This window comes from Vicugna pacos, chromosome 7 (genome assembly GCF_048564905.1).
Source record: "Vicugna pacos chromosome 7, VicPac4, whole genome shotgun sequence".
NCBI classification, from domain to species: domain Eukaryota; kingdom Metazoa; phylum Chordata; class Mammalia; order Artiodactyla; family Camelidae; genus Vicugna; species Vicugna pacos.
This window is the reverse complement of record NC_132993.1, coordinates 78426950-78905824: the sequence shown is the minus strand read 5'-3', so window position 1 is coordinate 78905824 and position 478875 is coordinate 78426950. Positions and strand designations below refer to the sequence as shown.

Genomic DNA, 478875 nt, shown 5'->3' with positions numbered 1-478875 from the left:
TTATCCCAACGTTTCATATTCAGTATAAGAATGACCTGGAGGAGTCCTTTCTGTGAGACTTTCATTTTCTCATCAGTAAGCTCAAAATATTTCTATCTCTGGCTTTCAAATTCCAAAGACTCCCTTCTCTCAATACCTGCCATTTGGAGATAGGGTTCCTTTTGAAGCTCAACCCTCTGATGATGTAACTGCCACAGGAGGGGCTCGTTTTGTTTTTCTCAGAAGTCTTACATTTTCTTATATCAATCTTCTCACTTCCTGTTCTAACTGCATAGTCATCTTTAGCTCTGCTAAGACATCAGAGCGTAATTTGGAGGATGTATTGGGTTTCTTACACCTAAAGAGACCCATGGCAAGCAAATCCAGCCCCAAGTCATATTACTGCTCAGCTGCAGGACTTCAAAAGGACCAACTCTCTATTACCTGTAAAGCAAGCTCATTATGGCCTATATTTAGGTAACAATTGATAAAATTCTCATTTGCTTTGGAAAAAATAAATACCATCCCCACCCTTGACATCTGTTACACGATCATCCAACAGTGTGTGTGGCCACAGAGAAATAGAACAGAATCTAAACATAATAAAACCACATGCTTAATTATTTCAAGAAAAACTCTCAATTGGAAGATGAGATTTCGAACTCTTACTGTCAAAAGCAAATTTGTACCAACTCAACTCAGCTGGAAAAATTTCCCATGGAACAAATTTTTCAACCAATTTTAAATATTTCTCCTTAAATCAAATTATTTCAAAAATACGAAGTCTAGGTTATAGGCCTGGATTTTGATATATTATCTGGTGGGCATCATTTTTCAGGTAAAATGTGTTTCCTGGAATCTTCAGGATAAAATACGTTCGCATAGAAAGCATGCTAGATTTAGGGGTTGCTTGTCTGTTGCAGGACTAACTGGGAAATAAGTTACATGTGACCAACAGCGGAGCATAAAAATAAAACTTGGCAAGAGTTCAGAACTATGAATAGCACACAAATTTATTGTTCATGCTGACAGCATAGTGACTTCAAAGTACTAAGATGTGTGTATATTGTACTTAAAACACAGCTAGAAGAATGTACACATTCAATATTTTCCCCCTATACTCAGAATTCATCCCTTTTCATTCAAGAGTGCCAAGATTTTTAAGAAAAATAATAAAATCTTAATATGAGAGCTTAGACACCACCTTGTCTAGAATGTACAACCCTATTATTTAACAGATGAAGCCACTACAATTCAGAGAGTTTAGGAAATTACCACGAGGCCATAGAGCTAGTTAGATGGCAGATAAGGATTAAAAAAAAACACACACACACACATCCCCTATTCCAAGCTTTTGTGTCCACTGCATCATGATACACACCTGGTAAACTTGAGATAGTCTCTTGCAGACACATGAACAATCAATGGCTTGATTTTCCACCTTCTTCTCTGTGATGTCTGGAATCTAATTTTTGGGAATGGGCCTTAATCTTTAAGTAGAAGTATAATTTAAAATCCTAGAGAATTAAAATTCTTCTTTAAATACAGTCTTCCCACACCCTGTCCCTGCCCCAACACACACAGACCATTAAAGTAAGACATTAACATTGGTGATAAGCCTAAGTTCATTTTCAGAAGACAAAGTTCCTCTGTCCTCTGAAGGAGCAGGTCCAAAGCAGGTGCTCCTGGAGATGTCACCTTCTTGACCCTTGTCCTCTTCCACCAGAGGTACCATTTGAGATGGCCATTGGTGGGCCGTCCCTGATCCTGGAAGAATGGGGTAGGGGGCGCTTGTCTTTCTAGAGTTGCAAAATTGCTACTGTGAAATGTCCTTAGGAAAGTCTAACAAAATCTACAGCTGTGAATTCTCAAACTGTTTACACTCTTAAGTTATTACTCAAGACACGGAAATGCCAGGTTCGGTACCCTGTCTGATCCAAAATGCTCAGAGGCTAAGCCAGCCTAGATACTCGAGGCAGCACCTGGGTCCTGGACATCTGCCCACTCTGGGCACCTGCATCTGAAGGCTTCACCATATTCCAAAGAGTCTTGTCTCTATTTTAGGTGACTGTGCTTCTTACCACTATGAAGCATCCAGAGCATGGAGACATCCAATCAACAATAAGAAAACATTTTGTTCAAGATAAACTTTTCCTATAATCTCCTTTTTAGTTTCAGATCATTAAATGCTTTGTATCAATCTTCTCATGTGCCTTAGGGTGTCACCTGATATCACAGTAAAGCTGGTTACTTCTTTGGAGGTTACTGTACAATGCGGTTTATTGTTTTTCCCTTCTTTATTCTATTCTTTTATGAAAGGAAGGTATTATTTCCTCAGAGCACAGGAAAGGAAATAGTGGTTTTACTAACACTTGATACACACTAGACCAAAGGATGAGATGTAGCTCAGGTCAATAGATTAAATTCAATTGCCTTCTGAAATAATAATAATAATAGTTTTTTGACATCCAGGGAGACTTCAATCAAGATATGATTAACAAAGTATCTGATTAATATGTCAAGGAAGACTTCGTAAAAAGTCACCAAAGTAACCTTCTTCAAGGTATGATAATATCCACAAGCTGTTCTAGGATATAAACAGGTGTGTATTGCTATAGTGATTTAAAATGAAACTTCCTAAGCATTGTTTCTCAAGTGTTATCGTGCTTATGAATCACCTGGTGATTTGTTAAGATGCAGATTCTGATTCAGTAGATCTGGGGTGGGGCCTGAAATTTTGTATTTCTAACTGGCACCGAAGTGATGCACAAACTGCTGGTCCCTCGGTCTATGCACCATGGACCACCACTTGGTGTAGCAAGACGCTACACTACACTGTTCAATATGGTAGCATCTTGCACATGTGACTATTTCAATCACTGTAAACATTTCACTTCCTCAGTCATGTTAGCCCCATTTCAAGTGCTCAATTACAGCAAGTTCTATTGAAAAGATTCACTAAGAGAACCACAGTTTGTTAAGTAATTCCTAGTCCCCGTGATCTCACCTCCTTTCTTTCCTAGCTATAGGCTGTCAGCTTTTATGTGGGGAGGAACAAGCATTGGTTGGATAAGCAGGTATGTTTGAACCTGGGGGAGATGGGGCAGAGGAGAAGCAGGAAGAAGAGTTGTTGAGGGACCCAAAGAATAAAGAGATTTAAAGAAGGGTGAGGTCAACCGGGTCAAATGTTGCCAAGAGAACAAAGAAACTAAGGTTTGAAATATGTCTGTTGACGGTGAAGACGTGGACAGAGTCAGAGGGCAGTGGTTGATGGACTAAATGATTAATCAAGGATTGTTAATGATGGAAGCTTTTTGCGTATTTATATGATAAAATTGTAAAATGCTAGTCTTGGACCACAAAGGAGGCTGACCATGAGGATGAACTGGTTTTGAATTTTCAAGTCAAAATGGGCCCTATGGTGACCTAGTTCATGCTTTGACTGTTCGAAGAACTCAGATAAATATCGCTAGCTGTCAGAGATTTCAGTGTCTCCAGTTCTTAGGAACCTATCTCAGGGCTTCAAAGAAACCTCATACTTCCTTCCAGCTAAGTAGAAAAAAATAATAACTTTGTCTTTATTACACCAGTGATTACAGAATGCGTTGCGCTTTTTTTTTTTTTTTGCGAGCTCTGGTTAGGATGAAGAGCAATTTCACTAATCACCTTTTCCTCAAAATCTCACCAGACCTTTAAAAAGAAACTCTCTTCAAGGAAAGGCCAAATCCCAAGGGATTTTGCCAACTGAAATCTAACACCTTGTTCAGAATGTGAAAAGTAGTATTAATTAGGTTCTCAGGCCAGCCTCCTTTTCAAGGAAATAAAACTTCTTGCAATTACATTAATTTCCCTATTATTTGTAAATTTTAAAAAAAATACAAAAGCTTTTAGAACTCGGTGATGGCCAAAGCTGATTACATTTTCCTGCTGCGGCAGCAGAAAGACCTATTCAGGGAGAATGGCGTGCACTGCACTTGAGGGCGGGCAAGGTTTAGTTTCCCAGGGGCAGGGCAGAGCCTCTGACACTCCAGAAGAGTGCCTTCTGGATTGCTCCAAATTGCTAACAGACCGTTGTGTCATTGCATCATGCGGTGGCACAGGAAGGCTAACACAGCACTTGAACTGGACTCCTGAGACCCGTGGGACAACTGGAGTTTGAACTCCGATGGGCACCATGTAACTTTGGGCAAGCCACAGAATCTTTGAATCCCTTTATTTTTAAAATATTGCAGCATATAATTTTTTCCCTGTCCTAAGCGGTGATTTTTAAAGGAACCAAATGCAAAACTGACAGATACATCAAAAGCATCTTGATTTCCTTTTTTTCTCACATTTTTTATTGATTTATAATCATTTTACAATGTTGTGTCAAATTCCAGTGTAGAGCACAATTTTTCAGTTATACATGAACATATATATATTCACTGTCCCATTTTTTTCTCTGTGAGATACCATAAGATATTGTATATACTGATTTCTTAATGATAACTGTACAGTGCTGACCTAGCTCATGCTCCAACCATCCTAAGTTAACAGATAGGATTTTTCTTTCCAGGAATTTAAAAAAAAAAGTATGAGTCTCTAATAATTAACTAATGGATTTCAGGCATGTGGATATTCACTGGCTCAGTGAGGATTTAGGGATATCGTAATTAATTAATCTGGGCTGAATTTGGGGCACTGGGGAGAAAGACTGAGCCAGGAAAAGTGGAACCAGGGAAATGGACTCCAGTCAAAGGGTTTGCCCCATCGGGGCAGCTGAGCAGTCCAATGGTGTGCTCAGAGAAGAGACAGATTCGGCAGCTTCAACCTGGTGTGAGGGGCAAAGAGGAAAGAGGAAATCCAGGTGGGTAGAGGCAATGAACCAGGTGTGCTTATTCGTGCATGGACCCATTCACAGGGCAGTCGGGAGTAAGGCAGAGCTTTCAGCTTTCACCTACGTCAGAGGTAATCATGCAGCTAATTAACATGGTGCTTCCTGAGAGCCTGTGGGTAGGTGGGGCCAGGCAGCCATTTACTTTCAACAAGCCACCAGGTTATCCTGATTTATCTTGATGCAGTTCTTCAGAGGACCACTTCCAAGGAGGGCATGAACAGGCTTTACCCTTCCAGAGGTCAGGGTAGCACACAGAAGGGCTGGAGTTCACTTTGGGACCATATCCCTGGAAGGAAGCCAGGGATACAAGGCTTGCGAGAAGAAATGGAGCAGGCAGCAGACAGGTAGGTAGCAAACGTCTAACTCAGTAGCCAGGTTCACTGCATACATATTGGCAAAACATCCTGCCCCACTTCCTGCTCTGATTGTGGTCTGAGAGATATGACCCTAGAGACAGGGCTGAGGCAAGGCTGAGAGGCAGATCAGAGTCTGAATGACTCTAGTTTAGCCTACATCTGGTTTTTCTACATCTAGTTTAGCCTCACTGTGTGTTTATAACGGGGTGGTTTCTGTCTCCAAGTAACACTACCCATACAAGTGTCTTGAATGAGATGAGAAGTTTTTTCTCTCATGTTATAAGAGTTCCAGGGTGAGTGGCTCCAGGGAAGGGTTTTCTCGACACCCAGAGATGGTAGAACTCTGGGCTGGTTTCCCTGTGAATCTCAGGGCTTTCCCCTCATGGTTACAAAGCGGTGGCCATTGTTTCCATTTTCAGGTCCTCACACAACCTTACGGAGAGGCAGAAAAAGAAACTGTCTCCTCCCACTGTCTCTTTTTATTGGGGAGGGGGAAATATTTCTGGAAGCCCTCCAGCAGACCTGCCTTTACATCTCATTGGCTAGAATGGATTATTTTGTTGACTCCTTGACCTACCTGAAAACCTTCACAGTGTACATCCCGTGGCTGGAGAGAGGGCTCCCTTTCCTGAACCAACTGGCTCCCACGACTAGAAAGTACTGTGCGGAGCACAAGGAGGGAGCAGGGAGGTCTTTTCAGGAAGCAATCAGTGGTGCTTTTGTCTGGCCTCTCAGGAACATGATTAGAGGATTTTAAATGGCAGGAGCAGGTCCCTGTACAATTTACTGTATTAACTCCTTGTGGTCTGTCCAGTGTCAAACGATGGTGGTAAAGTTCAGGTTAAGGAACTAAACTTTTGCATGTAACTCAGAGCACTGCCAAGCCTTCCCCCACTCACCCTCCTCCACAGCACAGAATCCCCAGCACAGGCCCTGCTGTGCAGGGCCCTGTGAGTCTTCTCTCAGTGTCACCTCAGACTTTGTGTTGAGATGCATTTAGCTGCATTTTCTCACTTCCCAATTTTTGAAACCAAAGATCCCTTCTTCCAACCTCCTTTGGATTTCATATTAGTCAAGTCTCATCTCAGATATGATCTCTTTAACATACTACCTTCTTCAAGGAAAAATGAAGAAGCATTTCTTCAAAAATGCTGTAGGAACATCATCTGGGTTCTTTTTCTTCTTTTGAAATGACATAGTCAGGTTTTTCTGCATGCCCATGAAAACACGTATACTTAATGGTTTCTGTGAGTCATGTAACTTAGAAACATAGGGACTTCCTATTTGATTCCACTAATGTTTTGGAATTTTATCAAGTTTGTACTTTAAAGCTATTTCGAGAGAATAAATGCAGGCAGCAAAAATATCTCAGTTGACTTACATTTCTTCTTTCCCTTTTCCTTTTTTAAAATTAGAGTAATGAAACATGGTCTTGATGTCAAGACAATTGTTGGAGGAGGTGATCAAGAGGATGTGACCACTGATTGAACCCCAGTTGGACCCAGGCACTCAAAGTACCCCCCCACCAACTCCTTGGAATGTGCACTCCGCTTGCCTTCCCTGAGCTGGAAGGATAGAGTATGTGGCTCTTCCAGAGGCCCCACACCTACTCCTGTGGCAGCCCCTGCAGCCTGGAGAGAGAGGAAAAAAGAAAATTCCCACAGACGCCTGGTACACAAATGGATCTAAACAAGGCATCCATCCACATGGACCGCAGACGCTTTCAGCCCAGCACTAACACCGTCTGGGTAGAAATGGAAACAAACCCGGTGGGCTGAATGCCAAGTAGTTTGGCTGGTGATCACTCCTGAGCCCTGGCCATTAACCCTTTGCACCGACAGTTGGGCTGTTCTAAAGAGATTAACTCTCTGGCTTGGACGATGGGAAGCTGATAGGTAGATGATCGTGAATAAGCCCTTGTGGGGTCAGAATATGTGGAAGGACATTTGGGTCCGCCTGCAAGAGCCTGGAGCAGTCTCCACTGTTTTCCATGCCCCTTGGTAATCAGGAAGCTGATGCCCTCACTCGGGTATGAGCCCTAACAACTGATCCTTCAGCAGATAAGCAGATTGGGTATACAGAAAGAATGGCGACCATAGAACCCTGGTGGCATGACATATTGCTAAGGATGCTGGATCGCCCTCAAAATAGAGTGACTTGGCTAAAGCAGTAACAGCATGTCCTGTGTGTTCTAAACAATGCCCAAGGCAACTGCTGAAGGAGTCTGGGGGCATCCACTGGAGATCCCACCTTGGTATTGGCAAATTGATTATACTGGGCCCCTCCCTGTCACTGTGCAAGTATGGCTGCCATCAATATGGGATTAGAGAAGCTGACCATGTGTGGATGCACTCATCAAATAGACAGTGGTCAGTGGTCACATTTCAAAGGTCATGATATGCAAGATTGAGCAAAAGACCATGACGTTGAATGGAGGTTCCATCTCCCCTGTAACCTGGAAGAAGCAGGTTGCTCAAAAGAAAGAATGGAGTATTACAGCTGCCGATTAAATTACTGTTAGTAAAATCACTTTGGCCAGGTGGACTAATGTACTGTCTCAAGCTTTAATACGTTTGAGCGATCAAACGGTGGGGTCTATCACCCCATAGGAGAGACTGGGGACCTCTGCTAAGACATCCACCACCATAAAGGTACAGAAGTCACGGGAAACAGCCATAGACTGGACTCTCACTATGGATCAATGAGCTGTGTTGCTGAGACAAAGCCCCATCACACCTGGAAGACGCATTACCTACTGGAATTTAAGATGGGATGTCCTGCTGGAATGGTAGAGCTTCTTCACACACCTAGGTGAGGGGGAACGTCTCAGTTGCCGCTGGGATCCCATTGTCTTGCTGCAAACTGGACCTGTGGAAACACACTACACCTGGATTGGAGCTCACACCATTGGAAGAGGGGAGAAGGTGGGGGTCCTGCTCCCACCCCTAGTCCATCTCCTCTCATCTCACAGTGCTGCCTCCCCGGGCCAACGTGCATGGTGAACACAACCAGGTCAAGTTCCTCAAGCTGCCACCCTCCCTCTCCTCAAGGCCAGGTAGGCATGTTCCGTTTTCCACTCAATCATTTGGCCACCAGCTGTGTCCCCTTTTGGAGGACATTATAGCACACATAGAAGCCTTAACTAAATTCACCCAAGTCTTAAATAATGTAAAATGACTTGAAAATAATTTTGAGGGACCTCTTGTGAAAAAGCATAGTGTTACTATTTCCAGGTTTTCTGTAAACCGTCTCTCCCCACCACTTTGCTGTGCCAGCCTCTCTTTGCCAGGTACTTTGATTTTTAATTTAAAAGAGGATATTTTAGATAGCATATATCAAGAAAAAAGCCACCTACCTCCTAAGGTAGACAAATACATTGGCATTCTCATTAATCAAAAGCTCTTACGGAGAGTGGAATGGTAGTTACTGGGAAGGGGGAGGGGAGGGATGGGGAGATGTTGGACAAAGGATACAAACTTCCAGATGAATTAAGTTCTGGGGAGATAATATACTACATTGTGATTATAGGTAATGATACTCTATTATGTACTTGAAAGCTGCTAAGAGAGTGTATTCTAAATGTTCTCACCATTGAAAAGAAATGACAATTACGTGACATGACGGAGGTGTTAACACCATGATGGTAATCATTTTGCAGCAGATAAGCATATCAAATCAAAAACACGTTTTACACCTTAAACTTACACAATGTGGTATTTCAATTATATCTCAATAAAACTTGGTAGGGGGAATGAGAACACATGTAATAAAGAGTGCTGCTTACTTTCTATGCTGTGAATAGTGTTTTATCAGCGAGTGGATATTCTGCCCAGTCTAATGTGTACGGACAGAAGTGTTAGAGAACAAATGTAATGAAAATGTAAGGGTGCTACTTGGAAAAAAGAAAAACTCTTATGAATCTGATTAGAGTTAATTCATTTTCTAAAAGTCCGATTGTACCTGGTAAGCTATAAAAGTGGTTTCCTGTATGCATGTATTTGAAGACTATATTGTGTCCACAGAAGGCCCCCTCTGAAACAATTTGCATCGCAATACTATCATTTGGAAGAGATGTGTGGAGGCAACCAGGCTTCACATCTAGTTGTACAAATTGTTTTGGAATTAGTGGGAACTGGTTGAGTTTATAAAGACTCGCAATCTCTCCCAACTTTGTTTTTTAATGAAAGATTAGAACTATGCCAAGGAGTTCTGATTAATTGGAAGGCCTTTGAGAAATGATTCAGTCTTTACCGTACTTACTTGTCAGTAATAAACATGAATTTTTACAAAAGTTTTATTGAACTATAGTGATGTACAATGCTGTGTTAGTTTCAGGTGTACAGCAAAGTGATTCAGTTATACATATGCATATATATATTCTTTGTCAGATTTTTTCCATATAGGTTATTACAAGATATTGAAAATAGTTCCCTGTGCTGTACAGTAGGTTCTTGTTGTTTATCTATTTTATATATCGTAGTGTATATATGTTAATCTCAAACTCCTAATTTACCCTTCCCCTGACCCCTTTTCCCTTTAGTAACCATAGTTTGTTTTTTATGTCTATGAGTCTCTTTCCAATTTGTAAATAAGTTCATTTGTATAATTTTTTTTAGGTTTCACATATAAGTGATATCATGTGATATTTGTCTTTCTCTTTCTGACTTCACTTACTATTATAATCTCTAGGTCCATCCATGTTGCTGCAAATGGCATTATTTCATTCTTTTTATGGTTGAGTAGTACTCCGTTGTGTATATATACCACATCTTCTTTACCCAGTCATCTGTTGATGGACACTTAGGTTGTTTCCATGTCTTGGCTATCCTAAATAGAGCTGCTGCGAACACTAGGGTGTATATCTTTTTGAATTAGTGTTTTCTCTAGATATATGCCCAGCAGTGGAATTGCTGGATCATATTGTAAGTCCATTTTTAGTTTTTAAGGAACCTCCATACTTAAATATTATTTTTTAATTATTAGGCTTAAAAGGAGATTTTAAGATATCTACATAAGTATTATATAGCTAATTAAATCACTCATGTCAAAGTATCTGATTTTAGTCCTTCAGATTTCAGTTCCCTTATACAGAATATATACATCTCAGTTTTCTACCAGGCATAAAGCAAAGCCAAGAAATTTGGATATAGGCTAAAAAAAAATCTATAAATATAATGACCTATACAGTCACACCTACATAGTGCTTCTAGTCTTTTCTTTTGCTATTTAGAGAAGCCACTTTTCAAAATCCAGAGAATAGTGTAAAATGTGCCTTTTTCAACTTTCAAAATTATTTCAGAAGTTTGAAAATATTTGAAATAGTGTTTTGCAAGGAAGTTGGAGTCATGTTTTACTTCTGTTTCTCTATTTGTATAACAAATACATTATGAAGTTAAAATTACTTCTGTAATGTCAAAGGAGGAGGAAGGTAACACCGATATTCCTGGATGGTTTACAGGAAGGAATTAGGGTTAGGGCACATTATCGGGGTGTCATGTCCCCCATCTCTTCCCATTTCCCACATTACATTTTTGAGACTACTTTACTTCAGCTTAGGAATTTTTTTCCTGGACAGTCTGATTAACTCAAAACCATTCACTTGGGTTATGGTGGTTGGCATACTAGCTGGCTAAGCATCTCCTTCCCCCAGTGCTGCCAAATTCCTGGCATTGTCTGTGTTTGGCTGGGGGAAAAAAGGAAGCTTTTCCATTTGTGCTTCCTTGATGAGCTAAACTTCTCTCTTGATTCACACATTGTGATTGCTTTGAACTGTTTCACTTCCTGCTCTGTGGGATTTGTAAGGTGCATCATAGTTTCTGAATATTTCAACTACACACAGGCTTGCTTTGCCTGAAGTCTGTGACACATATCTAAGCATTAACTAACTTTCCGAGAGAGAACTAATTTCCCATTCCTTTTAGACAGATCATTTCCTCTTCTTCTCAAGGTGTTCAAGGTGTTTTTGATCATTTGTTCATTTATTTAATCTGAATTAATTAATAGCTGCTTCTGCTATTACAGCCACATTTGTAACTTAAATATTCAAAATGGAATGAAAAGATTTAATTTCTACTTCACTAGAATTATACCCCACTATAAATCATCATCCAAAGGACCAAAATCCTGGATCAGCCATCCAAGGCCATCGGTGATTTACCTCTTTATAACATTTCCAGCTTTGTTTCCCTTCATTCAAGCCTTTGGCTTCCACCCTCTTCTGAGAAAAAGCTGTATATAGCCCTTACTTCCAAGCATTTGTTCTATTCTTCTTATAGTAAATATCTTTCATCATGTATTCTCCATCTTATACATCCTTCCATTTGTCGGGGTGGGGGTGGGAGGTGGTAATTTGATTGATATATGGAGGTACTGGGGATTGAACCCAGGACCTTATGCGTACTAGGCATGTGCTCTACCACTGAGCTATACCCTTCCACTCTACATCCTTCCATTTGAATTGTCATCAGCTCTCCCTAATTAGGATGGCCAAATAAAACACAAGATGCCCAATTAAGTTTCAGATAAGCCACAACTAATTTTTTTAGTATAAGTATCTCCCATACAATGTCTTCAAACTGTATAAAGGTAGTTATGTTAATTTTCTTTTGCTGATGAAACAAAATACCACACATTTAGTGACTTAAAACAACTCAAATGTATTGAGTCACAATTCTGTAGGTCAGAAGTACAGGTAGTGTCAGCTGGTTCCTCTTCTCCAAGGCTCCCAAGGCCAAAATCAAGATGTCAGCTGGCCTAGGCTTTTATCAGGTGGCTCTGTGGGAGAACAAGCTTTTAAAAGTCATTCATGTTGTTGGCATAATTCAGTTCCTTGCAGCTGTAGAGCTGAGGTCTCAATTTCCTTGCTGGCTGTCAGCCAGGGACATCTCTTAGCTCCACCTTATTCCTCCTCAAATTGTCATCCTCTCCCCACCACCCCTCACCCCTGAATCTCTCTGACTTTTCTTCTGCCATGTCTCTGCTGCTTCCAGCTTGAGAAGATCCTGTGGTTAGGTGAGACCACCTGGATAATCCACAATAATTTCCCTTTCTTAAAATCTGTACCCTCAATTAGATCTACAAAGTCCCTTTTTTCCATGTAATATAACTTATTCACAGGTTCAAGGGATTAGGCCATTTTTCTGCCTAGCACAGTAACTATTCTTCTGGATTTTCTGGCATATCCTTCCTCAGGTGCTTTGGAGAAATATCTTACCGCAATATTGCTTAATTTATTTTGGCCACAGGATTAAATTTTGCTTGAATGATAAGGAGACTAGAAGTTCTTTAAAGAGAAATTATGAGCCAGACTTTAATAATCCATAGAAAAAGGGGTTGACTTGATTTAGAGAAGGAAAGATCTTTAACAGGTAACTGGTAAACCTTGTAAATGGAGCAACAGCCAGTAGATGATACAGGAGCAGTGTGGATGTCTGTTTTGTTCAGCAGCAGCAGAATAGGGTTGAACAATTACTATATCTAACATTATTCCAAGTATGATATTTTCCAGAAAGCTATTAAATATTTTTGCCTATTATTAAAAACACAAGATAATTTCCTGTTTTGCACACCACTGAATTTATTTTATTTGAAATTAACTGACAGTCTCCTTTCTCTTAAAATTTTGTCTAACATCAAAAGAGCCATGAGTTGGTTTTAATTTCCATTTTAACTTATTAACTGGTATTCTGATTAAAGTTAAAAATCAATTCAATAATACAGAATTTGAAAGGGTCCACTATTTGCAGGATATTATATTAGATCTAGAAGATACAAATATAGTTATGTGATACTCCCTGTGTACAGTAAACTCACAGGCATATAAACAAATAAATCACAATACTGTGCAGGCAAGGAAGTAGAAGAAACAAGCCCAAACAGAAGGAATAGTTTACTCTATGAAGAAGTAAGACGAGGATTTCCTGTTGTTGATTTTTTAAATTTCTTTTTAAGGACAATTTTTTTAAAAACCAGTTTTAGGTTCACAGCAAAACTGAGAGGAAGGTACAGCGATTTCCCACACACCTCTGCCCTGATACATGCACAACCTCCCCCATTATCAATGTCCCCTACCAGATGGTACATTTGTTGCAATCAGTGAACCTACATTGACAGATCATAATAACCCGAAGTCCATAATTTACCTTAGGGTTTATTTTTGGTGGTGTACCTTCTATGGGTTTGGACAAAAAAGTATGACATGTACCCATCATCATAGTGTCATACAGAGTATCTTCACCTAAACATCCTCTAGGCTCTGCCTATTTACCGCCCACCCCTCCCCATCCCAATTGTGTCTCCATAGTTTTGCCTTTTTCAGAATTTCACATAGTTGGAATCCCAAAGCATGTAGCCTTTTCAGACTGGCTTCCTTCATTTAGTAATAAGCATTTAAGTTTCCTCCACATCTTTTCATGGCTTAAAGTTTGTTTTTCGCTCTGAGTAATATTCCATTGTCTGGATGTACCACAGTTTATTTATCCATTCACCTACTGAAGGACATCTTGGTTGCTTCCCAGTTTTGGCAATTACGAATAAAGCTGCCATACACATCCATCTGCGGGTGTTTGTGTGCACACACGTTTCCAACCCTTTTGGGTAAATACCAAGAAGCATGATCACTGGATTGTATGGTGAGAGTATTAGTTTTGAAGGCTTTTCTGGCTTTAAAGGAGGCATGAGCAAAGGCACTGAGGTATGAAAAGGCACTAGCATTTGGGAAACCATAGGTATGGCTGGAGGGTAAAAGAGCATGAGGCAAATGGTGAAATTAAGGCTGGAAGCTTGGCAGGGTCTGAGCCTATTTACTCCACGCATTTTATTCCATGGAGATGAAGCGCCAGTTTAAATTTTTTCATCGGGGCATCACATGATTGGACTTGCACTCTCAAAAGATTACCTTGGCTTCAGGTAAGAGAATAACTCTGGGTTGGAGGTCAGTTACAGGCTGGAAAACCAGTTTAGACAAGATGAGAGTTTCGAGGATGAAAGTCTAAACTAAGGCAGTGGAAATGATGATGGAGAGCAATTGGAAAGATTTTTCAGCCAGAATCATCAGATTTCAGGACAGTTAAAGGTACGGCGTCCAGGGAGGGAAGGGAAAGGGCAAAGGAGCAGCAGGACTTGAGGGTTTTTTGGAAAATGTCTGACAAGGGAGGAAAATCTAGAAATTTGATCAAGTCTGACTGAATTAGGAAATAAAGAAAAACAAGAAAGAAGGCAGGGTATTGGAAAGTGGATGGTTGGATGGTGACAGACTTTCTCGTTGGCCAAACTTTAATTTGGTTTCTCTGAGCCCTCTTCTCACCAAGGCTTCCTGCCCTAGCCCTTTCTTTGGCCAAGCCAAGTCCAGTTTTAGCACAAATCCTGCTGAGTCGCTTTAGAGAGAATCTCCCACCTTCGATATATCTGATCACCCTCAATATCTGACCAAATTCCTCCTCTGTCACCCTTGATCTCTGATCACTTTTAATAGCTGATCAAATTCCTGATCCCTAACCCTTGATATTTGATCACATTGATCAGTCTTCAGCAAGAATCACCCCTACCTTTGATGTACCCTCTAATTTTCATCCACTGACCCCTCTCACTCCGTCCCCTCTCATCCCCACCCGTCTTTGTTGTATTAGTAGTTGAGTCCAATCTTTCTCCCCATTTGCAAAAGTCTCAACACCTGTGGCAACAGCCCTGTGTAAAGTCTTCCTTATTGTTGTAACAGGTATAATTTTTTCTTTAGCAATGGGGAGAAACATCTCTCTAGAGCTATGTTTAGTTCCATATGTCTCAAAGTTTAATTTGTGCACACACTTTTAACTATTGTATGGCTAAATAATACGTCTACATCATGCCCTGCAGGGGTTTATCAGGCATTATGATGTACACAATCTGGCCATCCGTGCCCCAAGAGCTTAGCAAGCTGGCTTCCTCCACTTCATTTTAAAAAAAGAAAAAAAACTATATTCGTCTAACACCACTATGTGGTAGCTAATACAATTACTTCCTTAGATCCTTTAAAATAATCTTATGGAGGGCTAAAGTATTAACACTCATGTGAGACGCAGCAAGCTTCGAGAAAAGAGAATCTAACAGTCTTGGTAATATTTTGAGACTGAGGTCTAGTAAAGACTACTTTTCTGTTTTCTAACCTCAACTTATTTAAAGGAAGTTTTTGTAACTCTCCAAATTCGCTGTTGTAGCATGAAACCTTCTTGAGCTATAAAAGGTATAGGCATGGTTATGCTCTTAAAACTTTATTTTAAAGACCCTGAAATTTGAATTTCACGTCATTAATGCTCCAGTGTCCCAAAACAGTCTTTTTTTTTTTTAATCATTGAAAATGTAAAAACCATTCTTAGCTAACATATACTAAACAGGCGGCGGATCGGATTTGCCTTTATGGGCTGTATTTTGCACTTGGTATGCATAAAATGTCAAGAGTGAAAAAATATGTGTGTGACCAAGGGGGTGGGGGTGGGGAATCTTCACAGGCTAACTTCCAATAAGACAATGTATGTGAAAACGCTTTCCAGTGATTTTGAGCCCAAGTGGCCAAGCCCAAGGATGATGACAGCAGAGCGGCAGGGACCCCGGTCCACGCCGCTCACCATCCTCCAGGCGGCCGGTAACGCGGCCCCTACCCCGAGGACCAGAGAGAGCGCGGATAGCGCCTTCAGGGACGCGGAGTTGGAAGTTTAGCTCCGGGAACCGGGCACGGACACCCGCAAACACGCTCCCTCCGACGGCAGCCAAGCGGCGCTCCCACGGGCCCGCGCAGGCGCGTGCGCGCGCGCGCGCGTCTCCCGCGCCGCGCTCCGCCGTGCTCTATTGCGCATGTCTGAGGAGGGGGCGGAGCGGCGCCTGACAGGCAGGCAGAGGCCCAGCGAGGCGGAGGAGCTCCTTCCCGGCGGGCGGGGAGACTCGGGCCAGCCGTGCGTCAGTTCCGCTGGGGCGGGACGGACCTGGGGGAGGGTGGCGCCCCCGCTGCTGCTGCTGCTGCTCTGCTGTTTGCGTTGGACGCTCAGCTGATGCGGGCCGGCCGTGGGACGCCCATGCCGGGGAGAGGCGCGACGGCACTGCCGCCCCAGTAGTCGCGGCCTGCAGCCTGGTGAGTAGCCCCTGAGGGGCCGGCGGGGATGACCGGGTAGGGGAGAGGGCAGCCTGGTGGCCCTGGGCACCCGTCCGGCCCTCCGGGTCTTCTTATCTCTCCTCGGAGGGCGCTTCCAGAGCCAGAGGGCGGGGAGACGCCCGGCTCCCGAAGGCGCCCGGGCTCCGGAAGAGGGCCGCGGGTCCTGGGACTGATTGGTGCGTCGTGCTCTCCGCCTCCTGTGTCCCCGTAGGTCGTGCTGGTCCAGACTCGCTGACTGTTTTGGTTTCTCTGGTCCCGCCCCACGCTTCCTGTCCTACCCCCGCGACTCCCCGCCTCGTTCCCCCGCGTCTCGTGTGGCTTCCCCGGGACTGTAGGGTTCTCCAGCAGTTCGCTGGTGACTGTCAAAAAAGAGTTTCCCATTTTTACATCATTTTCTTCTGTCAGTGCACCGGGTGAGTCTGCTGCTCGATGTTTCTCACTTATCAGCAGTTTCTTTGTAACCCCACCCACACTGAACTCTCTGACTCGCTCCCTGACTGCTGTTGCTTAAGCTGATCCAGGTGTGTGCTTTTTAAAAGGTGGAGTTGTATGAATAATTGTGTGGCAGTGCTTCCCGTCACTGTCATTTCTGTCATCATGCTGGGAGGAACTTGGTTTCTACGCCTAATACAGTGATAACTTTAAATAAAAGTGGTGACACCTAGGCAAAACTTCGAAGAGTTGTGGCACAAGGAGCTATCATGTAATCCTATTTAGAGACTTTTACTGCCATTAACAGTTGCATCCCAGTCTACAGTCCCATTTGCTGAGATTTTAAAAATGACAGGAAGGATGGTTTAGTGTATCGAGAAAATGCTATTGAAACAGTGAAATGTTAAAAAATTTTAAATCCGAGAATTTTTTAAAAGTATATTACCCTGTGAACCGAGTTTATGCCTCTTATGAGGCAGGTGTTTCAAACCCTTTGTAATTATTTTGTTAAAATGCTTGTGCAAATTAATTGTACTTTGAATCTAAGAACACATTATTTCATAATTTTTATTACTCAAACTTTTTCTCAAGTGGACCTTATTTTCCTATTTTTGTATCAGACGTATATTAAAATCTTGAAAGCAATGGCCTTTTTACATGTGATGTTGGATGAAAAGATGAGTTTCACTTGTTTATTTACTTGCTTCAAGTGCAAAGTTAATCAAGATACATCGTGTACTTTGCGATTTTTTTTTGCTTAGTAATAATGATAGATAATGTGTGCTGAAGGGTACCTGTTGCGTTCCTTATTGAACAAGTATTTGTGAAAAGGACATAGTTAGTTACCAGGCACTCTTACGTAATTCTAACCTGTCTTTCCCGTGTCTTATATTTTACTTTGTTCATTATCTGATTTTTTTTTTTTTTTTTTTAGAATGTGCTTTCATGCTCCGAATTTTTCTGGATCTCTTTTCTCCTGTGCTTTTTTTGTTTGCTTGGAAGACTACCTCTTCCTTACTCTGAATGGCAGAGTTCTACCCTTGTTCTCTCTACATCAGAGTTTTAAAATTTGAAACCCAAGGAATACTTAGTAGTTCTGTGAATATCCGGAAGTGTCATGGAAAAATATAGTTTATATATGCAAGTAAGTATTTTTCAAGGAAGAGGAGCTTTTGTCAAGCTCTGTGATCCCCAAATTCTCAAGAATTCATTACTGTACACTTTTCTTTGGTAAATCCAGCCTTGTGGTTCCAGCTGTCACTGTGCTAACAACTCCAGACATAAATCTACAGCCTTTGTTCCTACATCACGATTTGAATATCCCACTGTTAATTCATCCTGTAAATCCAAGAGATTTTTATTAAATTGATCCTCTTCCCAGTTATCTCATATCCACAAATGGCATTCTCTCTGTTTCTCTAAAAACCCTCAAGTTGTCTTTACACCTCCCTCTCCTCACCCCATTCTTTTCTGTCACCAAGTTCCATGTTTTGTTGTTTACCTACTTTCAAAGTGTGTCTCAGAGTAACCCTCACCTCCATTACAGTGCTGTGACTTGATTCATACCCTGTCACTTCATGCCTGCATTATTGTGATAAGTGAAGTCCTGTATAAATTCATTTTTTCCATCCTCAGCCAAGTTTCCACCTAGAGATTCCCTTAAAATTCTTCTCCTTAAAACTCCACTCCATTCCCAAGTGGCTGGTCTAAGCCTCACTATTCTATTTATAGCTCCATTGTATACTACCCTATAAATAGGGCGTCTGGTCTTCCCTGCTCTCCTCTCAGTTGATGATGGTGCTTCCCAGTTTACCTTCTTAATCTTCTTGCAGTCTAGTCTAACTTTTGTCCCAGCCGAGTTTGCTCGGAAAACCCTTACCTGCATTTACCTGTTGTGACCTGGGAGCAGTTAAAGTAAGCGTGTTGATTTTGTTGACCACTCTCTTTGTTTAGTAACTTTTTGATGGATAGTTACAGTTTCTAGAGAGGCGCATTAAAATAGTGTGATTGTGAAATTCTCTAGTCTTCCTTTAACTGTTCCTTTTTTCAAATTTGCTTCGTATGCTGCATTTCAGTGCCAGGCTGTTTGGTGTATTCATAATTGGTCATGAGGGTTGTATCTCATCAGAAAGAAAGAATGTAGACCCCCTTACCCTGATCTAGGCTTATGTAGCTCTGTCCTCTGCTTGACTCCTGGGCCCATCTCCACCATTTTTCCCATTTCTTAGCTTCCCTTCAACCGCCGTGTTCTTGCTCTTCCTGAACAGTCAAAGCCCATTCCTGTCTCTAAAGCCTTGATTGCTTTTTCCTGTGCCTTGAACGTTTTTTTCCCAGATACTTTTAATAATTTGTTTCCTCACTTCTTTTAGGTCTCAGGAACATGTCAGCTCAATTCCTCTGACCACATCAACTAAAAAAGCACTCTGCACCCTTTCTCCCCAACCCCCAGCTCCATTTTTCTTCGTGGCACTTCTTGACCTGTTATACGTTATATAGTTATTTGTTTGTTAATAAATTGTCTTGTTCTCCAAGACCTAGAATACTGCCTGAGGTTTAATAAGTAAATAGATTATTCCTTTTACTGTTATATAGCATCCCTTTTATTTTATTTAATAAATAAAAATATTTATTTTTATTTCATTTAATGCTTATTTTTTGTAATTCTTTTTTTATTGACATATAGTCACTTTACAATGTTGTGTCAATTTCTAGTTACAGCATAATAGTTCAGTCATACATACACATACATATAGTCGTTTTCATATTCTTTTTCATTAGAGGTTACTACAAGATATTGAATATAGTTCCCTGTGCTATAGGTATAAACTTGTTGTTTTATCTTTTTGATGCTTTTGCCTTAAATTTGCCTACAAGTGCTTTTTTACTTTCTTTGGGTTATATAGGCCTGGCATGTGATTTCCCCTGTTCCTTCATCTTCAGCGTTTCTTTGTCATTATATTGTGACACTTGTGGGTGGAGTTTTCATTTCTAAAACTTTGTTCTTCCCTCTCATTCTTTGTACAGTTCTCATTTTTTGCTTTTTTTTTTTTGTCCCCTCTCTTATACCACTGAACATTTTAAACCTCCTTAATTTTTTTTCTATTTATGATCTTGGTTGTACTTTTTACTGTTGGCCTTTGTGCTGGTACTCTCTGGAGGGAATTGTTCATTTCCTTGGGTGTTCGTTCTGTAATCTTTGACTGTGAGTTAATCTTCAGTGCTGGTTGCTTGGCGTGGGAGTTTCATTTGCCAAGAGCTTTGGAAATGTCCTCACGTGGTCATTTTAGCGGACACTGCCGAGGCCCCATGAAGTTCACCACCTCTGACTAGTATTCATTTGCTTAGGGCCTCTGCACCTCAAGGATGCATGACTGCAGATCCAGGCCTGTGATTCCTCTTCAATAGTGGATTTCCCACTGTTGGTTTTGTTTTGTTTTTAAACATTTTTTTGTTGTGGTAAAAATCAAGTTTACCATCTTAACCACTTTTAAGTGTATGGTTCAGTGACATTAAGTACATATTCATGTTGTTGTAAAACAGATCTACAGTACCTTTTCATCTTACAGAACTGGAACCCTAACCCATTCAACAACAGGTTTTGCCCAGTTCCTCCAGCCCCTGTTACTGTCATCTACTCTCTGTTTCTCTGAATTTGACCACTCTAAGTACCCCATGCAAGTGGAATCACACAGTATTTGCCCTTTAATTTCACTTAACGTAATGTCCTCAGGGTTCATCCATGCTGTAGCATGTGACAGGATTTCCTTCCTTTTTAAGGCTGCATAATATTCCATTGTGTGCACATAGCACATTTTGTATAACTGTTCATGGACATTTGGGTTGTTCCCACCTCTGCTATTGTGAATAGTGATGCTGTAAACATAGGTATACATACAATAACTCTTTGAGGTCCTGCTTTGCATTCATTTGAATATATACCTAGAGGTAGGATTGCCGGATCACATAGTAGCTCTATTTTTAATATCTTGTGTACTGCTATATTTTTTCCCATGGCAGCTACACCATTATACAGTCCCATTAACAGTGCTCAAGGGTCTCAACTTCTCCACATCTTTGCCATCATTTGGTATTTTTGGGTTTTTTTTTTTTTTTATAATAGCTTCCCTGATGAGGGTGGAGTAATACCTCATTTGGTTTTTATTTGTATTTCTCTAATGATCAGTGATGTTGATCATCTTTTCATATGCTTGTTTACCGTTTGCTTATCATCTTTGGAGAAATGTCTGCTCAAGTCCTTACCCATTTTTTGAGTTATTTCATTTTTTGTTGTTGAGTTGTAGGAGTCCATTATTGGCTTTGAGTGTGGCTTTTTAATCCACAAGTACTTTAATTGTATTTTATCCTGTGTTTTTGTGTTGGAGATTGTGGGGCTCCTATGTTAATTCAGCTTATTACATTGACTGCAAATCTGGAGGAGTTCCAAAGAGCCAGGAAGCCAGACAGTCTTGCTCTTTTTCTCTCCTCCCCTCTATAAAATTGGATGCTTTCAAATAATATGCTCACATGCCATGTAGCAAGATTTTAGTTCAGAATATTATCTTCTAAACAGTCACAGCAGGTTTTTGGTTTCTCTCTTTCTCAGTCTTGTCCTCATTACTCCATTCTGTCCGAGATCTGCTAGGATCATCTTAATGTCATTCCTTTGCTTAAAGTACTTCATTGACGGTTTGATCTTTAATCTCCTTGGCAAGATTCACCAGGCCCTTCTTAACCTGACCCACACTGTCTTTGCAATACCATCTTCTGCCTCTCCCCTGTTACTTTGTCCAGGTCCTGGAGCAAAACTGGATGACTTGCAGTTTTTGCTCATATTGTGTATGCCTTTTTAAATGCTTTTTTTGTGTGTTTGCTTGTGTTTATCTTTCCCATTATCTAGAATTCTCTACTTCCCCTCTCACCTTTTACCATGGGGTGAATTCGTATTATGCCATTTTTATCTTCTTTTTTTGGACTTACCTGGGTATCCCCTCTCACCCTGTGTCTTCCATTCACCTAGCACCATCTGTTAAAGTGTGTTAAACTGTTCGCTTTTTTAAATTACAAAAGTGATACTTGTTCTTTGTAAATAATTGAATTCATATAAAAGTAAAAAGTAGAAGCCCCTCTCCTCATTCTCTTTTGATTCCACACCTCAGTTCACAGGAATAAATAAGTGCTTACCCTTTCAGAATTTCTGTGCGAGTCTGTGTGTTTGTGTGTGTGTAGACACAAATTTAAATTGCATACATTGGTTTTTGTTTTCTTTCACTACATAATATCTCTGTGTCTGCATCAGTGTGTCTTTATATGTGTATGGTACATATTTTATTGTAGTTGGCCTTTTTCACCGTGCTGTGTATGAAGAATATGTCGTTATACTCAGACCATCTAGTTCTCCTTAACTGCTATGTAACATTCCATTGTAACTCACTCCATTTTATGTACATACCATAGTTTATTTAACCATCCCTTGCTAGAAGACACTTCGAGTTGTTTTTCAGTGTTTTGTTATTTCAGACGATGTGGCAGGGAATGTGTGTACACACTTTTGCATGCTTGTGCAGTTATTTCTGTAGATTCTTTATAGTGGAATTGATGCAGGAAAACAGATGTGGGGCATGAGAAGGTCTGTGTCCCAGGCTTCGGTTGAGCCCCTGGGATGTGCCCCACCAAGCGTGGGTCCTTGGCTTCGCTCAGGAGAGAATTCAAGAGCGAGCCACAGTTCAGTAAAGGTAGATTTATTTAGAGATACATTGAAAGGCAAGAGAAAGGCCATGCATGAGGTGAGGGGGTTGGGTGCTCAGATTAAAAGTAGATACACACTCCATACACAGAGTGTGGGCTGTCTCTGAAGAGGGAGAGAGAGGCACCGTATTGCTGGTTTTTATGGGCTTGGTGGCTTCATATGCTAATAAATGGAAGGGTCAGTCTAAGGAGAAGGGGCTGGGATTCCCAGGAAGTTGACCATTTCCCACTCTTTGACCTTTTGTGGCTAGCCTTGGGATTGCCATATTGCCTGTGGGCGTGTTATTCACCCTGTTAATATATTACAGTGGGCGTATAATTAAGCTCAAGATCTACTGGAAGTTAAATCTCTCATCCTGAGCCTCAAGGCCTAGTGGGGGTTGAATCCTTCACCATTTTGATGTTAATTGCTGTGGCATTCCTTGAATGGCTGTGCCCTGCCCCCTTCCTGTCTCAGAATTGCTGATCAAAGAGTATATGCCTTTAAAATTTGGATAGATAGCATTGAACATTTCCTTAGATACTGTCAGGTAGCCCTCTGTCCCATGTCCCCAGGGCATTATCAATACTGGATATTATCACTCATTTACATTTTACCAAATGAAAGAACACAATATCTATTTTAAACAGCATTTGTATTGTGGTTATGATCCCTTTGTCTGTTAGATGGTGCACGTGGCTTCTTCTAGTCTGACTTCTTGATTAAATAAGCACTTATTACCAGACAGTGGAATCTTCTTTACATGGCTGTCTCCAGCTCTAGACTGAAAGTTTCTTTGTGTCCTGTTTGTGGTCTCAGTATCTAGCACCATGTCTGGTGTAGCTTTGTTGTTATTGAACCTAGTTTCCTGTGCCTGATGCACGGTGAGGCCAAACCAACCAAAATATCAGTTTGGAGCGGGGAGAAAGGTTTATTGCAAGGGCCGTGTGAGAACTGTCGCTCACTCTCAAAAGACCCGAACTCCCTGATAGGTTTCAGGGAAGAGTTTCTATGGCAAAATCAGGGGTGGGGGGGTGGGGTCTGCAGGGTGTGTGACTTTTCTCTGATTGGTTGGTGGGGTAACAGAGTGGTGTTTCAGGAATCTCAACCATCAGCCGTCTGGTTCCAACCAGTCTGGGGTCCACAGCTTGTGCTCAGCCTGGAGTGACCCTCCTCTATCTGGGTGGGGGCCTTGGTTCCTGTAGAGGAATTCAGAGTTGTGTATCAAGTGGTTATGCACACCAGCCCACCCCAGGAGGAGCCGGACCTTGCCCCATCTCTGCACTACTGTTTCTTTCTGCATTCCTTCACTCCCTTGACTAGTAACTGTTTGAATCTGCCCTTTGGAACTCAGGGAAGGTCTAGGACGCAAAAGCTTTTTTTCCTACATACAAGAAACTGGGGACACAGAAAGGCTTTTGTGCCCGAGAGGGCTCCGCAGGGTCCTGCTCTGGTTTCCATCCCCCCTTTTCTTTGATACTTCTCAGTCTTGAGGGGAACAGAAGTTGGACAAGAAAATAATGTTTTAGCTAGAGAGGTTAATCAAACTCAGCAGAGGAACTTGATTTTATGGGGACTAGGTTTCAGACTAAATAGTCTACATACAGATGGTTTGCAATGAATAAAAGACTTGACTCTTCAAAGAACTTAAAGTCTGTTATCACATAAAGTAGTCAAGACTTTAACAAAAAGGAAGAAAAATAGCAGATTATCTAAATTGCATATTCAGTTTTGTGGCGTAGGAAACCTTACCTACTGGGTAGCTTCCCTCAATCAGTTTTCATGAAACATCCTGCTGCTCATTTTCTTTATTCATTGTACTGAGAGATGAGTTATTTTCTGTTAGCTTAAAAGTGAAATCAGCCATTATCAGCCACAATGGGAATATATCATTCTGTCTTCTTTTGAGACAATGTGCTGAGTTTAGTTCAAGTAGTAATGTATTTTATCTCTTACCCAATTTCAGTTTTACCTTGAATCCTAATTTTTTTTTTCTTGCCATTTCAGGTAAGACCATGAATTATGGCATTTCTTAAATGAAGCATTCAGGAATGAAGTGACAGTTGTAACATAGAAAATAAATGATTTTTAAGTTATGTCTATTAATTTGACTATAGATATATATTATATTTACCTCCTTAGTAATGTGAGAAGTCTTTGTGGGAAGCAGAGAAGCAAGCCGCTGCATTTCTTGTGCTCACCTAAATATCACTGGAGGATAAGCCACATCAGTCTGCAAGGAGGTTCTCATACAAGCAAAATAAGATGTAAATGGACCAAAAGTGAGGCACATCCTTGCAGTAAGCACTGTTGCTATCCTAGCAACCATGGTTTGCATATTGGAATTTTGAGACTTAGCACTTCCGCTCCCAAGGGCCTTACAAAAGTGAGCCTTCGTATGTCCCGTATTAAAAGTACTTTGAACTCCGTTTCAAAGGCTGTTTTCGGCAATCAGAATGAAATGATCTCTCGTTTGGCTCAATTTAAGCCAAGTTCTCGAATATTAAGAAAAGTATCAGATAGTGGCTGGTTCAAACAGAAGACCATTAAACAAACCATCAAATTTCTGAAAAAATACAGCGACCAATCAGCAGAAAAGAGTTCTTTCCCAGAAAAGCAGAGTCACATTCTAGATAAAGAAGATACAGGTAAACAAAGCCTTTTCCATTACACAAGTAATATCACCACAAAATTTGGAGAGTCATTCTACTTTTTGTCACATCATATTAATTCCTACTTCAAGCGGGAGGAAGAAATGTCTCAAGAAAAGGAAAAGAAACATTTCCAGGACAAATCAGAACTTGAACTTAAAAAGGTCGAAGAAGAGAAATCCAGTTCCCCAGATGCCAGTGTCCTGACTGAAAAGAAGCTGGGCTCAGAAGCCGCTTCGAGTACAGAGGATGAGCCTGCAGGTCCCAGTGGAACACCTGAGGTTCTTCCTGTCTCCACAAAACAAAGTATTGCTAACTTTCTTTCCCGTCCCACCGAAGGAGTACAAGCTTTAGTAGGTGGTTATATCGGTGGACTTGTCCCCAAATTAAAGTATGATTCAAAGAGCCAGTCGGAAGAGCAGGAGGAGGCGGTCAAAGCTGAGCAGGCCGTCAGCAAAGACAAACATGCCGAGGAGAAAAGGCGGCTCTCTCTTCAGCGAGAAAAGGCAAGCTGTTACTCAGTTTGGTTTTAAATTTCATCTCCCAGTGGGACCTAAGAAACTCTAATCATTTGTTGGTATTACTAGAACAGCTTCATATTATAATCATATGTATTTTAATATGTCTTTCTAGATCATTGCCAGAGTGAGCATTGATAACAGAACCCGGGCGTTAGTTCAGGCGTTGAGAAGGACAACTGACCCAAGGCTCTGCATTAATAGGGTTGAGGAACTGACTTTCCATCTTCTAGAATTTCCTGAAGGCAAAGGAGTGGCTGTCAAGGTAATTCTAATTACCTTTAATCTGTTTTTTTTTTTCTTGGAATAGAAATATTAATAAACCTTCAGAAATGGAGAAGGCAGTGCCTGTCATTTTTTTATTTAAATATTTTTGTGTTTTTGTCATACATGTGATGTGTTGCATATTCAGTAATTGCCTCATGTATTCTATGATATGCATTATGCTAAGAAGCTCCCTTTTATTCTGTGATATAAATTATGCTTCTAGTACTAATATCTATACTTTGAGTTTGAAATAGAAGATAACTCTCAGTATATTAGTTGAATTGCCTAAGGGCTGCCATGTTTTTCTTAAATGCAGTGTACGTTTTATACTATGTAAGTACTCTTTTTAAGACAGGAGTCATAATTCATAAGACCACTGCTAATTTTTATTTCATGATCTTTTTGTATTTGAAAGTCTAAGAATTTTAATGATCTTATTGATCATTGAATTGGTGATCCTATTAATAAAACAATTAGCTTTTCCTTGTCTCAGTTTTTTCAAATATAAAACCATGAAGATAATGTAAGCCCCTTTAAATAGACTGTTTTCAGAGAAATCCTATAAAATGTGAATGATGCAGTTAAGTCTCTTTGCATCTTAGATTATTTGCAATATATAGTGAACAATTTGGAAATACCATATAATGAATAGATAATGTTAACATTTCATTAGAGATCTGTTAGTATTTATTTTTAACTTGCCATCCAGAAAATTATAAGTGAAATTTGTTCACATTTATTCAACTTTTTGATAACCATCTTACTGAAAAATTATGTTTTTGAATAATGTACCTTTCTGTAGTTTTATATTGTATAATACATACATTATAATAGCTAAACTTTAGAATTTCATGGACATGAAATTTGAGGTTATCTTTTATAAATATGTAATCTTACCTAAAAGATAAATTTTCCAAATATCGATATGCTTTTAAGTCATTTAACATTGCAGTGATATACTGGAAGCAGAGCTCTAAGATGGAATTGCATACTTTAAGGAACTTTAAAAAAAACTTTTTATTGAAGTATATATAATACACATGCAGTTGTAAGTATACAGTTCATTGAGTTTTCATATACGCCCATATAACTAGCACCCAGATGTCGAACAGAATTTATCAGCACTTCAGAAGCCTCACTTGGGCCCCCTTTCAGTCACAGTCTCCCCAGAAGTAATCAGATTAGTTTGCCTGTTTCTGTACATTATATAAACTATTACAATTGCCTTCTTTCACTCAACATGCTGGTAGGAATCTTTCACATTGTTGTGGGTAGTTGTAGGTCATTCATTCTCGTTGCTTTTATACTCCATGGTGTGAGTGTATCACAGCTCATTTGTTCACTGTGCTGGTGATGGATTTCTTGCTGGTTTTCAGTTTTAGTCTATCATGACTAGTTTGCTGATAGAAACTTGGGGAACTCTTACTGTTTTCCATAACTGACCCCAAATCTCAGGACCCTTCCGTCCCGGGGAGACACATGATGTGTGTTTTCTTGTAGAGCGGCTCGCCTGGATTTACCGGGCTTCATCCTCACTGATACACTTCATGTACTCCTCTTTCCTTTTCATTTCCTGAACACCGGAATTTAAAGACTTGACTGAGTTAAGCATTTTCTTGTTAGAGCACATTGTAGATGATGTGATGTCCCTCATACTGCGTCATGCCAGAACACGCACAACTGGGTGAGTAACCATTAGTAATGCTAAGAGTGACCCCTGGACTAGGGGGATTACAGTCTGATCTTTTCATTGGATGGTTAGGCTAGAACCATTATCCCATCAGTCACTAACCTAATTGTTCCCAGAACTAGTCATTTTATTAAGGTTGCAGAATGATAGATTTCTAATTCTGTCATCCTTCTGCATTACAATTGATACTCTCCTGTAAAAGTAGAGCTTTTCTTCACTAGCTGAAGCTGTTTGGATTCTCTCAAAGACCAATGTTGCTGGAAAAGCAAAAAATGCTTAATTTATTTCTACTTAGTCACCAGCTTTCAAAGTAAAGAGTTTTAAAAGCTGCCTCAATGGTGAGATGAACTTTTGGCATTTTTTTCTTTTTGGTTGTCATTATGAAGTCATAGTTTTTCTTAAACTTTTTAACTTAAAAAAATATGTATACAGAAAAGAATATAGCTCCATGGATTTTCAAGAATTGAACATATAAAAACCACCCAATTAAGAAACAGAATTTTACCAGCACTCCAAAAGCCCCTTTGTGCCCCTTTCCAATCACTGTCTTTAAAAAGATTGACCAATTTTTTTGATTTCCAGCAGTGTAGATTAGTTGTACCTCTTTCTGCATGTTATATAAATGGAATGAATGTGGTGCATTCTTCCATTGATTTGGGCTTTCTTGATTTTCCCTCAATGTCTTAGTCCATTTGGGCCACTATAATGAAATACCATCAACTGCGTAGCTTATAAACAACAGAAATTGATTTCTCAGAGTTCTAGAAGCTGCAAGTCAAGGTCAGGGCACCAACATGAGTGCTTTGTGGTGAGGGCCCTCTTCTTGGCTCACAGCTGGCACCTTCTCACTTAGTGGCCTGGGCAAGGGCTCTCTCTGGGGCCTCTTTTATAAGGGCACTAATCCCCGTTCCTGAAGACTCCACCCTCATGACCTAAGCACCTCCCTAAGGCTTCACCTCCTAATACTATCATTTGGGGAGGGTTAGGATTTCGACATAAGGAATTTTGAGAGGACACAAATATTCAGACCACAGCACTTGATATTTAAAAACCTTTCAATATAGATATCTTGCACATCTTTCATTAGGTTTTTTAAAAATTTAATTCCTGGGCATATGATGTTTGGGGATGGTAATTTTATTTTTGTTATTTTTATTTTAATATATTTTACTAATATCAGGATCACTTCTTGATCTTTTATTTGGTACTAGTTTCACAAACCTTATAATTTTTCTGGATGCTGGACATTGTGAATTTTTAAAAATGGCATAGGATCTAGACCATATCAGATAATTTCTTTTTCCAGAGATAGTCTATTTGTTCCTCTGCTTGACATACAGAGTGGGACACTGATAATCTTAATTCAGTTAGGATCAGAGCTGGGCAGTGCCTGGCTTACAGTTTGTTGACATTTCTAGTTTGCCCTGTTTTTAGGGCACATTGAGAGCCTGCTGTGTTCACTACCACCACCACCTCCTTGAGCCCTAAAATCTCAAGAATACAGAAAATTCCATCCTCATTTTCAGAGATTTTCAGCCTAGCTTTTTAACTTCCCACACTACATAATTAAAGAATCCAGCAAATGTCCTGAGGTGAAACCGGTCATGTGATTGAGGCCCCTCGAGTCCTCAGTTTAACTTGGGGTGCTGACCAGATGAGATGCTTCCATATATAGAAGCTAGAATCTTCGATAAACTCAACATAGAATCCTTAAGGATTTAAGCTCTTGCCTCTGATCAGCAGTAGGAAGTTAAACTCTTAGAATCTTGAAGTCCTAGTTCTGTTTAAACTAATTATTTAATTGCTCCAATTTCTGCCTTCTACCTTAGTTTTATTTTTTAATTAACATTTGTTGATAGTTCACTATGAGCAAACTTTGTATGCCTTGTCTTTTGTGTGCAGTGTACACAGGATGGTTTATTTTGTCTTTTAACAACAAATTTAGTTTCCTGTAATTACTATGAGGCAGTTTGATTTGCTTAACTTTAGGATTTGGACATAATATTGTATAAAATTTACCATGTTAACCTTTTGTTATAACAATTAATACTTCGTAAATTTGTGTTAAGCCAGTTGTATTTTCTCTAATTGTTAAGCATTGCACCTTTTAAAGAAAATACTGGGCTAGAGGTTAATTTTTGACTTAGATGTTAGGACAAATATATTCTAGGTATTAATTGGCATTAACATGTCAAAAACTAATCTATCATTTAAAATTACTGAGAGTAATAAACAGTGGCACCCTGCTTATCTGTGATGATCTACATGTGTTGGTTAAAAATAATCATACGTTGTCACTCTTGATTTGACAAAAGCAACAAAATATCTTTTCTCTCAATATAGGAGAAAATTATTCCATATTTACTACGATTGAGACAAATTAAGGATGAAACTCTTCAGGCTGCAGTTAGAGAAATTTTGGCCTTAATTGGCTACGTGGATCCAGTGAAAGGAAGAGGAATCCGGATTCTCACGATTGACGGTGGAGGAACAAGGTAAGGCTAGAAAAATGATTTTTTTAAAACTATAGACCCAAAATACTAAAAATAGAACTGCCATATTATCCGACAATTTCACTGCTGGGTATTTATCTGAAGGAAACGAAAACACTAATATGAAAAGATATATGCACCCCTATGTTTATTGTAGCATTATTTACAATAGCCAAGGTATAGAAACAACCTGTGTCCATCGATGTTTGAATGGCTGAAGAATACGTGAGGGTTGTACACACACACAGACATACACACACGTACACACACACACATACATGCATATACACACACACACATACATATATAGGTACGTATTACACAGTGGAGTACTACTGAACCATAAAAAAGAATGAAATCTTGCCATTTGTGACAGCGTGGGTAGAACTTGAAGTTATTATGCTAAGTGAAGTAAGTCAGACAGGGAAAGACAAATACCATATGATTTCACTTCCATGTGGAATCTAAGAAAGTAAATCAAGACAAAACTCAGATACAGAGAACAGATGGGTGGTTGCCAGGTGGAAGGGTCCTGGAGGGTATGGGAAATGGGTGAAGGGGATCAAAAGGTACAAACTTGCACCTATAAAATAAGTCATGAGAATGTAATGTATAGCATGGGGAATATAGTCAATAATTATAAGTATAAAAAAATTTAAAAGCAAAGTAAATCTTAAAAGTTCTCATCAGAAGGAAAAAAAATTTTATAACTTTGGTGGCAGATGGTAAATAGACTTATTGGGGTGACCATTTTACAGTGCAAATGAATGTCAAATCATTATGTTGTATACATGAAACTAATATAATGTTGTAAAGTTATACTTTAATTGGGGAAAAAAAAACAACCTGTAGATCCAATTTAGGCTTAGGAATTTTTTTAACTGATTCAATGTTACTGTATATCATTATAAATCAAAATTTTAAAATAAAACATGAAATAGTTCTTAATTTACTAATTTATCAGTCTAAAAACTTCTTCATTGAATTTCTTTTTATTTTAATGTGACCTAGTATTAATAGTTTCATTTGCTCTTTTCAGGCCTTTTTGGTAGTTTAGGACAGTTTATCAACCATGATTCTCTTAAAATCTTGGCAGTGGTCTGTAACATTAGCTTTCTTTTATTATACTGACCTTACCCATGTGTATCAGTCAACTAGGCACTTAGGTAAAGTGATTATAGGAAAAGGAGCCTGTATCAGTAACTTCCTTCCTGACTCCTGACATCTTCACTTGCAGATGCCGGTTCTGGTGCCACACAAGGAATGTTGAATGCATTCTTAGCTCAGAACAAGCTCATTTCACCATCAGGCTGCATTCTTGCTGGCAGTCCCCTGCTCCCTATTCTGTCTTAGTTTCATGGTCCTTCCTTCTTGTTGGCGAGATACTCTGGCTTGACTTGATGAACCTTTCCCTCCGAATTTTCTAGCTTGTGTTCCAGTTCCCCCACCATTTCTACTCTTACCTTAAGAGGCAACAACTAGAAAAATCAAAGTATATTATTGAGTAGTAATGGGTGCTATGAAAAAATAAAGGGATAGAGAGTAAACAGTGCTATTTTAAGGAGTGATCATGACTGTGACTTTTTGAAAAGATAAATTTTGAATAGAGATCTGAAAGAAGACCATTAAGGAACATTCAGATGTCTGTTTAGAGAAAGGGAGGTATATAGTGAGATGTTTTTGACCGATAAGTGTTTGATTTCATAGAACAGGAGTTTTATTAGTCATACAGGGAGGAAATTAGAGTGAAGATATTTGAGAAAATCTAGAGATTGGTTAGGATGAAGGTGGATTTAGGTCAGTGGTTCTCCCCTGGAGGTGAATTTGCTCCCTAGACGGTATTAACTGGCAAGTGTCTGGAGACATTTTTAGTTGCTGGGGACTGACTGCTTCTTGCATTTTGTGAGAAGAGGACGGTTGGTGCTAAATAACCTACGGTGCTTAGGAGAGCCCCTACAGCGAAGGATTATCTGGCCCAAAATGTCAGTAGTGTTGCTGTTGAGAAGCCTCGGTTTAGGGGAATATGAGAAAGCAGCCAGAATGGGAAATTTGTGTGGAAAGAAGTAAGATAGGAAGGCTTGTGAGAAAAAGAACCCACATCTTCTATTTCTTTTGTATGAGAGAGCCTGATACGGTGTTAGTCATATAAAATCAGTGTGGTAAGAATATTTATTTCTAAATTTGCCCTGCATTAATTTGTAAATATGGCATTTTAAAATATTTTCTTCTTGCTTATACGAGTAAAACTTGGGAGGGGGAAAAAAGAAGTACAAAGAAAACCAAACCAAACAATCCTGGCTCACAATTAATTCCAAGATTATTTTTCATACTTTGATTTATTTCTTCAGAATTCTTTTCTTTGTGAATATGTATGTGTATGTTTTATTTCCTTTTCATAAGGTAATGGAGTTCGCATTGTTAAGTATATTTCGTCCAGCATTACCTTTAATTCTTCATGTCTCACATTGAATTCATGATTGTAGCTCTCTCATAAGCCATCTCGTCTTCTCTTACCTCTCTTCAAATCCACATTACTTCTCACAATTAAAAAAAAAATCTACCTTTCATTTTCTACTTTAATCATACAATATTTTCTAGTGACTCTCTGCTTGCAGCATCAAAGCAGTTTGACACTCTAAATTTTATTATGTGATGCCTGACTAATGTTGAGTTCCCGGACTTCTCTGCCGCACACCTTATTTTGGGATGAGAACTTTTCATTGTTTCTGTATGTCCTCCCAGTATTAAGATCGTCCACGTGTTAACACACAGCCTGATTGGCCTACACCTCCTAGGCTATTTCATCTTTCTTATTCCTTCGTGAAGCCACTCACTGCCTTTGGCAAGGATCCAGAAATGAACAGAGTCAGCAGCACAACTCAATACATCCTTAATGCAGAGCATTGTCCTCATGTAGTTGAGAGATTTTTTTAAGATGAATAAATGAAAGAAAGCTTAAGAGTAGGATTAGTGAAATATATAAAACAAAATGTATAGAAGCACAGGTAACCAACTACTGGTGAATGAAGAAACCAACAGATAACATCCCCAAACTGGTGAGTGGAGGTCTGAAGTAATTTCCACAGTTGGACTATTTAACAAAATACCTTACATTGTCATATCTTTGTCGTCTTATTTAAGAGATGCTGGTATAAATTCAAAAACGTGCTGCCGTGACACAGGACTTAACACCATTATTTAGATACTGGATTTTCGAAGGTGATCCAGAGAACTTTGGCAGTTTTAACTGATGTGAATTTATATTACTAGTTTTCACGTTAGCATATAAGCTAGAAAACCAGTTTATAGAATTGTTTTATTCAACAATTTAACTTTCCTTAAAACAGGAATTCTCATTTTTGCCTTTTTATTTTTCCTACAGGGGCGTGGTTGCTCTTCAGACACTACGAAAATTAGTTGAACTTACTCAGAAGCCAGTTCATCAACTCTTTGATTACATTTGTGGTGTAAGCACAGGTAATCGCTTTTGTATGGAAAAATGAGTGCATTAAGGAAAAGAATGTTAAGCACTTCTTTTTAAGGTCATGGTTATTTCCTGAAATGATGGATATTGGTTTCATATTTTGATAATGAATAATCCTCTGATTTGCTTAATGAACTTTTAAAAAATTTTTTTGGGAGTAAGTTAACATTCAGAAATAGATTTTAACATGCTTTTCTAATGTGTTTTAAATAAGCCACAGTGACAGTTGCAAATTATGAATTATTGCTTTATGGCATAGTCACCTGAAGAAAAGTGATGAAATGGAAGGAAGGTAGTTACTCAAGATTGTACTTGAACCAATGGGACATTAAAGCTGGATAAGATTTTACTTTGTTTTAAAAGATGTCCCTCTTTAAGGAAATTGCTTCTTACATCCTTTATCTGGTTGTTTGAAATCAAAATTTAAATTGATAAATATGAGAATCTGTGTTTTTTTAAAAGCTACTTTTTAATATTGCTAGTCGATGTGTACCTAAAATTGTAATTGTTTGTATAGAAGAAATTGGCATCTTAGAATACGATTGTTTCCCAGTAATATCCTTGTTTTCACTGACTCGCCATCAGATGCATTTTTGTTTTCTTTTCTGTTTGCTGTGTTTTTTTATTTCCTGCATCAGCTCTCTCGCCCATGTTTCAGCCCTGCCCCGCCCCAGCGCGTACGTGACGCCTCTCAGGGTGCCTGTAGGTATTGCTTCCCTCCCAGTAACACCCAAGCACGACTGGTTGCAGATCCTTGCTGTATGTTTTACCACCTGACCTAAGAATTTCTCACTTTACATTAGTTTATCTTCACAAGCTATGGGTTCTATTTTTTCTCATTCTTTTTAATTATAGTAGTAGTTCTAAATACCACTAGCTACAAAACCAAATGATTTCTCTACATTATCTGTGTCAAGTATGACTGATATTCCCAAAGGGCATGTTCACTGATGCTCCATTGTGAGAACTAAATGAGAGCTGCTGTAGGGAAGATTCAGAAGCATAAGGAGTCGGTGACTCCTGCAATGTTCCACTGAACATTGATTCCTCAAGCTGATAGCCACCTTGGAGAAGGTTCTGTTGAAGGAAGTTGAACAGGTCTCTTTACAGAGGTACTTCTGAGGTCTTCCAGTACGTTAAAAATGCACTGTGCCTCCCAGGATAGGAAAATAACATGTACATCCCCAGTTGATATAACTGTGGAAACTTTTCTTAGAGACCTTTCCCAGGGCAAGCATTCTTGTTTTTTTCTTTGAACTATTACCCTGGCCATTTCTGTTAAATTTGGGAATGGTGCTAGCAATTTAAACATGCAGACGTATCTACAAGCTACCTTCCTGCTTTGGCACCATTGTTAGCAGTGGGAGCTCGAAAGAGAATTTTAAATTAAGACATTCATCCATTGAGTAGAATATCAGTTTATGTAATATGCACGTTTCTGTATTTATCACAATACATCTTTTCCACTGTGTCTTCTTGCTTATGTTAACCTCCACTTGTAATCTAGTGCTTATAATTTTCCTTTCCTTTTTCCATTTTGTGTATTCTAATATAGAAATTTTGTTTGCACTCATAGTTTTTATAAAGTTAATAAATTTATATTTAGCTTAAGGATAATGTCCTTACCAGTTCAGTAAAATTCATTTTATAACATCTGTTCATCTTTATAGTAGCTCTTCTTCACAGGAAACTTAATTTTTTTTTGGCAAGTTATTCCTTGTGGTAACTAAAAATTTTCTGCAAATTGAAAAGTAACAATTTCTTTTATATAGTTATGCCATGCATTGTATTTTAAAACAAGCTGACTTATCGCTTACTAGAATAAGACTAAGATTGTGGTGGTGGTTTCATAGGTGTATACATCTGTCAAAATTCATCAAATTGTACGTCTGCAATATTTGTAGTTTACTGTACAGGTATTATACCACACTAAAGGTGTTAGAAAAAAAGACTAAAAATGGTTAAACACATAGAATATTTAAAATGCATCATGCTTAGTGATTTCCTGTTTTTTTCCATTGTTTGCATTCTCAGTGTAAGCAGTGATGCTGTACAGGTCTCTGCTCCCCCCACCCCCACCTGCATCCCCCAAAGTTTCTTCTGCCCTTTTTCTCCTTGGTTCAGGGTTAGGCCAGTTAGGTACACTAGGTGGCAGTGGGTCCTACCACTTAGTTGCAGCTAGGATATGCGATCAGCTATTTAAAAAGACATCCCAGAGACCTAATTTCTTTATTTATTACATTGGTTCCCAGGACCAACCTGAAGGAGTAATTATTTTAATGAATTGGTAAGTTGTCCAATATACTGTATTCTATGACTAAAACTAAGGAATATCTTAAGGTTAGAAAGAACATTATCTACCACAGTATCTTTTATTTTTAAATTGAAATATAGTTGATTTACAATGTTGTGTTCCTGGTGTATGCAATATCTTAATTATATATTATTTAATTTAATGTAGAACAGCACATTTTTATATATTGATCATCATGATTATTGGTTAACATTGATTTAATCTTTTTTGAGGCCTGGTAAAGCCCTTCACAGGTGGCTCTTCCAGGGTTATAAGAACCTGTAAATTTATTTGTTGTTATTATCCTTATTTTACAGATGAAAAAAGTTTGGGCTCCGAGAGGTATAGTAGTCTTTCCCAGGTGACACAAAGTATCAAAAATAGAATTTTAACTGGGTCTGTGAGTCAGGAGATCTTATACGTACTGTAATGTCAGTGCTGATAAAAACTGAGCGTTCTTTCTTTCAGGTGCTATATTAGCATTCATGTTGGGATTGTTCCATATGCCTCTGGATGAATGTGAGGAGCTTTATCGAAAGTTAGGATCAGATGTGTTTTCACAAAATGTCATTGTTGGAACAGTCAAAATGAGTTGGAGCCATGCATTTTATGACAGTCAAGCATGGGAAAACATTCTTAAGTAAGTTATAATTGTGCTTTTTAAAATTGTCTTGACTGTATAGGTAATACGTACACTCATGATTTGGAAAATGTAAAGAAGAATAAATACTACGTGAGAGACAACCCATTACTGTTTTGGTGAATCGTATTCTACTCACCGTTTTCTCAGGTTCACGTGTGTGAACTTTGCGAGTGAAAATTGCGATTGCCTTTTTAAAACTTGAGACCGTACTGTACATAGGACATGCTGGCATCCTGTTGTGTTACTTAAATACAGTTGTCTCTCAGCATCCGCGGGAGGTCAGTTCCAGGACCTGCAAGGATACCAACATCCCCAGGTGCTCAGGTGCCTTATTTAAAATGGCACAGTGGTATTAGTCTTTCTCGAGTCATTAACAGATATTCTTCTAAAAGATTTAATAATTTTTAAACATTTTCGCAAAATATAACAAAGCCATTATACTCACTTTCTAAAAATGTTAAGCATAAAGTAGAGACTTAAAATCACCCACAGTCTTATTCAGAGCTGTAGACCTTGCAGTGTGTTTTCTTCTGGTTTTCTTCCTAGGCTCTGTTCATTTTCATACATGTTTTATGTGGTGAAAATTATGTTGTTATAATTTTCTGTCCTTTCTGCTTTTTTCAGCTTTATTAAAATCCCTTGACAAATTTTTTTATAGACTGCACTGCATTCCCCCATGTGATGTTGCCATATTTTCTTAACCATTTATATTTAGGACATTTATGTTGTTTCTAGTTTTTTGTGATTATGAACACTGCTATGGTAGGAAAATTTACGTTTCTGCCCACACTTCAGAATATATCAGTAAGTCAGTTTGTAGGAAGCATACTTACTGGGTCAATGTTGATGTCTTTTAAAAATAATTATTATATAGGAAATAGAGAATATGTAAAGAAAAACTATGAGAATAACTTACAGTCCTACTAAGAATGAAAGAATTTCTTAGAGATAAAGAAGTGTATGAGTGTGTGAGGTTGTGAGTGTGCATGTGTTTTCATCCCCTTCACAAAACTGGGATGATAACGCACTTGTAGATTTGTATCTCAGCATTTTGTCATGATTGGTTTCCTGTGTCCTTAATTTCTTCCCCCCTGATTCTGGAAAGGAGCGTGGTTTTGTCCATCTTTACCTGCCCAGCATTAAATGTTTTTGAGACATATTTTAATGGTTGTTTACTGTTTTATGGATGTATTACTTTTTGTTTAACAAATTCCCTAATGAAAAAGACGATATTTCAGATATTTTTATAGTTCAAAATCAAGTTTAGGTGAACATTCTACTTCTCTACTTAAATCTCTGGTTATATTTTTAAGGTAAATTTCTTGTGTGAAATTTTGGATCAGAGAATGTACATGTTTCAAGAATCATAAGATAGATGGGTGTATATGTCTGAATTGTTCTTCAGAACAGTTGTCCCAGCTTACCCACCGGCATCAGTTTGTCTTTCTAGTTTATGAAATATTTATGAACACCAAACATTTTAATTTTTAAAACTTAGTTTGAGAGATTTTTAAACTGGTCTTTCCAGTTTGCATCAGTTTTTTGATTATTGATGAGTTTCAACATTTTTGTTTTTTTTTTAATTTTATTTCTTTTTTGTGTGTGAATTTCAAGAGCATAATATTTGCTCATTTTCTGATAAAGACATCACTCACTATGTTATAAATATATTTACCAATTGTTAATTTGAAAACATGCTTTTTAATTAACAGTTCTTTTAATGTGGAGGAGTTTAAGATCTTCATTTAGTCAGATCTTTTCCTTGAATTTTTAGCTTTACTTTGAGTCTTTTCTACCTTGAAATCAGGTAAATCTTTATATTATTTTGTAGTCCTAAGGTTTAGTTAAGTTTATTTTTAATTCTTAGGTCATCTGATGTTTATTCTGATGTATATTGTAAGGAGGGGTCAAACTTAATTTTTTTCTCAAATATTAATTCAAATGTTCCTGTGTCTTTTACCAAGTACTTTTTCATTTTTTTCCCACCAATCTGAAGCACCCCCTTTATTATGTTTTAAATTCTCATCAGCATTACTGAGTCCAAGTTTTTTGTTTTTCTCTATTGATTTTTAAAATTGTTGTCCAGATTCATTAGGCTTAGTTATTAAACCTTTGTGTAATGTTTCTATATTGACATAGCAAGTCTTTTCTTCTTCTTTTTCACAATTCTGTTCACTGTTTTCATTTAATCTCCAAATCCTCAGTTGCTTTTATCACATTAAAAAAAAAAACCCAGTGATATTCTGATTAAAATTACATGAAATGTAGCAGTTATCTTGTGGAATATTGACATCTTTCCAGCTGAGCAGTCCTCCCATCCACTGATGTTGTGTGTGGCTTGTTTTCGGGTTCTACTTCTATGTCTGTTGGAAAAAAATAATTCATATCAATTCTCATAAAATCATAAAATCATAATACTGGTAAGATTTTTTTTTAATGAAGATTTGAAAATTTACTCTAAAACCAGTCTCTGCTATAAAATGTTTTCTCCTTTTGTTACTCATTACAGTATCTTCATGGATTTGCATGTTGCTGTTTCACTGTCGATCTTTCAAAGGCGTCTTTATTTTATTCACAACATTGATAAACCTTCTAAGTGTGTTTAGTTTTGTTTTTTTTTTCTTTCCCTAATTTTCTTTACAGCGTTTGCTGCACAACAAACCCTGCAAAACGTAGTGGTTTAAAACAACTGTGATCTAGTCTCATGATTCCGTGGTCAGGGCGTCTCTTCTTTTCTTGTTTAAACTCATTCATGGCTGCTGACAGCCAGCCGGCAGCTCAGCCGAGGTGGCCGGGACAGCTGGTATCTCTCCATGTGGTCACTCTCGTCCTGGACTTCCTCCCATCGTGGTGGTCTCAGAGCTCCAGTAGGGCAAGCCCCAGTGCATGAGGGCTTATTGAGCTTCAGTTTAATGGCATGTTTGCTGGGGTCGCCATTAACCAGAGCCACTCAAACCAGGGTCTGTGTGGGAAGGGGCTGTATCCAAGGATGTGGAACCAGCAAGTGTGATTCAGTGTGGACCTTACTGTTTTAATCTGGCACACTTACTCCCTGGCTTTTTTTGTCATTTTTTTCTCCCATTGTTTGTTGAGAAAATTTTATGTTTTCTGTGATAATGATTTTGTATTATTTTGGGGACATTGTTTTTAATTATAGCATCAGTAGAATCTAGGAATATTGAGATTTTTTTTTTATTTTGACATCTCTCTAAAATAAGCAATGAATGTTTCTGATTTTCCCTTCAAATGTATATCCATAACAGTTCACTAAAACATTTTAGCTCTGTTTATAAAATCAAGGTTTAAACAAAAAATAAATGTGAACTTTGCTTGAAGTGTGAAAGCAGGTACACTGTATTTATAAAAGATTGTAAAGGATAGATCACTACCTAATGTAGATACTACCCTTATGTGAAATTCACTAGCATTCTAGTTGAAAAACATGAATATTGCTTGAAAAAATGTCATTAGTTATTTTTTTTCTTTTCTTTTCTTTTTTTTTTACTGAGGCAGGTTAATTAAAAAAACCATAGTCTTTACATTCAATACCGGGGGGAAAATACGTAATTTTTAAGTCTGGATAAAATCTGCACTGAAATAAAATTTCCTTGTAATGGAATTGTGAAAATTGCTGCCCAAGGACAATTTCTGTAATGTTGCAGTTAATTCAGCTGCCAGCTCAGATGATTTAAAAAGCATTTTTGGGACAGTGACATTGGCTCTGTATTGCTGAAATAAGCTTAAAGTCTAAATGCTCTCATGTGGTTTTTACAGACTACTCTGTAACTAGTCTACCATATCTTAACACATTCTTAACACAGCCCCTTCATCCTGTCACGAAGACCCTCAAAACAACAGATGTGTTCTGCCTCTGTGCCTTTACTCTGTGTATGTCCTGGCTTTGAATGTGCTGTCTTGGCATCATTGGTGTCCTCAAGCTACTCATCTGTGCATCTTTCCCAGATGCTGCAGCCTGTATTAACGCCCCCCTCAGAACTGTAAATATTTGCAGTTTGAATCAGACTTATTAAGTAACTACAGGTTGTTTAATGTGCACTAGTTGGATTGTAAGCCTCCTAGAGGTGATCTTACATTTTTTTGTCCCTTAGGGTTTTGAAAAATTGTGGGCCAACAGTGTCTCCATAGTGTATGTTCCCAGATGTTAGGAAATAAAATCACTTTGACATTAATTTAACTCTTCTTCTTTAATTAAGGGATAGAATGGGATCTTCACTAATGATTGAAACAGCAAGAAACCCCACATGTCCTAAGGTAAGTTTCGAGTCTCTTAAATATAACACCTAGTTGGAACTGAAGGTCAGGTGAAAGGACTTATTCTGAAGGCCCTTTATTAAGGGAAAAATTTCTTAGGAGCCTCTGTTAACAGATTATATTGATTCCTTTTATATTGGGTCCTCCTATGAAGATAGAGAACGTGATCATTAGACCTTTTTTGTATGTCAAGTGAAAGTATAACAAAAGTTTAAGGACATGGAAGACTGGGACCTAATATAAAGGAGAATTATTTTATTATAGAGTTAATCAGATCTGGTGATTTAAGGGAAATTATGGCATTCCCTCTCCTGGATTTTTTGAAAGAAACTTTATGTGCCTCTTAGTATATATTAGATTACTATACAGATGGAATCCCAATTTTTAGAATGTTAATGCCATTAGAATGTGTCTTGGTTTGGCTTCTCTTTTTTTATTTATTTTGTTTGAAACCCGGAATCTGAGTATTACTTGAGTTCTGTGTTCTTTAATAATACCTGTTATTTGACTAAAGAATAGGATTTTTATACCTAGGAATTCCATGCAGCTTGTCTTTATTCTTGGATAATAGACTGTAACCATGAAATGCCAAGTACAGCTTCCTCTACTGCTCCTGCATGCTTGCTTATTCGTACTTTCGTTTATTGTTTGGACGTTAGTTTTGCATCCCATGTGCCAGCACCGTGCTGGGCAGGCACTGTGGATGCACTAGTGAGTAAGTGCAGGCGTGGAGTTTATAGTCCCATAGGGCAAAGTAGGCATTAATCAGATGATCACACGAATGAGAGATTCTTCCTCACACAAAAACAGGTCTCTGAAAGCATGTATTTACAGGGCCATGAGGGAAGGCTCCTACTATAAGGAAATGAGATTTGAGGTCTCAGTGTGAAGGCTGATGAGCGTTCCTGGCAAAGGGAACAGTCTGTATGGGAGGAGTGTGGAGAAACACAGGAACTGAGAGAGTTCCTGAGGACTGGAGCGCCAGGAGCCGAGGGCAGCGGGCGAAATGAGGCTGGAGCAGTAGCTTGGCCAGACCGCGCAAAGCCCTGATGGTGAGATGCACTGGCTCATTGGAGAGGAGCCTGGGGTGCACCTATACCTCTTGTTTGTTCTCCTGTATCTTCAGGGCTTCTTGTGTGTTCGTTTTTAAATTGTGACAGTTGCCAGCTTAAAAAAAGGAAGGAGAATAGGGCGGATGTGAGGGAACCGCAGCCACTTGGAAAAGTAACTCACTCACATGTAAAGCAGCGCCCACACTTCTTGAATGAGCCTGCCTGTGGGCCACTGACAGAAAGACCCTCTGGGTTTTAGTATGTAGCCAACTCTTATCCACCCACGGTGGCTAGAGACACACTTGGATCAGTCACAGGAACTTGGAATGTGACCTTTGGTTTATGAAATAGCAAAGCATGCAGTTCCCTGGCAGGGCTTGGCATGCGGCCCTGACAACTCTGACCTCACCAGTACTTTCAGCTTCTTAAGTTTATACTGTAGATCATGGACAGGTACATCACATTTTTGCATAAATTCAGCTGACATCAGTAACATCTGAGACCCCCGGGTGATAAACATGAGTTCCTTTAATGAAAAATTAGCCAGCTGCCAGTTACTAACTATGATCAGAAAGCCTTGAGAGTTTGTTTAGTGCTAGAGTTTCAGTTAGTTAAGTTGTAATGCCTTCAGAGAGCACAGAAACACAGGCTAATTTGCAAGTAATATGAAAATAGTGTATTTATCTTTAAGTTGTTTTTATTCATGGCTACTACCGCAGTGTCAATTATCATATAAAGGTCTGCAAATTTATGCCTTCTTGAATGTCTTTTTAAATAGCTAATCAAGTCACATAGTCAAAAACATCTTTTATTATTGTTCTCTTATATTTCTCAAAATTGTCTCGGCCCTTGTATCTGTTTTCCTACAAAGAAATACCTGTTCATAAGGATCTGCTTCCTTTTGCTTAACATTGCAGTTATGTGTCACATAAATGTTGATGGGTAGAGTCACAGATTGTTCATTCGTCCTATTAAGTAATATTTAACTTGTTTGCTTCCCAAATATTGCCACTTACTATGTGTATTGTTCTCTTTTAATTCACTAGGTAGCTGCAGTAAGTACCATAGTAAACAGAGGGCTAACGCCAAAAGCTTTTGTGTTCAGAAACTATGGACACTTTCCTGGAACCAACTCTCACTACCTGGGAGGCTGTCAGTATAAGATGTGGCAGGCCATCAGAGCCTCCTCCGCTGCTCCCGGCTACTTCGCAGAGTACGCACTGGGGAATGATCTCCATCAAGTAAGTCGACTGCGAGGCTTGTCTTTTTAAAACTTCACACGATTAGAAAGAATCCACTCACTAAACTTAAAGAGGGATCAACCAAGGAGGCTTTCTTCGTGTGTCCCTGTGGCAAAAGACGTGCAGTACAAGATATTTTCACTTGTTTGCTTTTCTTAAATTAGCAAGCCTTCTGGCTTGAGAGCACAATTTAGGGAAGATTTGTTTGTGTCTTCCCTAATATGATGGCCAGCGACGATCATTTTAATTTGATCGAAAAATGATTGTGTATGCTTGGCTTTCCAAATGTGATAAAAACTAAAAATGAAACACAGGCCCCGAAAATGCAGAACACGGTCTGTTTGACGGTTTTGGTGGACATATTTTGAAAGACAGGATGTAATAAAATAATAATAGTAGATACTCATTAAGTTAGCCATGTGCCGACACCTATGTGGTCCTTTGCAAGCATTACATCGTTTAATCACCGCTGCTTATGACGCAAATAGGGTTATGTCCATTTTACAAATGAGAAATTGGAGTCTTAAGAAAGTTAAGTAACCAGCCTAAGGTTGTAACTGTTACGATGCCATCTGTAATTATGCTGTATTTAAATTTATGGCTGAATGATCTATAAAGCTGAATATTATTTCTGTAATGTTGAGTTGTATTCTTTTTCTGTGATATAGGCTCATTTACTTGTGGTAAATTTTTCCCTGTCGGGTTTTCCCACTGTTTACAGAAATCTTAACTCATAACCTGCACTAAGTGATTTAAAAAAAAAAATTCAACAAAGCTTTTGGACTGATACTTCCAAAATATATGTTTTTAATATATGTTTAATTTCTTATATAACATCCCACTTAAAATCAGCCTCCTTTGATGGAGTCAGTAACCTTAACTAAAGTGTATGTGTTCTCTTCACTTGGTTTTCAGATACATGCTGAGAAAAAAACTTGTGTTTTGATAAGCATTTTTAGATGTTCAAAAGTTCATAAATCTTCGACATAAACTATATATCAGCTATATAATTTTAATTTACATGTGTCAATGTTACAATAAAACATTTTTATCAACTTTATTTTCTCCCATACTTTTATATAATAGCTTAGATATATTTTCAAATGTTGCAATCAGCAATCTCTTTCTGTCTTTCCGAAGTAATGTCATAATCTTTGTGGTTAAGAGGTTAGAGTAGGGTTCCTTTCGTCTTTGGAAGTCAGTTCAGACTATTTCCTGCCTGGTCAGAGCAGTCATTGCTGAATTATGTAAGGCACGTCCCCTTCCCCCCTTTCTCTGCTCTATTCTGCCCCCTCAGGGCAGAAAGTGCTAGTTGTAGAGTTTGACTTCAGGGCTAATAAGACAAAATAAAATTTTCATTTTAACATGTATCCTGCTGTTTTTAACAACTGTTTCTCCATATCCTGTAGTATTTTTTACCATGTCATAAATGGAAAAATTAACAATGTATTCAAAAATATAATAGTTAAGGTTTTGTAATTTTAAGATGGTTGTCATGCTACAAAATGGCAGTTATGCCAAGTATTAGCGAAAGTCTCAAATGATAAGTTACTGCGTTTCGGGACCATGTGTTCCCAGAATTCAAGCGAAGTTATTTCATTTGCTCTTTATTCTTCATCTAAGAGGAAGTAGTTCTAAGGTTTAATTCAGTCCTGTAGAATACGTACAACCAACCAAAGTGATTCCATGGTTCTTTTTCCATTTCAGATAGACTGACTAGTGATGGTTCTTTCCGTGCGTGGCCATTTTTATACTGATGACCGTAATCTTTGAACTTAGGCTGAGCTACAGATTAAAATAACTTCTTATATAAATTTTATTTAAAGCATATAGCCACATATACAGAGAATGTACTTTCATGTAAATCAGTGACTTGATTCCGGAAAGATTGGCATATCTATCTTAGTAAGGATATTCAGATGGAATCTGGAGTCTAAGCAAACCTTATTTAAGCAAATATTTTCCTTATTGCATAATCTTTCCTGGATACTTGAGGAAGAAATGGGATATTTTCCTCCTGAAGAAACTGTGAAAGGTTGCTTAGAGTATTCTAAGGTATGAATGCTCTTGATTGCTTAAACACAGAAAACATTCAAGCAAACTTCCTTTCCAGCCCTTTAGAAATCACCAGGAAGTTTAAAACTAAAATATGCTACTTGCTTATTACAATCCTTTTATCCTTAGTTCGTTGAATAATTATATTCAGTTATATCCGGTCTCATTTTTAAAATCCTATTTAACTGTCGTGTCTGACATATGTTTTAATATAAGTAACTTCATATCCTTTTTGAAATCAGGTAGAGTTATATATTATGTATTAATATTCTGCTTGAACAGTTATTGAAAGCAGTGGTATAATTAAGAGGTTTGAGTCAGTAGATAGGTAGATTTCATTTGCCTTTGACCATAAAGAGAAGAATGTTATTACAGTATTTACAAGGTTTATTAGATGTCTTGGAGAATTAGGAAGTAGGATTAGCTTTCTGAGTAGTTTCCAATAGATTATTTCTCTCCCCCACCCAAGTAGCATCATCTTGAAATAGTACTTTTTACACAAAATTATCTTCTCTTTCTTTTTAACAGCTTTATTGAAGTAAAATTGATATACAAAAAACTGAACATATTTGATGCATACAGTTTGATGAGTTTGGACATAAGCATATCCCTTCTCTCTTACCTTTTTCCATCTCCACCTCCAGAATTAAATCAATTATTCTCTGTCTTTGGAGAAGGAGCCTGATAAATTAACTTGTGCTGAAGATTTTGATGGCAGATTCTAATATATTATTTCTTTCAGGCCCTATGTACATTTTAAAAGGCTATGTTCAGAGCTCTGAATACATTAACCTAAAAGAAATGATGATATTTCATATCAGTGTTCCAGGTAAAGAGTGTTTTTAGCAAAAGAGCCTGCCTGGCACTTTCAGTGCTAAATTATGCCTGAGCCAGGCCACAACTAGGAATTTTCATTATAACTGGACAGAAATGTAGTGAGTGCCTACGCAGTGCCAGGCACTGTGTTCGCCAGGAAGAATATAAAGGTTTTTAGTAACTGCTCATGTATTGTTTGTGTCTCCTGGATCCTACCCTCAAGTAGCTCAAACTAGAAGAATATAAATGGAACTATAGATGAGATGATAAGTTCAGTAATAAAAATGTGTATAGGATTAAGAAGTAATATAAAAGACGTGATTTATTTTGTTGAAGTTGGCTCTACAAAGACGTTTTCCTCTGAGTCTGTGTACAAAGAATGAATAGTTGATTAGGAACTGGAATTTGATTTGAAGCATAGCTGTTAACACCATTGGAAACTTTCTGATGTGGAATTGATTTTACTGCCAATTCTTTTCTAAACCTTGTTTGCCCCTTCTTACCTTTCCTCATCTGTTTGTCTTCTCAGATCCTTCTTCATAGTTTTTATAATAATGAAGAAGTGTTTTGTCTAAAATACTCAGATGATTAGGAGTTACACAGAGTATAACTATAGAATTTAAGATAAATATAGTTTAATAAAGGAGATAACTTTTTTAGCTGAATTAGAAATGAAATATGGATGGGTATCATTCATATTAATTGAAAACAAAGGAGAAGGTTGAACTGATTAAATTAAAATTTGTCCTTGAGAAAATACTCAAGTACTTTAGGGAAATAACTTACCACTATCCACATTTAAGGAGTCCAAGTAGATTTTTGCAGTTAAATCATACAATTACCTAGCCAAATAGTTCCTTTCAGCCGGTGAATGGATAAACTGTGATACACTCTAATCATGAAATACTTCTCAGGAATAAAAAGGAATTAATCACTGGCATGTGCAGTGAGATGGATGGATCTCAGAAGCATTATTCCCAAGAAGAGGGCTGGGAAGGAGCATTTTGAGTTGGCAGCATGTGCAGAGGCATAAAGCGAGAGAATGTGGCTCCTTCAGAAAACGGCCAGTAGTTTGTGAACAACCAGGCTGTAGGGGTTAGAAGATGACCAGTTCTGGGTAGCTTCAAAATGCAAATCCAGAATTAATAGGTACAAGTTACAGGGAAGGAGATTTGGGCTTATTAGAAGGAATAATTTTCTAATAGCGGATAGCTTTCAGAAATTGAATGGCTTTCCTAATACCAAGTGATGTTTACCCCAGGAATGGGGGGTTGGTTAGATACTTTTTTTTTATTCTACTGCTTTTTTACAGTTTGCTGTCAGCATATTTCTTTCCTTTTGAATTCTTCAAAATAATAGTGATTATTGATAAATGCTTAAAAATATGAAGTTTGCCTACCTTGTTTAGGTTTATATCTGCAGTAAATGAATTTGATACTTTGAAATTGTTAATAAAATTTCCACTTAAATTGGTTGCATTAACTTGATTACATTTGACTTGTGAAAGAAGAACTGGTCTTACTTGTTTGGTAGAACCACAGTTCTTTTTTTAGATTGTGTACAGAATCACATTAGCCACTAAACAAGGGGGAAAAATCTTTAAAAAGTAGTTCAGTTCATTTCAGTAGTTTTGAGCAAGATATGCAGAGCATTCCAGGAAGTTCAAAGAACTTTCATAATAGGAAGGGAAAGTTTAATAAAGCCAGTGAGGCCCGTGAGTTTTTTCACATGACTTCTTTTGCAGCTGTAGTACATAAAATAAATGCACTTTAAAGGAATCTCTTGTTTTTAAATAATTTGTTCAATTTGTTATGTAGTCCAGCTTTCCCGGTGAGTAAATTCGAAACTGTTTTAACATAGTTTGTTTTTGTATTTGTAAAAGAGAATGTCACTTCTAAGAGTTCTGTACTGTATTTACGTGACTTCTCTCTGCAGGATGGAGGTTTGCTTCTGAATAACCCCTCAGCACTAGCCATGCATGAGTGTAAATGTCTTTGGCCGGATGTGCCGTTAGAATGCATAGTGTCCCTGGGCACCGGGCGTTACGAGAGTGACGTGAGAAACACCGTGACGTACACAAGCTTGAGAACCAAACTGTCTAACGTTATCAACAGTGCTACAGATACAGAAGGTTGGTCTGTCTATTTGCTGCCTCAACGTCCTTTACCTTCTAGAATTCAGCGTTTGGTAGAGTATGCCGACGCTCGCTGCGAGTGTGTCATGTCTTTGTCGTAGGCTTAGGAAGCACATGGGGGCAAGTCTCCTGTCGTTTCTGTTTCTCCTCAGCTCTCCTGAGTAACCCAGGGTAGTGACTGCTCTGCACGTGGGAGCCAGTGCTGCCTCTGCCTGCCTACAGCTGGAGAAGTAGCTAAAGCAGGATTAGCTCCAAGGCTTGGTTGGAGCCAGTTAAGAAGTAGGAAAAAGAAATCAGGTTGGTTCAGATACACGCATGACAATAGTGAGAGAGAGGATTAGGAGTTTGATTATTTAGTAAAGGAGGCAAACTGGAGTAAGTCCTTACTTCCACTCTTGCTGCCTCTATAATCTAGTGGTCACATAAAGGCCGAAGTGATCCTTTAAAAATGTAAACTAAATCACGTCTATACCCGGCCCAGAACCCTCCCGGCTTCCCACCCCACTTAGAACGAGATCCAAAAGCCTCGTTCATGGAAATTTACCAGGCCCTGAAAGACTAGCCCTTGAATGCATTTCTTCCCCCTTTTTCAGAACATGTCCCTCTGTAAAGTGTGTTCACCTACAGTTCAGTTCTGCTCCTCAAACTGCTGAGAAGTCTCCTGCCTCGGGGAGTTGCTGCCTTCTCTTTGTAAGGCCTTCCCCCATGTATATGCTTGATTCCCTCCCTTACTTCATTCAGGTCTCTGCTCACATATCACTGCCCCAGAGAGCCCTTTTCTAACCGGGATGTTCTAACCCCCTCACCTTCTCACTTTAATTCTTTATCCTGCTTCCTTTGTTTTGTCCTTGGAGCATTTCATTTATCTCATTATGGATACATATATTACATACCTGCTGGTGCAACTGCTTGTGGTTTCTCTGTCCCACAGCAGCGTGAGGCAGGAGCTTATCCAGTTGACTGTGTTGACTTCAATACCTGTGTGCATACATATGAGGAAACTGCCCGAGGCAGATGACCCAGAAAGAGTTAGATAGAAAAGTCCTTGGAGCTCACGCAGGACGAGAGCGGCTCAGATTTCCATCACCTAGATCAGACCTTGTGACACACGGGTATGCAGTAGAGACCTCGGAGGGCACTGTCTCAGGAGTGGCATATCACACTAGGTCTAGACTGAAGGCTGCTCTGGATCCACCCTAACACCGCTTAAAAGTAATCCTCAAAAAGATCAAATTGAGTTCCAGTTAACAGCACCTGCCGTTAGAATAAAATCCAACAATATTGAAAGGAATGCAACAAATACGTAAGATGCACAGTGTTTGGCATCCAATAAAAAATTACCAGGCATACAAAGAATCATGAAAAGACACCCTTAGCCAGGAGAAAATCCAGTCAATGAGAACAGACCTTGACATGAAACAGATGAGAAAACTGGCAGTCCAGGATGTTACAACAGCTGTTATAAATGTACTGCATATGTTCAGTGAGATAAAGGAAGGTCTCAACACGATGAAGAGAGAAATGGAAGATACAGAAAATAAAAAGGACTCAGATCAAATCTGTAGAGTATCTGGAATGAAAACACAGTACCTGGAATAAAAAATACGGTTGATAAGATTAACAGCAGTTCTGTACAAACACAGGAGAAAGTAGAAGAGAATAAATACTTCCTGGCTCATTTTATAAAGCCAGCATTACCGTGAAACCAAACCAAGCAAAAATATTACTAAAAAACATAGAAATACCAACAATATATCCTATTAATATGCATGCAAAAATCCTTAAAATATGCTAATAAATTGAATTCAGCAATATATAAAAAGAGGACTACTGGATAACCAAGTAGGGTTTATCCTAGGAATATGGATTTGGTTTCACATTCAAAAAAATCACTATAATCCACTGTATGACAGACTAAAAAAGGAAAAATTTATGATAATCTCAATAGATGCAGAAAAGACCTCTGACGAAATTCAACATCCATTCATGATAAAAACTTTCAGGAAGTTGAAAATAGGAGGAAACTTCCTCAAACTGATCAACAGCATCTACCAAAAAACTAGAGCCAACATCCTACTTAACAGCGAAAGACTGAGTACTTCCTGCTTCAGATCAGGAGCAGAGTAAGATGGAACTATTTAACAAATTATATGTAAGTCCTGAATAGTAAAAACTACAAAACACTCGTGAGAGAAGTTAAGGAAGGCCTAAATAAATCAATATACTCTGCTCTCAAATTGGAAATGGAGTATCGTTACAGTATTGTTACGATGGCAGACCACAAATTTGGTCTGTGGAATCCATATGACTGCTGTAAAAATCAAAACGGACTTTTTCAGGGGTAGAGATTAATAAGACGACTGTGAAATTTATATGCAAAGGACCTAGAATAACCTGTTCTGGTTATTCTTACATTTAGGTCTATGTTCTAGTTTGAAAAAGAAATGAAGTCGGAGAACTTACACCCTTGGATTTCCAGACTATAAAACTATAGTAGGCAGAGACTGGTATTTGCATAAAGACAGACATAAGATCAGTGGTACGTAATAGTACAGAAATGGATGTGGACGTGTACACTCAAAAGATTTTTGCCAGAGGTACCTGAATGAGGAGAAATGATAGTCTTCAACAAGTAGGACTGGGAAATTAGATAATTGTATTTAAAAAATTGAACCTTGACGACATCATATATAAAAACTAACTTGAAATCGACCATAGACCTAAATATACAAGCTAAAACTGTAAATCTTCTAGAATATGCTGGAGAAAATCTTAATGACCTTGGGTTAGATAAAGATTCTTTAGACGGGACACAAAAAACGTGAACATAAAACAAAAAGTAGATACATTAGACTTCATCAAGTTATAAATTTTGTTCTTCAAAAGGCACTTTTAATAAAAGGAAAAGACAGGCTACAGACAAGTAAAATTTTAGTAAAACATGTGTCTGATCAAGCATCAGAACTAATTATATAATCAGATGCAAAATATAAAGACTATTCTTCCATTAGAATATATAAAGGAGAAAACAAGAAATTCAGTGAAAAAAATGGAGTAAATATTTGAACAGAAACTTCATCGAAGAAGATACACTGATGGCTAATGAGCACATGAAAGACTTCAGCATCATTAGTCATTAGGGAAGTGAAAATTAAAACCACAAGATACCACTACACATCCTCTAGAGTGGTTAAAATTAAGACTGACAGTAGCAAGTTTTGGCAAAGATGTGGAGCAGCAGGCACTCTAATACGTTAGTGGTTGGAATGCAAAATAGTGCAGCCATTTGGAAAACAGTGTTCTTAAAAAGATAAACAGACTTTTACCATATGACCCAGCAGCTTCATCCCCAAGTGTTTATGCAAGATACATGAAATCGTACATCCACAAAATGACTTAGGATGTGGATTGCAGTGGAATACTACTCAGCAATAAAAAGGAACTACCAATACATCTATGAGATGTATTTCAAAAGCATTTTGCTAAGTAAAAGAAGCTACCCAGACACAGAAGTGTTATATAGTTATGATTCTGTTTGTATGAAATTCTAGAAAAGGCAAAGGGTAAGGGGGGGACCAACCATAAAGAGGCATGAAGGAACTTTTGGGGGTGATGTCATGATTGTTTTTGGTGGTCACACAAGTATATACACTTGTCAAAACCTGTCAAATAAGACAGTTAAAATCAGTGAATCTTATTGGATGTAAATTATACCTCAATAAAGATGATCTCAAAAAGTTAAAAAAAAAAAAAAAGATTGGAAAGGCATTTCAGTAGTGGCTAACAATATGACCAAAAACACAGAAAGAATACCGGAGCAGGTATCCTAATTTAGCAAAATTATGTGATGGTTTTTGGGAGATGAATTTCATTTTGTAGTTATATTCAATGTTATGGATTTATGTTAAAATAAACAAAGTTTTGTAATTTGCTTAAAATACGGTAATTTTAAATAAACATAACATTAGATCATTGCAGAGTAACTCGAGTTTTTAATTCACCTGTCCTCTCTTTGTTTTAACAGAAGTCCATGTAATGCTGGATGGTCTGTTACCTCCTGACACCTATTTTAGATTTAATCCTGTGATGTGTGAAAACATACCTCTAGATGAAAGTCGAAATGAAAAGCTGGATCAGCTGCAGTTGGAAGGGTTGAAGTACATAGAAAGAAATGAAGAAAAAATGAAAAAACTTGCAAAAATATTAAGTCAAGAAAAAACAACTCTGCAGAAAATTAATGATTGGATAAAACTAAAAACTGACATGTATGAAGGCCTTCCATTCTTTTCAAAATTGTGATGAGTGTGTGCATATGGTCTCATAACTGAATGCCTGTTCAAAAGATCCACATGATTCAGTAAGGAATTGTGAGGTTCAGAACGCGTGAACTTTAATGCTTATGAATTCTGGGGAATCCTGAAAAGACAGTGTTCAGATCAGCTTACACAGTCCAGAGAGGGTCTTCTTGGTAAAACAGTTCATATGGGAATTAGGTTTTTATGATGTTAGTCATTAACTGTGCATCTTACCATGCTAGTTGATTTTAGTACATATTGATGTTATATTGTTTGATGTTTGAAAATTTATTAATATATGTGCCAAACAAGAACAGAAAACTGTCATTATTATACTTGGTATTTTTGCTGTAGTCACCATAATCATGTTAAATGTATTTGATGATTGATTTTCCTTCATGTGGAAAAGCTAATTTCTTAAATTAATTTATCACTTGAAACATCACTTACGTTCTCACTAGCTACGTTCTGCGGTCCAAATGTTACCTTCCGGTGTTGTAGTATCATCTAAACAGATGCAGAAAAATGGAATTCTCTCTATCATAGGACTTTCACATTTGAAATATGAAAGAACTGGGTACAATTTTCTATTCAAAATTTGTCTGTTTCAACACTGTTTGGTTCAAAAAGGTAGGTGAAGTTCTAATCAATCACTTTTCCCCCCTGAAATTTCAAGATAATGCTGTCTGTTAACTTTTCTAGCTCTGGCTTATCATTCACTGTTATGAAATTAATTATTTGAATTTACTGAGAAAATATCCCTAAAAATAAACTTGAAATAATCTATTAAAGGGCTAATGTCATTTTTAAATTATTACTCATAATGTAGCTCTTCATCTCTTTCTAGCATTTGAATATACCTGTCCACAGTGTGCATTAAAAAAAAGATTAGGCTGGTTTTACCTTAACTCCTTTAGCCATCTGGATTTCACGGAGGTTAGTAACATAGACACCAACCCAAATCATTGTTTATGCCAACCAGATTCAACTTCGTTGTGTTATCTGTCTGCCATGTAAATCCTTCACCGTGTTTAGATTTGTCAAGAGAAATGAAGAAAGGTGAGTGCCCTTTGCTTTGTGCACGTAAACTAGAGCTAAACCCGTCCAGATTGTCATACTGCGTCTTTGCAGCATTGGTGTGTAGAGGCGGTGACGTGCGGTTCACAGAGCTAGGGGAGCCGCGAGTCTGCATGGGAATCGGACTCTGAAGCAGAGTCCATCTGTTTGTGATCTGGAGGAGGGCGGACAACCCCTCTGGGCTCCAGATATTTTACTTGTTAGATGAGGGATGCTAGCTCTAAAATTGTATTTACTCGTCTTTTATGGCAACTGAAAAGTGAATTCTGCAAATGTACAAGCAAAAGACACGAAGAGGTGTGATAATGAATTTTCAGTCCTATGCAGGTTAAAAAAAATGCTCTTTTCAAAGAAGCAAAGATTGTTTATTTCAGAAGTAAAATGTAGTAAATTATCCATCTCATCAGTGATTTTAAAAATACAGAAAATAAAAATTGCTCTGTAGCTCAGTCCTTTGGGGGTGTTTGAAAATTCGTATTTCTGTAAGGAATACTATGCTGGTATATTTCAGTTCTGTTCTTGCTGCTGCTGTTATTCTTTATTAAAAATAGTCCCTCAGATAAAGTTGTCCCTAGAGGCGTATGGGCTGGGTGAGATTTCCCCTAGCGGGTGGGGAGAGCCTGGCCTGGGTTGTAATTGCACTGTATGCTGCTTGCTCTCCCACACCACATTCATCCAGGAGAAAGTGGTGTCAAAGGAACCTCTGAAAGGGAAGGAAGTCACAAAAAGTGAGCCTTTAGTCCGAGGGGGTGGGATGGTGGGGCTCCCTTTGAGCTTCCCCCAACAGCAGTTACTGACAACTGCCTCCCCTTTTCACTTATTATAGAGCCGCTAATGACCGAAGTAGCTAGGACCCCTACAATTCACAGCTCAAAACGTCACCAACCTGCTAGGCTCTAGAAATAATTCTAGTTACAGTTTTAAGTATTTCACAGCTATCAATGCTAGTAATGTGACTAAAATCATCACTAACATCCAAATTATAGTTTTTAGATATAGTGTAACTATGAAGCTATCAAGGATTTCTAAAGACACTGTAAAATAGTCCCTTCAGACCACAAGTATTGCATATTCATATGCAACTAGAACAACTTGTAAGAAAAATGCAAATAATTGGAAATCAGAATACTTCCGAGTATTCATTGTAATAAAACAAATTTCAAGCACAATGAAGTATATTTAATGTAATTTACATGGTTGCAACTTATTATAAGGTCATTCTTGACCTAACATGATGAAGTTCTGTTTTACAGCTGAAGAGAACTGTCCGTCCCTTGTTCGTGCTTGGCTACTGATTTCCCTCGTGAACAGTACAACATGCAAGTGTACTCTGACCGTAGCTTTTTTCTTAAACCACACGGCATGGCACCCAAGGATGTTCCCATTCCCAGTCCCTATTTCTTCAGCTCTTTTCTCTCTTCAGCAAAAAGTACACCCAGTTGGGTAGTGCACCAATTTTTGATGATTCTTGTCTCCATTTGTACTTGAAACTGATTATCTGAAGAACTGTATCATTCACTTGAGATAACCTTCACTTTATAATGAAGCCACTATTTTCTTTTGTTCAAAAGCAGAGTGGATTTCTTTTCAGGAAAGAAGAGAAGTAAAGAATACTCTTCTGAAAGATGAACACTCCCTACCAAGTAGGTTATGGATTCTTCACTGGACCGTTTTTAAAGCAGAATCAGTTCTTTATGAGAAGAATGTTTTAAAGATAGATAAATGGTCTAACTAGTTTCCTAAAGTAAACAAACAATGATCAAATGAGTTAAATGTCAAAAAAGAAATCAGGGAATTATTCCTTATTTATTTATATCACTTATTCTATAAGATTTAACTGATGTCTTTGGCAAATAGTTTATGCTTCTTGATAAACTTTATTTAAATCAACTAGTTTTCATTTATGCCAATGGATATATCTCATTTAAAATTTTCTGAGTTTTAAAAAAATACGGCAAATGTGTGCCTTGCAAGTGGCTATAGTTAGAAAAGTCTGAATGAAAAACCAAAATTTATCCCCTGTCAATAGTTTTATTACCACTAACTTTGAAAAAGTTTAGTTGGTTTTTTTTTTACCGTTAAGGGAAGTTTCACAGCTCTGAAAGTAGAGAAACATAAATGTGTTGTAAGTATGTTCACATCTATAGAGGAAACGTGAATATTTTTGTGATTGTTATAGCTAATATCCAGCACTTAGATGCCAGGCACTATACTGAAAGCTCTGTGTCCATTATGTCATTCTGTTATTCATATCCCTGTGAAGGAGGTACTATTATTCCTGTTTTTCAGCTAAAGAAACCAAGGCTATCGAAAGTTAAATAATAGTGAAATAAAAAGGAAAATTATAGACATTTTAAACTTTTCCTTTTATCTCTCCCAGTTAGCCAAGTTCAAAAGTTCATTTTTCATTGTGCAAACATTTATTGACTGCCTGCCATCTTTATTCCAGGACTGACTTCACCCTTTACACCACTCATATTTGATCATTCCTGCCTTCACGTGAAGTATCTTTTTTCCTTTCTTTTTCACAACTTTATTGAAATGTAATTTCCATACCAAAAAGGTCATTCATATAACTGTACAATTCAGTGCTACAAGTAGATTTTATAGAGTTGTTCAACCATGGACAATCCAGTTTTAGAATAATTCCATCATCACACAAATTTGTTCCATCACACACTGAATCTGTTCCCTCATGCTCATTTGTAGCCTATTCTCTGCTCCTGTCCCCAGCCTCAGACAACCACTGGTGTGCTTTCTGTCTGTATAGATTTAGCATTTCTAGATATTTCATATAAGTGGAGGCGTACAGGATGTAATGTTTTGCATCTGGCTTCTTCCACTTAGCGTGCTGTTGAAATTCATCCAGGTTGTAGGAGGTATCGGTAGCTGACTGCTTTTCATTTCTAAGTACTGTTTCATTATATGGGTAGGCCACGTTTTGTTTGTCTATTCACAAGCTGATCATTTGAATTGTTTTTAGTATTGCCCATGGGGAATACTGCTGCAAGGAGATTCACATACAAGCTTGTGTGAGGACCTGTGTTTTCATTTCTCTCAAGTAAAGAATCTGGAAGTGGAGTTACAGCAACAGCTGTATGGTGAGTATGTGTGTAGCTTTCAAGAAACAGCCAGTTTTCGAAAGGGTCTGTACCATTTTACATTCCCATCAGCAGTATGTGAGAGTCCCGGTTTGTACACATCTTCTCCAGCCCTGGATATTTTCTGTCTTTTTAATTATAGCCACTCTAGGGGATGTGTAGTGGTATTTCACTGTGGTCTTCATGTGCAGTCCCCCGATAGCTATCGATGTTGAGCATCTGTTTAGGGGATTATTAGTTATCTGTGTATCTTCTTCGGTGAAATATCCATTCGACTCTTTTGCAGATTTTAAAATTGGTTTATTTGTCTTATTATTGAGATGCAAGAGTTCCTTATGTATTCTGGATACAAGTCCACTATCTGGGTTGTCTTTTCATTTTCTCAATCTTTTAAGCAAGCATGTGAGTTTTTAATTTTGATGAAGTTCAGTTTATCAGTTTGTTCTTTTGAGTTAATTTTGTGTATGGTATGAATAAGGGTCAAAATCCTCCTTTTTTTTTTTTTTTTGGCATAAGGATATCCAGTTGTCCCAGCACTGAATTGTCTTTTTATTTTTGTCAGAAATCTGTTGTCTGTATATTCGTGAATCAATTTCTGGACTCTCTTTGTTCCATTGATTTGTGTGTGAATCCTCTACCAGTACACACTGTCCTGGTTCCTATAGCTAAACAGTAAGTAAAACCAGACGGCACAATTCTTCCAACTTGTGCTTTTTCAAAGTCATTTTGGCTTTTCTGGTTCCTTTGCATTTCTATATAAACTGTCAGTTCACACACACGCATAGACACACCAAAGCGTGCTGGAACTTTGGTAAGGATTGCATTGAATGTATAAAGCTGGGAGAACTAACATGTTAACAATGTGGAGTCTTTCAGTAGTGTCTGTCCTTAAAGCAGACAATGAACATGGACTATCTCTATTTTATTTAGATATTAAAATTTTTTTCTCAGCAATGTTTTGTAGTTTTCAGCATGCAGATCTTGCACTCCTTTTATAAAATCTATTTAAGTATTTTTATTAGTTTTGATGCAATTGTGAATGGGATTGTTTTAAAATTTCATTTTCTGATTGGTTGTTACCAGTATGTGGAAATACATACGTGCAATGATTGCAACGCTGGTGATAGTGTGATTTTCCATCTTATGAATTGTCAAATTGGTGGTGTCACAGTGACTTAATCCGTGAAGGTATGGACCAGGTGTTACAGATTGTGAAAAATAATTGCAGTGTTATAATGGTCTGTCTGGTAACACATGACTGTCACAGTTCTGTGTGGTTTTTCATCTCTGAACAGTGAACATCTATTTTAAATGTTCAATTCTAATTGTACAACAATATGTATATATATTAAATTCCCCATTTACATTACTGTTATTTTGGCATAAAGGTACTTAAATCTCTGGAAATACTGATTTAGAATAATTTAGGTCCCGAATTCTGGATTAGATGATATTTTATTGTTTCAGGCACTTAATTACTGAGTTACATTTTGACATTTTATCTTATGTTATTTTTATGTTAAATGTTTTGAATTTATGTCTGATTAAATATGTTGAATTGGGTTAGCGTTCATAAGAATATGAATTATAGGCTATTTTATGGAAGATCAATGTGTGAGGTGCTCAATACATTTGTTAGACTCAGCATTTAGGAATTAGAGAGATTGTTTTCCTTCTTTTCACATTCGTTGTAGATTCCTGTGCTGAATACTAGTCAATGAAACATTGTGACATAGGCTGAACAATTGTGAACCCTCAAGTGCAGAAGTTCCTGAAAGACATATACTTAAAACAGGTGTCAGTGATAAATTTAAAATATGGCACAAAATAATAAACACGGAAGCTCCCCAGGCTTTGTAAATTTATGAAAATGCACACTTTCTTATTTTCCTTTTACCAGTCAACAGGACAACAAATAAGACACTTCTAGTAGTAGAAATTGCCACTTGCCTTCTTCTTCAGTTGTTCCTGAGGCTGCCGTCATTTCCCTTTGTTCATTCCAGCATACATCCTTCTGACAAGTCGTGCTCCTTGTCAGTGACAGCCCTTAAATGCGTAAACTCCCACTTTGCTACCTTTATGCGTAACAGCCCTAACATGTGAATGTTTGCGAAGTACCAGGAGGTCAGATAAGCTAAGCAGGTCACGTGTGTTATGTCACATTTAGTCCTGATAGTAAGCCTGTGAAGTGAGCAGCGTCCTTATCCCTTTCTTAGAAAAAGTCGCCCAGAGTGTCCCAGCTAGGAAGTGGGAGAGGAGTCCATTTTCTAGGCCATTCTTTCTGTGCCTCTTTCCTAGAATGTCCTCTCCTGAAATGTTGTAAAGAGATTTCAAATCCAGTTTACTAAACTGAATCTGTAAACTCTTGGGTTTAATCAGTGAAGTAGTGTAATTTCAGCATCAGATTATGTGAATACCCTATGTCCTTGCCTACCACAGGGCTTCTCTGCTAGTGATAGTAACCCATCTCCCTGCAAGGATTTCAAAATCTGGGGGAGTGAGGGGAGATTGTCTGGGCATCTGCTGGCGTTCAGTGCTCCGGAAGGCAGCGATGTTATGGCATGCCCAGGACAGTTCTCATGGTGAACTCTTCCACCCAAATACCAGCATTGCTCCCCTTCAGATACCCTCAGCTGCTTATCCGCACAATGCAAATGAAGAGCTTCTTCCATAAGGAGGTGAGGATGTATTTTGCCTAGAGTTAGGGCGCATAAACCATTTGTAAAATTCCATTTTGATTGTCTCCCAAAAGGAATTGTTTTTGCATGCATTGCCCCTTGTTCACCCCTCCTCCCTTTTTTCTTTTTCGCCAAGTTTAAATACAGCTGAGCTGTTCACTTCATCTTACTTTTTTTGGACCAAATCAATGGCAGTTACTCTTTTACGACTAGGAAATAGGAAGGAGGGAGATCACATTTAGAAAAACAGTTTGTTCTGTTCCTGGCAAAGCTATCCACCCTCCAAAAAAGATTCAGAGAGGACAGATGGCCCTGGACTAAACTGTTTGCATGTGCCGATCCAAGGGTTTGATAAATGTGTCTCTCAGCAGTCACACTGATGGCCTTGTTCATTACAACCTTTATTCAACTCAGGCAAGTCAGTTGACATCCATCACACTCCACAGATATGTATTATTAGCTTAGATAAGTAGTTTGTTAAAAATAAAGTATTGACCGTAATGTTTACTCACCTTCATGATAAAAATTTTAACTTAGTATAGGCTCATTCCTTGCCTCTAGATAATACATATTATGAGTTATAGTTTAAAGATTTCAGTCTGAATATGAACAGGTTTTGTGGTCCAACATGGTTGAGAGTTCCAGTAATAGTTGTAGCTAACATTTCTTGCCATTTAATTTTAATAAGAACCTTATGAGGTAGGTGTTGTCATTAGCCCTACTTTATACTACCTCTGGGATGATGGTGGTGAGAAAAATCTTCTACTTCTTGACTGCTATTAAGTTCAGACCCTGTATCCTTCCCCAAAGTCTTCTCATGTCAGTGGGAAGTTATAGATCATCATGTGGCATGGGTGTACAGCTATCTTTCTTAAATTATGTGTCTAAAATGACAAATACCTTAATGTCCTTTCACATATTTTATTCTCATCTACATCACATTTAAATGCCTGATTTGTATTATTTAGACAGTTTCAACCAAGATAAATACACCCATGTTATAGAAGAATAAAATAATAAGCTCACGATTATGACTTGGTAGCACTCTTTCTTACAGCTTGTACTGCCACTGACAGTGTCTGCAAAATACAAAGTGCTAACAGCAATCCAGAAGTCCATCCAATTATCTGAGAAGGGAAAGCTATGTCATCTTATTTTAATTATATTACCTTGTATTCCCAACATACCTTGCTCCAAAATAGTATTTAATGTAGCACTTTAATTAAATTACCTATCAAAATAATTCGAAAAGAACTGTGAGTACAATTAAAAATAACCCATACCTTGACCAAACAGAACAGAATATTAAAAAGGAAAAAAGAGTCATCAAATGTCGTATGCCAAGATACACAGTCTTTGGGATTCACAATAGATAGCTTGCAAAAGAAAGTGTCTTACCTTTCATTATGTTTTGTGCAATTGGATCACATTTTTAAAAACGAATGTCCTAGGGTAACATAGTCATTGTGCTTTTGTGTTTATGGTAACCTGTGAACAATATAAGGAATTCTAAAAGTCTCTCAAATTAAAAAATAAAACTAGTGTAACTTACACCTCTCTGCCTTTCAGATTTGGTCTTAAAAACACATTTTAAAAATAAGACTAGTAGAATTAAGAGGCATTTAGAATCTCAATTTTTTTTTCTGTGTCTCAAACATTTAAAGCCACATCTTGTAAATCACAGGTGCTGTTATTTTGCTAATTTTGAATGAACATGTCTGGTATCAGGATACAGTTAATCCATACACATCTGAACATGTTGAATTCCTATGTTGAATTTCATTTCCTGTGTTGAATTATGTGAAAAGGACCCAATGCTAACACTCAAAAACTGGAGAAGTGATGGGACTTTAGACTCTTTGGCATATAATGCAAATATGTTTATGTATACATATATAGTGTATAACAAAGAAATATATACTTCAAAGGTTTTGATGAAGTTTAAACAGTATAAGATTTTGTGATAAAGACATATACCAGGCTATGTCCTGATCTTCCCTTCGATACAGTGTCCCACGTGTCTGCAATAGTATGTGGAAAAACACTGCTACATCCATCTCGTCACAAGTATAATCATCAGCTCAAAGGAAAAGAATAACCAGAGAGTTACTTTAAAAAAAAAAATCTTGTATGTACTGCAGTCATTCGGAAACATCTGCAAAAGTCATGGTTACAAGTTTAAAGCATGTGTTTTAAGCTATTATGTGCTTCTTTATGATGAAGCATGAGAGAAAAAGAAAGGACAGTTCTCATTGGGCAACAAGCAATTGCAATAATGTAGCTTGCTTTATTTTTGTCTAGTTGTATTATGCATTCCCCAGTCAACTTGTCACCTGCTTCTTACACATATCTTCTAGCACCCTGCCAGATACATTATAGGTCCTTAATGTTTTTTCTTACATTTACCTTAATTGAATGATCCGCCTTGCACCATTAGAGGAGATGGAGAAAATGAAAATGCTTTAAAAGGTACTTTCTGAAACAGTTTACCTTATTTTTTAATGGTTATAGGAGCTTTATTTTTTCATTTGATTTTATTTTTTTAATAGACGTACTGGAGATTGAACGCAGGGCCTCGCACATGCTAAGCGTGTGCTCTACCACTGAGCTACACCCTCTTCCCAAAACAGTTTGCTTTTAAAATCTGAGAATGAGGCTTGTTCCCTCTGCTGGTGGGTGGAATCATGGCTGGGATCATTTTCCTCAGTGTGAGCGGGACCCTTTCCAGACAATAAAATTTGCACAGGTTACAAAGCCTGTCATTTTCTCTCACCTGGTGCCGGAGGTAAACATTGTTCACGCTGTTTGCACGTCTCCTGTCTTGACAGGCGCTCAAATACAGCCCCTCTGGGCACAGAAGAAAGATTCCTTTGTTGGAAATGTGAGCTTTTTTCCTGCCTCTTATTACAGTATCTGCTCATTCTAAAACCATACTCTTGTTCTTTATCGGGCCATCTTGTTGCCTAGATCCTTAAAGATACACATTATTTTAGTAAATTTATGTGTGGGTGGCTCTGGACCACCAATGAACAGTGACTGTAGTAACACATTTGTATACAACACTTATTTTACAGTTGCTTACAGCGTTTTTTCATTTTATTATAACAGCTGCCCTGTGGGTTGGGCAAGACCAGCATTGTTACCCCACAAGGAGTATATGAAGTACAACACTGAAAAATCCGAAGGCTTGTATGACTTCACCTTGTTTAGTATGATGGCCCGAGCCAGGGAACTCCTAGCCATTCCACTGCTTTGCAAATTATCCCTGAGGGTGAGGGTATTGGCTGCAGTCAGTAGGTTTTGATCATGGTGATGATTTGTATTCTTTCCTAGTATTGCACAAGATTTGCATTTCTGGGATATTTGCTTTTATTTATCTAAATGACCTTTGTTAAGTGCCCATTCGCCTCATTCACCTTACTCTGAATAAGATTTCAGTGTATTAAAGGAATTTATCCTCTAAAGATTCTATGAAGATCCAGATGTCAGAAAAATAATACACTGAGTGATATCCTGCACACTGTGGAAGGATGCAGACGGAACAAGATCAGTGTAGTGTTGTCCAGTTCTGTATCTGGTTTCTCTGAAGTCCCTGGTCATCGCCCAGGGGAGGTAATAGGTTTTATGTTAAGATGAAGGTCTTTGTTGAAACTTGAACGGGCTCAGCGTGAGGCCTTAGACAAGTTAACCTCCCTGAGGTTTTCCTAACCTGAAAAATGCAGTTGTCTTGAGCCCTAAGAATAATGTAGGTCACAGTGCCTGGAACAGAGTATGTAAGTGCTTGATAGCTACATTTTTCTAAATTTACAGATACACTAAGTAATGGCTGTTATTTTTGTGTTCTGGGAAATTAAGATCCCTAAGGTAAGTATAGTAAATTAATCATTTTTACTGAATCATGTAGTTCTAAAATCAAAGTGTTATATTTCTCAAATACAATGTCAGATTCACGTTGTACCAACACCCCAGGCCTCCAGCCCTTGAAAGGATCGTGGAATCATCTGATAGGACCTTGTCTTATATTTCTGCATTCTCTTGTATTACTCTGTTCTATGGTACCCTATGATGCATTGCTAAAAACATTGACACTAGTGTTAGACTTTGGGGTTTTAAATTGAAGATACAAATAAGGCCCCCTCTTGTTTCTGTGAAAATAATGCTGTCCACCTTGGAGACAGACGCAGCTGTTGCACATGAATAGTGGCATTCCATGTTACTTGCTCCCAGATAATTTTAAACAGTTTTCAGTGCCCTTGTTTCTGAAATTGATCTTAAAATAAAACAAGCATGGACTTAGAAGCTGTAGACCTTAGATGTCTTATGTATGCCTGAAAAGACGCTTCAAGATACTCAGCAATTTATGTTTCCCTCAGGTTGCAGAAGCTACTAAGTGTGCAGGTTGTGCGATTTGAAATGAAACCGGCTAGCTGTGGAAGGAAGCCGGCTAGCTGTCCCGGGCCTTCCTGTCGTTACCACCGCAGACCCCGACTTCAGCGCAGGATGACTCTATCAGAAGGAACAGTGTGCAGGGAATGCACTGATTTTTGTTCTGGATCTTACAGGCTTAATCTTCCTCTGTAGCTCAGGAAAGATGTCCTTTGTGCTGTCTTTGTGCTTAGAGTGTTTTGTAATTTACTGTTATTTAATCCTTATCGCCACTGTGCCTCCCACTGTCCAGCCCCCCTCACCTTGACAGACGCACACCAGGCTTCCTGAGACCTGTGAGTTCTCTGTGCTGACATTTCTTTCATTCATTGAGCAAATGTTTATCAGATGCCTAATACGTGCTAGACGTATTTAAGAAATTATACTCGAACAGTGAGGCTGAGTGGTGAAAACATTACAGTATCAGACCTCGTGCTTCCCAAAGAGAGTTACTTGACGTTTGAAGCAGCCCCTCTGGGAAGCTTTCTGTTATGTATATAACCATGTAATTTCTGTTATATAGAAGATACATAATTTCTGTTATACAGATGTATATTTTATATGTATATGTTTAATTTTATATGATTTTTTTTTTACTAGTACTGTGGTGGAAATAACTGAGACTGTGGAACCAAACAAACATCAAACGTGTGTTTAAATACATGCTCTTTCAGGACATTATTTACCCTTCCAAGGTTCAGGGTTTTTTTTTTTTACCTGTAAGCATGGATTAACAATGGAAAAATCAGATGATGTTGAAGATTTATTTATCATTATTGAATTAATCCAAAGTGGTATCCTTGACATTGAACACCCATCCTACTTGACAGAAATCCATTTGGACTTTTAAAAAAATGAAGTAAGAGTCAATCAGATTTTTTTTAAATCAGAAATACCTTCTATATTGCATAGACCTTTTATGCATTTACGTAGACGCCTGCAGTGATGAGCAAAAGCTTTCAGCATTTTTGTTTTTTTATTTCTGCCTTTAGGTTTTTCTATTTCAAAATACTGTGCACTTCCAGAACAAATCACCAAAAGGCCAAAGTTCAGGAGCTCTTTAAGCAAGCACGTAGCCTTGCCTCACTGATGTATGCCGCCTTTGCTGTAAGTTCAAATGACTGGTGTGCATAGGCTATTTCTGGACTATCTTTTGAAGATCACCAGAATGCAGGGGCCCCTCTACCCGAGGACATGCACTCAATTGGACACACGATCCCTGGGCTTTGGACTGAGAACACTAGCTGCCTTAGCTCCAAGCTTCAGTGCCGAGGCCAAGCCATATCCGGGAGCCCCGCAGGTACCCGTCTGCTCTACGGCCTGGCAGTAGAGAAGGGACAGAAGAGAAATGATGAGAAGATAGCCCAAGATTTTAAATAAATATTTTATTGGAAAGATAAGTCTAGTCAAACTTCAGTCAAATGATTTTTAAGTCCCCCATAATTCTGTCATCCAAACAGAATTATTTATTTGCATATTATCTTTCTCTTGAAGGTACTTTAGAATTGCAGTAATAGTGCACATGCCAGTTTCTGCTACACTGTTTTCACTTAAAGTATAACTTATAAATATTTTTCTTATTTCTCAGTTTTTTTTAAATTGTAGTAGAGTTGATTTACAGTGTTGTGTTAGTTTCTGGTGTACAGCATAGTGATTCAATCATATATTCTTTTTCAGATTCTTTTCCATTATAAGTTATTATAAAGTATTGAATATAGTTCCCTGTGCTCTACAGTAGGACCTTGTTGTTTATCTGTTCTGTATATAGTAGTTTGTATCTGCTAAACCCAAACTCCCAATTTAGCCCTTTCCCCTTTGGTAACCATGAGTTTTCTGTATCTGTGACACTGTTTCTGTTTCATTTGTGTCCTTTTTTTTTTTTTAGATTCCACATGTAAGTAATATATGATATTTGTCTTTGTCTGACTTACTTCACTTAGTGTGATCATCTCTAGGTCCATCTATGTTGCTGCAAATGGCATTATTTCATTCTTTTTATGGCTGAGTAGTATTCCATCATATATATTCCATGTATACACACACGTATATGGCATATATATATATATATCTGTCAGTGGACATTTAGATTGCTTCTGTGTCTTGGCTATTGTAAATAGTGCTGCTGTGAACATTGGGGTTCATGTATCTTTTCGAATGGATATATGCCCAGGAGTGGGATTGCTGGATCATATGGTAACACTATTTTTAGTTTTTTAAGGACCCTCCATACTGTTCTCCATAGTGGCTGCACCAATTTACATTCCCAACAGCAGTGTAGGAGGGTTCCCTTTTCTCCACACCCTCTCTAGCATTTATTGTTCGTGGACTTCTTGATGATGGCCGTTCTGACTGATGTGAAGTGACACCTCATTGTAGTTTTGATTTGTGTTTCTCTGATAATTAACGATATTGAGCATCTTTTCATGTGTCTATTGGCCACTTGTATGTCTTCATTGGAGAAATGTCTGTTTAGGTATTCTGCCCATTTTTGGATTGGGTTTTTTTTTTTTTGTTACTGAGTTATATGAAGTGTTTGTATATTCTGGAAGTTAAGCCCTTGTCAGTTGCATCATTTGCAGATATTTTCTCCCAGTCCATAGGCTGTCTTTTTGTTTTGTTTATAGTTTCCTTTGCTGTTTAGTTAGGTCTCATTTGTTTATTTTTGCTTTTATTTCTATTGCCTTGGTAGACTGACCTAGGAAAACACTGCTATGATTTATGTCAGAGAATGTTTTGCCTAGGTCCTCTTCTAGGAGACTTACAGTGTCCTGTTTTAAGCCTTTGAGCCACTCTGAGTTTATTTATGTGTGTGGTGTGAGGGAGTGTTCCACCTTCACTGATGTGCATGCCGCTGTCCAGCTTTCCCAGCACCAGTTGCCAAAGAGGCTCTCTTTTCTCCATTGATGTTATTGCTTCTTTTGTCAAAGATTAATTGACCATAGGTGTGTGGGTTTGTTTCTGGGCTGTCTGTGTTCTGTTCCACTGAGCCATATATCTATTTTTGTGCCAATATCATGCTGCTTTAATTACTGTACCTCTATAGTATTGTTTGAGGTCTGGGAGGGTTATCCTCCAGCTTCATTCTTTTTCTTCAGTATTGCTTTGGCAATCCTGGGTCTTTTGTGATTCCATATAAATTTTAGGATTATTTGTTCTAGTTCTGTGAAAAATCTCCTGGGTAATTTGATAGGGATCACATTAAATCTGTAGATTGCTTTGGGTAAAATATATTGAAAGACCTTAAAGTCTTTAGAATTTAAATTGAGGCTTAAAAGAAAATATAAATGGGAGTACAGTGTCAGTGTTTATTAACCTAACAACTTTTTTTCTTCTTAAAAAAAAAACAAACACCCAAAACACCAAATAAGAAAGCCTTTGAGTCAACCACTCATTGAGACCCCAGAGTGTTGTATGTGAAGCCATTTCTTTTCTTTCCTCCACAGTGAATTCCTCTTCATTGTCCCTGTCATCTGTTCCCTCTTAAGCCAGAAATGAAGGGCACCATATCAAGGATGCTTCTCAGCATCTCTGCTTTGCAAAGCGACAGTTCCCTGTCCCTGATGACCCTGTCTGCACGGCTGATTGCACACTGCCCTTGGCTAGTCTCAAAGCCATTCAGCAGAACCTGTGTACATCCTTGTAGACAGAAACTGCAGGAACAGATGGAGGAGTTGGCGACAAGGAACATGCTCATTATCACTGAGAAGGTTCCACCTCTTTCCAACTTGGTACCCTACGCATGGGGGTGGGTTGAGCCAAGCAGAAGATTTCCTAGCGAGTCACGAGCTTCCAGAGAAGAAATCCACATATGGCAACCACCGAGGTCATGTTTTCCTCCAATTGCTTGAGCATCACGTTCTTGAGATACTGTGTTGCTAAGCACCAGACAAGGAATGGGTTGCAAATTTCTGGGTTCTGTTTGACACATCCCCACGTGGCACCAGACAGGCACACAGAGTTCTGTGGTTACGTGGCAGATGGTGAGGAGAGGCATGAGAGATGGATCAGTGTTTTTGCCTCTGTGCAAACTTCCCACCTCTCCTTGAGCGGGCAATAGATGAAATGGCACATCCTATTATTAATTATATATTACCTGTAAATGCACATCTAATTATTATTCATGGTGGGTAGTAATCACCCATGCTGAACCTTCAAGAAGTGTGGCCCAGCTGAGACTGTGGCTCATGTCTAAGGGGAGAAAGGAGCAGCTTGGGGTGGGCACCGTGGATGGCTCGCCCAGGCTTGGCGTAGCAGCTGCTTGTGACTGTGGGGTGTGGAAGCTGGAGCTGCTGAGATTAGCCTGAGACAACTCATACTGATGTCTCATCTGTTTTCCACAGTCGCCTCTTTACCCAGCACCAGGTCTGCATCTTATGACAACTATCGTTTTATCCATTTGCCCCATTCCTGTGCAGAAAATAGATACGGTTTGTATGGTCAGATGCACAGAGTTCTGAAATGCACTGCAACAACTGTACCGGTGATGAATGTAGCTGCTTAAAACTAGAAACATTTTTTAAATTTTTAAATTTTTTATTGAAGTATAGTTGATTTACAATGTTGCGTTAGTTTCTGGTGTATAGCACAGTGATTCAGTTATACATATATATATAGATACATTCTTTTTCATTATAGGTTATGACAAGATATTGTATCTAGTTCCCTGTGCTATACAATAGGCCCTTGTTGTTTATCTGTTTTATGTATAGTGGTGTGTATCTGTTCATCCCAAACTCCTAATTTATCCCTCCACCCTCCCTTTCCTGTTGGAAACCATAAGTTTGTTTTCTTTGCTTGTGACTCTGTTTCTGTTTTGTAAATAAGATCATTTGTATCATTTTTTTTTTTTAGATTCCACATATAAGTGGTATCATATGTTACTTGTCCTTAAAGCTTATCTCCCGGTTTCTGTGGGTTGAGAAGCCAGGGGCGAATGAACTGAGTCTCTAGCACAGCGCCTCTCTCACAAGGCTGCCATCATGGAGTCAGCGTGGGCTAGGGTCCCCTCCAGGCTCTGCTGAGGGGATCTGCTCCTGGCCTCACTCAACTGGCTGAGGCAGGATTCTGCTCTCCATATTTTTTTTTAAGTTTTATTTACAATTTATTGTTGACAAATTATTAACTTGACAAATATTCATGATACAATATGGAATTAAATAATGATCTCAAGAAATGTTTTGAATGAAGGCATTATGTAAATTATATTTTCTGTGTACATATATATATATAAAGAATGTTAACAGTAATGACATCTCCAAATGCAATACAAGTAATTTTTATTTTCTTCTTAATTTTTTTTCAATTTTTAAATTTTTGGTGGGGAGGTAATTAGGCTTTTTAATATTTATTTATTTTTAATGGAGGTACTGGGGATTGAACCCAGGACCTTGTGCATGCTAAGCACACAGTCGGTACCCTCCTCCACTTATTATCTTTACAGAAGTGATTATCATTTTAGAAAAACTGTATAATATATCAATTATAATCATGAAAGGATATAAAGAGAAAAATTAGTGGTTAAAAATAACTTACTATTTTTTTTTAGTTAATGGACAAAAAGAAGAGTTAACCTGGAATTTTAAGAAGTGACTTACTTTAACTCAAGGTAGAAAAAATTTATACAGTTCACATTTCAGTAATACACAGTGCCATGCACTGCTTAATAAATGTTCATGAATACACAGTGGTTTCATTCTGGTGCTGTATACCTGACATTGCTAACCAAAGAAGAGAGGAGATATTAGCTTTCTTTGGAAATACTCTTCAATTGTATAGGTTGAACTGAGGGTCCCCATCCCCTGCCATGTGGACCTCTCCCAGGGCAGCTGGCTTCCCTCTGAGCCAGCAAGGGAAAGAAAAAGGCAGCAGCACAGAAAAAGCCGGAGCCTTCTTGTAACCAAACAGCAGAAGTGACATCCTGCTGCTTTTGCCATATTATTGGTTAGAAGTGAGTCACTTTGTCCCGTCTACACTCGAGGGGAGGGGACTGCACAAGGACATCCACTCCAGGAGGAGGGGAGTCACTGGGGGCCATCTTAGAAGCTGCCCACCAAAGCAACTACGCTTTTTGACCATAATGGATGATAATACTCTTTCAAATACAAGGGCTTTATTTATTTCTTTAAGTCGCGTTACTAGAGATTGAACCCAGGCCCTTGTGCATGCTAGGCAGGCACTCTACCACTGAGCTATCCCCTCCTCCAAAATAGAAGGGCTTTAAAAGTTAAGTAAATTCACCTGTCAGAAACCTAATAATGCATGTTGCCCAGCCATAGAAGATTAAGACAAAGATGACACTGGAATAAACCACTCTCAGCAAACAGATTTGTTACACTACTATAGAACACTTTTTTTAGAGTTCCACTCTTTTTTTATTTAAATTGAAGTATACAGTTGATTTACAATGTTGTGTTAGTTTTTGGTATGCAGCATAGTGATTCAGTTATACATGCATACACACACACACACACACACACACACACACACACACACACACACACACACACATTCTTTTTCATTATAGTTCCACTCTTTTTGTTACCTAGAGTTCAGCCTAAGGAGTCTAAGAAATGTGCTTGGTTACCACCAGAATCACCCGATGACACAGTGAAACATTTTTTCATTCTTACTTAGACTAACTCTTTCATTTCACAGTGTCCAAACAGACCGAGAGGAAATAACCTGCCGGTGGTCGCACAGCTCAGGACTGGTGTCGCCGTGTCCACGTCAGATTTTGGTGAACTCGATGCTGGGTTTAGGGCAGGGCCGATCGCACTGCCTGCCGCCTCTGGGAGGCCCAAAGCATGGATGGGGATTAGGGAAACTAGGATGGAAAGTAAGGTGAGGGAAGAAAGAAGTGGGGAGGAAAAGAGGAGTGGGAGAATTCCGAGAGAGAAAAACAGGACTGCAAAAGGGGGGAAAGGAGAAAGGCTAAATGCTCATTCACCCCAGGTACCACTGGGGGGCGCCATGACATCCCGATGTCGCTGCTCTAGTGCACTTCATTCTGATGCGTCCATCAAAACAAACTTTTAGCGTGCTGTCACCGAAAGGCAGCGGAGCGCAGTGGTTTCCACGGGGAGCTCTGGAGCCAGAATGCCCAGGCTTCAGTCCCAGCTCTGCCACTGGCTGTGTGGCCTCCAAAGGTGACTTGACTTCTTTCCACATTTTGTAAAATGGGGATGCTAATGGCACACACTGCTTGAGATGGACGTGGGATAAAATGAGTTAATCGATGTAAAGCTTCCAATAGTGCCGGGCACAGGGAAAATTCTGTGATCATCAGGTGATGCGGAAGACACTCATATTATTCTCAGCCCTCGCCTGGGTTTGAGGATGGAGGGAAGCTTGGGGTACAGGACAGGGTGAGGCTCAGGGATGGAATAAGGGGTGGGTGGCAGTTATGGTGAGGAGGTGTGTTGCCCGTATCACTGAGAATATGCAGCCAAATCAGAATGGCTCGCGCGCATCACCAAGCAAATCAAATGGTAGTCCTTTTGCCCACTCAGGCATCCTTCCAGTCCCTTTCCAGATCATTCCCCTCTCCCTTCATTTCAGCACCTCATACAGCAGCTGTTAGGTTCTCCCTGCTCCTCATCCTCTGAGCAGTCTAGTCCCCAGCAGTGGTGAGCTGAAAAGCAGTTGAAGGAATATGCTGGAAATGAAAACCATATAATCACTTTATATTATGGCAAGTATTATGCAGGATCAGAATTATTTTTAATCTTTGGTGCTGTCTCTGTGGTTCCCATTTTCTCCAGAGCTTTTCCCCTGTCTTTGTTCTTTTTGTTCAAGTGTATATCCAGTTGACAGACATCTGGTCACAGAACTGCTTTTCAAACTAGAATTTGCTGAGTGCCTCTTACGTCCCAGACACTGTGCAGTGCTTTAAGTCGACACAATAACCCTATGTATTAAGTGTTGCCATTCCCCTCGCAGAGATAAGGAAAACTCTATCTGGAGAAGGCGTCACTTGCCCGGGATTCCTTCCTGTCCGCATTCGTTCAGCATCCCCCCAAGTCCCTTTGCATGCCAGACTCTAAGGCATCAGGACTGTGAAGTATCTACCCCAACCTGGCTTCAAGCACCAGGGCTGGGCTTGAACAGGAAGAACAGTTCCAAGCAGAAGGTGGAGTTGTTGTTTAAGGGTGGTCTTTATGAGGTTGTCACACCAAGTAAGCACAGGCAGTGCTGCTTCAGTGCCCAGGGGGACAGGCTGCTAGGCAGAAGCAGGGCAAGAACTGAAGAGAGCTGAGTGCCATGGGCCCACCTCCCTGGCTGGCCACGTGGGATACCTTGGAAATGTCAGCAGGAAATTAGCCTTACAGTGTCTGGGGTGAAAGGACACCCCTGGGGTGCCAGGGCACAGGGCAGAAGGACGTGCTGGACAGCCCAGGACCCCCAGCAGTTACTGAGGTGAGGCAGGAACTGAAGGTCTGACGTCCTTTATGCAAGTGGAAACGATGAAGCAGTGGGGGTTGAATTATGATCATCTGTGGTTCCATTTGTTTTGGTGGGAAATGTGGTCACACAAAAATAAGTAAGATTGTCCTCATTAAGAAAGTGAAATTGTGGAGTCAGGCAGACAAAGGGAGCATTCAAATGTGACAAGTACTATTATAGTAAAAGACAGGGACTTGGGAAAGACTTCACAGAGGAGGTTAACAAATGAGCAAGGCTCTGAGGGATGAATAAGAGTTTACCAGATAAAAAAAGATAGAGGAATATTCTAGATAGGAGAAATCTCACATGCAGAGACTTTGAGATATGAAAATTCTTTTTTTTTATGGGATGGATGGAAAGATTAAGTTAGGGGCAGATTGTAAAGAAGCTGGCCAGGAGATCTGGAATTCATTTTATAGGCAACAGAGAACCAGCCCAGACTTGTTAGTAAGGATATCATGGAATCACATCTTGTTTTTTTTTAATTTAAGAAAAATAATTCAGAGGGAGATCTGGACAATTCACTGAGAGATGAGAGGTACCCAGGAGGTGGGGTAAGGACCAGGGTCAGAACAGAGATGGGAGCGAGGAAACAACTTGTGCAGAGACCCAGCAGCCAGAGATCACAACACTATTTCAGGAACTGCGGTTTCAGGAACAAGAGGAGGCTGTGGGTGGCTGGGGCACATTTGGTGGTGGGAGGAGAGGCTGATGGCGGCAGCAGGAGAAAGAAAGGCGGGCTGCTCACTTGCAAGCACGGCGCTGCGGGTTGAAGTGCAAGTTCACACTGAAGTCGGAGTACAGCAGAGAAGTCCTCAGGGCCTTGAAGGATGACCCTTTGCCTTTTTTATTCCTGAATCCTGCCCAGGCACGGGGGCTGGAGCCTGGGGATGAGGGGCTCCACAAATGTCTTCTTGAATTAAACTAGAGAACGAGGGGAAACAAGGCTCCAGCAGAGGAGAGGGAGAGCCTGAGCCTGCAGTAAATGGTCAAATGGCCAGGTCAGGTGATGCCCAGCGGTTGGGGAGAAGCTCTGGGAGATCAGGCTGTGGACTGGAGTAGGTTACTGAGGATCTTGAATATCAGGCCAAGGATCTTGGACACCAGCTAGGACAAGTGCAGAGGGCTCCGGAGCCTTTTGCTAAAACGCTACACACTTAGAAAATTTTAACTCTTTTTACATGGCAAAGAATTATTCCTAATGCTCCCACATCTGAAAACAAGCACATCTGAACTCAGCCTGTTTGTTTTCTGGGACCAGAAGATCCAATTCCCACCGCGAATAGAGAGCTGAAGGTTCCCCTTCTGGGGGCTGTTTGGAAAAAAAGAGTTGCAAAAAAAAAATTAAGAGCCAAATAAAGGACAATTACAACCATCCTAACTGGTGAGTTTTGAAGAAGTTAAATGCTTTAAAATAAGGGCGGGGGTGGGGAGACATCACAGACCTCACCCAGAAACCTAAACCCACGAGACTGGCATTTCAAAAGCACCCATTTTCTGGAACACCTTTTGTAACCAAATTCCAGATCCCAGCCACCCTTTTCCCTGGAATGCTCCCGCCCTCTTCCCCCACCCCCCTCCCGTGGGCCCCCAACCCCGTCAGCCACCGCCGCGCGCGCTGGCAGGGTGACGTGGGTTGGTGGTGGCGTGGCGGCTCAGGTGAGGGGCCACCCAGTCCCCAGAGGCGCAGGCGGCCGGAGCCCATTCGCCGCCGCCGCCGCAGCGCGGGGGGCGGGGGGTGGGGAGCGCGGGGTGGGGGCGGGGGAGGCGGGGGGTGGGGAGCGCGGGGTGGGGGCGGGGGAGGCGGGGGGTGGGGAGCGCGGGGTGGGGGCGGATCGCACCACAGGCCGGGCTGGCGGAGGGAGAGCGTCACGCGGGGAGGGGGCGGGGAGGGCGGCAGCGGCGGGGGCGCGCGCGGGCGCGGGGCCAGCCCTGCCTCGCCTGGGTCGCCGGCTGACGCGCGCCTCAGTCAGAGCCTCAGCCGCGCGGGCGCAAGGAACGGCGCGGGGCTGCCGGAGGCTACAGCTTCGTCGGGGACGGACGACACCGGCGCTCAGGGTCGCGGGCAGCCGCGCGTGGGCCGGGCGGTGGGCGCGGCGGAAGAACGTGAGTAGCTCCGCGCGCTGCTGGCGGTGACACTTGGTCCCGCTCGGGGGCGACGGGCGGGAGAGGCGGAGGGCGCGGGGGGCGACTGTGTTGTCACCGGGACACCGGCCCGCGCTTCGCAGCGCCGCGCCAGCTCTCTCTGCGGCAGGGCCAACCTAGTCCTCAGCTCCCCCCTTCTCCTCAGCGCCCGGCGGGGAGAGGGGACCGGAGACCGGTGCCCGCAAGGCTAAGATACAGCGGCGCCAGCCGCCCCCCATTACCTCCCCTGTCTGTGGCCAACTTGTGCATCCGCGCCCCGCTCTTTCCGGGAAGCCCTGCCTGGAGGTGGCTCTGGGGCCGTTGGGCCTGGAGAGGCTGAGGGGGCCGGGCACTGCGGCTCCCCGGGCAGGGACGCGGAGCGCGCGGGCTGTCACGCCGCAGGGCCGGCGCGGCGAGGAGCGCAGGTGTCGGGCCGGCGCGCTCGGGCGTGTGCGCGTTCCGGTCCCCGCGGACACATCTGGGCGTGGGCTTTGTTCGGACGCGCTCACACCTGCGCGCATCGCTGGAGTTCAGCGGCGAGCCAACCTCCACTCTCGCCAGCCTGGAGAGAACTCGGGGAACCAGGGGTGGGGGCGGGGAGACCCTTGAAGCAATTGGGTGGGGGGCTTTCCGGAGGCTTTGTTGGCCCTACAGGTGCGGGTCCCCGGGGTCCCGGCGTCCCGCCCGGCTTCGCGGGGCTGGGACTTGGTGCTGACTCAGAAGAGCCCCTTCCCGGCCCTGGCTCCCCACGGTGGGATCTGGCAAGAGCTTCGCCCGGCGATGCTGTGTTGAGGCGGCAGTCGCTGCGGGCTCTGGAGCATCCGTCTCCCGGCGAGCGCCATCTGCGCTTTGCGCCGCCCCCGACCCGCTGCACGCCGGGCGGATGGGCATCGCAGGCGCAGGTCCCCGGCGGTTCGCCGGCCCCGCCACTCCCCGCCCGCATCTGCCCGTGCGCAGAGGGGGAACCGGCGTGTCGCGGTCCAGTGAGCATTTCTCCCAGAGCACTGTACTCTGGGCAGCAAGCGCCGCCGGAGGGTTCCCTGGGCCCTGGGGGGCTGATGAGCAGGCCGCTCCCCACCCCTTCCCTCCCCTCCGAGTCGCCTCCACTCCTGGCTGGCTCCCGGCCCGCGGCAGCATCTTCTATCCCCGCACGCTCGGGGGCTGTCCCTGCGCAGCTGCGGGTGAGGAGGGAGGGCGCCGAGCGGTGGCGCGTCTTTCCCACCCCGCCTCTCTCCTGCCGTTTTCGCATCAGCAGTTCCAGCCGGAGGCTACATCCGGCGCGGAGCAGTCTGTCCTAAGAGCGAAGCGTGCTCTTCCTTCCTGGTCCCGCATGGTTAACGCGCAGAGGTGCGGGTTAGAGGGGCCCGGCCCTTCCTCGCCTGAGGCTCTAAGAGCAAGGAGAGATGGAGGAGAGTGTAACCCGGCAGGAGGCATTCCTTCTACGCCAGGAGCTCCCCCTGGGGCTACCCAGGAAGGAACACGGTAGCCACTGAATACGAACATACAGGAGGCTGGGCTGCTTTGGTTGACACTGCTTTATGCCAACCGTGGCCTGTTATTAAAGTATTGTAATAATAGCTCACGAGCAAATGAGACCTTCCCAAATCACTGAAGTGGATTTAGACAATTGGATACTTTCTACTTTAATGGTAATAATAGTTAACATTGCCTGAAAGCTTCAGAGGTGCCGGGCGCTGTGCATATTACATGTATCTATAATCTCAATTTCCACAGCAACTCCTTTTTAAAAAATAGGAGACAGAGACTTAGGTCGAGTAACTTTCCCGAGGCCGCATAACTAGAAAGCGAGGGAGCGGGGATGAGCTTTTTGCCCCTACACTTTACCATCTAACACTATGAAAAGGTGGCGTTTTGGAGGCTTATTCTTAGTTTAGGGGAAGACTAAGACCACAGTGTTCAAATTCAGGGACATATAAGCCCATTTAATTCTGGCCCCTGCAGACCTCACAGTAGCAGGCAATATTGTAATTCAGAGAATTTTTATTGTGGAATAGCCTTTTTATTGCCCTGTATTGCCCTTCAATTCCTTTACAGGGTGCTTTATTCCTGTTAGTTTTTAAGTACTTGGCTGTTAACCCACAATCCAACCCGTTATAGTCACTGGGCTGTTCTTAAGTGACGAGAGCCCCCTGTGATTCCAGAGAGGCTGAGTTTCCTGGCACAGCACAGGTTTTGAGAAAACTTTTTCTTTTCTTTCTTTTCTTTCCTCTTTCTTTCTTTCTTTCTTTCTTTCTTTCTTTCTTTCTTTCTTTCTTTCTTTCTTTCTTTCTTTCTTTCTTTCTTTCTTTCTTTCTTTCTTTCTTTCTTTCTTTCTTTCTTTCTTTCTAGAAAAAGCAAACCTTTCCATTTGGCAAACGTTTCCATTTCAGGTTCCCAGCCTTGAACCTCCTTTGTAGACTCTCTTGACTGAGGAAGATTTACTCCTCAAATTGGATGTTGAGTCTGAGTAAGACTCTAGTATAAACTTAGGAAAGCATTCGGTATCCTAAATATATGACTGTGGCACGTTGATAAAGACCCTCCTTGTTCACTAAAAGAAACAAGAATTTGAACGAAAGTGAAATCAGCTCTTCCTGGAATAGCTTTTAGAATGATTGTAATTGACTGACCAGTTGGAAACATGAATTCATTTTGCTGTCTTAATCCTACTGACTCATGGTCTTCTTTCAGCCGGCTTTCTGCATTATTACAGAAAAGTTGCTGAACATTTCGCACAATCCAGGAATTTCAGAGCTGTAAGAGAACATGGTTCCTAAACCTTTGGGTGTCAAAATGAGGACAGTGGGGCTCAGAGAGGTCACCCAGCCCGCTAATGCAGGGTAGTGATGAGGTCTTTGGACTGTAGGCCAGTCCCCTTACATCATTTTTCTTATTGCAGCAGCGACAGTAAACGAAAAGCAAGTCATCTTTGGCAGTGGTACTTCGGGGAAGCTAATGCAGCAGTGCGTTCAGTGTGAGTGTTTCAGAAGGGTGAGAGGGCCTACACTTGAATGTAGAAATATATAGACTTGGGCTGCAGAAGATTTCCTTAAGAGTCATTTCCAAAATTCTTTCATGTAGAATACGTTTCCTTGTGTGATCGGCTGAATTTAAATAGAATCTGCAGGTATTATGTGGTACAAAGGAACTATTAATGGAACCCCTCCGGAATCTTTTCTGGTAAAGAGATACCTTCATTCATTCATTCATTCATTCATTCATATATATTTACTGTTCTAAGCACTGGGGATACAGTGGTGAGCAAAGCAGGGCTCCTGCCCTCAGGGAGATTGAATTCTGATTGTATCATTTTTGGCTGCATACTTACATACACGCATTCTGTTTTCTCATATCGTAAATGAGCAGCTTGATGAACTTGCACAAACTGAACACACGATGTACCTGCTCAAATCAAGGAACAGAACGCGATGAACATCTAAGAGAGCCCTCTTGTGGCTCCTACCAGTCATTACTCTCCCGTAAGGGTACCCACTTAGACACCCAGCTCTTTTCCTGATATTCTCACGGTGAAACCAGAGGTCTTTGTCTTAGCTCGGGCTGCCGTGACAAAACACTATTGACTGGGTAGCTCAAAGAACAGACATGTATTTTCTTACAGTTCTGGAGAGCGGACGTCTGAGACCGAGGGTCTGGGTTCTGGTGAGAGCCCGCACCCTGGCTTGCCATGGATGGTCTTCTCCCCGTGTAGTCTTACACCTTTCCTCAGCGCGTGTCTGTGGGGATCTCTCTCTCTCCTCCTGTCTGCTTGTAAGGCCACTGATCCTCTGGATTAGTGCCCCTATTACCTCATTTAACCTTGCTTCCTAAAAGCCCTTCCTCCACATACAGTCACACTGGGAGTTAGGGCTTCAACTTGTGAATCTAGGGGAGCAGGGTACAGTTCGGTCCATGGCAGTTGGGATTTGCTGCCTCGCTCCCAGCCTTTTGGTGTCTCATCCCTATTTCCAAGGAGCACTTTCCATCTGAGAAGCGTGGTAACCGATAACAAATTTAACTAAGCTGTAGAGCTCCTAAGATGTTCTTCTGTAGGAAGATTTGTCTGTTTGTGTCCAAAGCCTGCTGTAGGTCAGCCTTCAAGTGCCGAGAGGGTTGGTGAAGGGGAAATGATTTGCAAATGATTGGAAATTACTAAATAGGTTCAGATATACTTTCCCTTTTATGTTTCGTGCTTCCTCACCTGAGGGAGCCCGGAACTTCCTCTGGTGAGGGCAGGGGAGGTGCCCTCCTAGCCTCCAGGGATTCTGAGGGGAAGGAATACAGTGGCTTATTTTTGTTAACCGCTTGTCTACCCAGGCAAGTGAAAAGCCCCTTTAGGTTTAAAGGGTCTGTATTGACATCAGAGGCTGAAGTTTCTAAGAACAAGAACATGTGCCAAAAGGACCTGATGAATGTTTATTTTCCCCCTCAGGATGTGCAGGAGCCGCCATACATTTTTATGGTGGTGAAATGCATAGAACATAAAATTGACCATTTTAACCATTTTTAACTTGTAGAGTTTAGTGGCATTAATTACTTCACATTTTTACACAGCCATCACCACTGTCCATCTCCAGAACTTTTTTCATCTTCCCAAACTGAAACTCTATGCTCATTGAACAATAAACTCCCCATGTCTTCCTCCCCCCCACCCCCTGCCAAGCGTCATTCTACTTTCTGTCTCTATGAGTCTGACTACCCTAAGTACCTCATATAAGTAAAGTCATACAGAAGCTGCCCTTTTGTGACTGGCTTAAGCCACTCAGCATAATGTCTTCAAGGCTCATCCCTGTGTCAGAATTTCCTTCCTTTTTAAAGTGGAATAACATTCCATTGTATGGAGACACCACTTTTTTTTTTTTTAAATTCATTCATGTGTCAGTAAACAGTTGGGTTGCGTCCACTTTTTGGCTGTTGTAAGTCATGCTGCTGTGACCTGAGTATACAAATATCTTTTTGAGTCACTGCTTTGAACTCCTTTGGGTCTATGCCCAGAAGTAGGATTGCTGGACGGTATGGTAGTTCTGCTTTAACTTTCTGAAGACACACCACCCTGTTTTCTGTAGCAACTGCACCCTCTTACATTCCCAGCAGCGGTGCACGAGGGTTCAGCTTTCCCCATCTTCACCGGCACTTGTTTTCTCTTTTCTTGATGATAGCTGTCCTAATGGGTGTAAAGAACCAAAGCTGTTATTTTTGAAAGGTATAAATTAATATACGATGCATTAATAAATCATTCACTGTATTTTCTAACTTAGTGGTTTAATTTTTATGAATAAGGAAATGTATGGTTTCTAACAAGTGTAACTGACCCCACACTTTGTGCAAAGCACGAAAAGGATGCTGGGGAATCGGTGACACCAAGCCAGCCTTGGTGACACATGCTCTTGTGAGTTTTTAAAAGAAATGTTGAATTAGAATATATGTCTGTAGCGGTTTTGCTCTGAGGATAGATTACATATTAGTATGTTTTTATTTTACTGAAAAAGTTGACATTATTATTTTAACCCAGATCAGGAGCAGGTTTGCCTCCTACCTGGAAATAGGTAGGACTAGCCTGTGCTGGGTGTTTAGGGACATGCTGGAGTTGTAAACTGCAAGTCCGCACTGGGCATTTCTCCCCACCGCCGGCTCTACCAGGATGACAGTATAAACGCTCACCACCCAATTATAATTGCTTAGCTGAGCTAATAAAAAAGAGGCAGGGTCAACTTAATTGACCGATTTTACTGGCCTACAGGCTTGGAATTTTCAAATTAGAAAAAGGTAATTTTTGAAACTCTGATGCAGGGTTTCCCTTAAGTGACTAAAAAACTAGTGACTATAAGAGAGGCAAGTTAGTAAAGGGAACAAATCTGTATACAAATGCTCATCTACTGCACATATTGTCCAAATGGCATAAAGTCTAAAAATAGGAATGATAAATCTTATCTTGTCTTCAGTATTCTCTGATTTTCTTCTATATTGTCCTGCTCTCATGTTTAAGTCGCATGAGAATGAGAATGACAGTTCTCATCAGGAGAAAATGATGCTGAAAAAAATTCTTCTTATTAAGTGATGATAGGAAGGGCTGGAAAGAATATTTTGAATATACATACATATTCATATGTGTTTAAATTTTTTGATGTGTGTGATGTATTGGCTCAAAAACCCTGTGTAACCAGAAAAATATATTCCCAAGGGCATCTGAGGGAACCCTGTGGGAGGTCTTCCACTGTGTAATATGCCATGAATTTGATTTATCTTTCCCAAGTGGGCTGAGAGCATTTGAAAAATTCAGTATATGTATTCAGTATGGAGTGATCTCTTCTCTAAATTTCAACTTGAAAGCTAATTTCATGCCACTTTCAGATGCCCTTGGCCTTTGAAGGGTATGATTTACAGCATACGTTCTGGATGAACATTGCAAACTCTGGTTAAACACCCTTAACGGATTCTCTCTTAAGGGAAATTGAAGGGAAACGTACTTCCATTAATTATGCCTTAAGGTGAAAACGGACTGTCGAGAGAGTTCGGTTCTGGAGTTTTGAGGTCTTTGAGGAAGGATGGCTTGCGAGCTGGTGTGCTGCTGGCTTCCAGAGCCTTGTGCGGCTTTTCAGTCCCTCACCTCAATAGGGAGCTGAAGGGACAGAAGTGAACAAAGGAGGTCTGTTTTGCCTGCCCCACTTGCTGGGCTGTTGTCTTGGCCCTTTTCAGCGAAGGAGGGGCGGGGGGAGCTGGGTCAAAGTTGAAGAACACTGAAAAGGAATTCAAGCCTCATGTTGAAATCTGAATTATAGCTGCAGTTTGAGTGCCGAGTAGATGAGTCTGAATTGAAATTTTTGAATCTGCGGAAGCTTCAGTGACAGATGGTGTTGGAACAACGTACGTAGAGCTGGGTGGTGCACCCGAAGCATTGAGTCGAGGCACTCGGGAGACAGCCAGTTAACTGACAAAAGTTTCAGGACTGTAGGAAGTGCAGTTTGATGCTGTACACCGCACTGAGACCTTGCACTGTGTGTGTAAAGGGGAGGCCCTGCGTCTGGCAGACACTCAGATGCTCTGGTCCCTCGTAATTAATTGCATTGCAAATATTCTTCTGACTGTTCTCCTCCCCCCCCCCGCTACCCCCCTCCCAGTATCTAGTGAAATAAATACAGAAGTGCCAAATCAGTGTCCCTTGTGAAATCTCACTACTGTGTTTTGGTGTTGACCCCAGATTGTTTTGATATATGACAAGATAAATCTGTCCTCAATATTGACTAATCAGTGTGTTTCCCTGGATGAGTGTATTTATGAAGAGTGGTTTCAGCCTTCTGCTTCTCATGGGAGTCCATCACTGTCCCATTTATTGTTGAAGTTCTTAATAAGGCATGTGGTTCCCCATTCAATGGGGTAGGGAGCGTCTGATTGAAATTTTTTCGGGTAAGAAGTTGGCTGTGCGTGTATCCAGAATAATAAGGCAGCTGCTGGGAAGGTGAAGTTATTAAAACATAAAGTGGAGTAAAAAATAATTGGGGGTAATTTGAAACACTTGCTGGTGCTCCATAAACCACAGTTGGAAGAGTTTTGCTTTGGTGTCTTTGACCATTTAAATGACTTGATGATGTACTCTTGTCTGATAGTAGCATGACAGGGAAATGCCTTTTCATATACATTGAGTACATCCAAATGAATATTTCTACTGTTAGGGCAATACGTTGACATGGTGATAATACGAACAAAATAGTCAAGTAAAAATTGAGAGATAATACTGTAAAGTAAACACAAGTAAATTTACTTCAGACTTGAGTATATAACTTGCATCGCATGAATCATGATATATACACTTTATATGTCTCATAGATTTTAAGGTAACTTGCATTTTAATAGTTGGAATAAGGTTTAAAAACTCCATGACTATGTATATATTTCTAGTAACAGTTACCTTGATGTGAAATCATAGTGGAAGGTAAAAATCCATCAAGGGTTTATTGCTGTCCTAGGACTGTAGGGGGATTCATTAAACAGCAGGGAGGGAGGGAGTTCACAGTCAGATTTATGGGATTGGAGGAGTGGAGATCAGAGAATGTGAAGGATTCGAATGGAAGGAAGGCTCAGGTGGTTAATGAGCATTGTGGCATCCAGGCGAAGTGTCCTGTGGCAGGAGGAGTGAGATATTTTAAAATCAGGAGGATAGTAAGGAGCAGAGCACTGTAAAGCTGATGACTCAGCATCCGAAAGAAAAAGGGGGGAGAATAAAAATGTGGTGATTGCATGGCTAATGGGGACTAGTCTCCAATTTAATAGCATCTGATAGTAAATATTTTTAAGATTTTATTGTGGTACTTTCGGTCATGGAAGTAAATTGACATTATCGAATAGAAATACGTCACAAATCACTTTGCAAAAACAAAATACGATAGTGTATTTCTGTTGAAAAGAAAGGCACCGAGAAGAATTTACTAGGAGTCCAAGGTAAAATTACTTCATCACAACACAGTTAAATTTTTGGATCATTTCTTCTCTCCAGCTATCTTGTTCCTTTAGATTCAGAGGGCTCTGGCTCGAGAACATTTGATATATGGAAACGTGAGCACATTTGGGGTCATTATTCCTGTTAAAGAGGACTCTTCACTTTGCACAAGGATTTTATGATGAGTGAGCTTCTGTCGCACATCAGAGTTCAACTCAGGAACAACTCTTCAGGGCAGTGTCAGTAGACAGAATCATCTAAAGAGCATAACAGACACCGAGTGAAAGCCAAGGGAGTGAGACTAAATCAAAGTCAGGAAAGAGGTGGACAGGCAGTCGATGGGGAGAAGTGCCTCAATTGTACGAAAATATTTGATACTTGCTCTGGATAACCTGGAGAGGCCAGTTCTCTCAGGATAAAGGAAAGCCCATAATAAGAGTCATCCAGGTAATCCGGGGACTTTTGGCTTTGCTTGTAGTAGAATTCTGTCAGCTTTCCCCAGGCTTCTAAGCGTGGAAATCCAGCCCTTGCTCTGTTCCATTAGGAGCCTGAGCTGCATTGTGGGGCAGTATATATGCCAGAGCCCCCTGTTTGATGAATGAATGAATGACCTTGGAGGGATAAATTGGGAGCGCAGAATTTGCAGATACTACCTACTATGTATAAAATAGATAAACAACAAGGACCTACCGTATAGCACAGGGAACTATATTCAATATCTTGCAATAGCCTATAATGAAAAAGAACATGAAAAGGAGTATGTGTATGTATACCTGAACCACTATGCTGTACGTCAGAAACGAACACAACATTGTAAACTGACTGTATGCCAATTAAAAAGAGAAAAAGAAGAATGAATGACTGAATACACGAATATTGCAAAATGTCAAGTGAATCTGTGGTTGGAGAAAATCGGGGAATTGTGTCTCTAGTCCTGTTTGAAGAGACTGATGAAGGCTAGACCGTGGGAAATCAAACATGCATAATTTCATGCCTGGATTCGATATGATTGTAATTTGCTTCCTGGTTCTAAATGAGACGCTTGAGCAGGCGGGTGAGATCATGCAATCTGGAAGGGTACCATTTTTGAAATTGCCACTCTGGAGCCCTAAATGACATCCTTGTGACCCAAAAAGCGCCTCTGTGATTTTCCACCTTTGCAGGCAGCAGACAACTCCGTATTTTGCCCAGGACTTCGCTTCCCTTCCCTGTCTGGAGCTGGTGCTTGTCATTTCGCTCCGGAGGTCTCTGGGTGGCTGCACACTGAGTGAGTTTAAGCCATCTCTGAGATTGCTTTCCATCCTCTGCGTTTGGAGAAATCAGAAGTGAGCCAGGCACACAGGACTGAAATGAGAAGTGGGGAAAGGCTGGCGTGGGAAACAGAGCAGGAGAGCTTAGCTCGCTCTTTAAAAATGGAGCTCTCCCCCCTCGTGGGTTGGTCATGAAGTACTCCTGTCTGTGTTTCCTTTATATTCCAAGGTGAGTTGAGTTACAGCATGGCGTTTCCCAGCTAGTTAGTGGGGTTGGAGTCATTGAGTGGGTTCGGAGCAGTGGGGCCGTGTTGGAGAGATGCCCTGAGTGAAAATTTTCTTGAAATTTGTGATTAGTTAAATTTTGAGCAGTTCGGGCTTACTCTGTGTGAGCTAAGAAACGTCGGGACACTGGTCACTTTGGATAAGCTGCGTGAGTCCTTCTTTTCCTTTAGCTGGAAAATGGAGATACAACTCAAAAAGTGTTCTTGTCATCATCCCTGCCTCAGGAGAGGGTGTCGCTATGACAAATGACGAGGCAGATGACAGTACAGAGAAAGACCGCATCAGTCTGTGTTCTTTTTGGATAGAACGCACCAGCCTTTTTTATCTTCATGGTAGTATTCTGCCAGATTTGCTTCAGAGATACGTCTGTGTCATAATCCTTAGCAACAGCTATGTCCACTTGACTTTGAATAGATGGAGTGGTCTCACGCTGCAGTCTGAGAGATTGGTGCCCTTTCTGGTACTTGATAGTGGGACCGTTTTCAAAATATAGACTATATTCTTAACTTTCAACAAATGATGGTTTATATGTGATGGTGAGATTGATTCAGTATGATAAAAAAAGGTGTAAATTCTGCAAATACATCTTTTCCAGTCATATTCAGTGTCAGTAATACAGTCTTTTGAAATCTAACTGGATTTTATTCCAAGCCATGTCCTATTCATATTTTTCAAGAAGACAGTAATTTTTTGTGTCAGCCATAACAACAAGTAGCAACCCCACAGATCAACAAAGCATGAAACCGCTTTAATGTATTAAATTCATCCAGCGCACAAGCTGCATACGCTTAGAGGTTTGGTGTAAAGAGAAACACATTCAGTGAGGCTTGTGAGCAGGTTTGCATTAACCCTTAGTACCTCGGACTATGACCTTATTTGGAGAGAGGGTCTTTACAGTTCAAATGAGGTCATTAGAGTGGGCCCTGATTCCGTGAGGAGTGTCTCTATAAGAAGAGGAAATTTGGAGGCAGGCACAGTGGGAGAAATCCTTGTAGACATGAAGGCAGAGGTCTGCAAGCCAAGCAGGGCCCAAGATTGCCAGCAGACTGGCAGAAGCTCGGCTCTCAGAGGGAACCAGCCCTGCTGACACCGTGAGAACTGTGAGACAACACATTTGTCATTTAAGCCACCCAGTGTGTGGTACTTTGTGACATCAGCCCTCAGAAACCAACGTGGAATGCAACAATTAGGTCACCTGTTTCTAAGTCTGTCCTTTACCAAAAGAGAAAGGGTGAAAATATAGCCCCTTCACATCCCTGTGTTCATGTCTGTGTCTGTGTCTGTCAGTGTCTATTTCGTATACCAAAGGAGCATGGATCCAGGAGTCAGTTATTTAGAATGGCTCTATGCTTTGAATCGAGCGCAGAAATATTGGGAGTGGTGAGAAGAGTATTCATTTTATTAACTGGACAAATGTGTGGAGTTGGTCGTTTAATGAATTGATTATTCTTCTGGGTTGTAATCAAGCCGACTCCAACTTGGCTGCCTTTCTCAAGTGTAAATTGTCATCCCTTGGAAACTTAAGGGGGCGGATTTTGTTGCAGTTTCTGCAGGTGCCCTGGCTGCTCCCTGCCCATTGGGAGGTGTCTCTTGACTTGCAAAATGGTGTGATGACTGATATTTCCTCCTGCGAGGAAAGCGAAGGCTTGGATGAACCTAGTTCAGTGGGAATGCTGCTTCACAGGGACCATGGGAAGGATGACACTGGAGAATTTTGCAGCTAACTGTAATCAGGCAGCACTCTTGTCTCTTTGAGGAAGCAGGATTGCCAAGTGCTCTTAGTTAACTTGAATATTAGTTGGAATGAGTTGGAAACTCTAAAGCCAGTTTTAGCTGGTCCTTAAGGACATCTGCCCACTTGGTGTGAATCCTTCATTCCCACCAGTGATGCCTTGTCTGTCTTACATGGTAAGCTTGGCAGTGACCCTAATTATTAGTGTCATGTTTATGGCGTTTCATGAGCTACCACGTCCAAAGAGGGACCCAGTTGTTTTAAATAATAACAATGAGATGATTTGGTAGGAAAGTTCTTTGGATGAGCACCAAGGACTTTACACCTGTGAGTTGGTGTGATTCAGTAATTCTAACTTTATTATGTAAACCATTTGCCAATTTGTGGTTTCATCCCAGTGATAACGATCTTCCCTTGCTATGAACTTGAGTTTGGAGGGACCAATGGAAACCCACCAGCATCCAGCGGGAAATAATTTGGAATCATGGCTGTCTGAGTTTTACAGGCTCTTCCAGTCTCTCTTTTCTATGCAGGGCAGTGAGGCGCAAGTTGATGGAGTGAAATGCCCAGGGCTCTAGGAGCAGAGAGCCTGGGTGGTTTGTTTCTGAAAATCATTCTCTTGGTATAAACGCTTTAAATCTTTTAAATATTTGCCTCGAAAGGCAATTTGGGGAAGGGGGCTTGGAAGATTCTTGGGAACCACTGTAACGTTTGGTTTGGACCAAAGTTTGTTTGCCAGCATATTCACGTGGGGCCAGCAGGGCCAGTCCCAAGAGAAGCGGCCAGCCTTAGATCCATTTTATTATTTTGAATTGCTTTGCTACCCTGGATTTTGTTACACTAAACTCATATTTTAAAATCTTTTGTGGAAGAAGCCCACACTCTCCTTACTTTCCAACTCTGGACAAGCAGAATGCAGCTTGGGAAAGCAGTCACAGCCAGGGAAATGGAAAGGGCTGCTCTGCTCAGCATCTGAGCCTGATTTCGGCCCTCCCCACCCCCCCTTCTCCGGTCTCCTCAGCAGTTAGGAGGGGGGCCAGTGATGACTGTGAGTTGTCGCACACCTGTGACCAAGAGCGCCTCGGTCAAGGAGTGGTGGAGTATCAGTTACTTGAAATGGATGAGTCGTAACAGCTGCTGCCTGTGGCCCAGCGGGCTCCCTGCCCAGCACTGACAGCTGCTCGTCACATCCTGCCGTCACGCCGCCTCGGCCACCTCCACCCAGAAAGGGGGCCGAGCCTGTCGCTCCCAGACGTTGCTTCACAGACAGTCTGCTCCTGAGGTCATATTTATATATATGTAAATGTTCTTTGAATTTTAGGAAATGAGATCACAGTGATTTTTACAACTTTTTACTCCATATATATATGTGTGTGTGTGTATTTTTATTTGAAGTTTAGTTTACAAGGTTGTGTCAGTTTCTGATGCACAGCATAATGCTTCAGTCATACATGAACATACATATATTTGTTTTCATATTCTTTTTCACCATAAGTTCCTAAAAGGTATTGAATATAGTTCCCTGTGCTCTACAGTATGAACTTGTTGTTTATTTATTTTATATATATTAGTATCTGCAAAGCTTGAACTTCCAATTTATCCCCCACCACCATAACCGTAAGTTTGTGTTCTATGTCTGTGAGTCTTTTTCTGTTTTGTAAATAAGTTCATTTGTCTTTTTTTTTGTTTGTTTTTAGATTCCACATGTAAGTGATATTATATGGTATTTTTCTTTCTCTTCCTGGCTTACTTCACTTAGTATGACAGTCTCCAGATCCATCCATGGTGCAAATGGTGATAGTTTAATCTTTCTTATGGCTGAGTAGTATTCTGTTGTATACATATACCACAGCTTCTTTATCCAGTCATCTGTCGATGGTTAGGTTGTTTCCATGTCTTGGCTATTGTAAATAGTGCTGCTGTGAACACTGGAGTGCATGTATCTTTTTGAATTAAAGTCCCCTCTGGATATATGCCCAGAAGTGGGATTGCTGGATTGTAGGGTAAGTCTATTTTTAGTACAACTTTTTACTCTTCTTAAATAATGATAATCCCTGACACTTATTGGTTGCTTATCTATTTGGAGCACCTTAGATGAATTATCTCATTTAATCTTCACAACAGCCTTTAGAAGTCAGAGGCAAACTTTTTCTGTGAAAGGCCAGAGAGTAAATATTTTGACTTTGTAGGGCATGCAGTCTCTCCCTAGTCATAGACAGTATGTAAATGAATGAGCATTTCTGTGTTCCCATAAAACTTCCTTTACATAAATAGGCAGTGGGCCAGATTTGTCCTATGGGTCATCATTGGCCAACCTGTGCTTTATGTTATTATACCCATTTTATAGATGAAGAGACTGAGACTCAGGGAGTTTAAGTAACTGTTCAAAATAGCACAGCTGTTAAGTTGCAGAACTGAAAATCTCACCCAACGAGTCTGACCCCTGCCCCATAGTTTTAACTCCTACGAACTACTATGTTATCTTGCTTTGAGAAATGACAGGGAATTGGAATTTTAGTTTTCACATGTTGTGAGTCATAGATTATGACCAAAACTGCTATGAGAAACCCTCACTGCCCTTAGAAACCTTGTGTAGGGAAGGGTATCAGTTCTCATCCTGAAGATGCAAATGGGTAAATGCAGGTAGTCTGATCTGCTGCATAGTCCAGTGATTGGACTGTGTCCTCCAATAATTGAATAAAGCTCTTAAGGTTATTCAAATGACCTGATGTTGTGATCATTTTCAATAGGATTGCAGATGGCAAATTACTTTCATTTTTAAAAATACGTAAATTATTACTTTTAAAAGTTTGCTTATACATTGGTGGCTCCTGTATTATATAGTAAGGTAACTTTAGCACATTCCTAAGGAAGAGTTTTATTTTTATTAAAAAAAACCAAGTATTCAGAAGCGTTTCTTCCACTCTTCCACGTTCAATGTAAAACCCTTGAATGAAAGTTCTAAGCAGTTTTTATTTTCCAGGATGGACAGCTCCTTTTGTGTTTTATTTCCATGGTAACAGTTAAATTTCGACTTGAGAACAATACACCTGCAAGATAACCATCCGGTTGACGTTGTCAGCCATCCCTTTGGGGAAAGGGCAGTGCTTCATGGTATCGAGATGGCACCTGAAGTAGAATTACACAGGCTTGCCGTATTGTTTCTTCTTCTTTTTTTTTTTCCTCTACAGCAAGCTTTTATTTAAAGGCTGAAGGTTCTCAGAATCGACTGAAGTTAGGAAACATTGCGTTTTAGGCAGCAGTTCAGTACACACAAAATACCATGAGCGGCCAGACTTCAAAGATGTTCCTAGGACACCAAAAAGAGCTCCAGAACTCCCAGTTCCTGACCTCGGGGTGAATGAAACTTTAGGAAGTATGCAACTGGCAAAGCGGAGGCTTCATGTGACTAAACATTGTTGCCTGACTTTGTTGGAGAGAAGCTCAAAACAGAGCCACTCCCTGATGGAGAAACCAGAGAGTGGAAACTCTTGTAGGGAGGTAACCCTACTCTCTTTGGAAAGCCAAAGTCTTTGAATTTAGTGAGCCTCTTCCATTCATTACTAAGAAAGCTGATGGAGGGAGAAAACCCAGCTGGTGGAAAAGTTGACTGCAGTGGCGGTGCCCGCATGAAGTGGTTACTGCGAATTAACTGACGTGACCCATTTTAAAGGGCATGGTTGATAAATGGAGAAACGTGATTTCTGTTGAATCATTTCATAGGAAAGATAGTCCCAGGCTTAGTTTATTTAATTAAAAAAAGTCAGCCCACATTGAAAATGGAATTATGGTACTATGGACAACTTTTTGTTTTCATGGTATTTTTTTAACACCTGTATTGAGGTATAGTTTACATACCATAAAAATCTACCCATGGTAAGGACACAATTCAGTGATTTTTAAAATAAATTTATAAACTGTGCAAGTGTGTGGTAAGCAGATCTCTAACTAGCTTGTAAGATTCTCTCCCCTGGTATTTGTGCCTTATATAATACCCTCCCTTTAAGTTTTATATAATATAACCTGTGGTTAGGGTATACCCTATGGCAAAGGTGAAGGGATTTTGCAGATCTAGTCAAGGTCCCAAGTCAGTCAATTACGAGTTAATGGAAAGGAACATGGTACTGGCTGGCCTGATGCAATCAGGTGTAAGCCCCTAAAAGGGGACGTTATAAAAGAGACACTCTCCCACTGCCCTTGAAGAGGCTTCATCCATATTGTGAATTATTTATGGAGAAGAGTGGCTGCAGTCTGGCAACCACAAGGAACTGAGTTCTGCATCAGCCCGAGTGAGTTTGGAAGGGGACCCCGGGGTTCAGATGAGAAAGTGGCCTGACCAACACCTCGATAGACCCAGCTTAGCTATGCCTGGACTCTGACCTGTGAGAAACTGTGAGACAACTAATGTGTATTGTTTTAAGCCTCTAAGTTAGTGGTAACTTGTTGTGTAGCACAGGCAAGTAAGACTGCAGCTGCCACTGCAATCCAGTTTTGAGCACTTTCATCACCCCCCCCCACCAAATTTCCTTGAAGCCATTTGCAGTCCAGCTCTTCTCCCACGCCAAGGCTACCCGTCTGCTTCCTCTGTCTACAGATTCGCATTTTCTGGACATTTCAGATTGATGGAGTTATGCATTGGAATCCTTCATGTCTGGCTGCCTTCATTTTGCATAATGTTTTTGAGGCTCCATGTATCAGGGGTACCCGTTGTACTGAGTTGCCATTTGTGTTTATGCCTTCAGCAGTGGATGGACGTTTGGCTTATTTCCAGGCTGGGCAATTATGAGCAATGCTGCTGCGAACATTAGCACGTAAGTCTTTGTAGCTGGGTTTTCATTTCTTTGAGGTACTTAGGAGTGGCATTGACGTGTTGTCTGGTATATTTATGTTTAACTGTTTGAGACGCCACCAGACTCTTTTGTAGAACGGCTGTATCATTTTACTTTCCCGTCAGCAGTGTATGAGGGTTCCAGTTTCTTGACATCCTTGCTTGTCTTCTTTTTTTTATGAGCATTCTAATGGGTGTACAGAGGTATGTCATTGTAGTTTTACTTGCATTTCCCTAATGACAATGATAACATTTATCTTCTCATGTGCTTGTTAGCCACTGATATGTCTTCTTTGGTGAAATGTCTATTTGAGAGTTTTGCCAAATTTTTTTGGTTGAGTCATTTATCTTCTTATTGATTTGTAAGAGTATTTAAAGTATATATATATATATTTTTTTTATAATATAATTATATAATTATATAATTATATATATATTTATATATATATATAAATATATATATAATATATATATTTATAATATAATTATATAATATATATATATTTTTTTTTTTTTCAGGATACAAATCCCTTATCAGTATGTGATTTGCAAATATTTTCTTCCATTTCGTGGGTTGACTTTTCACTTTGTTGATGGTGTCCTTGGAAGCACAGAAGTTTTTAATTTTGAGGATGTCCAATGGTTTTGGTTTTTTCATTTGTTGTTTGTACTCTTGGTGTTGTATCAAAGAATTCATTTCCTAACCCAAAGTCACAAAGATTTATTCCTATGTTTTCTTCCAAGAGTTTTATTGTTTCAGTCCTTACATTTGGCTTTATGACCTAGTCTGAGTTAATTTTTGTACATTGTGTAAGTTAAGACTCTAAGTTTTTTATTTTGTTTTGCATGAGGATGTCCAATTATCCTAGCATCATATGTTGAAAAGACAATTCTTTTCTCATGGAAATGTCATGGCGACTTTGTTAAAAATGAATTGGTCATACATGTAAGGAGTTATTCCTGGACTCTCAATCATGTTCCATTGTTCTAGCTACCCTTATGCCAATGCCATCCTATTTTAATGTTTGTAGCTTATAGTAACTTTTGAATTAAGGTAGTGAAACTCCTCCAACTATTTTCTGCTTTAGTTGCAACCCATAAATGTTTCACTTTATTTGCATTCCTTAAATTTTGGCATTATTGATTTGGGGTTTATGTATGACATTTATTTCCTATTTTCTATTTGTTTTATTTCCTATTTGTTTCACTGACTTTATTGATTTTTTTGTGTGTGTTAAGCAATTTTTGTAACTCCTCCATTGACGTTTTTACTTTTTTCTTGAATTGTTTCCCTAGTGCATCTGATAACATGCATCTTACTATGCTCTACCTCAGACTAAAGCTATTTTACTTCTAGTAAAATGTATAAACTTTGCTTCAGTATATTTCCTTTTCTGCCCCCTCCTTTGTGCTATTATTGTCATTTAGATTACACTTAAATATGTTATAAATCCTTCATTCATTGCTATAATTATTGCTTCATAAAATCTTTGTTTACCTGGAAAAATCTTTTTTTCCCCTTTTGTTTTGTTTTTGAAAAACAATTAGTGGGATATATACTTGGTTGACTTTTTGTTTTTCCTTTTGTCACTTTGATTACCTCATTATGCTGCCGTCAGGACTCCATTGCTTCTGATAAGAAGTCATAAATTATTTAAATTGTTGTTTCACTGTAGGTGATGAGTCATTTTTCTCTTGCTGCTTTCAAAATCTTTCCTTTGCCTTTAATTTGCAACAGTTTGTCTAGGATGTTACCAGACGTAGATCTCTTTGTGTTTATCGTACTTAAGGGTCATTGAACATCTTAGCTATGTACATTAATATGTTTCATCAGGGTTGGGAGTTTTGGGCTATTATTTCTTTGGATTTTTTTTCCTTCCCTTTACCCCCCTCTCCTCTCCTTTTGGGACTACCACTGTACTTAAATTGGTATGTTTGATGTTGTCCCACAGGTCTCTGAGACTATGTATTTTTTTTCATCTTTTCAGTTCTTCAGTTCGAATGATTTCCATTGACTACTTTTAATGTTCATTATTCTTTCTTCTACTTTCTCAAATTTGCTATGAGCACCTCCAGTGAAATTTTCATTACAGATTTTGAATTTTTAAACTCCCAAATTCCCCTTTGATTCTTTTTTATAATTTCTGTTACTTTGTTGAGGTTCTCAATTAGTTGATTGATTGTCATCATGTTTTCCTTTATTTTTTAAATAAAGGTTTCCTTTAGTTTTGGAACATATTTATAATAGCTGCTTTAATGTCTTTGTCTGCCAAGTCCAACTTTTAGGACTACGCAGGGACATTTTCTGTTGATAGTTTTTAACCCCCTGTGTATGGATCATACTCTCTTTTTCTTTGCATGTCTTATAATGATTTCATTGAATATTGACAGTGTAGATATGTAGTAGCAATGATGAATTCTGCCTTTTCCTCCCTGAGAAATTTGTAGTTTTTATTTATTTAGTAATTTATTTGTATGAAATCTGTGGAATGTCTCCCTGCAATGTGCAACTGCTAATGTCTCCACTCAGTTTCTTTTCGTTTAGAAACATTTTTTAGGCCCAGCTTCTTAGTGTGTGCACTTGTGTCTGCATAGCTTAAAGCCAGCCAATGATTGCTCAGAAGTTGTGCTCAAACACCTCCAGCCAGTAAGGCTTCCACTCTCTACTGATGGTTTTATCTATGCCTGGGGAATGCATTTAAACTTCATGCCATTCTCAGGTCTTCCTCCAGCTTTACATTCTGCCAGACTCCCTTGTGTCTACTGTGTGGTTGTGTGAGCTCCATTGACCATGGGTGTGTGGGTGGCTTGGGTCCCTCTGGTCTCTGCCATGCCTTTGCTCAGCCTTCACCAACCTAGGATGTATGAAGGGCTTTTTCTGTTCCCCGTGTGTCTGGGTCACTGGCTGAGCTCCCTGTTAAGTCCCTGACTGGTCCACCAGTTCTTTGTTTGCCCTTAATGGGACTTCAACCTCAGGCTATCCAAACTGCTAGTACGCCTTTCATTTTCCAGTGGGAACTTCCCCTTTAACTGTGAATGCTCCAGTCAAATGAGCCCACGCTGGAAGGTGCAGGGAAGCTGCTGACTTTGACGGTCTTTTCAGCCTTGGTTGAATGAACTGCTTCAATGACAGAGTGGGAAGTGGGGACATGGATGGAAACAGATCCAGGCAATCACTGCCACAGACTCACTGTTCTTAGCCTAAATTGTCAGGAATAAATTCTCAGATTATTGTCTGCCTGGGTCAGTTTCCAAAGCACTGAAATGGTTGTGGTCTTTTGATGGTTTTGTCCAGTTTTATGGTTGCTTCTGGGGGAGAGAATTTGCTAACCTCCTCACCTCACTGTCCTCTTCACAACTGCTTGTATGTTTTTTGAAGGCTCACTCATTGGAATGAACGGACCCAGGAATAAATTTGAGACGCTTATATGGTCCTATGCTTTAAAGGGTAGATTTGTTTCCAAAATGTACTTTTATAGGCTTGGTAGATGTGGAATAGAGATCAAAGGACTTTAAATGTAGTTGGACATGGGTTCAAGCCCATCCCTACTGCTTGGTACTAGCTGTATCTCTGCAGACTAGTTGTTGTACTTCTAGGAAGCTCTGTTTCTCTGTGAGTAAAACAGGGATTATGTACCTTCTTTATCATATGGTTATGAGGATTAATTGAGATAATTAAAAAATATTCAGGGGAGGGTTTAGTACATAGGCAAAAGCACAATAAATACCAGTGCCCCTTGTTCAGGGTTGACAGGTAATTAACACTGAATTTTATGGAATCTGTTTTCTCCTTTTAAAGAGTGAGACTCTGGTACCTACTTTTTAACAATTGGAAAACAAGCCTGTTAGAAGAAAGGCTAAAGGAATTGGAACAGAGTCACCAGAAGAACAGGAAACAGGGAGAGACCTGAGCTTATTAAAGGATAGGGAATTAACAAGTGTGGAGATACCTAGCTGTTGAGATGGACATTGGACTGAAAAGGAGAACAGGGAATCCAGACAAAGACAAGAGACCAGTAACAAATCTCTGCTCGCAAGTCTTTAGCTCACCTCGCATGGAGGGACGCTGGTAACAAGGACTGTTTCACATCTTTGTCTCCTTAGACCTGCATTGCCCGGTGGCCTTGGGAGGTGGTTGGCTCCTGCCCTGCACCTGCCTTCCTCACTCCTTAGGCATTTGCCCCAGTCCAGACTGGGTCTGTGGGTGTAGGCTGTCCATAAAGTTCTCACCCATGTTGACGTGAACCCCGAGGATGAAGAGTGACACTATATTCAGAGGCCACCCCTGTCATATTCCTCGCTTCTTTCCCCACAGAGAAAGAAGGATTCTTTAACGAGCTCTAGGGTGACCATGGAAGTGCCGACACTTAGATACAGGAAAGTTGAGCATGGTCCACCTCACTTTAGTGATGGCAGCAAAGGCCCAGAGAGGGTCTGTGACTTGCCCAAGCTCACAGAGCAGTTATGTGGCAGAGCCAGCGTTGAGGTAGGGCATTTGCCTTCGGATCAGCCTGACCGCCTGCACTTTCACAGTGGTTAGCAGCCGGCCTAAATACTGGTGATAGGCGTACAGAGTGATGACTTCAAGGCCCAGTGAGATTGTTCCTCCCCAACAAAAAGCGCATTCAGGGCAGGATGCCTGTTTGTTCAGCAGAGGAGACTAATGAATTTTAGAAGGATTTTCAACAAGGATTGGAACAAAAAGTATTCAGATAATTAAAACTAAATAGACTGCCTGGGTCCCCGGATGGTCTAATTTAGCAGAGAATTACAGTGTGTCTGACACGCTGACTAGACAGTCAATCAACGTGACTGCTCGAGGTTGTTCACATGCCATCGCAATAAAGGGATTAGAAGTGGATTGACTTGAATGTGGATTAGAACAGCAGGTCAGGGATCAAGTGCTAACATCTAACTACCCATCTGCCCTCCCCCAGATAATAAGTAACATTAAACTTAGCAGTTTTCCCACTGCCTGAGCAGTCTGTTCTGTTTCTGAAGCGTAAGAAATAGCACGTCTAGAATACTGGGATGTATTCCGAGAAGCCCTCCGTGGGCTCTGCTCCGGCCCGGGGCCCGTGGTGAGTGGGTTCCGCTCTACTTCTCCTTGAGTCTGGCTGTTCCCCGAGGGGCGAAGGACCCAAAGGCCAACTGGATATCTGCCTTGCTTCTCAGGCTTTCTTATCTACCCAAATCACCTGGGGGCCTTACTCAAATACTTCAGATGCCATCGGTCTGGGGTGGGACCTGAGTATCTGCATTTCCAGTGAGCTGCCAGGTGATGAGAATGCAATTGGTCCCCCAGCCACACTTTGGGTACCAAGGTTCTAGACCTTGCTTTTGGTACCAGGGACCCTAGGATTCCCTGTCTGAAGAGCTGAAGCCTGTGTCTAAGACCCGAATGGGTCTCTGAGGACAGACTGCTCAGGTGTGCACAGCCACAAGCCCGAGGAGTAGCTGGGAGGCAACCATGTGTATGTTCATGGCAGGGCAGGGAGGATATGGTTGGACCTCCAGGCTGGGATTCTGTACACAGGAGTGTAAGGCCCCATGTGCTGCAGGACAGATGGGGTGGGAGGAAAAGGGGACCTCCATTTGTACTCTTGTTCCAGGTGGGTACCTCGGGAAAGATTTGGTTAAAATGATTTTATTATGATTATAACTATTTTATTATTATAATAATAATTATTATATTCTCTGGACCTCAATGGACAGATTCAGTTTTCCTTTCCTTTTTTTCACATCGCTGTTGCACTCTGAGAGAACACTTTCATTTCCTTTTTGTGCTGCACACTGTGTACTTGAAGTCTGTCAACAGGTTCATTCATTGTGCTTTTGACAGCTTTGAGAATCCTCCCATTTTTCTAGCTGGCTGCTTAGTGCTGGTGCAGAGATGTGCCTTAGCTTCTGCTTTCTGTTTGGTGGAAATCGATAGTCTTGTTAAATCAGTTCTTTGAACGAGAAGCAGCATATCGTTTGACATAACTTAATGTTGTCTAAAAATTCGATGGAATCACCAGTAACTGCCATGAGTTGCATTTTAAGTAATCCGTTTTAGAGGGTCAATGCCTTTAACCTTTTCTTCATTCCTTCTCTTCTTTAAGAGTTTTTTCAAATGGGCAGTTTTAGATTTACAACAAAATTGAGAGGGAAGTAATTAGATTTCCAGTGTATCTCCTGCCCCCATGCATGCACAGCCTCCCCTGTTATCAATATCACTCATCAGACGGGTACATTTTTCACCAGGGGTGGACCTACTACATTGACATCTCATAGTCATCCAAGGTCCACAGTTTACCGTAGGGTTCACTCTTGGTGTCGTATATTCTGTGGGTTTGGACAAATGTATAATGACATGTATCCATCATTATAGTATCATGTAGTATTTTCACTGCCCTTAAAATCCACCTGGCTCTGCCTTTTCATCCCACCCCTTTCATCCCCAGCAACCACTGATCTTTTTATTGTCTCCATAGTTTTGCCTTTTCCATGGTGTCATATAGTTGGAATTATTCAGTCTGTAGGCTTTTCACATTGGCCTCTTTCACTTAACAGTATGCATTTAAGATCCCTCCGTGTCTTTCCATGGCTTGATAGTGCATTTCTTTCGCTTTTTGAGGGGGGTGGTAATTAGGTTTGTTTGTTTATTTTAATGGAGGGACTGGGGATTGAACCCAGGACCTTGTGCACACTAAGCAAGCACTCTGCCCCCCCACCCCCGCCAGTGGTGCATTTCTTTTGAGCACTGAATGATACTCCATTGTCCAGATGTACCACAGTTTATTTATCCACTCACCTACTGAAGGACATCTTGGTTGCGCTCCAAGCTCTGGCAATTATGCACAAAGCTGCTCTAACTATCTGTGTGTAGGTTTTTGTGTGGACATAGTTTTCCATCCCTTTGGGTGAATACCGAGGAGTGTGAATGTTGGATTGTATGGTGAGAGTATGTTACTTACTCTTTTCTAAAATTTCTAGAGAAGCTGACTTAGTAGACAGGAGAGAAAGATTAACCGTTGACACAGTAAACATCCTGTAAAGACAGCACTCAGAACACAGTGTTCCAAACAGATCTAGCAACGGAGACCAGGGGCTCTCCACTAAAATTCTAAATACCTTTCTTAGCAGTACCTCCCCCTGCCTATCTCCTTCCCGCCCTTGCTAACCATCTGCCCAGACTTGCAGCCAGCAGCCAACTTCCAAATTGCCAGTTTAGTCCAAGAAGTGCCAGGTATATAGAACAGCTCGACTCACTAAAGCTAAGTTACCCTAACTTCTATCTCTTGATTTGGCTTAGGACGGCCCTGAAGAGCTCTTTTGAAACTAACATTTTGCTCTATTACCTTGCCCGGATTTGGGTGGTACTTTTTTTTTTTTTTTCAGTCCTGTGAATTTAATGCTACTCTTGGACACTGTTGTTGTGACAGAAATTATGAGTCAGGATCAAAACTCAAGACAGTAACCAATTGTTGAGGCATTGCCACAGCCTTGGGCCACAGTGCCACGCAAGGTCTGAGTTTCCCCAACGCAACGTGGCTGTCACAAAGGGGGCGCTTACGTTGGCAGCCCAGCCGGACCCCGTGGTGGTGGAAGTGGCACACGCTGGTGGAAAGAGCCCTGGGCGATGAGTTGGGAGGTGTGGCTGGAGTTCAGTTATTCTGCCATGAATAACGTGACTTTGGGCAAGTCAAGCATTTTCTCCATTAACAGAAACAATGTTGCCCTCTCTTCTCAGGACTGTGATTGAGACAAAAAGAGATAGTAAGTCAGAGTGGCTTGGAACAGTGAAAAAGATGGCAGATAACAGTAAAATAGTCTTTATCTATTCATTCAACAAACGTATGCGCACCAGGCACAGGTTATCCCTGTTCAGTGCACTGTGGTGATACATGAGCTGGACCTCGTGGATTCTCTGGGCAGTGGAGAGATGAAGCAACGAGCACGTCCTTACTGTGTGGTGTGGTTGGGTGTTAGAGCTGTTAGAGAATAGAGGTGGATGTAGCTAACTCTGCCGGGGCAGTTGTTGAATTCATCACAGAGATGGTGGGGTTTGATCTGGCTCTGGGTGAATAAGAAATCTGCCCAACTGAAAGGAGATGGAAGGGCATTCTGGGCAGAAGAACCGGCAGGTTCAAAGGCAGAGAGGTGTGAACGGTCATCACACCATCATCAAATCAAAATTAACCCACAGATAGTCGCTGAGTACCTGCTTTCCTCTAGACACTACTAGGAGCTGGGGAAACAATAACAAATATAATGGTCTTAGTTCCTACCTACTTTTGGATGGATTTGTTCATTGTACTAGTTTCCGATCGCTGCTATGACAAGTTACCATGTACTTGGTGACTCAAAACAGCACAAATAGGGGAAAATGGGTGAGAAGGGATAAATTTGGGAGGTTGAAATTTGCAAAGGTTAACCACTATATATAAAAATAGATTAAAAAACATGTAATAACCTTTAATGAAAAAAATATGAAAACGAATATATGTATGTGGATGCATGACTGGGACGTTGTGCTGTACACCAGAAATTGATACATTGTAACTGACTATACTTCAGTTAAAAATACAAAACAAAACAAAACAGCACAAATGTATGATTACCTTACAGTTCTGGAGGTCAGAAATCCTTAACTCCAGGAGTTAGCAGGGCTGTGTTCTTTCCGAAGGTCCTAGGGGAGAATCTTTTTTTCTTGCCTTTTCCAATGTCTACCGGCTGCCTACATTCCTTGGCCCATGGCCCTTCCTTCATCTTCAAAGGTAGCAGTGTAGTGTCTTCAGCCTCTCTCTGATTCTGACCCTTCTGCCTTCTTCTTGCAAAGACCCTTGGGATTACCTTGGGTCCACCTGGATAACCTAGGACACTTTCCCTATCACAGTATCCTTAATTTAATAACGTCTGGAAAACCCCTTTTGCCCCATAGTGCCAAATAGGCACAGGTGCAGAGACTAGGCTGGGGATATCTTTCAGGGGACCAGTACTCATCTTCCCATATTCATTCAGCAAGTCTTTAGTTTCCCACTACTTGTTACTAGAATAAGGTGCATGAGCTTCGTGCTCTCATGGATTTATGTACAAGTGTTTTGGATGATGTAGCAACTATATTCACTTGTGTCCCAGGCACTACATAGGTTTAAAAAAGAGATGAATCAAACCCACATCCCAAGCTGGTCTCCTGCTCTTATCCCCACCCCAGAATTGCTTTGTCTCCATTGATCCTTCTAGTTTCTGAAACCAAATTCTTGAAGCTACAAGTGGATCCTTTCTTTCTTCTAAATGCTATGTCTAATCTGTCAGGAAATCCTGTTTGTTCTACCTTCTAAATATATCCAGCATCCAGCTGCTGCTCACCACCACCACCCAGGATCAAGCCACCGTCTGGATTACTATAAGAGCCTCCTCCTGTTCTGTCTCCATCCTTGCCTGCTACATTCTGTTCTCAACAGAGCAAACATAAGGATCCTCTTAAATAAAAGTCAGGCTGTGTCATCTCTAAGTAAAAGCAAGATTCTCCAGGTGTTATTTCTGACTTAGGCTTTTGCGCTGGCTCTGTCCTAGACCCCAGACCTTCTGTCCCTGGGTTTACACCTCCATCCTCTCTTCTGTATCATGTCTTTGTTCAAATCTCCTCTATTAATGAGTTTAACCTGCTTACCCTATTTCAACTGCAACTTCCTACCCCTTACTTACTTTTTAAATTTTTAAAAAACGTTTATTGGAATACAGTTGATTTATAATGTTGTGTTTGTTTCTGGTGTACAGCACAGTGATTCAGTTATACATGTATGTATGTATATATGCATTCTTTTCCACTTTAGGTTATTACAAGATATTGAATATAATTCACTGTGCTGTATGGTAGGACTTGTTGTTTATCTACTTTATATATAATAGTTTGTATCTGCTAATCCCAAACTCCTAATTTATCCCTCCCACCCCCTTTCCGCTTTGGTAACCATAAATTTCTGTTCTATGTCTGTGAATCTGTTTCTATTTTGTAAATAAGTTCATTTGTGTCAATTTTTAAGATTCCACATATGAGTTATTTGTCTTGCTCTTTCTGACTTACTTGGTATGATCATCGCTAAGTCCATCCATGTTGCTGCAATTGGCATTGTTTTATTCTTTTTTATGGCTGAGTAGTATTCCATTGAAAAATATACCACAACTTCTTTATCCATTCATCTGTTGATGGACATTTATGTTGCTTCCACGTTTTGACTTTTGTAAATAGTGCTGCTGTGAACATTGGCCTGTCTTCTAGTTCTGGTTCCCCTTAAGTTGCTTTAGTTTAGTTTTTTTTTTTTTGTCTTTGTTTTCCATGTTACTCACCATCTTTTAGGGACTACATAATTTGCTTATTTTATCTGTTTTCCCCCAATAGAAATGTAAGCGTCACAAGACCAGAGGTTTTTCATCCCAAGCACATAGTGTACAGTACACGTGAGGTTCCCAGTAAATATCTGTTGAATGAACAGATGAGGGAATCACTGAATGTGCCATGGAGGAACCTGTCTATGTGAGGAAACATGCTGGGCACCATCTTGGGTTGTGTGCAATTTAAGTATTTTGTTCTCTCATCTTTAGTTGGGGGAATCATGCAAAGTCTGTAATGAGGGGAAGTAAAGATAAACAGGTCTTTCTTCTGTGTGGGGAACATGTGTTTGTGAAATAAACATCAGGTTAAAGAGGAGCCTCCTTCACATCGACTCCCTGGTCTTGTTTTGTGATTCAAAATCTAAAAAATTCAATTTTAATTGAGTACCTGTGGTGTAATGACTGTTTCACTCTGCCCTCTGAACAAGACAAAGCTTGCTTGGCACCAGCAAGTTCTCTCTTTACAGCCTGGTTGCTTGAAAATTCTTAGAACCCCTTTTCAAAAAAAAAGTGAGAGAAAAATAAAATTTTAGGTCAAAATGGCATGTTAAAATTCTAATTTTCCTTCTTAGTCTTTGCCAAGAATGATTGTACAAGGGGAAAAATAGAATGGCATGTATTCTGCCAGTCTGTCAAGAAATGCTTGCTCCTCTCTTCCACCAACCAAAAAGGACCTGAATAGCAGGTGTACATGGAGTGAGATGGGTGAGAAAGAAAGAGGATGAAGAATTTCAAAGTCTGAAAGGAAAGGAGTTCTGTACTGTTTCAAACATGTGTTTTGAGGACCACATAAAATCATTTACATTGATAACAGGGACAATTTCTGTGAAAGAGATGGTTGCTGGTGTATATGGCGGATTTACTCACGGGATGGGGCTGGGGGAGGGACCCCTGTCTGTTGAGCCTAACATACTGCATCTGGATCTTGCCACTCGGTTCTATTTCCCCTTCCTTTTCTCTTCCCCTCCCTCCTCCTCTGTGTCTTCCTTTGGTCCAAGGATCTCAGCATCTTTTGATTTGCAGCCTTTGTGACATTTGTGGGTGAGAATGTGTAGCCTTTTCACAAGCCAAAAGGTCACAGGTGCAAAGCCCTGGTTCTCTACCCCATTAGGATAGCAGGTCAGTCCACATGCTCTTTCTCTTTATTAGACACATTAGGACATGTGTCATGGAGAAGAGAAAGAGGTCAAAAGCACGAGTAAATATATATATATATATACTTCCATTAATATATTTAGACAGAACTGATACTGGCTATTTGATCAAGTAATTTTAAGAGTCCAGCTGTATTAGCCAAAAATGTATTTAAAGGCTGCGTTTCCTTTACTGAATTGTGTATAGAAAAAGTGGAATGGTTTTTTGTATATATGATACCTTGGAGCTGTTACTAATGTTGGCAAGATGCCTATAGATTTTATATGCTTTCTTTCTATATCTATGAAGTTTTTGAATGTTTTCCTTTCGGCTTTATCTTGTCCTTTCTCTGGTCATAGCCATCCATCACAAAGCCCCTTTGTCATTAAGGACCCATGACCCCTTTTTACTAGTGGTACTTAGGAAGGTCAGGGACCTTAACTCAGGGGTGAAGGAGACGTATCAGTTTCCTAATTTGCAGGTTGTGAGACCACAGGGGAATCTTAAAATTTGACTCGATGATGAATCACTCCAGTAAAATGAGATATGGCAGTAAAATAGTTAAAAACAGTAAGTCTAGAGCAAGATCAGATTAATGACGTTTCACAGGCTTTTTCAGGCTTGGTGTTTATTTTTAAAAATAATCATTTTTGTTGCCAGCTAATGACTTCTTTCCGGGCAAAGAATCGACAAGCTCTGTGTACGAGTTGTCATCTCTTGCTGCTGAGCAAAGGATCCCACGGTTCTGATCTCTTTTTTGGAGACACCTATATATGCAGAAAATATGGAGGCATTCAGGTATTTTGAGTGAGGAGGGCATGGTAATAATTAATTTCTCTCTTTCTCTCAAAGGTGAAAATTGGTGCTATTTATAATGAGAAATTATCATAAAATTTCTCCCCAGTGGGGAGGGTAGAGCTCAGTGGTATAGCATATGCTTAGCATGCACGAGGTCCTGGGTTCAATCCCCAGGACCTCCATTAAATAATAAATAAATAAATCTAATTACCTCCCCTCCCCAAATAAAATAAAATAAAATAAATAATTAATTAAAAACCAGTTTCTCCCCAGCCAGTGAAATTGTACTGAAGAACAAAGTCAATCTGGGCCTCCAGAAGCTTGATTCAGAATTGAGATCTTGGGCCAAACAGGAAAGGCCACGCCTGTTTACTGAATGCCTGTTACAGGCCACCATGTGCATCTGTCAAGTAACCTAGTCTGCAGTTTTCTTTCTTATGTATCTGCTCCTCATGGGCTCCACTTGGTCACGTGTGATCCTCATAACAGCAGTGTTATATTACCCCAGTTTTACAGATGAGCGTGTTCAAGCCATGGACTTGCCAAGGCCAGACAGCGGCGAGTAGCAGAACAAGCCCCAAACCCGGTCTCCTGGCTTCTGGTCCTGTGCCTTTCCCAGTATCTGATGCTGCATTTCTTTTCCTGTCGCTTGCAATCTGCCCCTCAGGAGAGCGGGCCATCCCAGTAGCTCTCTAGGTGTGGCTGCAGGACCAGAACCATCGTGTCATCTGCAGACTTGTGAGACCTGCAGAATCTCCCACCCCAGGTTTACCCGCTCAGAAACTTTGGGGGTGGGGCCCGGCCATCCGCACCCCACAAGCTCTCAGCTGATTCTGAGGCATGAGACGCACTCAGGTTTGAGAGCCACGGACCTCAACCATCTATTCTTCGTCAGTAAGAAGATGGGCGAGGCAGTTATTCTGTTATTTACCTGTGAGAGCTGCCTCGTGGGGGGCACGGGGAGTGTTTGCCTTCTAGGAACTCGTCTAGTTGAGGAGAGAGGACCGGGGGTGAGCACCCCCTGGAACATCTGCAGGGCCTGAATTGTTCACTAATGAAGTGCGGAGGTGGTGGGCTGGGGCGGAAGCTGCTGTAGGTTTTCAGGGAAGGGAGTAGTCCCTGCAGGTGCCAATGGGTGGAGAAGGCTTCCTGGAAGGAAAAGACATGTAGGTGGGCCTCGAAGTGCCCTGGGATTTGGAGTGAGGATGCTAAAGAGTGCAAATTCCAGAAGAAAGGCAAGTGCGGGAACCAGTAAGGCATGTCTGCTTGAGTGGAGTGGGGCTTTTGTGCTAGAATGGGTGAGCAGGATGGAGAGAGGGGGCCAAATGGTGATGAATGCCAGTCGAAAGTACATATCATAGTGGATGACGGGGAACAAGAAGAGATGTTGATTAAATAGCTGAGGTGATAGAAGTGTACTTTAAGGAATGTTCAACTGCCACGTGTAAGCCAGGTCCAAATGTAATTTGAACATCCCACAGGGTTTTGCACGTTGTTTTCCACCCCCAATATACATATTTGTGTGTTTTGAAGTAAGGTCTAGTTTTATAGATGTTTTTAAAATGACAAATAATACAACAGTATCTACTTTGGGTTATGACAATAATTATCTGCTTTGGTTGTTTTATGGAGTAAACTTTGGGGCCTTTTAGTTCGACGAAATGACAGGTGGTCTTAATCTGCTGATCGAGAAGTCAGGGCCTCCTTTGATTAGCACGTAGCTGGTCGCGCCCCCTTCCTGGACTTTCTGGTTTTGTAGGTGGAGGGCTTCAGCCCTACCCTGAATGAGGCTCTCTTCTGAGAAAGAAAAATGGTACTGACTTCATCTGGTCAGAGAGAAGTGGCCTTCCCATAAGGGCACCACGCCCTGGAAATCTTGATCAATTGTAAGGGCATTTGTTCAAATATTTCATACAACTAAAATTAAAAGGAGAAAGTATCAAGTACTCACTCTGTTTAAGCCTTGTGCAGGGCATAGCAGTGACTGAAGTGTGTTTCTTTGCCCACAGGTGGCATCTGGAGTCTTGGGGGAGACAGGTGCACAGATATAAGAGAATATAAAACGGGAAAGGGTTATGTAGCTTCAGCCCATGAGGGAACATAGAACTAGAAATGTCAGCACATTCTGCCTCATGTCTAGTTCTGATGACAGAGATGTACGTGTCTTTTTAGCCTGACAGACACCATCAGCCCTGATTTTCAGACATGCTTAGAATCATCTGCCATATCTCCTTGATGATTTGAATTCACTCTTTAAAATGATGCATTAGTGTCATCCTTGTGCGGCAGACAACTTAACATTTTCATCATAAGTAAAGAAGTTTATATGTGTACAGATACATGCATGACTGGTACATTAAGCTGTACACCAGGAATTGACACATTGTAACTGACTATACTTCAATTAAAAAAAAGAAAAGAAGTTTAAGTCACCTGATCTAGGTTGTAAAGAAAACTAGGGGCAGGAATGCCATGGGGAGAACTCAGAGCTTTGCTTTCTTCAGTCCTGCAGGGATGTAGAGGCATTCCTTAGTAATCACATTTCTCCCTGAGACCTGGTCTGCTCTCCACGCATTTCTGCCCCTGTGCCTGGACAAATACGAAGTCAGTAGTTTATTTAACTTGTGGTAACGACACACGATTTGCCTATCAGTGGTAGGGTCCGTGGAGCCAGACAGGCTGATGTGACAATTTTTCATATTCAGGTGGCTACTGTTTTCGATTTTATTCTATAACCTCGAATTTTGATCTGATTATTAGGGGAAAGATGTATGCTTTAAATATATCTAAGAACTAATAAAAATCTGGGGCAATGACTTGAGGCAGCAAAGTTGTTCTGATATGTTTACATACCTTGACAGACACGCTTAATAGATTGTGAATGTGGCAAATGCACTATAAGTTTGAATCCAAAAGCCTCCACCACAAAGAAAACACGCTGATTTAAAACAGTGTCCATGTGTCACCTCTTCCGGGGCTGGAGTCCCACTCTGCAGAGTCGTAGGAGAGGATTTTGGAATTTAGAGTCATATAGGGGTCTCTATCCCCATATATACAGAGAGAAACTGATCAGAAGTGAATTTGGAAAGATACATGAAATAAACATTGGGAAGATAAAACTTTATATTTTAAGGATTCATGTCTCTAGGTTATTTTCTACCATGAAAATCACATTTCCTTACAATCTTGCTAATATTCTAGCATCATGGTTCTTACCCTTTTGGGTCCTGATCATTTTTAGAACTTAGTGAAAGCTGTGACTCCTCACCACAGAAAATTTCTTCTGCGCCCATGATTACAAAAAAATTTCCATGAAATTTAGGAGGGGTTCATGGACTTTGTCAAACCCTAATGCCTTAAGGCATTCATTGAATAATGAATTATCATCTCCGCACTAGCTAGGTACCATCCTTGAGAAAACTGAGAAAATAATCATGCAGATCGTTTGCGAGAGCGCTTAATGCTCTCAGAATTAGGTGGAACCCTGACTGAGGAAGGCTGTGGGTGGAACAAGACAAGAATCCTGATACAGTAAATACGCTGAATTTGTAGTCATCCTGCTGCTCAAAAATAATACACAAGCTTGAGGTTGAATAATTACATGTGTCAAAGAAGGATCGATTTCCAGTATGTCCTTTTCCCCCTGCTATTTTTCGTGTTAGAATAAACCCTGTTCAGTTTCACTGTAATAACTATTTACTTTGGCACCTCTGAGAACCACTGCACGCTTGCTATAGCTAACACTGCCCTACATTCAGGTTTTAAAAATCCGGAATAATAGTGTCAACCCTACCACAAAAGCTGAGACGTTTGACAATGACGTGTTTCATCGCACCATGTAAGGGGCCCCGTTCCGCTGCCACACAACTTTGTTTTCCTGCCTGACGGGCTACACATCCCTTTATTCAAGTGATTTGTAGACACACTGTAACTGTCAGTTAGAGATGCCGGCTGTGTATCAGGCTGACTCCGCTCTCCCCAGGGCTTCCAGGAACCACAGCACAGGCAGTTTTCCCAATACCTCATCTTTCTCGGTAGACACACTGGCTACCGTCTTGATATTTCACAGAGAAGCCCATGTGGGGCTGAAGTGGCAGTTTCTAGCTCATTCCATCCTCCCTGGCTCTCTCTGACGTCCCAACACTGGTGGGACTCATGTTATGCCTTTACCTGGTCAGTCAGCACTGGGCTAAATTGGGGTCCCGAGATCTGTGACTGTGCAGTGGTGATGCTTCTCGTCTTTCTCAAGAGTGCACGAATCCAAGGTTGATGGGTTTACAGAAGCACAGGAATGGTAATCCGAGCAACTGCCCTGGGGCACATTCAGGGTATGGAAGAGGGAGAAGCATGTGGAGAAAAAGTGGTGACAGCAGTAAATTAGAGGTAAGAGTTGTCACGTTTAGTAGGAGAAAACTGGAAGGAAGGTCACCTTCCACAAAGGGGATGGCTGCGCTGTGATGTCAGCGTGTGTCAACTATTTGGCTTCCCTGTAGTATTTATTTATGTTTATTCTCGGGTATTTCCCACCCTTGCCTGGTTAGAGAAGGGCGCTCTGGCCGTCCCGTGCCCGTAGCCCCTGAGTGTATTAGTGACGTCCTTGGTGATGCCCCTGAGTGAGAGGGAACACTTAAATTCTGTTAAGGAGGGCGTGAAGCGTGGCATGTTTTAGCAAGATTTCCACCAAAAATGAGATTCAGAGCTTACAGTGATGAAAGTGTTATGGGGAATGTTGACCCAGGCAGTGGCTAAGGTACCCCTAGCTTTTGCTTGGAGCCTCATCGGCCAAAATATGCGTGTCGCACTCTACCGTTCCCTTTTAAAGCAAGCTCAAAGCAGCTGGCCACTTTTGAAATTCCATTTTATCTTGGTCCCGTCATTTGCTCATACTGTTCTCATCTTTATGTCTTTATATCCTTCTTTCCTGTCTGACTCTGGTGATTCCCCCCATTTTGTTAGGCGATCCCTGCCGAGGGCTGTGTTCTTCCCTCGGCCTCCATCCCTATCCGCTCCACCTTGATTTTTTTTTTCTCTCATTTTCTCTTCCTCCTTACCTTTCTCCTGTCTTAGGCTGTCGTTTACTTCGCTGTCTGACTCACTCTCAATGTTTGCCTCCCCTCCGCTACCTCTGCCCTGTGTATTACGTGTATAGGTAACGATTTCATACGGACAGAAAGATAAGGAGTGAGACAGTGAGCATTGGCGTCCTCTGCCCAGCTTAAGAAGCTGACCATCACCAGCTTAGCTGAATTCCTATTGCCAACTCTACCCCCTACCCCGCCACTTCTACCCAGAGGTAACTCCTGTCTTCTGTTCTATTTCACATCTTATTCTGATTGCCTGGGCAGGAGGAAGGATGCTGTCTCCGGCACTCAGCCTCTTCAGCGGCATCTTCTCTTGGATGCTGGGGCCTAAGCCTGGGGGTGGGGCACAAGGGGGCTGAACTGAGAGGACCACCCAGGGTGGGGGCAGGGGCGGGGCAGGCGGAGTGGGAGCTCTTTCCCCCAGGAGCCTGGCTGAATTGCCCCCAACCTGAGAGTCATGTTTTTCCCCTTTGAGCTCTCGTGACCTCTTTGACATATTTGAATAAGGAAATGTTACGTGTCCAAGGAACGTTCAGAAAGCATCTTCTAAATGATGGCCTTGTGTTTTATGGGACCTTATTTATGGGGCTGTAGGTGCCCTTCCACCCTCATCTCCCTGTTGCCCTTTTGTTTTGGGTAGAGAAACCCCATTGTACTTTAAAATGTATTTTTATGTCAAGGATTATCTGGGTCTTTTCAGTATATCTGTGTCGAGCTGAGTAATGTGTATTATACACTCTGCTTCTCAGGATGTTTGAAATAGTTCACAGACACAGAAGAGCTTGGGCCAGCGGCATACAGACTTGGGCTAGACCCCACCTCAGCCACCTGCTGGTCCAGCGACCTTCAGCAAATGACCTAGATTCTCTCCGCCTGTGTTGGTTTGCTTGGTTGGTTTTCAATATGTAAAAATGGGGATCCTGATGGTTCTGCCATTATGAAATGAGATAAGGCATGTAAAGTGTTCCTGGCGGCACCTGGCACGTAGCGCTAAATAAACGTTACCTACAGTAACAGGATTTTGAGCTTAGAACAGTCAGTTGAGATATGATTTATTGGAAGCACTGCTTTTGGGATGGAAGGCACTGTTTGATGGTGGTTGTTGAGATGGCAGCTCCGAAAAGAGAGGCATTGGAGAAGGGAGAAGTGTTCTCTGAGCCCGCAGGCAATGAACAAACATCCTTCCGACCTAAAACCTCATGAAGTGGCCCTGGGTGGGGCGACATCTATGAAATGTTGTGTTGCTGCGGAGGAGGTTGGAAGCCCTGCTCCCAGCAGACCTGTGCCTGCCCCGGGTCCACTGCGGGTGATGGAGCAGCGTGTCATAACACGCCTCCTGTTTTCTTTGAAGGGGCTGCTGCTCTTTTGTCAGAACTTTTGCCTCCTGTTGGACGGAACGGGGTTCAATGTCGTTCATCTCTGCAGGGCAAGTCAGAAGGTCTGTAAACGCTGAAGATGCTAGCAATAGCTAACCCACGGAGTTCTCAGAATAAGCTGTGCCGGTTGCTCAGAAAGTAAGGTGATTAAAGAGCAAAACGATTTACTCTGTCAGTGGTTACTGCCCGCTTGATTTTCTTTGAGTTGTGAATTGATTAGCTTCAGTTCCCAATCTGGAAGACAGAGGGAATGATTCTTAAGTCTTTTATTTAAAAAAAAAGAATTGGAGTCATATTCTATGTTAATTTTGTGTCCTGCTTTTTTTTCATTAAGTACTTTTATAACTAAAATGACAATAAAAGTGATAATGCTGACACCTGCTTCATGGAAATGATTTTCCTTGAACAAAGTTCAGAAAACTTCATGTTTATAGATTTTAATTTTATTTCTGTTTAAGAGAGACAGTTTTTTTCTAATAGATTCCATATATATGTTCTTTCTTTCCATACTGATTATGTAGTATCTGCGAAGGATTTAGCATTCACTGGGCAGATAATGGTAGTTTTTTTTTAACGTATTTCCTTGCTTCTCAATGCTGTTACAGTGATAGAAACAGTCTCACCAGGAAGTACTGACATGTTTCGTTGCTCATTGACAAATGCTTGCTTGCAACTTTGAAAATTCTATCACAAAGTTTAATAATATTTGTTTTCAGACCTTTAAAAATTAACGTTTGTGTATTAGAAATAAAATTGCAGTGATCTATGGTATGGAAAGCTTACAGACATTTGAATATGTGATTATGAAACACAAACCTTAATTAATGGCATATGGTATTGTAGGTAGTACCTTAGTAGGACGCATCAAAGATGAAATTTTGTAAATTAAACCAGAGCACCTGGTATCTCGTTCATCCTAATTCCTCTCATTCTGTTTTCACCCTCTTCTACCCCATCTAAGACAAGATCATCATTCTTTTTTTCCTTTCATGTTGCTTTTGTATACACACACAGTCTTGTTTTCCCAGCACCTACCGTGATGTTTAAAGTCATATCAGAGTCATCATGGATGCTTCTTAGCTGTCTGTGTGGGGTTGCTTTTCCGTGTGTGCTATTTTAGGGTGTGTGTGGGGGAATGGAGTTTGGTCTTTGCTTTCAAGCAGTTGTGGTTTTCATTAACCCTTAGAACTACAGGCACTTTTCTTCCACCAACATGTTCTGTTCTTACTATATTAAGGAAATGTTTACCATGAATGCTTTCTCCCCACTTTACCCCCCCAGCACGTCCCCCTGCTTTCTCTTTCTCCCTCTCTCGCACACACACAATTCTGAAAGATGCTTCCTTAGAGAGCTCTGAGACAGTGCTGTGCAATGGAAAGAACACAAGACCAAGGGTCCTGCGACGGCTAGGTTATTCAGATGGTTACTGGGTTTCTGCTCTGGGCTGAGGGAGATCCTGGGAGACCAAAGGGAGACCAACAGACTGACTGGGGAGAGAAACCACAAACACCTTAAAAAGTCAAGTCACAATATAAATTCACACAGAATAAGCGTAAAATGAGTGGTCAGGTTGCAGTTCCTGTCGGACGTGGGAAGTGTTCTGGGAACTGGGCACTTGTTCTCATTTTTTCCTAGATGGCTGAGAAGCTCCTTCTCCTACACAGCGTTCCGCGATGCCCTTTGATGTCTGGCCACAAGGAAGGTGGATAAGAATTTATTTGTACTCTCTTATACTGTAAAAGTCAGCAGTTCACATACTGCTGAGAGATTTGCATTCATTCAAAACACACAGATTGTTTTGTTCTCTTAGCGAAGTTTTGCTGGCTATTTGGGAATGGGCGTCTTCTTGGAGGTGGAAATGCAGAAAGGAGGTGCTAACCCGTCATCAGGTGTCTGTGGAGAGTTGTTCCGCGTGTCTTCTGAGAGCAGGATCTCTGCTGTAGTGTCTACTGAAGTAGGTATTTTTTAGTGGTTGACAGAGGAAGTAAATATTGACTAAGGCCAAAGAAAGGTGAGATCAATACATTTCAGGCCACTTCTTTGCTTCTTTCCAGATGCCTCAGTCTTGCACACATGTTATCAAAATATATACCTTTTGTAGGTACAAATGCCTGAAAATTAATATATATATTTAATTTTGTATATGTGTATATGAAATGAAAGCATCATGTAAATACTGAAGTATCAGACTTCCTGGTCTGTTACTGAATAATAGAAGACGGTTCTGTTATACATAAAAATGGAAAACAAACTGAAGTCTGCTCAGTTCTGGCCCCAGCTTCCCCTTTCTTCACTCGTTTTCTCCTGTTTGGTGCTTCTGGAGGGACTTCCTGCCCACGGGGCACTCCCACCGCAATACCAAAACCTGTTCTCAAGAAGGGATCCAATTTTAATCCATTAGCACAAAATTAAATCATTATTTACCTGCTCCGTTTTAGGCTATATCCCTAGTTTGGGCATAAAAAAGGGTTTTGTCCTATCCGGAGGAGTTTCTGGTGTTGACATGGGAGTGGAGATGGGAGGAAATGGGTGTCTTTGAAATGACAGCATGTAATTGAGCTCTCACCTCCCTCTGTCTTCTTCATCCAGATTGTATTTGATATATGCCTCAGAAGTCTCCTTCCAGACTCACCAAAAGAAAGACAGAGTGCTAAGTGAGTTTAGGTGGGAAGAGCAACATTTGACAGACATGCAGTTTTATTTTATATTTTATTTTATTTTATTACTATTTTTTAAATTTTATATTTATTTTATTTTACTTTGAGCATTAAAACACTAAATCACTTGCAAAAAGCTGAAGGAGCAAATACTGAGTGAGGTAGAATTACAAACAATGTGCATCATATCTCTTCCTTGAAATATATTAAGAGGAAGAGAAATACGTTGAGAGGAGGAGGCTGTACAGGAGAAAACGGTGCATGTGAGCTGGGCAGAATTATGAAGAGAAGCAGCTAATTGGAGATTATCTGGAAATAACCATGCCACGTACCCTCAGGGGAAATGAAATGCCAGATGAGAGGCAAATGGTGGGAACACAGAAACTGATGTTATCTGTTAAGAACAGTTATGAGGCTGATGGCAGTTCTTTTACTTAAAGAAAAAAAATGAACCAGTGAATCCGGGAAGGGTGAAAGGAAAAATCCGTATGATAAACACTAACCAGGGTAGACATCCTGTGATATTTTTGGCAAAATGAATTAAGCATACGTATATCCTATTAGTGTCTCTCATTATCAGAAGGGCTGGGAGATATTTTTAGAGGTTATAGAGAGGGAAGAATAACTCCTGAAAAACTCGCAAAGTAATTTTAAAAATTCAGAGCAGAATTTTAATAATGAGTTTTGCTTTCCAGTGAGTTGCCGGAACGTATTTGTGTCCCAATCAAAAGCCACGGTGCTGATGGTCAAATAAATGTTCAGACTGAAAAGTAAGCTAGAAGAAAACCTATGTGGTTATATGAAAATGTCAAAATTACATTAAATGTTTTAATCAATCCAATTAAGTGTGGACCTTGATCACAACTGGAACATGAAGATGGTGGTGTACTTTCTAAGTGCGTAGGTGGTTAGCGAGTGTTTCCACAGGGTGAATGTATGTAGCAGCTAGGTACTGGATAAAAAGCTCCCCTCCCAGCCAGCATAGTGCACCAGAGCAGCCTTTGTGGCTCAGGCTGTGGTGTGGATCACTTCAGGATGGAGTGTCAGCACTCGTCCCATCCATTCTGATCCTCTTCAGTGTCACATCTGTTCCTAAGATCACACCAGCCGCAGGGGCCCCCAGAGAGGCCCATCTGCATGGATTCTCTGAGTGGGCTTGTCTTTCTCAAAATATGCTTTGGTGGTGGGTGCTTCATGGAAGCACAGAAATCTTTTGTTTGGTGAGAGACTCTCTAGTTCAGAAATATGTCAGCAAGTCCGCTTGCACTGGCCTTGAACTTAGGGGAAGACCAAAGAAGTGCAGATCTGTGCTACCACCCCCACCCCAAGGCAGCAGGTGACCGCACCTCTCCCAGTCACCTGCAGGTTGTTTCTTGTTCTGTGTGTCACAGGGGTAGCTTCTGCGGTTGTGGCTTTCAGAGAGCCAGGCTTTTGTTTCTTTGCTGAAATCAGTGTGACTCACTGACCTACCATTAGCACTAACAACTTTCAGTCCTAAAAGGCTGTAGTTGCAGTTCCATGTGAGTGATGGCTGCCCTCCTTCTGTGCCCCTTGTTGGAAAGCCATTGTGAAATCAGAAAGATGAGCCGAGTGTCTGTCAGCTGGTGGCATTTAACCAGGTACATGCAGACATGTCACCTCTGCGACTTGCAAAAGAAGAAAAACAGAAAAGAAATCATCCGTCTGGTACCCAGAGATTTTGGGATTGAGATCTAGATGTTTAAGTAAAATGAAAAAAAAATTCTATAAGTGATTGTGCCATGAACTACCAATTGAATTGTGGAGTATTTACCCCAGTTACCAGAAAGTGATTTCTTTTCTCCATCGCCCTTACAGTGGGCTACAGCTGGCTATTATCTTAAAGTATCTCTGGAAATACCAGCTTTCCTTGATCAAATTATGGGAATCATCTTGTGTGGCCAAAGCTGAGAATTGCAAGGCATTCGGTCAGTTACTTTTTGAGGAAAGGTGGGAAGCGGAAATAAATGGCCAATGGCGACAGTACTGACACCTGAAAAGTGAGGGAGGGCCCCAAACCAGGGATCTTCTTTCGGGGTTGTGTGTTTTGTAATGTTGTCAGTTGAGCAGAGAAGTTAACAGCATGGCGCTGAGATGGGAGGGGGCTGTCGTAACGTACAACTCCTCTTTCAGGAGTTCGTAAAAGTAGGTGCTGTTTGATAGCAGAGCTAATAAGATCCAAAGGAACCTCCCTTAATTATGAATGGCGACAGTAATTGACGGGATATGTGAGCTGCTCTGTGGTGACTGAAATTTCGTTCACATTTCCTTTCGCTTTTACTGATTTCACTCTGCTTTGTTGGAGGAAGTCTCAGGTCTTCAACGACATGGATATGAAATTCAAATCTTGAAAAGCATATTATAAAAATCCAAGCTTTTCCTGGGGGTATTAATCTGTCTAGTAAAGAAAGACTGGTTTTTATTATTACTCGCTTCTTTCTCAACGAGGTAGGCAATTAGAAATAAAATGAAAGAAAAAAAAATCCCTACACGATTGCCTTCTGGCCAGAATGGGTGACCTGCTGCCACGGAATCGTCTCTCTGATCAGAGACGTGATGACGGAGCACAGTTCTGATAAAGCAGGTTTCTTCGCCACACGCCTAAGGTTTCATCTTTTCTTTTTTTCCCCCCCGAGCCAGTTCCATCTAGCCTTGTCAACCATGTCAGTTTCCCTGGAATGTCTCAAAACATCTGTAAAACACTGATTAAAATGGACACTCTGGTACTCTCAAAGAAATGTGTTGCCTTTTCTGTGTCTCTTACTCCTAGAATCGCACTGTCAATTTTATTTAAAGCAAATACAACGCTAATACAGTCTTTAAATCTTCTGTAGCGATCCTTGTGAGATGAAGATGGATGTCTGGGTCACACTGGTGTATGGGTGGGTTCACGTGTGCTGCTGGCCCCGTTCTGTCCTGGAAGAGTCATTCTTCTTGGGGTGGAGAAAACGTATGAGAGGTTTCTGAGATGTTTGTGGTGTCCTCAGAGGAAATGAAACTCCATGGCAGAAATACAGCCAGAGGAGTCCCCTGCCAAAACCTCTCGAGGGTGGGAAGGGCCGCATAAGGGAAACCGCGTGGGAGCCACAGGGCCCTCTCACCTCCTTTCTGTGGGTGGAAATTAGGATGTGGACAGCCGCTTGATTAAGAAGCACTTACAGTCTTTTGTCAGGTTTCTGACTGCATCATGATTCTCAGGTCTGAGTCTGCTTCTGAGGTTTTAGGGAGTCATAAATAATACTGTCCGCAGCACCTGCCCGAAGCTTGCGCTCATCGAGAAATACAGCACAGACACCAGACAGATGGAGAAAGAGAAATGCCGGGTTTGTTACAGTGACAGCTGATTGGAGAAGTGGTTAGATGTGCAGCCACAGAGGACCTCAGGTTCTTGTCCTTCCTTTAGACACTCTCCCCCTCCCTGTCCCACTGCAGGCTGAGCCTGTCCAGAAAAGTCACCTTCACTGCCAGCTAGCAGATCCAGAGAGGCCAGAAGCCTCCGGGCCAGGGAGACTCAGCTTCTTCTCCCAGCCTCTCCGTGCTGAGGACTCGGGTGCGAGGGAGGGGGGGGGAGGACCTGGAGAGGTTCTGCATGGTTTTACCCTCCAGACAAAGTGAACGGGTAGCGCATTGCTTCTACGGGAATATGCAGAGTAGAGGATGCCCTTCACCCTCACGACCCCTCCTTGCGACCCAAGTTCCACAGTTGTCTGCTCTGAACCCTCCACTGGTCCTGCTCCTGCCCTCCGAGTCCTCTGCGCCACGGAGACGGGTCAGCGTTCTCCGCCCTTTCTCCCCAGCACACCCCCTGTTGCAGCTGCCCTGTCCTCGCTCACCAGGGGGACTCCACTCCAGGATCACCCTCTGCATGCCCCTCCCCATCTTCCCTGCAGTTGGCTGTGGGTGAGATCTGATGTTTTCGCTTTTCTCTGTGAACACCTTTTATATTTGTTGTGTGCACTGAACAAAGAGTACTGCCAAGTAGTTCCCGTGTCCTGATCCTCTGCACAGCTCATCCCGTTATTTCATTCATTCTGGTTCTTCCCATCCTTCACTGTGTCTTTTTTACTTACCGTGAGCTGTAGAGATGTCTTGCCTCCTCAGTGAGATGGTAGGGTCGCTGTGGACAGGATTGGTTTCTTCTCTCTGATTTCTGTATCCCTTCCCAGGGCTAGTCTAGTGGATAGTGCAGTGTTTGTGTGGATGGTACCTGTGTCTTCACTTGAGTTCTCTAGAAAACAGAGTCTCTAGAAAAACACTTCGATGGGAGGGCATTATGAGGATGTGCAGTTCCGGAAGCAATAGTGAGGGCGTCGGGGAGGCAAGACAAATGCAAGGTAACATGCTACCAAGCTGCGCATAGCTTCTCAGGAAAACACAGCTGGCTGCTGTGTGGCTTCCATCGTCTTGCAGACAGGTCTTTGGGACCAGTGTGCCTCACAACAGTCTGTCGCAGGAAGGAAAGGCAAGAAATCAAACTTCCAGCTCCTTCTGGTCTTCTGTCTCTCACTGACCAAGGTCACTCCACTGGCCTGGAAGTCCTTGTTTCCAGGTGGTGTTGTCCAGCCGCTCTGGTCAGCCTGTGGGGAAAACAGACCCCATACCCCAGAGCATGGGGCTCCATGGGGACCCTGAGGTGGTGGGAGCTGGAGTGTCCACACTACCTGTTAGGGCGGCCTAGGGTTCCCGGGCTGCTGTAGTGCCTGCCGTGGTGCTCAGGGAGGGCAGGGGCTGTCCACGGAGCAAGCAGCCAGAGGAGCAGTGTGGGGAGAGGCAGGCAGATCTGGAGAAGCATGTACGTTGGGTCCAATACAGCAGCCAGTAAATAGACACCAGCCAAATGACTAAACATTTAAGAAATCGTTATTCACTTCTGTTAGTTAATCGCCTCCTAGGCTTCTACCTTACCAGCATTCTTGGGAGATGCAAAGGGGGATTTTGTAGTCAACACAAACTAAGTAAGTGTTGAGGGATCAGAGTTGAGGAAGAATAAAAATGCTTGCGAGCAAGGGAGTTAATCAAGGAAGACTTCCTGGAGGAAGTGGGTTTTGAATTATCTTTTGAAGGTTGTAGGGGTAAGGATTTCTAAAGAGGAAGGAGTTGTCTGCAAAGATCTTTTAGACTCTTAGAACCTTGGGCAAAATTCTAGGTTTGGGGGTAGACTCTAGACTCCTGCTGCGATATTTTAGCTTCATCATTAAAAAAAAAAAGTGTAACAGGCTGGAAAATTGCCGTTTATACTTTGGCTTGTATGCCAAACTTTGGGGCTTTGCCTCTGAGATTGGAAAAATTAAAGCTGATGGTGTCTAGTGTTGGCAAAGAGGTGGAGAAACAGTTTTCGTATGCAATCTTTTATAGGCAGAAGTAGTAGAAAGTTGGGGGGGAAAGTGTCAAGAATTAGAATATAACAGTTCCGTTTACTGTGGAAAGAAATTTCTTTAAAATAATACTGAAACAGCATACAATTTTGAAATTATGTAGATTCACAAACCTTATGTGGACAATATAAAAGATTTTATACAAACTGTTTTTGTTCTAAGATGACATTGCAAATGAGGCATTTTTCTTTTCATGCTCTAACTTAAATAATTGGAGCGAGGGCATATCTCAGTGGGAGAGGACGTGCTTGGTGTATATGAGGTCCTGGGTTCAGTTCCCTGGAACTTCCATTAAAATAACTAAATAAATGAATAAATAAGTAAATAAACATGTGCCTAATTAGTACCCCCCAAAATGAATGAATGAATGAATAAATAAATAAATAATGACCCTAGGTAGAACTAGTATAGAAGAAAAAATCAGTTTCAAAAAATCTTAGGACCCCTTCTCCACGGTCTCCGGTGGGGCTCAGAAGTGTAGCCCCTCCAGGCACACTTACTGTGACAGGGAACTCACTCCCGGTGAGGTGACCTGTTCTTTCTTTGGGCAGCTCTGTTTGTTACAAAGTACTTACTAGTCCTCTAATGAAGTCAGACCTACCTTGGGAAGATCTACCTCTAATACACATTAGAATGAGCTTTAAGGAGTTGATCGAAGCCCAGTCCCCACCCTAAACCAATCAAGTCCGTGGCTCAAACATCAGTGCAAGTGCCCCTGGGAGATTCACTGGCAGTGAGGGTTGCCCACAGCTCTACTCCTGGGAACCCATCCATTACATTTTTAAAGAGCGCTCTCAGGTTTCACCTTCATCTCTTCTCCAAGAAAATTAGCCTCCAGACTTCATGTGAAAGTAATGTTTTAAAGGTCCGTGTGATGAGTTGCAGGTAGGGCTTTTCTTTTTAAGAAATTCGGGGGTTTCAAGATTGATAGTGAGAACCAGGAATTTTGATATGCATAGTGTTAGAATCTAGTTGTCCTGCACAAGTTCAGGCATAGTATTCATCTAGCAGGTTGAACTAAATATGACCTCATGTTCACAGTTTCTGTAGGGTGTGAGGGTTGCTTTTCCTGGGGGAAATTTTTAGGTTGAATTTCTCACTGAAATGAGGGTCCATCCCAGGTCTCTCATCATGTGATATTCAAACACCCAGAGCATTGTGTCCACCCCCAAAAAAACTGGGTTCCTGGACCTCTGACCTGGGTGCTGGGATGAAGATGGGGTGACCTGGTCCGTAGGCATGGTGCCTGGAGCTTGGGATGACCTGAGAAATGGCATCAGAGGTGAAAATAGAACTGAAGAGTGATCCAGGCGTGGATCTAAAGAGACTCTGCAGAGAGGCCAACAGGGGTGTCAGGCAGATGGGGAAGTCGGGGGAGGAGGTGTCAAGAGGAACCTGGTATTTAGTGTGAGAGTAGCTGCCTAGCTGCCGCAGGCTGTTAGCAGGGAGGGAGCTGTGAAAGGCACTGAGCTGGTTATTGATGGTCATTTCCAAGTTGGTCTTACCTTTTTTCCTGCGAGGAATATGAAATATTTCATCCATTTCTACTGAGTGAAAAAACCAGGTCAATATTGCTTCATTTTAATTGAAGTGGTGACAGGAGTCAGCAGTCTGGAAAGCCTACCTTTTCCCAGTTTACCTTTTTTTTTCTTTGAATTGAAGTGTAGTCAGTTTACAATGTTGTGTTCATTAATGGCGTACAGCAGAGTGATTCAGTTATACATATATGTATTCCTTTTCATATTCTTTTTCATTATAGGCTATCCAAGGTATTGAATATAGTTCCCTGTGCTCTTCAGGAGATCCTTCTTGTTTATCTGTTTTATAGATAGTAGTTAGTATATGAAAATCCCAGACTCCCAATTTATCCCTCTACCTCCTTACCCTCCACTTGCCCATAACATATGATGTCACTTATATGTGGAATCTAAAAAAATAACACAAGTGAATTTATTTACAAAACGGAAGCAGACTTACTTGTTTTAAAACTCACCAACCCTAACCATACTCTTGAATTGCTGCCTGGTGCTCATTCATTTGTTCTCTGACCCAGGGAGTCTTGTTCCCTTGGGACCGCCTGCTGCTTCTCACCTGGGAACGTGTTCCACATCTTCAGCAGCTCCCCGGACATATCCCACCTCTCAGACACGTCACACCTCTTGTTCACTCCCCAACCCAAAGGGCTTCATTCACCTAATTGTGTTTTGCTGTTTCAAATGGAGGCCGTGGGTGACAGGGGACCGAGAAGGACCATGCCTGTGATGGCCACAGTTCTGTCTTCCCCACCACACACAGTCAGTCCTGTTAACTCAGGGAGATTGTTTCTTTGTGAATGAGAGTCGGTTCCATTTCCTTCTCGTCTAATCCCTTTCAGAGAGCGCTCAGCCTTGGTGAGTAATGAAACCCTGGGCTCCATGGCCCCTCTCCAGCTGAGTGTAGTTCCAAACGGTGCTCAAAGCCAACCCTAATTATCTTCAAAGTTTCTTATTAATAACAGTGTAAAGACATGTGAGCGAATATTGAATATTAATTTTCTCTAATAAGAGGGCTGGGATGTTTCATTATGGATGTGAAGCTGTCTCGGGATGTACAGATGGAATACTGGCACGAAGCCTCAGGTGTCGGGAGGGGATGATGGTCCCCTCTGGCAGGAAGCTTCCAATTTTCTGGGACAGCTTTTCCCACATTCTTGCTAAAAAGCCTGTGCCCAGCTCAGTGGCTTGGCAAATAGAGAAAAACCTCCTGGATTTGAATCCCTCTTGTAGAGAATCCGTGATTACTCTCTGGGGTTTTACGTTTTTCTGTTTTCAGTTTTTCCTAGATAAATCAATGGCTAAACTAGTTTGTGGGTTTAATCTAGTTTAAATCCATCTAAGAGAATGTTGGGCTCTTAAAAGTGTCAGACCCATGATCTGCCTAGAACGGTACCTGGTACACAGGAAGCTCTTTAAAGTGTGATTAATTAATTACTACAGATTATTAAAGCAAGGCCCAAAATTTCTTTGCTGGGTAGCACTTTTTAAAAAAGCAGATTTATATTCTTTGTACTTGAGAATGATAAAATTGCTTCTTTAAAAACAGTCTCTTGCAATTTCATATCAATTATATCAATTTGTCATTTAATTTAGCTTTGGGAAGATTTGTTTTGTATTAGATTAATGATTCTTGGCTTCACCTTAGGAGACCCGCTCAAGACCAGTTAAATCAGAATCTCAGGTGTGGGTTTTGGGCTCCTGGGGTCTTAATTTTTTAACAGCTTCATTGAGGTACAATTCACACTCAGCCAACTGTACATATTTACAGTGAGCAATCTGATTAAGTTTTGACGGATGTATACACTTGTGAAACAGGTGTGTACACACCTGTGACACAATAGCCACAATCAAGGTAGTGAACACATCACCTCAGGATTCCCGAGTGCCAGCGGGGTTGAGAACCCCTACAGGACAGACGCAGAATCCTGAGCTGTTGTGGGTGTCCTCATCTAATATTTAATAATAGTAACACCAATGAAAATAGTTATTTATAATTTCACGACCTAGCCCTTGGTTTCCTTTGAGACATAATGTCTTTTTTTTTTTTTTGAGGCATGCTATGACCGCGTTATGACAAGAAGAAACTTTGTCAATTTTTAATGTTGAACTATCAATGTTTCCCCTAAGCTCTCTTTTCTGTCCCAGAAAGTACTGTCTCCACACAGAGTCTGAGATGGGGGACCAGTTTGTCCATCCTTCCTGCTCTGATATGTTCATTGAAAGAGCCAAGCTTTTAGCAGTAAGCTGCGTTAAGAGGCAGCCAGTGCCTCCGGTCACCTGTGACCGAGCAGACCACTCACTGCCAAACCGCTGGTGCACAGCACGTGGCCGGGTCGGAAGGCGGGCTGCTGCTCTGAGCAGACATCCAGCCTGAAAGCCTCTTAGTTCAGTGGATCACAAATCCCAGCGAGGGAAGTGGAACCTCTCGCTTCATACTGCTCCACATACCGACTGTGTAAGAATTCTGCTGATTGTTTTCAGCCAGTGCTAGTAAAACAGCATCTTTTTGGAAAATGGTATTAAAAAGTCCATCAAATGGAGTAGCACTAGTGGCCAATATTTGGAAATTCGTTAAATGAAAGTGATTTCTTTATATGTAGGATATTGAGCAGACATTAAAACTGATTTTGTAGACTGTGTTCATTCTGTATTGTTAAGTGAGAGCAGCAGGTGACTAAATCAGTGCATTCTGTGTTATGCCACTATGATTTTGAAAGATATGTATGCATATATACATATACATATGTATGTACATCTGGGGAAAATAGGATACTTGTAAGAGATACATCAAAACAATGACACTTTTTATTTCTGGTGATGGAAGATAAATAACATTTGGTTTAAATTTAAAAAAATTTTTTAACTTTATTTTTATTTATTTTTTGAGAGGGGTTAATTAGGTTTGTTTATTTTTATTTACTTTTTAACGGAGGTACTGGGGATTAAACCCAGGACGTCACGCGTGCTAGGCATGTGCTGTACCACTGAGCTATACCCTCCCCCTGGTTTTAATTTTTTTTAACTTTACTTTTCATATTTTGGAAAACGAAAACACTTTTTCTGTCAGAAAGAAATAAATGTTATTATTAAAAGATCACCTGCAGAAATTCCCCCCAAATAAAATTAAACCCTGTGCTAAAACAATGCAGTCAAAATGAGGAACAAGGGAGAGCGTATAGCTCAGTGGTAGAGAGCGTGCTTAGCATGCATGAGGTGTTCTGGGTTCAATCCCCAGGACCTCTGTTTAAAAAAAAAAATGAGAAAGGAACATAAAAACCATCAGCATGCCAGTTTTGAACTGGTGTGCTTTACCCGGTAGGCAGGCTCTCAGTGCGTATTTGTGAAGTGATTTGAATAAGTGACTGGAGTTAAGCAAAATAAACAAACCCCTGGTCAGCTTGGAACTAGTTCAGTTGCTGCTCAGAGTCATCAAAGCAGATTGGTTTTATTTTTTCTATGAAAGTCAAGCTCGAGGTTGCAAAGCAGGTGTTGAAGCGTGTTGGCATTTCATTTCGTTTTGACTGCCTCCAGCTGGTATTTAGCAAGCGGACTGGGCACTATGAAAATAAGCAGGTTTCTGCATAGGGGGGTGTTGGCATTGATTCTGGAAAAGCAATTTCAGAGGTGCTTCAATCTGAGGTGTGCTCTCTCCAACACGGGAGGAGACATGAGGTGGCCCACACACCCCTGAGGTTGCGGGAGGTAAAGTGGCCCCAGGGCAGTAGGAACTCCCTGCCTCCCAGTGCGTGTCCCCAGCAGCCAGCCCCTGTGCTGGGCCTTGGCTCCGTCCACTCTTTCTGCCACTCGCAGCTTCATTCTCTCTCTGTTTCTCCTTATTACATCTGTCACCGTAGCCTATAAATGAGCTCAGATCTCTTCTGGCTTAAACCCACTTCTCATCTCTGCTGCCTCCTGAGTTAGTATTCTGTTTCTCCCCTCTCTCTCACTGCCAGCATTTCAATGAGGTTGTCAGTATTTACCGCCAGATCCCAGTACCTTCTCCCTCCTCTGGACGCCCCAGCGACTCACGTGGTCTGCCCTTCACAGTATTCGTGTCAGCCACGCACTTCCCCCGGCTACACCGGGTGTGCCTGGTATATGCCTGCCTTTGACACATTTCTCCCTCTGCCTCTGAATGCCTAGGAACCCAGCAGGCCCGCTGGGGTCTGATTTCTGAGACTTCCAGGCATCTCTCAAATTAAGAGTACGGGAAAGTTGGTAGAGGCTCCTGGCTTTATCCGTGAACAAGATTTCCCCTATGTGCCCTGGGGTTTTTTGCATAAATCTCACATCTGAAGTGAACTGTCTTTCCAACATTAACCAAAGTTTTATCTCTCACCTAGTGTCTTCCTCTCCTCACAAAGTTTTTGTTTATTTGTTTGTTTGTTTAATAACTTCAGCAGAAATATAGGAGGCATGCCACTGCACAGGGGCAGACAGCCCGGGTGCAAATCCCATCTCTGACATAGACACGCTGTCTGACTTTGGGGTGTGTCACTGCTCTTCTCCGAGCATCCATATGCCCTTGTAGGTCCCGGTGCTGTACAGTAGGACCTTGTTGTTTATCTATTTTATATAAGTAGTTTGTATCTGCTCGTCCCAGACTCCTAATTTATGCCCCCCAACACCTTCCCAGCCCTTTGGTAACCATGTTTGTTTTCTATGTGTGAGTCTCTTTCTGTTTAATAAATAAGGTCATTTGTACTATTTTTTAAAAAAGATTCCACATATAAATGATATCATATGGTATTTTTCTTTTTGTTTCTGTCTTCACTTATTATGACATTCTCCAGGTCCATCCATGTTGCTGCAAATGACATTGTTTCATTTTTTTTATGGCTGAGTAGTATTCTGTTGTATATTTATACATCACATCATCTTTATCCAGTCATCTGTCGATGAACATGTAGTTTGCTTCTGTGAACTACATTCATTATCTTGTGATAACCTATAATGAAAAAGAATATATGTATATATATCTGAAGCACTATGCTGTACACCAGAAACTAACACAACATTATAAATCAACTAAACTTGAATTTTTAAAAAACCTATTCACTCCCCCCCAAAATATGCACATGTAAAAAAATTACTATGGCAATGGCCACTTTATGGGATTATTTATAGGATTAAAAGAAGTATTGTCTGGGAGGCCCTTAGCCCACATCTGGCCCCTGAAGGCACACACGGAGTGCTGAAACACTCCCTTTCTAACTGGCTCCCACCTTTTCATACCTGAACACAGGTTCCAAGGAAGGAAATGGCACTGAGGTGTGAGCGTTGAGCCGCCAGCAAGTTTGTGCGATTTGAACTGATGTCCCCAGCACGCTGCCAAGTCACAAGCCTGCCAGGCAGTCACTGTAAAATCACCAACCACAAACATAAGGCCAGCGAATGCCAAGGGTCCCTTCTCTCTGCTTTGCTGAGGCGGAGTGATCTGTCCAAAGAATCTGAAATAACAGAAAATGCACATAACGCGTATTCAGGCAGCAGGTGGTGTTCTGACGCCGGAGCTCTCTGGGCTGTCAAGTCCCCCCGCATCCACAGCCGTGGCGGAGGGAGCGGGGAAGCATCACATTTCCTTCTTTTCTTGGAATTGCCATCTTTTTCTGATGCCAGTGTCTTCTCACTGGATTTACAAGAGAAGAAAAGTCTCACTGTTCTGGAAACGCTAGAAAACGTTCCAGAACTTTCTTAGCGCTCTTCCTAGCAACAGATCCAGTGGCATCCCCCACATTTCTTCTGGGTGGCACCGTTCTTGTGCTGTTTATCAGTTTCTGCCACGAACTAGCCATTACAGCCTCGGGCCACAAGTCCACCTTCGGTGCCTCAGTTTTCTCCTCTATTAGATGGGTAGACTAAGATCGCCTGCCTCATAAAGTTAGTATGAAAATCAAATATATGCCAGCCAGTTGCAAAAGTACCCAGTGGGGTGTAAGCAGTCTATATATGTTGCCATGTAGTCATTTTACCTGCGTAAACAGTAAGTGCACCTGTGGGCTGGTGGGGGTAGCGTGAATCACAGAGCTTGCCTCTGGGGTCCTGGCTTTGCCATGTACTGGCTGGGAAGAATCACTAAGTCACCCACGCCTACTGAAAGTTTATTTTCATCTGTAAAATGTCAAGAAGAATGCTTTTTTTCCCAGTGTTCAGTGAGTTTACTTCTGTGGAAAGTACACCACAAAACGCCGTGCAGCACCAAGTGGTATTGTTCTCTCTTATTTCTGTCTTTGAGCGGAAGTTGCCATGTCATAGTCACCTTTGTGTTTCTTGTGGCTCCCAGGGCTGAACCTGGTCCAAGTGGCCCTAAACAGTAATTGTCCAGTGAACGGTTTAACAGTTCAACGCAGCTGAGAGAGAAAGGAGCAAGCCAGAAGGCCTCTGCGTGGCCAACAGAGATGGCATGAAGTCTACACGTACATTCACATGCTTTCTCTAAGACGGGCTCATCAGGCACCCCCTCTGAAGCTTTCTGTTCTTCCTTTATACAAAGTTAGTCCCGGGAGGACCAGAAATATCCAGTTAGAGCCATGAGAATGGGTTTGGTTGCTCTGGGCAGGCACAGTGACCACCATGAGAAATTACAGCTCGATAGCCTGACAGTCATGGTGGAGACAGAAAAACTGTGAAAAGCAGATAAAATAAATTAAAAAGCCCTTCAGTGTGGGTTTTTTTTTTTAACTCGAAGGAGAAATCCCACAAGGTTGACTGAAAGCTAAGTTAGATGAAGCAGTTGAGATCCTCAGAGAACAATTTTACTTTGGCAGAGGTATACCAGACGACTGCAAATGACAGATTCTGCTAATTTTCCTGATTGCCTCAGGAAAGGATGAAGTGAACTTAGTTCTGTTTTTGCAATATGTTTCTCAAACATAACTTCTTGGTCTGCTGCACAGGTAATTAACCACAAAGTTCATGTTGCTAATTATCCCAACTATGGCCTAATTTTTTCTAATGAGACTGAAACGCAATTCTTCTGGGTTTTGCAATCTCTACCAAGTAAATGTTAAAACTTTAATCCAGCAAACAAATTGGTCACGTCAGTTTAGGTAGCTATTTAAATCTGCAGGCTGATCTGCTGTCAGTTTGTAGAATTGGTAATTATTAATTTTGAGGCATGACCTGGACCCTAAAATCAATTCATTTTTGTTCATTAACAATTTTGTCTCCACTATTTTTATGCCATTGTTTAATAGTGTCCAATTCCATGTAGTATCATAGTATGAACATCATTCTAAATGGCTTGCTTGTCTACTCTGTAGATGACACGGAGGGGAAAAGCAAAGCAAATGTTTTGGAAGGGCAGAATTGAGATGTCAAAGGTTTTTGGCAAGTTGGAATGGTGGACTCATTCTAAAAAGGTGAAATATTAATGAGGTGAAAATAAAGCCTTCTCTTGGTTCTAACAAAAATATCTACAGAAAGTTAATGGAGGTATTGTCAACCTGATACGCAGCTGTAAGGATGGCTGGTAAATGAGGAGCCATAATTTTAGTCCCTGTGTATTGGGCACTTGGGGCTGTAGAGGACTGACTCACTCAGGGCACCCTAGGGAGGAGGGACCGATCCCTGTCTGGATATGGGAAGTGAGAAGTTTCAGGGTTGGAGGCAACTTCAGGGAATGGGTCTTCTCTCTCATGGTCTCTTTTCTAGCCTTTCTGCGTATCTTTGCATGTTGAGTGGGTTCTCCTCTGACTCCTGACATCCAATCCAGATCCCAGAGAGTCAATTTGGTTGACTTGGCTGACCTTCTAGGACAGAGACCATTGGCACAAAGCTGCCTCATGGCTCATCCCCCAGCCTTGAGTCAGGTTGCATACCCCTGGTCTGATCTGGGGCCACTTCTGCTAAAATAGCAATTGACTGACCCCTGCTTTTCTGAGCAGTGGGCTGCGGCTGGGGAAGTCTGCACTAGGATGTGAATCTGGATCTGTCTCCCAGGACCAGAACTGGGGCCAAGGAGTGAAAGCCACAGGAAAAGAGATCCAACTCTACCCAGAGTTCCCTGAAAATGGAAAAGGCCATAGGCAGATAGATGGTAGGATACACCTTCCGGGCCCCTTCCAGTTCTCAGAATTGCATCTTCATTTTTACTGTCGCTCTTTTATGTCTTCCCAGAAGTGTCTGATGAAAACCATCTTTTCACACTGTTTTCAGAATGAGGGCTGAAGGTCTTCTGCCGCAGTGTAATTAGGACCTGCCGAAGGTGTCAGGAACAGTAATGCTTTTGCATTAGGTTCTTATATAAAATATACTTCACATGCGGAATATTAGTAAATGAGATTTTATTATAGTCAATCACAAGGCTATTTAAAGGAAGCAAATAATTTGCATAATGTAAACGTACTGGAATGGCAAACTGTAACAAGGCTCCTTCTCTAAGGTTTTCAAGATGAGTCTGAGAATGTTTCTGACACTTTTTTCCTAATGAAATGTAAATGGTGTTCCAGAGTTCAGTTAGGCTTTTAAACTCCTGTGTCATGACAGACTGAATCATTTAGGGCAGATTTTTGTGGTGACTCTTCTGTTAGCTGTCTGAGCAGAAGTCTCCAGTATAGTGTAATTAACTCTCACCTTTCAAATTCTACTAGTGTGTGTGTGTGTGTGTGTGTGTGTGGCGGGGGAGAATGCAGATCATTCCATAAAATGTAAATCCTTTCCCAGACAACAGAAATCAGTCATTTCATCGAAGAATATTTGGAAGCACCAGGAAGACCCCAGGAGGCTTCAACGTGACGATGCACTGTGACCAAAAAAGACAAGGCAGATAGAGGGCGGAGTAGCCTTGTCCCCAGCTGCCTGATCACTGCGTTCCCTCGAGGCAATCCATGGCTAGGAGAGGGACGAGCCGCATTAGAATTCCCCTTCTCCCATTTTGTAAACAAGACGAAGCGCTCTCGGCCTCAGTCACCTCATTTATAAACTGGAGACAACAGACCTCAGGTCGGAGAGCTCTTGTGAAGATTAAAGCTCTTCTAAGCACAATGTCTCGCTCACATGGAGTGCTCAACAATTTAGCTGCTAGGGTTATTTTTATCTGCACTGTTCCTTAAGGGGTGGCAACCCTGAGGTTATGCTCTCCACTGCCCAGAATGTCAGTGGCACTGAGCCCTAATCTACGGTGTGACTCTGTCTTCCTTTCACGTCCAGCCCAGCCTGAAGCAGGGTTGTGTCCAGCCCCAGCTCGTGAGCGGCTTTCACCTCCGCAGAAGGCTTGATTCCATCCTGGCATTGCCACTTTGCTTGGGCCTCACATAAGTCACTGAACCTCTCAGAACCTTAGTCCCTCCTCTTTAAAAGTGGGAAACTATTGGGGGGGTTGGGGAGGACTCAGTGGTAGAGCACATGCTTAGCATGCACGAGGCCCTGGGTTCAGTCCCCACTATCTCCACTATAATAATAATAAATTAATTAATTAATTAACCTAGTTACCTCCCTCCCCCCCAAAAAACAGGATAAAATACTGGGCTTTAAAAAGAAAATTTATATATTAAAAAAAGGATAAGAAAAATAAACGTCTAAAAAAAGAAAATTGAGTAACTATTTAATTGTATAGGGTTTTAAAATTTTGGATACTACTAATTTAAACTGTATTTGTTTGAAAACAAACTCGAGTTATCAGGTGCAGAGAAGAGAGAATTTTAGCGCTGAGTGAAGTCGCTGAACAATGTCTCCTGTGACTTTCTCTCCTTCGAAAAAAACTGCCCGTGCTTGGGTGCCATCCCACCTCATCTTCTTACTTAACTGGTCAGGGGTTTATTTGGCTGCACGGGGCCAAGCAGCTGATATTTTGTAGAGGCCCCCCCAGTGGCACACATGTGCCGGCGAGCCTGAGAAGCAGTGAGCAAGCCCGAGGGCAGACGCTGAGTCGGAAAGGCAGGTCCAGACTCCCGGCTTTGGCTCTGCTCACTCTCCAGTGACCCCAAGTTCTGGTTTAAAAGAGGTTTTCTGAACATTTTTTTCCCTGTGATTATTTTTTTACCCTTTCTCATTAAAGTGAGGTATTAAATAAACACACTGTTCAAACACTTCTGCTGGTTGGCTTCCGTTTAATTAAGGTTTCATTCTGGGCTGTTCCACCTTAACCTTATGCTTACTTTCTTACAGTGGTATGTCCTGACACTTCATTCCCGGATCCTTTTCTCACTGCCTTCAAAGCCACCTCTAAAATGTAATTGCCTTGCTGCGTTCCTCGCTGGCATCGCCAGCCTTGATCAAATACTGGGTTCTTCAGTGTTTGTTCTTTTCCATCTGCATTAGATTTTTTCCAGCTGCAGCCTGTGTGTTGCTGTGATTGAAAAGTACCGTGTATTCCCATGAAGCTTTGGAATAGAATAAAATCAAGTGCCTTTTCCCTCTCTTTGATTTGTGTGGACAGTTGTTTCCTGCTAGTTAGGGGCCATTCAGACGTCTGTCTGTACCAAAATGTAATTGGAATTGTGTTACCTTTTTTCATTACCTGTTGCCATTACATTGCTTAAAGTTTCTCAGACATTGATGTCCTTAAGTATTATCATGGGGTTTAGTACATATTAAGTTCCCTTAGTCAATTTTCGTAGGAGAGTTGAGTGAAATCTCAGCTGAATAGAATTAACTAGCCCCAAACAATTTACACTGTTCTGTGTGTGATTTTTTTTTTCCTTTCAGAAAGCTTTGTGATATTCTTTCTTCGTGGTATTTCACTCCTGTTTGTTGAAAACTTTGACCAAAGCTGCTCTAAGTAGCTGGCATCGTGAGAACAGGACGGATTCCAAAATCAGGGAAGCTTTCAGGAGACTCGTCGACCAGCGGATCTTCTGAAGGTGAGAGTGAAACCGTTTTCTCTTTGTCTTTGGAAATCTAAATGAGCTGTTCTGTCTTTCAAGATTGGCTTCTTGGAAGAGGGTGAATAGGGGAATAGGTTATTGAAAATTCTCTGCAAAGAATTGAGGGGTTTTCTTTTTCAGGAGACTTGAGAGTTTTTCTTTTTCAGGAGATTTTTTTTTTTAGTAGTTATGAAGGAAATCAGTTGGCTGTTTTGACCAAACAGGAATTTATTTGAAGTGTAGCTCGGATAGCTGAAGACTTATTTGAACACACACACCCAGCCACACACACCCTCCCTTAAAAGAAAAAATCAGTAACACTTCTCTTCTCAGAGACATTTCTTACGGATTTAGGGTCTCTGTCAGCCTTCATATCTGCATTACCCTGCCTTCTAGGATTGTTCAAGAATCAAACAATAGAACCTATGTGAAAGCACTTTGTAAGTCACAAAGTACTATTTGCATAAGTAAGAAAAACAGTGGCTATTTCCGAACGTTTGTAACCCTCCAAAATGCTCTCATACACTCCAATCTGTTTTCTTCCATCACTTGATTCATTTTTTATTTCGAATCAGTAAACTTGGCTAGGATCTCAAGAAACAAAGGTGATAAGTCCTTCCCTTCAAGGAATATCTGTCAAATGCAGGAGATAGACACAGTAATAAATATGACCAACTCCAATAGGATAAAAGTATATTGAGAGTGTTAATCATTAAGGAATGGAAAAGGCATCACGTCAGCCTATGGCCAGAGGATTGTGTGTGTAAAAGTGGGCTTCCTGGGGGAGGTGTCCCCTGAAATGGCCCTTGAAAGATGAATAGGAGTTAGCCTGATACACAGCAGGATCAGCTGGAGGAAGGCATTGCAGTCAGGGGCAGTGGTATAGGTGTATGAAACCCATGTGTGGAAGTTGCTCGGGATTGTTAAACCATAGATGTGTGTGTGTGTGTGTGTGTGTGTGTGTGTGTGTGTGTGTGTGTGTGTGTGTGTGTGTGTGTGTGTGTGTGTGTGTGTATGTAAGCACTGAGGGGTTTTAAGCTGGCTGGGGAAAGTATAGAGAAAGAGTTGCAGGTGAGTGGGGTTGAAGGAAGGCAGATTCATTTTGTAATGATCTGGGGAAGAGACACAGGGGCTAGAATTAGGGTGGAAGCAATGAGGAATAGAGAGAATTTTGAAAGAGCTAGAATATTCCAGATGTGGTGATAGTTTGGGCACTGGAAGGACCTGTTAGGACTTGGAATTGTCAGGTTTCTGACTTGGGTGACTGAAAGTATAATGATGCTGTCAAGAGAATTTAGGAGGGAAGAGGACCGATTGTTGGGGAGGAGAGGATTTTGAGGTGTATTTGGGACATCTGGTAGAAATGTCCGCCAGGCAGTTGGAAATGTTAAGTATGGAGGTCAGGGGAGGGCTCAGGGCTAGCAACATTGATTTGGGACTTACAGGCAATAGCTAAAAATCTTTTTTAAAATACAAATTTGATTTTGTACTTAAACCTTTAATATTATTCATTCAAGCACTTAAAACACAACTCACATTCTCAGTTTCCGTTTTGTTTTGACATTCCCTCTCATTTTGTTTGTATCTGTACTTGTTGGTTTTGTTTTCTTGGCAGATAACTTAGGATTTTTCCAAATGACAAATATTGTGACCTTTTTAGTTCGATGAAAGGAAATTCCAACTGATGTTTAAGAAACAATGTAAACTCTAAAATTTAGGAGCGTTACAAGACAGTGCCGTGCTCCATTTTCATTCACAGTGGTTATAGAAATCATTTAAGCAAGGTGCAAAAGTATAGTTCTTTTTCTGTATAAATCAAGGTTTCTTGTCAATTCCTCGCTTTCACTGCTCTGCCCAGGATCAGAGCATTGCTTATGGGAGACTGAGCAGGACCTTTCTTGGGTTCTTGGGGGGGAGGGGTGCCAGGGTCCCTCCCACTGGGTCCTCCCAGCACCAGCCCAGAGCATCATTAAGGAGACTGTAATAACAGAGGCTGCACTGTTCGCCGTCAAGTCTACCCGAACTAGACTTTTGAAATACATTACTTAGAGCCTTCTTTGAGGGAATGTCATGGGTAAAAATTTTAAATTCAAATAATTCGTACAACAGTACTATTTTGAGTGCATGTTATTTGATTACTGTGGCCTTAATTAGCTTACTGACTTTTTTCCTGAAGACCTGTTGGAAAAAAGACAAATCGCCCCTTTTTGATTCTTCCTAGTCCACCTCTCTACCATCCTTCCAGAAACTTTAAAGATCAGTTAATCTGTCACTTCCATTTTTATACGCGAGAGAATTAATTTGAAGCAAAATTAAGTCCCTGACTCAGTGCTGACAGCTGGAGGCACAGTCCTGGTCTGCTGAGACCCACTCTGTCCTTTCCACTTTATCATTTTTTTTCCCCTCTTATTCCAAATCTTTACTGAACTGTGAAGTTATCTATGTGTCTTAAAATAGGAAACTGAAGTAAGTAAATCAGTTCACACTGATGGCGTATGTTAATCACGCTGCATTCAACAAATAGATTTTGCTCTACTACTTTAGGCTCTGATTAAGGTTTTATTATTTTTTGTTTTCATACCTAAATTTTTTTTAGCATGGATTTTATTTTTGGTGTCCTTTATTTCTTTCTACTGGTTCCACTGCTAAAAGGAAGGATGGGAAGAGAATCAAAACCACCTCTCTTCTCCTGTACACCAGAAACGAATACAACATTGAAAATCAGCTATGCTCCAATTAGAAAAAAGCACCTGTGCTTAAATCCCAGTTTAAAAAGGACTGTCATCTCAATATCCATTTTCAAGCCAATTTTCCCATAATAGGTACTTTCAGTAACAACGTATTAGGCATGTTCACTAACAATGAACATGCCTAATGGCTACACAACCCAGTTTCCTGAAACATCCTATTTTTTTTTCAGTTTTATTTTTCCTTTTTAAATAAAAGACAACTGTCATACATTAAAAAAGAAAGACACTCATCATTTATTTTCAGATCAACACTTTTAAGCAGAAGATACATGTTATTTGGTCAAATGCATTGCAGTACCCTATGAATTTCATGTATACAAAATGAATTTATGTAAATGCTGAGTTGCTGTAACTTAGAATGACGTCACATGCATGCAAGTTGTAGGTGGTCTCAGGGACAATGACTTGTTCTCTGAAACTCACAGAACGGTCAGTCATTGCTGTGAAGCCAGTGGGCTGGAACTCGTCAGGGTGAGTGTACCCAACATGATTCACTCATCCTGGGAGAGGGCTGCCAGTAACAAAAGGAGTTTCCGCTTGTTTCTGTGCAGGACACAAGAAATACGTCTGTCTGTCTGTTTTGGGCTCTCTCTTTTCCTGCCTTTCTGCCTCACTCATAGTCTCTGTGCGATGGACACACACTAATATAGTGTCTCCAAAACACAATATCAGGGGGAGACCCTTGACAGTTTGTGGTCATAGAACTAGTGGTGGAAACAGTATATCATGGATAGGGGAAGCAGGCCGATCACCCTTGACTTGGTAATGGGTGAGAGCTGTGGGGAGACATTGCCAGGTGTGTTTGCCCTCTGCATAGCTTGGCCACATTGGGCAGGATGACACCGTGAATAGAGATGGACAGATGTGGAAGCTTCTGCAGACAGTGACCACAAGATGGTAGGACAACTGAGAAAGGGCAAGTCAGCTTTTACCACTGTCCTTTGCTTGATGGTAGGGCCTGGTAGGGTGTTCTATTGAACTGTCTTACTGTGGACAGCAGTATTAGATGGCTGCCTTCTTCTCGGAGTCCAGAGTGAGTGTTGCAAGTACCATTATGCCAATAAAGCAGTAGATAGTGTTTATGTTTGCTTTGGAGGTGCCACTTTAAAATATTGGGAATTTGGTTAATTCAAAAAGATACACACACCCCAATGTTCATAGCAGCACTGTATACAATAGCCAAGACATGGAAGCAACCTTAATGTCCATTGACAGATGACTGGATAAAGAAGTTGTGGTATATGTATACAGTGGAATACTACTCGGCCGTAAAGAAGAATAAAGTAATGCCATTAGCAGCAATATGGATGGACCTGGAGATTGTCATACTAAGTGAAATAAGCCAGACAGAGAAAGAAAAGTGCCATATGATATCACTTATATGTGGAATCTTAAAAAATGACACAAATGAACTTACTTACAAAACAGAAACAGACTCACAGACATAAAAACAAACTTATGGTTACTGGGGGAAATTGGGGGTGGGTATAAATTGGAAATTCAGGATTTGCAGATACAAACTACTATATATAAAATAGATTAACAACAAGGTCCTACTGTACAGCACAGGGAGCTATATTCAATATCTTGTAATAGCCTATAATGAAAAAGAATCTGAAAAGGAATATATCCATGTATAACTGAATCACTATGCTGTACACCAGAAACAAACACAACATTGGAAATCGGCTCTACTTCAATTAAGTTAAAAAATTTTTAAAAAGTATTTAGAGTTTGAACTAATATTCAGGACTGTCCCCATGTACCCTGTGGTTACAGCACAGAGTTCAGCTGGAGGAGGATTGTTTAGGGAAAACTATGGAAAGCAGAAACCATAGGGGAGTTGCCGGGCTGACACTTTTGAATGGGCAGTCTTCCAACAGGCTCAGATCATATTTAACAGTAAAATGTGTTAACCTCATGCCCTTTTGTCGTGGGGGATTTTAAAAAGAGAGGAGACCGGAAATGCTGATCCACCAGCTTTTTGTTACAAATTCAGTCCCACTGGAGAGGTCGTAGGCTGTCTCAGCAGTTTGTGGGCTGTTTTGGTGGCAGACAATGACGGTGGATTTCTAATCAGACAATGTCCTGCTACATTTGAATCTTCATTCTCCATTGCCTTTTGTTGTTGGAGTGCTTTCGAAATTATCCTTGATTCGGGTTTACTATTAACTTTTTGAACTCTCGCTTCTGCACTGATACCTTGCTGCTCATGTTAAAATGAGAATGGTGACTGGAGAATTTACTTTTGCATCTGTTAATAGAATAGCAAGGCAGCATCATATGAATTAATGACTCCTCACATTTTCCCATAATATAAGCTGGATTTGTTATCCCCCCAGGGGAGCTATTTCAAATTCATGTCCTAATAAACCATTCTAGCGAGTTGTTGGCTTTCTAGCTTTTTAAAAGCTTCTCTGTAATGGATAAATAGATAACAATAAATAATACATAATTTTGATTTTAAACCTTAAAAACATTTTTGATTGTTCTCATTATAAAATGGAAAATGAAACAGAACTTCCTCTTCAACAATCAATAGTGTAAGTATTTGTGCTGTTTTTTTTTAAGATGAGAATCATCCTGAAGCAATTACGTCTCTTTAATGTGGTTTAGAAAATAAAATCTATGGGGAAAGATTAAGGGCAAGAAATTATTGAGGATGCCGAATTACTAATAGGTTTTGTCCATCCTTTTGTAATGGCTTTCCTTTAGAGGACATGTGTATTCTCACTGACAGAACTATTCAAAAATGACCATATCCACTTGGGTAATAATGATCTGTTACCAATATTTAACATCATTCTCTCGCCTCTTTGTTTCCCCTTTTGCTTTCCATATTTCCAATTTTGTTTAGAATCATCACATTGCTGTGTGTGTGTCACACAGAGAATGTGACCCAGCAAAGGGACAGAGACAGAAAAAGAGAGACAGGAAGGCGAGTTTGAGCGAAGATCTTTCAGAACATGAAGATAGGCTGGCTTCCCAAACTCAGAAAGAGGCTGAAAGGCTAGAGTTAGATGTTTCTCGTTTCCTACACATACACCAAAGCAGGATTTCTAGTTCTTTTCCCACCTGTGCCTTACTTCTTTGGCTTTAAAGCTACATGACTTGAATGACTTTTCAAACTTACAAACCCATAAACAGGCACCCAGAACCAAATCCTAAGTTGGGTATCTGAAATAAAGTCACTGTCATGGAGCTGTGATGGGTCACCCAGTTTCCTTGCCCCCTTTGGGACTGAGACGCTCTTTCCCCAGCTTCTGGGAGCCTTGACAGCTGAGAGCTCACAGCTGGGTCCCTTCTGGGTGACTGTCGTCAGCTGTTAGCTGAAGAGGGTTGCCTCAGTCAAGATTCTCCCACTGCCCCAGGGCGGCAGTGTGCATTCAGTGGCTCGTCAGTTGGGGGACTCAGTAGCTGGTCAGTTTGGGGCACAAAGGCCCTTGCCCCAAATCAGGACAACTCTGTAGGATCTGTAGGGTCCGCTGGGGCTTTTGTTGTGGCTGCATCACAGCCCAGCTTCTCACACTGTCTCTCCTGCTTTGTTGACTCTCACATACACGTTGAGCCCAAGAGCCTTCATGAGTGAAATTCGCACCTGCAAATCCTCATCTCAGAGTCTGGTTCTAGGCACACCTACCCGCAGCAGTCGACGTTCATGGGCCATGCCCTTGTGCGCATCTGAGTGTGAGATTATCTATCTTTCCAGCCCAAGCCCTTCCTGTGAAAACTGGGGATAACGGTACCGACCTCCTAGAGCTGTTGCCAGGGTTGGATAGCAAAGTATTCAGTGCCTGGCATACAGGAGGCACTCATTAAATTGTAGCTTTTGTTGTAATTACCTGCAAATAATCCGTAACTAGTGCACTAGTTCTGGCCGATTGATTACAAGGCAGAACACATTTTAATGTCATTTTTATTTATTTTAATGGAGTTTCAGGTTAATAAAAGATGCATCACCTGCAAATTTAAATGCTGCTTTCTCATTGTTGGTTCCTTTGATTAAGTATGTGGAGACATTGGACAGGGTTCCAGAGGGAACCTAAAGTCATTAAAGAGGTGAAAAGAAAGTCCTGTAAGTAAAAATGAAAGAATCTGGAATTAAGATTGGAAGATTGAGGCATGACTTGCCTTCTGTCTTCAAGTAAGTGCAGGGCTTGTGAGGAGGACATTGGACATGTTTTGTTCATTTTCACAGAGGACAGAACAAGGGGAAATGGACATAAAATAAAGGAGGAAGATGTATAGTTGGGTTTGTATCAAGGAAACTCTTTGCTCTTGGACAATTACACACGGGAAGGAGCTTGTAGAATATGTACTTTAAAAAATCTCCCCCCTAAAAGAAAAGATAACATTCAGTTCTGAATCACTGAGATGCTTCCCAGAGAATTTACGGGGAACTCTGAACTCTGGGATTCTGTGATTTCAGATTGCAGAAATGATGCTTCCTTAGAAACTCAGACACGTATGTTCTGTTTCGCAAATGGGAGAAAATAATTGCTCTTTGACCACCTTCATTTTCTTTATAACTAAGTTTCTTGTAGTATCTTTGAAAATGTCCACATGCACTTTGTATGTGGTTTTCTGATAATGTAACAGATCTTTTTCATTGAATAGGTGTATTTCTGTCCATTTTTAAATCTGATAGATCTTATTATCATAATTTTCAATCTTGTCATATGTCATTTATTTATATACTAGATAAAAATAAATTAAAAGCCTACCATCCTGGGCCATTTATCTATATCCAGTGTGAGTTCTTTTGAGACTCAGACCTTGGGATGATGTTAAAATTAACACCCCTGCATATTAAATCACTCTGAAGGGCTTTAGAAAAATAGCAAGAGGCCTGGAACTTTGGAGAACAAATTTTTCAATCAATTAATGGCTTTGAGATAAGATTAAAGAAGGGATATGGGATGAGGTTTTTAAATTAAGGGTTCTTTTAAGACTTCAGTGTCAAAAGATGAGAGGAAGCCACTGAGAAGTTTCTCGGTGACTAATAAGGGTATTGGATTTTGCATTTTCCCCTTGGCATGTCTCATCCAGTGGTCACAGACAGAGACAGACCCAGGTGGGTGAAGGAGCCCTGGGCTAACCCTGCTTCCATCGCAGTCCCCGGGTGCTCTGTCCTTCCCTTGTAGAACCTTGTCTGCGTGGATTTCCTTCGGCTTTCTAGTCCCAGCATCCGATCTTAGATGCTCATCACGCCACAGTACCTTCTTTCAAAGAAGCCCAGCAGACCTGAGGGTTCAACCTCTGAGGGTTCTGCCTAGGGGCCCCATCACACCTAATTGTTTTAATTTTTTAAAAGCCTCCTAAGGTAGATAGAGGTTCTTTTTAAGATTTCACTTGAATAAATGGATCCATACTAGAAACATGAGTTTTACAGATATGCCTCCTGATTCCATGTCTTCAGTATTCTCCCCAATAATATCCCATTAAAATACTCAATTTCATTCCCTCTGTTACTGCCAAGGTGAATGTTTTCAAATGGCTCTGTGCTTCATGAGGGAAAACGTACAGCATCCTTTCCCCAGTGTCCCCGGTGTCTCTCCCCACCGCATCGGTGGAGGGGCCTCTGTGTTCTGACATGTATGTTTATCTTGATCTGATTATTGGATACAGAGCCCGAGACTGTGTGTGCTCCCACAGGCAGCTCATTCAACTGAGTTCCTGTCTGAGTTTACTAAGCATTGTCCTTGCCTTTCTAATAAGCTACCTAAGCCCACACGCTCCTCCTCCACAAAGTCCTCCTTGATTATTGCAGCCCTTATTAATCTGACCCCTCTCTGAAATTCTCTCACACGGGTGGGCATGGATCCTCATCTACATCACAGTTTACCCAGTTGACAATGGTGTTATGTAGAACGTGTGTGCACGGTGTTGCTATCGCCCCCTCTGGGGCATCAGGCAGAGCTACAGCGGTCACTGACCACCACTCACCAAGGGAAATCATCCCCAAGTGTGAATTTTCAGTGTGATATATGCATTAAGATAAGAAAGTAAATGTCTTCTGGAAATAAATTTCAGCAACGTGGATGGAAATAAAAGTGATCTGGGCCTCTTAACTTATAATGGAAAAGAATCTGGGGGAAAAGTGATCTGGTCCTCATATTACCTTAAGTTGCAAAACATTGAAGCTCAAAGCCCTTGCTTAAGGTGAGATGATGTAAATTTTAAGCATAATTCTGCCTCTCACTTGGGTTCATCAGCAGGTCATTTATCGTTTATGATCTTGTTAGTAACTGTGGTAATACTGCTATTCTTTGTTCTTTGCACTAAACAAAGCACTTTTGCGTGTTATTTGGTTTGAACTTCACAGTGACCCATGAGGGACCCAGGTAAGCTCGCATCTGTCAAATAAGAAAACTGAGCTTGGGGACATGCCCCCAAATCTTAATGTGATAAGCTGACAATAGGCAATAAAACTCGAATCTTCTGGCTTTTATTTAAGTGCTCAGCACACGTTACTTAAAGTGTTGTCTATGGACCAGCTGCATGGACATCACCTGGGAGCTCGTTAAAAATGCAGAAGAAGCTCAGGCCTCACCCCAGACCTGCTGAATCAGAATCTGCATGTTAACAAGTTGCCCAGGAATTCATGTGTACTTTAATGTGGGAGAAGAGCTGTAATATAAGAGCAGTTTAAGTCTCTGAAGTACAAACGTTAAAAGGTGTTTAAAATTTCTGTTCTTACCACTGCCATCAAATCTCTCCCAAACTTCCCCCCCCCCTTTTTTTTTAAGAGATCTCTAGCAGATCTGATAGATTTTTAGTTACTTTCAGGTTTTTTTTTTTAAATAAGTTCAATACTTTAAAAGCTTCAAACTCATATGGAAATAAAGGCTTTTCTTTTCCCCAGCCCACTTTGTGCCCTTCAAAAGGTTTTTCTTTGCCTACTCTTAAACCAAATGGACTCGCTTCCCAGTTTTGACTTCTACTGATGCATCGTGGTGATGCTCATGGTTCAGAATTAGAAATTCAGTGGCCCCGCTCAGTCTCCAGTGAAACTCAGAAGGGAAAACCAGGCACACATACCCAACAGAAAATAACCACGACATTTCAGTCTTTGTTCCCTGTATTTCACCAGGTCATTGGCCCAAGGGTGACAAAGGGTTGCCTTTGGCAAATACCGAAGTGGGTAAAGAATGAGACTGTACTTCATTAAAAAGAAACATTTTTCAACTGCTTGTTAATTTTTATTTAAAATTTTCAAGCTTCTTTGACTAGGAAGCCAAGATTAGATCTATTCACCATTAGCCAAACGGCTGCCCTTGGATGTCCAAGAGGAAGTCCATTAAAGTCCCTGTGCGTTGTGTTCATTAGAATTCCCAGGGGGGTGTGCATCACCCGGTCCCAACTATAGATCCTATCAGACTTCTGACTCCTGTCCTCACCCCTGAAATGGAACATTCATCTTGTCTCTCCTGCGACCACCTCCGTGCCTTGTTTGTTTTCACTTTAATGTGACAAGAAAAGGCAGCTTTTGTCTTTGTTTCTGGTTAGCAGACTTCATAAATATTCATTAGCAAGTTCCCTTCCCGGCTACTCTCTTGTAATTTGTTATTTTTAAATGAAATTTGAAGTGAAAATACCTCCCAGTTCTCACTTTCATACATTTGGGTGGTTCATCTTGATTTTGGAGGTCGTGAGCCAGACAGGAGTGAGTTTTGAAGGCTGTTTTGCTAGGCTGCATCATTCTGAGAAGGGATGGACCGTGTGTGTGTGCATGTGCGTGTGTGGGTGTGGTGTGGCTTCCGGCTCAGTGGGCGAGGAAATGGGACAGGAGTGGAAGGAATATTTCTAGAACGTCTCAGGGGTGCTGTGCTAGGAAACATACCCACTGTCTCACCTCGTCTTCACCAGGGCACTGGGAGACAGGTGTTACTCTATCCATCTTACAGCCTGGAACCAAAGCTTAGGAAAGGTGAGTGATTCGCTCCAATCCACAAAGTAAGTGAAAGAGGGGTGATGACAGATGATGAAGGGTGAGTGTTCCACAGGGCTCTTCTGCTTCTTCTGTAGAAACAGATAGTGGGCAATTTTGGAGTAATTACCTTTAGACGCTTGGTATGTTTTTTGTTTTGGTATATTAAGTTGTTAAGAAAAATGTGATTAAACCTGGGCTCCTAGGCGTGGAGCCTGCTGTTCTGCCGTCCTTGAAACCTGAGGCTTGGCGCTTGCCCTTAGATGCCAGGGGGTTGGCCCAGTATTTCCATGGATTGCCATTTTAGTGCGTTTTTTCTTTTTTTTCTTTTTTCAAACTGAAGTATAGTTGATTTACAGTGTTATGTTAGTTTCTGATGTTCGGCAGAGTGATTCGGTTCTTTTTCGTGTTCTTTTCCATTATAGCTTATTACAAGATACGGACTATAGTTCCCTGTGCTCTATAGTAGGACCTTGTTTTCTAGTTTATATATAGTAAAATAGTGTTTTTTTTAACTGAATAATACTACCAAATTCTACCGCTTTCTGTCTGTAGAGTTTTTTCCCACCTTCAAGACAGCTCTGCTTTGTGGAAATGGGTTCCTCCCCACTCCTTTGGATGCAACCCTTCTGTGGCCCTGAGGGCAGCGCCGCACACTTAGCAGTTCCCGTGCACCCAGTCCGCAGCCTCCCGTGCTGTCCTGAATGCCCGCGGGAAATGCACACTCCCTTGTAATGGCTGCTTTTCTAAACTTGCTCGCCAGGCAGCTAATCTCCTTGTATTGTGAGTCTGTTTCTTGATCGTTGCATACAGTTCCCTCTGGGTCTCTCCTTATTCGGCATGGTGGTTGTGGACGGGGAACCCCTCCTGGGTACCTTCCTTCCGTGGATAAGGGTGGGATTGCCCCAAAGCAACATGAATCTGTGCGTGTTAAGACCAGCCCGGAGCAACTCTCCACCGGCCTCTTAAAATTTTTGCTGAAATTTTAAACACTGTTTGCCTTTAAGTACAAAATGAAGGCCCTTTTTTGGAACTGGGTAACGCTCAGAGCTGTCTGTTATCTGCCAGGCAAGATGTAATTAGACTTCCTATGCAATTTACCCCGTGATTCAGGACATGTGATTTTTTTTTTTAAACCAAAGGCAGGAGTATTTTTAAATAATGTTGTTTTTCTTCCTGAATATAAAAGTAATACACATTCATTGCAGACAACTTAGAAAATGAAGAAAAATGTGAAGAAAATAAAAGAATGCAGGTAAAATGATTTATTAACTTTTTGATACATGTTTCTAATTACATTCACACACATATAGAGATACACACACAACATATTTAGTTTTTGCAAACATTTTTAATGGCATTAGCCCTTGGGGGCATTAATGCCAAGCATTTTTCTCCTTTTCAATGCTTGCTTTTTAGTTTCAGAGTGGAAAATTACCCATATACAAAAGAGAGGGAATATATCTGAGTGTTCAGGAGTGTTTACTCTGGAAACAGATTGCCTGGAATCTCGTCTTGATTCTGCTTTGTGCTGGCCTGGAACCTTGGGAAAGCCACTTAATCTTTCTGTGCCTCGATTTTCCCATACATAAAATGGGGATAAAGTAGTACTTACGTCATTCATAGGGTAAACTGTTAGCTATTATTAATTTTTAAAATGAAGATAACATGTATAGTGAAAAGAATAAAAACTATAGATAATTTAACATTATTATTTTGCTTGTGTTTTAGTCCTAGATCACAACCTGTCACTTCCCCCCAGAGATAAACATTACCCTAAATCATTGTTTAGCTTTACATATTTTGAACTTCATATAATCAATCACATACAGATTTTTACTTAACATTATGTTTGTGCGATTTCTTCAAAGTGGTATTTTTTTCATTGCCAATAGTATATGTCACCATTTTTTATCCCTTTGGGTTTTTTGTTTTTAATGGAGGTACTGGGGATTAAACCCAGGACCTCATGCATGCTAAGCATGCACTCTACCACTGAGCTGTACCCTCCCCTCCCTTTGGGTTGCCTTTAAATTTCATGTAATTACAGGCAATGCTGCTGTGAGCATTCTTGTGCATGTCTCTTGATGCTCAAGTGCAAAGTTTGTTGTTGTTGTTGTTGTTTTGTGTTTTGTCTTTTTTAAGAGTCTGCCTGGTGGGTAGTGGTGCCTGTGCGTCTTCAGTTTTCCTAGATGATGGAGAATTATTTTCTAAAATACAGATATAGATACACTTAAACCAGGATGTGTACAAGATGAAGAGTCTGTAGGCAGTTTAACTTTTGCTCTGTGTAGATGATATGCCTTTCTGCTTTGATTGCTTTTAAGATATTCTCTCGTCCTTGGAGATCTGTAGTTTTTTTTATTAGATGTCTAGGTAATATTTCTTATTATTCATTCTTCTTAGTCTATATTGTGGTTTCTATGTTAGTTAATTCCTGTTTCCCATCAAATCTGGAAACACTGCAGCTGTTACTTCTTTGAACATTCCCTCACCTCCATTCTTCCCCTCTGCAACTCTCACTATACTTACTTAGACCTTCTCATTTAATTTTCTGTGACTTAAGCCCTCTTTCATATTTTTCTTCTGCCTGTGCTCTAATATGAATCATTTATCTAGCTCTGTTTTCTTTTTAATAATACTGTCTTTAGCTGTGTCTAATATGATGTTCATTATATGTTGAGTTAAAATTTATTTTTAAAGTTAAATGATTTTAGTTTTCATTTTTGGAAGTTTCATTTGTGATTTTGCCAATTTGCCTGGTCACTTTTATAATACTTTAACCTTTATAATTTAAAAAAAATTTTTTTAATTGTGGCAAAATACACTAAAAAGTTTACCATCTCAGTCTTTGAGTGTACAGTTTAGTTAAGTACACACACTGATGCGGAGCCAGTCTCCAGAACTCTTTTCATTTTGCACAACCGAAACCCTGTATCCATTAAACAACTCCATATCATTCCCCCAACTCCCAACCTCTGGCAACCAACGCCCTACTTTCTGTCTCTATGAATCTGACTACTCGAGGGACCTCAGATATGTGGACTCCTACAGTAAATGTCTTTCTGTGAGTGGGCTGTTTCACTGAGCATTATATCCTCCAGGCTTATCTGAAGTCTGCCGCATGTTTGGGTTTTTTGTTTTTTTATTTCAGAGGGTTTTTTTTGTTTTTTTTTTTTTTACTTGAAGTGTAGTCAGTTTACAATGTGTCAATTTCTGGTGTACAGCATTATGTTTCAGTCATACGTGAACATCTATATATTCCTTTTCATATTCTTTTTCATTGTAAATTACTACAAGATACTGAATATAGTTCCCTGTGCTATGCAGTATGAATTTGTTGTTTATCTATTTTATATATAGTAGTTTGTATCTGCAAATCTTGTTCTTCCAGTTTATCCCTTCCTACCCTCTTTCCCCCCTGGTAACTGTAAGTTTGTTTTCTATGTCTGTGTGTCTGTTTCTGATTTGTAAATAAGTAAATTTATGTCTTTTTTTTTAGATTCCACATATGAGTGATACCATATGGTATTTTTCTTTCTCTGTCTGACTTCATTCAGTATGATAATCTCTGGGTCCATCCATGTTGCTGCAAATGGCATTATTTTGTTCTCTTTTATGGCTGAGTAGTATTCCATTGTATAGATATACCACAATTTCTTTATCCAGCCATCTTTCAATGGATGTGTAGGTTGTTTCCATGTCTTGGCTGTTGTATACAGTGCTGCTGTGAACATTGGGGTGCAGGTGTCTTTTCTAATTAGAGTTCCCTGTGCCACGTTCGTTAATCGGCACTGTTCTGGTTTCAGCTGTTTTTCTGCCGTTTCCTCCTTTCTTCTCCATTCTTTTTCATAATATTCTTTCCTTCTGTTTTCAGTTCCTTATCCCTCCTTCCCTCTTCCTTTTTCATCTCCCCTTCCCTTCATCCACCATGCTGGCTGCCTTGTCTGGCTACTTTTAGGGTTTTCCCTTTGCCTTTGTGATTCTGAAGTTTCACTGTATTCTGTGTCTAGGAGTCTATTTATTCTGTACTTTTAAGAAAAATCCTGCTTGTTATTTATTCTGTTTCCTGAATCTGAGAGTTTGTGTATGACATCCATTCTGGCAAACTCTTAGCCATGATTGCTTTAGATATTGTTTTCTCCTTCATTCTCACTATTGTCTCTTTCTGGAATTCCTATTATGTTTGTTATTCCTTTGTTTTTATTGTTTATGCCTTTTAACCTTTTTAACATATTTTTTCATTAAAAGTTTTTTATTTCTGTTGCAGTCTGGTTATTTTCCTAGTTTTGGGTTTCAGTTCTCTAATTCTCTGTATTTAGTTAGTTGACCTATCCAATAAATTTTTCACTTAAATAATTATTTTTTTTTATTTCAGGAAATTCTACTTGGTTCTTTTTCAAATCAGCTTCATTTTCATAGTGTCATATTCTTTGCTTATGTTTTCAGTTTCCTCTTTAATCTTTTTGATAGCAGATAATTTCTATTTTGATTCTAGTAATTGTAACACAGGGCGCACTTGGCAAGTTGAACCCTGTGTTCTTTCTGCTGACTCTTGCTTGTGGTGTCTTGCTTGTTCGTGTAATCTAATTTTTTAAAATTGTGAGATCATATTTGTTGGTACTTTGTGGAAATTCCATAAGACCTGGTTTGAGAGTGCATTTCTCCATGAAAGATTTAGATTTGTTTCCAAGGGAAATGGGACTGGTTTAAATTGATTTGTTGGCTTTGGGTTTGGGGGAATCATGCACAGAGTGTAAGTCAGGACCCAGATATCCCAAAGGGGGGATGTGATGGCTTCTGATTATGTGTTTTCAAGGAGACATTTTTATCCTTCACTCTATATCAAAGTCAAGAGGAACAGTTTTCTTGGCCTTCTCCCTTTATAGGGTGAACTTTTCTCTGCCTCTGACTGGTGTGAGGTGATACTTCATTATAGTTTTGATTTGCATTTCTCTGATAATTAGCGATGTGGAGTATCTTTTCACGTGCCTGTTAGCCATCTGTATAAGACCTGTACTTTTGACACCTCCACCCTCCCCTTCCTTCCTAGAAACTGGTGATAGAAAAATATCTTCAAAGTAACTGCTGATTTCAGTTCTGGCTTAAGCTTTAATAATGATTAGTGTTTTCCCTTTTCTGTTGTCATCTGATATTTACCTTTTAATTACTTATAGCTCAGCTGTTCTTTCACAAGCATGTCTTTTATACTTTATCCAGAATATTTTGGTGTTTACTTGGGGTTCAGAATATGCAGTGCTATATGGCTGGGAATGAGAATTCTGAGCCTTTAAAATGCTGCTTATTGTCAACAGTATTGGAAACAGTATTGCTCTGATGCTGGTAAGTAACGAGAAAGGATGGCATTCTTGCTCCGGGGCGGACTGAGAGGCAGCAGTATTCTCATCCATCCAAAAGCCTTTCTGACTCATTGAGTCTCTGGGAAGAGTGGTGAGACCGTAATAATATTGTGACACTCCTGGGATTGCTTTAGTTTCTGAAATATTTTCTCCGTTTTCTCCAGTTTTGATCTTTTCCCTTGTCAACTGATACAGTCCACTCTCAATTTAATACTTTCCCAGAGGAGATTCATTGAGGATATTTATAGCCAGATTTGTTGACACTTATCTCTGACGTCTTTTAATTATTCTTTTCATATGTCTTTCTATTCACGAGACTGTAAACCAGGTTTCCAAGTGTGAAAGCACTACAGCTGCTCTGGGATTTGTTTTGTTTGCTAATTAGCTTTTTTTTTATCCCCCTACAAACTTCCAGATGCTCATATTTTGTTTTGAGAATATTTTCTGAAGATATGTTTACAGTCTGTGTGTTCCATTCACTACCCACTACTGTTGTTCTATTGGCTGTGTGTTTTCAGTGCACTGATAGTGCTGGTAAGACAGCCACAAACTATCACTTGTGAGATTCCCTAGACACATTTTGGAAAGAATTGCTCAACACTAGCTTTATATAACTATTAATTTTTGCTAGGATTTAAGAGAGATTATAGAAAGAAATGGTGATTGTCCTCTCACCAGCTTCCCAGTACGAACCTTGCCTACCATTCATCTTTTTTTTTTAATATGGCTTGGAATAATTTAAATAGAATTATAATAATTTGTCCTATAGCTTAGATGAATGAAGCTCAGTTCTAAGTCCATTTGGACTTAGTGCATTTTGTAAAAAAAACATTTTGGGGATTTTTTTTGTGTGTTTTTTAAAGCTTTTTTGTTGTTGGGGGAAGGTAATTAGGTTTATTCACTTTTTTTTTAATTTAAAAAATTTGTTTAACAGAGGTACTGGGGATTGAACCCAGGACCCTGTGCATGCAAGCACACATTCTACCACTGAGTTATATCCTCCCCGACTGCCTAACATTTATCTTTAACTGGACTTTCACTGAGCCAGAGGTAGAAAAAGAAAATAGGAAAGGAGAATGAGACGAGTTGCACAGTGTGGTGTGCATAGACTCATTGATAGACTCAAGCTGCTGGATGATTTTAAAGTAGTGAGAGAACAGGTATCCTGACTCTCCAGTGGACTTATACGCACCCTCTCCCAGGAGGGCAGCAAGTACCAGTCCACGTTCGCCTTACTCATAACAAAACCAAGGATAAATTGGGAGTTTGGGATTAACAGATACACACTACTATATATAAAATAGATAAACAACAGGGATCTACTGTAGAGCAAAGGGAACCATATTCAGAATTTTGTAATAACCTACAATGGAAAAAAAATCTGAAAAAGATGAAAGATATCTATGTGTATAACTGAATCACTTTGCTGTACACCTGAAACTGACACAACATTGTAAATAACCTATACACCAATAAAAAAATAAAAAATAAATGAAAACCCCCCAAAAGGCTGCCTGTAATGTAATACGAAAATTTTAAAAATTTAGAGTAGCAAAAAACCAACCAAACAAAAAACCCAGCCTTGACTAACTTAAAGGAAAGGCAATTTAGTGAATGGCCACTAGGAGAACACAGAATTTATAGGATGCTTCAGTGACCAGACTTGTATATGGCAGGAACCAGGTCCCTTCCAGAGGGCAGACTGGAGGAATAATGGGTATTATCTTACGACAGAACAGTCTGGCCAGGGGGACAGTGATCAAATGTGCAGACCTCCATCATTTCAGTCTCCTAGGCACCATGCTCAGAACTTGAATCCCAGGTAGGTATTTGACTGATCAAGCTGGGGTTACCTAGCTGCCCCATGGTTGGGGAGATCAGGGAACTGGATTCAGAGCCCCTCCAGATTATACCCAGGGTTGAAATAACCCCCGAAAGAGATATGTGGTGCACTTACAAACAAGGATGGGTATGAGACAACCAAACACCGGTAGATGTCCGTCTCGGCTTAACTGTGTGTCACTGGGGTATTAGAGTCAGTGGCAGTTTAAGATCAAAATGAGGCTAACCATCCGCATACATCTGGTTAATACAGTCAGTTCTAAATGTCCCTGGGCTTTATTAGTAATTTCTAAGGGACTTTCAGTGTGTTTTATCCTCTACTTATTTCTTTTGCCCTTGAGCTGTTTTGGTTCTCATGATTTCCTCTCCAGGAGATCGGACAGCTGACATTTTTTAAACTTCTCGTGCTGGTGAGTACCAAGTGACACAGAAGAATCTGTTTGGAGGACAATGGAATGAAGACTCTATTAAGTGTAATGGTATTTATGGGGTTAGCTGGTTTTGATATCCTTGTTTTGATTGTGTATCAGATCAGCATAGGGCTCAAGATACATGATGGTTCAGTGAAGTTTGAAATGTCTCTGGTGAGACAGATATCCTTTATCCTCCTGTGTCTTTTGTTCTGTAGGAATTGGTTATCTTGGAATAGAGAAAAGTGATGACAGTGTCTTCAAGACTATGATGCGTTCATTTCTAGGTTTGTTTTGAGTAGTTTTAAACCCTCAGAGGTCTAACAAGGAAACGTTCTAATGTTAGCCTTTCTTTGAGATATGTCACGTGGAAGTATGTCTGGATTCTTAAAAGTTGTGACAGATTCTCCCTTGAAGGACTTTGAAGATTGGTGTTAGTTATTTTAGGGGAGAGAATGGTGCTTTAGGTATAGAGTCACTCATTCATTCAGCACTGAGATACTGAGCGTGAATCATATTCTTTGTATCATATTCTGTATCCCTGCGCTCACTTTTCAAGAATAGCATTTAAGTACAAGATTATTTTAGGGGGAGGCTTTCCTTTTCCCTAATGTGCTTGACAAAATACTGGCTCCCTGCTTTAAAAAAAAATGGCTACATGAAACACTTCTCTGTCTCTCTAATCTGAATGTGCTGTCTTCTAACTCTGTTTGGTGGCTGTGTCCTCTCTACTGGCATCACTGTTTTTTGGTTTTTTGTTTTTGTTTTGTTTTGTTTTGTTTTGTTTTAGTTTTGTTTGTTTGTTTGCAATCTTTATAGATGGGAAGGACATTTTAAAACGAGCTTTGCCAAAAGGTGACCGTCTTAAAATCTGAGTTTAAAACGTGTTCCTCATTTAGAATAAAAGTGGTTACCATGACACTTCCCATGTAACATCATTAAATACCGTCCACCCCTGCGATAACTTAGGAATTTACCTTCTGATCACCCCAAATCCAAATGCATGTGGTCTACTCACTTACATCCCAGTAGTAGCTGTGAGCTTCATAGTTCACAAGCCTTTCCCTCATGTCATTACGTGGCACCCTCCGCGTAATGGATGTGGATAAGGCTGATGCATACTCAGTGGGCCTGGTGCAGGACTTTCTGGTACGGCATCAGCCTACTGGAACCAGAAGTGATTTTGGCTCGTCACTTTCCACCTTCCTGGCCCTCTGTGCTTTAGCATCAGCCCATTCCAGGGGGAGCAACTCCACCCCGTGGTACATTTGGGTCTGCAGTTGCAAATAAGAGGCAGCTACTCCTGTGTCCTCTGAACAGGTCTGCATCCCAGTACAGAGGTTCTATTCACACCAGTGTCCTTCCACCTCTTTTTGAAGAGGCTTTTTCGCATTTTACCAGAAAATTCATTAACATGTTCATATAAAGAGTGAGACTTCTTCCTTTTTCTTTTAAAACATTGAAGTATAGTTGATTTATAATGTGTTAATTTCAGGTGTATAGCATAGTGATTCAGTTGTACAGGTATATATTCTTTTTCGTTTTCTTTTTCATTATAGGCTATTACAAGATATTGACTATAGTTCCCTGTGCTACACAGTAGGACTTTGTTGTTTATTTTATATAGGGTAGTTAGTATCTGCTAATCTTGAACTCCCATTTTATCCCTGCCCACCCCCTTTCCCCTTTGGTAACCATAAATTTGTTTTCTATGTCTGTGAGTCTGTTTCTGTTTTGCAAATAAGTTCATTTGTATCATTTAAAAAAATTACGCATATGAGTGATATATAGTATTTTTCTTTCTCTTTCTGGCTTACTTTGCTTAGTATGATGGTCTCCAGGTCCATCCATGTTGCTGCAAATGGTATTATTTCATTCTTTTTACTGGCTGAGTAGTATTCTGTTGTATATATAGACCACAACTTCTTTATCCATTCATCTGTTGATGGACGTTTAGACTGCTTCCATGTTTTGGCTATTGTAAATAATGCTGCTCTGAACATTGGGGAATGATACTTCTCGATGCATTAAAATTGTGGTTTTCAGTGCTTTTGTTTATATGATTCGTTCCCTGGCCCTCAAAGCCTTTGCTTTTTTCTGAATTCAGGATTAACCCTCTTTCCCAGCGTTTCCAAAGTTCATGGCTTCTGTCACAGCACTTTCCCCATGCTGTCTGTGGAACTTTATTAATGGCACATACGTATGTTAGTGTAGTTCCAGCTTCGGCTGGATGAGCTTCTGGATCAGGGCAGCATCTTATTCATCTGTATATCCCCAGTGGCCATTCTAGTGCCTTACATCTAGGGATGTTCAGTAAGTAGTTATTAATAATTTATTTAAAAAATCCATTTACTTTTCCCAAATTTTTAAAAATGCTTTTTATGGCATCAAGTTCTCTTGAACCTACAAAGGAAATGTATCCTTTCCCCCAGGGCAGCCCTGGAGATGCTTATGTGCCTGAGCACGCCCTCCACGCCCCGGCATATGGACCACCCACTGGCCAGCCTTGGGGCCTTTGTGCCCGTTGGTCACGCATCTCGCTTTGTGAAAGAGCACCATTGTTGACTTCCTTGGTCATGGCAGGGGCTGCAGTTCTATTAGATGATCTGTACCTGGGATGCAGGAGTGCTGGCATGTACCCTTGGCATCCTGGGAGATTCCCAGGAGCTGTCTCAGCACAAGGAACAAAGACTTCCGAATCAGGTTCTACTCTTTTGTGAAAAGCTGGGCTTGTGCGGATGTACTAATGCACAAGGCTCTAGTAGACTGGGCGAGGGCACGTGGCTCTGGCCCAAGGCATGGGAGGGCTTCTTGCTTCAGATTTTACCACCAGAGGATGCTGAGTGGATTACTCATGGAAGAGAAGTGTGAAGAGGGCCAAAGACCTTTTAATCCCCTCCCCCGATAGTAGCTCTAGTGGCAAAATGTTAGAAGGATGTTGCTGATCAGCTAAGTTCCTCTTCCCATTTTTTTTTTGAGAAATATCCAAGGAAATACATTTTAGCCCAATTTCTCCCCTTCTTTATTGCCTGCACACTGTAACTGTTCCACGAAGGTGTTTTTATGACCAGTAGGCTTGTGGCTAACATCTACTAGGTAAAATTAGTTCTCATCTTACATCTTAAGTTTGCTGAAGGTCTCAGAATCTGTAATCCTTGGTTTTACTTCTGTTTTTAATCTGAAAACACAAATTTTGTCTTTATAGGCAGCAGTAGGCGTTTCTATAATTCTGTTTCATGTAGATCTATAGTCTGTGACAGATCACTCTGTTTTTTAAGGAGGAATTCCAATTTTAGTGGATAACATTAAGTACAAAAAAAAAGCCAAGCAAGTTTTTGGAGGCTGATGTAAGCAGGAGCTGGTTGGAGAAGTCTCATTAGTATGATTGCAAGTGTATTTGAATTCTGCAAGGTGTGAGGAAGCGGCTATGAAAGATGTATTTTAAGCCTAGAAACGTGGGTGGGTGGCCATCTTGACTCGATTTAAAATTAACCACAGTCTTGAAGCTTTAACTTGTATATATGATGTGGGAGATGTGTTCCAGAAATAGATGCAGCGAATGTTGGACTTTTATCCATTCTACTTTTGCTGCCACTTTGGAGCACGTAGAAGGAGGTACTTTTTATAACATCAAGGAAAGGGGAGGCTAATGAATGAAGTATTTGGCTATCTGAAAAAGTTATGATTTTATTAATGTTTGTAGAAATGACATGTTGATTGCTGGTTTATTGTCCTAAAAATTTTGATAAGATATCCTTCTTGTGTTTACTTAAGTCCTCTTATCAGAATAATTTTTCTTTGCCATTCATGCCTATTATCTTTGGAAATGATTCCTGCATAGTGGGACCAGAAAACAGCGGGAGTCTTGAAGCCATCCAGGACAACCTTCTCCACTGCCTGACTCTCTGATTTTGATCCTGAGGGCTCTGAGACACTTGGCGTAGCAAGTGAGATGAAAAGAAAGCCCCGCAAGTGTACAATCATGTCCTCTAAGCCCAGAGTGTCTAGAACAGCTTTATCTTGGAACTTTGGAGAACCCTGGTTCTCCAACCCAAGGTTGGCTCTTTACCAAGATTGTAGTGCTACACTGCATTCCTTTCCAGTAATTATTTGCATCAGTTACATCATGTCTTTGGGGCACCTTCAGATAATTTTATGTTAGAAAAATAATGGTAAGGTATAGATAAATATGATTGAATTCTTCACCAAGTCTAGAAAATAAATCACCAGTCCCAGAATGAATGACTCTATTTCTAAATATTTTCACACAGCTGGAATGAATTTCTAATTCTTAACAGTCTGTTAAGAACTTAAAAAAAAACCCTTAGTTTTCATTACTATAAAATTATTAAGATTGCATATTTTATTTATCAAACAGCATTTTCTCCAAATAATGCTAAAGGTGAGGTTTAAGACTTTGAAAAACTATATACCCTTTCTTAACATTTTTGTTTCTGAACAAAATATCTGAAGCATTATGGTTTCAAAGGGAAAATTTAGTACGAGGCTGTATGTTAAGAATAATCAGCAAATATATTTCTTATATTTTATTATAAGAAAATAAGTTTATTGGGATAGGGAGAATTCAAAGATGGCTAATTCATTTTAACAAACATTTTAGGTAAGACACAGCAATATTTTGCTCTCAGGACTTCTTAGGCTAGTAGGGGAGGGAAAACTTGTCTATAAGTAAAATTACTTTCAGGAAAGAAAAAAAATTTTTATAAGCATGTTATGAACAAATAACTAAGAAACTATTTGGGAACAAAAAGTATTTGAAGAGAAGAAAAATAATGAGCTAATAATGTTTACTGCATCTGTGGATTTCTCCTTAGGAACAGAATTTAAGTAAATCAATTAAAAAAATTTTTTAAGGAAAATGCTTTCAAGGACTTTTTAGTGGATGCTGCTTCATAAAATACTTTAAAACTTTTCTAGAATATATTATCAGTAATTCATTCTATATAATATTTTGATAAATGTATAAATAATCAAGAATTATGAATTGGTGTTGTAAAATTTATGTGTTTGTGAGTAGATAAGTTTATACTCTAGTAGTTATAATTCTATGAATATAAAATTACTCAGATAATTGAAATTAATTGGAATTAGGTTTTAAGCCTTTGAAAATTCTGGGCTTGTTAACATGAATTACATTATAAATGTGTGATAAGCTAAAGAATTAGAATAAAGCTAAATTACTAATGGTCTGTATCACAGTGGTCTATTCATTGAAGTATCTTTAATTTGGCTTTACAAAAGGGGGAAATATATGGAATAAATTTAGAATTTTAACATGGTTTATTATCTTTTTTGGTATTTTTAAAATACAGCCCAAATCAGGACCAGATTATTTGTCAAGTGCCCCCTTTTTTAGTTGATCACAGGACTAGTCAACATTTGGAGTTAGAGCAGGTCCTACTCATCGTGCTGTTGAGAAGCTTCTGTCATAGGTTGCCTGCGTGAGAGCGTATACCTAAATAAAGTTCTGCTGGTTTTATCAACACTAGTGTGCCTCTTGGAGAATGAATCTTTCAGAATTATACAGTTTCTAATATTTGCTCTACTTCATGCTTTTTTTTTTTCCTGGTTTGAGGAATCTGTTCAGTGGCATGTGTGTTAGATCAGCTGGCCCTCCACACTGCAGTGAATACAGTCATGCAAACAGATGGAGAAATTTAATTTTCAGTTAAGGAAGGAGTTCCATAGCAACATCCAAGTGAACTATATGTCTGGTCACATTCACTGGGCTACTGTGGTTTGCAAACCAAACAGCCACATGAGTGTGATCTGGAGAGAGACATTTAAATTACACGCTGCTCATCTGTTCTCTTAACATCTTTTCTCTTTTTCAGTGGAGAATATTTCTTACTTTGTTTCAGAAACATTGAGTACATGTGTGTGTGTCTGTGTGTGTGGACTTAGCAAGTCAGATGGCTTTTGACAAGTTTTAAGAAACTATGCTTGTAAGTCAAGTCACATTTTAAAGCGTTTCCCCCATATTTCTGTGAGTAGAAATTAATCCTTCAGAAACTGTGTTTCAAGTTTAGATCTCTGTCTGGAAGCAAGTCAGCCTTAAAGCTCAAATTGTGAGCATCTTTTCATCGAACTGTGTACAGTGATGTTTAAAGGCAGAATAGTGATACTGAGGCACAAGGAAATCCTGAACTCCATGTTTAACTGTACGGTATGTTTGTACTTGGGTGTTTTTTTAATAATTGCTTGACACTGGTAGATAATCCACGTGTGGGTTACGTGGTAACTGTTAGAGATGAAAAGATTCTATCTAACAGGGCTTCCTCATTTCCCAACCATTTTGGATAAAAGGATATTTCTATGACACCTTGAATTTGTATAAAAGCACGTTTTTTACCCCTCAAAATATTTTCACTTACAAAATGTGGTATTTCACAGGGTTCTCTGTTGAGAATCTCCTTTTAGATACGTAAGAAAAGAAAATTGAATTTAGAGGTAAGATCATGTTTTTCAAAAATACGAAAAATTCTAGCAGATTCCCCAAATCTAGCTTAACTCTGCCTATGAAATAGCTCCCCCAAAATTCTATAGGGTTCCAGCATAGATAATTCTATTACTGAGCAAACAATGGATTCATTAAAAAAATTTAGTGACTAGTGTAAGAGCTTTATAGATAGAACTTCAGTTATTAATTTTGGAATCAGTCAGTCTTAAAAATCCAGGTGTTTGGTAAGATGCCACATAATAAATCAAGTACTTCCCTCAAATTTAAATCAGGTATCAATTTAAAATGAGAATGCTGTGTATATAATTTTATCTAATATAATTATTCAATTGTATGAGTTAAAAATTTGAACCTAGAATTTTAGCAGTGTTTCAAGGCATTTGCTTTTTGGGTATTATAATCAAAATATTTGATTGGAGTCAAGCCAGACACCGTTCATTAAGGGCACCTGCAGTGTTATAATCTATGTGACTTCCCCACCAATTGAAAGGTGAGAAAGCCACTTCCCCTTCCGAGTTTCTAGTTCCCATTCTAGTTAAGGTAACTTAGTGTTGCAGAATTAGGTATACATTATTTTAACATTTGGGATTAGGTATATGACATCTCTTCCCCAAATTCTTCCGTTAGTTTCTTTTCATTTATCCCTGGATACTGTTGCCCCAGAGTCCAAAAATATCATGGATGAGAATGCATGTTGATCTAGGATGGCAAATCTTTAGCCTTTTGTGCCAGGCTTGCTTAGTGATCTCCCAGGCTTCATTCTAAGACAACGAAGGATCATTGTGGTAAAGTAGGTATAATCCAGTGAGTGGGAGTCAGACAGATCTGGGTTTGAATTCCAGCTGTATAACTGTTTAGTTAAGCCAGCTGGTTATTTCCAGGAAACTAAAAGTTGGACAGGTTAAAGTAATTTGACCAAAGAGGCAGAGCTGAGATTTAAATTCAGGTTATCTGACTGTGGAGCTGGTGTTTCATCTCTGCATTACACTGGCAAGCCACTGCTTAGGAAACACAGATATTCATATATAACTTTTAAAAATAAGCAGATATTCAGGACGTGTAATTTTACAAGCCTTTTACATTAGTGATTCAGTGGCAGTGATGTGTATTTTATATGTGATTGTCTTTCAGAACAGCTCTACCTATCCTTTTAGTAACCAGAGTGACACAAAGTAATGAATCTAAAGTGTGCAGTTATCTCTCAGTATCCAGCGGGGATGGGTTCCAGGACCCGCACAGATACCGAACTTGTGGATGGTCAAGTCCCTTATGGCAGTAATATTTGCATACAACTTATGCACATCTTCCTGTATACCTTACATATATACAATGTAAGTGCTTTGTAAAGAGTTGTCAGCATGTGGCAAATTCAAGTTTTGCTTTTTGGAACTTTCTGGAATTTTTTTCCCTCAAATATTTTTGATCCATGGTTGGTTGAGTCCAAGGATGTGCAACCCACAGATACGGAGAGCCAACTTATTATGCGTAACACATTACTTAAATATCCATCAGTGAAAAGCACAATTTTAGGTCCCCTCCCCTCAGAAAAACCCCATAAATATCCAGAGAAAGTGTGTTTCACATGAAAAATTTAAATCACTTCTAAATTGGGGAAATGAGATATTTAAATTTGAAGCAGTTATAAATTTTTATAGCTCTGTTTTATTTATAGTTTCCATGTTCAGGCTTTTTAATCTGTAACCGAGGATGTGCTGTTCATATGATTTAACTATGTAATTTTCATTCTGAATATGTATTTGGATATGAAAAGAAGAATAAGTTAATAATTAATATGCTACAAACCATTTTCATGTTATCTCATTTGATCCTAAAGACAGTTCTGAAGTAAACAGGACACTATTTGATGTCCTGTTACGTGATGAGAAGGCTAGCGTTTCAGGGGTTGAGGTAAGTGAGATACAGTGGCGCAGAGCTGGCAGTGGGCTGCGTCCGCCTAGTTTTAAGTCCGACTCTGCCTCAGTTTCTTTAAAATTCAGATAATCTTTTAAGTCTTTAAAACACAGATAATTACACGAATTGACTATGAGGATTAAATAAAATAATACGTACTAAATGCTAAGTTATCAGGCGGCCCCCCAGGGCGGTGTGCACGGACGCCTTCACAGATTACAGCCCAGCACCACAGGCACCTACGGACATAATTACTGCTTTTAGCTCAGGATGAGCCAAGGACTGGCTGGCTTGAGCAATATGTATTTTTCAACAGCAGCTGTACTGAGATTTAATTCACATATGGTACATTTCACCCTTTGAAAAAGCACAATTCGTTGTGCGTCCATCGCCATTATCAAATCCAGAATACTTTCATCATCCCCGAAGAAACTGTATCCATTCGGAGTCATTCTCCATTCACCCCTTTCTCCAGCACCTGGCAACCACTAATCGATCTTCAGTTACTGTGGATTTGCCTTTTGAGGATATTCCATAAGAATGGAATAGCCTTTTTCGACTGGTTTCTTTTACTTAGCATAATGTGTTCGAGGTTGGTTCATGATATAACGTGCCGGCTATGTGACTAAGTAAACGTGCCATTGTATGGGTTACCACATTTTTTGATCCAGTCATCAGTCGATGGGTACTTGGTTTGGTTTCCCATTTTAGCTGTGATGAAGAGTGCGCTATGGACATTTGTGGACAGGCTCCTTTGTGGATGTAGGTTTTCAGTTCTCTAGAAGTCGGATTGCGGGTCATTTGGTTATTCTGTGTTTAACATTTTGAGGAACTACCAAGCTGTTTTTCAAAGTGGCCTTGCTGCCCCATCAGCAATGAATGAGGGGTTTAATTTCCCCACATCCTCGTCAACACTTGTTATTGTCTGTCTTTTTTTTATTACAGCCATCCTGAGTAGACCTGAAGCAGTGTCTCACTGTGGTTTTGATTCGCGTTTCCCTAATGACCGGCACCGTCAAGCGTCTTTTCACGTGCTTATTGCCGTTAGCGTAACTTCGTTGGAAAAATGTCTATTCAAATCCGTGTTCTGAAATAAATTTTATTTTTTCAAACACTTTCAGATTTACAGAAAAATTGCCAAGGTAGTACAGAAGATTCCCTTACACACCACACTGTTTCTCTGATTGTTAACATCTCATATTAGTACAGTACATGTGTTACAATGAATGAACCGACAGTGATACACTATTACTAACTTTGTACACTTGTTTAGATTTCCCTGGATTCTTACCTTATGTTGCTTTCCTGTTCTAGCGTCCCACCTGGACTCTACACATTTAGTTGTCTTCTCTCCTTAGGCTTCTCTTGACACTGGGACAGTTTCTCAGGACTTGCCTTGCTTTTGATGACCTTGACAGTTTTGAGGAATAGCGGGCAGATATTTTAGAAAATGTCCTTCCGTTGAGATTTGTTGGATGTTTTATTTGAATGGGGTTATTGGTTTTGGGGAGCGAGACCACAGTGGTAGAGCACCATTTTCATCACATCATATAAAGGGTACCTGCTGCCAGCTGGACTTACCGGGTTGGTGTTGCCCTTGATCACCCTGTTGAAGTAGTGTGTGTCAGGTTTCTCCACTGTAGAGTGATTCCCCCCCAACCCCCGCCCTTCCGTACTGAACCCTTTGGAGGGAAGTCACTATGAGCAGCTCATATTTAAGAAGTGGGGAGCTAGGCTCCACCTCCTTGAGGGTGGAGTATCTGCATAAATTATTCAGAACTTTTTTGCACAGGAGATTTGTCTCTTTCTAGTCACTTTACAATTTATTAAATCATTTATTTATATTGGTATGCCCTCATGGATATTTATTTCACACTTTGGATTATAAGCCAGTGCTGCTTTATGCATCATGTTTCTCAGATTGTTCTCATTTTGGCTGTTGGGAGCTCTTTCGGTTGGTTCCTGTGTCCCTTTGCCGTACCTCTGGCATGGTGGGCTTTGCTTTAAAGCACGTTCTTGCTTTCTGGCACTGGTGGGTCCTCCAGAATCATCTTCTATATTTCCTGCCTCAGTCCTAGAATCATTCAATTTTCCAAGGAGCTCTGGTTTCTTTTATGAGCAAATGGTATTAGAAACCAGGACTGGTCACGAGGTGTGCTCATTGTCACTAGGGTGTCATTGCTTCCAGGTTTTCTCAGCTGACAGAGCAAGGAAATATATAAGCCCATGAATCTTGTGTTATATACGTATCTGTCAATATTCCTATATGTAATTATCTATATCTGTGTTAAGCTAAACATGAGTTCATACTAATGTCTCCCACTCTAATCCATTACCTCATGGATAATCCTAGTCTCTTCCCCTTGCTTGTCTGTAAATTCTTGTCATCAGTGAGAAACCATCTCCTGTCACCCACTATCCATTTACTTCATTGTCCAATCCCAGTATATATGTATAGGAGTGTCAGAATTGTTAACCCATATTCCCATGGGATGTAATTCATCAATGGTACAGCGTGTATCTATGGTTTATTTTGCCTTTGGTTTTATAGACTCCTCTCATTTCCAAAGTTGCTTTAGATCAGCACCTTTTTTTCTCCTCCCACTTCAGTGAGGTTGTTTTACACATTTGTAATATGGTTAGATTGTTTTGTCATAGTCTGCATTTCATCCTAGGATTCCTCCCAGTCTCCTAAATGATTATTTTCAGATTTGCTTACATTAAGATTTACTTTTTGTAAATTTCATTGGGTTTTGACAAACGCATAGTGTCATGTGTGCTGCCCACAATTACAGTATCATACAGAATAGTTTTACTGCCCTAAAAAATTTCCTGTGCTTTTCTTATCCAACGGCTTTTCCCTCCTAACCAAACCCCTGGTGTCCACTGATCTTTTTATTGTCTCTCTAGTTTTACCTTTAGAGAATGTCATGTAGTTAGAAAATACGTAGCCTTTTCAGCCTGGCTCCTTTTGCTTAGCAGTATGCACTCAGGTTTCATCCATCCGTATCTTTCTGAGGCTTGATACTTCACATGCACCACGATTTCCCACTTCTGTGTCTTTGCTCTCTCTTTTCCCTGAGTCAGGAATGCCATCCAGTCTCCTGTTGCCAATCACTTGTCAAAAGTTATCTTTCCTCAAATTCCACATCAAAAGCCAGACCTCATCTCTAGGCACCTATCCTGGTGGCATTTTATACTTCTCTTATGGCAGTCTTGGCTTTCCCGTGATTGTACTGTAATTATTTAAATTGCTCTGTCTGTAGAGTGTTTACAGTGTGCCTGGCACTGTTTATCTACATCTTATTCCCACGTCAGCCTATAGGTTCCATTAAAAGCAAAACTTACAGAGGGGAGGGTATAGCTCAGGGGTAGAGTGTGTGCTTAGCATGGACGAGGTCCTGGGTTCAATCCTGAGTACCTCCATTAAAAATAAATAAATAAATGAACCAAATTATCTCCCCCCTAAAAATCCCCAAAACAAAATTAACAATAAAAACAAGACTTGCATTTGCCTCATTTCTTTCACCCACAGAACTTAGATAAGCATTAATTAAGTGGATGGATATATAGGTGGAGATGGATGGATAGATGAGTTAATTGGAGGATAATGGGGCAATGGGGAATACTGGGGAGAGGTAGCTATCTCAGCATTTTAAAAAAATACCTCTAACATACCCTGTCTTACTTGTAAGGTATAATGAATGAGATGAAATGTGACAGGCAATAAATACAACAATTTTGGTGGCTATCAGCCAAGCCCTGAGCTTATAAACATACCTATGCAAATCTGAAAAATATGACAGCTCCTGGAATGATCTTTAAACAGTTTCATGCAGTCTGTTAAGTCATTTCCCCCATTATAATCTTCCAGCTTCTGAGGGTTTTAGGATGTCCTCATCCTGGCAGTGCCTTCAGACTTTGTTCTCAGGCAGTAATTCCCAGTCAGAGCATCTGGTGCCTTGATGTTGCCCAGAGGTGATACTCAGTTGGTTTTGCTAACAGGGTACACCAACTCCCCTTGACAGGAGGGAGTGACTTACAGATTTCAGGGAGCAGGCTGAAGCTCAAGCAGTGGAGATCTGGAAGTTCTGCAGTCATTGGACATAGAAGCCTGGCTCAAGCTCGAGAGATACGGCCTTTCAGGAGTGGCAAGTGCCTTATGGGTCAAGGGAATCTGGATGTGAATGTACCCTTGACATCTCCTGACATTGGCAAAGCTTCCATATGAAACTTACCAAACTAAAGCCACCATCTCCTCCTTAAAAAATTATTTTACAGAAGAATTCTGGAAAGGTGGCAGGAAGCTTTTAAACTCTTAAAAAGAAAGCATGGCCAAAGAACATTTGGTGGCAGAAGAGGAGTATTTGTGATTGTCATGATTGGCTTATTAAGGTTGCATTTGTAAGATTCTTACTCACAGTCTGTCAGGATGAGCCAGTTTTTATGGCTGATAGGGCTTTCCCACTCCCGCCGTACCTCCTCTTTTCAAAGGGCAGGGAGGACCTTGGTAGCCAAGGGAATGATTTTTAGCTTCATTGTTTCCCCTCTCAAATAAGCCACCTTAGCAGGGGGAGGGGAAAACCTACCTAGAGAAATCTGAACGTTCAGAACCTCAGGAACTGTGCAGATCAGAATACTTAGGTTAATCAGCAGAAGAGGTGTGCTTACTGCAGGCAGAGGAAGGAAGAGTGAGACCCCCCACACCCGACTCCTGCGACATGGCTCATCGTCCATACGTGTGTTTATGTATGTAGATATCCATATCATACGAGTTTCTAAGTCCCGTGAAAAGACAGAAGAGTCTCCATTTCGCTAAAATGTTGGCCCCGCTTAGCTTTTTAATACTTTTTAATACTGTCCTGTTGAGAGAACAGTGAAAATTTCTGGAGAGCTTTAAAAAAAGTGGCGAAAAACCCAAAGCCTGGAAAGTATACACGTTATGTTTACAGTGTTGTTTGCAGAGTGAAGCTCCCAACGGGGACTTCATACCTCTCTTTTTTTCTGCCATTATTACCTGGTCAGGGTGATACCTCAGCAGAAGAGTGATGCTGGCGTCACAGCTGAGAGCTCTGTAGGAGCTGCATGCCGGACACAGATCCTTTCCTTACCTGAGAAAACTCTAATTCATTGTTTTGTGCATGTGATTTGTAAACTAATCTAAGTCAAATTCTCTGGCTGCTCGTTGGCCTATACATTTATATTTTGGCAAGCTGTAATTATCATTTTTTTAGACAACTAATCGTTTTGCAGCTCCTGGTCAAACAGACTTTCAGACCACAGCCACATAATATTTTGTTGTTGGGCCATTTGCAAAAAGGAGGTATACATACCTCTCAGGTACACTGTTGGTTAGCAGTGGTGATGTTAGGGAACTCAGGTTCGGCTGCTCACCGCTCAAAAGCCAACACTTTGAGAGGCAAGCGTCAGTAGAAAGGGAAGATGCTTCTATCAGAAAAGCCAGCAGTCTAGGGAGATGGTGGACCTGTGTCCAGCAACCAACTCCGAAGATTCTGCTCAGCCATGACAGTTTTTAAAATATAAAGGGAAAAATAGGAGTTGGGGGAATCTCAGTGAATCATCAGGGCAGTGCTGCCTGCAGGCTGGCTCATTCTCTCTTCAGATGTTATCTTGCCCACATGGTCTGCCTGCAGGATTGCTAAGGGGGCTGCTGGGGGCAGAGAGCTGATCATTCCTTAACTACTTAATTCTTCACTCTTCTTTTTACCTAGGAAAAGAAGCAACAGGTTAGGCAGGGCATGATGTGTGTTCAGGAGAGCATAAGTCAGGAGTGAGTTTTAATTGCTTAGTGATCTCATTCCTATAATTAGGTTCTTTTAAGATTAGAGGGGGACAGAAATGGGCAAACAGGAAAGGGGCCAAACTGCTGCTTTCAGAGATGAGGGCCATCCTCATCTTGTTCTTGGTTTTTAAAGGCAGTGCTTCTAACGTGTCACTGTAAACTGTGATATTTACCACAAATTTTTGCTAAATTTCTCTTATCAGGCTAAAGAAGTTTCCTTCTGATTCTGGTTTTCCAAAAGCTTTCTCTTGAATGAGTATTGAATTTTATTGAATATTTTTCTGCGGTTGATGATATGAGCATATAGTTTTTCTCCTGTAATATTTTGAGAGACTGAATTGCTTTAATATATTTTCTAATATTGAACCATTTATATATTCCTTGGAAAATCTATTTTATGTTTATACATTTTTACTTACTGCTGCATATTTCACTTAGCAATGTCCCCTGGAATCAGGAGCTAGACTTCAAAGGCTGTCTGAAGTAACATGTGGCTCCATGATTCTGGGATTCATTTTCAAGGACTTTCTGATTTACATGGAACTTGGAGAAAGTTGGGTATATGATATTTTTCCCTCATGGGAGGAAACTGAAACCTGAAAACACTAAATGACCAATCTAACATCACACATTGGGGACAGAGTTATGTGAAGTGCTTACATTTCCTGGGTTTGTACAATTCCGTGAATTCCTAGTTTATGAATCTGATGTTCCTCTGGATGGTGCGGATCATCACTGTCTCTATCTCATGGGGCTGTTGGAGACTGAAAGCAACCCAGCATGTAAAGTGCTTTGCACACTGTGCCTCCATGTGGGGAAGAACTCGTTCATTCATTCATTCATTCATTCATTCTTTCAGTAAATCATTGCTGCACACCTGCCATGTGTTCTAGGAGCTGACGATATAATAGGAAATAAGACAAGAAGAGTTCTTGTCTCCGAGAAGTTTATCTTCTAGTAGCGTGGTGCAGATAATAAATTCATGCAGAATAAAATGGACAACAGTGAAGGCTTCCGAGAGCAGGGATGGCGTGATGTAGTTTATATTTTAAGGTGGTCACTCTTCTGCTCTGTGGAGAGTAGACCAGAGGAGGTCAAAGTGGAGGCTGAGGCTGTTCCAGTCTCCGAGGCAAGTGACGGTAGTGGCTTGGCTGAGGTGGTAGCAGCAGACTTGGTGAGAAATGGATAGACCTAGGATATATTTTTGGAAGCATAACCAGTGGGATTTGCTGATGGATTAGCCTTGTGGATGAACATTGTGATTTTTTCTTAGCTTATATTTTATAGCTATTTGTGACTACTGTAGAAAAATGGGTGTGGAACTCCTGGGCAGATATCTGGAGAAAGTGCCAATGCAGAAAGATACAGGCCCCCCAGTGTTCATAGCAACACTATTTACAATAGGCCAAGACATGGAAGTGACTTAAATGTCCATTGACAGATGACTGGGTAAAGAATATGTGTATATGCATACACACACAGTGGAATACTACTCAGCCATAAAAATGAATGAAATAATGCCATTTTCAGCAACATGGATGGACTTACAGATAATCATACTAATAAGTGAAGTAAGTCAGACAGAGAAAGACAAATAGCATATGATGTCACTTATATGTGGAATCTAAAAAACTGACACAAATGAACTTATTTACAAAACAGAAACAGACTCACAAATGTAGGCAACAAACTTATGGTAACCAAAGGGGAAATCGGGGGAGGGATAAATTGGGAGTTTGGGATTAGCAGATACAAACTACAATATGTAAAACAGATAAACAACAAGGTCCTAACGTATAACACAGGGAACTACATTCGATATCTTGTAATAACCTATAATGAATAAGAATACATATATGTATAACTGAATCACTATACTGTACACCAGAAACTAACACAGCACTGTAAATCAACTGTACTTCAATTTAAAAAAAGAAAAGAAAAAAGAAAAAGAGTGTGCAAAAAAAAGGAACAATTCAAGAGGACTCCTAGTTTTTTTATTTGAACAGTTCAGCCACACCCTTTACTGAAATCCAAATGTTCAGGGGAGGAACAGATTTTTTGCCCAAGGGGAAATAAGAGTTGATCGTCATTAAAAATTAGCCATGACTGTACTCAGCCTTCTGGTTTATATTCTGAGCTTCATTGCCTTCCTCTCCTTTGATGAGCCGAAATATTTATGAATTTGTGTAAAGGGAATAAAAAGAAAACTTATTTTAGTTAGAAATAAATATAAAATATAAGGAGAACTATAGTTTTGACAAACTGACTTTCTCTTTTTATTTTCAATTACATTTTTATTGTAGAAATATGGAATATTTTTATAATACAGGGGCCATTGCAAAGTGTGTAAAGTACGTTTTTCACTAAAAGAAAACATATGTATATAACAGGTACATTTTATTGATTACCATTGCCCTCCCTAAGCATTGCTCCCAAATGTGACTCCTGCTTTCTGTTAGTACCCGACAAGTAAAACATTGCCAGTAAAAATTTTGCAGTTTATAAAAAATTATTTCTACATGTGTTTTTTTTTTATAGTAACTCCCAAAAATGTCACATGAGATATCTATTTCCTCCGTGGAACTGTGAATATGAAACACATATCACAGGTAGAGCAGTCTTTCTGACATCCAGGCAAAGTTGATTTTTTATCGTGTTTACTTTCTTTAGTAGTTATTCTGATGCTGGCCTACCAACTGTCACCTCTGAAGGAAAATTCTCTTTGACTTTAACACAGAGCACTGTTCAGTGCTTCTTTGATTAGATTATGCATAAAATTTATACGTCTGCCGCTCACTGGAGATTAAGTAATTAAGATGCTCTTAATATTGCAGGAGAGACATTACAACTCTCATTATTTTAATGGACTGGTGGACTCCAAGGATTTGATAATTTGATAATTTGATGGGATGCAACATCTTGCATTCCAAGTCAGCTAAATTTATGATTTTGACTGTTTGGCAACCTAAATTTGCAAGCTTTTGATGACCTGTGTAGAAAGAAGGAATCTCAGATCAATTCTTAGGGAACAGGCCAATCTTACAAATAATAATAATCCACGTAATGGCGGCCTTATTACTAGTGTCACTCAAGGACTAATGATTCCACAGCCTAGAGAGTCAGTGGTCTTTTAATCTCTGCTTTGAGAGGAGTCCCCGAGGCCCCAAGGCCCTCTCAGGGCGATGGCACAGCTGTGTCGTCCTCACTCTGGATGACTAATGGGTCTGTACTGTCCACATAATTGCACTGTGGTGTTGTTCGTATTGGAAATACAAAAAGACAAATCTTTTCCTTTGTTAAACTTATATTTCATCTCATTCCAAAAGCAACCGTAAATAGCTTATTAAAAAGCAATAATGTTATGAACCTGCTCTACAGTCCTGAGATACAGTTCCTGTTTCGTCTCTGCAAACCTTTAATTGATTGTTTAAACCTGTCATAGCGGGAGGAAGTCCAATGTCTCCTTCCACAGCTTCACTCCTCCTTCTGAGTTGTCGAAAACAAAAGGGAAACAAATAGGAGGTCTTAGGAACTCCAGTTTTAAAATTGATCCAAAATTCTGTGCTCAGTGGAGAGAGCCCTATCCAGTCAGTCCAATGGTGATGTTTTTTCTTGCAAGGCCCCACGATGCCTCCTGGTCCTCACAGTCCCGTGATGAAGCTAGTCGGCTCCATAAGGGCCCTTGGTGTCGCATCTTCCCGGGGAGTGCGTTGTGGCGATGTTATCTCCTCCATGCTGCACTTGATCAAGTGTCTTAATAAAGCATCTATTTTGTGCTCAGCACCGTTCGGTATACGAGGAATATGGTGGAGAATAAAAAAGAAAACAGACAAGCTTCTACAGGTCACATATATTCTCCTGGGGATCCCAGTCAGCTGGTAATTGACAAGTCATCTATTTTATGTAACAGCATGAAAGGAACAATGTTACTGGTCAAGTTAATGTATATGTAGGGACCCTCAAGACAGAGGCTGCCCCAGTGGCCCAGCCCGTGTCGCAGATCTAACCCTAAGTCAGCACTTACAGAGAACACCCGTCAGGGACCCCAACACAGACCCTTCGCAGTCCTCCTGCTGCTTAGCCAGCTTAGGTTACTCTAGAGAAAGGATCTGCTGGCCTTCCGGGAAATGCCCGGCCTCCTGGCCAGTCACGCCCCGTTTCTGAGTTGCCTCTTCTAGCTCTCCAGAACTCGTTCTTGCCCCAGGTCCCTCGGGAACAGTGCCCTGATGCTTGGGAGGTACTGTGCTTCCCCAGTTCGTAGATTGTTTTCCTTTGAATAAGAACATCAGACCTATTACTGAATTGTTTCAGTTTCGTCGTTCGACACGACCAACTGATCTATGACAAACCATCTACTAGGAAGCGACTGTAATTTCAAAGATGAGAAATTGTGAGAGAGAGAGAGAGAGAGAGGGAGAGAGGAAGAGAAGGAAAGGAAAAGAAGAAAGAAAAGGGAAGAAAAGGAAAGGAAAAAGAAGCAAAGAAGATGAGGTGGGTTACCCCAAAAGAAGGCTGTGAGATGATGGTTTGAATGCAAGTAAGTTATTTGGGAGCTGGTCCAGGTCTGTGAGATTAGGAAAGAGAGAAAGCCAGTCAGGGTATAATAATGAGCAGGTAACCTTGTTATCTGTGGGCAAGTGGAACCCAGTCCCACCTTGAGCTTTCTGAGATGGTTTAGGCTATGCCTCAGTGTTGTCCCAAGCACGTGGTAAGGAGGCTGGGACATTTATCTACCAACTCCTGTGGGTCATGGACTGAGTGTCCACTCAGCTCGTGTGTGAACTCCCTGTTCAGAGGCCGAGCACTCCAGGGAACCTCTCCAGGTGGTGAGTGGCAGGTGCTTAGAGTAGGAAGCCATCAGTGTGACCGGAAGGGTTAGCGCCGATACTGGAGGAACACCAGCAGTGTCTATTACAATGAGCGTCTCAAGATTGTTGAATAGTAATTTGAAATTATAATAAGTACCATGAAGGAAGTAAAGTGGAGGAGAGTTGTAGAGGTTGTGGAGGAGAAGAATGCCATTTTAGAGAGCAGAGCATGGTGAGGGCAGGAGAGGGGGCATTTGAGAAAGTGACATTTGAGCAGAAACCTGAATATTGAGGATCGAAACATAGGTAGACCCAAGGGAGGTGTCTCCAGTGGTGGGACCAGCTGGTGTAAAGGCCCTGAATTGGGAAGGGCTTGTTGAGTCCAGGGAACTAAAGGAGCCATGGCGGGTGAAGCATGGTCAACAGTGGGGCAGATGGTAAGGGGTGCCCTCGGTCAGGTGGACAAGGGCCCAATTGTGCAGAACCTCATAGCCTTGGCAAGGAATCTGGATTTTATTTTGAATATGACAAGAAGCTTTTAGAGGATTTTGAGCAGTATGTGTAATCTTGTTTCATTTTATTATTTATTTTTAATTTTTTTAAATGGAGGTACTGGGGATTGAACCCAGGACCTTGTGCATGCTAAGCATGCACTCCACCACTGAGCTATACCCTCCCCACCACCCCCCACACCCCGGTTTTATTTTAAACAATCTCTGTGACCTCTGTATGGGAATACAAGTAGAAACCAGAGATGGACTGAGAGACTATTGTAACAGTCCAGGTGACAGAATATTGTGGCTTAAAGCAGCAAAATAGAAATATTGCAGTAAGAAATGTTCTGGTAAAGGGGAGCACTTCCTGGTCACATAGAAGTGGTACTCAACCATGAATAATAAAAGGATGAAATGTGTAGCAAACAAGAACTAAAAATAGGCTGGATCATTGCCTAAGAACAAGATTTAAGAGTTAATAGCCAAGTACACCCTTGAAGAGCAGCAGCAAGTGTAGTGACTTCAATATGCAGAGAGTCAAAGAGCCAAGAGGCTCAAAGCAATAATTGAAACAAAATGCAACCAACCTATAGTCTGGTGGGCAGGTGCTCTCCGTGGCCAGTCTCTGGGACCTGGAATAACTTTTAACTATGCATCAGCCCAATTGAAATTGCTGAAGAATAATGTAGGTTGCACATAAGATTTTGTGTGTAAGAATTTTTGCCCATCACAGAGCAAAGCTTTCCCAAATGCTTGTTTTAAAAATTCTTTTCATAAAATCTTTTTTTGTGGGGGAGGGAAGTAATTAGGTTTGTTTGTTTGTTTTTAACAGAGGTCCTGGGGATTGAACCTGGGACCTCATGCATGCTAGGCACACACTCTACCACTGAGCTATACCCTCCCCACAAACGCTCTTTTGATAATACATCCCTTCCCTCAAATCGCTCACCCACTCCTCGCCATCCCCTGAAGACCTTCCTTCCCAGTTCTAAGCTTCTGTAAGTTCTGCACAGAAAATCGAACCCAAAGTGCCCTTCCCTCCTCATTCTTTACCCCAGTTATGACTCTTTTTGCTTTTGATTCTCCCCCACAGCACACTGTTCCCTGAAACACACCTTTTATGTTGTCAGTCCCTTGAATGAAATCTCCCTGAGCCTCTTATTCCTTGCCTAAAGATGACAGTCTCCTTAGTTGCTACATGAGGCTCATCTCGCACTCCTCCCTCACAGCCCTCAGCCTGCTTAACAGAGCTGGTCCTGCTCTGAACATACTTGCTGCTGCTCCTCTGGGTCTTTGATCTTTTTCTTCCCATCCTCTGGAATTTTCCATTGTGTCTCCTACACACACACACCCCATCTCTGTGTAAAACAAAAAAAAGTACGTATCTAGATATAGATAGATATAGCTCATGTCTCTTTCTTATCGCCTTCTGTATATTTGGTGCTGCCCAGCAGAGGGGATTTAGCAGATCGTCAAGTAGCCCAGTTAAAAGTATTGGCTACACCTTTATTGATTTGTTGAGTGCCTACTTCATACCCACTTCTGTCCTTGGGGTACAAAGGTGAATCTAGAATGCAGTTGCTAGCCTTAAGGAGCTCAGTCCAGCGAAAGAGATGAGTGTGTCAGTATACCCTCATAGAACATGGTGAGTGTGGTGACTGAGATATGAATAGAGTATGGGGTTCGGGATGTTCAAGCAGAGCAGGAAGGCAGAGGGGTTCCGCTGGCAGGCACAGAGCCAAGACTGAGCTCAACCAAAGGCAGAGGTGTCAGTACCAAGGAGAGCGCCTCGCGCACCCAGCCTTGAAGCATTCCTCACATTTTTGGAAGCAGCTCAGAACTTTCTGTTAAGCTCTATCCTGACCAGCAAGAGTTTCTGGCTTAAAGGAACACCTGATAGGCATGTCCCGCATCCCTTTGAGTTAGGAAAATACTCCTTCAGCTTGTACTTGCAGGGTTTGAGGACTGAAAATTAGTTGAGGAATTTGTATCCTTAGAAGGTCCTCTTGGATCAAATTCTCAGAGGATGGTTCTCATTCTAGAGTTTGAGATGGAACCCAGGACTTTATTTCATTGGGGTTTTCTTTCCCAGGCTTTGGAGGACTGGAGCCTGAGTCCTGACTAGTTTAGACACAATTTCTCTCTTCAGCCTTTGATACCACCCACCTGGCAGCTATGATGTTATCTGTGAATGTTATTTATTTCCTCAAGACATGTTGTACATTTCCAGAGTAGACAGTCCAATAGAAATATAACACGAGTCGCATATGTGGTTTTAATTTTTTCTAGTAGCCACATTGAAAAGGTAAAAAGAAATAGGTAAAATTAATTTAATATGTTTTGTTTAACCCAGTAACTGACTATACTTCAATTACAATTTTTTTAATAAAAAGAAAATTAACCTATTGTTTTAAAGACAAATAGTTTCAGCTGTTGGTTATTACAGATTATTTTATTTTATTCTTTAATTGACGTATAGTCAGTTTACAATGTTCTGTCAATTTCTAGTGTACAGCATGTTTCAGTCATACATATACACACATATACTCCTTTTCATATTCTTTTTCATTATAGGTTACTGCAAGATATTGAATATAGTTCCCTGTGCTATACAGTAGAAAATGTTTAGTTACAGATAATTTTTAGATCAGCTAATCTCTCTAGTTTGCATCCTCTTAAGAGCCATATATGCTTTTCATTATTTTTTAACTTTTGTTATTGAGTTATAGTTAGTTTACAATATTATGTCAATTTCCAGTGTAGAGCACGGTTTTTCAGTTATACATGAACATATGTATATATTCATTGTCACATTCTTTTTTGCTGTGAGCTACCACAAGATCTTGTATATATGTCCCTGTGCTATACAGTATAAGTTATTGTATTTTGTAAATGCTGCATTCGCTCTTCTGGGTACATACAAATGGATACAAACGTGACAGACGCTGCACTACAGAAAGCTTCAAATTGGATTAGACAGCAGGAAGGGGTACTTGGAAGACGGAAGGAGCTTAAGGTCCCGTTGTGGATTGCCTGCCTCAGTTATGTAAATGAGTTGGGTGGTATTAGACAGCCTTTTAAATATGAGTAATTAACTACTGAAAAATAAGGTCAGCGAAACCTTGTGCTAGAGAGAGATCACTTGAATGAAGCAGAGGTCCTGGACTGCAAGCAATTCACATATAGACCAGAGCAAAATGGTTCAATGGGGTTCCATTTGTGTATAGGTCATTTCAAATCAAATAGGTGGGAGAGAGGCATTCTCAGAATTAGTGTTTTGATTTAAAGATCGGTCACTGAAAATATGCTTTTGTTCTTGATGTTAATCCCTACCCGTGGTTGCCCCTTTAGCTGCTTGTGGGAGACAGAAAGAGGAAAAACCACTGAGCAAAAAGGGAAATGGTGGACCATTAGTGGAGGGATGTTGAGTCATGCATCATCCTGTGGGTGAGCTGTGATCTTTCCCAGGGATATTATTTGAGGCATGGGAGGACATTGTGCAGTCAGCTTATAGGTATACTAGGATTTCTGTGCTTCAACTGGAAGAGAAAATAAACCTGAAAAAAACACCAAAGAGCTTTTTTCCATCCACCACTCCAGAATTAACTCTAAGGGGACCAAACCTTGCCCATATCTTTGGAGACTTCTGTGTGAGATGAGTCTCCAGACACTTTTCTGCATCGAAAGGATAGAAAAGAGATCAAAATAGTTAAATCTGAGATCTCTCGAGCATCCCCAAAATTACTTTCCCTTATTTGGCAGCCAGCCAGAGCCAGCCCCTTGTCTTTGCCACAAAACCTCCAAAAAAAAAAAAAAATTGCTGGTGATACGTTTGTTCACAGGACGTGAACCAGCCAGGTGTGGAGTTGAAAGGGGAAGTTTCACTCTTGTCTTCTGTTTTGTTTTCTTTGTGTTTGGAGGAAAAAAAATAGTCTCCTATCTGTCCTATGAAGGAAAATTATCTATCAGTTGTGGAAGCATATAATAAAGCCAGTTGTGAGTTATGATTTGAATGGCATGGTCAAGTTGAAGTTTAATACAGAGTCTGTTGTGATGGTAACCTGTGGTCTGAAGGCGTGCACACTAAGCACTAAGATTTATGCACTAACCAATTCCAACTCCACAGTTTTCTTGCTGGGTGACTTTAGGCAAGTTACTTAACCTCCCTGACTCTGTGTCCTCTTCTGTAAAACGACAACAGAAATTGGAAATACATCATCGTGTTACTGTAAGGGTTAAATTAATCAATAAATGTCCAGATGCCTACAACAATGACAGAAGGCTGCACCAATGACACTTTTTATTACATAACCATGTCCTAATATATAAATAGCAAAATGGGCAGATTTCCCCACTTTCTAATTTATCTCTTCCTTTCTCATTCCTCATCTTGTATAAAATATTAAGTATATCAGGGCATCCCACCATATCCTTTCTTGATTACAGGATTTTTGTATTGAAGTATAGTTGATTTACAGTGTTGTGTTGGGTCTGGTGTATAGCTTCAGTGATTCAGTTATACATACATACATTCTTTTTCATTATAGGTTATTACAAGCTATTGAATGTAGTTCCTTGTGCTATATGGCAGGACCTTGTTGTTTGCTGCTTCATATATAGTAGTTTGTACCTGCTAATCCCAAACTCCTAATTTATCCCTCCCCCCCTCTTCACCTTTGGTAACTGTAAGTTTGGTTTTGGTTGGTAACCATATGTCTGTGACTCTGTTTCTGTTTTGTAAATAAGTTCATTTGTGTCATTTTTTAGATTCCACATATAGGTGATATTTATCTTTCTCTGGCTTACTTCACTTAGTATGATAATCCCTAGGTCCATTGGTATTGCTACGAACAGCATTATTTCATTCTTTTTTAATGGACGAGTAGTATTCCATTGTATATATATGACACATCTTTATCCAGTCGTCTGTTGATGGACGTTTAGGTTGCTTCCATGTCTTGGCTATTGTATATAGAGCTGCTATGAACATTGGGGTGCATGTATCTTTTCGAATTAGAGTTCCCTCCTGATATATGCCCAGGAGTGGGATTGCTGGAAAAGCCTATTTTTAGTTTTTAAGGAGCCTCCATACTTTTCTCCATAGTAGCTGCACCAGTTTACATTCCCACCAACAGTGTAAAGGGTTCTCTTTCTACCACACCCTCTCCAGCATTCACTAGATATTATTTGATACTTACTTTTAAATGATTGAAAGAAATCCAGTGAGGAGGGTGAGGTTAGGTAGCAAGACCCTCTTCCAGGTGTGTGTGAGTCACTTACAGGCACAGGCTGTCCAGTGGGTCAGGCCTCCGTGTCAGGGTTCTCACCGGAGGCAGGGCTGTGAGCTGGTCATGCCTGTGACTTCCCAGGCTGACTGCAGATGACAAAGCCCAGTATTGATCGGTGCTCTTTCCGGGTCAGGCCACATCTATCCCTCCCACGTGTTTGCTTATCCTGTTCTTTTCATCTCGGAGGACCTCCCTTCAAGCTTTGTATTGTAGTGGGCTTTAGAAATGCCAGCTAGAACATTCATTATATTTGGGGATATGGTTATGAATAAAAAGAATCAAAAAACTGTGTATCCATATACACACACACACACACACACACACATAGATGTAAGTATACACACACACACACACACACACACATGAAATAGAAGATATACAATGAACTTGGCAAGAAAAAAGCTAATGGAAGCCCTGGTTATAGGAGATACAGGTCAACAAAATTGCTTCCAGTTTTGTTTTTCTATTCTGTTCATCATTCCGTTGCACTGTTTTTCTTTACTAAATAGTTACCCTTGTTCTCCATTTTCTTTTTCAATTAAAAAATGAAGAAAGGAAAAATATGGTGGAGAGCATTTGTATGATAAATAGGAGGAAAATAAGAGTGATTGAGAGAAGTGACATAATTTTTAGATGAAGAATTTATAAAATAGGCAAAGTGATTATTACATAAAGATATCAAGCAATTGAGATGTAAAGTGATTGTTAAAAGTTAACACTGAGCACATGCTTATTAGCACACACAAGGTCCTGGGTTCAATCCCCAGTACCTCCTCTAAAAAAAAAAATAATAAACCTAATTACCTGCCCCCCACAAAAAAGTTAGCATTATTAAGCATTTACTAATAAGATAATGCTTTGCATGCACTGTGATATTTCCCCCCCTGCAACTCTGGATTACTACCATTAGGGCCATTTACAAATGGGGAAAATGAACTTGAAAGTGGCCAAAAGGCCTAGGGTTACAAACTAGTAAAGGGACACAGCCAGAGTTTGAACCCAGGATTTGGACTCCAGAGTTCTTAACCACTCTACCCCTTTATGGATAAATAGAAAAGGAGATGGAAATATGACACAATAATGGAGGAAGAGGAAGAAGATAAATAATGGCAAGTGAATCGGTGGAAATGATGGAGTGATTGAAAGCCTCTTAAAGGGCAAACATGAGGTGTGGAAGAACAAGGAGAGGCAACCTGGAGAGAAGGGCATGGAGCCAAGAACTGATTATTCATACCAATCAGTATGTGAGGAGGTGAAGATGGTTCTGTTTTTTTAATGGAGGTACCAACCCCCAGGACCTCGTGCCTGCTCAGCACACACTCTACCACTGAGCTCTTCCCACCCCTCAAAATTCTAGTGATTTACATTGAAAGTATTGAAAGCCTTTCAGGAAGAGAAGACTTGCTTTTTGTTTCTCTTTTTTTTTTTTCAGTAGAGGTACTAGGGATTGAACCCAGGACCTCGTGCACACCACGCATGCGCTCTCCCACTGAGCCATTACCCTCCCCCTATTTTAACTTAATGAATTTCTCTCAAATTATTACGAGTTCATATATAGAATCACAAGCAGGAAGGCATAGCTGTATTCAGACATCCACCAATTGGTCTAACAGTTAATAGGTACCTACTATGTGTAGGTGCCGTGGTTGGTGTTAGAGGTAACAGAAATAGTTATAATTTAGGAGCGGAGGAAGAGACAATTACAATTTTTAAAGGCTAAATTAACCCCCCCACCCAAAGGTAGCAAATATAAGATAAGTGCGAGACAGTAATGTCTAAGGGCAGGGAGAGAGTTCTCTGATGAGTGCCCCTCAGTTACATCGTCCTGGAGGCAAATAGTTTTGATCCTGGTATTGATAGAAAGGAGGAACTGAAACAAAGGGAGAGGAATGAGCTGCACGTTCCAGCAGTGGTGTCTGGAAACAGAGTCAACAGAGGGGCAGAGCTGGAATGGGTTGGACATGTTTGGGGCCAGGATCATAGACTGTTAAGATGGAAGAGCTTGTGTGTGTTTAAGACTCGTGGACTTTTCAGCTTGGAGTCATAGGTCGGGGCTAGACTGTAAAGGATTTTGAATAACAGACTAAGGATTTTACTCCATAGGCAATGTGAACCTCTAGCATTCGGGTAATACATGGTGATCGGTGTTTGGGAAGGTGAACATGTCTTCTCTCTATCGAGCTGGTCAAAATATTTTAAGATGATTTCAAAGACTTCAACACATAAAGGTGACCACATACATTTCTGGTTGCACTAAAAGTAACAACGCAACCATTTAAAAACTCGTGTGGAGTGGCACATCCATAAAGATGTTTTCACTTCTATTTATTCTAAGAAAACTTTTTCGAAAAACCTTTGTGACTGGTGATAAAAATAATGGCATGGCGTTTCAGTGGAATATTGTGTGTTCACTGGTAGTTACAGTTCTGAATTCTGTTAGCAGTAGGAAGAATATTTCTGACATAATGTTAATTTAAAATTACATATTGCAAGATTGCGGCTTTGTTGAAATTATACACATATACACACACACACACATTCAAACAAGAACTGTAGGGAAACTGGAGGTAGGGGACTGTGAAAATTTTTATTGTTTCCTCTCGTGTTGGCTAAGAAAAAGAAAGATGGGTGATGAGTGGGGTGAATTGTGGCAGATTAGGTAAAATCAGTTAAAAGAGATGCATTGATCTTTCAAGGATTCTTGGGTTTTGAGCTTCCTACTGTATGAACGGTAAGTATTTAGGTGTTTCTGAATTTCCTTGGGCTAGGGTTTCATAACTTTGAACAGATTCTTAAAAGTTGTTCATGACTCATCTAATGCTTGGGCTCCTGAAATAAATCTAAGGGACCTGATTTTTAGTGTGTCCCCAAAACATCATTTGTTAAATGAGAGAATTTGTTTAAAATTTTTTTTCTAAGAGGTGGTAGAATTTACAGTTCAGAAATATTTTGAAAATGTGTGATTAAAAAGATATCTGGAGCTAGGATGATTTTGGTGAATTTTGTTAGAGTTAGCAAACCTCTTTTTATTTTATTCTCATGAATGAATTACTTCTATATTATTCAAATAAGATTTTAGGTATTAGAAGTGAAGTCACTTCAAAAAATGAACTTACATGTAGTATATTCTTATACAAAAGTGTGTAAGGGGACATCGAGTCTAGAAAAAGTGTGTGTGTGTGTGTGTGTGTGTGTGTTTAAATATTAAGAAGAGATAGGAAAAATTACTTTGAAACTCAAACACATGCCAGCAATGTGTAGCTGTTGGGGAAGTCATTGCTTACAGCAAGTAAAACTTCCAGAAGGCAGTAATGTCTTCTCTTACAACCAGTGATAGAAATGGAAATTATTTGCTCTGGGAACCCTGGCTGTATTTCTGTTAAATAATTTGGATGCTATTGGAGCTGGGAAGTCCCAGGGAGGTAATTAGGTTGAATCATATGAGATTACTGATTTTTGACCTCTTTTGACCTACACAAAAGGCAATTTTGTATGGTTTGATCCCTATGTTTCCTGTTCCTTACAACCTCCTTGTTTTTCTCTACCCATTTCCATCCCTTCTTTTTATATCCTTTCAAATTTCAGTTATGATTATACCATTGCTATTCTGTTCTTTGAATTGTCTGATAAATTTTCATGTATATGAAGACAATTCTAAGAAGACTGTAATGCAGTGTAATTGGACGTTATAAAATGCATGTTTTGTCTCGAAACTCTGGATCAAGTGCTTCAAGGAGTGTACCAGCAATTCGGGCCCCTTTCAGTACTCTTGTTAAAGGTGCCCGGCATTTCCACCGCTTTCATTTGCAAAAACTCTTTTCTTACAGAATCATTCTTTTCTTTGAAAAAATTTCTGTTGAAGTGTAGCTGATTTACAGTGTTAGTTTCAGGTGTATAGCAAAGTGATTCAGTTGTACATATATATATATATATATATATATATATATATATGTATTTTTTTTCTTTTCAGATTATTTTCCTTTATATGATGTTATAAAAAATTGAATATAGTTCCCTGTGCTGTACAGTAGGACCTTGTTGTTTAACTGTTTTGTATACAGTAACGTGTGTCTGTTAATCCCCAACCCCTGATTTATCCAAGCCAGATCACTCTTAATTATAACAATACCAGAGTTCTTTTTTAAAAGCAGTGGTTTGGAATATCTATATATACTCTAAACAGGTGAGGCAGGGGTGAGAGGGAGATGAGGGTTGAGAGAAAGAGACAGAGCTGAGAATGAACAAATGTTTTGCTGTTTCAATGGCGGACAGATTCCAAAAGAAACCAATCTCTGCTGTTCTCTGGAAACATTTAAAAGGGTACCACTTCAACTCAAAAACATTTTCTCTCCCTCCTTCACTCAGCATCATCCTGCCTTCCTAGAATCTTGGCATTTTGCCTATCAGTAAATTAGGAAAAAGCAGTAGGATGCCAGTCTGCTGTGCCGTCAAATTATCTGTGGGGCCCCTGGGTCTCTGTACTGTATTTACAGAAACAGATGGCTCTTGTGACACTTTCCCCAAATGACACGGCACTTAACTGGTCTCCACCCTGTGGATCTGCAGCTTTGAGAAGCATGCCTGCTGATGCCTGTGAGCTTGTGGGTTTAGCATAGATTTCAGGGTTGGGGAAATGAAACACTTCATTAATTCACCGTCCCCATTCAGTTTCTAGGCCTCCTTTAGCAAAATTCTTTACGTCACATTCAGCCAGCTAATTTGCCTCCCTTTTCCTTCCTGTGAAGGAATGCAGAAGAAAAGCACCGGGAGAACTTGCAAAATGTTGCAGGAAACTGGCAGTGAATGTGAACTTGAGCAAAGATGGGAGCCTGCAGAATAATGACAGAAATAAAGACGAGGAGGGTGTGCTAATAGCTCAGGGTAGAACGCATCCATTCTGAACGAACCATTTGCTCATCTACAGATGGCGTCTGATTTATTTTTATTTATTTAATACAAGCACTCATATAGCATCTACTCTGCTGGGCGCTGTTCTGAGTGATTTAAGATATTAATCATTTAACTTTATGAGCAAGTTGCTATATTATCCTCATTTTACAGCTGAGGAAACTGAGGCACAAATGTTGACTATATCTACACATGTGTTATGATGTTCTGAACTACAAAATTTGGGTAGAAAGTAAATTTTTAAACACTGAACTTTTCTGATTGTGTCTATTGTAATCAAAATTTCAAGGCCTCATTTTTGGTTTAAATGAAGAAGTGTATCTGTGAAAAAGCACATCTAGTATTTTTATGTACTTAAAATGGTACCAAGTCACAGCATATAGAAAATCAGTTCCACGTCAGAAAGTGGCTGAGTCTGGACAGTCTGAGAGATTGGATATGGGAAACCAAAAGCAGAATGGACGTTTTGGTGCCATAAGTCACCGTCACCTGGTCCCCAAAACGGAGCTACCTTTTTGAGAATGATGTGTTCAGCAGAATGATGGGTTAATAGTGCTGAATCGAAAATGAGACATCCAAAGTTACATTTTCAAAGACAGAGCAGCTTCTGGGGAAGGAGGGCTAGCTGTCAACTTCAACTTTTCTTAATAAAAATGTATTGCAAGGTAAAAGAATTATATTCATCCACAGGCCCCCTTCTGCATGGCCATCTGGTGGTGCTGTTTTAAAGTGGGACAAGACTCATTCTTCTCATAACATAACAGATTTGATGAAGGGTTTTGAGAAGCCTGTTAAACCCAGGACCTCTGTTTACCAAAAAACTGTTTTGAGAAGCCCACTGAGTAACCCCTGTTGAAAAGTAATGGGTCACAGTGGGAGACAGAGCGAGAAATGGGCCCGCAGAGGCGTTGAGCATTTAACGGCTGTAGGGAAGCGGTGTGCTGAAATAATTCTGATTAGGCTCGGTCAGGCTGCGTAATCAGACTCCTCACTCCTCCATTCAGCCCTTACTGTGCAGAACACAAGCCCAGGTTAAAGCACTATTTTTAAGAGGCCCTTATCCTGGTCTTTAAAATACAACCTTCTTTCAGCTCAGTGCCTAAGCCTTTTTTCTACCTGTGGGAATAGCTCACTCAGAAAAGAAAAGGTTATGTTAACCTACTAATAGAAAGACATAGGCACATTCTCCTTTCTGATGGGAATGTTTAGATTTTTAGAATTCACTACAAGGAAATGATTGGAAAATGCCCCAAGGGATAACAAGGGTCAGTCCTACTCTCTAGCCTGCTTTCTGCCACCAGCACCATTTGCCATGTTGGTGACTTGGGTAGCTGATTCTGTTCTGTTGCCCATCAGCTGGTCCATTAATGACATATGCAGAGCAGCAGATATGTAATCGGGGGAAGCAACTTTAAAGATTTTCTCTACTTGTTTTTATCTTTTACAAGAGTGGAAAATAAATCAGAAAATTATTTTATATGTTTCAAGATTTTTTAAAGCATAATTCAAAGCTAATGGAGGAGGAAGTAATAGCTCAAGTGGTAGAGCACATGCTTAGCATTCACAAGGTCCTGGGTTCAATCCCCAGTACCTCCTCTAAACATAAATAAATAAACCTAATTACCCCTCAAAATAAATGTTTAAAAAATAATAAAAAATAAAAATAAAATGCAGCTTAAAAAAAAAGCTAATTAGGACAAGTTAAGCAGAGAACAGATGTGCAGAAGTAGGACCCAGTCCGTGTTCTCTGATGTCTCTCCTTGGTTGGGTTTCAGAGGTCCTGTGGTTTTAAGTATTGTTAATCTCCCTGACAGTATGCTTTGAAGGAGATTGTGTTACATGTTGGTTGTGCTTTTGTGAAGAAAAGCATTATTCTGAGCAAGTCTTGAGAAGTGCTGAAAAGAGCTGCAAAGAAATACATCCACCCATTGTTCATGAGAGTCACTGTAATAAATGGGGAGCAAGGTTTTTAGGTTTCTTCTTAGAAAGTGAATAACTATAATTGAAAAATCTAGTAAATGGACACTTTCTAGACTTGAATCATAGCCAGTGAATGACTTATGAACCTGCTCCTCTTGAAGTCTTTTCAGAGAACCTTGAAGCTGGAAAATAATCATTAGAAATGTTAGCAAAAACAGGGGGCTTAAGGATTTGTGGCAGTGCTAACAGTGGGGTCATACCGTACCAACACATTCCAGAATACCTTCCATTCCTTTCTTCAGGTCTTCCTAACATAAAGTATAACCCTGATGAACTTAGCACTCAAATGAAAATACCTGCTCACTATTTATTATTTTTATTTGTGCACGTATGTATCAATAATATCTGGCTAACAAGAAGAAGTATAACCAACCTTTAAAAGTTTTTTTTTTTTCTACTGCTCGGATAGGTAAATGCTAATGACCGTGGGAGGAAGAGGTCCTGATGCTGAAAGAAGCCAGTCTCAAGCAGTTGTCCTGTAAAAAAAGAATATTTAAGCAGTGACCAGCTAGGAATTCTGAAATGTCGTTTCAAGTTAATACTAGGGTTAAAAAAAAAGGAAACCATGTAACACCTTACACTTTCCCTTCATACGTGAAAGTGTGACAGTGACAGTTTTAAAACAATGATACTACCAAATCATAACCCTACGGTGCATTTTGCTAGTTTTGAGCAACTAAACAGATTTCTCTGGCTTTTAAATGGACCCGAGGCAATGTTTAACCCCATTGTATTGCCACAAAGCCAGGCTGATCACCCTGGGAGGCCCCGGAGTTGTGAGCAGCTTTGGAACGCCGTGGAGAGGACTTTACCGTCTTACTGCATGGGGTCCAGCCACAGCAGGGATCGGTTGCCAGTGTTTTATCTGCAGAAATGTGCTGGGATGGGCACTTTGTTTGAGATTTTCCTTTTGCTCCTGGAAAGGAACGAGAAGCAGTAAGATAACTTCATTTGTAAGGTAAGATCTGTGCTGGTTTCTGTACAGAGAGGCCGTGATGTTTGACTGCTCATTGGGAGGGACTGACCTTTGTTCCCCAACTCAGGTATCACTTTAATGCTTTGTTTAAAACTGAAGCCAAAATAAGAATTGTGTGCCAACTATAAAGGTATGTCTTAAACTTTCTGGTTTCTGTTCATTGATTTGGTGTGTGCGTGTGTGTGCGTGTGTGTGTGTGCACTGATCTTGTTTGCGGAGTTTGTATCAAAAATCAGTATCTTTCACGTAGCTTCTTAAACCCTTTTTTAAATTTTATTTTTTTTATTGAAGTGCAGTTGATTTGTAATGTTAGTTTTAGGTGTACAGCAATATGATTCAGTTATATATATACATGCATACATATACACACACGTATATTTTCAGATTCTTTTCAATTATAGCTTATTGTTAAGAAATTGAAAATAGTTCCTTGTGCTATGCAGTAGGACCTTGTTGTTTATCTATTTTATATATAGTAGTGTTATATATTTATCCCAAACTCCTAATTTAGCCCTCCCCCTCCAAACCTTTCCCCTTTGGTAGCCATAGTTTGTTTTCTGTGTGCATGAGTCTATTTCTGGCTTGTAAATAAAATTTGTACCTTCTTTTTTAGAGTCCACGTATAAGTGATATCTTAAAAGAGAGACTCGGGTGGGGCAGGACATACTTAGTTCAAGTATTTTTTACTAGTCCAATGTGAGCACAGTTGAGGGAAAAATAAATGCTAGCAGGTTTATGTTTGCTGTAAGGAGGTGTTAACCTGTCACTTTAATGTATTTTGTCATTCTGTGTATAGATACTGGTTCTTAGTGGTCTCATGGTGCCATTTCGATATTACCTGAAAACGATTTTCCAGCCAGGCCTTATTTTTCCTTATTTGCTACATCCCTGTTGTTTTGTTTTCTTTTTTTAGTTGAAATACAGTCAGATTACAATGTTGTGTCAATTTCTGGTATACAGCTTAAAGTCTCAGTCATAAAGATGCACACATATATTCGTTTTCATTTTCTTTTTAATTATGGGCTACTACCCTGTTGTTCTTTATAGTGTAATGCAGTACTTTCCTGCACAAAGTGTGGTATAAGCTTTGCCATTTGCCTTTTTAGTTAAAAGGATCCTATTGCCATTCTGTCTGCACTAGCTTGAGACTTTCCTGCAAGTTTTCTGTATTCTCCTGTAAGCCAGAGAGTTCAGTGGTCAAAAGAAGAAAAGCTGGATTAGGGGTACGTTTTTTTAAAAAATGCCGTAATTGGATTTGGTAGCATTAGCTCATGAGGTATCTTCAGAGACCACCTGTGAGATTATATTCAGTGTCTCTCCGCTTTTTGAACCTCGTGAAATGAAACATGGTGTGATTGTACCCACACAGCAAAGTTTTGCATCCTTGAAAATGCCCCTGAAAATACCCGTTACCTGACTTTTATCACGGCTGGACCGAGAGTAAGCGTATTGAAAGGCATCATGCTGGTTTCCTTGGGCAGTTTTCTCTTTGTCGTTGTTGTTGTTCATAGTTTCCATTTACAATAGTAAGATAACAAAAAATCGCCTGTAAAAATCGCGTTTTTCTATAGTGCTTCTTAGTTGGCATTATCTAGTTTGATCCTCCTACCCATCATCTCTAGAGAGGGCGGGTCTTGCTGTCCCCATTTTAGGGATGAGGAAAGTGAGACTCAGCGGCGGGCCCCCAGCTCTCCCACCAGGAACACGCAGAGCTGAGTTCTGACGCAGGCATTCAGACCCATGCTCTTCCCAAAGCACTGGGTTGCCTCCGAGTGCTCCATGTTTACTTAAATGATCAGGTCCTTTGAACTAAGCCCCTTAATAGGAAGGCTCTGGCAACAGCTGGTGTTAGGTAGATTAAAAGTAAAATCAAAGCCCTTGGTTGGAAAGTAGAATAAATCAAGAGAGGGAGAGAAAAGGGAGAAAAGATACCAGAATCACAGAGGGACAGGCAACCTGATTCGTGAAGTTTGTGCTTCCTAACTTTCCTCTGTCGAAAGAAGTCTCCCTCCCTTGTACTTCCCTCCCTTGTCCCTGGCTTCTTTTGAGAGATTTGCAGTGCCTGGACACCGCAGGTCCCTGTTAATTACAAATAGGACTCCTGGGCCCCTTTCTCAAACCTGATGTTTCCATTTCATTTCCAGAAAATAAACTGTCAAATTGATAAACCTTGCATGGCTTCATGTCCCTGGATTAGACTGAGAATAGTATTTATCTTTGCTCTTAACAAGTTGAGTTCACTTGCCCTGTCTGCCTTCTTTTCATTCTGAATTTTCCTTCTCTTTAAATAAATATGCTCCTCGCATTTAATTCGACTACTTTGTCAGCGCGCTTCTCTTTGACTTTCCTGGCTGTCCTCTGCTTTTCCTCTTTCCTTTCATTTTTCTCAGGAAATCTCATTCTAGATGCTATATTGCTTAATAGCTTTGCCCGGAAATTCAAATGAAAATGGAAATGCTTTCAAGCCTTGGTCCCAGTTGAAATTCTCGCTACCATGTCATTGGCATACATAAAATTGTGAGAAGGCACTCTTATCTGCCTCCTTCTTCCATGTTCAGAGTGCCCTGATTATTGGGAGGTCCTTGTTAGCTACACTTGTCGTTGGAGCCAACATATACCACTCAAGCCAGGTTGGTTAATCCCATTACATTTGAGATCTTTGAGCACTCGATAAACAGAAGACCTATGTGAAGTATCTTTTTGTATTAATTTTGTATGTCTCATCAAACATATTTTATCTGTTTATGTGTAGATTTGTGCACATACATATGGTTAACCAATTTTAAATGAACATTCACTAGTTTTCTTACTATTGAAGCTAATAAAAAGAATTCAAAATAGCCCATAATTGAGTTAAAGACACTAACTCCTGTATAAAAAAAGACTACCAGCTCCTACTTTATAGCACAGGGAAGCATATTCAATATCTTGTAATAGCCTATACTGAAAACGAATATGAAAAGGAATATATGCATAACTGAATCACTACACTGTACACCAGAAACTAACACAGCATTGTAAATCGACTGTACGTCAATTAAAAAAAATCCTGTAATTCGTATCACCTAGACACCTCTGAGCAGTGATAAAAATCCCAGTGATCTAAGATACAAATAGCACATATAGCTGTGAAATGACATGTAAATTTCTCCCCCAAGCCCTCCCCACAACGGTAAATACTATCAGTCTCTTGCCCGTCCTTCCAGAAAGACTTCCTGTGCATGTGCTAGCCCCAGCTGATCTTTTCAAGTTAACATATCAAGTTAACACTGTGTTAACTTGGGTCACTCTGTAGAGCTGTTTCATTCATTCAGTGGACCTTCATTGATCTGTATGTATGTGTTAGGCATCGTTCCAGGCACTGATAGTATAGCATGAACAAAGCAGATAAAAATCTCTGTCCTCGTCAAGCCTATGTTCTAGCACACAAGACAGTAAGTAAAATAAATCAATAAATTATGTAGTATGTTAGATGGTGATTAGTGCTGAGGAGAACAGTAAAGCAGGGAAAGGAGACAGGGGTTGAGTGCAGGTGGCCATTAGGGGCAGGGCAGCCACAGAAGGTCTCATCGAGAAGATGACATGGAGTCAAATCCTGAAAGAGATGCGGAAACAGGGAATGCAAATACTGGAGAAACTGGAGCACAGGGCAGGGGCTCCAACTCAGGGAAAAAAATCCTTTTCTAAATGTCAAGAGTTTTTATATGTCTAGGAGTCTGTCTCTGTTTTGTAAATAAGTTCATTTGTACCATTTTTTGAGATTCCACATATCAGTGATATCATATGATATTTGTCTTTCTCTGTCTGACTTACTTCACTTAGTATGATGATCTCTAGGTAAATCCATGTTGCTGCACATGGCATGATTTCATTCTTTTTATGGCTGCATAATATTCCATTATATATATATATCACATATATATCATATCTTCTATATTTATATATATATATATATCACATCTTCTTTATCCAATTATCTGTTGATGGACATTTAGGTTGCTTCATGTCTTGGCTATTGTAAATACTGCTGCTGTGAACATTGGGGTGCATGTGTCTTTTTGAATTAGAGTTTTCTCCAGATATATGCCCAGAAGTGAACACAACTTATGGTTACCAGGGGGTAAAAGAGGTGGGGAGGGATAAATTGGAAGTTTGGGATTTGTAAATACTAACTATTATATATAAAATAAGTAAACAACAAATTCCTACCGTGTAGCACAGGGGACTACATTTAATGCCTTGTAATAGCCTATAATGAAAAAGAATGTGTGTGTGTGTGTGTGTGTGTGTGTGTGTAAATGAATCACCACAAATTAACACAATGTTGTAAACCAACCAAACTTGAATTAAAAAAAATGTCGAGGTATTTTTTTTTCTGGTAGGTTACCCTAAATGAAGAAAAGCGGTAATTTCTTTAAAGTAATAATCCAATCATAAAGGCCATATGTCATTTTATTTATAGAATGAAATTCTCATTCTCAATTCTTCTGCAAAAAATGAGACCCAAATAAAAAGGGGAGGTACTCCCATCTGCCTAGACAAGATGCCATGGTAATCTAAGAAGTCTGGTTACACATTCCTCCTTTACCATAGGTCCTGAAGTTGCCAAGAACTTTCCCTCTAGGTTGGCTGAAAAGACAGGTGTGATTTCCTCCTTTTCCCAGAAGGACTGTTTCAGAATCTTCTCTTTGGGCTGTAGGCAGTGCCACCACCTTTCAAGAGAACATGGACAGACTCCTCCTTTCTGTTTGGAGAAGGGAATGTCTGTCCTTGTTTCTCGGCAATCAGGGCTCAGGACTTCGGTTTGCCTGGTACATGGTATCTGATTATAGTGGCTCCAGCTAAAGATTTTTTTTAAGTTATTCAACTTCACAAACACAGAAGTTAAAACACAGCGAGCATTTATTTGGTTCATACGGACATAAGAGCTTATGAAAACAGGACATAATTTGCTTCAAAAGTGTTTTTGTGCACTACTGGTGGGACTCAGCATGCCAACAGATTTGTAGAGCTGTTGGCCTCATCCCCGACTTCTGTGCCCGCTCCAGTCCCTCCTCGCCCCCGCCCCTTCAGATGGGGACTTTCACTCCCCAGTCGTCTATATGGAATGCAGTGCTTGTTGAAGAGGGGCAGGTGTCTTTACTGAGAACTTCAGTAGAACCCTGTCAAGTCATTGTGCTTTTGGAGAGTAGCGTTACAAATAAGACAGTGGGCCCAAGATGGAGTCACTGATGCTACACCTCTCGTCACCAAACAGAGGCTTAATTACAATTTTGGCTCTCCCAGAAATGGAATCTTAAACACGCCAATCAGGAATCGCCTGATCAGCACTAGTGAGGTCCCCTGCCGGACAGACCCCTGCCATCCCCGAAAGGAAAGTGACTTTGCAATAACCAGCCCGCTTTTTGGCTGAATAGAGCTTCCGTGTTCCTGCTTCCTTCTGCCTGTAAAAGTCTTTCGTTTTGTGCAGCTCCTCGGAGCGCCTTTCTGTCTGCTAGACTGGATGCTGCCTGATTTGAATAGGTTTTATCTCACATAATGAACTCTTAAAATTTTTTAATATGCCTCAGTTTATCTTTTAACAGTAGTTTACTTGCTGATTTGACTGCATCCAAATATGTCATGGTTTGACCCTATCTAAGATGGGCTGATGGGAGGGGAAGCATTGTTATTATTGACAGGGAGGGCATGGAAGGGAATGATGCTTTAAAGAAAAAGATACTTTCTTAGAGAGTGAAGTCATTGAAGTGAGAGACCACAGCAGGATGAAGAAGGATATGATTACTAATTGAAAGCTGTGAAACTCTACCCATGTGCCGTCCCCACTGGATCAGGCCACTAACATCTGCTCTGAACCATTGCAGTAGCCTTTGACATGGTCTTGCCTTTACTTTGCTCCCCGTTAGCTTGTTCTCAATACAGCCTGTTCCAGTCTCTAAGAGGAAAATCAGGTCATGTCATTCCTCTGCTCAGAACTTCTCAAGGGCTTTCTGTTTCACTCAGAAAGCCAGAGACCTTGCAGTAATATTCCAGCCCTATTTCATCTGGTACCATCTCTGCCTTCATCTCCTACTTTTCTCTCTGGTGCTCATTCCCTTCAGCCACCCTGACCTTCTCACTGCTCAAACTTGCAAACTCCTGCCTCAGGGCCTTTGCATTTCCCTGGAACGCTGGCCTTACCTGCAAAGCCCTTCCTCAACGGCTCTCGTACTGACTTCCCCCAGATCTTAACTCAGATGGCATCTTCTCGAGGTGTTTTCCACTGACCATCATATATAAGATGGCAATACTGCCCCATCTCTGCACTCCCAGCCTCTCACCATGCTTTGTTTTTCATTCTAACATATGCTATTTATTGAGTTATTTATTTTGCTTACTACTTGTCTTCACCTACTAGACTGTAAGCTACAGGAGAGCAGGGATTTCTGCCCTTTTGATTCACTGCTTTTTCCAGCACCTGGGACAGTGCCTGGTGCCTACTGGGGACTCAGTAACTATCTGTCAAATAAACAAGTGAATCATGGATATCACATGTGGAATCCAAAAAAAAAAAAAATACAAATGAACTTATTTGCAAAACAGAAACAGTCTTACAGACATAGAAGACAAATTTAGGGTTACCAAAGGGGAAGGGCAAGAGGGATAAATTAGGAGTTTGGGATTAGCAGATACAAGCTACTGTATACAAAATAGATAAACAACAAGGTCCTACTGTACAGCACAGCAAAGTGATTCAGTTACACATATACATACATATATATATTTCCTTTTCAGATTCTTTTCCATTATATAGTATTACAAGAAATTGAATATAGTTCCCTGTGCTGTACAGTAGGTCCTTGTTGTTTATTTTATATATAGTAATGTGTGTCTGTTAAAAAATTTTTTAAAAAACCAAATGAATCGTGGAAATTTCACCAGGGAAAGAGAACTTACTTTCTCTAAAGTAATGAAAGTCTGGAAATCATGTAATTAAAAAAAATTAAAATGAAATAAATTTGGTGTCTACACAACCCATGTCTAATGACAGGCATGTTTCCTGGGTGTTGCCAGACAGTTGATTCAGAGAGAAAGGCCTTGGATGCCTCCAGTGTCATGCTTTGATACAAATGATACCAAGGATAGCAGTGTGAATACAAAAAAAGGGAGAAAAAGAGGTGGAAATTGAAAATGGAATAGTTGTTTTGCTTCCAAAGAAATGGTTCTCAAGCAAAGGATTTGAATAGCAAATAAATTAACAAAAACTATCTCTGAAAATGCAAATTTCATTTACATTCTGATCTGTGTGATTTTTCAAGCTCAGTGCTCCAGGGTCAGAGGGCACTTGTATTATTAGCATAGACTTTGTTAATTCACCTCTGACTAAACCTCTGAATTCCTTTTTATGATGGTGGTGTTCCAATGACAATAAAACCGAGCTTTCGTAACACCAGTAACATTTATACAGCACTTAGACAATTCCTAAATGAATTGTCCCCAGAGACCTTTAAGAGCTAGGGCAGGCTGATTAACCCCATTTTGTACACAGAGAGGAAGTAATTTGCGTAATGTCACCTGGTAAGCTATTGAATTCATAATTTGATTGCTTTATTTAGAAATAATGGTTCATTTAATACAGGTCATGTCGCATTAAAGATGACCTCTCTTTAAATGGACAGCTTCATATTTGGGCTTAACTTTGGTCAGTGACCTGGAACTAATAGTATTCCGGATCTCCGTAAGACCGGGGTTTCACATTCTCAAATTGGGAGACTGATTTGGAGGACCGAGAGAGCTGAGACTCCCAAAGCCGTGTGGATATCGACCAGGACTGGACCACACTGTTCAGGGAGAAATCAGTCTTGGTAGGCTTCCGTGTGACTGGGGGCTCCTCTCAAGCCGTAATTTAAATCCTATTTCATTACTTTGCTTTTTGTTTCGCTATCTTTTGATGCTCAGAAAGTTCTCTTTGGTTCAAAAAATCAATATAGCTAAAATTGAAAATCAGTGCTTGCATAGATGACCAAGAGATGGAGCCCAGATCCTCATTAGGTCCCGGGTGCCATTCAATATCATGGGAAACACAGGATGAACATCACTGAAGCTCCAGAGTTGTATTTGGAACCCTCTGAGTTTGGTGTCTGTTGTGGTTCATTCCTTTTTCCTTCCAGAGCAGTGTTATGAAAAAAACCTCAAATGCAGTTCAGTGAGCGTGGCAACTACTCAGGAAGTTACGGAGGAAGATAAAAGTGCGGAGACTCCTTGTGAGTGCATGTCTGTATCAGAAAGAGTAGGAGACCAGAGAATTTTGAAACAAAAATGACTTGCCCACTTTGAAAACTGATAGTAAAAAAAAAAAAAGAAGTCTAGTCTTTATTCCAATGTTTGAAAGTTTTTCAACCCTCATTTCATCTCTATAGTGAGATTGTTTAGTGCCAACAGTAACCAAAAACGCACAGCCAAACTATTCTTTTAATTTTTTTAAAAAAAGATTTTCTCCCTTTCCTTTTATGGGAAATGCATTCATTCTCCTTTGCTGTTCTGAAATCTGATTTATTGCATTTTTACCCCTTTCTTTACAATCTGACTTACTATTTTTAACATCTGCTATGAATACAAACTACAGCTTTGCTACCAGTGGCAATTTAATTGGACATTTAAAACTTTGCTTTAAAAATCAAAACTCCACACGTGCAATTTAAAAATGTTTTGTACCCAGTTGTATTAAAATTCATCAGTCCAAAATGTAAATTGATAGAGCAATATAATAGATTTTAAATCAAATCAGATTAAACTTGAAAATTAAGATCTCTGTAAGGCTGAGTCCCACAAAACCATAGTAGCAGAAGCCTCTGCGAATAAGCCTTAGTTCTCAGGACCTGTAAAATCACCGGGGCTTCGGCAGTTTATAATCAAACGTAGCTAAAGCTTCCTTGGGCTCATTCTCCTGGCTATCTATGTTGCATTCTTGAGGCAATTTAAGCAGAACAATGGATTGACAGATCTGAATTGTATAATGACTGTCTGGTGAAAAGGTGAATTGTGCAGATTATATGGGTCAAGTCTACACAGCTTTTCTGAACTTTAAGGGATAGCCTGGGAGGTACCATGTTGTTCAGGGGTCAGAGCAGCTCACTACACAATCAAGAGTTTGATGTTTCCGTACTCGTATTTTCGCCCAGAATTTGAAATGCAGAAGTGTCTGTCACCTACTTATTGAATGTTTAAATCTGTGCAAATTAAAATGGGAAGCATATGGCTAACGCGATTACATACAAAAGGTGGCGTTTTTCCTTTTACTTATATATCTGCTATTAACACACAGCATCATGCCAGTCTGAATTTTTTTTCCCATTCAACAGAATATATTAGCATTGATAACCATTTTTCAAAGGAAGAAAGGCTATCTGTCTGTTTGATTCTTTGTTCAAGTTCTTAAATGTTAGTCAAGTTAGTGCAACGTTTAGTTAGCTGTCCCGTTCCCACCTTACACGTCAGTGAAAGGTGCCCAGGTAGTCACATTCTGTGAAGTTTAATACCCTTCATTTCTTTGATCAAATCGTCACTCTTTTTCCTCCATTGAGTGTCCACTTTAAACAGTACTAATCAAGTGTGGGCAGCTTAATTTCCCAGGCTGGCAAATTCAGGTGACTCACTTTTAATCAAATTCAATTCCATTAGCAGATTCCACAGTAGGACCTTTAGAGACTCTGGGTTTTGATCAACACCAAAGAATGAAAAATTGGAGTGCTGTTGCTAATTTCACATCTATCATGACAATTCTTTGATATGTTAAATACTACCTTTTATTTGAAAGCTTCAGAGTGTCACTTATTTTTATAACTAAATTCACTTGTTTTTGCTCTCATTTTAAGTTGTTTGTTTTAAAGTTGTTAGAGCGTCAAAATAAGTATTATTTCTGATTAATTCATCCCTTTCCCACCCCCCAGCCTCCTTAAGGTACATTGGTGGCTTCCCACGGTCCTTTGGGTGGAGATGGAAAGACCTCCAGGGCTCCGCGTGGCCGGCCCCTGGCTGCCTCTCCAGCCTCACTGCCCGCCCCCTTGCCCTCTGCTCCGCTCAGGTCACACTGTTTCTCTCCAGCCCCGTTCATCACAGCTTAGCTCCATCATCGTTCTCTTTAGAAAGACCAACCTCCTTGACTAAGCAGGTTCCCACCACTGCACCCTGGGAGCTCCACGCATCTCTGGTTTGACAACTTTTCAGAGTTGATATTTTAGATTCATTTCTGTGATTGTTGGGTCTAATCTGTCTCCTACAGGTGCCTAGAAGCTTCATGAGGGCAGGGAAGAGTGTGATGTGCTAATGTTTCTGTGTTTTTCTCACCATTCTATTTCTGGTGCCCAGCATAGAGCTTGGCAAGTGATAGACATTAAGTAAATATTTGTTGAGCATATGGGCAGATGAATAAATAAATACTCTCTGAGATCAGGGCTTTGTTCTGTTCTGTTCATGCTCTGTCTTCAGTGCCTAGAACAGTGTTTGGGCCGTAGCAGTTGCTCATTAAATGTTTGTTGAATAAATTAATGTTTCCCTGACTTTTCAAGGACACAGGAAGTATTAATGGGAGAGTGTAAGGTGTAATTTGAATTTTTTTTCTTGCAACTATCCTATTATATACATTACCTTACAGAGTTAGAAGGAAGTCTATAACTGTATTTTTTGTGGTGAAATATATATAACATAAAATTTACCATTTTTACCATTTTTAAGTGTACATACAGTTCAGTTCAACATTAACACTGTTGTATGACCATGACCATCATCCATCTCTAGAACTTTTTCATCATCCCAGTTTGAGACTGCCCATGGAACTCCCCATAGAGCCGTGTGATTTTATAAAACTTTTTTTTTTTTTGGATTTGCCTTAGAATATTTTCTTTGCATCATGGAAGTTTGATATGTAAAATATGTAAACATGAGCTGTTTCTGCTTCTTGAATATCCTTTTCATTCTGCATCTTGGTTGGTGGTAATGTTATCTGGAGACTGTGCTCCAGGACTAGGATGCTCAGGAGAGACTGGGGTACCTGGGGCCACACTGGGGAACATCTGAACACCCACGGATGAGATCTTGTCTTGCCCAAGTTAACCCAGAATCATCTTTGTCTTCTCCTCCTTCTCATCACCACCTACTCTGCACACACAGACACACAGACACAGACACAGACACACACACACACACACAGATATACCTTCATGATCACTGTCCTAAGACCATGAGCTGCTCAAGGACTGAAATCATGTCTTACTTGCACAAGTTTGTCAACAGAGTTTGTTTTCCACCCTGTGAATGTGAAACTTCCCCATTCTACTTTCTTCTAGGAAGGAAATTTGACAACCTCACAGAACCTTCACTGTTTCACTGTCATTACCACGCTGCTCCTGGCGTGGCCCGTGACCACGACATCAGAACCCCCTGGGGCTGCCTGTTAGACAAGTAGGCTTCCAGCTTTGCAGACTCTTATTGAATCAGATTCCCTCAAAAACTTTCTTTCCCATCTTCCCCATGTTCTAGGTACACTGTTATTTAATATACCATCATGTAGTTCTTCTGTATTAGTTTTGTTTATATTCAGTGAAGTGGAGAAATAGTTTCTCAATATCTGCTTAAAAATTTTAGGACCTTCGTATTTTCATTGGCAGTTTAACCAGCCTCCTTTGAGCTTTTCCTTCCCTAGGTGAAGTAAACACTGTTACTTTGTCTTTAAGGGCACTTGTTTAGTACCCTTTCATCACTTTTGCTCGACTGCTCTGGATACACTAATATTTTTAAACTAAATCTGTTCCTTTTAGATTATGGACACAGGGAAAGGACCAGTGAGGACTAGATTCAATGTACAGTTTCTGTTGTGTTCTTGACATGCTGACTGCATGAGGTAGGGCAGAGCTAGCTGCTGTAACAAACGCCTGAACTGTATAACTTCACTGAATTAGAATTCCTCTTCAGCTCCTGTAACAGTCCAGAGCTGTTTCCACTTGTCACCCTTCAGGGACCTGCACTGACAGAGGCTGGGCCATGGGATTTGCAGAGTCATGCTGAGCATTGACATCCAGCCAGCAGTAGGCAGATAAGAGGTGTGGAAAAGACACACTTGCTTCCTCCACATCTGGGCAAAGAAGTGATACATGTTAGCTCCCTTACGTCTCAGGGTCTTGCCCAGATACAAGGGGAACTGGACATGGAGACTCTGGATGCTCTGCTCAAAGCCACTCTATGTGGCAGAAGGGACAATGGTCTCTGGTGGACAGCTAGCATTACTGCAGTCTGGGTTTCCAAGTTTCTACTTACAGTTATTCTTCCTATTAAAACCATGAAATATGCCATGTGCTTGGTACTGTGAAGTGTTACAATGTGTATGTGACAGCATGATTGCCAGACACCAAGATGACATCTGTCCAGCATCAAGGTCATTTGCTCACTGTTGGTTGTTTGCACCGGTCCACAAGGTAGCATATGATGGTGTCGCCTGAAACAGCCCAGCGCTTCTGGGGGTGGTCTGTCTTCAATCTGTTTAGTTTGATTTCTCGAGGGAGCAATGGCTGCCTTTCTCTGAAAGGGAAGGCAGGACTCACATTGGTTCGCCTGCACGTTTCCCATCAGAATGAATCCTTGTCTTGCTCCACCCGACATTTCAGAGGTCATGGAGTGGACCCCAAGTCCCAGCAACTTTGTTAGTCTTACCACGGGCAGGCTGAACTTGATGCTAAGCTTGGGATTAGAAGCCAGACCCTGATCCCCTAGAAGCCCTGCCAGCCAGGTTGTGGTAGAGGTGGGCCCCTCCAGGTGCCGTCTTGGTGAGGTACTAGTTAGAGAGCTTGCTTTGTTTCAGACCATACTCTGTTTTTCGAAATGTATTTTGTTTCAGAAGCTGCTGAAATGGGAATTACGGCGTTTCAAGATGATGGTGGCTGTTTGCCATGCCCAGCTGAATCAGGCTGCTGGGTGACAGGCAGGCCCCAGAGAAACCAAAGATCAACGCCAATTTTAACGGGGTTGTTTGTTTATCCTTTTCTCTCCAGTTAATAAGTATGAATAAGCCCCAGATTCAGTCCAAGGATCATGTCAAAGGCAGGAAGTTAAGAAAAAAAGAAGAGTCAGGGAGTTAGTCCATGACTGATACTACGGAAGTTTTGTTCAGACCAAAAATCAAGAAGTATGTTTGTACATTACAGTCATTTTCTAGTGATAAAAGCACAAAACGATTCCGTATGCTGTGTAAATCCATGAGAGCTCAGCTGTATAAACAGACTGTTACATGTAAGGTTTTCAGAATTGGTGTTCAAAAAAAGTGCTTCTCAGCTATGTTTTTTTTTTTAAGAGTGGAAATAATTGCCAAGTGGAAAACAGAATTGGCTTGAGGGGGTCAAATGCTTGATATTTTAATGTAATCTACCCTTTGCTTTATTATCAGTAAGGCCAGTTTTTAGAAACTGACCTCACAGAAACCAAAGAGGAAGCATCTCTAATGTCCTCACGATTGTGCCGGAGAGTATAAACTAAATGAGATTTTGAGAGTTTTTGCTTGCTGGTATTTTTTATGTCACAGTGTTTGCAAAGTAGATTTTTGGATGTACTGAACATGACGAATTCTTACTTTAAAACAAATAAAACCAGAACAAGAATCCTGCCAAATATTCACACCAATCAACAGTTTGATTTATTTTGGAGCAATTAGGAAGTGTATTATTTTATTTCTCTATGAGTGGCAGAGGCAAGTACTCACTTTCTTGAATTATTGGAATTTTTTAGTATTATACTTACGCACCACTGAATCGCTGTTGTTGTAATTGGTTTATAGTGTGAACCGTGGCCTTTGCATCTGTTACATTTTCCACCTAGATGTCATTCATCTTTTCTGAAGGCGACTTTTAAATTACATCAGGTCTCATCTTGACCTTTGACTTGGGACTGGTTTTATTTAATGGGATAACTTGATTGTATTTTTATAAAAAAAAATTAAATTGTTACTTTGTTATTGGAAAAATAATCCTCAGCCGTGATCTGTTACCCTATTCTATCGACCTGAGCGTGTTTCCGAGTGCTGAAAGTCCGTTGACACAGTTATCAAAGTCAGAGTAATGAATGTCACAAAAATCCATCCCCTAGAAATGTTTGGCATAGTTGCTGGCATGGTAATACAATTAATACGTAGTCTTTTGATGGTCTTTGCAAAGGCTTGAGGGTTTAAATCATCACAGGGAGGTTGGAAATGAGGCAGTGCCGTTACAATAGTACACATAAGCAAGGATGAAGTCATTTTCCCCACGCAGTGCCTGCTGGACTCCGTACCTGTGTGAAATGGCATACGTGTTCTTTTCAGGGCAGAATTTGAATTATACTAAAAGCCCTGAATTTGAATTATTCTAAAAACTTTTCAAAAGAACCACAAACTTATCAGAAGAACCACAGTCCTTTGCCTCCTCTTTAAAATTTATGTTGAGAACATCTTCCACACTATATCCAGGAGTACTTTCATACCTGCCCTTTCCGGGAGCCACTGTTAATAGAAAGTACACCTGGCAGAGGGGCATAGAAAAGCTAATGCGGTAAATGTCACTGAAAGCTGGAAACCACAGTTCGTGTCAGGGCGGGAGGTGAGGTGCCGGTAGTCCCAGCCCAGGACTGCGGGACGATGAGCCACAGACACCTCCTGAGTTCTCCCCATTGGGGTCCTTCCTGCAGGTTTTGACCCCTTCCTGACCCTCCTATTTCTTGGCTTCTTTGATGCCTCCCTCTCAGTCTGACCACTCTTTCTGACACCTTCCACTTTTACTCCCCGCCCCGTGAGTCTCAGTAGCACCCCCACTCCAAGTTTGTCCTCTCCTCTCCCAGAAGCCATGCGGTGAAGCAGGGGAGGCACAGGTTTGGGACTCAGACGCAGGCAGTACTGCGTTTCCTGTGTCTGACTTGCTGGTTGTGTGACTAGGATTGTCTGCTTCACCTCTCTGTGCTTCACTTTCTGCCTCCGTGTCAAAGCGATCATGATACTTAAGGAACTGGTGCGTCCCCTGCTTGTCCAGGGCAGAGTGTAGCCTATTAAACATGAGTTCCTTGTCTCTTCCAGGTAAAAATTAATTTTATTGAAGTGTCTTTAATTGACTTACCCCCCAATTTGAGCTTAGCCTCCAGTCATTTGTGATAGAGATTTTCAGCTGTAGCTTCACAGCAAGGTGGTGTAGGTGTTTCAGCCACAGTGAGGGTGCCAAATAGTTAGGGGGAAGATTTCTTTAAAGGGCTTGGTTCAGCAAACTAAAGCACTTTCTAAGTTTCTCTAGAATTTACCAAACAGAAATTCATTGTAGAAAAGGACTTTAAGAAGGAAGGAATGGGCTACCCTTTTCTCACTTTAATGTGGTTTATTTTATTTTACTTTATCTTATTTTGTTTTGTTTAATTTTTATTGAAGTATAGTCAATTTACAGTGTCATGTTAGTCTTTGGTGTACAGTTTGGTGATTTCAGTTATACACACAGACACGCACACACACACACACACGAGCTGTGTAGCCACCTTACCATGGTTTTTTGGAGATAAAGGATTGTGGTGTATTTTGGCCAGTGGACCCAAGAACGCTTACATTCTGCTCACCTATGAGGTCGCCAGAGGAGATGCTTGTAATGAGGACATTGACAAAGCAAGACAAAGTGCAAGCGCATCAGTAGCTGAAGCCTCGGGCTTGGGTCCCGGTGCAGAGCTCTGTTACTCTACACGGGAACAGGTGACAAGCTCCTTTTCCCCTAAGTGAGTAATGCCCTGGAAGCAACGCTTTCCATTAGGCAGGGTCCGATTCCCTTAAGCCCAAACCAGTGTCGTACATCGACACTGCAATGTGAAGAGAAAGACAAGTGAAGGCCCACCTCCCGTAACAGAAAAAAAGGGCGCAGGAGGAGGGGTTTCCCTAGTGTCAAGCAAGGCATTGGGCCGCTCCACCTGCCTCAGGTCCGGGCAGGGCCAGAAGCAGAGCCGTGCTGCCCTGGGGGAGAGGGACACGGACCGATGGAGGGATGGCTCAGTGGAGGGGAGGGAAACAAGCCCACGTAAACCTGCTGACCTGATCAAGTTCACCTATAAAAGTGCGTTCACATATTAGGACAATGAAAGGTCAGAAAATCATTCCCTTAAGAAGATAAAAAGATTATTTTTTTATTTTGCAGTGATGTCAGATGTCATGGCCAAATCTGTGTTCTTAGCCCTAAATCAGTTTTCCGTCTGTGCTTCCTAATTCATCTTAAGGGTGGGCTTTGGGAAGAGGCAGGGGTTCCCCCTGGAAGCCAGCAAGCAGCCTTGTATGTTGGTGACTGATACACCCCCAAAGCAGCCTCCCTTTCCAGCCTCTTCTCTCTCGGCCAGTTACCCACACCACTGACAACTGTTCTTTCCTCTGGTCTGACACCTTCAGTGGGCCTGCACTGTTCTCCAGCTCAAGTCCAGGCTCACTAACTGGTTGGTGCTCAAGGCCCTTTGGTTACATGTGACCTCTGCAGCCTCCCCTCTTTGCCCTATGCCCTGCCTCACACCATCGCTGTGCCTGTAGCTCTCTTGTTCTGCCGGCGGGGACACACCACCCACTTTGTCATCGCCATCCCTTGGTTCCTGTCCTTTCCTCGACTCAGAATGCCCTTTCTACCTATCGTCAAGGTTTAACCCAAGTGTTATCTCCTGTGGAAAGCCTTCCTTGATGCTCCCTTATAGAATCAATTGTTATTTTGCGGTTTCATAATATACTCTATAAATACTTCTTTTTATGGCGGCTGGTGGAAGTTCTGTTTTTCCCATTAGCACGTGGACTGAGATCCCTCCTGGTAGGAAACATGGCTTATTTACATTAATTCTTGTTTCCTTATTTAGATTTAGCCAGTCTATTGACAGATACATTTTAAATGTTTGGTATATTCATTTAGTTGAATTGTTATTGTAGACATAGCTTCCAATCCTTGTAGACTCTTTCCTACACACCTGTAGAGTTTTTAATTCCAGAGGAGAATCACTGACCTCCACAACATTAACCTTTTGTCTTGATAAAATGTCATTGCATCAGAGCCAATGACAGTCTATTGAGTGGTTTTACATGTAATGAAGATAAAGCTTTTGCAACTTAATGCAGAAGATATTTTCTAACACGTGCATAAACTAAAACATCTGAGATGATTACACATCTTTTTATTCCATTAATAGAATGGCTTTGCAATTCATAGTTGTCTCAATATTTGAGTGCAGCCAGGAGTTCCTGAATTGACACTTGTTTCGCTTCTCTGAGAGGTTTTTCAGAGGTTGATAGTATGACTTCTGTTTCCAAAAGTCCAAAGTCCCAAAAGCCACAAATCCTCCCTTAGAAGACCATGGATGTCCCTGAATTGGTTGCCTAAAAAAATGAGACCGAATGTGCTCAGCTGGGATTGTGGTCCTCCCCGTCCATGCTGTCCTTTTCTGGCTAATTCTCAGCTGGAATATTTGCAAAGGAAACATTCAGGCTGAGGGGAGGAGGGTTGCAGAGGATGGGGCTCTGGGGTTTTCCCTAGCTGGCCTTTGTCAAAGCCCAGGTGGGTCTTCTCTGCTTTTGGCTGCACCCGCGTCATCTCTTTAGGACCTTCGTTGAAAACTTGAGGTCTTTCAAATGAACATAAGTCGAAACAATTCCCCCTCTACTAAATAAAACATTTAAATAATAATAAAGATGGTAATACCACAACAAGGAAGTATTTGCACCACGCTGTCCCCATGCATTACCTAAACCCCCCATAAACTGAAGAAAGGAACTGGACATGACTCTTTTGGCTAGGACCCATTAAAGCGATGGCCACCAGAGTTTTAGTCACCTCTCTGCTGCCAGTTTTGATTGAAACCAGCAGAGATGTGTTTTGGCAAATCTATTCATAATTGGTCTTTCCTTGCAAGGGCTCCCCCTTGTAATTGTGTTTCCCATCAGGGAGTCGGTTGGAGTTAATATATTGTCGATCTACCATGATGGATGATGAACGTCTTGTTAACATTTCCCCTACTCTTCAACCCACAGAGCAATGCTAAGAAGACTTTTGGTTTAAAGAAGTAAAAGGAAGAACAACTTCTTCGGGTCAGAAGATCTTCTTCAAAGGTAGAAGTTTATCCCCTTAAAAGGTTTAAATTAGTTACTGGTTAAAGGAGGGAATTATCCCCTAAAATGATGTGATTATGTAATATTACTGCCTCATTTAATCCTATCAACCCAGGGGGTATGATGAAAGACAGGCAGCAGGAATGTGGTTGCAACAACATTAATCATTCTGCTTGTCAAAGAGGATGGATCGAATTCACAGGGAAGAAAACCAGCCTGCCATGTCCTTTCATAGTAATAAGATTTTTGTTTCACTAAATGGTGACTCATATAAAGTTCAGAAAATAGCAGAATAAAAGCACTGCTCGTAAACAATATGTTTCTGGAGGAATTAAGGATTTAAAATTATAAGGAATCACTTACAAGAAAAGAGTTTTCTTTTTGATTCAATCACATATCAAAAATCTCCTAAGAACATACTATACACAGTTGATTTTTTGTGTCTCACCGTGAAGTCCAAATGATACAAAAGTCTGTTTGGAAAGTTTAAATGTTACTTTGATAGGCGCTTTCTGCTTTGTAAACCCCTTTCCTACCCCTCATTTCCCACCCCCACTGCCCTCCCCAGTCCAATTTTCTATCATTTGGAATTATCAAATTATCAGCTTTAGAACGGACTCTGCCAGACCAGCGATGCCTTCTCAAAGGCCATCTATTATAGTCCAGAACTTGATGAAAAATATCTTACTTGGAGATCTGGAACACAGTTCAGAGAACTGTATCTCAACCAATAATAGCTTTCTTAGGGGATTTATGAGAGCATGATTGTTCAGCATGTAGTCCTCTGTCTCATAAGTTTTATTTAACAAATAAAAAAAATCCATGCAATTTAATTAAGAAGATTGTATGCAAAATTTTGAGGTAGGAAAATCTTCCAAGATGTTGTCCCATGTCCTTGAGAAGTCTTCAGCTGGTCCATTTATATGTCGTTTTGCATTTTAGAGGAAATGATTCATGCCTCAGTTGAATTCGCTTGGGTTGTGTTGTATTGAAACTGACTTCATATGACCAAGTAGTTTTTGTGATGTTTCAAAATACCACCAGAAATCCCCAAATCAGTAGCCTAGAAACTAAGAAGTTTACTTTATGTGTCAAATAGCATATATTCTGTTTGAAGAGTTCTTGAAAAGTGAGAATTAGTAAAGACTAGCAAAATTGCCGAGTTAAGTAATTATGACCAATACCAAAAGGGCCTTAATTTTGTCGAAATTGCTCTTTTAATGGAAAGCTTCCTAGTTAGTGTAAAATGACCTATTATATACAGTTTTACTGTCTGTTTGTTTTCTTGGAAGCGAAGTGATTAGGTTTACTGATTGATTGATTGATTGATTGATTGATTATTATTTTATATTTAATAGAGGTACTGGGGATTAAACCCATGACCTCATGCGTGCTGAGCATGTGCTCTACCACTGAGCTGTACCCTCCCCCCCATACAGTTTTGATACACTGAGAACTACCCGCTCCAAGAAGTGTCCATATTCCATGAGATAAAGAACACCTGCAGGGTGAAGCAATGTAAGAGTCAGACCCCCTCCATTCTGGCAGGGACATGGAGAGAGCTGTGTACACCGAACCATAGTTGTTAGGAACCAGGAGTTCATAGTGATGGTGGCAAGTTAAGTGGCCTGCCAGCAAAACACCAGCATCGGGTTATGGCAAGTTCTTCTGTAGACAGTATACTGTGTGACACTCAGGAAAGGCAGGAAGCCTGAAAGACCAGGAGCTTATTTGTGAATGGTGGTTTCTAGTGAAAGGGGAAGGTACACAGGACAAGGCAAGGAAGGGGACCTCTGTGAAGGAGTGAGCCATGCCCTTTTTCTTATCTTTTAAAAACAAATTTTTATTGAAGTATAATTGATTTACAGTGTTGTGTTAATTTCAGGTGTACAGCAAAGTGATTCAGTTATATATATTATTTTTCAGATTCTTTTCCATTTTTAGGTTATTACAATATATTGAATCTAGTTCCCTGTGCTATACAGTAGGTCCTTGTTATTTATCTGTTTTATATCGAGTAGTGTGTATCTGTTAATCCCAAACTCCTAATGTATCCCTCCCCCCTTTCCCCTTTGGTAAACATAGTCTATTTTCTATGTCTGTGGGTTTGTTTCTGATTTGCAGGTAAATTCATTAGTATCCTGGGCATATATCCAGAGAAAACTCCAATTCGAAAAGATACATCCACCCCAATGTTCATAGCAGCACTATTTACAATAGCCAAGACATGGAAACAGCCTAAATGTCCATCAAGAGATGACTGGATAAAGAAGATACGAGGGGGGAGTGTATGTGTGTGTATATGTATGTGTGGAATATTACTCAACCATAAAAAAGAATAAAATAATGCCATTTGCAGCAACATGGATGGACCTAGAGATTATCATATTAAGTGAAGTAAGTCAGACAAAGACAAATATCACATAATATCACTTACATGTGGAATCAAAAAGAAAAATGATACCAAAGAACTTATTTACAGACCAGAAATGGACTCACAGACATAGTGCCCTTTTAAGGTGGCAGCGATGGGGCTGGATCGGTGCTTTCTCACTTTTGAGGACACTCCTCTGGGAGTTTTCCTTGCTGGTTGCAGAGTTTTCTCTTTGATTCTCTGCATGAGAGTGATTTGACTTCAAATCTCTATCTTCCAGAGCAACCAAAGCCAAGGTTGATTTCTGTCTTTCTTGATACATCCTTCTCATTGATCTTCTTGGCCAGTCGTTTGTCAGACAACTACGATGAACTTTTAGTCAGCAGGCACGATTAGAGCCACGAAAAGATCTCTCTTTATCTTTTTGAAGGATTTAATCTGGTTGAAACCAAATGCTGAGTGTCTTCCCATTTCTTTTGCCGGCCTCACAAAGACTCCCTGAAACTTCCCGAAATTCTAAAGCACACTTGTATTCAGAATGTCCCCAGGCTATTCAAGAATTCAGCCTCTGACATTAGAATAGAATGTTTTTTTGTAGCTACTTCGAGTTTTCTATCGCCTTTCCCACGTTCACTAGTGTGCCGGAGTATCTGAGAGATGTGGGCAGCAGAGCTGTGGTTTATAAAGCCTTACTCCCACCCCACATCCCACTCTCTGGAAAGCAGTACGTCCTCCCACATGTGGTTGGACATAAAAACTGTGTTCACATTCCTCAGCAACGCTAATGTGTAAATTCTCTCCAAGGAAAATCTGCCTTCTACCTGGCTTGAAAACCTTGAGCTAAAATGTGGGACAGCTAATGGTGGGATTTCGACAAGCATTCAGAGTGAGGAGGGGGTCACCCCAGAAGTCACTGTGTATCCTGGCTTTCTGCTCTGGCTGTGTTTGTGTAAGTTTGGTTCTGCTTGTAACCATAATGAGCCTGAAGAAGGCTCATGCTACCCCTTAAAGCGTGTTCCCCTTTGGCAAACTGTCTAAGAGGGGAAATCTGACAGGTTGTTGGAGTTGTTTAATGATTGTTTTTGGTGGATGATTTGAAAGTTGTTCTTTCCCTTAGACTCCTCGTACTGACTTTTTTTAAATGATGCGTACATCTTAGGAGAATGATAGTTACAGTCTGAGTAGATAATAGTAAAACTGATAATAGTTTTTTTTAAAAAAGGCATCATGTTCTAAGTAAATGTGAATCAGTATTTTATTACAAAGCCCAGCGGGGACTACTGTTTTTGACACTATTGGACAGTAAGAGATCTATCAAAATTTGTCCTGCAGGATCATTTTAAGACTGAGAAGTTTCATTTCATGTGACTCGACACCAGACGAGTCTGGGAGACATGTTACCCACGAAAGGAGTATTTGCCTCACAAAACTAGAGATGAAAAGCTCGTGAGTAAAAGCAGTTACCCTGGAAGCCTAGAACTGACAAAAGCCAAGACAGGGACCTAAATCTAAGCAGAGGGTATTCACCTTTTTATGGGTTTTATAGCAGTTGAATTTGGTTAGGTATTTAGTCACCTAGAAAACCAGAGCGATCTTTTCTTGTTAATGCCTTCCTTCTTCCCCTGGCATATGATAAGGGCAGGGACAGCGTCTCCTGAAACATGATCGCACTGGGCAGCCCCTCCCGTGTGGTCGTGGCAGACTTCTTCCCGGTGTGGCCGCTCCCCACCCGAGAGCAGCTTTCCCGGAAGCCGAGCGAGGCGGGTGAACGTTCTGCTCTTCTGTCCCGCCCTGTGTGCTGCTCAGCTTTGCATCTCTACGCAGAGTTTGAGTAACGCCCTGTGACCGGGGTCCGATGGGAGCTTGTTGAGTGTCGGGCCCAGCATTTCTGTAGGGAGGCCGAGTTGTCACACACTTCCTGGGATCTATCTCCGAGTCATCACGGCATCCGTGGTTGAGATGCCTTTACTGATTAAGTCTTTTCTGCTCCTTGCATCGTGTCCTTGTAATTCTTCCTGGGACACAACCATTTTTTTCCCTCTGGAAACCCACCTTATCCACCTCCTGCTGCCCCAGGCTGCTCAGTTTGGTGGTTGACTCTGAGGGCTCAGGAAGAGCTCTTGAAAGGCATCCGAAGCAAGACATCAGCATCCTCTCTTGGGAGAGAGTGAAAGGTGGGCGATGGTGCCAGGGCGAGAGTGGTGGGAAGGTTGGCATTATGTCTTGTGGGAGCAGCAATTTGTGCTCGTAGCAGTAGAAGGAACCCTGCAACTTGCATGCGTTCCTCCCTTTTTCGTCCCACTGCAGTCCAGTGGGGAGGCATATGTGCTTTGGAATTGGAAGGAGAGCATCGCCTTAGTCACTCCCGTACAGGAAACGTGTAGTGACTTAGCATTTATACACCAAAGGGCTGATGCAGTGACCTTTACAGATACATATTGGATCAGATATGTTTTCCTTGTGAAAAGCTTATAGTTTTTCAGTGGTTTCTAGGGTCACCAGAATTCGAACTAGTGATAAGGCTAGATCAGTGGCATGTGGGCTTTAATTTGGGGGCTCACTGAATGACTGGAACTGCCACCAGAGAGGGGGGCCATTGCCCTGAGACCCTTGTGCCCAACAAGTACAACCTCTACTGAAATAACTCCCCTGGGAGCAAGTTCATTCAAAATGATCATTATAAATGGTGTCTGTTATTCATTCTGAATTATGATCTTTATGTTCAGCACTCTTGTGACCAAAATCAATATTTATTGAACTTTGTGCATCCGAACCTACTGAGTGAGGACAATGCTGGAGAACCTTAAATGCTCTGGTCCACGTGACTCTGTGCACACGAAGGTCTGTGTGTCCCAGGTCTGATGGTGTTTAGCGGATCCTTTGCTCCCAGCGTCTGGACATCTGTCCCTGGCTGCTTCTGGGGGCGGGGGCACAAATCCTGACAGGAGGGTTATCTAGGGAACTGCCCAGGAGGAAACATGAAAGCCCAACGTGGAGCAGGAGGCCAGCCCCAGGCCCCTGCTGGGAATGCAGTATGTTGCTGTCTTATCAGCCTGCAGACACCAATAGATGCCTGGCCGGTTTTTTTTTTTCTTTTTTCTTTTGCTTTGCTTTGTTTTGTTTTATTTTGCCTTTCACGACAGCGTTCGTTTTGTAAGGCAAAGAAAAAAAAAATCTCTTGGAAGGATTCAAGTTTTCATATTTGCAAAAGGCATTTCGACAGCTTTTGTCAAACATAGCTGGTCTGTAAAGCGTCTTTGTTTCTGGTTGACTGTCGCAGAAAGCAAGTCCATAAACTAGCAGGAATCCAGGAGAGAGAATGATTTCTATTGAACGCGTCGAGTAGGATATGGTGCATGGGGCCAGTCCTGAAAAGGGTTTTGTTTCCTGCAGCATGGTGGAAATTCACATCCATATCGCTGCTGCGCCTCGTTAGCATGCACGGGTAAACAATGGGGCATGCCAGCCAACGCGGCAGTGTTGATTAATGCAGTCCTGGAACGTGTTGATTAATGTGTTCCTGTGATGCCTCTGTGAGCCCCGGCTGCACCTGAGGTGTGCGGGGTGTGCCTCCTCACTGGCTGCTGCGTCGCTCGCGTGGACCCCTTTGCACATGGGTCTTCTGGGTGTGTATTTCACACCAGTGCTTTTGGAAGTAAAACCACAGGTCTGCAGATTTTTTTGCACTGGCAGAAGTGTTTTCCGTTAAAATCCAGCAGGAGATTAACAGACACACATTGCTTTATATAAAATAGATAAATAACAAAGACTGACTGTAGCACAGGGAACTGTATTCAGTTTCTTGTAATAACATATCATGGAAAAGAATCTGAAAAGAAAAAATATTTATGTATGTATATGTATAACTGAATCACTTTACTGTACACCTGAAACTAACATTGTAAATCAGCTACACTTGAAAAAAATTTTTAAAAAGGAAGAAAAACTGTATCAGCTGTGAAGTTCACAGAAGGAATGGTCTTCCAGCTAAATGTACCCTTGGTGCCATCTATCCATCCTATGGGTGATCCTGCTCTGACTTTCATTTCTGTTCTTCTCAAAGTTTTTGTAAAGAAAGAAAGCTGAAAATACTTATGGAGAGCAATGTTCACTTGAATAATACAAGAAGGGCTATGCAAATGGACTGCCCGTAGACTGTTGGTGAGCTTGACGTCTCAGTTGGAAATCCACTCTTCCCAGAAGCAGGAATTCCCATCAGCCTGGCCAGGGTAATTCGTTTCCAGTCGGCTTCATTCGGGGTTGTGATGTTTCTTGCTGTCTTATGAATTCCCATTAAACCACATCTTTTTTCATCGCGTGTTTCCAGAAAGGCTCATCTGGATGGGGGTTCTGCTTGGCTAATGGTTTGAAAAAGATAAGCGGGGAGAGTTTTTCTTTGTTTAGTGTCTTGTACTTGTTATCTGAGACGTGAGGATTATACTGCTCCTTGTAAAGCTTCCTGACCCCAGACTTTTCAGCAAGGTGGCAAAAATGATGAGAAAGCCATGTTCAAAATGGCAAGAGAAGGTCTGAGCACGAGAGAAATGATTCCATGGTGCCGGCATGATGGCTTTGCCCCTGTGTCTTGCGGTTCCAACCGTAGCATTTTAACAGAGGAAACCAGCAGTGCTATCCAGGAAAAAATTTTTTTTCTGAAAAAAAAGTGAACAAGTTCATTCTGAACAAGAAGGAATTTTTATATATTAGAGAATTAGTGTATGGACCTACTATATAAGGAGGTAGTGGAGTCACCAAAATCCTCTTTATATTGGCATGAAATTAATGGTGAAGGATGGTATTTTCCAGAATAAGAGTTGAGTGAAGGCTCTTTATTCCATTTAGACTTAGCCGTGACAAGAACATTCAAAGGCCCACTCGGGAAGGGTCACAGAAGACGTGACTTCTGTTATTTGATTGATGCCGTCTAACCCCTGACTTTCTATTATTTTTTAATGCTTAGTTATGTCTGTCTCCTGGGGAATATTGGTAGAAAAGGAAAAAGTAAAATATTGAATGACTTCCTTGGCATTTGTACACATAAGCTTCTCTCTTGGAACTCGAGGTACACAAAATGTGTGTTTAAATCACCAGAAGACATATTTGATGTGGAAGACGTGTGTGGGAAAACTGATCTCATTTGCTTTTCAGGGAACCCCGAATCGTAGGATAGAGCAATGCACCAAAATAACTGCCCGAGAGGGAGTTAACGTTTGTGATTAGACATGCATTTTCTCCGGTAGCTTGAATTCTGCAAGAATTGAAGGGGTAAACAAAGAGGAGCCGTGAACATGATTAATCCGTTTTTCTGCAAAGCTTTTGATACTGTACTGAATAAAAGCCTTGCTGACAGAAGCTATTAGTCTGGTGAAGGAAAGGCCGTAGGAACACGTTACGAAAGAGAAAATGGAAGGCGGAGAACAATCCACATGGAGAAAGGGCACAGGGAAAATGGTTCCTGCAAATTTCTATTTATTATTTTTTTTTTTGTCAGGAAGCACAGAGAACATGTAGTTAACATAGTTACCTAAATGGCTTTGTTCCTGGGGCAAAAAAAAAAAAATGTGAGAAAAAGAAAGAATCTGACAAATAGAACTAGACAAAACTACCATATTTAAATTATTCCAATGACCTGGAAAATATATTGATCTAAGTTCTGAGTGTCCTGTCAAATCTTTTTTCATTATGTAACATTTCCCTCTTCGAGCGAATCCAGCTATAGAGCTGCTTTAATATTTGAAGAGGTCTTCAGATTGGTTTGTTGTGCAAAATGATAAATTTTTTGACTGGTATACGTTTTTGAAGGCCTTTGAAAAGCATTCTTTTTAGAAGGAGGAAAGACTAAGTTCGTCTTACACAACCCCTGGCACCATCCTGGGTGCTGAGTTCATGCTCTGTAAATACATGTTGAGCTGGTATGAATACTTGTTATGTACGAAACCCAGAAGTCATCCCTACAGAGAACTTTGCCTCTAATTTTCGCTCTGGGTCTCTCCATGTGTTGCTGACAAGTTGTTGGTTAGCTGGAGCAACTTCTTGGTAAATCAGTGAAATAAAATTTTCATTTTCCTGAACACAAACTTTTGAACATTAGGATTTTTCTTCTGTCGTGCAAGCCCCCAAGTTCCAAGAGGAAGTAGATTTCAACTATCTACATTATCATGGACCTGCCATTCCTGTCCAAACTGTATTTATTACTGAAATGTGGCTGCCTTGATTCAATACACACAGAAGGACCGTGGAAAGATCTTTGTTTTAAAGGGTAAAGAATTGAAAGACTTTCTTTTATAGAACAGATTTTCCTCAACTGAGAATCAAACACAGTTCTGCCCAACTAGAGTGTTCAGTAGCCACTGAGTGACCTAGGGGACCACTGTCCACGCTTGAACCTAGAATCTCACTACTTGGTTGATGATAAATCAGAGTTAATTCTGGAGTTGTTTGGGTTTCATAATATAAATGAAATACTAACTTGTGTGACCTGCATCTAATGCCCATAGGATGACCACCTTCATTGTTAGACGTTGCTGATTGCTTCTGGAACTTCTGTGAGAAGTTCTAATAATGCAGTCTGCATTGTGAGATATGGACGGCTCTTGCTTTTCAGTGTCTCATGCTCTTTAGTTCTGTACATATAAATCAACTGTTCACATACACATGTGTGTGCTAGGTATACACGTAAAATAGAAGCACAGCATAGCATTACAGACTGCTACATGTGTGGTACAGTCTAAAAGTGCTCTGGGATTCAAAGGAGTGCTGACCACTAGATACTGGGAGGGTGACAAGAGGTTTATGACTGGTTTGAACTTGAACCGATCATGGAAGGACGACTGGTTCTAGAACTAGTTCAGGCAGGCTAAATTGCAAGGAGTAGACATTCCAGTGGTTGCAGTGGCAGTCTAGAGAAGGGAAGGGAGAGAACCGTGGTATTTGCATGGCAAAAGGGGAAAAAAATATAAGTGAACCAGTGTAAAGTAGAAAGTAGACCTGAGATGTGATTGAAAGTGGCTTTGGACAGGTGTTTGTTACTTCCTTCCTTCCTTTTTTCATGAATGGATAAACATTTATTCATTCATTCATGAGCTACTATGTTTCAAACATCCTCAAAGAGTAGCAAGCAAACTATACTATAGGTGAAATCTTTACAGAACAATTATTGCAATGTGATGTAATTAGTCCAAAAAAGGTTTAAAAAATAGTATGTATATATTTATGTGCATGTAAGTGTATATATGGTGATATAAAGGCAAATGTGACAACTCTGCATGGTGGCATCAGGAAGAACTGAGAAGGAACATCATAGATGGATAGGAACAACAAAGTTCTACTGTAGAGCACAGGGAACTATATATTCAATAGCTTGTAACGGCCTTTAATGAAAAACAACATATGTATATATATATACATATATATGTTGTTTTTATATATATATATATATATATATATAACTGAATCACTATGCTATACACCAGAAACTAACACAACATTGTAAGTCAACTGTACTTCAATTGAAAAAAAAAATAGCTGAATAGGCATCTCCTAGGCAGACGTGGAGAAGGACATTCCAGTCGTGGGAGAACAGAGGCACAGCAGATACCACCAGAAGGCTCGCCTTGGGTACCTTGGAGTGCCTTGGTATGGCTGAAGGTTGAGTTGGAGGCACCATGAGGCAGGGTGAAGAGCGTTGTCTGGGCCAGGAGTTTGGGATAGGCTGGGGGACTCCACGTAAGGATTTTATGTAAGAGAGTCATGTGATCAGATTTGAGTTTAGAATAAATTCCCTGTCAAATGTCAGTGGAATCCATGGGTGAAACTGGAAGCTGGAAACCAGTAAGAGGCAAGGAATGATAAGAAACAAGAGAACCTGACTCAGGGTCCTAGCAGGGAGGACGGTTTACAATCTATTAGGGGGACCGATACACCATTCAACAAAGGGATGAAGAATGAGGACGAGCAAGTCTTGGCCTCTAGCTTTAGAGACGGGGTGGATACTGGTGCTACCGACCAGGATAGAAAATGCAGATGTGCTGCTTTTGAGAGGAAGGTAGAGGATTCTCTCATGATTACACTGGGTCTGAAATATGTCTGATTATGAATATTACTGTACTGAATTGTAATTATGTCCAGTTATGAACCCATAAGTTCATGAGTGAGAAGTGATGTGTGCCCACCATTGTTTTGAGAAGGTTAATCTGGTGTCACTGTATTGGGAAAACTCAGTGAAGGCACACTGGAGATGAGGAAAGCAGTTAGGAACCTCTCTCTGTGTAGATGCGTGAGAACTGAGATCCCAGAACTAGGAGAGAGGCTGTGAGGATGGCGAGTAGAGAACAGGAGCCCCTTGCTTTTTGTTGTTTGGCTTAAACTAAGCTGTGCCTTTGTCTCATTATCCCGTGAATACCACCCTGGTTGGGACCTCTCTGCCTTAGGTGAGTTCCATCTCTAGAACTCAAGGAACTGGGTTGGCGGCGGTGATAACTGGTCCTCCTGGGTTGTCCTCAGAATTGGTACACTTTTGTTTGAAGAAGAAGGAAGGGTGGTTTCCTGTGAACCCCGTGTGAGGAGAATCAGTGCCATCAATCATCTCCAAGAGAAGAATTGGTTGTAGAAACCCAAAGGTCAAAACTCTTATTAACCGAGGGACCTAGAGTGTACACAGTTCAGACAGAAGCGACTTTCTCAAAGAGTGAGCTGAACAAAGAAAATTTTGCCAAGGGCAAGAATGAAGGAAAACAGCACATAGGAGTCCCCAGTGTGGTTGGAAACATGTTTTGAAGCAATAGCATGGGACAATATGTCATTATTACTACAGACACAAATTTGAGTCCAGTGTGAGGGGAAAGAGCTGCACTGTTTTGTTTCTGCTGTTGTTAATGTTCATTGTGGTTGGTTTTTTGTCCTGTGACCACTATTTGGAAAGGGTGGCCAGTGAGACACATGCCAAATGATTGAGGTGGTGTTTCCTTGAAACATTTCCATTTTAATCATTCTTTCAGATTTCTAGATGAAAGACGGCTTAACCCTGGGGCATGTGCTAAGATGAATCACAAGTCTCAGAAATATTGTCCTCAAGTGATGCGTTGGCTGCAGAGGGAATTCATGTGTACTTATGGACAAATTCTGGCATAATGAATGCTCCAAATCATAATTGTAAATGCCCAAGTCATAATGTATATTCATTATTTTTTCATTTTGAGCTCCTACGTGTTTCTTAATCAAAATGCATACCAGTGTCCATCCATCTTCTATTCAATCGATCAAATGCAAAAGAATTGTCATTTTTGGGGGGTAATTAGGTTTATTTATTTGTTATTATTATTTTTTAATGGAGGTACCAGGGATTGAACCCAGGACCCTGTGCATACTAAGCACTGGACTCTACCACTGAGCTATATACCCTGCCCCGTTTTTCAAATATAGAAAAATTATCTAATTTCCCTTCTACTTCTTATGTGCCTAGGAGAAGCAGGACAAAAAATCCCAAATCTGACTTGATACTCCTTTCAGTTATCCCAGAAACACGGGACGGGCTCGTGAGTGGCCACATGGTTCGTGCTACGGGGGCACCCTGCTGACTTCCTTCTGTGGCCCTGCCAGTCCCGTCTTGTTGCTGATAACCTTGCAGGTGCCTGGTGCCAGTGCTTCACTAGCTCCTGTTGCCCCAGAAGTCATGCTGGTTATCCATGTGGGTCATGGAACCTATTTTCTGGAAAACTATCCAATACTTAATTTAATTTCTATAAATTTTGCCTGTGGGGAAAAATCTTCTGGTTTGTTTTCCACATATTACTTGCATTGTTTTGAACCTGGCCAGCAAATACCATACTTGAGCATCTGTAATAAAATCACACTTATTGTCCATCAGGAATTTGCTTCTTGATGAAAGGAATGGGAAATGTTTGCTAGGATATACAGTAGTACTATTTTTAAGTTGCTTATATTATATAGGATTCTTTGCAAATGATGTTAGAGAGTTCATTACAATTTAAATTCACTTTCTTCTCAAAATTATCCTTTCTCTTCTTGGCATTATGTAGCTGTGCCTTGTATACTTCGCCATGGTAATAAAATGTTTTACCTTTATTTATAGAATTTAGAGAATGTTATGAGGTTTTCTTTTTTGTTTTTATAAAGAATTATTTTTTTCTACAACGAATTTCTTTTTTTTTTTTGAAGTGTAGTTAATTTACAATATTGTCTTAGTTTCTGGTCTACAGCATAGTGATTCAGTTATACATACACATATATATGATTTTTCAGATTCTTTTCCATTGTAAATTATTATAAGATATTGAATATAGTTCCCTGTGCTATGCAGTAGGTCCTTGTTTATCTATTTTATATATAGTAATGTGTATCTGTTAATCCCAAACTCGTAGTTTATCCCCCCAGCCCACTCCTTTGGAAAGGAGTTTCCCTTTGGAAACCATAGTTTGTTTTCTGTCTGCCAGTCTATTTCCAATTTGTAAATAAGTTCATTTGTATCATTATAGAGAAATTTTTTTCTTTTTTGTTGTCTTTTTTTGTCCCTTATTGTTTTGGTGTTTTGTTGTTGTTGTTTTTCTTTTTTTCTTGTATTTTATAGAGAATTTATAAAGATTTTTAATGAGAATTTATGAGGTATTGAAACCTAGTTCTATAGAAATATGCATTCAATATGATTAAAATTTGTTTCCTGAATACAATTTAAAGTAAAACAGAAAATTTTTTTAAAGATTTTTTTGTTACTGAGTTGGTAGTATTATATTTTGATGAAAAGAATATGAATTTAAAAACATTCTTTTTCATGATGGAGCTTCTGTTGATTCTTAAAGCATTTATTTTGGTACCACAAAATCAGCACCACGATTTTGACCTTATAAATTAAAAAAGAAAATGAAGACGTTCTAGGCTGTAAAGCCAGGTCTGATGCACATGTGCCTGGTCCTTTTGTCATTAGCTTGTGTCTCCTCCTGGCCTGGGTGCCTCCACCAGACAAGACAGTTCTTCTGAAACTGTTCATTCGACCTCCTCCTGTTCCAATGCTGCCGCTTGTTGAGCACAGCTTGGAGCCGTTTTCTCTCCTTACCCAGGGATGGGTTTGTCCTGGGCTCTTTGTGTTTTGTTGTCACATACGTATGACATGAGGGCTTTTTCAGAAAATAGATGTGTCATAGAAAGAGTGTGTGGGGTCCTCTGGGGCTATATTCCATAAAGATAAATTAGTTGATTTCGTGTAGTATATTTTAATGTCTTCCCAATGGTGATGGCCCTTCTTCAATATTTAATAAGGGAAAATTAACACAGCATTATAACAACAGCTAAGAATAATCAAAATATGCCCTAAGTGGTATTTTTTATATCAGTTTCCTTCCTTCCTTCCTTCCTTCCTTCCTTCCTTCCTTCCTTCCTTCCTTCCTTCTTCCTATGCTTATAAAAATATCAGAAGAAGTTTGCGGAAGGATTAAATTTGTATGTAGACAGTAATATCTTAGTAGTGGACTTAAATATTCCCAGTGGCACCTGCTCAAAAACCATCATGTTCTGCTGAAATAACTGTCACCATTTATGACGCTTATATGTGCTGGATAACGTGTTCTAAGCATTTCCCTTGGTTTATCTCATGTTATCGTCACGATAACCTATTATTATTCTCATTTCATAGATGAAAAAAACTGAGGTGCAGAGTTGGATACATTGTCCACAGACACACTGCTGGTAAATGGTAGAGCAGGGAGTCAAGCCAAGTGAGTCTAGCTCCAGAGCCCGTGTGCTTTGCCGCCACACCTCTGCTTGGGCAAGAGAGGTGTCCACCAGAATGCTGATGAGTTAATAAGGGACACTCTTGGCCTTGGGGGGTTCTGGTCCATGTGCTGTGTGTACGTGACAGATAGAGCCTCACATGGAAGTCAAAGCTATTACCTGCTGCCCATTCACAGCAAATAATGAACCTAGAGGCTTGTCAAGGCTGTTACACTGCACCTGGGGTGTGAAATATCCATTCCCTGTTCATGCACTTTGTGTAGAATAAGTGGGTGCTACAGAAAGAGAGAAAATTCTTGGCCAAACAACATAATATGGTTGGGAATGCTGGCCTGCTCCAAGGTGGTAATACGGTAACGCTGGGCATTCTTCTGTCTCTGGTGAGGCTGACTATATCTGAAAACAAGTCTTAGAATTTTAGTGTCAGTGTAGTTTGCTCACAGGTGTGACATTGATCCCCATTAATAAAAATAGTCATAATTAAAGCTTGTTCTTTGTACCTTGTCACCACCCTAGCCATCCTCTTTCCTCCCCGAGCTCTTCCATGGGAACCCAAGCCATGGTTTATACACGTGGGATTCCCAAGAAGAAATTACCTGATAACTGTTTTGGATATGATTTCCCACTCTTTTCCCTGGCCCCTTCCCATCCTAACCCAGTGTTTGTGTTTTAACAGAAGGATCTGGACTCAGATAAATGAGCTCAAAGAACCGCAAGAAGGAAAAACTAAATCCTATCATTAGATTCAAGTAGTAGAATTCCAGGCAGGGGGTTTGTCCTGTCCCACAAACCCCTTAAATCACCACAGTGAAACCATCTGCTTATGAATCTCCTCCTTATTTAGATTACAGTCATTTCAATGATGCCTTTCAGTGAATGATCGTGATAAATATGCAATTTTTTGTTTCAACCTGATCATTAGTGATAAAATACGGCTTTGCAACATGCTTTTATTTACATTTATATTTAGTTCTTAAAATTTTCATTATCAAGTGTTTCCTTCTGGATAATACTCTTTCATCCTAATTAAGTTTGTACAAAGCCCAAACTCTTTTTTTTTTAATTGAAGTATAGCTGATTTACAGTGTTGTGTTTGTTTCTGGTGCACAGCATAATGATGCCGTTACACACACATGTGCATATTCTTTTTCATATTCTTCTTCACTATAGATTATTGCAAGATACTGAATATAGTTCCCTGTGCTATCCAGTATGAACTTGTTGTTTATCTATTTTATATAATTAGTATCTGCAAATCTCAAACTCTCAATTTATCCCTTCCCACCCTCTTCCCCTCTGGTAACCATAAGTTTGTTTTCTATGTCTGTGAGTCTCTTTCTGTTTTGTAAAGAAGCTCATCTGTGTCGTTTTGTTTTTGATTCCACATGTAAGTGCTATCATATGGTATTTTTCTTTCTTCTTCTGACTTACTTCACTTAGAATGACAGTCTCCAGGTCCTTCCATGTTGCTGCAAATGGCATTATTTCATTCTTTTTTATGGATGAGTAATATTCCATTGTACATATATACCACAACTTCTTTATCCAGTCATCTGTCGATGGACATTTAGTTTGTTTCCATGTCTTGGCTATTGTATATAGTGCTGCTTTGAATGTTGGGATGCATGTATCTTTTTGCATTAGAGTTCCCTCCGGATATATGCCCAGGAGTGGGATTGCTTGATCATAGGGTAAATCTGTTTTTAGTTTTTTAAGGAACTTCCATACTGTTTTCCATGGTGGCTGCACCAAACTACATTCCCACCAACAATGTAGGAGGGTTCCCCTTTCTCCACAGCCTCTCCAGCATTTGTCATTTGTGGACTTCTGAATGATGGCCATTCTGACTGGTGTGAGGTGATACCTCATTGTAGTTTTGATTTGCATTTCTCTGATAAGTAGCGATATTGAGCATTATTTCATGTGCCTGTGGGTCATTTATATGTCTTCCTTGGAGAATTGCTTGTTTATGTCTTCTGCTCATTGTTGGATTGGGTTGTTCATTTCTTTGTTATTAAGTTGTATGAGCTGATTATATATTCTGGAAATTAAGCCTTTGTCAGCCGCATCATTTACAGATATTTTGTCCCATTCCATAGTTTGTCATTTTGCTTATGGTTTCCTTTGCTGTGCAGAAGCTTGTAAGTTTAATTAGGTCCCATTTGTTTATTCTTGCTTTTATTGCTATTGCCTGGGGAGACTAGAGGGCAGGAACTTTTGTCTTTTGGGTTCATTCATATATTCCCACCACCAAGAACACTGCCTGGCATGTAGTAGGTGCTTAATTCTCTCAACAAATGAATTAATGAATGTAGATTAATGAAAATTGGAAGTTTCAGCCATTTGTCCGATAATGTCATCAGCTCAGTAAATTCCACCTCACTTTTGGGTCACACTCTGTCTTCCCAAGATTCATTAATGTCATGGTTTAGAACTCGGCTGACTCACAAATTCTGCTCACAGGAGGAAAGCGTGTTGTGACTTTCCATTGTCAAATGTGGAGGTGGAGTTGGAAAACAATCAAAAGAAATATTCCTCTCTCTTTTTTTTTTTTTGGAGCAAATGAACAAATCTATTACTTGTTTTCGGAGAACAAACGTTCTTCGCAAAGAACAGAAACTGTTCCCAAAATCTTTGAAGTATGTCCCTGATCCTTTAACCAGTAGCTGGAGACGCAAGTCTCCTAGTGACAAACATGGGCTTTGTGGGGATGAAAGTTAATCATAAGTTTACAAAGACTGATTGGGCATTTGGCTGGTGACTGAATTCCTGGCAGTGACACAGAGGAGGCTCTTCAGAGGCTCAGACACATATATTTTAAGTAAAGACCCTTGTCCTCAAACAAATTTGATTTTTTGCCCAGTGCTCCCTTTTGGATTAAAATAATGCCTTGCTCAAGATATAAATAACATTAAGAATCCTGCCAAAGTCACAGCCATTTCTATCATGGCAGAGGGAGACAGATTACTTAGGGAGAGAGATTATCATTATTTATTTCTTAGAGGTTTTTTTTTTCCCCAATAATTCATTTGATGTGTTAGTTGTAAACCCACTGTGTGAATCAGAACAGTGTCCCGAATGGGCTTCCAGTTGCTGGATCTGTGTTTTGTGGGACAAACGTTGAAGCCAGCATGTTTCCTGTCAATACAATAAAAATCTCCATCGCCCCCCCAGGCCCTGGGTGCTGCATTTACAGAGTGATGTCAGGATGCTGGGAGCCCCCCAGAGCCCCCCTCTCTTGTAAAAACATATCCCAGCCTCCTGGCTAATACCTCAGCCTCTGCGAGAGCTTGCTTTCCCTAATTCCCTGCTCTACACATTGAGCTGCTGCTGCTCCAATCACCTAGCAGAGATAGGATTAGTGTCCCGAGTTCCCTGTGTCCTCTCCCACGTGCCGGGGACTCTAAGCTTTGATCCCTGCTGAAATGAAACCTCCCAGGTCTCATCTGTGTGTAATGCTTTGGTGGTTCCACATTTCAGCTCTTTCCTGGGCTGCACGAGCTCTGTGAGCTCCTTCTGCAACACTGAGTGGAGCCCTGTTCTAATAAAGTCACATGGAGAATCCCAGGCTATAAAGCAGAAAAGAGGCTGCCCTAGTCTCCCCTCAGTGCCCTGAAGAGGCTCTGTCCCGTGGTGCTCCCCCAGCGTGGGACACTGACGACAGAGGCACCTTGGTGGTTGTTCCGACGCTGCTCTCCATCCATGGAAACGGACAGTCGCGGGTTGTTTTCAGGTGCACAGATTCAGGAGTCAGACAGCCTAATCAGACACTGTGAGTCCTGGCTTGGTCAGTAATGAGTGAGGAAAATGGAGAAACAACTTAACCACTGTGGGCCTTAACTTTCCTCATCTGCAAAATGGGAAAACATTCAGTGTAGAAGTACCAGAGTAAGCCCTCATGGGAGAGTAGTCATTGTCTGAAAAATAAACAAAACTCAATCACGATTGCTATAGAATTCTTCCATTTTATGGGAGAGAAAGGTGAAATGAGTAGATTTAATAAGGGATGAAAAAATGTGAGAGTCTTGCAATCATTTAATCACTTTTCTCCCACTCTCAACCTCGGTGGTAGTGACTAGCTCTGTCCCAAATTCTATATGGCTAGTGATTGTGGCCCTGTTTTGCTCTAGACAAAAAATATCTTCTGTATGATGATGCAAATGTGGATTTAAGGGATGCTTATGCTATAATGAGCCAGAAGTTAATGAACAGGAAACTGAACAAGAATGAGGCAGACCACTTCGCACCAGAGATGGCTTCGGGGCAGGAAGTCCAGAAAAGTCAGAACACCAGAAGGGTGGGCTGGATGAGGGGCTACTTGTGGACTGGCTAAGTGCGGACCTGCCTGCGCGCCGAAGGGAAAACACGAATGTGCGACATCCCCCTCCTTGCACCAGCAGATCGAGTTCATGATGAGACACCCATGGGGTTTCCCATCGCACCGGTGGTCTGCGTGCCATCTGTGTGAGCCCTTGAATACGTCAGTTCTCTCCTGTTTACTCTTGGTTCAGATGGATTTGTTCCATTACCCAGATAGATGGCAGGTTTCTTCAGGGTGGAGACCATGTCTACTCTATAGTCTTCTCCCACATGGTTGTTGCTTAGCAGGTATATTTGTATAAGGCAAAGTACAGAGGAAATGGAAGACACTTTGAGTATTTTAAACAAGGAAATGTATTGGAAAGGATGGAGATGCAAAAAAAAAAAAAGAAAGAGAGGGGAATGTTGGAGGAACAAAAAGGAAGAAGAGGTGGCACGTAGATCAGAAGCAGCTAACATGCCTGGGCTGGAGCCCATGAGCTTGCTCTCGCTGTTGCAGGTGGGTTGAGGACGCCTCTTTTTGATTTTGGTTCTATTCGAGAGGTGTTGTCTCTACCAGAGTTGGGACAAATAAAGAGTACGGGTCCTTCCTGGGCTGCTGGAGTCCAGAATCATACCAGCCTTACTGCTGCTACAGCGACTGCCGTCGACTGTCTCATTTTGAGTCAGAACCAAGATTCTTCTGTCTGTGTCATGCTGTCGCATGCCCCCCCCCACGACCTCCAAGTAGCAGAATCAGATGGAAGGACAGTTGGTAAAGGAGTGTGGGATCTAGCTTGCAGGCTCCTAGCCCCCGCGTAGGGCAAAGTGTGGTGGGACAGGTGTGGGGTTGAAAGACCACAGATGAGCGATTGACACACATGTCGTCGTGGAAGGCAGTCGATTTAACACCAGAAGACCTGAAGTCACGCCCGTATCTAACACTCCGTGGTCATGTTACCTTGTGCAAGATACTGAACCTCTCTGAGCTTCAGCTTTCTCACGTGTAAGATGAGAACAGTAGTAAGACTGCCTCCCAGAGCTACGGGAGCGCTAAATGAGATCACGCCTACGGAAACCATTAAACTGTTTAGAAGCGATGAAGATCCTTGTGAATATTAGTTCCTCTACACGAACCTGTTAGCAATGACCAAAGTCACTGCTCGGGAGACAGTCGTAAGGGATTTTTCATAAACTAGAAAAGATTTCTGCCAGTCTTGCAGTTTATGGCATGCACTTAGACTTCCTTTATGATATGCAAAATTTCCTGATTTAGGGGAGAGGTGCGATCAGTGGTGCTTGTCAATTTAGTGGATCAAAAAAATTTTTTTGAACAATTCTCTTTTGATGGGTCACATCCAAAGATAAGCAGCTGAGCCTCTTAGCAGCAGGAAGGAAGGGCGGCGAGCCTTGGGTTATACAAATGAACTTATTAAGCGGATTTATAAAGCCATCTAGTTAATCAGAAAGGAGGGAAGTGAAAAGAGCCTTTCTTAGCCAAGCCAGGATTGCCCGCTGGACAATTAGCAGCCCAGTTTTCATTATGCTGTTGTGGTCCTCGGTTGGGGGTCAGGCCTGGGAGCTGGGCTACAGCTGGTGGGTGCAGGCAGTAAGGGTGTAATTAATCACAAGGGGATGGAAGCCAAGGCTGAGGCGTTCACACCCTCTGGTTTCCAGTGGCCCCTCTTCCACTGCATTGACCCGCGGTGCCTACGCTGACCTCAGTTAGATGTCTAGGAACTGTGGCATGTTAGGGCCTCCCTGACCAGTTGCCAGTGGAGTTGTTTATTGATTCTGGCCTTGATTGGATGAAGACTGGGTTTAATTTCACATTTTAGATTAAAATGTCAGTTCAGCCAGTGTAGGAGATGAATGGATTTAGCCATTAATGTGATTCACGCCAGGAACAGTAGAAACAGCTCATCCTTTCCTGATGCTCTTTCTGTCTCAGACACCGTTCCAAGCACTACACTAACTCACTTAACCTTCCTAATAGCCCTCTGAGATAGGAACTGTGATCCCCATTTTTACAGATGGGGAAATTGTGGCGCACAGGCCTGAGTCACTTTTGTTAAGTCACAGTTAGCCCGCAGGGAGCTGAGCTTTGAACCAGGCTGGTTCTGGTGTGTGTTCCTGACCACTAGGAGGCACTGCTTCTCAAAAATGGAAGCTTCTTTCATGTCCCTAATTGTTAGATGTTTGTGCACCCAACTAGATGTGACATATTTAACAACACACATTTCTGTAGATAAATCACCTTCCTGATTTAGCAGTCAGGTCTCCGAGACGCAGATTGCATCAGCATTTTGAGATTGTCCTTTCTGACTTTGTCATTATTTCAGTATTCTAACTTACTGAGAATTAAAGTTTCCAAACAGCTTCTTTACAAGTAAGGCCATGTGTTACATAAAAGGACCAGAATAGGCATCTGGTGCCAAGGAAAACTTGGGTATGCGGTTTTCAGATAAGGAACCAGTCCCAAGGAGACCCATAGCTACTTAGTACCCACACAAGGTCCAGACAGCATCCGGCCTTGGATCCCGTCTTCAGCCCCAGATCCCTGGAACCACACAGCACTTTTAAATTAGGTGCTACCACTTTTAAAACAGTTGATTTTATATAAAAATTTGAATTTCTGCCCTAAAAAAAAATCAGGTGGCCTGACAATACTGGGTGTGTATTTTCCTGACAGCAGTCAGCAGAAGTTAGTAACGGCAGACCCTCAGCTGCCCAGAAAGCAGGACTGAGTCTCTGTTCTTCCACTGGGTGGATTCATTTTTTAGCTTTAATTACTTGGCCCCCTTAAGCATTTTAGTTAGAGACCATTAGTTCGGAACAAAGCTGTCCTGATTCCAATCAGGTCTTCTTTTTACACAACCACATTGTTCTTTCAGAAAATTACAGCCAGTTACAATTCAGATACTTTTTTAAAAAATGCTTTAGTGTAATATTATAATCAGCTTTCAGTCCTCTTATGGGGTGATAAAACTGTCTGTTCATTTCCTCCCTTCCCCTCCCCTCCCCTTTCCTTTCCAAGAATGTATGATGATGCACTAGTTTCATGCAAGGTCAAAAGAAACATTGATCTGTAGAGCACAGGGAACTATATTCCATATCTTGTCATAACCTTTAATGAAAAAGAATATAAAAATGAATATATGTATGTATATGCATGGCTGGGACATTGTGCTGTACACCAGAAATTGACACATTGTAACAGACTGTACTTCAATAATAAATAAATAAATAAAATTTTTTAAAAAATGATTGCATGGAACCACAAAAGACCCCAAATAGCCAAAGAAATCTTGAAAAAGAAGAGCAAAGCTGGAGACATCATGCTCCCAGATTTCAAACTATATACTACATAGCTATAGGAATCAATCAGTATGGTACTGGCATAAAAACAGGGACATAGATCAATGGAGCAGAATAAAGGGCCCAAAATAAACCTATGCATTTATGGTCAATTAATTTACAGCAAAGGAGACAAGCATATACAATGGGGAAAGGACAATCTCTTCAATAAATGGTGTGGGGAAAACTGGACGGCCACACGCAAAAGAATGAAACTGGATCCCTATCTTACGCTGTACACAAAAACTAACCCAAACTGGAGTAAAGACTTGAATATACGACTGAAACCATAAAAATCCTAGAAGAGAACATGGGTGGTAAGCTCTTTGACATTGGTCTTGGCAATGATTTTTTTGGATTTGACACCAAAAGCAAAGAAAACATAAGCAAAAGAAAACACATGGGACTCTGTTAAACTAAAAAGCTTCTAAACAGTGAAACAAAGTATCAACTAAATGAAAAGTCAACCTACTGAATGGAAGAAGGTATTTTCAACTCATATCTTATAAGGAGATAATATGCAAAATACATAAAGGACTCATATAACTCAATAACAAACAAACAAACAAATCCTAACTGATTCCATTGAAAAGTGGGCAAAGGATCTGAATAGTCATTTTTCCAAAGAAGATTTAAGGAAGACACACAGACGGCCAGACAAGAAATAACAAGTGTTGTGCGGATGTGGAGAAAGGGGAGCCCTTGTGCACTGTTGGTGCCAATGTACGTTGATGCAGCCACTGTGGAAGTCAGTATGGGGGTTCCTCAACAAATTAAAAATAGAATCATCATACTGTCCAGCAATTCCTATTCTGGATATTCATCTGAAGAAAACAAAAACACTAACTCAGAAAAATCTGCACCTCCACAGTCACTGTAGCATTATGTACAATAGCCAAGATATGGAAACAACCTAGGTGTCCATCAGTGGATGAATGGATAAAGAAAATGGACACACACGTGCACACGCGCGCGCGCGCGCGCACGCACACACACACACACGCACACACACACACACACAATGGAATATTATTCAGCCAGTAAAAGGAATGAAATTTTGCCATCTGCACCAACATGGATGGACCTTAGGGGCACTATGCTAAGTGACATAAGTCAGACAGAGAAAGTCAAGTACTGTATGATCTCACTTATGTGTGGAATATTAAAGAATAAATAAATAAAATTTTAAAAACTCACAAATACAGAGAACAGATTGGTGGTTGCCAGAGTGAAATAGATGAAGGGAGTCAAAAGGTGTATAAAATTCCAGTTATAAAATAAGTCAGTCATGGGGATGTAATGTACAACGTGGCAACTATAGTTAACAATTCTATATTGCATATCTGAAAGTTGCTAAGAGAGTAGATCTTAAAAGTTTTCATTACAAGGAAAAATAATTCTGTACCTATATATGGTCACAGATGTTAAGTAGACTTATTGTGGTGTTGACCTCGAGATGTATGCACATAGTGAATTGTTATGTTGTACACCTGAAGCTAATATAACATATAGCAGTTATACCTCAATCAAAAAAACAAACCAAAAACCCACCAACAGCAATAAGATACCTCTACACACCTGTCAGAATGGCCAGACTCTGGAATCCACATCAAAGACAGATGAGGATACGGAACAACAGGAACATTGCTGGTGGGAATGAAAAATGGTACAGCCACTTTGGATGGCAGTTTGGTGGTTTCTCACAAAAGTAAACATACTCTTACCATAGGATCCAGCAGTCATGCTCCTTGGTATTTACACAAAGGAATTATAAACCTATGTCCACAAGGATGTTTATAGAAGCTTTCTTCAAAACTGCCAAGCTTGGAAGCAACCAAGATGTCTCTCAGTAGGTGAACGAATAAATAAATTGTGGTGCATCCAGACAGTGGAGTATGATTCAGGGCTAAAAAGAAATGAGTTATCAAATCATGAAAAAATACAAAGAAACCTTAAATGCATATTACTAAGTGAAAGAAGGCAATCTGAGAAGGCTACATACTGTGATTCCAAGTATTCTGAACTACGGAGACAGTAAAATGATCTGTGGTTGCCAGGGGCTGGGACTGGGGGGAAGAGATGAATTGACAGTGCAACCGAGGATTTTTAAGGCAGTGAAAATGTTCTGTATACTATAGTAATGAATACACGTCATGATACTTTTGTCCAAACCTATAGAATGAACAACAGCAAGAGTGAACCATAAAGTAAACTATGAACTTTGAGTGAGTACAGTGTGTCAATACAGGTACATCCAGGGTAACAAATGTTCCATTTTAGGAGAGACTGTTGATCATGGAGGAGGCTATGCACATGTGGGGTCAGGAAGTAGACAGGAAATCTCTGTACCTTCCCTTCAATTTTGTTTTGAACCTAAAAATGCTCCCAAAAAATAAGGTCTTTAAAAAGAATTTTTTAAACCAAAACACTGGTAATACTGTCATTAGTCCTTGTGACCCATATTTGACTGTCAAGAAAGACACACTTGAGAAAGAATAAACTCTTTGGAATCAACTTGTCTTTTTTTCTATATTGTTAGGCAAGTCGTTAAGTTGTATTCATTTCTGGTATTCTAATCATGTGTCAGGCTTAAGACTTCTAAGCATTTGCTTGCTATCTGGCTATTTTTAATTCAAAAATAAATTCTGTAATGAAACTAATTCTATTTTCCATTGAAATAATGCATTTTTAATTACTCAGAAGGGAGTCAAATTAAGTAGTATTTACCCAAATTAAATGTAGGAGATAATAAAATATTTCCATGGCATGTTTAATTCAAAACACTCATGTATGCAAATAAATTTGGTGTTGGATTCGAGGTATATGGAGGAAGGGGCCATCCAGAAACACAGCTCTTTTCTTTTGATCTTGTGTATTTCACCTGCCAACAGCTAGGCGACTAGGTCCTGGATTTGCCAGCTTTCTCTGTGGAACCATTGGAAATGTGACTAATCCCAGGGGGTTTTGTTCATGCTCGCGTACAGATTGCTCTCTGAAGGTACCCAGATGCGAGCTCTGTAACTCCAGCCTTGTAATGCCGTTTATCCAGCAACAGCAGCCCTATTTGCAGTGGTTAACTCTCTTTTTTACATTTGTCATGGTCCAGCAGTGATGTCGAGCTTTGTGTCGTCGGGAGCTGGCTGATGACAATCAGCAGATTCTAAAGGCTTTTCAGAACCCTGAAAGAATAGATAACGCGAGTGCACAATGCTGAAATGACGAAAGGGATAATGGATGCTCAAATGTGTCTGCAATTTAGCCTCCCCAAAACGATTACAGTTCATTTTCTTTGATTCGCTTTTTCAAGTTTTGACTTTAATTCTTTATTGCGTATTTTCTTTATTGTTTAACTTCTGTGAGAGGACATTCAGAAAAACACCGCCACCGTCAGAAATGTTGAGACAGTTGTAGTCACGAAGAATAGACACGTCAGCTTTGTTCTCTACCGTTGACCCGGCTCTGCCCTATCCTGCTAGTGCTGACTCCACTTTTTAAGGTTATAGGTAATTTCTTTTTAAATGTGCGAGGGAAATGGGTTTTAGCTTTTGTATCAGCTAGGAGTGGTGTTCCGCTGACAGAAACATGAAAAAGAGGGAGTTGAATGAAGGAGTAATCATTTTACTCTGGGTAGAGGAGTCTGGTGGTTTGCGGCTCAAATGACCTTTGAATGTTGACCTTTGAGACTTTGGGATGGAAGGGAGCCTCTAGAATGTAACAAGATTACTGGATAAGCCTACCTGTTATCTAAAACTTTCCAAGTTTACACTTATTAACACCATAGTTTTGCCTCTAAATGTGGAAATGCGTTTCTTCCTCTTCATGGGCTTTCTCTCAGGAGAAGAGGAACCCCCCCACCCCCACCCAACACCATTTAGTTCAGGGTTTTTTTCAACATTTTTTTATTGAGTTATAGTCATTTTACAATGTTGTGTCAAATTCCAGTGGAGAGCACAATTTTTCAGTTATACATGAGCATACATATATTCATTGTCACATTTTTTTTTTGCTGTGAGCTACCACAAGATCTTGTATATATTTCCCTGTGCTACACAATATACTCTTGTTTATCTATTCTGCATATGCTTGTCGGTATCAACAAATTTTGAACTCCCAGTCTGTCCCTTCCCACCCGCCGCCCCCTTGACAACCACAAGTTTGTATTCTATGTCTATGAGTCTGTTTCTGTTTTGTATTTATGGTTTTTTGTTTGTTTGTTTGTTTTAGACTCCACATATGAGTGATCTCATATGGTATTTTTCTTTCTCTTTCTGGCTTACTTCACTTGGAATGACAATCTCCAGGTCCATCCATGTTGCTGCAAATGGCATTATGTTGTCAGTTTTTATGGCTAAATAGTATTCCATTGTATAAATATACCACATCTTCTTTATCCAGTCATCTGGTCGATGGACATTTAGGCTGTTACCATGTCTTGGCTATTGTAAATAGTGCTGCTATGAACATTGGGGTGCAGGTGTCTTTTTGAAGTAGGGTTCCTTCTGGATATATGCCCAGCAGCGGGATTCCTGGGTCATATGGTAAGTCTATTCTGAGTCTTTTGAGGCAGTTTGCTTTTGTTTAAATTACAGCTCTCAGACTTCAGTGTGTATCAGAGTCATCAAGGGCTCGTTGCTGTGCAGATTCTAATCCCACCTTCAGAGTTTCTGATTCAGTGGGGCTCGGGGGGTGGGTCCCAAGAATCTGCCTTTCTAACAAGTTCCCAGCTGATGCCGATACTGGTGGTCTGCAGACCATGCCTGGAGAACCACTGAGCTAGAAGAATTTTACTCCAGCCACTCAGAATGCCTGCTGGTGAGGAATTCCCAGACAACGCTCTGAAGCCTCAACTTCTGGAACTTAGCTCCTCCTCCCGCTCCTCCCTAACTCTTGTTTCAGCCCTGCTGCTTTGTCTCAGTGAGTACAGTACTGCTGACAGGAACCACCTCACTGCATCTCTGTCATACCTCCACCTGTTGAGGTTGAATTTGATTTCCAAAATGGTCCAGTGTCGTTCAGAACCAACGTGATAGCCGTGGGTAGGGCTGGTGAGCGTGGCTCTAAAGCACTGGTCTGTAACTACTGTTGCTGCAAATCTCGCCCTCTGCCTGTTTCCTGTGGCCTGCGAGTTTAAATGGGTTTTTACCTGGTTAAATGGTTGGGGGGAAAAAATCAAAAGAACCCTATTTCATGACATGAAAATTACATGAAATTCAAATTACAGAGTCGGTAATACATCCAGTTTTGTTGGAACCCAGCCACCTCCATTGGTTTCGTATCGTCTGTAGCTGCTTCTACGCAGTTACGCCAGAGTGGAGTTATTGCAACAGAGAGGGTGTGGCCACAAAACCTTAAGTATTTATTCTCTGACCCCTTTGCAGAAAACGCTCGCTGACCCCTGTTCTAAAGGACCAGAACATGCATGGATTTCAGTTTAGTTCTGAAGCCAGTTCTGAAAAGGGGGGTTTCGTGGTAGGCTCTGCAGCGGTGGGATCAGAACAAGTATTGAGATCCCCCAGGTGACTGTGTGGAGAGCATTCAGGGGCTAGATGGTGGAGTTTCATGGCACTGCCTGCACATGCAGACAGAAATCCATCTCTCCCCTCTTCTCATCATACCACTAACTGCCGACAACATTCAGTGGGTGATAACTTTATACAAAGGAGTCTTGTTACCGGCTCCTCGATTTTTTAGACAGTTTTATCTATGAAGCATTCAGGGCGCTGGTCTGGGGGAGACCAGGTCTGTAAGGTTTCACTGAAACAAACCCTCAGAACAGTTTGGACCCTCAGAACAGTTTCGAAAGCGATCTAATAACAATGTAAATCCCTCCCCTGCTCCCAGTTAGCCTGTTATCCCTGGGAAGTCCGTTGTCTGCTCTGAACAAACTAGGAATCTCTTGTATCTCTTTAGAAGGACTGACCAGATCAAATATCCACCTTGAAACCCACTGTAAAGCCTTTTTCAGAAACAGATTGAAAGTGATCACATATTCCCCAATAGTACCCCCGATGGAGCCAGTCCTGGCATTTGTGAATACATGCATGTTGGTTTTCAATTAAATGCAAACAGCTATTCCTGGGAGGATTCGTGAGATAGCAGTGCTGCTCTAAAGGAATGGAACGGGGTGAATAGGAAGGGGTGGGAGGTGGGTTGTGTTCTGCAGCCATGTGGAAGGCACATGTGACCTGGTATCCAACGACGGGGACTGAGGGAGGAGACGGAGGAATAGAGCCATTAGGTGGACTTAAAGCTCAGATGGTCGAGCCAGACAGGCCAGTGAATTTAATAAGTTAATGAACACCATCTGTCAGTTGCATCGGCGCACCTGATTCTTTCCAGCCTCATCTCTTCCTCACTTCTCTCAAGTGTCACCCCAGCCCATTGTTCACGTGGCTGCTTCAGCCATTCAGGGAGCAGATGACTGAGCCTTCTACCACACGACCCTGATTAGCCAGTCACTTATTCGGTTGAGTGCTAATGATGTGCCAGGCGCCTTGCTCAGTGCGCGAGACAAAGAGCAGAACAAGAAGTGTTTGCTGCCCTCCCCTGGGAGGCGCTGACAGGCTCCCAGCAGAGACAGACTAGGAAAGAGTGTAGTGAAGGACGGTGGACCCCTAATAGATGCGTGTCTAATAGATGCCTGTGCACAAGAAAAGCTCCTGCTGGGAACCGACCAGGACACTAACAGTTGCAGTTCATAAGTTGGGCACAGAGCAGGGAGTTGAGAAAGGCTTCCGGGAGGAAGACTGGGACCTCAGGAATGAGAAGGGAGGAGTGTGAGCCAAGCAGAAGTGGTAGGAAGGTATGGGACCTGAAACAACAGCTGGTGGGTTGGACAGCGAGAATCCCGGTGTGTGGGGGAGAGGAGCACATCAGATGCGAGCTGGTGTCACATCATACAGGCTGTATGTGCTCAGTGGAGAGTCTGAACACTAACCAGGGAACCCCAGGGGATGAGCAGGGGACTCACGTGACCAGGATTCTGGAATGATGCTCTGGAAGCCCTGCAGAAAACAGACTGGAGGGTCCTGATGCTGGAGACAGGAAGCTTGCTTAGAGCGATTAGGGTACCCAGGTGGGTGGTACCACCTAGAGAAGGTGAGAAGTAGAGAGAGGTGGGAGAGAGAGTATGCTGAACCCGATGACTTCTTAAGGCGGGGGAGGAGGAGAGAGAAGAGCGAATGGCATATAGTGTCCCGCTTGGAGTCCAAGCATGTGAACGTCGTTCAATGTAGAAATGAAAATGGGAGAGTAGAATTCTAGGACAAGAGATTTTTAAGAAATGTGATAGAACTGGGGAATGAGAGGCACATATAGAATGAATGAAGGGAGAGAAGTCTAAAGGGGGCTGGAAAAGGACATTTGAGAGCTGGAAAGTGAAGGACATTGTGGATCCCGAGGGAGGGCAGCACGGAAAAGAGGGCGGCAAGTGGACAGCAGTGCCACAGGCTGCAGAAAGGTCACATGAGACCACAGGAGAGACTGTCATTCCATGTCTCAAGAACCTCAGACTGAGACATGCAGGATCCTCCCAGAAGTGGCTCCAACCTCCTTTTCCAAAAAAGCAAATTTCCAGATTGCCTTTTTTTCTTTTTACTTCTGCCAGGTTGAGCTATTCTGTTTCCTGTGTGTATCCACCATTTTCCATCTCCTGCTTCTTTTCCTTACTGGAAGGAATGCTGTGAAGTTCACATCAAATGCCACCTTCCATTTTGGCTGAAGTGGCATTGATCTGTCCCTCCTCGCTGCGGTCACAGCACTGCATCGGTACATCTCTGCCTCTAGTCACCTTCTTCCTGATGTTATAATGACTCATGTCATTGTCTTCTTTCTGCTCAGTTGCAGGGCACAAAAATCATATTTGCAGAATACCCAGGGATTCAACTATCAGCTTATATTGAAGGCATGCAGTTGTCTTTGGCTGATGATTTAAAGAATGCCAAAACCAAATCCCTACCACCAAAGTTTAGCTCTTATCAGAAATGTAATGATTTGTGATATTACATCAGTAAAGCTGACTTTTTTATATTATTCTCACATTGTTTGGTCATTTTTCATAAACAATTTTTAGTTTCATCACAAAAGTATATACTCTTTAGCATATACTTAAAGAGTAGGGAACAGACAAGCATTTGAAAATACTGGTTCTCAAGCTTGGCTGCACGTATGCAATCACTTGGGGAGTTATGGAAACACTGACCCTGCTGCCCAGGTCCCGCCCCCAGAGCGTCTGCTGTGATTGGTTAGAAGTGTGGCCTGGGTATTGGGAGGCTGCAAATCAGCTCGGAGGATAGTGGAATTTGGGAACCACTATTTTTCACATGGATTTGCATTTGAAGATCACATCTATTACTGGCGATGACTTATTTTTCCTACATTGAAATCTGTGTGTAATTATCAAGCAGAAAGTTGTCTTTCCCTGTTAATATATTCTCTCCCTGTCTTTCCCACTCTGTCCCCCAGCCCACGAGAGAACAACCCCTAAAGGTTGACCCACACAGCCCCTATCTCTGCCCGGAGGAAAATACCAGGCTGTTTCGTAAATGTGCTGCTTTGGCCAGTTGCCAACAAACAACGAAACCTTGAATATATAAAAATTTCCGTGTGTAACTTGATAGAAAATACATTTGATTTTATACTGAAATTTTGAGGTGCATTAATGTCATTGGTGGTATCAAGGCCCTGGAGTAGCTTTGTTCTTAATGAGTTTCAATGGAACAGAAATTTCTAAGAAAAACAGGTTGGTGAATGCTACTACCCAGGTGTTACATTGTTCAAGTTGTCATGTCTCCAGAAATACATGTATGAGAAAGCTCTCTTTCTTTAAGGAGAAATGAAAGAGAACAAGAGAGAGGCACTTGGGTACCAATCCATTCATTCCCAGACGTTAGTAAAAACTCCCAGCTTGTGTTCCATGGGAGAAATGACCTTCTCTGTTAAAAATCTTAATTTTGGTCATTTCCTTAGAAACAGAGTCGTAATATCTTTTGCTCTTTATACTATACCTTGTTATACTACTAAGTTTGTGTATATATCCACTCTTCATGAGAAGCTAGGTGTACTTAAAAGTACTAAGTAAGTCATCATACGCCCCTCAGCCCCTGGGCAGCCAGCTGGAGCCCCCGGCACCCTTCCAAATCCTTGCCAAGATCCAGTTCCAATACTTCCCACTCGAGAATCCTTTTTTATTCATAATCCCAAGATAACGTGCCTTCCTCTGAACTCTCATGGCGTGTTGTGCCGTTCCTGGCTCATTTACCCTTTTATTCCTTACATCACAGTAATTTGTGGCACGGCCGCTTGTCTGAACGCCCCTTCCATACTCAGAGCTCCTTGAGGACGCCCATCGTTCTTTTGTTTTTTTGCCCACAATGTGCAGGACAAAAAGTGGTGAAAATATTAAAATAAAAATCAAGGCATTTATAAAACATGTAGTTATGTTATTGTCACATGTGATGGATATGTAAACAAGTGTTAGAATTGAAGGCCAGAGGAAATTGCTTAAATGTTTGATTTTGTTGATTTCATCGGGTTAAGGGGGAAAAAATGCCAGTTTTTGTAGTTTTTCACATATTTTAAAATCAAACCTAGGCAGTCACTTAAAGCAATTTGTCAAATATAATTTAAGTAGTTTCATGAAGTTATTATCATATTTATTGTGTTATGCCAAGGAGCAGACAGCAAATTACTTACCTTTAGCAAGAAACCCATTTCTAAAGACTGTTGGGGTTTTAAAAGGACAGATTTTTTTCCTCATTTAATTTTTTTAACTATATTTAATTCTTCCATCTTAAGAGCTTTTAGCATAATAAGCCCATTGCTTCCCTGTCTACCTTCCCTGTCTTCCTGAGGAGGATAATTGATTATTTTGTTATCTTTTTGGACCTCGTGTTAGTGAGCATGCAGACCAGACTAAAACACAGCTTATTAAATATTTAAGAAATCACATTAAGGTGACGTTTGTGTCTTCTCTGTAACAGCCGCCGGGTGTGTCATCAGAGCCTTTATTTCATTACATAGAATACAATGACATTGTCACTCCCATCAGTCTAGTTAAAAATGGACATGGGTCAGACCATTTCCAGGAGCACCAAAGGGACTAAATTTAGGAGTTCTGGATTCACCTCATCATGATTCTTGAGAGAGTTCAATAAAAAAATATGAAGTTGGGCTACAGAGTTGTGTACATGAGTTATTGTTCGGGGAGGGGGAGCTTTCTCCAGCTCTTCTCGTTCTGAGATTTCAGTAGTTCTTTCTGTTAACTGATTGACTGAAGTGTAGTTGATTTACAGTGTTAGTTTCTGGTGTTCCGCCTACTGATTCAGTTATATATATTCTTTATCGTATTCTTTTCATTATGGGTTATTACAGGATATTGAATATAGTTCTTGGTGCTATACAGTAGGACCTTGTTGTTCCAGTAGTTCTTTTTAAAAGGAAGTCACAGCACAGCTGAATAGGATGGGCTGACAGGATACGCTCAGGTGGGCACCCCTGGGCACCCCACTAGTTCTCCTCGGCACAAAAGAGAGGCTCTTACACCGCGTCCTACATGTCTCATTCCTTCCTCGCTTGTGAAGCTCTGGCCTCCTCCCGCCTTTTGCAGGTCACCCTGCATTCTGGTGAAATTGGCCAGAACTGCTGGAGCGCCAAGCTCCGATAGGAAGAATCATGTTATTCTGGGCTCCCAAGGGAAAGAGAACGCTCAATCTCCGGAGGTGGAGAGGACGCCCGCCCTTAGCCGAGAAGGTGCCATTGACGTCTTTTCATTCTGCTCTGAATTTTCTTGTATTTATTGTTCGGCTGTTTGGCTGTAAGAATTACCTGAAGACACCCAAGACTTTTGTTTCTGACAGTAAGTGTTGGCACTCTTGCTGCGGAAGCTGTCTGAGCGGGTCGCTGAGGTCAGCTGCCCGTGTTCCCTGCTGCATTGCTGCTGAGACACACCGCTTTGTATTTTTGTTCGTTTTCTTTAATTTTTTAATTTATTTTTTATTGAAGTGTAGTTGATTTACAATGTTGTGTTAGTTTCTGGTATATACATATATATATTCCTTTTCATATTCTTTTCCACTATAGGCTATTACAAGGTATTGAGTATAGTTCCCTATGCTGGACAGTAGGACCTTGCTGTTTATCTATTTTAGATATACTAGTGTATATATGTTCATCCCAAATTCCTAGATTATCCCTCCTTCCCCTCTTCCCCACACCGGTAACCATAAGTTTGTCTTCTATGTCTGTGAGTCTCTTTCTGCTTTGTAAGTAAGTTCCTTTGAGATCACCCTACTTTAAAACACCCTCTGCCTGTACTTTTCCTGCTGCTAAATTACAAATAAAACTCATTTCCTTTGGCAAGCATAAAAATCATTCTGTATCAGTCTCTCTGTGGGGGAGAACAGATCTCCCCTACCCCCAAATTCCCAGAAAAAAATTTTTATATGTTTACATATATATATATATGTATACACACACACACACACACACACAGATATATTTTACTTATAAGCCAGGATTCTATTTGATTTGTGAATGTAGAGAATTTTCATTTTTCCCCTGAAGATAAGATATAAAAACAAAGAAAATAAAATGGATAAAAACTAGGATTGATCACGGAAAATTCTGCCATGATCACACTCAAGTAATCAGTGTCCAACTTTTGTAGCCATGCTACACTTATGCCAGGAAGCCTGCCCAGATTAACACCAAATATCGAATCTCTTACCTTACATTCTGTTTGTTTTTTGGTTATCAAATAACCCTTTATTAAATCATCTTTCTTTGTAGTTCTTAACTAGCTGGGCATTCCGCCGCACCACTGTTGATGTCATCAGCGATGTCCTGAGGGTGACGGCCACCAGCATTGCAGCCCACACAGACTGGGCAGGGATCTCTTTAATGGCTCTGGAGGGTTCTCTAGCTAAAGATTGGTGCCGTGTCTGTCGGGCAGTGTTGACAGTTTCATCAAAAGTGATGTTTCCACTGTGCTTACTCTCTTTCTGCTTCTTTCTGTCTCTTGGCGGTTCCTAGAGGGCTTTGATGATCCGAGCAGAGGCAGAAAGTGCCACCTCGATCTGGGCCTGTCTGTTCCGAATGGTCAGTTTCACTGTAATCCTCAGACCCTTCCAGTCACCAGTTGCCTTGGCAATGTCATCACCAGCCGTTTTTGGAGACAGACCCAGGGGGCCGATCTTGGGAGCCAGGACAAAGGTGGCACTGACGTCCCCACTGATGCACCTCAGGTACATGACTTTGATCACACTGGGGACAAACTTAGACGGCATGGTGGTGGCAGCTGATGTCAGAGGAACCCGGATTCCAGACGACTGAAGAAAGTTGCACTTTGGCCTTCTGGGAGCCAAAACCCCAAAGCTTACCTTATGTTCTTTATTCAGATGGTTAATTCCCTGTCGTCAGCATAATGGAAAGCACACGAGCATTATAAGCAGAGAGCCCTCTTTCCTTACCTCAGCCTCTTACTCACTATATGACCTTGGCAAGATACCGCCACCCTCTGAGCCTCAGTTTTTTCATCTGTGAAATGGGAATGCAAGCTCATGGTTCCTTTTCTGGAATCTTGGGGCCAGGTGAGTTTTAGAATTCAGGATTTTTAAAGGATTTTTATTTCGGAAAGATAGCACAGTGCATAAACCAGTGTTATGTAACAGCCCCACCGGGGTCTGGAGTAGCATCCTGTAATCAAACACGTTTGCAATTCTACAGTAAAAACGTGCAAGTCACACTTAGTGGGATAAAGTGTAAAAACATGTCAGATTTGTCACCAAAACTTACTGCATTTTTTTCAGAACTTTTGAGCACATGAACTGTGCCAACCCCTAGTTTGAGGATGTCAAACTTTCCTTAGTTTAGGAAGTAGCAGCTGCTCCACCTATGATAGCTGTTGTTTTTATTTGAATTAATAGCAGATTTGAATTAATAGCAGATAACGTAGAGCTCATCGCTTACACACATGGTGGTGTGAATAAAGAAATTCCACTCCCTGTACCCCTGTGATCCCCATTGGATTTTATAAAAGGCCATTACTGCACTTTTAAAAATGGTCATGAACTTCACTCTTCAAGAAAATATTCACAAGAGGGCATAAATGTCTTTTCGAGTAATTTTAGATCCTCCTATTATGTTACTGTGCTCCGAAATGATTGCTAAGATCAGAATGATGGATTCGGAGCAGTAAGTGAGATTTCCATTACCTACAGTTAAAATTAGTACCAAGAAATTTTTAGCTCTTTTTTTTTTGCCGTCATTATTACTTGAGGGGATAAAATCAATCACTTCCCTAGTTCAGCTAGTCTCTGAACATGCTGAAGTGATTTATGGTGATGTGAGCTAAATTTTGCTTGCTGGCTTATACTTGATGTGACCTTAGTCCCATAGCTTTCAGCTCACTGGTGTACCAGGCTCCATGTGACGTGGCTCATGAGAAGTTGTACCAATAATGAAGTACCAGAATTTGTAAGTTATTTAATTAAGAAAGAAATGGGTGATTATTTCAGATTACCCTCTGATAATATTCCTCTCAACTACACTTTCTTAAATGGAAGCGAAAGGGAGGGCATCGTGCAGGAATGTGTCTTGAATGAATGTCATTCACCATGTCCTGGCTGGAGAATTTTCTTTTGAGAACCTCTTACTTCTAGCCTATCTGCCTGTTAATCAGAGTGTGGAGATTCTAATCTTTTTTAAGTACACATTTTATGTTACATTTTGAAAGAGTAATTAAAAAAATTTTTTAATTGGAGTATAGTTGATTCACAATGTTTCTCGTATACAACACAGTGATTCAGTTTTTTATATATATATATGTATATATATATATATATGTTTTCTCTTTCAGATTCTTTTCCATTATAGGTTATTATAAGATATTGAATATAGTTTCCTGTTCTCTACAACAGGTCCTTGTCATTTATCTATTTTATGCAGAGTAGTTTGAATCTGTTAATCTCAAATTCCAAATTCATCCCCCTTCACCTGACTTTCCCCTTTGGAAACCATAAGTTTGTTTTCTATGTCTGTGAGTCTATTTCTATTTTTTAAATAGGTTCATTTGTATCATTTTTTTGGATTCCACATGTAAGTGATATCATCTGATATTTCTCTGAAAGAGTATAATTTTTAATAATTCTTACTGACAGCTGCTTCATTTTTTGTACTACAAAAATGGCTTTAACATTCAGTTTATCCTTCTAACCATGTTTAGCTGCATAGTTCTGTGGCATGAGTACCTCACATCACTGTACAACCAGCACCACCGTCCATCACCAGAACTCTTTCATCTTCCCGGACTGAAACTCTGTACCCCACTCAACTCCCCATTCTCCCCTCCCCTCAGCCCCTGGCAACCACCATTCTACTTTCTGTCTCTAAGAATGTGACTTCTCTGGGTAGCTCACGCAAGTGGAATCACACAGCATTTGTCCTTTCGTGACTGGCTTTTTTCACTTAGCATGATGTCTTCAAGATGCATTCATATTGTAGTATCTGTCAGGATTTCCTTCCTTGTTAAGACTGAGTAATTTTCCGTGGCATGTATATACACCCATTCTGTTTATCCATCCATCCATCCATCAGTGGAGCTTGAGTTGCTTTTACCTTTGGGCTGTTGTGAATAGTGCTGCTCTGAGCATGGGCGAAGACAACAGTCTGGGCTTGAATTAGTATAGTTATTACTTGTGTGTACAGAGATGCTCATACCATCTTGAAAATAAGTCTGTTAGTATGCTAACTTGTTCTCAATGGTGAAGTATGGCTCAGTGATAGAGCACATGCTTAGCATGCCCAAGGTCCTGGGTTCAAATCTTCAGTACCTCACTTAAAAAAAAAATTCAATAGTAGAAATTCAATATGAATAGCATTTTTGAATTTAAGATTTAACTGTGAAACTCATATATTTAATGTGTTGTCTACCTGTGAATTATTAAGATGCCAGCCTCTATAGGAAGAGAACCTTGAATACGGGGTGGTTGGTCTTTTCTGGCTAAGGGACCATGTGAGAGCATCACCAAATAGTTTTCTTATGGCAGCCCCTGAAGTCCAGTTTTAACTTCAGAATCCAAGACGTACCAGAAAGGAAAGTGGTTGGTTTTTCTACTGAATTCTTTCTGAGGCTCAAACTATTGTTCTTCTTTTCCTGCTGCCTTTTCCCATATGACAGTCCCTCAAGTAACCAGCCAGAGAGTCTCCTTACAAAATGAGAGTAATGAAGATTTACAAAAAAATGAAAGCTGTAATTGGCCAAGCTCATGAAATGTTATGAAAATAAAAGAAGCTCTGTCCACTAAAACATTTTGAACCCTAACAAACACAGAGTAAAGAACTAGTATCTTTCTGTTATAAAGTCAGATAACACAGTAAGCAATGATTGGTTGCTAAGGTAGGAGGCCTCACTGAGATTTCCAGCTCATTCAAACCCTTTTATGTGGCTACAAAATTTAATTTATTCCTTCCTATTCCTACAGGTGCTATGGCGATGAAGCCTGGTCCTGTAGCTATAGGATGAAATAGCATCTGGGTCCTATTTTCAATTTTACTAAAAATTCAAATTTGCTTTCAGCCCAGTTTATTTTCTTTTCAGCCCAGTTTCTTTTATGATGTGGACATACTAGCCCTTGATTATTTACCCGACCCATTAATGGAGTGTATTACTGCTCATCGCAGTTTTGTCTAGCTTCGTATTCGTTATCCATGATTGTATGTAACCTGTAGAAGTTCCTTCTTATGACATCCAGGCAGCCTCCCCTGTCTCACACTCCCACCCTCCCAGCCACAGCCCTCCTTCAGCCTGTCTGGGATGAAATAGTGACCCAAGACAGGCAGGCTCCTGCTCTCAGAGAGCTAACCATCTTCTAAGGGCAGAGGGACATTAGCGAAATAACACACTCCATTTGTATGGTTACAAACTAGGATCAGAGCTACGAAGAAAAGAGAGATATTTAGAAAGGAGACTGTAGACCATAGTCATTACACACACAGACTCTAAAGCAAAGCCAAGCTGAGCTTATTGGAGGCTGAAGCACAAAGGAGAAAATCAGTAATACTGTTCTTGTCTTTAACTTTTGATATTTGTTCAAATGGGTATTTTGCATTCATTTGCTTTTCAAATACTGCAGTAAGATATTATTTATCTTGATTACTGAGTTTTCTGGCGCCCCCTTGAAAGTTTGCACCTGAGGCCAGTGCCTTACTCACCTCATGCTCATCCCATCCCTGCTCGGAAGCCAAACTCCCTGAATTCAATTCCTGATTTTGCCTCTTGCTGGCTGTGTGGCGTTGGGCAAGTTGCTTATGCTGTGAGCCTCAGTTTCCTCCTCTGTAAAAATGGGGATAATAATGGTGCTCCACGAGGTTGTTAATGAGGATTAAAATAAGTTAATATTTATAAAGCAGAAGAGCAGTGTCTGGCACCAAGTGTTTTAAGAAATGTAATAAAGGAAGATGCCTCTAGACTGTTTCGCGGACTGAATGAGTCATTATGAGCCGAGTCCCCTATGTCTGCATTCCCCAGGCTGCCACCAGCAAGTTCCCCCAAATGTCTTTTTGCTAAATTTACACTTACAGTCAGGACCGTCTCACAGCTAACATGATTATATATTTTATAAACGAAAGGCTTGTTCACTGCGTTTCCTCTTCCCCCTCTCATTTTTTTTACTCTGAAATAAGCAGGGGGATGGCGGGGGATTGTGGTCCCGCACCACCCTCAGTCAGGTTCCTCTCTTAGGCACTTTGAGAAACATGGACCACTTCCTGGATTGGTGTTTTTCTCCCACGGAGGCAGCGCCTGCCATCTCTGCATGATTTTGGCGGTGGTTTATGTGCTGCTGAGACGAGCACAACTTTAGATTCTTACCCTCACTTACTAACACATTTCTTTTCTTTTCTTTTTTATTGACGTGTAGTTGATTTACAATGTTAGTTTCAGGTGTACAGCAAAGCAATTCAGTTATACATATACATAAATATATATTTTTTTTTCAGATTCTTTTCCTGTATGTGTTTTTACAAGGTATTGAATATAGTTCCCAGTGCTATACAGAAGGTCCTTGCTGTTTATCTATTTTATATGCAGTAGTGTGTATCTGTTAATCCCAAACTCCCAATTTATCCCTCCCCACACCACTTTTCGCTTTGGTAACTATAAGTTTGTTTTCTACGTCCGTGAGTCTGTTTTTGGTTTATAAATACAATTTGTACCATTTTGTTTTAGATTCCATGTATAAGTCATAACACGTGACATTTATTGAGTAGCTCTTTGCAGAGCACTGCACACAAATTAACAGGCCAGCCCCTTGTCAGGTTCCCCACTTGTGAAAGCCACAGCTATTCAATACCTTGTCTATGGGGAAACTCATCACTGTCTGCTAGCATTTATTTTTATCACCATTTTATTTTTTAATTTTTAATTTTTTTAATGGAGGTACTGAAGATTGACCCCAGGACCTTGTGCGTGCTAAGCACACGCTTTACCACTGGGCTATGCCTACCCCCACCCCATTAGTGCCATTTTAAATTCCACTCCTGGTGATCCTACAAAGTCTAATGTGCTGCTTTTTTATTCATGTGAACGCACTGTTTTGAAGGCAGTATCATCCCCCTCATCTTTCATAGCAAGGGTGTTGTCTTTATACTTCCACAGTACAAAGAATAAACAGAAACAAAGTTCCTAATTTAAAAAGCGGAGAGACGCAATGTAAATTAATTTTCCTCATTCAGGATATTAATGCGAAAGCAGCTAAACATAGTGTCTGCTTTTTAAAAATTCTGATGTGCATTAATGTATTCCATAAGACTAGGGGGCAGCTGTGTGAGATAAGCAGGCATTGAATTATCTGTACAGATTCCAGACTAAACAAGTAATATTTTTGCTGAAGTAGATTGAGTGTGTGAATATAATAACTACCCTAGGGAAAACACTGTTATTCCGTGGAAGAAGCACACTTTATCTCAGAGTAAATACATGGGTCCTTTCCTACTTTACCCTCAAGTTTCAGTGAACAATTTGTAACTAGAGGGCCACCAGGTTGGAATTAGTATTCTCCTTTGATGCGCTCTTTTCGTGTTCTGTCTTAGATTATATGTAAACGTTAGTATCTGTCGCTTATTAAAAAACCAGAATAAGCTAAACTTTAAATGCCATGTTCTGATTCAAACAGTAAAGCATTAAGAAATGAAAATGGGTTGGAGGGGGTGTAGCTCAGTGGTAGAGTGTGTGCTTAGCATGTACGAAGTCCTGGGTTCAATCCCCAGTACCTCCGTTATAAAATAAATAAACCTAATTACCTGCCACCCTCAAAAAAAATTATTTTTAACGCTTAAAACCAAAAAAAGAAAAAAAAGAAACGAAAATGTTTCCCTTTGAGGATATATGTCTTGAGGTCACACTTATTAAAATGTGGTTAAATGTAGAGTATTTGTAATGAAACCCTAGGTAACTTTTTAAGATTATTTAAAGAATACCTTTATGTGGACGAATGTAACCCAAAGCAAAAGATGGAAGGGAGAAAAGAGCTTCACCTAAGAGAGATACTAATTTTTTTTAAAGTATGCAGGCGTCTTCATGGTTTTGTTCTTCACAGCAGCCAAAGAGATTTTCCTTTGTTGTTGGTTGAGGTTGGCCAGCATTCCCCAGGCTGCCCTGCGCCTCCCCCCACCCCACATCCATGCTCACGGCGCCCGTGGCCATGGTCCTGGTCTTCTCGCGTGATGCTGGACCGCAGCCTGCACGAAACCACTGCCAGTGGATACGTGGCGGCCTAGGAGTCTGAACCTGTCTGCTCCGTCTCTGTAAACATTTAGGAGGATTCCTTAGGTCTGGGGATCACTCAGCCCCATTGAAAACCATGAGGTGAGGAAACTTGGTAAAGAGCACGGTGCACTTCACATACTTAAGAGAAAACATTTGAAGAGAAACGCACAATGTTAAGAATTGAAAGATGGGGAATTTCCAGAAAACAATGAACATCAGGTTAGATGTTAAAGACAGAATATTTCAGACGATTTAAACAATTCAGCACTATTCAAAATTCTGAATATTCGTCTAGCACTCTCACACCCACTGTTTTTCACACCCCTCCAGTTTTGTCCTCTAACAGGTGTGTTTTCATTGCCTAGACATCAGTGGTGTATCTTCCTGAAAAATAAGAAAGAGAGTAAGAAAGACGTGATTTAAAGAGAACTGTTCTGATCAGGATATGAGTGGGCCAGTTAATTCTTAAAGAATCTTGTCGTTTTGGGGGGAACTCTGTATTAATAAGCTTTGTATTAATAAGCTTTGATCTGTTAATAATCATTTGTAACTCAGAAAACTGCTGTGAAGATCAAATAAGGCAATGTACGCAGATTTCTTAGCATAGACCTAGCCTGGCACATAGCAAATGCTCAGTAAATGTTGACTCTTATTATAAGAAAGGAACAGTTTAAAACCTGGTCATTTTGGACATGAGGAATTCTCAGAAGGAAGCCAAATTCTGCTGAATACTTTAGAAAGTGTAAAAATAGAGATCAGGTGTGAACCTGTTTCCTAGGAGGTGATGGAGAGAGATTAGGGGGCCTCTACCTAATCGGGATAGGTGTCCACAAAGCTGTGCTGTGAAATCATCCTTGTCTCACAGAGGAACAGTGAGATCCATCTACAAGGTGACCTGTCATCACCACTGCATCAAGGGCGAGGGCACGGGTGAGACTTTCCACCAGAGTCAGGGGTGTCCCTTAGCCTGTATCCCAAAGCTCCAGGGTTTACTGAAGGATCCAGGAGAACTGGGCAAAGGAACAGGATTCTACAGATGATAAGGGAAGAAGTGGTTGGGAATGTGTCCTGGGGATTGTCACACAGATTTTTTTCTTCTCTTTCTTTCATCTTTTTTTGTTGTTGAGAGGGGTACGTAGTTAGGTTTATTTATTTATTTGTTTGTTTTTCTTAATGCAGGTACTGGGAATTGAACCCAGGACTTCGTGCATGCTAAGCATGCACTCTACCACTGAGCTATATCTTTCCCCCCCAGATTTACTTTCTAAACGCAGCTGAATTCCCTAGAGCCCTGTGTGAGCCTTGGCTGCTGCATCTTCAGCTCTAAACATCTTTCTGGAGGTGGGGCTGAGATGAACCAGCAGGGGTCGGAGGTTACACAGGTGCCACCCCTTTGTCCCTGGGAGTACCTGATGGAGCTTCCAGCCGAGGTATCTCAGCGCCTCTTGATCAAATGTCAGGTTAACGTTCATCGCCTGTCTGGTACCATTCATTACACTGCTCATCTGCTGCAGGAGGGAGGAGAGGTGATGAGATCGCTGTTTCTCACTATCCCTTGCCTGGAGAGAGAGATTAACTTTTTCTTCCCCTAAAAACCCATAGAATTAGAAACCTAGAAACTAAATGAGGGCTTGGTCCAATTAATCAGATTGGAATAAGACTCTGGTTTCTTTCTTTCCTTCTTTCTTTTTCATTGATGTTTCTCTTAAGTGTCTCTTTTAAAACTTTTTTTAAAAATTGAAGTATAGTTGATTTACACTGTTGTGTTAGTTTCAGGTGTGCAGCAAAGTGATTCAGTTATACATACACATATATATATATTCTTTTTCAGATTCTTTTCCATTATAGGTTATTGTAAGATATTGAATATAGGTCCCTGTGCTATATAGTAGGTCCTTGTTGTTTATCTGTTTTGTATATAGTAGTGTGTATCAGTTAATCCCAGACTCCTAATTTATCCCTCCTCACCTTTTCCCCTTTGGTAACTATAGTTTGTTTTCTATGTCTGTGAGTCTATTTCTGGTTTTTAAAAAGTTCATTTGTAGCTTTGTTTTAGATTCCACAAATAAGTGATTTCAGACAGCTGATTAAAGCGGACAGCTCAGGGAAAGAGAGTTACGCATGTTTGTTACAGGAACAGAGAGGTGGTCTTTATTTTTAGCCCTAACTCTGCAGACTGTAAGAAGCAATAGGTGGCCAATAGGAGACTGATAAGGATAGCTTGTGTCCAACCAACTGATGTCAGTTCCAGTGAAACCCTGTGTTGTTCGGTGTGGAGCCTGGATACGTCTCTGAAGCATCAGTTTGTTACAGCGGTTGGACGATTTTTGGAGTGACCATTTCAAGTAAAAATAGAACAATCCCAGTTTGGGTGAGACCCAGTGACCTTGAGGTCATTGTGATTTCCCCAGGAGCCCTAGTTACCATTATCATTGTAATGAAGCCAGAAAGTCACGTAACTCAGTTTATAGAGAAAGTAAGCAGCATTAGAAATGAAAGAAGGCAGTATTAAACGTCTTCCTGGATCAATGAAGAGCGAGCTTTACACAGCAGGTAGAAAAGAAGATGCCAGGCCCTATGATATTTCCAGGGACGTAGCATTACATGTAGTGGCAAAATTAGGGTATGTTTTAGAAACCACAGATATTGCAACATGGGGAGACTGCACAGGGGACGACCTGCGTATATTGTAAGATGAATAACATTCAGGAGCTCTTGAGGCTGCTGGCTGCTCTGGGGCCTGGCTCAGGTCTCCTTCAGCTGTCTGACCTGTGTTCCTCCCTGACAGTCCCCACCCCATGTGATAATGAACGTTTCTGACGAAGGCATCCCACAGACCTGCGAGCCCAGCTCTGTGCAGTGGGTCATTTTGGAGTGACCCACTCATTTCTTAAGTGGTTTCTGTGTGACAGGTGTGCTCGTGACAGGGGTGAGGGCTTCCGAGAAACACCCCATGATTTGAGGCAATTACCCTGGTGCATGGTGGGAAACCCAAGCACCCACCAGATGGTGCTGGCAGGAAGCGGGCGCCGGGCGGTGCCTGATGGGGAGGCTCCGAGTCAGGGCAACGAGCCGCTGTTGGCGCCGCTGCCACATTGCACCTGTTAGCGAAGGGGCCCGACCGCTGGGTCATTCCTGCGAAGGGGACTTCTGTCTTTGCAACCGTTGGAATTAGTGTTGTTCTCATCCCCACACCTGGGAAGGAAGAACATCAGTTCTCATCTCCACCAGAAAAAAAAGGGCTAGGAAAGTCACAAAATTCTCCTCTGTGAAGATGTTGCATCTCTGTCTATGAAGTGTGTATCTCCCTGAATAAACTTGCTTTCTATTATTTAAAAATAAAAGGTTGCATGAACAGAGTGAAATGAGGCAAATAGACACAATCATGTGATTTGGTTATGCCTCCTGGGGTCTGGAGGCTGAGCACATCAAAGTGTTCCCGAGGGGACCTGAGCGAAGAGGCGCTTGCTCTCACTGAGCGCCTCGGAAGATAGGAGTTGTTTTGGGGTCTCCACGGGCTGTTATGTCCGCCTTCCCTCCATTGTGTGCTCCCAAGTCACACTGGTAGCCAAACTTGAGAAGCTGAAGAGTCTGAGCAATGCATCTCCAGCCGTGACTTGTGCACCCCTGTGTAGAAGGATGGAATTCGCACCACGGGAGTATGTCGTTATGTTTTCGGTGAGGCAGAGGAGAATAAAAAGCTAAGCCAAGAGGCTTCATGGTGAAAGAATGTGACCCAAAGGAAGAAGAAAAGGGGAGGAAAATTCTAGGCAATGAGGCAGAAAGACTTGCACACTGTGGGGGTTGAGATGAGCCATTGGGACATCTTGTGCTCCCTGAGGTGATGGAGGACGACCAACAGTCTCCAGGAGAAATGACCCAGGAAAGAGTGAAGTTGCACCAGTAGACACGTGTGTCTTGTGTAAAGCCTACCCTCTAGATCTTCAGGGAATAAATATGGAAGGGAAAGGACGCTCGAGACCTGTGGGAATCAGGACTTGGCTACTCGGAGCTGCTATAGGAAGATTATGGGCTTTCAATCCACAGGACTGGGTTCGGTTCCTAGTTTGAATTCTCACTGTGAGATCTGGGATGAGTCATCTGGCCCCTCTGAGCCTGTTTCCTCATTGTGTATGGAGGACAGTGTGAAAGCTGAAACACGGCTGGGCACCGCCGTGCTTGGGGAAGGGCTGTTCCCATTTCCCCCGCTGGCCTGGGAAGAAGAGACACAAAGGAGTAGGGTGGTGGGTACATACATCACGGGGCCATCTGGAGCATCCTGGGGCACGAATCGAGGATGTGAGGTGTTGCAAACCCCCCGACACCACTTGTCCTCAAGTTCCCTCAAAACTGAGCCAGGGACCAAAACTTGTTCGTTTGGAACTGTCATGTCAAGGAGCGGAAGTGCAGAACAGCAGGAGCAAAACATAGAAGGGAGGATAACTTGTGCAGAAAAAGAATATGGAAACGAATGTATGTATGTTCATGTATGACTGAAACATTGTGCTATACAGCAGAAATTGACATAACATTGTAAACTGACTAGACTTCAATAAAAATATATATTTAAAAAAAAAAAAGAAAGAAAGGGGGAAAGCCAGCAGAAGGATTCGTGATTATGTTGGCTGTTCCTCTCCCGACCCCCAAGGACCTGTGAGGTGGGTTTACAAAGTGCACCTTAGACCTGTCTGCCGGGGGATGAAATGGGGATGCATTTACTCACTGGCTCCAGATCCCCATTGGCCAAGGCGGCCCCACAGCGCTACGTCTGGCCCTGCTGGCTGTGCATCCTGAGTCCTGGACTCCTAGGACTACAGATTAGAGATGCCCAAGGCAGGAAGCACGGGATGGTCCACGAGGGACAAGATGAGGCCACTGTCATGGTGCACTTGTGCAGAGCCGCTCCAAGCCTGTGAGACGGGCACCCAAACAGCTGTGGCTGAAATCTGAGGAGCGGTGCGGAGGAGGGGGGTACACCTACGATCCGGGGAATGTCTTCCTTTGTCCTTCTGCCTAGGAAAAAGGGGCTGAAATAAATAATATCTTGGAGTGTCCTTGGGTCTTTCGAGTCTATGATTCCTGAAGATGAAACAAAAAATTTACTGAAAATGTCTTGATTAATGACATGTGAATAGACACAGCAGATCAGAGCAGTGGCATTTATTCTCCAGAAGGCATCTGACTGCTGCAGGCAAGAAATGGAGGAAAACCCACAAGAGAAAAGGACAAAAACCACATGATCATCTCAATAGATGCAGAAAAGGCATTTAATAAAATTCAAAACCCATCTATGATAAAAAACTCTTACCAAAGTGTGTATAGAGGGAACATATCTCAACATAATAAAAGCTGCTTATGACAAACTCACAGCCAGCAAAGCACTCAAGGGTGAAAAACTGAAAGCCTTACCAGTAAAATCTGGAACAAGACAAAGACGCCCACTCTCGCCACTTCTGTTCTGCATAGTCATGGAAGTCCCAGACACAGCAGTCAGGCAAGAACAAGAAATAAAAGGGATCCAAATTGAAAGAGAAGAGGTAAAAGTATCACTCTATGTGGATGACATGATACTACATATAGAAAACCCTAAAAGCTCCACATGAAAAAATACTAGAGCTGATTAAAGAATTCAGTGAGGCAGCAGGATATAAGATTAACATACCGAAATCAGTTACATTTCTTTACACTAATGATGAATTAGCAGGAAGAGAAAGTAAAGAAACAATCCCTTTTAAAATCGCATCCTAAACAATAAAATGCTTAGGAATAGATCTGACCAAGAAAAAAAAAAAGAAAAGAAAAAGAAAGAAATGGAGCAAAACAGACCTGCAGCCAGTGTCTACTTAGAGAACAGGAGGCCTTAGCCTTGGCTGTGGTGAGTGCACGGAGAGCAGACAACAGTGCTCGGGCTCCGGGGGAAACTGGGGAAAAGCTGGGGGACAGGCGGGAGGGGTCAACTAGGCGTTTGGGATTAGCAGATATAAACTACTGTATATAAAACAGATAAACAACAAGGACCTACTGTACAGCACAGGGAACTGTATTCAATACCCTGTAATCAGCTGTAATGGGAAAGAACAGCTAAATATATACGTGTAACTGAATCACTGTGCTGTACACCGGAAACTAACATGACATTGTAAATCAACTATACTTCAGTAAAAAATATTTAAAAAAATAAACCACTGAGGAACAAGAGGCCAAAAAAAAAAGCAAAACAAAACGACTGGTGAAAAGCTGAGGTTATTGATGCTTAGTACCACGACCTTACCTGGGCCTTTAGCGGTTTTTATAATGATTTAGCGAATCTTATTTAAGGTGAAGCTTTGGAAGGGATGCCAGGACGGTTTTATTAGTCTGAGATTTAGAGCCAAAGAGAAGACATGGCGGATTTTTCAAAGTAGACTTGGCTCCAGGCAAAATTATAAGTAGATCGGGTTTGTTGTTGGCCCTCCTCAGCCCATCAGTCCCCCTGCCAAGCCCACAGTCATGTTCACCCTTTGGGACCCTGGTATCCTCAGATGCCTCTGTGCTGTCCACCAGTTAGTTTTGATTGATGCTTACCTTGTACCTAGAACTCTGCCAGGAATCGAGCATGAGAACGCTCTGTGTCATAAATCACCCCCTCATGTCATCCTCTGGTGTCCCAGTCCCGCCCGTGATGGGCAGATCGTTTGAAAGCTTAAGTTACGTACATGGTGCCAGACATCTTTCACGCTCTTCTTCAGAGCCTCCTCGTCCCTCGTTCCAGCCCTGCCTGGGCTCTGAGCAACTCCACACCAGCACACCTCTCACCGCCCACCCAAGGCTCCTGTGTTGACCCCACTGCAGGACCCCTAGGTGTCCATGTCTACGAATGCACAACCCAGAGATGCAGGGGGCCAACCTTGAGTGGAGCCTGGGATAACTTCCTCCTTTCCCCGCTCCATCCTAGGGCAGGTTCTGAACTGCCATTTACATGGCTTCCTGGAGGCATGGGCTTTGATTGAAAGCGGGTGGTGATGTTCCGGTGCACAGCTCAGCAAACTTCTCCCCACTGGCTCTCTTCCTTCTCAGCATCATCCCCTGTGTGCCTCATTCTCCTCAAGATTGTAGTCCCTGATAAAGTAAAAGCTCATTCACTCCTTCCGCAGGTATTTGTAAGGTACATCCTGTGTGTCAGACACTGCCTAAGGCACTGCGAATACAGGGACATCATAAATTCAGTACTTAATCTGCCATCACATATTTTCCCCGAAGACATAGTGTTTAATTCGTTTTCTTGGAGGCCAAGAAATCCTGGCCACATGATCCAGAGAGGAGCTTGCCTGAATGGGTGAGGGACCCGGAGGGGCGAGAAACAAAGGTAACCCTACAAAAGAACAATGAGGGGCCGAGGGGTTAGCCCGGCACAGAGCCCAAGAGCAGGAGACGGCAGCTGATCTGGAAGACGCACATCTTCTTTATCCAGTCATCTGCTGGTGGACACCTGGGTTGCTTCCACATCTTGGCTATTGTAAACAGTGCTGCTGTGAACACTGGGGTGCATGTGTCTTTTTGAAATAGAGTTTTCATCTTTTCCAGATACACGCATGCCCAGGAGTGGGATTGCTGGGTCATATGGTAACTTTACTTTTAACTTTTTAAGGAACCTCCATACTGTTTTGGCTGCACCAGTTTCCACTCCCACCAACAGTGTAGGAGGGCTCCCAACTATATATGTGTATCTGAATCATATCAAAATCAAATCAGCTTTGTTGTAGACCTGAAACTAACACAATATTGTAAATCAATTATACTTCAATTTAAAAAAAGGAAAAAAATCAGTTCACTGTATGATGTAACACAATAATAGGATTATATACTTTCTTATAGTTGCCAAAATAAAACTCTAAGATGGTAAGTTAAAAGAAAGAAATAGATACATTTAACTTATACTGGAACATGGGAGAGCACAAACCAGGGAGAAATAAGGCTGTGAGTGTATCCTCTGAAACGTGTCTTAATTTGGAAAACACAGGGTATGCAAGTTATTTTTCCTTTTTATAGCTTTATTGAGGTATAGTTTTACCTACAGATTTTAGTCATTTTAAGTGTAGTTTGATGAGTTTTAGTAAATTTATACTGTTGTGCAAGCTTCACCCCAGTCTAGTTTTAGAACGCTGCAATCACCTGAAAAAGTTCTTTCCCGCCTGTTCCCAGTGAGTCTCATTCCCCACCCCCAGCCTCAGACAGCCACTGACCTCGTTCTGATTCTGTTGTTCTGCCTTTCTAGAAAGCATATAAATGGAATCACGTGTAGTCTTTCGTGTCTGGTTTCTTTCGCTCAGCATGATTTTGCGGTTTCACCAGTGTTGTTGCACATACCAGTGGCTCATTCTTTGTTACTGCTGAGTAGTTTTCCATCGTATGAATCTACCTCGTTCTGCTCATCTTTTCATGAGTTGATGGACATTCAGATTGTTTCCAGTTTTTGATCATTGTAAAAAAAAATGCTGCTGTGTACCTTTGCATATAGGTGGTTTTGTGGACATGTTTTTTTATCACTCTTAGGTAAATACCTAGGAGTGGAATTGCTGGGTTGTGTAAGAAGTGTGTGTTTAACTTTTAAGAAATTGCCAAACTACCTTCCAAAGTGGCTGTGTCTTTTTACATTTTCATAGCAACGTATGGGAATTTCAGTTTCTCCACATACTCACCACCACTTGATGTGATCAGTCTTTTTGAAAACAGCTATTTAAATGGGTATGTAGGGGGTATCTCATTTTAGTTTTAAGTTGCATTTCCCAACTGATAAATGATGTCGAGCATCTTTTCATGTGCTTATGAGCCATTTGCATATTTGGGGGGGAAAGTGTCTACCCTGATCTTTTGCTGGTTTTTTTTTATTGTTTGCCCTCTTATTTTTGAGTTGTAAAGTTTTTTTTTTTAATATGTTGTGGCTGCAATCCTTTATGAGGTATATAATTTGTAAATATTTTTCTCCTAGTCTGTGATTTGTCTTTGCATTTCCTTATTGGTGTCTTTTGCAGCACCCGTGTTTTTAAATTGAATCATGTTCAAGTTATCATTTTTTTTCCATTGATGGATCATACTTTTAATACCATATCTAAGAAATCTAACTAATCCAGAGTTGCAAAGCTAGTCTCTTATATGTTAAAACTATTGACTTCTATTCTCTTAAAAATGATCAAGAATAATCTGGATATCACAAGAATGGCTTGGCCATCTCTTGTTTGTTAGTTTTATGGTTTAGTGGTTGTGATCAGAATGGGGATCAAGAGGCCAGGTGTACTGTTGTCATTTTAAATTATTAGAACTTGGCCCCAGAAGCCTTATATTTTCCATTCTGCTGAGCACTGTGTTTCCAAAGTTCCTTCCTGCCTGTGTGCCATCCATCTTCTCCAACCACCCCAGCCTCAGGCAGCCTTTGATCTGTACATAATTGATGCTCAGATTATTGAGTTAACTTAATAAACTCCTCTAAAATTCCCTGCATGAGGAGACAGCACTCTTGATGCTCCTTTTGGAAGCAAGGTTCTTTAACTCACCATACTCAGCTTCGCAGTTTGAAACTCATCTAAGATCATGATAAAGTCAAAACTCAGTAACGCATCATCTGAGTTCACTCACAGCCTGGCATCAACTCACCCTATCTGCCCCATTCCTCCCCTCCTTTACCATGTGTCCTCCGGCCCCATCTGGACACTTGCCGGAAAGACCTGGTTCCCTTGGCACCTCTGTGGCTGTACTCATGACTTCCCTCTTCTCTGCCCAGAATATTCTTGTTACTCTTCCAAGGCCAAGTTCAGATCTACCTCCTGAAGTCTTTCCTCTTCCCTCTTGCGCAGAATTGGTTACATCCTCTTTCCTGCTGCTGGTGGAGCACATACCACGTTGTTTAATGTACTGGTGTTCTCATAGGGCGCACTTCCCTCTCCTAAACCCAGCTTTAAGCGCTTCGGGGACGTGAATTAGGTCGAATTCACTTTTGAATCCCTCCTCAGAGTATCTGAAACTTAATAGGTATGCAATGAATTTTTTTTCTTGAATTTTATTAAAATATACATAACATAAAAGGTACGTTGTTAACCATTTGTAAGTGCATGGTTCAGTGGGATTAGGTATATCCACATTGTTATGCAACCATCATCACCATCCATCTCCAGAACTTTCTCCTCTCGTACAACTGAAAGTCTGCCCCTAGTAAACAGTAACTCCTCATCCGCCTCCTTCCTTCCCCTTCAACAGTCATCATTCTGCTTTCTCTTTATGAATTTGACTACTGTAGGTGCCTCATATAAGGGGAATTATGCAATGTTTGTTCTTTTGTGGCTGGCAGATTTTACTTAGCATGTTTTCAGGGTTCATCCATGTTGTAACACGTGTCAGAATTTCCTTCCTTTTTTAAGGCTCAGTGATACTCCATTGTTTATATAGACTGTATTTTATTTGTCCATTTATCTGTTGGGGGACATATAGGTTGTTTTCACCTGTTGTCTGTTGTGCATATTACTGCTATGAACATAGGCTTACAAGTATCTGTTGAAGTTCCCACTTTAAATCCTTTTGCATATATACCCAGAAGTAGAATCATATGGTGCTTGGATTATATGATAATCCTGTTTTTACTTTTTTGAGGAATTACTGTATGATTTTTCATAGCAGCTGCACCATTTTATGTTCCCATCAACAAGGCACAAGGCACAAGGGTTCCAATTTTTCTGCAACCTCATCAACATTTGTTATTTGCTGTTTTTTCGGTTTTGTTTTTGTTTTAATATTAGCCACCCAGATGAATATGAGATGGTATCTTGTGGTTTTTGATTTGCATTTCCCTGATGATTAGTGATGTTGAGCATCTTTTTATGTGCTTTCTGGCCATTTGGATATCTTCTGTGGAGAATATTCAAGTCCTTTGCCCATTTTTTTCCAGTTTTTTGGGGGGGATATAACTGATATACAGTGTTGCATAAGTTTGTGTGTAGCATAATGAGTTGCCTTAACATATATCATGAAATGATGACCACAGTAGGTTTAGTGAGCATCCATCATCTCATTTAGATCCAACGTCAAAGAAATAGAAAATTTTTTTTCCTTTTGATGAGAACTCAGGATTTATTCTCTTAACTTTCATTTATAAGTTACAACAGTGTAAATTATATTTATCATGCCATACATTACATCCCTAGTACTTATGTATCTTAGAACTGGCAGTTGGTCCCTTTTGACCACCTCCATCCAGTTGCCTCTCCCCCTCCCCCCTCCTTGGTACCCACAAATCTGCTCCCTTTTTCTGTGCATATGTTTGCTACAAGGAATGTTTTTAATAAAATCTTTGACATCAGTCCTACAAAGAAGTCTACTCTAAGTGCACTTACACACAGCTTTAATGCTGTAGTTGTAAAGCTTCTAAGTAAAAACGTGCATTCCGCCCTCTGAGCTCTGTCATTTTATTTTTTATTATTTTCTTTATTGGCGTACAGTCAGTTACAGTGTGTCAATTTCTGGTGTACAGCACACTGTCCCAGTCATGCATATACATACTAAGCTCTGTCATTTTACAGGTGCCCAGGCCCGGCAGCCCTCTGTGCCACTCGTGTGAGCTTTCCTCTTAATTTTGTAGGCTTGCAAATTAGAATTTTAAGCATCTGATGCAGAGACCGCTATCCCCTGCTTCCCCTCTTGAGTAGAACGTACTCAGAAATGTACGCAGGATAGCTTGTCTCCGTTCAGACTCTTGCTCTCAGCTGAAACCAGAAGTACCTCTTCTGAACTGACTCTTGTTTTCTGCTTCTTACTTGTATGTCTGACAGCTTCGTTCAGTCTGCAAAGTCTGTATGTAAGAACTAGATCTCTTGAACTAGCTACAGTCCAGAGAAAAAAGATGGGAATTTACACATCGTGTTCTTATCACCAGTTCTGGTGAAAAATCAGAAGTTAACACTGAGCCGCTACTGAGTATTGGCAGATCTGCTCGGGCGGCTTCTGGAAGGGTGGTTCAGCCTTCCAGAAGCAAAAACAGAATATTTTTTTCTCTGCAAAACCTGTGAGAGGAGCTGAAGACCGTGAATGTGTTGTATGCCAGCAAGGGCCTAGAACATTCCTTTCAGAAATTCTTGAAGGAGACAAAAACCTAAACTTTGAAAGCTCTCCTCAGGGGGCTAATTGGACACATTGAAAATGCTGCCCTTGGCCCAGTGAGCTTTGGCCAGAGGGTCCCCAGTGTTCACCAACTTAGTCCTGAGTCCCCTGACGTGGCAGAGAGAGAGGTGACCTTTTATGGTTCCTTCTGCCCACGACTGGGCGGCCCCCGCATTCACACTCCGTACCCAAGGAAGGCCACATTCCGTTGTTCTTTCCCACTCGGGAGGGTCTCTGGGGTCCCTTGATCTCCAGCCTCATTCTTGGTGTCCTGTCTGCTACCTCTGACCTGACTGCATCCTCTACCCAGTCCTTTTACTCCTGGACTCTGTTGGCTGCTCGGCTAGGCTTTGGGTTCCCTTCTCAGTGTTTCCTCTCATTTTGCCCAACGTGGCTCCACTGGACTCAGAGATCCAGCAAGTGGTGCCCAGACCCAGAAACCACTGCCCAGCCTCCGCCGAGAGCCCCAAGCCTGCTCCTCTCTGAGAAGGCATGGGGGGCAGACTTTCCCTACCTGCTCACCTCCTTCTGCCCTTCGTTGGAGAGATTTCTCCCTCCCTGCCTCGCCCACCTCTGTCAGATCCAGTAACGAGCAGCCTTGCGGAATCTGATGCTTAGCTCTCTTTTCTTCCATTTTCTGGTCTTGGTTTTTTCCGTTCTGTTGTGACATCTCAGTGGTTGTCCCATTGGTGGCTGCCTTATTTAATTCCACTTACGTTACAGCAGACGTGGCTCTCATAAATCAGAAGAGGGCTGGAAGAGACTTCAGGGGTCTCGAAGTGCTCCTACGTAAACATTTTCCTTGAAATATTTATGATTTCTTTCATGTGCTTAAAAAACATTTTTCCTAAGTAATTTTCTGCCCAGCTTCTTTGTGAATGACCACAATTTCCAAACCAAAACAAAAGTGATGAATTGAACAATAATGTATCTTGGAAATGTCTTCCAGATACATTTCTTCTTTTGTTGTTTTTTTGTCTTCATCCTCCTCTCTCACTTTTCCTTCTTAATTCCCAACTCTCTTTCCAGAAAAGCACAAATACTTGTCTTCAGGAACTTAGTTTACCCACAAAAATGTTTCCATGAAAACTCAACTGAAGAGAAGCCAAGAGGCTGTAATTCTAGGTTTAATGTTCCTATCAACCGACTCTGAGGAAAACCAGAGGCTTTTCTCTCCTGATTCTCGGAGGGAGCTGGACACTTGGACCGAGGAGGCTTTCTTTCTGAGGGTGCTCTTAACCTGCTCTTTGAACTGCCCTCTCCTCCACCCCGTAGCAGTGCAGTTCCACATTCCTTCACTGAAGTAGTGAGAGAAATAGCATATGAGCTTCTCATAGAAAAAAATGGTTCCTGAGAAGTCAGACCCTTTCAGCACGCACAACGGAATATTCTAAAGCTTTGTCTGTTGGCTTGATTAAATGTCCCATTGCAGAGAACATGGCTTCTAACATTCATGCTTTTGTGTGCTTAGCTTGTCTAGAGAATGTGGACTCCTGAGGAGCTAATATTTGACTTCCCGGAGACTGAATTCTATTCTAAACGCCCAGAAGGAGGAGGACGCTCTTTGAAGTAAATCTGACAAAGTCTCTTGGAAGCAAATGATCACTTATTGATTGATTTCTTTATTTTTTGGTAAATGCAGATTTTCGCAAAGTCTGTTTAAAAAACATTAAAATGCACCAGGAGTTAAATATTTCATAAATGACTCCCCCGTTGTGCTGGTAAATCCTTTGTCGTACAAAATGCATATCAGCAAGTGACTGAGATTTGTTCTTTGTATGAAAGAGCCTCTAGCTGGAAAGAAGAATTTCCAGCTATTTCGTTTATGATAATATACCTTCCCCAGCGCTGATAACAAGTGGAGAACACAATTCTTCATGCTGTGTCAGACTCCGTTTCTCCGTGTCGCGGTCCTGTTGTGATTATCCAGAGCCTAGATTCCTTAGCAAAATGCATTTTGAAATGTTGCTGTGAGGATTGTAGTGGTCTGTGACATGACAGGAGGGATCGCCTTTGGATTTGATCAGTCTGGGCCCTCTGCCTCCTCACCCCCATGCCCAGGCCCACGTTTGGGGGAAGCTCAAGTTACAGGGAAGTGTAATGCAGAAATGCAGCTGGACGCAAGGCAGACGGGGCGGCCGTGGCCAACCAGCAGCACACAGCCCTTGCTCACCGCCGTCATCCCGCTCCCTGGCCGATCACTGAGATGGAACAATACGACAGACCCTCCTGGTGAACATCACCTCTGAAACTCTCCAGAAAGGCCCCTTCGGGTTTACTGTGAACCCGGCGTGCGCTCTGCGGTGGAGGTGGTAGGACTCGGTAGCTCTGGACACTTCCCAGACTCCCTTGTGGCTGGAGTCACTGATGTGACTCAGCGTGTCGTTGCAGTGGGTTGAGAGCAAAAGATGGGTGCGTCCCCTTTGGGTGGAGGCAGTTAAGAGCACACGGGGACTCTGGGAGCTGGGCACTGAGATGGCAGCATCGCAAAATGGTGGCACCTCGGTCAGCCTGGAGCAGAGCCCCCCTGCCCACCACACTGGCCATGTGCGTGAGTGAGGTGTAAAGCGTGTTGTTCTAAGCGCTGAGACCCTGGGGCAGTTTCTCCCAGCGGTGTGGGCTAATTCTCTTCCAGCTCTCTCTCCTCCCCAAACCCCGCTCCAGGCCATTACAGGAGGAGCACATCGAGCTCTTGACCCCTCCCTTGCATCTCCTCCCTGAATGGCTCATACCATTTGGCAAGAATAACAGTTTGTAAATATGACACGATATTTTTTTTAAGTGACTAGCCTGCCAGGTGGTCCCAAATGGTATTATCTGCTATTAAATAGCCACCACGTTGCCATGCGCTGTTCACTTGACAAATAGATAAGGTAGAGTCCGTTTAGAATACAGATTTCCTTTATGGCCTCTTCTGCTGAAGATTTTCATAAACTGTTTCTGATCCTTATATCTTTTCAGTGGTATTTATAGAAATCTCAACTTACAAGGAGATGGAGAGAGCCGGAGATTCAGTGACTTGACAAATGTTTCTGAATGTATTACTCTCAAGGCTCGTTTTCAGAGTTAAATTTCCATTTCTCAGACTTCACTTTTAGAGCAGTTCTCTACTTCCCATTTTTTTTTAAATAAAAAGTCTTTTCTAAAATTTTTTATTGTGTTTTTTTCTGGAAGTACAGTCAGTTACAATGTGTCAATTTCTGGTGTTCAGCACAGTGTCCCAGTCATGCATATACATCCATGTTTTCGTATTCTTTTTCATTAGAGCTTATTACAAGATATTGAATACATTTCCCTGGGCTGTACAGAAGAAATTTGTTTTTATCTATCTATTTCTTCTTTTTAAAAACTGGGACTTTGTTTCTGTTTTGGAATCTGGAAGAATTCAACTGAGAAGAGGATTTGTGATGGAAGAAAGAGCTGTCTCTAAGTTTGGCCTGGCTTCCCACTTCCTCCTCCCCACTTTTCTCCGATTCCATTTGGGAGGAGAGTGAGTAGATCCAACGAGAAGCGGAGATTGAACTCGGTCAGAATTCTGGTCGGATTCATGAAGATGGGAAGGTAGGAGGGGTGGAGTAACAACACGGGGCTCCCTCTCACCCTGTGCTCTTGCTTAATTTTTGCTTTTATACATTAGAAATAAATTGATATAACACCTAAGGCTCTATATTAAGCATAATCCACAGTTATTTTAGTGTTAAAAGTTTTGTTCGGTGTCAGTGGTAACCATTTTTTATTTACTGAGTAGAAGTTTTGTGTGAGCAATAGGACTAAAGTCTGTGCCCTTTGGCTGCACCAACATAAACACAATGAAGTATGTCTAGGAAAAAACAAGGTGATACATCATTTTAGAGAGAAAAGCTACATCTCCAGACTGTGGCTCCAGCCATGACCTTGTAAGGAGATCTGTGCATCTGAATCATCTGTCCTCTTAAACGTGCATGTTAGCATCTTTCTGGTTACAAGAAACAGCCAGTCTGAGGTTATCTTAATTCATTGTTTCAGGTATCTGTGGCCATGTAACAAATCACCCCAAAATTCTGCGGCTTAAAAGAATTTGTGACTTTTGGTAATTCTGAGGGTTTGTTCATTCTTAGATGGCTGCCATCTGGTTCTGTTGCCTCTGGTTTCACAAGTCACTTACTCAGCCGCCTGTCAGCTGGGAGCTCCATTGGGCCGGAGTCCAAGATGGTCCTTCATCTCCCCAAGATCTCTTTCCACTCCTTCCTCTCATCATCTGTAGTCTAGCTCAAGCTTCCCAGAGGGAACATTACCAGAAGAAAGCCCAAGCGTGCAAATGCTCATCATACCTCTGCTTGCATAATTCTTGCTAAAATCCCATTGGCCCACGCATGTCACACGGTCGAGCCCATAGTCATTGTGAGAGGACACTACACACAGGTATGGATGCTGGAGAAGTGCTTCCTGTGGGCCACCGATGGAACTGTCTGCCTACCACATTAATGAATGCTTGCTTTAGACTTCACGAGATGGAAGAGAGACCGGAAGACCTTTCCACCACAACCACTACACTGGCAGACCTCGCAGAGGTTTGGAGCGTTGTTTGGGATGTCAAGAGTTTTACAGGCCTGGTGATCACGGTGCAGATGGGGCAGATACTGGTTATCACTTGTCAGGCGTTCCTCCAATGCCACGGGCACTCAGTGACCTTCTGTCTGTTTCTCCTGATCCTGTGGCCGCCCATTGGCTTCCTTCTGCTCTCGACACCTCCTATCCTCTGCTTACTCATGGTTTCTCATGCTGCCTTGCCTCTCTGTGATCTTTGGCCTTTGTCCCTGCTTCAGACTGCTGACTCACTTTCTCTTTCTGCCTCCTATTCATGCTCCCCATGAGAAAGGAGTTTGTCATCACTTCCTTGGTCACTCTCCAGCCCTCTGAAATAGCCAGATCATCATACAGGCTCTGTGTGGCTGCCGCCATTGGGCAGACACCCACCCCTGCTTCTTCTGGCCTTGGTCAGGATGATGGGGTCAACGCAGAAAGACAATGAACGCAACAGGCATTCAGGGGAAATGTTCTCCCCTCTGATCTGTTTAGCTCATTATGATTGGATTTGGAAGTGGGGGTGAGGAAGGCTTCCTTTTTTTTAACATTTTTTATTGAGTTATAATCATTTTACAATGTTGTGTCAAATTCCAGTGAAGAGCACAATTTTTCAGTTATACATGAACATATATATATTCATTGTCACATTTTTTTCCCTGTGAGCTACCATAAGATCTTATGTATATTTCCCTGTGCTATACAGTATAATCTTGTCTATCTATTCTGGAATTTTGAAATCCCGATCTGTCTCTTCCCACCCCCCACCCCCTTGGCAACCACAGGTTTGTATTCTATGTCTATGAGTCTGTTTCTGATTTGTATTTATGGCTTTTTTTTTTTTTAGATTCCACATATGGTCTCATATGGTATTTTTCTTTCTCTTTCTGGCTTACTTCACTTAGAATGACATTCTCCAGGGACATCCATGTTGCTGTAAATGGCGTTATGTTGTTAGTTTTTATGGCTGAATAATATTCCGTTGTATAAATATACCACATCTTCTTTATCCAGTCATCTGTTGATGGACATTTAGGCTGTTTCCATGTCTTGGCTATTGTAAATAGTGCTGCTATGAACATTGGGGTGCAGGTGTCATCCTGAAGTGGAGTTCCTTCTGGATATATGCCCAGGAGCGGGATTCCTGGGTCATATGGTAAGTCTATTCCTAGTCTTTTGAGGAATCTCCATACTGTTTTCCACAGTGGCTGCACCAAACTGCATTCCCACCTGCAGTGTAGGAGGGTTCCCTTTTCTCCACAGCCTCTCCAGCATTTATCATTTGTGGATTTTTGAATGATGGCCATTCTGACTGGTGTGAGGTGATACCTCATTGTAGGTTTTTGGGGGTTTTTTTGGTTTTATTAGGTAGAATTGTTACAGTTTGACTGCACATATACAATATATTGCATGTAAATACATATACACAATATACTGAACATTTAAAAAAAATACATGCTGTTCATTATTTCTAAGAACGTTTAGAGTTTTAGCTTTTTAAAGTTTCATAGTTATCAAAGGAATAAAACCAACCACAAAATAAGAATTAATTCAAAATGATACATACATCCCGCTATTAACAGCAACATTATTTGTAATTGCCAAGATATGGAAGCATCCTAAGTGCACATCAATGGATGAATGGATAAAGAAAATGCAGCATATATATATGTATGTCTTGGAATACAACTTATCCATCAGAAAGGATATTTTGCCATTTGCTGCCCTGAGAAGCCCTATTCCCTTTCTCTCTGACACCACCCAGCCTTCCTTTTCTAGTCAGCTCTCTCCCCCCTGAAGCTGATCCTGACCCCTGCCATCAGATAACTGGATGGTCAAGTGTAGGACAGGCACTGCCACCTTCAGTCAGGGTCACCATTTGTCTCACCCATATGGCTTTTCATTGAGCGTGCTTTGTCCTTTGTCTTACATCTCCCAATTATTTCACCCTCTGCTATCTCCTTTTTGTAATTGCTGTGCTAAATGAAGGAGGTGTGAAAAAGCCAGTGTCTGCATCATCTCATGTGTTGTAAATAACTAGATTGTACTGAAAGAATTTGGTATTTTTGATGATCTAATGTCAATAGCAAAAAGACTTTAAGAATGTTTTCTGTATCCAAGAGGTCCTTAAAATATTGTTTCATATATTTCTATACCTCTTTATGCATGAAATATCTCTAGAAGAATTCACAAAACTTGGTGATAGTAACCTTCCCAAGGGAGAAACTGGGTTGTTGAGTTGCTTACTTGACTTTTTTTTAATTAATTTTTAATTTTATTATTATTAATTTTTAAATGGAGGTACTGAGGATTGAATGCAGGACCTCATGCATGCTAAGCATGCACTCTACCACTGAGCAATTCCCTCCCCACCCCATGTTGCTTACTTTGAATTATATGGTCTTTTGTACCTTATAAATGTTGTACCATGTGCATGTATATTGCCTACTTTTTTTAAGGCATTTAAAAATTTTTTTAATTTCTTTGTTTTCTTATTTTCACAGTGCTATTTTTTAATTGAAATATAGTTGATTTCCAATGTTTCAGGTGTACAGCGAAGTGATTCAGTTATACATATATTTTTTATCAGATTCTCTTCCATTTTAGGTTATTACAAGATATTGAATATAGTTTCTTCTGCTATACAGCAGGTCCTTGTTGTTTACCTATTTTATATATAGTAGTGTGTATATGTCATTCCTAAATTCCCAATTTATCCCTCCCCCACTTTCCCCTTTGGTAAACGTAAGTTTGTTCTCTGTCTGTGAGCTATTTTCTGTTTTGTAAAATATGTTCCTTTGTGTCATTTTTTTAGATTCCACATGTAAGTGATATCATATGTTATTTGTCTTTTCCTATCTGACTTACTTCCCTTAGTATGATCATCTCTAGGTCCATCCATGTTGCTGCAAATGGCATTATTTCATTCTTTTTTATGGCTGAGTAGTATTCCATTCCACAACTTCTTTATCCAGTCATCTATTGATAGACACTAGGGTTGCTTCCATGTCTTGGCTGTGTAAATAGTGCTGCTGTGAACAGTGGGGTGGGTGTATCTTTTTGAATTAGAGTTTTCATCTTTTCCGGATATATGCCCAGGAGTGGGATCGCTGGATCATGTGGTAACTTTGTTTTTATTTTTTTTAAAGAACCTATGTAATGTTCTCCATAGTTATACCTGATCTACATTGTCCTAACTTGTGTTTCCTTTAAAAGGCCAGGGCCAGCAAGTGGTACAATTCCAGCTGGCACTGTTCACACGCCATCCAGTGTGCAGAGGCCCCTGCAGTTGTGCTATGGGTGACAGTAGGAAGATCTTTTGTAGATGTTCAGAAACCATTAGCTCTTTTTTTTTTTTAACGTCAGTGACTGAACTTGCTAATTCTGTTTGCTTATTGGCTAAATGCAAAATAAGAGGATATGAGAGAGAGGGAGATGCTAGGGGCTTCTTAAGGTGTGACAGACCACACGAGATGGCTGGGAGCTCCAGAACTGTTGAAGACCTGGGGCTCTAGGTCCGGCGCCCCGCCTACCATATGTGTGTCCTTGGACAGAGGACTTCACCAGCCCGCATCTCAGACTCCTTGTCAGGAAAATGGGAAGTGAAATAGAGTTTACCTTTTGGAGTTATTGGCAAGATGAGATAAATTAACACTTGGGACCAACTCAGTGTGAATCCTGACTCATAGGAAGGTCTCAGTGAATAATGGCCATCATAATTGGGTTTTTTTCTCATCTATTAAATGGGTATAATACCTGCTTTCTTATTTTCTGTGTTCTGTGTGTGTGTGTTTGTGTGTGTGTGTGTGTGTGTGTGTAAGATAACCAAGTAAGATAATCAGTTATGGTGCTCTGAGGAATGGAGATTTGAGCTGTTATCAAGATATACTCTATGACTTTATTATTTGGTTTAAAAACATGTGTTAATTGGCCACCGTGCATTTAGAACTATCCTAAGTTCCAGCCACCAGACTCCTTGTAGAAACTCTACTATGTTGCCATCCCTTTGGGCCAGGATGGAAATTAGGAACATGTTCCTTTGTTTCACAAAATCTGCCTTGTCATGACAACCTCTGTGGTCACACAATCCCAGACAGCTTGTTTCTAAGGCACGTTCATGGTGGTGTCATTGCATAGCTTTAAGTGTGACTTTATTAATGTGTTAATTACTCAAAGTCTTTGCCCATTTCTCTCTAACCTTCATTCCATAGTCTCAGACTCAAAACCTGTGATTGAAAAGCATAAGTACAGGCTAGGGATGGGCGTTAATGTACTGAGTCCTTTCGGTAAATATTTAATAAAATATAAAGTAACCATCCTGAGCTGACTGCTGAAAAATGCCTTTCACAGTCAAGATGATGCCACTTCCAGTCCGTTATTCACTCAGCCAGCCACTCATCGATGGCTCACCAAAGCAGTAATAGTGCACCAAAGGGCATCCAGTCACACAAGCAACTTTGTTTATTGGCTGAGACGGTAGATCGTGTTACACTGTGCAGTCAGCATTGAACCACCCATACTGGGATGCTGAAAAGCACAAACAGGCCAGAATGAGACGGTAAGAATGCCTGGCCTCTCGATTCTGGTAGAGAGCTGATAGATTTTGTTTGAATTAAAATAATTTCATCTTTCACTTGGGAGGAAAACAAAGATTTTATTTTCCTTCTAATGACAAGGCTTCTTAAGTAAGTAAGAGAGCTATGTTTCTTGGGCTTCATGTGCATGAATCTTTTGTCCAGATTTTAGGTTTTTCTTTGAAAATATATGGTAAATAATGCAAGGCAACATTTGCTCTACAATTTAATATGAATTTTAGGCAAAAGAAGTAAGGGAACCTTGAATTGCATTTCTTTCCTAATGATGAAAAGTTTACTGAAGAAGGTTTTTTTTTCCTTCTGTTTCAGAGGTAACATAAGTAATACATGAAAAGTTGCTTTGAATGGAGTTAAACGAAGTAAAATATTAAAGTGCTTTACTGTTTATCATCACTCTGGGTCATTTTAGCAATACACGTGGTTTTAAATGTCAGATTGGTTTATATTCCGAAGATGAACCTAGCATCTGTCTCATTCAAGTGTGCTTTCAAATGTCTGTGGCAGATATTTGTTAGCTGATCACAAGCTGTATTGTACTCACGTACTCTTTGGCCTCGACTAAACACGATGCTGCTATTTCAAATTGGGGTTTCATTCATTTGAATGTAACTGCGTGAACCACCTAGTTTTAGGTCACGATTCTCATGTGAGAGAATGACGGTCAGTTTCCAAGGTAAATTACCGGGCAGGTGGGCTCCCAGCAGGGCAGGGCGCCGACATCAGTCCTAAGAGTGCAGAAGCAGTGGTTTTGCTTTGTGAGGCATGCAAAGCCCAGTACTCTCACGGAGACAAAGCTCAGCCTTCTGGAGCTGTCTGCATTTGACGTTCACTCGGACTGAGTGCTGAAGACCTAACGCTGTCCTTGGGCTTTGGGTCATTCACCTACGATGGCATTCGTAGGAGAAGCCAGTGATTTTCCACGGGCAGAATTTGGAGGATGGGCTGGGCGACTGCTTTGTCCTCCCCACACAGAACCTACACTGGAGATGATTTTGTGGCTATTGGTGCAAGTGAACTTACGGCTTCGGAAGAGAGAGACCACCTCTTCACTGACGGTGGTTCATAACCTCCTCTCATTGTGAGGATTTAGTCCTGTCTCTTTAAGTAAGTGCTGTCTCGATTTTTCTTAAGAATATTACTCTTCTCTTTATACAACACTGTGGCTTAACGTGCAGTGTCTTACTCCATGTATCTATTCTAAAGCAGGTAGAATGACAATTTATTTTCTGTGAAGTTGTCTAGCAGTTTTCTCTGTTTTGAAGGATGAATAGTTAAGGCATCCAGGCAAAATAAGTAATGAATGAAAACCTTACAACAGAAATTGTACGCTGTTGCCTAAGACCTTATGGGCATTACCGTTTATCAGTAGCTCTTCTGGGAAGTGTTTTAGTTCTCCGGCATCTATTCTGAGAGCTTGGCACTTACATTGAATAAACTCAAGCAGCTTAACACACGAAGCAGGCAGGTCTGCCGTTTGTTTTGTGTTTGGGTCTACAGCTTTCTCTCAGTGTGTGTAGTATGTAACATCAACTTGTTTAGCTGTCCATTTCTGATTATTTTCCTTGAGGCTTATGTGTAAATTTAGAATTAGCGTTTCAGTGGAAAAAACCATGGGAGACCTAAGTAAATTTAAGTGATAGAGCTAAGCTTTGCCGGCACAGAAAGGCTGGTTTATATTTTTGGTTCGAAAGAGTTGGGTAAGCTTCTCTACCTGCCTCTCGGTGTTTAATGGTCATGATTGCTTATATATTATAAAACAGAAAGACAGATTTCCTGGATCTTAAATGAAACCTACACAGCATGGATGTTTCATTCACAAAATAATACCTGTATATGTATAATGTCTATGTTTAGCATGTTAAGTTTTTTTTTGTATTTGTTTAGCAAGAAGTGTCCAATGTCAGTTATAATCAGGTTCAAATCAGATTATAACTCAATTGCTAGTAAAACACATGTTTTCAGCATTGTTTCATTTTCCTTTTATACATTTAAGCTCGATTCCACACACAGACGTGAAATGCCAACTAATTTGACTGCATTGACAAGAGAAACCAAGTAGTGTAAATATAAATGTAGCCTTAGTTAGACTGTGGCCAGACTGCCTCTCTGAATACAACCTCAGAGTTCCCCTTTCCTCACTTCATTTTTTTTCTTACAAGTATTTATTTACTCCCTACCATGTGCCAGGCACTGTGATCAACTCCGGGCACATGACGGGGAACAGCAAAGATGTGGTCCCTACCCTTCCGAAGCCTTCAGTTTAGTGGGAAAGATGGACACTTAAAAAATACAAAATTACAGAAATAATCAAAATCACACAAGTAATTCAGTAATTAAGCTGTGGGAACCACCCTTGTTTATATTAATGGCATCCCTCCTACGTGAGAGAGAGAGAGAGAGAGTGCATGAGCGAGTGAGCCATCAGTCACTCACAGCTCTCTTCATTAATGGGAAGATGGGATTAAATCTGTCAGTCCAGGTAGGAGTCTGATGTGGGGCAGGGTCTATGTTCTGTGTTTGTGTCTTGTGCAAAGCACGCTATATTAGGTCATAGGAGAGGAATACAAAGATGGGAAAGGCACAATCTTTGCCTGAAGGCATATTGGGGAGAGCATGCACAAAAAGGAAATGTGGCTCACTGCATCTGCCTATGTAATGTATGTGATGAATCAAACAAGGAATTTCAGGAATCTCAGAGGGTGGAATGACTTCCAGTTTGAGTGATCAGCTAATGTTTCCATTTTAAATGCTCTATAAACAAATATATTGGATGTTGATGAGGAAATACAGTGGAGAGGGCATTCCAGGTAAAAGGAATGAATTCAGATTCAAAGCATATTGGGAAAATTCAAAGCATATTGAAGGATTGACCCAAGAAAGAAAAACAGAATCAGACGATCAAACAAACAAACAAGAATACCTGTATGAAAATAGGAGGACATAAATTTGGTAGGAAAAATTGAGGCCAGATTATAGAAGGTTTTTTATTACCTATTTAAGAATGTACTGAACTTAATTTGATAAGTCCTGTGTGACTACTCCTAATATTTAACCAAAGAGCCTTTAGGAAAAATTAATCAGCACTGTTTCAGATGGCGTCTGCAGTAGGAGAGCCTGGAACTCAGAGCCCAGGCATATCTGTTGCCAGAAGCTAGGTGAGAGATGGAGGTGACTTGGTGGTGGCTCAGCTGGTATATTAGTGTTTGGGGTTTGAAGCGAATTTGTAACAATTCCCTGAACTTTCCCAGAGATCATCTCTAGAACGGAAAATCCATTCGGCCCCCCCTCTTTTAAAGTCACACCTTTTAACTGATTTATAAGCCAAGGTTTCCTGATCTGTTAGGAACATGGTAGCCCCTGATATAAATGCAGATATTTAAAATGGGCAGGGAGCGGGTATAGCTCAAGTGGTAGAGTGTATACTTAGCATGCATGAGGTCCTGGGTTCAATCCCCAGTACCTCCTCTGAAAATAAGGAAATAAATAAGCCTGATTACCCCCCCCCAAAAAAACCCTAAATAAATCACTCTTCAAAAAAATATTTAAAAATAAATAAATAAAATAAAATAAAATGGGAAGACTGTAAGGATAGCAGAGTGGAGAGATTTTGCCTGACATCACTGCAAATATTTCTGACCCAATTTTAGCTGATTTATGAATAAATGATGATTCCAGTCTTAAGAGTTAAATATTTTAGAAGTCCGCTCCCGTTTTCGAGTTCATGTATAATACAGAGCTGATTTTCGGTGCTGCAGACTTCCTCTCTTCATTTCATTTCTTTTAATACACTGTCATTCTTATTTCTGTCCTTTTGCAGTTTCCTGAATGAAAATTATTTAAACGTTGCACACAAATCTTTTGTGCAGGAAGAAAAAGAAATTCAGTTTGTGGGTCTCCCCAGGAGTTAAGCTCATGCTGCTGGAAATAATGCTGAAAAAGAAGCACTTACCTGCAGGCAGAGTGCCCCTGATTCTCTTCCTGTGCCAGATGATTAGTGCCCTGGAAGTACCTCTCGATCGTAAGTACCAATGTTTGAAAGCTATTAGGGCCAGGAATCAGAACCTCCCTGGCCCTGGCCGTCACTCTGGACTGTGTGGATGGAAGAGGTATCTGTGTGATACAAACAAGCTGATCAAAATTAATTTGGCTTTTGCTTTCAGCACCTGGTGTTTTTCAAGACTCACACCACAGAAATGGCCGATTGAACCAGTCAGACACCTTGCCCCTCCCTGTCATTATCTTTCTCTCCCCCAGGTGCTACCCTGGGGGAGCTGACCTGAGATGCAGTGAATTGTGGGCAGCCCCGATCCTCCCCATAGACAACTTTCCACAGAAGTGGTCTGGCAAGACCATCCTATGAGTCGCTTTAAAATGATCACGGAGACCTCCGTGTTTATGCCCTCCCCTTTCTCCACCCTCCCTTCACAGGCTGAGAGGTCAACTTTTCTCTCTCAGCCACCCCAAGCCCCTGTGCATCCCCAAACCACCCACAACCCGTTTCTCTTAATTCAGACAAGGCAAAATTCACTTTTGGATTTTGAGTCTTAAATACGAGTTTAGATCTAGGAAATGTATCTATCTACAGCCAAGAGAAAGGTCTTTGTTTGATAAAATGTGATCAAAGGCCGAGATGTCAATGTTGAGAATAAAACATATCATCTACAAAAACGCCATTTACAGCGGAGCAAGTAACAGCTCCTCTAGGAACCCACCCTTTCCTTAAGAGTTGAAGTACTGTATATGCTGCACTCTCCCTGGGCTGAGTGGCCTGTTTGTAAGAATAATAAATATAATGCTAGGTTCCAACTGTTCACTTGTCCTGCAGTGGAAAGCAGAATTTCCAATCTGGACAATTACTGTACTTCAGAATTGATTTGTTCTTTATCCCTAATCTGCAGGACCTCTTTAAATCCATTAGCTTCTTGAATAGAACATCTGTTGGGCAAGCTTTCCAAGGTGCCAGGAAGACAGCACTTTCCTGGGGCTATTCAATTGTTGGGAAGTCATTTTTTTGCCAAAGAGGTTGCAACTACCATTGGGAAGACATTAAGGAGAGATGCCCCATGCTTTGTTGACTTCCTTTGCTGTGCATCTTCAGTCTCCAGTCTCTGCTAAAATGCAGTCTTCTACTTCTTTTTAAAATACATTCATTCAGTGACCTTCATTTTAATTTTCGAAAAAGTAAAAAAGATGCGATTGATTAAGCCCACTGGAGTTGGAATGCCGAAATATTTGCCCTAATGGATATATATGAGCATTTGAGAGAAATGTTTTTGTTCTTTCTTGTGTTAAATACATTCCCCTTTAATCTGACTGCTCAGTCTAACAATCAGAGGGAAACAGTCACCTACGGCTAACTCAATTATCGCTGCTAATGGAGACAAGGCAGAACCCGTGATGAAAAGAAAGTCACGGACAACCCAGGCGTTGCTGCATTAACCTTTGCGTGTAGTAATGGCAGACAGCACAGCAGAATCATTTGAATTGCATGCTAATGTAATTTCCTCCCTGCCCCTGCTCCTTACACCCCTTCTCCATGAGCTGCTGCTTGGTGTGGGTGCTAGCATCCCCCGGGTGGCTGAGGAATTCTGAAGCAGAAATATGCTAGCAGTCTGCAAAGTGCAATTACTGACGCGGGGATTAACCGTAGAAATAGAAAAGCCTGAAATCACTGTTGGATGTGGCTTGGATGGAGCCCTGTCCCATTGTTGGGTATGATCACCACGTGCATAGTGATGTCTGGGATAATGGGATCAGACACCACACCATGTGTGACAACTCAGATTAATTGTAGATTTCAGCTATTTTTCAAATTGAACATAATTACTTGTCTAGCACAGCATGTATGGGATGGAATTAGTCATTCCTATTCCTGGGAGATTTTTTTTTTTTTTTTGCCCACAGCCTTCCTTTTGTTCTCCCGTGTTTTGGGGGGATAGTTGCTTCCAGAATAAACTAAACCGTTAATGGGAGTTTCTTTCTCTTGCTACCTCACCATCTCCACCTTTATTATAGTTGAGTTTTTAGGTCAAATAAAATAGACAAGATGCCCCTCCCTTTTTTTGGTTTGTTTGTCTTGGGGTGGGGGAGAAATAGGTTTATTCACTTTAATGGAGGTAGTGGGGACTGAACCCAGGACCTTGTGCATGCTAAGTACGCGCTCTACCACTGAGCTCTACCCTCCCCCAAAAAGATGCGCCTTTAACCTTCAGGGTTTTCATGTTCTTATCACTAACATCTGATTTTCTTTAATCCTCTGCCAACTCACCTGCTGATATTGATGGGGAAAAAGCAAAACTTCTTGAAGACTGTAAGTGTCTTTCATTACCAGGCAGTGTGAAAATTTGACCGTGTCTTGGTGTTTGAATGAATACTGTGAATTAAATACCCAATTTTATTCTTGCGACTAACATCTCTTTAAGCATGTGTGTTTACTGTGGCTAACCATTGCTTTTAAATTCCAAGAAGCAAGTTTGATGTATTCCCTGCATGATTCCAGAGACTCAGGTATTCCTGTTTTTCTGTTACCAATAGTCTGCTCGACTAACTTCTGAGCTTTATTCACATCTGATGTAACTCGATGAGAAAATTCACAGAATTTAAAGAGAAGAGAATGGCTCTCTGGTTCCAAATGCTATTAAATGCTTACAGGAGCAAAGAAACAGGCAGGTGCCTCACCCAAGTCACTGCAACCCTTTCATACTTCTTCAGCCAGCAGGGCTGTGTAGACCAATGTTCCTACATGTCGTCAGTATAATGACCCAGAGAATTTGAATATTGTCTTGAAGTGTGCAGAAGAGAAATAAGTCTCCCCACTCACACCATTTCTGAGCAGCGTGCTCTATTCAAATGCTGCTGCCTCTTGACAGTTGGGCAACATCTACTTAAAGAATAGTTTTCAGGCATCTGAAAAGTCCTTAAATATTGGATCAACCAGGAAAATTGTATAAAATCGCCTCCTTGCCTTATTACTTCAAAGCCCTTGTTAGTTGCCAGATGACCTAAGCACTTTTCAAAGAAAGCCGTCTTGACGGTAAACTCCTAGGCAGTTATGAGTGGTGGCCAGGTCAGCTCTGTTGCAAACACGTGAATGGAAGTTCTGGGTCTGAAACCACCAGCCTTGCCCCTCTGTCACCCAGAGAAAAGCACAAGGAATTGGACTGAGTCACTGCTAATGAGTCACCCCTACCCACCACCTAAGCCCCCTTTCCCTGGGTGCAAAATTCCAAGCTTCTTTCCATTATCCCAAACTCTATACTCTTAGAGCCTAACGGATCACTCAGAAGTGAAGCTGGTCTGAATAAAAATGATGATGATGATAATTTAAAGATAGCTAATATCATTGAACCATTATGGGTTAAAAATTTTACACACATGATTTTAGTGAATCTTCCCTGCAACCCTAGGAGGTAGACACTACCTTTCAACCTTGCTTGCCCTCTATGGAGACTAGGGCTTACAGAAGCTAAGAAACTTGCTGGATGTCTCACAGCTGGTAAGAAATAGACTAGTTCTTAACCCCTAGACCAAACTGCTAACCAGCACCAGTAACTGACTGGGCTAGAAGAATGAGGGGCCCGTGTTTAGAGGAAGAGCCTGGAAAGAACAGCTGGCTTAGCAGGAGGACGAGGAGGGGGTTGGATCTTGCGAAAGGGAGGGGACATTGCTACGGTGCAGTGTCCTGCAGTTAACAGGTGCGCGATGAATGACGGCAATACTGAGCTTAGTTTTTGATCTACATTTTAGGTCTTATTTGGATGTTTAGTAAGAGATGTCTGGCAGACAGTAGCAGGACTGGAGACAAAGCAAGAGAACAGAACCACATTTGCAGATGTACAAAACCTTGAATGTGGAAATGATACCTTTAGCCCTGGCAACAATTAACCCCATTAAAAAAAAAAAGACAAAAGCAGAGGGAAGTTTTTAAGCTTTGGGAAATATTTGCTTGGCAGGTGGAAGAGGTTTCACAAAGGAAGCACAGAGCATAGGTGGAGAGGAAAGGGATGATCCAGAAAATGAGAAACTTGAATGAACCGGAGAAGTCTTTACCTCGTAAAGATGCCCTATGCATTGTGAGATGTTCAGCAGCATCCCCAGCCTCTGCCCACCAGGTGCCAGTACCACCCCACCCCGGTGGTGACAGCCAGACATCCCCCGTGGGGCAGGGGCACATGGCCTCTGGTTGAGAACCACTGGACTATATAAATGGCTCTCCTTGGAGCCGTACAAGGCAGTGGCTTCTCCCAGGAGAGTTTGCCTCTCTCCTCTGCTGTGTGGCTTCCTAGTCAAGCCTTGCTGCCCTGAGCAACAAAAGAAGTCGAAATAAGTTGTGTCCAGTCCCATCCTGTTTTACACTCTGTGATTCCGATTTCTCAAGGAGGAGGGCGTGGTCATCTTAGAGTCACTTGAAGGCTAGATGTCCAGATATCAGCTTGTTTCAGATTAAACTGTTCCAGGTCAGAATGATTTCTCCCCATGATTTGACAATAAATGATCAGATAGCACTTTGAAGAGTGAAATGATAATGTTATTTCCTGTAACAGAGAGCGTCCCAATTCAATTCATTTTCTAAATAGATGGTTTTATCTCTGTTCCTAGTAGCCACCTACCTCCTGGCTCTAATTAGGCACGTGAGGTCTCTGATTTAACCATCTTTTTAACATTAGCTTCTCAAATATATTTATGTATTGTTTTACATATATTCATCTACATGAGCACAGGAATGAACTGTAAGTCAGTTACTCTTTCCTAAGAAAGGTGCCACTTGACCTCATAACTTAAATTTCATTGAGTGGCATCATTTGAACCAAAAGAATCAGAGGAATTTCTCATTGTTACATCAGAAAAGAAACTATCTTCATATTAAGCTTATGTTGGTAATTATTTCCCCAAACTTTTGGGTGGGGGGAATGCGCTTTGTGAGCACAGATAAAGTGACCAAAAGGGAGTTTTGCCTTGACTTCAAAATTTACGAGCCTTTTAGCTAAAAATCTGCTCAGGTGTCTGCTGCCACAGTAGAAATTACTAAAAAATTTGGAGTGTATTTAGCCTTGGGTAAGTAATTTTGATATAGAAAAAAAATGATTGCTATTATGATATTAAGCGAATTATTTCTTAACATTGTTCTTCTTTCTGCAATTAAGTGGTACAACCTCCAACCATTACTCAACAGTCTCCAAAAGATTACATTATTGACCCTCGGGAGAATATTGTAATCCAGTGTGAGGCCAAAGGAAAGCCTCCTCCAAGGTGGGTGTGCTTTCTGCTTGGTTGTGATACTGAAAATAAGCATTGATATTCACATGCAACTTAATTTCAGGTCCTGCTTATCTCTAAAGTGTCATCTGTAGGTTCATTGTTTTGTTTCTCAGCTTCTTTATTTTTTTTAAAGTTTGCTGAGCCCTGCTCTATTTTGTTTTATTTTTTTGTAGGGGGAGGTAATTAGGTTTGTTTATTTAATTTTTTTTTTTAATGGAGGTACTGGGGATTGAACCTAGGACCTCATGCATGCTAAGCATGCACTCTACCACTTGAGCTGTACCTTCCCTGCCTCTCGGCTTAATTAAATGCAATTTGTTCTTCTTAACCCAGTTGGTTGCATTTCGGTACTGATACCTTTGTGCAAAATGCTCAAAAATTGTGGGGAGATGTGGAAAGAGCCTTCTGATGGCCTTGTGACACCGGCAGATGCCTTCTCTCTGGGCCTCAGTTTCTTTATCTGTAAAATAAAGTTGAATTTGACATCTTCTAAGACCTCTCCTAGCTCTGCAGAAGTCTAAAATAGTCCCAAGTGGTTTTCCAAACACGGCAGCGTTCAGTACTCAGGATTATCTGCATGCATCTTGACTTGAGTGCTGTACATAGCATTTTAGAGTTGGGAGAGACATTAGGCATTGTTGGGTTCAACCAGTATCTTTTATAGATGGGAAATGGATGCCCAATAATGCTGGGTCACCATCCAAGGTCCCACAGCTCATGAATGGATGCTCTGTAACCTGTCCAGTAATATATGGAAATTTTGGAGAGTTGAGTTATGATTAAGTTACCGAAAGCAAGTTCGTGTACCTGCTGCACCATGAGGCCAGACAAGCTGAAACATCAGAGTTTGGAGCAGAGAAAGGTTTATTGCAGGGCCGAGCAAGGAGGATGGGATGGCTCATGCCCAAGAAAACCCCGAAGTCCTCAAAGGGTTTCAGCAAAGCATATTTAAAGGTGATCAACTCGTGCACGGTTCTCTGACTGGATGATGCCGAGGGAACAGGATGGTCAACACTATCAAGCCCTAGGCACCAGAAGGTCTGGGGGCTAGTGCTCCCAATCATCAGGCAGTTGATTTCTTCCCTTTGGTGGTGGTTTTCAGCATCTGAAAAACTCAGGAAATATATATGAGATACTGTTATCTGAGTGCCTCAGAGGGGAGCTGCTGCAGAGGATATGGGGGAGGTATCTGACCCTGGAGGTCTGATCCTGCTCAGTTATGATTATTGCAGTATAATGTGGATTATTTTTAGTTTTAAAAAAAGGGAAGTTTTATAAATATTTTATTTCTGAATTTGTCTATTACCTGCCTTATTGATCTATCATAGACTGGCAACTGAGAAAAAAATTAATTGGTCCTAAATACCTAAGGGGATCAAAAACTTCCATCAAAAGTTGGCTTCAAAATAATCTGTTCTGCCAAATTACTAGGCAGCGTCTAGCGCTCAGGCCCTAATGTGATGTCCTTTGATGGAGCCTCCTTTAGTTGACACTTACTCAAGACCTCCTGTAACTCCCTGTCAGGTGGGATTTCTCCGCCTCAGCTCTGTTGGTATTTGGGGCTGGATAAGTGTTTGTTGAGGAGGCGGGAGCTCTGCTGTGCATTGTGGGATATTCAGCAGCATCCCTGGCCTCTACCTGCTGTAAGCCAGCGGCACTCACCACCGCTGCCTCCACCCTAGCAGACGTGGCAACCCCTGCTCTAAGGTTAAGCAGTGGGAAGGGAGATCCCAGAGGGCCTGGAAGACGTGCGGAACTTCAGAGATTCATGCTTTTGTGTGAGCGTGGCCATGGTTGATTTGTGACTAGTTATCAAGTATTTAATTACATGAGAACTGTGACTTTTATATATGGCGCTTTTAAGATAAATAAAATTGAGGAAGAGGACTTTTCAGTTGATGATTTGAAATACTTCCTAAGGAATTTACAAACACATCTCTGAGAGCTAAAAATTCTCATGATACGTTTTACACAGAACTGCCACTTTTAATAACCAACATTGAAAACACCATTGAAGTTATGTTTCTCCCCCTCCTCCCAGCCTACACTTTGCATTTTGGTAACTGGACATGGCCTGATCACTTTTTTTTTTTAAATGTTCTATTTCTTTTTACAGTTCTAATCTGGGCATCTGATACTGGTCTAATTTCATATTACTAAGTGTCTTTCTTTTTGGAGACAGGAGTGTAATTAGGTTTCCTGATTTATTTATTTTTAATTTTTTTTAGTGGAGGTACTGGGGATTGAACCCAGGACCTCATGCACACCAAGCACATGCTTTACCACTGAGCTCCCTCCCCCTGGCCTGATCACTTTAAACGCACACACGTTTTAGTCCTTGTGAGGGCCTTTCTGGTTACACTGCAGCCCAAGTGACATTTCTATAGACAGGTTATCAATTCTACGAACCACGGAGTTTACAGTAAGAATGCTAATAAAGCTCTAAGAGAGTGTGACTTGGAAACCAACCTCCAGTATTTTCTTTGAAAAATGACAGGCAATTTGTGTGCGTGATTTCTTTATTGAGTCCCATTTGTGTTGGTGTTACTGAGGACAGGTATCTTAAAATATATGGCCAGCACCTTTCTAAGTTACAATTCAATGAAACATTTTAGGTACAGAGTTTATGGTGCTTTCACTGAATATTAAAATCTAGTCCAGCCTAGGGTTTATTTAGAAACCCCTAAAACTGCTAGGAATGTGTTAAAGAGTAAATAATCTATTTTTCTGGACCGTTCACAAGCTTAATCCCTTCTGTGTTGGGCAGCTTCTCCTGGACTCGGAATGGGACTCATTTTGACATAGATAAAGACCCTCTTGTCACCATGAGGCCTGGCTCGGGAACCCTCACCATCAACATCATGAGCGAAGGGAAAGCGGAGCCCTATGAAGGAGTCTATCAGTGTACAGCCAGGAATGAACGCGGAGCCGCGATTTCCAATAACATTGTCGTCCGTCCATCCAGTAAGTCTGGCGTGGTCACCATCAGGACCCCTTTTAAAGTGTGGCTCCCACACTCGGCGTCTGTTACATCATCCAGATGCTGTTGTGAGAAAGCAGTGGCACTCATTCCAGTCCTGTGGGTTTGTTTTACATGAAAATGATCGCCTTTTCCACTTTATCCTGTGTTCCTCGCCTAATGCTTTGCCGATCCAGTGTGTCTTTTGTGCAAGTCCAGAGTAAAACATCAGGGGGCAGAAAAGTGTTTCTCCCTTGAATCGATCTCCTTAATAATTTCTCAGGTATCTTATCTGCACGCTAACTTTGTACAGCCAGATAGAAGGAAATTCAGTATGAAAAGGGTAATTGAGGTTTAAGTGTTATTTCTTTAAACTTTTTTAATTGAAGGATGGTTGATGTACAATATTCTAAAAAGTTACAGGTGTACAATATAGTGATTCACAAATTATAAAGGTTATACTCCATTTATAGATATTATAATGTATTGGCTCTATTCCTTGTGTTGTACAATACATCCTTGTAGCTTTTTTTATACCTAATAGTTTGTACTCTTAACTCCCTGCCCCTATATTGCCCCTCCCTTTCTCCCTACCCCCACAGGTAACCACTAGTTTGTTCTCTGTAACTGTGGGTCTGCTTCTCTTTTGTTATATTCACTAGTTTGTTGTATTTTTTTAGATTCCATATGTAAGTGCTATCATATAGCACTTATATGATATCATATAGCACTTGTATCTTTTTCTTTGTACAAAGAGCCTTATTTCACTTAGCATAATACCCTCCAAGTCCATCCATGTTACTGCAATTGGCAAAATGTCATTTTTTATGGTTGAGTAGTTTTCCATTGCATATATATATATGTACCACATCTTCTTTATCCAGTCACCTGTTGATAGACACTTAGATTGCTTCTACACCTTGGCTATTGTAAATAGTGCTGCTATGAACATTAGGGTGCATGTGTTTTTTTAAACATTTTTATTTGAAAATTTCACTGGAAATAGAGAGACCTCACTATCTTAGTATTATTATGGCCCTTTTTGCAGTGGTCAGTATCCAGATCCTCTCAAAAGCCCAAGAGCATGTATTTAAAGAAGAGTGACCATTTGCAGCACTGGCCATTTTTAAAAACTTTTTAGAATTATGTATATATTATGTGCTCATTATAGAATAAATCAATTATAAATGAAAAAATAAATTTTAAAATTGCAAATCTTTTCATTCAAGGAAATTACTTTTCTTTCTGTTTTTATCTAGGCAGACATGTATGTATGCATTTAAAACAAGCTCATTCTGAAGTACTACTTTATACCCTTTCTGACTTACCTATATATCATGTATATTTTTATATTAATTTTATAAACAAGTAGACTTGTTTATATATATACTTTATATATTTATATGTATAGTTTGTGTATAATACTGTGTGATATTCAAAAGTGTAGGTGTACAATTATTTGTTTAGCAAATCTTTATACATATAAGTGTTTTTCATTCTTTTGCAAAGACCGTGCTTATAGCAAAATTGTTATACATCTTGTTAAGGATTTATTTAATATAAATTCTAGACATGGAACTGCTGAATCCAAATTTATACTATTAATGTCATTTTTTAACACTGTATTTAAAACAAATTTTTGTTGTTATCTTAATGTAGGTAAATTCCAAGTTACCATGTCTCCAAAAGTTTGGTGTATCATTCTTTCTAGTACTCTTTTTATTTTCCAATGCAGAAATAACTTAGAAGAAATAACTCATTTTATTTTATTAGGATCACCGTTGTGGACCAAAGAAAAACTTGAACCAATAATACTTCGAAATGGCCAGTCTTTGGTACTTCCCTGCAGACCTCCACTTGGGTTACCGCCACCTATAATATTCTGGATGGATAACTGTAAGTTTTAAAAATAGGAACTTTTTTTTTAGGTTTTTATTTTTTTATCTTAAAAATAGGAACTTTTCTTTAAGAGTCTTGTGATTATTGGCTGTCCCAATCAGTGATTACCTCTTGTAACTCATAAGATGTTTATAAAATATTTTCAAGATGCTCAGGAATATAAATCACCTGCCATTTCATTCATTCAATCTATTTTATTATTTTATTGAGCACCTCAGTACCTTGAGTACCAAGCACCTTGCTAAATAAACCAAACCAATGTCCTGCTCTCACTGAATTTATATTCTATGCAGCGGGAAGAGCAGGGGGTAGAGAAGGAAGCAGACAATCAATGCGTTCAGAAAATGTGTCAGTTGGCCATGAGGGCTATGGAGAAAAATAAGCCGAGTTTTGAGCAGAAACTTAATGAAAGAGGTAGCAGGCCCTTCCGTATCTGTGTGGAAGGGGAAATCCTGTGCAACCCTGGAAGGCAGGAGCATCCCTGGTGGGTGTCAAAGCAGCAGAGAAGCCAGTGCGTGGCCAGACTGAGGAAGCCCAGGGCGAGAGAGAGCGAAAAGGCCAGGAAAGCCCAGGGCTCAGTGCGAAAGGCTCTGGTGTTCGCTCTGAATGAAGTAGGGGGGTATTGAAGGAGTGACTTCACCTGAAACAGAAGAGGTTGTAGCATCACTTCAGTCCACGTAGGGCGGCCAGTGCTGTGATCTGGGCAGGAGGTGATGGGGACTCAGACTCGGGCTGTGGCAGTTGAGTGGATAAGGAACGGTCAGATTCCAGATCTCTTTTGAGGGTAGATCCTCCAGGATTTATTAGGGTCAGGGTAGGGATGGGAGGGAGGACTCAAAGGTAACCCCAGAGTCTAAGACTGAACAGCGGGTCTTAGAGTGGAGTGGAGTTGCCATTTCCTGGAAGAGCACACATCCGCAGAGGAAAGGAAATCAGGCTGTTAGAGACGTGTTATGTCTTTTTCATTCAGTTTTTGGGTTTTTTTTTTCATCCCCAACAATGGCCCATATTTATTGGGCATTTACTGAGTGCCAGTCCCTTTACTAAGACTTTACATGGGTGATCTCATCCATTTTTTTCAGCTGTCCAATGAGGCATTTCTGATTATTATTCCCACTTTCTAGATGAGGAAACCGAGGCACAGAGAAATGAGGTCAGACATTAGGCAGTTTAGTGTTTGTCCACCCCATCCCTGTTCCCAGGAAATTGTTTGTGACTCTGCCTCTCCCATCCTTCCAAATCTCCTGTGCTAATAGGTTAGCTTGTTACCTTGGAGGCTGATAGCATGTGGCTCTGCTTGGAAACTAGGAACCAGGGTTTTGGATGTGAGAGCCCCTGGAGACACTCTGGCAGAGATGCCCAGCAGGCGTCAGAGCTCCACGCATCAGGAGATTCAGGGCTCTCGCCAGTGATGTAAGAGTGTTAGTGCAAGGGTGCTGCTTGGAGCCCGGGGCTGGATGAGAGGATTGTGGGAGAGAGCACAGGAGGTGCAGAGCAGAGCCTGGGCACTGAGGCCGGGAGCCCTCCAGGGGCCAGGAACTTAGGGAGAAACCAGGAAAGCAGCTGAGGAGCAGTCAGCACGGTAGGAAGAGAGGAAAGACAGAGGGCATCCACAGGACAAAGTGAAGGAGTGTCAAGACAGAACATCAGCTGTTTAAAATGCTGCTGAGAGATGGATGACTTCTGATCTGCCTGAGAAGTGACTACTGAATTTAGCAACAAAGTGATCACCGTTGACCTTGACAAAGAGTCATTTGGGTAAAATGGTGGGAAGGGTTGCAACATATTTGTAGGGAATGTATTCAATTCTCAAAGGCAGGATTTCCTCGCAATCACCAGCTGTTCACAGTACTGAAGATAACGTTGAGCGCTAACACTTGACATCCATTTTTGACTCTTCTTAAATGAGCATGCCCAGAGAAAGTGCCACAAAGAAATGGAAAATAAATACAGAAATGAATAAATGCGCCAAGATATTTTCCCTATTAGTGCATAACAGCTCTTACAGATTTTGAAAAATAGGTAACAAATCAAGTGTAAATGAGTGCTGTGTGTTGTTGAGAATAACACTTTCCACCTGTCCCTGCCGAAACGAGGCCCAGCATTTGGTCCTCGGGTTCTTGTTCAGAAATGGTGACTTTTCCACTTACTAAAGAGACGTGTACATGTGATGTCTCAGAGTCATCTGATTATGTAACTAATTATTTTCCACATATTTCACTGCTGGCTATGTCATTTACATACATTTTAGGCTGTTGGCGTAGTATCTGGACCTTGCATGTGAACCTGCAACTGGAATATGAGAAAAAAATTCAGATCTGTAGAGTATTCTTCCGGCAAGATGATATTATCATGTTATTCCTACATTATCACGTTATTCCTATCTGCAGACTTTTTTTTTCTAATACAATGCAAAGAGACTTATTACCAAAGGCAAGTTCACGTGCCCACCGCACCATGAGGACAAAGAAACTGAAACATCAGAGTTTAGAGCAGAGAAAGGTTTATTGCAGGGCCGAGCAGGGAGAACAGGGCACCTCATGCCCAAGAAAACTCCGAACTCCTGGAAGGGTTTCAGCAAAGCATATTCAAAGGCCAGGTGAGGGAGGGGCGTGAGGGGTCGCAGGGTACCTGACTGGTTGATGTGGAGGTAACAGGGCGGTCAACACTGTCAACCCCTAGGTGCCAGAAGGTCTGGGGGCTACATGCTTTTGATCATCAGGTAGTTAATTTCTTCCCTTTGGTGATGGTTTTAAGCATCTGAAAAACTCAGGAAATATATATGAGATACTATTATCTGGGTGCTTCAGAGGGGAGCTGCAGCAGAGGATATGCGGTAGGGGTCTGTCCTGGGACCTGCTCAGTTATAGACTCAATGGGCAAAGTGCTACCACCCTCATAAAATCCCATTCCCTTTCATTTGCTCTCCCAACACCCAGCAGGAGAAATGGAAGAGAAAAAAATGTGTGTACATCTTTAACTCTTTGTATTCATTCAATAAATGGACCTTATTTTTCTGAGCTTTAAAAAAACAAAAACAAAAACAAACAGCCCTTCCCCTGATTGATGGCTGAAAACCGTGAATTTACAACTTCCACTCAAACCCCAATCTTGACCAAGAGCTTGGCTAACATGGTTACCCAGCATCCTTTCTAGCTCTAGCTCTGCATTTCCCTGTCTTGTCCTGCCCAAGGGAGCCGCGGGCCTTTAAACATAATTTGGCATCTTGTGAAATATTAGATGGGGTACTTGCTGCAGGGAGAGTGTCACTGCTTGTCTCAGGCTGGAGATGTCCTCCGGGAGACACACCACTTGGCCAGAGGCAGGTGGGAGGTGAGATTGTTTTCCTAGTTCTTTCACTTCTGGGCTGAAGAACTCTCCCTGTTAAGGCTATGTGAACTGAATCAGAAGCTTCCTGAGGCGTGCTAGCCAGCCAAGTGTGAGTTCACACACAGATCAGTGGTCCCACTCCCTGAGGCCTCCTTAGAAAACCTCTCCTCCATGCCTGAGGCTACAGCCCCTGGACCTGAGGGGAAGTGAACTGCTGAACTTGAAACTGGGAATTCAGAGCGCTGACAGTTATTCACTTAATTATGGGGCCCCTGTTAGCACCCCGGTACAGTTTCAGTTTGACGACCAAAGACAAAGCAGGTGATGGTCTCTGTGATCCTGGAACTGACCTCCTAGCGCGGGGAGACAGGCTATAAGCCGTGCCCATGACAGGTGAAACACACTGTGTTAGAAGCTGGTAAGTAACTCAGAAAAGGAAAAGTGGAGGAGGTGAGAGAGGCTGGGGCTGGGGGCCCTTTGAGGGGCACATCTGTACCATTAAATAGGGTCATCATTGCACCCTATCGTTAATTGCCTGTTTACTGCCTGATTCTTCGGTTAGACTGTGAGCTCATCTGAGGCAGGGACCCTGGTCCTCCTGACACCTTGCACAGGGCCTGGCTCATCACAGTTAGGTATCCCACTGTATTTAGTATCGACCATGTATTTGGTGCAACCCAAGTTAGCATTCTTATAAGCTTCCTTAATGCTTTTTCTAAGACATGTGTGTATCTGTGCTTAACAATTAGGGATTAACTTAAATATTAGGAAAAGTACAACTCTAATCTCACCTCCAACCCCGCTTCAGAGAAATTAGGGTCGGGCAAGTACAAATGGAGTTGTAATACATGTCTTTTTTTTTTTTTTTTACAGTTATTTGCTTTTACTCAAAGAGCTTTATAGAAAAAAAAACATTCAAGTGAAGTTCATAGAATTATTAGTAGATCCATTGATCTTGCTAATTTGGAAACTGGCCACTTTACGATGGAGATCTAGCTCTCTCTCTCTCTGCCTTTCTCCAGCCTTTCAAAGACTTCCGCAAAGTGAGCGAGTTTCCCAGGGTCTGAACGGAGACCTTTATTTCTCCAACGTTCTCCCAGAGGATACCCGCGAAGACTACATCTGTTATGCCAGATTTAATCACACCCAAACCATACAGCAGAAACAGCCTATTTCTGTGAAAGTGATTTCAGGTAAGAGGTCAGCTGCCAGAAACTCTCTTGCAATGATATTTACAAATATGCGCAGAGGTATTCGTTATTAAATACCACTAACTTTTCCTGAAACAAGTTCAGGAAAAGAGGCTGTGAATAGTCACTAGTGTTAGCACATATGTTACAAGGAGCATGCGTACCTTAAACACCGTATTTTACTTTTTTTGCTGTGATTACCATTACTGTTTCCATGATACTTTCTGGATCTCCTTGGTGTCCTGAGCATTTGCACGTGCTCTGTGCTCCAAGATGCCTCTAATTGGCAGTCCTGCTGCGTTAGGTACGTGCTCACCTAGTCCTGGTTGGGGGTGGCTGAGTGAGGTAATCAGATAGTCACGTACAATGTAAAGCACTGTTCATACTTGGTAGGGATGTTGCTTGGTCAGCAGAGCTGTAAGAGTTTGCTTTTGTTCCCCAGTACTTTTTTTTTTTGCAATACCCTCTCCCTTCCTTTTTGCATTCTTCATAATATTCTGTTTATTTCAGTGGATGAATTGAATGACACTATAGCTGCTAACTTGAGTGACACTGAGTTTTATGGTGGTGAGTTACAGTGATTGTAACTGATGTTCCTCCCTCATTGTAGAGTTTAGTCCACTAACTTCACCTCCATGGCTGTTTAACCTTATTTCTTTATGAAATCCCTAGTTACGTGTTTAATGCCACTAGAATAAATGTATGTTTCCTATGAAGTTCAGCTCTGAGCTTTCAAACATGTCTCTAAAACACGTTCCATGTTGTATGTATGATAATGAAAGTTCTTGTAACTGTTTCCATGTAAAGAACCATTCCGTAAGATTTGGAAAAAAAATTCTCCATGTATGTTCAGAGTTATATTTTTCATTTTATCATCTTGCTCGTAAACTTTTCTCATGAAGTAATAAGAATTGACAGGGTGCATTAACCTGCTAGAACACTAACCCATCAAAGTTTTAGTAACCTTAGGCAACTAACATTGAGTGGCTTTTGATAGCAAATCATCATATTTCCCATCTCTTCACATGACCTTACCAATGTCTTATAATTAGCTATTAGCAGTAGTATTTCTCTTAGTTTTGTTTGAATCCTAGAGTCCTTGTCTTCAGTGAAAGTAATCTTTTTAAAAATAGAGCATTTAACTTCATTATTATAAAAAGAAAAGAATTTGATTTCCTTGAAAGAAATGTGGCTCTCAAGCATAGACTCAAATAAGGAAAATTGTGGGTTCTAGATGGGGGGTCCTCTTAATTATCTGTAAGGCAGAATTTCTGCTGTATTAATTTTTTACTCTTGAGACATGAAGTAAAAAATCATTAAGGTACTATCAGTGACCAGCACAGACACACCACAACTCCTGCCTTACTTTTATTTTTTTTAATCTTACCTTATTTTATGTTAAAATACTCTTGAAAAATATGGGCTTCAGAATCATTCCCAAAGTGATTTTGGAGCAACAAGTTTTCCTCCACAATCTCTAAAATCTTAGGAAAGTTCTAATTTGTCTCAAGTAATACCGTCTCTGGTATTCAGATTTTTCCTCTGAGAAATGAGAATCATTCACTTATTACCTTTTCATTCAGCTTTTATGAGCATCAGGTAGCTAGTTCACTAAAATGTTGAGAACTGTAAGGGGTAGGGGAGGGTATAGCTCAAGTGGTAGAGCACATGCTTATTAGCATGCTCAAGGTCCTGGGTTCAACCCCCAGTACCTCCGTTGAAAAAAATATTAAACAAATAAACCTAATTACCCCCCCCAAAAAAAACTGTAAAGGGCTGTAGAACCTTATAAAGGTATGATTTCTACTCTACGTTTTTCTGAGAAGATTAGGCCACACTTAGACAAGGTCTCTATAAATACAAAGTCAGCCTGAATAAATCTCGCCAAGGTCTCTGACTTGAGCCCTCTTCATTTTTTCCTTTGAGGAAACCAATTTCAGTTTCTTTAACTCCACCCTTATTCTTAATTTATGTCGCACAATTTGCCAGACCTCTGTCAGTCACTTTCTAAGTTTTGTTTTGTTTTGTTTTGTTTTGCATAAACCTTGCAGTTTGGAGATCTTGTTACATTAGACACTCGCCGTGATTTATCTCCATGTTAATCAATGGACTTGACCACCGTGTTGTCCATAGCGAAAACCAAAATACCCCTCCCATAGTCATACCTTTCAGAAGAACCTAACAGCTTCCAGAAGATAGCTGTTTTCACTTTGACCTGAGCACTAATCTTAAGGACTGGATAGTTTGGTAACGTGATTTTCCTCTTTGCGTCTACATTCTGAAAATTTACCAACCCACTGGAAATTCATAAAAAACTAACCCAAATTAGGAAACTGTACAAAATGAAAATAATCCTTATTATTAGTGCTCATACAACGAAAATTGCTTCTACTTCTGGCTGAGTAAGTGATGACTGTTTGTAAGGCAGACAGTGTCTATGTGGAGTTGAGAACCAGTTTCACAATCAGTGTTAAATGGTTTTGAAAGGGATTAGATTTTTAGAGTGAATTGTGTTTCTCAATGTACATATTCATAAGTTTGAATGCCATATTGATTTTCTTATTTGCAGCTAAGTCACATAGAGAGAGGCCACCGACATTTTTAACTCCGGGAGGCAACACAAGTCGCAAAGAGGAGTTAAGAGGAAATGTCCTTTCGCTCGAGTGCATTGCAGAAGGGCTGTGAGTTGACACTTCCCACTGTGATGTCCGTTTCTCATAAAACATAATAGGTTGATAGAGAGGCATTAATGTCATAGGAAGAGTCATTGTCTTATACTGACTGCATCAAGCATCAAGAAAAATTAGATAATTCCTTCCCAAATAGGCCCAATGAAACTTCACGTCACTAAAATATTTTGTGAATATAACAGTGTTCCTTTTGAAGTAAGCCTCAGCAATCACCTTAAGACTGCTCTGATTATAATGAATTATTTTGCTCCTGCCATGTAACCAGTTACCTCAAGATTTAGCGGCTTAAAACCAGTAGCTGTTTATCCCTGATCGTTTGTCTGCTGGGTGGTTGTGCTGTACCGGGCCAGACCCCACTGATTTGTGGAGAGCCTGCTTCTGCATTTGCTAGGTGGCTCCGCGCTGGCGTCACAGCTGCGGGTCTGCTGGCCGTGGGCAGAGCAGCGGGTCTCGTGGCCGTGAGTTTCTCACAACCTTCTGGCAATCCCTCCCTGGCCTATTCTCCTAACAGAAGCGCACATTGCTCTGAGGGCCCAGCCTCGGAACTGGCACCCTGCCCCTTCTCCTCCTTCCTGTTGGCAAGTCACCAGCCCAGCCCCTTTGCAAATGTCTCATCTGGGCACACCCTTAACACGGGTGCCACCCCCAGAACCCACATGCTTGTGACAGGAGTTTCAGGGCACCTGTCCCGTTAGGCACACACACTGGGGCCAGCTTCTCTGTGGTTTCTTCACACGCCCAGCCCGGCACAGGCACTGTCGAGGCTGCACGTTCGCTGAAAACATTGGCCGGGATCTCGGAAGCATGTGTCATCTGTCCTGCCCTTGACCTGTGACTCCATGGTCTCACATTCCTTCCTAGAATTCCCAAAATCGTCCCTCAGGAATAAGTTTACCTCCGGAGACACAGGGAGGCCTCTGCTGGCCATGTCAGGAAATGACACTACACGCTGAGTGCATCAGCGCTATCAGTTCAGTTATTTTTATTCAATCAAACAAACAGAAACAATTCTACAATGACTCCTACTCGCATGTCTAATGATAAGTACTCTGATCTTCCTGAGGGCCTGGGCCATTATTTTTAAATCTCTGTCTTCGAAACACATAAGTCAGTGCTTTGTCCATGGAGTGCTCAGCAAATGCATTGAATGGATTATTATTTTGTCCTCATGAAAACCTTCTGAAGTCACCAGATCAGAGCAAGCACTGTTATCCCCATGAAGGCAACTGGGGACACTGAGCCCAAAAAGGTCAGGAATCTGAGATCAGAGAGCAAGTTGGGGATAGGGCTGGGATTTTGAAGCAGATCTTTGAACTCTGAGCCTATGTCTGGCTTGTCATCTGTCTCTCTATTTCTTGATTTAATAGGAAGCACAGGTGAGAAATGGCGTAAGTAATACATGAGTTTGGCCTAATTCTATAAGTTGGTGTAATGGAGGCAGGGTGTAGCTCAGTGGTAGAATGCATGCTTAGCATGCATAAGGTCCTGGGTTCAATCCCCAGTACCTCCATTAAAAAAAGAAAGTCTTTGGGCTTCTTTATTTTGGGGAGGGCTATGGGGGATTAGGTTTACATATTTACTTAATTTTTTTTAATGGAGGTACTGATGATGTTACAAGTTAGGAAAGTTCTTCCATTTGATCTGGAAATGTGAGTAAAAGTTCATGGGCACATATGCATATATCAGCTCTTTCTCTAGCATTTTTAACTAGCTGATAAAAAATTGTAAGTCGATATCATTAATTTCATGGTAATTCCTTTGATTGACATAGTTCCTTTGTGCCAAATTTTCTGAGAGGGCCTCACCAATCAGAATTGAAAGAAGATAATTAGGTCCCTTCAGTAAAGCAGATCTTGCTAGCATTCTCACTGGGCCACTGAAGTCTAAATTCATAGTGTCCCATGAATGAGCAAATTCTGCTTCTGTGAGAATGGTAACTTACAGTCTTAAACAGAAGGTTTCGAGCATTATTTCCTGAAGTGTGGTGCTAGTTAAAATGTCTTTATAGTCCTGATAATCTTTATATTTGTTACAAAGTCGCATGAAAATTCACCCTCAAGAGCAGTTAGGTAAACTTCTTTTTTTGTAATTTTTTATTTATCTTATCAGGCCCACCCCAATTATTTACTGGATAAAAGAAGATGGAACACTCCCCGCCAACCGGACGTTTTATAGGAACTTTAAGAAAACTCTGCAGATCACTCAGGTTACAGAAGCAGACTCTGGAAATTACCAGTGTATAGCGAAAAATGCACTGGGAGCCATCCATCACACCATTTCCGTCACAGTTAAAGGTACATCTTTGTCTGAACTACATGGCTCTGGCCTTCATGAGAGACAACTGCCTAAATCATCAGTTACATTTGCCTTTGACTATATTCTTCAGTAATAATAATGTAAATTTATATCAACACTCATGGTACCTGAAGACTTTCTCATTGCTCTTTAGAGTGCACCTATATCTGGTTAAAAATTCGCTCCCCCAAGCTTCCTTACAGAAAAAGTCCAACTGGTTAGTGTAGAAAGAATGAAGGAAATAGAACACCATTGTTAGAAGCCCACAGCTCTAACTATTGCCGGCAAGAGCCAGTGATGAGTGCTAAAATTACTGGATGGACCCTGAAGGAAAAGCAGGGAATTCGCATAGACTCGGAGTGTTTCTTCTCCCCCTCCCCCCTCCCACAAAAATTAATTACTGAGGAAGTCTTAACATACATCCACAAATTCGTCACTCCTCCTCCCTTAAGAAAGTAGATTAATTTCCCTACTTTTGAGGGAGGGCTGGACTTACTGACTCGCTTCTAATGAATAGAGGAAAGAAAGCAGGGAAATAGTAACTTTATATTGGAGAAACCTGGCAGACATCACTCTAACCAAGTGATCAATAACCAATAATGTCATAACGTCATGTTGATGTCATGTGCTCCCAGAGAAGATGCAGTTAAAAGGTTCCATCACCTAAAACCTCAGTCGAATCGTGAAAAACATCAAACTCAAGTTGAAAGATGTTCTACAGAACAACTGATAAGTATTCTTTAAAAGTCTCAAGTTCATTTAAAAAAAAAAAAAAGGAAAGACCAAGAAACTGTCAGATTGGAGGAAACTGAGTAAGATGATGTGACGGTTATATGCAACATGGTGTCCAGGACAGGGTCCTTGGACAGAAATAAGACGTCAGCCGGAAAACTGGGAAATCCTAATCCGGAGTGCAGTTTAGTTGCTGGTATTGTACCAGTGTTAATGTCTTGTTTGGGTGACTGTACCGTGGTTCTGTGAGATGTTAACATCAGAAGGGCTTACAGGAATACGCTATACCAACTTGGCAATTTTTAAAAAATGCAAAACTTCAAATATTGCTTCCCAGTTTTGTAATTATATGTGTTCTACAGGGCTCAGAATTTCCATTCATATTTCTTAGCCCTCTCTGTGCCTGTAAATTGCTCTACAACCTTGGAGAAGTCTGTTACCTCTTTAATGTCTGATTAATTGACTGTAAAACGAGATGATAATATTTGAATCAAAAGGCTTTAGAAATAATAGAGAGATGTCAGTGAATCTCTTTGAGAATCATTCTTTTGAAAATCTGACATGTTCTCTGACATCACTTATAAGTCTGTTCACGCCGAAAAAGTGAAACTAACAAATGTTAATTTGTTATTAAAATAGTTCAGTCTACTAAGTTTGCTAGGATAACTTATTTGATTGAATTTTGGGGGTTGTTTTTTTTTTTTTCTTTCCTCATGAAGCGGCTCCGTACTGGATCATAGCACCTCAAAATCTTGTGCTGTCCCCTGGAGAGGATGGGACCCTGATCTGCAGAGCTAATGGCAAGCCCAAACCCAGAATTAGCTGGTTGTCGAATGGAGTCCCGATAGAAAGTAAGTTTCCTTGATGGAGTCCCAATGGAAAGTAAGTTTCTTTGATTGGCTCCAATTGCAGAACGTTTTCAGAGCATGGCTACATCTTAACAGGAAGCAAGTGGTGATCAAATAACTTAGGTTAAGGAAAGATGCCGTATATAAGTTAAACAGAGGTGCCAAATTACCTTTAGATTTTAACTTTATTACCTTTAGATATAATGTGTTATGACTGAATAGTTAATGCTATTAACATAACAGTATGTGTTGCTTGGAACTTGGTGGTATTTCCTCTGTTTTCCACCTGGGTCACAGGAGGAATGATGGGGTGAGAAATAAACATCTCTGAAAAGTTTATAGATTATCTCCTTTGTTCCAGATGTCAAATGGTGGGTGGAAACATGTTAGGAGTCAGAGGAGATGAGGGGGAGGCTAGGAAGAGAGACCGTGAATATGACAAGAAAAAAACCTGGCTGTCTTAATTTAAAGAGGTTTTCATTCCTAAGTATAGCCCAGATGTTCCCAAGTTCTGCAGTCCTCGGGGTCACCATCCCATTTAATATGCAAAGAAGAGCATACCCTCTGAGCCCATCCATATGCCGATGCTCAGTCTGTGACCAGGTCTCCCTCCCCGGGCGTTGCTGATACTCACACAGCCCTGGCTGCCCCATGTAACCTCCTCGGCCACCTTCCCCAGACCACCGCTGGCTCTCTCTCTGCCAGCTTCTCCAGGCTGCCACTGTGCCACTCTCCCTAAAGTGTGGCTACAGTCTTGTAAATCCCAGCAAAGGCCACTTTTACAAAACTTGGTTAAAGGGTTGAAGATGATAGAAGGGCGTTATAGCAAAGCAAGAAGAAAACAAAATGGATGTTACATCTCCCTGCCCCTGGATTCTTAATTCGTATGCCCTGGCCACACACGGAGAGCCCACTGCCTTTTGTTTTTCTTGACCCCACCCACTACCCGCCGCTACCGACAGAAGAATCTTTGGACATTTTCCCCTTCTTGGAGTTGAGACTTTCTTTTAGACCCAGAGAGAGAGAATCGATTTCTGCTTAAAACACAGCCTTAGGCTCACGCTCTGTGTCAGTAGCATTGAAATCTCCAAAGATAGTCCTTTCTCACAATAAAGACAACCTTCAGGATTATGATGTAGAATGATTTGGCCCCTCATTTGCTCCAGGCCAGAATCAGAAATTGGTCCTGCTTTTACATAACCAGAAGGTCCATTCAACTGGCTTTCCTGAAAGAGTCTTCACCCCAAAATGGATCTGAAAACTACTGGCAGATTTTTTTAAATTGAAGTATCATCGGTTTACAATGTTGTGTTAAATTCTGGTGTACAGCATAGTGATTCAGTTATACATGGATATATTCCTTTTCAGATTCTTTTTCATTATAAGCTATCACAAGATATTGAGTATAGTTCCCTGTGCTGTACATTAAGACCTTGTTGCTTACCTATTTTATATATGGTAGTTAGTATCTGTAAATCCTGAACTCCTAATTTAGCCCTCCACCCCTCCCTTTCTCTCTGGTAACCATAAGTTTGTTTTCTATGTCTGTGAATCTGTATCTGTTTTGTAAATAAGTTTATTAGTGTCATTTTTTAATATGCTACATAAAAGTGATATCATATAGTATTTTTCTTTTTCTTTTTGGCTTATTTCACTACATACGACACTCTCTAGTTCCATCCATGTTGCTGCAAATGGCATGATCTTGTTCTTTTTTATGGCTGCGTAGTATTCCATTTAAGTGGCACACATCTCTGTTTCTTACCATCAAGGTCTTACTATAGGTCTAGATGGAGTGAGAGACGCAGTTCCTTAAGTATTTATTAGGAGTTTGTCTCACACAACATGGTACTTATCAGATCCTTGGAAACAGACAGCCTGTGTTTACTGTAAAAAGAAATATGTTCTTGGGAGAACACAGATACTAAAGAGGCCAGCAAACTGAGTTTGGATATTTCCACCCCCAATTTTAAATATGATCAGGATCAGGAAAAGCCGCAGAGAGTACTTTGTGGTTGGGAAGCTGTTGCCACTCTCGAAGGCATGTGAGTGAAAACTGAGAAAAAGTGAAAGAAAGCCCAGAACAAAAAAAAAAAAAAGTTTTCTGCTACAGTGTCTGATTTCCTTAGGGATGCATTCAGAATGGCAATAAAGGATGGTGCATGCTCAGCGCTTGGGCACCGCATTTCCCCGCTCAGAGGTTCCATTCGGATTTATGGAAGGTTAAACATGCACGGATCTGGCCTCAGTCAAACTGACAATGGGAGGGGACGTCCATCTAGTCACTCTGCGGGAAAGCGGGGAGCCAGGGAATGTGGAAAAGATCAGTCCTTAAACTCGGCAGCCAGAATATAATCACAAGCAGGGAAAATTGAGATGTAGGTGGGTCAGTGCCGCAAGGACAAGGGGAGATAAAATAAGGAAGCTGATTTTTCCTCCTGTCATCCTTCCAAACCTGGCACAGGTGGTACCTCTCAGGGAACCCTGGAACTCCAGCTATATTAAGAGCTTTGAACTACTCAGTATAAAATAAATAAGATTCAAGGAGGTAATATCCAGCACAGGGAAGACAGCCAGTATTTTATAACTTTATATGGAGTATAATTTATAAAAGATCGAATCACTGTGTTGTACACCTGAAACTAGTATCATATTGTAAGTCAACTATATGTCAATAAAAAAATGAGCTTTGAAAATACACTCATAGACACTCCCATTTAAGTGAAATATGTTGGGGGAGGATCAACGTGAAAACCTGCTTGTTCAGGAGGCAGAAGCAGGACAGTGGTCCCTGGAGACAAGAATGTAGCCTGTCTGTTAAAACCTCAAATCATCCATTTGGGTCCAGAGCAGAAGGAGTTAGAACCGAGTCTCTCAAATCAGGTTCCAAATCAGTTCATTTCTTCCACCCCCAAAGTATCTGTTAAGCTCACACTGGAAGGAAAACAGGAGCTCAGCAGAGCTAGGATCAGAGTTCCACGGTGCCTGTGGATCCAGGGTCCCTCGGCCTGGGGCGTGCCCCGGAGCATCACTCTGGTGGACAAGCAAGGGGAGAAGCAGCAAAGCCAGGGGCCCCGGCCACCCGTGCTGGGAGCAGGCGCTGGACGTTTACACCGAGGGGATGTGAAGCACCCCTGGAAGATGTCTTTTACCACGTAGGGTAGGCACGCTGAAAGTGCGTGGATTACTGTTCGGAGTCTCAGACCTGAAAGGTGATGGGCTTGAGGCCCTGGTGGGGACTCCCCTCCCCTCCGCTCTGTGCCTGATGGTCCTGTGGGGCACTGCTGTTCCCCACTCCTTATCCTCAGCAGCTGGTTCCTCTGCAGCTTCTGCTGAGTGGCTTCTTGGCTGGACACTAAGCCTCAAACAGCTCAGCTCAAAGTCAACCCCTCATGCCCCTACCTTGCGTTGGCCCCCTAGATCCAAGATAAGGAGTAAATGAAGAAGAAAATGGTTCAAAACTTGGTGGAATTCGAGGAGCCTCAGGCCCCTCCCCTTTCCACCCTGCTTGATACTTAACCCGTGAATTTGGAGGCTTCTAAATGGCCTTTGAGGTTTGGGGGACTGTTCTGGAAACAGGAGACTGAGGCTTGTTTCTCATGGATGGTTTGCATCTCACAGATGCAGTCAGTGATGGCAGGGCGTGGAGGAAGGATGGTGGGGAGGCAGGGGTAGGCAAGCGAGAGCAGAGGTGGCTGCTGTATATAGTGGCACAGAACTAGCATGGTAAGGATTCCTAACCTTCGGGGAGAACTGGGGTAGACCCTCAGAAGTTAGCTGTGAGCACAGGCTGGCTTGCTGCAGAAAGAAGCCTTGGGTGGACCAGCTGCTGAGGGCGGGAGGCAGGGAGCAGTTGTGCTTCTACAGCAGCATCACACAGCGTCTCCACCAGGTGCCATGCAACAGAGACATTATCAGGGGACCGTGGTAGACAGAGCCTCCCCATTCCTGGCTGGTGACCATCACCTGAGGATGCTGCCACCCTCTCCTCCCACCTCTGCAGCCTCCGGCTGCCACATGCACATAAATACTAGGAAAGGAAAAGCTGGGTCAGGAAAAGGAGGGGTCAGATTTGGGATTTTTTAGCAAACTATAGTGTTACTGACTTGTAGTTGTGCATTTCAGACCTGGAATCTACTGTTTAACAAAACTAGGAGAATTCATTCAAAAAAGAGTCTGGGCTCTAATCTCAGTGTCTTCCAAAGCTCTGTTACCCCCCAGGACTGGCCAGTTTCCTTTAAACTTTCTCTGAAGGAAAAAAAAATGGACTGTATTAAAGATAGAATTTGCCCCAAACCACCTAAAATATTTTTGAAACAGTCTGCAGAAGTCAGGAAAAAGAATACAGCTGCAGAGAACTGATGCCAAAAAAGAACTTGGATTTTGTTGTGATCCACAGGGTCTGGGAGGCTGTGGAAGCAGAACCCAGGACCGGAAAGAAAATGTCCAAGGCCATGGCCGAGGACACCGAGATTCCTGTCCCTGTCCCTGTCCCAGGAGGCAGCCGGAGAGCCTAACACTTGTAGATTTTTAATCATCCCGGTTGAGAGTTGTGATAAGTTGTTCAGATACCAGGGAGGGTATCTAAGATCACCCTTTTATGATGTTAAAAGGCCCCTTTTCTCTAAAAGATGAGAAGTGGAAGGAATGAAGGATAGCAGACCTCCTGCCACAGTTAGATATTTTGTGGACGTTGGAGGGAGAAATTGAAAGCCAGTGACACATGATTAAGCAGCCCGGGAGGAGGGGTGGGCGTGATGAAGGCGTGGTCCCGGATAGTCCCAAGAGTCCACTCAAGCATCTTTCTTCCTTTTTTCCAGAGTAAAGGACTCAGTGGCATCCCCTTATAAGGAACAGAATAAGTAGATGGAGAAGAAAATTCATCTCTTTACCCAGAGATTTGTTCCACCTTATGCTCAGATGTTCAAGTTTCAGGAGATAGTTATAAGCAGACTAACTCAGAAAACCTGAGCACTAATCATGCCTGAAACAAACCATGAAGTCTCTGGTTTCTCAGCTGCACATACTACCATCCACTTGATCTGTTTCACAAAGTTCTTTTTAAAATAAAATTATGCTACAGATATAAAGATATTTTAAAATTTGATAGTGCTTTTTACGTGTAAGGTGGCCCTGATTGTTACTATTCTCATGTTCTAAATGTTGGAAGCATTCGTGGTGTTTGCCAGCCATGTCGGGAGAGATGGAATAAAAGAAAGTATTGTTGGAAGGCTCCCACCCCAGTTCTGAACCTCACCTGTGGGGCTTCGAGTTGTACAGCGTACTTCTATGCTCTTAAATTTCTTTCCCCAGGGTTCATTGATAGCAAATGAAGTTGGTTGTTCCCAGAATTCATTATTATTCCCTTGGGTGTTTTGGGTTTGGATGCTGGAGAGTTATACCCACCTAACAGCCAGCACACAGAATCCAAAGCCTTCAAATGTCCCTGCACCAGCAACTGTGTTCTTTGTCCAATACCAGCTGGGCCTCCATATGTCACCATGACAGTTCCTAAGTTTGCCTGTGTGTCTTTAGTAAATGCCTGAGGAAAGTATAGACCAAACCCCCATGGAGAAATATTTGTTTATTTACTCTTCGTACTCTTACCTAAAGGGTTTATTTAATTCCTAAGCACCTTGCCAAAAATAATCATTTGAAGGCTGTGCCATTGAGCAGAAATAAGGCAGATACACTCAGATGCCTTTCACAATAACATTGGAAAGAGTTGATAGCAAAGAAAAACACAACTGTGGGCTACATAAAAGCTTTTTTAAAATGATGTATGTTGTGCTTGGCGAGTCCTCACTGGGGAAAGATTGTCCTCCTGGCTTTGTTCATTGAGCTAGTCTTCCACGTTCATGGTGATGTAAGTTCTTGTGGTTAAAAAACACACATAACATAAAATTTAACAACCATAACCATTTTTTAGCATACAGTTCAGTAGTGTTAAGTATATTCACACTGTTGTGGAATAGATCTCCCGAACTTTCTCATCTTACAAAACTGGTACTTTATGCCCCTTAGTACATGGTAGTGTAACTTTGAAGAGCTTAGTATATTGAAGGAATTTGAGGATTTTCCGACTGAGTCTGCCATCCATCAGAGAGATGCGACCCAGATCTCTACCAGGGCCTCATCACTGTCTAAGATGCCCGGGTACCACACTTCGGCCCTCTACTGCCTGGCGGGTCCACAGAAGTGCAGTCACAGTGGACATGTGGTGGGCACTGAGAGTCCCCTGAGAAAGCCCGGCACTGAGGGCCTGACTGCTGGGTCCATAAGTGCTGAGAATGATTGACAGAGAAAAAGACTCCAGAAATGCTGCTCTGTTCCAGCACGCCTTGCTGAGGCAGCGGAAAGACACTGCTGAGAGTGTGTGAGTCAGAAACGCCCCAGAGATGCTAGACTTGGGATCTGGGACCAGGTGCGTGAGCTGCCCTGAGGGATGTTTCATTCTCAGGTACCTGGCTGCCTGCTGCAGCTGTCATCCTAGGCCAGTATGTCAGTCCTTTGCTGTCATTTATTGAGGAATTGTGGAATTAGAATGTGCATTTTTCTTCTGTTTGGAAGAACGTGTTCCTTAAAGCAGTTTTGAAATGCTTGGAGTCATCAACCGTGGATGTGAGCTAAGATACCACCTCAGAGTATCTTGATGCACCCAAGTTGAACCAACTGGAGTATCAAGATTCCCTATGTTAGCTATTGATGGTGATCAGAGTGTCAGGCATACCACTACACACAGAACCACGTGATAGTAAATTCGTGTGGTTGTAAGCCACGCCGTTTGGAGGAACTTGTACAGACATCATCAGTAGAAACAAATGCTGAGGGAGTGGGTGCAGTACTTTGAATATGTGTCCTAAAGCCAGGACGCGTAACTAGAGTTAGATTGATTTTTTTATTGTTTGTTTTTATTAATAAACCACAGGCGGACCGGATATTTGAAATTTTTTAAGTGATAAAGGAGTCTAAAGGCAGTGGTAAATATATTTTAGATGCCCACCCTTTTCCTGTCATCAAAGAGGGAAAACGGGGTTTAGAACGAAAGTGAAGGCTACTTACGGGGTTCAGTTTGCGAGAGCACTTTAAGGGGAAGGGTGCTGTTGTGGAGATGTGATTTTGATCAGCACGCTGGGGCGGGTACCCGTTACCCCTTTTAGTGTCCTCTTAAAGCCACATAAGGTCACAGCCTAAGGTTGAACATTCACAAAAAGGAATGTACGTTCAAGAGCACAGCGCCACCAAATTCCTGGGCAAGCCGTGCACTGAATTCACACGCTATAGTTAGTACCTGACCAGTTCCAACCTGCTTCAGGATGGATCAGTACTGGTCTTACTATTTTTTTTAAGTACTTGAGAGATTTAACTTACTACCTTTAAGAGAAATTTTCCACAGTTTCTTTCTATTTCAGCGTCAGGAGTTTCCAAAGCAGGAAACTCCCATTTGATTATTAGATATATTTTCCCGTTTGATTATTACCCTTTATCTGTTTACATACTTCTTGATTCAATTATCTGTCTATCTCAGTAAGAGGCTCTTAAAAGACACAGGTTTGGGGGCGTGGGTATAGCTAAGTGGTAGAGTGCATGTTTAGCATGCATGAGGTCCTGGGTTCAATCCCCACTACCTCCACTAAAAATTAAAAAAAAATTTTTTTTTAAGACACAGGTTTGGATGAACTAGAGAGTTTCCATATTTTTGGATCAGATTTTGCTGTCTCTTCTTGATAATTAACTTGCCTTTTCATAAATAACCATAGTTTCTTTGTGAACAAGGTGATGTTTTCCTGAATTTGTATTGCAGTTTACCCCTAAGGTGTGCTTTTTTCCCCTCACATCTCTCAAAATAATATTGAGAAGAATCAATCCATTGAAGACTAAACGGCTCTCGAGTATATACCCATGCTGGTAAGTGATTGCTGAATTCTGAGGAAGGAAAATCAGGCTGTCTGCCTAGGCTGTTGGTCCTTTCTTTCTGACTGCATATACCGAGATCAGGCTTCTGCTGACTATAAATTAGATCTCAGGCTTTACACCTTTTAAGCCAAGAGGAATAAATATATACTTTCTATTTTTATACCCAAACAGTTGCCCCCGATGATCCCAGCAGGAAAATAGATGGCGACACCATTATTTTTTCAAACGTTCAAGAAAGATCAAGTGCAGTATATCAGTGCAATGCCTCTAACGAATACGGATACTTGCTGGCAAACGCATTTGTAAACGTGCTGGGTAAGCTCTCCCTTTGTTAGAGCTGTGGCAAATTAAATGAATGACTGCTGTTGATTGCCGTTCATTCAGCAGAAACAGATTGAACATCCACTATGTGCAATGGCTCAGCACTTGGCGCTGTAAGGGACCTAGAGAGATGGGTAAAGGTACAGACTCTGCACTAAAGGAAATGCCAGTCTGGTCTTCATGTTCTTTCACAACACGGTTTTTATAATGGCAAATTCTTCATCGTAGAAATAATCAGATGGTCGGGCTGCTTCATTCACAGTCAGTTATGCTAACGTCAAACCCCTCAAAAGGAGGAGAGCATTGGTCTGCCCGTTGTAACTGAATATTACTGCTGTCCCACCCTGAGAAACTGACACATTGAATGACAAGTTCTTAGTTCTGATTTTTGACAATAAATCATTAGTCATCATGTTCGGCCTTGATCCAAGTCGCAGGTGAACAATTGTTTATCCATTCATGATGACATGCTTAGAGAACTATGATGTACACGTCTTCTGAGATGGTTGGGTTTATGTGAACGTTGTGTTTCTCGTATTGGACAAAATGACTAAGATACATCAAAGTTGTTAAAAATTTATGTGAGAATTGTTTACGTGATGCCAGGGGATTATATTTCAACTCTTCAAGTGCGGTCGGCTCCCTTTCAACCAAAATTAAGTTCAGGAAGCTGACCAGTACTTGGTATTTTCCCTTCATGCTTGAAATGAAAGTGAGTAAATCACAGGAAGGGCTGAGCCATTAGGACGTTGGTGGATGTCTGGGAGGCAGTGTTGATTCCTGGCTCTGCGTTGAGTCATCCTCCCCCACCCCCCACCCCCACCCCCATTATTACCCTGAGGTCATTTGTCATTCAGCAGAAATGTATTTGGCCATTATGTCTGTGCCAGCTGCTGTGCTGGCTTATAGGGAGGAGATAGTAAGTCCCGTTCCCTGTCTGCCAGGCACTCATTGTAGGAGGAGATGTAGATCAAGGAATCAGTCACTAAAATCCTGTGCCTGAGTAGGATGCAGGGCGTGAGGCAGAGGGAGCAAACTTGCGTTTTTCCATCCTGAGTGACTAGCAGTTTCATAGCTGAGTGAGAACACAGGGGAGCGATAGGATGGTTGTGCCGTGCCATGAACTCCAATAGTCTTAAAACAGAATGCAATAAAAATACACAGTAGGCTTAAATGTTCATTTTATTCTCATATTTACTTCACCTCTTCAAAACGTTTTTAGCTGAGCCGCCACGAATCCTTACGTTTGCAAACACCCTCTATCAGGTCATCGCCAACAGGCCTGCTTTCCTCGACTGCGCCTTCTTCGGGTCTCCTCTGCCCACCATTGAGTGGTAAGTAATGGCCCAATCTGTTTGTAATATTTACGTTTGTCAGAGCCTTCAAATTTCTCAACATGCTGGGATTTAGTCAGAGAACAGACAGGAAAAATGCAGTGCAGAATCCACCCCGGTATTCATTATTAAATATATTCACAAATATCTGTTAACTCCTCGCTCTGTGCTAAAGACTTTCCCGTGTGCAGTCTGTTTGGCTAAGCACTTTGTCAACCACAGAGATATATGTAAATGTTTTTGAAAAAAATTAAAAGGTGCTGTGTTTTACAGTGCCACGGACATCTCTGGGACCTCATGAATGGCCGAACAGGTTGGGGACCATTCCTTGATAGTGAAATATCATTTGGGGGTGGGGGTAAAGGTCTGTAAGTGTAAAAGCAGAATTTGCTGTGACCAGTGCTCCTCTCCCACTGAGCTTCCTGACTGGGAGCCAGCCCCCCTGTGTCCTTTCACTCCCACTTTAGACCATCTGCTTGCCTGTATCACTCCTGATACAAGTCCTGTTCATCCTCCTGGCTTGCTTGGAAGAATGAGTGGAAGAAAATGGGAACATTGATTTATGGGTCACCTGTCAGGTGCCAGACCCTGTGAAGGGCTCCACCTACTGCTGTGAGATTAAAGCCAGGTGTGGGATGAAAGCACCCTCTCCCCAGGTCTCCACCTTAACTGCAGAGAAGAGAAGCAGAAGGTTTCCTAGCAAAGGGGGCGGGGTTAACATACCTAGTCCCCCTCCCCTACCCTGGCCCTGCTGTTCATCCATCCTCACTTCTGTCCGACACTAACCTGGAAGCCGAATGTAGACACACTTTCCATGCACACTTTATTCTCTTTCTTCCCTGAATCTTTTCCTGTTTATAATCTCAAAGATACTACTCAGCCATAAAAAAAGAATGAAATAACGCCATTTGCAACTATGTGGATGGACCTAGAAATTATTATACTAAGTGAAGTCAGAGAAAGACATATATCATATGGTATCACTTATATGTGGAATCTGAAAAAATGAGATAAATGAACTTGTTTACAGAAACAGACGCACAGATGTAGAAAACAAACATACGGTAACCAAAGGGGAAAAGGGGGAGAGGGATAAATTAGGAGTTCGGGATTAGCAGATACCAACTACTACATATAAAATAGATAGACAACAAGTTCCTACTCTACAGCTCAGGGAACTATATTCAATACCTTATAATAGCCTATAATGGAAGAGCATATGAAAAAGAATATATATATGTGTGTGTATGTATAACTGAATCACCACGCCATACACCAGAAACTAACACAACATTGTCAATCAGTTCTACCTCAATGGTATAAATAAAGTCCCGGAAACACTTCCTGATACACTCTCAAAAGTATAATCCTCGTAACCTTGATGTCAAAATCTCTTTAGAATTATAGCCTGCAGATGGAGTTGCAGGCACATCGCAGTAGAGGGAAAAGGTCAAAAAAGGAGCAGTCTGCATTCTGCCTATTTTATCACTTATTTAGAAAGAAAGTAGATAATGATATGTTTATTAAATTGTGAATCTCTCATAATGAAAATTGCGATTTAAGAATTTTGTCTTGCTGTGCTGATTCTTGAAGATCCATTTATCACTGGGTTCTCCAGTTAGCATCCTGTCTTTGCACTGACCCCGCCCTGATTTGCAAGCATGCGGTGTGCTGGTGCAGCCTGCGGCCGGCTCTGACCTTCATACTGTCATGCAGATCGTGGTGTGTTGACCTTGGACGTGTCTCTTTATGTCTGACTTCAAATTCCCACGTGTTTTCTTTCTCACTGTGATCATTCCCATAATGAAGGTTTAAAGGCGCTAAAGGCAGTGCTCTTCGCGAAGATATTTATGTTCTACATGAAAATGGAACTTTGGAAATCCCTGTGGCCCAGAAGGATAGTACAGGAACGTATACGTGTGTCGCAAGGAATAAGTTAGGAATGGCAAAGAATGAAGTTCACTTAGAAATCAAAGGTAAGGCAGAGGGGATGAAACATTTTCAAGTATTATGTGACTTGGAGTGAATTCTCCAGCTTTGGCATTGGATAACGAACGGTCACGTTCCATTTCAGATCCAACAAGGATCATTAAACAGCCCGAGTATGCAGTCGTGCAAAGGGGGGGCACAGTGTCCTTTGAATGCAGAGTGAAACATGATCACACCTTAATCCCCACTGTCATGTGGCTGAAAGACCATGGTGAGCTGCCCAGTGATGGAAGGTATTGGAAGAGCATTTCTTTCCTTTTTCTTCCTTCTCTCTTTAAGCTGCTCTCAAAGTAAAGACTGATTGAATAGTAGCTTCACGGTTATATTTGTAAAGTTTCTGAAGGCTGCTCTCTCTCCAAAGTAGATGCACATTTTTTCCTCCCTGCTGTAAAATGTTCGGACCTGAAAAGGTATCAAGTTATCGAAATAAGACCCTGAGAATGTTTGTCTGCCTTTGTGTGTTGGTCCCCTGTGTAATTCAGGATGCGAAAAACCTTTCGGGCTTTGGACAGCATCCATTGTTTTCTGCCTTGTACAGTGCAGTCTTAACAGCTGTTTTCATTAGCATTCTACAAATAGGCAGAAATACGATCTCTTTAATCATCAGAGTGTGCCTGAATCCTTGTCGGTATTTTAAAGGACACTCGTTTTATTAGGATGGAAGTTTTCTTTGATTTTACCTAAAGCCAGTAGAAGGAGTGGGGGGAAAAATGAAGCTTTTTAAAAGAGCTTGAACATTGCATTCCTTCATCTTGGAATGGAAGAAAGGTCATCCCAGCTTTCCGGGTGAGGCTCTCAGTTCGACTAAGCCCACAGAGTTGAATGCGTCAATTTTAGCTGTGACAGAGGGGCCACGAGCTTCACCCCTACTGGAAGGGATGCTGTATGCTGTATGGTTTCTGTGGCTCCTTTCAACAGTGCCTAATGGTCCCCTGTTGCTTGTTAATGGCCCTTAAAAGAACTATGTGGTCTTTTCTATGTCCCAAGTTTCCATCTCTCTACATTTCAACTGGTCAGTTTTATCTGTGGAATCTGAATTGATAAAGATGAGAAGGAAGTGGGAAGAAATGACCATCGGGTTAAGTTGGCTAAAGCTTTCACTTCCCCTGTGAAGACAGCTACTGATTCATGCAGCCTCATTCAAACCACGCATGAATCTTATTTACACAGGTTTTTGACCCACTGAATAAATTGTCATGCTCGAAAGTAACCTCTAAGGGGGAAGGTATAGCTCAAGTGGCAGAGTGCATGCTTAGCATGCTTGAGGTCCTGGGTTCAATCCCCAGTACCTCCTCTAAAAATAAAATAAAACCTAATTACCTCCCCCTCCAGTTTAAAATAAAATGATACAATAACAAATAAATAAACATTAAAAAAAAAAAGAAAGCAACCTCTAGAAAACTCTTCGTGGTGATTGCTGATCTCATCTTGCTGTTTCCAGTCATAAAGCTGATTAGCATTGTCTGCATTTTCTTTCTCCTGTGAGAGTTTATGCCTGCGGCAAAACGATACAAAAATTCTGCTGTAAGTAGTAAATTATTTAAAAACACACACTTTGTTAGAAACTGAGCTGGATGAGCTGTGGCAGCAGGAGCCATAGGAAAAAGCCCTCTAGTCGAGGTACCTGAAGCCGCCCCTCACCCGCCACCCCCAGCTCTGGATGCCCTGTCTAAGGAAGTTTCTAAAAGTCTAGACGTGTGGTTGAACGCCACCGGACCAGGTGACTTGTCACCATTTCTAACCCAAGATTCTAATTCATTCAAAACATTTTCCAACTTTAATCACGGTGAAAGTGACATGTATAGGATTTTAGCGCTAACGTGCTGCAAATCTTTATCATCTTTGTCTTTTATCGAATTCACAGTTTCTTTGATGCCAGTAAAACGATCGTTGGGTGTGGTCGGATGTCCACTGTAGCTGCTCCGAATGTGTTCCCTTTGCAGGTTCACCATTGACAAGGACAACTTGGTGGTAGCTGATGTAAATGACCAAGATGGAGGGACCTACACATGTGTGGCCAACACGACCCTGGACAGCGTTTCTGCCAGTGCTGTGCTCAGCGTTGTCGGTAAGAACTGGAACACAGCCCGCACAACTGGCTGCCCTGTTTTAGGATGAAAAGAAAAATTGTCAATAGTAAATATCTGCTGGTTATAGTTTTACCGTTTTATAGGTGAGTGGAATACCCACACTTTTTTTCTTTGAAAGATGCCTTTGAGACGATCATTTTAATATAAATGTACTCTGTAGCAGCACTGGAACAAAATGGTAGTTTTGCATGTTACAGATATTTTTGTAAGAAAACTGGGGGAAATAATCTACTTTTATTTAAAGTTGTTGCGGTTTTTCCCCCTGGATTGTGACTGCGTGTTTATCAATGCCATGTGTGACAGCTAAGCGTAAGACTCCATTTGATAGTGTTAATCACACTCAGTCTTTGTCTTCTTGTGCTATCTTATATCTTTCCGTTACTAATTTTGACTAAAATCCTTTATATTAATGTCCTTTCTAGCTCCTACTCCAACTCCAGCTCCCATTTACGGTAAACTAATATGACTCTTTTTTTCTCTCTTTTCTTTCAAACAATTTCACATGTGCAGAAAAATTCAATTACTTTCTTTTCTCCATCATGTCATTGTGTTTCCTTAAGGAAAAGGTCTCTGTCAGATGTTCTGCTCTGTTGTCCATTTACTGCTGTAAATCATTTCTTCATTAGAACTCTGGAACTTTCCGCTGAATATGTTGCCGCTTCCTTCCAAGTATTTCATGTCTTATAAAAAGTTATTTCATTTGATGGAAGTCTCGCTTTGATATGATTTCCTTGTAAAGCAGCACAGTGCTTTTTCAAAAGCCATAAACTGAAAAGGCGATTTCCAATATCATTCCACAAATCAGGTTTCCATTTCAATCTGTTAAAAGTTGTTTTGGAAAAATAAATGTTGTTCAGGGATGTCATTTTCAAGAAATTTACGTAGGAAAACAGTGTGTGTTTAGAACAGCATTTGCCCTTTGTATCAGAGAAAACCAGCTTACTGTGTTAACGGAAGATGAATCACGAAAGAAAGACCAAAAGGAGAGCACTCCAGCTCGGGAGATTTTTCTGAGTCTGGAAAACAAGTCAGAAATATTTTCCAGCAATCTCTTTGATTAAAGAACCCTTGTCTTTATTCAGCGTATACAGACATAAAATTAATTTTTTGGCAAAAACTCAGCTGGATTTGGCATCGTATCATGAGTTATGCTATAGAACACCTGTCCCTTGTGGACATGTACGGCTTCTTTACTGGTAGGAAGGCGGTTTCATATTGTTACAGGGCTTCTGGTTCTTCCAAGAGCCAGGGTTACTGCCCAGAGCAAGGTCGGGAAAAGGCCTGGGGGAACATTAACCCTCTGGATCTCAGAAGCACCATTCAAAGAGGCAGACATGCTTCTGGGACACCTTCATCCCAACAGGTGTCTGTACCCTGGTGTCCTCTAAGAATAAACACATCTCGCCAGGTTCCTCACCGGCTCGTACTGAGCAGCCGCATAAGGTGCGCATGCCAAGGGCTACCTGTATAGCAGGAATTTTAGCATTCCCCTTAAAAATATAAATATTCTTCAGGAGCCCCCAAAACCTGTAATTTAGCATGTTTCAGAAAGAACATTTGCATCCTCTTTGAAAGTACATGCGTTTCTGCCTGTTTTTGTTTTTCAGCATTTGCTATTCTCTGTTTCCCATTGATTAGAAATTAAGCTTCCATATTATTTTTTCTGTTTGCGCTCCTTTATGTTTTTGAAAAGACACGCACTGAGAGTGCTGGAGAACCATTCGTGTCCCCTTCACTGGCTTTGGTGACGCGGGATTTAGTTTCACTTGAAAGAGAAGCAAGCAGAGCTCGCTGGCGGGTTACCTTGGGCATGCATGTGCGTTCCCAGCAATCTCAGGTGTCTTCACCTCCTTCCGGCCGCATGCTCACTGACCATCACGTGTGCTGTGTCTTTAAGAGTCCCCTCCGTGAGTAGTGTCCTGAGTAAAGGAGGACCGCCTGAGGTCGGATGGTTAACTGTGATGTGTGTCTTTGGTCTGCAGATGTCCCAAATCCTCCTTTTGACTTGGAATTGACCGATCAACTTGACAGGAGTGTTCAGCTGTCATGGACCCCAGGCGATGACAACAACAGTCCTATTACAAGTATGTGGTGCCATTTGCTTGATCACCAATAGACTTAGTGACCATTTTCAAAGCACTTTATCACATGCAATTGAAATTCCTCGCAGAGGTATTTGCTGGCATTCTCTGCTTCGTTACTGAAAGAACCAAAACATTTATTTATGACTGTCTTCTCCTCCGAGCTGGAGTTACTCCCTGTGATAGCTTCTGGTATGACACACTGATTAATTGCTAAAGATGTTAAGCAAATACACTATTGTTTTGTGTTCATGATCCAAAAGGATCACCTTAAATGTCCACCACAGTCGGAAAATGTATCTCGAGTTAGTCATTTTGCCAGTTATTATGGGTGGAAAAAATAGGGGGACCAGATGTGATGCCCAGTCTAAATGTTAGGAAATTGAGACTTGGTGAGTGAAGTGACTTTTCATGCCCACAGTTGGTAACAGAAAGGGGTGTAGACATCAGATCTCTCTCTTCCCATCAGCCCCCGCTACAAAGTGGCACGTTCACCAATGTCAGCTGCTCACCTTCATGACATCAGCCTAGAGAATAAAATCAGGTGAGGGACCACTCCATCAGGACACTGGAAGCACTTAGTAAAATTAGACTATAGACATGCTTAGAAGTTTTAAAACAAAAAATATACTTAAGAGAGTAGACCTAAGACTGTAATCTATTACTACCTTCAGGTATATCCTGCAAAAAGACTAAATTCCTTTCTGATGACTACCTAAGATAATTCGGAAGTGATGTGCATGCTGATTTTTTTGCACCTGTTGGTAAAGCAGAATATTCCCATTGAAATTAAGCAAAAGCCTCCTCTCTACCTTGTGTTATTTAGTGATGTTCCTTTCTCAATGGAGTTTTCAGTCCTTGATCAGAACGTTCACTTATTCATTCTGAGGCTTCCAGTTAATTCAATGCATTAGCCAGCTAGCTGGTTAGGATGCTTGGAGACTCTCTTTACCCATGTTAAAATGATACTTTTAGATTTCAAGGCATTTCTGTGCATTCATTCATTCATTCAACAGATATTGATGTGCCTATGATGTACGAGGCATTCTTCTAAAACAAAATAGGCAAAAGTCTCTGCCCATGTGGAGTTTATATTTTAGTTGAGGGCACAAATAAGATGAAACTAATACTTATTATTGTATATAATGTACATAATACATGCATTGTGTATATAATAATATATACACATAATATATACATTATGTACATTATATATTGTAATGTATGATACATTATATATATAGAATGTATATATACACAATGTATTAATATATAAACATATTAATAATGTGTTATTGTATATAATGTCATATATATATGTCTGTATATACACATTACACACACACACACACACACACACACACACTACTCAGATCTCCTTTTAAGAGTGGACCCACTACAAGAAATCTCAACAGAGACTCCATCCACAGCCCCTTCCCTAAGGATCAGCTGCACCGTTCTGGTGAGCCACTCTTCCTGAGCTGGTCCAGTGACCGAGCCCAGTGAGGGTCCTGGAGCTCGGCCAGCACTCCTGCACGGCTTCACTCTGGGGCTTCTCATGACCTGGCTGAGACTATCTGTACTGGAGTCAGGCTTCTCCCACATGCCCCTCCCTCCCCCTCTCCTTTCACAGACGTCAGACCTGTATTATGGTCTGAAGATCTTCTCTGCCTACCCCTGCCTTTCTTTTGTCTTTCACGGGATCTTCCCCAAATCAGTCTCCTGCACATCTACTTCTGTGTCTGCCTCTGCTTCCTAGAGGGCTCAAACACACGTATATCTGTACACGTAGTTGTGGGCTTGGGTATGTGTGTGTGTCTGCATTTAGGCAAAAAAAACAAAGCAGGAAAAGGAGATGAAAGAATCTGGGGGCTGGAGGTATAATTACCAGCAGAGTGGTCAAGAAAGGTCATGTTAGGAAGGTAGTATTTGGGTATATCAATAAAGACGTGAGAAAGTAGGTTGTGAACACAATAGGCGATTATCCGGGGGAAGAACTCTCCAGGGAGATCAAGGAAAGGAGCAAAGGCCTTAAGGATGGGAGCGTGTCTGCGTGGAGGTCAGAATGCCCAGAATGAAATTAACAAGAGGAAGTGAAGCAGGAGAGAAAGTCAAGGAGGTAGAGTTGGTGGATGGAGTGGCTTGGGAACCGTGAAGGACCTTGCGGGCCACTAGGGAGGTTGGGAAGGAACTGTAGGGATTTATTATAATAGAGGAGTGGATCACACTGGCTGTCCTATTGAAAATGGTCTATGGAGGAACAAGAAGGGGAGCAGGGAGACCAAGCCGGACCACGGTTCTCAAACTGTGTATTGAAATACCCTGTGGAACCCCAGCAGACTCACAGGGTGCCCCAGGATATTTCCTAAATTTTCAATGTTTAAATTTTGGTTTTTCAAAAGCACAGTGACATATGTCAGACACCCCGTGAAATGCTAGCTTGAGGCAGTCCACAGTTTCAGTATTCTATCGCTAACTCATATTGTGACCACATCACATCTCGGCAAAGCTTTTGCTGTGATAAAAAGTAAGTACTACGTGAAAGTCAGTGTGAAGCGGGAAATAAAAAAGGTGGCGTCCGATCCATTTTCAAGGCTGGAGAAGTTATGCAGTGCTTAGTAGATTTTAAGTTAAGACCTAGACTCTTATTCGATTGTATAGACCTAACAACTTAATACAGAGAAACGTTAGGTACTTCTTTGGACCTAAGGGAGCTATGAAAAAAAAAATGACTGAGAGACTCAGCACATCATGAACTGAGAAAGTCTGGGAACTTGTGAGTGAGGAGGTCACACAATAATTCACGCAAGAGATCTTGGTGGCCTTGAATAGGCTTGGAAGGATGGAGGAGCTGAGAACTGATAGGCTGCGATTTTGCACGTATTTTAGAGGTACAGCCAACAGGACTGTCGAGGATACGCGAGAAGGGGGAGGGGCCGTGAAGGGCGGCAAGGTTTTGACCTGAGCTGTCACTGCCAGTCGGGGCGAAGATCAGGGTCAGTCTCGGACACGTGCAGTTGGAGGTGCTGTACTGGACAAGCATGTGAAGTCCTCGAGCTGGCAATGTGCTATCCCAAGTCTGAAGTTCAGGGAGAAAGAGGGGCTGCAGATGTAAGTGTGAAAGTCATCAATGTGTGAGACTGGAGATCACCGGAAATTCATGTAGGTGGAAGGGAGAACTCTTAAGTACTGAGCTCCGGAGAACTGCAGCACATCTTTCTAGTTCATCTTCGTCTCTGTAATTCATATCACATAGTAGGCACTTATTGAGTCTCTAAATTCCCATTTTTTACAAGGATAAAACATGTACATACCCCCAAATTTTAATAGATACAAGAAGGTATGCACTGAAAACTACGTCTTCCTCCCACTCTGGACTCTCAGTTCCTCTGGTGACACTAGTGTTACAGTGTGTGTCCTCTCAGAGGTGATACATGGACATTCAAGCAACTACATACGTGTGTGTGGCATAGTAAATCTTTTTATTTTTACATAACTGTAAGGTCCAGCACACACTGTTCTCTACCCTCCTTGGTTTCACTTAACAATATATTTTAGAAACCATCCCTCAGTGCATGCAGAGCCGCCCCATTCAGTTTTTACAGCAGCAGAATATTCCATTGTGTGGATGCACCAGAATCGGTTTCATCGGCGTCCTGTTGATGAACGGTTAGGTTGTTGGCAGTTAAGTTGTTTCAATTGCAAACAGTGCTGCCGTGAGGGTTCCTTTCTGTGTGGCTTTGAACATATGCGTGAGCATGCTTATTCCAAAATAAATAGCTGGAAGTACAATTTCTCAATCAAAGGGTATCTGAATTAAATGGTGTTAGATGTTCTGAAGTATCCTCTGTAGAAGATATACTAATTTACGCTCCCCACAGTGTGAGAATGCTTGTTTCCCCGTGTCGTAGTCAACAAAGTGTGTTATACCTTTTATTGTGGCCAGCCTGTTGAGTGGGAAGTGGTGTCTCTCTGTACTCAATTTAACTTCTCCTGTGATGAAAAAAAATCAACCATCTTTTCGTATGCTTAAACTTTCCTGGGATTATGTGGATCACTTCTAAAGGATTTTACAAAACTAAACTCAGTGTGCTAGAGAAAGAATACCAAATATTACTGGATGTGCTTAAGTGTTGAGGACGATGAGAGAACTCTGAAATCAAAATATTCTAATGAATTTTTCTTGGAAGTGAGACAGTTTGTGTTCGGCTACTCTCATTAGATTGTCCTGTTCGTTATCCTAGCAACCCAGCTGTTACCCTAGCAACCTGCGGTTGGGTGACCAAATTCACTGTCTTGGGTTTGTTGTGTGTGTGTGTGGTGTGGCCAGAATTCATCATTGAGTATGAAGATGCAATGCATGAGGCAGGGCTGTGGCACCATCAGACTGAGGTCCCCGGGACGCAGACCACAGCCCAGCTCAAGCTGTCGCCATACGTGAACTACTCCTTCCGAGTGATGGCAGTCAACAACTTGGGAACCAGCCTGCCCAGCGAGTCATCTGAGCAGTATTTGACTAAAGCCGCAGGTAAAGCCAGACTTCTGAGATCTGAAATAAAATAGAAACATTTGCCCCTGTTTGCAAAAGCACCGAAGCTTACAAGTATGTGGCTGCTTCACTTCTAGAACCAGATAAAAATCCCACGGCTGTGGAAGGGCTGGGATCCGAGCCCGATAATTTGGTGATTACATGGAAGGTGAGCTCTGTTTGAAATCTCCAACTGTCCTTGGTGTATTTGAGAATGGAACAGAAAAGTCGTTTTTAAATAATACCTTATTAAAATCCCATTTCAGTACCCTCGAAATAATACAATATTGATTCATAGAGATTGTCCTCATTTTTATTACATCTGCTTAGTTGTTCATTTGTGTAAATTTAACATATTCTATTCAACCAATTTTTTATAAATGAGAATTTTGTTTCAAATATCTTGCTATTAGAAATATTGCTGCAATAAATATCTGTGAATTTTAAAAATCCCATTTCACACATTTTGGGGGAAAATATGTATTATATATCTTTATTAACTGTCTCTTTAATAACAGTATTGTGTGGTTGTTAAAAACTTGATCCTTGGAGCCCAAATGAATAGGTGTAAATCCTAGCTTTGTAAGTGTGTAAATCCCACACTTCCTGTGTAACTTCAAGGCATTTCTTGAACATCTCCATTATGTATCATATCATGGGGATAATAATAGAACCAACCTTGTAAGATCAAAGGAGTTAATGCATATAAGGCACTTAGAATGGTGCCTAACACATATATGTGTTCAATAAATGCTAGCTAGTATTATCGTTGTCATGGAGAACCATCCAGAAGGTATGTACCAAGTTATTCCCAGTAGTTCAACTTCTCCTTTTTTCTTTGGCTTACTTGCATCTTCTGGTCTTGGGAAACTAATAGAGATTTACTTGTGTAATTTTGAAACTTATTTTAGATAGATCCACACACAGTTAGAGGTATACCTGTTTGTACATAGTTATACACATACGTGCATGTAGAAACAGGATAGAATGACAAGCCAATCTCTTTTTTTGTATACTTTCAATAAAGAAAGAAATAACTCACAAGTTTGGGTCTCCAAGGAGAATAGACAGTGATGTACTGTCACACAAACGAGAGTACCTCAAGGAAATGGTAGAACTGAAAAGTTCTGGGGGGAGGGTACAGCTCAGTGGTAGAGCACATGCTTAGCATGCGTGAGGTCCTGGGTTCAATCCCCAGTACCTCCTCTAAAAATAAATAAATAAACCTAATTACCTCCCTTCGGCCAAAAAAAAAAAAAAAAGAACTGAAAAGTTTTATGTCCCACACCCTGGACTGTGCAGCCAGAGTTTGAGAGACTTCTGTGGTATTTACTGCTTCAAGATAGAAATTCACAACCTTTCAAATGTGGGTCCCGAACAAGCTTTGAATCTCAACACAAGTGAAAGAAAGATAACAGGGTCCCTGGAGAAAATTGTTAATGGCTTGTATTTTAGTGTTTCACTTTCTTTAAGTCTGGGAATTGAATTTGCCCTTCCAGGAAAAGATTCTGCAGTCGATCTGTTTTATAAGCTCTGATTATTTATTTGGCTTTTCTTGTAGCCTTTGAGTGGTTTCGAATCTAATGGGCCAGGCCTTCAATACAAAGTAAGCTGGCGCCAGAAAGATGGAGACGATGAATGGACGTCTGTGGTTGTGGCCAATGTGTCCAAATACATCGTCTCGGGCACGCCAACCTTTGTTCCGTACCTGATCAAAGTTCAGGCCCTGAATGACGTGGGGTTTGCGCCAGAGCCAGCTGTAGCCACGGGGCATTCTGGAGAAGACCGTGAGTGTCTAATGCTGTTTCAAATGTACTTTCCCCCAGCAAAACAGACTCACCAAGGTGCACATCAAGGCCATTTCCAAAGGTGCTTAGATTGGGAGGGAGTGGGGGCGGCAATTATACTGTTTAGCATTTCTGCACTTCAACAGCCTGCTGTGTAGAAAATACATTCAGAATGTTCAAAGTTATTACTTTTTAAAAAGATATGTTATTCTCACAGAGTCCAATGAACAAATATTAAAAAAAAAGTCTACTCTTCATTGCTGATAATACATAGACTAGGACTAGGGCATGCTTCAAGCCAAAGTTATTAGACAGTGCTATTTTTGCATGAAATTCAAAATGACATGATACTTCTATCCCTCTTTGGCATCCTTCCCTAGTCCCAATGGTGGCTCCCGGGAATGTGCGCGTAAGTGTGGTGAACAGTACCTTGGCCGAGGTGCACTGGGACCCAGTACCTCTGAAAAGTATCCGAGGACACCTGCAAGGCTATCGGGCAAGTGAAAGATATTTTTTTTTTGTCCTTTTCTTAGAAGCAGGCCATCAGCAAATGCCAGAAGCACTTTTCTTGGCCAGAAGAGGCCTTGAAAAGTTTGCCTGGTGTGTTGTCTCAGGCAGGCCACCACTGAAGAACCCCAGCTACAGTTGAATCAAAATCTCCCTGCACACAAAGGGCCCTAGGGCACACAAAGGCACACAAAGATAATCTAACATTCCCCCAATGAAACAACACGCGCACAGAACGGGGAAAAGTAATGTTTAAAGCAATACTGACAGCATGTGTTGAACATAAGAAATTATCCTGGAAACAATACAGACTTTTTAAAATAATTGATATTGCACTTGAGATCACTTAGTCCCAACTGAGTTATTCTTACAAACATCAGTTATCTTTGCTCTTGGGAAGCTCAGAAGGACTGATTCATATTTTTGATTAATAAATGGTCAAAAAACTTTTACACCTACAAGGGAAGTCAGTTTTGACTTGTTAAACCCTGACCCCTAGGGGTCACTTTCGGCACTGCATCATGTTCAATTTTGGTGTTTTTTCCCCCAAGATTTGCCGGGTTCTGTGTATATATATGTTGATTTCTCTTGAAAGAGCCAGTAAACTCCTGCGAAGAATATAAGAGGACTTAATAAACAACAGTTCTGGATTTTTATCCAAAGTTAATCAACACTTTGCTTATCTAGCTCTTTAAAATCTGTGTCTGCAATTTAATGTAAAAAAATTAGTATTTTTAATTGAGAATTTGACTTAGTGAGAAAGCCCTACACTTGAGGTGGAGGGTCCTCTGTGCCTTTTGAGACCCCAGGGGCTCATCTGTACTGTGGGAATAGTGCATAATAAAATCTTTACTGTGGTTTTTTAGGATTAAACTAAATGATAACATTATACATGAAGTTGTATTAACTCTGGAAAAGTATGTAAGTATTAGGCAGCAATTTTTATTTTTAGAATATTTTATATGAGTAAAAGATACTTAAATCCTTCTGCATGGGTCTCATGCTGTTTCATTTATTTAGTTTATTTTACTTATACTGCTCCAACAAAATAGTATTGTCCAGCCTCCTCATATATTCTTAATTTAGTGCCCCTCATTATCTGTGGGCTTCTGCTCTCTTGCCTCAAAATCAGTATCTCTCAGTTTTTCCACTAATCTAAAATAGTCTAAATGATACTCCAGCCATATGAAAATTAGTCAGAGAAAGTGAGAAAGCTAGAGGTTTTATGATATATTTTAAGCCTTTTTTTTTTTGGTCTGGTTAGTCAGTCTGCACTTAAATATCAACCATTTTCCTTTTTCCCTTAAAATGTCAATGTCAGCAGTACGTTTAATTGAGAAATGTATGTTTTCATTGTGCTGTGTTTTCCTTTTAATTTTTAAATGATTGTTTATGTTTTCAATTTTTTTAAATGTACAAAATAAAGTTTCATTGCTGGTCTTGTAAGAGCTATACAGTTTTCCTAAATATGTACCTATAACTGCAGCAGTTCACCTGTCACAGAAATTTGAAATTCTGTTCGTTATTAAGCCCACCTCAAATTTAAAGGCTACCTTATTGTACATTTAAAGTGTATTATAACAGTGTGGTGGTTAATGAAACACTGTATTTTTTCTTTGGAAAAAAAAAGACAGGGGAATTTTCTGGGGGGAAAAACCCTATTTTTTTATTTAGGGAAAAAAGGAATTTTCTGGAAAAAATCTATGTTTTTCTTTGAGGAAAAAAAAGGGGAATTTTCTAGGGGAAAAAAACAATTCCGTGGGCACGAGGCCTCTGCGGACTCCCTCGCGCCTCTGACGTCCTCTGACTGTCGTGCTGTTTCAGATCTACTACTGGAAGGCACAGGGCTCGTCTCAGAGAAACAGGCGCCACCTTGAGAAGAAGATCCTCACTTTCCAGGGCAGCAAGACCCACGGCATGCTGCCCGGGCTGGAGCCTTTCAGCCACTACACACTGAACGTCCGGGTGGTCAACGGGAAGGGGGAGGGCCCGGCCAGCCCCGACAGGGCCTTCAATACGCCGGAAGGAGGTACGGGCGGCCGTGGCTCTGAGAGCGGGGGCCCCGTGGTGCACCCCGGGAGGCGCTGCAGGGCGGAGGGGCCCCCAGTAAAGTGCATTCTGGAAGCCGGACGTGATCTCCCGTAGATGAACGAGCACACACAAAGCTGGCCGAGGGTCGGCCGCCGTGTGGCCGGAGGGCGCGTGGAAAGAGGCTTCAGAACACAGAGGCTTCCCTGAAACCCCCTTTCAGAATCTCAACTTAACATTTTTCTCCACACCCAGTCACGCTGTGAGAATCCTTGCTAATCTGATGTTGACTTGGGTCGTTAATTTGCTGACCTGAAGCAAGTGATACAACTTCCCTAAGCCTCAGTTGCCTCATCTGAAAAGGGTGAGAAGGAGACGTGCTCGCCTAAGGCAAAGACCTAAGGAAAGGAAGAGGGTTCGCTCAGGTGTAGTTTACGCCTCTCTCGGCGTCTGGCACGGTTCGCGCCGCAGACGGGAGCTGAGTTAGAGGGTTAAGTCTTGGCCAAACGTGTCGGGAGGAGAAAGGAAGTGTCATGACAAGACGCGCCCCCGCGCGGGGAGGAGGAAGGGAGGGCCGCGTCCAGGCTGCTGTAGGAGGGGAGGGCAGGAGCCGGGGCGCGGCCGCGTGGGAGCCGGGGCGCGAGGAGAGGGGGCGGAGTAAGAAAGGCGCCGGAGTGGGCTGTACCTGTCTAGAGTTTTGCCTCAAGCCAGTGCTGAAAATGATCCCCATCACTTCCGGGGGTTCCTTAGGTCTTTTAGATACAAGCCGTTCACAGACAAACGCTCTCCTGGCTCCTGGTTGAAGGGCTCATGATGTTGGCAGCTGCCCAACAGGCTCTGAGAGTCATCTGTGTCTCACCTCCCATCTCATTTCCGTCGCTGGTCCTCAGACTCCTTGCTCCTTGGAGGTTTAGAGCTCCTTCCGCTGGAGGCTTTTGCTGGTGGGACCCTACACTGGTCTTTTAGATGGCTCAGGGGATGGTGTTACAACAGAGGACCAGGGGATTAAAGGAGAAGAGAGGAAATAGTGTGTCCAAAGACACAAAGGTAGAAAACAGCACGGCTCCCTCAGGTAGCAGAGAAAGGTGAGAAAAGAGAGGAAGGACCACTGCGAGGGACCCATATCATGGGTGGTCTTTTTATTTTTAACTGAAGTATAGTCAGTTACAATGTGCCAGTTTCTGGTGTCCAGCATAATGTTTCATACATATATTCGTTTTTATATTCTTTTTCATTATAGGTTATTACAAGGTATTGAATATAGTTCCCTGTGCTATATACAGAAGAAACTTGTTTATCTATTTTATACATAGTAGTTAGTATCTGCAAATCTCCAACTCCCAATTTATCCCCTCCCACTCCCTTCCCCTCTGGTAACCATAAGTTTGTTTTTTGTGTCTGAGAGTCTATTTCTGTTCTGTAGATGAGTTCATTAGTGTCTTCTTTTTTCTTTTTAGATTCCACATATGAGTGATATCATATGGTTATTTTTCTTTCTTTCTGGGTTACTTCATTTAGAATGATGATCATGGATGGTCTTAAATACTAACCCTCAAGCCAGAGGCTCTTAACCTGGGGACTGAAGTCCCTTAAAAGGGTCGATGAAGGGGTTTAAGGAGCTCTAGGACCCCCCTGATGTTATACACAGGGAGAGTTTATGGCTGTCATCAGTTTCTCAAAGGGGTGATTTGGGGAAGCTTAGAACTACGGGTCAGGACTGCTGTAGGCTCAGGCAAAGGCCATTGAGGGCCTGTAGGGGGCCCGGGGCAGAGAGGCAAGGAGGAAATGGATACGGTTGAGGTTAGCAAGGTGGAATTGCCAGGATTTAGTAGCCCAGGAGATGTGGAAATGAGGCAGAGGGAGAAATTCAGGTCGGCTTCCTGGTTTCTGGCTAGAGGGACAGGAGGGTCTCAAGAACCTGGTAGGTTGGGTAGAGGAGGTTACAGTCACAAGGGAGGGCTGCCACCATCCTTCATCCTGGTGAGGAAGTGAATAAAAGAAGACCAGCTGCTCAGCCATCAAAAAGAATGAAATCCTGCCATTTGCAGCAACGTGAATGGACCTAGAGATTGTCATGCAAAGTGAAGTCAGTCAGACAGAGAAAGACGAATATCATATGATACCACTTACATGTGGAATCTAAAACAGTGATACAAATGAACTTATTTACAGAACAGAAGGAGACTCAGACATAGAAAACAAACTTACCGGGGAAGGATATAGCTCAGTGGTAGAGCATGTTCTTAACATGCACCGAGTCCTGGGTTCAATTCCTGGTACCTGCACCAAAAAAAAAGAATAATAAATAATTACCTCCCCCCCACAAAAAAAACTTATAGTTACCAACGTGGGAAGTCGGGGATAAGGATAAATTAGGAATTTGGTATTAGCAGATACAAACAACTGTATATAAAATAGATGAACAACAAGGTCCTACTGTATAGCACAGGAAACTACATTTAATATCTTGTAATAACCTATAATGAAAAAGTATATATATGTATAACTGAATCACTATGTTATATACCAGAAACTAACATGACATTGTAAATCATCTATACTTCAATTTTTAAAAATTCAAAAATTAAAAGAGTCATTATAAGGGTGGCTATGAAGACAGTACAGCAAATATTAATAATAGACTGCTGAGCTCTCACTGTATGCTAGACATTATACTAAGAGCTACACATGAATTATTTGGTTTAATCCTAAGAACATCCCCAGGAAGGAGGTATTATTATTAATGCTATTTTACAGATAAGGAAACTCAGCCACAGAAAGGTTAAGCCGCTTGCCCAAGGTCACTTAGTGAGAGAACCAGAAGTCAGACTGAGGCTGGCTGGTTCTAACTGGTACCCTTAACAACTCTGCCATAAAGGGAAAATGAATATAAACTAATGTGAAGAAAAGAGAAAATAAAAATTACAGCTGTGGGGAAAAAGAAGACTGGGCATGTTTCCGCTGGTGATTTTCCAGCCTCTGCCGCAGAGAATCTGACACCCTGCAAGCCTTCACCAGAGCCAAGGGTTTGCCAGCCCCAGGGCTGTTGTCCATCACCCGAGATTCTGGGAGTCTGTCTGTCAGCTCTCCAGAGAAGTCCTCTGCACCTGGGCAGGTTGGCGCATGCCCAGAGCCAAATAGGCTGGGTGTTCTGTTTGGAGACACCTGGTTTGTTGGGAAAAACAGTCCTCAGAGCCCAGAACACAAGTACTTCTACTCCAAGGTCTGGTTAAAATAGTTTCACTCAGCCACTCGTTTGCTTTTATTAAGACACCATTTATGAAACAAGTAAGTACCATCTCTTCGAAAAATATTGGTTTGGGTCTCTATACAGGCCAGGTCATTATGTTTGAGAGGATGGTTTTAATGAATCTAAATGGCAATGGTGAGGAAAAAAGAGAAAGAGGAAAGTTAAACAGGTACCCCTTACAGGTTTCTGTTAAGGTATTTTGAGCTGAATCGGGAACAGGGATGAGTTACAGAAAACCAACACCTTGATGAGTTGGGTAGACCTGGTGAGAGACATCATTTTAATACATTTTGAAACCTTCAACAACCCTTGCATTGACTGTATTTCTCATCCTAAGTCCCCAGCGCTCCATCCTCTTTGAAGATTGTGAATCCAACACTAGACTCTCTTACTTTGGAATGGGATCCACCAAGCCACCCGAATGGCATTTTGACTGAATACACCCTAAAATATCAGCCAAGTAAGTTATGGGGAGAAGGAAACCGGGAAATATGGTTTGAGAAGGAAAAAAAAAGACTTATCTTAAAATACAACCTGTTTATGTCTTTGTAGCTGTAGAATATATGCATGTACCTTCAAGTGTTATTGCAGAAGGAACTTCAAAGCATACTCTTTGAAGGCACACGACATATATGCTGTTGAAAGTAAAGTAACCTGTACAATAATACAGACTTGGAGTGTGGGGTTTAGGTTGGTGCTGTTGTTAGATTAGATTAGGTAGGTGTTGTGTATAACCAGAAAATTCTAAGAAGAAGAGATCCTTTGGAACAAGGCTTCTGAAGATGAGATCTGGGATGGTTTGTCAACATATAACTCTACCTGCAATAACAAAGAGATAAGAAATGCTAAGGGGGCGGGGTGAATATAGCTCAGTGGTGGAGCACATGCTTAGCATGCATGAGGTCCTGGGTTCAATCCTCAGTACCTCCATCAAAAGAAATAAATAAATTTTAAAAAATAGAAATGCTATGGGAATTCAACTATAAAATTCTCCCAGCTTAGAAGCCAGTGGAGAATGTATTTTCCTTGTTATGTTATATTATAGGAGTATATAAGGTTATCAGTTATGTCAGGCAAAGAGTGAGTAGGATTACAAAAGTCAGTGTCACCCAGATTAACATTTTTGGTTGACACATTTACTTATGATAGTCTTCATACAGCAATTAATGGGGAATGCACTTTGTTCTTTTTTTTTTATGGAAGGAACGTAGTTTTATAACATTCTGTAAGTTTCATGTGTACAGCACTGTATTTCGACTTCTGTATGCACTATCGCGTGCTCACCAGCAAAAGTTTGGTTTCCATCCATCCCCATTACTGTGGATCTCTTTACCCATTTCACCCTTCCCACCCCATGCCCCTTCCCTTTTGGCGACCATTGCTCTGTTCTCTGTGTCAGTGTGTTTGGTTTGGTATGGTTTGTTCATTTATTTTATTTTATCTTACATACTTTTTGACAGTTAACAGCACACATGAACTAGGCCCTCTGGTAGACTTGAAAATTCCTGCCAACAAGACCCGCTGGACTTTAAAAAATTTAAATTTCAGCACTCGGTACAAGTTTTATTTCTATGCACAAACCGCAGCAGGGTCAGGAAGTCAAATCACAGAGGAAGCAGTGACCACCGTGGATGAAGGTAAGATGGGTGTGTGTGAAATCCATGTAGCTCTAAGTCTCGTGAGACAAAAATCATCAAGTTTATCCTTTTTCTTCCCTAAGTATCCATCTTACCCAGTGAGCACAAACACTTATTCTCATCCTGTTTTATATAAAATCAATTATTTAATTCATACTAGACTATGATTCGATGTTTGGTTTTCAAGTCCATAGGAAATTTTTAAACTTATATTAACATATTGCGGTGAGAGGTAGAAATTACAATCTTTTGCCGCACTTAAATCCAGACTTCAAGACAATGTTTTTTCCTGTCTACAACTTTACATATATACATACACACATCTAAATACACATACATGTAATACATCTCTGTACACACACACAGGCGTACATGCCTATACACAAAATAAATATTTGTAATTCTAGTTCTGATCTTGATTCACCAGAAAATAATTTGCCATCTACATACTGATTTAGGTTTTCCAGCAAGGAACTCCAAACAGTTATTAAGTAGTGCATTTATTTTGTGTTTGCACATGGGACTTTGTATTTTGATATGCCATCTGGTAGAGGGAAAGCAAAATAGCCCCATTCACGTATTTACAAAAGGAATGAACTCTTCCTTTCACGCTTTTCAAAATTATCTTGAAAAACTTCAGTTTCAATGAAAATGATCAAAAACATCGGAAAAGATTTTCTGTTTTTGCATGGCTCTGAATTGTAGAATTGCTTAAGGATTATTTGATTATCTAGCATAAGAAATTGACATTTCTACCCCAAAATTGGCTCAAATATCCTAAGCCTTCTTACATAACAGGCAAGTATGAATAATGTACTTTAAGTATGGGTGTATTTGACTACTGGTAAGTTTGGGGACACCAACATACCTTTGTCCCCTGTACCGGATGTGGTACACTTCATTCTTCTTGCATGCTTTAGGATTTTAATGTGTTTTTATATAGCTTTACATGCTCATGGGTGTGTGACATCTAACGACATAGTGTCCTGTTTCTGTTTCCCTTCATTAAAGCTGGTATTCTCCCACCTGATGTAGGTGCAGGCAAAGGTAAAATAATTCATCTGCATGACTTTATCCATGTGTGCAATTTGCAATGTTAAACATGGGGAAGTGCAGCATGAGTTAAAAGAGAAAATAAAATAAGTTCTGAAACACCAAAAAGAAAGATAAGATCTTGGAAGATCTTGGCTTTAAAGTTCATGTCTAGTGTTTTTTTTTTTTTTAACAAGGAGAAGGGCACACATTGAGTTCTTCTAAAACCTCTCCTCAAGTCTTATCCCTGGTGCAAATCCTGATCTCAGCTTTTAATGATATGATCATGGCTAGATCAGACGGGACCAAAACTGGGGGTTTGTCCCAGATCCTCTACATGGCTGTGACATACATGAAGGGTGCAGAAATGCTAGTCCTATGATGAGATCAGATCAGCTGAGTGTCCTGTTCTCATCATTTAGCTGTACTCCTCGTAGACACAGTGTACACTTTGCTGGCATCACACGACTCTGGCCATTTGGAATTTCGGCTTAACGGTACCCTCCAGCTGGCCTGGGACTGGAGGTCTTCCCAAGAGGAACCCCTCTGAGGCAGTCTTCAACCAGCCTGCATGCTCCTCTGGTTGTGAGTCCATCCTGTCTTCACCAAACTGCTCAAGTCTCCTCTTCCTGGGTGGTAACCAGCAATCACAATGAGTCACTTGTGTTCCCCTTGGTTCCTCCAGCTCTCTGGGGGAGGAAGGTGTGCTGGGAGAGTGGTGCTTGAATGAGTTGTAGTATGCCTTTCACTTGAGGCCGTTCCAAAGATTCCCCCACTCTTTGACTCTTGGCTTTTGGTAGATCTGTCAGCTTTTTAAAGAGCCTTGTTCTCATGGGGGGCACCTCTGGTCAGGGATTTTCTTGGGCTTTGACCAACGAAAGAAGTACAAATAGGAATGAAGAAAAAGTCAGCCGAAAGAAATTAGTGCTTTGCTCTAAATGGTGTGAGTTTTTGAGCTTAAACCTGATACATGTCTTCTATTCTTATCTTACATAGAGAGTCTTGGTAAATTATCAAATGTCAATCAGGTAGATTTTGGAATGATCGAAGAAGAACTGTAACCATGTTCAATACTCTTAATCATGTTCATAGTTAGGTGTTTTCAGACTTGAAAGCACAAAGTGGGTAAAATTCAAAAATTTTGCAAGATTGTGGAAATGATGGAAACCTCTCTTTGGAATGCGTACTTCTTTCCAGGGATGGTTAGATATCAGTTAACATCCTTGGTGGTTTGACAGTAACTGGCTGCTGCGTTCCTGGTATAACGTTTCGTGGCAGCATTCCAGAGAAAGCCTGGCCCCTTTCCTCGTGCGGCGGACGCGTCACTGCGGCTCTGCCTGGAGGCAGGAGCGGGGTGGTGCGCTGCAGCAGGGCTGTCTGCCTTTCCCATTGACTTGTCATGTTGGAATCACCCGCTGATTTTAATGGACTCAGAACTACCTAAAGGAACTCTTAATTAGAATAGTTGAGGTTTTACCATTTGATGTCACTAAATTGAGTTGTGAATTACTTAGGATTGTAGAGACAAACCAAAAAAGGGTCCCAGCACGTTCATGGAACCCCCGTTGCTGAAATCTGGTGAAACTCAGATAAAAAGAGAAATGGTGTTTTAAGTTTTTAAAAAACCTGAATCTAACCTGATTTTCAATATTGTTTCTTTTAATAGTGCACCAGTTATTAGACATGGCTTGCATAAAATGATATCTTCCCGTGATGAGACTCTAAACCGCTCAAGAATAATTTGTTTCCCTGGGTTTTCCTTCCTTAAAAATATTTATTTTTTTCAATCTAGGAATGATTTCTACCCTCTTCTCTGTTTTCCTTCTCCACGTGGGGTTTAGCAACTCTCTGAAAGATGAGGAAAAGAAAAGTTCTCCACGAGCCTTCCAACTTTTAGTCGTTTTAATGTATCTTTTATATTTTAATTTAAAGCAGCATGAAAGGGAAACAATGAGAGATGAACCACGGAGAGAAAACACGTGCGATTCCCTTGCTCTAGACACCTCAGCCTCTAGAGACTTTCATTCACTTCTCATCAAAGAGGGGACAAGAGGTGGAGCTGAGCTTACATTTTTAAATGTTCTTGCAGATTTGAAGAGATGGTAACGAAACCCATGCTTTCAAATGCACCACTACAAAATGATTGTCTAAAGCACGAAGTAGAAGCTGGGGTGGATTGATTAGCTGTGCTGTGCCATCCTTTTCCTTACCCCTCTCCTCAGTTCGAGCATGGAAATAGGTACCCTTGAGATCTTCAGGAGTTACTTATTTGGATCTGTGTTTTTGGTGAAAACCCTCAATATCTGTGTAAGAATTGTAGTTGTTTGGCTGCATCTGTTCAATTTCCTTGTCCCTTTAAATAGCTTCAGGGTCTGGGGTGCTAGGAGATAGAGCTGTGAAGGCATCTACAGAAGTGAAGTGGGGGGGGTGTAGCTCAAGTGGTAGAGCACATACTTAGCATGCACAAGGTCCTGGGATCAATCCCCAGTACCTCCGTTAAAAAAAAAAAAAAGACTAATAATAAATAAATAGACCTAATGCCCCCCCCGACAACAAAAATTTAAATAATTTTTTTAAAAAAAGAAGTGAATTGAAAACACAAATAATTGATTTGAGTTATGGTCCCAGGATTGCTGAGGGATGGACAGTGCTTTATCTATAGATTATTAACCACTACCCCAGCTTGGGACCCGTCATCAGGACACTTTTGTGAGGTGGCTCGTTGGGGTGTAGGAATAGGAAGAAAATAACTGGCAAGTCAGGAGCTGAACCTGGTTCTTGACCTGATTAGCTGCTGACTGTGGTCGACAAGTAGGACAGAGCAGAGCAGGGTGCTGAGGGGCTGGTGACGAATCCTTTTTGTGGTCAGAGTCTCACTATATAATTATATCAGAGTCGGTCCCACAGCTACCAATTAGGTACCAGTAAGTAAAAATCAAGTTGAAAGTGCACAACTTTTATTTGGCCTGAACCAAAAACAAAACAAGCAGGAAAAAAAAAAAAACAACCCACAACTCTATAGAAGGTTTAATCATTTCAATAGCTAATGTCTCTCTGGCACATGAAAAGCACCAGCCTTTTTTAAGGCGCTGTCTGTTACGACAGTAAGGCATTCTCTGCCTTTGGTATGCTTACCATCTGGCAGGTAAGAAAACATGTTAAAAAGAGTAAAAATAGATGCTGAATTAGCAATTTGAACAAAATGTTTTCTGAGCGGCTTAGAGGATTGAATCATTTATTTTGCCAAACAGGATCAGAAGAAGCTTCTTGAGGAAAGTGATATTGAACTGGGCCTTGAAGGATAAACAGAATTTGGGCCGATGAGTCAGGGCGTTGGGTGTATAAAATATTGGCCGGGGGCCTATGCAAAGGCGTGGGATTTGCAAACCCACAGAATGTTTGAGTTACACCCAGCAGTCCACCTGCGGGCAGGGGTAAAGCATCCACCTGCCAAGTCAAGTGGCAGGATCAGCTTAGGAAGCCAAAACGTAGGTAACTGCTGATGGGGTCTGCAAAGAAGGACTTACAATAGGGAGAGAGATCAGGGAAAGTCTGTTAAGAAAGCCCAGGTGAGAAATGACACTGACACATCGCAGGGGACATTGCCTGGCATGTCGCAGGTGCTCCGTGAGCATTTGTTCAGTAAAGAGATGTATGAGCAGGAAGCAAAAGCAAGGAGAGTTAGAATTCTCTGTGATGAAGGGGCCAAACAACACACATAACCTTAGGAAATTGTGCTGTCTTCTCTGGGTGTCTTTATGACTAAGCTAAACGTGCTTCTATTGGAAGTTATGGTTCTGCCTTGAACACCATCCATAATTACACCACAACTAAATTCCTCAGTTCCACGATTCCGAAATTCTTTAAAGAAAATTACTGTTTTGCCTGGGTTCTTTGCCACCGATGTTTGGCACATGCTTATATTCACTGTTGTAATATGTCTCTGTTGGTTGGTCATAATTATGTCATTATCTGTTTTTTAAGAGGAAAACCTCAGACAACTGAGATCAGTTAGGTCCATGGAAGGACACTGTCTAATTCAATAATCAGATTTTCTTCCTGCTGTCTCCCCCCCTTAGCACAGAGGGGCAGACAGTGAACGTGGGACCGGGAATTATATCTCTGAGGGCAAGTGCATTATTTAATTTCTTTAATACACTTCTGATCCTTAACATACCTTTTGATCCTGAGAAATGCCGTTGCACTGAATTTGTTTCAGTGGAGACCCTTAGCTTCTAAATTATATGACACAATTTGGAATTTAGTTTTGGAGTCTGAGCAAGCCCATTCATGCTTTCTGGTGTGCTCTTCTAGGATGTTGCCCCTGAGATGATAAATTAATCTTATTACTGTTTAACTACCCAATTAATATCTCTGTAAGTATGTCATTTTTAGTTTAGGGTATTGAGGTAAGGTTGATAGAATTGTTGGGCTCAGATGGCCAACAACATCTGTTTTTAAATTTTTTGAACACAAATGTTAAATGTTTATGATGCAGATTGTTTCTTTAAAAGACCTAAGAAGTGTGTATTTTAGGGTTAAAATATCCTTCTGAGTTTTGTGTTCAAGGATGTTGTAAAGTTAAATTTTAGTAACATTCAGACAGTGGTAGACTAATGAAAAGTACCTCATTTACACATTTCAGGCTGAAAAAAAGGTTACTTTCCCCATTGTCTGTTTTCAGATTGTTTTTTAAATGTTATTATTGAAATCCGATTTCAGTCCCCTTTCCATTCAAAGAAGAATCTCATGATCTTAATGTTAGGCGAATTCCCAGTAACATCTCTTGATGACCGTGGATGTCATCTTTACTCAGTAACAAGCGTATAGCATCCTGTAGTCTCCCTAACTGGGTGTTTTAGGAAGCCGTTTAGATTGCGCTGTGATTTTTCAGAACATGGTGTGCATGTAACGAACACTCAGCAGGTAAAGTTGTCTTGCTCTCTGGGGTATGTCAAGCGAAATAGTTCTTATTCCTTTGATTTCTTGGTCCTTAACCTCTGATAAAGGGGACTGGGCATCTGGGGGCAGCTTCTCTTCCAGCATACCCTAACCATGCAAACCTTCTCCAAACGCGTGAACCTTAAATTTCAGCAGTAAATTCTAATTGAATTTTATTTGAACAATTGCAGAGTACTTAAACTTACTTTATATCTTGTGTGTCTGGTGCTGCAATTTGATTGTTTGTTTGTTTGTTTTATTTTTCTATTGTATATTCACTTCAAGCAGTAAATCCCAGGATCAGCAAACTTACTACTGCCGCCGCTGAGACCTCTGCCAATGTCAGTTGGGAATATGAGGGACCAGAGCGTGTGAACTTTTATGTTGAATATGGTGTAGCCGGCAGTAAGAAACAATTTCATTACCCAGTTTTTAATTTGGGGGCTACATTTTAAGAGATTGAGAACACTTTAAGGATTTACAGTGGATCATCTTGAAAAATAACTTGATCCAAATACATGAATCAGATTTATCTGAAAAAAGTGTGATGAACCATCAACCTGCATATTTCATACATAGCTAGGAATCTCTTTGGTTCCTGTTATTAAATACAAGGAACATGGCAGTAAGTTCCATTGTTGATGTTCTTTTCATATTGTGGTACTTAAAAGTTGTCCTTAATGCACAACATATAAACAAGAGTCATAATGAATAATTATATTTGTTAGTACAAATAGGAAAGAAGAAGTTTGTTCAAATCGGACCTTGAAGTGTCAGAAATCAGAGTGACTTAAAAGCAGTCATTTTGCCCCACAGAATTTTATCAGAAGTTGCAGAAAATTAACACTTGAGGGGAACCACCATTATGTTTCAATGTTTTATGCATTCCCAAGTCAGGGACTCGACTTCCATCCTGGCCACATCTTGCAGGAGATGGGGTGGCTTTAATTTTCAGTGGCTTATGAGAACCCAGTGCCCCCTCCTTAATGCAGTGCTCTCTGCACGTAATAAGCTGGGTGGTCAGTTTGTGACAAAATGTTGACTATAGTTAGCTTTCTGGTTAGGCCTTTCTCATGCAATAAATATTTTTGAAAAACACTATTGCTTTAGAAAAACCAATACTTAGGAAAGATTAGATCTATAACTTGGATACATCTGAAGGCATTTAAGTTTACCAAAAGATTCATCTTGTGAATCTTAAAAAAACGATCCTTTCCATAGTGCAATTAAGCTATTTAATGTATAGCATCATTAGAGAAACTCAGTAGTTCCCTAAGGCAAGGTGCAGATCAAGGAGCTTCCTTTGTATTAGAAAGAAGATTTAATGCAGTGAGAATATGTGCAATTAATATGCAATCTGATAATCCAGTTGATTTTTCTTTGAGGACATTTTCATGTGGTTCTTTATTTTAATTGATTTATTTGGCATGACTAGATTTAGAAAAACCTAAAGTGATAAACCTCAGCCTCCTAGAGGCTTTTTGTTTTTAGCTTGTAAAAGTATTTTCCTTTCTTGAAGCTAAGGGACTTCCATTCCCTTAAGATATTCAAATGTGTTGTTTTTGCAACATTTCCATAGGCAAAGAAGAATGGAGGAAAGAAATTGTAAATGGTTCTTGGAGCTTCTTTGGGTTAAAGGGTCTAATGCCAGGAACAGCATACAAAGTTCGAGTTGGTGCTGAGGGGGCCTCTGTGAGTTCAGAGGATGTGTTTGAGACAGGCCCAGGTGAGGTGCCCACTATGTCAGTTCTTGCTCCCAGAGGGGAAGCCGCCGGTGCTCCAGCGGGAGTTGGGGGCCTGTGGGGCTGTGTGGTGGGTAGGGCTGTGAGTGTCTTTCCACGGGGCCCAGTTGGGTTGGGAGCTGGGGTTTAACTGTCTTTGGCTCTTTAGAGCAAATGAATTACAGAATTGAACAAATCATCTTCTAATCACATTATTGCCAAAACCATTACAAAAACAGGTAAATATGATTCTTGATCTACATGATTTATGTATCTCAATTTTTCACATCATTCATGTGTATACTTTCCCTTGGAGTTAGAGTGGAATTTTTTAAAAATTTTTGAGGGGGCAGATAATTAGGTTTTTATTTTACTGTTTATTTTTTTTAACGGAGGTACTGGGGACTGAACCCAGGACCTTGTGCATGCTAGGCACGCACTCTACCACTGAGCTATACCCTCCCCTCTTGAATGGAATTTTTGAAAAGATTTTGAAGCTGAACTAAGTCCTTGTTTGAGTCGCAATGTTTTATGTCGAAATGGTCTGTAACCCAGCAGAACACTGCATCTGGGTTAGACAACTGATGTCAATCATAGTAATTTTGTACAGAACAAGAAATTGTTCAGTTCATGTATTTCATTGTTATCACACCATGTTTGACTGCTTGTATCTATTTTAGTTATTTGAACATTATCAAAATATACAAGTACAGTAAAGTCTCTAAAATAAAGAAAAATGGTCTTGTAAGATGCAGGAATATTCATATTTACTCACAGGATGGAAAACCATCCCCGCTTACTTAAATTTAAAGGAGGGTTGTGTGGTATGTGTTCATTCTGTGATTCCTACAACCATAGTATGTTCAGTCACTTCATGCATTCTTGAGCAAGTGTCACATTTCCTGTAGAACCCACAGGCAAAAATATATTTTTTTTGCCTTTCATGAACCAAGCATGATCACTTTTAAAGTCATTTCTTCTGATTTAGAAAATATACAATCATGAGTGTTTTTTTAAAACAAGAAGGAAACCAAAGATAATATTCAATAACTTATTAAATAAAGATGGTATTCAAATAACTTACTAAAATATTCATGTGCTACAATAATAATGTTTTTCTGTCATCCAGTTCCTTGTATTTTCATATCCACTTGTGTACAGAGTGCTAGGAAAATCTTGTATTAAACTTAAAAACAGAATATCAAATCACAGCTAGTATTACAAGTATGAATTGTTGTTACTGATGGTGTTTAATTTCAAAAAACTAAAAGCCCAAGTCGGTGTTCTGCCCATAGACAGCTAGAACGCTAATGATGGTAGCAGCACTAACATTTATTCAGCTCTGGTCTCTGCTAGGTGGGCGGTTTCCATGGCTTCTCTCATTCAGTCCTTACAACAGTCCTGTGAAGTAGGCAGTTTATTACCCACTTACACCGCATGTCAGTGCTGAGTCATCAGAGTGTCACCCGCTAGAAGGCAGGAGAGCTCAGCCCTCCAACCCTGGAGGAGAAGCTCTCTACACCCACCGCTCTGGGGCAAGGAGGCCCACACCCCGAGGGGAACAGGTTGTCTCAAAAAGGACCACTCCACTCAGCACTTGGTATGTCTCTCCAGCTCCCCTGGACCCCCGGTGGCTCCAGGGTGCCCACCTTGCAGATCTAGCTAGAATGAGGCTCCACCCATAAAATCAAGTTGTGGCATAATTTTTGTCCTCTTAGAGGACGGAAGAAAAACTCTTTAGAAAAAAAATGTCTTCTTTAGTGTTGCTGTACCTACAGTTCCAGCTGCAGCTGGCCAGGAAGTTCAAGGTGAGCAGCTGTCACAGGCAGGTCATTCTTGTGTGCCAGTGATGGAGAAATAGGACAAGGCCAAAACCAGTGATTGTCACCTTTTACTGTAAATGCCACTGTTAAAAGGGATAAATACTGATTAAACCATAGTGACCTTAGTGAACATATTACCTCCAGGAGCAAATACAGTTAACCCAGCCTCCTCGTTCTCCCAGTTTCCAGGCCCTGTCCTGGACCACGTGACCTCTAGAGTGACAGCAGTATCGCATCTTGCTCGTTCAGCCAGGTGTTGAGGCGTGAATGCTGGTCCTGGGCATGCACGCCCAGCCTCCTGGCTGATTTTTTAATTCTCCGCGTTAATGAGCTGCTTCTCTTCTCTTCGTTCTGCTAGTTTCGGGAACCTAGACTCACCTTTCATCTGTGCTTCTTTCATAAATCTTCTTAACATGACACCGTCTCTGCCTTTGATCGTCTGGGTTTTGAAGGTTGATTTCTTCATTTTTTTTCCCTCCAGCACAAACTGAAAAACCAATCAGACAAGGTGGTGTCCTGTTTCTGTGCCTCTCACCCACGCTCCTGGGAGGACCCCTCCTCCTCTTTTTTTAATTGATTTTTTAAAAAATTGAAGTCTAGTCGGTTTACAATGCTGTGTTACTTTCTGGTGTACGGCATAGTGATTCATGTTCTTTTTCATTGTCAGTTATTAGAAGGTATTGAATATAGTTCCCTGTGCTCTACAGTAGGATCTTGTTGTTTATCTATTTTATATATAGTGGTTAATATCTTCAAATCTCGAGCTCCAATTTATCCCTCCCCACCCCGACTTTCCCCCCTGGTAAGCATAAGTTTGTTTTCTGTGTCTGTGCGTACTGTTTCTGGTTTGTAAATAAGTTCATTTGTGTCATTTTTTTAGGTTCCACGTATAAGTGATATCATATGGTATTTTTCTTTCTATTTCTGGTTCACTTCACTTGGTATGACAGTCTCCAGCTTCATCCGTGTTGCTGCACATGGAATTATTTTTTCCTTTTTATGGTTGAGTAGTATTCCATTGTATAAAGGTACCACAACTTGTTTTTCCAGTCATCTGTCGATGGACGTTTAGGTTGCTTCCATGTCTTGGCTATTGTATATAGTGCTGCTATGAACATTGAGGTGCATACATCTTTTAGAGTTAGAGTTCCCTCCAGATATATGCCCAGGAGTGGGATTGCTGGATCATAGGATAAGTCTATTTTTAGCTTTTTAAGGAACCTCCAAACCCACCCACTGAAACTCAGATTCAAGAAGAAAAAAACCCTACAAGCTTCATTTTGTGTGTGTGTGTGTGTGTGAGATGCACAGTGGTGATCATGACTTGGGTTTGTATGTGCCTCTATAGTTAAGATGATTTTGAAGTGTCCTGGGAAGACTTGAACCCTCATATTTATTCTTGGGCTTTAGGTCCCTTCTTTTACGGATGAGAAGTCAATAGAAGCTATTTTCACTTACATAATTTCTGTTTTATGTCTACTTCTGGTGCACGTGTGTGTCTGTGTGTGTGAGCTTGTGTACACATGTACCTGTTACCATCCTGTGTCTGCCCAATCTTAAATGAACGATGTAGTTCGTTAATATTTGATACCTTTTTTCTTTAGACATAAGGGACGAAAATTCAAAGTCAGTTTGGATGGTCCTTTATCAACTGTCAAAGAAACATTTCTACTTTTGCTATAGTTTCATTGCAGCAGATTGCCAGTGGGCAGTTCATTTTTGACAGTCACCAATTTTGCAAAACAGTGTCTGTGCCAAGACTGGGTATCTTACTGCATTTTGCCCATATAAGTTGCATTTAATTAGATGAAAAATATACATAAATAGCAGATACTATTTATGACAAGACTAAAAATCATTCATCATATTAAAAACAGGGACTCTTTAACTTCAATCCAGTGCTCCATAGACTCACACCAGTTGATTTTTGGTTCGGTTTTGAAGAAAATGTACACAAAGACCATGTGTGAATTGACAGAAATGTATTGCCAGAGAGTATGTAATGATGGGCTTTTAAAATACTTAAATTATGGAAAGTCCCTGTAACAACATTTTATCCTTTGGAAAGACTTCTGAAGATCTGATGCCTGGACACGTTTTCGGGAATGCATGAGAGCAGTAGGGTGGAATGGCTAGCACTGTGTCTTTTGGTGTCAGCAGTCTTGGGTCAAACTCCAACTCTCGAGCAAGTTCTTTACCATCTCTGAGTTGATTCCTCATGCCTACCTCATAGGATTTTTGTGAAGACTGAATGAGATTTTGCCCTCAGCACAGCACCCAATGTAGAGTCAGTTGCAAAATGTTAACTCCATTCTCATCGTCTTCATCTTCCCCACCGGGGGGGTGACTGTGGTATGTGGGTGGAAGAGGGCGCTGCCTATGCTCATGCTTCAGTTGTATCTAGTGCTGATACCACTCAAAACCCCTCTAACCAATGGGGAACCAGCGGCTATTGACGAAAGGCTCCTGTCATTTGATTTGCATTCCAGATAATGTATTTCCACTTCTCATTGTATTTCTTAAACACACATCCACACATTTTCTCACATTCCTCTTCATACTTGATTTTCAGCCTTTTCTTTTCCTCCCTATCCTCTGTGTGGAGGAAGAAGGCAGGGAGGTGCTTTTTGTTTGCAACATGTAGCAGAACCTGGGTTACGCATGGCCATGCTTATTTCTGCATCCAGCGATCACATACACCTAGCCCAACCATGTTGAATGTATTCGGAAGAAATTCATTCAAATTAAAAGAATGATATAGGCATTCTTATGAATAAAAAGAAGAAGACCTTTTACCTTGATTATGGTCAAAAGTTGAAAAAAATAATAAAAGCCTTTAAAAAAAAAAGATTTATACCAGTATATTTAAACAAATTCTCATGGGCTTGTCTGAATAGCCATTGATGCTGCACTTTGTCCCATTTGATTGACACTTTTGAATAATACCAGAAATGCTAATTATTCTGTGTTTTTCTTAGGAGAGTTGCATACTGTGACTGGTTGAATAAGGGGCTTTGCATTATTTGACTCAAACAGAATAGATAAAGAACATGTATACGTGTGAATGAGTATTTTCTCTTTGAACTGACCACTTATTCCAATAATGATTCCACTGATCAAGAAATATTTCAAAGTCGTTTGAGTGGATCCTAAGCAATATTAAAGACTGCATATTGACCCTTTGAAGATAATTCGGATTTTTCAGAAACTTCCAAAAATCCTTCAGAACCAACTCTTGTAAATGAGTTGAATACCACATTTAAGTAATATTTTGGGTGCAAATGGAGGTGTTGTATAAAATAGTAAGTTTGGTTATCTTATGTGGGCAAGTTTCCTATGTGGAGAGCTTTCTTTTTCAACCAAATATTTTCCAAAAAAATTATTTTTTGAAAAATGGCAGCATCATTGCAATATTTTACCCTCTGAAAGTGGCTGCTCTGAAAGAAAAATACTCCATTACATGTATACATTCTGTTTAAAATTGTCTTATATTCTTATCATTGTGATTAATGTACAATTTTTCCCGAAAACAGTATATTTTTTAATTGATTTGGGACTATGTATTGAAAATATGTGGTTAAAGTAACTGTGAACACAGTGTTCAGCAAGGTTCAGTAGCAGTTAATGGTATTAGCAGTCAGATTTCCCTATGTGAATTTTTTAAATCATTGAAGATTTTCGATTGAAGTTATGAAAGTTAAGTATTTATATAACTTCTGATTGATAACTGACAGATGCCAATTTGGGACCATGTGTAAAATATACAAAAGCTCATGTACTATGGCAGTTTTTTACTGCAAGAGACTACAGCAGTTCTCACCTTCCGCTAGACCCATTCCCACTGACACCATTGGTTTGTTTTCCAGCAATGGCGAGCCGGCAGGTGGATATAGCGACTCAGGGCTGGTTCATTGGTCTGATGTGTGCTGTCGCTCTCCTTATCTTAATTTTGCTGATTGTTTGCTTCATCAGAAGAAACAAAGGTGGTAAATACCCAGGTAAGAAAGAAAGAGTGAAATTGCCTTATAATTAATGCTGCATAATTTTCCACCAAAATAAAAACAAATCAAGAGGGTATTCATGGAGATTGCAATAAGTGTATCTTCCAGGAGCCCTAAGTGTGGACTTCCTGTTCAGACAGTTTTTGATCCCTTTTATATAATGGAAACCTAAATGTTGCCAAGGATCAGAGGATACTTTGGAGTGTAAATTAATCTGTCCTCTGAAGATACTAGTGACTCTGCTTCCTTAGGCTCCACATAAGTCACAGGTGCTGAAATAGCACCTAAAACCAACAGGCAGAGGGGGAAGGTACAGGAAGTCTCCCAGAGGAAGTGATGCACGAACTGGGTCTTGACATCAGGATGTATATAACGTTGCTTTCCCTGTATGGTTAATATTGTGTTCAATTTAGTGAATCCAGTGAATTTACATTTTCTTTATCTGACCATTTCCCCTTCAGTGGCAGTGGAGAAAATCTGCAAAAGAATAGATTTGCAAAAAGAATTGGTGAGCATGAATATAGTTAGTAAGTAGATTGGTAAAACATCTTAGAAATGTAAAACTTACTTTTTTCTCAGATGAGTAAGGGACTTGTGCCAAAAGTCTTACAGGAAGTCAGCTTTGTATGTTAACAAATGTTCATGCGACTGTGTTGCCTCAAAGAGACCAAAGCATCAAAATATATGCATGGCCACATACTATGCCTGGTTGTACAACATCTACTGTGTACAGCATTATTTTCCAATACTGTATATCTCAGAGTGCACTCTTAAAACTTTGAGTAAGGAAACACAGGATCAATAGATAATGATGTCATCTTGGAATTTTTTAGTTAAAGAAAAGGAAGATGCTCATGCGGATCCTGAAATCCAGCCTATGAAGGAAGACGACGGTACTTTTGGAGAATACAGGTGAGCCCCTTCTTCTCAGTCACCCTTCGTCTTCCCTGCCCTGCACAAACACTGCACTCAGTCTCCGTCAAATGGGATTCAGCCAGGAACGCGCTTTGCCTGGCATTTCATATTTTCAAGTATTAGTTTAGAAACACTTCATGTCTAAATGTTCACATATCCCTCACAGTTAAAATAATCTCGCTCTTCATTAAAAAAATCAATTTCCATTTTATCAGTAGGTTTAGAGAGGAAATGTCTTCCACCCTGTCCTATTTCCCAGAGGAATATTTCCCTTGCTGTAAATGATCAATACAGAAAAGCTGGCGTGTTACAGTAAGAGTTTAAACAACAATAAAGGCCCTACAAACCTGCTTTGTAAAGCAAACTACCCCTGTCATTCTCTGAGCAGTGCTTTTGTAAAATTGATGTTACTCTTTTTTCACCTTGGATTTGAAGCTTGTTTTTCTCAAACCAATACCTATACCCCCTCCCATTAATCATGAAATGATGACTAGGCTGTTTTAGAAGCTGTTAACTATTAAGGAATATCACAGCTCTGGAGGCAGTGTATTAACTCACAGAGTTTTGCTAAAATCGTCTTGGCTTGGCTCCATCATTAAGGATAAATTGAATATAACCTATGTGCTAAACAGTTTTTTTTTTTAAGGAAGAAACTCTTTAAACAAAGATATTCTTACCTAGGGGGTATAGGTCTTTTTAAAGAGAAATAAATGATTATTTTAGATATGTTTAAAACAGAAACAAAAAATACATTTATTCATTTAGAAGATTGGGGTTTTGGTGTTCCAAGAGAATACTTTTGTTAACCAAATACCTTTATATTTTGTCCTTTATTTCTATAAGCCTCTTGATTATATAAAATATAATTCTTTAAATATGCACTGAGCCAGTATTGAGGCTTTTTTTTTTTGGCCAGAAGAAAGGGCTTTTAGGTGAAATAAAATATTTCACTATTGTGATTGCCAGATGACATGTATAGAAGATATGTGTGTTAATTGTTACCTGTCTCTAGAGGTCATTTTTGATATTTCCATGTCAGTATCATGAGAGGCAAAATAATGCCAAGGATAAGAAATGTGAGAACTGGTTGAGAAAAACCATATATTTTTTACAAACCTGGATTAACACCAGTTCCTATGCAGATACAAAGGTTTTGCCTGTGTATCTTGGCACCTCAGCATTTATATTCTGATTTCTCTTTTTCAACAGAGGTGACTGATTGATTTCTCAAACTTTTCAGAATTCTGTATGTTATGATACAGAAGAATGTCTAGTGAGCTTTGTCTGGATGTCAGATGTTGACTTGGAGACTGACAGGTTACGGATACCTCATTTGGCACCCCCACCAGTTCACCCACATGGTTTCATAATGCACTAAAGCAGCCCACAGGTGGCCGCAGCCTAGGGTAGCCGTGGCTTGCACTGGATAAGTTGAAATCTTTGCTGATTTTATTCACTTTTCTACACGTTTCTCCTATAAAGCAGGGGAGCCGAGAATTACTAAAAGACTTCTTATTTTTAGTGTTCCTGTGGCTAGAGTTCGACACAGGATATGCGCACCATTTCCTTCTTTATTGTGATAAAGCTTAATCTTTAATACAGCCTTAAAAATTATGTATTTGCATGAATTGAAAGCAAACCATCGCACTCCATACCTTCTTCCCATGGTAATGGATTTCTGCTCTACATTCTCATGCCCAGATGAATCTGGCAATGTACTGCTCACTCCATGGGTTTCAAATGTCAACTTGCTATTATAATGATATGAAATCGTGATCTGATGTAATGTGACTTTCTCAGGGTAACTCTGCTGCTACACCACTTCAAAAACTTGAGTGAAGTCGAGGTTGAATATGAACTCATTTGGAATCAAGAGACTTAGTTTTACTGTCAGCTCAGCCATTACCCTTGATACTTTTAAATATGGCATTTAATCTAAGTCTCAGTTTTTTTCATCTATAAAGTGATGGGGTTGGCCAAGTATTAGATGATCTCTGAAGGTTTCTAGTTCACTGGTTTCTGTGCTCCTTTACAAACCATCTGCTAATAAGCTTCAATGTGATTTGGGGTTTCGGAGCAGCACATAGCAAGTATTTAGTTCCTGGCCTCATTATCACTGTGTTTACATTTATTTGGTCATATCTATTTGTCTTGGTGCTAATTCATATGTGTTATGTTTGTCGAGTGTTTTCAGATGGCTGTGTTTAGCTTATGCCTTGGGTTTCTCGGAAGAGAAAGACTTTTTTCCTTGGACCTATTAAGTACAAGCAAGAAAGTAAAAACACTTGTCACACATGTAATTCCATTGATCTGGGAGTTACCAAGGAAAATAACGTTCTGACCGGTGTCTTAAACTTGAAACGTAACTCAGTGATTTTTTTTTTTTCACTGATGTTGGAAGTTCATAAGGACAATCCCACAAATGAAATCAGTTCCCAGAACACCCAGTCACCCTTTGCTACAGATGTGGCCTCATCTTGTGACTTCCTGACACGACCTCAGAATTTTTTCCGTTTGGTTTCTTTTCTACTTAAAAAAAAACAAAAACCTTTTAGTTATTTTAGTTGTCACAATTAATGAAAATGGTTCCAGCTCTTAATTACAGAATATTTTTTAACAAATAGATTTAAATGTCATTCTCCTCCTTAAATCCCAAGAGTCCCTTTTCTGCTTTGCACTTTCTGGAAGTTTTGAGCTCTGCATTATTTATTAATTCTTATTCATTTGCATTCTGAAAATAAATAAATATGCTGATCACACACACACACAAAATTAGGACTATTGCCTAAATGTACATGAATTCTGCTTATGATTTGCTCATTCTCCAGTTTGAGGATGAAACCGTTCCTCCATGGTTGGCTCTGAGTCAGAGGGTATTTTATAGTGCAGAGAGGGATGGAACTTAAGTGGCCAAATTTGTTGTGTTTTTTGTATGCTGTAACCTATACCCTCACTCCAACACCCACCCCAAGCAGTTAACCCTCTGGTGGAAGCCTGCAGCTTTGTTTGTTTGTTTGTTTCTTTAATTATACAGACAGTAGGATCTTCATCCTTACTAGCATATAGAAAAATCAGAGAAACAATGCAACCAACCGTGTAAGTATTTTTTTTATTCTTTAGCTCCATTCCTTTAAAAACCAGAATGAACCAAGGTCATAAGCTGTATGATTGTGGTCCTGGAACTCATAGCATAAATGGAGGCTGTTGTCATGGATATCTTGTCACTCACTCAGGTGAACACAACCCTGTCACAAGCCTGGTAACCCATGCTCGTGAGGTTTGGATGGTGTAAAGATGTGTGCATTTGTTACATACTTTAGATTTATTCTGCTCACAGTCATAAACTGCTATATGAGCAATATAAATAATGATGCACTTTTAAAGGGAGTGTTTGGGTCATGAACATCAATAAAACTGTAGCTTGGTTTGGCCGTGGTAGGTGGTGACCGTGGGAAAGTCAGACCCAGTCATCACAGATGTTGCTGCATCTTACTCAGCAGGCATTTAGTGGATCCTGTGTGCACAACCTTGAATGAAATGCTATTGGAAAAAAAAAAAAACCTGAACTCCCTAAAATTCATTCTTAGGGTAAAAAAAAGGAAAGAATGTGTCCCGTTCTTTGACATCATAAAAGTGATTAAGAAGAAATGAAAAAAATGTTAATGTAGGAGTTCTGAAGAATTTCTAAAATGCCTGCTCTCTTTTTTATTGTTATTTCACAGTGAATTCCTTCAACCAGTATTGATTGAGTGCCTACTATATGTGAGGCTGTGAGGATATTAAAACCAATAGAATGTTATCTCACTAGTTTATAGTCTAGTGAGGAATGCAGGGAAGGGAACAATCTGAGCACAGTGTGAAGAGTGCTTTGAAAGGGCAGGCATATAACTCAGGTGCCAAGGGAGCAGGGGCAGGAACAAAGCCAAGTGCATGGCCTTGAAGGAGATGGTATAGAAATCTTCCCAGAGGAGGTAATGCAGGAGCTGAGTTTTGAACATTCCTTTCCACCACACAACTTATATCCATGAATAATCATGGATGTCAGTGTCAAAAATATATTTCATGGCTACATATACTCTTTTATGATGATTTTATGACTTATTTTGAAATGTGTTCAATCGTTGACATTCTAGGCTAACAGTTAACATCTGACACTTCCTGTCCTTCAAAGTTCTCACCAGAATGTGGATGAATTTTTTTTAAGCCTTGAATACTATGTAGCTAAATAAGGGTGTGACTTTTAAATCATCTTCTGTCACTTCTAAATTCCTCTCGTGTGGGAAACCACCCTTTCTCACTTGAAGTTGACCAAAGAGCTTCTCTTGGCACAATGTTCAAAACGGTCTACTTACCCTTTCATTATAAAATCCATCTTTGAGTTGAAAACAAGCAAGTACAGTGCTTCAACCCAGCCTTGTAACCGCTCATCACATCTGGAAATTTCTAAGCGTGTGTGTTACACAAGGTGTTTCTTAGAAAACCGTCTCTGTGAGGCAGGGGTCTGGAGTGGAGATAAGAGGTGTGATGGCGGATGGAAGGACACCAGTCACCTACCAGGCTCTGTGCTGGGGCCACATATCATTTTTTCTCATTTAGCCAGATTCTAATTCCTGAAGTCGGACATTGTATCACACCACTTTTTTAAAAAGTCTTTCGAAGCTCTTGAGCTGCCTTTGAACAGCTTTTCTTCGAAAGACTCTTGGTGGGGAGAGCACCCTCTTCCTTACTTCTCTTCTTTCATGCACAGCCTGTGTTGCTGTAGGTTCTCTCTCCTCCACAGTGGCCACTGAGCTGGAAGGGATGTTTCTCGGGAGCCGCTTCTTGGCTGGCCGTCATTCATAACTCACAGGATTGTGTATGTAAAAATCCAAATGAATCTGCAGGAAAATATTAGAATCCGTAAGAGTTCAGTAATGTCACTTGACACAAAATTAGCAGAAAAGTCAATTATATTTCTTTGTACCAGCAAACAGTTGAAAGGGGGGATTTTTAAGAAGGATTCCAGTTATGACAGCATGAAAATATGATGTAGGAATAAAACCAACAAAAAGATCTCCCTGTTTTTCTATTTCAGGGCCCTGTATTCTATTCCACCAATTAATTTATCTCTGCACCAAAACTACACTGTTTTAATACAATACTTTTGAGTAAATCTTATATCTGATAGGTCAAGTCCTCCAACTTTGTTATTCTTCCTCAAGACTTTTTTAGATAGTCCTGGCCCTTTTCACATACATATACATCTTAGAATCAGCTTGCCAGGATCTGCATAAGACCCTGCTGTGTTTTTATCGGAAATAAATTGAATCTAAAGAGCAATATAAAGAAGATTAACATAATTTACCATGAGTCTTTCTCCATTTATTTAGCTCTTATTTAATAGCTCTGAATATGAGTTTCATTTTTTGTTGGATTTGTTCTTATATACTTTGTGATTTTGTGGTATCATAAATGGAATCCTCTCTAAAATTTCATTTTCCAACTGTTTTCAAGTAAATAAAATTTACTTTTATGCAAATACAGTACCAAGCAACATTACTAAACTTTCTTTTTATTCTAATGTTTGCCTGCAGGTTCCTTTGGATTTTTTAATATACGTAATCGTATCATTTATGAATAATGACAGTTCTTTCTTCTTAATACCATGCCTTCTCTTCTTTTCCTTATCACATTGCTTAGTGCTTCCAATGCAGTTTTGATTAGAAGTGGTAACAGCAGATATCCCTACTGCTAGTTCTGATGTCAAACAGAAAGCTTGCGGCATTCACTATCAGGGCTGGCATCAGCTCAAGGTTTCTTATAGACATTCGTAATCAAGTTAACAAAGATGCTTCTGTTCCTAGTGCATTAAAGTTTTATTGTGAACATGTGTTGGATTTTACTATATACCTTTTTTCTAAATCTACTGAGATGATCATAAAATAGTCTTCTTTTTTTCTGCTAAAATGGTGAGTTATATTGTTTTAGGGCTAAAACAAGCTTGCATTCCTGGAGTAAACACAACCTGGTCATGATATATTATCTTTTTAGCAGATTGCTAAGTTCTATTCACTCGTGATTTCTTTGGGATTTTCTCATCTATGTTCATAAGTGAGATTAGCCTGTAATTTTACCTTCTCAAAGTGTTCTTGTTGGTTTTAGATATCAGTGTTATACTAGACTCAGAAAATGATTGAAGGAGTGGTTCCTCTGACATGTCAGATCTTAACATGTCCAAAACTGAACGACTGACCTTCCAGCCCACACATGCTGCGTTTGGAATTAAGGGTAATTCCGTCCTTCCTGCTGCTCAAACCAAAAATTTTGGTGTTGTCCTTTTCTCTGTTATTCCTTATCCAATCCATCAGAAAATCCTGTTGGTGCTATATTCAAAATATGTCTGTAACGACCCCTTTGTACCACCCCAGTGTGTGCCAGTCTGGCCCAAGTCACAGGCCTCTCACTCGTGGATTACTGCAGTAGTTCCTCTGACCCCCTAGAGCAGGGGTCGGCAAAAGTTTTCTGTAAAAGTTCCAGTAATAAGTATTTTAGATGTTGCAGGCCACTCAGTCTCTGCTGTGGCTGTACAATTGTGTTGTGGTGCAGAAGCAGCCACACACAGCACATGATGAAGGGGCATGGCCTGATTTTGCTGGAGTTTACCAACCCCTGCCCTCTAGGGGAAGCTATTTTTTTTTAATTAAAAAATTATTTTTTAAAGTATAGTTGATTTACAATGCTGTTAGTTTCTGATGTACAGCATAGTGATTCAGTTATACAGACACACACATATATATGTATTGTTTTTCAGGTTCTTTTCCATTTTAGGTTATTACAAGGTATTGAATACAGTTCTCTGTGCTATGCAGTAGGTCCATGCTATTCATCTGTTTTATATATAGTAGCGTGTACCTGCTAATCCCAAACTCTTAATTTATCACCTCCCCCTTACCCTTTGGTAACCATAAGTTTATTTTCTATATGAGTCTGTTTCTGTTTCATAAATAATTCTACCTATGTCATTTTTTTAGATTCCACATATAAGTGATATCATAAGATATTTGTCTTTCTCTGTCTGACTTACTTCACTTAGACTATTCTTAACACTGATGACAGCAACCCTTTGAAAGTGTAAATCGGATCATGTCACTCATTCATTGAAAACCCTCCAATGACTTCCCATCTCTCAGAGTTAAAGACAGAACCCTTAGTGTCCTACAAGGCCCTGATCTAGTTCTGTCACCTCTTTTTACTTTACTTTAATCTCCCCCCTTCTCTCTCTGTGTCTCCCTGTCACTTAGCTCCAGCCTCATCAGTTCCTTCACCATTCCTAAAACAGGCTTGCCCCCACCTCAGGGCATTTGCACTGCTTTTTACTCTGGCCAGAATGGCTCTCCCACCAGCTGCCACCTGGCTTACTCAACTCTTTTAAGTCTTAGATCAGATGTTACTTCTCAGCAAGGCCTCTTCTGGGCATCCTATTTCCATCCCCTCCCCTAACACATTTTTCCTCTCTTTACTCAGCTCTGTATTTTCCATAACACTAATCACCTTCTGATGCACTATATAACTGATTTTTAAAATACGTTGGTTGTTTATTGTCTGTATTTTCACCTGCTAGAAGCAAACTCAGTGAAGTCAGGGTTTTATTCTATTTTGTTTGCTGCTTTATCCCCAATGACTAGAACACTATCTGTCTTAGAGTCAGTACTCAGTAAATATTTATTAGGTATATGGATGGATGGATAGGTGGATGGATGGATGAGTGGATGGATGGATGGGTGGATGCATGGATGCATGGATGCATGGGTAGATCAAAGAAATGCCACAGACTAGAATTTCCTATAGTGTATTCATTGGAACGTTAGTTCTACAAAGTGGAATGATGCTAATAGTTAGAATCCAAGTGATAAAATACTGCTCATTATTGACTTCTTTGGTGGAATTAAGTGTCTGACCAAGTCATGGGCAATATTTCACAGGAAATATTCAAGCAAAGCCTAGACACTAATGATTAAATTCCAAAGACGTACAAGTTATTCTTGCAACAGGTTGGAGACTGGCTAGTATGGCCTCTAAAGGGCTCCAAACACAGTGCATCCCAAGATTCTGTGATACCTCCCCAGTTGTTTGTAGCAATGGTGATCATAACATTTGTTCAGTTTGTGACAAGCGCTTGTGTGTTGCTGAAACAGGTAGTTTTCCATAGTGTATGCCAATGTCACATTAAGCTAGGAATATTTTCCAGTCTTGAGATTTTCTTCTTGGCAAAAAATTGGAGACCTTAGTAGAAATTATTGGCAAAAGAGCCAGAATACTTGCACACCATGAAATATTTGTGTCTTGGCTAGAAAGAAGTTACTGTTTAAAAGAGAAGGAGCAAAAAAGTCTTAGCAAAAAATTCCTACATGACATACTGCAGCTAATGTGGCCTCTCTTTTACTTTAAATTTTTAAATTTTTACTAATATTATTTGGGTTTCCCATGTTTGTCTTGGATTTTTGTCCTTCAAAAGAATTCAAAATATGTAATATCTCATTGCCTTTTTTTTTCTTTTCCTTAACCAAATGTTGCCCGTTAAGGAATAGGTCAGCATGAATACCTAGTTACATGACCGTATGAATGGATGTTCTAAAACACAGTGATTACTTCTGGGTATTGTGCTTTGGGGTTCAACAGGGAAATAAACAAATGTACAGTGAGTGTCCTACAAATTTATATAAAATTACACTCCTCAGATTCCCATCCGACGTGGATCGGCTGCAAAACACGTCTGGGAGAAGGGAGTAGCCAGGTAGCATTGAGAGCAGGAAATGTTTGCTTTTACACTTGGGAACCATTCACACTCTTCAGAATATATTGACCTGCCATTAATAGAACAGATGACGTGCTCTGAAGTTAAATAATGCCTCTTTCCAAATGAATAAATCTTTACCCATTAACTAAAATTCTTACAGAAAAAATAAAATACTGTATACGATCCGTATAAGGATTTTGCTTTTCTTCTTAGGCTATTTTCATTTGTTTCTTCTGCATCCTTTTAATGGAATTTGTAGGTCTCTTGAAAGGTAAGGTTAAAGTTTACAAGTCTGGCCTGCACTCAATAACAGAATTATTGGAAATGCAGGATTGCACTTCATGCTCTGAAAAACAAAAATCCACATTTCACGCTTAACCAAAATCATTCTCCATTCATCGCCAAGGAATCAGAGCGATTACACCTTTTAACATACTAACTTCTCTATTCGCCATAAGCTTTTACACCCTTCCGAATTATATTACAATCGTGATGATTTGCAACTTTTCTTGGTTCTTCCTTTTGTAATGCTTGTGATGACTTCTGAATTGCTTCCCAATCAAGAGCCAGAATCTAGCTTTGACATTGACATGCACAATAAGAAGCCATCCACCTGCCGAAGCCTTCATGATTAAACCATTTCCGCACCTGATTTTCATTCCAACCACATCCCCGTCATTGGAGTCCACCTGACGATTAGATTTGGCTAGAGCAGCTCAGAACTCCAGATGCTTTCTCACCATTTGCATGCATGGTCTTTAAGAGCAAAACGTTTTACCGAAATGCCAGTCTCGATGAAAATGTCTTCTCTTTTCCAGTGATGCTGAAGACCACAAGCCTTTAAAAAAAGGCAGTCGAACACCTTCAGACAGGACTGTGAAAAAAGAAGACAGTGACGATAGCCTAGTTGACTATGGAGAGGGGGTGAACGGCCAGTTCAATGAGGACGGCTCCTTTATCGGACAGTACAGCGGTAAGAAAGAGAAAGAGCCAGCTGAAGGAAACGAAAGTTCCGAGGCACCTTCTCCGGTCAACGCCATGAATTCCTTTGTTTAATTTGTCTGCTCTTTGCCAACATCCCACTTCTCTAGAATGTCTCTCTTAAGCCCTCATTGGTCAGCCTTCTCAGACTGTGAACATAGAGGCAGAAAGTAGACGTTCTGCTGCGTGTTCCTATCATGAGAACAGTTAGAGCGAGAACGTAACTCAGTCAAATGATACGTTAATGTGAAATGCAGTGCAAAGTGCATCCTTCCTTCCTTCCTTCAAGATGGGTATTGTTGATTTCCTCGGACCTGATCAAAGTAACACCATGCCATCCACAGATTGCGTCCTTTCCTCTTCAGGACACAGTTCCATGTGATGCATGAAAAATGCTCCACCTTTCAAGGACATACCTGCGTATCTTATTCAAACATGGGTTGATACTTTGTTTATACTGTCCTCAGCTAAACCCTTAAAAATGAATTCCATTTTCCTTGTCAAGAGTGTTACTGTAGTATCCTCTAGAACTTCAATGTCTTTGTGGACATTGTCGTGAAATTGGTGACTCTATGTCTAGCTGTCATTAGTCTTTTTGGGAGACTGTTAGGAACCGTATGTACAGTATACATGTGCTAAGTGAGATCATTATGACAGTTGCATTTGCCGATGCTCACTGGGACTCTTACCCGCTCTTTGCTCTTGTTACTCAATAGCCTTCTTAATCTTCCAGGTATTACAGCAGTGCAGTGTTCTACTTTTTACATCATCTCTGTATTCAGTGGTTTTCAGGCATAAACAATGCGTATTGCAATGCATTCTGGCATCGGTGCTGTCTTGAAAGCATCAGAAACACATCACTCCCATTAAATTTCACAGATTATTCCAGAAAGCACAGGGCAAGACACAAGCAGTGCCTTCAGACAAGAAGCATTCCACGACAAACTGCCTTCGGTATCGCTCGGTAACAGTCGACTCAGAGTCTTAGATTACTGTCATTGTCTAAAAGTAACTTTTAAAAAGCAGAGTTAATGAAAACTGCAGTGCTGGGGGAAAAAAAAGGAATTGTGAAAATAAAATTCATACAACAGTTTTTATGAGGCATTTTCCCCCCGTATGCATAAAAAGCAAAGCTTTATCACCAGCTGGAACTTGTGACGATTTTGTGGTCTTTTATGATTTTGATTAAAACAAGTCACATTCAGTAAGGAAGATGTCAACTTGGTAGAAAATTAAAAAAAAAAAACAACAAAAACCAGTTATTCCCAAACAAATAGCATACAACAGCATGCCAACAGGAATATATTTTTCTCTATGTCTTTACCTACATGGCAGCTTTGGAAACTCTCTGCAGCATTAAACAATGTGTGTGCAAGTTGCTATGAATGTCTTTCAGAAGCTAAGAGAACTGACAGGGGCCAGTAGTCAAACAGAAATCTGACAAGGCCAATAGTCAAGGCGATTACATCTGCGGTTTCAAAACCAAACCTCTGTGTCCTCCCGTATTTGTAGCAATCTCTATCAAACGGTCTCCTTCCCGGTATGGAATTCGATAACAACCTATGGTTGAAGGAATGCTCGGTTTCATTTGCCAATAAATTTGGTTTCTCATAACTTGCATCAAGTTTAATTTTAAGTAAAGCTTTTTATTGTAGATATTTTGTTGAATTTGTAAATACCCTTACAGCGTAGATGCTGTGTGCTTACGGGTGTAACGTACAGGTAAATGTGCAGAAGGTGTTTATGTTGGACTGTAGGAGACGGTAGCCGGTTAATACAGTGCATGAGATGGGGACGCATTTACTTAAAAGCCTTTGGGTTTTTATTTTTCCTTTTTGCCGTGAAGCTGAAATAGTGAACAGTTTTACCTACTGACAGCAGGCTTCTAGATGAAATCTTCAGAGCTTTGCCTGAGGGGCTCCGGAAGTCCTTTGGTACATGTAGGTAAAGCACACTTTGGAGTAATCCCAGGTAAAGAGGGCCCTAACTAGTTTCCTGTCTCCATATTCGCGGGACAAATATCAGCCTTCCTGATGGAAATACAAAGACAGAACAGGCTGGCCTTGGCACCACAGAGCACAAATTAAAAAGCTCCTTTACATTTGCCCGTGTGTGGGGGGAACCAGTAAAAGTACAGGCTTTACTCTTCCCTTACAGTAGATGCTGAATTTATCTGTGCATGAAGGAATCACTGCTGTAATAGTGCAACAGAGTTCGTATTAAAAATTAAACGTGGATTTAAAAGCCCCTCTCTCTTTCATGATATATCCTGTTCCTAGTGCAGTGTGACAGTCCAAGTCACGGTCTCTGCAGTGGTGCAGGCGGATGTGCCCGGATTTCCGTCCAAAAGTAGCTATCAAACAGCTGTAATCTCTTTGTGATTTTTAGCTTCTTCAAACCTGTGTTTCCTAATGTTTTAAAACAGCATACATTCTGATGTTAGCTCTTAAGAGGCAGAGAAAATTCAACATAAAACTAAACACAGCATACAAGAGAACTCATAAAAGAGGGGCATCTCAAACACTGTCATTCAGAGCAGGAGAAGATGCCACTAGGCTGGAGAGGAGCAGTCTGAGAAGCCGGATGCTGCATCCTTTCCCGAAGCCTGACCTCCGCAGCCGGTTCCTGGCTGCCTGCTGTCAGCCTCTCATCTGCCCGCCTGGACTTCCCCTCTCTGCTGCCACAGCACCTGGATTCCATTGCCTGTCCTGCAGGATGGGACAGTTTGGGCTTCGACGAGTATCACGAATGGGCTCTTCACTCCTTTCTCGACAGCCTGATTCTTCTCAGTGTCTCATTCCTGTCCAGCAAGCAGCCAAGACCTGACTTGTTCCTCCACCTGCCCTTACTCACCTGTCACCTGGTCCCAGCTTTCCACCCATGAGACCTTCTGCTGGCACAGAGCTCCTCTTCCATACACAATTACTTGGGTAGCAACATGGTATAGAAGTCAACTGTCAAATGCTAAAAACCCTATATAGACCCTTGTATTTCTACTACAGACAGTGTTCACTACGGTGCAGCAAGTCAGCATCCGCTGGCCACCCTGTGGGCCAGATTCACAATCCCCATCCTCGGGCCTGCCGTCAGTCACAGCTCTGTTTAGCAACGGGGGCTGGCCCATTGCCAGCTTGACAACAAAAAGCACTGGTCCACGGATGCCTTCTTGTTCAGATGGTTTGTAATGGCCCTGGTTTCCTTTTAATGTCTGAGTTTGGAAATAGCTTGTGGAGGCAAAGGAAAGAAAGGCAAAGAACTGAGAATTCTCACCCAAACTCCTCAAATCTCTTGCTCTCAGGAGGTTTTTACACAAATTACCACCAGAGGGCTCCTGTACTTTGTTCAGTGCAAAAGAAACAGGGAGAACAAAGCTGGAGAAACCACCTTTGAGAATTAGATTGGGGTCCGATAGTTTAGACGATGATTACCTGCTATAACCATGGAGAATGGAGTTTGCAACTTTCTCTGACGAGTTCACGACTTCCAGGAAGTTATGTTTGTGTCACCATGACCCTTGTTAATCTTCCTTTTATTGATTGTGGCCGATCAGTAGGGGGAAGAGTAGGAGGTCTCCTGGCTCCCACTAGACACCCCCTCACTGCTGCAAGCTGGTGGGGGTGAGGGAGGGGTGTGTCCCTAAAATGGTCCCCCTCTTTCTCCAGAGCGTGCCATGTGTCTGTCCCTGGCGGTTTGATGTTTTGTGATTGGATAGCACGAGAGGCATGGTTTAAGCACAGACAGCTTTTATTTTTCACTTGAGAAAAAGCAAGAGAGGGCGAGAATACTACTAGAGTATTTCTATGAAATAAGCAAGCAAAGAGTTCCCAGGTTGAGGCAGAAAGAGATGTACGTTCCAGCTCTGCCGTCAACCAGCCGTGTGGCTGTGTCTCAGTGACCCCGCCACCTGCCACCTCTCCGGGCCTCTGTTTCTTCGACTTTAAAATGACAGAAAGCAGATGACTTCTAATATCCCTTTCTGCTTAAACCCTATGGTTCTTAGGAACCACCACCACCACCAAAAGAATTTGTTTTTTTGAGCACCTGCCGACAGGCAGGCATTCTGCTGAATTGGGAGGGGAGGGATGAGCAAAACCAGATGTGGTTCCTGCTCTCATGGTGCCTGGAGTCTGGGGTGGGAGGACAGACATTAATTAAATAACTACCTGAGTGAATTGTGCTTCCACCGAGATACGCGCTGTGAAGGGAAGGCGGCACGTTCCTCGAGAGGCTGACCTGTGCAGAGTGGTCAGGACACGTCCTTGAGATGCTGGGAGATGGTAGGACAGAGCTCTGCCTCTGGAGCAGTTGCAGGAGCCGGACCATGCTGGATCCTGAGCACAGAAGGATTGGTTTTTATATTTATTCAAGGAGCAGTGGAAAGTGGGGAGTAATTGAAGAGGTTGAAGTAAAGGGTTCTGTGACCAGATCTGTGTTTGGGGAGGAGGTGGAATTCATAGGATTTCATGTAGAGAATGAGCTGGAAGGAGCCATAGAGGTTGGTGAGAAGCCACTTGAAAACTTGTCAGTACTCAGACAAGAGAGGAGAGAAATCAGACCAGATCCTATCACTGGGGCTGGAGAGAGGCGGGTTAATTCTAAAGACATGTAGGAAGGAAACTGATGAGAGTAATAGACTAGCCATGGGAGGTTGAGGGAAAGAGAGGGATCAAAGACGGTGCTTAGATTTCTGACTTGACTCACCAGACATGAGGTTCGCTCGGGTGGGAACATGAGGATAAAACCAGATTTGGGGGTAAGTTATGAGCTTAGGTTAATAAATGAGTTTGAAAAGCCTCGGAGACATCCAAGTGGAAATCACTAGCAGCAGTTGGATATAGGGGCTTAATGCTCAAAAGAAACTTCTAAGATGATAAGTAGTGATTGAGACTATGAGACCCAGGATCAGATTGCCTTAGGAGAAAACAGAGGCCAGAGGGCTGAGGATTATGCCCTATTAAGAAATTCCATATACAGTGGATACAGGGAGGCAGGTGGACCTCCAAAAGAAACCAGTAAACAGAAGCCAGAGGAGCTGGGAAGAAGTAAGCAGAGTGCATCATCTTGGAAGCCAGAGAGACAATTTGAAGAATAGAGAATGATGCACAGTGTCACATAATGCTAAAAAAAAATTGAGCAAAATTAGGATCAGAAAATATTTTTTGGATTTGAACATACGGAGGTCATCTGAGAAAGAGAATAGAGGCCAGCATCATTATAAAGTCATAAAATCGGGAGACCTGCTTATTTTTCTCAGGTGAGCTTGCATCCTCACACTCCACCATGACTATTTCAAACCTTTTCCACTCTCCTCAAACATTCAACCCTACCCCCTCTCCCCACCCAGCCTCACAACAGATCACGTGCTACAGAATGACTGTCCATCACAATTGACAAAAGAAAAAAAAAGTAAAAGCAGAGATGGGAATTCCCTCATCTTCTTGCCAGCAAATCAAAATGCCTGTTTCACTATGCCCCATCCTCTCCCTCTGTCCCTACCTTCTATTAAAATTGGGGATCAGCCCTCCTGCCTGTGTCTGGGAACCCCTCTCCTCCTTGGTGGATTTTTACCCATCTTATCCCTTCTTCTGCTCAGCTGGATGGTCTACTGCTGTTTAAACACCAAGTCTCTCCCTTCTAAAACTAACAGACCTTGGAAACCTTTGATTCCCCTCCCCATTACCCCGTTCAGTTATCATTTTCTCTCCTCCACTTCCTGGTCCAGATGGTTGAAAAGGTTGAAATAATCCCAGGAAAAGAAAATGAGGATAATCAGAGAAGCTACTATTTGCCAGACAATGCAGTCTTTGTTCCTTTGATAGTCATCAAACCTCTTTAGTCTCACTCCGTTTGTCCTAGAGACACTGTCTTTCTTCAGCTGGAACTATTTAGCTATTATCTCAGTGAATGACTCAACAAACTTTTTTTTAAATCGACAACCTATGTGCTTATGTTTGTGTGTGTGCGTGTGTGTGCAGACTCAGCCTGCACATTAGACTCACCTAGGAGCTTTAAAAATCCTCATGCCTGCCCATCCACCAGCATTGTGTCTCTTGTCTGAGATGTAGCCTGTCCATCAGGACTTTTTAAAGCTGCCCACATGGTTCTAATATGCAGCCAAGAATGAGATCAGCGTAAAGAAACGACACATTAACCACAGTCTTGCGTGTGCACTTACTTAATGAACAGTATTTTGAATACATTTCTTCATATAGGTTGATCTCAACTTCTCTTGTATTCTTCCCATTAAAAAAAAAAAACACCACATATCGAAGGAAAACGAATCCCGCATTACTGGTAGGATTAAAAAATGGTGCAGCCACTTTAGAAAACAGCTTGGCAGTTTCTTAAAATGTTACATATAAATTTACCTTATGACCCAGAAATTCCACTCGTTAGGTATAGACCCAAAAGAAATGGGAAAAAAAAAAAGCCCATGCAAAGACTTGTACGTGATGGTTCACAGAAGCATTCATCATAATAGCCAAAGAACAAGCCAGTTGTCCATGAACTGATGAATAAATAAACACAATGTGGTCTAGCCATACAATTAAACAGTCAATCTAGCAGGGTGGATATAGGTCAGTGGTAGAGCACATACATAGCATGCACAAATTCCTAGGTTCAATCCTTGGTGTACACACACACACACACAAAATCAATCCATGCAGTTAAATGGAATACTATTTGGCAATTTTTTTTTACATACAGCATAGGGGGTCCTTGGTAACATTAAGCTAAATTAAGAAGCCAGACACAAAAGACCACACACCGCGTGATTCCATTAACTTGAAATATCCAAAAAAGAAAACCAATAAAGACAGAAAATAGATGAGTGGTTGTCTGGGACTGCAAAGGGGAGCAAGGATTAACTGCACAGTGGCAGGAGGGATTTTACTGGAGTGATGGAAATGTTCTAAAACTGGATCGTGTTGATGATGGCACAACTTGGAAAATTTATTTAAAAAATCATTGAATTGTATACTTAAAACAAGTGAATGAGTGGTTTGTAAGTTATACCTCAATAAAGATGTTAAGAGAAACCATCCCTAGGCTTATGTGTGTCTGAGAGATCAGGGCTGTGTATAAACAAGGCTTGTGATGAGTATGGCACCACATTAGACTCCACTTCCCCTTGTCATCCTCCTGTTTCCTCCAGGAGACCCCACAAGACCACTGGTTCTCAAAGTGTGATTCCTGGAACAGCAGCTTCAGCAGTACTGGCTAGAAATGCAAATTTTTGACCTGTCCCAGATTTAATGAATCAGAAATTTTGGGGGTGGAGACCAGAGTCTGCACTTTAACAAGTATTCTGGGCAGTTCTGATGCAGTCTACTGTGTGGGAACACTGCCCTCAACCCACACGCCAGCATCTCTCCTCTCCCACCTGTACGAAGAGGAGTGAATTATCTATTAAGATTAAAAGAAGAAATGAAGCACTTCGTAATAGTGAAAAAAAAAAACCCTGAAATAACCTAAATGTCCATCATCAGGTAATAAACTTCGTAACATCATACCAATATGTGTACCAATGAAATACGAACCCGCAATGAAGAGAAATAAACTACTGGTATAGGAACTCATTGTGCTGAGTGAAAGAAGCCAAGCAAAAAGTTTTGTTTACCTGAAACGCTGGAACAGGCAGGACTCATCTATGATGACAGAAGGTGTATCAGTGGTTCCATGGGCTGAGGAGTGGGGAGGAATTTACTACACAGGGGCTGAGGGAACTTTTAAGGACGGTGGATGTGGTCTATATTTTGATTATGGTGGTGTTTACAGGGATGTGTTCACTTGTCAAGGCTCAAAACTGTATATGTAAAATGGGTATGTTCTGTTGTGAAAAATTCGACAGAAACCTCAAATTGAGTTGGGAGACCAGCAGGGGGAGCTCTCACGCGCTGTGCTGAAAGCAGAGCCCAACAGGAAGAGGAAAGACTCCTCTTCTTTCCCGGGAGGGACTCAGCCAATGAGAAGCCATGGGCTTCTCCGCCCGCCTCCCAACGCAGGCTATAAAAGCAGGCGGCTTTCGCACCTGTGGTGAGGCGTCGACGTGGCTCGCTGTGGTTGCGCGTCTAGGAGCAGCCCGTATTTGCTGGGGAAATAACTGACAAATCTGTTTTAGGACTACGGTACGTAAGTTATATCAATAACGTTGGTTTTAAAGGGAAATAAAAAAATGGAATTGGGCCTACGTGACCCCTTTCTTGGTTCCCTCTTTCTCTCTGGTCCACCTGGGGCGGGCGTCGGGGCAGGGGTGGGGAGGTGGGGGCCTTTGGCTCTGCGCCCGACGCCATGTGGTAAATGCAGGGAGAGGGGTCAGGACTCAGCCTGACTTCTAGAGGAAGCCGCCTCTCTCCTGCTAGACAGCTGTCTGTCAGGTATCTGAGGGGGCATGTGGGCTCCCGCGGCCTGGGAGACAGTCCCCTGCTAACTTGCGTCTCTGTGTGGCGAGGCCCCCAGTAAGACTTTTCCGAAACCCCGGCTTGCTGGCGTCTCCAGCTCTGCGTCAAAGCATCCTTCTTCTCTTATTTTCTCTCCCAGGCTTTTCGCTACCTCCCTTCCTCCTTCCTGGCATCTCTCCTATTTACTCTCCTTGGGGGGAAAACAGCATGTGTTTCCTAGCTTTGAATTCTCCATCCAAATGAGGTCGCGTTGATACCTCAGAATTAACCTGGTCAAAATTTGTCTTGATTGGTTTTATGCTCTAACTCTTCCCTGCCCGCGTGCACCCAATCTCAGTAAACACCCCACGTTGGCTCACTGGAGGCAAAACCCCAGAAGTGTTTTATCCTCTCCCACCGAACAAACCTAACAGCCAATTCTCTAGCTGTTTCTCAGAATGTGTGTTGAATACAGGCAGCAAGTCTCCCAGTCATCCTGCCTGCCCCTCTTTTTTTTTTTTTTAATTGAAGTGTAGTTGATTCACAATGTTGCGTTAGTTTATGGTGTACATCATAGTGATGCAGTTATACGTATATATTCCTTTTCATGTTCTTTTTCATTATAGGCTATTACAAGGTATTGAAAATAGTTTCCTGTGCTGGACAATAGGATAACAACAACAAGTTTGTTGTTTATTTTATTTATTTACTTTGGGAGGTTTGTCCCTTGGTATCTATTTCATGTAGTAGTTTGTATTTCCTAATCCCAAACTCCCAATTCACCCCCCCCTTTCCCCTTTGGTAACCCCTTTGTTTTCTGTGTCTGTGAACCTGTTTCTGTTTTGTAAATAAATTCATTTGTATCATTGTTTTTAGATTCCACCTGTAAGTGATATCATACGATATTTGTCTTTCTCTGTCTGACTTACTTCACTTAGTATGACAATCTCTAGGCCCCTCTTGCCCTCCTGCAAGCCAAACACCACACAGTAAGGCAAAGTTGGCAGACCTTTTCTGTAAAGGACGCGCTAGCAAACAATTGAGGCTTTGCAAGCCTCGTGGCCTGTGTTGCAGCTACTCAGCTCTGCAGCTGTGGAGGGAAAGCTGCCACAGAAGTTAAGATTTAAAGAACGCGAGATACTTAAACAAGTGGGTGCAGCTGAGTGCCTGTAAAACCTTGCTTACGATAATAGGTGTGTTTTGTGCTGGTCTCAGTCTATCGATAGGATTGCTATTGGCTAGAAACGTCTGGGGCAAGAGTTTGAGCCCATTCAGGAACGACTCACCTGAAAGTAATTTAAGGAGTGTCTCTTTAAAAGGTCATTAAGATGCTCAATGAGCCCAGCTGCCTGAGGGCCTGCCTGGATGGAAGAGCCAAAGAATACTAGGTTGGAGAGGCTCGTGGAGTCTCCTGAGAGGTAAAGTGAGTTCCCTGCTCAGCCAGTAATCTCTGTCCATCCGAAGGGAGCAAGAATAAACAGGAAAGAGATGACTTGTTTGGGAGAGGAATTCTGGGCGGGGGTCACCAAGAGGAGTCCCTTGTAAGTATTGGTGATGGTGACACTGTATCTGGAAGCCCCAGCAGAAGCAGGCAGTGGACCGTGAAAATCAGTGTGCCAGCAGGCTTGTGCTCAGTCTCCTGGGAATGTATCCCCATCTGGATGGCGTCTGCTGTGTGGTTTTGGGAGCAGAGAATGCCCTTGTTTGTCACCACTTCGGCTGCCACTGGAAAGACAGTTCCTCTCCCACTAGGTCAAATCATTAAGGCATGAATTACCCAGTAATCTGAGATTGTCTGGACCCATTTGAGTTGTGGGACAGGCCAGTACCCTGAGACAGAGTGTGGAAGGCTTGGTGAGGGGGTCTACTGTATTGTTGACAGTGGCTTTTTTTTTAATTGAAGTATAGTTGATTTACTATGTTGTGTTAGTTTCAGGTGTACAGCATAGTGATTCAGTCATACATGTATACATATTCTTTTTCGTTATAGGCTATTATAAGATATTGAATATAGTTCCCTGTGCTGGACAATAGAACCTTGTTGTTTATCTGTTTTGTATGTAGTAGTTTGTCTCTGCTAATCCCAAACTCCTGATTTATCCCTCGTCGCCCCTTGTCCCCGAAAATGGCTTCTGATGTGGTACTGTTAGTGTGAGCAGAAATTCGAGCAGCAAAATTAGAAACTGGAGACTCAGCTAATTCCTTCCATATCTGGGCACCCCAGATGGGCTTACCTCATTTGAGAAAATTGCCCCTTAGGTAATGGTCAGACCAAACCACATGGCCATTAGCAACCACCCAAGAGTCTGGAAATGTGGATCTTTGCAAGACCCCTTTGTGTGGCCTCCCTGAGGGCTCAGTGAACAGCTAGGAGCTCCCTCCACTGGGCTGAGACAGGAGCCCTCCCTCACGAGCGAGGTGCCTGAGGCAAGGCGGGTGGAATGCACGTCCTCTAGCTGCATCGTGTCTGGCGGTGGTGCTGCCATCTGCAAAGACCGTCTGCTCCTCCCCCATCCCAGGCAGTTGGTCCCCAGGGGCTCCCCAAGTAGTCACAGTGGAGGAGGTGGAACCCTATCACTTCTCAAGGCTCTGGGGCAAGGGGCTGAGGGTGGGGGAAGCCACGTCCTCCTGTAATTTGGAAAGGCCTTTGAAAGGTAGGTGTGGTAGCCCTATCCCCAAGGCACCATTTCCATTTTACCGAGGAGGCATCAGCAGACACGCATAGCTTCTGCTGGAGTATTTCCAACCCAGGGCACTATAGGAACGTGGGTCTGGAGTAGTACTGGGTCGGGGCTAGTTAGGACCTCAGTTTCTGTAAGAGCCTAAGAGGATGCCCAAAACTGGCACTCAAGGGGAGTATTTTGAGCTGCTGCTGGGGGTAGGTGCTTAGTCCAGAACCCCACAGGAAGCCAGGGAGACTCCCATTCGGTCCAGAGACTCCAGGAGGCATAGTCAGGTGTAGCCAAGGACTCGACTCGGAATGCGGGGTGCAGCCAGGGGAACTAAAGGTCAGGTTTGTTGGACTGTCTGCTGAGCTGTTTTTAAAGCGCACTTTTGGGCTTCATCCCAGTGGGAGGTGGCAGAATCTTGTGGGTATTTGGGGCTTTCTTGAGGGGGGGCTGGTAATTAGGTTCATTTATTTATTCATTTTTATTGGAGGTACTGGGGATTGAACCCAGGACCTCGTTCATGCTAAGCACACCCTCTACCACTGAGCTCTGCCCTCACCGTGGAATCTTGTGTGTGACTGCACAGAGTGGAGAATGAGTGAGAAGCGAGGAATGTGATGCCTACAGAACGTGAAAGGACCTTGCACATGTCACGCCTGAGTGTAAAGCGAGTAGTTGATGTTTGACTCTTGGGAGGGTTTCTCAGCCCTTAGGGGACCAGGTGACGCCCTGGTACTTGACAGATGGGGCTGGGCCTTGGGTCTTGCGAGGGGCAGTTGCACAGCCACGCTGGTGTAGCTGGTTTGTGCTGGTGTGTGAATCTGCCCGCGCCGCTTCCTCAGAGGGACGCTCAGCAGCAGGTCTTCCGTCTGATGCCGAGAACCGCGCTTGCCTGTCGTCCGGCCTCTCAGTCCTGCCCCAGGGGTTATGTACACTTGCAGGACTCGTGCACCATCCCACTGGGAGCCTCATCACGTACATGGGGTCGCTTCCAGCGTGAAAGCAAGTTGGGCCTGGGATTCCTCCGCGATCAGAGCAGAACATCTTAGCGAGGTCAGTCACCTCCAGGGACTCTCCTTCAGCCTGCTGTATGAGCGCGATCAAGCCTGTAATATTAGTAGTTGGAGCCTTAATCCGGGAACCTGAGATTTGAGTTCCGATAGTGCAGAGGCTGCATTCGTTGGTGGTGGCTTCAGGACCAGCCAGCTGGGTATGAAAAGGGGACGTGGTGGGCCTGATGATTGCTGACCCCAGCATATTAAATGGTGGGCATGAGCCTTCAGTGCCCTGCTTAAGTCAATACTGGAGACCATTTACCATCCTGACTGGCGTCCGTTTGGTGGGTCCCACCAGGAAGCCAAGAACCTGGGCTTGTTGCAGGTGGCATGGCATCGTGTCAGGGCCTCCATGCCCACAAGAGGGAAAGAGGAGCCGGGGGGCACCCCTAGAGAAAGCCCTTTGAGGTGAATGGCCCAGCAGTGACACACGAATGAGTTGGTGCACCTTTGATGGTTTTACCTGCGATGCCTTGTATAAGAAGGGCTCCTATTTGGGGAGTTTTGGGAAATTGCCTGGAATCACAGTGACCTGGGCCCTGGTGTCTAATAGGCCAAAAAAACTGCATGTTTACTGTCCCGATGGACTACTGGAGTGGTACAGAGGTGACTGTCCCCAAAGGTAAGGTGGGACAAAGTCCGGGAAGCTGCCAGTCTCCTAGGGTAGGGGCTGAGGGGCCTGCGGGTCCTGGAGGTTAGGGGAGGGGCCAGATGGGTTAGGATGTGGCTGCGTGACAGGGGAATGGACAGCGGAAGGGGGATGTAGTGGGGAGGGCCTGGCGTTCAGAGACTGGGTGTGCAGAGATTAAGGCCAGGAACCCGAGCTGTCGTGATTCGCAGTGGAGGTTTGCCTGTGCAGATGACCACATTCCCACTCGGCTCGGGAAGCTCTGGGAACCTACGTGAGCAAGCTGAACTCCGGCCACATGAAGCTTGGAAAGTCTCTGAGCATGTGAGGACTGGTCCTTAGGTAACCTGGGAACCTTTGACTTCTCAGATGATGAATTCCCTCCTTTGTCCTTCTCAGAGCTCACAGCCTCTGAAGTGCTTTGCCTGCCATGGGCGTTTAGTAGTGAAAGTGACAACCCAACTTCCCCAGACCCACAAGGCAGACCTAGGTGTCTTTCCCTCAGCTCAGCACCCGTTTTCACTGCTTCTGTTTGTGGGTTTCCCTCCAGCCCTAATCTTTTCTGTCTTCTCTGGCTGACAGGAATAAAAAATGTTACAATCCCCTAAAAATAAAAGATACACCATTTTTTTAAGTATGTTGATTTACAATGTTGTGTTAGTTTCTAGTATACAGCATAGTGATTCATATACATTCTTTTTCATATTCTTTTTCATTATAGGTTATCACAAGCTGTTGAATATAGTTCCCTGTGCTGTACAGTAGGACCTTGTTGTTTATCTATTTTATTTATAATATTTGTATCTGCTAATCCCAAACTCCTAATTTATCCCTCCCCCACCCTTTCCCCTTTGGAAAGCATAGTTTTGTTTTCTATGTCTGTGGGTCTCTTTCTGTTTTGTAAATAAGTTCATTTGTATCATTTTTTTTTAGATTCCACATATAGGTGATATCATATGATATTTGTCTTTCTCTGACTTACTTCACTTAGTATGATAATCTCTAGGTCCATCCATGTTGCTACGTATGACATTATTTCATTCTTTTTATGGCTGAGTAGTATTCCATTGTATATATATATACCACAACTTTTTTATCCATTCATCTGTCGATAAACGTTTAGGTTGTTTCTATGTCTTGGGTATTGCTGCTGTGAACACTGGGGTGCACATATCTAGAAAAAAATATACTTTTAAATGATACTGCTGGGTACTATTACAAGAAATAGTACAATAGGGCATGGAGCAGCTGTTCACAGCAACACGGTGATCAAACGCATCTTCAGAATAAGACATCGCTGCATGGAGTGAAGATATGGTGATATCAATGAAAATAAAAGCAGCAGCAACTGGCGTCTTGATGCTTTCAGTTGACAACCAACTAGGGAGGAGGATGGGAGGATCTGTGAGGAGGGACCACAGTCTTGGGAGGGGAGAGGAGATTCCAGGTTCGTTGTCTCTTTCACTCTACACTGGATCTCTAGCTCCAAACTTGGAGGGGCTGAGTCCTGGAATATGAGGTCATGGAGGTAACATTATAAGCCCCATTTTGTTTGCTTATGGAACAGGTGCAGCCAGGAACCTGTGTGAAGACCCAACTCATCTCCAGGGCTTCAGGAAAATGCCAGAATGTGAGTGATGCAGCCCCAGCCTCTGGTCTCCTTCTTGGCCAAGTCCAGAAATGGAGAAAAAGGAAGGAAACGGTTGTATAGGTCTTAACATGGTGCAAACTCCCCAGGGTAAAATCTGAAATGACAGAAAATGCCAAAAATAAATGTAATCATGCAGTCTGTTATGGACTGAATGTGTCTCTCCAAAACTCTAATGTAAAAGCCTCAGCCCCCTACATGAGGATACAGAGAGAAGGCAGCCATTTAGAAGTCAGGAAGCAGCATCTCACCAGGAATGGTGTTGGCCAGCACCTTGATCTGGGACTTCTGGCCTCCAGAACTGTGAAAAAATAAATCTCTGATGTTCAAGCCATCCTTTCTGGGGTCTTTTGTTATAGCATCCCGAACAGACTGAGACATGGTCCTTTGCAAATTACTTTATATCCTTTCACATTCCATCCCTCAAATGCAAACAATCTTGGTGGCATTTTCCTACTTTATATGTGTTTTTGGCATCTCATCCTCTTTAGTCAGTGAGAATTTGTTGTGTGAGAATGAAGGTGGAGTAGAAAGAACTAACCTGCCTGCCGTGCCTATGAAGTGCCAGGAATTCGAGGAAGCAGGGTGCATTCCCATTTAGTATTCTCATCAGGCCCATGAGGTGGCAGTTTTCTTTCCAAAGATCAAAGAGCCGTGGAAGAGATGAAGCGTGTGAGCTCAAGTGTTCCTGACTCCGAAGTACTAGCTCCTTTCCCCTTCAAATGATTTCTCTTTAGGCTTGAAACTCTGATGTTGTAAACAGGAGTAGAGTAGGCCATAGATGGTCTGTCCATTAGTATAAAACTAATATTTAAAAATGTAAAGAAAACAAGTTCATACTGTACAGCACAGGGAACTATATTCAATATCTTGTAGTGACCTATAATGGAAAACAATATGAAAACAAATATATATATGTATATGTATGACTGAAACATTGTACTGTACACCGGAAATTGACACATTGTAAATTGACTATACTTCAATTAAATAAATAAAATTTTTTTCAATGTAAAAAAAAAAAAGCCTGCTGGTTGTAAAGGTCTGCAGGCACTCAGTCCAAAGGCTGTGAAAGGGAAGAAGACACACCATCTGGATCCCTGGGGTTCGGACTGTCTACCCAGGCTTGGACCCACATTTATGCAAAAACAGAGATCCACATCTTACTCGTTTTGATTTTAACACTTAGAGCACAGCATCAAGACAGCCTGTTTTCCAGAACCAGGGGGTTCTGCTGGTTGCCAGGATGCCAGATGCCCTAAGGCAGAACCAAAGCCTCCTCACCTTTCCCCACCCTTGTAGTTGCTTATGCTTTCACCATAAGTTACTACAAGATACTGAATACAGTTCCCTGTGCTGTACAGTATGAGCTTGTGTATCTATTTTATATATACCAGTCAGTATCTGCAAATCTTGAACTCCCAGTTTATCCCTTCCCACCCTCTTCCCCCAACCAGTAACCATAAGTTTGTTTTCTATGTCTGTGAGTCAGTTTCTGTTTTGTAAATAAGTTCATTGTCTTTGTTTTTTTTTTTTTTTGGATTCCACATATAAGTGATATCATATCTATGGTATTTTTCTTTCTCTTTCTGGCTTACTTCACTTAGAATGATGATCTCTGGGTCCATCCATGTTCATAGCAGCACTATTTTCAATAGCCAAAACATGGAAACAGCCTAAATGTCCATTGACAGATGTCTGATAAAGAGGTTGTGGTGTGTTTATACAATGGAATACTACTCGGCCATAGAAAAGAATAAAATAATGCCATTTGCAGCAATAGGTTGGTTCTTATTGTTGCTTCAACCCAAAAAAGTAAAAAATAAAAATAGTTGGTAATCAGCATCAGAATGCTATGATGTTCAGGTACATTGGTTATCCAGTCCATGTCGTCAGGGGGTTGGCAGACCAGGAATGACAGCATAAGGACAGTCCATGATCACAGCCCAGATGGCAGCTGCTACCATGGACACACATTTGGTGTTACACGTACCCAGTAGGGTAACCCAGCCCAGACTGTAGAGTCAGGAAGTGTCTTGGAGGAAATGCTGTGGCAGTAAGTAGATTATGGATGTCTTACTCTATTCAGGCTGCTATCCCGAAGTACCAGAGACTGAGTGCCTTATAAACAACAGAAATTTATTTTTGATAATTCTGGAGGCTGAAAGTCCAAAATCAGGGAGCCAGAATGGTCAGATTGTGGTGAAAACTGTCTTCCCAGTTCCAGACTGCCGACTTCTCACTGTATTTTCACCTGGTGGAAGGGACAAGGGGGTCTCTCTGTGGTCTCTTTTGTAAAGGCACTAATCCCATTCATGAGGACTCCACTCTCATGAGCTAAGCAAATGCCCTACCTCCTAATACCATCATCTTTAGGCTTAGGATTTCCACGTAAGAGTTTCGGGGGAACCCATTCAGACCATTGCAATGGGTAACAAACTTTTTTCTGGAAAGGCCAGATAGTAAATATTTTTCTGGATAGTAAATATTTTTGGCTTTGCATGTGGTATGTTCTCTTCCACAACTCCTTGACTCTGTCGTTGTAGTGTAGACACTGCAGCTGTAGACGGGATGTAAACAAGTCAACATGGCTGTTTCAATGAAACTGTATTTATGAACACTAAAATGTGTATTTCATATCATTGTCATGTGCCACAAAATATTATTTTGCTATTTTTTAACCTTGAAATGTAAAAGCCAGTCTTAGAAGTCATCACAAAAGCAGGTGGTAGGGCAGACTGGGCCTGTGGCTTGGGGAATACTGACCCCTGAACTAGATGAAGAGGCAGACAGAGCATTACAAGGAGAGGAAACAGCTCATGAGAAGGGACAGTCACCTTCAGGAACTATCAGTAGTTGTTATTGATTCATTTTGTAAAAGGGTAAAATGATCACTCTCATACAAACAGTAAACATGTGCCAGGGATTTTATCTAACTCATTAATTGATGAGAGAACCAGTAAAATGTTACAACTAATTCAAAAAGAAATTTTTCAAAAACACATGTAGATAAGCCATCAGAAATGCTGAAATCAGTTGGTCAGTATCTATAAGGCATCTGACCATCAATTGCATCTCCTCAGGACACATTTTTCATCTCTGTGGACAAGAATTATTCACATTGCTATCAGTAGAACTCTGAGACTTAACAGAGTTGTAAAGTAGCTAAAAGACTATGAAAGACGTAGATAACCAGGAAGGATGCACTGCATGGGAACACTAGTAATTTTTTTCTCATTTAAAAGATTTTTACAATTTTTCTTGGCACAGTTCAGTGTGACTGGAGGGAATAACTCTTAAGAGGGTTGGTTCTGTCACTCCTTCCCCATGATGGTCCCCAACAACCTGATCTTCATTCTCCTTCCTTGGCTTCCTTGTTGTATTAATTCATTGCAGGAGAATCAAAAGCAATGCTCATGTCTATGTAACCATGGGCAAACTACTTGACTTCTTTGTGCCTCAGTGTCCTCATGTGTAAAGTGAGAATAACTTAGTACCTGCCTCACAGGGTTTGTTCCTAGGGTGTAGTTTCTTGCCTTACTACAGAAAGAATTCACAGACGAGACATGGAGGCCAAGAAAGTAAAGTGAGGATTTATTAAGTGACAGTATGCTCTCGAAGGGAGAATGGTCAGACTCGGGTGAGTGGATGAGCTGAGTTTCTTTGGCAGACTGCTTATAGAGGATGTAAAAATGAATGGGTGGAGTATTCATTGGGGAGGGAGGGGTTTGGGGTTGTATTTCCTGATTTTCATCCCAGCTCCTTTCCTGACAGGAGGAGGGATTTTGTCCTTCTTTAGTCTTGATAGGAAGTGTCACAGCGTCAGTGCATGATGAGCACTTCTCTGCAAGCCTAATTTTATTGTCATGAGCATATTAAGGCTCAAGATCTACTGGAAGTCAAATCTTCTGCCATCTTGGGCCTAGTTGATTCTAACCAGTGTGTGTCCTATCCTCAACGACTGTGTCATTCTTTTAATGGTTGTGCCCTGACCCTTCCCTTCTGTAATTCAGTGATTTAATATATCTCATTCTTCTACAAAACACTCCTGTTTCTCTGGACTCACTGAAACCTTAAAGTGTGCTAGGGTGACACTGTGCCACAAAACCACCACAGCAAAGAAGGAAATAAAACAAATGTGGCCAGCCCACCAGGGCTGTTAGGGTAGGAAAGATGGCGGATGGCTGGGGACCAGTGTATGGCTTTAGCTGAGTCATTTAACTCTCTAGGTTTTAGACTCCTCATCTTGAGGGCAAAGAGTTAGAACTATCAGTTATCCATGACACTGTGTTAACAGTTTTAGCATAGAGACTACACATAGAAAAAACACAGCTTTTACACATGTATCAACCAATTAAAGTTTGGTACATTTTAATCCTTTCCTTTAAGTATTGAAATGCATTTTAAAATTCTGTTAAGAATTCTATGGGGGAAGGTATAGCTCAAATGGTAGAGCACATCCTTAGCATGCACTAGGTCCTGGGTTCAATCCCCAGTACCTCCTCTAAAAATAAATAAATAAACCTAATTACCTACCCCCAAAAAGAATTCTAAAAGTTCCTGGATGGACTTGCGTCCCTGGCTCTCTCATAAATGCCCGGTGAGCACCATCTGCCTCCGTCTTGTAACTAGAACATTCCAAGGCAGAATCTGAGGTGGGAGATACCAGGATTATCTCAGGCCCAGGTCACTGGAGGCCATATGGATCTCCTTGTAGGGAGAGGAAGTGGGAAAGTTGGTTATAAAAGGAACCGAAGATTAAATCTTCCAGGGTTCCCTCCAGGTACCTGTGGGCTCTGCCTGTGGTGACTCTGAGGATCCAGGGTTGTTGACATGGGTCCATCAGGGAGGGATTTTGCAGCTTCCTCACGGCCTGAAGACATTGCAGGCAGTGTCTACCTCCATCTGTCCTTTCGGGGTTTGGGCTTCAAGTGTCAGCTCCAGAAGGCACTGTGATCTTAGCTCCCTTCAGGTTTACAGAATCTTATTAAAGGCTGACTAGCTGTCTCAGTGTCTCCTGAGACTGCATCATCCTCTACACATCCTGTCAGGACTTGCCAGCCTCTGTGTGCCAGGTGCGGACACCTTAGCCCTCATGAAATCTGCTGGAGTCTGGGCCAGTCCCAGTGAGTCCTGCCGTGAGCGGGCCACCAAGGAGGAGAGGCAGGCCGGGCTGCAGCGCCATCAGGCAGTTCTGGCTGAGATGGGGCTGCACCAGGGAATTTCTTCTCAGGCTGCCTTCCGAGGAGATACCCTGTCCCAGGGGTATGAAGTGTTCACTTCTCCCACACTTGAGTTCAACTGAATGCATTGAACTGTGCGCTTAAAACAAGTGGATTTCTTGGTATGTAAATGACACAATGGAATTTTCCATCTTTGAAGGTTTGGGGACTAAAGAAATTGAGGATTCCACACTGCTGAGTCTGGGGCTTCTCTTGCCCTTCAGCCTTGGTGATGACAGAGGAAGGAAGAGAGTGAGAGAAGGATCTGGAAAAGTGTCACCAAAACATGGTAGGCTTCCGGGTGACTTTTATTTTCATCTTCATACTTACTTATATTGTCTGATATGGGGTAAATGAGCATATATTATTTTTCAGGAAAAGCAATAAAGCTATTTTCTTTTTGGAAAGGTAAACAAAAGAAGTCAAGATCTTTGGTTAAGAAGAGCTATATTGAGAGGCTGCTTCTGATGAGCGGATAGACTGACCTTTTGTTCAATGGGCAAGTTATTTTTTGGAAAATACCTTCTGTTTGACAACACTCCAACCCTAACCTGAATCGTGAAAGGTAAATTGTTAAGCCATTCTGATGGCAGATACTCTAAGAACATGACATCAGTTTATAAGAAAACAGCCCACAGTCACCTATACGTGGTTATTGGAAAAGACAAATATCTGAAATTTAAATGATGTGGTCACTTCAAATTTTATTATAAAACTGATACATATATCAGGGGAAAACCCCTCAAGATATAATAAAATCACACAAGAATGTTTCTAAGGAACAAGCCCCTCTAGTTCAGCACGTTTTATTGCTGTTAAGTATCAAGCCACCTGATTACTGAATGTGAACCAGAGAAAAATAAGTAGAACAGGGAACAAAATATCCCTGCATTATCCTGTCAATTAAAATGGACTTTTGGGAAAATGAGAAGGTCTAAGAGAAAGAAACAAAGAAGGTCTAAGAGATGGGGGGGAAAAACAAAGGAAATTACATTTTGTGAAGAAAGGCAGACGGTGATTGATAAGAGAAATGATAGTTGACTTAAATTACCACAGGGCCTTATGAAGGCATGAAAGTAAATTTTCTAGCTACTCTAAATTGTTAGATTCTAGAGAAAATTGCCCCTCTCTTGTCTTGAACGCTTTGCTCCCCGGAACTCCCCTTTGATGGCTTTCTGGGGCCATGCACTCTACTGGGTAACTCAAACCTGACGGAAGCCCACCCACTGCAGTTCAGATCACATGCCCCCAAATTTTAGAATCTGAGTTCTCAATCGAAATTTAGGGATTGAGACTTTTTTCTGATACATGGATTGCTCCATATACTAATCTTGTTGGCAGTTTCTGTGATTTTAATGTCAATCCATTCAAAAAGTGCCTCCTGTGTGCACTGCACTAAGCTTGGCATGTGGGAATACACTGTTATCTATTGCATCTCCTTGGCCAAACACTTGGTGGGGTGGAAGAGTGTGCCAAAGTGAGTTCATCACAGAAGGGTGATGACAAGCTGTCGTAGTTACAAAAACTGGCCAAGAGAGCAGCTTCTAAAGGAGAATCAGTTATTCCACTACTAGAGTAGGTTGGGACAGAGTTTAGATCCGTCTAAATTCTGCCAATGGGCTGCTCCGTGGAGATGAGACAAGACCCAGCAGTGGAGAATCCATGAAACTTCCAATACTGAGGATCCGTCTCCTGTGCAGAGCCATGGAAAGAGGCTGACATAAAGGGGGACCCACCCCAAAGGAGAAAACAAAGTGCCAGGTTCCCCATCAAAGGAGAGGGCTCAAGGTGGATACAGACTCCGAATATGGGGCCAGGCTACCTACTAGAAAGAGACAGACCCTAGATGGAAACCCAGTCCCACAAAACGGGAAGGGAGGAGAAAGTGGAAGTCTAGGAGGTGGGTGAGGAGTGCTGCCCCCTGGTGGACGCTAGGATACCCAGCGCTAGACCCTCAGGCACTGGGCTGGGGGTGATGACCATCAGACGGTCCATAGGTGTTTACCTACCGGAATGGAGCCTTTGGCTTCTGGGCACAGGAAACGTGAGCAGCCCGGTTACTGAAGTCAGAGGAAAAGCAGTAGGATTGGTCTTCCCTGTGGTCTTTGCCATCACGTTGCTCAGAATAATTAGGGGGAGGCTGACACCAGCTCTTCACTACAATAGGAAGCCTGTCACTCTGTTGTTGTACCCCTAAAGAAGGAGTAGCCAGTTCTGCCTGGAGGAGGCAAGGAAAGTTCACGAAGGGCGAAAGCTAAAGGAGCGCGGGGTCCCGTAGGAGGACAAAGTCCTGTGCACAGGCCTGAGTCACAGATGTGCACAGTGACGTGTCCGGGGGCAGAATGAGCAGAGCATAGCTCTGATACAGGGAGCGGGAAGGAGAAGCTGGGGCCAGACTGTGAACGCGTTTTGCTTCGTCACATAAAGAAACTTGGGTTCTGCAAGCAAAAGTGACCCAGTGAACGTTTGTGAGCCAAAAAGTCATGAGTTTAAGTTTGTGTTCTCTGGTGACAGTGAAGACGATGGCCCAGAAGGAGCAAGGGTAAGGTTTGGGAGCCCACTAGAGCCTGGGTTAGAAATGAGGACAGCCCCAGGTAACGTGCTGCTGCCAGTCTGTAGAAGAAAGAACAAACACAGTGAAAAAGCTAATTTGACAGTGTTTGGAAATCAGGGGATTTCCTTTCTCATATTAATTGATGTTCTCATCCTGGGAAAAGCTAAGTCCTGCTGAAAATCTAATGTTTTAAAATTTCTGCTTTGAGTAATTGAGGTCCATGTGACTTTGTTTTGGTCCTCAAGACCTGGCCACAAAATGCAAAATTTGCTCTTTTTAAGCAAAATAAAGCAGTGCAGTCAGTAATAGTCTTCCCCCAACCACACTGTTCTTGAAAGGATCTTAGGAGAAAACAAGCCAGTGAAAGGTAAGGCTTTCTAACAGTCTTGGGGGAGGAGAAATGGTGAGAAATGGGTGCTGTTTCTAATGGACAGGAACAAGGAAGGAAGCACTATAAGGACCAGCCTGTATAGGCTCCCAGCTGAGTGATGCTCTGGGACCCAGTCTGAGCCCTGCACAACTTTCCTCTGAAAGATCAGGAGTGATGTCCCAGTGCCAGCAAGCCTAGACCCAAGGGAAGTCACTAACACTGTGCTGAAGAGAAAAACAGCAGAAGGAATAGCTGTGACCACTTCCCTCTTAGTCACTGAACCCCATCCATCACTTAAGAGATTTTTGACTCTGTGTCTCAGAAGAATGGAAGAGAAAGGAAGAAATTAAGCATAACTGAGGTTCCTGGCTTGAACAAGTGAGTGGATAAAGATGCTACTAACTGAGATGGAAGTGAGGAAGATGGACAGATTTGAACAAAAGAAGAGTTTAACTGTGAGCACTGTATGTTTGAGGTGCTGGCGAGTTGTCCGACAGAGGAATCTATGGGTGGTTGGAAACATGGAGCAACAGCTCAGAAAGCAGATGGGTTAGAGAAGAGAAAAGTGGATTAAGCCTTTCAGTGGTCCAGATGAGTTTGAGTTACAGACATGGGAAGAAAAAGGAGATACTCAGATTATAAAGCCTGGAGGAAACACTAACATTGAAGGGGAAAGTTCTAATAAAGAATATTTTATGTTTCACCTTTTTGGTATCTGAAAATATAAACACCATTGTTTGCTCGGCAATAATGATAAACTCAATTTCAGTTGTATAATAGAGCAATAAACCCATTGCTCCTAATCTAGGAGGTACTGAATAGTGTCATTTCCAGGACTTCTCTCTTAGAGCATGCACTGCCGAAACATCTGGGTAAGGGCAAAAACAAGTGTTTCAAGGCTGAGTGAATCCTGAAAGACTGACCCTTCACACCCTGAGAATGAACACACGTTGTGTTGCAGGCAGCAGTTACAGACAAGGACTGCAGAGTCCACAGCCCAGCCACGAACCAGCTTCCTGGATTTTTAATTTATTAACTTTTTTGTTCAGAATGAGCCAATTCTTTTTGACAGATGCCACTAGAAATCAGGGAAATGGGTTAGGTAATGTTGTCCTAATGTTGTATTTGTAGGGGACAGGTTTACTGCTCAAATTCTCAGACTAAGAATATTCCATGGGCTGTCTGGTTCTTTCTCTGTTTCATCAGACACAGATTCTCTTCTCTATACCACTAGGATCTTGGTTCCTGAAGGCAGTGTTGGATGTTCAAAAAAAAAGGCTGTACAAGTTAGTGAATAATGAAAACACCTGCATTTATCAATCGCTCTCTTCCAGGTTGAGAGCTTACTTTGTCAAGTCTTCTTATTGCAAGTAGTAAGTAAAAATTATTTGAATGGTCCCATGCCTTTCATCCAAGTAAACTTAGAACGTCTCCCCAAAACAGTTCATTCCTGGAGAGCGCATGACACCTTGGTTACTTTTGTGAGCACGTGTCAGCCTTTGATTCTTTGTGAATTTCCTCCTTAATTTCATGCTGTTGGAGTAGCTGCAAGTCAGCTAAGAACTTAGTTATAAGTGTGCTAGGAATGTTGCAGTTTGTTGCTGTAGTCCCGATATCAACCCTTAGTCATTGCTTTCCGAAGTTTGGCACCTGAAAGAAGTTAAAGAATGTTTGCTGTAAAGTCGAGCTCTCTTTCCCTCTGTGTACAGGTTGTGTGTGTGTATGTAAATCAAAACCTAAGGCAAGTAACTCACAGATCACCCTTCTTGGCAGGTTTCGGAATGCCGCTCATCTTTTCCTCTTCCTCAGGTGCCTCAGGGAGAGCATTTTCTACTTAAGTGACTCCCTTTCAGGTTCAGCCCTGTTTTGCTGCCTGTGCCTCTCAACACGGACTCTCAAATCGGGTAAGTCTCACCTTCTGTCTCACTGCTAGATTGGCATTTTTTGGATTAAGTAAGGCATCAGCAAGTTTAGAATTTGTTGGTCACATGGGGGACCACCCTAAAGGATAATCAGTCCTTTTTCAGAACGATAAATGACCAGATAAATTTATACATAAGACATGTATACATAGTACAGTATACAACGGAAGCGATTGATTTCTAGCGCAGAGTGGGGCGCAGCCAATGACCTGAGCTTTTCCTTTGCTTGAACAGAGCTTCAAACGATGTAGTGTTGAACTGCCCAATTTTAAGCTGTGTGTTGTGACTGTTTATCTTATGGTGATGTAACTTGTGATAATTTAGAGAAAGTTCAGATTCTGTAGAACTCTCTGTGTCTTCAAAATATGCGTGTTAATATCCTAGGTAGGTGTAAAAAAAAAGTTTAAAGGAAAACGATGTGTGCTGGAATTGAAAGAAAAGTAAGCCTTAGAGCTTTGCATTCCTCACGGTGATGCAATTTAGGTAACCCAGTTGAAATAGCTAAGGATCCCTGATGTCACAGGGAAAAAATGTGTTACACAAATAAGGGGAAGCTAAGCATAAGAATTCTGTAAGAACTGTTACTTTTCAATGTATAAGATAACCCATTTGCAGTGTGCCGGAAAAGGAATTGAGGAATAACATCAATGTGTTTGTTATAATTACCCCCTATGTTAGATTATTACTGTACTGTTTGCAAAAGAAAGGAGCAGTAGTCGAAACAGGAGTAGAGAACAGACCTTCCTGTAAAGAAGCTGTTTATCCCACACTATTTGTACCTGTGGGTCGAGGGGCTGGGCAATTTGATATTAAATGCCCCTCATGTCTTCATCCATTCATTCATTGTTTGCACACAAAAAAAGAAGCTCTTGGATAAGATGCGGGCCTGAGCACAACTTTCAAGTGAAGGCAGATTGAGGTAAAGTTAGTGAACACTAGTAAATTAAAACCAGTTAGCAATGCCAGAAAGTTCGTTATTGTCAGTTTCATAGATTTTACCATTGGTCACAACACTTCCTCATTTGAAAACCAGCATCGTCCAGCAGCATTCATTCAACAATTACCAGCATGCATCCAGTTCCTTCGTAAATACACTAACAGGCTTTTCATCCAAAGAAGGGGTAACATTATGTTAATTCATGCCAATTACTTATACAGAGATCACTTCAACTATATACCAATGAATATAGCAAGGAAAAAATTTTCACGTAGCCCCTGTGAGACTTTGCAGACATCAGCTCCAGTAAACCAACCAGAAAAACCACCAATTAAATGTGTGGCTTGATGAAGGTATGGGTGAGATTATCCCAACACCTGGAATTGGGCTGTATGTGCAGCTGGAGGGGTTATAATGACTCGGTAGGTGATTGCAAATAACAGAACTTCAAAAAGCTGCCAGACTTACTGTAACACTCTTCTAGTTTGGGGCCAGATCACCTCAAATGGGAAACAGAAAAGTGGGAGAAAGACGAGGGCTGACTCACGTATGGAAACAAAGGTGGGATGATGGCCCCCGACTAGGGGCACTGAAGCCGCCTGCGGGGGTTCGGAGCTCAGCACTATTGATATTTGAGGCTGATAATTCTTTGTTGGGAGCTGGGGGCCTGCCCTGTGCATCGCAGGATATTCATTCAAGCAGCACCCCTGGCCTCTACCCACTAGATGTCAGCAGCATCCCCCTCCTCCGCTGTGACTGCCAGAAATGCTGGCCCACTTTGCTAAATGTTCTCTGCGGGACAAACCCAGTCTGTTGTGAACCACTGCACACGTGAGAAGCAGGCAAGCTGCTATGGGCCTAAGGTTTTTCAGTGTAATTACAGGGATCAGCCATAATCTATGTTCACTGAGGAGGAAGGAGATTGGATTTCAGGAGGTGGAATTGAGTGAGGGGGGAATACAAGGAGTCAAGTGGTAAGGGGAAGTCCAGAGTCCACTTGCAAGGTGAGACAGGAGTCAGAAAATCAGAGGTGATTTCAGTCCCTTAGCCACACTTTTATTGGCTCATTTCAGGGAGAGTATTTTTAGTGGCCTGAATTAACCAGAACTACCTCCCTCTGCCTCAGGGATTTCAGCGAGCTAGTTGCAGGATGTTAAACCCCAGTGCTGATGGTCAGTTGGGGCCACTCCCATAATTTGGAGGAAAGAAAGCCAGACACCCCAGCCCATTTTCCACCCATCATCCCACCAGGCCCTGGAGAACCCTGCCCGCAGTGGGACTGCTTCGGGCCACAGGCCAGTGCTTCTGACCTGAAAGCTGTGAATCCTTCATAGAATGTGGGTCAGGGTTATTTCACAGAACACAGTTCTAAGGTCAGTTCTAAATGGAGACAAGGACTGGGAATAAATGACCTCCTTCCACGTTTCCTCCAGCTATGATATAAAAAATGTAGAAGTATTGCTGAGAGATTACATCGAGCCCTCTTTCCCTCCCGAGTGCTTCCTGTTACAACATTTAAGTCTTCACACTTAAAGACAGCCCTAGTCTCACACTGGGGCTCTGGAAAGCTATATATATATGGATGGAAATGGGGAGAAAATCAGGAACTAAGAGCCAAAGAACAAGGCAGTGGAGAAACAGGCAGGAAAAAGTTCAGAGGCAGGAGACACCCAGGATTGACAATTTATACGGAGATCTTGCAACCCAGGCTGATGCAGCCCCAGCAGGGAGGGGCACCTCCAGGGCACAGCCAAGGCCTTCAAAGAAGGGCAGATGAGCTGAAGCTAGGGGAATGTCAGTAAGTAAAATCCAAGCTCGAATGCGGTGCATCACTTAATGCCGAGGTCAGAGACTGGCATGTTTTATTTAACCCAAGAAATGAATGAATTTAATGAATTTAAGTCAACAAATGTTTTCACTCTTTTTCTAAGCATTTCCAGGGAAGAAAAGCTGAATGTTTACCTTCAGGGGCTTACAACCTGTTAGGAAGATTTAGACAAAAAAACTAAAAAAAAAAAAAAAGTTTCTACTCTGGGTATGTACACCCAAGAGAAGTGAAAATATACAGCAAAGGGGAAGGGTATAGCTCACGTGGTAAAGCACATGCCTAGCATTCACAAGGTCCTGGGTTCAATCCCTAGTACTGTTCCAACAAAGTGTGTTACAGCTCGGTTGTGACAGCAACCTGGATCCAGGAGAGAGACCAAACAGCACTTGGAGGGTCAGAGAACTCAGGTTTATTACACCAGTGGGCCCAGAGGAGTTAACACTCCAAGCTCTGGACCCCGTCTGTAGGTTTACACAGGCTTTTATAGGCTACCAGTCTAGACTTTTGTAACATTTTGTAACATCATATGCAAATAAGGTTTAACAAAGGTGACTAATTAGGAATAAGCTTTGTAGAAATGGACCAATCAGGAGCGATAGAAACAGACCAATCAGGAGTTAGCTCAGGGAAGAACCAATAGAATCTTAGGGATAAGTTCTGCTTTCCTTGAAGTAAGCCATTTCAGAGTTTAAAAAAAGAGATAATGCCCCAGGGCCAGGGAACCGAATGGTGCTGGCAGGAGGGTAGTGGCCCTGCCTGGGGGTCCTACCGTCTTTTTCATGGGGCTTCCCACCTCAGTACCTCCTCTAAAAATAAATAAATAAACCTAACTACCTGTACCCCCACAAAAAAATAAAATAAATTAAAAAAAATACATCCATACAAAAATTTGTAGATAAATGTTCATAGCAGCATTATTCATAATAGCCAAAAAGTAGGGGAAAAACCAAATATCTACAAACTGACAAGTAGATAAACAGAATGTGGTATAGCTATATCATGAAATACTATTCAGCATAAAAAAGAATGCAGTACCAATACCTGCTACAGCGTGGATGAACCTTGAAAATATCATGCTAGTTGAAAGAAGCCAATCACAAAGGACCAGAAATTGTATGATTTATTTGAAGTATGCAGAACAGGCAAATATACAGAGTGAGAAAGTAGATGAGTAGTTCCCAGTGGCGACAGGAAGAGGCAGATGAGGGGGTGACTGCCCAGGTATGGGATTTCTTGTTGGGGTTGTAGTGGAGAATATATTAAAAACCACTTTAACAATAAATTTTATGGTATGTGAATTATCTCAGCATAGCTACTACCAAAATGTATATATATATAGAGAGAGAGAGTATACTTTACGCCTTAAAAAAGATAATAAGAGATGCAGAGATAAGACTATCCTGAATCAGAGAGATGAGATGTTTCAGAGGAGAGACCTCATATGAGAAAGAAAGACAATGCTATACACCAGAGATTGACACATTGTGACAAATTTTTTTTAAAAGAAAACTTTTTTTCTGTTTTCTCCCCTAAAAGCTTCAATTCTTTTTTTTTTCTCTGTTTGCTATGGATTTCATTTTTATTTTTTAATTTTTTTTTAAATTGGAGTATAGTCAGTTACAGTGAGTCAATCTCTCGTGTACAGCACAATGTCCCAGTCATACATACAAATACAGATACTCGTTTTCGTATTCTTTTTCATTAAAAGGTTATTACAAGATAATATAGTTACCTGTGTGATACAGAAGAAATTTGGGTTTTTATCTATTTTTATTGTAGTTCTTAATATTTGCAAGTCTCGAACTCCCAAATTTATCCCTTCCCACCCCTTTTCCCCTCAGTAACCGTAAGATTATTTACTATATTTGTGAGTCTAAAGCTTCTATTCTCAAACCCTCAAGTTTCCAGTCTAAGCAAGGTGGTCCATGGGAATGCTAGGGGGTCCTAAACTTTGCTGCATGTTGGAATCACCTGGAATCTTAAAAATACTGATGGCAAGAGCCCACCCCTAGGTATTTTGATTTAATTGGTATGAAATGTTACCTGGACAGCAGGATTTTCAAAGCTCCCCAGGCTTTAAAAATTCTCTTAGAATAGAATCCAAGAAGAGAACACGTATAGATGGAAAATTAAAGAGTGTTAGGTATCCGTGAGCCATCACTGGCTGTATAGTAGAATCCTCTGGGGAGCGCTGTAAACACATTGGCACTTGGGTCCCACCCTCCGGCGATTCTGATTGAATTTGTCTGGGTTGGACCTGAGCCTCTGTAGTTTAAAAAACTCTCCCCACATCCATACAATGAAATAATCCTTCAGCCTTAAAGAGGGAGGAGGTGCTGACATATACTACAATCTGTATGCGAATGTACTTTGAAGACATTAGGCTAAGTGAAATAAGCCAGTCACAAAAAGACACTATGTGGTTTTGCTTCATATTATGTGCCTAGGGCAGTCAAATGAGGCAGAATGTAGAATGGGGCTTGAGGGGTAGGGGTGACCGGAAGCTCTGGGGTACAGAGTTTCAGTTTTGCAAGCCGAAAAGAGTTCTGGGGGTTGATGGTACAACAGAGGAAATGTCCTTAGGACGCTTTAAAATGGTTAAGATGGTAAATCTTGTGTTAGGTTTATTTGATCATAAAATAAATATTTTTAAGAGAAGTCATTAAAAAGTCATCTTCCCAGGGGTTTCTAAGTTGCAGCCAGGGCTGCGACCCGCTGATCTAAGTGGAGGCACTCAGCAGCCAGGGGAATGATCGTTAAGTTCTGCCGTTCTGTCCTTCTTGTCCTCGCTGTGAAACCGGTGATAATCTGTAAGCAGTTATTACGAAGAGAATTGTGTCCATTCCAGGGCACCGGATCTTTTTCTAGCTCCTCCTCCTCTTCTTTGGGGGCACGTCCTTCTTGAGCCCTGGTGACTTATTCTTGGTATTTACTTCTTTGTATCATGACTTTTATTATCGCTCGAAGATAATTCTTCAATATTTTTCTAAATAAAAATGGACAAAGATTAACTATTACATTCTGTGACTTCAAAAAATAGAAAACAAATATTTGTAAAAATTCTGTACCCTCTTTATATTTTAAGGAATTGACCACTGTAAATGTTTTGTGTCCCTCAAGCATAAAAACCATCAAACAAATTTTCAAGTCATTTAAAATTGATGGCAGTTATTCATTCTATCTGTGACTGACTTTAACGTCTTTTTTTTTTAACCTAGCTGAATTGAATTTCATCATTTCCTGACGAAAGAATGCAATATCAACCGACTTTTTTTTGTACCTTGGTGAATATTGTCAAAATCCATTGTCTGCTTGTATTGCATTGTTCTGAAAGATTTAGTAGAAATAGGTTTTAAACAAATCCACCTTTTTTCTATATTAATACACATTTGCATGGCTCTTCTGTTGTACAATTGTGTCAAGCAACTAGAAAGTTCCAAACAGGAACCCATGACTCTTTCTATCACTCTTTGAAGAACTATTATCAGCAGCAGATAAAGAAGTAAAGCAAGACACTAAAAAAAAAAGAATACTTTCAGATTCTTCATTTACAAATATCATGCAATTTAATTTTTAAAGATAGCTCTGCTTTGAATGTAGCACTTGTCCCAGTGATGTGGTCTCATGAATTTATAGGCAAAATTCCCTTTTCTGAATAACCAGCAGCTGTGAGCTAAAAGGCCAAATTCTCCACAACTGCGCGGTCTTTAATAAGCTGAGAATAATTTACATTAGTCATAAAGAAGCTCTTTCCAACAATTACTCTCTTTGATCCTGACGTTTCTGTATCTCTAACAGCCCTGCTTTGGGTGAGTGCTAACTAAATTGCTTAGAATCTTCAAAGATTCATGCTGAATTTCTTCATGGCAGCAGACTTGAATCTCCTCTGTTTAATTTTACAATTCCCAAACCCTGAGGCAAATTCCCAGTTAGCCTGGCTGCTCCCGGAGAAACAAGGAACAGCTTGAGATGGTAAATGCTCATTTGTTCTCTACTGAGATTTTTCTGCCTTAGAGTGGAGCTGGTGGCAGTGGAGACTTCGTATGCTGCAGCCCCCACTCCTGGACTAGGAAGCTTAGATCTGGCCTCGGAGGGTCAGAGAAGAGTTGTTTTAATCTACGTCTGCCTTGGGTGTTCTCTCTGGGGCTAAATCAGTATTCAAAATCAAAAGCAACCACTTCTGATCAAAGCAGTTTCTCCCAGCCTTTCCATAGAAAGGACAACTTACTCACATCTTGCCAAAGTTCTAAGCCCCTCCACCGAGTCTCAGAGAATCAGGAGGGCCCTCTCTCTGGAGGGAAGATCTTCAGCACTAAATTAGCTCAAGCAGAAAAGGTCTGAGTACAGCCGATCCTGGATTTCCAAACCTAAAACTTGACCCTGCTCTAACCCAAATCTCTAGGGTGTTACTGAACTCAGTCCGGCTGCTCGCTGCTCAGAATTCAGTACTCGAGAGAGGCAAGTGTTGGTGGAAAGGAAAGTTGCTTTTAATCAGAATGCCGGCAATCTGGGGAGATGGTAGGCTCGGTGTCCCCTAAACACCATCTCCCAGGTTTCTGCTCAGATATGAAAGTTTTAAAGGGAAAAGGGTAAGTAATCTCATGGATCCTGGATAGGGGATGGAAGAGGGATGGTCAGAGTTGTTGCCCCTCCCATGACATGCAGGTTTCTCATGCAGGCTTGTCAGCTTGTGATTTTTTCCTTAGATGCTGTCTTGTTCACACACTTAGTTCGGAGAGTACTGAAGGGGAAGCTAGGGAAGAGATCTGGTCATCTGTTAATTGCTTATTTTCCACTTTTACCTCTTTGATCTAGGAAAGAACAACATGTTAGGCAAGGTATTATTATGTGACCAAAAGATTTGAAAGGTGTGCTAGGGCCAGAGGGTGTGGGTGCCTGGTTTAAGGTTAGTTACATATAGCTTTGCTAAAGCGATAAGACAAAAGGAGCTCCCTGCTGAGGGTCGTTTCCTGTAAAGAGCTGCTTACAGAATTGCCTAAGGTCTCACTCCCAACCAGCTTAAACCCACGTCAGCAGCATGGGCATGTTCTGGTTTATAGTGCGGCCACAGGCATTTATGTGAAGACCAAAGCCTATTTAAAACGTCTGTCTTGCATTCTGACCAAGGAAGATAAGGAAAAAGACTCATAAAACGGGTTCATTGGCCCCAGGTTTGGGGAGCTATGTGCAATGTGCATTCTTTACTCATGATGAATAATGTGTGTAACTAAATGTGTGCGTGTGTTTTACAGCCTCTAAACTCTGAAGTGAACTCTAAAGGATATGAACACATCTGAGGGGAGAGTATAGCTCAAATGATAAATCACATGCTCAGCGTACATGAGATCCTGGGTTCAATCCCCAGCACCTCCTCTAAAATAAATAAACCTAATTACCTCCCCTCCAAAAAATAAAGTATATGAAAACACGTGTATTTAAGAAAATTAGAACAATATACAAAATTACTGAGAGATTATATATAATAATGGTTTTATCTACAAAATGACCCTTGACTTTACAGAAAATTTACTGTATATTTTCTTTAAATGACTAGCTTTCCTAAATTCATTTTTAGTAAGATCCTATCCTCAAATTGTGTGGATGTCATTTTGTTGAGCCATACATTGATTTTCTAAAGACAGAAAACATTTATTCTCTGAATCAGTTCCCACCTATTGCTAATGTGATTACCTGGCAGTGGAAGCTTTAATCCAGGAAGGATATTGCTGCGTCTGTCCAGGCAGAAAACTACTTAATGATTTCAGCCACTTTTTGCCAAGTATTTTAGATCAGAAGTTCATATTTGCTCTCAGAATATTACACAGATAATAGTTGAATTTCCCTAAGCCCCAGAATACTTTCTTTTCTGAAAAGTACACATCTGATGAAAACAAGTTTGGCCAAGTCAGGTTATAAAAACATGTTCAATCTCTAAGGCAGTAACTCTAATAAGAGAATTCAGGATGGAACTTGTCGAAAAGAAGAAATCCCTAGAAGGAAAGTCTGAGCTAATCCGCATGTAGCATTAGCAGAGATTTTATACCTGGCCTTTTTGAAAAAGCCTCCATCTGTTGGAGTCCAGACTTCACATCAGCTATTTATCCTAGATACCAATTCTAGGGAATAAAAGGAGGTCTGAGTTTGGATTGTTGGGTGAATAAAAAGAAAAATCCACGTTAACCAAGCGAGGATTATTTATTATACAGCAAAATAAAGTTTTGCAGATACTAACTAATATATATAAAATAGATAAATAGCAAGTTCATACTGTATAGCTCAGGGAACTATATTCAATATCTTGTAGTGACTTATAATGAAAAAGAATATGAAAAGGACTATATGTATGTTCATGTATGACTGAAGCATTATGCTGTGCATCAGAAATTGACACATTATAAAATGACTATACTTCAATAAAAATACATATGTACAAAAGTGTATGAGGGACCTAACCACATCTCAAAGAAAGAGAAAGAAATGTGCTTTGTTTTAGTGAAATAATCTTTGCAGTGAGATTGAAGATGAAAAATTCGCCTATTCAAACTGGCTTTTGGTAACCTGGGGGAAAAGAGACATGATGTATCATATTCTTAGCTGTAGAACTATGATCTGTGTATGTTTAATGCCTGACCATAATCATGAAATGACCAGATTAATAGAATAGGTGTGGGCAATGTGTATACAAGAGAATGAACGTTATTTTCAATAGGCTGTATTCAGGGGTGGAGCAGGCTGAAGGAAAGTTGCCCATCAAATGCAAAACAAGTCTATGAGAAAAATTCTTTGTATTTTTACCACTGAAAAAACTGAGGTGAAACCAAGCTTATTCCACAGTACAGAATTATTTTTCATCTTAGGCCCATCTCTCCCACCCATCTGCTGAAATCAGGACATGGCGTAAATTTTCACATCTCAAGGGAAAAGTCTGTAAGAGCAGCTGGAACAGGTCCTGTGTGTATTATTTTAGAGTGTGGGATTTACATAATTCACCCTTCAGAGGCTGATGGAGTGATTTTGAGGGGAGAGAGAATTGGTTGGGTTAAAAAATTTTTTTTTGTTTTGAGATCATTGCAGGTTTTCATGTGGTTGTAAGAAATGAGGCAGCAAGATCCCATTTCCCCCAGTTTCCCCCAGTGGTAACATCTTGCATGACTGCAGTACAACATCACAACCAGGAAACTGACATTGAAATAGTCCATTAACCTTATTCAGATTTCACCAGTTGTACGTGCATTCATTCGTGTGTGTGTATTTAATTCTATGCAATTTTATATAGAACAGATACAGTTAAGATACAGAACAGTTATGATACAGAACAGTTTCATCACCTAAAAAGATCCCCTTTATACCCACACCCACCTCCCTGCCTTTCTCACCCCTGGCAACCACAAATCTATTCTCCATCTCTGTAATTTTGTCATTCAAGAAATGAAATTATGCGGTATATAACCTTTTGAGATTGTCTTTCTTAGTGTAATTCCTTTGAGATTCATCCACAGTGTTGCATATCCATGATTTGCTCCTTTTTTTATTGAAGTATAGTCAGTTTACAATGTTGTGTTAATTTCTGGTGTACAGCATAGTGATTCATTTATAAACATATATTCTTTTTCATTATAGACTATTACAAAGTATTGAATATAGTTCCCTGTGCTGGACAGTAGGACCTTATTTATTTTATATATAGTAGTTAGTATCTGCAAATCCCAAAATTCCAATTTGTCCCTCCACCCCCATGCTTTCTCCTCCCTGGTAACCATAAGTTTGTTTTCTATGTCTGTGAGTCTGTGTCTGTTCTGTAAATAAGTTCATGTGTGTCAAGTTATGAAAGCAACCTAAATGTCCATCAACAGATGATTAGATAAAGAAGTTGTGGTATATATGGAATACTAATCAGCCATTAAAAAAAAATTCCATTTGCAGCAACATGGATGGACCTAGAGATTGTCATATTAAGTGAAGAAAGCCAGAAAGAGAAAGAAAAATACCATATGATATCACTTATATGTGGAATCTAAAAATGATACAAATTCTCCTTTTTATTGCTGAGTACTATCCCCCTGTGGCCAGAGAAACATGTGCAATTTAGGAGTCAGGCTAGAATGTGTTTTAGCATGAGGGAAGCCTTTTTTTTTTTGGTTACTGTTATCTGGGTACTTCAGAGAAGCTACAGCAGAGGATATGGGGGAGGGGTCTGTCCCAGGAACACCCCATAGAGTCCTGCTCGGTTTCAGTGTGGTGTGGATGTACTACACTTTACTTAACCATTCACCCATTGAAGGATATCTGGGTTATTTCCAGTTTGATGCTATCATAAATAAAGAGGCTGTACAGGATTTTGTGTGAATATAAATTTAAATTTCTCTGGGATAGTTACCTAAGAGTGCAGTGGCTGGGCTGTATGATTATTTAGCCTTATAAGAAGTTGCCATGCTTTTCCCCAGATGGTTGTTCCGTTATACATTCCTACCAGAGTGTGCGAGTAATCCAGTTTCTCCACACTCTCCCCAGCATCTGGAGTTACCACTATTTTTTTTAACCATTCTGATAGGAGTATAGTGCTGTTGTGGCTTTAAGTGGCATTTCTCTAATGGCTAATGATGTTGTTGAACATCTTTGAGGTTCTTCTTTGCCATCTGTCCCTCCCCTTCAGTGAGCTGTCAGTTCAGGCCGTTGGCATTTTCTGATTGAATTGGTTTTTTAATGTTGAGGTTTTTCTTTTTTCCACTTTTGCATCAAATAATTGAATGGTAGAATTTTAGTGCTTGAAAGTATCCTAATTCACATAGTCAAACTTCTCTCTCCCAGATGTCTTTATAGAAATTTTTCTCCTAAACATTTATTTTAAAAAATAATAATAACTAACATTTATTGAGTGTTTACTCTGTGCCAAACACAGTTTTTGTTTTGTGTTCTTTTTTATTGAAGTGCAGTTTACAATGTTGTGTCAATTTCTGATGTACAGCACAATGCTTCAGTCATACATACACATGCATATTTTAATGTTGAGTTTTCAGAGCTCTTTATATATTCTAGATCAAGAGCTTTGTCAGATATGTGATTTGCAGTTATATTCTCCCAGTCTATAGCTTGCCTTTTTACCTCTTTACAAAGTTTTAAATTTTGATGAGGTCCAATTTATCAATTTTTCCTTTTCTGGGTCATGCTTTTTGTTGTCAATTCTGAAAATGCTTTGCCTAGCCTTCGGTGCCCCAGATTTCCCCCCTCCCCATGTGTTATAGAAGTTTGATAGCTTTATAGTTTCATATTTTACTTTTAAGTCCATGATCCATTTTTTTATTAATATTTGTGTAACGTCTGAGGTTTTGGTTCCAGTTTATTTTTTTGCCTGTAGATGTCCAACTGCTCCAGCATTGTTTGTTGAAAAAGCTGTCCTTCCTCCAGAGTTGCCTTTGAACCTCAAAAATCAATTGAGCATATTAGTGTGGGTCTATTTCTGGAGTCTGTGTACCATTAATCCATGGAACAGCCCCCCACCCATACTGTGCTCTGTTGCTTACTGTAGCTGTAGAGTCAGCCTCACTCATGTCAAGTAGACTGACTTTCAGAATTGTATTAGCTATTCTAAGTCCTATGTCTTTCAATCCAGAGGCTTTTTTATTTCTGCAAAATTATCAGTTGCAATCAAGAGAAAACTGGTGCCTAGATTTTGACCTTGAGAATCAAACAGAATTCTAAGCCTTTAATTGAATTTAAATTAATTGAATTTTCTGTTCTGTCCAAATATGCTTTTAAAGGAAGTATAACTATTTCTATAAATAGCCATCAATAAAACATGACAGTGGACTCACTATATTTTTATATGTGCATTTAGCTTTATGTGTATTAATTTTAGAACTTATCCCTATTAAGATTCTACTTTGTTTTATTCAGTCTTCCCGACAATAAACAAATCTATTACTATGTTAAGGGTTACGAATGTGTAACTTGAACATAATGGAGTAAACCCTGCAGGCAAATCATGCAGGCAGAAATAGTTCTGGTTACCCCACCTGCCCCACAGTCACATATAGAGATTTAAGAGTTATCTTAACTCAAAATTTAACATTTTAAAACTATTAGCGCTTTTAAAATCATTTTTAAACTGAGATTTAAGGATATTACCTCAGAGGCTACACATGAAAAGTAGAGAATTGAGGTGACAGTTGAGATGAAGTGGTCTTTGCAATACTCTTGTCTCCCCTGCAACCAAAACCCTTCACCACAGATCTGGGCAGCAGGTACCAAGGGCTAAATGTGCCATCAGGCTGGAACTCCTGTCTCTCCCTTCCTTTATCCCAAAGGGGCATAATTTGTTCCACAGTATATCTGGACCAGCAATCCAGGTTATAAAGGGGGTCAATTACATTTATATATTTTAAGAGAAAGTTATTTCCTGAGGATTTCTTAAATTCTCCAGTTGATTTTCTCCAGGTTGGAGCAACAGGTGCAAGAGGCAGGATTAGGAGTCTCCTTCCTCATGTCTGTGCATTTGTCTTCGTTGCTTGCCCTAAGCTGACATACAGAGAATTCCCAGTACGTAGAGGCTGTCTCAGGTCAGGTTTCCCAGAAGCAGAGCCTGAGATGAGGATTGGTGTGCAAGAGGTTTATCGAGGAAGTCCTCTGAGGAGGCTGAGATCCCAACAGGAGGCAGGGTTCAACCTCCCACCAGCAGAGCTTCTGAGCGTAAATTGTACCACAGAGTGGATCCCAGCCTGAGGCAATGGCTGTGAAATATGCATCCATCAGTTATTAGCTACAGGCTGGGCAGCGTGGAGCCATGAATGCAGATGGTATAACCTCCCAGGCTAAGAGATTTCCATCCGGCTGAAGGCGCCAAGGGCATCCACGACCAAGGTCTTAATGATCACAGAACTGGTATTAAAAATACACAGACTGGCAGGGAGGGTATAACTCAAGTGGTAGAGTGTGTGCTTAGCACACATGAGGTCCTGGGTTCAATCCCCAGTACCTTCTCTAAAAATGTTAAACCTAATTACCTCCCTCACCCCTGCCAAAATAAAGTAAATAATAAACAAATAAAATATTTTAAAAAAATACACAGACTGAACTCTCCCACTTAACCAGTTGCTTCTTTAAGCCTTCTGCTACCCTTAGACTGCCTCTTGTGTTCTGTTTCTGTCATTTTCAAGGGTTGCTAAGTTACATGGAAGCTCAGGATGACTGCAGTGGACATGCCTGTCGCACTGCCATGGGCCATCTCCTGGTGGGTCGCAGCGCATAGCTCGAGGCTGCTTCTACCTGCAGGCTGGACGGGGCCCAGAAATACTGCATCCTTAGCCACCTCGAGGTGGGTTGGTTCTTTGTTCATTTGTTGGGACGTGATTTAATCCATGATGTAAATTTTCCCAAATATATCTAGGGCCGTGACGACAACAGTAAAAAGGAGACAGCACGCCTTCTCGAACATCTGAGACACAAGTGAGTCAGTTCAACATGTGGGAAACCTTCACTGATGAGAAAATAAGGAAGAGCACCTTCATCTGTTTCTTGTTACCTTTAGAATTAGATAGAAAAGTCTGTTTTTGGTTCAGTCTTTTGGGAGAATTATTATAAAATGTATTGTTCTGCTTGGCTGCCTTAGTGACTCCCATGGAGTGGACTTAATTGACTTATTTAGTGAAGATGGAAGCTCCCTCAGGGCCACAAGGCTATTATGCTGAACATGAGTTTTCATTGTCCTGCTTCAGATGGAGATGGAGGGGGTGTAGACTTGGAATTGATTGTATGCCAGCCTTTTAATGCCACTTGGAAATTGTCTTGTCTAAAGACTATAAAATCCCCATGTGAACATATTTTTGTGTCTTTTGTTCCCTTAAAAGCCAGTTTTATAAAAGGACCAGTTGCTTTACAGTTTCTTTTTTTTTTTTCCTTCTCCGTGCTCTGGAATAAGCATCTGAGGTCATTTGAGTCTCATACCTGCTGAAAAGCCTGAGACAATTACGTCAACCCCTTAAGTGAGAGGATGTGCAGGAAGGAAGTTGGACATAAGCCTAATGTTTGTGGCCCAGGCTTTTCCACGTATTGTTCATTTAAGGCAACTCCTGGACATCTCTGGGAAAGGCTTTGTGTTCTAATTGGTTTCTAGTAAAAGAGGATGATTATAAATAAATGGAGACAATATCTAAGTGCTTAGCACTGGTCTAAGTTTGGAAAGTACTTGTGTAAGAAAGCAAATTCTCTACACGTGCAAGGAAATGACAGTGCAGGAGTTCTGCTCAACTCTGGGTCAAGTGGGACGGAAGGCCCTTCAGGTGGCTTCCCTAAGTCCAGGTCCTCTGGACAAAGAAGTCATTCCTGACTCTAATATTAGCAATTTTCCAACTCTGGTATCTCCCATGTTGTCCTCACACCATAGGCATTTTCTTATGTTGTCGAGAGCCAATATACTCCGACAATAATTAGAAATTGATGTCCCTGTATTGCAAAGTTACACCAAGAATAGAAACCACTCAAACTTTAGAGTTTCTTTGGTCTAGGGAATCACAGAAATCTTAAAAATCTTACAGCTGGGGGTAAAAAAATCTCAAAATATCTTCTGGCCGACAAGCTGTTACAGGTGGAGCTACAAGCACTAGTTACGTAAGCATTCTGCGGCATAAAGGATAACTTTTTCATCTTTTACCTAACAGAGAGCTCTCAAGTGAGACATTCTTTTCCGAAACTTCAAGCCGTTATTGACCCAGAGTGCTCCCCACGTCGGGACTCCCACATGTAGTCACCGCAGCTAAGCACCTTCTGTAGCTAGTCCCATCAAAGACTGTTCTTCGAAAATGTTTACAGAAGAAAAATGGTGCATAAGCCCTGAAGTGCAACATTTCCCCTAGTGATTTCCATGGCATCATTGGAAATACTTTGAAGTCTTGCCATCTTTCGGTGGGACGATAGGACTTCTGCTGCTCTTTTAGGACAAGTTTGGGGCAGACCTCCTCATACGCTGAATTGGTCCAGCCTGCATTGTTCCTTAATTTCCAAAGAGCATTTTGGTTTTCTTCAAGTATAAGGTGTATGGTGGCCAGTAATTCTAAAAAGATTATATAGATCTCTTGAAAGGCTGGTTTACTTTGACAGATTCTGACTGAAATAGTCATTAAAATTATCATGCGTTTGTCCAACAAATTTTATTGAGCATCTGCTATGTGCCAGATGCTATTCTAGGTAGGGGGGTACAGCCATAAACAGTCTTCGCCCTCATTCAGCTTATTGTCTAAATGTTACCAGAGAGAAGGTTCTTGTCTCGTGCAGGAAAGAATTCAAAAGTGAGGCATAATAAAGTGAAAGCAAGTTTATGTGGAGAGATACACATTCTATAGACAGGAGGCGGTCCATCTCAGAAGGGAGAGCGGCCCCAAGGCCTGGGCATGATTATTTTCTATAGGCTGGGTAATTTCATGGGCTAACAAGTGGGAGGATTATTCCAACTATAGTGGGGAAGGGGCAGGGATTTCCAGGAACTGGGCTCCTGCCCACTTTTTGACCTTTTATGGTCAGCCTGGGAAGTGTCATGGCCCCTGTGGGTGTGTCATTTAGCATGCTAATGTATCACAGTGAGTGTATAATGAGGCTCAAGGTCTACTGGAAGTCAACTCTTCTGCCATCTTGGGCCTAGTTGGTTCTAACCAGTTTATGTCCTATTCTCAATGGCTGTGTCATTCTTTTAGTGGTTGTACCCTGCCCCTTCCCTCCTGTCTCATGATGATGGAAACCGATAGTAATCCAACAAATACATGCTGTACTCTCAAGTAGTGATAAAGACTTAGAAAATATTCTAAAGCAGGGCAAGGGATGGAGAGAGGCAGAAGTCCAGAGGGTGGGGAGATGGTGCTATTTTGTTTTTCTTTTTTAAAGAAAGACCTATCTTCAAAAACTTTTTTGGTATGTTTGAGGGGGGTGATTAGGTTTTTTTGTTATTGTTAATGGAGGTACTGGGGATTGAACCCAGGGCCTCATGCATGCTAAGCACTCACTCTAGCAGTGATGGTATTTTGGATAGGAGTCAAAGGAAGTCTCTGAGGTGATGGCATTTAAGCTGAGACCCGAGAGAAGGGAATAAGCAAGAGAAAAGATCATTTGGTGGAAGGGTTGTGGGGGGAGTGGAGAACAGCTTGTGTTAAGACTTTGAAGTTGGAGAGGCCTTGGTGAGCTGGAGGAAGAGAAAGAAGTACACATGGCTAAGCTGAGTGAACTAAGGGAAGACACATAGAGGAAAAGGCAAAGAGGTGGCCCTGGTCGGATCACGTGGGCCCTTGTAAGCCGTGGTCAGACATAAAGTCACACGACGTTCACTGAGTACCTACCAGCACATTGGCTGCTGTAGGCAGTTTCCAGCATGGAGGGTTGTAATAAGCTTCCTGGAAGCTTTGCAAAACTGCTCCTCTGGAGTCCCACAGGTATTAGCCAGGAACAACTGTGCAGACCACTGGCTGCCCTTTGGGAAACCCGGTGATTTCCTTAGGAGTTTTAAGCAAGTACAGCTACAAGTGGATACATTAAGTTAAGCAAACTCGAAGGCCAGTCTTGACTGTTAGAACTGTTGAAAATCCATGCCAAGCAAAACTAGTTCCAAGTCACTAAGACCTTCTGGTCTGCAAAGCAAGAGGGTGGGTCTCTCTGTTGTGAGTTTAATGAAAAATCTTTTATAGAATCCACATGTGTGACGTAAAGTTTTTGGTCCTAGAAGCTTTTATGCCAAAAATTAGGTCTGAGAGAGAAAGGATGATGGATGGTGGCCAATTGTTTTCATTAATTTCTTACTAATTGTTCATTTTCTTGAACTAAAGGAAGCAAGTCCAACTCCAGAGTATATCCTAATTATTTTTCTATAGTTAAAATAACCTCCAGATCATCTGCCTCTTACATGAGAAAAATGATTAATTCTGCATAAATTTGCATTTTTGCCCCGAGTGTATACATTTATACAATTTCGAGGTCATATTTTAATTTTGTTATTGTATTTAAGCACCTATTGATGGAAAAATTGATGTCTTGTTATTTCCCCTGCTTTTTATTTTTAGCCAGATTGAGTGACAAATATAGTAAGTACAGCTTGTTTTTAAATTCAGATCAACAATAAGTAATGACGATCCCTTATTTTTAATTTTAATGATGTGTTTTCCAGGGGGAAGAAAAATGCTTCATCTGTGACTCCAGGTTTCCATATGATCCTCACTCCCACTCCAGCAGCCACACCACTGAGAATGTAATTTCAAGTTTTGAACCAGACCGAGAAAAGACATTGTGGCAATCCTAAAACGGTACGATTTAGTTCCTCTCCAATTGTTTGTTTTCCGTATTTTTAAGAAGGCGTCTTTCTCTCTGTGTGGCGTTAGCCATATCACAGCAAGGAGTCATACTGAGATGGAATAATATCCACCAAGAAGTTGAAACTGTCTAAGAACCAAATTTAATTCTCATTTTAAGAAAGATTGTTTTCCTCTCGAGAAATCAAAGGATTTTTTAAGCACGTAACTCAGAATGTTTCACTCTTTATATGTAGGGGAAGAAAATATTGCTGCATCCTTTGCTTCTTTGCAAAAAAAAGAAGGAGGAGGAGGTTTATGAGGTGTTGGTAAATTAAGCCTAATATGAAACACACAGACGTAAACAGAAATAATAATGCCGGGGGGGTCTGAGAGTCCCCCCCGTGTGCTTTTTCCTTCTTCAGTATATGAAGGCGGAGAGAGAAAGGACATTTCATTTCTTGCCGCAAGCCAAAGACTTTAATATAAAAATTGAATTAAAAGGCTAGCTGGCTACTGACTCCAGTTCTTTCCTTCCTGGATGTGTGCCCTTCTCTGTTCACAGACAGTTGTGATACTGAACCGCACCTTGGCCCTGACCTTCCCTATTTCCCAGGTGCCACCAGAAGTTTGGACCTGATCCGGGATGGCTTATTACCCGCCCAGCCTTGGGCCTTGCGTGTTTAAGGAGCGGGTTCACTCTCAGTGGGCCCTCCTCAGCACCGGTCCGGAACCCTTAACCCCCACAGAGTGAGTCCCTTTGCCACGAGTGTTGTGTGTTGCACTTGGGCTACGATCCCTCTGTTCTCCTTGGGATGCCTCCACCTGTTTCCCTTAGAGGACCCCAGACCATGAGAGGGCAGTGTGGGAACCATCCTGGTAGGTTAGATCATGGAGGACAAGCATAGTACAAGGCTGTTTCTCTGTGTCATCCATCAGACAGGTACGTGATTGGTGGCCACAGAGGAGCCCTTTCCACCTAACCCTAACCTCAGTCCCGGGGGAGTGGTCCAAGCTGTGTTATATGCTAAGTGACAAGAAAACTAGTTCAAACAATAGTTTGCAGCTGTTGGAAGAAAAGGGCGTGTTGATGCTTGCCGTGCTCTGGCTTGCTGGCTCACGTTTATGTGGAGTCGAGATTTGAGGTCAGGGAAATGAGCCCTCCCTTTCCACCTATAGGGAACGTCCCAAAACTCCCTCGGTGGTTTGTAGTACTGCCACGCAGTGGCCGTGTGTGTTGCCTCCAAAACGCGGAGATGTGGGCACCATTGAGAAAACCTGTATCGCCCTCCCGTAGACCTCCTCCTGGGCATGGATGGCGTAGGAGAACCTCTCCAACAGCCTAGGCAAGAGTGCTGATCACCAGCTGTGTGATTTCAAAGGGTTTTATTATAGACAAGTCACAGTGAGGGGTTAGCACGATAAACAGGGATCTCTCAGATCACTGATTTTCTTCTTTCTGGATTTTCCTGTAGGTCTTGATCATGTCAGCATCCGATGGACCTAGAGGCGTTATTTCAGTTCAGTCACCTTGTTCTGACCTTTAAGGTACAGATGTGTAGGTTTGCTGCCCCCTTACCTACTTACCAAATGCCTGGCTTCCCTGGAATTCTGCTTCCTTGCTTCCCTGCAGAGAACAGAAAGCTGTCTAAATCCAGGCTGAAGCTTTGTCATCTGGGTTTTTGTTCTTGAGTGAAAAAACACAAGAAACCCCACTCCTCACTAACTAATAATTTATATGGTTGACCCCAAAAAAAAAAAAACAAACCAAAAAAAAACTTAGAAGATAAGCAAAAGGAAACCTCCAAGCACCAGTATGACAGGGACCATAAGAACTAGAACGATAATTTAAGGGAATAAAAGGGCAGGAACTGGAAATTATTTAGGGAAATATAGAAAAATTGTGATCAAAAGAGGAAGAAAATTTATAGGATCTTTACTGAGGTTAGATGCCAGAGAAAGTCCTATGCTGTAAGGCATTCTTGACTCATGCATCAGTATTCTGATTTTGATGTCAGGCCTGGTGCTAGGTTTTGGTAATAAAAAATTAATATAAAATTACACGTTTTTTAAAAATTAAAAAAAAAAAACCAGTCTGCCTTCAGAGAGCTCGCAATCTAGTCATGGATACAAACATAGATATAAATTTGAAATTATAATGCAAAGTGACAAGTGCAGGAATAGGTGTGTGATTAGAAAGCTGGGGAATTCACTGATGAGGCTAAGTCAGCTGTGGGGAATCAGGGTCAACTACATGCCAGGTTTTGAAGGATGTATAAGAGTTTGCCAGAGGAAGAGCATTCTAGACAAAGAAAACCACATGCCAATTGCTGTAGAGTATCAACTACATTAGCTTTTGAAAAATGTGTATGCTGTCTTTCTTCAATTAATAATTCACACAGCCATAAACAATTTTAAAATGGAGTTTGATTCTGGGACAAAGCATGTTCTCATAATACTTGCCCACTTGCTATGAAGAGATTTCAGTGTATTCGTTATAGGAAAACTTTTTAAAGATACAAATGAAGTTTGAGATCATGGAATTAGAAAATGTAAGTGTTCAGTCTGGAGTGGGTAACAAAATGTACTTTGGTGAAGCCTGACAAGTGTAGCTCACTGTTTTCATAGACTTTTCGGCCTGCTGCCATGTTGGTTGAATGCTCTGCGGACTACAGACACACCTAGCGGGTGCTGAGATATTTTGCCAAAGACTGTGCTTCTTCCTTTCCCGACATCGCATGTGGCCAGGCCCAGCTAGTGGGAGACCTTGTCTGTGACTCCAGATACTCAGATATTGAACCCTCAACTGGTGGTGAGGTAGTGTTTCCTTTCTTGGATTTCTTGGCTAGAAATCAAACTTTTTTTTTTTTTGGTTAATGCAGTTAATTTAGATGAAAACAATTGAAGTGGGGTCTACTGGAATAGAACATGAGCTGCTGGGTTTTTTAAGGATGATCTTGTCTACATTGAAATGAGTCCTGAATTCATCTCATGTTCAGATAAATTACAAATACTTCATAAGAAATAATTTAAAAAAAAAAACCCAAAATGATCTTCTCCAAAACACATTCTAATAAAACTGTCTACAGTCGAATAAAGGATTTTAAAAATAAAAAATAGTAATAATAATAATGATAATCCTGTACAAGAGTGCCCTGCTGAAGGACAGTGAGGGCTGAAACGCAGACTGGGCACCGTGGCCGGGGGCTCTGGAAGAAGGAGTGCCTATTTCGAACCCTTGCAAGGGAGCCGTAGGGGCTGGTGGCGTCCCTGGGTTAGTTGTCTCATCATGTTTGTAAGCCACCACCCCGGTGGAATCTGCCGGGAACTTCCTCAGAGTAGAGCTGGTGATGGGCAGGCGGTCAGGGGAGGAGTGGGCTTCGGGGGTGTTACTTATCAAGGGGAGTAGGAGGAGCGGTGGCAGGAGGCAGCCCGAGGATCCCCTGCCCGATCCGAACTGACGACAGCTTGCTGAGCTGTAACCTCGTCACTCCACCCCACCCAGCCCACGAGCGCTTTCACCAGTGCTGTCACCACTTCTGCCTCTGGGGACCCCTTGTGCACAGAGCCACAATGACTGTTCAACAGCCTTCATTTTCATTCTTGGTACTTTTGTTCACATGAGAACTGAAATGATAATCTTTGCTCTGCAACTGGCACAAAGCAATGGCTCAGGCTTCTTGTAAGGGCAGGATCTCTTCATTAAGAGTGTATTTAACAAGCATGTGTAGGGGGTAAAATACTCTAAATTTCCTTACATTGGTTTTACAGGTCGTTTTAAAAGTTTTGGATCCCAGCTTTGAGATAGAAGACCCTTACAGCCCCCACATCCAAGGTATGAGTCGCTTTATATTTTTCACACCAATTCCTTTCCGAAAATTTCACATCAAGAGGATTCCTTGTCGATGCATTTCCATCCCATAGGGACGTTAAGGGGGTGCCAGTCAAGGAGCGCATTGAATGGATACAACCTAAATGCCCTTGATTTGTTGTTTTCATTATTTTCCTTTCTCTAGACCTCATGACATTAACAAATCTGAGGATAAACGTTACCAAACTCCATACCCTTGGGGATACATTGCTGGGAAGGAGGCAAAACGATGCCCTTAATAAATACTGCTATGCTCTGTATGAGCTGGTGGTTCAGGGAAGCTGTTTTTGCAACGGCCATGCTAGCGAATGTGGCCCAATGCAGAAGGTGCGGGGAGATGTTTTCAACCCTCCCGGAATGGTGAGTTACTAACCCGAAAGAGCAGTTGGCTCCCCTATCTTCCTTTCACCGTCCTGGTGCTGGACATACATCAGACTCTATGATCCAAGTGCCAGCTTCGTGCTGGGCGGGTATCATTCACCCTGGCCCATCCCCCCGTCTGGGAGCCTCCAGTTCCCTGGACAGAGGTGCTTGTGGGTTCTGCCACATAGAGGCGTCATTGCACTAATGAGCAGAATTTATAATTTATGCTTTCAAGATAGCCTATCTTGCTCTCTTTTGCTGATTGGTTTTTTAGGGAGTGGAGAGTCGGTGGGGAGGACCCATAGTGTCATGTGCATTGTCTCGCAAACGTGTGTTAAAGGTCTGTTGTGTGAGCCTGGGCTCAGTGCCAAGGCGTTTGAGTGACACCTGATGCTGTCAAAATGATCACTCCAAGTGACTAATATTCTTACGCTATGAATGACTCTGTCTTAAGTGCAGATCTCTATTCCAGGTGGTAGTGATGTGGTAGAAGAATTGTATTTTGGGGCAGAGTTGTGGGAGTGTGTCTACTAAATAATTTTAAATTATTGATCGTAACAGACAGGGCTGAATGTTGAGGCTATTACATCTTCCTCCTCCACTGTCTCTGTGTGTCATTGGAAATGGAACTTCTCCCTTGGAACTGGGACACTGAGGGCATTTTGTGAAAACCCGAGAGAATCACACCTTTCTCCAGTTTCTTTGTTTTCTAATTCCCTCTTTTTCCTGATGCTCCTAAACCACCTCATACACACACACACACCCCCACACACACCCCGACACACATGCACACATACACACTCACTACCCCTCCTGGCCCTCATTTGCTGAGGGCTGCAACATGTTCCCTGAATTTAGAATTCAGAAATGTCCCCAAATTTATTGTAAATATTCACTGAGCATCTTTTTTTTTAAATTGAAGTATAGCTAATTTACAGTCTTGTAGTAGTTTCTGGTGTACAGCATAGTGTTTCATTTATACATATATATACGTATTCTTTTTCATTACAGGCCATTGAATATAGTTCCCTGTGCTGTACAGTAGGACCTTGTTGTTTCTCTATGATGTACATAGTATTTTGTATCTACCAATCCTAAACTCCCAATTTATCCCTCTCTCCCCACTTGAACATCTTAAGTTTTAAAAAAAAACTTTAAAAGCTAGTTAAGCACATAATAAAAGGTAGTCAAGGCTGGTATGGTAACTACCATAGTGGGAAACTAAAGCCCCGAGAGGCCCCAGGGCCTGCTGTCATTTTCCATTGAAAGAACCCCAGTGTCCTCAAAGACAAGCCTTATTTTGGCGCTATTTATGTTTACCACGCTTGCAGATCCATGGTCAGTGTGTCTGTCAGCACAATACAGACGGCCCGAACTGTGAGAGTGCAAGGACTTCTTCCAGGATGCTCCTTGGCAGCCAGCTGCGGGCGTCCGGGACAACGCTTGCACAGGTAGGTGGACCTCAGGTCTCAGCGTAGGCTGAGTTTCCCTCTCTGAGCTCCTCACGTGACCTCTGCTTTTCCTGATTGTGGAGAATGTTTTTTTCGATTCTGTGGGGCTGCAGGCAGCATGGGTGGTGAACCTGTGGCTTCCTGCCCCAACTGTGTGTTCTCCTAATATCTCCCATTATTTCTCACTGAAGAATCACTGACTTCTCAAACCCACACACCAAAAATTACCATTAATTCAAAAAACAAGACAATGTGCGTGTTGTGTGGCCCCTCTTCAGAGGGACGCAGAGCCATGGAACAGTAATATCAGTGGGGATGGTGCTACTCCAGGAATTGGGTGACCTCTAGGTTTGGTACTGGGGTCACCACTATCTTCCTGAATAATCATACACTCAGCGAATGTGATCTTAAACCCCGATGTCAGAGAAGATGAGAAATGAGGTCCAGGATGGAGTTTGACCAGCTATTTTATTTTTTATAAAATATTTACACTAATAACGTATGAGGGGTTTTTGTCATGTTTGCTGCCTCCAGATTTTGATGAACTTCCAAACAAACTTGTGATCTAGCTTCTTTTCCCAGACGTGGGAAAAACAGAACTGGAGGGAGTGAGAGGTCATGAGATGAGCTCTTACGGAAAAGCCCCAACTAGCCTTGGCCTGAGCTGATGCTGTTTACAGGGGAAAACCCAACGAGACCAACAGCATCGTCGTTACCACGAAGACACACACATCCCTCCAGTGGCTTTCCCTCTGTTGCTCTGGCTGAGCCCCAGAGGAGAGGAAAAGGGCCGGCAGCCTCTCTTTCAGCGCTTCTTCCCTGGAGAAGGAGAGGCTGGCTGGGCCCCGCGCTAACATCTTATCTGGAGAAAAATCCAGGTTTCCAAATCCTAAATCAGTAAAAGTATTCTTTACTGAACAACAACAAAAATATTGCAATCTGGGGTTTCTAGATCACCCAAATGATTTATATTTGTTTGTTTAAAAAAAAAACCCTAAATATTAAATGTTTTGGGAACACTTTTTTTTTCTTTTGCAGAAGGAGGTAATTAGAATTGTTTATTTATTTAATTATTTATATTTTTAATGGAGGTGCTGGGGATTGAACCCAGGACCTCGTGCATGCTAAGCATGCACTCTACCACTGAGCTATACCTTCCCCCATGGGGACACATTTTACAAAGAGTATACCAGCAGAATCAGAATAGGAGAAAGCACCTATTTTAAGCCTTTGTGTATGTGGTGTAAGAAGGCTGAAGAAAGTGGAGGATGGGAGGTGGGCGATGGTGCGAGGAGCCTGGCTCGCTCATTCTGGGGACCTTTGTGATCTCTTGGCTCTTAGCTTGTCGCTGTAACGGCCACTCTGACCGCTGCCACTTCGACATGACCGCATACGTGGCGAGCGACGGCCACAGCAGGGGGGTGTGTGACAACTGCCAGCATAACACGGAGGGCCAGCACTGCTATCACTGCAGACCCCTCTTCTACAGGGACCCCCCTCAGGGCCATCTCGGATCCTTACGCGTGCACTGGTGAATGCCTGGCCTCTGGCCCATCCTTACCACTGAGCACATGCTGATGGAGCTGGTCTCCCTGGGGCCACCAGCCCTCTCTGGGCTTCTCAGCATCTCCAGACTGCCCTCGTGGGGGTGGGGAATTGCAAAGTCACTTCAGTGCTGAGAGCTTTTCTCTCTGAACAAGTTGGGCCAGGTAACCCAGGTCTGTCCTGGTGCTCTTGTCCCTTGGCTGATACTGGTGAATCAGGAGACTGTTCTGCATTCAGCCCAGAGCGGGTGATGGTTCAGAAGATGCTGTCAGTACGGGAAGTGTCAGCTCAGGGAAGTAACTACCTAGAGGAACTTGCTACAGTATTTGGCTGTACAGGATTCAGTTGTGCTAAGACCCATGAGCTAACTATTGCCTTGTTTCATTTTTCTTTTCTTAACCTTTACAGATCTTTCATTTTAGCTTTAATCTCAACTTTTAAAAATGGAATATTTTGTGCATAGACAAAATAATAGAGAACAATGCAATAAACACCCTTATACCCACCACTAGCTTTGTCGAAATGTGCTCTCACCATTTCACCTGCAGGATGTTAATAGAACGCCGCAGGCACTGTGGGTGTGGATTCCTGTCCCATTTGTCTGCCCTCCTTCCTAGAAATGAATTCGCATTACCATGCTTGTTTTTGCACTTTCATGCATTTCTATCGTCAAACAATATGTGTCGGCGTGTTTTCAAACTTTAGATCAGTGATGTTAAGCTGTATGGACCCCTGAGTATTTCGTTGGGCAGTATATTTTTGAGATTTGTTTGTATCAACCTGCCCTTCATTCTACCATTTCAATTTCTTTATAGAATTCTTCCTTCCTATAAATATAGCAAAATCTATTTGTCCATTTTTCTTTTGATGTTCAATCACATTCTTGTACGTGTGGCCTTGTGGTCATGCACAGAGACTGTCCCAAAGAGTCCTGCGTAAGCATGGAATTTCTGGGCCGTAGACTGTGAACTTCTCCAAACTGATCAGATGGTACTGAGTTGTTCCCTAGTTGGGGGTACCAGCTAACAGCCACAGTGACAGGGCACGAGGGTTCTTGTTGCTCTCTTTGCTGACCAACGCTGGGTTTTGTCACACTTTAACTTTTGGCAATCTTGGTTTTGTCACACTTAATTTTCGCTAATGAAGTTGAATCTCCTCATTACTTTAATTTGAATTTTCCTGCAGGAATGAGATGAGAATGAGGCAAGAAAAACACAGAGGTTCCCAAATTTAATGACGTTCTTGCTCTCAGGGTCATGTCAGCGCAGGCCTGAAAACTGCCACTTGCACTAACCTGACAGCAGCTCCTTAAATTGTGTGTCCCTGGCACCCGGCTTGCCACACACTACTCCCAGCACAGAAAAATCCTCCAGCCTAATTTCAAATGCCCGGTGACAGTTACTGGGTGTGAGATCTCACTCTACTTGTAAACTAACAAGTTAGCTTGAGATTGTTTCAAGCTAACTTTCAAGCTAACTTCCTGGCAGAAGACAGGAAACTCCTGGGTCAAAGACAAAGGACTTCGTTACTCACGTCACAGTAAACAACAAGATGTTTGTATTTCTGTGAGTTCCCAGGGTCCCAAGTCCCATGAGGCAGCTCAGAGGCTACCAGGTGGATCCCACACACCTAATGAGCTTAGGTTAGAGCCAGGGAACACTGAGTTTGGAGAATTCATTGCTTTTATAGCAAGTGGAAGCAAGTCTGTTTTTTTCCGGGTGAAGATGTTACCTTTTCCCTCAAGGTGGCTTTTACTACAAAACCTTGAGAAACAGCCCAAGAAAAGAGCAGTCAGGGGCCTGCATTGTTAGCACACTCAGCAAAAATGTCCAGATGCCCAGGACCCATGAAAGACTGCCCCTACCCATATACAGAAATCCTGCTTCTTAGGGTATATTGTCAGTATCATGTTTTATTGGTGGTGGGAGAAACTTGCTATGAAACTACAATTTCAAACTTTATGACCATAATACATAAAATGAAATCTTATACAAAAGTAAATCAGTAGCCACCTGAATGCATACAGTGTCCTAGATTTCAAACTTTAAATGATCACAATGTGGAAAAAGCATAAATGAAGTGTTTTTGCTCACATTATTCAGAAGGTAGCTGATTGTATAAAAGTTTACATTACATGACATGTTTAAAATTAACACAAAGAACTAGATCCGAAAATACATTTCTTTAAATCTGTGTCCCAGGTGACCTACATTTTTTTTTACCAGAATCCGTAATCTCACACATACACACATGCGCACACAACTTTTATTAATGTTAATTAAGCTCTGTGTTCATATTATGTCAAATTGCCACAGTTTTACTACTTTTTTTTCCAGTTTGGATTCCTTGTATTTCTTCTCTGTATTTGTAAAAGAAGATGAAATTGCTTTCTTAGATGGAATCAGGGAAATACAGTATTTTGAAACAGATAATCTAGGGATCTGGAAGGAGATTGGAAATAACTAAACCTAATATTTCAAATACATCAACCAGGGTCTTGTTCCTTAAGAACCACTTAGTATTAACTTGGTGGTGCTTTTGAAGGAAAACAAGGAAAGGAAGCTAGTTCCCTGATAAAAAATTAAGAAGCTATTCTTTGTAAATAAGGAATTTTTTGAGGAAAGGCAGATGGGGAGCTTGTAAAAACAGCCATTATAAGACACCACAATTTCTCCCAGTTCACCTAAACACATGTTTATGTGTGTGCAAATACGTGTATACGAATGACGTGTATGAAGACTGACTAGCATCCTCATATAAATTTTCTCTGAATTGTCCTTGTTTGATCCTAAATATTTACATAATCAGATTCCAGGCCTAAGAGTTGGCTAACTTAACGTCTTCTATGATTAAAACACAGTCCTATGTGATACAGAGGAAGCAGAGGTTTCGTAGGCTCCACCACTGATCATCGAAGTTTGCTGGATTTAAGTTGTGTGATGCCAAGAGATTTTATTGGTTTTCTACCCTAAAGGCCGTGACATAGGGTTATGTCAGAGTAAAGTTACTATCCACTCAGCCACATCTTTTCCCCAAAGGATATTTCTGTGTGTAATTAAATTAGACTCTAGAACTCCCAAATAAAGCTGAGCCTTTTCCTTCGGGCTGCTTCAAAGTGAACCCACTTTGTTCCTTCCTAGAAGCAACTGGCTTTAATTAGAAGGAAAATGGTGGTTTTTCCAAACTAAACAGAACTCAACGCTGGTTTTCCATAGTAAGATTTTATCACTAGTCACCATCCAATAACAAACAATTGAATATCAAAAGATTCTGCCAGACAACCAAGTGTTTGCTTCAGTGATTCCAAACTGTTTGGTTGGACTGGATTTTTTCCATCAAGCTCACTAACCTAAATGGTTGCTATGTACACATTGTGTTAGACTTGAGGGATTTGACTTTATTAATCCAAAGCAAACATGTATAAAAATCTGAACATAATTGTTTCTTAGAATCAGCATTTTTAAAAAAATCTTTATAGCTTTCCTTAAAAGTGGAGTCCCTTGGAAACACAGCACCACAAAGATACAAGAGATCTTGATGGTCATCCAATGTCTACCTTGTCCTCTATGCCAAGGCCACAGCAAGAGCAGTGCCAGCCCCTGCTTGGACACCTCCAATGATGAGGGGGTCACTGCTCTACTGGGCAGCCCTCACTGTTAGAAATTTCTTCCTTATACTCAGTCCAGCTCTACCTTCTGTAACTTCTACACTCTGGAATTATTCATACCATCAGCATCCTTTTTCAGATGCTGTTCCTTCTTTTGATTGTTCTTGTTTCTACTGGAGGAAAAAAAAAAAAAGGTGGAGGAAGTTGTTACTTTTGTTGCTCCTTTGCTAGAGATGGCTGTTTATCTCATTTTCCAGAATCTCTTCATCTAAGCTTTTGCCCTACCAGTACAGATTTCCATAAATAGGACAAAGATTTGAACACTTCTTGCCGTCCCCTCTTTTTCTTTTCTGTAGGTTCTCCCTCCAGGAAGAATCAAAGAATAATAGCACTTACCCTTGGAACATGTTTTTCTGTGATGGAGGAGGACAGATTTACTTTCTTAACCATGTTTCAGAGATTTGGTAGACATTTTACATGATTTTTTTTCTCTTTGTCACGTCCTTTGATGCCTTTACAGTGTATGAAATCAAATAGATATGATACATATTTGAACATACATTTTATTACAGCACTGCCCTCTTATATACCTCTTGGCCTTATTTTCACCTTTAGAGTCTTTTCAAATCTTTTTTTAAATTGAGGTGCAATTCACATAATATAAAATTAACTAATTAAAAGTGAACAACAATTCTCTGGGACAGTGTTTTGCAACCACCACCCCTACTTAGTCCGCAACATTTTCATCACCCCCAAAATAACCTAATTTTTAAACTGAGATGTACTTGACATGTGACATTATATTAGCTTCAGGTATACAACATGAGTCTGTATTTGTATGTATTGCAAAATGCTCACTGCAAAATCTAGTTGTATCCATCACCACGCAGAGTTAGTTTCTTTCCTCTGTGTAAGACCTTTTAAGATCTACTGTCTTTGCAACTTTCAAGTGTTCAGTACAGTTTTATTAACTGTAGTCACCACACTGATGCCATCCATTACACCCATGACTGACTGACTTTATAACCAGAAGTTTGTACCTTTTGACCCCTCCTCAGCCATTTCACCCACTCCCCAACTCCCATCTCTGGAAACCACCAATCTGTTCTATGAGTTTGGTTTAGGGTTGGGTTTTTTTTTTTTGTTTTTTAAGATTCTACATATAAGTGAGATCATATGGTATTTGTCTTCCTCTGTCTAATTTATTTCACTTAGCATAATGCCCTCAAGGTCCATCTATGTTGCAAAAGGTAAAATTTTATTCTTCTTATGGCTTAATAATATTCCATTGTATATATAGCACATTTTTTAATCTATTAATGGACACTTAGGTTATTTCTATGCCTTGGCTATTGTAAGTGATTCTGCAGCGAACATGGGGTGGAAATATCTTTTTGAGTTAGTATTTTTGCTTCCTTCTGATAAATACCCAGGAGTGAAATTGCTGGATCATATGGTGGTTCTATTTTTAATTTTTGGAGAAACCTCCATACTGTTTTTCATACTGGCTGCACCAATTTACATTCCCACCAACAGTGTAAAAGCATTCCCTTTTCTCCTAATTGTGGACAATACGTGTTATTTCTTATCTTTTTGATAATAGCCATTCTAGCAGGTGTGAAGTCGTAGCTAGCAGGCGTGTGGTTTTGATTAGCATTTCTCTGATGATTAGTGATATTGAGCATCTTTTCATGTACCTGTTGGCCATCTGTATATCTTTTTTATATTGTCTTTGGAAAAATACTTATTTAGCTTCTCTGCTCATTTTTCAATCAGATTGGGGGTTTTTTTGTCATTGAATTGTGTTGAGCTCTTTATATATTTTGGATATTAGCCTCTTTCCAGATATATGATTTGCAAATATTTTCTCCCATTCAGTAGATTGCCTTTTCATTTTGTTGATGGTTTCCTTTGTTGTATAGCAGGTTTTTAGTTTGAGGTAGTTCCACTTGTTTATTTTTGCTTTTTTGCCTTACTTTTAGTTTCATATCCAAAAAAATCATTGCCAAGACCAATATCAAGTTTACTGCTTATGTTTTCTTCTAACAGTTTTTTGGTTTCAGGTCTTAATCTATTTTGATTTAAGTTTTGTGTATGGTGTAAGATGGGGTCCAGTTACATTCTTTTGTATGTGGCTGTCCAGTTTTCCCAACACCATTTATTGAAGACACTGTCCTTTTCCCATTGTATATTCTTGGTTTCTTTGTTATAAATTAATTGACTATATGTACATGGGTTTATCTCTGGATTTTCTATTCTGTTCTGTTGAGTTATGTATTTGTTTTTATGCCAGTACCATACTCTTTTGATTACTATAGCTTTGTAATATAGTTTGGAATCAGAAAGCATGATGGCTCCAGCTTTGTTCTTCTTTCTTAAGATGGCTTTGACTGTTGAGAGTTGCTTGTGGTCCACATAAATTTTAGGATTATTTGTTCCATTTCATCAATCTATTTTTAACATCCAGTGTTCATAAAAGCAGACTTTCTCTGGTCCTTTTCCTTTAGAATCACTTTAAAGCCTTTAAATATATGTCTAAAATTTTTCAACATTTTCCAGGTCCAGAGATCTGGGAGACATTTCTGAGCAGTCCTTGCTCACTGATGTAATTATTTCAACATATTTAATGATTTACACAAACTAAAATAATTACAGTGTAGGTAAAATGCTATACTTGCAACTTCAGTGTTCCCACAACTTGCAACTAAGATAATGCATGTGTGTGTCCCCAGCTTGTGAATGTGACCCCAATGGGACCATATCGGGTGGCATTTGTGTGAGCCACTCAGATCCAGACTTGGGGTCTGTGGCTGGCAGTGTCTGTGTAAGGAGAACATAGAAGGAGCCAAGTGTGACCGGTGTAAGCCCAACCACTATGGACTGAGCGCCAATGACCCCCTGGGCTGTCAGCGTAAGTCAACAGCAGTTGGGCCTCCAACCTGGATACGTTTTAAAGCTTGGAGCTGCCTCTCTCAGCTCTAAAATTCGGTCATTGTAAATACCTGAGTGCTACAAGCCTGTGGGGTTTTTATTTTGCTTTGTTTTGTTCTTTTTAGTGATACAAAACCACCTGCAAATTTTAGTAAGTTAGTGGAGAACTTTTTTAGATGGTTTGATGAGTTTATCATAAAGAACCAGCAGGGGGCGCTCACATTTTCGCTGCTGGAGCAAACACGGGAAAATACCAGGAAATGTTATGCCAAGTTATGCAACCCCTAGGAAAACGTTCTCCACTAGGACTATCCCATACAAATTTGTGAAATTACATTATGCATTTTTGCATAGATTTATGACTTCTTAGGCAGTTTTCAAGTGGAGGATTTCTTTTCTTTTTATTTTTTAAAATTATTTTTCCCCTTCCTTCCCACACTCCTCTTAGTATTGTCTTCTGTTCTCTGAGAAAGAGAAGGGAAAAAAGAAGCAAGGAGGGGTCATGGGGAAATAGAAATAAGCTCAGAGTTTTCTGGGGCCAAATAGGAAGCCCCTTGGCTCTGGGATCACGGAAATACAGAGCTGCTTGGGGTCTCACAGAGATGACGATTCCTCAGAGAATCTGGGTTAATTATTTCCCTTTGGTCACAGTATCATGCTCTGTGTTTTTGCCCATATACGGAACTGTGGATTATTTGCATATTTAGAAAGTGATGTGATGAATCAGTCTGTAATAAAATGCTCTTCTTTCTGGATTTGATGGCAAAATTGAGTTTCAGGATAATGAATTTATATAGCCAAGCAAATTTCCCTTTATACCTTTGAACCCTCCAGGCATTTCCTGGGGTTCAATGACTAACATTATGCCCTCCAAGAAGGGGCCAAACGTTGGGTTTTGTTTTCTTTTCTTTTTTCCTTTGTAAGAATGTTAATTATGTGTAATTCACATGCCATACACTTCACTTGTTAAAGTGTACAATGCAGTGATTTTTAGTATATTCAGAGTGTGTAACCATCACTACAGTCAACTTTAGAACACTTTTAGTACCTTAGAAAGAAAGCACATACCCTACTTCTGGCTATATACCCAAAAGATTGAAAGTAGCATCTTGAAGAGATAGTTGTACACCCATGTTAACAGAAGCATTATTCATAGCAGTCACAAGGTGGAAGCAACCCAAGTATCCATCGATGGATGAATAGATAAAATGTGTCATATACACAAAATGGAATATCATTCAGCAAGAAAAAGAAGGGAATCCTAACACATGGTACAACAAGGATGAGCCTTGAAAACATTATGCCAAATGAAATAAGCCAGACACAAAAGAACAAATATTACACGATTCCACTTATAGGAAGTGTCTAGAGTAGTCAAATCCAGAGAAACAAAGCACAGAATGCTGGTTGTCAAGGGCTGGGGGAGGGAGGAGGAATAGGGAGAGTTGCTATTTAATGGGAACAGAGTTTCAGTTTTGCAAGATGAAAAGAGTTCTGGACATTGGCTGCACAACAGTGTGAGTGTACCTGACAGTACTGAACTGTAAATTTGAAAATGAAGATGGAAAATTTTATATTGTATGTATTTTACCATAAAAAAAGAAAAGGAGACCCCATACTCTTGGGCCTCCACCTCTCTTCCCCCCAAGCCCTAGGCAAGCACTAATCTACTTTCTGTTTCTACACGTTTGCCTGTTGGGAACATTTCAGACAAGTGGGATCATAATCATACGTGGTCTTTTGTATCTAGCTTCTTTCACTTAGCATCATGTTTTCAAGGTTCATCCATGTCACAGCAGGTATCAGTACTTCATTTCTTTTTACTGCTGAATGATATTCCATTGTATGGATATACCGCCGTTTATCCACTTGACATTTGACAGACATTTGGGCTGTTTCCATGAACATTGTTCTTTCCCTTCAGGGGGGTCAGCAGGGGAAATATGTATCTCACTCTGCACAGTTTCTTAGCCTTCACAACATAAGCAGGACTTGGAAATGCCTGTGGGTAGAAGAGAAAGAGGAGGGAGAGAATGAAAAAAAATAATAACATGGCACTAGAGAGAAAGAGGAGAGATAGGGAAATGATAGCTGCATCTGCCAGAGAGGGAGCCTTCGCTAATGGCAGTGGCACAAACTCTTGCCCCTGGTCACCCAACCCAGCCAACATCACTCAGGAGACCTGTGCTGGGCTCTCTAGCATGCATGACTTCCTCCACTCATGTCTCCTCCTAATTGCTAGCCAGTAGGACCACATGAGGGCTCTGGAAGTGTCTGGCACTGGATGTCCTGTGCGGCGTTGAATGCAGAGCAGTAATGGTGCAGCCAGGCAGACAATAAACTTGGCAGAGCCGGCTGCTCTGTGTTCTTGTGGCCACGTGTTTTGCTCAGTGTGAGCTATTAAGGACATTTACCAGAGTGGGGAAATCAAGATGAGAATAATTGTGTATGCTGTGCTTTCAGCCTGCAACTGTAACCCCCTCGGGAGTCTGCCAGTCTTGACCTGTGATGCAGATACAGGCCAGTGCTTGCGTCGGTCGTTTGCTGCAGGACCACGCTGTGAAGAATGCACTATATGTATCGTCCTCTGATTTCCCCTTTATGGTGTGATGCAAATTTCTACAGCCATTGCCTAGAAGAGACTTAGTCTTGTGGATTGCTTTCCCTGTCCTATTGTGTTTCAGTACCCTTGTGATAAAAGTATTTACACTACAGAAATCAGCCAGCACTGGAAATCAGCCCCCCACCTTCCTGCAGAGAACTAGTTGTTAAACATTTACCAGCACAGCAGCATTTACCAGATGGGACTGAACCAACCCAGGCACTGATGTCAATCATTTTAGCCACTGTTCTCCTAGAAGTGCCAAGCAGTAGCATGTAAGAACATTGATCTGCCCCCTTGGTTAGCACCAGATCAGAGGGCCTTTTCTTCTGTTTCTTATACATAGTCTCTTTGCCTAAAAATATTTTAAATGAGCTTATCAAAAATAAATAATTAAATATTTTTTAAAACCTGTAGGTTTAAATGTACTGTAGGTTCCCGTGGGAAGTAAACTCTTGGATTTTTCACAGACTCCACTGCACATATGAGCATAAATGTCTAAAATTAGCAAAATCAGCCATTTTTCACTCCATGAGAAACGTGTCACGCATTTAGGGAGTTAAAAACCGAGCTCTTTTCTTTGTCCTCCAACCTTGGCAGCCCACCGTGACATTTTAGAAAGGAATAACAAAAACTTAACCTAATAAAAGAACGGTGACCTTGATGTGTCTGAAGAAATGGAGCTGATAAATAAGAAACACATGTCTGTTACGACATAGCTTTGTGCTAATAATGTAAGTCCGTTTACTGAAAACATGTGTGGATGGGGCAGAGGAAGTGGGGAAAGAAAGCAAGGAGAGAATATGAAGAAGGACCTCTAGGTAAGATGACTGTGTGTTGGCAACGCAAAAAAAGCGTGCAGAGCTGGTAAATAGATCAATGGAGACACTGCGTCTGATCATTCCTGACTAACCTTAGACTCCTGCTGACTTCATTGGCAGATTAACTGCCACTCTGTAATTAACTCAGTTGTGTTTGCAAAAGGAAAATAACTGAGTTGGGGGACTTGTCCATCACAGCTGAGCCCAGGCATCTGCCCAGTGCCCCACATTCACCATCTGTCAGTGGTATCTTGGATGGTGTGCAGGGTGAGGGGGGTGGGGAAGGGGAACATGACAGCATACGCTGCCTTGAGGGCGTTTTTGCAACCCCATCCTGAGTGAATTTCACATTGTGTTTGCTTAAACTGAAGTTTGGTTTGGGGAAAGATATCAAAATTCCTTTGCTGCATTTTGTACAAATTATGCCAACTTTTTTAATGTTTAAAATAAATCTTTTCGAGTAAAATTGGGCATAAAATTTTACCAAGATACCAACAAAAAATATGTATGGATACCGCAACCCATTTCAAAAGAGAGTTCCTTACCTACTAGGACCTTAATTTTATCTGTGCTTGTTAAATTGAGGTTTGAAGGGGAAGTATTTTTCTGAGTATTTTAGAGTAAATGTTATCAGACTTAAGAAGTAGTTGTTTGTCTTTCACCAGCTGTTTATGTTGAATAAAGGTCATGATGTTGCAATGATGAAAAGTCTTGAAGAGCAGAGTTGAGTCTGTCACACAGTGAGACTTTGTTATGCCAAAATAATTAGAGGGGGGGCCAGAATATAGCTCAAGCAGTAGAGTGCATGCTTAACATGCATGAGGTCTTGGGTTCAATCCCCACTACCTCCTCTACAAATAAATAAATAACCTAATTATTTCCCCACTCCCCCAAAAAAACTTTAAAAAATATATAAACAAGTGATTCTACTAAACTGTAATATTCATATGTGATCTCAAATTCAGCCAACGTAATTTTTTTTTAACCTCCAAATATTGCAGTAGTATGTACGTAAAAATCCCTAGGGATTTTGTGGTAAGGTACTCTGTTGGTTTTATAAAAGTCAAAAGTGTGCTAGTTGAAGAATTTCTCCATACTGGCCTTAGACAAGCCAGCTTGAGGCTAAAATTGGTGCTGTCAGAGAAACTGTGAGGTTTCCATTGCATCTCCATTGAAACCAATAGATAAACAACCCCCACTTTTGTTCTCTTCATTTCAAGTCTTGGGAACGGGAGATACGTGTTTTTAGAAAATCATCACCAAGTGCATAGGCAAGTAAGCTACTTGTGAGATTGTTCAGGCCGTGTGGCTGTTTGCTACACGTCAGTTGAAATGTGGTGCTTTTATTACCACACTTCAGAGCAGCAAATGTCTTCCCAAATGGAACCAACTGAGCATTTCCTCTTTGTAGGTCAGATACTGGGGCCTGGAAAGCCACCTGCGTGGATGTTCTCCCTGTGACTGTGTTATCGGAGGTGCTCATTGCAACGTGTGAGTCAGTAAAATGAATCACTAAGTTTTGTGGCAATATTCCTCACTCCCATTTCCACAGAAAAGCACATTTTATTCTGACGTGCTCATAGTCATGGGTGAAGGAGTTCATTCCATGACAAGCAAAGGGTACTGAAAAGCGACGATCTTGAGACATTAACCATCGCCCAATTGATTTCTTTCACTTAAGATATTTCCAAGGGTGAGATAACAGTTCTACTGCCTGGGTAGCCCACGAGTGGCAGGAAAGATGCCTGAAAACGTGTGACTGGACCTGCCTAAAGTACCAACATTTGTCAGCCTGTAAAGAGAGGCTGCAGTCTCCTCTCCCCAATTTTCAGAGCAGGATCAGAGTGCCTCTGGGGAAAGAAGTGGCGGGGAAAGAAGTGGCGGCCAGGGTTTCATGGATCTGGATTTGCTTTTCAAGAGAGACCTGGCCATCCCATTGCCTCTCCACATCCTCCCCAGGACAGTTGATTGATGGATTCAAACAATGGGTTCAAACGCAGGGGGTGTTTAGCCTAGCACCCCCAGGCCCTCATCTTACACCCACCCTACCCCCTCCACATTTTTTTTTATGAGATGGGTTTGTTTTTCCTCAGGTGCTCACCCAAGGATGGGCAGTGTGATTGCTGTCCGCATTCACAGGCTGTAGGTGCACTGAGTCAGCACCCGGCTACCTTTTCACTCCTTTGGATTTCTACCTCTACGAGGCAGAGGAAGCCACGCCACTCCAGGGACTGGTGCCTTTGGTTTGTATTTCATTGACTCTCCTTACAGACTTCATTTAATGGAGAGTAGGTAGATACACACAGCAACTCTTGAGATCATGGGTAAGGTACCTGGAAGAGAATGGCTTTGCCCAAGAGTTGATTCCATCATGGAACTGCGGATTAACTAAAGTCTTGAGGGCAGAATCTGCATTTTGTTTCTCTTTGTATCTTTGAATTGGACTCAGTTGTGATGTAACGGACTTGACTTTTGTTTTTTCAATGCACTCATCAGAGAGGGTGTGTTTATTGAGCATCTCCTTGTCTGTCTCCCTGACAACACTATAAACCATGAGAGGGAAAGGAGGATGTGTATCCCCTCCCCACTGTTGCTCTAGTGCCAAGCACAGTGCCTGGCATGTAGTAGGAACCCACAGGTCTCTGCTAATAAATGAATGAATGAACGAATAAGGTACTGAACCAAGTGTCAGATGTGCTCCCCGGCCTCTGAAGCTGGTCTTGGATTAACAGTCTTCAGTGTGGGCAGTGACGTTCACAGGAGAGTGTGATTCAGAATGTCGTTTGGCACTCTGCTGCAGTTCCTACAAGTCACCAATCCTGTGGGAGATTTTCCCTAAAAATATTTATCTCAGAGTCTTATGAGAGGCGCAGACCTAGGCATCTGAACCGATTAGAGAAAATACAAGTTAGACTCCCATAAGAATCTCCTGCTTGACTCCAGCCAGAGGCAGGAATCTGACAAAGGAAGAGGTGATGTGAGGTGAAAATCTTCGAGGAGAAGGTATGTGAAAGTTGATTCTGCAGACAGGATTTGGATGGAAAGCTGGGAACTCATTCCAGGTTCCAGTGACTAAGTCATTTCCTGAGGTCTCTTCCTTATCTGTACACCACTGGTGGGTGGGGTGAAAACACCCCTTCGGAGTCTTGGAACTTGCTCTTTTACTGACTGTGACTGGGGCAGGGAGAGGATGCTTGCTCTGTCCCGACGTAGGCTCTGATCTGCAGTGGGTGGAGTCAGGATGAAACAATCCTATGTATGGATTCCCCTTCATGTTTTTAGTATTGTAGGTAACTGAAAGAGAAAAAAAAACAACTTTGGGGAAGGAATATTGGTATTTATATTTAGGCTCTAACTATTGTGAAATAATAGGAAACTCTGTGTGTGTATGTGTGTGTGTGTGAGTCTGTCTGTCTGTATGTATGTATATAGTGATCTTGGCCCGTGGTTCCTGGGACAGAACTCCCCCAACCTGTGTAATTTCCTAAGTGATACAGACTCTAGGAGCATCTTTTGTTCTAATATTTGGTCTTTGACCCTGGCTCCTAACATAGAGCTCCTGAATCCTTTGGGCTTTCCTGGATGGTAGGAGTGTCATTGGTTCTGATGAGGTGACTCTCGGTGGGCTCCTGGATGGCTTCAGGTTGGGAACCAGTCACCAGAAAGACCAAGCCAAGATTAGAAGCTTGAAACTTCCAGCCCCACCCCCATCCTCCAGGAAGGGGTGAGGCGAGGGGGACTGAGGTGATGATCCATCATACCTGTGTGATGAAGCCTCCATAAAATTCCCCAAACCTCAGGCTTCAGAGAGCTTCCAGGTTGGTGAGCATGTCCATGTGCTGGGAAGGTGGCACACCCCAGCTCCAAGGGGACAGAAGCGCCTGTGTCTGGGACCCTTTTAGTTCTTACCCTATGGACATCTTCATCCGATGGTTTATCTGTATCCTTAATCATGTCCTTTATCATAGAACAAACCAGGAAACGTAGTAAGTGCTTCTCTGAGTTCTGTGAGCCATTCTAGCAAATCATCGAACCCAAGGTAGGGGTGACAGGAACCCCAGTGTATAGCCAGGTATGAGATACTGAGCTCCAGGCTAACAGTGGTGTAGAAAGGGATTAATTAGGGAGTCTACCTTCAGGGGGTTTTAACTGCAGTAAGTACTTTTACATAGAGTGCTCAGGACGAGGGCAGTGACGTACAGTAAGGAGAGTCAGTACACACATTAGGATTTCGCAGCCATGATGGATCCTTTATGAAAGGGCTTAACACACAGGTAGAATAATTTAGCCTGAGACTTGAAAATGATGCACATTTCCATTGGTGGGCTAGGTGAGAAGACAGTCCAGCCATAAAAGTTACAAGTAATGGCTGAGAGGAGAAACAACGCAGGTGTATTCACAGGTAGATCAGAAAATTTACGTAGGGAAGAATTCTTGAAAGAGAAAATTAGATTTGCCTATTAAAGAGGCTAAATTTTCTTCTCTGGGAAATAAGAACTCCTTGGTGCTTTCTGAGCAGAGAAATGACGTGATGAAGACTGTCCTCTGTGTTCTCATAGATGCCATCCAGCAGGAGTGAGGGCTGGGGTGGAAGAGCACAGTGTGCAGTGGTCCAGGCAGGGAGAAGAGGGAGGATGGGGATGGAGACATGAAAGGACATGAATCCAAGACCACATTTTACAAATAATTGTTTTAATACTGAAATTGGAGAGCTAAGAAGAATGGCAGTTAACTTTCTTGGTGGGTCCTCAAAAAGATATCTATATCTCTGTCTGTCTGTCTATCTGTCTATCCAACCATCCATCCATCCATCCATCTATCTATCTATCTATCTATCTCTGTACCTGTCTGTATCTTTCTTGCTCTGCCCGGTCAGCAGCTGAATGCCTATGGAGATAATCTAAAAGAGAAGCCCTCAAAAGTCAGGATTTTAAGGAAACTGGAGTTGCATGAATGCAATTCTGCTATTTTAGTTTGGCTGGTGGAATTTTGCTATCCCAATATAACCTCTCAGGGGAACTTTTAAGGCCAAATTCTATAAATTGTGAGAACTAAAAGAAATTGGTCTGAAGGGTCAAAATTAAAATACCTAATAAATCTTTGAATCTCTCTCTCATGCCTGTTGTTAATTTTCTACAATTTCCTTGTAGAGATTTCGCATTAAAGCATAGCATTTGTCGTTTTTTCTAAATACCATAAAACCAGTAGAAAAGAAGAACTATTTCCCCAGTTTAGAATTGAACTAGTCTAGCATTCCTTAAAAAGAAAACCCACATGTCGTTTTAGGATCACCAAAAATTTCCTGTTTTCATTGAGAAATAAAAAAATTATACACTGGCTTCTTCCTGAGGCTATTAAGTGAGAATCATAATGACCTTTTAAATTATGGTATAATCGGAACTTTTGTTGGTTACTTAAACTATCATATCTTTTCTTTTTAAGATATTAGCAACAGCTTTGCCTACATGTGATGTGTATTTCCAGCAACAAGGAGATGATTTCATAAGTGACAAAGGAAATATAATCCTGAAGAGAAATCAGAAGCAAAGCGGACAACAGACGAGCGCAGTGAGGTAAACCATTTCTTCGGGGCCATTGTCTGTCATGCCAGATGCAAATAACCAGGATAATGCACTTAGAACCGTGCCTGGCCGTGTAAGGACTCAGTCCATGTAAGCTCTTACTGTCCTCACGAATAGGATGAAGGAAGGGAAAAAGCAAGCTCAAAGTAATTAGAGCCTCTGGAGGAAAACTTCAGTAGCTTTATTTCTCTACAGAGAGAATTTCTAGAATGCAAGATTCTGGAGAGTTGGAGAGTCAGGCCCTGTGAATTCATAATTTCTGGTCACTTTAGTCAGGAGAGGTACCATGCAATGGCTGTCCTCCTAGTTGGAGGAAAAAAGGACACACTGATGTTCCTTGGGATGGGACGTGACTATGTCCTTGGTCCTGAGATGGATATAGTTGGTCCTTGCTGGCGTGAGTGCCTGGGTGCTGGCGCCTCCTCAGGGCCCTGCCTCTAATGGCTTCAGAAGGCTGGTGGAGATCTGAAGACCTTGTAGCCATCCAGCTATTATTCATTCAAAGTTAGGGCCACTTTAGGCCTGTGTGTTTGTCCGTTTGTCATGCTGGGGTCTTTACTGAGCGTCCCTGTGTGCATACGCACAAATAAGCATGTTGGAAAAGCAAAGAAAAAGCAGATATTGGCCATTCTGTTCATAAAGCCAGCACCTAAAACAGATCCTTATACATAAGAGACCATCTCGAGTGAGTGAAATGATTGAATGAATGACAACGAAAATACCTAGACATAGAGCCTGCCCTTCAGGTTGTGGTGGAGGAAATGAGCCATGTATGCAAACAACGAATGCGTGGCAGGGTGGAGTAAGTATCATAAGGAGGGCCACATACAGTGACAGGACTTCACTTAAGGAGAAACACCCCAGCAGAAAGGATCAGAGAAGGCTTCACGGGTGGTGTTCCTCCTTCCGGCCCCATGTTCACCAAGTCACAGTGGCTTTGCTCTTTCTCCTCCTTGTTTCTGTTCCCATGCCACATGGTTAGGAAGCCCCTTCTGGCTCTGGGCTTCTCAGTCTGACGTCCATCTGAAAGAAAAGAGTGGGGAGTGCCCTTTGTTCCCTGGGGCACAGATCAGTGAGCCTCAGAATTTTACTGTGCATATGTATTGCCCAGGGAGTTCATTTAGAAGGCAGATTCTAGGGCTGTCCACTTGAGATGCTCGATCAGGGAATCCGAGACTAGCCATCTGCATGTTTGCCCCAAGTGATACAGATAGTCCCTAAAAGCACTTTGAGAAACACTGCTCTAAATATCCACAACCTCGTCTCCTTACTCTTGCCTGAAATGACCGCTTCTGTATTATTGACTTGCAAAATTTCTAGTCATGCCTTAAGACCCAAATCAGATTTATCTTCTCTGGCATTCCCTACTCTGACATCTGGACGTAATTAATTGTTTCCATCTCTGGGGTCCCATAGATCAGTAATTTTCAAACTGCAGATCATGCCTATTTGTAAATAAGTCGTGAAATCAATTGACTGGATCAGCTTAGTACAACAGAACAATATGAAACCAAGGGCATTTTTTGATGAAACTTTTTTTTCAGTTTTACATAAATCTGTGTGTGTGGTCACACACATCCTCTGAGTCACTCTCTTCGGTTGGGTTCCCTAGAAGCAGAGATGACAACAGAGATTTGGGTGCATGTGCTTTACTGAGGGAGCACTCATCAGGAGAAACTGGTAAGGGAGGAGAGTAGTAGGCTGAGGAGGGGGAAGTGAGCAAGGATGGAATTTAGGTTAAAGTCAAGCCTTGCCTAACCCCCTAGGGAAGCTCTAAAGCATAAATCTCACTGGAGTTTCTTCCACTGAGGCCCCACGGGTGGCCTGTTTTATTCTCATATTAGCCGGTCATGGCTGTGAGCTGCCAGAGCAGGTGCAGGTCCCCTCCCAGATGAGGTGCTCCCATCTGCCAAGGGCAATCCTCCAGAGAATAGAGCAGCCACCAGTGAGATGTAACAGCCAACAATCAGAGGAACTGGTGGCTAGATAGAGTGGCCCAAAAAGGGGATCTGGCAGCACACTAACAGCTCAACTACAGTCCACCCCTGGCGTTCGTCAGACCCACGTGCAGGGCCAGAACAAACAGAAAATAAAAATGCAGGGCCCCTTGTTCAAAAATTAGGAAAAGGGCCATTACAAATAGTAAAATATACAGCTTTTTATTTTTTTCCACAGTTTCTGTCTCCATTTGTTAAAATGTTTTTTATGTGCTGTTTAATGTCGTTCTAAGTAAAGAAATACTAAAACTTTAAACTATTAACAATATTTAGTCTGTTTATCTTTAGAGCATGCAATGCCAGTTTTAACTGCAAATATAAGAGCACTTAATTCATACATGTAATCACCAAAATTATACACTTCATATTTTGTATTCATACATGAATATACATTTTGCTCCTCCCAAAACAATGGGAATGCTACACAAAACTAGCTCAACTGTTTTTTTTTTTCACATCTTATTACATGTTCTACCAATACTCTCTACCTTCAGCTTTCTAATAGGTAAGGAAGGACTGAAAGGCAAAGAAATTCTGAGTTGCCCTATCTTCTTTCCTTCTCGGCATCATTTTGAGTGTAAGTAGTTGGCTAACTCAGGGAAGTAACATGAATAGTGTGTTTCTCAGAATGCCTTTGCCTTCTTTCTGTTCTGGTTGGAACAGAAAGCTTGGCTTCTGGGAGCTGTCAGCACCCCTGTTTTCTCAGTCATAGAAGTGATGTATCTTTCAGGGGCCCCATTCCACTGCCGTCCCAGGTCAGCATCTTCTGGATGGCATGGCTGATGTAGGAGCAGTGGATCCCAGAGTCACACGACCACTGCTACACTTCTTCTGCTGCAAAGTTGATCCTTTGGGCTGGGGAAATGTCATGTTTTCCCACTTTGGGGAATCAGACACTGTGTGAGCCATCAGAGGGTGGTGCTGATCAAGACCATGAAGTGTCTGATTCTTACTGTAGGAGTCCACATAACATCACCTTCGACCAAGGGATCCACCTCACTACCCTTCAATATAGGGGATCGCTGTGATATTTTGTGGAACATGTGGATGGTACAGATTCTTTTGGGCTATACTGTTAGAGCAGGAGAATAACAGCCTCGGGGCAAGACTAAATATGCATTGCTCAGCATTTCCTACTTGAAGAGCACTAACCCTACAGGTCAAAGAATCAATGATTCAGTTAACCCAGTGACCCGACTGTGAAAAGAACCTGAGCCAAATCTCCAGTTCTTACCTGACCCTCATATGCTCTGTTCCAGCAGGGGGACCATGACGGCATTTTGGGTACGTGGTTATCAGCATCAACTGAGATCCTGTATCCACTAGCCCTCGAAAGATCTAGGTATTTCCCCTTCCCCAACAGGCTCTAGAAATAACCATAGATCTCTTTGGGAAATAAGTGAGAGAATTCACACTTGCTGTGGAGTTGAGTCTTTTCTCCTGGGGACCTGGCCTCTCAGTCACTGGGTTCTGGGTCTGAGAAGTAGCTCAGATCTGTAAGTTTGGGAAAGGATTAAGTGTTTCCACTGGGGCAGCTGACCTCCGTCTTTGGCCAATTCATGCTTGATCATTTTTGATTTGGCCAATTCATGCTTGATCATTTTTGATTATGTCAACTAAGCAATATGTTGTCACTGCTCATCCATCTTGCTCCTAGGAACACCATGTTCTATTAATCACCCCTATAGAGGATTCCTGTAGGTGAGGCCCCCTTGTCTCCTATTCCAAGCTTGCTACCCGTTATAATTTTACCCATCTTGCTTTTGAGAATTAAATGCTACCCTGCCTGTGATAATCTGGCACTATGTTCTCCACACTAAGGAGCTCAGTTTCGTAATGGTTTATCCTACCATTACCCAGTGGTGCCCAGTCATCTTCTCAGTGATGCTGGTGGCCCCCTCACCAGTTCATTCCTCACTATCTTGATGAATGGACCAGGAACACAGTCAGTTTGATGGGTTCTCCAACCTTGTAGCTTACATCTTTAAGAGAGTGAAGGAAACAATATAGAGGAGAGGAAATAGTAAGATGTAGTCTCATGTAAAACAAACCTTGAGTTGATCGACAGAGAAGAGCAGGAGCAAATTGGAGACAAAGTCGTCCTGCCCCTTGAGACAACAGGGTCAGTGTTTCACACCCTCCTATCAGGCAGTTATTGGCTGTGATCTACCCCGGGGGTGGGGGTGGGGGGAGTTGGGGGTGTGGGAGGGCAGTTCTCCAGAGAAGGCGGGCAACTGTGAGCTGTTAGGAGCCACACACACACAGCAACCAAGTTGGTGCACCAGTCAAGTAAAGGGGATCCCGGAGGGGCACCCACTGTGTCTACTGCAATTTCAAGAGTACTTTTTTTCAGGTCTACAAAACGTGGCATATAGATGAGTTCACACACATCTCTGGCTCATGCCTTATTTACATTTCTGTCTCCAGTGCAAGATTCTAAACTGCTCTGTGGCAGGGACTCTGTCCTATGCATCTTTGTATTTCTAAATCAGAGGCTGGGATTAAACTGTTACTAAGTAAACATTTGTCAAATGAAGAGCAGTTGGTGGTAGATCACAGAGCAACTTGAACTCCAGGCTAAGTCATTTGGGCGTGATGCTGTTGGCAGCTGGAGAGCATTTGAAATGCTTGTTGGCAGCAGTGTGTGATCTGCACTGCATGAGGGAGATCAGGGAGGGAACAGCCAGAAGACTGTTGCAGCAATCCAGGCAAAAAGTAACAAGAGGCAGAGTTCCGGTGGAGGCTGGAAGTGTGGAGAGGCAGATGCAAAAGTCATTAAGAAGAATTAGCCACAGGGTCCAGATGACCCCAGGCTGACAGCCAGCAGTAGAGACCATCAGGGCTGCTAATCAATCAAGTGTGTGTGAGGACTTTTGGACTTACGTGCCCCTGAGCAGATGGAGGAAGAGCATTTCTCATGCTTCTGTGCAAGAAATTGCTTAAAAAAAAAATCAATCTGTGTGGGTTTTCTCATTGTCATGCACAATTAGGCACAATCCATGAAGTAGGCATGGGAATATTTTCTTTCCCTCCGCATTTTGGCCAGAACTCCACAGTTGTATTTGAGAAAAGCCAAGGTCATCAGTGTGGAATCGCTCAGTTCATTAGCACATGGGGTACTTAACGGGCTGGCCAGTGATGGTGCTTTCCAGCCCTTCTACACAGTAACATATGTTCCAAAGCTGCAGATTCAGCACGTTATTGTCCCCTGGATTCTGGGCGGCATCCTGGTTGGAATAATTTATCTGTGATTCCGATGGATCACATCAGGAAATTCATGATGTTGTTTTTTTTCCCCTGAGCTCTTCTATCCCTTCACTCTAGGCAAAGTGGTGTTCATTCCTCTCCAATTTTAGGGCTCGGTGACTTTTGGCCAGCTGCCCGTGGTTTCCGTTGTTCTCCGAGAGTCAGTTCCTGGGATGCCTGTTACGTGGACGGAGCGCGGCTTGGCCAGGGTTCTCCCTGGGGCCAGCTTGAGATTTGCCGCAGGGACCATCCCCTCTCCCATGGACTTCACTGTTGCCATTCATTCACTATGAGACCCAGGTATCCTTTAACTCCGCTTCTTTGGTGGTGGTACAGAGCTGAATGGTCTACGTTCTCGAACCAAGTGCCTCCATTCCAGTCTTGCCCCGGTTCATCATAACAGGATTTGCAAAAAGTAAGACATCTGGAGAGCATTGTATACCAAAAGGTTTCCTCAAGATACTGAAGCAACACAGGGAGCCCGGTGCACACACGCCTTACTCCGTGGAGAAGAGCTACAGCTGGAGCTGTGTTTAGGGTCCTAGACCTAGGGAACTGGTGATGGAGTGTTTGAATAAGAATAATAAATAGCTAAAGTAATGCAAATCCTGCCCTCCTAGGACTTTTTTTCCTAAACATTTAGTAAACTAACATGTGTGCAGAGATTCAAACGTACACAGATGCAGAAGAGGCATTTATTTGCCCTTGGATTTTTACCCTGAAATGAGAAAAGTTACAAGCCGCCTGTTCCTCTGGCCTCCTACCTTTCTACCCCTCCCCCTGCCTTTCGGGAAATATCCAAGACAGACGAGAAACCAAATTTGAAAAACACATTTAGAGCAGTGGTTCCTAACCTTTTCTTTACATAACCTTTTCTTTGATCATCTGTAACCCCACAGACCATCACCCATGAAAAATACTTTATATGGCTAGGGGTAGTCTCAGAGCCCCCAAAGTCCCTTCAGGGACCACATTCTGGAACACTCGCTGTCTGTTGTGTGACCAGAGCCGATGAACTGCCTTGAAACTCTTAATATGACGTAGTTCTCAATTCCTCACTTATAGATGAAAACCCGGGGATTTCAAGGGACTTTGACCTGGTGAGGATCACAAGAAACTTGTTTTTAAAAAAGTGTGTGTGTGCACACTTTTTTTGTGTGTATAGAAAAAACACATCTCTGAGAGCTTTAAAAAGCTCTTTCAAATTGTAAGGCTTTCAGAGTTTAGCTAATTAGCGTATGTGCACGTGCTCTATATATTTATGTACATATAAATGTATCTAGTGATATATTAAGTAATATAAATTTATAACTTTATGTAACAAAATATTTCTATGATAGTATTTATGCAGTAATATGAAAGAAGTATATATCCTTTTGTGAAGGATTCCAAATTATTACTTTTGTTCTGTGAGCCAAAAACATGATGAATTAATCAACTCCGGGGGAGATGGAAGTTAAGGATGAGACCTGTCAGGAGTGCCTACATTTTTCTAGACCCACGAGTTACAGCTCTGGCCAAAAACAGTATTCTTTCTAACTGGATCACAATTCAAACACCAGAGAGTTGGGGCCAAGAGTGAACCTCTAGGGCTTCTCTCAACTCCAAAATTCTGTTTTCCGAGTGGGCTGTAGGTTGCAAATTCAGTTCCACATGCTGTCTGTTAGGAATATGTGCACGCATCATCTCCATGACTTGCTCATACGTGATGCCTGTCTAGTCCGCAGCCAACTGGGCTGTCCAGATGGTGGTTAACCCCACTGGAGGGAGCGGGCGCTGTCCACTGAAGACCCTGCAGCCAAAGCCTCAGCCTTTTGTTTTACCAGCGGCTTCCAGGTATGCCCGGGACCTGTCCTCACATGCTGAAGTTTTCTTAGAATTTTGTTTGTCATTGATCGTTTGAATCCAGGAACTAAGTGGGAGAAGAGGTGTATCAAAGGAGACGGTAACATTTTATTAAGGGTTTACTATGTGCTACACTGTGCTTTACACTCAGTGTCACATTTAATCTTCCTAATGACTCAGTGAGGTGTGTTTTGTGGTCATCAGATGAGGAGGAAATTGAGAGCGAGAACACTCAGATGACTTGCCCGAGTCATACAGCTAATTTGTAGCAGAACCAGGACTCCAGCCCAGAAAGCCTGACTCTAGATCGTTACTGCTCCCTCTCCATCCCCAGATGGCCTTGGGACGTGAGAGAATGAGATGCTTAAGAATAAGACTACAGTATTGAGCTTGAGTTATCTCAACAGCTGAGAGTCTATGAAGTAAAAAAAAACAAAGCTACTAATTCTGAGGCCATTAATTTTGCACTAGAGATTTGTGGCTGAATGAAACAGAGGCCCTGTTGATACGAATGTGGTAGATGAGATGACGGACTTTGCTGCATCCTTTTCCCAGAGGAGCCATGACAACTGGTCAGTTTCTGAGGCTTGGCTATTTGGCACGATCCTACGGAAGAGCCACAGAGAGTGTGAACTTACTGTCCAGACAACCCACCTAAGCCGGTCTAGACCCGACCTCCTCCCTACAGTGGAACCCACTTCACAGCGCACATGGAACACATCAAATATAATAGCCACTTAGGTTCTGTATCTGTACTTTTGTCACTGAATTTTTGTTTTATTTCTCTTAATATAGAATCATGCTGCTTCCCACAGCCATCTGTCTGGAACCAAATGTACGGTATTCCGTAGACGTCTCTTTCTCCCTGCCTTCAGAAGGGGAGCTCCGCGCTCATTCACACATCCTGGTTGATTCCGTAAGTATCACAGAGCCTTGTGGGCTCTTCCTTCTAAACTGAGCTCCGTTATAATTCTGAAAGTGGAATTATACTTTGAAGTGATTCTTGAGAAATATAAATGTATGCTTCATTGTAAAAATCACCTAGTCTCTATAAAAATCACTAATAACAATCGCAAACAGGACGTGCCATTTGAAGTGCTTTACATATTCTATCATTTAGACTTCACAACCACTCTGTGAAGGAAGTGTTGTCATTATTCCCATTTTACAGATGATGGAATTGAGGCACAGGGTCACGGAGCTAGTGGGTGAGGAGTGAGAAATCAGAGCCAGACTGTCTGAGTCCCCCATCCCTGCCCTGGCATTACAGAAAGTGGGGGGAGAAATTCCACCAATACTTAACTCTTATCACCTTGTAATCCCCAGTTTTCTACATACTGTGCCTTTATGTCATTGTAATCAGAGTGCCCAGGCAAGACTGTATGCGGATTTTTTTCATTTCATATTTTTCATAGTCATTTTCTTACGGTGCTTGTGTAATCTTATCATTTTTAGAAACCAGGCATAGAAAATCCTTGAGTGACTTCTTTCAGTGTTTTCTCCCGCAAATTTGAGCCACAGGTGTTCCTTCCAAACCTCTCACTCTGTGCACAACTTCAGGCCCAGGCCTGTCACTGAGCAGTGTTTAGACAATGAATAAATTTACTTAATTTACTTATCCATTCCCCTGCCTGTGGTCATTTAAGTTGCTTCAGTTTTGCAGGCCTCTGCAAAGTTGGTCCATATATTTAAAATGTTTTAAAATATAGTCCTACTTTACTCAAGGTTTGATGGCTCTTGAAATAATGTGTCATATTAATTTCTGGGAAGTGTTCTTCAATTAATTTTCAGGATCATCAGTAATGAATGAAAGTGACCGTTACAGCCCACCTTCAGCAGAATTGTACAGAATTATGTGGGACTTTTTTTCAAAGTAATTTTGTGGATAAAAATTAAATTGCTTTGTTAAAATTGCGTTTTTAAACATTTGTGAGAATCTTCTACTATCATGATTTAATTGGCAAATGACAGCCCTACAAAGTTTGTTGGAACACAGCCTTGCCCATTTCTTTGTGTATTATCCACACTGCTTTCAGGCTATAAGGCACAGCTGAGTATTTGCAACAGAGACCTAATGGCCACAAAGCCAGAAATATTTACTGTCTAGCCTTTTATAGGAAGTTTGTCAACCAGATTTAAATAGCTATATATCCATATTTTGTGTATCATGTCTTTAAAATTCAATTGTTAACGACTGAACGTTTTAAATTTATAGCCTAGAACTCTTAAATTTCATCATCTACTATAGAATTTAGTATGAGGCAAGTATATCTTGGATTTTATTGAAAAAGTTCAGCTATTATAACATAAAAAAAGCCATTGTTTAAAGATTACTGTTACCTTTGGTAACAAAGGTAGAGTTGCCAGATTTAGGAAAGAAGGAAGAGAAAGAGAAAGAGGGAGGGAGGAAGGAGGGGGAAGGGGGAGGGAGGGAAGAAAAATACAGAGCACCCAGTTAAATCTGACTATCGTATAGGTCCCACATGTTGCCCTGAGATATTACATGAGACATACTACAGAATTATTTGTTGTTTCTCTGAAATTCATTTAACTGAGTGATTTGTATTCTGTCTGGCAGCCTTAACCAAAGATGGTCTAAATCCTGCCCCCAGAGGGCCATGTAATATGGCGCTGAGGCTCCACTGTATCATGGTAGAAATGAAGTGGAAAACAGAAACCAACTCTTGAATGGGAAATGCAAACTCTCATGATCTCCCTGTCCATAGAATTCATAGTCTCTGCTGAGGAGCTTTAAATAGAGCTGTACTCATGACCCAGCATGTGAGTTACAGAGAAAGAGACTCAAATCCAACAGATTTAATTCAGGAAAGAAAAGCTGAGAGTTGGTAAGCCAGGCAGAGTAAAGAAAGGGAAAGGAAGGAAATAAGGACTCCCAATCATGAAGAGATGTTCGTATTGCAATAATCATAATCAGGAAACTCAAATTTTTGAGAGCCAAGGTACTCCTCATTTTAAATCCACGTACTAAACATTTCTAAACTTTGTAAATTCCAAAGGTCATCACTGGGTGCTGTGTTCAATGCATCCAGCTGAACTGTTCATTCATTACCCATTATCTGAGTGTGTGTGGGCCAGGCACTGTGCTGGTTCCTGGTGGGGGGCAGGGGAAATGAATATGATTCTTGCCCCCAAAGCATTCTCAGCCTGATACAGAAGACAGGCATGTAAACAAAATCATTGCAATGAGCTTTGACAGAGGCAGACTATAAAGGGATAATTTGAAATTAACTTAAAAATATGTCCATTTGATCAGTTTCCCAGCAACCATTCTCTTATATACAGCCATGCAAACCCTGAAACCAGAATAAAAATTAAGAGAGCAACCTGATCTTGGCCAACTGTCTGAAACCCCAGAAAAGGCCCTAGATCTGTTTTAGGTCAGAATCCCTATAAGCAGATGCGATTTATTGAGGGCACGCAGTTTATTGAGGACATGCTTGTGGGCAAAGAGGAGTGAAGGGAATAGGAGGGGACAGGGAAGGAAGCCAGCAAGGATGGAGTCTCCAGGGAGCTGATATGCATGAATCGCCTCACAGCGTTGGTTCCACCTGGAGGCAAAGTGGTGATCTTCTGTGTGCCCACGTCATTGGCTGCGGGATCATTACCCCACCCCTGTCCCCCAGGGAGCTCCCTCACTCCTGGACACTTTGGCTGAGTCCAATTTTCTGGAGAAGGGGACAGCTGTGAGCTTTTACCAATGCCACAGCAGCTAGCGGACAGGAAAAATCTGGGCGGGGCATCTACAGTGTCCCCTAAAGCCCCTGATCCAGGATGTCCAGTAGGAGAAAGTCACTGCGCATTTAATGATTACAGACTAATGCAGTCTGGCTGCTCTGGGAAGATACGCCATTGCTTGGGACGTGACCCTTTCAAAGTTCATTCTTCTCTGTAGCCAGATTAACATTTGCATCTAGGACGAAGATGCATTACTAAGAAGACCAGATGAAAGCTTTGTTCAACCCTTCTGCACAAATATCTTTTGTTTTGCAAGCGTAGTGAAATGGTTCTTTTTTCTTCTTTTTTCAGTCACCCAATTACATGACATGTGTATCCATAAAAATGTTCTTGAGTCAAAAGTAGATTACGCATTCTAAAACATAAAAATTCTTCTTTTAAACCGTGGGATGGACTACACTTGGTAAACATAAAGCCCTTAGAAGTTTCTAGGAGCAGTGAGTCACGGCATTAAAATCCTATCACTGACAGGGACTCTTGTCCTGGTCTCCATCGGCTCGATGCCAGAAATGGCCAACTCTATTTGTCTCGGACTAAGAACTGTGAACAGTTAGTCCCTGATTGGCTGCCCTCACCCCAAGCCCATCTGGCTTCCTTCTGCGTGCCCCTCTCTAGGTTCATGTCTGGAGAATGCAAAGTCATTTTAGTATCAGCTTAGATATACCACACTAGGGATGTATGTTTACTTATTTACTGCACAAAGGTTCTGGAAGCGTTACTATAAATTAGACACTGGGCTATAGGCACAGATGTAAAGAAGAGAAGCATCTTCCCTGACACTCCGGGGCTGACTTTCTAACGGCGAGATGCAGACAGTTACGCAGGAGATGATAACACAGTATGATCAGTGCTGGGAGCCATGACAGGTCATTTGATGTGACTTGGGCATGTTGTCGCAAAATCGGCCTCTGTACCCCGAGAAAATGGATTGAGACTCAGGCAGAGGTTGGGAGGATTAGAATAGAGCAGCTTTATAGCTTTGCCAGGCAAAGGGAGACACAGTGGGCTCATGCCTTAGAGACTGTGAATCTATCTTGGAGTCGGGGTCTTGAAGTCTTACAGGAAAAAACTGGATGAACAGAAAAGCTGATAACAGGGCATTTTACAGGGTGTTACATTCCTCTTAACCTCGATGATCTACCTGTCCATTCTTTGGGGATTATTGGCCCATCACCTCCTTCCTAGTTAAAGCTGTTGAACGTTTGTGGGTCGTTTAGCATAAAAAGCAGTAAGGGAGAGAAAGCAAATTACAAGATTTCTTAGAAACAATCAGCAAACAGTGTGAGCATCAGAGAAGTTAGTTCATTTCCTCCTCCTTCAGGCAGTGGCTCTCAACGTCATCTGACCAACCTCCCCCGTATATGACAAGTATTTTGTAACACTCTTTACTATCCTGCAGTGAACTTCACAGATACTGTAGCCTACCTGCACACATAACTTCCAATTAATGTCAATGTAATGTGCAAATACAAAGGAGAAATAAAAGGGAAGTAGTTTATTAAGAAATAATTTGTACTTCAATATATATGTCCGCAGGCATGAACACACCAGCAGACGTAATGAAGTCGGGAGATGCTCCGACATGTAGACTCACTCCGTATGAGACAGCTGTGAAAGCCGGTGTGTCGTAAACGCGCTTAAAGTGTTTCTGAAACAGAGAGTCGGGCTTTTACCACATAAATAGGGACTTCTTCTTCATGGATGTTCAATGGAAAATTTGAAAGCTGTCAGAGACAGGAGATGATTTTTCTTTATTGTGAGAAGGTCGGACATTTTTGAGCCCCACCCACTAAATGCCAGTAACACACCTCAGCCAATTGCCATGACAACGAAACCACCCCTTGGAATTTCTAAAATGCCCCCTGAGGGTCGGTACCTCCCATATGGAGAAGTGCTGAGCTGAGAGGTTGGGGGTAGCAGAATAAAAGGAGGTGAAGCTTAGACGTTATCCTGAGGCAATGGGAAGCCACTGAAAGTTTTTACAGAGAGGGCTTATCTGATCAAACTGCCTTTCAAAGAATCACTATGACTCTAGGGTAGAAAACTGATGGGGGAGGACAAGAGTGGAATATGTGACATCTGTTTGGCTGCCGCTTGGTAATCTAGGGGGCTTAAATTAGAGAAATGACGGGGAATGAAGAGCAATAAACATATCCTACACACACTTAAGCCATCAGATTGACCAGGCTTGTGACCAGCTTGATGTGCCGGAGAATCAGGGCAGGTAGGGTGTGTTGATGACAAAGAGGCAGGCAGGTATCAAAGATGACCTTCAGTTTTCGACCCTGAGCAGCTTGGCAGAGGGAGGCATTATATCCTGGCAACAGGCACAGAAAGGAAAACAGGTTTCAGGTGTACTTGGTTGGCAGCGCCTGTGGGACAACCAGTGGGCTTGTCTGTGCGGAGCTGGGGCCCACCACTGTGATGTGGGCGGGAGACGTAGATGCAGGCAGCGTGTTCCGTAGATGGTGACCAAAGACACAGCCTTGTCTGTCAAGGTCACGTAGGAAGCAGGAGGAGTGCGACAGGATGACACGTGCCGGGAGAATGAGGCTAGAGGTCTGAGGAGTGGAGATACTGAAACAGGCTGAGCTGCCACCTGCTAGTCGGTCGAAGGACAGAAAAGAACTGGAGGAGGCTGAAGTAAAGGACTGCGGGGACTAATTTCAGTGTGGACAAAGCAAAAAGACCAGGGAGATTTATCTGTGCTACCGGGTTCACTCTCCCAACTTGACCTGCTGAATTAAAACTTCTTTTCCATGCTATTTTTTCCACCAGTTGATCAAAATGACCAACTTGGTGTGACCAGTTTGCTCTACCAACATGCTCTCCACTGTATCATCCAAGCCGTTAATAAACGTTTCAAATAATATTAAATTATAACTTAGATAAAATCTTAAGAAAGCTAACCATATAGCTTTTCTTCACATAGATGCTCAACTATAGAGGCTTCCTCTTTGAAAATAAACTTAAAATGATGCATTTGTTCCCATCACAGTATGGCCTAAAGCCAGCAATTCCCAAAATGCATCTGTGACATATTACGCTTACGATACATTAGTATTATTTGGATATGGGACCCAGTGGTAAAAATAAGTGTGGAAACACTGAGCTTTGAAAGTATCTTTCTTATAGGACTTCTCAGGGCTTTAAATATGTTCATCTCTACTGTGCATTTAAAAGAGGTAGTAGTTTGATGTAGTTCAGCCCTGTTTATTTGTAATTGGAAAAGTCAAAACTTTTGAAAGGAGAAGTTTGTGGCATGAGTTCCACAGTAACACTACAGAGTGCACTGAGTAAGCCACGATTTCTTGATCGTCACAAGTAGCCTGGTTAAAAGTCTTTCATATCTACTTCAAATTTATTAGGAAGTAAAAAATATAATAATAAAAAGATAAAGGCTTATATTCTTTTCTTTGCCATAAGTCAATGTAAGTATTTAAAAATTTTTTAAATGAATCGAACATCTTAAAATCTACAGTTGTAAGCCATTTAAAGGATGAAATTGAGTCTCTTGTCAACTGTTGTTCTCATAGAAGTAATTTTTTTAACAACTAGAGTCTTGAACAGGAGGCAGTTATGAACATGTCTTCTTTTCTCATTATTTCAAAAGCTTGGTCTCATTCCCCAAATCAAGTCATTGGAGAATTTCTGCAGCAAGCAGGATTTAGACTAGTATCAGCTGCACAACTGTGTCGAAATCGCCTTGGCAACAGGCCCTCAGGTGCTCCCTGGAGCATGTGAAAGGCTTATAGCCAGCATGTCTGCCAGGCTGCACAACGGGGCAGTGGGTGAGTGTCTGTTTAATGGGCTCTACTGAGGCACTGCTGTCTGTACAAAGCTTTTTGGGACTTGAGTGGATTGATTCAATACATATTAGCATCTACTCCTAACATCTGATGTGGAGAACCAATTGCCAAAGATTAGATACACAGAACAGTCTGTCCACGTGTTGGAATCATAACTTGCAGCACAGGAAGAAAGTATATGAAAGGGAAACCTGGAGGTCACTTGGGGATGCCAGATTCCTGGAACAGTGACCCTAAAATATTTATTTGGAATCCTGGAATTTTAGAGCTGGGATGAACTCTACACTACATCTTTCATCCCTCAGCCTGCGTTTAATAAGTGAGACAGCTTGGGTCCAAAATGTTAGGTAACTCGCCCATTTCAGTAAGCGATAGAGCAGGGTTTATCACCCTCAGCACTTCTGAAATCTAGGGCTGGATGACACTTTGTTACTTGTGGGTGGGGGAGGCTGTCCTGTGCATTGTGGGATGTTTCGCAGCATCCTGCCCTCTACCCACCTGGGACCAGTAGCACCCTCCCCTGAGTTGTGACATCCAAAAATGTCTCCTAATGTGGACCTACGTCCCCTGGAAGGCAAATTCTCCCCGAGTTGTGACTCGCTGCTGCAGAGGGACAGCTCAGATGAGGGTCAGGGCTTCCTGAGCTCCAGACAGAGGCTTTTTCCACGCAGGGCTATGGCTTCAGGGTGCCCACAATCTCACGGAAGATACGGAATAAAGTAAAATGCAAGGTGTAGTTAGTGCCAACACAGATCATCAGGAATCGAAGAAATAATAGTATCAATAGTAATTATACTGGAACAGTTAATCATTGAAGCAATTTATTAATTTAGATATAATTGAGTTAATATAAATATATTTTAATATAAATATTAATGTTAATAGAAAGTTAATTTCATTAACTTGTTAATTTGTGTTTATTGCTAAGTTATATTTATTAAGTAATACTGACTGAGCGCTTACTACATGCTCAGTACTGTTCTAAGTACCTCACAGGCGTTATTGTGTTTAATCCTTATAATCCCAGGAGGTAGACTGTAAACTACCCCCCACTTAACAGATGAGGTAGCTGAGGATGAGAGAGGCACCAAATGAGAAAGGCGAGCTAAAGCTACTAACAAGGTGCTCCTTGGCTTCTAACTTCTTTTATTCTCTGCAGCCTGCAAGTGTCCCTCGCTGGGCTCGGTGGGGCCCAACTGCAGCCGACTTGGAGGCCAGTGCCAGTGCAAGTCTGGTGTGACTGGGCGCTGCTGTGACACATGCTCAATAGGAAGCTACGGTTTGGGGCATCATGGCTGTCATTGTACGTAGCAGGATAGCAAGAAACGGGGGGAGCACGTGTGCTCTCGATCGTGGAGTTTTGAAGGCAGAAAAATCAGTGTGGGGAGTTTAATAGGGAAGGGATTGGGAATTTGACGACATGATGCTGCCTGTCTGTTTGTGAAGAGAAAGTGTACTGAACATCTTTCTGCCGTATTCATCCTTCCATTCAGTGGGTGCTGACTGTGTATAGAGCTCTCTTAGGAACCATGAGTGATGACAGAAAGTGGTCCATGTTTCTGGAAGTTTGCTTTCTGTATCAAATAGATGGTAGTCCAGGTAGGAGGTAGGAACACCAGGGAGCTGGCTGTGCAAAGGCAGCTTTATCATCTGGTGCATAAGCCCGGTGGTTGGAAAGGCTGAAACAGTGAGATTGGGAAGTTGAGAAAGGGAATGACACTGTCACCAGCATGTTACCCTTCCTGGTGCTGGAGTCACAGATAAGCTGGGAACTCACTTCATAAGTCGCCCACTGATAAAGGCTTAGATGGGGCTTCACCCTTAGCTGCTAACTTAGTTCTTAGGGCTGCCATGTTGAGGGTACAGAGTTCTCTGGTCACAGTGTAAACCAGTAAAGAGAATACTGCTCCCCACAGAAATTAGCCTTAGGAACCATGAAAAATTCCAGGTAGGTTAATTCTCCTTTCAGTAGGGGAACGTATCTTTTCAGTTATGATTCAGAGATGGCACACCTTCTGGTCGTTGCCTGGGCGTGATGCCTACCCAGCAAATAGTGCTTTGGTCCATCATTGCTTTGTTTGTTTGTTTTCTTTTCTTTAAAAAAAAATGAAGTGCTGTTACACAAAGGGTTATACACAAATGAGCAAACATTTCATCCACGTACCACCCTGTCAAACAAGCAAACGTCACATTTTTGTATAGGGAAGTTTGGCTCAAAGAATTCAATGATTCACCAGGAAAGGATTCAGTCTCCTACAGGGAAAAGAAAAATCCGACCATCTTGAGAAAGGTTCTTATACTTCTTATAATATTAAAGTTTGACTCCTAAGATATATAGAAGTTCACGTCATTAAAACTCTGTTACTTGTTCAGGTGCTCTGTATAAACAATGTTTATGAGACTCGGTTGAAATGGGCAGAGGATAGAATGTTTGAATAGACATTTTTTCCCGAGAAGACATACAGATGGCCAATACCTTCATGAAAAGATAATATCACTAGTCATCAGGGAAATACAAATCAAAACCACAATGAGATACCACCTTACATTTGTTAGAATGGCTGTTATCAAAAAGACAAGAAATAAGAAGTGTGAGTGAGAATGTGGAGAAAAGGGAGCTCGTGCACTGTTGATGGGAATGTAAATTGGTGCAACTACTATGGAAAACAGTATGATGATTCCTCCAAAAAAAGAAAAAAACTATATGATCCAGAAATTTTACTTCTGGGTATTTATCCAAGGAAAATAAAAATGCTAACTCAAAAAGATATCTTCACCCTCATATTCATTGCAGCATCATTTACAATAGCCAAAATATGGAAACAACCAAAGTTTCTACCAACAGATGAATAGGTAAAGAAAATGTGGTATATCCTCAGTGGAATATGGTTAAACCATAAAAAAGAAGGAAATCTTGCCATTTGTCACAACGTGGATAGACCCTGAGGGTATTATGCTAAGTGAATAAGTCAGACAGAGAAATACAAATGCTGTATGATTTCACTTATATGAGGAATCTAAAACAACAAAAACAAGCTCAGAGATAGATTGGTGGTTGCCAGAGGTGAGGGGTGGGCAGAATGAGCGAATGGGGTCAAAAGGTACACATTTCCAGCTATAAAATAAGTCCTGGGGATGTAATGTACAACATGGCAATTATAGCTAATAATATTGTATTGCATGTTTGAAAGTTGCTAAGAGAATCGGTCTTAAAAGTTCTCATCATAAGAAAAAAATTGCAACTGTGTGGTGATGGATGTTAACTAGACTTACGATGGTGATCATTTGCAGTATATACAAATATTGAATCATTATGTAGTACACTTGAAACTAATATAATGTCATATGTCAGTTATACCTGAATTTTAAAAAAAAAGACCTAATTGCTCACAACGCATTGTTGATTGAATCAGTGGATTTTTATTGAGGTATAGTTCCTTTACAATGTTGTGTTAATTTCTGGTGTACAGCATAGTGATTCAGTTTTATATATATATTCCTTTTCATATTCCTTTTCATTTAGGCTATTGCAATGCTTAAGTATAGTTCCCTGTGTTGTATAGTAGGACCTTGCTGTTTCAATGAATTCTTATTGAACAAATATTTACCTGGTTCTCAGTATATGCCAGGCTCTCTTCTAAGCACTGTACAGACTCACCTTGACTAGGTTGACACAGTACATTAGAGACTGTGAAATCAATACTGTAATGCTTTCACCAGGACACCATTGGCCCCTCTCCCCCAACAGGCTTCTCTTTGCTTTATCTAGCATGTCACTGCCACCCTCAAGGCTCAAAGAGCACCACCTGTGACCAAGTAACAGGACAGTGTCCCTGCCACAGAGAGGCAGCCAGCCGCTGTTGTGATGGGCTATTTTGGGTTTCCCAACTGCCGCCCCTGCCTTTGTAACGGGTTCGCCAAACTCTGTGATCCAGAGACAGGGTCATGCTTCAACTGTGGAGGTTTTATGACTGGGAGAAACTGTGAAAGGTATGAAATTCATATGTACTTATTTATTTTTTCCTTTTGTTCTGATTTCACTACGTTCTCTGAATGACCACTGAGTAGAGAATCAATAGTATTTAAGAGGGGATGGTATAGCTCAAGTGGTAGAGCACATGCTTAGCATGCAGGAGGTCCTGGGTTCAATCCCCAGTACCTCCTCTAAAAATAAATAAACGTAATTAACCCCACCCCCCAAAAAACAGTATTTAAGTGTAGAATGGTGACTGGGTCAGGGAGATAAAGCATCATTTCATCATCCATCAAAATCTTGTTATGAGCCAGACAGTGTCTGATTAAATCAGTAACAGGCATTCGCGTGGCACCGTGCTTTTTATATTCCTAAAGCGTGACCTGTAAACTGGGTGCTATTAGACTGAGTTTAGTGACTAAGCTGTGGGACTTTCAATTTGAAGCAAACAAACAAAAAAACCCTTTTACAGAGCAAACGAGCATCTTCTAAAATATTGAGCTTTGAGAGTTGCACTGTCCTAAAAAGCATAGCAAATCCGCGTTGGGTAACATGAGCCCTTCCCCAGAATGTTTTAGTAAAAAGAAATTACCTTGACAGATGCATCGATGGTTACTATGGGAATCCTTCTTCTGGACAGTCCTGCCGTCCTTGCCAGTGTCCAGATGTTCCCTCAAGCCATCAGTATTTTGCCGACTACTATTATCAGAATCCTTGGAGTTCAGAAGTCACCTGCAGTTGTCTTCAAGGTTATGCAGGTACGTGGTATAGTTCAGGATAGTTTTTTTCTTCTGTCCCACCCTGCTATCTACAAAATGATCACATGTTCATAATTTATCTGCCTTGGACAAATGAGTGGTACAGGCTGTAAGTTAATGGTAAGAAGACAGAATTTAGTAAATTGCTGCTTTGCTGAACAAAGAACTTGAATGATTCAAAACCAGTGACAATTAAAAACTGATTCCATTGAGCTAAAATTGTTTTTAAATAATCTGGAAAACTGACCAAAGGACTTCAGATCAAATGAATTTCTTGAAAATAAAATTATGACATATTAAGATATATATGTGATTAAGTTTATATATAAGACATACAACATAAGCAATTGAAAAGTAAAAAAATTTAATCAGTCAAATGCTTTCTTTACATTATCCCAAGCCATCAATTTGACTTATATTTCACAGATATAACTAATTTTTTCAGATGTCTTGAAGCACTGATTTGGGCATTGTGCAGATAGATACTGCATAGATTATTTCAATATTTGTGTCTGCCTCGAATCAAAAATTTTATTTTGAAGAGTTTAAGCATGAAGTTAAGTATATGATGCAAACAAGGGGGAAAATGATGAAGTCAACTTGATTTAATTGTGCAAGAAAATATGGTATTATTAATTTCTTCAGTGATAATTACCATCAGGATAATAAACTATGTGTCTGATTTTTCCCCCTTATTTGTTACCTGTAAGGTTACACAGCTCTCTGGTTAATTCGTACAGCCTCTTCTCCATGTTCACCTTGGCTTGGTTGGTCAGTTCTTTAGACCTGAGACCGTAGTTAGGCTATGTTCCTTAATGGGGTGAACTGAAACATGGAGTGTGGACCCACAGTTTGGGCATCTAAACAATGGCAGTTTCCTTGTGGTTAAAAGAGTGTAAGAGAGATGGGATGGTTTCTCCAGACGGCACTTAATATAAACACGCTCAAGGGCTCACACACCAAGACAGCTCAGCCCTCTTCACTTCCAGGCACATTATCTCACCTCGGCTGTTTCATCTGTAGGACCGGATGAGGGATGGGGTGCCGCAGGGAGAACACGGGCTGAGATGGGCTTTGGGTCCTGAGGCTAGAGTGATGCTGGTTATAGGGGGACCCGGGAACCCCCAGCTCTACTGTTTTTTAAGACTAGAATCCATTCTTCATCTAGGACGTTTTAGTTCCAAATTATCTTTTTATTTTCTGAATGAGTAATAAATTAAAATGAAAGTTTTGTTATTTTAATTTAGGTCACTTTTCCTGATTGATCCCAAATGTGTGACTTACCATCCCTGGAGGAGCCCAAGTATTCTCAGTTTACGTCAGTTCCTGTGCTCCTCCCCCAGCACGCGCGCCCCCCCCATCTCACTGCCTTGCCTCTTCCCTTCTGTCAGGTATGCAGTGTGGTGAATGCTCTGCTGCTTTCTATGGAAATCCAAGAGTTTCCGGAGCACCCTGCCGGCCTTGTGCCTGCAACAACAACATCGACGTGAGCGACCCAGGGTCGTGCAGCCCCTTCACAGGGGAGTGCCTGAAGTGTCTGCACAACACCCAGGGCCCCGCTGCCAGCTCTGCAGACCAGGTCACTTTGGATCTGCCCTCAATCAGACCTGCAGAAGTAAGTCCACAAGACTCCCAGGGAAGTGGGGCCGCTCTCCCGTACTCATTTCAGTTAGGCCAGTAGCACTGGTGCCCACAGGGTGATGGGCTGATGCACTGAACTCAGCAGCGGAAATGGGTGCAGGCCCCGGAGGGACTTCAGATATAGCCACTGTGTACTCGCTGGTGCTATGCGTCTGCCTTTTGTGACCGTTGCCTTTAGCACACGCCTTACTGGATTCAGAGTGTTGTCTCAGAGTGTGGACCAGAATCGCCCCGGGATAGGGGTGGGGTATCAATAGGCAGATTTGTGGGCGGTGCCTCGGACCCACTGAATGGACTCTCTGGGGGTGTGGCCCAGGAATCTGCATTGTAACCAGCTCATCAGGTGACTTTAATGTATAAATAAGAGCATTGCTCTGGACAAGGACAAGGGTTTAAGTCCATGGTGAAGAAAGAGGAGAAATCAACCGCTCATTTTTAGGGCACATTTTACCTATTTCAGTTCACCAGGTCAATTCAGTAGCCAGACCATCGTTACATAAACAGAACTCTGGTGAATGGCATGAGGGGACAGTGAGACTCTGGGTCACCCTGACTGATTATGAGCTCTTGGGATGTAGCAGGCAAAACCATGGGAAATTGCAGTTTGGAAAGATCAGAAACAATTGGATGGGTTGAACCTACTTGGATTCTTTGGTAAATTCTGTTCTATGTAAGGTGTTTCTTCACTGAGCCTTTTAAAGAAACGACACCTCCAAGTGTATAAAGCTGTTTGTGTGGGTAGTTGAGTACAGTGTTACCGTGGATTCACTTCCAACGACGGCTCTGTGATCCCAGGATGCTCCTGTCATCCTTCCGGTGTGAGTCCCGCTGAGTGTCCCCCTGATCGGGGAGCTTGCCTCTGTGACCCTGACACTGGCACATGCCCTTGTCTGCCCAGTGTCACAGGCCGGACCTGTGACCATTGTACCAACGGATACTGGATCTGGTCCCCGGCAGAGGATGCCAGCCGTGCAACTGTGACCCCCAGACCTCTCGCAGTAGCCGCTGTGACCAGGCAAGAGACATCAAATATCCTATTGTGCTCAGAGTGAGACAGGGTGGGGGACAGGGTTTCTAAATACGTAAAGAATGTTTTCTTTACTGTTGTTAATTAGTGTTTTTAGACAGGATTGGCCTTACCGGGGAATCGAATCTACCTTTATCAAGGAGTGAAGAGCACCCCTCAAAAAGAGAATAAGGGTTTCAAAATTAAGCTTTGTCTACTTGAGTTTCCTCCAGGCTTCTCTGTGACTGGGGGAGTCAGAATTCACACACCATGAAAGACAACCTTCTCTTTCACTGTTTCATACATAGAAGCACAGAGAAGCCCCAGGAAATCCATTATTAATCGATGATTATTAATCAGAATGAAAATTACAGGTACCTTCAAAATCCATAATTCCAGGGGTTTTTTGTTTTTATTGCAGTACAGTCAGTTTCAGTGTGTCAGTTTCTGGTGTACAGCACACTGTCCCTGTTATGTGTATATATACACATATATTTGTTTTCATATTCTTTTTCATTAAAGGTTATTACAAGATATTGAATATAGTTCCCTGCACTTACAGAAGAAACTTGGTTTTTTAAAATCTATTTATATATATATTGTGGCTAACATTTGCAAATCTTGAACTCTCAATTTATCCCTTCCCACCCCCTTTCCTGGGACCATAAGATTGTTCCCTATGTTTGCAAGTTTGTTTACATTTTGTAGATGAGTTCATAGTGTCCTTTTTTTTCCTTTTGTTAGAATCGAGGTGTCATTCCCTATGATTCACCAACTGCTTTACATATGGTTGAATAAGATGTCCGCTTATTTTATTTATCTTACGTATTTTATAGCTGCCAGACCACCCACAATTTTTCTAAAGAATGCAGGCTAGTGTACTAGGAGCAAATCTGTATTGTTTAATGTAACATTAATGCTGTTTAACTGCACAAGTTTTTTTTTTTTGTCAATAAAAGAACTTGCACACAGATTTTTTTAAAGAATGTAACATTATTCATGGAGAAAACAACTAATGCCCTGATCAGGGTTTTTTGGCTTAATAAATATATTCTTTGAAACACTTTTCACATTAATAGAGATGTAGGCAGAAGTGTAAAACAAGGGCAAGAAATTTTAGAGTTAAATCCACAGTTTAGGTATTGGGGTTTAATTGGAATCCCAACTAATAAGTATGACTCAGCTCCAATTTCAGCGCTGCTCTTCAGCTTAGTCAAAGGTCAAATTTTGTACAAGGAGACTTTTGAAGGTCGTTCTTGTATATTGAATGTGTTTTCCCTTCTCTTTCTCTCCAGCCCTCCCCCAGCCAAGCTATACCCACACAAATGCACAGCATGACCTATTCTTCCTTTATATGTATGTTTTTTTTCCTCTCTCTCTCTCTTTTCCATTCTCATTCCCTAGGTGATCTCATCTAATCTCATGGCTTTAAACATCCTAGTATAGACTCAAGAATCTCATATTTTTAACTGTAGCTTAGATCTAATCTTTTGAACATCAGACTCTTTTGGTTTGGTTTGGTTTGGTTTTCTTGGGGAGGGGAGGTAATTAGATTTATTTGTTTACTTATTTATTTTAATGGAGGTACTGGGGATTGAACCCAGGACCTCGTGCATGCTAGGCATGCATCCTACCACTGAGCTATACCCTCCCCTGGATATTTTTATATTAGAATAGACTTAGATTTACAGAAAAGTTGTGAAGATAGTCAGAGAAGATGTACTCCACACCCAGTTTCCTCTGTTATTGGCATGTTAGTATGGTACATTTGTCAAAATTAATGAACTAATGTTGATACATCATCATTAATTAGTGTCCATAATTTATTCAGATTTCCTTCTCTTTTTTTCCTTTTACCTAATGTCCTTTTTCTGTTCCAAGACCTCACCCAGAACCCATTCCATTTAGTTGTCATGTCTCCTTAAGTTCCTCTTGGTTGTTTGTGACAGTTTCTTAGACTTTCCTTAGTTTTGATGGCCTTAACATTTTTGAGGAGTATTTTGTAAAATGTCCCTCTATTCAAATCTATCTGATGTTTTCCTCATAATGAGACTTGGATTATGGGTTTTGAGAAGAACCACAGAGGTAAAGTGTTCTCAGCACATCATATCGAGGGTGCATACTATTTACATGACTTATCCCTGGTGACCTGAATTTGATCACCTGGCTGAAGCAGTGTTTGTCAGGTTTCTCTGCCATAAAGTGGCTCTTTTTCCTCCTTTCCATCCATCCTCCTTGGAAGGAAGTCACTAGGCACGGTCCGCACTTAAGGAGTAGGAGGTTCTGCTCTCACTCCTTGGGGGTGGAGCATCTCCATAATTATTTAGAACTTTTCTGCACTGGAGCTTTGTTTGTTGTGTCGTTTTCAGTCATTTTTTAATCAGTATGGACTCATGGATTTTTATAGTATACTTTGAGTTATAATCTAATACTACGTAATTTTGTCGTTCGAGTTGTTCCAGCTTGGTCGTTGGCAGGCCTTTCACTTGGCTTCTAAATGCCTTTAACATACCCCAGTATTGTTTGTTTGTTTGTTTGTTTGTTTGTTTTTCAGTTCGTCCTTAGTTTCTGCACTACAAGATGCTGTGACCTCACCTTGTGTATGTCCTGCCCCTGTCCTAGAATCAGCCATTTCTTTAAGGAGCGCTGGTTCCTTTTATTGGAGATGGCTTTAGAAACCAAGATCTGGGCACTAGATGACCATGCCTATTTTATATGCTCCTCTGCACTACTCACACCAACCATGGAACAAATTGGTAGATCTCCACACAATTACTTGGCTTCCTAAATCAGGAGGAACTCCTAATGCTCATGATACCATGGTCTGACATGCTCCTTAGACCCTGAGGGAAGCATATTTGTAGCGACATTCAAAGAGACCTCACTTCAGTCACGGAGGCTAAGGGAGGTCTTCGAAGCTAAAAATCAGATGGCATTCGTGTAACCAAAGAGCCCCATATGACAAGGGTATTCTGGGTTGTCTTGTTCATAGGGGATTCCTTGGGGAAGTTTGCTCTTTACAATCAGGAAACACTTTCAATGGAGTATAGAAGAGACATGTGGACAGATTTCCAGCTGTTTAAACAGCTACCGATAGAAGTCTCTGGCGTCAGCCAGTAGGCCGTCCCCAGTGCATTGTTACAGAGAGATCCAAATGTGCCGTCCAGTATTTTCATCAACAGTTTTGACGGAGCTGGAGAAACATGCTTATCAAATTTGTAGATATTACAAAATTGTAAGCTAATGTGATCAAGACAGAACAAGGGACAAGATATTTTAACAGGCTGTCATGTTGGCTGAAAACAAGAAGATGACATGTTAACAGGATAAAAGTGAAGTTTTGCAATTGGGTTTTTAAAATTCATTGCACAAATACAAGGTGGGAGTAATAACTTGGCACCAGCTCATGTGAAAAACATGTGGGGATTTTCATTGCTTCAAGTGAGCCAGTGGGGTAGCTGGGCTACCAAAGAGGCAATACCCGTTCAAGCCTGTTCAAGCTGGACTGGTGGGAGTGCCATGTCCAGCTTCAGGGTGGCCATCGTCCCGTGTCCTCTCTACTGGCCAGATGGCTCCAGGAGCATCACTGTCATTTCTGAGTACCACATTTTCAACATCATATTGACAAACCTGTATGTCTCCAAAGGGAGAGCAACCAGCATATTGGCTAGAACCATCTGTTTTGTGCTGAAGTCTTGAAAAGAATTATTGGTGGTTGGCCCAAAGAAAAGAAGCAAATGTAAGTTGAGAATGGCCACCTCTAGTTGGCAGAGGGACTATAAGAGGGAAGCAGGAGGCTGCCTATTTTGTGCAGTTTCCATAGGACAGGACTCAGAACAATGGGAACAAGTTACCAGGAGCAGGTTCTGCATCAGCGTAGGGAAGCATTGCCCAACAATCAAAGACAATATGGCGACACGATAGCTCTGAGGGGCAATAAGTTCCCATAACTCCCTATGTTTGAGCAGAAGCCAGCGGTTACTCCAAAGATGGGTCAAAGCTTGGTAGATCCAGCTACTTTATGAACTCAGGAGTTGTTGGTTAAGCAGATTTGGTCAGGTTAACCTAGGACCACAACAGTAGTGATTTGCTTCCATATTTTTCTTCCGTTAATTTTCCAACTGCCTTTGTTTTCAGAAAAGCCAGTCAAACTTCCAGTTGTGGGGGAGATGCAGGAAAGTTCAGCCCTCAAAGAACACAGTTGAATCACTGTCATTAAATGATTAAGCTTCAATTATGAAAAATGTTCTGTGGAGCAAAATACAAGGCCAGTTAGGAAAAACTCCAGTTTACATTCCATAATAAGAACATGATTTGCCAAATGAATTGATGAATTTCAAGTCTGGGTCATTGGTCTGTCTCTGTTATGGAAGAACTCCCAGAACTGTAGAGGAAAAGAATGTGGCCCATTTCCCGTTATGTGTTTTGTTTTCATTTACATCTGTGTATGTTTCCCAGTTTGGGGCCACCTGTCCCTGAACAGCTGGAAGCAGGCGGTATATTCTGGACCCCTCAGCTAAAACACATTCTCTACTGATCTTTGGCATTGTCGGGGGTGGTTGCTGGCCGTGGGAATCCTCCTTCCTCTGACTTTGCGCAGCTGTATGTTCTAAATCACTGCAGGGAAGACTGTTTTGTATTAAAATGTGTTTTTTTTTAAGAGCATAAAGCTTGTCAATTTCTCACCCATGACTGTTCTCACAGTTTACAGGCCAGTGTCCGTGTAGATTAGGCTATGGTGGGAAACGCTGCAGTGAGTGCATGGAAAATTATTATGGTGATCCCCTGGGGCAATGCATTTGTAAGTACTGGTAATTCTAAAAAACGTGAGTACAGTCAACCTGGTCCCACCCCCGGCTTGCTATGACCCGCCTGAATTTTACATTCCTTTATTTGATAGAAAATTCACAAACTTTAATCCTACTTTTGAAAATCATATTTTTTTAGCCCTAGAGAAAGATTTTTGTTCTGCTATATTAAAACTTTCCGCTATATTAAATGCTAGCCTATATTAAAATTCCTCAAAGTCATTAAAATGGAACAGACCTCTGAGAGCATAACTTGTAGCCAATTTTCTGCTATTTGGAAGCATGTTGACAAAAACTGCTACTCTGGATTAAGGTACAGGCTAGGAGGTGGATCAGAGGCAGCCAGTGGTGGGTATGTTTCCTCAACGTGACTCAAAACTCTGGATCTGTTACATATTCATTTATTGATTTATTTAAAAATATTCACAGAGTGTCTTACTGGGTACTCTAGGTAGTGAACAGATAAGGCAAGGCCCCCAAACTCATGGATTTGTGTTCTAGTGTCTTTCATTCCATGTCTTAGCACTAATTATAGGATTTGGAGCAGGGCTGCCCAATAGAACTTTCTGCAGGGATGCAAGCATTCTATACCTACGCTGTCCAGTGCAGGGACCACCAGCCATATACAGCTATTAAGCACGTGCAGTGTGGCTAGTGCAAATGAGGAAAGCAATTATTTAATTCCTTTAAATTTAAACAGCCACCTGTGGTTTGTAGCTACCATATTGGCAGATTTAGAATCTGGGTTGGTTCCAGGAGAAGGGATTTTTGAATCTCTATTTAAAATTAGATTCCAAAAGAAGTCAATCCAAAGAAATATCGGACATGATGGACTTCTTGTCATAATCGCCTCTATATAGCCACACACAGTGCCTCTTTCCTCCTCTCCATTCCTTTATAAACGTGCTTTTGTGGCTTAAAAAAAAAATGCCTTTGGTTTTTTCCTCACTCAGATACTCAGTTTTCCAAGTGGAACTGCTACTTTAAAAACCAGGAAGGAATTTGGCTCTTGGAAAATCTGTCTTAGAGAATGTCCATCCCTTTGTCCCTCTGATATTTCAATAATCTTATTTTCCAAAAATGCTCTCATCTCTTACAGAGAAAATGGTGCCAATGGTCAGCTCAGGCCACAGACCCCACTAATGTCCCTGGTGGGGAGCAGTGCATAAGGGGGAGCCTTCGCCTCCAGCTGGTGATGTGCACGGGCTGCCCCCAGGGCTTCCTGCTGAGACCTCTGGACCAAAATGAACGTACCAGACAGATGGTGTCTATTTGAAGAGCCCAGTGTGTTCATCAGTTTTTATTTGTATTTGGCATTATTTTCACTCAAGCTGCCAAATGCCTTTTTAAATCACTTGCTCCTTGCAGTGAGGCCAGTGACATAGGCTAGTGATCCCCTGACGTTTTGGAAATTACAGTAACTTCAATAGCCTTCCCCATGCTCCATCCTTGGGCTTAATCAAAAACCTACTCAGTTGAAGTGCATTTAGCTTCAGGGTTGGTTTGTTCGTTTTTTGTAATGAGAACAAAATTTAATTTTCCTCCTCTCTGAGAAGACTTTTTAGAGCAATTTTAGTTCACAGCAATACTGAGAGGAACTTACAGAGATTTCCCATGTACCCCCTGACCCCACAGCTGCAGAGCCTCCTCCATTATCACCATCCCTACAAGAGTGGTACCCTTGTTACAATGGATGAACCTACACTGACACATCATAATCATCAAAGTTCATAGTTTATATCATTGTTCACTAATGGTGTTGTCCACTCCATGGGTCTGGACAAATGTGTAATAAGTATCCACCATTGTCGTATCGTACAGAATTGTTTCACTGCCCTAAAAATCCTTTGCACTCTGCCTGTTCATCTCTACCCCTCCACAGCCCCCCAACTACTCTTTTTACTGTCTCCATAGTTTTGCCTTTTCAGAATGCCCTATAGTTGGAATCTCACAATATGTAGCCTTTTCAAATCAGCTTCCTTCACTTAGTAGTAAGCACGTAAAGTTCCTCCGTGTCTTTTTATGGCTTGATGCTCATTTTTACTGCTGAATGATAATTCCATTGTCTAGTCGGATTACAATTTACTTATCCATTTACCCACTAAAGGACATCTTGGTTACTTCCAAGTTGGCAGTTCTGAATAAAGCCACAGTAAACATCTGTGGGCAGGTTTTTATGTGGACATGTTGTGGATTCATCCGGGTACAACACCAAGGAGCCATTCCCCTCTTCTTGGAGAACAGAACGGTTTTCCTTATATAATGGAAGACAGCCCCCCCAGGCTGGGTTTTTACTAAGAAAAAGTGTGGTCATGGGAATTCTTAGAGAATCCACGACATGCCTGCTTCACCCCGGAGGGCAGGAGCCTCGATCACAAGTGTGTCATCCACCATGAGACCCATGTTTTTCACCCACACAAGTAAAGAACCCAAATGTGAACAACTCATACTCACTGTGAAAACGACACCCAATTATTGTCCATATAAAAACCATGAACTTATGTGTCAGTGGAATGGAAAGAGGAATGCTGTATTTGAACGGCCATTGCACAGATCTCTGAAATTATAATGAATTTCAGTGTTCACCTTAGGAATGGGAGTTGGGAAGATTCTTAGGGGAGAGGGAACAGCTTTATCCTTGAGCTGATCGTAAGCCAGAGGCCATTGACTGACATCCTCAGTTCCTTCTCTTCCTTCTCAGCGTGTGACTGCAACAGGGAAGGCTCCCAGAGGCCCTCCTGTGACTAGGACACGGGCAAGTGTCGCTGCCGCGAGGGTGTTAGCGGCCAGCGATGTGATCGCTGCACCCGGGGTCACGGCCGGGAATTCCCTACTTGTCTTCGGTGTCACTTGTGCTTTGATCAGTGGGACCACACCATTTCTTCCCTCTCTGAAGCGGTGCAAGGGTTAATGAGACAGGCTGCTAACATGGAAGATAAAAGAGAGACCCTGCCTGTCTGCAAGGCGGACTTCAAAGGCCTGAGAGAGGACATGTCTGAAATAGAAGGGATTTGGAGACATCCTGTTTTCTCATCTGGGGAATTCTTAAAAGTCAAGGATTATCATGACTCTGTTTGGTAAGGTTTGTGTGCAAGTAATAGATAGTCAAGATCCTGATTTATCTTAACACCTACTGAGCTTTAATGGCCTTAAGTTTAGAACCATACCTTTGTTGATGTTAGCGAAATGATCATTGTTCAGTTAATAACCAGGCTGGGGATCGAGTTTGTGTGTCTCTTTATTACCTCATTAGGATTACATGTGATTTTTCCAGATGCCATGATCATAACAAAAAGGCAATCATAACGTTAATCGGAAGACCCAAACCCAGCAGAGCTGAAAGACACAAAATTGGAAGTGGGGAGTTTCTAACACAAATTTTTTTTCCCAACCACACACTCAGGGAATTTTGCTAAATGTTCCCTATTCTTAAGTTGTTTAGAAGCCCACATGTTACTGTGAAGTCTTACAATGAGGATGATAATTCTTTCAAAATGCAACATCATTTTTATTATATATCCCTTTTTTAAGTTGTTTCAAGTATATATTTTTTGTGTATATATACTTTTTATTAAAGTATAGTCAACTTGCAATGTTGTGTCAATTTCTAGTTTACAGCATAATGCTTCAGTCATACATGAATATACATATATTCATTTTCATATTCTTTTTCACCATAAGTTACTACAAGATATTGGATATAGTTCCCTGTGCTCTACAGTATGAACTTGTTGTTTGTTTATTTTATATATATTACTTAGTATCTACAAATCTCAAACTCGTAGCTTATCCCTTCCCACCCTCTTCTCTCCGTGGTAAGCATAAGTTTGTTTTCTATGCCTGTGAATCTGTTTCTGTTTTGCAAGTTTGTTTGTCTTTTTTTTTTTTAGAATCCACATATAAGTGATATCATATGGTATTTTTCTTTCTCTTTCTGGCTTACTTCACTTAGTATGACAATCTCCAGGTCCATCCATGTTGCTGCAGATGGCATTATTTTGTTATTTTTTTAATGGCTGAGTGGTAGTCCATTGTATAAATATACCACAGCTTCTTTATCCAGACATCTATCAATGGACATTTAGTTTGTTTCCATGTCTTGGCTGTTGTAAATAGTGCTGCTATGAACATTGGGGTTCATGTATCTTTTTGAATTAAGTTTTCCTCTGGAAATATGCCCAGAAGTGGGATTGCTGGATCATCTAGTAAGTCTATTTTTAGTCTTTTGAGGAATCTCCATGTTGTTCTCCATAATGGCTGCAGCAAACTACATTCCCACCAACAGTGTAGGAGGGTTCCCTTTTCTCCACACTCTCTCCAGCATTCATTTTTATTACATATTCTTGAATCCTTCTTTTCATTCATCGAACATTTCTAGAAATTATGTTGGTTGCTCTGGGCCAAGAGTCAGGAAACCATAGCCCATGGGCACAATCCGGCCTACCACATTGCTTGTAAATAAAGTTTTATTGGAACACAGCCGTGTCCATTATTTGCATATCCTCTGTGGCTGCTTTCCCACTACAGTGACAGAGTTTAATAGTTGTGTCAGGGGCACTGTGGCCCCCAAGGCCTAAAATATTTTCTCTCTGGCCCCTTACAGAAGCAAGGATGAACTAGGTATAGTTTCCACCCTTCTAGGAGTACCCAGTCTTCTAAGAAACCAAGCAGACTAGATTAAAGAATAGTTGAAGCTGCAGAGTTTTATGTTACACAAAACCCAAGCATCAATATAAGGTCACTCATTATCAGTAAACAAAGAATTACTCAAGCCATTTAGCACTGTGTCTGGCACAGAGTAAGTGCTTTTTTCAATTAAAAAAATTTTTTTAATTTAATAGGAGGTAATTAAGTTTATGTATGTATTTACTGGAAGTACTGGGGATTGAATCCAGGACCTTGTGCTTGCTAAGCACACAGTCTACCACCGAGCTCTACCCTCCCCCAGAGTAAGTGCTTTAAGAGTACCGATTATAATAATATTATTTATTATTATTATTGGCCTGAAGAATGGTAGTCTCGACAGTTGGAGCCTGAAGGAAAAGTCTGTAGATTAGCAGAAAATGCTAGGAAGCATTAGTTAATGCTTTGCACTTGAGCCAAGATAACTTAGTCCCATGAATACTTATTGTAACTTCCCTGAACCATACTCTTCAAGATTTGCACCCAATTTCCCCATCATGAGGGATCTACTAATTGTTCACCTGAACCATCTGTGTGTGCTGAACCCAGACAACTGAAGTGGGACCAAGGTAGCGTCATCAAAGAGGAAGGTGATGGAGAAAGAACACACCCAGAGGTACAATGACCAGCAAGGAAACCTCCTGTCACTTGTGGAAGTGATAAGACCCTGTCCAGAAGTAGCACTAAAAAAATCTTGCTGGCAGCCAACTTATCCTAAATGAAGAATTGATTTTTACCCTCAGCTAGGTGAGGGGTTCTGTGTTGAAAGCCTAGGGTAGGTTGACTCTCTTAGACTGACTTAAATGAACCACGTCTGAATGTGTGTTTTCAAAAACCCAAAGCAGAGGGAGACAGAATATAAATAGTTGAAATTGAAAGATTCAAAAACTTTTGGTCTACTGGACCTTGTATGTTGGTCATATTTTTTCTTGTAATTTATTTTTAATTGAAGTATACTCGGTTTACAATGTTGTGTTAATTTCTGGTGTACAGCATAGTGATTCAGTTATACATATATATTCCTTTTCATTTCTTCTTCATATAGGCTATTACAAAGTATTAAATATAGTTCCCTGTGCTATATAGTAGGACCTTGTTGTTTATCTATTTTATATATAGTAGTTGTATCTGTTAATCCCAAACTCCCAATTTATCCCTCCATCCCACTTCCCCCTGGTAACCACAAATTTGTTTTCTATGTCTATGAGTCTGTTTCTGTTTTGTAAATAAGTTCATCTGTCTCATTTTTTTAGATTCCACATATGAGTGATATCATATGGTATTTTTCTTTCTCTGTCTGGCTTATTTCACTTAGAATGACGACCTCCAGGTCCATCTATGTTGCTGCGAATGGCATTATTTTATTTTTTTTTATAGCTGAGTAGTGTACCATTGTATAAATATATCACACCATCTTTATCCAGTCATCTGTCAATAGACATTTAGGTTGCTTTCATGTCCTGGCTATTGTAAATAGTGCTGCTGTGAGCATGATCATTTTTTTTTAAATTGAAGTACTGTCAGTTATAATATGTCAATTTCTGGTGTACAGAACAATGTCCCAGTCATGCATATACATACATATATTCGTATGATCATATTTTAAATGAGTGCTGAAATACTCCAGGAAGCTGAATTAGCAAGAAAGAGATAAGCCATAAACAGAATAATAAATTGTCAAAGGGAAAATTGGAGGGAAAGATCCATTCAAATTATGAGGCTACCTAATAAGGAGGGCAGTTTCTTTACATGTGTTTTTTCCACCAGTCTGTCAAATGTGATACAAGCTTGGTTACATTTACTCTCCTTTTCCCCTATAGGAAACAAATCATGGAGCTAAGTGAGCAGCTGAATAAAGTATGTGAATTTCAAGTTCTGAAAGAAACAACAGTAAGGATGGGGAATGAAGCTAACCTTTTACTTGAAGATCTTCAGGAAGAAATTGATTTGCACTCCAGTGCCTGTAATGCAAGCATCATGGGTTAGAGAGAAAATGCACCTTAACTGTTTCTGGACAGAAGGTGATGAAATCTGTAGTGCATTCCATTAGTGAGTCATCCTGCACTTACTGCCACAGCATCTGAGCAATTTGGAATGTGAAAACACACCCGTGAAAGGTATTATTTGTGCGTGAATATTTCAACTTTTTAAACATTGCAGAGCCAGGACAGCATTTGCTAATAATGTCCAACACTAAACAAATATGACAACCCAAGTATTCTAATGCCAAACCATGCAAGGGTCTCATGCAGTCAGCTGCTTGGAAATTCTAATATGGCCATAAGGAAATGAGAAGATGTGTTTCTGTGACTTCCTGAGTATAAGCCACTCTGTTTCCAGCAACCATATACGCAAAGGAATGTGAGGCAAAAAGAACTTAAACATATCTCATAAGAACTTTGTGGGGATTCAAAGGCATCTAACATACTAAAATCCCGTAGTTCATATTGCATAGTTCTTAAAAATGAGCAGAATCCATGCCAAAGCCAAGATCACCTGGGAGGAGAAATGGAACTCTAAAGTGAAAGTTAGATGAGTTCATTTCCTCATCTCCCATGAGATCCCCGTTACATTTGGAAATGGGCAGCTTGTTACTACCTGGAGAGGCAGCACTGAACTCATTCACACCTAACTCATCTAATTGAAAGGGAAAATATACATGAATTGCATCTCAAGGCAAAAACATTGTCTGCTCTTCCTTATCCTGGACGCCTGCTCCTGTTTTCCATCTAATCTTGACCTAAAAGAGAAAAAAAAGATGGCAATTATGAAATGGCTGAAAAGTATTGCAATCACTATTAATGATGTGCAATAAATGCTGTGTAAAGAGGAGGGAATTGGCTCTGATCCTAACCTGGAAGAAGGTGCCAATTGAAAGAACTGAAAATCCATCAGCAGTCACCCGAGCCATGCAGAAGAAAGCAGAATGGCCCCATGCTAATCCTCTCAAACTTGGCAGTCCAACAGCAATGACTGAACTTTTTCTAGATGCCTGACACCGTGCTGCAGAGATGTGGAGTAAATACAGCAAGTCCTCGCCCTGAAGTCACTCCAGTCTGAGGGGAAGAGAAGCGTATAAACAACTTTAAACAACAGAAAGACTTCATCGGGGCATCTTCTGGCTATTCTGGGTACAGAGGAGAGAGAACAGAATTCTTAGATAAAGCTTCAGGAATTAGGTGACAGTTGAATTGGGCATCACAGAATGCAGATAAATTTGCCAAACAAATAAAGGCAGAAAAATCATTCCAAGCAATAGGAACATGGGTTTTGTCTTGTTTTGTTTTGTTTCAGGATAAATGAAAACCATGATATATTAAGAATATGTTAGTGTAAGAACCAGGAATGTTTAAAGGAAAAGATATGGTTGTCATGCCTGGATTATGGTTATGTAGGGAGTGAAGACCAGGACCCTGGACCTTTGATTCCTAAAATAGTTCAAAGCCCTAATAGACTATCATTTACATTAAAACTTCCCATATTACTTTCATGAATTTGTGTTTTCATAAAAATATGGAAAATACAGAAAAGTACTTAAGAACACGGGCTCTAGGATCGAACTTCCTGGCTTCATCTCTTACTAGCACGGAGAACTTAGTATCATCAGAGCCTTATTTTCTCACTGATAAAACGAGGGTGATCGTGTGAGTGTGCACCTCACAGTGTTTTGTGAAGATTAAGGGTGAAAATTGGAAGTACAGGCACAGAGAAAGCATTCAGCCTGTGAGCTGTTGTCATCAGCTTCAGTATCAGAGGTCAGCAAACTAGTCCGCCAGCACATCCTACCCAAAGCCTGTTTCTGTAAATAAAGTTACACTGGGGACAACCTTATCTCTTTACTTAACGTTTTGCCTGCGGCCGCTGTCACTCCACAATGGCAGAGTTGAGAAGCTGTGACAGCAATGCTATGACCAACAGCCCTAAAACATTTACTCTCTGGCCCTTTGCAGAACAAGTTTGTCACCTCCTGCTCTGTATAGTTAGGTAGACTTAGTTGGTTCATCGCATTCAGGTTCATAAAGATGGTCAAAATTAATACCTCACATTTGTGGAACACTTCACTGAGCATTTTTATATGATCTCATGTAATCTTCACAAACTATCACTAGTTTACAGATAAGGAAACACAACCTAAGAGACTAATGGATTTGCTTAAGGATGTACCCAGACGATAAAGGGAAAGGACAGCATTCAAACACATGTCTGCTGGGGGGAGGGTACAGCTCGGTGGCAGAGCCCATGCCTAGCATGCACGTGGTCCTGGGTTCAATCCCCAGTGCCGCCACAAAAAATAATAAATAAATGGATAAAATTAGTCACCTCCCCCCACAAAAAATTAGAAATTAAAAAAAATTTTTTTGATTAAGAAGAACACAGATCTGCAGACTTAAATCTCAGGGCTCTGTAGCTGTTGTATCTATGTCTGTGACACGACATTGAATCTTTCCCCATCAAGTGCAGATTCAAAGACAACATATAATTTTTGTATTGATGATGGAGACCAAGCCAGTACAGTCAAATTCTGGAATGGTGATCCTGATAACCCGTGTATAATTTCGTTTGTTTTCACAAAATTCCATCTTCCCTCAGTTTGTGCTGATGTAGATGCCTCAGAGAACATCAGGAAGTATCAGAGATCTTTATCTGCTGCAAAGAAAACTGACGATACTGCTTCCATCGTTAATAAGTCTGAAAAAACCAGGAATGACTTAAGTACCGTTTTAGCTGCACTAACCTCAGAAGAAAACTTGTCATTGAAAATATCAAAGCAGATCAAGACACCGGATATTCAAAAATAGAATGAGAAGGTAAATATTCGTGAGAGTATAGTAAAAACTACTTGACGTACAGACCTATTGTATTCTCTTGTTATTTCCCCATCTTAAATTTTATTTCTTTTTATTTATATTTTATAAATGTATTATACATATAAATCCTCTGTTATATAACATAAAATAATATAAATGTATTAGATTTTATTTTTTATTTCTTAAGTCAAAGTTTGTGAAAAATCAAAGAGTAAAGATTGTGGCTTGATTTTAGTACTTTATATTATTTACTGTTTTTAAAATGGTACAGATTATGGACATTTATTGACATTTATTCCTCCTGCCCTATTATAAGTGAAAGGTAATTTTTATTTTAAAAGAAAAAAATGAAGTTAACATGGAAATGCTAGGCATTTGACCATTTTCCCCAAAACCTGTAAGTGTAAAAATGACATTGGCACAATTGCTGATACAAATAAGTTAGATGTTTATTCAGTTACCTGGGAAACATGGAATGGACCACATCCATGTACTAAGCGTGAACAACTGTAAGAAAGATCTGTGAATACAGCAGTGCCTTTCCTCAGTGAGCCTGGACGGCATTAGAAAAAGCTCTGCCAAGTTCCTTTTTACATAAGTCCCTTCTCCCTCCAGGTGTGCGGGGGACACGGGGTCTCGCCCTGTGTGCTCTCGCCCTGTGGTGGCCCTGGCTGTCGCGGCTCCCTGACTCTCTCCAGCAACGCCCTCCAGAAAGCTCAGGAAGCAGGGTCCCTGACTCGCAATTTGAACAACCAGGTTCAAGGATTGAAGAATCAGGTAAATAATGCCATCTCATGCTTTATTTGTAAAGCTGTAGCAATTTTTTTTAAAAAGCAAGCTATTTGAAATTTTTTAAACTTCCATTTAGCTTCTAAGTGAAAGGATTCTAGACGTTCTGTGTTCTTATGCCTGGAAACAGAATAAAAATATAGATGTGGTTATAAATGTAGATATTGAAGTAGACGTGAATATTGACGTATTTTTTACATATACATTATATATAGTGTAAAGTGTGTGTATAATATGTGTATATACAATATACACATATACATATATTGTGTGTCTATCTGGAGAGAGAGAGACAAGAGAAAAACCTCAAAGTATGTTTATAAGACATACATAGACTTGTGTGCATGTTTCCTTTATAGCCAGCACTGTATAGAAATGGAAGACTTCTAGCCTTGAAGTTTTGAAAACTATGGAGCTCTGAAAGCAAGGAATAAATTTTTATAAATTCATGGGTATATTTGAAATTCTACTAAGTAGACAAATTTTAATGTTAGAATTTAATGTTAGAAAGTATTTTCATGGGAATATATTCTTAATGCCTTGAACTCTTTCCTATGTTGATAGACTTGATAAAGTTGTTTTACTATTTAAGCACCTGATAGCGGAATCTCTAATACTTTAAGGTGGTTTCACTTTTCTAGGCATAATAATAAATGAGTATAATTTTTAATTACCTAGTTTTCTTTAGGTTTTTTTGTGAGTGCTTTATATTCATCTTGAAAGGATGAACACAGTTTTAGGTGTTGTGTGAATACATCGTATTCATTCTTGAAAACAAGATGATGATTTGCTCCATAGTTTTTTTTTTTTCTTTTTCTGGCAATATACGTAGAGCCTTTGATGAAGAAGAAAAAGTTCTTAAAGAGCTGAATTTTTCACCAATAAAAGGTAGATATTCTATCAATCAGCATTGTTGTTTGCAAGCAACAGAAACCAACTCCTGAACAAAAGAGAAATGTATGCGAAGACATCTGGGTCTCAGAACTGAGAGGAGTGTGGAGAGTCAGCCTTGGGAAAGGGGTGAGGACGACAGACAGCTAAGACACACAGCCCCGTGCATGCTCACACGCATGTTCAGAGCAACAGTTCGCTCCGTGCACCTGAGCTCCAACTGGTCCCACGTCCTAGCCCCACAAGCTCCACAATCCAAGTCTGGAGCAACCTTCTGATTATAATCAACTTGGAGAACGTCCCTACACATCCTGAATGTTGCAAATTTAATTTACGTAGTCAAATTCTGTATTGCTACCTCGTTTTTTGCTGATATGTATTTCTTTAACAGATGTTTATTGAGTACCTGTTGCAATCCCGGGCATTTATCTAGATCCTGGGAATACAGCCGTGAACAAATGCAGATCCTGGTCTTGCATCCCTGTGGTGAAAAAAATCCTTAATCATTTAGTGTAATTTTAAACTACTATATTGTCCCTTCTCAAAAAAAAAGGAAAAAAAAGAAATCTCACATCATTTAAATAAGCCCTGTGTTAAGCTATTGCTTTGAAAAGATAACCCCGAAGTACATATTACCCGAATCTGGTTCAATCAGCACATAAATGGAGAACTGGAAAGGATGGGGGATGTCTTGCTGATAAAATGGTGTGCTGTTTTCCTCTAGATTAGAAGGGGGAAGCGTGCCAGAAGAGATTGCAAGAGAATTCTCAGGAGTCATGACAGAGGATGGATTGCAGAGAGATGTTTTAAGAGTGAAGTAATCGAGCAATCTTTCTTTCTTTCTGAATATGGCATCAACTGATCTCCACGGAGATTTCATCTGTATAATTGGTCCTGAGTACTTATTTCTGGAATTCTCATCTTACTTTCATGCATTCTCACATACTACTTGTCCATTTTATTTTTTAATTGAAATATAAGTGACACATAACACTGTGCTAGTTTTAGGCATACAACATCATGACATAGTGTTAGTTTTAGGCATAAAGCATAATGACACTGCTACATGTATAATGTTGCAAAATGATTAGCACAAGAAATTAATATCCGTCACCACGCGTAGTTACATTTTGTTTCTTGGGATGAGAACTTTTAAGCTCTCTTTTCCCAACTGCTATCCGTTTTCAAGTTGAAAAAGTTTTAGAGAATTATGGAACAACAGAAATAGTAAGATACATATTTTTAATCATGCAAGTGTTTCTTTTTTGTTTCATCATTTGCCAATGACTACAATTAAATCCTTTCCCACAAAATCTGTATGACTCAAATTAAGCAGTCTCCCTTTGTGGGGAAATAAATGGAGATTTTTCCCCCCCTAATTATGTTTGATCCTAATTAGCCCTACTTCTGTCACAATTAATTTATTAATTACAGCTTAACTTGTGGATGATACTGTCCTTTTGCTCTCGGTCTTTTCTCTTTCTTTAATTTGTTGGAATCCCAAGGAAAAGTCCATGACCTTTCTCAAATCATACAAGGAAGAATTTGCACTTCTAGGTTGTAAGCATTTTAGTTCTGTCATTTCTCCACCAGGTGTACAGTGTTTGGAATTCATCTTTGTAGCCTGCTCTGAGTTCAAACTCATTTATTAAAAGGAGAAATGTTTTCTTTGTAGCTTTCAAAGAAAGTATATTATTTGAATTTGAGGAATGTTTAAAAGAGTAACTATTTTAACTTATATTAAATTTATTAATATTTTAACTTATATTAAGGAAAATGTTCTCAGCTTATTAACTGCACTGATGACTGTAAGTAGTCCTAACTAATTTCTGTGAAATCTATTGCTGTTATAGAATGCAAACATCTCAATAAACCAGGATTTGTATTTTAGATTTGTATCAGGAAAAGTCATTAGTACTCCATCAATAATTGTTTTCAAGTAACAACTTTGATCACTAATAATGTTTTAAGAGATAAGTTCACATTATTAAGGAAACAGGATAATGAAAACAAATAATATCACCTTTTAAAGGGTTTTAAAGGATTCCTTTAAAAGGAATCTGTTGTTTCATTACCTAGACTTCTGTTTCTTTTTTAATGAGTTCTATTTTGGTCCAGCTAAGTAAGGAAACATCACAGAATGTGCCTAATTATTGTATGTTTGCCTTGTACTTTTTTTCTTATTCCAGATTAAGAACATAAGTAAACTGGCAGAAGTCTCCAAAACCAAGGCCTTACAGGTAAGTGAGAAGCTGAGGAATAAGGAAAACCAAAGTGACTCTGAAGAATAAAAAATGAATCTTTTAATCAAAAACCTGAAAACATTTTTGTTAGGTAGCGTTCTAAAAATACTAGGCTAATTTTTATTTCTTCTTCTCTCCCCACCACCACCCCTACCTCCTCCCCTTCTTTACCCTCCGCCCCCTCCTCCTCCTTTTAATATATACTCAAACATCACAACCAATTTCAAATTACATTCTTTGGAAATGACATGCCTAAATCAAAACCAGTATGTACTCCTTGGTTTTAAATTTCTTAATGAAAACAATCCCAAAATATTAACTCAGTGCCAAAAAAATATGGTTCTTTGTATAAGATTCGTTTAGTTATAAATCCTAGAATTGAGTTAAAATTCCAAACAAATGAGTTTGGTGTTTAAAGTTATTTTATTTCTTTAAAATAAAAGAAAAGTCCAGCACAAAGACTCTGCCAGATTCTACAATTTTCTCTGCTGACAGAGTGTGTGAGATCAGCTATGCCAACTGTTGGTTAGTATGTCAACTTGTAGTGAGCTAGCATCTAAAATATTGGTTATTAACTTCTATTGACTATTTTCCAAGACTCATGTTGGCTTTCTGTGACTGACCAAAAGGAACTATTTGGTTCATTATTATTATGAATTATTCTTATACTTATGAACATATTATCCCTTATTTTGTGTAATTTGGGGAGAGGTTTGTTTTAAACTCCAGAAAATTATTAAAGATAAATATCAAATAGTACAGCTGGAAATGGTCCTGAAACCTCACTTTCTGCAAGTTTAATCTCTGTGGTCCTCTGAGGCCCACTTCAAATGCGTTTTTTTTTTTTTTTCAATGGAGACACTGGGGATTGAACCCAGAACCTCATGCATGCTAAGCACGCACTTTACCACTGAGCTAGACCAACCCCCTTAAATGCCTTTAGATGCTCTTGCTGGAGTATTTCCTCCTCCTTCTGGACGCCACATCCTTTTGTCTTGTATTTATCACTTCTGTTATAAGGAGCCAGAGAGAGACAAAGCGCTATTACCCCCCAAAAGTCTATCTTCCACTCCAGTTCTCAAAGGGGACCAATTTTATTTTTCTGAAAAGCTGGGCACAGATGTATTTACAAGTTTCTTTTCTTGTGTTAACTTCCTGATTTTTAAAAAAAAATTAAAATTTTATTGAAGTACACCAGAAATGGACACATTGTAACTGACTATACTAATTTCTTGATAATATGTTATTCATACTATACTTTATTCTGTTTTGCTTAATTCCCTTCTCAAAATAGATCTTTGAGAAGTAGCATTAGGAATAGTTACCCAATTATGCAGATGAGCAAAAATTGTGAGCCTTTTTAATGTCATGGAGGATGAGAGTAGACTTTTGTTGAGTCCAGACCCAGTGCTTCCCCATTGTCACATCCTTTGTGTTCAGCTTTTAATGATAGGCATCTTAACATTTTCATTGCTTTTGAACTGTATTTATAATAAGCTGTTTTTGTGAGGACATTTTGTAGAACACACAGTGTTCCAAATCTGTAATTTTTCATTTTTCCAACAAGCATTTGTGTGGGGTGTATTCTGTGTTATATGAGCAGCGTTTCTTTCAGAGAGAAGGGAAAATTGAGGATGAAGAAGAATCGAAGGGACATATACGATCTAATCCCTGGATTCTAGGGACACAGAATCAGATGCAAATACATTTGACTTAGAATTTGTTGTGGTGATATTTACAAGACACAGTGATAAGGAGACACAATTACCTAAAACCCACCTTCTTTTTTAAGAGGAAAACGTGCCTCCAGAGGACATAGAAAAGGTTGTAAATCGTGTACTTGACGTCTGCCTACCACTCACGTCGCAAAATCTAACCCACAAAATTGACAAAATACGGAAATTTACACAACCTTGCGAGGACTACAGGACGGAGGAGAACAGGCTACGTAAAGCAGCAGATGGAGCCCGAGAAGTTCTGGTGAAGGCAAAAGCAGCCAAGTAAGTAGAGTAGTAATATCCTCCTCCTGCTCTAACAGGCCATCTGCTAAAAGGCCATCTGAAAAATGCTTGCCTAGGGAGCTGTAACTGTAGTTCAAATGAAATTATCCTCCAGTAGTTCGTTGTCGCATGTGAAGGCCACGCTGTCTGCGGCGGTGCCCCCAGGAAGCTGGAACTAGAACGCAGCGTGCAGAGATGCTTGCTTCCCATTTTCTTTGGACTCTGAGTGCCCTCCCAGGGGTCTGTTACCTCTTTATACCAAAATACACCAATGAATGCTATATGCTAATTATATGCCAGTATCTTTACAGGTGGTGGGAATGTCTGTGTATTTTTCCCTTCTTGTTTACCTATTTTTGGTTCTTTCTAGATTTACTGCAATAAGCAGTACTTTGAAAATCTAAGTTAAAAAAATACATATCACACTAAAAAGATACAGTGGTGAGGAAGAGAAGAAATGCACACTAGTGCCCCAGGGATATGGTACAGGAGTAGAAAGATACGCATGGTACAGAGTTAACAAAGTCTGGATTCCTTTTGCCTGTGTGGACTTAGCCAAGCATAAAGGAGAAGCCGTCCAGGTTTTTATGAGCATGGGGTGCCGTGAGTCAGGGTCACAGGGTTGGTGGATGATGCTCATTACGTCACCAACACGCACCCCCATTTTTGGACGCCCAGAAAAAGGGTTGGAGACCTGAGCTGCCTTTACTGTCTCATCATCCACTTCCATAGATGAAGTGGACCAGACTCAACCCAAAGCCCAGCCATTCCAGTTTTAACACTTAAAACTATGAAAATTAAGTAATTGCGGCACAATCACACCACTGTTAAAAACAATACTGATGAAGGAGTTTTAGTAACACACAGAGAGTCTTACAGTGTAACATTCATGCTTTTTAAAAAGGAGATAACAGATTATACATGGAAGAGATGTCAATCATGAAAAGAAAAAAAATCTTTCTGGACAAAAATGCTAGAAAATGCCAATATCTTAAAAGGTAGTAGGATTATTGGTAAATTTTCCCTTCCTGGTTTTTCTTTTTTTCTTCTTTTTTGGGGGTACTTTCTAAATTTACTATAATGAGTAATGCTTTGAAAAAAATCTAAGGAAAAAAGTAATACAGTTAAAAAAAATGAGGCGTGTTATGAAAAGAAAAGGCTTGGGAACCCCCTCCCCACCTCCAGTAACTGTAGAGAAAGGAGTGTAGAAAGAGAAAGCTACACACTGCATGATTCCAACTATAGGACATTCTGGAAAAGGCAGTGAAAAAGATTGGTGGCTGCAGGGGGTGCGAAAGGAGGGATGAACAGACACACACACAGAAGTTTTAAGACAGTGAAAATACTCGATATGATGCTATAATGATAAATACATGTCATTATACATTTGTCCAAACCCACAGAACAGACAACACCAAGAGTGAGCTCTAATGTAAACTGTGGACTCTGGGTGATTAGTATCTGTCAGTGTAGGTTCATCAGTTGTAACAAATGTACCCTCTGGGGCGGCATGTCGATAACTGGGGAGGTTATGCATGTAAAGGGCCAGTGAGTATATGGGAAATCTCTGTACCTTCCTCTCAGTTTTGCCGTGAACCTAAGAACAATAGTCTTTAAAACAAAACAAAACAGAACAAAAAACCAGAGAGATTACCCCTGGGGAGGAGAAGATGGGTTGGATTGGGAAGGGGGTGTTTTGCAATTTGGCTATTTTTGCCCTCACGCAAGCATCTCTGATGATGCCTCTGTTAAGGTCTGTCTGATACTTCCCTGGCTTCGTACATTCTTCCCAAGGTAGTTCTGAGCCCACAGGTCTAAGTATCCGGTGACCGTTGACTCAGGGTGAGCTCATTTTTGTAAAATAGACTATCACTTGGAATGTTTGTGATTTTAACCTCTGACTGGGCCCCTGGGCGGCTGGAATGTCAGTGAAGCTTAAATAAACCTGAATAAACACAGCCTGAAAATGCAGGACCTCTCATTCTCTCGTTGCTCTTTGTGGAGCCTCTTGACTCTCCCGCCCCAACTCCAGTAAGGATTCCGACAGTGTTGCCAAAGTTTGAGAAATCAAGAAACTGGAATTGGCTGAGGATCGTTTTCTTATTCACAGCTTGGCAGCTTTATCCCCTAAACGTCTCTGCTTATGACAAGTTAAGAAACAAGACCCATTTCCTTGATTTCCGTATCTGGCAAAATCTATATCTATGTGTGCATATGTATGCTTTTTATTAGCATTTAAATATCCCTGTTTCTAAAAATGAAGATTTCAGCACTTTGCCTTGCTTAAGAGTAATTTAAATTTACTTTATAAGTAATTCAGTGAAGTTTTTGGTTGCGTCAAATGAACTCTGAAGGTGAAATAAATGAATAATTGTAGAGTTATCTAATCTGCTATGTTAATATCTCACTTTAGAAAAGCAGCAAACATTCTATCAAATCTTGACAAAATGTTGAATAAGTTGCAGCAAGTTCACATCACTCAAGGACAGGCAGATTCTACCATCGCACAGCTGACTGCCGAGATAAGAACAATAAAAAAGAATGTACTGCAGGTATTCCTCTCTGTTCTTTGAAACTGACCTGAAGTAGATTTTGAGTGTGGAGACAACACAATTTTTACTTATGCCAGTGTTCGCCCTTGTCTTACCTGTCTGATGGGCTTGTCATGGTGATAAATAAGATTATGATAGTATTATGTGTTTAATTAGTGTTCTGTGGAGCTCTCCCAGCACCATTTCATTTCCTTGATGACCATGCCTAGGGGATGAAGCAGGTGCTGTCCCCAGCTCAGAAATGAAGGAACTAAGACTCAGGGAGGTTAAGTGACTTGCCTGAGGTCACACAGTTAATTAATGGTAGATTCGAGGCCAGTGTTTATCCGTCCTGATACCAGGGGAAGTCACAGACTTTTTAAAGCTCACCCATCAAATAAATTAATTGTGGCCAAGTTTTTATAACTAAGTTTGCATGAAAACTCATCAGAGTATCCTAAAACTGAAAGAATATCTTGCCCAAAAGAAAGTGTTCTCTCCAGAGTTCGGTAGGAATAAAGCCATGGTTTAACCCAGGTGATAGATCCAGAAGAGAAAGACTGGCAGTTGAAGGACAGGAGGGGACCTGGCCTGACGGTCTGTGACGTCTCCCTCCAAGGCTCCATCCTCAAGTACATGTCATACCCCCTTCCCAGAAAATTATGAGTTTCTCAGTCTCTATTTGTCAGCTGTGTTTTATTTATTTTTTAATTTTTTTAAACTTCTTTGCTTTTTTTTTAGTTGAAAGTACTGGGGATTGAGCCCAGGACCTTGTTCATGCTAAGCATGCGCTCTACCACTGAGCTGTACCCTCCCCGCTCAGCTATGTTTTCGATACCTAAATACAGCCATCTTGAAAAGCAGAAAGCAATAGAACAGGAAATAGTACACCAGGAAATAAAAATGTTAGCTATAAAAAGGTTACCTAGAAAGAGAGGAGCAAAAATATAAAGAGGGACTCGAAGTTTTCCCCTTCTAGACATATACTTTAGAACAAGGGTTGGCAAAATACAGCGCATGGGCCCAGGGGCCCCACCAACTGTTTCTGTATCCAAAGCTACAAATTCTGTTGGAATACAGCCACATATTATCCATGGATGCTTCTGCATTACAATGGCACAGAGTTGAACGGCTGCAATAGAGACTTTATGGACCACAAAGTGTGAGATATTTGCAATCTGACCCTTTACAGAAAAGGTTGCAGATTCCTGCTCTTGAAAAACTCCCACATATGCCTGAGGGCACAGGAAGGGGCTTCCATTGCTAAAAGGATGGTGGACCAGTACACCCAGGGAACCTCCTAGTAGGAAAAAAAAAAAAAACTAGAAATGTTTCAGGCTGTTTTGACAATTTTTTATTTGTTTATTTTTTAGTTCTTATTTTTCATTAACACGTCGATTTACAATGTTAGTTTCAGGTGTACAGCAAAGCGATTCACTTATACATATACATAACTTTTTTTTCAGATTCTTTTCCATTACAAGTCATTACAAGACATAGACTATAGTTCCCTGTGCTGTACAGTAGGTCCTTGTTTATCTATTTTATACAGAGTAGTGTGTATTTGTTAATCCCAAACTCCTAATCTAACAGTTTTTTAAACGGCTACCTGAATTAGTAAGAAATGGAGGAAATCTTCAGAGGCCAAAAATGACCGGAAAGCATGATCCAGAGAAGTAATCAAGCATGAACCTGACAGCAGGCAGAGGGTATCTGCCAATCCCAGGTGTATCAGAGCCGCTGGTTTATAGCCACCTTGCATAGCAAAGAGACAAAGCCATGCAAGAAGGGAGTCAGACCCGTGCATACAGCAGGGACCCCAAAAGGCAAACCCTCAGGGAAATGTTACACTACTAGAGAGAGAGAGTGTAAAGACATTGGCCTCTGCGTGGAGGGAGAATGTCTTTGCTAAGAGTTATTAACCGTAAGCCAGCTCTCAGGTGAGATGGGCTAATTCATCCTACCTGGGTGGCCCCATAAACCAAGCTAAAAATGTCATTTGCAGTGGTCCTGGGTTGGCAGGGCCCTCGATGCCTGACAGAGTCGATGAGAAATCCTTTTCAAAGGAGTGCACCTTAAAACCAGGGCTCAAAGGATTCCCCTAAAACACATAAAGAAAGAGATTGCCTTACACAGGAGTCATCAGAAACAGTAGACGAGACAATCAGAATGCAGGAGACTGCAGATATTACTCCGTTAGTGGATATCCCAAGACAAAATAAGAATGTTGATTATGTTTAAGAAAATTAAAGAAGGTGTGAAAGTTTGACCAAAGAGCAAGAGACAAATAGACAAATGACCAGTCACATTTGACGTCCAGGTAGGACAAGTAGAGTCACTGAAATAAGAAACAAGTATAAGGTGTTCATTCATTATTGTGTATAAGGGCTTCCATTTGTAAAAGGATGATGTACCAGTACTCCAAGGGGCCCTCCTAGTAGGAAAAAAAAAAACAAAACTAAAAATGTTAGGCTATCTTAACAATTTTTTATTTTTTAGTTTATTGTTATTTATTTTAATTTAATTTCAATTGTTATTATAACTTTGTTTTAATGGAATAGAAATAGCAAAGGAATGATTTTCTCTCCCTTTACACCCAGCTTATCTTCTGAGCAGTAATTACATCATTTATGTTCTTGTTTACTTGTGACATAAAGAGCCTTTCTCCTCTCTAGTCTTTCATTCAACAACAGGTTGACCAACAGGCTCAGGAGACGAAGAAGGAGCTGGACTTAGCGAAGCAGCAGTCAGTGCTGGAGGGTGGGCTTGGCCGGCTGAGGACCAAGTTGCAAAGCAGCCCGGACGAGGCCACCCGAGTGCGAGCTCAGGCTGAATCAGCCCGGCGCCAGGCTGGGGGCCTGGAGGAGGTCATCCATCCCACCCCTGCCACTGAGAGCAGACAGACGGTGCTCCTTTGAGGGATGATCCCTTAACCCCAGATGTTTGTGCCGTTTGTCAGCATTTGCCTTAGTGCCTGTCCACGCTCAGGGGTGTATGTTTGTAAGGACTGCACTGGGTAGGGAGGCTCTTCTGTAAGTGGAGGGCTGTCTCCAGAGAAGACAGAAGTTTTTCAGCCAAATCATATTAAACTGTTTACTCTCCACCCACTCATCCTTATTACAAGTGGTACCTTAGTCAGATTTTTCGTAAACTTCCAAACTTTCGCGATTTATGTCATGGATCTATATTGTAGGTATTAGCCCTTGACTAAGTAAATCACATAAGAGATAAAGAAAACAAGACATGAGGGTCACCTCCAAAAAGAGTAGATCAAGTTACGGGAATCAGAGTGAGTTAATTAAACCGTTGTGGAAAATGGCCTGTTAATTTCAACTGCTGAAAGAAACTATCAGCTCATTTTCCTGGCAGGAGGTCTTTGGTTGGTCGCATTCATACAGCAGCTTACGCCCAAGAGATGTTGAAGTGTGTTGATAATTGGTGTATTCCCTTGCTTCTCATTTCTGATGTGCTGGGTCAATTTTCCACCAGCAGGAGCTGAGGGCATTTTCTGTGGAACAGAGGTTGAGAAAGGCGCTTCCTGCCTTCCCTCGACCACTTCCATGTTCCATTCCTGGGTCTGAATTCGTCTGTTTACCATTATGTAGGTTGTCAACCCCTCAGGCTGACCCCGGAGATTTCCATTCTAATACTGCGGGAGCCCTTCACACTAACCCCCCGCCACTTCCCATCTGGAACCCTTCCCTCCTCATCCTCTCTCACCTTTCTGCCAACCAAATAATGTCCTTGCTGCTTCTGAATCTTCACTGCTCCCTCTGAACTTCACCTTGCACTTGGCAACCATTCAACCTGACTGAGCTAAACCTTTGTCAGGGGCAGCACTGGATCCATCTTGTCCTCTGTACCTCTGATCTTACGTCGTTTGGGACACACCATTCTCTCATAAAGAGTTGTCTTAACATGGAATAATGCTTGATACTTTATAACAGAGAAATCTGACTTTCTCACTGAAGCTGAGATTTTTTTTTCAGCCTGAAAAAAAATAAAACCCTACAAACAATGCACATAAAAACTTCGTCGGAAATATCTTATGGATTCAAGTGCAATGACTCTTATTCCTTGTATGAGCAGTCTCAGGCAAACATCATGCATATGTATGTGTTTTATTAATATTTTCTGGTGATGGGAGTGTTGCTCTGTTACAGGAGTTTGTTGAGCTACAAAATCGATATGCTATTCTTCAACAAAATATAAGCCTTGCGGGACTGACGAAGAACACATTAGGAAAAGTGAAACAGCTAAAGGATGCAGCAGCAAAACTGGCTGGAGATACAGAGGACACAATAAGAAGAATTATAGGTACTGATTCTTTTTATTTTCCCAGCATTACTGAGGTATCACTGACACATAGAATTGTGTTTTTCAAGTGTACATTGGAATGATGTGATGGATGTGTACGTTGTGAAATGACCACCACGATTCAGTTAACACATCTACCCCCTCACACAGTTAGGGGAGTGCTAAAGATCTGCTCACATATGTGATACAATGTGATCGATCCCCAGAACCCGTTCATCTTATAATTGGAAGTTTGGACCCTTTGAGCAACGTCTCCCTCATTTCTCTCATCCCCCAACCCCTGGCAGCCCCCATCTACTCATCCTATGAGTTCAACTTTGTCTTTTTTTTTTAGACAGGAGTGAGATCATACAGTATTTGTCTTTCTCTGTCTAGCTTGTTTTCACTCTGCATAAAGTCCTCCAGCTTCATCCATGTGGTTGCAAATAGCAGGGTTTCCTTGTTTCTTACGGCTGAATTGTATTTGTACATATATGTGTATGTATCTGACATGTATGTGTATCTCACATTTTCTTCATCCATTCATCCATGGACACTCGGGGACACTTCCATGTCTTGGCTACTGTGAATAATTCTGTGAACACAGGAGTGTAGTTACCTCTTCGAGATACAGATTCGGATTTTTTCAGATATATGCCCAGAAGTGGATTCTGGATCATGTGGTGGTTCTAACTGTCCTTTTACCCACTCTCCCGATTTGATAGTGACATCATAATACTCCCCCCATCCTGGCAGAACATGTCCCAGTTCCAGTTTATCCTTGATACAGTTTAACCAGTTACGAGTCCACTGAGGAGACAGAAGTAGGAACTGGGTTTGTGCAAAGGAGCATGCCTCTTACCTGGTTTTACTTCAAAGCGCATCAATGAGCATCCGCTCTGCGTTAATCAGAACACACTGAGTTTGCCTTTGGTCACCTCGAAAGGCCCTTGTCCTAGCCTGGGGCTTCTCAACCAGGGGTGATTTTATCCCCTCCCCTGGGGATAAAAAGGTCTGAAGATGTCCCTGCTTGTCACAGCTAGGGGTTACAACTAACATTCTAGTGGATGGAGGCCAGAGATGTTGCTAAGTGTCCTGTAATGCTCAGGGCATGTCCCGGACAACGAGTAATTATTCTGCCTGAAGAATCAGTGGTACCGAGATTGAGGGGCCCTGTCTGTCCTAACCTGTGCTGCTTCTCTTCTCCTCTCCTACAAATGGCTCTTTTGGAGTCAGTATGATCTAGACACTAGGGCGCTAGGTCAGGTAGCATGGCTTGTAGGTAGCAATCCAGAAGGAATCACAGCCTGAACACGGATTTTGATCCAGATGGAAATTTTGATGCCCACACAGTGTAGTAAACATAGAATACATACAATCAGAGTCAATCAGAGTATTTTTTTCCCACAGCTAAAACTCATGATTTTTCTGGGCAGTCATCATGTCTGTAACTACCTCTAAATCATCAAGAAATATCAGATGATGAGTGGCCTAGTTGTACTTTTAGTTGTATTTATTGTCTCCCCAAACTTTAAAATGAAGCATATTCATCTGGAGTATAAGTAACTCTCAAAATATTAAAATAACCCGAACTCCTCACTTATAAGTGCTTCTTTGTTATAAAATGGGTTGTCAGCCGTACGGCCACTTAAATCATCGCTATGAAATGAAAAAAATGAGAATGCAACTTCAGTGTAGGCCAAAGTCAGGAAAAATACATACCAAAGTGTTAACATTAGATATCTCTGGGGAGGGGGAGAGTGAAGAGAACAGCACTACTTTTTATATTTATAGAATAGTTCTAAAAGCAGTGCATTTTTTTTTATTTTCAGTATTTTCATAATAATTTTTAAAAGGAAACACTATGAAAGATTCAGAAAGACAGACAAATGTGTTTACCTTGCACTCCCTGGGCAATACCATGAAAAATCAATTTCTATTACACAGACCTTGGTCCTTACAAAAGCATGGGGAGAATATTTTCTTTTTTCTTTTTTGATAGAATTTTAAAAATTAAAGTATAGTTGATTTACAATGTTTCAGATATACAGCAAAGTGATTCAGTTATACACATATATCTATCCCATTTCAGATTATTTTTCATTATAGGCTATTACAGGATATGGAATATAGTTCCCTGTGCTGTACAGTAGGTCCTTGTTGTTTATCTGTTTTATATGTAGTAGTTTATATCTGCTATTCCCAAACTCCTAATTTATCCTTCCCCCTCTTTCCCCTTTGGAAACCATAAGTGTATTTTCTGTGTTGGTGAATCTATTTCTGTTTTGTAAATAAGTTCATTTGTCTCATTTTTTGGATTCCACATATAAGTGGTATCATATGATATTTGTCTTTCTCTGTCTGACTTACTTTACTTCGTATGACGATCTCCAGGTCCATCCATGTTGTTGGAAGTAGCATTGTTTTTTTTATGGCTGAGTGGTGTTCCATTGTATATATGTGCCATGTCTTTATTCATTCATCTGTTGATGGACATTTAGGCTGCTTCCATGTCTTGGCTAATGTATATAGTGCTGCTATGAACATTGGAGTGCGTGTGTCTTCTCAAATTAGAGTTTTCTCCACATATATGCCCAGGAGTAGGATTGCTGGATCATAGGGTAAGCCTATTTTTAGTTTTTTAGGGAACCTCCATACTGTTCTCCATAGTGGCTGCACCAAATTACATTCCCACCAGCAGTGTAGGAGGGTTCCCTTTTCTCCACATCCTCTCCAGGATTTATCATTTGTAGACATTTTAATGATGGCCATTCTGACTGGTGTGAGGTGATGCCTCATTGTAGTTTTGATTTGCATTTCTCTAAAAATTATCGATGTTGAGCATTTTTCCATGTGCCTGTTGGCCATCTGGATGTCAGTATTTTTCTGTCTTATATTTTATGTCAGGATCCACATTCTTTCCACTTTTCCCCTATAGGCTAAAACATTCACAGTTCTTGAAATTAGGTTGGAAAAGAAGTTTAAGTCAGGGAACTTCTCAGAGAGATAGAAAGTAATGCATTCAAGGGGGTGGGTATAGCTCAGTGGTAGAGTGCACGCTTAGCATGCGTGGGTTTTGGGGTTCAATCCCCAGTACCTCCACTTAAAAAAATTAAGTAAATAAACCTAACCACCCCACCAATAAGTAAGTAAATAAATAAATAAATTTAAAAACTAACTTTTTAAATTGGATGTAACTCTAGGTCATGTGATTAAAGGAGTGTGGTCTGAGTTATCCATTCATTGCATAACAAACCACCCCCCAAATTTAATGGCTTAAGACAACAACCGTGTACATGAGTTGCCTTGGGGGTTCTTCCCCCCCGGTCTTTCTTGGGGTGTTACTCAAGCGGCTGCATTTGGTTGATGGGTCAGCTGGCAGGTCTGCCAGAGGCAGGGCTTGCTGGGATGCTGGGTCCGCTGGGATGCCGGGCCTCTCTCTACAGTGTCTTCCATCCCAGGCCGCTTTACAGTGCGTGGTTGCAGGGCTCCAGGAGGGTAGGCGCGGAAGCCGCACAGGGCTTGAGGTCCTGCAGTGTCCTTTCTCCCTTTTTCTTTCCTTCTTTCCTTCTTTCTTTCAGTTTTTTCATTTATTTTTTAATTTCACATGGTGGGAGATCATTAGGTTTTTATTTATTTATTTTAGTGCAGGTACTGGGGATTGAACCCAGGACCTGGTGAATCCTCAGCACACGCTCTACCACTGAGATGTACCCAAACCCCTTCTCCTGCTTTCTGTTGGTCAAAACAGCTTGCGATACTGGACCTAGTTTGGTGGGGAGAGGGTAAATAGATTCTATTTCATGATGGGAGGAACTAGGAAAAATTGCACGGGAATTAACAGAATCAACCACGGGTGTGGAGGTCCTGAGTGACTAGCAGCAGTGAGAAGCCATTCACGTCCGTGGTCTAAAGGGGCAGCAGGAAGCAGGAGTGGGAGCGCTGGGGAAGGACCCTGTGCACGCTGGAGCAGAAGGGAGGAGGCCACTTAGAACTGGACTTGAGAGACGTCAGAACTTCCAGAACCCTGCTGCTCACCAGAGAAGGAGCCTGCTCGCTTTTCCCACCCCAACCCTGCCATCGCTTCTCAGAGCCGTCCAGCGGCCAAGTGTGAACGAAAGCCAGAGCCAGGTGATGTCATCCACGGAGCTGGCTTTGCAGGACATAGAGCAGGATGAAGAATGGATGGGCGGGGGGATGAAAAGCAACCAGCACAATCTTACTTAACTTACTTGGTAGAAACACAAGGCTCTGGTTTTTCTTTCAGTACAAATACCCTTCCAATGCTTAATTCCCTTTTCAGTCCAAAATGACCCGCCTTTGAAAGTTTTTAATGACAGAATGCTCCCCACCCTCCATGGTGGCTCCTTAGTCTTTGAACTGCTGTGACTACTAGAAGGTTCTTGATAGTCAGACAAAATCTTCCTCCAGGGAGCATTCACCTGCTGTTTCCATTCTCTTTCCTCAGGAGGACCCGAAGCACATTTACTCTGCTTTTCTGGCCACAAATACGTGAAAATAGCTATAGCACGTGCCCTGAATCTTCTTTCTCTCTATGAAACATAGCTGGTTAATTCACTTTTTGTTCACAAGACGATTTCAAAGTTCTTCACCTATCTAGTTTCTTCCTCTAAACACATGCAACATGCTAGTTTGACACTTACCCCAAACCAACTGGGTATCTGGGTGTAAACTGACCATGTGAAGTGGAGCATTAGCCTGCCTTCTTGTAGAAGTTCTACTTCAACCTAAGGCCAGTTTCTTTTCTGACTATTAACTGTATCTCTCTGTACCTCTTCCATCCACTACTCTGTGGGCTCCTTGTTAGGGTTTACTGTAATTCCCAGTATTTGTTGAAGAATGGGTAAGTAAATAGATGCATGGATGGATGGATTCATGGATAGATAAGAGTGAAAGGCATCAGGGACTCCAATATCAGCAGAGAAGAGGGGAGGATATAGCTCAAGGTGTAGAATGCATGCTTAGCATGCATGAGATCCTAGGTTCAATCCCCAGTACCTCCATCAAATAAATTAAACCTATTTACCAGCCCCACAAAAAGAAAGAAATCAGGCAGAGAAAGATAAGAGCTGTACTGTATGATATCACTTATATGTGGAATCTAAAAAATACAACAAACTAGTGAATATGACCAAAAAAAGGAGAAAATCATCAGAGAAGAATGAAGAAATGAAAATGTCTTTTAAAAAATGTCTTCAGTCCTTTCTACTGAAAGATTGGGAAACCCTGAAGTGATAGACACGTGTTCAAAGAAAATGAAGTTAAAAGAGCAAGAAGAAACCTTGGGAAATACAGCGCTTTACCAAATCCACTCAAGGCTTATCCTCTGTCTTTCCATCTCTAATGAATGCTAACCAGTCTTAGACTCACATTGATAAATGGCTTCAGATAGAAAGTACTTTTTTGACACAAATATCAATTTGCTGATTTGTGTGCAAACCTTGAGAAGTCTGGTGGAAATAAATGCTTTATCCATTGGATCAAAACACGAAACTAAACATGTCCTTAAGGGACCCATAAATCCCGGTGTTTGGTGTAACGTGGATGTCCGGGAGGAGTGGGTCAATTGAAAGTGTATCATTCACTTCGTTTTCTTCTTTCAGATTTAGAAAAGAAGGTCCAAGATTTAAATCTAAGTAGACAAGAAAAAGCTGATCAATTGAAACAATTGGAAGATCAAGTCATTGCCATTAAAAATGAAATCGTTGAGCAAGAAAACAAATATGTGACCTGCTATAGTTAGGCAGAGTTCAAGTGAAAAATCACCTGTGCTTTCTTTGCTGGCTTCTGATGAGCAAACTGCTGTGCTGTGCTGGAGCCTTGCTGAAGCTGGGAAACACAAATGGTCAGCCTCTTCTGCCTCTCTTCCCCCAACCCCTTCCTTGCCGGATGTAGCTGTGCGGTGAAACTTGGCCAAGAAAAAGCCACTTTATCTGTGGAAGAGAAAGGGAGATGTAAAGAGATTGTCTCTGGTTTCAGAAACCTTTACTCTCGCCTTCCTTTCCTTTTCTAACTGCATGACAAGTACAAATCTATAAAGAAGTATTCTACGCACTAATACTCACGTCAGTCAAATGGACGTAGCATTAAATAGATTGCCAGAAGCTGGGGAGTGGGGACTGAGGCGATATTAATTGATGGGCATTAAGTTTCAGTTGAGCAAGATGAGTAAGTTCCGAGTTCTGTACATTATACATATAGTCCACGATTGTGTGTTGCACACTTTAAAAAAGCATTGAGTGTAAATTTCATATTAAATGTTCTTTACATGATAAAATAAATATCTCTAATATTAGGATGGAATAAATATGGATGGTCTCAACTAGATTGTCCTATATTTTATTTTTATTTGGATTTACTTTATCTGTAAAGCTATTATTCTGTTCTGAATACAACGCATACAATTCAAAATGTAATGTGTTTTAACACCTGCTTTCCTTCATGTTGGTTCTCTAAACCAAAGGATTCTGTTTTCCCCAAATGGCACTGATACAATATTTAAGAAGATAAATATTGAGCTACTTTCCCTAATTTGCCTGCAAGCATTTTTGCTGTAAAATCTGCTACTTGTTTTTAAAAGACCAGCAATCATGTAGTTATTGTTTTAGTATAAAAGATCAGATTGTTTCATTTCAAAACGGATCTATGATTTCATATTAACTTGTTTTTGGCATGAATGTTATGTAATTAGAGCACATTGCCACTGTTTGTGAAAGCGCTCCTTCAAAGGGATTATTTTAAGGGAATTTGGCCCCACATTTTTGAATAAGAAATAAGACACATCAATGCTGATGTATGAAAGAGGAAAAGCAGCTGGAGCCATTTCCATCAAGGACTGACTCAAAACAGAAGGATTTAAAAATTCAACAAGGAGGCTTTAGGATGACACACAAATAGGAAATTTCTTAAATGGAGGTTATGAAGGAGAATTGTGGTTTCCCTGGCAATCCTAAAGAATAAAATGAAACTTTTCTGAAGGAAGGACCACCGCAGAAATGTCTCTCGAAATATGTGATGCTCCAGCACTTAGACTTCTGGAAGCCTGCACCAGCAAACAGCACACGGAATGAACCAAATTCGAAGAACATAGCTATCACAAACTACAGTTGTTCACTCCACTGCAGGGGGAGAGCACACTCCAGCTTTCCCACTAGGGTACTGACTTTTGACTTTGCATAAATGATTTTACAAAAGTGTGGTTATTGGTTTGCAATAGCTACCTTCGATAGTTCTGCCTTTTTCAGGGGGCAGACTGTGCAAGTAATAGGCAAGAGTGTGTGGAAAGGGTTAAAGAGACAAGGGTTTCTGTCCTCTGACTGACACTGTTGAGTTTCGGAGAGACAGAAAATTCCTTGGCCATGAGGAAAGCAAGTGATCTGGGGAATCGTTTGCAAGGGCAAGATAAACCCATCATCCCTGTGCACCTCCAGGGACTGCAGTTTGATGAGGTTAGGCAGTGTGTGATGTACTTTGGAAAAACTGCAAGTAAAAAGTGGTTATGCTTTCTAAGCTTTGGTGTTGAAAATAATAAGATTTGGTTATCTTTTGTAAAATGTACATGTGTGAAAAAATCTCATTCTGCAGTAGCGTCAGATAAATCGTCTTAACTTCTGTTCCTTGTTGTATCAGTTGTTCAAGATGTGACCGAGGCCAAGAGTCAGTGAAACAGTCTCTCATACGTTGCAAAGTAACTTGGCAATGGATAGTGAGATCTCTCCTAAGACCACGTAAACCTGTATATTAAGAAAATAATCTTAAACATGGAGGACCTTGTTGTTTGTCTATTTTTTTAATGTAGTAGTATGTATCTGTGAATCCCAGACTCCCAGTTTAGCCTCCTACCCCTGCCGTCCCCACCTATCAGGTAACCACAAGTTTGTTTTCTATGTCTGTGAGTCTGTTTTTGTTTCGTAAATAAGATTCTAACCCTCCTACACTGTTGGTGGGAATGTAGTTTGGTGCAGCCATTATGGAAAACAGTATGGAGAGTCCTTAAAAAACTAAAAATAGACTTACTGTATGATCCAGTAATCCCACTCTTGGGCATATAACTGGAGAAAACTCTAATTTGAAAAGACACTTGCACCCCAATGTTCATAGCAGCACTATTTACAATAACCAAGACATGAAAATAACCTAAATGTCCATTGACAGATGACTCGATAAAGAAAATGCGGGTGTGTGTGTGTGTATACACACACACGCACATATACACACACAAATACTACTCAGCCAGAAAATATAATAATAAAATACGTCTCCCTTTCTCTTCCACAGATAAAGTTTGCACCATTATGCAGCAACATGGATGGACCTAGAGATTGTCATACTAAGTGAAGTAAGTCAAAGACAAATATGTAATATCACTTATGTGTAGAATCTTAAAAAAATAATAATACACATCATAATACATTCTTCATCCCATCTTTTCTTCTAAAACAAAAACAAGTGTTTCCACCAGACATAATGCTGCATTCACTCAGCCGTCTGAAAGCACATCCACCCTGACTTCAAGGGAACCAGCCCAAGGTCCCAGCACTCAGTGCATCCAGCTCTAAGACCGGGTCTCCAGCTGCACTCTGCTCCTTTTCCCCTTCTGTTACAAGTCTCCCCTGATGTACCGAACTCATAATCAAAACAGTACAATTCACTACCAACATACACCAAGTATGGAATAGTTGGGCGGGGAAAAGGGGATAAAAAAGTTAAATATATTTTGTAATGAAAAATATAAGTACATATAAAGCATCACATATTGAGAAACACAGATTAAGTTTGCAGACTTCCCTTCTGCAACACCTCAAGGAGCTCCAGTTGGGGTTTATGATCTTTCTTTACTACTCATTCCACGTCCTGTCTTCGGCAAGCACCTCTTTGCCAGGTAGAGTTACTCAAACCTTCCTGAGGATTCGAAGCCTTGGAAGGTCCTGCATATGTGGGGCAGACTGCTCCTACGTTCTGTTTTCCCCTTGGACGTGGCAGGACTAGAGTCCAAATCCCAGCCACACCCCTCCCAGCTGCCACTGTGTACCAGCAGCTCCGTATCCCTTTAAGAATCAAGATCCATTATGCCGCTTAAAATTATAATCCCCTGCCCCCTATTTTTTGGCCTGTTTATCCTTTAGCATGAGAAACCTGAAAAACTAGGAATTGGTATGTATTCCGACTCAGTGGAACAACTGCTGTGTCATCAAGTTAAAAAAACATACATAGAGACAAGAGCCCAAAGTCGTAGGTACAGGGAGTAAAATGTCGTCTGTGAGTATTTGGCGATAATTGTGAGCAGCAGCACACGTATTTCCATGCTTGGTTTCAGATCTGTAGGATCCTTCGCCAGCTTTCATGGTAGAAAGCATGGCTCTGTCTTCCATCTAAGAAAGAATTTGGTGTAAGTAGCCAAAAACAAGACAAATTAAATAAATTAGAGTGTGTAAAGCACCTACACGTGATAGTCAACTGAGACTATGATTAGAAGGTACCTTTTAACTCTTCCTATAAAATACTTCCATGCATCAACATGCGTACATTTCCTTTGCCTCTATTTTAATTATTCCAGTTATTTCCTGAATTTGAGTTGAGTGAATGCTGAGTCAACTACCCAGCACTGGGCAATCTGTCGAGGTATATGAGAGACCACAGAGAGAAGTCTAGACTGAATTCTGACATCTCAGAGCAGAGGTTGAAGAAGGGCAGGAGCAAGGAGCCAAAGTCACTGGGAATAGTGACCAGGCTAGTAGAGGCTGAGACAGGAAGATTCGATAGCGGGGGGTGAGAGGGTGGCGGGCAGAGAGGACTTAAGACACCGAATGCGAATAGGGAAGGCAGAGCAAGATGGTGCAGCGAGCCAGACAGGTCACATGGGATGCAGGTGGGCCAGTAAGGGTGGGGAAACCCTGTTACCAGAGACTGGGTAGAAACATTTGGAACTCATTTTTGAGTTCATTATGCAGATCAGGGACATCATTAGGACAATCATTATGAAGATCAAGAAACAAGTAACTATGAGGTAGCTGCTGTTGTTCATTTAGGAAACAATTCTATGTCTTCTCCTAAATTAGAAGCCAGTCCCAGGTGAAGGGCTGCTCAGGGCTGGTGGGGGGTGGGGTGAGCAAAATTAGCCAAAGCACTTGGGGGCCAAAATCAAGTGAGGGAAAACCCAAAGTAGATCCTGGCGAGAACAAACGAGCCTGGTGGGGAACAGGCTAGAAATTGCTCTTCGACGTCCCACTTCTTTCTTTAGGTGGTGGAGCGCCTCCCGGGTTTCACCAGGCTTGGGGCTGCCTACTTAGTCTGTTTCTCAGCCTCCCTTGCAGTTCAGTAGGACCGTGTGACTAGATTCTGACCAGCAGGACGTTAGTGAGCGTGTTGTGTGCAACTTCAAAGGCACAAGCTTAAAGGAAGCCCTCCTCTGTGGTAGACAGATTAATGCCCCCTCCAAAGGCATCTACAGCCCAATCTCTATAACCTGCTGAGTATATTCTATTACGTGGCAAAGAGCAATGGGGTTTACAGGTGGGATTAAGGTACCAATCTAGAAATCAGCTGACCTTGACAGGCCAATGAGCCTGGATTACCCAGGTGGGCCCAATGGAACCACGAACGCTCATAAACATGGAAGGAGGCAGCGAAAGGGAGAGACGCCAGCGGGAGGAGCTCCGGTGCGGGTGTTGGCGGCTTTGAAGCTGGAGGAGCAGGACCCTGAAGCAAAGCAGGTAAGTGGGCCCTAGAAGCTGGAAAAAGTAAGGAAAGGGATTCTCCTCCACTGGTTCCGGGAAAGAACACAACCGTACAGCTCCTTGATTTTAGCCCAGTGAAGCCTGGGGTGGGGCTTCTAACCCGCGGGAACTGTGAGGTAAAGCCGTGTTGTTTTAAGCCCCTGTGTTCGTGGTGTTTGGTTGTAGCAGCAGAAGGCAATGCGTATACCTTTCATTTGTATTTTCCCCCAGTCATTTGGGCCAGAATACGGTGAGCGAGACGTAACCATGGAGATGAGGATAACGCTGCTGAAGTAACAGGACCAGTCAGGGTTCCAGCAGGAGACAAGGACATATGAGACTGTTCAGTAAAGACCGTCCGGTAAGGAACTGTTGACCAAGATGGGGACAGGGTGGAGGAAAGCCATCAAGCACGGTGCAGCATCAGGCAGGGCTCTCATCGCCCTCGGCGTGGGTGAGGAGAGAGGGTAGAAACCACACACTGAGGACGGAGTGTGTAGGAGGGGCCCTCAGCAGGACCTGTGACCCTTGGGGGACGGATGCAGCCAACTCTGCCAGCCCTGCAGGCGGTCTTGGGGCATAAACGCTCTGCTGGCACACTCCTGCCCATGTCACGTCTCTGGCTAGTGCTTCCCATTAGCTAAATCAAGGGAGCAGATTAATGTGACCAGGTAGATCAGCCTCCCGGGGAACAGAGGAGGGGCAGCACCATCTGGAGAGGCCCAATGACCTTGGGGATTAGAGCTGTCTAGGCCTGCCTCCCCTGCGCTGCTTGCCAGCTTGAACTTGTACGTGATAGAAAAGCAAGCCCCTCCTATTCATATTACTGTGATTTTGGCCTCTTAAAGCAGCTGAACCAACTTCCTTATTAGTACCTCTGGGATGCTAAGGGGACTCCAGCCCATCTCTGCCCCACATGATGGGGACAGCGAACCAAGGGTCCGATGACAAGTTCAAGTCCTGGTTTCTCCCCTACAACCCCCAAGGTGATTCACAGCCTCTCTGAATCTCAAGTCCTCATTTCCTTCAGCTGTTCAATACCAACAATTATACCTGGCCTGCCCCCCAGGGTCACAGCCAGCTCACGTGAAAGGGCTTTGAGAAGAGTGGGTATTAAGAAAATCCTTCAAAACATGCTTATTACCACATTGTATGTGTTACACCTGCATTTCCCTTCTGCCACTGCTCCTGTAGCACTGCCCTCCTTGAAATCCCAATTATCTCCACCCAACCTCACCTTCCCTTAAGGGAAGCTTCACTTTACCCCGAAGGTCTCTGTTTAGCCTAGCTCAAAGCCCTTTCTCTTACGTTGCTCTTACGAAGCTCTCTTACATTGCCAATTGGCTAAGATACTTTATCTGTCTAGCCAGATAGTAAGTTCCAGGAAGACCTAGAGTATGTCTTCAGCCACTTCTGTGTCCTATATAGAAGTTGGCACAGCGCAGAGCCCTCTAAACACTTGTTCACTTACATATTAGTTCCATAAATTGACTAAATTGCGGCGACTCGGGTAGTCCTTGGACGACTGCTGAATTAGACATTTCTCAACCGGAATATGAAACCAGCTCACCATATGATTCCTCTCTAAAAATGTATCTGAGGACAATTCCAATCTTTAATATGTGGAGGGGAAGAAAATGTCACATGGGAATAGAATACAAAGCCCAAAGAACCCTCTCCCCCATCGCTCCCACACTCAGTAACGGAACACACTCTAGAGCAGCTGATACAAATCCTCTTCTCTCTGTGCAAACTCTTCCCCTACCCAGTCAAGCTCACACAACCCTCCACTCTTGTGTTCCTTCCTCTTGCCTCTCAAATCTAGTCTCTTCTCTTTGCTCTTGGTCACTCTGGCTTTTCCTCTGCCACGTTTGTTCACAAGGCTGTTAGTATTTTCCAAGTCACACGGCCATCAATTAGGGTGAGCCTCTCCCCAGTGAAGGTCCTGGCTCAGAAGGGGAAAAAACTGCACTCCACAGGCTGAGCTCACTGAGCTGGGGTCAAGGACAGCCTCTACTTTCTATTCAGTTAGGCTTTGTCTAGAAAAAGTGATTGCATTATGTGACTAAGCATAACTCACTAAGGGACACATTTGAAAACATAATTTTATAAATATTCAATATATAAAGACAGATATTTACATATATTTAAGATGTATGGAAAATTTATATAAATGCAACTAGAATTTGTAGGATTCTCAGGAATCCTTAGTGATTAAGCAAATTAGTTTAATCAAACCCTCCTGTGTACAAACTCCTGCACATACATGCCCATTCTCCTTCCCGCCCTGGCCAGCCCCCATCTCCCTAAGTGCTGCTATGGACATTGAAAAATTTTTTCTTCTTTCACTTTATGCTTCTAACTAAAAATTCTGGGGGTCAGGGTAGAGCTCAGTGGTAGAGCACGTGCTTGGTGTGCAGGAGGTCCTGGGTTCAATCCCCAGTGCCTCCATTAAGGGGGAAAAATTAAAAATTTTAAAAAGTTCTTTCCCAGCCCTGACTCTATTGCTTCAGAAAAGTGAAGAATTTTAAAACTTTGACCACATTTCTCACAGGCTTTTTCCAATATAAGCTTTAAGGCTTTTAGTAAAGAGCTGCCTGCTCGTAATTTACCAGGAGACCATCCCTGTCCTCCTTTCCTGTTTTCTCTCTCGTGAGAGTAAAAGGAGCATTTTTTTTTTTCTGTCCAAAATAAAGCAGCCTAAGCAGAAATTCTCGAAACACCTACTCATCCATCAGCACCTAGCCTTTTCTCTCCTGGGGAATAACTTGAACCTACATGTACTCATTAACTTGACTCACCACAGCTCTGAGTGGCCATGCTGGAGGGTTCTGCTGCTCTAGCAGCGTGCCTCTGCCTGAGCAGCCTGCCAGCTGAGTGAGCTTTGTTACACAAAGCAACTTACCACAATTGATATTAAACGTACTCATCAGAACATAGAGGGTTTTTGAACAGAGATGAAAGTGTTCTCTTCATGGTCATGGAATTGGTGATTTTTTTTTTTTTTTAAAACAGTCAAGTGTTTGGGTAGTGATATCCGACACCGTTCCACACGCAACCAGAGTTCTTAAGTACTAGGGAGGCGAGGGAGAGGCGGTTGGTTGCGTTTTCTGTTACATTCACCAGTGGTAATAGATTAGGAATGACATTTCAGAGTGCTCTCTAGTCATCCCAATGTGGCACCAAGAATTAAAATCTAATCTTGAGTCCTGGTAACTTCCTTGCAGTGAAGACTTTGAAATATTGAGCCCACAAAATGCTCAGTTAATAAAATAAAATAAACAGTAAAACCTACCAGGGGAAGATACTGCCTCTGATGGGAAGAGACACAAAATGACAATCAGAAGTGCTAGCCTGTCTCTGGACCTCTCACACATTATATGCTCCCTGATGCTGCCTCTTGCTCAGAAAAAGGTTTAAGAAATCCAAAATGCAAGAGACTTAAAGAATTCCCTAGTCCCATTCCCTCATTTTCTGAGGAGGACTGAGGTGAACTTACCAGGGAGACAGCGCAGAAATGCCCAGGTTGGTGCTAAGGGAAATAGATCCTTTCACCCTCTTTCCAGACAACTTGCTCTTTTAAGTGGTCTTAGGCTCTATTTAATGGACCATGAAGTACAGCAGGACATTTTCTTAAACTGGACTAGCCTGTTTCTGTATATAAGTGGCTTGTCTTAGAATATTCATTTTAAAACAAATGAATTTTTTTACAGAACAGACTCACAGACATAGAAAACATTTATGGTTATGGGGGGAGGGGGTGGGAAGGGATAAACTGGGAGTTTGAGATTTGTAGATACTAATATATATAAAATAGATAAACAAGTTCATACTGTATAGCACAGGGAGCTATATTTAATATCTTGTAGCTTATGGGGAAAAATACGGAAATTAATATATGTATATCCACATATGACTGAAGCATTGTGCTTTACACCAGAAATTGACACAGCATTGTAAACTGTATCTCAATTTAAAAGAAGTTAAATATTTTTAATGTTAATATTTCATAGAAAGTCCTGCTTGAAAGAAAACAAAGGTCAAAGTCGCTAACCAAATAGGAATACTTTATCCTTAATGTTAGTGAACAAAAATGTGTACTCGTTTTGGACTGGTGTGTCTTTTGAGAATAGCCAATTACGTGAGCATATATTTGTCGTCGTTAAAGGCACTCAATTCAGTTATTTTCATTCCTCAACTTTCCATGTGGTTTTAAAAAAAAAATAGGACTACAATGTAACTTATAAGTAATAAGGTTAGGCCTGATTTTAGATATGAAGTTTTATATCAAATTTATTATAATACATATTTAATAAATTCATTTGATTATGTAAGAAGAGAATAAACCTTATTACTAAGAGAAATACTTGGTTGGAAGCATTAGTTCTCCATGGTAGAAGCATTTCTAGGACTCTAATAATAACCAAACAGCCATCCAGATTATTGCCTCTCTTAAAGTCAGTATCTAAATTAGTCCGGGTTTTTTTTTTTCCCCTTGATTCTCAGTTAATTGACCCTATTAAAGGTATCACCATACTGTGAACTTTCTAGAAAGGAGTAGAAGTTAAATGGAGACTGGAAATCTAGCAACCAAACTGTAGCATCTGAGGAATTCCAGGGATTCGTACCATGGGAAGAAGCTCCGATTCTGGAGAAGCTGTACAAACATTTCATATCAAAGGATAAACATTTGGGGTCTTTATGACCTCGGGTTTAGCTTTGTGTTGGCCATGCCTGCATTATGACTCATCTAGGGAAGGCAAAATATGAATGGGAAAAATCAGATATTCAGGGTGAAAGAAACAATCGCTTTCCTTTGGAAAGAGGGGGCTCTAACATTTCTTACAAATCAATGTAAAGAAGTCTATTTATTTAGATAGCTGTCTTTTAAAAATTTTTTGTTGAAGTCTAGTTGATTTACAATGCTGTGTTTAGTTTCTAGTGTACAGCAAAGTGATTCAGTTATACATATATTTTTTCATTATAGGCTGTTACAGGGTAGTGAATACAGTTCCCTGTGCTATACCATAGGACCTTGTTGATCTATTTTATATATAGTAGTTTGCATATATGGTATATTTTGGAGGTGGAAGTAAGTTAATTTTTTTAGAGGAGGTACTGGGAATTGAACCCAGGACCTTGTACATGCTAAGCATGTGCTCTACCACTGAGCTATACCCTCCCCTCAGATGTGTTTTTTCTTTTTAAAATCCCAGTTCTGTTCAACCCTTCAGACCACCATCTACATGATATACAGCAGATGGAGAAAAATGTGTATATACTAAATTTTCTCAACTGAAATCTTCTTACAACCTACTCTGGGAGGCATATTAATACATAGACAATTTTAAAGATTTAAACATTTACATAAACACATTCCTCTAAGGAAAAAAAATCGGTTTTCAACAGAACAGCAGCTTACCATATTTTGATTAGAACATAGGAGCAAAGGAAATGGTTAAAAAGCTAATCATGGAGGGGACAGTAATAGCTCAGTGGCAGAGCGCATGCTCAGCATGCACAAGGTCCTGGGTTCAATCCCCAGCACTTCCATTTAAAAAAACAAATTCAGTCACTGCTCAGTAATCCTCATGCAGGTTTACACTCTCCACATTACGGGACAGAGCAAGTTTATTTATGTTGAGTTAATACTGTAAATTTATTAACACTTCTGTCCAAATCACAGCAAACTGCTCGCTTTTTTGTTTTTCCAATGGAATAAAATTAAATGTACTATGTGCTCTTTTAAAGTACTAATGGGTGTTGAGTATGACTCATTCTGGCTAAAGAACTACCTGTGAATGATTTCTCCCCAGAAAGCCCGCTGGGCATGGTGCCAGGCACTTACTGAGGGAATGCATGCAGTAAATACCCGAGGAGGTCTGTGCTCAGCACTGGGGAAGGCAGGATGCTCTCAGAGAACTTGGAATTTAGTGCACACAAAATATGTTAATAGACCAACCATTTATTTCATGCATACTCATTTGCACACCCGCAATGTGCTCCGTGCTATGCTGGCGTTGGGGGTATAGCAGTGAGTGCGAGAGAGGACGTGTGTGGCCTCATGCGTGGCTCATCTGTTCTAGAACAATCTAGAAAGACCTTCTGCAATAAGCTCATGTCCCAGTACTGTACCTGGGCAGTGGAATTGAGAAGATTCCACATGTGAAGTAGCATCAGAGGTGGATTTTGAACACAAGTAAAACCTGGCTTGGCAGAGAAGAGGGAGAAGGCATTGCAAGTAGAAGGACCTGGATGAGCCACAAAACAGGGCTTGGGGGTAGAGGATGGTGAGCATATCGAAGTTAGAGTTTAGCGGGGGTGGGATGCTGATGGGCTGAGAATGCAGCGAGGAGGTTATATAGGGGCCAGATTACAAGGAGCCTGCGCATGTGCTTAGGCATCTGAACTTTGTACCCCTTTCACAGATAAGGAAATGGGCACACAGAGAAGTGACGGACATGGTCCCAATTTGTTAACAGCTCTAATGTCATTCAGTAAATCCATTAGTGACAAGAAATGATTTTAATTCTATAGGTCTTTGAATTTACATTTCAAGAGAAGAACCCAGACTTCATCAACAGATATAGCATACTTGACTCAAAGTATAACATCTTATACTTGCAAAAGAGACTGTTTTAATTGAAGCATAGTCGGTGTACAACGTTGTGTTAATTTCTGGTGTACAGAATAGTGATTCAGTTATACATGTTCATTTTTATATTCCTATGGGCTATTACAAGATATTGAATATAGTTCCCTGTGCTGTACCATAGGATCTTGTTTGTCTATTTTACATATATATATAACTACTATATATATATAGTAGTTAGTATCTGCATATCCTAAACTCCCAGTTTATCCCTCCAGCCTTTTCCCCATGGTAACCATAAGTTTGTTTTCTATGTCTATGAGTCTGTTTTGTAAATAAGTTCATTATCATTTTTAAAGATTCCATATGTGTGATCATATATTTGTCTTTCTCTGTCTGGCTTATTTCATTTAGTATGATCTCTAGGTCCATTCATGTTGCTGAAAATGGCATTATTTCCTTTTTTTGTGGATGATAATTATGGCTGTGTGTGTGTATACACTACAACTTCTTTATCCAGTCATCTGTCCATGGACATTTAGGTTGCTTCCATGTCTTGGCTATTGTAAATAGTGCTGCTGTGAACATTGGGGTGCATGTATCTTTTCTAATTAGAGTTTCCTCTGGATATACGCCCAGCAGTGGGATTGCTGGATCATAAAGTAAGTCTATTTTCAGTTTTTAAAGAAATATACATACTGTTTTCCATAACGGCTGCACCAAACTACATTCCCACCAACAGTGTAGGAGGGTTCCCTTTTCTCCACACTTTCTACAGCGTAAGTCATTTGTGGACTTTTTAACAAAAAAGACTTTTGATTAGATTTTTTGTCGTTCTTAATTAAACCAGTTATAGACACACATTTTCTTACTAAAAAAAAATTAAGACATTACAAATGACAGAGAAGTTCCCTTTAACTCACATCCCAAAATTCTCTCTGAAATTTCCTTAGTATTACCCACTAATACCCATTTGCTCTGTCTCCTAGAACTTCGTCCTTGTCATTTCATGTATATATGTTTACAGAAATAGAGAATTGTAATGTTCTTCCCTCACCTTAGAGTTGAACCCTTGTTGATCTTTACTCGTAGTGCCTACATCCAAGACCACTCTGGCCTCCTCTAAATGTAGGGTATACACCATTAGTGCATAGTTGTGCTTGGCACATAGTAAATGCTCAAGAAATCTTAAAGAACAACTGATGCATGTCGCTGCTAAGGCTTAAGGTCATAGTCAGTCAGATGGTGGGGTTGCCAAAGTCAAAGGTCAGCCAATTAGTGGGGATTATCACCAACTGGATTAAAAGGTCCTCTGAGTAGATGACTCCGTTGTCAGCTCCATATTCCACAATTTCCAAACAGGGTCACTGAGAGACCATTCCATCCTGCAGGTTGATAGCATTTATTAGCCTTGTGGAAAAGGGCAAACACATCCTATAACTTCTCTGCTTGGCAAGCATTCCATTATGTGAAGCAGCACCCAAGCCTGGAGTGAGACTTAGTGCTGACTTGTTTCTGATGTGATCAAAACGCAGCCACTCAGCTCTGGGTGGGCCGGCCTGCATAAATCTGATTAGCAGCCTTGGCAGCAGCTGCGGTAAAATAAATGCTCTTTCCAGAAGAGCAGGCTTACTCCTTTAGAGGAGCTGCAGTCGGAACGTTAATGCTTCTAGAAAGCCAAGGGCGTTGTGGGTGGGGGTGATGAGGCAAGACCGCTGCTTGGGGAGTGGGGCTAGCTTTTACTAGCACTTCCATCACTTCTGAAATGTGCTCAGAGCAGAGTGCTCCTCTTCCTTTGGTAGAAATTCTGGGTTGAGAATTAGGATCTTTGCCTAGTCCTACCCATGAATATTAGCCATGAAATGTGGACCATTTAACTTGCTGATGAAATTCCATTTCCTGGATCACCCTATGTAATAATTAACAACCCAGAACTATGAGATAGGTTTGCAGCCAGAGAGTAGATTAGTTTATCACTTCAAGTCTTTGGTACAGAGATATTTTCTGAACCTTGCTAGGTTTAAAAATAAAGGTTAAATAAGAAGGGCTTTTCCATTCAACAAGCATTTCCTAAGGACCCACTGTGTGCCAGGGATGGGACTAGAAACCCATGGGGAGATGTAGCAGGGACTTCAGAGGCTTATAAGGAGCTAAACTTGACTTTTCAAATGGAGAAAGAATGGAGTTTAAAAAAGAGAAAAGGAGGATTTAGAAGTTAAATGACTGGAACACAGGAACTCCTTTTTTCCTCTTCTGGCAAGTGCTGAATTTCAACATCATTAAGAAGCTGAGGGAAGTAACACCACCAGCTGAAATAAATATTTCAAAATAATCCTTAAAATACAATTTTAGGTAGATTGCTATAAGCAAAAGCGATGAATTGACTTTAATGAAGGAAAATTTTTCTAAAACTTAATAACCATCAACCACTAAGTGTTAGCTGCCTACTCAATTTGACATATGTGATTTTTCAATAAAGATTTGTTATTGTTATTTTTTAATTGAAGTATAGTCGATTTACAGTGTTAATTTCTGGTGTACAGCATAGTGTTATATATATTCCTTTTCATACTTGCTTTCATCATAGGCCATTAAAAGGTATTGAATATAGTTCCCTGTGCTGATTTTTTGACACTTTTTTTTTAAAAAGCAGTCAATACATATCACATTTTAGATGCTAATGTGTTTTGTCCAAGTATCTGATACAAAATATCTTAAATATTTCTGTAGTAAATAGTCATTTCTTAAAACTTCCAAGTACACAAATAAAAATGTTTGAATATAAATATTATAGGTGACAGAAGCTGACCAGAGAAACAAGCCAAAACCTTTACTTTGGAAGGCCTTAAATCTTCTCAGTGAATTGGTAAGTACTTGGGTTTTTTAAGTTCTTACTGCCCGTCTTTAGGTAGAGCAGTTGTGAATTAAGGTAAAGGTAGAAATATACCAGAAAAATGAAACTTTGGCTCATGAATAATTTTCAAGTCTTATGATGTTTAATTGACTACATTTAAGTTAATCCTACTGTGAATCTGATTTTAAAAAAAATTTAAAAGCTTTCCTGAGGCTCTCCAGCCTTACCACCTCAGCCATTAATCTCTCCTACTCATTTTTAAATGAGGTTAGCAACCAGATGCTAAAATCCCACAAACAGAGAATAAACAGTGAACTGAGAGAACTTGCTCCATTTAGAGTTGTTTCTATGGCATTCCTGTTAAATATGGATTACAAATATAAACAAAAAAACTTTGCAATTCATGGGCACAGATAGGGAGGCATGTTGTTTCTACCCTCCTCTCACTGGATGTAAACCATCATCTTGCTACTCTGTTGCGAGATGAAGTGCAGTGGGTGTGCAGCCTTGCAGAAAACCTGTAAAGAGCCTGTGAGGCCTTCTTACCCCTATTTTAGTGACTACCTTAGCACACTCAAACTTGGGGATTCTCTCACTTCTGACATTTCTTTTGAGATATTTAAGAACAGACAGATTTTACTATTTTTAAGACAGTATTGATAAAGACCTGCCTGAACCAATCAGGATAAACTAGTTATTTGCAGTTAAAACAAAAAGAAAAACCTCCCAGATCTCAGGCTAAAAACAACAAAGGTTTATAACTCTCTTCAACTACATAGCCAGAAAATGTATTGGCGAAGGCAGTACCTGCTGCCTTCAGGCATAGCTGGATCAAGGGAGTCTTGAAGGATTTGCCCTATTGCTTCCCTTAGTTCTGCTTTCCTCTATGTTGGCCCCAGTCTCCAGCAGCCTCTACCAGCTCCAGGCTGACATCCACATAATTCTAAGTCCAGGGAGAAGGAGGGTTTCTTCTCTCCTGGGAAAATCCCCATGATGTCCTCAAAAATTCCAGAAGTCACCCTAACTGGAAAATTTGAGTTGCATACTCATCCCTGAACCAATTACTGGGAAGAAGGAGATGGAAAGGCACTGATCAGCCTGGAGCCCGTAGAGGGATGAGCCCCATCCAGTAAGGGAGGCTGACTGTGCGAAAGGACTGGTCACCTCAAATCTAGGTGGAGGGACATTAGTGCAAGCCCGCACAGCAGTTTCTGTTGTGTGGTCTGAGACTGAGAATGTTGGACTCAGGCCCTGATGGTTTCATGTTATATGACTGGTGACAGTAAGGACCCTCTGTGCTCTCTTAATGGTTATGAATGAAGTTTATTCAATTATATTATTAATGCAACAAGTAGATACTGAGTATATACAATACCCCAGAAACTCTGCCACCTTATGGGAATACAAATTTCACTAAAATACAGTCCTTGCCCTGAAAGAGCTTCTGAGAGGCAAGGACATTTAACAGAAAACTACGAATTACTGTCCTACATACTCAAACATTTAAAAAGTACTGTGACATTTGTCCTGAAGTTTACTGGTCATTGAACTTTTCTAGATGAATACCAAATGTCACAAAGCACACTGAAATCTAATTTTCAAAACTTAGTATTTTTCAGGAGAACAATGTTAACGTAAACAGCCAGGTTTTAGGACCTAACGATCAAAGTCTAAAATGTGACTTCCTTGTTTCACTGTCAGCCCAGGATTTAAAATGAGACACACAGGTGATCTTGAGAGCAGTTCTTGGTTTTGTTTTTGTTTTTTTCCAAGCAAAAAACAATGCCTCGGGGAGATGATTGTCACACACTCTTTGAGAAGATACAGCCAACAATTTGCAGCCATCTGCTGCTCAGAACGCTGTAGGACTCTCCAGGGAAGACTGCCTTACGCTGAAGGAGGTGGCGCCTGGTAAGTACCAGTGGGGGATGGGAGGCTCCTCTCAGCAGGAGTGAAGAGTGAACCAGCTTCCCTAAGAAAAGTGAGTCGTTCCTCCTAAACTGGTAACATCTTCAGACGTCAGAGGAAGTGAAATAGAACAGTGAGGAAAAATCTGTTCATGAGTGAAATTTGCAAGGATCCCTAACATGAACGCAAGTCTGGTGGTGATAGTCTTCTGTCTTTGACCGGAGATTTGTTAGGTGAAAGTTGACATTTAAGATTGAAGACACTTTTCAAAGCACGGAGAATAGTCTTCATTAATTTTCATTCAAGAAACATTTCTTGAGCACCTAAGATGTGCCCCATGTCACATTAGACAGTGTTTATACACAAAGGAATGCTACACAACGCTGGTCCCTGTCTCACTGTCTGTTGGGGAGATAAGGGCACAAACAAATAGTTAGAGCATTAGGTCACTGATGCTGTGACAGGCTTTTACAAGGTGCTGGTGGACAGAGTCAGGGGTGGAGAAGGAGGAGACGTATTTTTTCAGTGGAGGCTTCAAAGATGCATGGTAGCTCACTAAGTTGATGAGGTCAAGGAGGGGCCACGTAGCAGAAAGAAAAGGAAAGTAGAAAAAGTCTGTTATGTGTAGGGGACTTCAGGAGATTTAACGTGGGCAGAGGGAAACCACTGAAGCCTTTTGAACAAAAGAGTCATGTAATCAAAGCTGTGCCTCTGAAAAATCCTTCTGGCAATGTGCTGGAGGGTTAGACTGGAGAAAGGAAGGGTTTGGAAATAGGTTCACCAGCCTGGAGGCTCCTGCGGGCTTTCAGACCAGACATGAGGAGAGATTGAACTAAGGGCAATGAGGTTGGAGTGATGGGGACATGACAGCTAGTTGCTAGTAAGTAGAAAGGACAGGACCTGGGGATGGGGAGGAGGCGAAGGAGAGAGAACTATCCATCATGATTCCCAGGCTGGGCTGGCTTCAAGGGTGTGGGATTGGATTCGTGCTGCCTCCCAGGGCCTCCCACTCAGAAGGGTCCCAGGCTTGGTTCAATGCTCTACTGGCACCATCTTGAAATCACTGATCATTTTTAAACAAGGGGCCCCACATGCTCGTTTTCATTTTGTATTGGGCCCTGCGAATCACATGGTCAGTCCTGTTCCCAAGTTTCTGTGTTGAGCTAAGGGATAGATCGGGGTACCAATAACTGCAATTGGAAACAGGAGGTGAGTTCGGTTTTGTAGCACATGTTCCTATGGGACATCAAAATAGTGATCCTCAACAGGCTGGTAGAAGTTGGATGTAAATGCCAAGCAAGGTACTTGCTAGCGTTATAGATGTGGGGAGTACCAAGGCCAAGGTGGTGGAGCCCTTGGATGTGGATGGAAGTGTGTAGAGGGAAAAGAAGCTGGAGACAGAGCCTTCGGGAGTGCCGATGTGTAAGAGATCAGAGGACGGAAAGAGAAACAGGAGAGGGGGAGTCAGTCTGGTTGGAAAATTTTAGGGGGAATTGTATCCTGGAAGTCAAGGAAGAGTCTCAAAAAGAGAGTAATCATGTGAAATCCATGCCACAAAGTGATCAAATAGGGAGTACGTCTATTGCATTTGGCAGTTGGAGGGTCAGTGGTCATGACTGAGACCAGTGGTGGAGATGGAGGAGAAACCAGGAGGCAATAGTCAGTGCAGACTATCCTTTCAAGAACTTGGGCGATGAAGTCAAAGGGAGGAAAGGAATAGAGAGTGTGCAGAATAAAGCTTTTTTCCCCCCCTTAAGATGGGAGAATTGAGCAGGTATGTGTGTGAGAGCATTGTTCTCAGGAGGTAAGAGAAGGGGATGTCTTCCAGGACAGGAGTACAAAAGATAAAGGTGGCATGGAGACAGACAAATCCTTAGATGGAATGGTAGAAGGTGAGTGTTAAACAGACTCCTCCTCTGCACATATATGGGCAAAACCAAAATGGCTAATTTTCTCAATGGTGGTGCCGTTACTGAGACTGAAGAGGTCAGCAGAGCAGCGGGGCTTTAAAAGATTTATTGAAGGTAAGGCCTTGCCCTTTTAGAAAGGAGACTGACCAGAGACAGATCCAACTGCCAAATAGCAGGAAGGCCTCAGCTGCTGTGAGAACAGAGGCCAGTCTCCAAAAGAGGCAGAGCTGAACGATGCTTGAGATCTGTGTGGCTGAAAAAGTGTTAACAAGCAACTTTGGACCAGGGTATCAAAAGTTCCACAAACGGGCAAGATGGTGGCCTGTGAATATTTGTTTGCAAGTAAGTTCTGAAGATTCTCTATCACAGCATTGGACTCTCGCAGCAGCACCCTCCTTTCTTAGGGTTGCCCCGCCTGCCCCAAGCACCCCAAGTCTCCGAGTCTGTGCAGGTTTGGTGAATAATTAATGTCTCACCAAGACCTGAGGCCCCTGCCTCCCTCAGTGGAAAAGATGTAGATAAACTCAAAAAGCAGCTTACTCTATGGTCTAATGATTAAACTTCCCTGGGCCCTATTTCATTGCAGCTAAGTTAAAAGCTGACCAACTGGACACTTAAACCCTTCTCCCTGGGTGATTAATTACAAAACAAAACCTCCTGACTGGAGGAACAACTAACTCTACTCTCTCGTGGGGGAGTGGGGGTGGTGGGTAAGGGCAGTTTTGCTGGGAGAACTAAAAGATGAAGCTTTGAGTCCACCCACTGCTAAGGCAACAGAATTGGGCTAGTTCACAGAAAAGTTGATAGAGACCCACCACCAGCCTCTGCCCTCTCCAACCCTCAGGAGCTGGGTGAGCATAAATTAACCCCTTATTTAACCAGACAGGTCACCCACAGTGCTGCTGGAGA

General features: G+C 41.2%; 3 protein-coding genes, 1 non-coding gene and 1 pseudogene across 8 annotated transcripts; 3 read left to right on the top strand and 2 right to left on the bottom strand.

Annotated features, from left to right (window-relative positions):
* Nucleotides 1-11572: 11572 nt before the first annotated feature.
* On the bottom strand, nt 11573-11646 carry TRNAT-AGU (transfer RNA threonine (anticodon AGU)). Its single transcript has one exon. It is a non-coding gene; the product is annotated as a tRNA-Thr (tRNA).
* A 4438-nt stretch (nt 11647-16084) lies between these two features.
* Nucleotides 16085-53185, top strand: PNPLA8 (patatin like domain 8, phospholipase A2). 5 transcript variants are annotated; one of them, XM_072965222.1, is made up of 12 exons: nt 16085-16312; nt 16545-16746; nt 17700-17909; nt 24498-25647; nt 25775-25924; nt 29960-30111; nt 33491-33585; nt 36354-36525; nt 40743-40800; nt 42899-43093; nt 47900-48095; nt 52123-53185. In XM_072965222.1, exons 4-12 carry the CDS (start codon nt 24586-24588, stop codon nt 52395-52397), a joined length of 2355 nt encoding a protein of 784 aa, XP_072821323.1. In that variant the 5' UTR covers nt 16085-16312; nt 16545-16746; nt 17700-17909; nt 24498-24585; the 3' UTR covers nt 52398-53185. The 5 variants fall into 5 exon arrangements, with proteins under 5 accessions (XP_072821323.1, XP_072821324.1, XP_072821325.1 ...); XM_072965223.1 differs by having other exon boundaries at nt 16545-16854; XM_072965224.1 differs by lacking the exon at nt 16545-16746.
* A 20894-nt stretch (nt 53186-74079) lies between these two features.
* On the top strand, nt 74080-341253 carry NRCAM (neuronal cell adhesion molecule). The gene is made up of 30 exons (XM_072965233.1): nt 74080-74222; nt 129768-129922; nt 198886-198963; nt 264597-264797; nt 269923-270028; nt 272805-273001; nt 274770-274892; nt 279248-279418; nt 279926-279982; nt 281985-282096; nt 284215-284399; nt 285852-285983; nt 294069-294212; nt 295441-295552; nt 297362-297528; nt 297627-297774; nt 299485-299609; nt 301614-301715; nt 306043-306240; nt 306339-306409; nt 307802-308027; nt 308408-308523; nt 310359-310563; nt 314150-314272; nt 315273-315449; nt 316461-316496; nt 323002-323148; nt 328833-328964; nt 329801-329879; nt 339477-341253. Exons 4-30 carry the CDS (start codon nt 264692-264694, stop codon nt 339712-339714), a joined length of 3735 nt encoding a protein of 1244 aa, XP_072821334.1. The 5' UTR covers nt 74080-74222; nt 129768-129922; nt 198886-198963; nt 264597-264691; the 3' UTR covers nt 339715-341253.
* On the bottom strand, nt 232526-233082 carry LOC102541017 (large ribosomal subunit protein uL11-like; annotated as a pseudogene).
* Nucleotides 341254-352326: 11073 nt separating the features above from the next.
* LAMB4 (laminin subunit beta 4) lies at nt 352327-459730 on the top strand. The gene is given in 42 exon segments (XM_072964032.1): nt 352327-352366; nt 378007-378164; nt 381993-382128; nt 383589-383609; nt 383612-383661; nt 384742-384930; nt 385885-385948; nt 386130-386344; nt 387679-387727; nt 387730-387798; nt 389140-389291; nt 389293-389329; nt 395683-395763; nt 395766-395861; nt 398345-398463; nt 400716-400795; nt 401398-401435; nt 401438-401547; nt 410240-410410; nt 410412-410429; nt 411850-411965; nt 412770-412890; nt 419344-419521; nt 420699-420842; nt 423309-423405; nt 423407-423529; nt 424113-424270; nt 425662-425823; nt 425826-425885; nt 426707-426850; nt 426853-426926; nt 431622-431718; nt 434427-434802; nt 438229-438389; nt 441014-441216; nt 441832-441993; nt 445086-445230; nt 446932-447139; nt 449553-449691; nt 452364-452537; nt 453834-453987; nt 459591-459730. Coding segments are annotated over 42 exon segments (5229 nt in total).
* The last annotated feature ends 19145 nt before the right edge of the window (nt 459731-478875 follow it).

Excerpts from the sequence above, each read along its gene's own strand:
- PNPLA8 (XM_015234574.3), top strand. The coding sequence starts at position 24,586 with ATGTCTATTAATTTGACTATAGATATATATTATATTTACCTCCTTAGT. Across the intron at positions 33,586-36,353 it reads CATTTGTGGTGTAAGCACAG|GTGCTATATTAGCATTCATG; the intron begins GTAATCGCTTTT and ends TCTTTCTTTCAG. Across the intron at positions 36,526-40,742 it reads GCATGGGAAAACATTCTTAA|GGATAGAATGGGATCTTCAC; the intron begins GTAAGTTATAAT and ends TCTTTAATTAAG.
- NRCAM (XM_072965233.1), top strand. The coding sequence starts at position 264,692 with ATGCTGCTGGAAATAATGCTGAAAAAGAAGCACTTACCTGCAGGCAGA. Across the intron at positions 315,450-316,460 it reads AGTGACCACCGTGGATGAAG|CTGGTATTCTCCCACCTGAT; the intron begins GTAAGATGGGTG and ends CCTTCATTAAAG. Across the intron at positions 323,149-328,832 it reads TGTGTTTGAGACAGGCCCAG|CAATGGCGAGCCGGCAGGTG; the intron begins GTGAGGTGCCCA and ends TTTGTTTTCCAG.